This window comes from Musca autumnalis, unplaced genomic scaffold, assembly GCF_047663935.1.
Source record: "Musca autumnalis isolate F117 unplaced genomic scaffold, ASM4766393v1 scaffold_2, whole genome shotgun sequence".
NCBI lineage: Eukaryota > Metazoa > Arthropoda > Insecta > Diptera > Muscidae > Musca > Musca autumnalis.
In genome coordinates this window covers 51479137-52055852 of record NW_027411755.1, presented here as the reverse complement: position 1 = coordinate 52055852, position 576716 = coordinate 51479137, and the positions used below count along the sequence as shown (strand labels likewise).

The following is a 576716-nucleotide window of genomic DNA, read 5'->3' as shown; positions in this document are numbered from 1 at the left end:
ATGCTCTAACTATAGAGGCATAAGTCGTCTCCCTATTGCCTACCAGATAGTGTCAGCGATATTATGCGAACGACAAAAGACTATGGTCAATAAAATAATTGAACCATACCAATGCGGCTTTAGACGTGGCAAGTCCACCATTGACCAGATATTTACCTTGAGACAAATCCTGGAAGAAGACCCAAGAGATGCAGATCGACACCGCCCATCTGTTTATATAAGGCAGCTTTCGACAGCCCCGTACATCCAAAGGTATTCCAAACATGTCTGAATTTGGTAACCCCGTATAAGGCAGTATAAGGCAAACATACCAAGTTGATTGTGTTGACGCGCAATGCGTCCATAGAGCTAAGACCAACATTGGATGTTGGTTCTATAGTAAAAGACTTCGTCTACCTCGGCACCGCCATAAACACAACAAAACAATATAAGTTCTGAAATAAAGAGAAGAATTGTGTTGGCCAACAGATGCTAGTTTGGCTTAAGTAAGCACCTTAAGAAAAGGCCACATCTCGTCAAACAAACGCTTTACCAAACCATGTAGTGTATGGTTCCGAAGCCTGAGTACTTGCGGAAACAGATAAGGCAGTGCTTGGTGTACTTGGAACCCGATAAAAAGGCGTTTAAATACGGGACACATGGCGGTACACACAGAACTGGCAGGTGAAGGCTTCGATGGAGCGAACAATTGGAAAAAGAGATGGAAAGACGCGGTATTCCAAAAAGCGAAGCAACAAACAGAGAGAATTGGAGATCATTTCTAAGTTCGGCTTATGGAACAAATGTTCTGTAATGGGCCAGGTAAGAAAGTAAGTACATTCTCAATAAGATTAATTCGATAATCACCTTTGGTACCACCACGACACTCCCGGTTTTACCATTGTTTACCACTGCGCTGATACATTATCGGAACGAGAAGTGCCTTCATTAAGAATAGAACGAAAAAAAATAAAATATGTATCGGATTCTGAATTAAATAATGTTGGTCGATAAAACCCGGTTCTAAGTCATAGTGTGTCGCTGATTTGTACCATTTCCAATTTTTCCTGAAATACTCATTTAGGTCCCCGGACTTAAAACATGGAATCAATTCTTGTTGTAGACCCAAAATGACTTTTTGTTTTGTGTTTTAAGAATATTGTTTTATGATACATATGTCTTGATAATAACTTTCTCAGTGTATAAATCATCTCCACTAAAAAAGTTTCACAAGTTTCCATATTTTTCATTTAAATTATATTTAGCGAACGTTTCGGTCTCTTGATATAAATTATTATCCTTTGAAAATCAATTTATTAATACCCTGAAACATTATCACAAGCCCTACTATTTTTTGTTAATTTGGATTAATTTAATTCTCGGGTGAGTTAATTAACGTCATAGTCCCTTCAATAAAGACAGTTTTTATTTCCTCACATAAAAACATATAACATGTCTATACAATCTACGCTTTTCAGTCATTGTCAGTGAGTTACATTTTAATAACCTCAATGTTTATATGAATATGTGTGTATGCTTTTATTAAAGTAAAAAAAAAATCGTTTACATGTATCTTGTTTGTTTTTCTTAAATTAAATTTCATAAATTATACATTATTGTTGCCACAAACATATATTATTTTTTTGTTGACATTTTTGCATAAATTTATTAAAAATATTCTTCCCTATCAGAGGATTTTTTCTTGTTAGTTTTATTTAAAGCAATAGCGAATTTGCGAGTTTATTCTTCGTCCCGTTAGAGACCACAGGAAAAAATAACGTTATAAAAACTTTAACAACAACGACAGCGCAACAGTGACATTCATCGTCCATAATCCGAAAAAATCACATTTTTAATGGAATGAATCACATATAGGGTGTCAACATTTTATTGTGTGTACTCTAGAATTTTTTTTTTCTGTGAATGACAATATTTGGCTTTAAAATGTTTTTTATGCAAAATGTCTACACGGGGCATAAATGCAAAACGAAAAAATACAGAGTTACAAAAATATTATATGAAATATTAAGGGAATATACAATGTGAAGGATTTACATATTGAAGGATATTCGAGTGGGAGGAATGAAGCAGGAAACTTGGAAAGCAAAATTTTTTATACCCTCCACCATAGTATGGAGGGTATATTAAGTTTGTTTTTCCGTGTAACGCGTTGAAATAATCACTTGTGACCCTATAAAGTATATATATTCTTGATCAGGGTAAAATTCTGAGTCGAACCATGCATGCCGGTTGGTCGGTCCGTCTGTGGTAATCACTCTAGCATCCACAAAAATTGAGATAGGACGCTGAAATGTTGGGAAGATACGTCTTTTGTTTGCCGGCAGGTCAAGTTCGACGATGGGCTATATCGGTCCACGTTTTGTTATAGCCCCCATATAACGGTACCTCTCGATTTTCGGTATTTTGAGGATTTTAGGTACAAATTTTAACCGAACTAGCTGTAGTTTGACATTTGATGTTCCCAGTGGTCACGGAACTTCTTCAATAAAAATAGTCGACATAGGTCCATGTTTTGGTATATCTCTCAGTTAACGGTACCTCCCGATTTTCGGTATTTTGAGGGTTTAAGCTACAATTTTTAACCGAACTAGCTGCAATTTGACATTTGAGGTTCTCTGCGGTCACGAAACTTTTCCACTAAAAATCGTGAACACGGGTCCATATTTCGGTATAGCCCCCCTACAACGGTACCTTCCGATTTTGAAGATTTTAGATAAAGTTTTTGACCGAAGTAGCTGTAATTTGACATTTGACGTTTTCAGTGGTCACGAAACTTTTCCATCAAAAATCGTCAACATATGTTTCGGTATAGCCCCCATATTACTGTAACTCCGATTTTCTGCATTTTGACGATTTTAGCTTAAATTTTAACCGAACTAGCTGTAATTTGACATTTGAGCTTCCCAGTAGTCACGAAACTTCTTCACTCAAAATAGTCAACATAGGTCCATGTTTTGGTATAGCTCCGATTTAACGGTACCTGCCGATTTTCGTTATTTTGAGGGTTTAAGCTAAAATGTTTAACCGAACTAGCTGTAATTTGACATTTAAAGTTCCCAGTGGTCACGGAACTTCTTCACTAAAAATAGTCAACATAGATCCATGTTTTGGTATATCTCTCAGTTAACGGTACCTCCCGATTTTATGTATTTTGCAATTTGACATTTGAAGTTCTCTGCGGTCACTAAACTTTTCCACTAAAAATCGTGAACACGGGTCCATATTTTGGTATAGCCTCCATACAACGGTACCTCCCGATTTTCGGTATTTTGAGGATTTTATCTAAAATTTTTAATCGAACTAGCTGTAATTTGCCATTTGGGGTTCCCAGTGGTCACGAAACTTCCCCCGTATAGCCCCCGTATAGCGATAGCTCCCGATTTTCGGTGTTTTGAGGATTTTTTAACAGTACCTCAGATTTTTGGTATTTTGAGGGTCTTAGCTACTTTGTTTGAAGGCACTACCTGTAATTTGACTTTGAGGTTCCCTGCAGTTATAAACTTTTCCACCAAAATTTTTAATGATAGTTCCACACTTCGATGTAGCCCCGTAGATGGGGCTGAACATATTTTTTTGTCCGAAAAGTTCTTTTCACCTAAAACTGTGAAAGGAAATTAATTATTCCATTTTAATTAAGACCTTTTTATGGTGGAGGGTTTAAAAAGTACAAATATTGAAGCTCTTAACTGGAAGCCTCGGCTCTCTGAAATTATGTTGTTGAAACCAGTACTTCACATTTTTGTCCTTGGCAAATCAAATCAACTCAAAAAATTAATCTTATAATTTCCTTACTCCGTCAGGGAAACCTTGGGGGGAGAACAGAGTGACCGTAGATTTAGTGGCGGGTATTTGCATATTTTTCGCGTGGAAAAAGTGGTAAGATCAACTAGGAGCACAGCCTTTAAAAATTAACTTACGGAATGAACCTGATCGTACACTCATCCGCATAGGTTATGATCTCAATGCCATCTGGAGGGGGTGGAATAGAGGAGAGGTATAGATTAACCAGTTCCGGAGATATCGCCTTGGGGAACTCTCAGTTTCAATCTACGAGACTTGAACTTCTTGCTCCTGACTTTCACCTACAAATGGCGTCCACACATATAATTGATTATACAATATTTCAAACTTGCCCGGAGGGATACGTCCTCAAACATCGTGGATTGCTTTAAAGTGCCAAATGCTTTCGAGAGGCTGAGAACTTTAGGCTCATCCCGTTGTTTCAGCATTATCATGGAGATTCCAAGGCTTTGGATGATCCATTGTAAATTGTGGTGGTTCATCCTTGCGAGGAAGAGATCTAATGTCACGTAGAACTCTTCTTTTCGCCCTGTCACTCACGGGGTGCTCGACAAACTGTCGGTTAAAATAACTTGCGCGACTCTGCGGATCAATTAGTGTAACTTCAAGACTAAGTTAACCCTTGCCCACAATTTATTTATTCCGGCTCCAATGTTGCAACTCTTCAAATGATTTAATCACTTATTCCGCTAATGTTCACCAACCAACCTGTTAACTTCCAGTATCAGCTCCCTAATTTTGGGGTCACTGAGATTGGCACGACAAAGCACAGCACCCTCATTTACCAATCCCTTCGTCTCTGCTGGGAAAATTGTTCTCACTTCTGGTATTCGACCAGCAGGTATATGGCGAGCGGTGATGATGTCTTGGAACGACTTTTCTGCTACCCGAATATCAGAATGGTTGGGAAGATATCTAAAGCGGTGGTTAGTGAACTCTCAAAAACAAGGCCATAGTTGATTAAAGTGCCGCGTTCAGATGTGATGAAATCGGGCGGTCTGCTGATGTAGACAATTATGGGGAGATGGTCTGACCCAAAAGCGGGATGCCAGCAGACTTCGTATGTCAGACCAGATGACACGATGGTTATGTCTGGCGAACTGTAACACCCTCCGCTAATTCTGGTAAAGGCGTCCTCTTTGACCGTGCAAAACATGGAACTATCGATCAGCTCAGCCAGCACTATAACTCTGTGGTCATTTCCAAAGACAAAAAGCATTCAAGTCCTCCAAGACCGGATGGTTGTGACCTTCCAAATGCGGGTTAATGTTGGGCCTACAACCTGGAGTAGAGCTATTTATCGGTGGGATGTATACGTTCAGCAACTCAAACTCGGCAGTTCCATACCTGACTGGTATCACCATATATTCAATTTGCGTGTCATTGGAGCAACGCTCAAGCGAGGTATGCATGTATTGAACCGACTGCTGCAATAGGAAAGTAACCTTCCACCTCCACTTCTGGTTGGATACTCCCTCAGTACGTTGTAACTCTTACAAGGCTGTAAGCCGCAGTTGTTGTTGAGATTGGTTTCCTGCACCGCCGCGACCTTGATGTACTACCGACATATGAAATCCACTATTTCCTCGATCCTACTTCGGAGTCCATTGTAACTAAATTGTAACAAGTAAAAAGTGGTTAAGTTTGGCCTGGCCAAAATTTATAAAAGGGAATAATTAGTTGTATTTTACAATTTAAGGCGGAAACATTTTTCGACCTCGAATACCCCAAATGCCTAAATTATCTAATCTAAAAAATATGTTCAGCAAGGTAAAAGGGCTATATCAAAGTGTGGACCTATATTTAAAATTTTTGGTGGGAAGATTTTATAACTGCTGGGAATCTCAAAAGCCAAATTACGGATTGTTCCGTCTAACAATGTAGTTAAGATCCTCAAAAGAAAGCGATTTTAAGTGACCACTGAAAACTTCAAATCTCAAATTACAGCAAGTTCGATTTTGGTGAAGAAGTTTCGTGACCACAGAATGTCAAATTATAGCTAGTTCGGTTAAAAATTGTAGCTAAAACCCTTAAAATACCGAAAATCGGGAAGTTCCGTTATGTGGGAGCTTTACCAAATCATGGGCCTATGTTAATGATTTTTAGTGAAAAGTTTGGTGACCACTGAGAACCACAAATGTTCGATTAAAAATTGTAGCTAAAATCATTAAAATACTAAAAATTGCGAGGTACCATTAAATGAAGATTTGAAGATTTTTTGGTGGAGAACTTTCGTGACAACAGGGAACCTCAAATGTCAACTTACAGCTTGTTCGGCTAAAAACTGTACCTAAAATCTACAAAATAGCGAAAATCGGGAGGTACAGTTATGTAAGGGCTATAGCAAAACTTGGACCTACATTGACGAGTTTTGATGAAGAATTTTCGTGACCCCTGAGAACCTCAAATGTCAAATTAAATCTAGTTCGGTTAAAAATTGTAGCTAAAATCCTCAAAATACTGAAAATCGGAATGTACCGTTATATGGGGCTATACCAAAACATGGACCTAAATTGGCTATTGTTGGTGGAGAAGTTTCGTTGCCACTACGAACCTCAAATGTTAAATTACAGCTAGTTTGGAAAGATTAAGATTGTAGCTAAAGTCCTCAAAATAACGAAAATCGTGATATACCGAGATAACCATAAATGTCAAATTATACCTAATTCGGTTTGGAAATGTGATTAGAAACGTCAAAATACCTGATCGGGCGGTACCGTTATATGGGGGCTATACCAAAGTGTGGACCGATATATCCCATCATCGAACTTGACCTACCTACTAACAAAGGACGCATCTTCCCAAAATTTCCGCGCCCCATCTCCTGTGGATGCTAGAGTGATTACCACCGGCGGTCGGACGGACATGCATAAATCGGCTTGGAATTTTACCCTGATCAACATTATATATACTTTATAGGGTCGCAAATGATTATTTCAATGCGTTACAAACGCAAAAACAAACTTAACATACCCTCCATACTATGATGGAAGATAAAAAAATATGAATTTTTGGGGATTGGAACAGCAACCGCCGGTGTTAAGTGCTGCGTGTACGGCTACGGTTCTTATTATTTGACGTTCAAAGTGATCATAAAAATTTCAACATAGGTCCAAGTTTTGGTACCGGTCCCTATAAGTGATACCTCCCGATTTTAGATATTTTCAAAATATTTTTTAGCATTTTTAACATTTTTAGCCGTACTCCCTTTAATTTGACATTTGAGGTTCCCAGTGGTCATAAAACTTATCAAACTTACCATGAAACGGTATCACCGATTATAGTTTTTTTATCGGCATTTTTGAGGAAGATTACATGTCCATTGATATTTATGGTTCGCAGTGGTTAAAAACTTATCCATCAAAAATTTTCCACATAGGGCCACGTTGTGGTATAGCCCCGACCAAATGTTCTGATGGTTCAAACGTTGAGGGTATCAAATCATTATTTCGAACCAATGTGATTGGTAAAATCAACTTACAACTTCAGAACTTCTATTCGACCCTCTCTAATATTACCAGCAATTCAACAAAAAATATAAAAATATACTATATCATTCACTCATTCATGCATACCGACAAATAAATTGGCGTAGAGGTTTATCGCAAAAATTGTTTATTTAGCAAAAGCCGTAAGAGGACAAACATTCAAAAAAAAAAAAAATACAATGGATGGGCGCAGAATATGCCAAATTTAATAAAGTGATATAATATAACAAACGAATTTACACACATTTGCAATATTTACAGATATTTTATAAACGTGCAAAAAACGAATTCTGTTAAACACACAAACAACGACATTGGACCACCGAAGTGGTGGAAATATTTATATGACTCGGTGGTATGGAAGAGAAAAAATGGTAATCTTTGTCAACTAAAAATTGAATTGACAGTTGCGTTGAATAGTTGGGTTTTTTGTTTTCACAATGGCACAAAAGGCAATTATTTTTTTTTTGTAAACTCTTCTTCATGGAATGGAATGTCAATAAAGCTGTGAATTTCATGGTAACACCTTGGTGGCTCAATTTTTTTGCGAATAATTATATTAAAAATATTGAAGGGTATACTCAATGTAATATGAAATATTAAACGATTCTAAGGTAACCTTTGCTATTTTTAAGCCAAATTTTAAGCAATTTCTGTTATTATAATAATTATTCCTATTAGCTATTCGATTGGGTAATGTTCTAGGTTCTTGTAAATCTTCGGGATCAAAAGATACCTTGAAAATAATTGAAAGAGGTAATATTGTATAAGTATGCATTGGGCAATAGATGAACATGTTTGGTTTTAAGTTTAATTTGTACACACCCATACATTTATCCATTAATCTTGTGTAACTAGAAAAAATCAAACTTAACTATTGTCGAACTTCGCATCTAATATGCCTAATGAACTGTTAAAGCACCTGTCAAAATTTTCAACAAACATTTAGGTCATTAGGGCCAACAATTAATCTTGTGTAACTAGAAAAAAACTCAAACTTAACTATTGTCAAACTTCGCATCTAATATGCCTAATGAACTAAGCACCTGTCAAAATTTTCAACAAATATTTAGGTCATTAGGGCCAACCCAACAAGAGCGAGAGCAATTATTCAAATTTCCATACAATACAATTAAATTTTTAAACTTTTTAAATTTGATTTGAATTTAATTTAGAAAAATTTTAAATGATTTTTCTGTGCATCATTATGAAAAAATAACGAACTTGTTCAACTAAATAAAATTACATAGCTTTTGAAAATAATTTATAATGTGCCATAACAATTTTGATTATCACACATTATCGAATATTAATTACAAACAACACAAAAACTTTAAAACAAAAAACAGTAACAGAAAAGGCATGAGTAATTTATTAAGCAAGAAGATAATATCGACCGATTGAAAGTGATGCATGAGATTTTAATTTTTATTAAAACATGTGGATTTTTTTCATTTTAAATACACTTGTTCGCACAGAAAGTTTATATTTTTTGCGCCCGATTTGAAATAAAAACACTTTTAGTTTTTTTCGAAGTAAAAATTACAAATTTATTGATTCGCTAGTTAAGCCGGTTATTTGTCAACTAAAACTAAATGTTCTTATTTTCTAATCCCTTCTTGGGGCCACACACAAAGGGGAACAGAACGACATATGAAACATAAAACATTAGAAGTAAAACATGAACACGAAAATTGACGATCAAAACAAGTAAAAAAGGGCTACAGCAGTTTTGAATTGTATGCAAAAGCATACAAGAAGAACTGCATTTAGCAACAGTGTTGTTGTTGCCCTTCAAACACAGATCGAACGATGAAGACGAATAACACACAAATGCCTAAACCAAGTAGGCAATGTTGTTGTTGCTTCTCGCTGAGGCGGACAAAGCACAAAAGAAAACAAGGAAATGTATTCCGTACAAAAATGACACAAACTCGACAGTGCACATTAGGGTGGGACGAACGATACGAACATTAAGGTGGGCCGAATAAAATATTAAATTAAATAATAAAATGAAAGGCCCAAACGACACAAATGACGAACAACAACAATAACACAAAAAACACGAATGTATTCTGCTCCAACAACACTGTCAATGTTATTGTTGTTGCCGTAGCAACTACAAAACTTTTATTTGTACTTTATTGTTCTGCTAGTCTGTCTCTGCATAACACCAGGAAAAAATATTACATTTTATCGATATGATGATTTTTAATTATAGAGTCTTGGTGATCAACTGCTGGTCGTGGGGAGTAGTTCCCGAGGCGTCATTACGGTAGTTCTGCGCATTGTTGTTGTTTATCCAGTACACTATAGGTAAAACGGGGAATTAAGGGGTTATGGCCACTTGCAAATTTTACAAAATCAATCAATTTATTTATTTCTTAATTTTTAAGTCGGTCGAACAAAAAAATCATTATGATTTGTATGTAATATCGAAGTTTTAAATGCGGTTTCCCTAAATGAAATTTTTGAATACGGCGCAGTGGACAAAAATCGAAAAATCTGATGTTAACTTTTATATATAGCTCTGTTCGAGAACTAAAAAGTTTTTACAATTTTTACCACTTTTACACATTTTGCGTTCCCGTACACATTTGGATTTTGATTTCCGTTAATTGGATTTTGATTTCCGTTAATTGGACATCTCTTCCGAAGCAAAATGTGTAAAAACATTGAACCAAAAATTCTCTTTCAATATCCTGAGGTCACTATCAGTATCAGTTTCCAAATTACCTTGCTGGTCTCTACAGGAGAATGTGCCTGTACCAAAGCCATAAGTTTAATGTTTCACTCTTTAGTAGATCATTCGGACTTCATTCTGGCTCCTGTACATCTCAAATTTTTCGCAATCCCGCTTTTCAATGTCTCCCTTTTTCCTTCGGAAAAAACATTTTCCTCTCTCCTTTCTCCTGATACCACTCTCTTCCTACTGATTGTAGAGTAGCCCTATATGCCGCATTTTTCTCTTCGGAAGCATTTTTCTCTTCGGAGGTCTCTGGTATCCAAGTATGGATTTTGCGGCTGTTTGCATGGAGTGGGAAATATATTGTCATTGTGCTGGTATGTTAACGGGACGAGGAGTGATTTGATTAATCAATTGTGGGGCTATCTGTTGTGTTTGCAGCTTAACGATGTCTAACTTTCGTATTGTGTCTGTTCGTACTTTTTTTGCAACGTTTAATCGGTTTCGTACCTTTGCCGCAACAAGGTGGCGGTCCGAATATATGTTTGCTCATCGGAATGAACACGCTCAATGAATAACTTCCATTTATCACAACCTAATCAATTTGATTTCTTGTTTTTTGAACTGGAGAAAGCCAGGTGCCCTATGGATGTCGCGATGCTTAAATCTGGTGCTGCTAACTACCATGTTTTTGGCGCTGCAAAATCTATCAGCCTCATACCATTGTCGGATGTTTCAACTAGCTGGAATACCACCCGATTTTCGGATTTTAACTACAATTTTTAACCGAACTAGTTTTAATTTGATATTTAAGATTCCAAGGTTTCACAAAACATCTTCACTAAAAATTTTCAAAAATTTTTTCAATTTCCATATAACGGTACCTCCCGATTTTAAGTATTTTGGGGATTTTAGCTACATTTTTTGATCGAACGACCAGTTATTGCACATTTGAGGTTCTAAGTGGTCACAAAATATCTTCATTGAAAATAGTCAATATAGGTACATGTTTTGGTATAGCCTCCACATAACGGTATCTCCCGATTTTCGGTTCTAGAATTTTGGCTACATCTTTTGACCAAATTACCTGTTATTTGACATTTGAGGTTCCCAGTGGTTACAGAAATACTCCATCAAAAAATGTTCAACATTGATCCATGTTTTGATATAGCTTCCATATAACAGTACCTCCCTAGTTTAAGTATTTTCAGAATTTACCGAAATAGAGGTATTTGACATTCGTGTTTTGGTATAGCTCCTGATTTTCGGTATTTTGAGGGATGTAGCTAAATTTTTTTGACTGAACTACACATTATTTGACACTTGATTTTCGGTATTTTGCAGGCTTTAGCTACATCTTTTACTAAACTATCCGTTATTTGACTTCTGCACCAACAATTGTCAACATATCGCTCATTTACTCAAAGACTGGCACAACTCGAAAAATGCTTTCTCTGACTTTGCAATTTCTATTTCTTCTAAGACTTCTTTTTTATTTTTTGTAAAATTTTCGTGTTGATATCTCTAAAACTCAATGAGTCACACCACATTTACTACGAGTTTGGCATTTGTGATACATTTTTGACCTACTAATATATGTAATTTGTCCCCCTTCTAGAAACATCCAATATGACTTATAATATTAACCTAACCAGTTAACATGGATTGCAGTTGATGTGTGGTACTTTGTTAGATATTAGAATATCCTCGATTAGTTTAATAAATTAAAATCTCACAAATAATGACACTCGCCCTAAAAAGTCAAAATTAAAAATAAAATATTTCAACAGTTGCCACTATTTTCATATGAATTTTTTAGTTTCGGAATAAGAAATTTTCAACGTCTGTTTTCGTAATTTCATCTGACCTTTATCTTTGGACCAATAACTGTGGCCTTTAGAGCAATTTCTTGAAAATTCACCTTGCCCCATACAAATAACTATGGAAACTTTGATTCCCCAGTGGCACGTGTTAACGTCTATCATTTGTGCTCAAATTTTGGCAATCTGAAAATCCAACAAAACTAAGTTTTTTAGGGGGTGCCTCCTAAAAAATCCGACATCGGTTTTTTAAAACCACCCTAACGATAACATACCAGAGATATAGCACAATTACTGGAAACGTTAGATGGTAGTTTTCTTATTTTATAATGAAAGGGCGGATTGCTTCTTGAAAAAATTTTATTAAGAAAAGATATCAAAATACCTTTATAATAGATTTCGATGATTTTTACGGCACCGACCAATGCAAAAACGACCAATATTTCGTGATATTATATTACTTTTGCAGAAAAACTTCAAGATCCTGTACATCATTATAATTTACCTAAATTAAAATACTGGGAATTTCTCTATCATAAATTAAAAAATTGTCTATCATGATTGCGACATTTTGTAGCATGCAAGGTAATTTACTCCCTTACAAACATACCAAAACAATAAAGGAACACACGTATATCTTGGACAGTAGCGCCGTTATCAAACATCTACATTGATGTAATTTGCATCAAGGGAGGAGTTAAGGATTGGCTTTCAAGTTTCGTATTCGTAATTTGGGGATATATGTCCACCAGAAATTAAAATATGTTCCGAAAATTAAATTAGAATATTTTCCCACAAAAGTTATGGTCAATTTCATCCGCGAAATACTATTTGAACATTATCCAAAATTATTGGCATCTTCTTTGACTAAAACTCTTAACTTGTGCAAAATATTGTCAGTTTTGAACTATAACTGCGACCTCTAGCGTGATTATGGTTACACTATACACAATTAAATTCGTCTTCCGAATATGAAGATATAATATGTATATTAAAAGTTTTAACAATTTTCACACAAAAGTTTCGGTCCATTTAACTCGCTAAATATTATCTGATCATCATGTTAAATTGTGTTATAAACGAAACTTTACTTAAAATTTCGCCTCGATCATACTAAAATTGCGACCAGCAGAGCCGCTACAAAATTGGATAAAAATGTTGTTTTTGGTCCATTTAACTCCCTAAATATTTCACATTCATCGCCTATTCGGTCTATTCTGGTCTGAACCCGAACTCCATACAAAATTTCGTGAATATGGGTCTATAATTGCGACTGCAGCGGGCGTACAATTTTCACTGGACGGACAGACGGACGAACACACATCTCAAAATCGCTTTATCTCGTCGGGATATGAATTTTGGTATACCACATGTGGGGTCTACGACGAATATTTCGCGGTGTTACATGAATTTTTTCGGAAAACCAACTTACAATGACCTTTCCCTTTCTGTCGAAAATATATATGGAAGCTATGTACAAATCAAAACTGAGTTCATTATAATTTGGCAAACTTTTCGTCACACATTTCAAATTTCATCAAAATTGGACATACATAGCGAGGTTGGTGCACTAAATACATAAAATCGGCCGAACATACATATATATCTGGGGACTACATCCAAATCTGAACCAATTCTCGCCAATAGTAATAGCGTTCTTCCTGTGGCTAAGAAATGATTTAAATTAAAATTAATTTAAAATTATTCTATGTATCTAAATCCCTAAAAGGAACAATACCAGTCCTTACCAAAATGTGGTGTAGGGTATAATAAACATTGAAAATTAAAAAAAAAATGTGTACAGTTGTTTTTGTACAGTTTATCTAAACAAACTAAATGGTCAATACAAATTTACGCTACAATTTAAATTCCCATGTTAATGGAAATTCATGTAAAATAACATAAATTCGTCTGTTACTTTCGTAGGAGCATACCTTGATAAATAAGTTATACTACAGTCGGACCTCGATTATTATTACACTGTGCTACAGTGAAAATTTGCGGGGGTTCTGATGTATAAATTCGGTATTGTGGGAGTCCATAGGAGACGAAAATACATTTGGTTTCTTTAGATCACGTCGTTTTTTTTTATTTTATAACGGTAAAAGTAGTGAAAACGGGGATTCTTGGATTTTCAACTTAAAACGGACATAATTGGAACTGTTAAAACACAATTAAAACAATGCTTTTCATTTTTTGCCGCTTTAATGATTTATTTCTTTTCATTATTTTTATACAAACCATGATAATGTATTTAAGGACTTTCTTTTTATACTTCAACAATCCCATAGTATGGGATCCTTGTAGTATTTTTTTACAAATTTTATTCTTCCACAGATGAAAATAAAAGCAATGAACGATTGTTGATGCCGTTTCTGTCTCTCGTCTGATTTCAATGCTATTGGACAAAAGAAACACAGCTGCAATTAAATATAGTTTATGACATTTAAAATACAGTAATTTGAATCTGTGTTCTTCCAAAGAATAAAAAATTGGGATGAGTGGTGGTGCATCTGTATGGAAACATTTTTTTGTATCAAAATTGCTGGATAAATATGCTAAAAGCATTTGTATTATTTCGACTACAAAAGACAATTGTAAAACAGTTGTTGAATGAGGACAAGAATATTAAAATAATTATAATTTGGGGTATTTAAGAAAAATCAATATAGAAATTTGGTGGGTAGTGAAAATGTCCACACACAGATATTGCAAGTAAATGTGAACAATTTAAGGCAAATTCAAGTCAAGTAGTCAATTTAATCAACAATATAAGATGAGGTAACGGATGCTAAGTTATGGTTGCATTTTTAAAAACTCACGTAGAAAGTTTAAACATAACATTGCCTATGAAGCCGAACTTGTTTGGTACTCACCAGTGTCATTGCCCTCTGCGCTACACTAACTAACATTATAGTGATCTTACGCAGCTGATGATCTACACAAAGTCAGCTATTGTTGTTGTTACAGAGTGGGATATTCTCTGGAGGGGACAATATACATTCAAAAGTAATAACTTCCTATAGTATTTCCCACAGCACGCCCGTTTTGAACACCAAATGCTTGAGTTATATTCCCAACTGTCCTTTAGCGGAATGTTGACGATATTTTCCGAATAGTTCTGCCATGTATAACTTCTCTACAAGTGGTGTCTAAAGACACGCCGTTTGGGCTATGCGATTAAAGATAGCCCATTGAGCTAATATGAATCACTGTAATGGGAGCCTAGAACAACAATATTTTCAACCTATATCAGGGAGGCAAATAAGACTTATATATTAAACTTGGAGTCGTGGCAAATGCAACAGTCAATAAACCGAAAATGTTCGATGTGATCTTTGGCAATTTCTTTAAAATTTTGACATATTAAAGCAAATTCCAGCCAAAAGTTAAAAATTATTTCGTATTGCTTTCGTAGGTACATGGAGCCCCTCATTAGCCTATCTAATGCATTCCAACCACCATGAACCGTAGTGAATGAAATACTTCTTCAACATTACCTTTATCTGCGCTCATGCTCCAACTGAAGACAAGGACGAACAGAACACGATATATTCTACGAGCGCCTAGAAGAAACATATGACCGTTGTCCTGTCCATGATATTAAAATTATTCAAGGCGATTTTAATGCCAAAATTGGAAAGGAGGATATCTTTTGCCCAACAGTCGGGAAATTCAGTCTCCACAGTGAAACATCTGACAATAGAATTAGGCTTATCCACTTCGCAGCGGCAAAAAACATGGTAGTTAACAGTACCAGATTTAAGCATCCCGATATTCATAAGGGCACCTGGATACCTCCAAATCAAAGAACAATAAATCAAATTGATTACGTTGTGATTGATAGAAGACATTCATAGAGGGTGTTGGATGTACGATCTTCCGAGGAGCAAACATAGACTCGGACCACAACCTTGTTGCAGCAAAGGTACGTACCCGCCTAAACGTTGCAAATAAAGCACTAACAAACACAACACGGAGGTTGGGCATCGGTAATCTGCAAACACAACAGATAGCCACTGCATATACCACTCAACTGGCCCAACTGCTTAATAAAATCACTCCTCGCCCGATAACATATCAGCACAATGGCAAAATATTGCCCACTCCATGCAAACAACCGCAAAATCCATACTTGAATACCAGAGACCTCCACTAAGGAACCCATGGTATGACCAGGAGTGTCGTGCTACTACCAAAGAGAAAACTGCGGCATATAGGGCTACTCTACAATCAGTAGCAATGCGTAGCGCACGAGAGAGGTATAGGGTGGAAAGGGGAGAGGATAAACGTCTTTTTCGCAGGAAAAAGAGAGACATGGAAAAGCGCTAGTGTGAAAAAATCGAGATGTACAGGAGTCAGAATGAAGTCCGAAAATTCTACAAAAAAGTGAAGCATAAAACTGATGACTTTGGTAGAGGTACATCCTCCTGTATAGACCAGCAAGGTAATTTGGTAATTCGACACCTCCAAATAATAGTATGCTAAGTCTAAAAAGTGAGTTTTGCAGGAGAAGCTCTCAAAGTTTGGAAATTTTTTTGAACTTCAGTACTATGCTAAGTCAATATTTGTTTATAACTTCTGTTCGGATTGACCGATCATTACCAAAATTAGACAGAATTTAAGTTAAAGAACGTTCGAAACCTCTAAATAATAGTTTGCTAATTCTGAAAAGCGAGTTTTGCAGGACAAGCTCTAAAAGTTTGGAAATTTCTTTGACCTTCAGTACTATGCTAAGTATATATTTGTTTATAACTTCTGTTCGGATTGTCCGATCATTACCAACATTTGACAGAATTTAAGTTAAAGGACGTTAAATATAAAAATGTAAAGAACTTGAAAACATGCTAAGTCGACTTAGCATACTATTGTTTGGAGGCGTCGAATTGATACAGATAGTGTGCCCGCGATATGGAAAGAACATTTTTCCAAATTGCTGGTATCCAATACTAACGGAGACAACGAAGATAGCACAAATCCAATCCCAGAAGATGGTATTGAATGTATACCGCACGGCCAAGATGAGATAAAGACAACAATAAACCGGCTGAAGAATAGTAAGTCTCCAGGAGCCGATGGCCTACCAGCCGAGCTGATAAGGTGAATGGATCAGCTAGTTAGCACCATCTGGCAGGAGGGAAGCTTACCCGACGATTGGAACGTGAGCATCCTATCTCCAGTTCACAAGAAGGGAGATAAAAGTTTGTGCTCCAATTGCAGGGGCATATATCTGCTCCCTATTGCATATAATACAGTATCTGGCATATTGTGTGAGCGACTAAAGCCTACGGTCAATGAAATAAATGAAATCCCCCATTGACCAGATATTTACCTTGAGTAAAATCCTGGAAAAGACCCAAGAAATGCAGATCGACACCCTCCATATTTTTGTCGATTATAAAGCAGCCTTTGACGAGATTGACATCTTGGGTCGATCGGTAAAGGAAGTAACTGACACCTTTGCAAAAGTCGAAAGGGAATCTGCTAAAGTCAGTCTGGTAGTAAACGGCGATAAAACCAAGTTGATGGTATTGACGCACCAACTGTGAATATTGGTACCTACAATTTTGAGGTAGTAAAGGACTTCGTCTACCTCGGCACCGCCATAAACAAAACAAACAACATCAGTTGTGAAATACGAAGAAGAATAGTGTTGGCAAACAGTTGCTACTTTGGGCTGAGTAAGCAATTTAGGCATAATGCAACAAAAGTAACACTTTACAAACCACTGATACTATCTGTGCTAATTTATAGTTCCGAAGCATGGGTACTTGCGCAAGCAGATAAGGAAGTGCTTGGTGTGTTCGAGAGAAAAATTCTTGGAAAGATCTATGGGCCAATCTGAGTTGACGGCCAATATCGACGTCGTATGAACAACGAGCTGTATCAACTATACGACATCAATATAATTGAACGAATCGAGATACAACGATTGCGATGGCTAGACCGTGTCATAGGAATTAGTGATGACGAACCCGCTAAAAAGGCGTATAAGTGCGGACCGCATGGAGGTTCACGCAGATCTGAAAGGCCAAAGCTTCGTTGGAGCGAACAAGTGAAACGAGACATCAAAAAGCTACTTGCCCCAGATTGGGCAAATACAGCAGCAAACAAACAGGATTGGAGTTTTTTTCTTAGTTCCGCTTATGGAACAAATGTTCTGTAAAAAGCCAGCTAAGTAAGTAAGTAAGCATTGTGGGACACTATATAAATATATCGAGATAAAGATTAGTTGACAAAGGCCTGTCGAGGAGCAAGATGCATATCTGGGCCGTGGTCTTCTTTGTAAACATCATCTTATAGCCGTTGATTAAAAACTCAGTTAAGCTCTGAGTACTTTTGGCCCTTTTATTAAAATAGGACTTACGTAAACTACGTAAGCTAACAATTTTTCCAATCAATGTACAAAGTAGTGAACAACTTTTGATTGCAAATTGATGAGGGAAACAAATCAATTGCTACAACACACATCAAGCACGGTGCTCTTGAAGCAACTTTAAATGGAAGTTGCTTAAACCTAGGAAATTTTTGCGGATTCTGAAACTACAATGTTCATAGATGAGAAAAATCAAAAAATTACGAAAACCAATCTTACAGAGAATTTTCACAGCTATAAGATTTCGATAAGACTTACCGTTTTCAAGCAAATCGTGAAAACCTAAACAAAAACTGAAAATGTGACCTGAACTTCTATATCTCAAACAGGATGAAACCTACGAAAACATCATAAAGGACAATATTGTAGAGAATTTTCACAACTACAAAACTTGCCTTAGCCCCACGAAAACCTAAAATAAACCTAAAAATGTGAACTTTGACCGCGATTTATTTAAAAATCCCACCAGAATTTTTTCTTGTTTTTGGATTTTTCTCACCTATGAACATTGTTGTTTAAAATCCGAAAAAACTTCTCAGGTGTAAGCGGTTTTTACTTAAAGTTAGGTAAGGCGCACCATGTATGACATTGTTTTATAAGGTAGAGATAGAGTCAATGCTTTGTCCCAAATTGAATTTCTATGTCCCAATAACGGTAAAACCTACGAAATCATAATGGAGGTCAAGCTTGTACAGAATTTTCATAGCTACAACATTTTTTTCAGTCCTATTTCGATAGGACTTGCGATTTCCAAACAAAATCGTGAAAACCTAAAAATCACCTAAAAATGTAGTCTTGAATCGCGATTTATTGAAAAAGCGCCCCGCCGATGTTTTTCTGCAAAAACTTCCCAGGTGTAAGCACCTTCCATTTAAAGTTGATTCAAGAGCACCGTGCAAGTTGTAATGACCTTAATTTGGCATGTTACATTTGGTGTTAAATGTTAGCATATTTTATGTTCGATTTTCAACATCGTGCTGAATATTATTGCAAAATTCTTTGGCAAAAATCACACAATAACACACAAATCGGTAATCCAATACACCCTCAATATGGAACATATTCGAATATTTACACGCACGTTCTAAAATTACAATAAGCGCATGATGTATGCTTCACGGCTAAATTTGTACAAATTGCAGTTTGTATTTAAAATAGACATTATTTAATACAATGGGAGAAAGTTGTAATATTGTTCAACCGCAACTATGGTTGCAAAATAGTTTCAATTGCTACCGCAATTGCATGCATGGCATTGACACGATATGGTGGTGATGGTGTCGGTGGTAACAACCACCATAATTGTGAATGTGTTCGAAAAGCTGAAAATGTTGAACTAATTTATTTTTATTCGGTGAAGTCATTCATTCAGAACATAACTTTATGGAGTTCATTTGTTTAGTCCGCATATCGCTGTTTGTTACTATACTCTGCATCAGCCATAATATGTTGGGACTACTATTTAAGCTAGGTAAATGTCCTTTGTTTCCACAAGCCTGATCATCATATATTCTTGAAATAAATTTCCACCACTTTGATTGCTGGAACAGCGATAAAATCTAAAAACGTGTTGGAATATATGAAGAAATATTATTTTATATTATTAACAAGTAAAAAAGCGTTAAGTTCGGCCGGGCCGAACTTTTCATATCCTCCACCATAAAATATTCTGAACTAAAATGGAATAATTAGTTTTCATTCCTGTCCCCAACTTTAAGAGGGAACGTTAAAATGTCCGATAATGTACATAAAATGCTTCATTCTGGAGGCCCTTTTTATGGTGCCTATATCTAACTATGTATGTTGACAATTTTTGGTGGGCTAGAAATTGGGAGGTACCGTTATATGGGAGCTATATCCGAACCTATGTTGACGGTTTAATATTGTAGCTAAAATCATCAAATTACTGAAAATCGGGAGTTACCGTTATATGGGGGCTTTACCCATACATGGACCTTTCTTGACAATTTTTGGTGGAGTGGTGTGGTGACCACTAAGAACTTAAAATGTCAAATGTTCAAATTACAGTTAATTCTTTTAAAACTTGTAGGTAAAATTCTCAAAATACCGAAAATCGGGAGGTACCGTTATATGGGGCTATGCCAAAATATGGACCTAAGTTCATAATTTTTTCGAATATAAGTTTTTTGGTCACTAAGAACACTAAATATCAAATTATAGCTAATTCGGTCTAGAAATGTGACTTAAAACGCCAAAATACCTGAAATCGGGCGGTAACGTTACCGTAAATCGGGGGTACTGTTATATGGGGGCTATACCAAAACGTGGACCTATGTCCACAAGTTTTGTTATATAATTTTATTGACACTTAAGAACCCTAAATTTCAAATTATAGCTAAATCGGTCTGAAAATGTAGCTAAAAACGTCAAAATACCGTAAATCGGAGGTACCGTTATATGGGGGCTATACCAAAACGTGGATCTATGCCCACAAGTTTTGTTATATAAGTTTATTGATACTTAAGAACCCTAAATGTCAAATTATAGCTAAATCGGTCTGAAAATGTAGCTAAAAACGTCAAAATACCGTAAACCGGGGGGTACCGTTATATGGAGGCTATACCAAAACGTCGACCTATGTCCACAAGTTTTGTTATATAAGTTTATTGACACATAAGAACCCTAAATATCAAATTATAGCTAAGTCGGTCTGAATAGTAGGGGTACCGTTATATGGGGGCTATACCAAAACGTGGACCTATGTCCACAACTTATGTTATATAAGTTTATTGACACTTAAGAACCCTAAATGTCAAATTATAGCTAAATCGGTCGGAAAATGCAGCTAAAAACGGCAAAATACCGTAAATAGGGGGGTACCGTTATATGGGGGCTATACCAAAACGTGGACCTATGTCCACAACTTTTGTTATATAAGTTTATTGACACTTAAGAACCCTAAATTTCAAATTATAGCTAAACTAAACAACTTTAAGAGGGAACGTTAAAATGTCCGATAATGTACATAAAATGCTTCATTCTGGAGGCCCTTTTTATGGTGCCTATATCTAACTATGTATGTTGACAATTTTTGGTAGGGTAGAAATTGGGAGGTACCGTTATATATGGGTTATAATAAAACATGAACCTATGTTGACAGTTTTTGATGGGAGCCTTTAATGTCAAATAGCTCCTAATTCGGTTAAAAATTGTACCGAAAATCGGTACATAACGTGGGAACTTCAAATGTTATTAACAGCTAGTTCGGAGGTACCCCTATATGTGGGCTATACGAAAATATGAACTTAAATGAAAAATTTTTGTTGGCTCTTAAATTTCAAATTACAGAAAGTTCGTCCAAAAATAAAGCAAAGGTACGGAAAATCGTGAAGTTTGGTTTGGGGCTATACCTACGTTCGGTTAAACATTTTATGTAAAATCCTGAAAGTACCGAAAATCGGGAGGTATCGTTATATTGGGGCTATGTTGAAAATTGTTGATGCAGATGTGTGGTGACCACTACAACCTTCAAATGTCAAATTATAGTTAGTTCGGTTAAAACTTGTAGCTAAAATTGCAAATTACTGAAAATCGGGAGGTACCGTTATATGGGGGCTATATCCAAACATGGACCTATGTTGACAATTTTTGATGGAGAGGTGCTGTGACCACTCAGAACTTCAAATGTCAAAATACTGCTAGTTCGGTTTAATATTGTAGCTAAAATCATCAAATTACTGAAACTGATCGGGAGGTACCTTTATATGGGGGCTTTATCCATTCATGGACCTATCTTGACAATTTTTGATGGAGAGGTGTGGTGACCACTAAGAACTTCAAATGTCAAATGTTAAAATTACAGCTAATTCGGTTAAAACTTGTAGGTAAAATTCTCAAAATACCGAAAATCGGGAAGGTATCGTTATATGGGGCTATACCAAAACATGGACCTATGCTCATAATTTTTACGAATATAAGTTTTTTTGGTCATTAAGAACCCTAAATATCAAATTATAACTAATTCGGTCTAGAAATGTGACTTAAAACGTCAAAATACCTGAAATCGGGCGTTAACGTTATATGGGGGCTATTCCAAAACATGGACCTATGTCCACTAGTTTTGTTATATAAGTATATTGGCACTTAAGAACCCTATATGTCAATTTATAGCTAAATCGGTCTGAAAATGTAGCTAAAAACGTCAAAATACCGTAAATCGGGGGGTACCGTTATATGGGGCTATACCAAAACGTGGACCTATGTCCACAGGTTTTGTTAGATAAGTTTACTGACACCTAAGAACCCTACATGCCAAATTATAGCTAAATCGGTCTGAAAATGTAGCTAAAAAAGTCAAAATACCGTAAATCGGGGGGTACAGTTATATGGAGGCTATACCAAAACGTGGACCTATGTCCACAAGTTTTGTCATATAAGTTTATGGACACTTAAGAACCCTAATGCCAAATTATAGCTAAATCGGTCTGAAAATGTAGCTAAAAACGTCAAGATACCGTAAATCGGGGGGTACCGCTATATGGGGGCTATACCAAAACGTGGACCTATGTCCACAAGTTTTGTTATATAAGTTTACTGACACTTACGAGCCCTAAATGTCAATTTATAGCTTAATCGGTCTGAAAATGTAGCTAAAAACGTCAAAATACCGTAAATCGGGGGGTACCGTTATATGGGGGCTATACCAAAACGTGGACCGATATAGCCCATCATCAAACCTGACCTGCCTGCAAACAAAGGAAGCATTTTTCCAAAATTTCAGCGTTCTATCTCTATTTTTGTGGATGCTAGAGTGATTACCACAGACGGACGGACGGACGGACGGACGGATCGACTCAGAATTTTACCCTGATCAAGAATATATATACTTTATAGGGTCGCAAATGAGTATTTCAATGCGTTACAAACGGAAAAAACAAACTTAATATACCCTCCATACTATGGTGGAGGGTATAAAAAACGGATTCTAGAAGGGACAAGAGAGGCTTCTCTCATATCAAAGAGTTCACAACCATTCATATTAGCTCAATGATATAGGACCTACTGTTTATCGCCGAGTCCGAACGGCGTTTCTTAAGACACCACTTGTAGAGAAGTTTAACATGGCTCAAATACTCAGGAAATTTCGCCAAGATTACTGAGGGGGTTATTTTGCCACTGTTGAACATTTTTGATGTTGTCTGGTCGGGGAATCGAAACCAGGACCTACAGCGTGCAATGCGGGTGTGCATACCATTCTACCACTGTGGCACCCAAAACAAACCTACCATAATTTTCTTCCCAATACCCTGAAAACACACACCGCGTGCGTCCGCTATCATACCTATAACACAACTGCCAACTTTTGGGAATTGTAAGATCTTCCTTAAACTCACAATTTTGCCTTTAAAGGACTTTTTTCTTGCGTTTGTAGTTTTCGAGAAAATCGGCCCTGTTTCCAAATAAGGTTTTTGAGTCAAATGGATAAAAAATTAAGCATAGCGCACCGACCAAGAAAACTGACAGTCACCGAAGTCTCTTTCGTTAATGTCAAAGTCTAGCAGATTAATTACTTTTCTAATCTCTAAATAATACTATACATATTGTATTTCAAGCATTTTTAGCTAAACAATTTTTTATTTGCCAGAAAATTGTCGTAAACGTACGTTGACTGTCAGTTTTGATTGGGGGGAAGGAGTTCCAATCAAAAACATTTTTTTTTTGACCGGTTATAGAAATCAGCATAGAAATCTTTGTAGAAGCATAAGTTTGATGCTGGGTTTGTACTATAGTTTCGGGTCTCAGGCCTGGAGAAAGTATGAGATTACTATCCTACGTCAATGTACGTACGTCGGTCCTGTGTCGTACTGTAAATACCACTACAAATAGCCAACACATATTCCCATAGAGAAATACAGAGAGTAGCTATAGTCAGTAGTAACAGTAACAGAGGTTGGGATAATGTTACTAAATGTGTGTATATGTCCCTCCTACATTAGTCCATCATACAGGATGTACAGAAAGACATGTGTTACTTGGAACTGGGGTTTGAAAACAGGGTAAACAAAAAGATAAGCTTATCGGATGACAGAAAAAATACCACTCGCATAAAGAAATTTGAGAAAATCTTCGGATATATCATCCTGTAGGCCTACACGAAACAAATACAATCAGGTCGAATATGGAACTGGAACTCCACACAAAATTTCGTGGCGATTGGTCCATAATTGATTACAATTTTTAATGGACGGATAAAAAAGCAAAACAGCCCTTTTCTTTTCAAAGGATTTTTATACCCTACACCACTATGTGGGGAGGGTATTATAAGTTGGTTTTGGCCAAAAAGTTTGTAACGCATCGAAATAATGGTCTTAGACCCATACTTATATATGTACCAAAATGAATGTCTAGACGAGCTGAGTCGACCTGGTAATGCGCGCCCGTCCGTCCGTCTGTCCATCTAAACCTTGTAATCACGCTACAGGTCGCAATTTTGATCGAATTGTCACCAATTGTTGATGGCGGTCCCGGAGGGGAGGGAGCCTGTTGATTTTGGTGATGGTCGGATAATATTTAGTGGCCGTAATGGGCATATAACTTATTTGGAGAAAAAGTCAACGTTTTTTTAAAGCGAACATATCAGCTTCTATAAGAGGTATACCAAAAGCAAAACCTGAAAATAAAAGTTGAAGACATCACCATTCTAATGATGTGAAGTAGGTTGTCGTGGGTGGTCCAACAATGAATATATCGTAATAGCCGCCAATTAAACCCAACTTTTCATTTTTGCGATTTTAATTATAATGACGAATATCACAGCTTTGGTTAGGGATCTTCCAAAACCAAACCCTGAATATGAAACTAGAAAATCCCATCATTACTTTTATGCAAAGTAGGTTGGCGTACGTGGCCAAATAACGGAGATATCGCAAAAGTCGTTAATGCATCCCATTTTTTGTAATCACGCTACAGGTCGCAATTTTGATCGTCAAGAAATTTTGGTGGTTAATAGGGCTTCCAGAGAGGAAGAAGCCTATTGCGATTGGTGATGGTCGGATAAAATTCAAGAGTCGGAATAGGCAAAAAACTTATGTGGACAAAAATTAAAAGCTTTTGTCTTATGCGAATATCTCTGCTTTTAGTAGACGTAGTCTAAAAGGAAAGACCGTCAATGGATGAGGAAATGATACATTTATTATAATGCAACAGCTTTGTTTGGATGCGTTTCAACAATAAAGACATTCTGAGCTTAAAAATTGTCCCAATTGCGTTACCAAAATTGGTGAAATGCTTGTAATGTTGAAAAGACGCTGCGATATCCCAATTTATGGAATTTTATTTCTATGTCAGATATTTATGCTTCTTTTGGACATATTTCAAGGAGAGAGCTTGATAATGGAACTAAACCATCTCAAATTTAAATTAATACAAAATGTGGCATTAGTGGTAAAACATTGTTAACAATGAAGACCTGCAAACTTTCAATCAGTACCAAGTGGATGTACACAAACATAAACATAAATATTATTCAATTGAAGTACATAATTACATCGATTGACAATTTTGAAATTATTATCTATTACCGTTTGTTGTGATGACAATATTTTAACAAAAAATAAATTCTAACTCAATTACAGAAAGAATCCATTCACTTCGATGTGCAATTAAATTTTCTCAAAATATCTATTTCCGTACAACACACGTCAATTACCGTGCCACATTTTGGCAATGAAAAGTACGTTTTAATGCAGATTCATTTCATTTAACGGTTATATCCGTTACCTATTAATATTTACCTTTTACTTAAACCATAGATACGACTGTGGTAATTAGCCACCGTGACACGTGTTTGCCACGACAGAATGTCGTGATAGAAATATTGACAGGTCCCAGCCAACAATTTTTGCCGATGGCTCTGATATCAGATTTTTTTCCGAGATTTCGTAACCTTTCTTTCCGATTATTTTCCGAGTGCTCTGCACAATCTCGGAAGGGAAATTTTGATTTGTTTTCTTTCCGATTAGTTTCCGAGTACTCTGCACATAATCTGAAAGAATTTTTGATCTGTGTATTTTTCTCGCGAGCAAAAATCCCGAACTCTGATTGAGAGTTGATTGTATACAAACAACGCCAGCGGCAAGGGAAATTTCTTTGCTTTGTTTGCATGCTGTACCTTGTTTTTTAGTTATTTCGCAGCAGTTAAGTGAGTAAGACGTAGCGGAACAAATTATTGTGTGTTTTAAAACAAATTAAAATTGGAAGTTTGCATACACATTTTGTAAAAAGCTGTTTATAAAAACAAATATTGTTAATTCTATTTCAGATACGCCAAATAAAGAACAACATCGTGATGACACATGGAAACTTTATTAGGAAAAGTTGTGTTTTATAATTTTCCAAACACACAATATCAGCGGGCAGCAGCAATGAATACTATTAAATTCAACTTGTGAAGATGATGAAATAAAGAATAAAAAAAATTGGCATTAAACATCCGAACATTTTCCGAAATATAAATCAAATAAAAATAAATAGAAATATAAAACCTTACGAAAATATTCAGATTTTTTTTCCATATATCGGATAAAATATCCGATAATCTTCCGATTTTTCTCCGAATATCGGATCAAACATCCGATAAACTTCCGATTTTTTTCCGAATATCGGATCAAACATCCGATAATCTTCCGATTTTTTTCCGAATATCGGATCAAACATCCTATAATTTTCCGATTTTTTTCCGAATATCGGATCAAACATCCGATAATCTTCCGAATTTTTTCCGATTTTCGAATGTTCCTTCCGAGTTTTTTCCGAAATTGTGCAGATAATCGAAAATTCCCTTAAAATTTCCCTTTTTTTCATTCGAGTTTTTTTTTTTTGCGAATTCGTTCAGAATTCGGAAAGAAACTCTAATATTCCTTCCGATTTTTTTCCGATAAAACTTTCCGAATTCGTGGGCACCTTCACACAATTTTGTTCCGATTTCTGAACGAATTCGACATCAGAATCGCATACTTGTGCAGAGTTTCGTTCCGAATTCGGAAAAAAATCGGAAAAAATTGTTAGCTGGGGTTTGCGGATTCCAATCACAACCAAAACACACACACACACTCAATGTCAATATGCTGACACACACACGCAAAGGAAATTATATAAGTTACGTTGACAACTCTCAACAACCACCCAGCTAACAATTTTTTCCGATTTTTTTCCGAATTCGGAACGAAACTCTGCACAAGTATGCGATTCTGATGTCGAATTCGTTCAGAAATCGGAACAAAATTGTGTGAAGGTGCCCACGAATTCGGAAAGTTTTATCGGAAAAAAATCGGAAGGAATATTAGAGTTTCTTTCCGAATTCTGAACAAATTCGCAAAAAAAACTCGAATGAAAAAAAGGGAAATTTTAAGGGAATTTTCGATTATCTGCACAATTTCGGAAAAAACTCGGAAGGAACATTCGAAAATCGGAAAAAATTCGGAAGATTATCGGATGTTTGATCCGATATTCGGAAAAAAATCGGAAAATTATAGGATGTTTGATCCGATATTCGGAAAAAAATCGGAAGATTATCGGATGTTTGATCCGATATTCGGAAAAAAATCGGAAGTTTATCGGATGTTTGATCCGATATTCGCAGAAAAATCGGAAGATTATCGGATATTTTATCCGATATATGGAAAAAAAATCTGAATATTTTCGTAAGGTTTTATATTTCTATTTATTTTTATTTGATTTATATTTCGGAAAATGTTCGGATGTTTAATGCCAATTTTTTTTATTCTTTATTTCATCATCTTCACAAGTTGAATTTAATAGTATTCATTGCTGCTGCCCGCTGATATTGTGTGTTTGGAAAATTATAAAACACAACTTTTCCTAATAAAGTTTCCATGTGTCATCACGATGTTGTTCTTTATTTGGCGTATCTGAAATAGAATTAACAATATTTGTTTTTATAAACAGCTTTTTACAAAATGTGTATGCAAACTTCCAATTTTAATTTGTTTTAAAACACACAATAATTTGTTCCGCTACGTCTTACTCACTTAACTGCTGCGAAATAACTAAAAAACAAGGTACAGCATGCAAACAAAGCAAAGAAATTTCCCTTGCCGCTGGCGTTGTTTGTATACAATCAACTCTCAACCAGAGTTCGGGATTTTTGCTCGCGAGAAAAATACACAGATCAAAAATTCTTTCAGATTATGTGCAGAGTACTCGGGAACTAATCGGAAAGAAAACAAATCAAAATTTCCCTTCCGAGATTGTGCAGAGCACTCGGAAAATAATCGGAAAGAAAGGTTACGAAATCTCGGAAAAAAATCTGATATCAGAGCCATCGGCAAAAATTGTTGGCTGGGCAACTAAGCCACATGCACAAACACTCACGCATTATTCATTCAAACAGGAAATAAATAAGAAAATGCCTTCAAATCGCATGTTATACTAAATCCTTTTAACCAAGAACCCCTGTTGTTGCAACATCAATAACTTCATCACTCCTTATCCCCCTGAGAAGAGGGCTACGTACTTTTTTGATGCAGTGCAATGTTGTAATAAATCTTGTGAATTTAATATATTAAAGCTAATAAGAAATCAATACAATTGGTAAAGGTTATCCAATGCCATCAAATCAAAAGCAGGAAATTCTTATCCGTCCTTGTTATACCGGCATTGTGTATTTCTCAAGGAAACCCTATGTGCGTGTTTGTAGTTCAGTTGTTTGTTTTCCCTTAGCTAGTACGTTAGCTCTCCCTGCACATAAAGTGACTGAATGAACGAAGTTTTTAGTATATGTGCCATAAAATTCACTAGAAAATTGCTGTCAACGCGTGTGTTATTCTCTGCTGACTATATCGTCTTGTATGTGCGTTTTGGTTATATTTATTGCATTACTACAATTGGATAGTTTATACTTAAATCTATTTACTTAAGTATCTGCAACAGTTTTTCGTTATTATGTTGATATCGTTTTTTTGTTAAGTTTTATATTTTTTACATTTATACTCTATTCCCTGTTTTAATATATAAGGTTTGTAATATATCCACATATGTAACATGTAGATAAGAATTTGAATCTACCTGAGATCAAATGGTATCATTAGGTGGGGCTATACCAAAACGTGGACCTATGTGATTATTTTTGGTAGGGATGATTCTTGACCAAAGGTAACCTTACAGCCAATTCAGACAGAAAATGTAGATAAAAACTTAAAAATATCTGAAGTTATATGCCGGTTATTTGAAAACGTAAACCTATGTCCATAGTTTTTAATTGAGACGTTCCTTGATAACTGATAGCCATTAACATCAATATACTATTAATTTGGTCTGAAATGTAGCTTAAACATTAAAAATAACTCAAATTGGGAGGTACCGTTGTATGGGAACTAAAAGAAAACGTGGGTCGATATAGGCCACCTTCGAACTTGACTTGCCTGCAAATAAAAGTCGCATCTGTGTAAAATTTAAGCTTTCTCTCTCAACTCGTTTAAATGTTGGAGTGATTACAACAAACGGGCGGGCGTATTTCCCAAGGTTGATCTAAACTGCAGAACGGCTTCAGATTTGATATTAAAGGATATGATATGTATCTTTAATTGTCCGTAGGCATACACTGTGTGTAATTTTTTGATTCATGTTTTATTAACCATATTCTGACTCCACAATGCGATAGAACACCAAAAATGAGAAGACACGTGTCTCGCCGTTTTTTCGTATCTCATCAACTTTCGCAGTTATAGGCCTCCAAAGGTTTGAGGCTTGGATGTAAAAAGGGGTCATTTAGTCAGGACTTTATCTTCCAAATGCCCAACCACATAGCCGGGAGAAAAACCTACCGAGCGAAGACACAGAGGGAGACGAACCCATCAGCGCCTCCCAAAAAAACCGTCTACTGGACGACCAATGATTGAGGTCATCCAGATCAACCTCCATCGGAGCGAAACGGCAACTCATGCGCTGATGGAGAAAATGAACAAAGGTAATATACATATAGGTATAATCCAGGAACCTTGGACAGTGAAGAACAAGGTCTCTGGATTGAACCATATAAATTATCAACTTTTCTACGCTAGTACAGGTACCCGCCCGAGGACCTGTATTATAGTCCATAAAAATTTATGCTTTCTTTTCTCTCCAGATTTGTCATCGTCGGATGCCACGGTATTGAAGCAAGGGAATGGTAATATATACCTAGCGGCTATATACCTACCGTTCGACTCCCCGACATTACCACCTACGTCGGAATTGCAGCAGCTGGTGAGGAAAATCAAGCAAACAGGTAACGAAGTACTAGTAGGTAGCAATGCTAACTCACACCACATTTCGTGGGGTAGTACTAACACTAACAAAAGGGGTCAAGCCCTTCTAGATTATTTGAATACTAACGACCTAATAACTCTTAACGTAGGAAATAAACCTACTTTTGTTAACAGAATTAGGGAGGAAGTACTAGATATAACAATATGTTCAGAAAACCTAATAAACGAGGTACATGACTGGAGGGTCTCAGATGATCACACCTTCTCTGACCACAGGTATATTAGGTTCAAAATATCAAGGCCACCGCCAAACCCGATAACATTCCGTAACAAATCCAAAACAAACTGGACCAAGTTCGGAATTAAATTAAGGTACAGACTAGGGCAAGGAGAAGATGAGGAATGCCTAAGTAAAGAGGACATTGACAGTAAAGTCAACAAATTAGCCGAAGCCCTGGTAGAGTCTTTCGAGGATAGTGGTCGCCTACGAGAAAGGAAGTCTGCCTACGAAAAACCCCGGATGACAGGGGAAATTCGTAACAAAGGCAAAGAGGTCCGTAGACTTTACAATAGGGCAAAACGAAAAAAATTAGCTGTATTCTGGGACAACTACAAATCAAAACTAAAAGAATACAACAAACTGACAAGGAACGCCAAACGCAACTCCTGGAAACTTTTCTGCGAACAGGTAGATAGCGTAAACGAGGTATCAAAAATTAAAAAGTTTCTATCCAAAACCCATACACGAGCCGAGCTAATGGTTGATGAAATGGGAAGGAAGATGGAAACAAGCGAGGAAACCTTAGGCCTTCTGATGAGAACACACTTTCCTTCAAGCACTGCGGCCAAACAGTGCTTTTGACGGAAAATGTCCACACATCAGATAAAGTACCAAAAATAGACAGCTTTATGGTTAAGCAAGCCATAATGAGCTTCTCACCAAACAAAGCAGCAGGACCTGACCAGATCTTCCCGGCCTTATTTCAAAGGGAAGTGAACTACATTTCGTCCAAGCTGGTCAATATTTTCAACGCTTGCTTAAAATTTGCGTATACTCCCATAGCCATAGGCAGGAGGCACGGTTGGTTTTTATACCCAAACCAGGTAAGGCAAGTTACGCAGTACCAAAATCTTATCGCCCGATAAGTTTAACATCTTTTTTACTCAAGACAATGGAACGGACAGTCGATACCATGATCAAGAGCAAAATCCCCAACGACATGTTGAAATATAAACAACATGCATACGTGAAAGGTAGATCAGTGGAAACCGCATTACATGAGGTAGTACACCACATAGAGAGGACCTTCGAAATGAAGATGTACACACTCGCAGTTTGCATCGACATAGAAGGTGCTTTCAACAACGTCAGCACGGAAACGCTGATCCACTCCTTAGACGAATTTCGTGTAGACAGAACGCTGAGGAACTGGATACACGACATGCTAAGGAACAGATGGATAAGCTGCGCGCTACATGACGTAACAAGAAGAGACAAAGTAGGGCAGGGAACGCCACAGGGGGGGATTTTATCGCCGCTTCTGTGGGTCACTACCATAAATAGTCTACTAAGGTCCTTAACCAAGGAAGGATTTGAACCAGTCTGTTATGCAGACGACGTTATAATACTTCTAAGGGGAAAGAATCCAAATCTACTTTGCAGGAGAGCCGAAGAGGCTCTAAATATAGCCTACAACTGGGCTAGACCAAGAGGTCTTAATGTTAACCCGAAAAAAACAGAGTTATGTCTTTTCACTAGGAAAACCAAATTGGGCTCCGTAGAGGAACCATTTTTCCTGAATAAGACATTAACTATATCTCCAACAGTTAAATATCTGGGGGTAATCCTAGATAGGAAACTCAAATGGAAAGACCATATCCAGGAAAGGGCTGCCAAAGCACACAGGTGTTGGTCAACTTGTAGAAGGGCTATGGGGTTTTAATCCTAGAATGATACACTGGCTATACAGAAGCGTAATAAGACCGATTCTTACTTACGCATCTGTTGTATGGTGGACAGCTATGGACAAAAAGTACAATGTGGAAACATTGCAAAAAGTCCAAAGAATGTGTTGCCTAGGCATTAGCGGGGCGATGAGGACTACACCAACTAGGGCTTTAGAGACAATTCTATTTGTCCACCCGATAGAAATACAGGTAAGGTATGAAGCAGCCATCGCAGCTATAAGACTGAAAGCGATGAGCGAGTGGATCGAAAGAGACCACCAAACATACCACCAATGCATATTACGGTTTACAACGGGTGAATCTATAAATCAAATAGTATCGGACCGGGTACCAGAATCAAGTGAAGTAGCTCTGTGTGAAGTTCTAATACCGGACAGAGATATGTGGATCGATGGAACCCTTGCACAGATTCCCGCTTGAAGCTGCGGGTTTACGGACGGGGCTGTGGTAGGGGGGAGAACGGGACTGGGTCTTTATATCGTAGACACGGAAACGAGGATCTCCCTTCGTCTGCCGGATCATAACACGATCCTCCAGGCCGAAATCCGAGCGATCACAGAATGTCTGAACTGGTTTAAAACAAATACAAGCCACTCACAGTTAACATCCTTACGGATAGTAAAACAGCAATTAGAGCTATAACAAGTAAGGCAACAATATCGAAAACTGTCTTAGAGTGTAAAAATGCAATTAACGACTATTCCCATTATGGCTCGGTAAACATTATATGGTTACCAGGACACATAGGGATTACGGGAAACGAAGTATCAAACTCCTTAGCAAAACAAGCCAGGGAGCTACCTACAGTAAGTCTAGACAATGCCAAACCTTTAAAGGCGGCGCGTATAGAACTAAAAGCTTGGGCAAAGAATGCTCATGTATCCCTATGGAATAACCAGGAAAAGGGAAAAACTACAAAAATCCTGTGGGGAAACCCAGACCAGGAAAAAACAAGTGACCTCCTAGTGATGAGTAAAAAGGATATCATTAGACTGATCGGTGTCCTCATAGGGCATCTAGGACTACAAGCGCATCTGCACAGGATAGACTGTGCAGAGAATAGTGAATGCAGGGCATGTGGCGAGGACTACGAAACGTTGGAACACTATCTCTGCCACTGTCAGGCTTTCACAAACTTGAGAACTCAGCTAATGGGAAACGACATTATTACAGGACTCGACCATATCAAGGACATCGGGTTCAAAAACTTGAGGGACTACGTCAATGGGGCGGAACTCCTAAACTAACAACTTCCAGGACACATAAAATTAGAGCGCACAACAGGCCTCTTCTGGCTTCAGTGTATGCCCTTTCTTTTTAAGGACATGTGGTGATCTTGAATCACCCCTCTTTTCAACCTAACCTAACCATATCATCCAAACCGTTAGGAAATTTGAATTCATCTCACAGGCAAAGTTGTAGCTCTTGTCTTAAAGAACAAAAATTAAGAACACATATAATCCATCAAACTTCATCTGAAAGGTCAAAATCGCCATAGTAAAATTTCTTTTAAAACTTTTACTCAAGTTTTGTTATACAGCTATCAAACCGATCAAATTTGAAGCAAACAACCAACTACAAAAATGTACCTCAGATCTCAGTAAACATCTTTCTAGAATATACGAACTCTGTAGAAACGGATCTCAATGGTCAAAATAGCAAAACAATTTCGATTTTTATCCTCTTTTCTCGGCTTCTGCTCCATAGATACTAAACCGTTCAAAATTCAAGAAAACATTTTTGGACCAGAGTCGGAGAAAAAAGTATAAAAATGTGATATTTTCAAAAGATTTTTGCTATTTTTACCATTAAGAACCGTTCATAGACATTTCGTATGTTCCCGAAAGTTGCTTATTGATGCCTTTGCTACAATATTGTGGATGATTGTTTTCTTGAATTTTAAACGGTTTAGTATCTATGGAGCAGAAGCCGAGAAATGAGGATAAAAATCGAAATTGGTTTGCTATTTTGACCATTAAGATCCGTTTCTACAGAGTTCGTATATTCTAGAAAGATGTTAACTGAGACCTGAGGTACATTTTTGTAGTTGGTTTTTTTGTTCAAATTTGATCGGTTTGATAGCTGTATAACAAAACTTGAGAAAAAAATTCAAAAGAAATTTTACTATGGCGATTTTGACCTTTCAGATGAAGTTTGATGGATTATATGTGTTCACAACTTTTGCTCTTCAAGACAAGAGCTAAAACTTTGCCTCCGAGATGATTTAAAATTTCCTAACGGTTTGGAAGATATAGTCCTGACTAAATGACCCTTTTTACATCAAAGCCTCAAACCTTTGGATGCCTATAACCGCGAAAGTTGATGTGATAGGGAAAAACGGCGAGACACGTGTCTTCTCTTTTTTGGTCTTCTATCACGCTGCGGTGTCAGAATATGGTTAATAATTTTCGTGTTGCACAGTGATATTCGAATATAGTCCCTTGTTTAAAGATCTCAGGATTCAGTCTATTTAATTAAATAGTCAGCCTTCCTGATTGCGAAGATCCAGCTTAGACATCGTTTTCCAACTAAGTTTTTACATCGTAAGTAGGGGGTAGCGGGTAGAATTGCTTAACGAATACATGTCACCGATGAATACACTTTTTTCAGATGTAATTCGAATTATTTTAATTGTAATTCGAGAAATTTATTTGTAATTCGTAACATTTCATTTGTAATTCGAATTATTCCACGTGTAATTCGAATTATTCTATTTTTAATTCGAATTATTCCATTTGTGTTTTATTTGAAATTCGAATATTCGATTTGTAATTCGAATCATTTTATTTGTAATTTCAAATAAAGTAATTCCAATTACAAATGGAATAATTCGAATTACAAATATAATAATTCGAATTACAAATGAAATTCTCGAATTACAAATGAAATGTTACGAATTACATCTAAAATGTTTCGAACTACATCTGAAGAAGGTGTAGTTGTACTCCAGGTTATAGGCTCAACATTAGTCCGTTTTTGGAAGGTCACAACCGTCTGGTCTTGAGGGACTTTAATGCTCATCATGAGTTGTGACATTCGCTCTTCGAAAATTTCCAGAGGGGTATGGTGATGGTGGGGCAGATTGATAGCAATACGTTTTGCATGGTTACAAATTGCAAATGAAATGTTACGAATTCCAACTAAAATGTTTGGAATTACATCTGAAAAAGGTGTAGTTGTACTAGAGGTTATAGGCTCAACATTAGTCCGCTTTTGGAAGGTCACAACCTTCTGGTCTTGGGGGACTATGCTCATCATGAGTTGTGACATTCGCTCTTCGAAAATGACCAAAGGGGTATGGTGGTGGTGGGGCAGATTGATAGCAAACGTTTTGCATGATCAAGGAGGCCCCTACCAGAATCAGCGGAGACTGTCACAGTTCACCAGATGTGAACATCGTAGCACCTGGTCTGACAAATTACGTCACCTACCCACCCGTCGTTTCTCATAGGTCAGTTCATCTCCCTATAATTGTCGCATCCGCTTGTTACGCACATGCAGATCAAAGTGAGACCAAATTTCACAGCAAAGGCGACGGTATTAGCAAATGAGCGAGGTGAGATTCGTCGTACCAACCGAAGTGACCACAGAGTCAAGAATCTGACACTGGAATTTAACACGTTAATTAGTGGCTAACTCGACGGAAGAGTAAAAACATTGGAGCCGGAATAACTAAATTATAGGCAGCAGTCACGTTTGGCGACGTTAGGCTGACTGATCCGAAGAGGTGCGCACTTATTACAATCGACAGTTTAGAGAGTTTTCGTTGCGGTTGTTCCCGTTGGGCTTTCGATTGCATAAATTTTTTTTCGGGGGACAGACTCGCTTTCTTCGGTTATTTTAGCCGGTTCGTCTGAATATGTGTATATTTCCCATATATTTGCGTAAAAATTATGTGTCTTTTAGAAGAGCTATATCTCAAGAATAGTTCCTTCTAGGAAAAAAATTATAAAGACCAAACTTGTAGATAATTTTTTGCCTACAATAATTACCTTAGTCACCATAGTATGGAGGGTATATTAAGTTTGTTTTTCCGTTTATAACGCATTAAAATACTCATTTGCGACCCCATAAAGTATATATATTCTTGATCAGGGTAAAATTCTGAGTCGATTTGTGCACGTCCGTCCGTCCGTCCGTCCGTCTGTGGTAATCACTCTAGCATCCACAAAAATGGAGATAGAACGCTGAAATTTTGGGAAAGTGCGTCTTTTGTTTGCAGGCAGGTCAAGTTCGATGATGGGCTATATCGGTCCACGTTTTGGTATAGCCCCCATATAACGGTACCCCCCGATTTACGATATTTTGCCGTTTTTAGCTACATTTTCAGACCGATTTAGCTATAATTTGACATTTAAGGTTCTTAAGTGTCAATAAATTTATATAACAACAGTTGTGGACATAGGTCCACGTTTTGGTATAGCCCCCATATAACAGTACCCCCCGATTTACCGTATTTTGCCGTTTTTAGCTACATTTTCAGACCGATTAAGCTATAATTTGACATTTAGGGTTCTAAAGTGTCAATAAACTTATATAACAAAAGTTGTGGACATAGGTCCACGTTTTGGTATAGCCCCCATATAACGGTACCCCCCGATTTACGGTATTTTGACGTTTTTAGCTACATTTTCAGACCGATTTAGCTATAATTTGACATTTAGGGTTCTTATGTGTCAATAAACTTATATAACAAAAGTTGTGGACATAGGCCCACGTTTTGGTATAGCCCTCATATAACGGTACCCCCGATTTCAGGTATTTTGACGATTTCAGTCACATTTCTAGTCCGAATTAGCTATAACTTGATATTTAGGGTTCTTATGTGTCAATAAACTTATATAACAAAAGTTGTGGACATAGGCCCACGTTTTGGTATAGCCCTCATAAAACGGTACCCCCGATTTCAGGTATTTTGACGATTTAAGTCACATTTCTAGACCGAATTAGATATAACTTGATATTTAGGGTTCTTAGTGACGAAAAAACTTATATTCGAAAAAATTATAAACATAGGTACATGTTTTGGTATAGCCCTATTTAACGGTACCTCCCGATTTTCGTTATTTTGAGATTTTTACCTACAAGTTTTAACCGAATTAGCTGTAATTTGAACATTTGACATTTGAAGTTCTTAGTGGTCACCACACCTCTCCACCAAAATTGTCTGAAATTTTGGGAAAATGCGTCTTTTGTTTGCAGGCAGGTCAAGTTCGATGATGGGCTATGTCGGTCCAAATTTTGGTATAGCCCCCAATATAACGGTACCCCCGATTTACGGCATTTTGACGTTTTTAGGTACATTTTCGGTCCGATTTAGCTATAAATTGACATTTAGGGTTCTTAAAAACTTATATAACAAAACTAGTGGACATAGGTCCATGTCTTGGAATAGCCCCCATATAACGTTACCGCCCGATTTCAGATATTTTGACGTTTTATGTCACATTTCTAGACCGAATTAGCTATAATTTGATATTTAGGGTTCTTAGTGACCAAAAAACTTATATTCGAAAAAATTATGAACATAGATCCATGTTTTGGTATAGCCCCATATAACGGTACCTCCCGATTTTCGATATTTTGAGAATTTTACCTACAAGTTTTAACCGAATTTCTGTTATTTGAACATTTGACATTTGAAATTCTTAGTGGTCACCACACCTCTCAACCAAAAATTATCAAGAAAGGTCGATGTATTGATAAAGCCCACATATAAAAGTACCTCCCGATTTTCAGTAATTTGATGATTTTAGCTACAATATTAAACCGTCAACATAGGTTCGGATATAGCTCCCATATAACGGTACCTCCCAATTTCTAGCCCACCAAAAATTGTCAACATACATAGTTAGATATAGGCACCATAAAAAGGGCCTCCCGAAGGAAGCATTTTATGTACATTATCTGGCATTTTAACATACCCACTAAAAGTTGGGGACAGGAATGAAAACTAATTATTCCATTTTAGTTCAGAATATTTTATGGTGGAGGGTATGAAAAGTTCGGCCCGGCCGAACTTAACGCTTTTTTACTTGTTACTACTTCAATGTCTATTTTGTATGGGCTAAAATCCGAAGTAACATGTTGCAATCATTCCATTTGAACGATGTGTGTATGTATAAAATCGTGAGAAACCTTCATACCCCATGTATATACCAAAATATGAATCTATATTGATGCGTGGAGGTTTTCTACCCATGCGGAATGCGAAATACCAGCCACTCCAGTCGAAAAATCCTTTAAGAGACTTCACATCGGGCGATACCTTCCAAACTGAGAATCCCCTGAGGTGCCGTGACAACGAACGACGAAAACTAAATATAAAATTACCCAATTGGAGTTTATGAAGTCAGCCTTATGGATACAGAAGGTTATGACACCTTCAGAAATATGTCTCTTTAAAAAAATGTTTTAGACCTCCACATATTTTAAATCAAAACGCGCTTATAAATGTTTGGAGTGGATCTAGCTATCTATAACTCTTGAAGGGGGTAACCAATTTGAACCCAACTTAGTAAATCGAAATATTCATTCAAACTTTTATCATAATCGGAGATAAATAATTCCAAGCACTATTTTATCGAAGGTAGTTTTTGCGGATATATTTATTTCGTCGTCCATACTTTTTAAAATGCTCTAAAGCTCTAAATAACCCGGCCAGCACGAACTAAAATGAATGTTGATCACGATAACTTTAAAATTGAGTAACAAAATTGTTTTGGCAAATAGTAGTATTTCTTCCCAACATAGACAAAATTCAAAAAATGTCTATATCAGGCAAATCCCTTAAGCACCTCACAAAAGTTTAAAAACTTTTACTTAAGAGCTAATTTGAAAGGTTCGAGGATAGTTTTGAAATGTTCTCTGAAGTTAGTCTTTGTGGTCTGATAACAATGATAAAATTTTTTGTGCGCAAGCCCATTCCTCCTGACATAATATCCCAAAACACTATAAAAAATTATGTGGTGACCAAATAAAGTTAGCTGGGGCACGAAAAAGAAGTCACTTCCCAATTTATTTACAGTTCGAAGTTGGAGTATTTCCGTGCAATACTCGAGGTGCCCCCGCTACTAGAGTTCAACTATTTGAGTTTAAATTCAATTCAAAACCACTTCTCGGATCGTGTTGATATTTTCCTAGACGACTGTCTAAGAGAAACCAAAACCGTACCCTATAATACTTTCTGTGGATATAATTTGTATTGTTCTTACCGACATTTTGTCCGATAACATCGATAGGAAAATTATCCATCGTTGTCCGATTACACTGTGTCACAAATTGGAACTCAAGGTCTGTGCGGTGGAAAATTCCTTTTGGAGATGAAAGCCCTTAATGAGTATATTAAGAACCCAAAAGGAAATTTTCCCCATAGGTCAAGTTTCTGAGATATCGCGCGATGAATTTTTTGAATTTTCGCCTATGGTTCTTCAGAAAATAGCTTTATATCACTGTTTGCCGTTACTGTAGCTTCGTTTTGAGAATACATGTCTTCAGTCAAATCGAATGACGAATCTTTTTGTAGAACATTTCATTCTTCTAACTCAATTTCTTTTATGTCCTTTTCGTCCTTTCTTTCTTGAACCGTAGTAAAAGTACCACAAGATGAGATTTTAAAGCATCCAAATATTCCACAAAAATGTTGCTCAGAGAATTTTATGTACGGTTCTCATTGACAACTAATCGATATTGTCACGTTTTCATTGTCTTTTTTGACATTTACCCGGTTTTTGTTCAGAAAAACCTATGTTTTGTTTTTCTGTATATTCGTTACTTGTTATGTATTGGTAGGTAGACATACCCATTGGTTATCGCTTATATTGACATCTGGGATGTATCTGAAATATTTACCATATATAGCTCCCGATATGCTGAACACGTTAATGACAAATTTTCTTAGAAAATAGATCCGGTTATCTAATATTTTGAACCGGATATAGCGATATAAAACCCGGATTTTGTACCGATTTTAAGTAACCGATTAAGCTAATATGTACACCATTAGAAAGCTAATAAAATTGCCAATCAGGGAAAATAAATTTGTTGACAGCATCTTACCTGAGTTTGATGCTAAAACAAAAAACCCCTATTCTTGAACCGTTTTTAAGGAAAAATATCACTGCGCGTAAATATGAAGATAAAAGCTTCGTGGGTGAAATATTCTTTTTGCCGATGAAAGTCGATGAAGTTAATATTATGAACCCGGAAGGACAGTTATGCCATAGGTCAAACTTCTGAGTTATAGCGAAATGGAATTTATGTTACGGGTTTATTGTCGTGCTCTTAAAGTTCATCAAGAATGTATGCATCACGCCATAACTCAGAAGTTTGACCTATGGCATAACTGTCCTTCCGGGTTCATAATATTAACTTCATCGACTTTCATCGGCAAAAATAATATTTCACCCACCAAGCTTTTATCTTCATATTTACGCGCAGTGATATTTTTCCTTAAAAACGGTTCAAGAATGCGGGTTTTTTGTTTTAGCACCAAACTCAGGTTAGATGCTGTCAAAAAATTTATTTTCCCTGATTGGCAATTTTATTAGCTTTCTAATTGTGTACATATTAGCTCAATCGGTTACTTAAAATCGGTACAAAATCCGGGTTTTATATCGCTATATCCGTTTCAAAATAATAGATAACCGGATCTATTTTCCAAGAAAATTTGTCATTAACGTGTTCAGCATATCGGGAGCTATATATGGTAAATATTTCAGATACATCCCAGATGTCAATATGAGCGATAACCAATGGGTATGTCTACCTACCAATACATAACAAGTAACGAATATACAGAAAAACAAAAAATAGGTTTTTTCTGAACAAAAACCGGGTAAATGTCAAAAAAGACAATGAAAACGTGACAATATCGATTAGTTGTCAATGAGAACCGTACCTAAAATTGTCTGAGCAACATTTTTGTGGAATATTTGGATGCTGTAAAATCTCATCTTGTGGTACTTTTACTACGGTTCAAGAAAGAAAGGACGAAAATGACATGAAAGGAATTGAGTTAGAAAAATGAAATGTTCTACAAAAAGATTCGCCATTCGATTTGACTGAAGACATGTAATCTCAAAACGAAGCTACAATAACGGCAAACAGTGATATAAAGGTATTTTCTCAAGCACCATAGGTGAAAATTCAAAAAATTCATTGCGCGATATCGCAGAAACTTGACCTATGGGGAAAATTTCCTTTTGGGTTCTTAATATACTCACTAAGGGCTTTCATCTCCAAAAGGAATTTTCCACCGCACAGAAACCTTGTTGCACAGTGTTATTAACACTGACAAATACATATTCCTTCCTTCCGAACACATCAATTCTTAAATTATCAACAAGCGTGAGTTCTGGATAATTTAATACCCCCAACATCAACAAATATATTCTTCTGTCTTTCATTATAATTTACTGTATTCAACACGTCGACTTTTATTAAATTTTCCTACACACTGATTTTCTCTCTTCTAATGGAAAAAAATGTCAACCCCATTTGGAACACGTGCTGTTGCAATAATCCAACTACAATATGGTTGTGATGTTATGCGTTCATCCGGTACACATGCTGGCTAGTGCCATTGAGGGGGTGAACATAAAACTATGACAAGATGAGTAATAAACACATAAGTTTGTGTGGGGTGGTGTGATTGTGCTGACATTCTCCACATCTAAGAGAGAGAGAGGGGGGGGGGGGACTGTCAAAATGCATTAACTAATAAAGACAGATTGTCTGTGTCCTTAATATTTAAGGTGTGTCTGCGAAAAACTTGTTTAAACTAAGGGGAATTTACAACAAAAATCCCATGATGGTTTATTGCCTCGAGGTCAATAAACATTAATTGATCCCTTAAGTAGCAAAATAACATTCTATGTTATTTGGCCCAAAAAAAGACGAAGATAATAAAAACGTTAAAATATTTAAGAAAATAAACATTTTCTTGGAAATCAATTTTATTGAACAGGGAATATTTGTGTTATAGCGAAGCAAAAAAATGTTGACATATCGCTTAAGTGTTCCATACGTCATTTTCCCGTTTTGAGATAATCGCATTTTAATGTTTGCGTCACAACTGTGTGGAGATGAAATATTTATAGTTTTGACTTGAATTATTAATAATATTATATAGAATATCTTTGCAAATTTTTTTATACCTGGAGAAAAACGTATGCTTCCTCGTTGAAGCGGAAACTAGAGCAGATAGGCAAATGCCGACGAATTCTGAAAGAGCATACGCGAAAACAATAGAAACCACCTATATCTCAAAAAGTAAAAAAAATTGTGTATGCACTTAAGCATGTCCTACATTTCATCTATATGTTGTGGGTGTTCAAAATCAATGAAAGCAACATCTAAAACAGTATGAGGATATGTGAGTTTCGTGATTGTAAATTTACTCTCGCTCACCACCAGTTAGAGTCTACACAATTTGTGAGCGAGAGTAATTTAATTTTACGCTCACGACACTTACATTACCTTACTCTGATCTAAAACAATCTATGTGTGTATGTGGTAAAGCTGTACCATTGAACGCTATTAGGGACCATCCCAGCAAAATGTTCGATGCCAAAGATGCCATTCAATAATGGGTGAAAGTGATCTGACATGTCATCTTTTTAGCATCTTCATCGATGAATTGTATATGAGCGTGGACCCTAAAAGATGCTATTCATTTTTGGATCCAAAGCATGTCATTTACATAAATGCTTTGACATGTCATTTTCACCAATGTTTTGGCATGTCATTTTCACCAACCTTTTGCAATGACATTATCATTACGACGAGAGTTTTAGCAACATTGGTTGTAATTTCGAGTCTCCGACAACAACAAGCCTATTATAAATTATTTATCTTATATATATAGAAAAATGTGTATAAATAAAAACACAAAATTCATCTCTATTGCATCGATGGAATGGAAATGGAAAAGATCGGATTTTCACGACTTACTTTGCATGGGTTCAAATGCTGATGCAAAGATCGGATCTTTTACGACTTCCTTTGAATGGGTTCAAATGCTGATGAAAAGATCGGATCTTTCACGACTTCATTTGAACCAATGCAAAAGATCCAGTGAAATCATGGCATCTCATAGAACCACATACATAAAATTTTGCTGTGATGTTATAATACCTATGTACATATTGGCTGATTGGTTGCTAAACAATACATTTGTATTGTTTAATTTATAAATTTATACTCACGAGGGTTCCTTTCTTTTCGCACAATGACTATGTGTCGTAATAATGTCAATGATTTTATGGTGGCAATCAAATTATACAATTTTTTAATGAATTTCTCCAGAGTGTGAATGTTATATTGACTTTTTTAATGCTACATGTTGTAGATTTAGTATATATTAAATTATTGAGTTAATGGTTATCGTGAATTTATAAATAAAATGTTATTTATTAGGAAACGCTTGCCAGAAAAAAATGTATGACATTCTTCCTTAACTTTTATTAAAGATGTACCCAGTATTACTAGCATCTTTACAAAATGGTTTGGGATCTGTGAGATTGTGATACTTACTCTTTGCAAAAGTGGGTTGGTTATGTACTTGGAAAATACAGAGGGTTTATTGTTAGTCGATGTGACCGCGGAAGTGGCTGGCTCGTTAACGACCTCATAAAGTGGTACTATAGTATTGTACTTGTTGCTTGTTACTTGTCCCTTCTGGGATGTTTGTGGAACAATTATATTATTTTAATTTGTAGCAAGTAGCCACAAAACGCACGTTTAAAGGCATTTTGTGTGTCTGTTTAAAAGTAGTATAGTAATGAAGGTATACAAACACGTGGAACCCCAGTGCAGAAATCTAAAAGACTTGTGGTTTGTTACAAGTCACAAGGATAACTTTGTCGTGGACATCTCTCTGTTACGCAGTGGTGCTAATTCGGAAAGCCACCCGAGGGTACACTGATTTACGACCAGTGTCCAACGCTAGTGTTAGAAAAGGGCGGTACGATATATGTACACTTTCGAGAGTCTATTGCACACGAACTGACCATTAGAGTCGCAGTCATCCGTTATCGCGAGAACCATTCCAGTTCCCGAACATGCCCAAAAAATCTGTATTCTGGTCATAACATAAGGACAATACTTTTCCAAAAGTATAATCTAGCCTTTCAAACTCCTGTCACTGACAGAAAGTAAGTTCTTTGAGTTGTTACACCGGGTGATAAAATCACATCTACAGACTAAAAATTAAATGACGTAGGGGATAAAAGATATCAAAAAACGGTCCTGATTTCATCTTAAGTGCACACCGACCTCGCCATGGTATCGTCTGGAGATCTACCTCTAACACTAGTTAAAGGTAATGAATTTATATGTGCCGAGCGTTCACCAATAAGAACGATAAAAACTTGGGTAAAAACACTACTATGAATAAACAAAGCAAATGATCCTCGAACAGCCCTTTAACTGCACCTAAGCCAATAATTTGAACTTTTGTGAGGGAGGTACCCGACAATGTTTTCCAATACAGATATTCTTGGAACTTAATGTAAGGTTGGAAGACATTTTACGATGTGCAAAATTTCGGCCAAATCGGATACTCAATTTGCAATTTTTTCGTATTCATCAGTCAAATGAGCGTTCCTTAGAACTTGGACATTTACCTCGTGACGACAATTGTATCATCGTATAAGGTGCAGCTATTTATTTTAATAACTTAGAATTTTTGATGGGGGACCGAATATTTGGACCCATGTGGCCCATCTTCGAACTTCATCTAAATTAGGACGAAATATTATGGAGCGCAACAAATCGCTTAATTTGTTCGAGATTAATCACGAGTCGGACAGATGGACGGAGAGGGCTAAATCGTATCCAAATTGTCTGATAGGGGTTTCGTCCAAACAGAAATCATTCATCAGAAATCATTGTTTTTAAAAGGCAGCTTTTATTCGTATAAAAGTATGTATCACTAATATTTTTGAAAATTTAACATAGCTGAAGCCAAGGCTTACCCTTGTAGAACACGCGACTTGTGGTTGTATATTATGAAAATTAGTTAATTTTGAAAAATTTTACTTATATTCAATAATTTATCCATTTTATGTACATTTCGCGAATTCTGAGTAACATTTTGCATGTATTATGAAATCTACTTGCTGAAGTCACTTCGAGAGAAGTTTATAGTAACAATTATAATACTACTAGCCGACCCGGTCCGCGTTGCTGGCTCTTATTTTATGTTACCTTTTCTTAAATCATCAATTATATTTTCTTCCATCTGTTAGTCGGGATCTGCAAGTGACTATAAATAAAAAACTTCAGTACTGTTGGTATCGATATGCAATTATAACATACCGCCAAAAAGCTGATGACTTGGGCATACATTTATTTCATCTGCTGCAATAGTATAACTGGAAGTGTTTGTCGGAAACTTAACGTAAATTGATTCTTAAATTATTCAAGAATCGATTTAAAGCTTCTAGGTAATCTTTATGTGCCATCGTACATTCGTTCCAGATGATAACTTCTATTTAATATTCCATGTGTGCCCTTCATACAAATGAATGTCCAGTGGCAACATAAGGGCCGACTGTGTCGTCCTTTCACCTTTCTATAATGTATATCTTATATACCTGATGAAGCTATCGACATATTGCCTTTTAATTTAAACACTTGCTTTCCAATAAGACCAAAGCTTCGTTATGAATAATATCTGGTATTCCACCGAAACTTTAATTTAGTAGTGACTATTTTAAAAAACAAATCGGAAGTCGTCATCCCAAATAAAAAACCCTCCTAATTGTGAGACCGGGCACCATTGAAATGTTGTTTATTGCTGTAGTATGCATTACCAACAAATTAGTTATGTGTTTTTCGCTGAGAATCAACGAACGTATAGCAGTGGGAAAGATTTGGTTTTGTTTGCAAGTGAAGTTGCTCGGGGTTAGGTAGTGCCAAAGAAATTCTCGATCAGAGTGTTTCTTTGCACACGTATCTATTTGAGCGGGCAATTGACACTTGGGTAAAAAAGTTTCTTGTTGAAAAAAAGAAACAAGGTAACTGATGAAGATCTGTGGCGAGATCTGAAACTATAGTCTTTCCTACCTTACCCTTTGGTAAACATCGCCAATTTGTTCCCACTAATAAATTAAAGTTGATTTAATAAAATATTAAAACAACGACTATGGGATTAAGCCTGACTATTTTGATAAACAAAATATTTTTTTTTCTTAAAAGCCGAAATAAAGCTGTCATAACTTTTGTCCGCGAAAAAATTATATATTTTTTTTTTTTTTTTTTTTTGAAATTGAATATGAAATAGTTGACAAAACTTTAGATATTAGTCACTCAAAATATACAGCATTGTGTCGTTGGAAAGCACTTTTGGTCAGAAAAATCTATTCTGAATTACTTTGCATTGCACTATAGGTTAAATAGCCCATTTTATTGGCCAAAAGTCATACAGTTGAAAAAAGAATATTTGGTTCAAATCAGAACAGCTTTCTTAGCTTCGGAAAGTAAAACGACATAATTTTGGCAAATAAAATAACCCTTTATGGACCTAATACATAACAGGTACCTTAACCCATTGGTGACCAAAATTGAAAAACCTGTTGTTTGTCAACAAAATTGAAGGCATCGATGTCCCGTAATCGTAAACACATTTTCAGTTGTGTTTCGTTGTAGTTTTAATGCAAGGAGGTCTTCAAACTATTATGTACCTTTACCTTGGAACCCCGATTATATTTTCTGATATGTTTTGCACTTTTACTAAAAAGATTTACAAAAGAGTTGCAATTTTTTTGATTTTAAAGCATCATACTTCTGTAAGCTCTAATTTGGCTAGCATAATTAGGCACGAGGTTTACGTCTGACGTCAAATAAATCAATACTTGAGAAAATGGGGTTATCTGACAAAAGTTACATAACTCGGATCCAGCAAATTTAAGCAATATCACATATAATTTTCGATGTTTGGCACGAATCGGGGAACCTATTTCAATTTTTGCTTCCGTTGCCAAACATTGCCGAAACTTTAAAAGCCTATATAACCTCAAAATTTGTATGTTTCTGCGTTAGTTCTAAGTCAACGCTCATTGAATGACTATTTATAAACAAACATGAATATACCTACATACATATTTTTGATAAAGCGACATCGAATACTTATTTGTCAATTCGATACTCATATAAATATTTTGATTTTGGTACACTTTGAACGGTTAGAAATAAACATATTTCTTCAGCTCATTTTTAATGATACATGAAAAGTTCGCATTTCCCTTACTTACCATGTAACGGTAAAATGACATATACAAAAACAAAATTAATTTTCAGTTGCTTTGACATGTTTCTTACAAAAAAGTAATACCAAACAGATGAAATTAAAAGGTTAGAAATCTGACTTTTGGCCAGTAAAATGGGCTATTTAACCTATAGTGCATTGTATCAAACAAAGTTAATTTGACAATATTTGTAGAAAAGCTCTAAAATGGCAGATATACTTGGGACATGAGGTTACAAAGGCTTGAATGGCAAGCCGGTTGCTTCGTTCGGATATGGGGGGCGTTTCCGTGCTGTGGGTCCTTAAAAAATATTCTTAAAAATCCACGCTTATTGGTCAGTTGGTCATTGCAACAATATTTGTATACACAAATTGTCCTTAATACATCAATATAAATGGCATTAATGGAAAGTTAAAGGGTTTGGCTTTGAAAAAAGTTTCTTTGTTGGAATATAGCCCATATAGACAATTTAGTGGCAACAATTTAGTGGCAATTCGAAATCACACCAAATATATACTTGAATACCAACGATAAAATCAGATCAAAATATCATTTTTGTCCACTTCACCGGATATACATATATTTTACTATCCGTATTTATACTTTTCAATTTAAATACTTTGTTAAAGTCCTGACGTGCCGCAGGTTTTCTTCTCAGTTATTTATATCTAAGTGGGTACGGCGATTGTATTATTATGTTGGCGTCAACCAATGTTGTTATTTGCTATGAAATGTAACGAAGCAAATATTCCTTGAATTGTTGCAAATCTCAACTGGTAGGACGACATTAACGCAGACGTAGAAATGTTCAGGAAGAAACACAAAACACCAACGGTCTCCACAGTTACCAACGAAATTATATAATGCCATGTATCCCCCAAAGACCGCAAAGCAATCCAAATAAATGGTAAAGTAGGAAGAACAAGAAGATACTGCGAAAACTGAATTAAAACTTTTTCTTTACCATCATCGAAGTAGACCACAAATAACACTACCCACAGAAATAGCCTTCCTAGCTCCAGCTAGCTAGCTTTCGATAACAACAATTCCCCTTAGTGACTGTTAGGAAAATTGCACAAAATTAAAGTAGACTAATTTTCTTTAAATGCTGTGAAAGTGTTTGAGATTCATTTTTGCTCAATTCATTGGAGTATTGCAAACTATGCACCGTTTTCATATCATCATCTGTGATGTGATCAGCGTAGAATGTATTCGAACATCTTTCCCATTAAAGACTGCCAATATGTTGTCATCAGAGCCAGCTTCCAGCCTCTGGATATGTCTGATGTTGCATCACAGTCAACTCTCAGTCTCACACTTATCAATTATGATGTCTGATTTGTTGGCGCCACGTTGATAGTGACATCGCCTTTAGCGTGTGTTATGTGTTCGCCTGATGGAAAACGCCCGTGTGCAAATGTTTGTTTTGCCATGTGAGTATATTAAACTTCAGTTCAAATCTGAGTTTGTGTTATTTTTTCGCTGTGTACTAAATTCTAGAATGTTATTTGTGTCTGCAATAACAATAATTTTGGCGTGAGTATGTTGGCGTCATTTGCCAAACTTTGTGGTACAACAAAGTTTTGTTGTCGTTTGTCTGCAATTTTTTTTATGACGTAGCAACGAAGCAACAATTTGTGGAGATTTTTCACGCTTCGTTGTTCTAAAAACAAAATTAAAGTACTTTAATCAGCGGTGTTTATATTTGTAACTAAATTTTAAATTGAAATAACGATTAAGCACAGACAGCCCTCAGCACCATTGCTATATAATTGCATTGATTTTCGGGGAAATTTCAGAGTTATAAAACGGAGTTTGAATGAAATTATTTTCATTTGGTTAATAATGTGCCCCATATCACACCATGATCTAAGGCACTTCCCTTGTATCCTTGGACCTACATCTTTAGATCATAAAAATTCCCATTTGCTGATTAGAATGACTCTCAGTGCAGCACTTGAGCAAGTACTGCAACGAGAGCAAATACTTATGCAGATGGCCACTGACAACATGTAGGCTCCCTCTTGGAGTAATAAGGGTGGGGTTCTGAGAGTTTTGAATATGATTCCATTGGGTTGCACTTATGTTCGCGGACCACATCGATACCATAGACCAACTATCGCGTCACATATGGTTAACAAAGTTTTTACAATCATCCGCACATGTTGCTATCTCAATTCCGTCTGAATGGGGTGAAAAAAGAATGGTAGAGGTAAAACTGTTCCGGGGATATCACCCCACATTGGGAATTCTTTGTTTCACTCTACGGGGCTTGGACTTCTTGGTCCTGAATTCCACATATGACTGGCGTCCACTAATATTATTGATGACCCAAAGTTTCAAATTTACCTAGATGGTAGTCTGCTAGATGTGCCCAAACAGCGTGGAGTGCTTCAGAGTATCAAAGGCTTTTGATAAGTCGAGCGCCACCAACACTATCCCACGCCTTGTACTGACCGAGACCTCGACTAATACATGAGGTGATGGCGTACAGCACTATTGCTGCACAGTGCTGCTAACGGAAAGCTTGTTGATGATCGGCAACTGGATAGCCATTTTGATAGTGTTATTGCCCTTAGCGTGTGTGATGTGTTCGCCTGATGGAAAACGCTCGTGTGCAAATGTTTATTTTGTCATGTGAGTATATTAAACTTCAGTTCAAATCTGAGCTTGTGTTATTTTTTTCGCTGTGTACTAAATTCTAGGATGCTATTTGTGTCTGCAATAACAATAATTTTGTTGTGAGTATGTTGGCGTCATTTGCCAAACTTTGTGGAACACCACTTTTGTTGTCGTTTGTCTTCCATTTTTTTTTATGACGTAGCAGACAAGCAACAATTTGTGGAGATTTTTCACGCTCCGTTGTTCTAGCAACCAAATTAAAGTATTTTAATTAGCGTTGTTTATATTTGTAACTAAATTTTAAATTGAAATAACGATTAAGCACAGACAGACCTCACCAACATTGCTATATAATTGCATTGAATTTCGGGGAAATTTCAGAGTTATAAAACGGAGTTTGAATGAAACTACAGTATAGTCTCGATAATCCAGACACTCGTTAATCCGGACAACGCGGTAATCCGGACACTAAAATGTTTTACATTGCAGACTCAGTAATCCGGACATCACATATTTTTCTTATCTCGATAATCCGGACACCAATATTTTGTCCTATCTTTAGCATTAGATTCATTTATTTATTTCATTGACGTTTTCGTACTTAAGATTTGCATCTGGTGTATATATTACAAAAATTACGTTTTTCCAAAGTTTTCAGTCCAAATCTTAACTTACTAGATATCCACTGTCAACTCAGTTATACAGTCAATATGGAATCAACTATCTGAATCTGTCAAATAATTTTCCTATCGTCCATCCATTGATGACTGGCTATAGAATGAAACGGATTTAAAATCTAGGATTGGGAAGCATGGTTTCCTGAAAACTCGATGTTGAGTGGTCCTTTCCTCTAAACGAATTGGTTCATTAGCCCTCATATTAGTGAGAAAGTTCCTTCCAAGGATAATTTACCTAGAAACGTTTAAATCAATTAAAGCGTTGGGATATTTTTCATTGGGATTTATAGCTAAACGAGGAAACGAGTAGAGTTCTTATATAGGAATTTTAATTAATTTAAAACAAAGTAGTATAGCCCCTTTATTTTCTTTTTTTGGCATTCATCGGTAACTAAGAATTGTTGTATTGCATTTTCGTAATTATGTATCCAATATATTTAAATTACATTTTGTCTTATTCGTAAGCTATAACATTTATATAAAACAATGTTTCTTTTTGATTTCCTCGAAGTCATTCGGTGATGTTCAATGAAATCGCTAAAAATTCCCCAAAATGGGATGAGTGAATTCGAATTCTGATGTTTTATCGCGAGTCATAAGAGGCAGATGTCCCATGGACCAGGGAAATCAATGTATGTATGTACATTAGGGCTATAACCAAAAAAATACCACCACATAGCCGTGTAGAGCATGGAAAACTATTATGAAATACGGTGTCAATTTTTTTCTCTCGCGAAAAAAGTTTCCGCACCAAATGCATGGAAGTTCAGAAATGCATTTTTTAATTTTATCTGTCATAACAACATATTTGCTTTTCTTTAAAATTTGTATTTTTTTGTAATCTAATTTAAAATCATTATCAAAGCGTTCTGGACCAATTTGTTCTCAAATCGCGCCATTTCGGAGCATATTAGGAAATTTTGACACTATTGCAATTTTTGGTTTTTCTTTATAAACTCGTGAATTTTATGTTTATATTTTTTGTACCTATCGGACAAGAGAATTTGGGATCATTTGCAACGAATTCGCGAAAGTTACAGGCTGTTTTTGTTGACCTTGCCTGTGAGAATTGTATTTGTTTTCTACAAAAATACAACACCAGTACCATGTGGGGAATTTTGTCCTAATAATGAAAACGCGTTTCTAAGATCGATTCGATGAAAAAAGTTTCAGCACCGACCGCAATTACTAAACCCCTTTTGGTATTTTTTCTACTTATAATTTTAAATTTGCTTTGTTTGAATAAATATTTATAGAGAAAAATACATTTCTCACAGGCAAAGTCATTAAAAAAGGTCTGTAACTTTCGCGAATTAGTTGCAAATGACTCCATATTCTCTTGTCCGTTAGGTTAAAAAAATATAAACATAAAATTCATGAGTTTATAAAGAAAAACCAAAAATTGCAATAGTGTCAAAAAATCTTAATATGGTCCGAAATGGCGCGATTTTAGAACAAATTGGTCCAGAACGCTTTGATAATGATTTTAAATTAGATTACAAAAAAATAAAAATTTTAATGAAAAGCAAATATGTTGTTATCACAGATAAAATTAAAAAATGCATTACAGAACTTCAATGCATTTGGTGCGGAAACTTTTTTCGCGGTAGAGAAAAATTGACACCACATTTCATAATAGTTTTTCATGCTCTACACGGCTATGTGGTGGTATTTTTGATATTTGCAAAAAAGTGCAAAAAGTTATATCCCTAATGTACATGGGCTACAAAGTTTATATCCTTAAATGATAAATATACACCAGTTGTAAAGAAGATTTAGATAACAAAAGTAATCAGCAAAAGTCATCTAAATTACGCTGGAGGAAGATAAGACGTAAATTTGGTAGTCAGGGAACCTGTTTCCGGTTCTAAAATGGTCGCAAACCATAGTACTTGCTTGATATGAATTTATGTTCCTTATATGTCAGGTTATTATCCAGTAAAGTCCATTATTAATTATTTAAACGTTCAAAATTAAATGTTTTTGTTATTACTCGGTAATCCGGACAATTCGGTAATCCGGACACCACCGAAACATGTGGTGTCCGGATTATCGAGATTATACTGTATTTTTATTTGGTTCATGAATGCAACCCTTATCACAGGATGATCTAAGGCACTTCCCTTGTATCCTTGGACCTACGTCTCTAGATCATGAAGATCTCCCATTTGCTGATTAGGATGACTCTAAGTCTAATACTTAGGCAAGTACTGCAACGAGAGCATCCCATTGTGTTGACATACTAGAAGATTCATGATATGCTTATGCAGATGGTCATTGACAACATGTAGGCACCCTCTTGGAGTAATAAGGGTGGGGTTCTGAGAGCTTTGAATATGATTCCATTGCGTTGCACTTATGTTTGCGGACCACACTGATACCATAGATCCACCTATCTCGTTACATGTGGTTAACAAGGTTGTTTGTCTGCACCCGAAGTGCTGCCAGATCTTAAGATCTTAAGAAGCTTGTTCCCATATCTTAGCTCGTTGTGGATAGCTGTGGCAAGCGTGCAACACGAGAATATACTGTCGAATCTAGTCCTAGAATTATGGGCCGGAATTCATATTATAGTTCTATCGAGCACGACCTTCAACTTTACGCTCATATCGGCAGTCCAGGTGGTGTACAGGGTGGCCATCGTAGACTTAGAGGCGCGGAAAATGTGGTAAGATGTACAATCACGTGAATCAAGGAATGAACCCGACACCAAGGGTCCCGTCATGGGTGTCAAGGTTCCAGTCATTGGTTCAAGGGTCCTGTCATGGGTGACAAAGGTCCTGTCATGGGTGTCACGGGTCCTGTCATGGGTGTCAAGGGTCCTGTCATGGGTGTCAAGGGTCCTGTCATGGGTGTCAAGGGTCCTGTCATGGATGTCAAGGGTCCCGTCATGGGTGTCAAAGGTCCTGTCATGGGTGTCAAGGGTGCTGTCGTGGGTGTCAAAGGTCCTGTCATGGGTGTCAAGGGTGCTGTCGTGGGTGATGTCATGGGTGTCAAGGGTCATGTCATGGATGTCAAGGGTCCCGTCATGGGTGTCAAGGGTCCTGTCAAGTATGTCAAGGGTCATATTCTTTAAAGACGCGATTTTTTTAATTTTGAAGACTTTTTTGGCCAAAAAACCCAATTTTTTAACAAAGTTTGACTTCGACTGTCCAACAAAGTTTGACTTTGACAGTTAAAAATTAATATTTTTTTAATTTCGTCTAAAGACAAGATTATCAGGTACTTAATAAGCCAATCGGTATGTGATGAACAAGCCCAGTCATTTTCAAGATAGGGCGATCACCGCAAGACGCTTTTTTAAAAACAGTGTCTAAATGGCCATTTGCCACAAAAAATTACCGAAGGTAGATAAAAATGTGCCTTTGCACATGAAGCAAATATCTGTTAAAAAAAGGCTTTTACTTTTCTTGGAAACAAATCATAAAAAAATTGTGTTTTTTGAGCTGCACGACTAGATGTGATCCTTTAAATGAAACTAAAATATAATATATATGTAAATATAGTTTTAAGAGATTACTTAACTGTTTAAATTTACTGTTTATATTATAGTTTTTTTTTTGAGTTAACCTTCTTCAGGAGGATTTATTTGACGTATACACAATGGAATAGATATTCAAAACCCAGTGGCTTCATTAAATTCGGTTATATGTAAATGTACTATAATGACGTGATGGATTTATGTATAGTTGTCTTTCAGATTTTATTTGAAAAAGTTGCCATAATTAAAAATCCGCATTTTAGGGGTAAAAATCGTCAAATCGAAATTTTTATTTTCTTGGACCAAAAATTTTCAAAATGCCAATAAATGTAAAAATGTAGTTAAAATCGCCAAAAATTTAGTTAAAATCACCAAACCGTGGACCGATATAGCGCATCTTCGAACATGATCTGCATATGGAAAAAGCGTTCTAGATCAATTATTGCGGACGCCAGATTGATTACAACAGACGGACATTGCTACATCGACTCAGAAAAAGTCTAAAGAGAATATGCTAAAGTTGGTCTGGCTTTAAACAGCGATAACACAATCATAAATACAAAAAAAAAAAAAAAACAAGTAAAAAGTCGTTAAGTTCGGCCGGGCCGAACTTTTTATACCCTCCACCATAAAATAGTCTTAATTAAAATGGAATAATTAGGATCCTTTCACAATTTTAGGTGTAACGACTTTTCGACAATGGATAGACTCTTACTGCCTCCCACTATTGCTTAATTACACTGTGAACACAAATGTTTGGGGCAGAGAAAATTCCTTTTTGGAGATGAAAGCCCTTTGTGTGTGTATATTAAAAACCTCGAAGGGCAGATGCGCCGCGCCGTGAGTCGAACTTCCGCGCTATGGCGTGATGAAGTTTTTGCAAGAGACCCTGTAAGCCATCATGAATTAGCATTATATCTTTGTTTGTTGTTTTTGTAGAGCACTTAATCATCAGTGAACAAAGATATAACGCTAATTCCTGATGGCCCACAGGGTCTCTAACAATAATTTCATCACGCCATAACGCGGAAGTTCGACTCACGGCGGATCTGTCTTTGGGGGTTCATAATATACTCACCAAGGCCTTTCTTCCCCAAGAGGAATATTCCGTGCCCCAGACTTTCACCTCCATTTTGTTGCTCAGTGTTATCTAATCTAGCTGCAGGGAACCTCAAGAGTCAAATTGAGGGTAGTTTCATCAAAACAATGTAGACCCTCAAAAATGGACCCATGTTGACGAAAAAATTCCCGAAAATCGGGAGGTACAGTTATATGGGGGATATACCAAAACATTGACCTATATTGACGATTATTTTTGAATAAACCAAATTGTAGCTAAAATTCTCAAAATACCGATCATTACAGCTAGTTCGGTTAAAAATTGCAGCTAAAATTCTCAAAATACCGAAAATCGGGAGATATGTGCGCTATACCAAAACATGGACCTATGTTGACGATGTTTCGTTGGAGATGTTTTATGACCACTGAGAACTTCAAATGTCAAACTACAGTTATTTCCGTTAAAAACTGTAGCTAAAATTCTCAAAATACCAAAAATCGGGAGGTACCGTTATATAAGGGCTATACCAAAACATGGACCTATTTTGACGATGTTTGGTGGAGATGATTCATGACCACTGCACTACAGCTAGTTCGGTTAAAAATTGTAGCTAAAATTCTCAAAATCCCGAAAATCGGGAGGTACCGATATATGGGGGCTATACCAAAACATGGACCTATGTTGACGATGTTTGGTGGAGATGATTCATGACCACTGAGAACCTCAAATGGCAAATTACAGCTAGTTCGGTTAAAAATTGTAACTAAAATGCTCAAAATACCGAAAATCGGGAGGTACGGTTATAAGGGGGCCATACCAAAACATGGACCTATGTTGACGATGTTCGGTGGAGATGTTTCATGACCATTGAGAACCACAAATGTCAAATTGCAGATAGTTCGGTTACAAATTGTGGCTAAAATTCTTAAAATACCGAAAATCGGGAGGTGCCGTTATATGGGGGCTATACCAAACCATGGACCTATGTTGACGATGTTTGGTGGAGATGTTTCATGACCACTGATAACCTCAAATGTCAAATTGCAGATAGTTCGGTTAAAAATTGTGGCTAAAATTCTCAAAATACCGAAAATCGGTAGGTACCGTTATATGGGGACTATACCAAAACATGGACCTATGCCCATATCCTTTGGGATATAAGTTTGTTGATCACTAGGAACTCTAAGTGCCAAATTATAGCTAATTCGGTATGCAAATGTGGCGAAAAACGTCAAAATACCTCAAATCCGGAGGTACCGTTATGTGGGGGCTATACCAAATAGTGGACCGATATAGCCCATCTTCGTACTTGATCTGCCTATGGAAAAAAGACCCTCGGGTGCAAAATTTCAGCACTCTATCTCAATTATTGCGGACGCTAGAGTGATTACAACAGACGGGCGGACAGACGGACATGGCTAGATCGTCTTAGAATTTTATCCTGATCAAGAATATATATACTTTATAGGGTCGCAAATGATTACTTCAATGTGTTACAAACGGAATGACAAACTTAATATACCCTCCATACTATGGTGGAGGGTATAACAAGTAAGCAAAGGCTATAGTCGGGCGGGCCGACCATGTGATACCCTATACCACAACCTCTAGGAATTAGCTATGTGCAACCGCCTGGCCCGCTGAATGTCCGGGTTCGATTCCCAGGCCTGGCCACATCAAATTTTCAACGGTGGCAAAATACCCCTTAGTAATGTTGGCGATATTTCCTGGGTGGCAACTTAGGACACGCCGTTCGGACTCAGCGTTAAAAACTAGGTCACATATCAATAACTTAATATGAATCCATTGATACAAGAGAAGCCTCCCTTGTCCCTAATGGGATGTTTGTGGAACATTATATAAATTATACATTTCTAAACAATATTCGAAAATTGGAAAATTCACATTGATTAGCCCCTCCTGCTACATCTTCAAATTGTCTTTGAATATCAAGTTCCTTTTTGGTCTAACCTAAAATAAATAAAAAACAAGTAAAAAAGCGTTAAGTTCGGCCGGGCCAAACTTTTCATACCCTCCACCATAAAATATTCTGAACTAAAATGGAATAACTAGTTTTCATTCCTGTCCCCAACTTTAAGTGGGTACGTTAAAATGTCAGATAATGTACATAAAATGTTTCATTCGGTAGGCTCTTTTTTATGGTGCCTATATCTAACTATGTATGTTGACAATTTTTGGTGGGCTAGAAATTGGGAGGTACCGTTATATAAGGGTTATAATAAAACATGGACCTATGTTGACAGTTTTTGATGGGAGCCTTTAATGTCAAATAACTCCTAATTCGGTTAAAAATTGTAGCTAGAATCCTTAAAATACCGAAAATCGGTACATAACGTGGGAACTTCAAATGTCAATAACAGCTAGTTCGGAGGTATGTGGGCTATACGAAAATATGAACATAAATGAACAATTTTTGTTGGCTTTTAAATTTCAAATTACAGAAAGTTCGTCCAAAAAATAAAGCTAAGGTACGGAAAATCGGGAGGTTTGTTTTGGGGCTATACCAAAACATGGACCTACGTTCTGTTAAACATTTTAAGTAAAATCCTAAAAGTACCGAAAATCGGGAAGTATCGTTATATTGGGGCTATGTTGAAAATTGTTGATGCAGATGTGTGGTGACCACTACAACCTTCAAATGTCAAATTACAGTTAGTTCAGTTAAAAATTTTAGCTAAAATTGCCAATTACTGAAAATTGGGAGGTACCGTTATATGGGAGCTATATCCGAACATGGACCTATGTTGACAATTTTTGATGGAGAGGTGTTGTGACCACTAAAAACTTCAAATGTCAAATTACTGCTACTTCGGTTAAAAATTGTAGCTAAAATCATCAAATTACTGAAAATCGGGAGGTACTTTTATGTGGGAGCTTTATCAATACGTCGACCTTTCTTGACAATTTATGGTGGAGAGGTGTGGTGACCACTAAGAATTTCAAATGTCAAATGTTCAAATTACAGATAATTCGGTTAAAACTTATAGGTAAAATTCTCAAAATACCGAAAATCCGTTATATGGGGATACCGAAATCCGTTATACCGAGGTACCGTTATATGGGGCTATACGAAAACATGGACCTAAGTTCATAATTATTTCGAATATAAGTTTGTTGGTCACTAAGAACCCTAAATATCCAATTATAGCTAATTCGGTCTAGAAATGTGAATTTAAAAATACATGAAATCGGGCGGTAACGTTATATGGGGGCTATTCCAAAACATGAACCTATGTCCACTAGTTATATAAGAACCATTTAAGAACCATAAATGTCAAATTATAGCTACATCGGTCTGAAAATGTAGCTAAAAACGTCAAAATACCGTAAATCGGGGGTACCGTTATATGGGGGCTATACCAAAACGTGGACCTATGTCCACAACTTTTGTAATATAAGTTTATTGACGCTTAAGAGCCCTAAATGTCAAATTATAGCTAGATCGGTCTGAAAATGCAGCTAAAACGTCAAAATACCGTAAATCGGGGGGTGCCGTTATATGGGGGCTATACCAAAACGTGGACCTATGTCCACAACTTTTGTTATATAAGTTAATTGATACTTAAGAGCCCTAAATGTCAAATTAGAGCTAAATCGGTCTGAAAATGTAGCTAAAAACGTCAAAATACCGTAAATCGGGGGTTACCGTTATATGGGGGCTATACCAAAACGTGGACCTATGTCCACAACTTTTGTTATATAAGTTTATTGACACTTAAGAACCCTAAATGTCAAATTATAGCTAAATCGGTCTGAAAATTTAGCTAAAAACGCCAAAATACCGTAAATCGGGGGGTACCGTTATATGGGGGCTATACCAAAACGTGGACCAATGTCCACAACTTTTGTTATATAAGTTTATTGACACTTAAGAACCCTAAATGTCAAATTATAGCTACATCGGTCTGAAAATGTAGCTAAAAGCGTCAAAATACCGTAAATCGGGGGGTGCCGTTATATGGTGGCTATACCAAAACGTGGACCTATGTCCACAACTTTTGTTATATAAGTTTACTGACGCTTAAGAGCCTTAAATGTCAAATTAGAGCTAAATCGGTCTGAAAATGTAGCTAAAAGCGTCAAAATACCGTAAATCGGGGGTACCGTTATATGGGGGCTATACCAAAACGTGGACCTATGTCCAAAAGTTTTGTTATATAAGTTTATTGACTCTTAAGAGCCCAAAATGTCAAATTAGAGCTAAACCGGTCTGAAAATGTAGCTAAAAGCGTCAAAATACCGTAAATCGGGGGGTACCGTTATATGGGGGCTATACCAAAACGTGGACCTATGTCCAAAAGTTTTGTTATATAAGTTTATTGACACTTAAGAACCCTAAATGTCAAATTATAGCTAAATCGGTCTGAAAATTTAGCTAAAAACGTCAAAATACCGTAAATCGGGGGGTACCGGTATATGGGGGCTATACCAAAACGTGGACCGATACAGCCCATCATCGAACTTGACCTGCCTGCAAACAAAAGACGCATTTCCCAAAATTTCAGCGTCCTATCTCCATTTTTGTGGATGCTAGAGTGATTACCACAGACGGACGAACGGACGGACAGACGGACGTGCACAGATCGACTCAGAATTTTACCCTGATCAAGAATATATATACTTTATAGGGTCGCAAATGAGTATTTCAATGCGTTACAAACGGAAAAACAAACTTAATATACCCTCCATACTATGGTGGAGGGTATAACAAGTAAGAAAAGTCTATAGTCGGACAGAGCCGACCATGGGATACCCTATACCACTATCCCTGGACAATCACTCTCCACGGAACTTCTTTTCAATGATTGTGAAAGTTTAATTATCAAATATCAGAGATGTAATGTATAATACTTATGAACAAAACCTAAAAGTTATCTAGCATGACAAAGACATTTTTGTAGCAGGAAAGGAAAATTTAGTTCACGTAAAATGTAATGAAACCCACTTATGTAGTACTACTACTTCCGTTCTTTAACTGCTACGTTATTGAAATTTTTACCAATTTCACATAAAAGTTTCAGTCCATTTAACCCGTTAAGAATTATCTCATCTTCACGTTGGTTTGTACGCTTCTTCTTCATCATAAACTCAAACTTTGTTTAAAATTTTGCGGGTTATTATTTTGACCTATAGAGCCGCTACAAAATTGGTTAAAAATTTGTTTTTGGTCCATTTCATTCCCTGAACATTTCACGATCATCAGCAAAACTAATCATTTCTATTCTGGCCCGAACCCAACCTCCTTAAAAAAATCGTTACAATCGGCGGCCTTAAGCTTGTTTACAATTTTTAATGGACGGACACACATCGCTAAATCGCTTTATCTCGTCGAGATATGAATTTTGGCATACCAAATAAGAGTCTAGGACAAATATTTCGTGGTGTTACACAAACTTTTGGAGAGACAATATGTAGCATGGGATAAAAATGTGGTTCTCTACACAGAACCAATTATATATTAGGCAGTAGGCCCGTTATCTAGCAAACACTTTATTGCAATTTACATCAGAGGAAAGGTCAGTAGTTTTTCCCATATGTAGAAATATTGCGAAATATATATGTCCTCAAGGAATTAAAATATCGACCATAAATAAAATTTTATATTTTTCATACAAAAGTAATGGTCCATTTCACCCGCTAAAGAATATCAGATCATCATTCAAAATTGTGGGCATCTTTTTCGACCTATACTCTTACCCGGTGCAAAATTTCGTGACTACTGATGTATAATTGCGACTTCTAGCGAGTTTATTATTACACTACAAACAAATAACGGAATATATTAGGCTGTAACTCTGTTATCTGATCATGCACACCAACATAATTGGCATCAACTGAAAAGTCAAGCGTTCCACTTTGAAGTATATCTCACTTGTCCGGACTGTCACTTCCAGAAATTAAGATATATGCTGTATATTAAAAATTTTCACAATTTTCACACAAAAGTTTTGGTCCATTTAACCCTCTAAATATTATCCGATCGCCATCTCAAATTGCAAGCTTCTCCTTTGTGATATACTCTTAGCTTATTTAAAATTACGCGTTAAAACAAACTTATAATACCCTTTTCCACATTGTGGTATAGGGTATTAATATATATAAAATACAATTTGCTATATCTCTGATATTTGATATTTCGGAAAATTGTGACTTTGTTGAAGATCTATCGTCCAAAAATTGTACACTTGTACCTCACATATGCTTGATAATGCACGTAGTTTTGTGCTTTTCAGAGGATTTTGAAAATAGTTCATTGTGAGTACATATTGTGATATCAAAAATATATTTTATACCGGAAGAAATAACTAGTAATGAATAGAAATTCAAATAATTTGCATGCAAACCAATTTATAAATCCCAAAATTATTCATATTCAATTGCACACCAAAGAGGATAGTATAAGTCAGCTACGCTAATGGTTATATACATCACGAGTTTGCTTCAAAATACGTGGAATCTGTAAGTATCGTAATGTGGGCTATACCAAATCAATTTTAGTAAGCAAACTTCTGACTTTTGAAAAAGTTTGAGAATTATTTTTCCGATATGTAATTTTAGTTGGAGCCGGCAGGAACTTTTGGACCATTATCTCAGGAAGTGTGGACTTATACCGTTGCAATAGGAACCGTGGAAAGAACCTTCTTTAAAAAATTTAAATAGATCCGATACGAGTCCTCAAACTGCACTTTTCCCAAATTTTGTGTTGGAGGTACTCGAAGGAAGGAACCTATATAGTCCATATTCCAACCTGATGCATGACCGGATGAAACAATACGATGTGAAAAGTTTGGACCAATCAGAAAATTCCCTGTAAAGTTATCTTGCGGATTTGTCATTCTATTTAGGTTTCTTGTTTGTTTTTCAGGGTTTCTTGAAGCTTTTCGGCCATAATCTCAGGAAGTATGGACTTGCTATTGCCATCGTAAAGGACAATCTGATGAAAAAATTCAAAACGATTCGTAAAGGGGACCGCAAGGACATCTGCTGAAAAAAATTCAAAACGATTCAAGAGGGCTCTTAAATTTCACCTTTCCGAATTTTGTGTGTGTACCCGAAGGTACATTCATCGCTTCGCCAGTTCACAAAATATTTCGAAAAAAAATTTTGAACTTTTGTTGGGGAGGTGTGCACATATAGCCTATATTCGAACTTAAACTAAGTTTGGGCAAAATATTACGAAGTATAAAATTAGGTTCGAATCGGTAGATCCTTTCGAGATCCGTCCCTATGAATACTGGCGGTAGAATTGTTGGTAACCTTTTTGGCACAGCAGAAGCCAAAGAACGTTGACACGGAATTACCGTTATGTATATGTCGGAAGCCAAGGGCACGGCAATCCCCCACTTGACTTGAAACACACACACACAAATAGGTCTAAAGCCAGGGGCACGGCAATCCCCCTCCTGACTCTAAACGCAGACACACGTTCCACAAATATGTCTGGGGCCAAGGGCACGGCAATCCCCCACTTGACTCCAAACACACAAACACTCCACAAATAATATGTCTAAAGCCAAGGGAACGGCAATCCCCCACTTGACTTGAAACACACACACAGATGTCCAAAGCCAGGGTCACGGCAATCCCCCTCCTGACTATAAACACAAACAAAAACGAATTTCTGTTTCGCTGAGGGCACGGCAATCCCCCACTCAACTCAACAGACTAATGCTACACTACTTCCACTATGCCAAGGGAACGTTATAAACCCCACTTAGCACATCAGCCATCAACAGATGACTACCCCGATTGTCTGTTTGCAACCTCCTTTTATACCCGTTGGTTGGCCGGTCATCACACCGACACAGCTAAGCTAATTGTATGGCGATGTTGTTTGCCCAGCTGATAGTATGGTGTCGTCGTTTAGTTATACTATTGGCCGACAGGGGCCATTTCGTTGTCTTTCCGTTGATTACTTTCGCCCTATTCCTCTTGGGCGTCCGTTAATTTAAATTTATAATTTGAAATTTATTTATTTCAATGCAATTAAGAAATAAATAAAATCTTGTAACCCAAAACGAGGCAACGACTTTTGATCGTTACAGGCTGTAACTCTGTTATCTGATCACGTACATCGACATAATTGACATCAATGGAAAGGTCAAGAGATCGTCTTCCAAATATAACTCACGAGGGGGCAATGTGTCTTTTCACAATTTACACACAATAGTTGTGGTCCATTTAACCCTCTTAATATTATCTGATCGCTATCTCAAATCACAAGCTTCTTCTTCGTCATATACTCATACCTTATTTAAAATTTCGTGTTGATCGGACTATTATTGCGACCAACAGAGCCGCTACGAAATTGGAAAAATAATATGTTTTTGGTCCATTTCACCCGCTAAATATTTCACGATCATCACCAATAAAAATAGGGATCTATTATGGTCTGAAACCGACATCCATACAAAATTTCATGACGATCGGTCCATAATTGCAGCTTAGATTTTGATTACAATTTATAATGGACAGACGGACGGACGGACACACATCTCAAAATCGTTTTATCTCGTCGAGATATGAAGATTGGTATACCACATTGGGGGTCTCCGTCGAATATTTCGCGGTGTTACATTAATTTTTCCCAAAACAAACTTATAATACCCTTTCCACATAGTGGTTTAGGGTATAATAACTTTCTTAACATATATATATGTATATAATTTAATATTTTCATCTTTAAAATTGATTATGGATATTTTCAAAAAATTTTAGTTCACATTTTATTCTGTTATTGTATATCAATTGTAAATGATAAAAGTGTTTATGTGTTCTGTACTTGCATTCCATAGTTACAAGTTAAAATTTTACATTGAAATACATATTGTTGTTTTTCGTAGTATTATTATTACCATTGCATAAATTCACATAAATTGGTTATGCCCCATTTTTGGTCTCTCCAACAGACAATGAATGTGAACTTAAATCATTCGATTGTATTTGCTGTTCTATATTTTGTATGTGTTTTTTTCTCATTTGAAGTGTTTTCGAACGAAATGAAAATTTTTGCATATTTTGCAATAATGTCCATCTATTGCAAATGTTGGGAGGCTAAGTGAGAATGTTAGAGAATGCTGTTCCAATAAATAGAAATTGATGTTCTTTTTTATCGAAGAATACACACAGGCCCACTCCAATTGGTTCGAATATGTATGTATGTATGCATATTCAATCATAAAGCCATATCGTTTTGCATTTAGTATTTATTCAAACCATAGTACGAGGGTGACTATTTATATTTTGAACTTTAAATGCGGTTGTGTTTATATACATAAGTTACCACAAAAATCAATAGTTAGACTTCTTTCATGTCAATGAATCCATCTCGATTCACATTAGCTTAACAATATGGGACATTTGTTTAATTGTCGAGTTCTAACTGGGTGTCTTAAGACACAACATGTAGATACGAGTAAGTTGTACATGGCTGAAATACTCGACAAATGTGGGTTATATTACCTTATGGGTCTTTTTGCCACAGTACAAAATGTGATCTTTCCTGAGAGTGGTATATAAGAAAACATTTCTTGACAAATTTCAAAAAAAAAAAAAAAAAAAAAAAATAGAAAAAATAGTAATTATTCGAATCCCACTACCAAATAAGACTTACAATTTTTGTAATTGATCGTAGTTTAATTCACCAAAATTTGAAGAAAATCGGAGGGGTCAATCATTGTTAAAAATTGATTTTAAATATTAAATCGCGAAAATTGCATCCAAGCCCACTGCGCATTTTTTTCTATTTTTATACCCTACACCACACTGTGGTAGGGGGTATTATGTCTTTGTGCATTTGTATGTAACATGCAGAAGGAAACGAAATAGTCCCATAGTTCCTTTTGGCGATATACATATAATCACTTTCTGAGTCGATTTATGCATGTCCGTCCGTCTGTCCGTCTGTCCATGTATGTTTGTTCGCAACGTACAGGTCGTCTTTATTGTCCGATTCAGCTGAAAATTGGGGAATATCAGTTTTGGGAATATCAGTTCGGTTCAGATTTGGATATAGCTTTCATATATATTTTCGGCCGATTTTACGTATTTGCTGCACCAAACAAGCTATATACCTCCGATTTTGATGAAATTTGGAATGGGTTACTGATTTCGGTCTAGAAATAAATGTGCAAAACTGCATCGAAATCGGTTCAGATTTGGGTATAGCTCCCATTTCAGGTATTTGCTGCACTAAACACGCTATATACGTCCGATTTCGATGAAATTTGGAATGTGTTACTGAATTTGGTCTAAAAATAAATGTGCCAAACTTGATCGAAATCGGTTCAGATATAGATATAGTTCCCAAATATATTTTCGGCCGATTTCACGTATTTGCTGCCCATAACACGATGTATAAGTCCGATTTTGATGAAGTTTGGAATGTGTGACTGAATTCGGTCTAAAAAATAAATGTGCCAAATTATATCGAAATCAATTCAGATTTGGATATAACTCCCACATATATTTTCTCCTGATTTCACGTATTTGCTGCAGAAAACACCTTATATCTGTCCAATTTTGATGAAATTTGGAATGTGTAACGGAATTTGGGCTAGTACTAACTGTACCATGTTATAACGGAATCAGTTGAGATTTATATATCTGCCATATATATTTTACGTATGTACAATGGTGTAGGGTATCATATAGTCGGCCCCGCCCGACAGTGATCCTTTCTTTACTGGCTTACTAAATAGCTGATAAAACAACAAAACATAAAAAAAATATTTTTTATACCCTATACCACAATGTGGAAAAGGGTATAATAAGTTTGTTTTCCCAAAAATTCATGTAACGCCGCGAAATATTCGTCGTAGACCCCTCATGTGGTATACCAAACTTCATATCTCGACGAGATAAAGCGATTTAGCGATGTGTGTCCGTCCGTCCGTCCGTCCGTCCGTCTGTCCGTCCATTAAAAATTGTAATCAAGCTAGAGGCCGCAATTATGGACCGATTGTCACGAAATTTAGTATGGAGGTCGGGTTTGGACCAGAATAGAACTGATTAGTTTTTGGCGATGATCGTGAAATGTTAAAGGGATGAAATGGACCAAAAACAAAATTTTTGCTCGATTTTGTAGCCGCTCTGTAGGTCGCAATAATAGTCCGATCGGCGCGAAATTTTAAACGTAGTTTTGGTTTGAGATGAAGAAGTAGCGTGCAAGTCAACGGTATGATCGGATAATATTTAGCGGGTTAAATTGATCAAAACTTTTGTGTGAAAATTGGTAAAATTTCTAATGCACATCTTATAACTTTATCCCAAGAAGACGCGTTTAGTGGTATAGGGTATCACATGGTCGGCCCCGTCCGACTATAGTCTGTTCTTACTTGTTTTTTTTCAAATTGGATTGCAGAATTCGGTTTTTTCAAGGCGCGATATCTCTGGAGCCGTTGGTAAAAAATCTAAAAAAATAAACTGACATTTTTTGCTGATAAGCAGCATCGCCACAGCATAAAATAAAGGAAATCAAAAATCTCATTTTGAAAATGTGTCCTATTTCACTCAGAAATACCCATGTGTTTTCTTTCTCGGTTGAAGTGTTTTCGAAGGAAACGAAATGATGAAATGATAATGTTCATCCATTGCAATTCTTAGGGTATGGATGAATATTAGGGAATGCTGTTCCATTAAATATAAATTGATGTTCTTTACAAAAAAGCCCACAGGCCCACTCCAATAGATATGAATATATGGTAAAAGCCAAATTTCCTTTGCAATTCCATTTAAAAGAATTAGACAAGTTTTTGCGAGCACATCTAAGATTTTTTGTGTAAAGATTAAAGTAAAATTCTGGTTTCAAATCTGTTCGCGTTCACAAAGTTGCCCGATGCGCGCAAAAGTTATAGCGGTTTTTATTCTCTTATGAAGAAAAAATATTTTAAAATTTTTATTTGTTGTATTGAGAAAATGTATGCATATAACAGCATTGTAACAGCATTTGATATCCATCCGTAGATGTACCATAATTTCTCAAATTTTTTTTTATTTTCGCGGAAAATCAAAAAAATTAGAAAAAAATCTGGGCGCAAATCTAAATTATAGTACCTCAGAGTCCGTATAAAGCTCTAAAAAATAAATTAAAAATACGTACAGAATCTAAACAACGGGTAAAAAATATGAAACTGAAATTATAAACATTGGCTTTATAAATTGCATATTATTCCAACAACAAAAGAGAAAAAACTTATTGTTAAAATATTATTCCTAATATATCTATGGTGCCCGGACATAACTCCCACGGAAATAACTCCCAAAATGATTTTGGGCGTTATGTGCGTTGCGCTTTGCGGACATAACTCCCAAAATTCGTTGGGAGTTATGTCCGTGAAGCAAAGCGGACATAACACCCAAAAAAATCGAGGACATAACTCCCAACGATTTTTTGTTAATTTATATTTTTTATTATTATTTCTTTGCTTAATTTTGAAATTTATAGTTATACATTTTGTTTAAATTTTATCGTAGAGTAGAAGATAGAATGTAAGCGGAATTATACATTTGAGGAGGCCTAAGTGCCAACCAATACCGAAGTATCCACAAAATCCTCCTGATTTCACAAATTACTTAAAAACGAAATTATGCCCGAAATTATGTAAGTAGCAGTTAGAAGACGTTTTAAATTGTACAAACACTTTTTATATACTTAAATTGTGAACATATTTTTGTAAAAAATCGCGCGATTTTTCTTTTTCAAAAATATTTTCGACATTTTATCTAATTAAATTGTGAAAATATTTTTGAATACTTTTACAAAACCGTTTTATTTTCTTAAATTGTGAAAATATTTTTGTAAAAAATCGCGAATATTTTTACAAAAACTTTTTATCATCTTAAATTGTGAAAATATTTTTGTAAAAAATCGCGCAATTTTTTTTAATATTTTTGCTTGCGGCGCTTTTCGTTTTTCAGAAAGTATTTAAACATTTTTACAAAAATTTTTTATCTTCTTAAATTGTGAAAATATTTTTTGTAAAAAATCGCGCGATTTTTTCCAAAATTTTTTTGCCTGCGGCGCTTTTCTTTTTTCAGAAGGAATTTGAATATTTTTTACAATACTTTTTATATTCTTAAATTGTGAAAATATTTTTGTAAAAAATCGCGCGATTTTTTTGCGATTTTTTTTCGTTTTTCAGAAAGTATTTGAATACTTTTACAAAAACTTTTTATTTTCTTAAATTGTAAAAAAATTGTGGTACAAAATTGAGCGATTTTTTTCAAAAATATTTTCGCCTGTGGCGCTTTTCGTTATTCAGAAAGTATTTGAGTTTTTTTACAAAAAAAACTTTTTTCTTCTTAAATTGTGAAAATATTGTTGTAAAAAACCGCGCGATTTTTTTTAAATATTTTCGCCTGCGGCTCTTTTTTTCAGAAAGTATTTGCGAATTTTAACAGATACTTTTTATTTTCCTGTAGGCAGCATTTGTCTTTTAAAATAGGTTTGAAGGCAAATTTTGAATATAGTTCGACTTGAGATGGCTACTACTTATTTTGTACTTAATTTTCTTAAAAATCTTAAATCAATTATAAATTATTTTATGAAATGAAAAATGCATATGAACTTAAAGTTAATTTTTAATTTTTTTCTTATGCATTTGAAATAAAAATTGTATTTAAATAAAAATCACTTAAATTTTAAAAACGGACATAACTCCCATTGGGACTTATGTTCGCTAAGGGGGGTCGGACATACCTCCCAAAACATTTGGGAGTTATGTCCGATGGTAGATATGTCACGGCACCTATGTTTATACCCTACACTACTATGTGGGTAAAAATTTATGTAACACCGCGAAATATTCGTCAGAGACCCCAAATGTGGTATACCAATCTTCATATCTCGGCGAGATAAAGCGATTTTGAGATCTGTGTCCGTCCGTCCGTCTGTCCATTATAAATTGTAAACACGCTCCAGGCCGCAATTATGGACCGATCGTCACGAAATTTTGTATGGAGGTCGGGTTCAGATCAGAATAGATCCCTATTCTTATTGGTGATGATCGTGAAATATTTAGCGGGAGAAATGTACCAAAAACATAATATTTATCCAATTTTCTAGCGGCTCTGTAGGTCTCAACCATAGTCCGATCAACGCGTAATTTTAAATAAGGTAAGAGTATATCACAAAGGAGAAGCTTGCAAATTGAGATGGCGATCGGATAATATTTAGAGGGTTAAATGGACCAAAACTTTTGAGTGAAAATTGTGAAAATTTTTAATATACAGCTTACATCTTAATTCCTGGAAGTGACATTCCGGACAAGTGAGATATACTTGAAAGTGGAACGCTTGACCTTTCAATTGATGCCAATTATAATGGTGTGCATGATCAGATAACAGAGTTACAGCCTAATATATTCCGTTATTTGTTTGTAGTGCAATAATAAACTCGCTAGAAGTCGCAATTATACATCAATAGTCACGAAATTTTGCACCGAGTAAGAGCATAGGTCGAAAAAGATGCCTACAATTTTGAATGATGATCTGATATTCTTCAGCGGGTGAAATGGACCATTACTTTTGTATGAAAAATATAAAAATTTTATTTTTGGTCGATATTTTAATTCCTTGAGGACATATATATTTCGCAAAGTAGCCCACATATGGGAAAAAACTACTGACCTTTCCTCTGATGTAAATTGCAATAAAGTGTTTGCTAGATAACGGGCCTACTGCCTAATATATAATGGGTTCTGTGTAGATAACCACATTTTTATCCTATGCTACATATTGTCTATCCAAAAGTTTATGTAACACCACGAAATATTCGCCCTAGACCCCTTATTTGGTATGCCAAAATTCATATCTCGACGAGATAAAGCGATTTAGCGATGTGTGTCCGTCCATTAAAAATAAACACGCTTAAGGCCGCAATTATGGACCGATTGTAATGAATTTTTTAAGGAGGTTGGGTTCGGCCCAGAATCGAAATGATTAGTTTTTGCTGATGATCGTGAAATGTTCAGGGAATGAAATGGACCAAAAAAATAACCCGCAAAATTTTAAACAAAGTTTGAGTTTATGATGAAAAAGAAGCGTACGAACCAACGTGAAGATCAGATAACACTTAGCGGGTTAAATGGACTGAAACTTTTGTGTGAAATCGGTAAAAATTTCAATAACGTAGCGGTTAAACAACGGAAGTAGTATTACTACCGTTACAATTTTTTTTTTTAAATATTAATTTTGGTGAAGGCACCCACCCCACAAAACATTTTGCGGTTGCATGATGAATGACAAAAATGAACGGCCACACTAGCAAGCAACAACAAAACTGTCATTCAAAACTGACAATGTGTACCCAGCTTAACATGCAAATTATTTGAATTTCTACTCATTATTAGTTGTTTTTACCGATTAAAATATATTTTTGATATCACAATATATATCCACAATTAAATATTTTCGAAATACCCTAAAAATCACAAAATCGCGTGCATTTCCAAGAATATGTATGGTACAAGTGCACTTTTTTTGGACGATAGATCTTCAATAAACTCACAATGTTCCATTTGAAAATTTGTATATAGCATTTTTAGTGTTCAATAAAATTGGAGCAGTGTTCGTCTGTCGAAAATTTCACAGTCAGGTATGGCAAATTGCATTGTAATTTAGTATATTTGAAGCGGCTTATATATTTATTTATATTAGATGTATTCTAAAAAGGAACCTGATATTCAAAGAAACCTGATATTCAGAAAATGTCACCATCATTACTGAGGGGTACTTTGCCACCATTGAAAATGTCATGTGGCCTGGCCTAGGAATAGAATCGGGGAATTCAGCGTGAAAGGCGGGTGTGCATACCATTGCACCACGGTGGCACCCTAATAGATATGTCAAAACATGGAAATTTAATTTTGTTTTATTTTTGAAGAATATACTTCGGAGACATTTAATATGGTCAAAGCAAAAAAATCATTACTTATCTTCGTTTCTAAATTTATTCCATAGAGTGGAGCTATATTTCAACTTCACATCCGCTTTGTAAGCAGAATGTCGTGGGTTCGATTCCCCGGCGAGGTAACACCAAACTTTCAACGGCGGCAAAATACACCTCAGTAATGTTGGGGACCTTTTCTGGTGGTGTCTTACGACACGCCGCTCGGATTCGGCGATAAACTGTAGGTTCCAAGCTTTATGTGATAAGGTGGCAGAATCGACAAAGTTATTTCTTACAATAAGCTTATTTGTTCCATAAAGGTTTTTTTTGCTGAAAGGTATTTCCCAGTGGCAGTGGTGTAGGGTATCACATGGTCGGCCCCGTCCGACTATAACCTTTGTTTGTTAGAAAACAATATGTGTGAGTTCTCCAACTATTTCGCCAAAATCCCATACAATAATTAATGTATACTGCTAAAACTTCATCAAGAAATATGATTTACTATAGCAAAAGCTTAGTTGCTTACTGTGATAACTTAAAGTATAGGAAATTACGAGTGATATTGAAATTGCAATCATTCAAAAAATATGAAAATTAAAAAGCCTGTTATGAGCGAATTAAAGTTTGTTGATGCTCACCCGATTTTGGATACAGCGATTCATTCCCATTCAGTATCTGTGCATATTGCGAGGTTTCACTCAGCGGGCAAAGTGTGCCGTCAGTTGCATCAGACAATGCACAAAACCTTACAGTGGGTAAAAGTCGCGCAATGTGCATACGATTTTGATTCGCATCCGATTTCATTAGCGCGCATCAAAAATACGTAAATATACTCCTACTTCAAATAGATTTTTCAAGAACCGCGGATGTGCCTCCACATTCTATTTAGCGTAATAGACCCATATTACTCGCGTATTTCTGTAATTTATGACACGCGTTTTGGCAAATATTGTAATCGCGTATAAAGGATTCCATTTATGTAATAAATTTTAAATTGTAAATTTTGTAATTTGTAAATTTTAAGAAAATCGCGGTTTAATACTTGGATTAGTCAACATATATTTTGCGGTTTTAGTGGATGGATTCCATCGCGGAAGGGCTCATTAGAACCGTCACTTAAAAAAGAATAAATTCACGCGGGGTTCAAAGGAAATTGAATGACACATACATTTTAAACGCAAACAAGTAAAAAAGTATCAGCCGGCTTCGCCGACAGAGATATACCCTGAGCATGTGTGAATTGAAATACTTTACAAAATTTGATTATTTTGCGAATACTAATACTGTACAACAAATGCTATATTGGTCAGAGCTATATTTCTCAAAATATAACTAGCAACCGTCCAGCTTCATAAGGTCAATATTGTTTAATAAACGTTCATATTGTATTTGACTCATAGTCCTTGTGTTCATTTGGAATTTATGTGTCTGTACAGCTGATGTGTGTCTGTGCATGTGTATTTTATTTACAATTCTAATGGGGGTAAAACAATACGTACCAATTTTAAAAATGAAATTTGAAAAATATTTGAATAACAAAATTTGTGGCTGGTACATCCTCATCATCTATTTATACCAGCAAACATGTCTCTACATTTTATGTGTCATGGTCAGCATTTTGGCTTATGGCTTTATTTTTGATTAGAGGAAATTAAGGATCTATTGATAAAATAGGTCTGTAGAAAAATTTCATTACGAAATGAACAAAAGAACAATCTGGGTTATTTGCTGTGTGACTGGCAATATTAAGTAAGCCTTTGTTTAATGTAGAATTTCAAGGGAGCATAACCCATCACCAAGTATATGTTATAGAAACCTTCACAAATAGCATTTTCAGAATTAAATTTTATAACACCCTAGCAGATTTTGTGCATAAACCAATATTTTATCATGTTTTATTTTGTACTTATCCATTCAAATGCTACATTTAAACACAAAAAGCGACAACATTAAATATCAAATTAATACATATTAAATGTATAAAAGAGTTAATGAAAACGTTCAATCTTTTCATTTCCATTCATTCTCTCTCTGGGATAGATTTAAAGACTTTGTCATTTAAATTTTATTTTCATTTTCATTATTTATTTGCACTTCATTAACATTGTATTGTGACGAATGAACGAATGAGCGAATGGACGGCGAATCGAATGTACTGCATTATTTAAATTTTATTGCCAATATTTCATTTCATTATTACGGTAAATGAGAAAAGCAAAAAAAAAAAAACAAAAAATACATACCATCAATAGAGAAGAGTAATTGAAAATTTATTTATATTTGATTTTGATTGCGTGAAGAAAAACACTAGGAACCGAAATTTTGGGGGGTGGAAAATTCCTTTTGGATGTGAAAGCCATCGATGAGTATATACAGAACCCAAAGTACAGATCTGCGGTGATTCGAACTTTTGAGTTTTGGCGTGATGAACTTTTGGTTGGATATCCAATAAGGCATCATTATTACCAAATCTTTGTTCGCTGTTGTTTCATGTCATTTTTAAGATGACATGTCTTCAGTCAAATCATATAAGGACTATTTTGGTAAAATTATTTCTACATTCTAAATCGTGTCCTTCCATGATTTTCTTTCTTTATTTCAAGAACCGCAATAAAAGTACCACAGAATGAACTTTTTCAGCTTCGAAATCTTCTGGAAAAAGGTCACCCAAAAGATCTTAAGTACGGTTCCTATAGACACGAAATCGATATAATGTTGTTTTAGTGGTCTTTTATCAAACCAAAGCAGACACTCTGTTATCGCCCGGAGTTCCGCCTGCAGGATCGTGTTATGATCCGGCAGACGGAGGGAGATTTCCGGTTCCATTATATAAAGACCCAGTCCGGTTCTCCCCCCTAGCACAGCCCCATCCGTAAACGCACAGCTTCCAGCGGGAATCTGTGCTAGAGCTCCCCCTATCCACATGTCGCGTACGTTAGAATTGGTCTAATTACGCTTCTGTATAGCCAGTGTATCATCCTAGGATTGAACCCCCATTTTGAGCCTATCGCCCTTCTGCAGGTTGACCAACATATTTGGGCCTTGTTGGCCCTGTCTTGTATATGGTCTTTCCGTTTAAGCTTCCTATCTAGAATTACTCCTACATATTTAACTGTACAAGTGATATTTATTGTCTTTTTTAGAAAAACTGGTTCCTCGTAGTGTCCTATTTTCGTTTTCCTAGTGAATAGGCATAATTCTGTTTTTTTGCGGGTTGACATTCAGACCTCTCGGCCTGGCCCAGTTAAAAGCAATTTTTAGAGCCGTTTCTGCTCTTCGACAGAGTTGATTCGGATTCTTTCCCCTCAGAAGTATTATAATGTCGTCTGCGTAGAAGACTGGGTCAATTCCTTCTTCGGTTAGGGTCCTCAAGAGACTGTTTATGGTGGTAACCCACAACAGAGGTGAAAGTATCCCTCCCTGTGGCGTTCCTTGTCCAACTTTGTCTCTTATTTTCACGTCGTATAGCCCGAAGCTTATCCATCTGTTCCTTAGCATATGGTTTATCCAGTTCCTTAAGGCCCTGTCTACCTGAAACTCGTCTAAGGAGTGGATAAGTGTCTCGGTGCTTACGTTATTGAAAGCGCCTTCGATGTCGATGCATACAGCAAGTGTGTACATTTTCATTTCGAAGGCTATTTCTATGTGATGTACTACCTCATGCAATGCGGTTTCCACTGATCTGCCTTTAACGTATGCATGTTGTTTGAATTTAAGCATATCGTTGGGGATCTTACTCTTTATCATGGTGTCGACTGTCCGTTCCATTGTTTTGAGTAAGAATGAAGTTAAACTTATCGGTCGATAAGATTTTGGTGTTGCATAACTTGCCTTGCCAGGTTTGGGTATAAAGACTACCCTTGCATCCTGCCAGGCTATAGGAGTGTATGCAAGTTTTAAGCATGCCCGCATCCCGCAAGCATCCCGACCAGTTTGGACGCAATAATGTCCACTTCCCTCTGTAGTATAGCCGGGAAGATCTGGTCTGGTCCAGCTGCTTTATATGGTGGAAAGCTTATGATGGCTTGTTGGACCATTAAGCTGTTGATCTTTGGTGCCTCTTCCAATGAGTTAATACATTCCGTCGATGCCTCAGTGTTAACCATGGTATTCTGCGGGAAGTGCGTTTTCATCAGAAGGCCTAGAGTTTCTTCTGTTGTTTCAATCCTTTTTCCATTTCCATCGACCAATTGCTCGGTCTGTGTATGGGTTTTAGATAGAAACTTTTTAATCTTTGAAACGTCATTTACACTATCCACCTGTTCGCAGAAAAGCTTCCAGGAGTTTCGTTTGGTGTTTCTTGTTATTTTGTTGTATTCCTTTAATTTTGCCTGATAGTTGTCCCAGAAAACAGCTGCTTTTTTACGTTTGGCCCCTGTCATCCAGGGTTTTTCGTAGGCAGATTTCCTTTCTCGAAGTGGACAACTTTCTTCGAATAACCTTACTAGCTTATGGACATCTCTCTCTATGTGCTCCTTACTTAGGCATTCCTCATCTGGTTGCCTAAGTCTTTCTTTTACTCGTTTTCCGAACATAGTGCAATTTGTTTTGGACTTGTTTCGGAAGGTTATCGGGTTAGGCGATGGCCTAGCTATTTTAAATCTAATATACTTATGGAGTGTTTCTCCAGGACCCTCCACTCGTGTACCTCGTTTATTAAATTTTCTGAACATATCGTTATATCTAGTACTTCCTCCCTAATTCTATTAACAAAGGTTGGCGTATTCCCGCTGTTAAGTGTAATCAGGTCGTTAGTACTAGTACTTCGTTACCTGTTTGCTTTATCCTTCTCACCAGTTGCTGCAATTCCGACGAAGGTGGTAATGTCGGGGAGTCGAACGGCAGGTATAATGATGCTAGGTATATGTTACCATTCCCCTGCTTCAATACTGTGACGTCCGACGATGACAACTCTGGAGAAAAAAGAAAGCATAAGTTTTTGTGGCATATAATGCAGGTCCTTTGTCAGAACTCGCCTCTTCAGCCTCAATTGAAGGATCCTTTTGGCAGTCTCCTTGGCTTTTGTCCTGACGAGATTTGTCCTGGGCAATTGAAGGTGGGAAGGTCTTTTTCTTCTTACTGGGTTTTGCCACGTTCTGCTCCTCAGGAGACCTTATAATCTTCGCCGCTTCCGAAGAAGTGGAGGGGCTGTCTGTGGTAACCTTTGAAGCAGCCAACTGTTGTTCCTTCTTTAGTTTATCCTCCTCCGTTTTTACACTTGTAGAATTACCTTCGACCACAGATGCCAAGGCACCCACATCTATGGGAGATTGCTCACGATCTCATGATATCGACAGGGTGTGACTCGTAGGCAGATCACTGGTCCCCGCCGGCACTGGGTTTATTAGGCCCATCACTTTTCTTTTTTTTCCTTCCATATTTGTTTTTTGTTTTAAGGGAACACCCCCATAGTCAGTTTTTTGTCCACGGGAAATTCAAGGTTTCCAGAGGTGGATAATCCCACCCCTCTGCCCCAGACACACCATGCAATAGGTATTGGACAGAGTGGTACGACCATCCTCCTCCCCCTATCCGCCGGCGGGAAAACTTTACAGGAGAAGCAAAAAACGTTATAAAATTAAAAACTTTTTTACGGAACATTAATCTTATGAAGGCGAGTATATGGGATATTATCGATCATATACGAAGGGGAATAACTAGTGAAACCAAAACCGCTGAATTGCTTAGTTTTGAGATCCTCCATTACAACAAAATCTGCAATAGTATCCCATTTTCCGAAATGCCATTTCTTGAATAGGATCGTTGTTTTTTGAACGAAGAAGCTTGAAATTTTGCCAGAGCATGTATTTTAGCTTTATGTATCAGATTACGTCAAAAAACGAATTTCGATTTTCATGTCGGTTACGTCTCCGGCATTTATGGTGATGATATGCAAAATTTATGCATAATAGGTACAGGTACAGAAAAGTTTGTGTGTACAATTTTTTGTATAAAATTCTCTTCAGAAAAGTCAATATAGTAGAGAAATGTCATAACCTTCAAAATACCGAAAATCGGGAGGTACCGTTTTATGGGGCAAATTTCAATTGGAAAGTTTTATATCCTCAAGGAAGACTTAATAAAAATGTCAGCCATTTCAGAGGTATGTTGAGGCCACAACCTTCAAGATACCGGAACCTACATATATCGTGGACCTAAACGAAAAATTTCGAGAAATACTTTTCTATGGAGGCTATATGAAGGCGCAGACCTATACCGAAAAATTTCAGGTTGAAAGTAGTATATCACCAACAGAGACAAAATACCAAATTTCAGCCATTTCGGTGTGATAATGAACATTCAAAATACCGGAAATCGAGAGGTACCGTTCTATCGGGGCTATAAGAGGACATGGGCATATACCGACAAATTTCAGGTTGAAAGTTGTATACCCCCAACGGAGTCTAAGTACCAAATATCAGTCATTTCGGTGGGATATTGAGGACACAACCTTCAACACATCGGAAACCTGGAGGTAGTTTTCTACCGGAGCTATATGAAGACGTCGACCTAAGCGGACCAAATTTCGGCCCTTTCGGTGGGATATTTAGGCCGCAAACCCTTGCATATGGTTTTGCACTTGCTCATTTTATACAAATGTGAAAAATATGTCAAAATATGCAAAATTTTCTGGGCCTAATTCGTCTTTTTTTCTGATAAAACGAGTTTCTGTCTAATCAGATTTTCTCTACGACCATCTTAACCATATACGCACTTGCATAGGATTCCGCCGTCTAGTCATTAGAAACCCTAAATGTCAAATAATAGCTAATTCGGTCTGAAAATGAAACGGACTGACATGCCTATAGATCGATTCAGAATTTAACCTGATCAAGAATATATATACTTTATAGTGTCGCGAAAGATTATTTCAATGTGTTACAAACGGAAAAACAAATTTAAATTTAAAATAACATGCAGACATATAAATAATGTTACAACAATAACTTGCACTTGTATGTACACCCAAACGGAAGCGAGATAGATCCATGGTTAATTTTGACGATCTACATACTATCATATTCGGAGTTGATTTATGCATGTCCGTCCGTCTGTCCTTGTATTTTTGTAATCAATGTGCACCTCGCATTCGTTGTCCGATTCACATAAAAATTGCGGAAGATAATTATTTTGGTCATAACTTGTTTATGATATCGCACCCTGTGTAGCATAACATTCAGCATAACGTTACTGTCGGGTGGTACCGCATCCGCTCATAATTAAAATTTTTTATTATTTCCTCCCCTTATTTTATTTCCTATTATTTTTATACCCTCCACTATAGTAAGAAAAGTATTTATGCTTGTTTTTTCCGATTGTAACGCTTTGAAATAATAATTTGTGACTATAGAACATTGGTGGCGTTTATTTAATTCGGATAGCTGTTACAATTTTGATTTTTCAAAATAGTCTGGCTTAATCCCTTTTGTTGTTTTAATATTTAAAACAACACGTTTATTAGTGGAGAAGATTTGGCGTTGTTCGCCAAGGGGTAAGGCAAGGAAGACTAGTTTCGATCCACGCCACTGGATCTCATCAGTTCCCTTTGTTTCTTGTTTGTGGATATTCTCCACCGAAGTTATTTTTCAATAACTTCTTCAACAAGGAACTTTTTATACCCAAACATCAATCGTCAGCTCGAAGTATAAACGTAAACAAAGAAAACCCTTCAATGAGAAGTTTTTCTTTGGTAACCTAACACAACTCCGACGAAAGTGTTTACGAAACAAAGCAAACCTTCTTCCACTCGTATGTGTCGTTGATTTTTCAACAAATGCACATACCCAAATGCTGTTTGGTAGCTTATATACCAACAACACACAAAACCGTGCCAGTGTTTCTCAAATAGAACATTGGTGGCGTTTATTTAATTGGGATAGCTGTTACAATTTTGATTTTTCAAAATAGTCTGGCTTAATCCCTTTTGTTGTTTTAATATTTAAAACAACACGTTTATTAGTGGAGAAGATTTGGCATTGTTCGCCAAGGGGTAAGGCAAGGAAGACTAGTTTCGATCCACGCCACTGGATCTCATCAGTTCCCTTTGTTTCTTGTTTGTGGATATTCTCCACCGAAGTTATTTTTCAATAACTTCTTCAACAAGGAACTTTTTATACCCAAACATCAATCGTCAGCTCGAAGTATAAACGTAAACAAAGAAAACCCTTCAATGAGAAGTTTTTCTTTGGTAACCTAACACAACTCCGACGAAAGTGTTTACGAAACAAAGCAAACCTTCTTCCACTCGTATGTGTCGTTGATTTTTCAACAAATGCACATACCCAAATGCTGTTTGGTAGCTTATATACCAACAACACACAAAACCGTGCCAGTGTTTCTCAAATAGAACATTGGTGGCGTTTATTTAATTGGGATAGCTGTTACAATTTTGATTTTTCAAAATAGTCTGGCTTAATCCCTTTTGTTGTTTTAATATTTAAAACAACACGTTTATTAGTGGAGAAGATTTGGCATTGTTCGCCAAGGGGTAAGGCAAGGAAGACTAGTTTCGATCCACGCCACTGGATCTCATCAGTTCCCTTTGTTTCTTGTTTGTGGATATTCTCCACCGAAGTTATTTTTCAATAACTTCTTCAACAAGGAACTTTTTATACCCAAACATCAATCGTCAGCTCGAAGTATAAACGTAAACAAAGAAAACCCTTCAATGAGAAGTTTTTCTTTGGTAACCTAACACAACTCCGACGAAAGTGTTTACGAAACAAAGCAAACCTTCTTCCACTCGTATGTGTCGTTGATTTTTCAACAAATGCACATACCCAAATGCTGTTTGGTAGCTTATATACCAACAACACACAAAACCGTGCCAGTGTTTCTCAAATAGAACATTGGTGGCGTTTATTTAATTGGGATAGCTGTTACAATTTTGATTTTTCAAAATAGTCTGGCTTAATCCCTTTTGTTGTTTTAATATTTAAAACAACACGTTTATTAGTGGAGAAGATTTGAAAAAATGAAAAATCAAAATTGTAACAGCTATCCCAATTAAATAAACGCCACCAATGTTCTATTTGAGAAACACTGGCACGGTTTTGTGTGTTGTTGGTATATAAGCTACCAAACAGCATTTGGGTATGTGCATTTGTTGAAAAATCAACGACACATACGAGTGGAAGAAGGTTTGCTTTGTTTCGTAAACACATTCGTCGGAGTTGTGTTAGGTTACCAAAGAAAAACTTCTCATTGAAGGGTTTTCTTTGTTTACGTTTATACTTCGAGCTGACGATTGATGTTTGGGTATAAAAAGTTCCTTGTTGAAGAAGTTATTGAAAAATAACTTCGGTGGAGAATATCCACAAACAAGAAACAAAGGGAACTGATGAGATCCAGTGGCGTGGATCGAAACTAGTCTTCCTTGCCTTACCCCTTGGCGAACAATGCCAAATCTTCTCCACTAATAAACGTGTTGTTTTAAATATTAAAACAACAAAAGGGATTAAGCCAGACTATTTTGAAAAATCAAAATTGTAACAGCTATCCCAATTAAATAAACGCCACCAATGTTCTATTTGAGAAACACTGGCACGGTTTTGTGTGTTGTTGGTATATAAGCTACCAAACAGCATTTGGGTATGTGCATTTGTTGAAAAATCAACGACACATACGAGTGGAAGAAGGTTTGCTTTGTTTCGTAAACACTTTCGTCGGAGTTGTGTTAGGTTACCAAAGAAAAACTTCTCATTGAAGGGTTTTCTTTGTTTACGTTTATACTTCGAGCTGACGATTGATGTTTGGGTATAAAAAGTTCCTTGTTGAAGAAGTTATTGAAAAATAACTTCGGTGGAGAATATCCACAAACAAGAAACAAAGGGAACTGATGAGATCCAGTGGCGTGGATCGAAACTAGTCTTCCTTGCCTTACCCCTTGGCGAACAATACCAAATCTTCTCCACTAATAAACGTGTTGTTTTAAATATTAAAACAACAAAAGGGATTAAGCCAGACTATTTTGAAAAATCAAAATTGTAACAGCTATCCCAATTAAATAAACGCCACCAATGTTCTATTTGAGAAACACTGGCACGGTTTTGTGTGTTGTTGGTATATAAGCTACCAAACAGCATTTGGGTATGTGCATTTGTTGAAAAATCAACGACACATACGAGTGGAAGAAGGTTTGCTTTGTTTCGTAAACACTTTCGTCGGAGTTGTGTTAGGTTACCAACGAAAAACTTCTCATTGAAGGGTTTTCTTTGTTTACGTTTATACTTCGAGCTGACGATTGATGTTTGGGTATAAAAAGTTCCTTGTTGAAGAAGTTATTGAAAAATAACTTCGGTGGAGAATATCCACAAACAAGAAACAAAGGGAACTGATGAGATCCAGTGGCGTGGATCGAAACTAGTCTTCCTTGCCTTACCCCTTGGCGAACAATGCCAAATCTTCTCCACTAATAAACGTGTTGTTTTAAATATTAAAACAACAAAAGGGATTAAGCCAGACTATTTTGAAAAATCCAAATTTGTGACTATATATATTCTTGGTCAGGCTAAAATTCTGAGTCGATCAATGCATGCCCGTCTGTTTTTTTATAACTCTACCATCCACAAAAATGGAGATAGGACGTTGAAATTTGGGGAAGATACGTCGTTTCCTTGCAAGTTCTATGATGGGCTATATTGGTCCACTTTTTGGTATAGCCTTCATATAACGGTACCGCACCATTTCAGTTACTTTGAAATTTTTAGTCACATTTTTAGACCGAATAAGCTATAATTTGACATTTGACCAACCAATGTATATTCAACAATTTTGGACATAGGTCAATGTTTTGGCATAGTCCCTATATAAAGGTACCTCCCGATTTTCAATATTTTGAGGATTTTAACTACAATTTTTAACCGAGCTAGATCCACTTCGAAATCCGAACCGATTTTGATAAAATTTGACACACTTATTTCTAGACCAAATTCCGTCACACATTCCAAATTTCAATGAGATCGGACATATATAACGTCTATGGTGCACCAAATACCAAAAATCGTCCGAATATTTATATGGGAGCTATATCCAAATCTGAACCGATTTTGATATAATTTGGCACACTTATTTCTAGACCAAATTTCGTCACACATTCCAAATTTCATTGAGATCGGACATATATAACGTCTTTGGTGCACCAAATACCAAAAATCGTCCGAAAATTTATATGGGAGCTATATCCAAGTCTGAACCGATTTTGATATAATTTGGCACACTTATTTCTAGACCAAATGTCGTCACACATTCCAAATTTCATCAAAATTGGACAGATACAGCGTGTTTGGTGCATCAAATACCTAAAATCGGCCGCAAATATATATGGGAGCTATATCCAAATCTGAACCGATTTTCACCTAAAGCAATAGCGTTCTTCACTAGGCTAAAAAAATGATCTTTCCTAATTTTCAGCCAAACAATAAATGCGATCTGTACGTTGCGAACGAACGGACGGACGGACATGCATAAACCGACTCAGAAAGTGATTCTATGCATATCCCTAGGAACTATGGGTCTATCTCTTTTCCTTAGGCATGTTACATACAAATGCACTAACACATAATACCCTTACCACAGGGTGGTGTAGGGTATAACAATAATAGGAATAGACCATACTCTGATGGTAGGAGACCAAAAATAAGAAGACACGTTTCCCGGCGTTTTTCTCCATCACTTCCACGTTCGCGATTATGGGCTCTCAAATGTTGGAGGCCTTTTTGTCAAAAAGGATATTTTTTTCAGACTCATATTTGATAAACCGCTAAGAATTTTAATTTGCTCTCGGAGCCAAAGTTGTAGCATTTGTCTTAAAGAATTAATTCAGAATACATAAAATCAACAAAACCACATCATCAAGGTCAAAAGCGTCAAGGTCAAATTTCCTGTAAGGTTCCTTGCAGTCACAAAACTTTTCCACCAAAAATTTTCAACATTAGTCCACAGGCCCCCGTATAGAGATAGCACCTGATTGAACACACCATATTATGGTGGAGGGTCTGTCTGTCCGTCTGTTGAAATCAAGATATAGCTCGCAATTTGTAAGATAGACCTTTGTAATTTGGTATAAAAGTTTCTATTCCTTCTAGGTATTGCAAATGGGTCATAACGGTCCACGTTTTGAAATAGCCCCCATAGAACGGCACCTTCCGATTTTCGGTATTTTGAATGTTTTAGCCTCATTATCACACCGAAATGGCTGAAATTTGGTACTTAGTCTTCGTTGTGGGTACAAAACTTTCCCCCAGAAATTTGTCGGTATAGGTCCACGCCTTCATATAGCACCCATAGAAAGGTTCCTTTCGATTTTTGGTATTTTGAAGGTTGTGACCACAATAATCCATCGAAATGGCTGAAAGTTTGCAATTTGGTCTTCATACCCCTAAACTTTCCATTTGAAATTTGTCGGTATATGTCCACGCCTTCATATAGCCCCCCATAGAACAGTACCACACGATTTTCGGTATTTTGAAGGTTTTAGCCTCATTATAACACCGAAATGGCTGAAATTTGGTACTTAGCCTTCGTTGGGTGTATAAAACATTCTCCCATAAATTTGTCGGCATAGGTGCACGCCTATCGGTACCTCCCGATTTTCGGTATTTTGAAGTTTGAAGTTTGAAGAAAATTTGGCATTTGGTCTTCATTTGGGGTATTAATGAAATCTGTCAGTACTGTCATATAGTCCCCATAGAAAGGTACCTCCCGATTTTCGGTATTTTGAAGGTTGTGGCCACACCGAAATGAATGACATTTGGAATTTGGACTTCATTTGGGGTTCTAAGCTTTCCGAATAAAATTTGTCGGTATAGGTCCACGTTTTGATATAACTCCCATAGAACGGTACCACCCGAGTTTCGGTATTTTGAAGGTTTTAGCTTCATTATTACACGGAAATAGCTGAAATTTGGTACCTAGTCTTCGTTGTGGGTACAAAACTTTCCCCAGAAATTTTTCGGTATAGGTCCACGCCTTCATATAGTCCCCATAGAACAGTACCATACGATTTTCGGTATTTTTAAGGTTTTAGCCTCATTATTACAAGGAAATAGCTGAAATTTGGTACTTAGTCTTCGTTGTGGGTACAAAACTTTCCCCCAGAAATTTGTCGGTATAGGTCCACGCCTTCATATAGCACCCATAGAAAGGTACCTTTCGATTTTTGGTATTTTGAAGGTTGTGACCACAATAATCCATCGAAATGGCTGAAAGTTTGCAATATAGCCCCCACAGAACAGTACCACACGATTTTCGGTATTTTGAAGGTTTTAGCCTCATTATAACACCGAAATATAAAACATTCTCCCATAAATTTGTCGGCATAGGTGCACGCCTATCGGTACCTCCCGATTTTGCGGTATTTTGAAGTTTGTGGCCACAATAATCCACCGAAATGGCTGAAATTTGGCATTTAGTCTTCATTTAGGGTATTAAAATTTCCATATGAAATCTGTCAGTACAGGTCCACGCCATCATAAAAATAGGTAAAAAAAAAATTTAAGTTAAACGGTTTTATGTTAAACATACATTGCAATGTTTAAGATAAATGTACTAAAAACCAAAAAATAATAAAATAGATACAGTCGTGGGAATTATAAACATATGCATAGGCTAGACTAAAATAAAACCATGGGGCACGTCAATTGTCTACAATCGTTGATCAAAATGTTCGTTTTGTAATGTTACACTATAATAAGGCAGTTGTTCAACCGACAGCGATGGACGTGTGATAAGTAGGGATAGAAAGTGCAAACAAGCTAGCAAGCTCGATTATAAGCGAGTTTTAGGGTTTCATAGTGGTGAGCGAGTAGTACTTTGTCGATTAAAGACAAACTACGAGCAGTAAAACGATTTGTCGACAGCCAGCAGTGTGAATGTCCAACGATAAACTAGTTGAAACATCTCTTTTGTTTACATGGAGTGTATAACTATTGGAATTTCCATGAGCAAGAAATAGTAAGTAATTTCCTCACCGTCTGCGGGCCAACTGCCTAACGACGAATTAAACGATTCTTCTATCGCACATTAAGTCGATAATTTGTAGACAATCGACGTGCCCCACGGTTTTATTTTAGTCTAGTCTATGCATATGTTTATAATTCCCACGACTGTATCTATTTTATTATTTTTTGGTTTTTAGTACATTTATCTTAAACATTGCAATGTATGTTTAACATAAAACCGTTTAACTTAAAAGGTTTTTTTTAACTATTTTTATTTTCTAGTTTTTAGTTTTTATTTCGCATTCTGTTTAATTCGTTTAGTGCTTCATTATTGCAAGGTTTCATGCCCGTTAGTTTATTGCAGTCCAACTCCTCTATACGTAGTCCCTGAAAAGATCTTACTCTACTAAGAGCCACGTAGGCTTGACCTTCTTCAAACAGTTTCGCACCTAAGTATACGACTGCGTGATCCACAGTGCTGCCCTGCATTTTATGTATAGTAGAAGCCCGTGATAGTATTAAAGGCAACATTCTTCTTTCAGCCGTCCCGTAATTGTACTTAGCTGGAAACTGTATGGCTTTCGGGTGTATAAGATGTACTGTATAGTGTACTGTATTCTTGTCAAGCCCTTTTATTTGATACCCATATTGGTGGGATTGATAAAAAATTGTTATCAGCCATTTGGTATCGGCGGCCATCTTAGATTTCAATTTTTTATAGTATTTTGTATTCTGCTTTTTGAGCCTTTCATTTGATACCCATATTGATGGGATTGATAAAACCTACGTTATCCGCCATTTTGTAGCGGCCGCCATCTTAGATTTTAACTTTATATAGTACATTGTATTCTACTGGTTGAGCACTTTCATTTGACACCCATATTGATGGGATTGATAAAACCTACGTTATCCGCCATTTTGTAGCGGCCGCCATCCTGGATTTCAATTTTTTTTTTTTTTTTTTTTTTTTTTTTTTTTATCGATCGTTCCCAACGCCACACTTTCCCGCCCCTGCCGACCGAGAGGGCCACCTCCCCTTAACGTAGGGAGCGCGTACACCTCATATTCCGGAATATGGGGGGTTAGTAGACTAGGGAAAACCAGCTACAGCAAAACAACAGCCGGTTATAAAATTACATTTTAAAGACAAACACATCAAAAAATAAACAGGTCTAATCTAACATATTGTCTGGCAACTGTTACAACAATACTAGGAACGTAAGATAAAGTTTTTTATGACATGCAGAGGTTCGGATAAAGAAATCCTATTATATAACTTGTTATATTCATCACATAAAGATCGGAGTGGATTACTTATTTCATAATTAGATTTCGCTAACGTTAATTTAAGTGGTATGTAGTTTCGAGTACTACGTAAAGGTACATTAAAATTTATTTCGCCAATTAAAAACTGTGATTCAATTTGTCCACGCAAGAGTTTAATAATGAATACAGATCTGAGCATTAAACGTCTTTTCTCCAATGTTGGAAGGTCAATTAACTTTAGACGGTTTTCATATGGTGGAAGAGATTCAGTTGAGCTCCACCCTAAACCTCTAAGAGCAAACAAAAGAAATTGAACTTGTACTGATTCTATCTTATCAGAATCACATTTGTAAAAAGGACTCCAAAGTACACAACCGTATTCTAATGTTGGTCGAACAAGGCTAATGAACAAGCGTTTGGTCACGTATGGATCGTCAAATTCCTTAGACCAGCGTTTTATAAAGCCCAGTAATGATTTGGCTTTATTAACACAAGACTCTATATGTAAGTTGAAACGCAATTTACTGTCTAAAATAACTCCAAGATCCACAAACGAATCTACATTATCCAATTTGTGCGAACCTATGAAGTAATCGCAAGAATCAGGACGAGATCTATAAAATGATAATTTTTTACATTTTTTTAAGTTTAATGACATACCGTTGACACTACACCAGTTGGAAAGAGAATATAAGTCTTGTTGCAGATTAATTGATTGATTATAAGAATCATGATTGCTAAACAGTTTAACATCATCAGCAAACATTAATACTTTAGAGCAACGAATAACAGATGGAAGGTCATTTAAGTAAAGTACAAAAAGTAATGGACCTAAATGGCTACCTTGAGGAACACCAGAATGTACAGTTATATTTTTTGATAAAATATCATTAAAAGAAACCCTTTGGGTACGGTCCTGTAAATAAGAACGTATCCATGACAAGAGTATTGATGGGAAACCCATAGAATCAAGCTTATATATTAACAATTCGTGTACAACGGTGTCAAAGGCCTTACTGAAATCTGTGTATATAACGTCAGTTTGACATTTATCTACGAATCCACTGTGAACGTGACATGTAAGTTCCAATAAATTTGTCAAGGTAGACCTACCCTTAACGAAACCATGTTGATAAGGTGATATTATAGATCTAGCGAAATGAGTTATTCGGCGTGAAACCAGAAGCTCAAAAAGTTTAGGAATTGCACTTAGTTTTGCAATACCTCTATAGTTTTCAATCACACATCTACTATCAGATTTATGCAAAGGAATAATAAAGCTAGATCTCCAGACAAGGGGGAAATATCCCAATGTCAACGAGTCGTTGAAAATATTTGTTAGGGGACGATAAAGTTCATAAGCACATGATTTTAAAATAGAAGTCGGTACACCATCTGGACCTGGTGAGTTTGAATATTTCAATGACAATAAACCATTTAATACTTCATCCTCAGTGAGAATAATGCGAGGAAACTGGTTAAGTTTATGAATAGTATAAGGGTAATTAAGGGAGTTAGTTGAAAATTTGGAGTAGGTACTTTGAAAAAAGTCAGCAAACATATTCGCAATGTCGTTAGGGTCACATGATTCTCTACAACCAAGTCTCATGCTACTAGGAAATTCACGTACTTTTCTTTTAGAGTTTACGAATTTATAAAAGTTTTTGGGATTCCTATGAAAATTATTTCGCATCTTTATTAAGTAATTTGAATAACACCTTGAATTTTCTCTATTGAACGCATTTCTAGCTTTTGCATAGTTGGTAAAATTTAAAGTGGAATTGCATCTTTTAAATTTTTTATACATTCTACTTTTCATATTGCGTAAACTCCTGAGATGTGGAGTAAACCAAGCAGGACCCATTTCTGAGCACATCTTTAAGAGAGGGACTGATACTGTCAATGCATCATTAAGTACTTTATAAAAATTTGAAATACTGGAATCAATGTTTCCCTGAGGTAACCAACTATTATTTGATAAGATAGAACGCAGTAGGACCACATTAGTTTTACCAAAATTTAGTTTACTTGACTTAGTTTGCGGTAAAGTTTTAGTAGTTGAAATATTATTGAGTTCAAGAGTTACCATAAGGGTGGGATGATAAATATCTTCAGGTTCTGAGAATGGAGGACTTGCACATACAGAAGAGTTTATGGTTGAAGAAAACACTAAGTCTAAAATTTTGCCTTTAGAATTATAGATATTATTTATTTGATAGAGACATTGATCAAAAATATTTTCCCAGAAGGATAACATGTCTGTAGACAGTTCTGTTGCTGAAACAGGTACATAATCCACAGTGTTGTCGCCTGAGACCCATGTTAAGTTTGGTAAATTAAAATCACCAAGACAAATCAATTCAGAATTTGCTGAATGCCGTAAAGAAACTTCTTTTATTAATTCGGAATGTTTAAGATAAATGTCTATGTTTGAGTTTGGAGCAATGTAGGAGCACGTTATAATAAAGGATTGATTTAAATATTTTATTTTAACACACACAAATTCAATATAAGGGTATTCAGTAAGTATAATTCGCTCTGAGGCAATGGAATCATGAACTGCAATGAATACTCCTCCACCAATTTTGTTTAGTCTATCTTTTCTGTATACTTGGTACTGATCTGACAAAATCTCAGTGTCACGAATACCTGGTTTCAGCCAAGGACTAGGATTTTGAGATCACAACCAAAAGATTTTAAGTAAATATTTTTAAGTTTAGTATTTAGACCTCTAACATTTTGGTAAAGTATGGATAGCGAACTTATTGGTTTTTTGAAACAGACACGACTGAAGGAATAACTACAGGATTAATAGTATTAGATTTCTCTCTGTATATATATTCTTTAACTAGTGTACTTTCTGGCCAAAATGATTCATTTAATATAACATTAAAGAACTCATGAGGCACAGTTAATTTGAAAGATGATATGACACGTGGCCTTGACGAATTATATTTCATAATTTTACAGTCAGTGTCACGTATGTTATTCAATCTAGCTTTTATGTAATTATAAATGTTATCTACAGTCGTATTTGGATGTAATCTAGAAATAAAAATATTTTTTCTGGGAGGAATTACGATTAGTTCATTACTACCCCCGGACCATGAAGGATTGGAATTTAAAGATGACTCCGTTTCCTGAACTTGAGGTGTAATTGGAACAGAAGCATTAACATTCGAACAGGGTGTATTAACAGTAACTAGAGGAACAGCTTTAGTAAGAGAGCATATGGGTAACATTTCTGAAGAAGGCGTTTCAGTTGTCGAGTTTCCTTTTGAACTTGAAACGATTGGAAGTGATGAACGCTGCCCCGGAAGGGCCAGGCTATTTTCCGAAGGTAAGGTCTCAACAGACTTGCGTCGCGGAACCACAGCTGGTGAATTAAGGCTAATTAAATTATCACCAGGAACAATAGTTGAGATTTTTTTACGTTTCGGAGAGCCATCAGCGAAATCAAAATTTTTAAACATTTTTTCAAAAATTTCAAGCCTAGAAAAAACGACTTCAAAATCCTTCCTCATGGCAGCAAGCTCCATTTTAGATTCCCTGAAAAGACGGTAAAAATCTACTTCCAGAGACCTACAATTGGCACATGCCCAACGAAATCCATTATTGCGGTCAGTAATGACATCAAAATGCTTGCCGGTAAAACCCAAGCATTTCAAATGTTCATGCTTCTCACATAACCAACAAGTCAACAAACGTTCTTTCAAACTTGTAACTTTACAGTCTTTATTTAAACATTCCATTATTACTGGTTATGCCTAAAAGTATGCTATACCAGATGCCAATAAAAAGTTGTAAAAAATTCAATGTTAGTTAATTTTAAAACCGCCTAAAAGTATGCTCTAAATCTTAGACTAATAAAATATTACGAATAAATAAAAACACAAGACAGAAAAATAGCAAATGTCAAAAATAGAACAAAAACAAAATAATCACCAAGAAACACTGAGATAGACACAAATTCAAACTCACTTATCTGTTTAAACTAATATGTTATAAAACAGAACTTCACTGATCACTAAAGCGAATAATTCTATATTTTTATTATTTCAGTAAATCACACACGAAAACAACACTGAAACTAATAAAATTTTATAATAAATTATCCACTTTGCAGAACACAAAAATAACACAACTAAACACAACAAGAGTTGCCAGAAGTATAGTATATTGTATTCTGCTTGTTGAGCCCTTTCATTTGATACCCAAATTGATGGGATTGATAAAACCTACGTTATCCGCCATTTTGTAGCGGCCGCCATCTTGGATTTAAATTTTTATAGTATATTGTATTCTGCTTGTTGAGCCCTTTCATTTGATACCCAAATTGATGGGATTGATAAAACCTACGTTATCCGCCATCTTGGATTTAAATTTTTATAGTATATTGTGTTCTGCTTGTTGAGCCCTTTCATTTGATACCCATATTGATGGGATTGATAAAACCTACTTTATCCGCCATTTTGTAGCGGCCGCCATCTTGGATTTAAAATTTTTATAGTATATTGTTGTTGAGCTTGTTGAGCCCTTTCATTTGATACCCATATTGATGGGATTGATAAAACGTACGTTATCCGCCATTTTGTAGCGGCCGCCATCTTTAATTTATAATGATAATGAATAAATATAATTGTATTGTCACCAAAATCCAAAGTGTATACAAAATTTCAGATTAATCGGTTGACAGGAAGAGGGTGAAATTTGAATTACTAAATTTGACCCAAGAATAAATAATAAATAAAACAAACGGGGTGAGCTAAATAAAACCATTTAAAAATAGCGTGGCGCGGACAAATGGTAAGTCAGTATGCCATAATTTATTTTTCTTAATATTTTGCAAAAGAATTATGATATTTTACTCTTTAAAAATGCAAAAAAAACTCTTATTGTTTTCACGCAATTTTAATTGGAAAGAAGTGTTTTTTTGAAGTTTTCAACATTATTTTTTTATTTTCCGTGGATATTTCACAAGTGAGTTCCGTACATTTCCGTGTTAAGATATATATGATCTGAATGTTTGGGGTCTCCTCGGTTCGCAAAGCCATAAGACAGCTGCGGAAACGTGCGGTCTTCGGAGAAATTCAAGTTTTTTTAAATGACTTCTGAAATTGCATTTAATTGCATTTTCCAAAGTGGAAGGTAAACGCGACATTGAACGCCATTGTTGACGGTGTTTTGAAGAAATGGACTCACTAATTCTAACAAATAAAGATTTCTGTTAAATTAAGAATCCTCTCGCAATTTTTCATAGTTTTGACCTGTAAATGTTGGTGATTTATAAAGAGTGCGACATTTTTGGATGCTGTGGTACAAGTACCAATATACGTTAAAAATTGTAATGCAGTTCCAACCTCAACTTAATCTGAGAGGCATTATTAATAAAATTAATGTTACAGACCTGCTAAATAGACCAATAAACATTATGGCTACAAATGAAAACAAAAAAATTATTGACATTTTACTCTTTAATGGATGTGTAGAGTTGTGGGGCTTCACCCAGAAGTGGACCTATGTTGACAGATTTTATGTGAGGAGGATGTTTATTCGCTAATATCTTAAAATTTTCATTTGCATCAAAATCGGTTGCAATTTTTGTCTTTAACATTTAACAAAAAATATGTGGACTATACCAAAAACGCGTATCTACGATGCTAATATTTCGCACAGTGGTTTTCTATCTGCGAAGAACATAAAATGCCAAAATACAACCAAATACATTGGAAAATGTGTCTGTAACATTTAAAATAGGTCCCATCTACCGGTACCGTTCAATGGGGGCTACACCTAAACTCGAACCTATATTGAAAATATTGTGTACATATATTTTCTATCCGCTGAAAACGGAATATACCAATTTGCAGCAAAATCGATTGAAAAAGGAATGTAAAACGTAAAAGCGGCAGTCGGCGTTACATGAACACTATGGGAAACCGCGGGCGTAGATTCCTAAAATTTTGCACAAATGTCTCTTATATTAGTGGATAGTGTGGGGCTCAAATTGGGCCACATAATTTGAGCCCCACACTATCCACTAATATAAGAGACATTTGTGCAAAATTTTAGGAATCTACGCCCTTTCATTTAAAAATTATTAGTAAAGTTCCGCTAAAGTGCTCATATTTCGCACTGTGCGACATAAAGAAATAGGCCCTTAGTATCTGTATGCCTTTCTGACTGAAATTCATCGGTTTGAAGGTTTTACCGAAATATCGGCAAATTCTTTGAGTTTAAAAACTTTCCGCCAGAAATTTTTAGGTATAGATCGACGATTTGATATAGCCCCATAGAACGATACCTCCCAAATGTCGGTATTTTGAAAGTTAGCCACATTCAATACAACTCGTGGTGGAGGTTATAACAAGTTCGGCCTGGAACTTAACGCCGTTTTTACTTGTTTATATTAGATAATATACGCATTTGAGGTGTTCGTGGTCGAAAAATTTATGCACCTAAAATTGTGGACAGAAAAGAAACTAATTATTTCATTTTAGTTAAGAATATTTGATGGTAGAGGGTATAAAAAGCTCTTTAACATGTTTTTGATATCGTACCTTGTCATATTGGGCCCAATGACAGGTTTTTGAGGCAACAAGTCACTGGAAGCAGCTAGAGCTACCAAATTTCGTTCCAATGTTTTTAATGGGCATAAAAGTACTTCTGCAAAATTTGGTAAGAATCGGTTCAGATATAGATATAGTTTTCATGTATATGTTTCATCCGATTTAATCCGATTTTATTTTTAAGCCCCACAAAGGTCACAATTTGCATCCGATCGCCTTAAAATTTGATATGGTAAATCCTGTTCAGGTTAGAATCAGGTCCTGAAAATTTGGCTCTGATCGGTTCAGATATATATCTACATACATATAGAAACCTTTTCAGGTATACCATGATGTTCGAAATATAAATCTTCTGAAATGGCTGGACCGAATTTGATAAAATTTTGTTTGTAGATTCATAAGGTCTGAGAATAGATCGTAAGGTACTTTTTATACCGAAAAATGGAGGGGGTGGGGGACCTCCCCCACAACAAGTTTTAGCCAAACGCGAAATCTCAGAGATTATTAGACGCATTGGTATACAAAACAATAGTAATTGTGACCTCTATCATTAATTTATGTTTTGGAAGTAGAAAACCGCGATCGCGTCCGTTATTTGAAAACTTTATAATTACAGGTTAAGATCTTGAAATTTAGTAGGTGTTTGTAGTACCAGTTATTAAATTTAAAGATCTAGAATATTGAAGATTTCAATGCTTGGTGTAACTCGGATAAGATTACTATAAAATTTGGCGACTTGTGTCATATTGAGCATCGTCCAGTCCCAACCCAGTCTAATAAATTAAAATATCCACATTTTTAAGTGTCACGCTATCTGTAAGTAATTTTCTATAAGTATTCGGATCCATACGGACATGAAATTTTTTTACACATATAGTACTCACTATTACCTTCTATCAGATATATATAGTTTCGACAATACGTCGCAATACCGCGAGTTTTATTCCAAAAACTATTTAAACTACAATACGAACTACACAAAAAATACACCACAAGTCTACTTCAAATATTCCTTACCAAATCTAACTTCTTTTATTTCTTAATCAGAATATTAATTTATATACCTTTACACGTTTTATCCATTAAAAAAACTGTTTATTAAATCAGCGGTTTTTAATTGCCGAGCGAAACAAATTTGTTCTTCGTTGGATAAATTTTTATAAAATTTTACAAAGTAACATGCAATATCTTTGACAGCTCGATATGTGACCACGAAGCGTTGCCAGGTTGAAATGATTTTGTTTCTAAGTAGCTCAAAGTGTTAAGAATCTAATCCCGTTACTAATTTATACAAATATATGACTTCAAAACTAGACTTTTTGCCTCAGAAACCTGCCATTGGGCCCAATGTGCTTGTGTAACATAACATTCAGCATGACGTTACTGTCGAGTACCTCACCCGACCATAACATTAATTTTATTCTCCTATTTCCTCTTACATTTGTTGATAAAATTAAATAAAAAGTATTATTTCCCAACGATAGCCTCATCAACCGGATACAGGAAATAACCGTATCATGAAAAAAACGAATCATGGGACTGAGTTAGGTAAATTCATCTATTGTCCATGTGAACATTTTGTTGGTGTCAAATGTTCAGAATATATGCTATACCCATCATGTTGTGGTGGTTCATATGGCGACAGACTTTGAATATTTTGAATAAATGAATTTTTATGGTAAAACATGAAAAATTAAAAATGCATGAACTTGTTCACGATTCGGCAAAAACATCAGCATAATAATGATTGTACTCATCATCGATGCTGTCTGCAATCAAAACAATGAAAGGACGAACGAACAACAACAACATTTGCACCGAACTGTATCAACAACGTGGGGCACATGATTATCGTCAACACGAATATTTGCCATAAACCGGATGTGGGTTGAACTTCAGTCACCACTTGTAGTATGCATTTGAATATCTGCTTTCCGGCACGAACAAACATACTCGAATGTTTAATTTGAGTAATCAATGAACCACAAAACGTTAATGAAATATTAACAAGAAGAAAAAAAAAACTACGACAAAGCTCCCCTGTCACCTGCACCTAAATGCGTACAAACAAAGACGAAAAAAACTACAAATAATAGAAGATGAAAAAAACTAAACCTCCAGTCATAAACTAGTCCCCCCAAACGAACAGATTAACCTTTGGGGCTTAACATATCGATTTTCGTATAAAAACCACAAGCACGCACACACACAAACTGAAATTGATATGCCAGAAGCACTATCAGTACACAAAGGGAAAAAGAACACTGCTCAACAGCTTCCAACAATTGCTGCATATGTTTGGGGTCAAGTGTTGACAAAGGTCAAAACCAACCATTAAAGGCCACAGGAAAACTTATTGAGGATTTGATTTGATTTTCTGCGAACGTGGTATATGGTAACCAATGCCAAACACACCAACACACTGTGATGTGAAAAAACATAAAGAAAAACTGCTTGGAGCAATATATGAACCCAAGATATGAGTTTATCGTGTTATCCTTGAAAAGAATTTGTTATTTGGCTTCCAGGTGTGATGTTATCAAAAAGTAAATAAATTACGTCTGACTTGGTGGCACTCCACACCGATTGGTGGCGGTTGTGCTGCATGGCATGTTTGTTTAACTTTAAGCAAAGAGACATTGATCGTTCTTTTTCTGACTTAATACTCGTTTGTTGGTACTAAGAGGTTTCCTATAGATAAGAGGCAATGACTATTTGTGCCTGCAAAACCACGAGAAAAATTTTAAAGATTTTTATAGTAAAAACGAATCAGATACGGATGTAATCCAAAGGCCAAGTTGGTATTGTACAAATATGTGGCGTATTCTGGTCAGAGGTTGTGGATAGTAGACAAGAGATATAAGATATACACTTTGGTCTAGCCGAACTGACATACACGTCAACAGGGCCGGACCGGACCCGTTAATAGGAAATCCCAATAAATATACCTATTGGGAGAAAATTAAATAAACATCCGTGAACAATTTAATGAATCTGAGAAGAGAGTTAAATTTGTATGTTCGTACATACCCCAAACGAAGGCCCAGAGAGAACATACGACCAATGTCCTGCTGTAACCAGATCGACTAAAAATATAAAAAACGATAAACGATAACGATAACGAAGGCCCCCAAGACCGGGAAATGTTAAAGATCGGGGAATAAAGTACGAACTTGCACAACACGGAACCAAGCCATGCCATAGATTATTTCATGCAACTTACACAAAAAAGTGTCAGGATCCCCTGTATACCCCAACTGGAAGTGAGTGGACCCATTAAAGACGTTTTTGTTGTAACAGTATATTATGTTCTTGTAAATTCGAAAGTGAGACATCGGTAAGCTGCAATCACAACATACTCGCATAGCTACAGCTTTTTCCACTCAACTGGCCCAATTGCTTAATCGTGGCACTCCTCGTCCCGATAACAGATCAGCACAGTGGCAAAGTATTGCCCATTCCATACAAACAGCCCCAAAATCCATACTTGGATACCAGAGACCTTCACAGAGGAATCCATTGACCCAGTGGGCCCAAGAGATGCAGATCGACACCTACCGACTTGTTGTCGATTATAAGGCCGCCTTCAACAGCCCCCTACGCCCAAAGGTATTCCAAGCCAAGCAAAGCTCATTCGGCTTTGTAAGATGACTTTAACTGATACTAGGTCCTCAGAGAGACGAGAGAATAGTAGATCTTTTCTTAGTTCGGCTTAGGGAACATATGTTCTGTAATGCGTCAGCTAAGTAAATAAGTTCGTTTCTCTGCTTAATCTGGCTCTGGGTCTATCTCAAGTTCTAGGAATGTGGCTATTTCGATGGGTTGTAACTACAAAGCTAAGTCAAATAGTTGAGTAAGTTTGGCAGATCAGTTAAAAAGCTGCGATATATCATGCTGACTTGAGCCGCATGCTGGTCTGATATCTTGCTCGGGGTCTTCGATCCTTGCCCTATAAGAATTTAAACACCTGCACCATCCCGAGCGTAGTTGAGCCAAAACAGCTCTGGTTTGTCGTAGCAGCTGAGGCTCCTCTGCTGCTATAGGTGGGGATGTTTTCCAAAGACCGCATTCACACGAGAGTTGTGTGTGGCATCAGCGACGGCACCAGTGAGAATTATATTCAAACCTGCTCTATTGGCCTCGTGATCTAGGGGTTCTCCGTTGTAACTTTGGGCCTCTCTTGGGCCTGTAGTCTCGTCCACCTTATGATGACTAGAATGGCTCTCGGTATCACCTGAGCATGCCCTTGTGTTGCTGTACTGGAAGAATCTTTGTCTCCTTACGTAGATGGTTCACTGAAGACATAGGGAGGCACCTTTTTGCAGTTCTAATGGCGGCATTCTGACGGAGTTGAACATTGGCAACTGGATAGCTATTTCTGACGCTGGGGTGGAGTGAAACCTCAAGCGTCTTTGCTACGGGCGACAAAAGCGAAATTGGTCTTTACGATTCACCCTTGCTAGAATTCTTATCTGCATTCAGTAGCGTGACACCCTTCCCATTTCCAGACTTCCAGAACGATGTGGGTGGCTAGCGACAGGCTGAGAATTTAGGTGAGATACCTGAGTTCCGGTTCATCAAACTCTTTCAGCATTATCATGGAGATTTAATCAGGGCAAAATAACTCGCGCACCTCTCCGGATCAATCAGCGTAACGTCGCCAAACGTGACGTATATCTTATCTTCCTTCTTTCTAGGGTTCGAGAGTGACTTAACCCTTGCCCACAATTCACTTATTTCGGTTGCAATGGTACAAGGGAACCACTTGGTCCTTTTATGCCCGCAGACTAACCTGTTATCTGCCAGTGTCAGCTCCCTGACTCTAGAGTTACTGGGGTTGTCTAAGGGAGGTCACCATGCTCATTTGTTAATCCCGTCGACACTTCTGGGAAATTTGGTTTCACTTCGGGTATTTGACTATCATGAAAATAGCGAGCTGCTGCAGCAGTTTGATATCTCGGGGAGTCCTCTTTGCAACGCGAACATCAGAAGGGTTGGACAGATATCAGAAGCGGTTATTGGTGAACTCTCTGAAACTAGGACAATTAGCTTTCCCATGATTGATGAAAGTGCGCCAAAAATCAAAATGGTGTTTTGTCAAATATATTTAATTTCTATATGGAAATCGATAGTTAATATATTGAAACTGAGGAAACCAAAAAAAATAGGTCATTATATTGGAAGGTGTGGGCGTGGGGTGTCCCTGAGACGAAAATTGTTCCCATGTTTTTGCAAATTTCTCAGAAACTGTAACAGATATTGTGCTCATTGTTTTTTTTTTTTTTTTTTTTTTTGTTAAGTCGTTTTAATAAATTACCTAGTGTTTACCCGATGTGAACAATTTAATTTTTCTTCAGGTACTAAATTTTAGTGAAATTCCAAGTTTATTGGACTATAACATTTAGGGAAATATTGGATCAAAGTTCCGTTTTCACAGAATGATGCGCGAGAGTATCCTCTTTCAGCCCATATATACCTTTGTATATGTCCCGTTCCGTCCGTTTAACAATTTTTTAAATTTATTGAAATTACATGGGTAACAATATGTGTTTTTTCCATACCGCTTCCCATATGAATTACAGCTTTTTTTCACAAATGGAATTTTTTGAAATTTTAAATTTAGGCCGAAAGTGTAGATAAAAACTTTAAAGTGTCTGAAATCGTGTGGTACCGTTATATAAGGACTATAAAAAAAACTTGACCTATGTATGTCCAACATTTTTGTTAACAAAGTTTATGTACCATTGGGAACCCCGAATGCCAAATTACAGCTAATTCGGCCTAAAAATGAAGATAGAATCGTTAAAATCCTTTAAATCGGGTGGTACCGCTATATGGGGGCTATAAGAAAATGTGGACCCATATTGATTTTGGTTACATATTCACGTATTGTCATCCAAATCTGAAAAGTTTTCAAATTTTTAGTTCGATTGGTCAACTTCAACTGTGTGGAAAATGAGTTACTAGATTTGAACTAAACGGATACCAAAGCAAGTTAAATAAAACACTGTAAACACAATCATATTTTGATGAAGAATAGTAAAAAACTCAAAAGTTTAACTTTGCACGTGAATTTCTCTGAAACAACCAGACCGAATTTGTCTTTATAACAATCTGGTGTGGATTGTACAGGAAAAACATATATACTGCCGGACGGACAAATTGTCTCATTGTGATCTTATCTGATAGTTACATAACGTGTTAGAATGGAGATCACCACATGTGATCTTATCTGATGGTTATGTAACGCGTTAGATTGTAGTTCACAAACTGAGCGATTTTATTGAATTTTGTTCTAGCTTAAGTACTAATCGTGAGAAGAACTAGTAGGTCGAAAATATATTAGTAATAGTTTACAGTTGCATAAAATGTTATATCGAAAGTAGTAATGGACATTAATGAGTTGTTTTACAAGAGTAGTAGAATAAATTATTTACATAGTTGCATTCTGTCAGTTAACTTTAAAATACAATGAATCAATCACAATGGGAAATTGGAATATTTACAAACTCACAATGACAAAGGTACAAAACTATGAAAATTGATACTATTGAAATGTAGACGGCATGAAAGTGTAATTATTGAAATATGGATTGCTTCAACTTATAATTCATCTGAAAGCTGATTGTGTTATCTGTATAACAAAAAAAAAAAAAGAATTATAAAAATATCTTTATCCGTTCAAAAGTTACAGATTTTTGACCAGGAAAAAACGATTCTGAACAACTGTGTGCCGTTCCGAGGTGATGATATCGGGCGATCTGCCTTAGGGAGATGGTCTGACCTAAGAGAAACGACGGGTTGCTTAGTAACGAACATCTCACGTCTTTATTTAAAGGTATCACATGTTGAATCAAATCTATCTCTCGGGAAAAAACTTTGACGGTTTGTTCTGATTCTCATAATTTGCAAATTAGTGAAAAAAAGGATAACCCATTTTTATGATTGCGGTAGGGAGCTAATAAACTCTCATAAATTTATGACTAATTGCTCTACTGGTTCATTTATGGGAGTTACTCCTACATTCAATGTATGGCTCTGCGAATAGTGGCCCCAAAACAAAATCACCCCAAACGTGAAGTTCAAAATTGCCCCAAATTTGGGGTATACGTGTATTATGAAGTTTGACCCCATTATGTTGTGTGCATTTTGGTCCCAAAATAATGCAAAATTAGCCCAATATCAAAAAGAAAAATTGCCCCAAAATTGGGACAATTTTTCATTATGCATTTTTATCCCAAATCAAAAAAAAATCAATTTCACCCCAAAAACAATATTTTTTTAGATTAAAACTATTATTGTGTCTTACTGGTTCCCTGCAGTAAGGACGAAGGGAAGAATGTTGAATTTAAAAGTTAAATTTTAAGCAATACAACAATTATATATTACGTCTTATTATTCACAATGTGGAATTTCGTCTAGTATTCTGATCATAAATGATCAGAATACTGAATAGTGTTTAATATACATAAGAAACCTTTTTTGATAAGGGTGAACACTTAAGTTAATAAAGATTTGTATAAAAAATGGAAGTAGGACTATTTGATATGGATATAAGCGTCAAGATGGTTAAAGGAATCGGCAGGGGTAATGAAAAAATTGCGCGATTTTTATGAAAAAAAAATTATATGGAATTAAGCGTCAGGATGGTTGATGGGATCGGTAGGGGTCATGAAAAAATCGCGCGATTTTTCCATTACCCCTGCTCCATACAATTTTATTCATATAAATATTATAACTAATTAAATAATATGGATAGCTGTTATTTTTCGTGATGGTGGCGAAAAAGTTCGGCATGGGAAATAAAAAAATTGCGCAATTTTTTATTTCCCATGCCGACCTTTTTCACCACCATAGCGTAAACATCTGTATCTGACGTGACTAAGGTTAAACCTAATGTATAAAAATTTTTATAAAAATGGAAGCAGGTCCCTTTGAAAATGTGAGTGTCATTAAAGGCAAATTTATATAAGGTAAATGCATGAATTACTATAACTAACAAATTTAAAAAACAACATTATTGTTATTGAAAATTTAATGTCAAAGAAAATATTGAATAATGGAGTCGTTCTAAAATTTTTCTCGTTAAAAACATAAATACATTTTGAAAATCCTCTAAAATAGAACAAATTTGCATCAAAATGTAAATATAAAACATTCAGAACTGTCGATGAAAAGAATAATTTTATGGTAGCAAATTTCGAAGTTTCAAATTTCATGAGTAGACCCTACTACATTTTTAAAACCAAATTTACAAATTAGTAAAAATACAGCTGATTGTCACTTCTACCTTATATAAATGTGACTTGGTATCGTTCTTCGAAAATTGATCTGTAGGGGTTATGTTAACCCTACCGATCCCATAAACCATCCTGACGCTAATATCAAATAATTTTCTCATACAAATATAATAACTAATTAAAAACTTCCTTGATTATGATTATGCCATGTTAAAGAAGTCGGTAAGGGAAATAATAAAATTGCGCAATTTTACATGGTCATAGTATTCGAAACATCTACTAGGAGTAATTTTCATTGAAAACGCAGATGACCCCAAACTAAAAGCAAGCTCGAATTTGGGGTGATATTGCATTTTCAAGTTTTGGGGCAATTCTTCATTTTCATTGGAATGCAATTATGCCCCAAAAAAATTATGCAGAAATATCCCAAAAAAGATAAAAAATTGCCCCAATTTTTGTGTTGTTGTAACCCATACATTTTTTTGGGGTCATTTTGCATTTTTTTGTTTGGGGCAATTATGTCAATGTATGAATGCACATTGGGCCCAATGGCAGGTTTCTGAGGCAAAAAGTCTAGTTTTGAAGTCATATATTTGTATAAATTAGTAACGGGATTAGATTCTTAACACTTTGAGCCACTTAGAAACAAAATCATTTCAACCTGGCAACGCTTCGTGGTCACATACCGAGCTGTCAAAGATATTGCATGTTACTTTGTAAAATTTTATAAAAATTTATCCAACGAAGAACAAATTTGTTTCGCTCGGCAATTAAAAACCGCTGATTTAATAAACAGTTTTTTTATTGGATAAAACGTGTAAAGGTATATAAATTAATATTCTGATTAAGAAATAAAAGAAGTTAGATTTGGTAAGGAATATTTGAAGTAGACTTGTGGTGTATTTCTTGTGTAGTTCGTATTGTAGTTTAAATAGTTTTTGGAATAAAACTCGCGGTATTGCGACGTATTGTCGAAACTATATATATCTGATAGAAGGTAATAGTGAGTACTATATGTGTAAAAAAATTTCATGTCCGTATGGATCCGAATACTTATAGAAAATTACTTACAGATAGTGTGACACTTAAAAATGTGGATATTTTAATTTATTAGACTGGGTTGGGACTGGACGATGCTCAATATGACACAAGTTGCCAAATTTTATAGTAATCTTATCCGAGTTACACCAAGCATTGAAATCTTCAATATTCTAGATCTTTAAATTTAATAACTGGTACTACAAACACCTACTAAATTTTAAGATCTTAACCTGTAATTATAAAGTTTTCAAATAACGGACGCGATCGCGGTTTTCTACTTCCAAAACATAAATTAATGATAGAGGTCACAATTACTATTGTTTTGTATACCAATGCGTCTAATAATCTCTGAGATTTCGCGTTTGGCTAAAACTTGTTGTGGGGGAGGTCCCCCACCCCCTCCATTTTTCGGTATAAAAAGTACCTTACGATCTATTCTCAGACCTTATGAATCTACAAACAAAATTTTATCAAATTCGGTCCAGCCATTTCAGAAGATTTATATTTCGAACATCATGGTATACCTGAAAAGGTTTCTATATATATGTAGATATATATCTGAACCGATCTGAGCCAAATTTTCAGGACCTGATTCTAACCTGAACAGGATTTACCATATCAAATTTTAAGGCGATCGGATGCAAATTGTGACCTTTGTGGGGCTTAAAAATAAAATCGGATTAAATCGGATGAAACATATACATGAAAACTATATCTATATCTGAACCGATTCTTACCAAATTTTGCAGAAGTACTTTTATGCCCATTAAAAACATTGGAACGAAATTTGTTAGCTCTAGCTGCTTCCAGTGACTTGTTGCCTCAAAAACCTGTCATTGGGCCCAATGTGGAATGAAAGGATTTGCATTTTTTATTGATTTGTGTTTTTCCGTAGACTACAGAAACCACATTTATTAGCCTATTTTTTTTTTTTTAAATTTTTTAAAATTTTACAACGCAAAAGTGCTGTATCAGGTATAATGTCACTATAAATAGGCCCATTTATAACTACCTGTCAAAAAAATATTGAAAAATTCTTGTATAAATAGGTGTTCATTCAACAAGTGTCGAAAACTCGGAAAAGAACAAATATAAAAAGTGTTTAGTGAAAGGGAAGTGAAAAGTGAATTATAACATGTCACTCAAGAAGAGTGCTTCCAACGCGGAGAAGAACAAAGGAACCTGGATAAAGAACTTAGTCCAGTTTCAAGCGCCATTAAGAAGAGGCATAGTGGCAATTGTGAAACAGCACTGAGTGAACGGAGTCGCATGCCCCTGAAGATACACGTCATTGGTCGCATTAAATTTCTTCAGTCTACAGCAAAAGGACGGATTAAGAACTCTTCTGAAAGACTACGACCGCTGCAGAAGAAACAAAACTTTGATCCAATGAGGGAACTGTTTGACATCACTAATGTAAAGGGCGAGTGGATATGCAAAGAAGACGAGAAACTCTGCAAATTGAGAGTTAATGCCGCGTTGGTTATTCAAGTGGCAAACCTGCTGGTGTCAATACCATTCTCCCGTCCAAGCGAAAGAAGACAATAGAAGCGAGTGCGCCCACATTTACCAGTTCAACGATACCTAATTGTTCCGATGTTTACGACAGTAGTACAGATAGTCCCTGGAGGATGAAAATGCAGCATCAACGAGCAAAAGGAAAGGAACAGGCATTGCAAGACGCCTTGTTACAAGTTCAACGATTCTGTCCAATAAAGCAGCTACGATGTAACAGCAGCTTTTCGCTGAAGGCATTGAAATCCCAACCCCATGTCAGTCAGGAATCCACAGGGCTATCTACAAGGAAGCTACTCGGTTGAAGAACCACTTGGTAAACACGCTTTATCTAGAGAAGTGGAGCTTGTATTTTGACAGCAAACACCTAGAGAGCTATGAATATCAGGCAGTGGTCCTCAAGAACGAATTTAAAGCAATTAGATTCACTGCGCTCAAATTGAAAGATGGGAAAGCTAAAACAATTGCAGAAGGTCTCCAGAATGTGTTAGAGGATCAAATGTGATGATTGTTGCCGATACAACAAGCGTGAATACCGGCAAAAAGACAGGTGTTGTAGTTCGACTGCAGCAAATGTTTGAAGCGAAAGATTACACCGCACCCAAGTTCATCAGTTTCCAGCACCATGTGCTGGATCGAGTTCTTCGGGTTGTCATGGACGATGCGTCTACAACATCACCAAACACTGACTACTTTTTTGTGAAGGATTTGATGAAAAACTGTGTTAATTGAAAGCCTTCCACCTTACTCGTGTTTTTCGTCATTTCACTGAGAAGAGTGAGATTCCTTTTGTAGATTTTAAGCAGATTCCAAACATTTGCAATGCACGCTGGAACGCTCGTGCAATTCTAGCTCTACTTGCTTTTATACTGATGCCTGAAACCCGGAGCAGGTTGCGTAAAATCTGTTTATTCATTTCTTATTCATGGGCTGATCAGTGGTTCAGTAGTCAATTGTTCCGATCTGAAGATTTCGAAGAACTATCTGCAGCTCTGAATGACTACCCAAAAGTTCTCAAATGCTTGAATACCCATTGGAAAAAATATGAATCTCCTATCAACACAACCAGTGTTGTGAGCGCACGATCAAAGATATGCAAGACTTGTACAACTCCTGCCGAAACAAGGACAACCTCCCACTGAGATTCATTCTCTCCAATGACAATATATTTTGTAATATCTAGTTATAGTGCCTCCAAAAAATTTCAAAAATGTATAAATAAAATTTTTCAAATGATTTTGTGCGTGAGGTTGTTTATCCAATCACGTTAAAATTAAGATTATGTAAAAGTTCATCCTAATATGATACAGGGATATGAGGTTGTAAAAAAGTCATAACCCTAATACCCATATTGTCATTGCTGAAGATCGAATGCCATAAGTCATAATGAACACTAGAGTTTCCCAAGACCAGACGGTTCTGACCCTACTAAAATAAAGCTATTTATCGGCGAGATGTATAAGTTAACCAACTCTATCTCGGCAGATCCCCATCTGACTGATACCCCCATATATTCCATGTACGGATCGTAGGCCATGTAGATGCATTTTTTTAAATGTATGGCCAACTAGTTATTTCGTTGGCAAAAGGATAACTACAAACAAGCAGAAACAAATTAAAAGCTTTCACCTTAAATAAAAAATCTAACTAAAATATGTAAAAAGGAGAAAGCAAAATTATAAGTGTCAGATTTAAAACAAGGCAAAGTATTTACATATAAAAATATTTTGCACATTTGCTTACAGACAAGATGATACCATATAGCAATTTACATACATGTGGGTTACATATGTTGTGTGTGCATGTAACAAAACTAGTACGAGGGGAACTAAAAATATTTCAGGCCTAGGCAACACGCTGTTTGAAATTTTTTAGAAATTTTGACAGTTTTTAGGTTGTGTTGTTTTTAGTGTTGTGTTGTTTATAGTGGCTTGATTGAGACAATTCCAAAACATGGGTTTCCAATTCTTTAACATTATCTTCAAACAACTGCTGCTAATTTTAGGGCATACTGGGAAACTGGAAGTTACGCATAGTTCCATGATTCGTCACCTGAATTCATCTTATAAACGAATTTTAAAGCACCGCGATTGTATTTTTTCAAAATTTCTTGGACCGATAAAGATGGGATCTAACGAGAAAAAAACATGTGCAATATAAAATGTTAGTTGGTGGAATAAATGTCCATTATCCGTTCATTCGCTGCTTATTTTTTTCTGGCACAACGACCTTTTTAGACGACCCTTACGACCTTCGATGTTTAGCTAGTGTCGGCCACGATTGAATTCATTAAACCAGTTTTTCATAGTGCTATAGGATGGTCCTTTATCGACAAACAAAGAATTAATTTCGTCAATGCCCTCTTGCCGTGATTATCCACGTCGAAAATTGTGAAAAAAGATTGGACGAAAATGTTCACAACTAAATTCAATTTTTTGCAAAATGATTTTTCAAAGTCACTGTAAACAACTCAACACGTGGTCGGTCGTACGTCAAACAGTACTGAGAACGGTTATGCTAAAAAATTTCAAACTTTTCAATCTAAATGTAAAATGGCGTCTGGCAACTCTGCGTATTGCCTAGGACAGAAACTTTTTTAGTTTTCGTGGAATTTCCATACAATTTTGCAAATTTGGCAATCCACAGAAACAAACAACTATGTATCAGCATTCTATGCCGAATTTGAGACACACAAAAACATACAAATTTGTGTTTCCATTTATACTCTACAAAAAAAAAAAAAAAAAAAAAACATATGTATGCACAAAAACATATGTACTAACAAACCCACACATACACGTATAATTTTCTTTCATATACATAGAAAAAAATAGCTAAACATAAAAATGACATTCAAATCACCCAGAAGAGTTAGAATCGAGGGTCATATGAGGATGAAGTACATAAGACCTCGAGGAGGGTAGATGTTTGCTCGGACAGGGACTATGTTGCTGCATGCTGCGTGGACAGGGGCCACACACTGGTCCCATCCTGCGACAAAAATCGAAAAATCGATATCAGCAAATCTTTGCGAAAATTCAGCAAATTGTCTCTAAACATATCATATTTTAGTATTCCAGCAGTGTTTTTGTAATATATAACGGTATTTAACAAAACAATACAGAAGAAGTTGACATTTATATATGATCTTTTACAAACTGTAAAAACATCAGCAAGGTTGTGACTTCTTACAAGGCAAGTAACTCAAAATTGAAAGGATAAAATTATTTTTTTTCGAAATGGAAATTTTAGTACAAGGTTTTCTAATTACACTGTGCAACACGAAAATTATTAACCCTATTCTGATACCGCAGCGTGATAGAAGACCAAAAAATAGAAGACACGTGTCTCGCCGTTTTTCCCTATCTCATCAACTTTCGCGGTTGTAGGCCTCCAAAGGTTTGAGGCTTTGATGTAAAAAGGGGTCATTTTTCAAGACTATTTCTTCCAAACCTTTAGGAGTTTTGAATTTATCTCAGATGCAAAGTTGTAGATCTTGTCTTAAGGAACAAAAATCCATCAAACTTCATATGCAAGGTCAAAATCGCCAAGGTCAAATTTCTTTTAAAAATTTTCTCGGGTTTTGGTCTGCAGCTATCAAACCAATCAAATTTGAAGCAAACAACCAACTACAAAATTGTACATCAGATCCCAATAAACATCTGTCTAGAACATACGATCTTTGTATAGACGGTTCTTAAAGGTCAAAATAACAAAGCAAATGGGATTTTTATCCTGTTTTTTTTTCTGGTTCTGGTCCACAGATACTAAACAGTTCAATATTCAAGAAAACAACCAACTGCAATAATATAGCAAAGACATCAATGAACAACTTTGTGGAACATGCGAAATGTCTATATTTTCACCTTTCAGAACTATTCAAAGACATTTCGCATGTTCCACAAAGTTGTTCATTGATGTCTTTGCTATATTATAGCAGTTGGTTGCTTTCTTGAATATTGAACGGTTTAGTATCTGTGGACCAGAACCAGAAAAAACAGGATAAAAATCCCATTTGCTTTGTTATTTTGACCATTAAGAACCGTCTATACAGAGATCGTATGTTTTAGAAATATGTTTATTGGGATCTGAGGTACATTTTTGCAGTTGGTTGTTTGCTTCAAATTTGATCGGTTTGATAGCTGCAGACCAAAACCCGAGAAAATTTTTAAAAGAAATTTGACCTTGGCGATTTTGACCTTGCATATGAAGTTTGATGGATGATATGTGTTCTCAATTTTTGTTCCTTAAGATAAGATCTACAACTTTGCCTTTGAGATAAATTCAAAACTCCTAACGGTTTGGAAGATATAGTCTTGAAAAATGACCCCTTTTTACATCAAAGCCTCAAACCTTTGGAGGCCTATAACCGCGAAGGTTGATGAGATAGGGAAAAACGGCGAGACACGTGTCTTCCTATTTTTGATCTTCTATCACGCAGCGGTGTCAGAATATGGTTAATAAACCATGACACAAAAAATTACACACAGTGTTACTTTTACATACAAATTTGTACACATTATTCGCATAAAATGTGCTGGAAATCACATTTTTATACCCTCCACTATAGTATGGAGGGTATATTAAGTTTGTCATTACGTTTGTAACACATCGAACTAATCATTTGTGACCCTATAAAGTATATATTCTTGATCAGGATAAAATTCTAAGACGATCTAGCCATGTCCGTCTGTTGTAATCACTCTAGCGTCCGCCATAATGGAGATAGAGTGCTGAAATTTTGCAACCGAGGGTCTTTTTTCCATAGGCAGGTCAAGTTCGAAGATGGCTATATCGGTCCACTCTTTGGTATAGCCCCCATATAACGGTACCTCCGGATGTAAGGTATTTTGACGTTCTTCGCCACATTTCAGACTGAATTAGCTATAATTTGGCACTTAGGGTCCCTAGTGATCAACAAACTTATATCCCAAAGGATATGGGCATAGGTCCATGTTTTGGTATAGTCCCCATATAACGGTACCTCCCGATTTCCGGTCTATTGAGAATTTTAGACATAATTTCTAACCAAACTATCTGTAATTTGACATTTGAGGTTCTCAGTGGTCATAAAACATCTCCACGAAACATCGTGAACATAGGTCCATGTTTTGGTATAGCCCCCATATAACGGTACCTCCCGATTTTCGGTATTTTGAGAATTTTAGCTAAAATTTTTAACTGAACTAGCTGTAATTTGCCATTTGAGGTTCTCAGTGGTCATGAAACATCTCCACCAAACATCGTCAACATAGGTCCATATTTTGGTATAGCCCACATATAACGGTACCTCCCGATTTTCGGTATTTTGTGAATTTTAGCTACAGTTTTTAGCCGAAATAGCTGTAATTTGACATTTGAAGTTCTCAGTGGTCATAAAACATCTCCAACAAAACATCGTCAACATAGGTCCATGTTTTGGTGTAGCCCCCATATAACGGTATCTCCCGATTTTCGGTATTTTGAGAATTTTAGCAGAACACATTTTTTTAGATTAGATTAGATAACACTGTTCAACAAAATGGAGGTGAAAGTCTGGGGCACGGAAAATTCCTCTTGGGAAAGAAAGGCCTTGGTGAGTATATTATGAACCCCGAAGGACAGATCCGCCCTGAGTCGAACTTCCGCGTTATGGCGTGATGAAATTTTTGTTAGAGACCCTGTGGGCCATCAACCAATTCGAACGGAACATGTAGATAAAACCCTCAAAATAACTGAAATAGGGAGGTACCGTTGTATGATGGCTATACCGAAACCTGGAGCACCACAAATTTTGGCGCAGAAGGTTTTTGGTCATTAAGAACTCCAAATGTCAAATTACAACTAATTCGGGCTGAAAATGTTCTTCAAAAAACCTGAAATCGGGGGGTACGCAAAATGCTATACCGAAACCTGGACCTAAGACCACAATTTTCGGCGCAGATGGTTTTTGATCATTGAGGACCACAAATGGCAAATTACAACCAATTCGGGCCGAAAATATTGACAAAATCTTCAAAATACCTGAAATCGGTTGGTACCGCCACATGGGGGCTATAGGAAAAACTGGACCCATATTGATGGTTTTTTGTCTAAAGTATTTTTTACTTATTTTTAGCATATACTGAAAAAAAAATCAGATTGATCCGACGATTATAAATATTTTTGTCGCATCTTTCCATACAAGTGGGACCACTGTGCGCCAGTGAATCATCGTCATGAGAATACGAGACGCAACCACCGCAGTACCCCAACAGCATCCGCACACGAACCACATAATACCAGTCGGTGCTGTTCCAATCCCTTAAAATACATCCTTTTTGCAATTTAATTGCGATGGACTCCGAAGTAATATTGAGGAAGTACAGATGGTGTTAAACCTTGTTTAACAAATTAGTATAAGCATATGAATTTATAAATGAACTTTAGCATCTAAATTTGTTCTATTTAATTACAACCTAAAAACCTAATTAGATTCGATCTGGTAACCTTTTTTTATTCTGAAATAAAATGAGCTTTCACTCAATTCATTTATATGCAACCATTGTATTGAATTCCATTTGTTTCATATATTACAAAATGTAAAAATGTCTTCATCTTCCACATATATTACATGAATACCTTACTTGTACTTTAACCGCTAATACGACAAGAAGTCGAACAATAAAGCCTGATCACGAATATTTATAGAAAAACACAAGCTTTTCTTTTCTTCCTCAACTTTACAATCAAGGGAATTGCCACCGCAAATTAACCATTTACAGTCCATTAAAGGCCAGTCCCCAAGATTGTACAGATGGGGGTCTGGCTTTCCTAGTGCACAAAACTATTCAATGCAGACCTATTTCGATTGAGTCTTTCTCTATTGAGTCGTATATGGAATGTATGGGGATATCAGTCAGGTGTGGAACTGCCGGGGTAGAGTTGCTTCAGAAAACTCGCTAACATTAGCCCTCTTTTGGAAGATCATAACCGGCTGGTCTTAGGGGACTTTAATGGTCATTACTAGTTAAGGCATTTGGTCCTCGACAATGGCTAGAAGGGTGTAGCTCTGAGTTTTGCACACTCAATGAGGCCGCCCCTACTATAATTACCGGAAAATGTAACAATTCGCCAGTTATAACCAGTGTGTTAACTGGTCTGACAAATCTCCATCAAAAAACCTCCCGATTTCTTTTCATCTCTGACCGCCTCACTTTCATCAATCATGGAAAGGCTAATTGCCCAAGTTCCAGAGAGTCGAATACTTGAAGTGAAACTAAATTTCTCTTCAGAGGCGATAGGATTAGCAAATGCCAAACCCAGTGACCCCAGAGTCAGGGAACTGACACTGGTAGTTAACAGGTTGGTCTTTGGGCATAAGCGGAACAAGTGGTTAAATCATGTAAAGAGTTACAACGTTGGAATAAGTGAATTGTGGGCAACGGTGGTCACTCTTGAACCCCGGGAAGAAGGAAGATAGGACCTCAGCCGTTTTTGGCTACGATTCGAGCAAGTTTTTTAATCGATAGTTTATGGGCCTTCCCGGGAAGACAGGACGAACAGGAGAGTACTTCGTCGCACTAGGCTTCTTCCTGCGGAGGAGGAATCACCCGAAGGAAGATAGGACCTCAGCCTTTTTTGGCGACGTTTCGAGCACGTTTTTTAATCGTTAGTTTGTCGATCTCTCCGGGGGAGACAGGGCGAACAGAGGAGTACTTCGTCGAATTAGACCTCTTCCTACCGAGGAGGAAACAGACCAATTCACAGTGGATGATGTTGCGAATGTCATCAGGAAAGTGCAAGTGAAAGGCAATCATGGAATCTCCATGGTAGGGCTGAAACATCTGTAGAGCAGGGAGTTGAGCATCTCACCAAATTTCTCAATCTGTCGCTAGCCATTCACATCCTGCCCAAAGTCTGGGAAATGAGCAGGGTAGTCCCGCTACTAAAACAAGGCATAGGAAAGACTCTTGAAGCTTTATTTCTCCCCAGCATCAGCAATAGCTATCTAATTGCCGATCATCAGCATGGGTTCAGGAGGAAACACAGCACAACAACAGCGCTGCTTGTCACATCCACACATGTTAGTTGAGGACCCAACCAAAGCAAGCCGTGCGGTAAGACAGTTTTGGTGGCACTCGACTTATCAAAATCATTTGATACTGTCAATCACTTCCGCTGCTTAGGGACATTGAACATACTACCCTCCGGCTTAGTTTGAAATGTTTGATATACAGTTGTATTTGTGGAAACCACTCGGGAACAAGAAGTCCACGCTCCTTATAGTGAAACAAGGAGTTCCCCAAAGTAAAGTAATACTTTCGGAACTATTTAACCTCTACATCTACTGTATTCCACCCTTTGCGGATGGAATTGATATAGTTACATATGAGGACGATTTTACAATTTTGTGTCGGGTACCTTCTTTGTGTGATTGTGAAAGCCTGATCTTCTATTTAAATGATCTAACTAGCTTTTTCATCGCGAAAAATATGCAAATATAGGCCACTACATCCACAGCCTCTCTGTTCACAACATGGACTGCCGAGACGAAGGTAGTAGAATTCCGATCATGATTTTTTCCAAAATACGATGGGTCCCATTTGACAGTATATTTACGTAGTCAGTGCATGCCATAGCTCTCTGCGACAAGCTGAGATGTAGAAACAAGGTACTCATCAGTGTAGTCTGTGAATAAAAGTGCAACGGAATGGGAAAATATTCAAACTTGTCAGAATGCCGCCAGCGTCCACATCAGGAGACAAAGATTCTTCCAGTACAGCAACATGTCGTTGCTCTCATTACAGTACTTGCTCGCGTGTTACTGGGAGCGCCATCCTAATCATCATGCTGTGAACAGGATCCCACCTAGGCATGTCAGAAGGGATCTTCTTGAAAGAGAGAACCCCAATTATATAACAACTCTCGTTTTTGGCTCAACCACGCTCAAGTTGGTGAAGCTGTCTAAATACCTATAGGTGAAGGATTGATGACACCGTGGAAAAAAATCTGCCCAACATGTGGCAGAAGGACGCACTACACTGCCCTGTCAAAGCTACTCAATTAACTCCAGAAGCCCTTAGGTTACAAACCGTCGAAGCAATCACATTCCGAGAACTGGAGATAGGCCCTAAGCCAGATTAAGCAGGACACGTAAAAAATCGGTCGGGCTGAGTATTTTATACCCGACACAATAGAAAACTCTGAACTAAAATGGAATAGTTAGTTTCCTTTCTGGCCCACAATTTTAGGTGGAGAGGGTTTTCGACAACGGATACCCCAAACGTACCCCAAGTAAGAACTGCGATAAGTTCGTCCAGGCCGGACTTTTTATACCCTCCACCATGAGTTGTATTGAAGTAAAATGGAACAATTAGTTTCCTTTCGTTTATGAAGAAGACTAAATACCAAATTTCAGCAAGTTCGGTAAAACAATGTGACTAACCTTCAAAACACCGAAATTCGGGAAATACCGTTCAATGGGGGCTATATCAAAACGTCGATTAATATCAACACATTTCTGGCGGAAAGTTTTTGACTCAAAGAAGAATAAATACCGATATTCCGGTTAAACCTTCAAAATACTCAAAATCAAGAGTTACCCTTCTATGGGAGATATAGGAACGCGCGGACCTATACTGATAATGTTCTTTTGGAATATTTTATAACCCCATGGAAGACTAAGTAAAAAATTTCAGTTTTTCGATGGGATATTGCCGTCACAGCCTTCAGAATTACGAAAACCTGGAGGTACCGTTCTATAGGGGCTATATCTATAGGGGCTACATACCAACGAATTTCAGTCAGAAAGGTTTTAACCTCAAACTAAAACTTAATACAAACTTTCAGCCATTTCGGTGGGTTCCTGTGGCCACAACCTTCAAAATACTAAAAATCGGGACGTTCTGTGGGAGCTATATGAAGGCGTGGACCTTTGCCGACAAATTGCTTGAAGAAAGTTGTATACCCCCAACGAAGACTAAGTACCAAATTGCAGCCGCTTCGGTGCGATATTAAGGCTAAAAAAATACCGAAAATACGGTGGTACCGTTCTATTATTATTATTTAGCGTATGGATTTTTTTTATAAAAAAATTACAGAGTTAGTTTTGATTTTATGTATCTACAGATTCAATCTGTTTAGCCAGGATATTACGTCTGTTGAAAGGGGCTGTACTCTAATATTTCCTGGAAAAGATAGCATCGGACAATTGTAAAAATTATGTGGTCGATCGACTAAGTTTTGGGCTCCGCACACTCAGCTAGGGTCGTCGGCGAGACCCCATCTATGTGTTTTCCATTGTTCGGCCTGTGGAAGAGCGGAGTCGATTTAAATTACACCAAGGTTTGCGTGGTAGGTCGAATTCAGTTGTTCTGCTTTGTGGGTTGAAAAGAGGACCGGTGCGACCCATAGAGTTCCACTGCGGTAGCCAAGCAGTATGTGTATTAAGATCTTCGCTGTGTAGCTGTTTGGCTAGTATTAATGGCGGTTTTCTGGATTTCATATGCTATTGATAGATCTCGATTGAGGTGGATGATGGTATTTTCGGTGATTTTATTATACTCCTGGAGAAGAGCGTGTTTTCTTCTTAAGTTTGGAGGTTGAATGTTCGATAGCATTGGTAGCCATTATATCGGTCTTGATTTTAGTGTTCCTGTTATCAATCTCATGGTGGAGTTTAGTTGGGCGTCAATTCGTTTTACGTGGTGATTGTTGAGCCCCACAGGTGCTCCGTATTCGTCTGTTGAGTATACCAGAGACAAGGCAGATGTTCGAATACAGTTGGCCGAGGCACCCCAATTCGTTCCTGCGAGTTTCTGGATGATGTTGTTTCTAGAGGTGGAAGCAACATACTTCGGTTTTCGATAGACTAGGCCTTAGTCTCCATCTTCGGCAATAGGATGAGATTATTGATAGATCATCCTCTAAAGCCTTTTCCAAAATATGAAACTTAGAGTTTTGTACTGCGAACGCCATATCGTCCGCGTAGATGAACTTGCGGGAAACAGTCTCAGAAAGGTCGTGGGTGTACAGATTGAAGAGTGTGGGAGCTAGAACTGAGCCCTGTGGCAAGCCGCTGTTGAGTTTTCTCGTTCTGCTATGATTGTTGTTTAGATAAACAGTGAAGTGGCGGTCGCTGAGGAGAGCTGATATAATGTTACAAATTCTACTGCACGGTATGATCTTATTTAGTTTCAGCAGGAGTCCTTTTTTTCATACTGTGTCATAGGCAGCCGACAGATTAACGAATGAGACCGCTGTTTTTTGCATTTCGTCGAAACCATTTTCTATGAAATTCGTGAGTGCTAGTACTTGGTCGGTGCAGTTCCTACCTTTTCTAAATCCAGCCTGTTCAGGTGGGATAAACTTCTCTATTTCTTCATCAATACGGCTCAATGAAAGCCTTTCAAATAAAATAACAAGGAGGGCAATCGAACGGTAGCTCGAAGCATCAGCTGGGTTTTTGCCTGGTTTGAGAAGGGCAAAGACTTTTGACTTCTTAAAGAGACCCGGGATACGGCCTGAGTGAAGGATATCGGTGTAGAATCTGACAAGCCATTCCCTAATACGGGGACCACTATGTTTTATGAACTCTGGGTAGATGAAATCCACCCCTGCGGTTGTTCCATTTTTCATCTTTGACAGTGCTTCGTCAATTTCTGATACGGAGAAAGGGTGGGAGAAGGAGTCATTTGGGGTGGTGTGACTACGTAGGGCCTTTAATTCCGAGTTAATATTTCGCGTGAACAGTTTGTCAGCCTCGGCCTTGGATAAATTGACTATATGAGCAGCAATGATGTTTGGATCCATCTTAGGACTTGTGGATGAAGGGGGGCTTGCAGCTCCAAGCTTGCGAAGAAGTTGCCACGCTTTACGACGGGAGTGTTTGGAGCTCATGTTGGACATGGATTTTTCCCACTCAGATTTTCTCCCATCGTCCAGACTTTTTATGAGTTCATCTGCTACCTCTGGACTTTGGTTTGTACGGAATTCTTCGAGAAATCTTTCACTGTTTTCATTCCCGCATGGGATAGAGTCTTTATGGAAGCCTCTTGGGATGCACTTTTTGGCTGTGGCAATAACAGGTCCAGAGAAACTTCGAAGTTGTTGGACTTAGGGGGTATAAATCTAACGTCCCCGTCGAGTTTAGCGGTGAATTTGGGCCAGTCAGCTTTGCGAAAGTTCGGAACGGTTATGCCATTGTTTGCAATTGCCGGACGGTGTTGGCTTTGAGGAAAGTGAGGCAGTATGCGTCTTGAGACTGTGTCGTTCGAACCAGAAACAAAGCATAGATCGGGATTGTAATCACGGTGACATCTAGCAGAGCGAAAGCTGCCGTGGTCCTTGGCATCAAACAGTAGGTGGAAACCATGATTTTACGACCATTGGTGGAGCCGCTCGCCGTTTTAATCCTCGTTGGCATATCTCGAGAGGCTGTGGTGGCTGTTGAAGTCGCCGCAGTAGACAGCCGGGTGAGGGTTTATAGATGTTTACGATGTGCAGGCCTTGTATCAGAGTTATGATTATTGATACGTCTCCTGTATCTGAACGTAAGATCACCTCAGCAGAAGATAGAAGTTTATAGCCAGATATATTGCCTCTGTTGTGAAATGTTTGGTGTGAACCTGTATGAGTTTCCTGGATGAGGACGACGTCAACATTTTCATCCTTTAATAATCTGGACAGATAGTCAGACTTCGATTTGGTTATTCCCTCGATATTAAGTTGGCATACACGAATCTGTGGTCCTATTTCTTTTGTTGATTTTGCCATTTTAACTTATTTGTGGCTTTGTCAGGATTATGCTTAGGTTTTCTTTACTTTATTTTCCTTGTATCTCGTATTCTGTTTATCAATATTTTCTCCTGGGAATCGGAGAGGAGTGTATATATAGATTTTTTTTTTGTGTTGATATGATAATTTGCGATTTCTTTTATGTTAGTTTGTAGATTAGGAGGGGCTTTATTTCAGTTTCACTTTCTTTCTCTGTATTTTTTTGTATTGGCCAGGAGGTTAATTTCAGTTTTTGTTGAAGTCAACATAAATTCTTTGGCCTCCAATTCTTTGGCCTTCATTTAGCGGTAAAACTGTTCGGTAAAACTGTTGCTAAAAATCTCAAAATATCAAGAAATTTGGGAGGTTCATTCCCTATGTATATTGACAATTGTTGGTGAAAATGTTGGAAATGTTTCCTGACCACTGGGAACGTCAAATCTCAAAATACCTAAGATCGGGAAGAGGATGAGCAAATATGTTGACAATTTTTGACGAAGAAGTTTCGTGACTGCAGGGAACCTTATATGTCAAACGACCTGTAGGTAAATAAAACATGCAACGAAACCACCAAAATACATAAAATGAGGTACATTTGTATAGGGGATATACCAAAACATTAACCTATGTTGAAAATTTTCAGTGAAGAAATTTTGTCACTGCAGGGCACCTCAAATGTCAAATAACGGGTAGTTCTGTCAAACATTTAAGCTAAAATCTTCCAAATACCGAAAATCGAGAGGTACCATTATATATACATATATAGGTTATACCAAAACGTTTGCCGATATAGCCCATCTTCGGATATCGGTGATATTGGATGTTCGAGCAGTGCTCGAAAATTTTCTGTGGTACTCTAACCTTTAATCAGGTCGATGAAAAGCTAACATCGACATAGCTAAGCATATTAGGCTACAACGAGAATGCTTCTTATGTCATGTCAGAAGGCAAAGTCAAGACTTTGAAAACAAGGTGTTTAAAATTTCAGAAGAGCATAAGAACTCATATGTTTGAATTATCCAACCCACATCCGGAATCAACACCTCGCCTTATAAATACCAACCTGCTTATATTTCATATCCATGTTCCATGAATTATCAAATAAACTCGTTCACACAACTTGATGTGTAATCCTGCCCCATTCTATATTAATGCAAACCATATGTGTGTCGAGCATATTTAGGCAGTTTCATGTTCCATGTCTCTAATGTCACAATATATATGAGAAGACTTTGTTCATCTATCTCAGTATGTGTGTGTGTTATTCCACATATCAGACCAGGCACACAAAGGTCATATTCAAGTTTGCCATGTTCTGCTTAGTTGAGATTTCTGCTCTGTATGTTTTGCTGGCTTTCACAAATTATAGACTATAAGAGCTGCTACAGTCATACAGGGATCCTTTTCGATGTCCTTTTGTCGGCCAGATTGTATGTCATTTCGAATTTTTCACATACCTTTGGATTCTAAAAAAGTGCTAACTACCCAAAAAAAGACAAAATATAAAACCTGGTTAAGAGACTGGCAGGCAGGTGTTGACAATTTGTGGTGGTGAGCGGAGTTTCTTGTTTCTTCCTTCTTTCAAATAATCTCATATTCAGATTCAACTTTTTATTTTCATGAATCTGATGCTCTTATTATTCCTGCTGGACACCCTCATGAGCAAAACAAAACGAATAACAATTTCTTTTGAAAACTGTTCTTTGTTATTAGAACTGTCAGTGAAAATAGTGCTTTGCAGGATGACTATGATTACAATGTTGACCAGCAGGGAGAGAAAACTTTTTTAGTAGGTCAAAAAATATGTGGGTTTAAAATTTATTAGAGTTTGTTGTTTAGCCATGAATTGAATTTGAAAGAAGTAATTTTATGTGTGTTAGTATTAGATGACGTAGAGGATGGAAGATAACAAACAACGGTCTTGTCCGGCTTTAAGGGCCATCTGCACCTGGAATGTTTATACAGAAGTTGCAGTTTACGCATTAGCAGATGCACTTGATACACCACGGTGGCACCCAAAATTGGAAAGCAGTATTTATTTGGCCCAACAGTCTCCACAGTGAAACATCTGACAATAGAATTAGGCTGATAAACTTCGCAGCTACAAAAACCATGGTAGTTAGCAGTACCAAATTTAAGCATATCGATATTTATAAGGGCACCTGACTGTGTCCAGACCAATAACAAGAAATCAAATTATTCACGTTGTGATAAATGGAAGACATTCATCGAACATGTTAAATGTACGAGCAAACAGAGACTCGGACGAAGGCCTTGTTGCAGCAAAGGTACGTGTCCAATTAAACATAGCAAATAAAGTGCGAATATACACAACACAAAAAAAGTTGGCCATCGGACAGCTGCAATCGTAACAGATAGCCACAGTATATACCACTCAACTGCTTAATCAAAGCACTCCTAGTCCCGATAAAATATCAGATCAGTGGCAACTTATAGCCCACTGCAAATTGCCGCAAAATCCATAATTGGATACCAAAGACCTCCGCCAAGCAACCCATGGTACGATGGCCAGGAGTGTCATGCTGGAACCAAAAAAAAGTAGTAACGTGTTGTGCAATAGTTGGGTATCGAGAGACAATGAGAGAGGAGAAACATCTTTTCCGCAGTAAAAATATAGTAATGGAAAAGCTGATGTGTGATTAAATCGAGATGTACAGAAACCAGAATGAAGTGCGAATGAAACAGAAACTGAATGAAACATCAAACTGATGGCTTTGGCACATTCTCTCGTAGAAACGAGCAAGGTAATAGGGTTACAGATACAGATAGTGTGCTCAGGATATGGAAATAACATTTTTGCTATCAGTTAGTAACCAAAGTATCCAATACTAGCGAAGACGACTCAGATACCACAGATCCAATCCCAGAAGGTGGTATTGAGTGTACACTAGGGTTATGACTTTTTGAATTTTTTTTAAATGATTCCCTGTAGTGAAAATGAATAAACTGTTGCCTAATAACTTCTAAGATAACATTCATTCCATTTTGTTTTTAAAAAACTTTTTCACAAGCCACTTTGAAAAAAGTTTTCGAAAAATTCTATGTAATGAAAAAAAATTCTCAAAAAATTAATTCCTGTTGCACGAATGAATGACATTTTGCCTATTAATGACTTAAATAAATATTATTCCATTCAAATTTAGGAAAGGGCGCGGCCAAACCTCTTTTTATTTTTATGATGTATGAAATAAAGTTATATAAAAAAACATTGTTCCACAACATCCCATACGGGACAAGGGAGACTTCTCTCATATCAATGAGTGCACCCCGATTCATATTTAGCTCAATGATATGGGACCTACTATTTATCGCCGAGTCTGAACGGCGTGTCTTAAGACACCACTTATGGAGAAGTTTTTCAAGGCTGAAATACTCAGCAAATGTCGCCAACATTACTGAGGGGTATTTTTCCACCGTTGAAAAATGTTTGATGTTGCTTGGCCGGGGAATCGAACCCCCGACCTTCTGCGTGCAAGGCGGGCGTGCGTACCATTGCACCACGGTGGCACCCATAGAAATAAAGTTATATATAATATAAAATTATATCTACGTAATAAAATGATGATTAAATTAGTGAGAAACAAACTGTTGTCATTTCGGTTATGTCGTGTGCCCCTATACCTTGTTTTTAGTTAAATATCGGCTTACAGGGTATTCAAAAAATTTTCAAAAGTTCTGAAAAATAAAATCTTTAAAAGCTTTTTGTGCTTTAGCTTTTTAATAATTAAGATTTTATATAATTTTAGGTAAAAACTCATCAAAATACCATACAGGGATTCGAGGTTGTTAAAAATCAAAACCCTAGTGTACACTGGCCGGCCAAGATGAAGTAAAGACACCAAGCAACCGGCTGAAGCATAACAAGGCAGCAGGAATATTCGAAGGCGACTCGCTGATAATGTGTATGTATATTTTAGTCAGTACCAACTGGCATGAAGAATCCGTATTTGACGACTGAAACCTGTGCATTCTGTGCCCCAACCACAAGAAATGATATAAGACTGTTAGCTCTAACTATAGGGGCCCAGCAAAATGTTCGATGCCAAAGATGCTATTCAAGAATGGGTGCAAATGAAATGGAATACCATTTTTTTTAGCATCTTCACTCATTCTTTTTACAAGAACGTGACCCCCAAAGGATGCAATCCATTTTCAGATCCTATACATATCATCTTTGCTAACTCGGTGGAATGACATCTTCAACAATTCTTTGGCATGGCATCTATAGCAATCCATTGGCATGTCATCTTAACCGATTGCCTAGAATAGCATTTTCACTAATCTTTGGCATGTCATTTTCGCCAATCTTTTGGCATGAAATTTTCACGTCTTGTTCGGAAAATGGAAAATGCTGTATTGAAATATGATTTTCATGATTTTTTTATTAATTCATAGGAATTTGTGAAATAACTATTTTTTAATTATCATCAAAAAGTTTACATCCATAATTGCAGTTTGTTGTAGTTTATATGTTTGTATGTCAGTTGTAAGAATGTGGCTATTTCGATGGTTTGTAACCACAAAGCTACGTACTTAAGTTTGTTAGTAGGTTTGTTTTGCACGGTGTCATCAATCCTTGCCCTATAGGAATTTACGATCTCAATGCCGTCTGCAGCGGTTGGAATTCAGGAGAGGTATAGGTTAGACAGTTCCGGCAATATCACCCCACCTTGGGGTCGTCCCCACATATAATTTATTATCCAACGTTTCAAACTTGGCCGGAGCGTAGTCTGCTCGATGACCTGAAACTGCGTGGAGTGCTTGACAGTATCAAAGGGTTTTGATAAATCAAGCGTCACTATCACTGTTCTATCGTACGGCTTGCTCTGATTGAGTCTTCGACTAATATGTGTGGTAATGGGGTGCAGCGCTGTTGTTATGCTGCTCACGGATCCCATGCTATTGATCCGCAACCGGTCAGTTATATCTGATGCTGGTGAGAACTAAAGCCCCAAGGGTCTTTGCTATGGGCGACAAAATCGAAATCGGTCTGTACAATTCACATTTGCTGGCATCCTTGCCAGGCTTCAGTAGCTGGGTAATTTGCCAGACTTCGTGAACGATGTGGGTGGCTAGCGACATGTTGAGAACTTTAGTGAGATACTCGACTTCCAGTCGTCCAGCTGGTGCAGTTTTAGCACCGCCTCTGCTCGCAACAGAGTTTACTTCCTCCGCAATTGATTTTTATTCATCTTACAAAAGGTTTCTTACTTCCCATCACCAGTGCAGATTTCGACATGGACTCCAACTGCAAATTACTATTTCGTGAATTTTATTTTACAACACTTGGAAATGTATACTCTTTTGTTTTGTAGGGATCTACAAATTGATTTGCTTATAAGGTTCTGTAGAGCAAGGTTCTCTAGACCAGGTAAGGAAATACAAATGCGTCTTTAGACCTGGCAAATTCACAATTGAACAGATATTTACCTTGCGGCAAATCCTGAAAAACCCCTAGAGATGTAGATCGACACTTACCTTATTCCAAGCCATGTCTAAAAGGTTCATTCGGCTTTGTAAGATGCCATTAACTGGTAGCCGGTCCTCACTTAAGATAGGAAAGAACATATCCGGACAGTTTAGTATCTGAAAAGGAGACAGCCTTTCGTGTGAGCTCTTTAACACCTTGCGACAGAAGGTTATACGAGATGCAATCGCCAAAATAAATGAAAAAATATACAGCAATAGCTACATGTGACTTGCTTATGATGAAGTTATTGACATCATGGGCCCATCAGTAAAAGAATAAAGTGATAGCTTTATAAAGGTGGAAGGAGAATTTGCTAAAGTACGTGCGGCAGTAAACGGCGACAATACCAAGCTAATGGTATCGACGCTGGAAGGTATCGAACTGTGGAAGTTGGTTCATATAATCTTGGGGAAGTTAAACAACTTCTTTACCTCGGCACCGCCATAAACACAACAAACAGCATCATTTGTAAAATAAGAAAACGAGTTATATTGACCAACATACTCGTATGCTACTGTGGCTTAAGTAAACAGTTTAGAAACAAAACCACATCTCATCAAACAAAAATAACACTTTACAAAACGCTGATACTATCCATGCTAGAGTATGGTTCCGAAGCCTGGTTATTTAAGCAAGCAGATAAAGCTGTGGTTGGTGTGTTTGAGCGAATAGTTCTTCGACCTTCTTCTATTTTGCGACCACTGACACCTAATTAAGGTAAAAAAATCATAAAAAATGTATTCAATCGGTCGGGAACCTTATGTGGGGCTAAACTGAAGTGTGGACCTATGTTTTTGTGGAGAAGTTTTGTGACCACTGGGAAACTCAAATGACGAATTGCAGATACTAGGGTGAAAAATTGTAGTTAAGATCCAAACAACCGAAAATGGGTAAATACCGTTATATGGGGCTCTACCAACACACATGTGGACAGTGTTTCGAATTACAGATAGTTCGGTCAAAAATACCGAAAATGGGGAGGCACCGTTATATGGGGGCTATACCAAAACGTGGACCTATGTTGACAACTTATATAGGGAGCTATACAAAAACATTGACCTATGCCCACAGTTTTTGGTGAAGATGTTGTGTGACCACTAGGAACCTTAGCTGGTTACAGGTAGTTCGGTCAAAAATTGTAGCTAAAATCCCCAAAATACCGAAAATCGGGGGTACCGTTATATAGAGGCTATACCAAAACATAGACCTATGTTGACAGTTTTCAGAGGAGATATTTTGTGATTACTAGGAACCTCAACTGTCAAATTATAGGTAGTTCGGTCAAAAATTTTAGCTTAAATCCTCAAAATACCAAAAGTCGTGAGGTACCGTTATATGGGGGCTATACCAAAACATGGACCTATGTTGACAGTTTTCGGTGGAGATATTTTGTGATTACTAGGAACTTCAACTGTAAAATTACATGTAGTTCGGTCATAAATTTTTGCTAAAATCCTCAAAATACCGAAAGTCGGGAGGTGCTGTTATATGGGGGCTACACCAAAAAGTGGTCCGATATGGCCCATCTTCGAACTTGACCTGCCTATAAAAAAAAAACCCTCGGGTGCAAAATTTCAGCACTCTATCTCAATTATTGCGGACGCAGACAAACGGACGGACAGACAGACATGGTCGCAAATGATTAGTCCGTTGTGTTACAAGCGGAATGACAAATTTAATATACCCTCCATACTAAGGTGGAGGTATAAAAATAGAGAGGAATGGAATTTTTTTTAGTTCGTCTTATAGGACAAATGTTCTGTAGAAGACCACTTAAGTACGTAACTACCTGTTATTGTATTTTGTCCCTTCATTTGGTTAAATTTATTACAGACTTATCAATTTCATATTTAATAGTTTGGAAGAACACCGTGGTCCTATTATCTTTATATTACCAGCGCATTTCACAACAATAATGCCACACCAAGTAAGTTTCGTAATAAGTTCTTTATACTCACACGAAATTTACCATTTACTGAGAATTCACTTTCTAAAAGAAAATTAACAATTCTCTGTGATTTTTAAGTTTAATATAATTTTCAGGAAAATTACATATTCTCTTTGCCATAAGAGCTTTATAAAATCTGCATTTAGTAAACGAAGACTACTTCATCTCCAGAGTAAAATAAAACTTGTATTGACAACGAATAATACAATCTTATTTGCCATATTAGGTTAACGTGAAGAAGAAGAAAACCACAAAAATCTAAAAAATCAAACGTAAAAAGAAATAAAGGAAAAACTTGTCCCTAACGACTTGCTAAAATAATCTTAACTAATACTACTTATGTAACACTTAAATCCTTAAAGTAAATCAGGAACAAATTTCGAACAACTAAAACGAACCGTAGCATATAGTAACAACAATAAAACCAATGGACAGACCCAAAAGTCCTTACTAGTAAAAATAATATGTAAAAAACTTAATCTTCCAAAGAAAGCACACTCGGAATAACACAATAACAGAGAGAAATTTGTCTCTGACATACATAAAAACAACATGCCAGCCAGCCAACCAGTCAACCTTCTTCCTGGTAGTAGGTTTGTGCACAGAAGCTCTATTTGCTAAGACGACCAGGACTCTTATCTAATGTTGGTCTCTTGTACAAAAAAAAGAATGTATGAAAAAGCATAAACTTAATCGTTAGAAAACGTAAAACCGATAACCGAAACTAGGGAGAGATAGAAATTCCAAGGACAATGGTATACATGAAAAAATACCATGTTAAACTATGATGTAATAGAGATGTTCAATAGCTCCTTAATACATCGTTTTTATATTTTTCTAGTAGATTTTGTCTTTTTTTCGTTAGGAGTATCTATGCTGGAGAAAAAAAGTTCATGGTGTTCTTTGTTTGTTTTAGATATGGTTTTTTGATGCGATTTTATTTTATTTTTTGTTAGTTCTCCATACAATTATAGTGTTTTTGTAGAACCACAAATTAAATAGGTTTTATTGAGTTCAATTGATATGAAGTACCTATTTGGAATACAGGTTTTGGGGGACATTTATTGCTATAATTGAAAGTTTGCTATTTGTAGAAGAAAATTTTTAAGAGTATTCTTTAATAGCAATTTAGAACTTTAAACAAATATTTAAATTTAAATTACAACACTTTAAATTTAAACTACAACACTTATATGTACGGAAAATACTTAATTGTACTAAATTTGGTACAATATGATTTGGAACTAATATTATTGTTGGAGTGTAAGATTGAGGTATGGAGGTATTTTTGGAAAATCGTTCTTATGTATAATAAAGTGTACTAAATTTGGTACAATTTGAGTTGGGTGAACGAATAGAGGAGGAATCCCAAAATTTAGAACTCAGATTACTGTTGGAGTGTATAATAGAGATATGGAGATACTTTTGGAAGTGCGTACTTATATGTACGAAAAGTACTAAATGGTACTAAATTTGGTACAACTTGCATTTGGGTGAATGGATAGAGCCTAAAACATGAAATTTGGAATTATGATTACTGTTGCAGTATAGGATTGTGGTAGTTTTGGAAATTCGTACTTTTATGTACGAAAAGTACTAAATGGTACTAAATTTGTTACGTTTTGAATTTGTGTGAACGGATAGAGATGAAATCCTGAAATCTGGAATTAAGATTACTTTTGGAGTATAGGAAACTTGTCTTGGAAATTCTTACTTTTGTGTATGAAAAGTACTAAATGGTATTAAATTTGGTACGGGAACGGATAGAGGAGGAGTCCTGAAATTTGGAATTCAGATTATTGTTGTAGTGTATCATTGAAGTAGTTTTAGAAACTCCTACTTGCGAAGTACTACATTTGGAACAATTTGGGACTAAGTGTAGGATTGAGATATGGAGGTAGTTTCGGAAACGTACCTTTGTGTACTAAATGGTATTACATTTTTTAGATTTTGGAGTGAATTAAGATGTGTGCGGGCGAACGGATAGCGCTGGAATCATGGCATTTGGAACTAAAATTCCGCTGGAAGTGTAGGGTAGCAACGTGGATGTAGTTTTGGAAATTTGTACTTATGTGTACACATAAGTAATACTTTGTTCCAAATTCGGTACACTAGAGAGCTGAAATCTTGAAAAAGTACTGAAGGGGTTAAGCTGAAATTTTTAAATTCGATATTGGGATAGCAGTTGGTGTATTGAGCGGGCATAAGGGGGAGGTATATGTTCTAAATGGTACTGAATTTGGTACAATTTGGATTTGGAGAAACGAATAAAGCTGAAATCCTGCAATTTATACTTAATGGTACAGAATTTGGTATAATTTGTTATTGTGTATAGGGGGTGAGCTAGAATTTTGAAATATTGAAACGAGGCTTTGGAAATTCGTACTTACGTGTATGAAATATACGAAAAAGTACCATAAATGTTTCTGGGGAATAATGAGTGTTGCGGTTGGCACCGACGTAGCAAGGGGTGGGCCCGGGAATGTGATCTTGTGCAAACAATTCGAACTGATTTCTTGAAAGTACAGACCCAAACGACAAGAAACCTTAGTTGGGTTTTGTTGTGCGAGATCCAGCTCGGATTTTATGGCCCCATCTAAACATGGTTAAATATTGAGTTTTTAAAGAAATTCGGCGCTATATCTCTGAAACCAATGCGAATCTTCTTCTGACCTCTGAAGCAAATTTGTAGATAAGGACAAGAATAAAATATTTGGAGAAATAATGAACTCGAAAAACTGCATTTATTGCCTCAAATTTCCAAATATATGCAAAAATTCCACAATTTTTATACATTTCGAACCGTATCTCCACAACCGTTAATTTTTCTGAATATTTTCCTTTGGAAAAAATATTCCCTGGAATGTAATACACAACTCTTCAGAACATGTCATTGTTGTAAAATGCCTCTATGCTGTTGTTTTCAGTACATTTTTCAACGACGATTTAATAAAAATGTCAATAAAGTAGTGAAATCCGAAATGCGAGAATAGACTGTTGGCGTGAACTGTGTTTGAAATACGTGTTGTAAAAGATATGATGCAAAATACCGCTGAAACAACATGAAGTAAGCATTTTAGAGTTTCAGAATGGTCTATAGAATTGTTGAAAACTTTATTTGGAAGATTTTTGCAAAAGGTTACTTGGTTCAACTCCCAATAGTTTAGCCCATACTGACCAGAATTTCAGCAGTTATGTAAAATTTTCTATATTTTATAGATTTTGATGCCGTAGATGGAGTTTTTGTTATGTGGGTTTTTCAGAAGTAAGTTCTACTAGTACAGGGCTACAATATTGCTAAAGACAGCAAGGCCAAATTCCTATTCGTTTCTGAGATAAAGGCCTGATAAATGCAAAAACGTGTAGATTTAGCCCGGTTTAGATGAGACCTTAAAATCCGAACTGGATCTGACAGGACAAAACCCTACTAGAGTTTTTGTAGTCTAAATATGTATTTTCAAAAAATTCATACTAGAAGTTGTTTGCATTTTCAGTGTTGCATAGTGTTACTCTTTGAATTGTATTTTGGGAATTATGGATGCACATTTGTAGAAATGTTCCTTTTTCCTGCTTTGACAAAGGACTTTGTGACGACAAACGAAATAAAAAAAAAACTGACCGGAAACAGATTCTCTTCTTCGTCGAAATCTCAACAAGAATCGGTCGGCTTTGCGGACAGGAATACACCCTGAGTCTGTGTGAACTGAAATTTTCATCTATGGACAGATCGAATAGGGGCCACACAACCAAAATCCTTTAACCCAAAGCTATGTATTACGAGATTTTCAGAATTGTGTAGCCATTTTCGGACGTATGAACTTGGCGACAAAATGTGGATTATATCATTGGAAGTCATTCCTTTTAAAAGATTTTGCTCCCACCAGTCATTTCAGTTCGCCACAGAATATTTTTCAGTTTTTTTGTTAGGAAATATGGACTTGCCGACAAAAAACACAATACCGTTCTAAACACAAGGAATACCTTCAGTAAACATTTCTAAGCATCCTCAAACAGACCTTAAACTGCATTTAACAACTATTTTGATAGTTTTTGAAGGATGTACCGCAGTATAAGGTTCGAAAGTTGTCGTGCGCACCAGTCACTACACATGACGGTCGTAGGTGTTCTTTACAGCTTTCGGTCCATTTTCTCTGAAAGTATGGACTTGTCCCTGAAAAACTTGTACTGTAGTAATAGTGGCCCCGAGAACACTTGTTGCAAAAAAGGAAAGCGTTTCCAGAGAGGTCTTTTATAATTTGTTAATTTATTTATATCATATTTTTACTTATAACTAAATTATTAGCAAAAAGGAAGTGAAGCCATAACTACTTAGGTCTTCAGATTACACTTATCCACTTATTTATTGTCAAGAGAGGCCTTAAACTGCACATCTCTGAACATTTTTGAAATACTCTGTGGAAGGTTACCGAAAGAATGGATTGATATTGTCCATCTTCGAATTTGATCAAAATTTGGACAAAATAAAACGAAGGCCAAATTTTGGACCGATCTGTTCGAGAATCATCGTGTCCTCCACCAAGACGGACGAACATAGCTAAGTTTTTCAAGATTTCTGAAACAGATTTCTTCCAAACATACTTTGGCCCTAAAACCATTTTTTCGATGAGGTTTATTTTGACTAAAGGCTTAGAGTATAAAAAATGTAGATTTGGAAACATTTTGTTCATGGATTTTTGCTAAAAGAATGTATACATTTATTGATCTTGGATGGGACGCCAGAATTTCATTTTAAAAGAATTCAAGACTGGTTGCCAGAGTTTTCCTAGTTCCTGGTCAATGTATGAGAAGATCCACGATCGGAAACCAGAATTTCTATAAGAGAAGAGATTGGACGCCAAAATAGTCTATTTACATGCACGATTGGGCAATAGAATTCGTCATTTACATACCCGCGATTAGGTGCTAGAATTTCATGATTGATAGACTAACTATTGCTCAGAATATTTTTTTTATCAAGAAAACCACTATCGGCCTTCAGAAATTCTTTGTGATAAGATCTACCATTGAACACCAAAATATCTTTAGGGAAATAACGATAGTTGGTTTCTTTATGACAATAAAAACGATTGGACACCTGAACTTCCGACCATACCATGACCATACTCTGGAGTGGAAAATTGAAGCCTGAAACAAGGGGAAATTGGCCAAGAAATCTTACGCCATTTTAATTAAAAAATAGTAATGAAAATTATTTCATCAGTAAAATAAGCCTAAAATAAAGTTTAAATCATTGGTAAAAAAGAAATTTTGGCTAACATTAACTTTAAAAATTTTGGTCAGGTGGGCCCCCCCCGAAATGAAATCCTGGCTACGTCCCTGGCGGTTGGTATATAGGTTTCATATAAGGAGGTGTTTGTTGAAGCTTATACCTACATATTTGTACGAAAAGTACTAAATTTGGTATTGCGTGCGGAATAAAGCTGCAAGTATACTATAAGTGTACAAGAAGTACTAAATAGTACTAATGAATGAATTGCTAATTCCACCGTTTTAATTTGTTATGAGGATCGCCATTGGGATCAGATCAGAATGGTTATGAAAATTCCCACTTAAAACTTATGAAATGTATGACATGTTTCTACATGGATTTGAAAAAAAAGTGTATTAAATATTGTACCCCTTATTTATGTGAACGCTAAGGCGTTTTCGTAGTAACATACCGAAATCGTAAAGATTATTTTCAACAAAATTGTTTTTAGTTAATTGAATTAATAGAGCTAACATGACCTTAGGAGTTTTGTATTGAAAAAGTGCAAATTCGAAGTATTTTTGAAGCCTTTTATATTAAGTCCACCTAGAGTCTTATCTAGAATCATATCTCAATACGTACACATGTAAAGTCGTAGGTTTTTTTCCGTCATAATTTGTATTGTAATGCCAATTTTTGTGACAATTTTTTTAAAAGAAGTCTTTTCTGCCTTAATTGAAATACCTTAAATTTATTGACCGCTGTTGATGTTTTTGGGTGAGATAAGGCCTATTTTCTGGAAATTCGAACAAATGGGGTACAAGGAGTACTTAAATATAAATTAACAGCAAAATTTTCAAACTTCACAGTTTCCATATCAAATATTATGTATTCTCTTTCCTCATACGCAGTAGCGGGCATTTTGCTAGTTTTGCACAAGAAAAAAAAAACGAAGTAAAATCAAGAAACTAGTAATAAGGAATTATATAAATACCATCGGCATTCACGTCGTGTGGCACGTAGATTTAGATTGTTAATCTTCGCTCATTCTCATGACATGGCCTAACCAACGCAATCGTTGTAACTCAACACTGTAGTACAGGGATGGAAAAGTACCGAAGTACCCCCGCGGCCAATTCAGTACCATTTTACATACTGGCAAACTATCGATACCGTTTTGATTACTGACGTAAAACAAAGTTTTCATCGGCCACCAAAACATGTTTTTGGGCTATCTGTCACGAATTATTTAAAACATATTTGTTTAGAGTTCACTACAGCGATTAAACTATAGTCGGACTATCGATAGTTTACATAGGAAAGTTTTATACCCATATCGAATACAAAATACCTAAATTCAGTTATTTCGATTGGATAATGAGGCTAAAACCTTTAAAACACCGAAAATCGGGTGGTATCTTTCTATTGGGGATACATTACGTAGACCAACACTGTCAAATTTCTAGAGGAGAGTTTTGTAGCCCCAACGAAAATTAAATATCAAATTTCAACATTTCTGGTATGATAATGTGGCTCAAACCTTCAAAATACTGAACATCGAGAGGTACCGTGGTGTGAGGCTATATCAAAACGTGGACCGGTATGATTCATTCTCAATACCAAACATCCTAGTGATAATAGAAACCTCTGCACCACATTAAAAAGCTCTTCCTTTAATATTGCGAGCTGTATCTTGATTTCAACAGACAGACGAAAATGGATAAATACTTTATAGGGTCTCCGACGAATATTTCGATGTGTTTAAAACGGAATGACAAAGTTAATTATAGCATTTATCCGATTTCGCAACATTCTTCAGATTTCATAGATATACACCTTTGTTGTTTTTTTACTTAACATTCTTTTTTATTTTTTCTTAAAAAGATATTAAAAAAGTACCATTTCAAAGAAAAGAGTATAATTTTAGTAATTTTGAATATTCCATCCCTGCTGTAGTATAGTGTATTAATCTCAAAGTCATCTCTCACTCAATTATTTATTCCTTAGTTTATTACTCTCTAGATTATTTTTCACTCAATTATGTTGTTTGCTCTCGTACTCATTGCATAGGCATTGTGGCCTGCCAACAGCTACAGACAACATCGAACATAGATCCAGAAAACAAATTAATAAAATACAGAATAAAATGGAAATCAACTGCTGCTGTGTTTTAATTATTACAACAAATAGAGACGCTAGTCGTTTCTACTACAATATATATTACATTACTGACATCGTTGCATTGTGGTTGCTCGTGGTTCATACGACGTCCATGTTCACCGTCAACCCAGATTAGGTCATAGATCTTTTGAAAAAATTCTCTCAAATACATATGCTTGAGCAAGTGCTCAGGCTGTGGAACCATAACTGAGTTATTACTTAATGTCATCTTACAAAGTCGAATGAGCTTTGCGGGTATTCCAAACTTAGGCATAACTTAGAAGACCTTTGATTTCCTTTAGGACTGTCAAATGGTGTTTCACTGCATCTCCTATGTGTTTTCCAGGATTTGGGGAAAGGTAAATATGTGGTCAATTGTGGATTTGCCAGCTCTAAAGCAATATTGGTATGGCCCAATTATTTCGTTGACCATAGCTTTAGTCGTGCCATCGTGGTGCAATGGTATGCACACCCGCCTTGCACGCTGAAGGTCGTGGGTTCGATTCCCCGGCCAAGCAACATCAAACAATTTTCAACTGTGGCAAAATACCCCTCAGTAATGTTGGCTACATTTGCTGAGTATTTCAGTCATGTAAAACTTCTTTACAAGTGGTGACTTAAGACACGCCGTTCGGACTCGGCGCCCCTATAATTAGAACACAAAGTCTTATCTCATATCTTCTTGCCAGATGTGCCAACTAGGTTATGCATATACCTTATAAGGGTGTCGGGTAAGCCATCGGCTCCTACTGCCTCTTCATTGTTGTCTTCACGGCATCTTGGATGGGCGGTATTACCTCAATACCATCTTCTGAGATCGGATCTGCGGTACCTTCGCCTCATTCGTTATTAGATACCAACAGTTTAGAAAAATTGAGTTTTTATATCGTGGCACTGTATCTGTATCTGAAACCAGATTATTTTGCTCGTCTCGTACAGGAGGATGTACCCTGTACCTGTACCAAAGCCATCATTTTGATGTTGTACTCTTTGTTAGAATTTTCGGACCTCATTCTGGCTCCTGTACATCTCGATTTTTTCACACTCACACTTTTCCATTTCTTTCTCTTTTATACGGAAGAGACGTTTCTCCTCTCTCATTTTCTCCCGATATCACTCTTGTGAGATACGCGTTGCTACTAACTGCAGAGTACCCCTACATGCCACATTATTCTCTTCGGTAACAGCACGACACTCCTGGCCACAGCATAGGTTCCTTGGTGGATGTTTTTGGTATCCGAATATGGATTTTGCGACTGTTGCCATGGAGTGGGAAATTTGCTACGTTTAATCGGGTACGTACCTTTGCTGCAACAAGTTAGTGATCAGAGTAAATGCTTGCTCTTCAGATCGATCGTATATGCAGCATGATCGATGAATGTCTTTTATCTGCTTTTTTGTTATACCCTCCACCATAATATGGAGGGTATATTATATTTGCTTTTCCGCTTATAACGCATTATAAAAATTATTTGCGATCTTATAATTGAAGATATATGCAATTAGGGTAAATTTTTTTTTTACATTTTGTCCAGACTTAGTTTAAGTTCGAAGATAAACCATGTCGGTACACTCCTTCAGGTACTTCCCCCACAAAAGTTCAAAAATGTTCGGAAAATTGTTCGCACGATAACTTTTGAAGGGAGTGGTCCATACTTTAAACACCCAAATATATCTACCAGATGTATATCAGGTTTGAATATGGATTATATTTGTCCAGTCCTAAGGGTACCTCCCACACAAAATTTCGGATAAGTTCACTTTAAGACCTGCTCTCGAATCATTTTGATTTCTGTTGAAGCAACATGCATTCGCTGTCTCAGTTACGACGGCAAAAGTTTTTTCAGTGGCAAGTCCATACTTCTTAAGAAAACAGCCCGAAGGGTGTAAAAACTCCCTATGGCACCTCTGTGGTCTATGTCGGTCCATTCTTTTAAGTACCTCCTCCGCAAAACTTTTAAACTTTAATCCTAATCAACATTTTTGTCGGTTCATACGCCCAACATTTTGAAACCCCCTACTTTTTTTGGAAAAAAAGTGTTTCAATTTACACAGGCTGTGGGTATATCTCTGTCGGCAAAGCCGACTGATACTTTTTACTTGTATATGGAAAATTTTTGAGTCCCGTAATCAAATCGAGAATCTTGCGGAACTGTCTGATTTTTGAGGCTATCAATTCTTTCCAGCACCTGATGCCTATTAAAAAGAAACTCTTCCCTTTGATAGCACTATGAGCCTGAAGAATTGCGAGACAATCGTTAATAGTTAATTGGATCTGTTTTATATCTTTACTGTTCTCAAATTTTGCAGGTCGAATTTCAAACAAAAGTCTGAGCTGATTGTCTACAAACACACGTTTATTTTCACAATGTTTTAGAGGTAAATTGCAATATTTTGTTGAATTTTTGTATAAGAGGATGTAGATCCGGCCAAATACTACCCACTTATGAAAGATATAGTTATTGCCATTCTAAAAATTGAGTCAACTGACTCAATTCACACTCAGTGAGATAATTTCCTAGTCTACACATTCTTTAGTCTATGATTAAAAATTTAACAAATTTCCCAATTGATTATATTTCAAGTATATTAATTTGCAACTACTGGAGCATACTATGAATATCCCCTTTGTGCTCAAATGTGTGTAAATGCTGACTATACATTTCTTGCATTCGCTTCAATATTTGTTAGTTTGTATGAAAAAAATAGCAACAAACAAACAAAAACTAAATACGAATATATTTGATAATCTTTTATTTGTGACCACTAACACAAAACGATTAAAATAGCTTTCATTTATTTTCGAACTAAATATTTCCGATTAAACTAGACTAGAATTCTCATATCTACAACAATGCGATTAAGTGGGCGGAATATTTTGTATACTAGAATTTTAACTAAATTCCATCCATTCCAATGGATGTACATTAGATTGTCCCAAAAAAAATATTTTTTTGTTTAAGAAATGCTCACCCTTAAATTTTATTCCATTTGGTACCCAAACCTTAAATTCGAAATTTTATGGCGATCATTTTCCCATAATAATTTGTATGCATTTATTGTTTAATCGATAACATATAGTACCGGTTCAGTGTTGTGACTAAAACACGGATACTACAGAAACTTGATAAATGTGGCCTGTAGTGCTATTTCGTGATAATTCAAATTACTATGGAAATGAAGATCGGCCATGTTAAGTGATTTCCATAAAATTTAATATATACGGTTGTTATATAAAAATAATTTTTAATTTTTTGGGACAGACTAATGTACATACAAGCAGCCGGTACTACATTACTGCACTTTCTCTACAATTGAACAAAATTTTATTTGGAATTTTAGAATTTCATAGTGAATTTAATGGAGTCGTCTGTAGCCATTAAAATGTATGTTTTGAAAAAAAAATGTTGAATTCCAAAAGTACAATTTTGTTTAATATTTTTAACTGTACGATTACAACAAATATACGTTTGCTATAGATTTGAATAAAAATATAAAACTGCACTCTTTTAATGTTTTTTTTTTTTTTTTTTTTTTTTTTTTTGTGTAATACCACTTGTGTTTGCTTCAAATTCCCAAAAAATACCTGTGGATATTTGTAGTTTTTAATGTCAAAGCTTTGTTATTTAGATTTTTAGTATTTTTAAAGGTCTGCAGCTTCAAATAAAAAATCGCAACAAAAATCAATCTGTGAAAAAAATGTTTTAGAACATAAAATCGTAATTTCTAATGGCAGGGCAATACACAGATGATACTGCTGTGGCTTTTACAGCAACCAGCATTCATTGAAATTTGCAATTGTATCTGCTATAGTTTGTTGCATTTTGTAGGTCTTTTTGTTATACACAAATACAGGATGAATGTATTTTACAATAAAATGAAAAAAAATTTACAGTGTTTTATTTAACTTGCTTTGGTGTCCGTTTAGTTCAAATCCAGTAACTCATTTTTAACACAGTTCCACCCGACCAATCGAACTGAAACTTTGCACACTTTTCAGATATGGATGACAATGCATGAATATGAAACCAAAATTAATGTGGGTCCATTTTATCCTATAGCCCCCATATAGCGGTACCATCCGATTTCAGGTGTTGTGTGGATTTTGCCTTAATTGGCTGTAACTTGCCATTTGGAGATCCCAATTGTACAGAAACTTTCCCACCAACATTTTGGGACATGGGTCAGATTTTGGTTTAGCCCCCATATGACGGTACCACTGATTTCAGGCAATTTATAGCTTTTCATTTTCATTTTCGGCCTAAATTGAATGTAATTTGGTTACAGTGGTCAAAAAATTTATTTACTAAAAAGTTAAAAATAAAAAAATAATTAAAGGAAATTAAGTTTCAGTGTTTTATTTATAAATTCACTTAAAACTAGCAAATAATTTGTCGCATTTGCATTTATAAATAAAATGCTGTAACTTATGTTTTTTTAATTTAAATGCAAGCGTTTTATTTGAGAGATTCCATCATGAAGACGAATATATTTATTGAGGCTAAGCGAAATTTTTTTCTAATTTTAAGTGCATTTATAAATAAAACACTGTAACTTATTTTTTTAATAATTTTTTAATTTTTTTTATGCTATTGCAAAAATAGTAAAAATTAGTAGATTCTTGCAGTTCTAGAACAGACCAAAATATTTACATTTTGCATTAATAAGTTTGTTTTTACGGTGTTTTATTTATCTTGCTTTGGTTCCAGTCTGTTTATTTCAAATTTAGTAACTCATTTTTAACACAATTCCACCTGACCAATCGAACTGAAGCTTTGCACACTTTTCAGATTTGGATGACAAAGCATGAATATGAAACCAAAACCAATATGGGTCCATTTTCTGACACTTTGATTTTGGTTTTCAGAATAAGCTGTTTTAAATTTGCAATCGTTCTTTTTATACCCTCAGCATTTATGCTAACGAGGGTATATGAGGAAAAGTCAAAATTTTTTAGTTTCCATGAAGCCAAGGTTTGCACTATTATAATACGCGAACTATTGTAGTTTACCAGTAACTATGACTATTGCTGGATTAAGTTAGATGTTTTTGTACAAAGCTCAAAAATTTAGCAAAAAAATTTAATTTACGTGGTAGTTACGACCGCGTAAAGGAAAAAACATAGGTAAAAACACGTTGAAGCCAAACTGGTTTTTACATTGCTATTCGATTTCTGATTAAACCATTCAAATGACGGACATCTGTCCAAAGTAAAAGTAGGAGAATACAAAATGAAGATTACACTTCTAATGTATCACTTTTCAAAATTTCCACTGCATCCACCTTTTATGGATGCTGACATTTTGAAGCCGGATTTCAGGTTTTTTTGTATTTTTTATGTAACTGGGACGCGCATTCGGATATTTCGAAAAACCAATTATAGGATTAAAGAACTCGCGATTCCGCATAATCTGATATGTATATTGAGTATGTAGCCCACACAGCAGCAGAGTAATCTACTGCCAAAGGCCAAAATATAGTGCGATATTTTTTCTAAAAAACCTATTTTTTGGGTACAGTATTTACAATATCGTTTTGAGTGTGCTGGTACCCCGCGATATTTTAGTTTTTCGACGATCCGGATCATATGAATCACAGATCGTAAAAATCCATCTACTAGAACGGCGGAAATGGCTACTGCAAAAATGGAAAAATTTGCGAAAAATGTTTTTCAAAATATCGCTGACTAATTCGCGTTTTATGTGGATCGTTTCCATTTCAGTGAAGAAACTGAATCATCACTCGCGTTTGTGCGAAAACAGCGGCTTAAAAAATTTAGTGGCATGGGAGCTGTATCCGATTTATCCAAAAAATACTGTGTGATGCTACATCCACGGTTCTTGATGGATTTTATTGAAATATGTTTAGATCGATGTATTTTTCACGGTTGATAGTGAAATCGGATGCGCATAAAAAGTGTATGCACTTTGTGCAAATTATGAGCATTATACAGTTTTTGGCACACTAAACTGTAGACGATGCTACATCGCAGCCGCCAAAGTAAATCTTGTTAAAAGTATACAAACGAAAAGAAAACAATTCCTTGTATCGGGAAACCGCATGCGCATCAACTGATTTTGAGGATTTCGCTATTTTCACGCATTTCAAAATGTATATTACCTGATACAGTTTTCCTTCAAAATTATTCCCTATTTAAGGGAACCCATCATTTATTTGAAGGTCTTCCATATCTTCCTCAAGGTGTAAGCGTGTGTACTGAAGTGATTACAATAATAAATGTGCCTTTTCACGTGAATTTTACCTAAAATAGATAAAGAACTCCAACCTATTTTTCCTATATTTTCTTCAACTATTTCATAAAATAAATTTGAAAAATATTTTTTTCTTTTTTGAATTTGCTCAATATAATTTTTGTTTTTGTTATAATATGCGAACCGCTAAATAGATTTGTAAAGTTTTGGTTTCATTTGAATACTCGTGATGTTTACATTACGCACATATTTTTAAAATATTTTAAGGATGCATAAACAGCTTGAATTCTATTAAAACATATTGCAGACTACAATTTTTTTTTAATTCTTTCTTATTTTCCGCGAAAATTTACAAAATTTTTACTAATGTTATAGCACCTCAGTAATCATATAGTACGTAGGAAGCCATTAGTTAACAGTTTTTCTCAATATAATGAGTAGTGATTTTTAAAGATTTTTTTCTTATTATCAAAATTGAAACCGCCATAACTTTTGCGCGCAATAACCGAAATTAGTATCTCGAACAGATTTGAGAATGGGAATTTTTTCTCAAGCCGTGTACCAAAAATCATTCATGTAGCTTTAAAATTTTTTTTTAATTTTTTTTCGATGGAAAACTAAAAAATTTTGTCTTTTCTTCATATACACTTTCATACGGGCAAAATGTGCCTTATCGAAATAATGGTTTTAGACCCCAAGTATGTTTGGACGAAATGTGTTTCAGAAAATTTGGAGTCGATAGAGCAATGTCCGTCCGTCTGTCTGTCTGGCTGGCTGTGCGCACGATTACTCTCGAACGGATGAGCCGATTTAGTCCAAAATTTGGCTTTCGTAATATTTTGTCCAAACTTAGTTTAAGTTCGAAGATGGGCAATATCGGTCCACTCCTTCACTCCTACCTCCCCGCAAAAGTTCGATAATGTTCGGAAAATTTGTGCGCACGATAACTCTTGAAGAGAGTAACCGATTTGGTACATACTTTGCACATCGTGAAATTTCTACCAGACTTAGATGAGGTTAAAATATGGACTCAATCGCTCCACTCCTTCGGGTACCTCCCTCACAAAATTTCGGAGAAGTTCAGTTTCGGAGCAGCAGCTCTCGAATCGCTTTGGTTTTTGTTGTAACAACGTGTACTTGCTGCCATCTATACGACGGTTCAGGTTTCATCAGGGGAAAGTCCATACTTCCTGTAGGGGTTGAAGCGCAAGATAACTCTCGAATGGTTCTTCCGATTTTTTCCAAATTTTGCTTTCGTAATATTTTGTCCAAACTTAGTTTAAGTTCGAAGATAAGCCATATCGGTCCACTCCTTCAGTTCACGAAAATTCAAATATGTTCGGAAAAATTGTGTGCACGATAACTTTTGAAGTGAGTGACCCATTTGATCCATACTTTACACATCCTAATATATCTACCAGGTATAGATCAAGTTCAAATATGGACTATATTAGTCCACTCCCTCACCCAGCAAAAAAAGTCCTCCCAAAATCATGAGTTTTGTAAGGGATTTTTAGCAGCCGTAACTACTCGCAAACCCCCTTTCTTCCCTATTATTTTTACAAGGGCATGTCGCACTCAGTTTGTAGTTATTTTATGAACACTAGAATAACTAGTTATTCTGTGGCCACTAGAAGTTGAAAAGTAAGTTGAAAAAAATTCTATTTTTAGAACAGTTGATGTAGAAATTTTTTTAATTTCATCACACTTCTTACTTTTATTTTACTTTATCTTATTTCGATCGCTGTGCGAGTTGAACACACGAACCCTCTGATTTCTAGCCAAAGACACTACATACTATGCCACGCACACGAACATTAAGGGTTTCTTAAGAACTTAAATGTGCAGTGCACATGTGCACCACGAACTGTTATTTTTTAATTAAAAAAAAACTCGCGTGCCGGCAGTGAGCGTTGAACACACAACCCTAGGAGTTATAGTCGGACACACACTCACTGTGCCACCGTCCTCATTACTTAGTGAGGAGCAAAGTAAGTAGGTTTGCCTTGTAATTTTTTTAAGAAATATCCCATTACTTTGCAGATTACTTGTAATGGGAAAAGAAGCTTGTTTACTTTGTAATGGGTTACGTAATGACTAATGGATCCGAATTTTTGCTGGGCAGGTACCTCCCACACAAACTTTCGGATAAATTCACTTTAAGACCGGCTCTCGAATCACTTTGATTTTTTTGAAGTACTCGTAACTTGCATTCGCTGCCTCAATAACGACGGTAAAAGCTTTTTCAGGGGCAAGTCCATACTTCTTGATAAAACGGTCCGAAAAGTGTACACGGTGTGCCTTAACCAAATTTAAATGGAAGGTGCTTACACCTGCGAAAATTTTGCAGATTCTGAAACTACAATGCTTATAGATGAGAAATATCAAGAAACAAAAAAAAATCGCCGGAGGGATTTTAAAATAAATCGCGATTTAAGTTCAAATGTTTAGGGGTTCTTTAGGTTTTCACGATTTTGCTTGGAAACCGCGAGTCCTATGTAAATGGGCCTAAAAAAATGTTGTAGCTGTGAAAATTTTCCACAAGATTGACCTTTATGATATTTTCGTATGTTTTACCGTTTTTAAGATATAGAAGTTCAAATTGAGACAATGCACTGACTGTATCGCCTCCTTATAAAACAACATCATGCTCAGTGCGCATTAACTAACTTTTGATGAAAACCGCTTACACATGGGAAGATTTCGCGGATTCTGAAACAGCTATGTTCATAGAAAAGAAAAATTAAAAAAACAGAAAAAAGTCACCGGAGGGATTTTTAAATAAATCGCGATCAAAATTCACAATTTTAGGGTTTTTTTTAGGTTTCCACGATTTTGCTTGGAAACCGCAAGTCGTATCGAAATGAGTCTAAAAAAAATATTGTAGCTGTGAAAATTCTCTACAAGAATGTCCTTTAGGTTTTTTCGTAGGTTTTACCGTTTTTGAGATATAGAGGTTCAGTTCAAATTTTTAGGTTTTAATCTTAAGTCTTCAAGATTTTGCTTGGAAACGGCAAGTCACATCAAAATGGGTCTAAAGAAAATGTTGAAGCTGTAAAAATTCTCTACAAGACTGGATGATTTATTTTTTCCTAGGTTGTACCGTTTTCAAAATATATTAGTTTAATTTGGGAAATTGCAGTAATGACATTGTTTTATAAGGAGGCTGCACAGTCAGTGCATTGTCTCAATTTGAACTTCTATATCTCAAAAAAGGGTAAAACTTACGAAAATATCATAAAAACTAATGTTTTGGAAAATTTTCACAGCTACAACATTTTCTTTAGGCCCATTTACATAGGACTCGCGGTTTCCAAGCAAAATCGTGAAAACCTAAGGAATCCCTAAAAATGTGAAATTAATTCGCGATTTATTTGAAAATCCCTCCGGCGATTTTTTTGTTTCTTGATATTTCTCATCTATGAGCATTGTAGTTCCAGAACATGCAAAAACTTCCCAGGTGTAAGCACCTTCCATTTAAAATTAGTTAAGGCGCACCGTGTGTAAGAAATTCCTATGGGTGGAGAGCACGATAACTCTCCAACTGATCAACCGATTTGGTCCAAAATTTGGCCTTCGTCATATTTTGTCCAAACTTACTTTCAGTTCGAATTGTCCCAACTTTAGATCTTTTAATATTTTTTTTTCCAAATTTCCAAATGGACCATCGGTCCTCTCCTTAGGATACCTCCCGCAAAAGAGTTCAACATTTGTGCCTAAGTGCAGTTTAGGATCTGTTCGAAGATCCTTCGGAAATGTATACCAATGCTGTTCGTTGTGGTTCTGTTTAAAGCGATATTATGTTTTTCATGGACAAGTCCCTGCTTCCTGATATACTGGTCCAAAAGATATACCAAGACCCACAGAAATGACAAGTGGGCGCGATATTTATCGAAATGATATGACTCCCAAAATAAGATTCACTTCCATAATGGACTATGTTCGGCAAGTTCAAATGTCACTCAGGCTGAGGGTATATCTCTGTCGGCAAAGCCGACTGATACTTTCTTACTTATTTATTTGAACATATGTATGTGTTTGTTTTAACTTATTCCATTTGTCTGCGTTTCCTTCCTTTCTATAATATGTTTGGTATGTTCCATACATGTGGAGAAAAAGAACCCAAATATTTGTATAACAAATTGTTGTCAAAGCTAAATGCGATAAATATTTATTTGGCAAAGGTAAACAGTTTACAACAACTGCAGCATTAGCGACTCGTTAAGTGAAAATAAAAAATCGTTTTTTCGTTCACTCACACTAGGAATGAAAATGCAAAAAATAAATATGTGGCATTTTACACCAAACCTTAAAAAGTTCACATGCGAATCACAGACTCTGTGCTAAAATATCACTGTGCTTATAAACTTTCACTCCCATCGACAAAAATTGATTGACACATTTTCTATTTGTCTACGAGTAATATTTACATTGAAATCAATGTGTAGCGTCATTGGCTAAATGCGATATTTAACCGAAATTGAAAAGTAAAGTTTCTAACTCACAAATTCTCATATAGATTATAAGAGCTAATGAAAAAGAAAGCTTTATTAAGTCTTCAAGTATTTAAAATAATTAACATATAAATAAGATATATCGTTTTGTATTTCATCTAAGCCTTCTTATATTGATTCATTAGAGGCTTAAGATATTATTAGGTGACAATGTTGTCAAAAATCTGTTTTAATTTATTTTGTATCTTTACAATATGTTATATTGTTTGCCGACATGGTTTTTCAAAGAGAGTCATAATTGACATGGATAATTTTATCAATAAAAGAGATTTGCTGATTTTCGACCAAATTTTTGGGGATTTAAAGATATAAGGCTGAGTGTCAAATGTAAGGTTTATATTCAAATATTCTTTAGATATGAAATGTTCTTGTATAGCTATTGAATAATTATTCCATGTGCATACTAGGAAATTCCTAGTAGCCTACTTGTCAAATGCATTACAATTCGCTTTTCGAGGAAGCATAACTAAGTGCTAACAGACGTGTCCACAATTTGCGAATTGTTAAATTTCCAGAAGATATGTAGATTGAGTAGGTGGGAATTACAAACATTCGACGAAGAACAAACAGGGAAATTGTGTGGGGGCATCTCGTAGTAAATGTCAGAGTTCCTACGAAATCGGAATTGACAGTGCCAGTCTGCTGCGTATTAAGATCAGAGATGGTCAGTATGTACAGTAAAGTTGGGCAATCTAGTTAACAGTTTACTGTTTTAGTTCCAAAAAAGTAAAAAGGCGTTAAGTTCGGCCGGGCCGAACTTTTCATACCCTCCACCATAAAATATTCTGAACTAAAATAGAATAATTAGTTTTCATTCCTGTCTTCAACTTTACATGGGTACGTTAAAATGTCAGATAATATACATAAAATGATTCATTCAGGAGGCCCTTTTTTATGGTGCCTATATCTAACTATGTATGTTGACAATTTTGAGTGGGCTAGAAATTATTTAGGGGTTATAATAAAACATGGACCTATGTTGACAGTTTTTGATGGGAGTCTTTAATGTCAAATAACTCCTAATTCGGTTAAAAATTGTAGCTAAAATCCTCAAAATACAGAAAATCGGTACATAAAGTGGGAACTTCAAATGTCACAGCTAGTTCGGAGGTACCTTTATATGTATGAACTTAAATGAACAATTTTTGTTGGCTCTTAAATTTCAAATTACAGAAAGTTCGTCCACAAAAATAAAGCTAAGGTACGGAAAATCGGGAGGTTTGTTTTGGGGCTATACCAAAACTTGGACCTACGTTCGGTTAAACATTTTAAGTAAAATGCTCAAAGTACCGAAAACCGGTACTGCTGATGCAGATGTGTGGTGACCACTACAACCTTCAAATGTCAAATTACTGTTAGTTCGGTTAAAACTTGTAGCTAAAATAGCCAAATTACTGAAAATCGGTTGGTTCTGTTATATGGGAGCTATATCCAAACATGGACCTATGTTGACAATTTTTGATGGAGAGGTGTTGTGACCACTAAGAACTTCAAATGTCAAAATACTGCTAGTTCGATTTAATATTACAGCTAAAATCGTCAAATTACTGAAAATCGGGAGGTACCGTTATATGGGAACTTTATCCATACATGGACCTTTCTTGACAATTTTTGGTGTAGAGGTGTGGTGACCACTAAGAACTTCAAATGTCAAATCTTCAAATTACAGCTAATTCGGGTAAAACTTGTAGGTAAAATTCTCAAAATACCGAAAATTGGGGAGGTACCGTTATATGGGGCTATACCAAAACATGGACCTATGTTCATAATTTTTTCGAATATAAGTTTTTTGGTCACTAAGAACCCTAAATATCAAATTATAGCTAATTCGGTCTAGGAATGTGACTTAAAACGTCAAAATACCTGAAATCGGGCGTTAACGTTATATGGGGGTTATTCCAAAACATGGACCTATGTCCACTAGTTTTGTTATATAAGTTTATTGACACTTAAGAACCCTAAATGTCAAATTATAGCTAAATCGGTCTGAAAATGTAGCTAAAAACGTCAAAATACGGTAAATCGGGGGTACCGTTATATGGGGGCTATACCAAAACGTGGACCTATGTTCACAAGTTTCGTTATATAAGTTTATTGACACTTAAGAACCCTAAATGTTAAATTATGTCTAAATCGGTCTAAAAATGTAGCTAAAAACGTCAAAATACCGTAAATGGGGGGGGCGGGGTACCGTTATATGGGGGCTATACCAAAACGTTGACCTATGTGCACGAGTTTTGTTATATATGTTTATTAACACTTAAGAACCCTAAATGTCAAATTATAGCTTAATCGGTCTAAAAATATAGCTAAAAACGTCAAAATACCGTAAATCGGGGGTACCGTTATATGGGGGCTATACCAAAACGTGGGCATATGTTCACAAGTTTCGTTATATAAGTTTATTGACACCTAAGAACCCTAAATATCAAATTATATCTAAATCAGTCTGAAAATGTAGCTAAAAACGTCAAAATACCGTAAATCGGGGGGTACCACGTGGACCTATGTCCACTAGTTTTGTTATATAAGTTTACTGACACTTAGGAACCCTAAATGTCAATTTATAGCTAAATCGGTCTGAAAATGTAGCTAAAACCGTCAAAATACCGTAAATCTGGGGTCCCGTTATATAGGGGCTATACCAAAACGTGGACCTATGTCCACAAGTTTTGTTATATCAGTTTATTGACACTAAAGAACCCTAAATGTCAAATTGTAGCTACATCGGTCTGAAAATGTAGCTAAAAACGTCAAAATACCGTAAATCGGGGGGTACCGTTATATGGGGGCTATACCAAAACGTGGACCTATGTTCACAAGTTTTGTTATATAAGTTTATTGACACTTAAGAACACTAAATGTCAAATTATAGCTAAATCGGTCTGAAAATGTAGCTAAAAACGTCAAAATACCGTAAATCGGGGGGTACCGTTATATGGGGGTTATTCCAAAACGTGGACCGATATAGCCCATCATCGAACTTGACCTGCCTGCAAACAAAAGAAGCCTTTTCCCAAAATTTCAGCGTCCTATCTCTATTTTTGTGGATGCTAGAGTGATTACCACAGACGGACGGACGGACGGACGTGCACAGATCGACTCAGAATTTTACCCTGATCAAGAATATATATACTTTATTGGGTCGCAAATGAGTATTTCAATGCGTTACAAACGGAAAAACAAAATTAATATACCCTCCATACTATGGTGGAGGGTATAAAAATATGTGTAACGTCATATAAACCAACGTATGAAATTGCGTATACACAGCTTTTGATATAAAGTAGCCCAAATGTGCTTTTTCGTCGGGGAAATAGGGAAAAAAGTTACACTAACTACCCATGAACGTTGACATTGTATATTTACGTATTTTACGTCGAATGTGTATGTCATATACGTAAAAATTTCTGTCGGGCCATTCCGTTAAATGTCGTGGGTTTAACGACAACACTATGGAAATACAAATAAACCCACCTTAAATGCTTACAAACCACAGTGGTTCCAGCCATTGGCCAAAACAAAGCTGAATGTAATATTTTTGATACAGCATCTGGTAACCTTGACAGCTATGATATGGAACTTTTTAAAAATATATGGTTTTTATTTACTGTTGTCTTATTAGGACGAAGTCATTATTTACGAAAGTTTTTAATTAATTGAATCTTAATCGAGCTAACATGACCTAAGGTGTTTTATTGAAAAAGTGAATTCTAGCGAAGTCCAACACAACACGAAGTCCTTCGGGGAACCTATAACACATATAGGGCGCGACCCCAGAGGGCGGATAGTTGAATGCTTCCTAGATGGGTGATAGGACGGAAATCAAATACGTCCCAAGAAGCGGCAGCAAACAGCGTCTGTACTCCACTGGAGCGGCTGAATACGTTAAAGGAAAACAGTTAACCCTTTAGAAGGCAACGGGAAACCACTGAAGTATCTCTCTCTCTATAACCATACAATCATGAGTTATGAAACAAATACACGGCCCTTAGTCTCAGGCAATACAAGGGTGCTAAGAATCCCCGGAGGTAAAAAACGACATTTAAACATTGCAGTATGGAATGTAAGGAGCCTCTATGAAGCAGGAAAACTAGCCAACACCATAGTGGAAATGAATAGATTGAACATCGATATACTCGGAATAAGTGAGACCTGGTGGCCACAAAACGGTGAATTTAGCTCCCAAAACGCGAATTATACCGAACAGAAGCGGTGTGGGATTTTATAGTAAAAAGTAACAACGTGTAACGGGTTTTATTTTTAAATCGGATCGGACTATGCTGCTTAAAATTCAATGTACACCAATTGATACAAACATAATCCAAATATATGCACCTACTGCGGACAAAAACAATCATAAAATTGAAGCTTTTTACGGGGAAATCGACGACTTATTAAGAATGACAAAAAGCTACGAAATTACAATAATTCAAGGCGACTTCGACGCTAAAATAGGAGCAGAAAAGTGCCAAGGTATAACAGGAAAATATGGTATTGGCGAAAGAAATGAAAGGGGTGATTGACTAATTCAGTTTTTTCAGGAACATAAAATGATGGTAACAAATACAATACAAGAAGACTATACACGTAGAAATCACCGCAAGATAGAAGGTACACTATTGTGAGAAATCAAATAGATTTTATATTACATAATACCAGATACGGATCTTCGGTTATGAAATGCTAAACGTATCCAGGTGCTGATGTTCATTCAGGCCAAAATATTCTGATGATGAAGTTGCGCATAAAAATTGACACGAGCAAAAAACGGAAGATTCGTCGTAAACTCGATGTGGCAAAACTTGAAAATACCACTTTTAAAGCAAATTTTCGAGAAAACGACGACTTGTGGACTACGATCAAGCCTCTAGCGGATAATACCCTTGGATACCACAAAACATCTAAACAGAAAGAGTGGATGACACAGGATATTCTCGACATGATGGAAGAGAGACGAAAACATAAAAACATACATTTTGAACTATATTGGGAACTAAATAGTGAAATCCAAACCGCTGTAAGAATAGCAAAAAAAAAAAACAGTATAAATAAATAATGTCAGGAGATTGAAAGATTGAAAAGCCTTCACGACGATTTTAATCTCCATAGAAAGTTAAAAGAACTTGCTGGTGTATACCGCAAAACTCCCTCAAAAGTACTTTACAACAATAATAATGTTCCTGTTTTTGACATAGAAGAAAAGAAAACTATCTGGAGAGATTATATAAAACAATTTTTTACAGATGAACATAGAACAACGTTTGAAGAACAGACGCAACATCCTCTTACAGGAACACCAATAAGTAGAAGAGAAGTTGAAACTATAATAAAGCTATAATAAAGCTTGTGGGCCGGACGAGACTCCATCGGAAATCCTAAAAATAATAGATAAAGAAAATATAGAACTTATAACAAAATTATTTAACCATGTATATGATACAGGCCGATTCCCGCAAGATTGGCTAAAATCAACATTTATTACCATTCCGAAGAAATGCCATGCAAAATATTGTAGCGAATACGGACTTATTAGCCTTATGAGCCATTCTCTAAAAATGTTTCTACGTATTATTCACTCCAGAATATACTCAAAATATGAAAAAGCCATGGAAACATCTCAGTTTGGATTTAAGGAAGGTATGGGAACCCGAGAACCACTTTTTTCAATACAAACATTGGTCCAGAAATGTAAAAACTCACAAAAAGACGTATTTCTATGCTTCATTGATTACGAAAAAGCTTTCGACACAGTGTTACACATAAGTTGATTGACATCCTTATCTCCATTGGCCTAGATCAGAAAGAAGTACAAGGTATTAAAAGTCTATATTGGAATCAAAATGCACAAATAGAAGTGAACGGGGAAATGACAGATAGTATTGATATATCCAAGGGAGTCAGACAAGGGTGCATATTATCACCTTTGCTATTCAATATCTATTCAGAAAAAAAATCAAAAATCGATTAACAAAATTCCAATCGGCATTCCTTTAAATGGAACATTTCCGAATAACATACGATATGCTGATGATACAATCTTACTGTCGCATAGCATATCTGGATCTCTCCAGGATCTTGTGAATAAGCTCACAAGACACAGCGAGAAATATGGTTTGAAAATTAACATCCGTAAAACAAAATTCATGGTTGTAAGCAAAAAGAATGACCACAATAATGCAACATTAAAAATTCACAACACCAATGTGGAGAGGGTTAAAAGTTTCAAATATCTAGGAATTACAATAACTGAACAGTGGGACTGTTCAAAAGAAATGCGATGCAGAATTGGACTGGCCAGAGAAGCATTTTCAAAATACAGGCGAGTATTTACTAGTCATGACATTAATCTTGAAACAAAGATTCGTTTTATCAAAACACATGTCTGGTCAGTGCTATTGTATGCAATGGAAGTATGGACCATAAAAACTGCTGATATAAGAAGACTTGAAGCTTTTGAAATGTGGATTTATAGGAGAGTTCTGAAAATTCCTTGGACAGCCCATGTGACAAATGCCGATGTTCTAAGAAGAGAACTTATCTCAGTTATAAAAAGACGAAAGACATCGTACTTGGGGCATATAATGCGAAATCAAAAATATAAATTACTGCAAATTGTAATCCGCACAAAGATAGAAAGAAGGCCTGTTCGAGGTAGAAATAAGACAACATGGATCGATAACATCACAGAATGGACTGGCATCCGAGACATTACAACCCTATAGCTTAAGGCATGAGATAGAGAGGCGTTTGTAGATATACTAAGCAATCTATAAACAAAACAAGTAAAAAAGTATCAGTCGGCTTTGCCGACAGAGATATACCCTCAGCCTGTGCAAATTGAAACACTCTTTTCACAAAAAACTTACGTATTTAGGGGGTTTCAAAATTTTGGTCGTATGAACCGACAAAATTGTTGATTAGGATTAGAGTTCAAAAATTTTGCGGGAAAGGTACTTAAAGAAATGGACCGACATAGACCACGGGGGTTTTTACACCCTTCGGGCTGTTTTCTCAAGAAGTATGGACTTGCCCCTGAAACAACATTTACCATCGTAATAGAGGCAGCGAATGTAAGTTGCTTCAACAAAAATCAAAGTGATTCAATAGCAGGTCTTAAAGTGAACTTATCCAAAATTTTGTGTGGGAGGTACGGGATGAAGTGGACAAATATAGTCCATATTCGAACCTGATCTATATCTGGTAGATATTATGAGAATGTGTAAAGTATGGACCGAATCGGTCACTCCCATCAAGAGTTATCGTATGCACAATTTTTTCGAATATTTTTGAACTTTTGTGGGGTAGGTACCTGAAGGAGTGGACCGATATGGTTTATCTACGAACTTAAACTAAGTTTGGAAACAATATTACGAAGGCCATATTTTGGCCGGAATCGGCATTTCCGATCGAGAATTATCTTGCGCTTCCACCCATAAACATGGTGTCATAGGGTTTGTTTTTCAACTTTCAGGCTATTTTTCAGGAAGTATGGACTTGCCCCTGAGGAAACTTGTACCTTCGTATAGGGGACAGTGAATACAAGATGTTACAACAAAAACCAAGGCGATTCGACAGCAGATCCTAAACTGAACTGTTCCGAAATTTTGTGTGGGAGGTACTCGAAGGAGTTTACCGATTGAGTCCATATTGGAACCTCATCTTAGTCTGGTAGAAAGTTCATAATGTGCAAAGTAATGACCAAATCGGTTACTTCCTTCAACAGTTATCGTACGCATAAATTTTCCGAACATTTTCGACCTTTTGTGGGGGAGGTACCGGAAGGAGTGGACCGATATAATCCATCTTTGAACTTGAACTAAGTTGGGACAAAATATTACGAAAGCCAAATTTTGGACCGAATCGGCAGATCCGTTCGAGAGTTGTCTTGCGCTCCAAAAACTACTATGACACCGTGCATAGGGTTTTTTGTAACTTTCAGGCTATTTTCTCAGGAAGTATGGACTTGCCCCTAATGAAACTTACAGCGTCGTATAGAGGACAGCGAATACAGCTTGCGTAAACAAAAATCAAAGCGATTCGAGTCCAGGTCCTAAACTGAACTTTTCCGAAATTTTGTGTGGGAGGTACCCGAAGGAATGGACCGATTGAGTCCATATTGGAACCTCATCTAAGTTTGGTAGAAATTACACGATGTGCAAAGTATGGACCAAATCGGTTATTCCCTACAAGAGTTATCGTGCGCACAAGTTTTACGACAATTTTTGAACATTTGTGGGGGAGGTACCTGAAGGAGTGGACCTATATGGCCCATCTTCGAACTTAAATCGAATCTGGACAAAATATTTCGATACCCAAAATTTGAACCGAATCGATTGATCCGTTCGAGAGTTATCGTGCGCACCAGCCAGCCAGACAGACAGACGGACGGACATTGCTAGATCTACTCAAAATTGTCTGAAACGGATATCGTACAAACATACTTGGGGTCTAAAAGATTATTTCGATGAGGCACATTTTTGGTCGTATCAATGTGTAAATACCCTCATTAGCCTAAAGGCTGAGGGTATAAATATTACAAATATTGTATGCATATGTATTTATAAAAAAATGTTTGTATTGTATTGGTCGCTGACATTCGGAAAACGAATTAGCAAATAAAGAAGAAGAAGGCATATTGAATGTGAATGGCTAGAAGACAAACGGTGGTTTTGATAACTTCTATTTATACAACAATTATTACAAATTTACAGATATGAAGCATTTTCGAAGCCTTTTACTTATCAAGTCAGCCTAGTGTCTTGACTAGGAATCATTCCTCAATACATACACATTTACATTCGAAGATGGGGTTTCTTCATGAATTGTAATGCCTTCCATTTCGGAAGTTTGATATGATAGTTTGTCAGTGGCTTAGAACGCCAAGACCTCGACAACATTGTCTGTTTGTTGGAGACGACCCATGTTCTTCCGTTTTAACGCACTGAAATAATCCTTTGGACCGTATAAAGTATATATTCTTCATCAGGATAAAATTATGAGTCGATATAGCCATGTCCGTCTGTTGTAGTCACTCTAGCGTTCACAATGATTGAGCTAGAACGCTATAGTTTTACACACGAGTGTATGTTTACCATAGACAGATCTAGTTCGAAAAAGGGTTATATCAGCACACGTTTTGGTATAACCCATATAACGGTACCTTCCGATTTTCGGTATTTTGAGGATTTTATCAACAAATTGTAACCGAATTAGCGGTCAGTTGATATTTGAGATACCCAATGGTCACAAAATGTCTATACTAACAAGTAAAAAAGCGCTAAGTTTGAACGGGCCGGACTTTCTATGCCCTCCACCATAAAATATTGTGAGCTTATATGATATAAATAGTATTCTTTCTGTTACCGAAGTACTATTGTTCATAATTTTAGGGGGAGACGTTTTTTGAACACTGAAAACCTCAAACCCTTTCCGTGAGCTTATTCGGTCATCTAAAAAGATACCTGAAATCGGGTGGTATATATTTATGGGAGCTATAACACAAGGAAGACCTATGTCTACAATTGTTGATAGAGCAGTTTTTAACCACTGGGAACCACAGATAAGAAATGACATCCAATCTGACCGAAAATGTGGATAAAATCTAACAAGTAAAAAAGCGTTAAGTTCGGCCGGGCCGAACTTTTCATACCCTCCACCATAAAATATTCTGAACTAAAATGGAATAATTAGTTTTCATTCCAGTCCCCAACTTTAAGTGGGTACAGTTTTTGATGGGAGCCTTTAATGTCAAATAACTCTTAATTCGGTTAAAAATTGTAGCTAGAATCCTCAAAATACCGAAAATCGGTACATAACGTGGGAACTTCAAATGTCATTAACAGCTAGTTCGGAGGTATGTGGGATATACGAAAATATGAACTTAAATGAACAATTTTTGTTGGCTTTTAAATTTCAAATTGCAGAAAGTTCGTCCAAAAAATAAAGCTAAGGTACGGAAAATCGGGAGGTTTGTTTTGGGGCTATACCAAAACATGGACCTACGTTCGGTAAAACATTTTAAGTAAAATCCTCAAAGTACCGAAAATCGGGAAGTATCGTTATATTGGGGCTATGTTGAAAATTGTTTATGCAGATGTGTGGTGACCACTACAACCTTTAAATGTCAAGTTACAGTTAGTTCGGTTAAAAATTTTAGCTAAAATTGCCAATTACTGAAAATTGGGAGGTATATCCGAACATGGACCTATGTTGAAAATTTTTTATGGAGAGGTGTAGTGACCACTAAGAACTTCAAATGTCAAATTACTGCTAGTTCGGTTTAATATTGTAGTTAAAATCATCAAATTACTGAAAATCGGGAGGTACTTTTATATGGGAGCTTTATCAATACATCGATCTTTCTTGACAATTTTTGGTGGAGAGGTGTGGTGACCACTAAGAATTTCAAATGTCAAATGTTCAAATTACTGATAATTCGGTTAAAACTTGTAGGTAAAATTCTCAAAATACCGAAAATCCGTCATATGGGGATACCGAAATCCGTTATACCGAGGTACCGTTATATGGGGCTATACCAAAACATAAACCTACGTTCATTATTATTTCGAATATAAGTTTTTTGGTCACTAAGAACCCTAAATATCAAATTATAGCTAACTCGGTCTAGAAATGTGAATTTAAACGTCAAAATACCTGAAATCGTGCGGTAACTTTATATGGGGTCTCTTCCAAAACATGGACCTATGTCCACTAGTTATATAAGTTTATTGACACTTAGGAACCCTAAATGTCAAATTATAGCTTAATCGATCTGAAAATGTAGCTAAAAACGTCAAAATACCGTAAATCGGGGGGCACCGTTATATGGGGGCTATACCAAAACGTGGACCGATATAGCACATCATCGAACTTGACCTGCCTGCAAACAAAAGACGCATTTTTCCAAAATTTCAGACAATTTTGGTGGGGAGGTGTGGTGACCACTAAGAATTTCAACTTTCAAATGTTCAAATTACAGATATTTCTGTTAAAACTTTCCTTCTCAAAATACCGAAAATCAGGAGGTACCGTTATATGGGGCTATACCAAAACATGTACCTATGTTCATAATTTTTTCGAATATAAGTTTTTTGGTCACTATGAACCCTAAAAGTCAAATTATAGCTAATTCGGTCTAGAAATGCGACTTAAATCGTCAAAATACATTAAATCGGGCGGTAACGTTATATGGGGGCTATTCCAAAACATTGATCTATGTCCACAACTTTTGTTATATAAGTTTATTGACACTTAAAAACCCTAAATGTCAAATTATAGCTACATCGGTCTGAAAATGTAGCTAAAAACGTCAAAATACCATACATCGGGGGGTACCGTTATATGGGGGCTATACCAAAACGTGGACGTATGTCCACAACTTTTGTTATATAAGTTTATTGACACTTAAGAACCCTAAATGTCAATTTATAGCTAAATCGGTCTAAAAATGTAGCTAAAAACGTCAACATACCGTAAATCGGGGGGTACCGTTATATGGGGGCTATACCAAAACGTGAACCTATGTCCACAACTTTTGTTATATAAGTTTATTGACACTTAAGAACCCTAAATGTCAAATAATAGCTACATCGCACTATAGGTAATTTGCCCTGTTTTTGAGACAAAAATTAATAACAGCGGAATTAAAGGATTTTTTAACTTTTTAAATTAGTTATGTGTAAAAGTGAGATAAAACAAAGATTTTTACAGATAAATTCGGATATAACGAACAACGGTTATAAGCAACTACGTACCACGGATATACCGAACAATTTGTCGCCATTTACTTATTTTTATTTATTACTTGCAATGAAATTGTAAACAACAATATTTTTTACATTTATTGTTTATTTCCTCAAACCAAACTTCCACAATTTTAGGACTTTTTATTGGGAAGTAACCTAATAAAATCTCATAAATACCAAAAAACGGGCAAAATCGGGTTTTGAAACCTAGTAATACCAATGCAGAAGACGTTCTGTAATGTGTTCTAGGTGGGAAAATCACGGCCAAACACGGCCAATTTAGTATAAGTCTATATGAAGTGAGTTTAAGAAAAATAAAATATTTATTTCTGACTTTTTGCGTTTTTTGGTCGCTACCCAAAATGTTTAAGCTATATTATATATTAAATAAATTCCTCTCGCAATTGTCAATCTATTCCATATTACACATATTTATATTTGGTTTATTTTTCCGCGGTTTTAAATACATTGAAATATACCTTACAATATATATATTTTTAGTTCTTCTTCGAAATTCTCACTTTGACTGCAATTTAAACCGCGATAATGACGCTATTTTGAAAAATATCATTCATATTAATAAATTTTGGCATGTTCTTTTTTCAATGCCAACTAAAAAATTATTATTATTAAAAGTTGCAAAATCGACTTTTTGCCTCAAAAACTGGGCAAATTACCTATAGTGCATCGGTCTGAAAATGTAGCTAAACACGTAAAAATACCGTAAATCGGGGGGTACCGTTATATGGGGGCTATACCAAAACGTGGATCTATGTCCACAACTTTGTTATATAAGTTTATTGATACTTAAGAACCCTAAATGTCAAATTATAGCTACATCGGTCTGAAAATGTAGCTAAAAACGTCAAAATACCGTAAATCGGGGGTACCGTTATATGGGGGCTATACCAAAACGTGGACCTATGTCCACAACTTTTGTTATATAAATTTATTGACACTTAAGAACCCTAAATGTCAAATTATAGCTACATCGGTCTGAAAATGTAGCTAAAAACTTCAAAATACCGTAAATCGGGGGTACCGTTATATGGGGGCTATACGATAACGTGGACCTATGTCCACAACTTTTGTTATATAAGTTTATTGATACTTAAGAACCCTAAATGTCAAATTATAGCTACATAGGTCTGAAAATGTAGCTAAAAGCGTCAAAATACCGTAAATCGGGGGGTACCGTTATATGGGGGCATTACCAAAACGTGGACCTATGTCCACAACTTTTGTTATATAAGTTTATTGACACTTAAGAACCCTAGATGTCAAATTATAGCTGCATCGGTTTGAAAATGTAGCTTAAACGTCAAAATACCGTAAATCGGGGGTACCGTTATATGGGGGGTATACCAAAACGTGGACCTATGTCCACAACTTTTGTTATATAAGTTTATTGACACTTAAGAACCCTAAATGTCAAATTATAGCTACATCGGTCTGAAATTGTAGCTAAAAACGTAAAAATACCGTAAATCGGGGGTACCGTTATATGGGGGCTATACCAAAACGTGGATCTATGTCCACAACTTTTGTTATATAAGTTTATTGATACTTAAGAACCCTAAATGTCAAATTATAGCTACATCGGTCTGAAAATGTAGCTAAAAACGTCAAAATACCGTAAATCGGGGGGGTACCGTTATATGGGGGCTATACCAAAACGTGGACCGATATAGCACATCATCGAACTTGACCTGCCTGCAAACAAAAGACGCATTTTTCCAAAATTTCAGACAATTTTGGTGGGGAGGTGTGGTGACCACTAAGAATTTCAACTGTCAAATGTTCAAATTACAGATATTTCTGTTAAAACTTTCCTTCTCAAAATACCGAAAATCAGGAGGTACCGTTATATGGGGCTATACCAAAACATGTACCTATGTTCATAATTTTTTCGAATATAAGTTTTTTGGTCACTAAGAACCCTAAATATCAAATTATAGCTAACTCGGTCTAGAAATGTGAATTTAAACGTCAAAATACCTGAAATCGTGCGGTAACTTTATATGGGGTCTCTTCCAAAACATGGACCTATGTCCACTAGTTATATAAGTTTATTGACACTTAGGAACCCTAAATGTCAAATTATAGCTTAATCGATCTGAAAATGTAGCTAAAAACGTCAAAATACCGTAAATCGGGGGGGCACCGTTATATGGGGGCTATACCAAAACGTGGACCGATATAGCACATCATAGAACTTGACCTGCCTGCAAACAAAAGACGCATTTTTCCAAAATTTCAGACAATATTGGTGGGGAGGTGTGGTGACCACTAAGAATTTCAACTGTCAAATGTTCAAATTACAGATATTTCTGTTAAAACTTTCCTTCTCAAAATACCGAAAATCAGGAGGTACCGTTATATGGGGCTATACCAAAACATGTACCTATGTTCATAATTTTTTCGAATATAAGTTTTTTGGTCACTATGAACCCTAAAAGTCAAATTATAGCTAATTCGGTCTAGAAATGCGACTTAAATCGTCAAAATACATTAAATCGGGCGGTAACGTTATATGGGGGCTATTCCAAAACATTGATCTATGTCCACAACTTTTGTTATATAAGTTTATTGACACTTAAAAACCCTAAATGTCAAATTATAGATACATCGGTCTGAAAATGTAGCTAAAAACTTCAAAATACCGTAAATCGGGGGTACCGTTATATGGGGGCTATACCATAACGTGGACCTATGTCCACAACTTTTGTAATATAAGTTTATTGATACTTAAGAACCCTAAATGTCAAATTATAGCTACATAGGTCGGAAAATGTAGCTAAAAGCGTCAAAATACCGTAAATCGGGGGGTACCGTTATATGGGGGCATTACCAAAACGTGGACCTATGCCCACAACTTTTGTTATATAAGTTTATTGACACTTAAGAACCCTAGATGTCAAATTATAGCTACATCGGTTTGAAAATGTAGCTTAAAACTTCAAAATACCGTAAATCGGGGGGTACCGTTATATGGGGGCTATACCAAAACGTGGACCTATGTCCACAACTTTTGTTATATAAGTTTATTGACACTTAAGAACCCTAAATGTCAAATTATAGCTACATCGGTCTGAAAATGTGGCTAAAAACGTCAAAATACCGTAAATCGGGGGGTACCGTTATATGGGGGCTATACCAAAACGTGGACCGATATAGCCCATCATCGAACTTGACCTGCCTGCAAACAAAAGACGCATTTTCCCAAAATTTCAGCGTCCTATCTCCATTTTTGTGGATGCTAGAGTGATTACCACAGACGGACGGACGGACGGACGGACGTGCACAGATCGCCTCAGAATTTTACCCTGATCAAGAATATATATACTTTATAGGGTCGCAAATGAGTATTTCAATGCGTTACAAACGGAAAAACAAACTTAATATACCCTCCATACTATGGTGGAGGGTATAAAAAAAAACTGAAAACCGGTGGTGATATATATGGTCCTATTACAAAGCGTGGACCAACCTCCTAATTTTTATACCCTACACCATAATGTGGAGGGTATAATTAAATTTGTCATTCCGTTTTAACACATCATCGGAGACCCTATAAAGTATATATATTCTTGATCAGGGTAAAATTCTAAGTAGATGTAGCCATGTCCGCCATTCCGTCCGTCCGTCAAGATACAGCTCGCTATTTTTAAGATACAGCTTAGTAATTTGGCTATATCGGTTCCCCTTAGTCCCCATAGAATGGTACATCAGTATTTCACCGAAATTGCTGAAATGTTGTCTTCATTTTGGGTTATTAAACGTTCTACATATAACCCCATAGAACGGTACCAACCGATTTTCGGTATTATGAAGGTTGAACCACGCTATCACATAAAAATGGCTGAAATTTAGTCTTCTTTCCATCTGAAATTTTGGGTATTGGTTCACGCCTTCATACAGCGGTATTTGGAGGGTTTTGGCTCCAATATACACCGAAATGGCTGAAATATGGAACTTAGTATTCGTGGGGGTATAAAACTTTCTCCCAGAAATTTGTCGGCATAGGTCCGCGCCTTCATATAGCCCCCATAGAACAGGGGCAAGCCACCGAAATGGCTAAAATTTGGTATTTAGTCTTTGTTGGAGTTAAAAGCCTTTCTTACTGAAATTCATCGTATAGGTATTGGAAAAATTTAGTTCCATTGAACGGTACCTCCCGATTTTCGAAATTCTAAAGGTTGTGAAGTCAATATCCCACCAAAAGACTGAAACTTGTTATTTAGTCTTCCATGGGGTAATAAAATATTCCAGAATAGAATTATCAGTATGGATCCCCAAGTTCCTATATCCCTCATACAAGCGTACCTCTTGATTTTCGGTATTTTTAAGGTTTTACCGAAATATCCAAAATGTGGTATTTAGTCTTCTTTGAGTCAAAAACGTTCCGCCAGAACTTTGTAGGTATATATCGACGTTTTGATATAGGGGCTATAGCAAGGCATAGTTAATTTTGACAATTTTTGTTGTAGAAATTTTTGTGACTACTGCGAAATTCATAGGTCAAATTAATTAATAATTAAGGTAATTCAGTTAAAATGTAGCAAAAATTTTCAAAATGCGTAAAATCGGCAGGTACCGCTATATGAGAGCTATACCAAATCATGTACTTATGTTGAAATTTTTTGATGGATAATTTTTTGTGACCACTGGGAAATTCAAATGTCAAAAAGCAGGTAGTTCGGAGGTGCCATTATATGGGGGCTATACTAAAACTTGGACCTATGTCGAAAATTTTTAGTGGAGAAGTTCCGTGACTGCAGAGAAACTCAAGTGTCAAATTCAGTTAGAAAATTTAGCTAAAACCATTAAAAATATCGAAAATCAGGAGGCACTGTTATATGGGGGCTATACCAAAACATGAACCTAGCTTGACAAGTTTTACTGAATATCAAATGTCAAATAACAATATACCCAAAATCGGGAGGTATGGATCGTATAGCCCATCTTCGAAGTTGACCTACTTACGGAAAAAGATAATCGGGTGAAAAATATAGAGCTCTAGCTTTTTTGAATAATTTACATTTGAATTTGCTGACCGATCTATCAGTAATTTGCCATTTGAGCTTTCCACTGATCACAAAATTTCTCCACCACAAATTTTCAACCTAGGTCCACAATGTAGCCACATATAAAGGTAGCGCCTAACTGAAGACATTTCCTGATAATTTAGGCATTTGGGGTATTCGTGGTCGAAAAACGTTTCCACCTAAAATTGTGGAAATGAAAAGAAAGTAATTATATTCGTAACTACTGCTACGATATTTGTTTTGTGTGGCCTATAAAGGGCCACCGTGGTTATATGCACACCTGCCTTGCACACTAAAAGTCGTGGATTCGATTCCCCTGTGGCAAAATACCCGTCAGTAATTTTGGTGACATTTCCTGGTGTCTTAGGGCACGCCGCACAGAGGGGTGAAATCTCAAAAAATGGAGATTAATTCAAAAAATGAAATTCAGTTTTTGGTATGACTGTCGTTACATGGTTATGTGGTATAAAATTGCACCTCTCGAACCGAAATGCCATATGTTTTTTACTTTTACAGTTACACGTTGTTAAAATTGAAGAGTTTTTTACAATTTCAAAAGTAACATAAAAAAAATAAATTGTCTTGTGTTTAATGTGTAATATCTTTTTTCTGTGTATCAAAAGTGGCCATTATAGAGTGGAATCGTCAACTTCAAGTAGTTATTAGAATTTTAGAAAAATATAATTATACCAAAAGTAGTTTAGAAACATATTCAAAACTAATTTAAAATGTAACCATATTTTACCTCTTTTTGAAAAGTATATCGAGTATTAAAAAAAAGTAGCGCGAGGTAGCGCGATAATAATAATTTTGTATTTTAGTCCTGAGTGTTGTCTTTCGAAATCAACTCAAAACTCGTGCCGTTTTTTGCCGTTATTTTTTTATTGAAAAAAATGGCGAAAGTAGTGATTCATTAAAATCTGGGAATTTTGAACATAATATACTTTGTACTCGTTATTGGAGCTATGGTTGTTATTTCTATAATGTATTTGTTGTTTAGAGTTGTGTTATTTATTTTTACTCTACGTATGACAAACTATCATGGATCGTCAGGTTGATATTGTTCTTGGAAATTTGGAATAATTTCTTTTCACAAAGTAGTCCTTTTTATGTACGTATAACCACTGAATATACTTTTCACACACTAAGAAATATCTTTTGCTGTTTACTTATTAGAGTACTACTATAATAAACTGTTAAACCATAATTTTTACGATATCTGTTCAAAAATTTGTAAAAATTCACCTAAAGGAATGGGTAAGATCTTCAAAATATGTAAAATTTGACTGCTCCTGTGTATGGAGTTTATTCCAAAGCAAGAATATATGAGGACGATGTTTCGTAAAAATAATGTTAATTCCTTTAAAATGCACGATTTACAATTTAAGGAACTTTTTTTTCTAATATATAGCTAAATTGTTCAAAAAACCAAACATTTGACTGTACTTTTATATGGGGGCTATACGAAAACATTGATCTATATAACAAAAATTCCCACTATGAATTCTTAGGCACACAGAACTATAAAACTCTCGAAATACATAAAATCGGGATATTCCCTTATATGACAGCTACATTAAAAGATTGATCAAACTTTATAATTCACTGTCAAATATTAGCTAATATGAATCTGAGTGCACTCATTGATATGAGAGATGTCTCCCTTGTCCCATATGGGATGTTTGTGGAACAATTATATTAAAGGGCCGCATTAATTTGAAACTTTTAGGTTCCGTCTTTATAACCGATTTGTTGTTACAATATATGTATGACTGTATTCCATTTAAGTTCTGAATATTTTATGGTGGAGGGTATAAAAACTTCAGTCCATCGAACTTTACGATATTTTACTCGTTATTACTACCAAAGATTATACTTAAATACTTATTGTCGGCTTAAAATTTAAATAAAGTAGTTCCCAAATTATTTCGTTACTAACAACCTGTTTATGTATGTCTAAAAGAAAATGTATGTGAATGAAACAAACTCAAACTTTAGTCTTAAAAATATTATTTCAAATTTGAAAAACATACACGAGTTTGTTAGTATTTCTTACGAATTCATTTTCTTATCGAAACACATAAACAGGCTGTAAATCATTACTATGAAATTAAATTTCCATTAAATATTCTGCCTTTTATGTATGTAGACTTTTAATGGCATAGTCTGACCTTGCAGCACAATAACCATAAATTTAATTTCTACATTTCCAAGAACTGACATTAATTTAAACTTTAAATCTTCGACCTGGTAAAAATCTCTGTTCACTGTCTTTGCCACACCAGAGCTATTAGAATGGAAAGGACGCAAGTAATATAATAAATTCCCTTTATTACACTGTAAATTATATTTAGATCCTTTAAGCAATTATGGCCAATTAAATTGTTTCAAAAGAGAAAAATTCAACAACTATTACAACCGTATTCCAAGTGCCAGCACCCAATGCCATCTTTGTGAATGTGAGAGGTTCTTTAACGAATCGACTACCAGTGCTCTAATGGAATGTTCGAAAATGGCAAAGATTATTGAAGGATATCTTCGAATGATGGTTAAAGAAAGATGTGGGGAAAGGGCAAAATAGTTAGTAGTAAAAGGATAAATTAGTCATTTGAGTTGGGTTTAGGGAAACAGCATGCAACAGTTGTAAGAGAAGACAATTTTAAACAAATACCAGTAAATTTCATTAAACTAGACATAATGAAGAATGAGTGGTATTGCAATGTAATTGATTATAAATAATTCCTATATTACAATTTAATTGAAAATAAATGAAAGTGAAGAAGAAAGGATATTTTCTTTTGAAAGCATTACAATTGATAATTCAATTATATACATACATACATTTCTATTAATATCAGTTGGAAATAGAAAGTAATTGGAAATAGAAAGTAATGCATTGCAAGATGAAGTGGACCAATTGTGTTCTGAGGAAAATTGTACATAAAATTGATATGAGGAACAAACATCGATTCCGATCCATGCCTGGCTTGGTTTGGACCCGATTGAACGTATCGGAAGGTGGATTTCGGAGATACGCCATCACACCAAGTGGGTTTTGAGAAAAAAAATATTTTGAGAAAGAAGCGTACGCCCACTTACATATATAATTTTTGAGCTATTGACTCCAATTAGATCTACTTCATGATGGCATAATCCAAAGTCGATATTTGTCAATTTTAAATTTTATGGGTACAAGGATTTTGGGATAACTCGTAGTTTCCAGAAATGATTTCATGTAAAAGTACTTATCTGCCGATTGTAAAACAATATTTCTTTATGATTATGGATAGAACAAGATATTTTAAAACAAGTGAGCAAATGTTATAGTCCGACGGGGCCGACCATGTGATACCCTACAAGGATTAAAGCTGAATATAAAAATTTTCACAATTTTCAAACAAAAGTTGTGGTCCATTTAACCCTCTACATATTAGCTGGTCATCATCTCGATTTGCAAGCTTCTTCTTTGTCAATTAGTATTACATTATTTAAAATTTCGAAGCGATCTGACTATTATTGCGATCTACAGAGCCGCTACAAACTTGGGTAAAAATTATGTTTTTGATCCATTTCGCCCGCTAAATATTTCACGATCATCACCAATAACAATGGGTGTCTATTCTGGTCTGAACGCGACCTCCATGTAAAATTTCGTGACGATCGGTCCATAATTGCGGCCAGGAGTTTGATTACAATTTATTATGGACAGATGGACGGTCGAACGGACGGACACATATCTCAAAACAAACTTATAATACCCTTTCCACATAGTGGTATAGGGTATAATTAATTTTCAGACTAGTACGCAAAAAAAACAATTAAAAAATCGTTAAGTTCCGTAGTGTCAAATTTTTATACCCTCCATCATAAATTATTCCAAAGTAAAATAAAATTGGAAATTGTGGCTTATATACTCAAAATACCGAAAATCGGGAGGTACCGTTTTATCGACCTATGTTGACAATTTTTGGTAGAGAAGTTTTGTGACCACTGGGAACCTCAAATGTCAAATTACAGTTAGTTCGGTTAAAAATGTTGCCTACAAAGTTGACAATTTTTGCTGATAGCCTCAACTGTCAAATTACAGCTAGTGCGGTTAACAATTTTAGCTAACATCTTCAAAATATCGGAAACCTGGAGCTAACTTTATATGGGGCTATACCAAAACATTGGCATATGTTGAAGATCTTTGATGGAGAAATGTTGTGATCCCTAAGAACCTCAAATGTCAAATTACAGCTTTTTCGGTTAAAAATTGTAAATAAAATCTTTAATGTAGGTAGGTACTCGCAATAGCAAAACATGAATCTATGTTAACTGTTTTTGATGGAGAAGTTTCGTGACTGCAGGGAACCTCAAATGTAAAATTATAGCTACTTCGGTTAAAAACTTTAGCTAAAATCCTCAAAGTACAGAAAATCGGGAGCTACCGTTTTATGGGGGCTGTAAAAAATTTACCTATGTTGACAATTTTTGGTAGAGAAGTTTTGTGGCCACTGGGAACCTCAAATGTCAAATTACGGCTAGTTCGGTTAAAAATTGTGGCTACATAGTCGACACTGATATCATCACTGATAGCTTAAAATATCAAATTACAGCTAGTGCGGTTAACAATTTTAGCTAAAATCTTTAAAATATCGAAAACCTGGATGTACCGTTATCTGAGGAGCTATACCAAAACATTGGTAAATACTCGGCCAAGAATCGCTTACACCTAAGAAGTTTTTGCGTATTATGAAACAGTTATGTTCATAAATGAGAAAAACCCAAAGACAAAAAATCGCTGGAAGAATGTTAAAATAAATCGCTGTTCATATTTTTGGTTTTTTCCGGATTTCACCATTTTGCTTAGAAACCGAAAGTCCTGTGGAAATTGACTTGCCGCTTCCAAGCAAAATCCTGACGTAGGCAACTCTGTTTTTATTAGCCTATTTTTATTTTTAGCCTATACGTACTCAGGACAGTTTGATATACGACCTTGTGTGTGTCGTGAAAACCTAAAAAACCCTAAAAATTTGAACTGCTATTTTTATACCCTCCACCATAGGATGGGGGTATATTAAGTTTGTCACTACGTTTGTAACTACTCGAAATAATCATTGTAGACCCCACAAAGTATATATATTCTTGATCAGCGTGCAATTCTACATCGATATAGCCATGTCCGTCCGTCTGTCCGTCTGTCTGTCTGTCCGTCTGTGGAAATCACTCTAGCGTCCGAACGGATTGACGTAGGTTGATGAAATTTTGGGAAAATATGTTATATTTACGTAGGACTTTTGGTATTGAAAGCGGGCTATGTAGGTCCACGCTTTCGTATAGCCCCCATACAAAATGACGCGTGACGCGTCGTCGTTTTAAGGAATTTTTAAGATATTTGGCCCATTTTACCACCGAATTGGTTGTAATTTGGTACTTTGTGTCTTCAGAGGCCAGAAAACATTCCTACCAAAGTTGGGTTATATAGGTCCACGTTTTGGTATAGTCCCCACATAAGATCCCTTATAAAGTACGCGTAATTTTAATATATTTTGAATGTATTAGACCCATTTGACCAAAGAATCGGTTGTAACTTTGTATTTTGTGTTTCCAGAGGCTAAGAAACATTTCTACCATAAAATGTTTATATAGGTCCACGTGTTGATATAGCCCCCATAATACAATATCTCCCGATTTTCGATATTTTGAACGTTTTAGCCTCATTATCACACCGATATGGCTGAAATTTGGTATTTAGTCTTCTTTAGGCGTATAAAACTTTCCCCCAGAAATTTGTAGGTATAGGTCCACGCTATCATATAGCCCCATAAAACGGTACCTTCCGAATTTCGGTATTTTGAAGGTAGTGGCCACATTAATCCACCGAAATGGCTGATATTTGTGGTGGAGGGTATAAAAAGTTCGGCCCGACCGAACTTAACGCTTTTTTTTACTTGTTTTTGATTTTTCTCATCTATGAACCTTGTAGTTTCAGAATCCGCAAGTTATAATGCACTTGGTAATTTTTTATTTACCTGATACAAATTTTAATTTTTTGAAGAAAACGGTCGGTCTATCTGATTAAAAAAAGAACTTAGTGATAAGTGAGTGAGTGGCAGATCATCGCCCAGATGAAACGGCTAAAGCTAGAAGCTTCAAATTTTAAGTGTGGGTAGCTGTTGTTGTAGCAACGCAAATATGTTCGTTCGTGTATTATATCAATTATCAGGTTCCTCTGTATCCAGATTAAAGAATTCTGCAACCTGGACTGGTTGCGTCCATAAGGAATCAGGAGACAGGTGAGTGGGGTTAGCTGGGCAGCTAAACAAATGCAGTGTATCGTGTGGTCCCACGCGTTCTTCTGCGGCGATGGATGGTGGGTGGTCTCCAAGTACGGCATTCACACTGTATCTCTGTACTGCCTGCGCTATCATGTCAGTGTGAATGCTATCCAAGCCTGCCTGATAAGCTCGTTGGTCTAGAGGTTCTCTTTTATACCTTTGGACCTCTCTCTCTAGATCATGAAAATCTCTCCTGACATGCTTGGGTGGAGGAAACCTGTCCATTAAATCGTGGCAGGGATGCTCACTGCGATAACACCAAAGCAGGTACTGCACCGACAACATCTTATTGTGTTGACGCACCGGTAAAATCTTCGTCTCCTCATGAAGATGGTCCACTGGTGTCATGAGGAGGCACCCTGTTGCAGTCCTCAGGGCAGCATTCTGGCAGATTTAAATCTTCTTCCTCTGCGTAGTGCTAACCTTTGCAGACCACGCTGGCGCCGCATAGCTTACCACAGAACGGCCTATTGCATTGTAGGTGGTCAACAAGGTTTCTTTGTTAGGTCCCCAAGTGCTGCCGGCCAGCGAATTGAGTACCTTGTTCCTACTTCTGATCTTATCGCAAATAGCTGTGGCATGCGCGGACGACGGATATCGAACGTTACACCCAGTATTTTTGGGGTAGTTAGTAATCGGAATCAGTACACAATCGACCAATATGTTCAGTGGGAGCCTCATTTCAGCCGTCAGTGTGACAGTGGATTTAGCAGCGGATATTTCCATATTCCTCAGATGGAAGAACTGCACTAGGTCAGCTATGTAGACATTTAACCTATAACATATGTCATCGATGATAGGACCCGACGCCAAGATCGTACAATCATCCGCATACATCACGATCTCTATACCGTCTGGAGGGTGTGGAATTTCAGAAAGGTAGAGGAGATATCACCCCTCATTGCGGAACTCCCTGTTTCACTCTACGGGTTTTGGACTTCTTGTTTCTGATTTCCACAAACGACTGGCGTCCACACATATAGTTGATTACCCAACGTTTCAAACATGGCTGGAGATTAGTCTTCTCTATATCCTCGAACAGCTTGGCATAGTTGACGGTATCGAAAGCCTTCGATAGGTTAAGAGCCACCATGACACGGCCTTTTCTGGTTCAGTCCTCTACTGATATGTATGGATATGGCGTCTAATGCTGTTGTAGTACTATGCATTTTCCGAAATCCATGTTGATGTTGGGCAACTGGAAAACACCTTCTCATCGTGGGGAGGAGTAGTGCCTCTAGGATCTTTGCTACTGGCGACAGGAGCGAAATCGGCCTGTACGGTTCACCTCTGCTGGCACCCTTGCCAGGCTTCAGTAACGGGACTACCCTGCCAACTTTCCAGGCTTCTGGTATGATATGGGTGGCAAACGCTAGGTTGAGGACACTTGTTAAATACTCAACTCCAGGTTCAGCTAGTTGCTTAAGCATTACCATCGATATTCGGTGTGGGCCCAACGCTTTGGATGATTTCGCGTTTCGGATGGCACCTGCAACATCGCTCATCGTAAATTGTGGTGGTACCTCCGCGGCTGGAAGGGCTCTTCTTATACGGCGTATACGGGGTGCTCTATGAACTGCCGGTTAAAATAACACGGACACCTTTTTGGGTCAGTTATTGTCACGCCGTTGAAAGTAACTGCTGTTCTGTCATCCTTCTTTTCCGGATTCGAGAGCGATTTAACCGTTGTCCACAACTTACTTAATCCTGCACCAATGTTGCATTGCTTCAGGTGGTCTAATCACTGTTCGCCTAAGGCTGGGTTTTTGGAAATTCGAACTGGAAGGCTACGAAAAGTACTTAAAGGTACTAAATATGGTACCCTTCGTATTAAGCAAACGGGAAGGGCTAAAATTTTTAAATTTGGAATGAGTGTCACTAATGGAGAGTTAGAAAGACTTACCAAAGGCTTTTTGGAAATTCGAACTACAAGTGTACGAAAAGTACTAAAAGCTACTAAATTTTGTACCAATTGTGTATTTTTAACGGATATAGCTTAAATCTTGATATTTGGTATGCGAATCACGGTTGGGAAGTGGTACTGATATAAGGAAATGGTTTTAGGAAATTTGTATTTATGTGTACGAAAAGTACTAAATGGTACTAAATTTAGTATAACTTGGATTTGGGTGAACTGATAGAACTAAAATCCTGAAATATAACACTAAGATTAATGTTGGAGAATAGGATTCAAGTTGTTTTGAAAATTCGTACTTATGGGTATCATGTTTGCTACAGTTTGGATATGGGTGAATGGATAGAGCTTAAATCATGAAAATTGGAATTATGATTACTGTGGGAGTGTAGGATTCTTACTTATGGGTACGAAAAGTACTAAATAATACTAAACTTGGTACAATTTGGATGAACGTGAACTGATAGAACTAGGATCCTGAAATATGAAACTAAGATTAATGTCAGAGTAAAGGATTGAGGTAGTTTAGGGAATTCGTACTTATGTGTACGAAAAGTACTAAATGGTACTAAATTTAGTACAAATTGGATTTGGGTGAACTCATAGAACTAGAATCCTGAAATATTACACTAAGATTAATGTTGGAGTATAGGATTGAGGTATTTTTGGAAATTCGTACTTATGGCTACGGAAAGTACTAAATGGTACTCAATTTGGTACAATTTGGATTTGGGTGAACGCATAGAGCTGGAATCTTGAAATTTAGAATTAACATTACTTTTGGAGTATAGGATTGAGGAAGTTTGGAATAATCGTTCTAATGTGTACGAAAGGTACTATATATGGTACAATTTGGATTTGGGTGAAATTTGGTATTAATGTTGCTGTTGAAGTTTAGGATTAAAGGAGTTGTGGAAATTCGTATGTTTAGTACGAAAAATACTAAATTTGGATAAAGCTGGAATCTTGGAATTAAGATTACTATTGGGGTGTAGAATTGAGATAGTTTTGGAAATTCGTACTACTACGGAAAGTACTAAATGGTACTAAATTAGGTACAATTTGGAATTAAGATTACTGTGGGAGTATAGGATTGAGATTGTTTTGAAAATTCGTACTTATGGGTACGAAAAGTACTAAATGATAATAAATTTGGGTAAACGGATAGAGCTCGAATCTTAAAATTTGCAATAGAAATTACTGTTGGAGTTTGGGATTGAGGTAGTTTTGGAAAATCGTACTTATAGTACTAATTGGTTCTAAGATTACTGTTATTATTTTGTAGTGTTGAGATATATTGTCGAATTACGTACCATAAGTATACGAACATTACTAAATGGTACTAAATTTGCTATCACATAAAATAAATTTCATGGAAAAGTAGTGCCGAGAGTAAGTGTTGTAGGGTATTACATTGTCGGCTCCGTCCGACTATAGCCTGCTCCTACTTTTCAAATACATATTTCCATTTATTCAGTGTGTCTGAACTATTCCTGGAAGACCATAGTACTCGATTATTTTCATTCAGGAATATGTTTACAGGATAAAAATCTAAATCTAACTATCTAATCTACTGATTAACAATAGTTGCACACTTTTGCTAATCGAATTTCAAACAAATCGATTTTATTACAAAGTCTCTCCTGGCCACATATCCGCTTTGAATTTCCATCTATTCCTAATCACCTTTTACACATACGCACTTCAATTATAACTTAAGCGTGAATGGAAATAACGAACATTCTCTCCAAAATTCTGTCTGCCTTTGGCAGTGTTAACCCGACAAACTATTTTCGAATTAGAAAAATAATATACATTCCTTAACCTTTCCATGTGTGGTGCCATCGTGTTGAATACGTTGTAAGCACATTAAACATATTTCGTTTTGTTAAATCTTTTTGGCATTTTCTGTCTCCATTAATGATTCTCAAGTCTGACATAATCACTGCTCTGCATATTCATCATGTAAAAGGTAAACAAAAAAACCGTTAACAACAAAAACAACAACATTAATAAGAAGTGGAGTTAAAGGTAAAAAGTAGTCTAGTATATTGCCCATATTTGTGGGCCTACATCACGTTTTTAATGTTTTTGTTAATCTACTGTCATGTTTACAGACCCTTTTGGGTTACACCACAACTCCCGTCGCCCCAACAAACGAAATAACATAAAGTGAACAGCAGCAGTTGATGTCGCTGCTGCCCACAAGCCAAATCCCTATGAAATCCAACCAAGTAAACAAACAAGAAGCAGAGTCGTATGTAATAGCCTACAAACGAACGAATTAAGAGAATAACTAAAGCTAAAGAAACTCGTTGTTGTCAGCTTTTGTCTGTAAGGCGTAACTAATTTATATTTAAATTGTGTGTTAAGTCGTGCATAATCTCTCTGTGTGTGGCTGTGGATGCGTTCTCTTTGGATTGGAAGTAGTATCTTGTTTTAACATTACGAGTATCAACATTTTATCCAGAGATTTATGAAGAGTTAACGCACAAATACAAATAAACAATGAACTGATTCTTTGGTACTTTTAGAAAAAGAAGGGACATTTCAAGCAAGACGTGTTGATTTATATTTAAGTGTCAAAATAGCATGTTGTAGACAATTGTATTTTAATAGATTTTGAGAAAAACGTTCTTTGCTTGCGTAAACCTGTTTAATTGCGTAAACATTTAGGCTTTGATTAATTGTAGAACTTTGGGATATTATCAAATGATATGACAATGGCATTTGATTATAAACTTGACCTTGTTATGGAAGATGTTTTAAATTCGCTATTCCCCTTATAACATCATGCAATATAGCATTCAAGCTGTACTTTCTAGGGTGGTTACAAAAAATCTTTCGTGCTCAATGTGTTTTGCGTTACTCAAGCTGACACCAAGTTTTGAGTTGATTTGCTCAACAGTATCTTGCCCTAAGAGAAGTTTGTGAAATTCTTTAACACCTTTCCCAGTTAACCACCGTCGCAGAGTGTTGCCGCAGTGGACAAAAATCGAAGAATATGATGTTAACTTAGATATATTTTTACGTTTCTTTCTTATGGCAAACGCATCAGATACGTCGAATCTGAAAGAATTTTGTCGATATGTGCATCTATAATGAAGTTGTAGCTCTTTAAATATCAAACAATAAAAAAAGTATAAGTCGGCTTGGCCGACAGAGATATACCACAACACACAATATTTCTGACGTCTATATAATACGATGTGCAACGTTTGGACCAAATCAGTTTTTCCATTCCAGTGTTATCTTACGTACTACCCACTTTAGTTGGTGGCGGCAGGCTTTTTGGAGCTTTTCGGCCATTATCTCAAGAAGTAAGTACTTGCCCCTGAAAAATATGTACCGTCGTAATGAGGAAAACGAATACAAGTTGTTACAACAAAAACCAAAGGAATTCGAAGTCCAAATTTTTGATCCGTTCGAGAGTTATCGTGCGCTCCAGCCACTACATAAACCTTTCGGACTATTTTCTCAGGAACTATGGACTTTCCTCTAAAAAAAACGTGTACTGTCGTAATGGAGATAGCGAGACGATTTTAAAGGAGGCCTTAAGCTGCGCTCTTCACAAATATTGTGTGGGAAGTACTCGTAGGAGTGGACCTATATAGTTCATATTCCAACCTGATCTATGTCCCGTAGAGATATTACGATACGAAGAATTATCATGCGGACAATTTTTCCGAGCATTTTCAAACTTTGTGTGGGAGGTACCTGAAGGAGTAGACCGATATTGTCTACTCGTATCTTCAAACTTAAACTAACATTTTGGACGAGAGTTATCGTGCGCACCATCAAGACAGACGGATATGGCTATATCGACTCCAAATAGTCTGAAATACATTTCGTCCAAACATACTTGGGATCTAAAACCATTATTTCGATGAGGCACATTTTGTCCGTATGAAAGTGTATATACCCTCGTTAGCATAAATGCTCAGGGTATAAAAATAGCTATTTCTCGGAAACTATAACAGATATTGTGTTCATTGCATTTACAAAAATTGGGCTATTTTATTTTTCCTCAGGTACTAAATTTTAGTGAAATTCCAAATTTAGTAGACTAGAGCTGTTCCCTAACAGCATTGAACAGAGTTTCTTTCTCACAGAACGATGCCTGAGATTGTCCTGTCGAACAATAGAAATTATGAAAATAACTCTATCGGTTCAAAAGTTACAGAGTTTTGTCCAGGAAAAAACGATTCTAAACCACTGTGCATCGTCAGCATATGAGTCTTCCGCGCCATTTCGTCTACCGCAAGCGCTGGCACGTCACCTAATACCCAACGTATTTCAGCGGTAATGAACTCCGATTCATGGCAGTAATCATGCATTATCGGGCAATGACAACTCATTGTTCTCTTCATTATTAAAGATTTAAGATATAATAGTCTCTTCATAATGACTTATACACTGTGCAACACGAAAATTATTAACCATATTCTGACACCGCAGCGTGATAGAAGACAAAAAAAGGGGACACGTGTCTCGCCGTTTTTTCGTATCTCATCCACTTTCGCCTCCAAAGGTTTAAGGCTTTGATGTAAAAAGGGTCATATAGTCAGGACTATATCTTCAAACCGATAGGAAATTTAAATTCATCTCAGAGGCAAAGTTGTAGCTCTTGTCTTAAAGAACAAACATTGTGAACACATATAATCCATCCAACTTCATCTGCAAGGTCAAAATCGCCATGGTCAAATTTCTTTTAAAATTTTGTCTCAAGTTTTGTTATACAGCTATCAAACCACTCAAATTTGAAGCAAACAACCAACAACAAAATGTACCTCAGATCTCAATAAACATCTTTCTAGAATATACGAACTCTGTAGAAACGGATCTTAATGGTCAAAATAGCAAAACAATTTTGATTTTTATCTTCTTTTTCTCGTCTTCTGCTCCATAGATACTAAAGCGTTCAAAATTCGAGAAAACAATCAACCACAATATTGTAGCAAAGGCATCAATAAAAAACTTTCTGGAACATACGAAATGTCTATGAACGGTTCTTAATGGTGAAAATAGCAAAAATCTTTTGAAAATATCCAGTTTTTATACTTTTTTCTCCGACTCTGGTCCAAAGATACGCATCCGCCCAAAAATTAAGGATACAGTCAACCACAAAAATGTTCCTAAGATTTCAATAAACAACTTTTTAGAACATATGAAGATTCTAGGAATGATTCTTAGGGCTGAAATTCACGAACAATTAAATTATTTTAAACATTCCTCCTGCCCAGGTTTGGAAATTACAAACTGTTAAAAACTCAAGGAAATTTGAAAGGTTTGTTATTTACGGACCTGAACAGGAAAGAATGATCTAAAATAATCGAATTTTGAGCTTGAAGAATCGTTCCTAGTGAATAAATATAAATTTGATGCCGCAGCATCCAACAGACAGCCGCAGCTCGTCTGTAAAAAATTAAGGAAAGACGCAGACGTCTTAACACAATGAGTGCTTGTAAGTCACTGATATATTTCAATAATATTTTGCTTAACTGTATCAATACAAAATATTTCTTAGGCTACTCTTACATTACAATTCTTATCACTAAACTCTATGTTCTAAAAATACAAACATTTCATAGTTGAAGAGTTTTCCCACAATGCATGTGCCATAAAATCGTAAGTGCATAGCGCACACACATACCACTATCGATACCAGCTACCACTGCATGGGGGATCTTCAACTCTTATCTTAAAACACTTCCATTATCAAATGAATGGAAAATTTGAAAATCTGTTCAAAGTATTTTGAACACCTAGAATCTTCATTTGTTCTAGAAACTTGATTGTTAAAATCTAAGGTACATTTTTGTAGTTGACTGTATCCTTAATTTTTGGGTGGTTGCGTATCTTTGGACCAGAGTCGGAGAAAAAAGTATAAAAATTGAATATTTTCAAAAGTGTTTTGCTATTTTTACCATTAAGAACCGTTCATAGACGTTTCGCATGTTCCAGAAAGTTTTTTATCGATGCCTTTGCTACAATATTGTGGGTGATTATTTTCTTGAATTTTGAACGGTTTAGTATCTATGGAGCAGAAGCCGAGAAAAGAGGATAAAAATCGAAATTATTTTGCTATGTTGACCATTAAGATCTGTTTCTACAGAGTTCGTATATTCTAGAAAGATGTTTATTGAGATCTGAGGTACATTTTTGTTGTTGGTTGTTTGCTTGAAATTTGAGCGGTTTGATAGCTGTATACAAAAATTGAGACAAAATTTTAAAAGAAATTTGACCATGGCGATTTTGACCTTGCAGATGAAGTTGGATGGATTATATGTGTTCACAATTTTGTTCTTTAAGACAAGAGCTACAACTTTGCATCTGAGATGAATTTAAATTTCCTAACTGTTTGGAAGCTATAGCCCTGACTAAATGACCCTTTTTACATCAAAGCCTCAAACCTTTGGAGGCCTATAACCGCGAAAGTTGATGAGATAAGGAAAAAACGGCGAGACACGTGTCTTCTCGTTTTTTATGTTCTATCACACTGTGGAGTCAGAATATGGTTAATTAAAACATGACTCAAAAAATTACACACAGTGATGTAAAACATATATGTATGAGCACATATTATATTCTTATATCTTAGTTGCTTGTTAACATTTACTTGTTTATAACCAATTTTTATTATATTCTTATATCTTGTTAACATTTACTTGTTTATAACCATGTATGTGGTTATTTACATTTTGTATCACGAGTTTACGAGAAATTTGTAGGTACCGTAATGTGGGGCTATACCAAATCATTGACATATACCAAAATTTTTTAGTGAGCAAAGTTCTGATAGATAAATCGAAATATTAAATTACGTTAAACTAAAGCTAGAGTCACACTAGGCAAATATTTGCTCCAGCGACAGGGACTGTTTGTTTACTGAGAGCAATTGAGCATAAATTTCAATGCATTATTTACGCTCAATTGCTCTCAGTAAGCGCACACTGCCGGTCGCTAGAGCAAATATTTGTCTAATGTGACCCTAGCTTAAGTGTGTAGAAAATTTTTGAAAAAGTTTGAGAGTAATCTTTCGTACTAGCCATGCGCCGGCAGTATTTTTGAAGCTTTTTGGCAATTATCACATTAAGTTTGGACTTCCTCCGGAAGAAATTTAACCGTTGTAAAGAAGTTGTCCTACCTATTGAAAAAATTTCTAAACGATTCGAGAGGATCTCTTAAACTTCACTTCTTCCGAATTTTGTGTGGGAGGAACCCGAAGGAGTGGACCGATATAGTCCATATTCCAACTTGCAGGGACGTACACAGGATTTCATTTCGGGGGGGGCCCAACTTGACCAAAAATCATGAAAATTTTAAATGTTATGTAGCGTTACGTAAAGCTATTTTAAAGGGTTTGTAAGTTGATTTTATACGATATATTGACACAAAGTACATAAATTCAGTAGTATTTAGGGTACAATTTTATTTTTTACAGAGTACAAAATATAAGTTCTCGGATATATAGAATTGAAAAAAACCACATCAAAGTTTTTATACCCTCCACCATTCCATCATTCCGTTTGTATCTACTCGAAATAATCATTGTAGACCCCACAAAGTATATATATTCTTCATCAGCGTGCAATTCTACATCGATATAGCCATGTCCGTCCTGTCTGTGGAAATCACTCTAGCGTTCGAACGGATTGAAGTAGGTGGATGAAATTTTGGTAAAATCTATTATACATATGTACGTAGGACTTTTCGTAGTGAAAGCGGGATATGTAGGTCCACGTTTTCGTATAGCCCCCATACAAAATGACGCGTCACGAGTCGTCGTTTCAAGGAAATTTTAGGATATTTGTCACATTTTACCACCGAATTGGTTGTAATTTGGTATTTTGTGTCTCTAGAGGCCAAAAAACATTTCTACCAAACTTTGTTTATATAGGTCCACGTTTTGGTATAGCCCCCATATAACGCCCCATATAAAGTACGCGTCACTTTAATATATTTTGAATTTATTAATCCTATTTGACCACAGAATCGGTTGTAACTTTGTATTTTGTGTTTCCAGAGGCTAAGAAACATTTCTACCATAAAATGTTTATATAGGTCCACGTCTTGATATAGCCCCCATAGGACGGTATCTCCCGATTTTCCGTATTTTGAAGGTTTTAGCGTTATTATCACACCGAAATGGCTGAAATTTGGTATTTAGTGTTCGTTGGGGGTATAAAACTTTCCCCCAGAAATTTGTAGGTATAGGTCCACGCCATTATATAGCCCCCATAGAACGGTACCATCCGATTTTTGGTATTTTGAATTTTGTGGCCACATTAATCCACCGAAATGGCTGAAATTTGTGGTGGAGGGTATAAAAAGTTCGGCCCGACCGAACTTAACGCTTTTCTTACTTGTTAATTTTACAACCGCAGAGAATTGCAATTGTTTTTGATATCGCAAGGTGTTCAGTATTTCGAAGATCTTAGATTAGATTTTGGGTATTCTTTTAATCCGATCCCTATATAACTCTATTCGCGAGTAGGACAAACTAATTTATACACGCGTTAAATGTGTTGGAAGGTATATTGTGTCGATAACCTAAGAACAAAATATTATTTTTTGTCATAAAAACGGAAATTTGCTTCTTGACTAGAAGTGATAGAGTCTGTACATGACAATTAAAAACTTCAGAAATTTAAAATCGGACGATACCGACTACGACTCATAGACTCCGAATCCTTCTCGCAGTACTGTTTGAGACTACAAAACTCATGTTTGGGCTATGTCAAATCATTCAGCAAACTCTTAGCTAAATCGTGACAAAACACTTTAAATGGAAAAATTCCATGATTGTTGTTCCGGCTGTTACAAAAGAAGCATTCTTTTTTTAATTTTACGAGTGGACTTTTTTGGACCCAATGACATTAAAAACTTTGCTGGACTCAGTTCTTGCAACTTATTGGAGCTAGAATTTAAATAGTTCTTAAATTAAATGTATTGTTTCAAATGTTATATAGTTTGACAAACAACAATCGATCCTTTAAGAACCCCACATAATTATTCGCTAATATTAAGCGAATTAATCAAGAAGGATCACTCTTGTCCAAAAGAGTTTTATATTTATCATAACTTGTAATCGGTTGGAAACGAACAAAAAAATCGTTAATTTTGATTTCTGAAAAAATTGGCCAAAAGATATGTGCTCTCAGCATGTGTGAATACACAATCCCAAATATTTTTCCCCAAGAAATATGTATTCAGGAGCTTTTAGAATGTTATGGCCTATCTGGACGAAAAAAAAATGCTAATAAAATTATCGAAACTTTTGGGATATTTATCTTAACGATTGTGGACGTTCGGAATACATACGTTTTGCTAAAAAAAAAATAATTTAGATCAAAGCGCAGAAATGTTTAAATTTTGCGGAGAAAGTACCTGAAGAAATGGAGCGACATAGTCAATTTTGGAAATTGATCTTATCCTTTCAATAGTTACCCTATCACAAGCCATTTTAGCTGATCACCGCAGTACTTTGGGCTTTGTCAGGAAGCTTGGACTTGCCCACGAAAAGTAGGATATCGCAGTAAACAAGACTACAAGAGTCAACAAGAAAAATGTTTAAAGTATCCTCGAATAGTTTCTAAACTGCACTTATGTTGAACGTTTAAAACGACCCTTTCGCATTATTTGTTTTCCAGTCTTTAGCAATATTGTAGCCCGCCCTCAAGCAGCAGAACTTATATGTCATACATAAAATCGATTAAATATAGAAAATTTTACATAATTTCTGAAATTCTAGTCAATATTTGCTAAACAATTGGGAGTTGAACCATGTTACCTTTACAGAAAATCTTCCAAAAAGTGTGCTTATTCCTTGGAACATTCTGAATATGTAAAATGCTTCCTTCATGTTATTTTTTGTCACTCTTTTTACATCATGTATATCAAACACCGTTGACACGAATAGATTATTCTCATATTTGGCAATTCGTGGTGAATTATTGATATGTTTATTACATGATCGTGGAAAAATATTCAAGATACACCGTGATAGAGACATTAGACAACAAATGCATGTTTAGATGAATTGTGTATCACATTCAAGCGAATATTTTTCAAAGATATTATTACGACAACTTTGAAAGTTTGAGAGATATGGTGCAAACTATATCAAAACTGTGGTACTTTTAGATATTGCATACATATTATAGCGCTAATGCAGTTTTTCGAGTCGATTTTTTGTTGAAATATTTTCTTTGTTCCCTTATCTATAAGTTTGCTAAAAAGGTCAAAACAAATTTCAAATTGGTTTCCCCGATTTGTTTGAAAATTTCAATATTTAGCCATTTTAAGTTGAGAACATAAAATCTTAGCTAGATCTGACAAAACAATACCCAAATAGTGTTTTTGTCGTTTGGGTCTGTACTTTCATAAAATCCTCGGTAGAAGTTGTTTGCACACGACTACCTTAAAATTTCTAATTGGCTTTTAAGACATTGTACACGGAAAACCCTATATAAATTTTGTCCAAAAGACATTTTTTCATGCACTTCCATTGAGTGTAAGGCCTCGAGACCTCTATATAGCTCGAATATGACATAACAAACATGGAGTATATTCATTACGGAAGTCGTATATAATAGTGGATTGATATGACATGAAGAAGTAATTCAGAAACCATTAGAAGTTTCTCTCAAAAAGAGTATAGGTCCAACCAAAAAATTTGAAAAAAAATTCTTGTAAAAACTTATTAATGATGCTCATTTTCTGAACAGAAACTTCAGAAAAATATAAGTTTTCATTTTATTTGAAATCTCCAATCATTAAAAAATGTTTATAAGAAAATAAATATGTAATAATTGTTTACCATAGCTTAACAAATTTTGTTCGACCAAACCATTTCGGGGGGGGGCCCGGGCCCCCTGTGCCCCCCCCTGCGTACGTCCCTGCCAACTTGACACATGACTGGGTGAAATAATGCAATATCCAAAGTTTGGACCAATCAGAAGCTCCCTGCGAGAGTTATTTTACAAAATTTACATTTTATTTCGTGTGGTCAGGGTTTCTTGGAGAGTTTAGGCCATTATCTCCGGGCAACCGTCGTAAAGGGAGCTGCAAGGACAACATGTTGAAAAAATTTTCAAAACGTTCCTTGAGGATTGTTCCGAATTTTCTGTGGGGGTACCCGAAGGAGTGGGCCAATATAGTCCATATTCGAACTCGATCTATATTTGGACCAAATCGTTTGCTCCCTTCGAGAGTTATCGTTCACACCATTTTACAGCAAAATGTTGAACTCTTGTGTGGGATGTACTTGAAGGAGTGGACCGATATGGCCCATTTTTGAACTTAAACTAAGTTTGGGCAAAATATTATGAAGTGCAAAATTTGATTCGAATCGGTTAGAGGATGTTCCCAGATCAAAAACCATATCTACACTTCTTTGGAAGCGCGAGAAGATTAGTTCTAATAAAGAGCAGAAAAAGAAAAATGGCTTTCTGCTGGCAAGTAGACTGCTCCAAGAATTTATCCCACTCCTCCACTTCTTCGGAGAGAAGATTAGTTCTCCCAAGGAGCAGAAGAAGAAACAGAACTTTTTGCTTGCAAGTAGACTGCTGCAAAAATCCTTTGACGGAGGATGATACAAAAAGCTTGAACATGAAAATGACAGTGGAGACAGTAAAGAAGCCGCAGTCAACTTACACCTAAATGGCCAAGAAGCAATATGTTGACACCGACAACATAACGACCATCTGGAAAATGGTTAAAATACAACCCTTGGACCATATTCTACTGGGGTGTAGCCCATTTGAAATCATCAACAAAACCCCTAGGGAACTTTGAAAGCTATAGTTTGTGAGGAAAGATAAGATCGATCGCGTGACTAAAGCGGTTATGTTTGTCCAAGGATAGGGCAGCTAAATCATTTTGGGGTAAAGAGATGGGAGGTCTTCCCCAGGGAGGGACGATCTCTCCTTGACTAGTCTGACGAAGATTAAGGACATCACATATTACGTCTCAAATGTCATTTAATTTAAAACAGGTAGATCCAGGATAAACATATTGTACCCACAAGAAGCCCGTCTACTGGAGTAGCAATGTAACTAAAGTCCTTGATGGAGAAAATTAACGCAATATAAAGATTGGTTTAATTCAGGTACCTTGGAATGTACAAGGTCTCTGGACTAAACCATCTAAACTACGAACTTATGTTTTCCTTTTATCATTAGAGTTGTCAACTTCGGAACCTACTGTGCTGAAGCAAAGGAAATATATATCTGACATCAATATATCTACCATTCGACTCGCCGACATTAACATCTTATTCGGATCTTCAGCGGCTGGTGATGAGCGAGAAACAAGTAGGTAACGATTTAGTAGTAGGCGGACTGACAGACGGAATGTTATGCTGATCAAGAATATATATTTATTATAGGGTTCCGACATATATTACCATCTTCTTACCTTTTCTTTATGTAACCTCTATATGTAAACATTCAAAACGCCAATATACGTGCATATTATTTTTGGCTCTACTTTTATAATCAACCCCCGTTTTTCTGTCATTTGGATAAAACTTAATAATTTTGCACAGTAGAAAACGCTAATAAAATATGGAAATATCAACTTCTTGTCTTTGAGGATTTTTTGTAGATCCTCTAAGCACTATTTTTCTACAATATTCATAGATCTCATCTTCAGGTACTTTTGTTATTCTTATTAAAACTGTATCAATAATGAATATAGAAAGTAGTATGTTTTTTTTATACATTAACGTTGTACTTTCCATACAATTATTAGTTATATAATTTATGGTATTCTCTGCACGTGTTCTACTATGTTTCATATTATGTTCTATCTTTTATGTTCATTTTTAATTATATTTTCCGGTTCATGTATACAGTTTTCAATTGCACAGCGAACATCCGTGAATTCAGTTAACCACTGCAACATTTATATTTTCTTTCATTTTTATACCCTACACCACTATGTGGGGAGGGTATTATAAGTTGGTTTTGGACCCATACTTATATATACCAAAATGAATGTCTCGACGAGCTGATTCGATCTGGCTATGTGTGTCCGTCGGTCCGTCTGTCCCTCTAAACCTTGTAATCACGCTACAGGTCGCAATTTTGATGGGATCGTCGAAATGTTGGATGTTGATGGGGGTCCCGGAGGGGAAGAAGCCTATTGATTTTGGTGATGGTCGTATAATATTATCGCTTTTTTCCAAATCGAATATCTTAGCTTCACCTTTCTAATGATGTAAAGTAGGTTCTCGTAGGTGATCAAACAACGAAGATATCACAATAGTCGCAAATAAAACCCAACTTTTCATTTTTGCGATTTTAATTATAATGACGAATATCACAGCTTTGGTTGGGAACTTTCCAAAAGCAAAGGCGGACTATGAAAGTAGAAGATTCCATCTTTATAATGATGCAAACGAGGTCGGCGTAGGTGACCAAATAACGGAGATATCGCAATAGTCGGTAATACATCCCATTTATCCATTTTGTTGGAAAGTACGCTACAGGTCGCAATTTTGATCGGATCGTCACCTAAATTTCGTGGGTTAATGGAGGTCTCCCAGAGGAAGAAGCTTATTATTTTGGTGATGTTCGGATAATATTTCGTGGGTTAATGGAGGTCTCCAAGAGGAAGAAGCCTATCATTTTGGTGATGTTCGGATAATATTCAGGGGTCGCAATGAGCAAAAAATTTATTTGGAGAAAAAGTCAACATTTTATTCCAAAGCAAATATCTCATCGTCTATAAGGGGTATATAAAAAGCAAGACCTGGCAAGGAAAGTAGAAAATATCACCTTTACAACGATGTAGCTTATGTTGTCGTACGTGGTCAAACAACGAATATATCGCAATTGTCGCTAATAGAACCCAACTTTTCATTTTTGAGATTTGGTTGGGGACCATCTATAAGCAAAGCCTGACTAAGAAAGTAGAAAATCCCATATTTAAAATTATGCAAACTAGGTTGGCGTAGGTGGTAGAATAATAGAGATATCACAATAGTCGTTAATACATCCCTTTTTTCCACTTTTTCTTTTCAATCACACTACAGGTCGGAATTTTGATCGGATCATCACGAAATTTTCTCATAGAGGTAGAAGCATATAGATGTTGGTGATGTCGACAGTAGTCAAATATAAAATTAAATATTAAATATTTTGGTTCAGTTCGCCTTAAGTCATTCGGTTTAAAAGCCAGATAGGTGAAAACTTTCATATCTTCCTAAAAGAAATGTTTTCGAGTGAAAAGATTATGCACAGAGGTAGTGGTGTAGGGTATCACATAGTCGGCCCCGTACCGACTATAGCCTTTTCTCACTTGTTTCACATATACTACTGTCAAATTCACTGTTAGAAAATATATGGATAAAAAGAAACACATTTTCATGTATAGCATGTCATAAAATGCATAGTTCTTGACGCCATTGAATTTTCTATAGACCATTGCCATAGAGAAAAAAAACACTATTAAAAATTGCAGTTGCATTCAAATGCAACAGCAGTCTCACCACCAACGCCATCATCATCATCTATAGACTCCTTTCCACAGACTGTCTCCAATTTAAAAGGTTTTCGTATAATTTAATTAAAAAAACATTCTATAACACCACCAACACAAGCAGTCATAGAGCTATCACATAGCCACCTACATTAATTTATAACTACATATTTCAAAATAATAATAAGTGTGGTTGTCACATCTCATTGCATTGAATGGACTTTTTTTAGAAAAAAATTACATATTTTCAAAAGCTCAAAATTGTCATTGATAGCAAAGAGACAACTACGGTTTCACAAGAAGAACTCACGCAAATAGCAATTAAATTATTACTCTATTTTTTTTTCATCGTCAATTTGAAATCAAAGAACTGAGGTGGAAAGACATTGTTGTACTTATTTAATCTCTTTTGCTTTTTTTAATAGGAAAACTGTTGGCTTTTCAATTAAATGGTTAAATTTGAAAGTATTAATTATTTTTATATTATTATTTATTAAATTATTTTTTTATATTATTATTTTCATTACAAGCCACTTACCTTTGACCTTGACCTTTCCCAGCAAAAAAAGTCCTCCCAAAATCATGGGTTTTGTAAGAGATTTTTGGCAGCCGTAAATACTCACAAATCCCCTTTCTTCCCCATTATTCTAGTTATTTTATGACCACTAGAATAACTAGTTATTCTGTGGCCACTAGAAGTTGAAAAGTAAGGCGAAAAAAATTATATTTTTAGAACAGTTGATGTTGAGAATTTTTTTTTTTTTAAATAAAAAAAAATTCTGCAAAAACTTCCCAAGTGTAAGCACCTTCCATTTAAATTTGCTTCAAGAGCACCGTGCCCCGCATAGCAGTGTAAAGCATAAAAAACTACTACGAAATACAGTGTCATTATTTCTCTATCGCGAAAAAAGTTTCCGCACCAAATGCATTTTATTTGTTATTTAATTTTATTTGTTATAATGACATATACGCTTTTCGTAATAACTTATTAATAGTTTTAATCTAATTTAAAATCAATATCAAACCATTTTGGACCAATTTGTTATCAAATCGCAAAATTTCTGAGCATTTAATTCACCTTTGACAATATTGCAATTTTTTTTTTATAAACTCGCGAATTTTATGTTTATATTTATTATAGGGGTTTTAATGCTTATTTGCAGCCTATGCTACATTTTGGGCTCCAAATTAAATGTCGAAAAATATATACAACTTAAAAGATATGGTCTTGCAGTATATGAAAATCACAAATTTTTCCAATATTGTCTACTACATAATGCATCTGAAAAAATATTTTTTCAAACAAAAAATTATTTTTTATTATATACCAATCTGTATGACTTTAGTCTCATTTAACTAGCCGTGAAGTTTTAATTTTTTATGTAATTTATGTAACTGAATGTCTAAAAAACCAATGTCTGGAGATTGAAAGACTACAAAAACTACACGACGATTTCAACCTCCATCGAAAACTAAAAGAAATTGCCGGTGCATACCGAAAGACGTCATCAAATGTATTGTATAATAAAAGCAACAAACCCTTATTTGACATTGATGAAAAGAAAACTTTATGGAGAGACTACATAAAAGATGTATTTACGGACGACACCAGATCAATCTTTGAGCAGCACTCCCAGCAACATCTATCAGGAACAGCAATAAGTAGAGTAGAAGTAGAATCTGCAATAAAGTCGCTAAAAGATAAAAAAAAGCGTGCGGCCCAGATGAGATTCCCTCTGAAATTTTAAAATTAATAAATCATGAAAACATGGATCTCTTAACAAAATTATTCAACAACATATATGATACAGGCTTATACCCACAGAAGTGGTTAAAATCGACATTTATTACCATCCCTAAAAAAGTCACGCTAAATACTGTCACGAGTTCAGACAAATTAGTCTTATGAGCCATGCCCTAAAAATATTCCGTAGAATTATTCATTCAAGAATATATCCGGGTACCAGAGAGGCCCGTTTTTCCATAAACAATCTGATACAAAAATGTAGAAACGCCCAAAAATATGTATTCCTATGATTCGTTGATTATGAAAAGTCCATCGACAACGTAATATATGATAAACTGATAGACATTCTTAACTCAATAAATATAGATAAGAAATACAATGTATAAATAGTCTATACTGGCACCAGACTGCTCAAATTGAGGTAAACAGAGAAATGACGGAAAGTATACCTATATCCAAAGGAGTCATGCAAGGGTATATACTGTCTCCATTGCTTTTCAATATTTATTCAGAACAAATATTTCACGAATCGATCAATAGATTGCGAAATGGCATCCACATAGGCAGTACGGTTTTAAACAACATTAGATATGCTGATGACACAACTCTAATGGCACATAACATATCCCAACTTCAGAACCTTGTGGATACACTCTCAACTTGCAGTGACAAATATGACTTAAAAATTAATATCCAGAAAACAAAATTTATGATTATAAGCAAAAAACAAGAACACAATAACGCCATATAAAAAAACACAATTCAAACATACAGAGAGTTAAGACTTTTAAATATCTTGGAGCTACAATTACCGAACAATGGGACTCCTCGAAGGAAATAAGATGCCGAATAGAGTTGGCGAGAGATGCATTTTTGAAATACAAGCGAGTTTTTACCAGCCATGACGTCAATCTTGAAACGAAGACTCGATTTGTCAAAGCATATGTGTGGTCAGTCCTACTGTACGCAATGGAGGTGTGGACAGTGAAATCTGCCGATATTAAAAAGTTAGAAGCCTTTGAAATATGGATATATCGGCGAATATTAAAAATTCCTTGGACTGCTCATGTTTCAAATGCTGAAGTATTGAGGAAAATGCATTGCGAAAGAGAACTCATCACAGCCATAAAGAGAAGAAAAACTGCTTACTTGGGACATATAATGAGGATTAAAAAATATAAATTATTACAAAATATAACCCGCATAAAAATTGAAGGAAACCCCATTAGAGGAAGAAAAGAGTTAACATGGCTTGATAATATCACGGAATGGACTGGTATTCGAGATGTCACAAATCTATTAAGCATGTCGAGAGACAGAGAGGAATTTGCAGATTTGATAAATAATGTATGAAAACAAATAATGTATATATGATAATTGTAATTAAATTGTATTGGTAGCTAATATTCGGAAAACGAATGTGCAAATAAAGAAGAAGAAGACCGGTAAATGGACCTTTATTTTAAAAAAAAGTTGACTTATATTCCATAATTTATCAATTTTATGTACACTCCGGGAATTCTGAGCATTATGAATTACTTGCTGAAGTCACTTCGAGAGAACTTTTTAGTTACAATTGTGCTCATTAAAATAAATAGCGTTTTTATAATTTTTTCATTATTAAAAGCCGAAATAAAACCGCCATAACTTTTTGTCCGCAACAACCAAAAAATTGGCTCGCGACCTGATTCGTACTGGGAAATTTTTTCTTAAGCTATATACCAAAAATCTTTTATGTTGTGCAAAAAAATGTATCCGTTTTTTCTGAAATGGAATATGAAATAATTGACCATGTTCGTGATCAATATACATGATAAAAGAGATATCTTAAATTTTATTTTAAACATAAAAAGTAGGCCAGGGCGATTGAAAAAACCTGGGATTGTATTGAGAAAAAAAGTCCACTAGACTACGGTGAACATCGAGTCTCGAGATTTTGACTTTTAGTTTTTTTATCCACGTTTTTTTTTTGGATATTTTTGCATATAACCGACGAAAATTGTATCCAAGATAATAATTAAGAACTCCCTAGTATATCGCAAAATATCAATAAATGACACTGTGTTACAAGAGTTGACCAGAAAAATATTCAAGCGCTCTGATGCAAAAATTCTATCGTGTTGGGGTTCATGGACAACGAAAACAACGTTGGTTCCTTCGGTTCATTACGTTTTTTGTTTTATAAGGGTTCAAATTTGAACGGGCATAACTTTTTTCACAACGTTTTTCTTGATCCTTTTTCCTTTTATCTTTCAAGCAAAACATGGAATTTTTGCATCATAACGTATGAATATTTTTCTTCTCAACTTTTGTAGAACAGTGTCGTTTATCGACATTTTCCAAAAAAATGCACTGTCTCATTACCAAAACTGACTGAAGGAGCGGCAAAACCGATATGTATATTCCTCTAAGGACTTTTAATGAAAAATAAAGGTTTTTGGATTGTTAGAAAGGGTATTTTCTAGTACGAAATATTTGCCTTCTTAACAAGGATTTTTTCAAATCAGTTTATAAAGACTTTGTCCGTCATAAAGCATCTCAATTAAAACAAGTAAGAACGGCGTTAAGTTCGGCCGGGCCGAGCTTGATATACCTTCAGCAATTTCGGTAAAACATTGTGACTAACCTTCAAAATACAGAAATTTGGGAGGTACCTTCAAAATACCGAAAATCAAGAGGTAGGCTTCTATGGTGGATATACGAAGACGTACACCTATACTGATAATTAACTTCTGCAGTATTTTATAACCCCATGGAAGACTAAATAACACATTACAGTCATTTCGGTTGGAAATTTACGTCACAAGCTTCAGAATTACTGGATAAACCGTCCTACGGGGGCTATAGGAAAACGTGGACTTATACCGGTATTTTTTTGGGGGAAAGTTTTTTACCACCAACGAAGACTTAATACCAAATTTTAGGAATATGGGTGGTATGTTGAGGACACAACATTCAAAATACCGAAAATCAGGAGGCATCGTTCTATGGGGGGGGGGGGGGGGGGGGCTATATAAAGGCGTGGACCTTTACCGATAAATTTAGGGGGAAAGTTGAATACACCCAACGAAGACTAAATACCAAATTTCTATGGGAGCTATATCAAGGCGTGGACCTATGCCGATAAATTTCATATAGAAAGTTTAATACCCCAAACGAAGACTAAATACCAAATTTCAGTCATTTCGGTGGATTATTGTGGCCACAAACTTCAAAATACCGAAAATCGAGAGGTACCGTTCTATGGGGGCTATATCCAAACGTAGACCGTTATAGGTATTTGCAATACCAAACATCCTAGGAGTAAAAGAAACTTCTATCCCAAATTACGGACATGGTTATATCGACTTAGAATTTTACCCTGATCAAGAATAAATATACTTTACACGGTCTCCGATGAATATTTCGTTGTGTTACAAACGGAATGACAAATTTAATTATACCCTCCATATTATGGTGGAGGGTATAAAACACATTTTAAGATATCTCGGAGTTTCCGATCACTAAATTCTCATGTTTATATTTTCCTCGCTTTGCTGCTTACTAGTTGCTCCTTTACAATAGAACAATTATTTTTTTTTTAATCATCCTTCGATCAAACAACGCCTTTTCGTCTAGGGTATATACTATGTATGTGTATTGTGGGGTGTCCGGATTATAGAGTCTATAGTGTAAAACATTTTAGTGTCCGGATTACCGAGGATTATATAGTCTATAGTGTAAAACATTTTAGTGTCCGGATTACCGCGTTGTCCGGATTAACGAGTGTCCGGATTATCGAGACTATACATATACCGAGACTATACATAGCCTATATTACAGCAACCTTAGGCCGAATATGTAAATAAAAACATCATATTTCTTTAAATTGGTGAAAACCCTTTGTAATAAAACGTGGGTTTATGTTCACACTTTTTGGTGGAGAGCTTTCTTTACCATTGAGAAACCTAATTGCCAATTTACAGTTCATTTGGTACAAAATTATGTTTGCAAATTTAAAAATTCCTATACCAACTAAATTTACCTATCTGCAAACAAAAGACATATCTGTGTTTTGTTGAAGTGTGTTTCGATGCAATAGTTTTTGTTAAATAGTGTGCCTAAAACTCTTAATATTCTGAAAATCGGGCGATACCGTTCAATGGGGGCTAAATAACAATGTGGAACCATATCGCCAATACTCTGTAGTAATATTTCGTAACCCAATCGAAGACTAAATACATATTTTAGCCATTTCCTTGTGATAAAGCGGCTAAAACCATGAAAATATCAAAAACAGAGACGTACCGTTCTATAGATGCTCTATCAAAACATTATCCTATACCGACCATTCTCTGCGCGAATATTTTATACCCTCCACGAAAACCAAATACATATCAAATTCGAGCCATGTCGGTGGGACAATGAGGCTGAAACCTTCACAATACCAAGAACCGGAAGGTACTGTTCTATGGGAGCTATATTAAGCCGAAACATGTAATAGAATCTTCTGTACCAACTTAAAAAGCTATATCTTCATGCATTTTGATGGCAGCACACACACGGACGGATGGACGAACATGATTATTTGGAACATCGAAAATTTCGATAAGTTACAAACTGTTGAGGGTTTAAACACACTATTAGAGCACAGTACGGATATACAAATTATGAGAAATCAAAATTCTGGCCTTATGATATCATTCCGAAGCACTTTCCAGTTCAATGTGTATGAACTTAGCTGTTAAAACCGGCTAACATTTTATCTATGTAGTTATATTATCGTAACAACAGTGGTCAACTCCATCTATTGACAAATTTCTGTAAATAAATTTCGGTTTGGTTTGATAGCCAACCGAACATAATCGTTAAAAATAGAAGTTATGGACATTTAAAAATTTTGCACAATTCGATAATTACCGGTAATTATGTCTGTTATTAGTTTGAAAATCGCACATAATTTGAACTTTATTTTTCATCAGAACATGCTTGTAAAATAAATAGATAAAATTATAGATAATAAAATTATCTGCAAATTTATCTATACTTGTGCATTTAAATTCACCACGGCATAGATACATTGGAAAACTGTTATACTTTATCTTAGTTATCTAAAAAAGATATAGAAACAACCTGTTGCTTCTTGTGCCTACGTCACAAACTGTTTACCCAAGGGTTGTTTCTCAACTAACTCTCAATTTCATTCTCTCTCAAATTGGTATCATTTAATAAGGATTCAGTAGTTGTGTGAGCATAACCTACATTACATGAGAATAACAGCAATATTCACCACTCTCATGTGTTGAATTAACCCCTGTTCTCAGTGTTCCTTCTTTTATTATTGTTACTCTCTTTCTCTTCTTCTCTCTCGGTTTTTGAACATATTTCATTCTCTGAGTAGTGTAAGAGAATAACAACATAACTTTTAGCCGATGTATAGCTATGCATGGTAATTTATAATTCATCCAAGCCAAATCCATGGTATGCCGCCATGCACAATCACAGCACAATGTCCTGGCACGAAGACAACAACGACAGCAAAACTTACCACAAAACTCTGTGTTCAGTTTTTGCCTCGTCGTCGCATGTTTGCCATGTAGGGATATCTAAGGATAATGGGGACACTAAGGTAAGTCTTGGAAAAAGGCGCGGGATGAAGAGGGAAATATATTTGTGTGTGTGGGGGGAATGAAAGCGAAGTTGGAAAACGACTTGCATTACGAACAATCACAGACTGACGTAGTAAAAATATTTAGTTGATAATTTGCTCTAACGGCAAACGAACGTGTGTTGTGAGTTTATCGTGAAAAAGGTGGAATAAGCTTGAAGATTTTTTTTCGAAAAATAATGCAAATGAAAAGGGGGAAAGAAAGGAGGAAATAAAAAATAAAGTTGAAAATATTACAAAAATATTTAGTAGTCATTTTACAAATTGTTGAAAAATTCCATCACTCAAACCTCAATATGTGTTAAATATCCTGTGAGGCGAAAACGATGTATCAACCTAAAAAACGAGAGAAAAAATACTCGGTCAACTAAAAGAAAAAAGTTTGTTAACCTCTATGCCAACCAGAAGTTGGGGGGCAAATATTTCCCTTGAATTTCAATTGAAAATTCTATTTTCCGATTATGTGAGTTTACGTGAGTGAGTGTATACATGTGTGTGTTGCGGATGATATATAGAAAAGCGTTGGTTCGTGTTTGTGTAGCGTTGTGTGCCTAATACCTTGCATTTTGTGCACACACAAAAAAATCCACTAAGCCCTACTGCTACTATCGTGGAAAAGCAAATCTCGTTCATATTTTCGTTGTTGTTGTGGCTGTTCATAACGTTAGCAAATGCATTTTCATTTCCTTTTTTGGCATAACCTTTTGTATTCGTCCTTTGAACATCACTAAGCTTTGCTACATATGAATGTTGAAGTATAAAGAAATACCTCACGTGTGTGTATTCGTGTGTGTTTGTGTTAACTAGTATTTGTCAGCTTTAGCATGTCATGATTTTAATGATGATTAATTGTTTCAAAGTTCAAACATTTGACTAAAGTCACCAGCAGCACATGTCGCCCGTCTTATGACCATTGTGTTTTTGAAAGCTGTCATTAATTCGAAGGAATATTGGAAATTGAATTTTTGCCTCCGCCAAAGGTAAGTAATTATGTGATAGTAGGTAGATAGGTAGGTGTTAATATTCGACAGTTTAATTTTTTCAATGGAAATAGAAACTCGGAGAAAAAGAGAGAAGAAGAACTGGCGTAAATTTTTCGAAAACTTCATGGCATCACTTTCAACAGGTCAAAAAGTTTTTTGTTATTTTGTTTTATATTATGCGTCATTAAATTTGTCTACTCTATTAGAGAATGGAAATCAGTGAGTTACGATAAAACTCAATGCAAAACATGACAGACTAATGGAGAGTAGGAAAAACAAGTTCTTGGCTATTATTATTAAGGGACGTATGATTGACGTTTGACTGTCTGTTATGTCATCTGAAAGAGGAGAATGATAATAAATAAACAGCCATCATTGTGAATTATGAAATTAGTTAGAAATACAATAATTATATGAATCAATGGGTGAGGTAAATGTGGAAAAAATAAAGTTAATGGGAAAAAGGAAACAACATTTAATTCCCATATCATTGAACTAAATATAGGATTGAGCAGTATTCTTTGATATAAAAGTAGTTAGTAAGAATTTTCTTACAGAAATCTTTGTCAATAGACGGTTTTTGAATTTGTGTTTCTTAAAGAATCCACTACAAGCGTGGATTTTAAAAGGTATACTTCTACAAGGAGCTATAAGCGTGGATTTTTAAGAAATATTTTTTAAGGAGTTGTTAGCGCGTTTTCAGGTATATTTTTTCAAAGCGTAGATTTTATAAGGAATATTTTTTCAAAGGGCTTTAAGTGTGGATTTTTAAGGAATAATTTTTCAAAGGGCTATAAGCGTGGATTTTTTAAGGAATATTTTTTTCAAAGGGCTTTAAGTGTGGATTTTAAAGGAATATTTTTTCAAAGGGCTATAAGCGTGGATTTTTAAGGAATATTTTTTTCGAAGGGCTTTAAGTTTGGATTTTAAGGAATATTTTTTCAAAGGGCTATAAGCGTCGATTTTTAAGGAATATTTTTTAAAGAGCTATAAACGTAGACTTTTTAAGATATACTTTTTCATAGAGCTATAAACATAGATTTTTTTAAGGAATACTTTTTCAAGGAGCTATAAGCGTGGGCTTTTAAGGAATATTTTTTAAAGTGCTATAAACGTAGACTTTTTAAGATATACTTTTTCATAGAGCTATAAACATAGATTTTTTTAAGGAATACTTTTTCAAAGAGCTATAAGCGTGGGCTTTTAAGGAATATCTTTTCAAAGATTTAAACTCGTGGATTTTTTTTAAAGAGCTATAAGCATGGATTTTTTTAAAGAATATTTCTGCAAGGAGATACAAACGTGGATATTCCAAGGAATATTTTTCCAAAGAGCTATAAGCGTGGATTTTTTAAGGAATAATTTTTGCAAAGAGCTATATGCGTGGATTTTTTTCAAAGAGCTAGAAGCGTGTATTTTTTAAGGATTTTTTTTAAACGAGCTATAAGCGTGGATTTTTAAGGATTTTTTTTCAAAGAGCTAGAAGCGTGTATTTTTTAAGGATTTTTTTTTAAACGAGCTATAAGCGTGGATTTTTAAGGATTTTTTTTCAAAGAGCTAGAAGCGTGTATTTTTTAAGGATTTTTTTTAAACGAGCTATAAGCGTGGATTTTTAAGGATTTTTTTTTCAAAGAGCTAGAAGCGTGTATTTTTTAAGGATTTTTTTTTTAAACGAGCTATAAGCGTGGATTTTTAAGGATTTTTTTTCAAAGAGCTATAAGCGTGGATTTTTTAAGGATTTTTTTCAAAGAGCTATAAGCGTGGATTTTTTAAAGAATATTTTTTTTTAAGAGCTATAAGCGTGGATTTTTTAAAGAATATTTTTTTAAAGAGCTACAAGCGTGGATTTGTTTAGGTTTATTTTATCAAAGAGCTACAAGCGTGGATTTGTTTAGGTTTATTTTATCAAAGAGCTACAAGCGTGGATTTTTTAAAGAATATTTTTTCAAAGAGCTACAAGCATGGATTTGTTTAGGTTTATTTTATCAAAGAGCTACAAGCATGGATTTTTTTAGGTTTATTTTATCAAAGAGCTATAAGCGTGGATTTTTTTAGGTTTATTTTATCAAAGAACTATAAGCGTGGATTTTTCAAGAAATATTTTATGCAAGAAGCTATAAGCGTGGATTTTTTAGGTTTATTTTATCAAAGAACTATAAGCGTGGATTTTTAAAGAAAGATTTTTGGCAAGGAGCTATTAGCGTGGATGTTTTAAGAAAGATTTTTGGCAAGGAGCTATTAGCGTGGATGTTTTAAGAAAGATTTTTGGCAAGGAGTTATTAGCGGGGATGTTTAAGAAATATTTTTGCAAGGAGCTATAAGCGTGGATTTTTTAAGATTTTTTTTTCACAGAGCTATGAGCGTGGATTTTTTAAGGATTTTTTTTTCAAAGAGCTATAAGCGTGGATTTTTTAAGATTTTTTTTCAAAGAGCTATAAGCGTGGATTTTTAAGGATGTTTTTTCAAAGAGCTATAAGCGTGGATTTTTAAGGATTTTTTTTCAAAGAGCTATAAGCGTGGATTTTTAAGGATTTTTTTTCAAAGAGCTATAAGCGTGGATTTTTAAGGATTTTTTTCAATGAGCTGTAAGCGTGGATTTTTAAGGATTTTTTTTCAAAGAGCTGTAAGCGTGGATTTTTAAGGATTTTTTTTCAAAGAGCTATAAGCGTGGATTTTTAAGGATTGTTTTTCAAAGAGCTATAAGCGTTGATTTTTTAAGAATTATGTTTTCAACGAGCTATCATCGTGGAATTTTCAAAGAATATTTTTTCAAAGAGCTATAAGCGCGGATATTTTAATGAATATTTTTCCAAAGAGCTATAAGGGAGGATTTTTAAGGAATATATTTTCCAAGGAGCCATAAGCGTGGATTTTTAAGGAATATTTTTTCCAAGGAGCCATAAGCGTGGATTTTTAAGGAATATTTTTTCCAAGTAGCCATAAACGTGGATTTTTAAGGAATATTTTTTCCAAGTAGCCATAAGCGTGTAATTTTTAAGTAATATTTGTTTCAAGGAGCCATTAGCGTGGAATTTTTAAGTAATATTTGTTTCAAGGAGTCATAAGCGTGATTTTTTTAAGAATAATTTTTTGCAAGGAACTATAAGCGTGGATTTTTTAAGAAACATTTTAAAAGGAGCTGTAAGCGTGGATTTGTTTTAAGAAATATTTTAAAAGGAGCTATAAGCGTGGATTTGTTTTAAGAATTAATTTTTGTGGGGAGCTATAAGCGTGGATTTGTTTTAAGAATTAATTTTTGTGGGGAGCTATAAGCGTGGATTTGTTTTAAGAATTAATTTTTGTGGGGAGCTATAAGCGTGGATTTGTTTTAAGAATTAATTTTTGTGGGGAGCTATAAGCGTGGATTTGTTTTAAGAATTAATTTTTGTAGGGAGCTATAAGCGTGGATTTGTTTTAAGAATTAATTTTTGTGGGGAGCTATAAGCGTGGATTTGTTTTAAGAATTAATTTTTGTGAGGAGCTATAAGCGTGGATTTGTTTTAAGAATTAATTTTTGTGGGGAGCTATAAGCGTGGATTTGTTTTAAGAATTAATTTTTGTGGGGAGCTATAAGCGTGGATTTGTTTTAAGAATTAATTTTTGTGGGGAGCTATAAGCGTGGATTTGTTTTAAGAATTAATTTTTGTGGGGAGCTATAAGCGTGGATTTGTTTTAAGAATTAATTTTTGTGGGGAGCTATAAGCGTGGATTTGTTTTAAGAATTAATTTTTGTGGGGAGCTATAAGCGTGGATATGTTTTAAGAATTAATTTTTGTGGGGAGCTATAAGCGTGGATATGTTTTAAGAATTAATTTTTGTGGGGAGCTATAAGCGTTCGTTTTTTAAGAATTATTTTTTCAAAGAGCTATCATCGTGGATTTTTCAAGGAATTCTCTTCTTCACTCTTCTTAAGGATCTACCTGAGTGGATTTGTTAAAGATATTTTTAAGGAATAACCGGAGTACATTGTTAAAGATCATTTCAAGGATTTTTTCATATATTTTTTCGAGGTTCCGGAGATATCACCCTTCCTTTGGAAACTCCCTTTTCACTCTGGGGACTTTCTAGTTCGTGAATACCACGTATTACTGACAAAAACACATACAGCTGGTAACCCTACAAGGCCGCATGACAGTTCTTTAGACATCCTTCAGCAACATTGCATGACTGATTGTATCAAAGGCTTTAGTCGAGTCCAATGCTGTACTGTAAAACGACCTGTTATGTTTGAAATGTCAACTAATATGTGCGGAAATGGTATGCAGTACTGTTGTGGTACTATGTTGCCGAAATAACCTGTATTGCGGAGGAGCAACGCCTCAAAAATTCTCGCTACTGCTGGCATACTTTCCTGACTTCAGTAGCAGGACCACGCTGTCCATTTTTCAGGATTCAGAAACGACTAGGGTGTTTAACTTTGCTCAGATACCCAACTCCTGGTTCATCTAACTGCTGTAGCATCACCATTGAAATTCCGCTACTGGTGACAGAAGTGAGGTGGGCTGGCATCCTAACCTATGTTCAGTAGCGGCCCTACTCTTCCTATTTGTCTGGCTTTCGAAACAAGTAGGTGTTTAGCGATAAATTTAGGACTATACTCGGATAATCGACTACTGATTCAACCAGCTGCTTTAACATCACCAGTGAAATTCTGTTAGGAAGGGATCCCACTTATTTTCGCTCGGTCGCAATGGGAGTGATAAATAAAACATGACAGAAGTCCAATCGCCCTTCTTCACAGTGTTCGATACCGTCTTAAGAATTGTCCACAATTTACTACTGCCGGTTACAATGTTACAGTACCTGAGATTTTCTTATCACTTCTTCCGTTTGTGTTCACCGACTTACCCATTGGCTACCAATGTCAGCTATCTGACATTTGGGTCGCTAGGCTTCGTACGGGGAAGCTCATTACGTTCATTTCCTATGCCTCAGCTTAGAAATTAAGATTTATTTCACCTATTCGACCATCAGAGATATGATGAGCTGCTGCTGCGGTGATGAAGTCTTGGAAATTCCTACCTGCTATACGAGGAATTGGGTAGTTGGTTGGTAAATTCTCTGTAGCATTGCCAATTGGCTTTCCCATGGATACAGAAAGTGCGCCCTTCAGAGATTTTGAAGTGGGATGAAGATGAGGGTATGGAGAGGGTCCTATCCAAAGGAAAATAACGCATTGCCAAGTCACACAGTCTACTCTTATCTGGGTGGGAGGGAGGTTCGTCGCTGGATGAGCATACCTCAATAGTCATATGAATCCTAAAATTACCTAGAACCTGCTGCTTATCGCCTTCTAACAGTGGCCTGATGTCGGACGAATAACGCGGAAGATAATTGTTAATCGGCGGTATATACACATCTATCAGTTCTGGGCGTTTCCACACTTGACCTCTAGCCCACCCTACATACCCAATAAGTATGGGTCACTAGAGTCAAGCACAGCAGAGAAACCCTGATGTCTTCAATCTGAAGAATTATTAAGTTTATATATAAAGTTTCTACAACTTGAGGTAGATTAAGCAGTATCAGTCTATGCGGAAGGTACCTCTCGTTGTTTTTACTTTTTTATGCAAATAGAGCATTTCCGATCCACTCGTTGGTAAATCCAGGAATATGAACGAGTGGACCCAAAATGGTCCTTATTGCATCCTTGAGTTGAGGTTCATAATTTTCGAAATAAAGACCAGAATGTTACAACTTTTGAGGAGGGGATAATAATGTCCGAGATAAAGCCCAGAACCTAAAAAAACTACTACAACAACAATCCAAGAGAGTCCTATTTTTATTAATTTAAAACAGCAAAGAACCTTAAAGTTTCTAATCTTAACTACCATAAAATTCATACTGTACATAGAGTAAATGAAAAATAAAGTATTCCCTTATCTTATTCATGATTTCTCTTTCAGTCGCCCACTACAGCTTCCATTAGCTTTTGTGTATTTAAGCCATTACTAACTACGAAATATAGTTTTCTACAATGTTATGGCACTAAGTATTTGTCTGTCAATATCTGAATTAAACTTCCATTATCTATTCGTTTTTGTTGTTGTAGCTTTGCTATGGACTTCTTTTATGTTGTTTTTATTTCACAACTAAAGCTGCAGAACAGAAACTTCACCGGAAAAAAGACAGAGAAAAATGGGGGAGAATAAAAAAAAAGAAGTAACAACCAACATTTGTATGCAGTCCATGTTCTTAGAATCACAACAGAAGCAACAGGGGCTTCAACGGGCAACACTGGACTGCCTTTCTGCCTTTATTATGTTGTTTTTGTTGTTGCTGAAAGTAACCATAGCCAACGACGGTTTGTCCTGTATATGTATGTAAACCTTAACCGGCAACCAATGAACATTTTAACTTTAGTCGAAGAAGGCTTAAAACTTTAATCATACAATAAAATTATTTTTCTTACTTACTTACTTACTTACTTACTTAGCTGGCCCATTACAGAACATTTGTTCTATAGGCCGAACTAAGAAGAGATCTCCATTCCTCTCTATTTGTTGCTTTGCTCTCTGGAATACCGCGCCTTTTCATTATTATTTTTCTACTATCTAGAAATGAAGGTTGGGCTTGCCGTAGTTGGGGGAGGGTGGGAACGTTGATGCAAAGTTAAGAGTGAAACTGCAGGGAAAGCCTTTGAAATTATTCTTTTGAACCTACCATTGATTCTATAGTGCTGGAGTACGCAATAAAAAGAAATAATTCCATTGAATTATATCTATTTACGTTAGGGTGAATCACGGAGACCCAGTGTAAAATCGACCAGTAAGAACGGAGTTAAGTTCGACCGGGCTGAACTTTTTATACCCTTCAGCACAATTTGTATTGAAGTAAAATGGAACAATTCGTTTCCTTTCGTTTATGAAGAAGTCTAAATACAAAATTTCGGCAATTTCAAAATACCGAGGTACCGTTCATATCAAAACTTCGATCTGTACCGACAAATTTCTGGCGGAATGTTGGAATGTTTTTAGACTCAAAGAAGACTAATTAACAAAGTTCGAAATATCGGAAATACCAAAAATCAAGATGTACGCTTCTATAGGGATATAGGAAGACGTCGACCTATACTAATAATTATCTTCTGGAATATTTTATAACCCCATGGAAGACTAAATGAAAAGTTTCAGTAATTTCAATGGGATATTAACGTCACAACCCTCAGAATTACGAAAATCGGAAGGTACCATTCTATGGGGGCTATATCGAAACGTGGACTAAATACCAAATTTGTGGCCACAAGGGAAATATATTGTACCCCCAACAAAGACTAAATAACAACTGTCACTCCTTTCGGTGGAATGTTGAGGCCACAACAATATCGAAATTCGGCTTGTACCGTTCTATGGGGGCTATACGAAGTTGTGGACCTATACCGACAAAATTCTGGGGGAACGCTTTACACCTCGAGCGAAGACTAAGTACGAATATTCAGCCATTTCAGATGAATATTGAGGCCATAACTTTTAAAATACCAAAAATCGCAAGGTATAGTTCTATGGGGGCTATATGAAGGCGTGGATCTATACCGACCGATATGTAAAGTTTTATAACCCAAGTGAAGACTACATACCAAATTTCAACAGTTTCGGTGGAATATTGGTGCCACAAACTTCAAAATACCGGAAATTGCTAGATGTATCTGGATTTCAACAGATGGACGGACGGTCATTGTTATATCGACTTAGAATTTTTACCCTGATCAAGAATATACATACTTTATAGGGTCTCCGATGGGTCAGAAACGGAATTACAAAAAAATAAAAAATAAGGATTGCAGGACTAAAAAATTGGTGGGCACGGGCTTTGTTCACCTTGTATATACGTGATAGTTCACTTTGTAAAGTCACTTATAAGGCCGACTTATAACGATTGCTGCCCTTTATAAATCACAGATACGTATACATTAGGGTTATAACATCTTTGCAATTTTTGCAAATATCAAAAATAACACCGCATAGCCGTCACAGTGGATCCACTTGTATGGAGAAAGTGGCCAAAAATATTTAGGGTGTAAAAATCAAGTCAATGGCCGGTTACAGCTTTGTGCTGCTGCGAGGAGTGTTTTAACAAAACCATGAGTGTAACATTCTCCCCCCTTTCCAATCTGGAGGGGTACACGGTAAGATTTGTTTTATGCTGTTAATATAAAATTACACGAACAAAGGTCCCGATTATCTTATGGTGCAAAAATTTGTGGTGGAAAATTTAGCGGATAAAAAAAATTGGTAAAATTTTTAATATAGATCTTATAGCGTTCTTCCTGGAAGGCACGTACCGCAAGAAAAATTTGGAAGAAGATTTCTTCATCTTGCCACTGATGTCTATTATGTTAATGTACGTGGTCAGATAACAGAGTTATACGCTAATATATCCCTAGAAACCCTTTTCTAGGGCAGCTTTAGTCAGCGTCCCACCACTTATAATCTTAAACCCATAAACTACTTTGGAAAATTATTCCCGAGGTGGGCGCTGGTGGGTATCATGCCTAAAACCATAGGTCAAATTTAAGTATATGATCGAATTGGCATTACACTTTGATACGAAAAATGTCTGTCTGGCTTGTGCGCACGATAACTCTCGAACAGTTCAACCGATTCGAAACTATATAGTAATATAATAGTAATAATATAGAAATATTTTGTCCAAACTAAGTTTAGGTTCGAAGATGGGCCATATCGGTCCACTCTTTCTGGTACCTCCCTCACAAAAGTTCAAAATTTTTCTGTAAAATGGTCTGAACGATAACTCTCGATTTGGTCAAAACATTGCACATCGCATTATTTCTTTCAGATATAGATCTGGTTCGAATATGAACTATATCTGTCCACTCCTTCGGGTACTGTAACGTGACAATATGTTCACGTACATAATACAACAACTATTACCAAGAAACGCCCTTACATACATCGCTTCGACAACACTTGTCTACCTGACACTAGTGGCATCACAGGTCACACACTGCTAAATTTAACTCCAGTGTATTGTAGCAACCATCGTAATTTATACTTAGGGCGAATAATTCTCATTCGCTTCATACTCATAGTTATTTAAGTATTTCAGTTTTGGAGGCAAATGGCGAGCTGGCTACTGCAGGGAGTTAGCTACACGGGTTGGAACTAAATATTGTTCTAAATCCGCCAACATACACCTTGGTGTTACCGAGTTGGGAATACTTTTTGGAAGCTACCCATTAAATTGTGGTAGCTAATAAATTGCACTGGACCTTCAGGTTTTTCAGTTCTACAGGGCCTTCGGGTCATCTGTTCAATTCGGCACTGGACCTTCGGGTTTTCAGTTCTACAGGGCCTTCGAGTCATCTGTTCCATTCGGCACTGGACATTCGGGTTTTTCAGTTCTACAGGGCCTTCGGGTCATCTGTTCCATTCGGCACTGGACCTTCGGGGTTTTCAGTTCTACAGGGCTTCCGAGTCATCTGTTCTATTCGGCACTGGACCTTCGGGTTTTTCAGTTCTACAGGGCCTTCGGGTCATCTTTTCCACTGCTTGAGTAATAGTAGTAGACTGTAGAAACTAGACCGTAATCCTAGACTAACACCCGAGCGACGAACTTATCGCGTCAATATCCGAACGCCGTACCGTCTTCCCGAACACCGATACCCGAGCATCAACACCCGAAGCCGTGTTCCCGAACATCAACCGCCGAACTCATCGTGTTCCCGAACATCAACAGCCGAACATATCTTCTTCCCGATCATCAGCAGCCGAACACCGAATACATCGTATTCCCGATCATCTGCAGCCGAAAACCGAATACATCGTCTTCACGATCATCTGTAGCCGAACACCGAATTCATCATCTTCCCGATCATCTGCAGCCGAACACCGAATTCATGTCTCCCGATCATCTGCAGCCGAAAACCGAATACATCTTCTTCATCTTCTTCCCGATCATCTGCAGCCGAACACCGAATTCATCGTCTCCCGATCATCTGCAGCCGAAAACCGAATACATCGTCTTCCCGATCATCTGTAGCCGAACACCGAATTCATCATCTTCCCGATCATCTGCAGCCGAACACCGAATTCATCGTCTCCCGATCATCTGCAGCCGAAAACCGAATACATCGACTTCCCGATCATCTGCAGCCGAACACCGAATTCAACGTCTTTCCGATCATCTGCAGCCGAACACCGAATACATCGTCTTCCCGATCATCTACAGCCGAACACCGAATACATCTTTCACACCCGAACACAAACAACACCATTTTCCCCGAAGAATAACCCGATAATTCAACACGAGCTCCTCAACTGCCAAACCCCAGCGAGTCTGCATAATACTTACGCAAACTATTAATCCAAATATATACCCATTGAATTCATTCTTATCGCATTTAAACACAAGAAGATTGTAAATTAGTATTTAATCAATAAATCCCCGATTTGGCCCCCAGGAATGGGAGAATACTAGTCTTTTCATTTCGTAAGGTTTAGTGGGTCCTTATGGAGACCCTGGACGCGACTGAAGTTACCTCAGCCGACGAGAAAACCACGTTACAGTACCTCTCACACAAAATTCGGATAAAGTGAAGTTTAAGGGCTCCTCTCGGATGGTTTAGCAATTTTCTTCAGTAAGTTTTCCTTGCGGCTCCCTTTATGACGGTACAATGTTTTTCTTGTGGAAGTCCATACTTCCTGAGATATTGGCCTAAAAGCTCCAAGAAACCCTGATGCACCAACCAAAATGCCAAATCTGCAAGATAATCCTCGCATGGAGTTTTTGATTGATGCAGGCTTTGCACATCGTATTATTTCATCCAGTCCAGTATGGGATTGAAATATAGACTATATCGGTCCACTCCTTCGGGTACCTCCCACACAAAATTCGGATAAAGTGAAGTTTAGGAGCTCCTCTCGCATCGTTTTGACTCTTTTTCAGTAGATTGTTGGAGCGGCCTCATTTACAATGGTACATTTTGTTCCGGAGTAAGTCAACACTTCCTAAGATAATTGCCCAAAAGCTTCGAAACCCAGTCGGATATTGTGCAAGATAACTCTAAAACTTTTTCAAAATTTTCTTTCAAACTTATTTTAACATTATTTAATATTTTTAGTCCTTTATGAGGAAGTTTGGTTGCCAAAAATGTTTGATTTTATAAACTTTTGTACACTTCGAGTCATCAAAACTTAAATTTTTGAAAATAAATGCGGATATCCTGGAGGAGCCGTCATATTCTACAGTGGTAAATATTCTCTAAAATGTATGGGAATGACTTATGCGTAAAATATACGACTAAGGGAGACAATACGCTTCCAAAAATAAAGTTGTTGAATGAAAAAAGCAAGCTTTGTAAGGCATTACACCTGATTATTTATAGAATCCTTGCCAAAGCATGAATATCACTGAAAGTACTTCGTTTTCAATATTGAGTGAATATGCATCGTTATGCTGGTACAATCTTTCTGTATTCCCAAATTTTAAAGGGGGTTCTATTCAAATGAGCCAAATTTTTATTTTGTTTTCCTTGCATAATTCTTATACAAATTGGATTTGAATGCAAATGAATTACTAAGTTTACTCCAAATACATGAAGCAAAATATAATAAAACTTAAAAACTTCATATCTTGTATAGTTCGGAAAAAAATGGAGTTTGAAAAAAATTTTGCTGGGGGTTCTATTCAAGTGAGCGGCAGTGTATGTGGTCATTTGCAACGAATTTGCGAAAGTTACAGACTATTTTAAATGACTTTGTCTGTGAGAATCGTATTTGTTGTCTATAAATATTTATTCAAACAAAGCAAATTTAAATTTTTAAATAGAAACAATATTAAAGGGGCTTTAGTAATCGCAGTGCAGAAACTTTTTTCACCGAATCGATTTAAAAACGCGTTTTTGTTATCAGCAAAATTGTGGGGACAATTGTACTGGATTGGTATTATTTTTGTTTATAACCCTAGTGTACATATCGTCTACAACAATAATCACTTATAGCAACCTAATTCAGTCATTTGACAGTCGCTATAGCGACGTAATAGAATCTGTGATACCCAAAAAGTGGGCCACCCCAATGTCTTTGTGAACCAGTAGCCTATCATTTAGTTGGTTCATGATGTTCTGCTGTTATCGCCACCTACTTCATTCATATAGTGGGAATTCTAATAGTGTCCAACTAAACCATTCGCTTACAAGGAAATTTTGCTTTAACCTTTCTTCCTGGCAGTTCTAATGCATTGCTTTTTCTATCCCTCTATGTTATTTCAGTGCTTCGTTAGTTATTTTTCCTCTTTGTACTGTTTTTGAGATTTAAGTTAATGCAATGCTTTTAGTATTGTGTGTCTATGGGTGTCTTCTACTAAGTCCTTAGGTAAATTTTCTAATTACTTTGCGCTGGCGGGGTAAAATAAAAATGAAGAAATCTAAAAATCAGAGAAGGTATATTGGAGTTTTAAGAAAATGCTATAAAATATTGGCGGCAGATTAAAGAGGGTTGTAAAAAAATTTTAAAATACAGAAATCTTTTCAGTCATTGTTCGAAACACCTTTGAACGTAGAGGGCTGTCGAAAACAGCCTTTTAGCCAACAAAAATATGGTAGCAGTTGTCCTGAATTTTGTGTGTCTTCTGCAGAATTTTCCATAAGTTGGAGATCTGGTCGGTAGTGGAGTTTTAAGAAAATGCAATAAAATATTGGAGGCAGATTAAAGAGGGTTTTAAAAAAATTAAAAATACAGAAATCTTTATGTAAGGAGCTAATTCAGTCATGGCTCGAAATAACATTGAACGCAGTGGAAGCAGTTATCCTGCATTTCTTGCGTCTTCTGCTGAATTTCCCGTAAGTTGGAGATATGGTCGGTAGTTGATTTTTCAGGTCTTAAACCACATTGATATAAGTCCACCATATTATAATAATAATTTCATCAAAAAATTGGGAAATATTTTCATGTTTTTCAGCAAAATTGATACTGATATTTTCATGATATATAATGTAAAACGACATTTAAATTCTTTGGTAACCCATAGTAAAATTTGACGAAGAATATTTTTGTCTTTGACGCCATCTCCCTAAAATTATGTTTTGTGGTATAATTTTGAATAGACTCGGACGAAGTCCGACTTAACCCTAAAACGTGTTTTTCATTTTTAAGAGATTTCTGGCGATTAGATGAGATTTACAGATTTGTTATATTCTGAGACATATAGTAAAATTGTATGGCTAACAATTTTGTAGAATATTTGGATTTGATATGACCATATTTTAAAGGAGTTTTTGAAAGATTTTCGAAAAAAAAAAGAACGAAAAAGATCCCATTGATGAACCGCATGAAGGTTAAAATTTTTAACAAAAATATTCCCCACATCCTCCTCTGTAAAGTTGCCAAAGACACTACATACAATATACACTATACACAAATGCAAGGATTTCAAGATATCATAACTCAAATATTTCAAAAAAAAAAAAAAAAAAAAACAAGTAAGAACGTCGTTAAGTTCGACCGGGCCAAACTTGTTATACCCTCCACCACAAGTTGTATTGGAGTAAAGTGGAATAATTAGTTTCCTTATGTGTATGAAGAAGACTTAATACTAAATTTCAGCAATTTCGGTAAAACAATGTGAGGCACCATTCTATGGGGGCTATTTCAAAACGTCGATCTATACCGACAAATTTCTGACCGAAAGTTTTTAGACCCAAAGAAGACTAAATACCAAACTGCCTATATTTCGGTAAGAGAATATGGCTAAACTTAAAAAATACCGAAAATCAAGAAGTACGCTTCTATGGGGATATAGGAATACGTGGACCTATACTGATAATACTCTTCTGAAATATTTTATAATTCTTGGAAGACGAAATAACGAATTTCAGCCATTTCGGTGTGATATTGACGTCAAAATCTTCAGTATTACGAAAATCCGGAGGTACCGTTCTATGGGGGCTATATCGAAAAGTGGACGTATACCGACGAATTTTAGTCAGAAATGGGGCAATATGAAAGCGTGGACCTGTACAGACATACGAGCATTTCTGGCGAACAGTTCTATATCACATTGAAGACTAAATACTCAATTTCAGCCATTTTGGTGGAATATTGAAGACACAACCTTCAAAATACGATTCATCGGGAGGTACCTTTCCATTGGGGCTATATGAAGGTGCGGACCTATTCCGACAAATGTAAAGGGGAAGTTTGAGTACCCCCAACGAAGTCTAAATACCAAATTTCAGCCATTTCGGTGGAATATTCAGGCCACAACGTTCAAAATACCGAAAATCGGGAGATACCGTTCTATGGGGGCTATATGAGGGCATGAACCGATACCGACAAAGTTCTGGGGGAAAGTTTTATACCACCAACGTAGACTAAGTACCAAATTCCAGCCATTTCGGTGTGATAATGAAGCTAAAACCTTTAAAATACCGAAAATCGGGAGGTACCGTTCTATGGCGGCTATATGAAGGTGTGGACCGATACCGACAAAATTCTGGGGGAAAGTTTTATACCCCTAATGAAGACTACGTAACAAATTCCAGCCATTTTGGTAGGATAATGAAGCTAAAACCTTAAAAGTACCGAAAATCGGTAGGTACCGTTCTATGGGGGCTATATCAAAACCTGGACCTATATATCCCATTTTCAATACCAACCATCCTGCAAGTAATACAAACTTCTCTATCTTTAAAATTACGAGCTGTATCTTGATTTCAACAGACAGACCAACGGACGGACGGACAGACGGACATGGTCAAATCGACATAGAATTTTATGCTGATCAATAATATATATACTTTATAGGGTCTCCGACGAATATTTCGATGTGCTACAAACGGAATGACAAAGGTCCATTGGGACCTTCTGTTTATTGCCTAGTCCTAACGGCGCGTCGTAAGACACCACTTCTAGAGAAGTTTTACATGCAATAGATACTCAGGAAATGTCGCCAATATTACAATGAGGGGTATGTATGACACCGTTGAACATTTGATGTATTGGAATCGAACCAGGCCATTCAGGGCGCTAGTCCATACCATTGCAGCACGGTGGCACTCGGTAGCTAATTTAAACCTTTTCTAATATTATCCCTATATACATACATAGCTCTTACTTCTATTAGAACACAATTCTTAATATCAAACGAACTTTTAAAACACTTTTCATTAACATTATTAAAGTAGTAGAAAATACATTAGTCACAGCAACATATTTGTTTATGAAGATGAAAGTTAAAAATTTCTAATGGTGTGTTTCTAAATGATTTGGCACAAAATGTTTTTTTTTTCATTTTTTTCAAATACAATTTTAAGAGCTACTCCTAAATGTGAAAAATGTAATGAAGTACAAATAAACTAACACAAATTAAAAGAAACAAGTAAAAAGTCGTTAAGTTCGGCCGGGCCGAACTTTTTATACCCTCCACCATAAAATAGTCTTAATTAAAATGGAATAATTAGGGTCCTTTTACAATTTTAGGTGGAACAACTTTTCGACAATGGTTAGACTTCTACTGCCTCCCACTATTGTGAACACAAATGTTGGGGCAGATATAATTCCTTTTGGAGATGAAAGCCCTTGGTATGTGTATATTAAAAACCCCGAAGGACAGATGCGCCGTGATTGGAACTTCCGCGTTATGGCGTGGTGAAGTTTTTGCAAGAGACCCTGTAAGCCATCATGAATTAGCATTATACACTCCACGTCAGTAGAATAGAACACCTAAATTTCTGTTAATGTTAGCTTATTTATCCCGAAGCGAATGAATCTACGGTTTTAATCTTGTAGGTATTTAAAGCCTATGATGTTCCGTATCAAACACAGAAAAAAATATGTTTCTAGCTTTTCGCGAAATGATTTTCTGATCATTTTTCCGATAGTACTATGAAAAATAGGCATTTATTTTCGGTCATCAGGATAGAACAGTCATTTTATTTTCGCGAATTGTGGAGATATTAACGCCGAATTTTCTTTTAGTTGATAAAGCGGGGCTTTCTAATCATTTTTCACCAATAAAACCATATTAATAATTCCGCGGACGCCGAAATAACAGCGTAAACGGGTTTAAATTGACAGATAATTGAAACATCTCGAAATCTCAATAAGAGTCGCACAGTTATGTCATATTTCTTCACAATAAGATAGAATATGACACAGACAACCTAGATGGATACATTTGAGTGCTGCGGATGCTGATAACATGGAGCATTTTCAAAATAAGTATGAAAAACGTCAAAATTTCTTATAGAAACCTTGATGTTTTGTTAAATAAAATGATTTTTCCGCTAACAAGTCTGCCGTTTAAAGGTTTGGAAATATGCTCCACATTTAGAGGAAGATAATCGGATATGAAAACGTCCGCTATTTTAATACACTGAGCGAAATTTTAGTACTTTTAAAAGCAACTTACGCAACCTAAAACCTCAATTTCCATGACTGTGTTTTCCCGCGAAAACGGGGCTTATACATATGCGAGTTCAGTTAAAAAAACGACTAATTCGTAAAATCCGGTATGGAGTCCATTATGGTCCATTATTATTGGAACATAACACTATTGAGAACAGTCGCGGACGCCGAAATAAGAACACATATAAAATGCAAAGTCCAAAGGGTGTGTTCAATTTGAAAAATGTGCTAAAATTTCCCTCGGTGTATTAAAATAGCGGATGTTTTCATATCAGATTATCTTCCTCTAAATGTGGAGCATATTTCCAACCCTTTAAGCGGCAGACTTGTTCGCGGAAAAATCATTTTATTGAACAAAACATCAAAGTTTTTATAAGAAATTTTGACGTTTTTCATACTTATTTTGAAAATGCTCCATGTTATCAGCATCCGCAGCACTCAAATGTATCCATCTAGGTTGTCTGTGTCATATTCTATCTTATTGTGAAGAAATATGACATAACTGCGCGACTCTTATTGAGATTCCGAGATGTTTCAATTATCTGTCAATTTAAACCCGTTTACACTGTTATTTCGGCGTCCGCGGAATTATTAATATGGTTTTATTGGTGAAAAATGATTAGAAAGCCCCGCTTTATCGACTAAAAGAAAATTCGGCGTTAATATCTCCACAATTCGCGAAAATAAAATGACTGTTCTATCCTGATGACCGAAAATAAATGCCTATTTTTCATAGTACTATCGGAAAAATGATCAGAAAATCATTTTGCGAAAAGCTAGAAACATAATTTTTTCTGTGTTTGATACGGATCATCATAGGCTTTAAATCCCTACAAGATTAAAATCGTAGATTCATTCGTTTTGGGATAAATACACTAACATTAACAAATATTTAGGTGTTCTATTCTACTGACGTGGAGTGTATCTTCTTTGTTGTTTTTGTAGAGCACTTAAGCAACAGTGTCTCTAATAAAAATTTCATCACGCCATAACGCGGAAGTTCGACTGACGGGGGATCTGTCCTTCGGGGTCATAATATACTCACCAAGGCCTTTCTTCCCCAAGAGGAATTTTCCGTGCCCCAGACTTTCAACTCCATTTTGTTGCACAGTGTTATCTGATCTAATCTAAAAAAATGTGTTCAGCTAGGTAAAAGGTACCACCTACGGGGCTATATCAAAGAGTCAACCTATCTTTAATTTTTTTTGGCGGAAAAGTTTTATAGCTGCAGGGAACTTCAAGAGTCAAATTGAGGGTAGTTTCATCAAAACAATGTAGACCCTCAAAAATGGACCCATGTTGACGAATTTTAGTGAAGAAATTTCGTGACCACTGAAAATTCCCGAAAATCGGGAGGTACAGTTATATGGGGGGATATACCAAAACATGGACCTATATTGACGATTATTTTTGAATAGACAAAATTGTAGCTAAAATTCTCAAAATGCCGATCATTACAGCTAGTTCGGTTAAAAATTGCAGCTAAAATTCTCAAAATACCGAAAATCGGGAGATACCTTTATATGGGGGCTATACCAAAACATGGACCTATGTTGACGATGTTTGGTTGGAGATGTTTTATGACCACTGAGAACTTTAAATGTCAAATTACAGCTATTTCGGTTAAAAACTGTAGCTAAAATTCTCAAAATACCGAAAATAGGGAGGTACCGTTATATGGGGGCTATACCAAAACATGGACCTATGTTGACGATGTTTGGTGGAGATGTTTCATGACCACTGGGAACCTCAAATGTCAAATTGCAGATATTTCGGTTACAAATTGTGGCTAAAATTCTCAAAATACCGAAAATCGGGAGGTACCGTTATATGGGGGCTATACCAAAACATGGACCTATGTTGATGATGTTTCGTGGAGATGTTTCATGACCACTGAGAACCTCAAATGGCAAATTACAGCTAGTTCGGTTAAAAATTGTAGCTAAAATTCTCAAAATACCGAAAATCGGGAGGTACCGTTATATGGGGGCTATACCAAAACATGGACCTATGTTGATGATGTTTCGTGGAGATGTTTCATGACCACTGAGAACCTCAAATGTCAAATTGCAGATAGTTCGGTTAAAAACTGTGGCTAAAATTCTCAAAATACCGAAAATCGGGAGGTACCGTTATATGGGGACTATACGAAAACATGGACCTATGTCCATATCCTTTGGGATATAAGTTTGTTGATCACTAGGAACCCTAAGTGCCAAATTATAGCTAATTCGGTCTGCAAATGTGGCGAAGAACGTCAAAATACCTCAAATCCGGAGGTACCGTTATATGGGGGCTATACCAAAAAGTGGACCGATATAGCCCATCTTCGAACTTGACCTGCCTATGGAAAAAAGACCCTCGGGTGCAAAATTTCAGCACTCTATCTCAATTATTGCGGACGCTAGAGTGATTACAACAGACGGACAGACAGACGGACAGACGGACATGGCTAGATCGTCTTAGAATTTTATCCTGATCAAGAATATATATACTTTATAGGGTCGCAAATGATTAGTTCGATGTGTTACAAACAGAATGACAAACTTAATATACCCTCCATACTATGCACGATGGGGCCAATAGCAGGTTTTCGAGGCAAAAAGTCAATTTTTGAAGTGAACAATTTGAAAAAATTAATAACGGATTTCGATTGCCAACACTCTGAATCACTAAAAATAAAAACATAAATCAATCTGGTAACATCACATAGCGACATACTGATCTGGCAATGGTGACATAATTTCTTATGCATCATTTTCTGACATTCATCATAAATAAGTAGTGAAAGCATTTTAGGCGCCAAAAAGAACATTTCAACATTTTTATATTTTTTAAAAATGGAAAGCTTTTCAATTTGTACGTAAAATAAGATAGTGTAAACATATAATTAAAATGTTATGTGTGGTAAATGTATTTTTGAGTTAAGATGTGATGTCTTTTTTGGAGTATTTTGCTTTGTTATTCATGTGTTCTCTGGAGTATAACTTTTGAGATCTAGGTAGATCTAGGATATTATATATATGTGGTGAAAGGTATTAATGTGTACTATCATTTTGTGAAAAAACTAGCTGCGCCCATCTGCGCCTTTTCATAAAAATCTGATTTCAAATGTCTTAATACTTAAAAATATGGACAATTTTATGTTTTGGTTGGAGAATAATCGGAAACCCATTAATGTCAGCAATTGGATTTCGGAAAAATTTAATAGACGTATTGGCGACAACCAAGAGATGAAACTAAAAAAGCAATTAATATAGTCTACGCGCACCTTAAACAGAAGTGGTTTAAATATGGCCGGAAAAAGACCGTTTTCTAAAAATATTATCGAGTCGGTTATCTACTGAGACCATTTTTAAACTAGCAGATAATGATGTTGTGAGGAAAAAAGGTCGCCCATATGTTGGTTATAGTGAGGGAAGCCAGCGACAAAAGAGAAAAATTGCCTCAGAAGTGCCATCTGAATATGGGGACAATACTCAGCTGTTGCTTCATGCCGCTTCTGTTGCTTCCAATAAAGTAAAAGAAACTTATTTAAATATCATTCTTAAGAAACCTGCATCGTCTCCATCTCACCCATATAAAATGAGAAAAAAATAGTTCTAACGAAAAATTGCTATTCCCCTGTTACCTGAAGAAGAACTAAGCTAAGGGATATACCTAAACTCAATGAAATTTAAATTACTTTATTTTTCTTTGAAAACAGAATTGCACTAAATTTTAAAGGAATTGGATGCATATGCTGGCTTGGGTGGATTGAAAGAATGACGTCGGGGTTCAACGGTTAGACGGGAGCTATAATTATATATGAAACAGAATATATAATTTCAAAGATATCGCAGACAAACTTTGGCTTTTGTGGCGGAATCTTAGCCGATTTGTACTAAATTTGGAACCTCTTTTTATTAACTTATAAAAAACCACAGACAAAACCATGGAATTTGAACATATGTATATAGGGGAGCTATATCTATATCTGAACCGATTTCAATATAACTTGACAAACTTATTTGTTGTCCGAATTCCGTAATATTTTCCAAATTTTATTGTAATAACTAGGCAAACTTATTTGTAGTCCTAATTCCGTGGTATTTTCCAAATCGCATAAAAATTGGGTAGAATTTGCGTGTTCGGTCCATCAATTGCTTGAAATCGGGCGAACATATATACTGGAGCTATATGTATATATGAACCGATATGAACCAAATTGGGCATATTAGTTTCTAAGCCCATTATAAACATCTGTACAAAATGTTGAAGGTCTAGCTTGCCCCAGTGATTTGTTGCCCCAAAAACCTGTCATTGGCCCCATCGTGCTTTGGTGGAAGGTATAAAAAAACTTTGGTTTTCTTTCTCTCTCTCTCTCTCCCTGCAAAAGAAAAAAATGGGAAGAAAAAAAACTTTCATAATTAGTGTTGTCATTCGTTGTATTTCACCTGGAATTAATTTGAATTAATTTACTTTTATTTTTCTCTCTGATTCTCTTTCAAACCTCCCATCCACATAGCGCAAATGGAAATCATTGATTTTCATTGAACTTTGTAACCAGCATTCAAGTGTTGGTTTTGTCTGTCCCTTCATGACAGAATTTGTGGGGGAGGTTACAACAGCTATAACCAGAAAATTTTCCCATTTTGTGGATGCGTGTGTATGTACAAAATATTTCAATGCTAATGAAAGAAACTAACTTGTGGGTGTGTGTTCTTTTGGTGGCTCTACATTGTTAACCACATATTTGAGTTTGCGGCCATGAAGAGAGAACTTTCAAACTTTTCAGCTTTTGTTATAAAATATTGATTTGGTTTAATGCTTTAAGTAATTAAATAATTGCCTTTAAACGTTAATAGAAGAGAATACACCGCACAAAACTAAGTTCAAGGTTGTTATAATTAGGATAATTGCTGTATCTATGTAGGTATATATTTAATGATATCTAATGAAATGTAATATTTTGTGGAGATATTTGTAAAAGATGCCACCCAAAATTGATTCAATTATCATTATTATTATTTTGTGTTTATAGCTAACAATAGGAATTTGCAAATATGAATGTGGGATTTAATGAAAATTGGGGCAAAAATGAAATAAAAATATATATAAAAATATATTTGTATTTCGAAATAAAAGATTGAATGAAGGGTTATTATAAGAATAATATTGAAAATGAAAAGTACCAAGCAACAGTTGTCATTGTTTATAACATGCAAAAGACCGGTAACTGCCCTATCTCCTCCTTCGTAACAAGTTCTTATTAACATTCCAATAATGTTAATGAAAAACTGATTAAAATATGTATTGAGTCGAAGGATTAGGTACTCCTGCCCTTGGTCATATTGCGAATTTGCAACACAGAGAATATCCAGTCAGTTTTTAGAGAAGATGCCGTTAAGGCATTAGAAAGAAGAGTACCAGACGAAAATAGACGACTTTCAAGAAGAAATGTTTGAGACAGATGTCACAATAACACCTATCTTACTTACTTGTTTAGGTGACCCCTACAAAACATTTTCCTGAAGCCCGAACGAGGAATGGGTTTACAAGCCTCCTCGTTGTGATCATGACGACAACCCTATAATTTCAATTTATTAGGGAAAGCCAATACTTCTGAGAATGGGGTCAATATTTAGGGACAGTCTTTCAAGATGCGAAGCAGAGTGTATAATAATACGGCCTTTTAGAAATCACGACTTCTTTTACAGTACACACTTGCTCCCATGATCCAAATGCCATTTTTTTGGCATCAACTATTGTGAACTAATTAAAAATGAATATAGGCCCCAAACAGGTATATGCAAAACAACAACAAAGCTATTGGGGTCTATTTTCGTCTTTCTGGGACCTTTTTTCATTCAGCTGTTAGGGCCAATTTGTCTTCACAAGAAGTAAATCGAAAATTTGAAAATCAAATTGGGGTCTAAATAATATTGGGGTCTATTTGAGTTTTTCATTGGGGCCTTTTTGCACATGTTTAGGGCCCAAATGCAATCCAGTGTTTAACAGAAACAACAAATTGGAGTGAATTTTCCAAAGTTATTATTAAAAAAATGAAGAAAAATTAGGATGTAATTTCATAAATTTTATTAAGAACAAACAATAAAAAACGGTGCCCGGAAGTAACACTCGTCGAGAGTTTTGTCCGTGAAGCAAAGCGGACATAACTGCAAAAAACGCGGACATAACTCCCAACGATTTTGTTCTTGATTTCAATTTTTTTTTGCTTTTCGAAATTTTTCACTATTTTTAATTGATCAAAGAACTTTTATAAATTTTAGAGAAGAGGTTAGAATATAAACGGAATTGTACATGTGGGGAGGCTTAAGTCCCAAACAATAGCGAAGTCTCCACAAAATCTTCAAGATTTCATAATATTATAATAAAAGACAAGTTTTTTTGAGCTTGAGGTCTGTTTTGTTGTTGTTTTTATTTTCTTACCAATATTTCGCAATTCACTGAATTGCTTCCTCAGGGAAATTCTACAAACATAAATTGATATTTAAAATTAGTTTCACAGCATAGTTTTCGATTAAAATTATTTGAATTATTTAACAAAAAACAAAACAATACCAACAAAAAATATAACACAGAAATAGGCTTACAAGTAAATTGAGTGTCAAATTAACTTAAAACTATGATAGACTTCACCATCATCGTCGAATGTAAATATTGCACTGAGTTACCCTTTACGTCCGATTTGTTCCTCAATTAATTCTCCATCAACACAATTATGTAAATACGTAGTAAATATATTAAAGCATCTCACAAAAGACTCCAAATATAATGTAAAAGACTCCACTACCTTCAGAAACATGTTGAGAAACATTCAAATTAAAGACAACGAAAAGATGGTATCGTTTGACGTCGTGAGCCTGTTCCCGAGCATACCTGTCGACTTAGGTATTAAGATAATAGAGGAGAGATGGGAAGATATTAAAGAATACACAAATATGACGAAGAGCCTATTTATAAGTATTCTAACATTTTGTATTAAGGAAAACCGTTATTTTAAGTATGATGACAAAATTTATAAGCAGAAAAAAGGACTACCAATGGGTTCACCAGCTTCTCCGATAATAGCAGATCTGGTTATGGAGAAACTTCTTGACACCTGTATGGGAAAATTGACGACAAAACCAGTAATAATAACGAAATATGTTGACGATCTGTTTGCGATACTTGAGAATGATACAATAACGAATACATTAATGATATTGAACAACTTCCACAACAACATAAAATTCACGAAAGAAGAAGAATGCGATGGATGTATACCATATCTAGATACTATTATCTATAGAAATAATGGACGATTGGAAATTGACTGGTATCAGAAACCTACATCCTCTGGACGAATCATAAACTATTACTCAAAACATCCCAAACAAATTATCTTGAATACTGCAAGGAATTTAGTGAACAGAGTCTTGAATATAAGTGACACGAAATTTCACAAGAAAAATAAAGACAAAATCAGAGATATTTTGTTAAAAAACAGCTTTCCCAAAGGAATTATTAATAGTTTAATAAACCAACATAACAAACCAAGAACTAAGAATATAGAACCAGAAAGAACATATAAATCTATGATTTACGTACCACAAATATCTGAAAGATTTCAGAATTCAGATCTTTATGACAGGAAAAAATATAACATAGCCCAGAAAACCGACAATACCCTCAAAAAGTTATTTACAAATACGAAGAACAAAATAGATCATATGGACAAACATAATCTAATATATAAAATTGAATGTGATGGCAATAGCAACGAAAAATGTGGAAAAATGTATGTTGGCACCACCAAAAATAAATTAAGAACACGAATATCTTCACACAAATCCGACATCAAACTGAGGAATCAAAATACAATACAAAAAACTGCATTGGCAGAACATTGTAAGAGAAACAACCACTTGCCTAACTTTGACAAAGTTAAAATTCTCCAAACAGAAAACAACTATAATAGGAGAATGATGTTAGAAATGCTTCATATAAACAACCTACCAACAACGAAGAGAATAAACTTCAAGAGTGACACCGACAATGCAGCGTTCTGTTACCGTCACCTAACACAGAAGAAGAAGTGCAATAAGTAAACTCAGTGCAATATTTACATTAGACGATGATGGTGAAGTCTATCATAGTTTTTAAGTTAATTTGACACTCAATTTACTTGTAAGCCTATTTCTGTGTTATATTTTTTGTTGGTATTGTTTTGTTTTTTGTTAAATAATTCAAATAATTTTAATCGAAAACTATGCTGTGAAACTAATTTTAAATATCAATTTATGTTTGTAGAATTTCCCTGAGGAAGCAATTCAGTGAATTGCGAAATATTGGAAAGAAAATAAAAACAACAACAAAACAGACCTCAAGCTCAAAAAAACTTGTCTTTTATTATCAAATAGAAAGGTCGAAGAAATCAACAAAAATCTTTCATAATATTATTTAAAAATGAAATTATATCTGAATTTGTCAGTAGCAGTTGGGAGAAATTTTACCAGACTACGGTATTCGACGAAGACACAATCGTATATACGACTATATTAATTATTTAATTTGAAAAAAATTTAAATCGGGAAATTTTTTAAATATTTGCATTTCTTTTGAAAAAATCGCTAGATTTTTTATAAATTTTTAATTTAAATTTTATATATTTTCGCCTGCGGCGCTTTTCGGTTTTATAAGAGCAATTGAAATTTTTTAGAAAATCTTTGTAAATTCAGCAATGTAAAAATATTTTTGTAAAAATTCGCGCGATTTTTTATACCCTCAGCATTTATGCTAACGAGGGTATTACACTTTCATACGGGCAAAATGTGCCTCATCGAAATTATGGTTTTAAACCCCAAGTATGTTTAAACGAAATGTGTTTCAGACAATTTGGAGTCGATTGAGCAATGCCCGTCCGTCTGTCTGTCTGGCTGGCTGGAGCGCACGATAACTCTCGAACGGATCAACCGATTCGATCCAAAATTTGGCTTTCGTAATATTTTGTCCAAACTTAGTTTAAGTTCGAAGATGGGCTATATCGGTCCACTCCTTCCAGAACCTCCCGCACAAAAGTTCGAAAATGTTCGGAAAATTTGTGCGCACGATAACTCTTGAAGGAAGTAACCGATTTGACCCATACTTTGCACATCGTGAAATTTTCTGCTAAACTTTGATGAGGTTCCAAAACGGACTCAATCGGTCCACTCCTTCGGGTACCTCCCACACAAAATTTCGGATAAGTTCAGATTAGGACCTGCTCTCGAATCGCTTTGATTTTTGTTGCAACAACTTGTATTCATTGCCCCCCATACGACGGTACAAGTTTTATCAGGGGCAAGTCCATACTTACTGAGAAAAGAGGCTGAAAGTTGCAAAAAGCCCCTATAACACCGAGTGTAGTGGATGAAGCGCAAGATAACTCTCGAACGGATCTGCCGATTCAGTCCAAAATTGGGCCTTCGTAATATTTTGTCCAAACATAGTTTAATTCAAAGATAAGCCATATCGGTCCACTCCTTCAGGTACCTCGCCCACAAAAGTTCAAAAATGTTAGGAAAAATTGTGCGCACGATAACTCTTGAAGGGAGGGACCGACGAAATCCATACTTTGCACATCCTAATATATCTACCAGATATAGATCAGGTTCGAATATGGACTATATTTGTCTACTTCTTTTGGTACCTCTCACACAAAATTTCGGATAAGTTCACTTTAAGACCTGATTTTTGTTGAAGCGATTTGCATTCGCTACCTCCATTACGACGGTTAAAGTTTTTTCAGGGACAAGGGACAATATGGACATATTTCTTGGGAAAACAGCCCGAAAGGTGTAAAAACCTCCTATGTCACCATATGTGGCTGTCGGAGAGCACGATAACTCTCGAACTGTTCAACCGATTTGGTCCAACATTTGGTCTTCGTCATATTATATCCAAACTTAGTTTCATGGGCCATACCGGTCCAAAACTTTCGGTACTTCTCCCTAATATTTAAAAAATGTCACTAAAATGCTAGGACAATATCACTTGAATGGAGCAACCAATTGCGTCCGAACTTTGGATCTCCTAATATTTTAGTTTAACTTCTAAAATGGCCCATATCGGTCCGCCCTAAAGGTACCTGCCCTACAAAAGTTCAACATTTGTGTCTTAGTGCAGTTCCTGATTCCTGATTCACATTTTTGTCGGCAAGTTCAAATGTCCAAAAAGGGCCACAAAATTCTAAAGAGACCTTAAATACATTCGATCTGTCCGGAGGTGAAAGTTTCGCTTCACATTGGCTGAGGGTATCTATCTGTCGGCAAAGCCGACTGACACTTTTTTACTTGTTTATTTCTAGGAGACATATTTTGGCAATCTTCGAAAATACACTTGAAACCCAACATGAATATAGCGGTTAGATCACTGAACTACGTCCTAACATATAAGTGGTTTTTTATTGTCGTGATTTTCTTGCAAAAAACTACATTTACATTCCATATTACAAAATGGCGCAATCATAATAGAAAAGCTTTCATTGATCGATTCGATAAAAATCAACGAAAACTATTTCTAACATTCTATTAATAATTGTTTAAGCCCTCAACATTTAGGCTAACGAGATTACCAAAATAATGATTTTAAACCCCAAGTATATTTGGACGAAATCCATTTCAGAAAATTTGGAGTCGATTTACCCATGTCGGTCCGTCTATCTGGCTGGATGGTGCGCACGATAACTCTCCAAGAAGCAACCTATTTGGTTCAAATTTTAGGTCTCGTAAATTTTGCCCAAACTTAGTTTAAGTTTGAAGATGGACCATATCAGTCTACCCCTTCCCACAAAAGTTCAAAGTTTTCCCTAAGATTATTCGCACGATAGTTGCAGAGGGGACTAATCGAATTGTTCCAAACTAGGGATGTGGAAGTATTACTTTCATGCATACATCAGGTTTGAATATGGACTATATCGGTCCAGTCCTTTTGAAAAGTGTAGTTTAACAGCTCTTCTCGAACCTTTTTTAATTTGTTTGAAACATGTTCGCCTTGCGGCCCCATTTTACGACGGTGCAATTTTTTTTTTTTTTTTTTTTGGGGCAAGTCCATTCTTCCTGAGACGACGCCAACTAAACTGACTAGTGCATAAGATAACTCTCGAAGGGAGAAACCGGTTTGGTCTTAATTTTATACCTCTTATTATTTCGTAGAGACTTGGAATTACGTCCGAATATGGACTACATGGTGCCCGGACATAACTCCCCACGGTCATAACTCCCAAAATGATTTTGGGCGGTATGTCCGCTGCGCTTTGCGGACATAACTCCCAAAATTCGTTGGGAGTTATGTCCGTGAAGCAAAGCGGACGTAGCACCCAAAAAATCGCGGGCATAACTCCAACGATTTTTTTCTTTCTTGATGATCAATTTTCCTAAATTATAAATTATTTTTTTGCTTAATTTTGAAATTTATAGTTATACATTTCTTTAAATTTTAGAGTAGAAGTTAGAATGTAAGCGGAATTATAAGTATCCACAAAATCCTCCTGATTTAAAAAAATTATTTAAAAACGAAATTATGCCCGAATTAGCAGTTAGGAGAAGTTTTAAAATATTTGTTAAGAAAATCGCGCTGTTTTCAATTTTTTCGTTTTTCAGAAAGTCTTTGAATATTTGTACAAACACTTTTTATCTTTTTTTTTTTTTTCAAAAATATTTTCGACTTTTTATCTCCTTAAATTGTGAAAATATTTTTGAATACAATTACAACAACTTTTTCTTTTCTTAAATTGTGAAAACGTTTTTGTAAAAATCGCGAATATTTTTACAAAAATTTTATCTTTTTAAATTGTCAAAATATTTTTGTAAAAAATCACACGATTTCTTTTTTAAATATTTTTGACTGCGGCGCTTTTCGTTTTTCAGAAAGTATTGGAATGTTTTTACAAAAACTTTTTATCTTCTTAAATTGTGAAAAAATTTTTGTAAAAAATCGAGCGATTTTTTCAAAAATATTTTCGAGTGCCGGCGTTTTCGTTTTTCAGAAAGTATTTGAAAATTTTTACAAAAACGTTTTATTATCTTAAATTGTGAAAATATAATTAAACAAAATCCCGCGATTTTTTAAAAAATATTTTCGCCTGCTGCGCTTTTCTTTTTTCAGAAAGTATTTGAATATTTTTACAAAAACTTTTTATCTTCTTAAATTGTGAAAATATTTTTGGTAAAAAATCGCGCGATTTTTTTTAAATATTTTCGCCTGCGGCTATTATCTTTTTTTAAAAATTTAAATCAATTATAAAATATTTTATGAAATGAAAAATGCATATGGTATATTCAAAAAAGTTTTACAATCGTTGAAGTTGAGGTTCACCATTTAATAAGTCGCGAACTGTTAATATATTTTATAAAATATGGATACATTGATATTAATTGAAGTGTTTTAGCCAAGATCTCATAATATGGACCATAACAAATAATTTTCGTGGAAGCTGCGTTGGTGGTAATATAAAAAAATGGGAAAAATGTGTTGAAGTAAACAAGTTTTTTTTGTGTTCTTTCTTGATTTCTGGCCAAACCACGCAAAATTCAAACCTGTGCTCAAAGAAAGAACTAAAGAATACCCTTTAGGAAACATGGTTCTAGTGCATGACTTTTCGATATATATACTACATCCCACTAAAATTGATGCTGACATTTTGAAGTTTTGATTTCAGTGTTTTTCGAATTTTTCTTATAATTAGATGGTGCAACTGGATAATATTTTCAACTAGTTACAGGATTGTAGAACTCGCGATTCTACGTCGTTCGATGTATATCTTATGAGTGTGCTCCGTACAGCTTCCTAGTAATAGGAGTCCAAAGGCCAAAATTTGGTGCGTAAATTTTCTGAAAAAACCTATTTTTTGGCTGAACCCCCGCGTGATTTTAGTTTTTTACGTGCCGGATCTGATAAGACCTTTCGCGTTAGAATCCATCCACTAAAACGCCGGATATAGATACCTTGAAAGTAAGAAAATCTGCAAAAATATATTTTGACAATTCCGCGAATTGAACCGCGATTTTCGTTGATTATTTTTGCATAAATGTAATCCTTTATACTTGATTATAATATTTGCTAGAAAGGTGTGTCAAAAAATACAAAGATTCGGGAGTAATATCCCTATTTATCCCAAAATAGGATGTGGTGGCACATCCGCAGTTTTTGACGAATCTGTCTAAAATCATTGATATTGGCGTATTTTTAATAGGCGGCCATTGAAATCGGATGCACCTTATAATCATATGCACATCGCGCAATTTTTGCCCACTTGAATGCTTTTTGAATAGTAAGATGCAACTGATGGCACACTTTGGCCGCTGAATGATTTGGATCGAAATTTAGCGAAATAATGGAATAACTCCCAACATTTATTTTTCAAATTTTTCGTATTTAACCAAAAATATATTTTTGAAATAATTTCCAACAATAAGTTTCCGTTCTTTGTTGTTGCTGTTATATGCAAGTTATAAGCGCGATCTTCATAATTTTGGTCTCACATTTTTGTACGCGTTGTCTAGATTCTGTACGTATTTTTAAATTATTTGTTTAGAGATTTTTTGGCCTCTGATTTAGAATAAATAAAATTTATTCCAAGATTTCTTCAATATTTTTTGATTTTCCGCGAAAATAAAAATAATTTTAGCAAATATTTTAGCATCTACGGATAGATATCAAATGCTGCTAACGATTCTTATATACATGTTCTTATTACAACACAATAGGAATTTTTAAATATTTTTTCTTTACAAGAGAGTAAAACCGCATATAACTTTTGAGTGCAGCATCCAATTTTGTGAACGTGAACAGATTTGAAACCACGATTTTTTTCGTAACCCATGTACCAAAAATGGCGGATGTGCTCGCCAAAAAAGTTTTTAATTTTTTTTCTATGTAATTGTAAAGGAAATTTGAAATTTACCATATGAACTTATTTTTTTTTAATTTTTTTCTTATACATTACAGGGGGGTCGGACATAGCTCCCAAAATAGTTTTGGGAGTTATGTCCGTGGAGTTATCTCACGGCACCGGACTACATAGGACCACTCCTTCGGGTGCCTCCCACACAAATTTTGGAGAGAGTGCCGTTTAAGGACTCGTCCCGGATTGTTTCAATCTTTTTTTTAATTTTTTTGTCTTTATGGCCCTTGTTACGACAATACAATTTTTTGGAGGTCAAAGTCCATTCCATATTGGATATTGGCCCAAAATTAAAAAAAAAAAAAACATAGAGACTTTATAAGTATTGAGTTTACTTATTTTCTTTGAGTCCGAGGCTGAGGGTATACTTTCTAATTTGTTTTAATAATATTTAGCGAAAAAGCCCCGATTAGGCGTATATGTATGCATGTTCTATATTGTGGTGTGTTACCATGTAAATCACCTTATGCATGTATGACCGGACGGCTAAAATATGTCGCAATCATATAAAAAAATTCCTTGGAAAATAGTGCCCAGGTGTAGTGGAGTAGGGTATCACACGGTCGATCCTGTCCGACTATAACCCTCTCTTACTTGTTTAATGATAGCTTTATTTAAATTTGCAACACAGACAATATCCAGTCAGTTCTTAGAGAGAATGCCGTTAAGGCATTAGCATGAAGAGTACCAGACGAAAATAGACGACTTTTACGAAGAAATGTTTGAGACAGTTGTCACAATAACACCTATCTTACTTACTTGTTTAGGTGACCCCCTACAGAACATTTTCCGAGGAATGGGTTTACAAGCCTCCTCGTTGTGATCATGACGACAACACTATAATTTCAATTTATTAGGGAAAGCCAATCCTTCTGAGAAAGGGGTCAATATTTAGGGTCACTCCTTCAAGATGTGAAGCAGAGTGTATAATACTACGGCCTTTTAGGAATCACTTCTTTTACAGTACAGACTTGCTACCATGATCCAAATACCATTTTTTGGCAACAAATATTTTAGATACTTGGGGCGTATGTGTGACACTATGAATAATGAATGAAAAATCATACGTCACCTGCGTTCCTAATTGTAATAAATTCTTTCAAATTTCCGTTTCAATGTCGCAACAACAAAAATTTTTGTTGTTTTGTTGTTGTCACAATATAATTACAAAGGTCACATAAAGTTCAAAATCATTATTATTATTTCTTTATTTATTTTATTTATTTTTTGCTTCTTTGAAAGAAAAAAAGAAAACATCAGCAACCATATCATAAATCATAGGAAAAATCGAATTGATTATTTAATTAAAGAATTTCGTTTTCAAACAAGAAATTAATAAGCTATGGGAATTTTAAGCACGTATTGAAATGCCAGGTTTATTAGTTGTTCTGATTATACTGTAGAATATTTTTTTTATCCCAATCCAAATAAAAACGCAATCAATATACGTGCCACAAATTGAAAAATATGAAACTGTTGTTTTGGTTATGTCTACTAATTTGAAACACGTGTATCACGAAACAGATTATATGGCAAGCAAACAGTTGGAAGAACATTCACAGAACATTTATAGCAATGCGAATAGATTTCGGAATTTATGGTATATTAATGAGGGATGCTTTGAAATTATTGTGAATGCTGTGTTTATTATAATTATTTTATACAGAAATAATGTTTTAGGCGATCCTTTCTTACAAAAGTGTGAATCAGGAGAGCTTTTCTCATACAAAGCTTGTCTTCGAGGCTCCTTTCTTAATGTATGGACTCCTTTAGCAGTGACAGTTAAAATAAATCATCACGCAACACGTCAAGATTAACATGCTGTTCGAACTCTGTGAAAGAAAGATATCCAAAATCACAGATACACAACTCATATTGTTATCGTTTAAAAGACCATGAAAGATAATTTTCCCCGGGAACCCACTTCAATATTTGTGGCATAAATTATGGCTATAAAGGTCAATGTTTTTTGGTTTTGTTCTTTCGATGTTCATTCATTTTTGGCCAGACTTGTGCTACATAAGTAAGTAATATGTCTGGCATACATTTTGTCATGTGAAAAAAGACAGAAAAACGAAATACATTCGTAAATACCAACATAGTACATTCATACATATGAATATATGTAAGTACGAAAACCAGTTCACTTGCCACCAATCAATCCTCTTAAGATCTTCACTCAATTCGATTGCATTTGAATGACATAAAACGTGTTAAGAAGACTCAAGTGTATGCCGAATATATTCAGAATGGATGTTAATTGACTCTTAAGATGAAAAATGCCAATATCTATGTTCAGATAATTGTGGTAGACATTGAGTGTTTATTGCAATCACATAAATGATGCCAATAAAGTGTTGTCGAACAAAAAATAGACTTTTGGGAATTTAAAGCAAATCTTAAGGGACAAAAAACTGTTTGTGGAAAAGAGAACAAAAAATATGTAGATGCAGTTGATATGAAATATCGGTAGACAGGAAAATTTAAAACTGTGTAAACACATACTTTAAAACAACGACAACTGACTTGAAAATCAACAAAATTGTTTCTAAATAAAGTTTATCAATTCAATGAGAATCTGTAATACAAATATACAACAATCCCTCAACTTGATGTAGGACTGCATTGAGATATGAAGTTCATGTCTAAAGTAGACCCGTGATAAGTATTATTACAACGAGAGCTTCAATTCACTTTTTGAGAAACGGAATGGAAAAATTATGTCCACAACTATTTGAAGTAGGTGCTTATTCTTCTGTGTATACTAAATTGCAAAGAGCTCAAAAAAGTGCAATTGGCGAATTCATTTAAACGAAAATACTACAACCTGAAAAAATTAGTGGCCTTTTCTGCTAAATATATAACTGTTGCCCATTGCTATGCGTCTCCGCATTGCAAACAATCAACATACCAACATTGATGGTTTGTTGTAAAGGTTAACAATAATCTGTATATCGATGTATATAAGATTTACATTATCAAGTTTTTTTAAATGTGTATTATTTAAAGCCAATAACTTTAGAATTCCAAACAATATACATGATTGACCTAAAGTGAAAACTAGCAATCGGCTTCTACGGCAGTTGGCTTTGCTGATCGCCCCCTTTATATGGGGTTACTGCAAAACGTGGAGTGATATAGACCATTTTTAATAGGTCATATCGGTACCCTCCTTCCGGTAATTCGTCCACAAATGTTCGAAGTAACATTTCTTCCAGACTTCGATAAGTTTCGAATATAGAATATATTGGTCCTACTGCAAAAGATATTTCCTGTAAACAAATGAATGAACTTTTGGCTATTAACGACTAAAAAACGGCCAGACCTTTATTTTATTGCTGTATGTGTGTTTACCGTGTTTTTTTTTTCAAACCCACATTTCTGAGCGGTCACCATTTCGAAAGATTTAAAAAAAATTACAACGCAAACGTTCTTATTTTTGTTGTGCTTATTATTATAGAAATTTACAAAAGAGAGCGTCATTCTGCGCCACTTTTGTTTAAGAGAAGTGTAAGTTTTGCTACCTTCTGCAATACGGGAACGGTTTCCTAGAACAAAATTTGAAAAAATAGTATTAAATAGTACTACCATTTAATGGTTGTTTAGTGAGAAAGGAACACAACCTATTGGTTAAGTCGAATATTTGATTCTGATTCTTCATTTTAAAATAATTGCCTATGAGCTATTTAAACTAATCTAGCTCAACCTAATGCGGTAGTACAATATTTCTTATCAATGCACATGGAGGGTTGTTTTGTTCCTGTAATTAAATGTGCATGCTGCCTACTGAGCGCATCGATATCTTTGTGTATTCTTGAGCTCGAGTCGTCATAAAATTAGGGAAGGGTTCTTTGTTTCAATACAAAGAACTAAGAGAACTGATGAATCCAAGTGGACGAAACTAGTCTTCTCTGCCATCCCCTAAAGTAATTAATTTTAACTACATTCCACTTTAAACTTGTTGTTTTTATACCCTCCACCATATGGAGGGTATAATTAAATTTGTCATTCCGTTTGTAACACATCGAAATATTCGCCGAAGACCCTATAAAGTATATATATTATTGATCAGCATAAAATTCTATGTCGATTTAACCATGTCCGTCTGTCCGTCTGTCTGTCTGTTGAAATCAAGATACAGCTCGCAATTTTAAAGATAGAGAGTCAAAATTTGGTACAGAAGTTTTTATTACTTGCAGGATGGTCGGTATTGAAAATGGGATATATCGGTCGACGTTTTGATATAGCCCCCATAGAACGGTACCTCCCGATTTTCGGTATTTTGAAGGTTTTAGCTTAATTATCACACCGAAATGGCTTAAATTTGGTACTTAGTCTACGTTGGTGGTATAAAACTTTCCCCCAGAATTTTGTCGGTATCGGTCCACACCTTCATATAGCCCCCATAGAACGGTACCTCCCGATTTTCGGTATTTTTAAGGTTTTAGCTTTATTATCCTACCAAAATGGCTGAAATTTGGTACGTAGTCTTCTTTAGGGGTATAAAACTTTCCCCCAGAATTTTGTCGGTATCGGCCCACACCTTCATATAGCCCCCATAGAACAGTACCTCCCGATTTTCGGTATTTTGAAGGTTTTAGCTTAATTATCACACCGAAATGGCTTAAATTTGGTACTTAGTCTACGTTGGTGGTATAAAACTTTCCCCAGAATTTTGTCGGTATCGGTCCACACCTTCATATAGCCCCCATAGAACGGTACCTCCCGATTTTCGGTATTTTTAAGGTTTTAGCTTCATTATCCTACCAAAATGGCTGAAATTTGGTACGTAGTCTTCATTTGGGGTATAAAACTTTCCCCAAGAATTTTGTCGGTATCGGTCCACACCTTCATATAGCCCCCATAGAACAGTACCTCCCGATTTTCGGTATTTTGAAGGTTTTAGCTTCATTATCCTATCAAAATGGCTAAAATTTGGTACGTAGTCTTCTTTAGGGGTATAAAACTTTCCCCCAGAATTTTGTCGGTATCGGTCCACACCTTCATATAGCCCCATAGAACGGTACCTCCCGATTTTCGGTATTTTCAACGTTGTGGCCTCAATATTCCACCGAAATGGCTGAAATTTGGTATTTAGACTTCGTTGGGGGTACTCAAACTTCCCCTATAAATTTGTCGGTATAGGTCCACGCCTTCATATAGCCTCCATGGAAAGGTACCTCCCGATTTTTCGTATTTTGAAGGTTGTGTCTTCAATATTCCACCAAAATGGCTGAAATTTGGTATTTAGTCTTCAATGTGATATAAAACTGTTCGCCAGAAATATGTCTGTACAGGACCAAACTTTCATATTGCCCCATTTCCGACTAAAATCCGTCGGTATAGGTCCACGTTTCGATATAGCCTCCATAGAACGGTACCTCCCGATTTTCGTAATACTGAAGATTGTGACGTCAATATCCAACCGAAATGGCTGAAATTCATTATTTCGTCTTCCAAGAGTTATAAAATACTCCAGAAGAGTATTATCAGTATAGGTCCACGTCTTCCTATATCCCCATAGAAGCGTACTTCTTGATTTTCGGTATTTTTTAAGTTTTAGCCACATTCTCTTACCGAAATATAGGAAATTTGGTATTTAGTCTTCTTTGAGCCTAAAAACTGTCCGTCAGAAATTTGTCCGTATAGATCGACGTTTTGAAATAGCCCCCATAGAATGGTGCCTCACATTGTTTTACCGAAATTGCTGAAATTTAGTATCAAATTTTCTTCATACACGAAAGGAAACTGATTATTCCATTTTACTTCAATACAACTTATGGTGGAGGGTATAACAAGTTCGGCCCGGCCGAACTTAACGCCGTTCTTACTTGTTAAATTTGAAAACAACAAAATATGAGATTAAGCTTGACTTACATACAAATAGTAAGCTTTATCACATCCTTTACTACCCGTGTGCCCACATATATAATTCAAGCTTGGTGTTCGCATACTTTAGAATGAGAAAACCATTTATCATAAAACACTTAAGCCATTTTTAAAAAACTCCTAAATCTTTACAAATAAAAATCAAATGTCGTTAGCTGGTAATGGCATCAGTTGAGAACGGCGGGGTCGATTTGGATAATTCTTTTTGTGACTTACCAAAAATCATGAAATTTAAAAACGTTGTGTAGAGTGACGTAAAGCTATTTAAAAGTTTTTTAGGTCATTTTATGTGCAATATTTATTTTAGATACAAGTTTGAAATTTGGAACAGAGTATACTATATTATTCCTTGGATGTTTAGAATTGAAAATTAACCATAACAAACAACGTTCGGTATAGTCCCCATAACAAGCTTCCGCCCAGTATTTTCAAGATTTAAGCCAAATTCTCCACCAGCATTGACGCAATAACTAAAAAATCTTTTAATGAATATTACCCATACAGGTTTACGGTGTGGTATATCCCAGAATTTTCAACCAAATCAGCTCTTATTTGGCAATTTGGGTTCTAATTCCCCCAGAGAAATGCCAATATATGTCTACATTTTCGCTATACAAATTTTTCGATATTTCGAAGCTATTTTTCTAACTTTTAAACATATCTATCTGTGTGTAATATGGATTTTGAAAATCCTTTTGGTGGGAGAACCTAAATGCAGAAATTTGTTAAAATAGATCCACGTTTGAATACAGGGATTGCATTCGCGAATATGTCGAATAGAGATAGAGACAATGTGGTAGAGGTTATAAACAGTTCGGGCCGAACATAACGACTTTTTTTCTTCTTTAATGTACATATCCAGATGATTAACTTCTGTCCCATTAAAAGAGTTTTGCATTACTTTTGCTTTATTAAGTTTTCATTTGAACACATTTTCGACCACAAGGGCTCATTCAGACTATAAATATCTACATCAAAAAGCTTTTAATGTTATTTGTATACCATTAATTAATTAATTGAAATAATTAAATCCTAAAAGAAGAATAACTCGAATCCGCGAGTGCAGATTAGACTTGGATCGAATATTTCCAATTAAAAATTCTCTACGGTGCTTTTTTCCAAATTGATTGTATATCCAGCTATTTTAAGAAGAATATGAAAACGCCAAAACTTTACTATTTTACCATAAGTGAAGGAAGCCAAATAAAAAATCAGAAAATTACATAAAAAAGAACACATTTTTATCAGAAGTCGGGAGAAACAAATGACGACTCATAGAAGTTAACGATAGCTAAGCATTCTATCGTTACTTCAGAAATACGTGAATACGCCTAATCTAACCTGACTGCCTGATTCACGAAATATTTTTGCAGTGACAATGGGGTGTCAAATTCTCCCTGCACATAGTGCTCTAATTCATTGTCTTGAACACTTAATTAAGCATGAAGACCCATAATAAAGCATGTAGAAATGATGTTTTGATAGTTTTAAATTTAGAATAGAAACAAAATTATGCTTATGCTTATTCAAAAGGAGTATCAAACAAAAAATGTTTAAATATTTCTTAGACAACTTGTTAATAAAATACATTTTATGTACATAATGTTTTGAAGCATTTTGAACTTTAAATTTCCAAAAATAAAAATTATTTTAGAGAAAACACGTAATAATTTGTTAATGTAGCTAAAAAAATTTCATCGCACCAAAACATTTGGGGGGATGAACCCCCCCCCCCCTTTTTTTACGTCCCTGCAATGGACCGAAGAAGTGACGTAGAAAATACCTATTTTTGAATTGTTAAGCATAAAGTCCATAAAAAGTTGTCATTACGACGGGCCTGCAACGCGGACCGGGGCCTGCTATTATTTGTCATAAAAAACATAAGTATCTTGTCTATCCTAAATCAATAGAGCAGGATTATGTCAACATATAATTATGTTCATATTTTTTTCAGGTATTTTAAAGTTTTTATCAACATTTTCAGACCGAAGTAACGGTAATTTGGCATTTAGGGTTACCGGTAATTAGGAAACTTCACCACAAAAATTTTGGACATATGTACGCATTTTGGTATAGTCCCCATATAACGGTTCCATCCCATTTCAGTTATTTTGACGTTTTAATGTACATTTTCAGACCGAAGTAGCTGTAATTTGGCACGTAGGGTTTGGATAGAAGTCAAAAAACTTCTCCATTTTTGATATGACCCCATATAACGGTACCAACGATTTTAAGTGTTTTTATCTACATTATCTATATTTAGGGTTCAACAAACTACATCGCAAATTGTGGACATAGACCCATGTTTTGGTATAGCTCCCATATAACTGTGCAATCCGATTTTAGGTATTTTCAGATTTTTAGCTGACCGTATTAGCTACGATTAGATATTTGGGGTAAACAATGGTCAAAGAGCTTTTTCATCTAAAATTGTGGACATTGTTAATTTCATAACAGAAAGAAAATTGATTATTCCATTATTAATTCATAGTGGAGGGTAGTACAACCTACTGAACATATTTTCAAAACTATCCGAGTGGAGCACTTAAATTTCCCTTTTTCTGAATTTTGCGTTAGAAATACCTGAAGGAATAGACCAAGATAGTCCATCTTCGAACTCGTTCTATATTTGATAGGAATAATACGATGTACAAAGTTTGAATCAAATTGATGGCGCTGTTTGAGGTTTATCGTTCACACCGTTTTACAGAAAATTTGTGTGGGGAGGTACCCGAAGGAGTGGACCGATATAGCCTATCTTCGAACTTAAACTAAGATTGGACAAAATATCGACTCCAAATTGTCTGTAACGAATTTCGTCAAAACAAGCTTGGGGTCTAAAACCATTATTTCGACGAGTCACATTTTTGGTCGTGTATATACCTTTTTTAGTCTAAAGACTGAGGGTATAATTAATTGATTTTATTATTTCAGAGAAACTACTCAAAATAAGTGTACGCTCTTCACGTTACTCTTAGTCGGAGGAGCAAAGCCAGTTGAACATAAATCTTGGTGTTTTGGTATTTTAAATTAAACTTAACATAAAAAAACTTTCTTCTTATCAATAACGCAACCTTCTGATCCGAGGAATCTTATTCGTCTAAAGATAATGGTCTTCCAAGGGAAGACTTTGTAGCGTGCCATTGCTAGGGGTTTGACTTGCTAGTTTGGGCTAGAGCAGATAAACCTGATATTGGTTTGGTTTTGTTTGCAAGTGAAGTTGCTCGAGTTTACGTAGTGCCAAAAAATTCTCGATCAGACTGTTTCTTTGGGCACGTATCTATTTGAACGAGCAATTTACATTTGGGTATAAAAAGTTTCTTGATCCGAAACTATAGCCTTCCGTGATCTACCCCTTAATGTTTTTTCAATAAAATATTAATCTTTATCTTAATTTAATTTGTATCTTTATCTTTACTTTTTAGTCGATTTGGGAACGCTCCTGATCGAGTTATTTGTAGGTAATATTTCTTGTAATTAATGGCAGTTAATCCTTGCGAACTAAAAAACTCATAAAACGTCTTATATTTTCTGAAAATGCCGCTTTGAGACATATAGGACACTGTTTACATCCAATATGATCTGGTAGTCCCATGGTCTATATGGCAACCCTTTTAGTAGGGATATTCTCTACCTAATACGGTTGATACTTCGTCGGTGTCATGCTTAAGTGTTCCATACGCCATTTTTGACTTTTTGAGATACAGGTGGTTTCTAGGGTTTTCCGGTATGCTCTTTCTGAATTTCTAGTCGGATTTCTCCTATCTGATCTAGTTTCCGAGATATCCACGCCTTGACGGGAAAGCATCAACTTTTTTCAGTTATGAAATTAATATTTTCAAAACTTACAAGTTTAAAAACACATTTAAAAAATCAGAATTTCAATTTTCGATATAGAAGTATTTAATTTATTGAGGTAAAAATGGATCATTTTTTTGTCACTTTGTTCCATGTGATTTACAATATTTCACATTTGTGTCATAAGTGCGGACATGGAACAAATCGACAAAAATTCTTTTTTTAAAAGAATGTCTATAACTTTTATATTCCAATACATATTCCTCTAAATTTTTGCAAATATGTCCTATAACTATTATTAATATTTCAAGTCAAAAATATAAATATTTGCTTTAGCCAGCTTCACACAGTTGTGACGCAAAATATTAAAATGCGATTATCTCAAAACAGGAAAATGGCGTATGGAACACTTAAACATGACACCGACGACTTGTTAGTAGTGAATTCTTATTAAGAATAAAATTTATAAAATGTAGTAATTTTCAAGGTATTTTGGAACCTCCATTATTCTTCGAAAACATTTATTTGAAAGCTTGCATTAGATGTAATTATTGATATTTGTTATTATTGCCATTCTACGTGGGTTAATTCTTATACTCTACACCACTATGTGGGGAGGGTATTACAAGTTGGTTTTGGCCAAAAAGTTTGTAACGCATCGAAATAATGGTCGTAGACCCATACTTATACATACCAAAATGAATGTCTCGACGAGCCGTGTCGATCTGGCTATGTGTGTCCGTCCGTCCGTCCGTCTGTCCATCTAAACCTTGTAATTACGCTACAGGTCGCAATTTTGATCGGATTGTCACGAAATGTTGGATGTTGATGGGGGTCCCGGAGGGTAAGAAGCCTATTGATTTTGGTGATGGTCGGATAATATTTAGGGGTCGGAATGGGCAAAAAACTTATTTAGAGAAAAAGTCAACGTTTTATTTCAAAGCGAATATCTCCGCTTCTAAAAGGGGTATATCAACCTGACTATAAAAGTAGAAAATATCACCTTTCTAATGATGTAAAGTAGGTTCTCGTAGGTGATCAAACAACGAAGATATCACAATAGTCGCAAATAAAACCCAAATTTTCATTTTTGCGATTTTAATTATAATGACGAATATCACAGCTTTGGTTGGGGACTTTCCAAAAGCAAAGCACGACTATGAAAGTAGAAGATCCCATCTTTACAATGATGTAAACTAGGTCGGCGTAGGTGACCAAATAACGGAGATATCGCAATAGTCGGTAATACATCCCATTTTTCCACTTTTTTGGAAATCACGCTACAGGTCTCAATTTTGATCGGATCGTCACGAAATTTTGGAGGCTAATGGGGATCCTACAGAGAAAGAAGCCTATTGATTTTGGTAATGGTCGTATAATATTCAGGGGTCGGAATGGGCAAAAAACTTATTGGAGAAAAAGTCAACGTTTTATTTCAAAGCGAATATCTCCGCTTCTAAAAGGGGTATATCAAAAGCAAAACCTGCTAATGAAAGTAGGAAATATCACCTTTGTCGTAGGTGGTCAAACAACGAAGATTTAGCAAAAGCCGCTAATAGAACACAACTTTTCATTTTTGCGATTTTAATAATAATGACGAATATCACAGCTTTGGTTCGGGACCTTCCAAAAGCAAAGTCTTACAATGAAAGTAAAAAATCCCATCATTACAATGATGTAAAGCAGGTTGGCGTAGGTATCCAAATAACTGAGATATCGCAATAGTCGGTAATACATCCCATTTTTCCACTTTTTTGGAAATCACGCTACAGGTCGCAATTTTAATTGATCGTCACGAAATTTTGGGTGTTATTGGGGGTCACACCTTTTTGAGAATGGTCGGATATTATTTAGGGGTCGGAATGTGACAAAAAAAATATTTGAAAAAAAGGCCAACGTTTTATTTCAAAGTTAATATCTCCCTTCTGTAGGAGGTATATCGAAAGCAAAACCTGGCAAGGAAAGTAGAAAATATCACCTTTACAACGATGTGAAGTAGGTTGTCATAGGTGGTCAAACAACAGAGATATCGCAATAGTCGGTAATGCATCCCTTTTTCCATTTTTGTGCAATCACACTACGAAATTTTGATCGGATCCTCACGAAATTTTGGGGGTTGATGGGGGTCTAACAGAGAAAGAAGCCTATTGATGGTTGGCATACATCCCACTTTTCCATTTTTTATTTGGGTTGTACTGTCGATGTACTTAAATGCGTTTCAAAAAAATTGACCTGTGTTAATGAAGAAATTCAGAGCAAAGGCGCTAAGCTATCCCAATTTTAATATTTTGAATTTTATTAGTCAAAAGCTTATGAACAGGGGTAGTGGTGTAGGGTATCACATAGTCGGCCCCGACCCGACAATAGCCTTGGCTCACTTGTTCTATTTTAAGATGGGAGAATTTTTTGTAAATACCTGTTGTGACTGTACGTAGTATCCAATTGAAATAGAACGGTAATACCCACATCTATCAACCGATTTTCCTTAAAATTTATATTTAGGGGTTTCAGAGTGTAGAAAACAAGTATGTATATTTTTTTCAAAATAGGTCCATTTTTTGTCATAGCCCCCACATAAAAGTACCTTCCGATTTTAGATATTTTGTGGATTTTAGCGACACTTTATGACCGATTCGGCTGAAATTTGGTATTTTGACCTCTTGGAAGATATGAATCCTTCGTACCAAAAATTATTAACAGAGGTCAATGTTTTGGTTTAGACCCCACACAACGGGACCACCCTGTTCAACAAATTTTGGCAGTTTTTGGTCATTTTGGTCGATAAAACGTAAGAATTGCTGTTTGTACACATTTATTATAAATAGTAATTAATTTCAATACAAAATGGACGTTGAAATAGTTTTGGCCAAAAAATTTGGATTTGGGACCATTGTGGATTGGCACGAAATTTATCGAATATTGAAAAAACGGGACCCAAAGTTGAATGAAATATGTTGCAGCCATGGAAAGAGTTAACTATGATAAAGATAAATAAAGAAAAATGACATTTGGTGAAAGAAATCACCTGTGTATTGATTCAACAAATTACATAATTGGTCCGCAAATTTTATTTCTGATTGTTGGAAGCCCAGATCCAATGCATTGGTGCAAAATGTCATGACAAAGAACTGGTGCAATATGCCATGACAATGAACTGGTGCAAGATGCCATGCCAATGAACTGGTGCAAGATGCCATGACAATGAACTGGTGCACAATGCCATGACAATGAATTCGTGAAAGTGCGTGTCACTTGTAAATTCCATCGGTGATTCACCCGAATTTTCATCGATTCCATGTCACTTGCGCCAATGATTCAACTCATGATTTGTCATCTAACATTTTGCTGGGTATAAGCCCGTAGCCAAACTCGTGTCTTTTCTAGTGACGGCTACAATACGTGTATATTGAGATGTGATAGAAGTCTTATATTGTTTTTCTATTAGCCAAATTTTCTGAACGAACTAGCTGTAACTATTATTACCACAGATCTGAAGAACTTTATAAGAAAAATATCTGCAAAGGTCCAGGTCTTGTTATACGCCCATACCGTAAACCTTTGGGTGTTGGGTGTTTGAGAATTGTAGTTATATTTCTATATTTGCTGTCATGTTAGCTGTAATTTGATATTTAAGTTCCTTAGCGGTCAGAACATTTGCCATGAGAAATTGTGAACATTCACTTGACGTTATTGCCCAGATTTATGTAACATTATAAGGCAATTCCACTCTAATAGTTTAAATATATGATAAAACTTTTTTAGTTCGTTACTTTTTACATTCTTTAATAATTATACAAAATTTTAAAATGTAAACTTTCTTCCTTTAATAAAAACACAATTGTTCATCTCTCTTAATTTTCTTCCTTTTTATTTGCAGCTTCATAATCCCCACCTTAGCTGGAAATATGCAAAACAGTTGTAAAAGGCAACACGAAGAAATAAAAGCAGAAAATAACGCATCATTATGAATACCGTAATTATTTTCGGATCGTGTTAATTTACATTTGAACGAAAGCAAAAAGAGCCAAAGAAAACCTCACATAAACTTAATTTAAGTGAAGAAGAAAAAAATACTTTGTGGCCACAAAAAGAATCGCGGAAAAACGCCCAACAACAACAAGAAAATTGCCTTTTTAAAGGTGTAAAACGAATTAACATTTTCATTAGTGTGTGTGTGCATTTGTTTGTGTGTGGTTTTTTAAAAAAAGGAAAGCGGGAGAAAACAAAAAAAGGAGAAAATATGAATTTAACAACAAATATTAATTGCAAATTTTATGCAATTTTAAACATCATCACTACCGTCGTTGTCTTTAATTTGGGTAAGTGATTTTCTGTTGAACTTCAATATTTACCAAAATAAATAAATTTGAAAAAATTTTAATAAATGAAAAGGATGAAAATTGCATATAAATAACTTATGTATGAAAGTGGCCAGAACATTGTCGGTGTATGTCTCATTAGCATAGAACAGCATTAGAAGCGTATATCCAGATGAAATCGTTTTACCCATAGTTTTTTTCAGGAAAATTTTCGCACAAGTATCTGCTCCAAAAAGTTCCATGGCTTAGATTCTTTTAAAATAACAAATATTATTTTTTTAGGAAGAGTGTTTTACATGGTGTGGATACAACAGGGTCTCGCTGTCTTTGCAAAGAAGTATAGTGAGGGTGCCCACTGAGTTGTTTTTGCATTTGCTTCTCTCTCTCACGTACAGTGTACGTGTAAATAAACAAACGATGAATATCATGTGGTTGTTGTTTTTTTCACCCATGCATACACATATGCTGTAGTATTGATGGAAATATTATGGGCGACGCTGGGATACAAAAACGCCACCTCAATTTGACTTTCTTAAATGTTTATGTTAATCTTTGCCCTCAACTCGCACTTAAGATTAAAGAGGGCAATTAGGGTCATTCTATTTATCGTATCTATCAGCCACTCTTTGTTGCATAAAAAATTACTAACAAAACACTCTTCAACAAAATCTGGGGCAATGTTTTTTTTCAATACTAATTTGTTTTCATGTTCAAAGAAAAACAATGCATACAACACATGTCCAAAAAAGTGCTCAACAAAAAAAGGCAAGCTGTAATTTTGTTGTGCAACTAATAACATGGTACATACATAAATATGTGTAATTATTTATTTACATATTTATTAATATTTTATATACATATATTTTTAATTAAATTTCATTGGATTCAATACATAATTAATGTAAATAAATTGAAACTGACGAATGGTTTCAGTCGATGTGAGATACAGGCGATAAAAGCTGAATGAAACTGAGCAGTAGTAATAAAATTAAAATTAATTTCATTATAATTTTTATTTAATAATACTTTGCTCTATACATTTTGTTCTCAAATAATTAAAAAATATAAAACTGTGTGTATATAAACAAGAATTGTTATTGATTGAATTAATCGAGCTAACATGACCTAGGGAGTTTGTATTGAAAAAGTGAATTCTAGCGAAGTCCAACACAACCAACCAATTAGCTACGATCGTTTCGCTGGTGGTTTAATTGAGCTCATCAGGATCGGCTGTGAATGGCCAGAAGACAAAGGCTGAGTTTGATAACTTTTAGTTATACAACTATTATTGTAAATTTACATATATAAAGTATTTTTGAAGATTTTTCTTAATCAAGTCAACCTAGAGTCTTGTCTAGAATCAATTTTCTATATACACACAGAAGTACAAATCGAAGAGAAGTTTTCTTCATGAATTGTAATGCCTTCCAGACCTCGACAACATTGTCTGTTTGTTGGAGAGGACCCAGGTTCAAACTTCAGCCGGGACAGCCGGGCTCTGCTGTGCATTTTTATTTATTGTCGTCTTATTAGGACGAATGTTATTATTTATGAGCGTTTTTAATTAATTGAATTAATCGAGCTAACATGATCAGCGAAACGATTGTGTCATATTGGTTGGGTGTGTGGAACTTCGCTAGAATTCACTTTTTTAATACAAACTCCCTAGGTCAAGTTAGCTCAATGTTTTTTTTTTTTTTGCAAAACAGTAAAATTAATTAAGCTTAAGTTTGTTGCAATAAAAGGTAACAACTGTTAGTAAACCTACTTAATTACAACTCCATCGATATGTGGACATGTAAATTAATGTTGCAAACCGGATTTTTGTCAAAAAAATATTTTGAGGCATCAAGTCGCTGGAAGCAGCTGGATTTTGATGGATTTTGACCTAACCTTGCGTTCTCATATTTTTTTGGGTCGCTGGTTTCATTTTACATGTTTTTAACCCTCAGACGGTGATCGTACCATAACAAAATATTCTACAAAATTGTTCGCCATCATGCAAAAAATCATTTAGAAGAATGGCGTCAAAGACAAAAATGTTCTCCGCTAAATTTCACTATAAGTCACCAATAGGGTTTTGGGTTTTCCCAATTTTTATCATTCCCGGGAAAAGGGAATCATAAAATCGCCATTCCCGGGAATCCGGTATTTCACAGGAAATTTAAAAATAAGAGATAGGATCAATACAAAAATACTTCTGATGTTTCTAGGGGTTTTTTGAGTTTTTGAGCTAATTTCTTAGGAAGTATGGAACTGCCCCGAAAAATTTGTACCGTTTTAACTAGGGTCGCACACAAAACATGTTGCCAAACATTTAAAAGAGAGAGTGTGGGATATTTCTCCCTTCGAAGGTTATCTTACGTACTACCTACCCTATGTAATTGGTACCGGCTTTTCTGAGATTTTGGGTCTTTACCTCAGGAAGAGTGGACTTGCCCTCCCAAAAAAAGTTGCTCCGTCGTAATTAGAAACATCCTGGGGGAGTTATCTTTCCAATTTCCCATTTTAGGTGTTGCCGTCAAGGTTTCAAGGTTTGTACCGTCGCACAGTGTTGCCGCTTGGACAAAAATCAAAAAATGTGATGTTAACTTTTACATATGTTTATATTTTTTCTTACAGTAAACACATCCGATACAACGAATCTGAAAGAATTTTGTCGATATGTGCATCCATAATGAAGTTATAGCTCTTTAAATATGAAAAATATTTCCCAGGTAATCTAAAGCGATAATCATATGAAAATTAGACGACATTTCAAATAACATTTTCTGAAAAATTTATTGATAATACTAAAAGTTTTGGATGGGGATTTGATGAGTGGGCTATAAATATAACGTTTTAGTACACAAAGTTCATATTAACTGCAAATGGGCAATGTACCGTTATCAAGAAATCAAAATTTAAATTTCATAAAAAAATTCAAAATTCTTTATATTTAGTAGAGCAGATCTTTTGATTGCCACCTATTGCCACCTTGGCTCCTGTTTTCCGTTAATTGGACATCTCTTCCAAATCAAAATGTGTAAAAACATTCTGCCCATCCCTGCAACCTTCTGAGATATATCGGTTCAGATTTTATATAGCCCCCATATATATCTTTCCCCGATTTTGCTATAACTCGGTCAATTTTGATCGAATAGGCTTCACGTTTACTATGTGTTATTTTCTTAGTCCCCTGAATAGCTACACCGATTTTCACAAAAATCGGTTCATATTTGGATATAGCCCCCATATATATCTTTCCCCGATTTTGCTATAACTCTGTCAATTTTAGTCGAAAATCCTTTAAATTTTATATGCGATATTTTCTTAGGCCCATGATTAGATTCACCGATTATTGTAAAAGTCGGTCCAGATTGGGATATTGCCCCCATATATATCTTCCACCGATTTTGCTCAATTTCGCTCCATTTTTGATGAATAGGCTTCAAATTTAACATGGGAGGTTCCTCAGGCCCCTGTTTTACCGTTGACATAGGTTGATGAATCTTTTCGCAGGTACTTATCAGGGCCCAGGAATGAAAAATATCAAATTTGGTCCATATCGTTCAGGTTTGAATATGGTTTCATATATAATTTCGCCCGATGTCACTCAATTACAGATAGCTACGTCATATTTTCCTAATTTAATTAATATCTCACATACATTGCGTGTTTAGTGCAGCGAATATATAGAATCGGGCGAAAATATATATGAGAGCTTTAATAAAATCTAAACCGATTTTTTTAAAAATCGGTCAAACTGAAAAAGGGCTTAAGAAAACATCCCATTTTACATTTGAAGGCTATTTTCCAAAAATTGACCGATTTATAGCAAAATCGGTGAAGGATATGTGGAGCCTATTTCCAAATCTGTACCGGTTTTCCGAAATCAAATCAAAATCGGTAAAACTGAACAGTGGTCTGAGGAAACATCCCATGTTAAATTTGAAGGCTATTCATCAAAAATTGAGCGATTTATAGCAAAATCGGTTGAAGATATATATGGGAGCTATATCCAAAACTGAACTGATTTTTACGAAAATCGGTGAAACTACTCAGGGGCCTAAAAAAATATCAAATATAAAATTTGAAGGCTATTCGATTTAAATTGACCGAGTTATAGCAAAATCGGGGAAAGATATATATGGGGGCTATATCCAAATATGAACCGATATGGACCAAAGTTAAAATTTTCAATTCCTATGCCATTATAAGTACTTGTGCAAAAATTCATCAACCTAGGTCAACTCCTTCTATTTTTGTCCACTTTTGTATGGGAGCGGCAACACTGTACGTCGTTAAAAGGGCCGTAAAGACAAACTGCTAAAAAATTCAAATCGATCCGAGAGGAGCTCTTAAACTTCACCTTTTCCGAAATTGGTATGGAACGCGTTCTATGCCTGGAACTAATATTACCATATGCAAAATTATGACCGATTCGATTACTCCCTTCGAGAGTTGCGTACCAAACGCACCATTTTAGTGATAATTGTTGAACTTTTGTGGGGAAGGTACCGGAGGTAGTGGACCACTGATATGGTCCATCTTCGAACTTAAACTAAGTTTGAAAAAAACCTCGAATGCCAAATTTTTGACCTGATCGGTGCCTTTGTTCGAGACTTATCGTGCGCACCAGCCAGCCGGACCCTCTTTAGCTCAATGACTGAGGGTATACAAATGGTACTTTAAAATAGAAAATATTTTTTCGCACTTAAATGGTTATAGTCCATGTTGGCTCTTATAACTTTTTCCCTGAAAACACTTTTGTAGATTAAAGTTATTTTCAAATCTTTTGTAATTTATTGATTCTATAAAATCTAATCGAATTCTGATTCTATGCTATAAAAGTGAAGGGCATAGTTAAGGTTACTTGGAGTTCTTGCACTATAGGTATATGGTGTCTTTGGCAACTTTAATGACAAGAATGCGAAGAATATTTTTCTTAAAAAATTAAACCCCCTGCTAGTCATAAAAGGGGTCTTTTTGGTCCCTTCTTCCACGAATCTTTAAAATCTCCTAACAAATGTGATCGTATCAGATCAAAATATTTTAGAAATTTGTTCGTCATAAAATTTTACTATAGGTCCAAGAATACATCAAAACTCTAAATTTTACCTAAACGCCAGGAAATTACCATAGCACAATGGATCCACCCATTGGCCAAAAATAAAAAAATTAATGTCAAAATTTTGGTACAACATGTGGCAACTCTGACAGCTATGACATGGACCTTTTTAAAAATATATTAGATTTTGTTTCATTCTTATTCTTAAGAATAGCTTCACAAGTCGGAACATTTGACAAATATTTTTTGTTGTGAGTACAACCTATATTTATACCCTCAGCATTTATGCTAACGAGGGTATATGGGCAATATTATTGAAAATTTAACATCGTTGAAGCCAAGGTTTACACCTTTATAACTCGCGAATAGTGGTTGTATATTGTACAATTTAAATGCTTTTGGATAAAATGAAATGTTTTTAGACTTGGCAAAAAATATTGGCTTCAAAATTGATTTGCGTGGAAGCTGTGGCTATATTTATGTTAAAAAATGGGTAAAAATGGGTTGAAGCCAACGTGTCTTTTTTTGTTTTCTCTCGATTTGTGATTAAACCACACTTTTTACGATTTTCCCGTTAAAGTAAAAGTAGAAGGCAACTAAATAAGGATCATCTCACTAGTGTATAACTTCTCAAAATTTGATCTGCGTCTACCATTAAATGATGCTGACATTTTGAAGCCAGATTTTAAGTGTTTTTTGAAATTTTCTTATAATTTCGTTCCGCAAACAGGTTTTTCAAAAAATCATATATACGATTGTAGATCTCGTGATTCTGAGTTATTTGATATATGTGTCGTGAATGTAGCCTACACAGCTTCAGAGAAATCTGTAACCAAATACGAAAATTTTGTGTGAACAAATTTCTAAAAATCATATTTTTCGGGCCTAATTTTTACAATTGGCATTTGATTTACTCGTACTTGATTGCAAATTTTGGATTTTTACGTTGCGGATCTAATAAATCAATACTCGTGAAATTCCATCTACTAAAACGCGAGATACGAGAAATTCCAAGGTAGGAAAATCACCTAATATTGTTTTTGAAAATATCGCGCATTTTATAGCGTATTCTGTTGGCAGGTTGCACTGCTATGAAAAAACTAGTGCAGGATCTTCCTTTTTGCGGAAACAAAGATTTAAAAACTTCACTGATAAGGGAACTACATTCATTTTATCCCAAAAATAGTGTGTGATGCTACATCCACGGTTCTTGACTGATTGCCTTGAAATAGGTATATATCGATGCAGATTTTCATGGTGACACTAAAACCGGATGCGGAACGAAATTGTATGAACTTTGGGAAAATTAGCGATGTTTTATAGGTTTTTTAATGCTAAGATGCAGCCGAGTCCATACTTCTTTAGAAAACAGCCCGAAGGGTGTAAAAACCCCCTATGGCACCCCCACGGTCTATGTCGGTCTATTCCTTTAAGTACCTTTTCCGCAAAATGTTTGAACTTTAATCCTAATCAATATTTTTGTCGGTTCATACGACCAAAATTTTGAAACCCCCTAAATACATACGTTTTTTGTGAAAAAGTGCTTCAATTTGCACAGGCTATGGTACCATATGTAGTGGCTGGAGATCCATTCTTTTTAGTATCTCCTCCGCAAAACTATTGATCTTTAATCCTAATAAATATGTTTGTCGGTTCAAACGCCCAAAATTTTTAAAACCCCCTAAATACATCATTTTGGGAATAAATTGTTTCAATATACACAGGCTGAGGGTATATCTCCGTCGGCAAAGCCGACTGATACTTTTTTACTTGTTTATGTGCAAGTAAATATATTCAAAATATCGCGCAACTAATACGTATAGCAAAATATTATAGTGGATTTTGAAGGAGAAGGTAATAGCTTAATTTTCATTAAAAAAATAGTGTTTTAGCGTGTGGTAGAATTCTAGTTAGCTGCATATTTTCTTAGTGTATTTTGTAATTCCAATTCGATCATATACTTAAATTTGACCTAAGGTATTAGTCATGATGCCCACCAGTGCCCACCTCGGGAGTAATTTTCCAAAGTAAGTTATGGGTGTAAGATTATTCAGTATTAAAATCAGCTGCCATCTAGTGCCAGACTATAAATGGTGGGTCGCTGACTAAAGCTGCCCTAGAATAGGGTTTCTATGGGTATATTAGTGTATAACTCGGTTGTTTGACCACATACATTAAAATAATTGGCATCAGTGGCAAAATGAAGAAATCTTCTTCCAAAGTTGCCTTACGTTGTCGTTTCGTGCCTTCCAGGAAGAACGCTATAAGATCTATATTAAAAATTTTACCAATTTTCAGACAAAAATGTTGATATTTTTAATCCGCTAAATTGGTTGGATTTAATGTTTTTTGGAGATTCTTTTGTTTCCCCAAGACTATTTTTGCATCATAAGATAATCGGGGCCTTTGTTCATGTCATTTTGTATTAACAGCATAAAACAATTCTTACCGTATTCCCCCTCCAGAGGGGAAAGGGGGGAGAATGTTACGCTCGTGGTTTCTTAAACCACTCTTCGCAGCAGCACAAAGCTGCAACCGGCACATTGGCTTGATTTTTACACTCTAAATATTTTTGGCCACTTTCTCCATACAAGTGGATCCACTGTGCATAGGCTATATTCTGTCATTCTGATTCAAGGAAAATATGTATATATCTGCAAGACAAAATATTACATAAAAACGAAATGTGCAAATATGTGCAGGATGTTTCGATGGAAATTGGTAAAAAATTCATCCCTTTTTATGAAATGGTATGGTACAAAGCCCAACTATATTTTACTCACAACTATTTTCGTAATTTATTGTGAAAAGTGACCTTGAACAAATCAACAAGTACGGAAATCAATTATTGAGAAACATTGACGACACTGAACATTTTAAATTCGTTACACATACATTTCATTACAATTGCAAAAAATATTTAAAAACCTTTGTTTATTTTGGATATTATCATTGATTTATAAAAAACTTAAATATTGTGACAAAACATCCAAATAGGGTCACATTGACCTGCTTTTATACCCACTTATTAAACAAGAAACGTATATATTTTTTCATAACTACACGCGGTGGGATCCTATAAACAATATTTAACACTATTTAGTGTAAATCGATACATTTATTTTTTATTTTTGGCCTAGTTTTTCGGAAAATTGAACACTGTGCAAAGGTCACAATTTGGATTCGTCGTTTTAATATTTGATATGGTAAATCCTGTTCGATTTAGAATCATGTCCGAAACATTTGATTCTGATCGCTTCAGATATATCTATATATATATATAGAAAATTATTATACATATAGAAAATTCTACAAGTCTACTGTGATGTTCGAAATATAATTCCTCTGAAATGGCTGGACAAATTTGTTAAAATTTTGTTCTTAGATTCGTTAGGTCTGAAAATAGATCGTAAGGGATTCTCTTTATAAGTTCAATTCACACTTTCTCTTCGTTGTCTAAAAATAGTTTTAAGCTACTAAGTAATATTTTGTTTGCTTCCTTTTTCCACAATAACTGTTAATTTTTACACAATGAAACATTTTCAAATGCAATATAACTGTTTTTATCCTAAACAAACAAATAATTACATATAAATACCATTTTTTTTTTTTGCAATGTGAAAAACTTCATACCAAAAAACAAACAATGTTGCAAATGACCAACAAACAAAGCCATTTCAAATTGCATGTCAGCCACATAGCTGTTAAACAAATTAAAATGAATGATATACAAAAAACAAAAAAGTTAAATAAATACAAATTAAAATACAAAGTATAAAACTTTGCCATTTGGTTGAAATGTATAAAAGCAAATGGAATTTTTTTGCTTAGAAAATAAAAACTAAATGTCTTTTTTATATAATGTGTAAATTATGTCGCAAGGTTCTTGACAGCTAAATTTAATTGGCATTTTGATATGCAAGCATGTCATTTATTTTGCAGTGTGTCTATGTTACAAAAGTTTTAGCCATTGCCAGTGATACGAGTGCATGCTTTAAAGCGATAGTCAAATTATTCAACTTTTACCGACAATTAGTTGCTGATGATGAAAGAAGCTCTCGCTAACGAAAGAATGCATATTTTTTGATATTTGTCACATCATTCAGCAGCGATGTTTTTTATCACTAAAATAGATACAGTAGCCCAGTCAAAATAGGCATTGAAACAGCAAATATTCCTACAAAACTGAATTTTAGTGGAGAGCTAGGGTTTGCCATTAGATATGAATCCCAAAAAACTTATTCGGGATCAAAGCTCAATTTTGAAGGGTTTTTAGGTTTTCGAATTTAATTTTGAAAACAGTTGGTCTAATTAAAAAGTGACTAGAGTAAGATTGTAGGCAGAAAAAACCTACAAATTTGGTCTTTATATCCATATCTCCATATCTTTAAAAAACCCCAAAAAAATTGAAGAGTCTTTAGGAGAGTTATTCTATGTTAGATTACTTTTATGCAAAATTAGCCCATTTAAGCCACATGTGTAATTGTAAGCCCAACGGAAACGACTCCAATGAAAACTCTTTGATTTTTTTAATGTTTGTGCGAAGATAAGTTCTGAACTGAACCGATTACTGCAAAGTGGATATCGTTTGAAAGTTTATGAAAGGAAGTACCTAGCACATAGGCGGCTTATTTTTAATTTGACACAAAGATCGCGATATATCAAAAACAACTTTAACCATTTATGCTAAGTCTTACCGTTTTTGAGCACAATCCAAAAAAACTGAATAAGGCTTTCAAAAATAGCCTTTGGCCCCCAATAACTTTTTTTGCACATATGGGACCGATAGGGACTTTTAGGACATTGCTTTTAATGTGAAAAACTAGCTCTCCACCAAAATTCAGCTATTTCCCCTTTAACGCATATCTATTTTGACTGGGTTTTATATCCATACATCTGGAAATAATAGTCATGAAATTAAAACAAGTCATTTCTAATGACTTTTATGCTAAGATTGAAAAGAAAAATATCTTTGGAGGCTTATCGACTTGGAAATTATTCCCACAATGGTCTATGGTCAATTTCATCCGCTAAATATAGATAATTTTTCAAAACTATTGGCATTTTCCTTGACCAAATATCTTACTTCGTGCAAGAATTTGTCTGCAACCTGTAGCTTGATTATGGTTACACTACACACAATTAAAACTCTTTGTACACTCGTGGACGTTGGCCTAGAGTGGAGTGGACTGTATAGTTTCTTCTGATAGCGGTGGCAACTCCCACGGATGTAATTATAACCAATAAAAGCAGATTTAGCAGGTTAAGGTTAAATTTGTGCGGTTGAGCAAAATAAGGCTTTATTCTTGTGTTCTTAATGCAACGACTGTTTTAATCCAAGTGAACAAGATATCATACATTATGTTTTGTGGTTGAAGACATTTTGATTAAATGGTATTACATGAAACAAATGGAATTAGATGCAAATGCATTTAAAATAATGAGTGAAAGCTCTTTTAGTTCATAAGTGAAGTGTTACCAGATTGATAAAGTTTTGATCGTAATTCTAAGGGAAATTCAAGTGCTTATAATTCAGATAAAAATTCATGTTGTTAAACTAATTTGTAAAACAGGGTTTAAACAGGGTTTAACACTCTTAGATCCATGTAACTCAATTATCAACATAATTGGCATTGATGGAAAGGTCAAGAGTTCCTCTGCTAATTATGACTCACGCGAGTGGAACATATTTTCCAGGAATAAAGATATATTCATTACTAGACAGCGGAATCCTATGCTGGTGCATATATGGTTAGGATGGTCGTAGAGAAAATCTGATTAGACACAAACTAGTTTTATCAAAAAATAAAACGAATTAGGCCCAGACATTCTTGCATATCTTGCATATTTTGAGATACATATTTGCATAAAAAAAACAAAAGTAAGCAAAACAAGTAAGCAAAGGCTATAGTCGAACAGGGCCGACCATAAGATACCCTACACCACAACCTCTAGGAATTAGCTATGTGCAACCGACTTGCACGCTGAATGTCCAGGTTCGATTCCCACGCCTGGCCACATCAAATATTGTGATGTTTGTGGAACAATTATATAAATTATATATTTCTAAAAATATTCGAACATTGGTAAATTCACATTGATTAGCCCCTCCTGCTATATCTTCAAATTGTCTTTGAATATCAGGTTCCTTTTTTGGAATAACCTAAAATAAATGAATACAATGCAATTTGCTATATCTCTGATGTTTGATATTTCGGAAAATTGTGAGTTTTTTGAAGATCTATCGTCCAAAAATTGTGCACTTGTAGATCACATATGCTTGATAATGCACATAGTTTTGTGCTTTTCATGGTATTTCGAAAGTAGTTCATTGTGGGTATATATTGTGATATCAAAAATATATTTTATACCGGTTGAAATAACTAATAATGAATAGAAATTCAAATAATTTTCATGCAAACAAATTTATAAATCCCAAAATTATTCATATTCAATTACATACCAAAGAAGATAGTATAAGTCAGCTATGCCCGCAGCCTCTGACCAAAAAAAAAGAAACAAACACAATAATTATGCCGTATAAAAATATATTGATTTTGTATAACGGGTTTTCTCCAAAATACGTAGAATCTGTAGGTATCGTAATGTGGGGCTAACCAAATCAAGTTTAGTAAGCTAACTTCTGATATTACAAAGTATAAAATTTGGTTCGAATCGGTAGATCCGTTCGATAGTTGTCGTGCGCACTAGCCAGCTAGACAGTAAGAGAGACAGATGAACGGACAGGGCTAAATCGACTCCAAATTGTCTAAACGAATTTCGTCCAAACATACTTGGGTCTAAAACCATTATTTCAATGAGACACATCAATGGTCGTATTTTGTATGTATCACCTTTACTGTAAATCTTGAGGTATAAAATAGGTGGCGAGGCGACCCCATGCTTCAATATTTATATAAAAAAATCCAATTGGACAACTGAACTGAAAATTTCTCTGTCATCATAGAGACAATCCCATGTAGCATGGGAGGAAATTGTGGTTCTTTACACAAAACCCATTATGTGTATATTAGGTTATCTAGAAGACACTTTATTACAATTTGCATCAGGGGGAAGGTCAATAGTTATTTTTCCACATGTAGGCTACTTTGCCGGTATATGCCCTCCAGGATTTAAAATATGGACCAAAAAGTCCAAGTAATGGGTTATGTCACACGCTAAATAATATCAGATCATCATCAAAAATAGTAGGCATCTTCTTCGACCTAAACTCTTACCTCGTGCAAAATTTCGTGACTAGTGAGCTATAATTGCGACCTCTATCGTGTTTATGATTACACTGCAAACAAAAAGCTGGATATATAAGGCTGTAATACCGTTATCTGATCACATATATCAAGCTTTTTGTAGAAAATTAACTTATGTTGAAACTGAGGTATGGGGTATTGTAACTCGCGATCAGTTTTACTATACCATAACTTTTGACCGCATTTCGGCAAAATAAACTGTTTTAGCCCGATTCACCGAGGGGTATCTTAAAATAATAATTTGAGCGGAAGCTGTGGTCGTACTAATGTAAAAAAATCGGAAAAAATCGTTGAAATAAACGAGTTTCATTATGTTATTTTCCAATTAGTGGTTTTACAACACAATGTAGAGCTTAATGCTCAAAGGAGAAGTTAAAGAGCACACTTCAGAGTTGAAGTTTCTAATGTATGATTTTTTAATATATCCACTGTATCTACCTCAAACGGATGCTGACATTTTGAAACCTGAAAAATTGGGTTTTTTGAATTTTTGCTCTAATCGGGACGCGCAGCAGAATTTCCCTAAAAGCTTATTATTGGATTGTAGTACTCTCGATTTCGTATTTTTAAATGTATAACATGAGGGTGTAGCCCTCACAGGATCACAGTAATCTGCGCCTAAACACTAAATTTTTGTGTGTAAATTTTCTCCAAAAACCTATTTTTTTGGTTTCAAATTTACAAACGTCATTCGATTTCCGTGGAAACCCGCGTAAATTTAGTTTTTTTACGTTCTGAATCTAACAAGCCACGATGCGTAAAAATCCACCCACTAGATCGGCGGATATGATACCCCTCAAATTTCGAAAATTTGCAAAAAATTATTTTGAAAATATCGCATATTCAAACGCGTTTTGGATGTGTCAGTTCTACTTAAATAAATAGATCGATACGCGTGTTTAAACTGCGCGAAAACAGATATTTCAAAACTATCGCTAATCCAGAGATATAATAGATTTTTTCTAAAAATTAAGTGCGATGCTACATCCACGGTTCTTGATGGATCGTATTGAAACGGCATAGAAGGATGTATTTTTTAATGGTGATTATTGAAATCGGATGCGCATAAAATGTAAATGAACTTCGCGGAAATTATGACCATTTTACTGTATTTTGCACCCTTAAATGCAGCAGATGCTACATCGTGGCCGCCAAATAGAATTTGACAAACTGTACATCAAATAAAAGGGATTGATTCGCTGTGTTGGAAAATCGGATGCGCATCATGTCATTTTCATAATTACGCGGTTTATATGCGTTTCAAATGTTGTAATATTCAATATAACATTATTTTAACGTTATGCCACAATTGGTATTCCTTGTGATTTAATATAATGTTCTAAAAATATTCGCCAATAGGAAAACTATACGCGAAAAATTAGTTGCAACGGAATATCTTCATTATTGCGTGAAATTTGGACGAAAATGACGAAGAACACAAACATTTTTTCTTTAATTTTTCCTATAAAATCATAAGAAAATAAAATTAGAATAATATGATTTTTATTTTGTTCGTCATATTTTCTCCGTTTTTTTGCAAATAACATGAATACTATAGCTCCAACCTTCACAACTTAGGTTTCATTTTATTCCTCAAAATGTCTGGATGCTGTTATATATTTTTTATATTTTTTTCGTAACTATGAGCGCTATTGTTTCAAAAATATGTTTGTAAATACGTGAAATTATTAAAAAAATTTGATTTTTCGCGAATCCATTGAGACTTTGCGATTATTTTTTGCATCATCGCAAAGGGTACGAATTCAGTTAACGATAATAGGATATAACAGCTAACTATATTAAGCCGCGATTTTTTTAGAATTTTTTCTAATTATCATAATTAAAACGGTCATATCTTTTGCGCGCAACGATCAAAGTTAGTAACGAAAACATATTTGGAATGCTGATTTTTTTCTTAATCTATGTACCAAAAATCATAGATGTAGTATCAAAAAATTTTTTTGATTTTTTTGAAATGGAAAAGACAATTTTCGAATTTTTTCCTGATATAAACATTATTGACATCAATGGAATGGTCAAGAGATCGTCTTTCAAACATAACTCATGAGGGAGAAATATGTCTTTCAGGAACAAATATATAAGCTGAATATTAAAAATCTTCACAATTTTCACACAAAAGTTGTGGTCCATTTAACCCTCTAATTATTATCTGATCGCCATCTGAAATTGCAAGCTTCTTCTTTGTCATATACTCTTACCTTATTTACAATTTCGAGGCGATCGGACTATTATTGCGACCTACAGAGCAGCTACAAAATCGGATAAAAATTAGATTTTTGGTCCATTTCACCCGCTAAATATTTCACGATTATCACCAATTAAAATAGCGATCTATTCTGATGTGAAACCGACCTCCATACCAAAATTTCGTTACGATCGGTCCTTAATTGCAGCCTGGAGTTTGATTACAATTTATAATGGACAGACGGACACACGGACGGACACACATCTCAAAATCGCTTTAACTCGCCGAGATATGAAGATTGGTATACCACATTGGGGGTCTCCGACGAATATTTCGCGGTGTTACATGAATTTTTACCAAAAAAAAACTTATAATACCCTTTCCACATAGTGCACGGTGCTCTTGAAACAATTTTAAATGGAAGGTGCTTACACCTCGGAAGTTTTTGCGGATTCTGAAACTACAATGTTTATAGATGAGAAAAATCAAAAAACAAAAAAAATCGCCGGAGCGCTTTTTAAATAAATCGCGATTTAAGTTGACACTTTTAGGAGTTGTTTAGGTTTTCACGATTTTGCTTAGAAACCGCAAGTTCTATCAAAATGGGACTGAAAAATCTCTACAAGATTGACTTCTATGGTATTCTCGTCGCTTTTACCGTTTTTGAAATATAGAAGTTTAAAGTGGGACAATTCAAATTCAATTCAATTCTGTATCGCCCCCTTATAAAACAATGTCATGACTCGAAATTCCCAACTTAAACTTATATATCTAAATAAATGTTACAACTTAGGATAAGTTACTTAAGCCAGTCTTGTAGAGAATTTTCACAGCTTTAAGATTTTCTCAGGTCCCATATCGATAAGACTTACCGTATTCTAGCAAAATCGCGAAACCCTAACAAAAAGACCTAATAATGTAAACTGAGCTTCTTTATCTCAAAAATGGTAGGCTGGGAACAAATGATAAACGTCACTCCTCTAGAGAATTTTCATAGCTACAACATTTTCTTTAGCTCCATTTCGATTGGACTTGCGGTTTCTAAGCAAAATCGTGAAAACCTAAAAAACACCTAAAAATGTGAATTTTGACCGCGATTTATTTAAAAATCCCTACAGCGATTTTTTCTTGTTTTTGGATTTTTCTCATCTATGAACACTGCTGTTTCAGAATTCACAAAAACTTTCTCTGTGTAAGCGGTTTTCATCAAAAGTTAGTTAAGGCGCACCCTTCATGACATTGTTTTATAAGGGGGCGATACAGTCAGTGCATTGTCCCAATTTGAACTTCGATATCTCAAAAATGGTAAAAAGTACAAAAATACCGTAAAGGTCGATATTGTAGAGAATTTTCATAGCTACAACACTTTCTTAAGTCCCATTTTGATAGGACTTACGGTTTCTAAGCAAAATCGTGAAAACCTGAACAACCTCTAAAAATGTCAACTTGTGTATGTTCTGGTCTGAAGCTGACCTCCATACAAAATTTCATAATGATTGGTCCTTAATTGCGGCCTGGAGTTTGATTACAATTTTTAATATGCGGACGGACGGACACATTTAATGTCGACAAGATATGGGGGGTCTACGACGAAGATTTCGCGGTGTTACATGAATTTTCGGAAAAACAAACTTATAATACCCCTTTCACGTTGTGGCGTAGGGTATAATGATCGAATGAAAATGTGCAAAAGTATATTCCATTTTTTGCAAAGTTATTTTTTGAAGTCACTGTAAACCACACAACACATGATCGTATGTCAAACTGTCCTGAATATGCTTAGACTAAAAACTGTCAAACTTTCCAAAAATGTCAAATTAATTGTTGCCTAGGCCAACAACTTTTCTAGTTCCTAGGCCAACAACTTTTCTAATGGAAATAACACATCACGTGTCTCAATCATATAAAATAAATTTCATGAAAAAATAGTGCACAAAGGGTATCACATTGTCGGCCCCGTCTGACTTAAGCCTTCTCTTATTTGTTTTACTTGTTTTTATTCCCCATTCACACCCTTCGTGGTATCACCACCCCAAGACGCGAGCCTTATTTATCTTTGATGTATTCGAAATTCGAAATGTCCACGTTCGGAAAATGTATGCAAGTCTCCTGTGAGGACTAGATCGGCGAAGAGACGAGCGTTTGGGTGAACAAACCCTGGCCACGACGTATAATTTGACAAGAGTACTATTTTCTTTGAATTTCGCCAGGTCACAGTAATAGAGTATCGAGATCCGGACCATTTATCGTACATTTTAATATCACATAATGTTGTCAATCTTCAAGGAAGTCCAAAATTATAGAAACACTTATTGATTCAAAACCAAAAAAATATTGTTATTACTCTCTCTCTCTCTACTCTACTCCTTTACAAATTTCTCTGATTGACATTGGCCCCGCGATGGTTTTAAATGTAGCATATGATCTTCCCAAGGTGTAGAAACCAAGCTGACATTTGACGATCAAGTTCCATGTGCTAATATAACCCTCATAGGTTTGTATAGCCCGATTTTTGTATTTTGAAGGATATGGTAACATTACCCAACTAATTGGATGCAATTTGACATATTGTATTTTCCACAAAATTCCTTAAAAATCTGATAATTATTGACATTTGTGTACGTTTATTAGCTAAGAATGGTAGAATTGCTTAATTTTCTCTTAATTATTTTTCAAAAATATTGCCTCTAAATGCTCATTACTTGATAGTGAAACTACTACACTGGCTACACAAACCAACCGGATAGTCGTTTTGGTATATTACCAAATAATTACATAATAATTATCCTTTGCCATAAACAACCTTACCATAAAAATATTTACAACTGCTACCAGGAAGTTCATTACCATAATGGGAGTTTTTTAATTGCCAAAGGAAAATAGTTGTATCATAGAGGCGGTTAGCTTATGATTAATCAATTGGTTGGCAATTAAACAGTGCATGTTTATTACAGGAACTTATTTCTCTGAAGTGGTAAGGTGTTGACTTATTGGATGACTTATGTCATCCGTAAATGTGTATTGGTTGGAAAAATTCAAAGTTTGTAGCTTATACTCAAAAGCGTATTCTAGAAGATGTGTAAATATTATTAACTGTTTGCCATAATAACATTAAAACCCACTTTAGTATATCTTCCCTTCTCACCTCTATATCCTTATATTATCTACATATACCTACACATTTATATTCCGCCAAGCAGCTGTATGAAATCATAAAATATGAATAAACTTTTATAGCACGATTTAAAATTAATGGATATTTATTACGGTGTTGGTCAAACGATTTACTCGTAAAATATATTGGAAATTAAAGATGTGGTGAAAGTATAAATATAAAAGTATATAGCGAAAAAGGGAATACCGAAATGGCTAACTAGAAACGCCACTTAAACAGTTGTTTTAATATAATTTCTTTAAAATGTATAAAAGTGTAAAGAGAAAAGTGGGAGGGGTATAATATACCAAGACCTTCCGTAGATTCTTTTCACAATGACGAAGAAAGTACGAAAGTCCTTTAATATGAAGTTTGGTTGATTTTATGTGTTCATCATTTTTGTTGTTTGCGATAGGAGTTAAACCTTTATCTCCGAGAGTAAATCAAAATTCTTAACGATTTAGAAAATATATACCTGACAAAATGGCCCATATCCGCGAAAGTGCAAGTAATGGAAAAAACACTAGGGCACGCATCATATTATTTTTGGGCTACTATCTTGCTGCGGTATCAGAATACTGTTCACTTTTGTCATGCCGCACTGTGTAAGTATGTGGCCCATGGAGTATTTACCCGTTCCACATTAACATTGGTATGACCCAATTATTTCTCTGGTTGTAGGTTGCAGTACGTTGGATAAAATTGTATAAGGGATTGTAAGCAGATTTATGCATCTTTTGGAATATAAATCTCCTTAACTGTAGACGGGACCAAAGTGCCAATCATAGGATATGTATACCTCTTGCCAGATCACGGTATATAGCTAATACATCATACTCCTTATCATCGTCTGGACATAGAACGTGGTAATTACGGCTGACAGATTATAAGCTTCTACTATTTATTGCTCTTAAAATGATTAATTGCAGTCCTGACTAGGTGGTAAACTTGGAATATTGTAATTTTGAATTGCTTCTGGGGTAACTTCATTGACTCTAACACTTGATACCATGGTGCAAGAAAGAAGGTGATACAATAATACCAACTGACCTTGCTGTCAAAACATATTTGTAATCAAAAATAAATAACAAAATTTCACTTCTATCAAGAATAAATGTGTACAACATATTTATTGTATCTTCGCGAAGAATATTTTACCATTCTCTTCCATATATTGTGGATATTTCGCGCAAAAAATTTTGACAGCAAATGAAGACTAGGACCTAAATTCGCCTTTTGGATCACCTTGCTAAATTCGCCTTGGCTGACACCAAGTCTTTGTTAAAAATCACCTTATAAATCCTCAGTACACTACCTGTACCAGATTCTCTTCAGCATCTTTGTTGAAAAATGTGCATGGACTTTAAGCATCAGTCTGGGGTTTTACGCTCTGCTAAAATTTTCGAAACACACACACGCTCTATGCTGCCGTACTTATAACATAGTGAGAAGTAATATAAGTAGTTACTATACCCTACACCACTATGTAGGTAGGGTATTATAAGTTGGTTTTCGCCAAAAAGTTTGTAACGCATCGAAATAATGGTCGTATACCCATACTTATATATACCAAAATGAATGTCCGTCCCTCTGTCCGTCCACCTGTCCGTTTGTAATCACGCTACAGGTGGCAATTTTGATCGCCTATTGATTTTGGCCAAAAGCAAAGCCTGACTATGAAAGAAGAAATTTCCATCTTTACAATGATGCAAAGACCAAATAACGGAGATATCGCAATAGTCGTTAACACATCCAATTTTTCAATTTTTTTCATCACGCTACAAGGTCGTCACGAAAATTTGTTTTATTCGAAAGCAAATATCGCAGCATCTGCAGGCAAAACCTGACAATGAAAGTAGAACGATGTAAAGTAGGTTGTCAAAAAACGAATATATCACAATAGCCGCTAATGAAACCCAATATCACAGTTTTGGTTGGGGACCTTCCAAAAGCAAAGCCTAACTATAAAATTTGAATATCCCATCATTACAATGATGCAAAGTAGGTTGGCGTAGGTGACCAAATAAGGGAGATATCGGAATAGTCGTTAATACATCCCATTTTTCCATTTTTTTGTGCATGTAATTTTAGAGTGTTACTCGTTGGCCTACCCCAAGGTGTTGTTAATCTTAAACATCTTTTAAAAAATAGTGGCTTTCGGCTGAAAATTAGAAACTGAACATGTACCTTATGTGAGGTACATGTACACTACGAAAAACTACACCATGAACGAAAATATGTAAAAATTCATGAAATATTTTTTTCTGTGTAAACAGTTCTAAGCGATAATTTCATGATTTAAGTATACTCAATACGTTTGTTGCTGTTGCAAAACTGATACGAATAAACTTAGTACTTAATACAAATTTACTTCACAATTTATATTCACAAACAAGTAAGAGAGGACTATAGTCGGTCGGGGCCGACCATGTGATACTCGACACCACTACGCCTGGGAACATTATTGCCACGGAATTCCTTTTAGGTATTTTGGGCCCTATATATGTAGCTATACCGAAATCTGTCACAAATAGCCAAAACAATGAACTGGAAAAAATGTTAATCGATTGGATCATAAATGCGGATTTTGGGGATTTTCGAGAAAATGCAACATTGACCCCATAAAAATTACTATGGAAACAAAGATCCATTTAATGGGTTAAAATTTCATATATAAGGTTTTTGGATCTAATGGTAAAAAATTAGGCGTTTAAAAAAATTTTCGTTTTTTTAGAACGTACATACATACCGTGGGTGCCACCGTGGTGCAATGGTACACTCTAAACTTTTTGCAACAAAATGCGACAGAAATGTGCGCAATTTTAAATATTTTTGTTGAAATACGATTTTTACGCATAAAATGTTTCAAATTTATGCATTTATTGTTGCATATTCATTCACTTTAAACACATAGGTTCACAATTTCAGCACACTTTGTGCGTAAAAATCCTAATTCAACAAAAATGTTTAAAATTACGCACATTTGTGTCGCATCTTGTTGCAAAAAAAGTTAGAGTGTATGCACACCCGCCTTGCACACTAAAGGTCGTGGGTTCGATTCCCCGGCCAGGCAACATCCAAAATTTCAACCGTGGCAAAATACTCGTATTTACTGGAAACTCTAGGTGTTTTTCCTTATTTTTAATGGACAGACGGCACATATGCATGCATATTTCTTCAAAAAAAAAGAAGTTTGTACTCGTATTGAGAAAAGATAAAAATATCAAAGACATTTAGAAATTGTCTTCTGTGCTTTATAATATATTATATATATTAAAGAAAAAAAGACCAATGCTTCGGGGTATTGTATTACTTTTCACCAAAGGTTGTAACGGGGTTTTGTCGTAGGCTGGGGTAGACTCAGTCGTGTCCAGGGTCGCCATAAGGACCCACTAAACCTTATGGAATGAAAGACGAACAATCTCCCTTTCCTGGGGGTAAGAATAGGAAATTTTATTTATGTAAAACTAATTTATAATCTACTGATGGTGTATTCGGTAAGAAGGGTTTAATTAGCAGAAGTAGGACAGATCGTTGGCGCTGGGGGAATCGGCAACTTGGGTTAAGTGTTGGGGGTTGAAGGCTTCGTACTTGAGAAGTGGCTGGCGGTGAGATGATCGGTGCTCAACGTCCGTTGTTCGGTTCGGATGTAGGCGCTTTGTCGACGACCGGCAACTCGATGACTCGATGCTCTGGAAGTGGATGATTCGTTGTTCAATGGTAGCCGATTTAAGAATGATCGGCGCTACGGGTCGTTGCTGGGTAGTAGATGATTTCACGATGATCGGGAACTGGGTTATTCGTTGTTTCGTAGAAGACGATTTGAAGATGATCGGGAACTCAAGGATTCGTTGTTTGATATGATCGGTAGTGCTAGGCTCGTTTTTCGGATTAATGTATACAAGATGTCCCCGCCGTGGGTTGTTCGGGCCGTCGGCAATTCGGGATGTGTTGAAATGGTCCGGTGCTTCGGCGCTAGTGTCGCGATGATCCGATCTCTCTGAGATCTGGTTTTCGTATTGGCGGTGATTCGGTCTTCGGCCACTCGGGGATTCGTGTTATAGGTGTTCGGCCACTCGGTGATTCGGTGTTCGGCTACTCGGGGATTCGTGTTGTAGGTGTTCGGCCACTCGGGGATTCGGTGTTCGGCTACTCGGGGATTCGTGTTGTAGGTGTTCGGACACTCGGGGATTCGGTGTTCGGCTACTCGGGGATTCGTGTTGTAGGTGTTCGGACACTCGGGGATTCGGTGTTCGGCTACTCGGGGATTCGTGTTGTAGGTGTTCCGCCACTCGGGGATTCGGTGTTCGGCTACTCGGGGATTCGTGTTGTAGTTGTTCGGCCACTCGGGGATTCGGTGTTCGGCTACTCGGGGATTCGTGTTGTAGGTGTTCAGTCACTCGGTGCTGTAAGTGTTCGGCTACTCGGGGATTCGGTGTTCGGCTACTCGGGGATTCGTATTGTAAGTGCTCGGCCACTCGGTGATTCTGCACTTAGCTCGGCTGTTCGGGTTGTCGTTCGTTAATGTTAGTTCTAAGTTAGTCTCTACGGTATTCTACGAGTACTGACTAGTGGAACAACACCCGAAGGTGGAGTGGAACAACACCCGAAGGTGGAGTGGAACAACACCCGAAGATGGAGTGGAACAACACCCGAGGGTGGAGTGGAACAATACCCGAAGGTGGAGTGGAACTACACCCGAAGGTGGAGTGGAACAACACCCGAAGGTGGAGTGGAACAACACCCGAAGGTGGAGTGGAACAACACCCGAAGGTAGAGTGGAACAACACCCGAAGGTGGAGTGGAACAACACCCGAAGGTGGAGTGGAACAACACCCGAAGGTGGAGTGGAACAACACCCGAAGGTGGAGTGGAACAACATCCGAAGGTGGAGTGAATGTATTAGCCACCGCGCAAAGGGGTAGCTCTCAAAAATACTTCCCAACCTCTTAACACTCTCGTGTCGGTTGGCGGACTACGAACACAACAACTGTACTCAAGCCCGTATGGCTGGCTCTAGCAAGCCTAAGAGTCCCTCCACAAACTGAATTACTTAAATGAACGGTCGCACAAAGCAATTGAGAATTACTGCGCTGTTCTCATGTTAGTGATTAATCAAAATGCATTGTAACGCACCGTCCCCATAATAGTGAATGTTTACTGATTGTATAGGTATGGGTTTTAACAGTATGGATGGCATTGCGTTGTTAGGTGGTGGGCCGTAATGTTGTTCCTAATATGTACGTGATCATTTTGTCACGTTACAAGGTAGTACAAAAACTTCAAGACCCCGTGCATCATTGCATTTTGCATCAATTTAAAAAGTGGGATTTTCTCTATCATGATATGAAGAATTATTATTGCTAAATTTTATAGCATGGAAGGTAAATGTAGTTTTTTACAAACAAACCCAACCAATAAAGAAACCCACTTATGTGTATATTAGACAGTAGTTTCGTTACCTTATCGCTACATTTATGTTATTTGCATCAAAAGAAAGGTCAAGAGTTGGTTGTCAAGTTTCGCTTTCGTAATTTGTCGGAATATGTCCACTAGAAATTAAAATATGGACCAAAAATTAAATTTGGATATTTTTCCCACAACCATAATCGTCAATTTCACGCGCTAATTACTATCCGATCATTATCCAAAATTGTTGGCACTTTCCTTGACCATTTTTCAGTATTTTGCTATAATTGCGACCAGTGTGATTATGATTACACTACACACAAGTAAGACTGTGGATGACAACGTACATTAACATAATTAATGGAAAGGTAAACAGTTCGTCTTCTTGGAAGACACATTTCGCCAAATTGAGTTAAAGAAATGTGTCTTTCAGGAAAAATGATATACATTCATTACGTTAAATTACAAGCTTCTTCTTTGTTTTAAACACACTACGGACACACATCGCAAAATAGCTTTATCGTTATCGTGAAAAAAGTCGACTCCAGAGCCGGAGTCGAACAAAAAATGGCTCTACTCCGAAACCCTGGATCTAACCCTTTTCACACGAGCCAACAGCCTGCTTTCTGGTAGAAGATTGTACATTGGACTATGACGCCGACTTGACATTTATTCTATGCATCAGTGGTGTCTTAATCGAAGGTCCCGACCCAGTCGAACCTACAAAAAGGACTTTCACATTCTTGGGCTTTGAAGACCAAATCGTTGCCAGGGGTGCTCATTAAAATTCCGTACGGAATGAGGCACATTAATTTTATGTTTGCTTACACCTGGGAAGTTTTTGCGGATTCTGAAACTGAAATCTTCATAGATGAGAAAAATAAAAAAAATGTAGTAGCGCTTTTTCAATAAAACGAGATTCAAGTCCGAATTTTTAAGGGTTTTTTAGGTTTTCACGATTTTGCTTGGACACCACAACTCCTATCGAAATAGAACAAAAGAAAATGTTGTAGCTATGAAAATTCCCCATTAAAATTCTCCCCCTTTATGGTATTTTCGTAGGTTTTACCGTTTTTGAGATATAGAAGTTCAAATTGGGACAGTGCACAGCCTGTAACGCCTCCTTATAAAAGAATGACATGTACGGTGCACAATTGGGGCAATGCACTGACTGTATCGTCTCCTTATAAAACAGTGTCATGACTGCAATTTCCTAACTTACACTTATATATCTCAAAAATGGTACAACTTAGGAAAAAGATACTAAAGCCAATCTTGTAAAAAAATTTACAGCTACAACATCTTTTTTATTCCCATTTCGATAAAACTTGCGGGTTTCAAGCAAAATCTTGAAGACCTGAGAAAAAATCTGAATGATTGATCTGAACTTCTATATCTCAAAAACGGTAAAACCTACGAAAATATTATGTAGGTCGATATTGTAAAGAATTTTTACTGCTACAATATTTTCATTAGCTCCATTTCGATAGGACTTGCGGTTTTCAAGCATAATCGTGAAAACACGAAAAACCAAAAATGTGAACTTTCGCCGCGATTTATTTAAAAATCCCTCCCGCGATTTTTTCTTGCTTTTGGATTTTTCTCACCTATAAACGTTGCTGTTTCAAAATCCGCACAAATTTTCCAGATATAAGCGGTTTTCACTTAAAGTTAGTTAAGCCACACCATGTATGACATTGTTTTATAACGAAATTATCTTAAAGGTCAATCTTGTAGAGAATTTTCATAGCTACAACATTTTCTTTAGTCCCATTTCGATAGGACTTGCGGTTTCCAAGCCAAATAGTGAAAACCCAAAAAACTCCTAAAAATGTCGCGATTTACTAAAAAGCGCTCCGTCGATTTTGTTTTGTTTTTTGATTTTTCTCATCTATGAACATTGTAGTTTCAGAATCCGCTTCAAGAGCACCGTGTGAGATGTATTCGGTTAATTGGCAGAACTATTTGGGTATATGAGGATACACTCTCTAAAATTTCCCCATACATCCAAGCTTTAAACTAATTTCCCTACTCGTTCATAACATTTTAATCCCTATTTACGAACCTATAAAGACAGTTATAGAATAGACGGTAGGTCCTCTAATAATACTTCTCATCCATGCTAGTCACTTTTCTGGAGCTGTTTGAATAGTAAAACTCTTGAATATATATTCAGGCTAAGATTTGTAAGGGTGATAGCTAGCCATGGTCTATGTATTCTGCAGAATTAATCCAACCCTAGCAGAATTGAATTTAATTGTATACTGAATTGAAAGTGGTTTTATTTGAATGTTCTCTATGTAGAAAAATACGCACATGTTTTTGTTGTTTATATCACTTTTAACATAATGGGGCACTGTACTATTCTTTTCTGTGCAAAACCACAACAATTTTTCACTCATGTTTGTAGAGAAAATGAAATATTTTCTCACTTCTTGGTCGACAAAATTTGCCATTTTAACAGGATTTCATTGCCCTCTTTTAATTACGAACGCATTTTTCGCTAACCACTTAGTGAGTGAGTTCAACATGTTCGGCATTGATGAAATGTTGACACGGTGCTCTTGAACCAACTTTAAATGAAAGGAGCTTACACGTGGAAGTTTTTGAGGATTCTGAAACTACAATGTTCATAGATGAGAAAATCAAAAAAAAAAAAATGCCGGAGCGCTTTTTAAATAAATCGCGGTCAAGGTTCACATTTTTCGGTTTTTGTTAGTTTTCCCGATTTTACTTGGAAAACGCAAGTTCAATCCAAATGGGGTCAGAGAAAATATTGTAGCTGTGAAAATTCTCTAGAGGATTGATCGTTATGACTTCTTCATAGGTTTTACCATTTTTGATATATAGAAGTTCACGCTGGGACAATGCATTGATTGTATCGCCTCCTTATAAAACAATGTCATATACGGTACACCTTAACTAAGTTTATATGAAAACCGCCGTGACATAGGGGATGGAAGATACCAAGGAACGGTCCTGACTGGCTTTAACATGGAAAAGCCCAGGATTTATCTTGGTCCCTCTTTCATCTCAAGTGGACACTGACCTCCCCATGGTGTCACCTGGGGAACTGTCTTTAACACCCGTTAAAGGTAGTGAGCTTGGGTTTGGGCGTCGGGTTACTAACCCTCCCCTAGAACAAACAGCCTACTATGAAAAAACGAAAGAAAAGAAAAACAAACCCCTCTAAAGTTGACGAACGCCACAAACGTTTTAAGGACCATCATCTGCGAATCTGCGAATCTGGAATGTTCGCACCCTTTATAGAGAAGGTGCAGTTTAAGCATTGTCAGATGAACTTGAAAAGTACAAGGCCGACATTACTGCCATATAGGAAATACGATGGAACGGGAAAGGCGACACAACAACACCTAAAGGTGACGAACTTTATTATAGCTGCCATGACACAAAGCATGAGTTTGGTTTCGGATTTGTAGTTGGTCGGAGGTTAAAACATCTGGTATCCAGCTTCACCCCAGTGAATAAAAGACTCGTTGCAATTCGATTAAAAGCTAAATTCTTCAACATCAGCTTTATTTGCGCTCATGCTCCCACTGAAGACAAGGACAGACCAAAGATATATTTTACGAGCGCTTAGAGGAAACTTATGACCGTTGCCCTGCCCATGACATTAAAATTATACTAGGCGATTTTAATGCCATAATTGGAAAGGCCCAACAGTCGATAAATTCAGTCACCACAGTGAAAGAACAAAGAAACAAGAACTCAAACTGATTACGTTGTGATAGATTGAAGACGTGCGTCAAACGTGTCGGATGTCCGATCGTTCTGAGGTGCAAACATAGACTCGGACCACTACCTTGTTGCAGCAAAGGTACGTACCAGATTAAACGTAGCAAACAAAGTGCGAACAGTCACAACACGAAAGTTGGACATCGGTAAGCTGCAATCACAACAGATAGCCACAGCATATTCCACTCAACTGGTCCAACTGCTTAATCAAAGCACTCCTCGTCCCGATAACATATCAGGACAATGGCAAAACATTGCCCACTCCATGCAAACAGCCGCAAAATCAGTACTTGGATACCAGAGACCTCCACCAAGGAATCCATGGTATGACCAGGAGTGTCGTGCTGCTACCGAAGAGAAAAATGCGGCATATAGGGCTACTTTACAATCAGTAGCAATGCGTAGCGCACGAGAGAGGTATCGAAAGAAAAGGAGAGGAGAAACGTCTTTTCCGCATGAAAAAGAGAGAGATGGAAAAGCGGGAGTGTGAACAAATCGAGACGTACTGGAGACAGAATGAAATCCGAAAATTCTACCAAAGAATGAAATATCAAACTGATGGCTTTGGAACTGGCACATCCTCCTTTAGAGGCCAGCAAGGTAATCTGGTAACTGATACAGATAGTGTGCTAAAGATATTGAAAGAGCATTTTTCCAAAGTGTTGGTATCCAATAGTAGCGAAGTCGACGAAGATACCACAGATCCAATCCCAGAAGATGGTAATGAATGTATACCACCCGGCCAAAATGAGGTAAAGACAGCAATAAATCGGCTGAAGGATAATAAATCAGCAAGAGCCAGCCGAAATGTTTATAACCGGAGACGACACGCTGATAAGGTGTATGCATCAGCTAGTTAGCTCCATCTGGAAGGAAGAACGCGTACCCGACGATTGGAACCTGATATATAATTTTGAGGTAGTAAAAGATTTCGTATACCTCGGCACCGCCGTAAACACAACATACGACATCACTTGTGGTATAAAAAGAAGAATTGTATTGGCCAAGAGATGCTACTTTGGCTTTAGTAAGCACTTTATAAACAAAGCCACAACTCGTCAGACAAAAATAACGCTTTACAAAACACTGATTATACCCGTGCTGATGTATGGTTCCGAAGCCTGGGTACTTGCGCAAGCAGATAATGCAGTGTTTGGCGTGTTTGTCCGAAATATCTACGGACCAATCTGCGTTGACGGTGAATATCGACGTCGTATGAACCACGAGCTGTATCTGCTATACAACGGCATCAGTACAGATACACGTATCGAGATGCAGCGATTGCGTTGACTAGGCCATATAATAAGAATGAGCGATGATGAACCCGCTAAAAAGGCGTATAAATTCGAGCCACATGGCGGTGGACGCAGAATTGGCAGGCCAAAGAATAGATGGCGCAAACAAGTGGATGAAGAGATGACAAGGCGCGGTATTCCAGAAAGCGAAGCACTAAACAGAGGGAATTGGAGATCTTTTCTTAGTTCGGTCTATGGAACAAATGTTCTGTAATGGGCCGGCTATGTAAGTTATTATATGAAAACCGCATACACCTGGGAAGTTTTTGCGGATTCTGAAACAGCAGTGTTCAAAGATGAGAAAAATCCAAAAACAAGAAAATATCGCTGGAGGGTTTTTTTAAATAAATCGTGGTCAAACCGCAAGTCCTATCGAAATAGAGCTAGAGAAAATGTTGTATCTTCGAAAATTCTCTAGAGGATTGTCCGTTATTATTTGTTCATAGGTTTTACCATTTGTGAGATATAGAAATTCGGGTCACATGTTTAGGTTTTTTTGTTAGGCGCTCCGACGATTCCTTTTTTGTTTTTTGATGTTTCTCATCTAGGTACATTGTAGTTTCAAAATCCGCAAAAACTTCCCAGGTGTAAGCTCCTTCCATTTAAAGATGGTTCAAGAGCACCGTGTTGGTTGATGTTGGTGGCTTCGTTTGCAGGATGGTTGGCTGCGTGGGTGATTGGCTTGAATACGCATTGTGAACGATACGTGCGTTATACCAAACGCACCATCATTACCGCCATGATAAGAGTGATGATGGCGATGATGATAAAACACTTGATTAAGACCCTTCTGAGATTCTTTCGGAAGGGTTGGAGTTGTGGCAACAACATTGTGACCGGAATTTATGTAGATGCATGTAATTTGAGTGTGATCCGTAAGCCCGCACACTATGCAGTTTTTAGCGCTGGGAAACGTTCTTTGGTACAATTCTATTCATGAGACACAGATAGTGCTTTGGGGGGCAAACAAAGACCTTCAGATTGTGTGGGTTACACTGTTTTGAGGGACTCTTAAAGAAAGTTCATTGTTGTGGCATGGTGCAAAAATGCAGGAAAGGCAAGCTAGAGAAATACACTGCATAACAAAGACCATCAGATGAAAATAATGACGATGCCGGGTTAGGGTGTTGCTACTACTAGGTTTAAACCAGCGATAGGCACCATATTTTTCTATTGCATACTTTGCGGGGTGTCATTGTGTGTGGAGAGAGAAACGTTCACGTATACGCTCTCTTGCCTAACGATGGTTTAAACAAATTTAGACATACTCACGCATACACACGCTGAGACCATAATGTATTTATGGATGTTTTGGTTTGTGAACTACTACTGTTCACATGCCACTCACATACCCACTAAACACGCAGCAAACATACAGACTGAACTCTGGCAGACTCATTTTCACACACACATACAAGCATTTAGCAGCTGTAGTTGACACGTTCTGTTGTTAAAGTAGATTATGTTACTAGAACTTTCATTACTGCTGCCGCTAGTGGCACACACACACGTATATACATGGTCAACTACTATAGTAGCTATAGCTACCTCAGAGGAACTTGCTATTGTGCTACAAGTGGCATTCTATTATGGGGGGTACATCATGTCGCTTGGTGAAGTACTTGGTTACCATCAACAGAACCACATGCATACCCCCAACTCGCTCACACACACTGACACCGAGATACAATAACTACAAACTATTTTTCAAGTGTGAGTTCTAATGCATTGTTGCTCATGTTCTAGTAGTGTTTGCAGATTCTTTTGTTAAACAAGTGGCATGTTTGTTTTTCTTTTTTTCTTTGCGAACTTTTATTCTTCTTGTGTTTGCATTTAACTGCTCACTTGTGTGTGCCTGCTGCAGATGGTGATGGAAAAGCGACCCCTGTGCGTTTTGTATGCGTGAATGAATAAGCAGCTTTGTTTGAATTGTTAGTAGTGTTAGCATGGATCGTGACAAAACTGTGTTACTGACCTGACCTGTGTTGTCTTTTGTTAGTTGGGTAAGGCTTACAACTCCAAGAAGATTCTTAAAGCAGCCGACGGCAATTCGTAGAAAAAATATTTTAAGAAATTACAGTAATAATTTGCAGTGTTAGTGAATGTTAATAATGCAAGTGGTAAATCATATTTAACCCTTTTAGATAAATAAGAGAATTTGCGAGAGTGAATTGTGTCTTTGGACATGTCTGGGTCCATGTTGAAAGGATGAAAACATTAAAATGCTAGCATTTGGAATAAGGTAATGCTTTAAATTGGGTAAAAAAGGATTGCAGACTTCAGTTTAATCTGTTAATTCCATTGGATTTTTGTTCGTCAGCAGTTTTGACTATTTTACTGTCATTCTTTAAGACATCTCTTAAAATAAATGAAAAAGCTGAAAATATGTCTAAAACAAATTTTATTATGAAAAACAAATAAGAAACGACTAAGTCGCACAGGGTCAACATCCGCTGCCGAACATTTGCCCTTTAAGTCTAACTAAGAAAAGATTTCCATTCTTTTTTATTGCATTGTTTTTCCAATTTGGAACAGCATGTTTTCGATCTCGTCTTCCACTCTATAAATTATATATTCATGATAAGCATACAATTCTAAGTCGATATAACCATGTACGTCCGTCTGTCTGTTGAAATCACAATGTTTAAGATAGAGTTTAACTTGTTTCTCCGTCTTTTGACAGCAATCAATGTAGATAGAGGGTTTAAAGGCCTGACTCGGCCCCTTTTTTGATTAGAAGATTTGGTCGCTGAGTTAGTGTTCCTAGCCATCAGAATCTTTGCTTTATCATTCTACTTAACTTTAAGAGGTGCCCAGTCGAATAAGGTGTTGAGTTCAATCAAGGATGAATGAATCGTTCCGATTAATGGCAGCAGATATTTTGCAAGTGAAAAAGAAAAGCCGTAGATTCGAACCCACACAACCACCATTACGTGACCTGGTTTCGCTGTTGGTAGAAGCTCATCAGACATATTTGCGTGCTTCTCTGTCATCGAAATTTTCATTTCTCACATGCAATGTGTTTTTACAGAGATTCATTCAAACTGTAGGGCTTCCACGACAAGCGCTTTTTTAGCACAGACTTCGAAAGTTATGAGGTTGGCTCTGAACGCTAACACGCCGTTTGGGTTCAAACCCCAGTTTGACTCAAGCACATTTTTATTTATTTTTCAAGTCAATAAAAATCAACTTGAAACCACGTCCGTTAAGAAACATATGAAAGGTGTTATCACGGCGTGTTAGCGTTCTAAGCCAAACTCATAACTTCCAAGAGCTGCGCTAAAAAAGCGTTTGTCGTGGGACACTTGTAGGGCTCATAAACCATAAACCTGTAGGGCTTAAAAACCATATTGTATGCGAGAAATGAAAAGTTCGATGACAAAGGAACCACTCCACAGCCGATATGTCTCATGATCTGCTACCAACAGCGAAACCAGGTCACGTAATGGTGGTTGTGTTGGTCCGAATCTTCAGCTTTCCTTTTTTATTTGCAAAAATCTAAGGTAATTAAGCTCGATTCCAACGAGAAATAAATGAAAATAATTTTATTTAATGAGGGAATTAACCGATGGTGATGTCCGATATAGATCTTTCATGGAACGATGCACGGTGGTTCATAAATTGATTTTCCTGGCCAAAAATCAAAAGTTTGTTTTGTCAAAGATATTTAATTTCTATATGGGATTCGATAGTAAACATATTAAAACTAAAGGCCTAGGCACATAAGTTGCTTTGCCAGCTTGCCTTGCTTACTTCTGATAAAAGAATAAAAAAGAAATGGGAAACCCAGTTCGAAATTTGATCGGCCTTCTTTATTCTTTTATTTTTATTATTTCGAAAATGAAGCAGCACATCAAGGCAAGCAGGCGAGGTAGCATATGTACCTAGACCTTAAGGAAACCAAAAAGTTAGGTCAAAATATTGGCAGGTAAAGGCGTGGGGTGCCCCTGAAGACGAACATTTTTCCCATTTTTGGAAAATATGTAATTATTGCGAATTTCTGGAGAAAGAAGTAGCTATTCCTCGGAAACAGCAACAGATATTGTGTTCATTGATTTTTGTAAGGTAGGTAGGATTGTAGCTTTCAAAAATAGTTTTTATAAATTACTGTAGCATTTACATTACATGATCTCTTTTATTTTTCCTCAGGAACGACATGGAACTATGTTCTATTTTCAAAGAAAGATGGCCAAGGGTCTACTCTTTCAGTGCGTATTTTGTACCCGTCCCGTTCCGTTCGTTTAACACTTTTTTCAATTAATTGAAATTATATGGGTAAAAATGTGTGTTTTTTTTCATACCGTTTCCTATAGGAATTACAGTTTTTTACACAAATGGAAATTTTTTTTAGTATGTGAGTTTTTATACGAGTTATATAAGTTTTGGGGAAAAACTAAGGAGTATTTCTATCCTACACCACTATGTGGAAAGGTATTATATATTTGTTTTGGGAAAAATTCATGTAACACCGCAAAATATCGGTCGTAGACCCCCAATGTGGTATACCAATCTTCATATCTCGACGAGATAAAGCGATTTTGAGATGCGTGTCCGGCCATTCGAAGGCAATTTCTTGACCTTTCCATTGATGCCAATTATGTTGATTTACGTGCTCAGATAACAGAGTTACAGCCTAATATATCCAGTTATTTGTTTGTAGTGTAATCAGAAGCACGCTAGAGGTCACGATATTATGCACGATGTAAGAGTTTAGGTCGAAGAACATGCCTACCATTTTGGATGATGATCTCATATTATCTAGAGGGTTAAATGGACCATTACTTTTGCATGAAAAGTATAAAAATTTAAAAATTGTTCCAATTTTACTTCCTGGAGGGCATGTACCAGCAAAGTTGCCTACATATGGAAAATGAACTACTGACCTTTCCCCTGATGCAAATTGCAATAATGTGTCTCCTGGGTAACTAACGGGCCTACTGCCTAATATATAATAGGTTTTGTATTGAATGCAACATTTTCTTCCCATGCTACAATTTGTCTCTATCGTGATAGATAAATTCCCAGCGTTATTGCAAATTACGTGGAACCCTAGCCATAAATTTGTTTGCATGGAAATTTTTTGAATTTCTACTCATTATTAGTTGTTTTTTACCGGTTAAAATATATTCTTGATATCACAATATATATCCACAATGAACTATTTTCGAAATACCCTAAAAAGCACAAAATCGCGCGCATTTCCAAACAATATGCATGGTACAAGTGCACTTTTTTGGACGATAGATCTCCAATAAACTCACAATGTTCCCTTTGAAAATTTGTATATAGCATTTGCAGTGTTCAATAAAATTGGAGCAATGTCCGTCTGTCGAAAATTTCACGGCCAAATATGGCAAATTGCATTGTAATTGGCTATATTTGCAGCGGATTATATATTTATTTATATTAGGTGTATTCCAAAAAGTAACCAACATCAATTTTCCAATTTGGAACTTTTATTAGAAATGTATAATGATATACATAATTGTTCCACAAACATCCCAGTAGGGACAAGGGAGGCTTCTCTAATATATGAGTTCACCCCGATTCATACTAGCTCAATGATTAGGGACCTACTGTTTATCGCCGAGTCCAAACGACGTGTCCTAAGACACCGCATGTAGAGAAGTTTTTCATGGCTGAAATACTCAGAAAAGTTCACCATCATTACTGAGAGGTATTTTGCCACCGTTAAAAATTTCATGTGGCCTGGCCTAGGAACTGAAACCGGGCATTCACCGTGAAAGCGGGTGTGCATACCATTGCGCCACGGTGGCACCCTATTAGATATGTCAAAACATTTTTTGATTTTTCAATAATAGACTTCGGAGACATTTAATATGCTCAAAGCAAAAATATCATTATGTATCTTCGTTTCTAATATTATTCCATAGAGTGGAGCTATATCTCAATTTCACATCAGCCTTGTACACAGATTGTCGTCTGTTCGATTTCTCGGCGAGGTAACGTCAAACTTTCAACGGTGGCAAAATACACCTCAGTAATGTTAGCGACATTTTCTGAGTATTTCAGCCATATAAAACTTCTCTAAAAGCGGTGTCTTAGGACACGCCCTTCGGACTCGGCTGAAGGTCCCAAGCTTACTGTGATAAGGTGGCAGAATCCAAAAAAAGTATTTCTTACAATAAGCTTATTTGTTCCATAAAGGAATTTTGATTTGCTGAAAGCTAATCCCCAGGGACAGTGTATCACATGGTCGGCTTCGTCCGACTATAACCTTTGCTTACTTGTTTCTTTTTTTAATTTTTTGTAAATTTTTTTTTTTAAATTTGTGAAAAAAAAATTGTTGAAGAAAAATTTTTCGATTTTTTTTAGTTTTTAGTTTTTTTGTTATTTTTATAGTTTATTTGTTGGCACACGACCATCTTTAGTATATAGGAAGATATAAAAACACAAAAAACACTGATATTTTGATGAAAAATAGTAAAAACAAGTAAGAAAAGTCTATAGTCGGACGGAGCCGACCATTGGATACCCTATACCACTATCCCTGGACAATCGCTCTCCACGGAACTTCTTTCCAATGATTGTGAAAATTTAATTATCAAATATCAGAGATGTAATGTATAATACTTATGACCAAAACCAAAAAGTTATCTAGCATGACAAAGACATTTTTGTAGCAAGAAAGGAAAATTTAATTCACACAAACTAAAATGTAATGAAACCCACTTATGTAGTACTACTACTTCCGTTGTTTAACTGCTACGTTATTGAAATTTTTACCAATTTCACACAAAAGTTTCAGTCCATTTAACCCGCTAAGTATTATCTGATCTTCACGTTGGTTTGTACGCTTCTTCTTCATCATAAACTCAAACTTTGTTTAAAATTTTGCGGGGTATTATTACTACAGAGCCGCTACAAAATTGGTTAACATTTTATTTTTGGTCCATTTCATCCCCTGAACATTTCACGATCATCACCAAAAACTAATCATTTCCATTCTGGCCCGAACCCAACCTCCTTAAAAAATTCGTTACAATCAGTCCATAAGTGTTTAATTGTTTACAATTTTTAATGGACGGACACACATCGCTAAATCGCTTTATCTCGTCGATATATGAATTTTGGCATACCAAATAAGGGGTCTAGGACGAATATTTCGAGGTGTTACATAAACTTTTGGAGAGACAATATGTAGCATGGGATAAAAATGTGGTTCTCTACACAGAACCCATTATATATTAGGCAGTAGGCCCGTTATCTAGCAAACACTTTATTGCAATTTACATCAGAGGAAAGGTCTGTAGTTTTTTTCCCATATGTAGGCTACTTTGCGAAATATATATGTATGTCCTCAAGGAATTAAAAATATCGACCAAAAATAAAATTTTTATATTTTTCATACAAAAGTAATGGTCCATTTCACCCGCTAAAGAATATCAGATCATCATTCAAAATTGTAGGCATCTTTTTCGACCTATACTCTTACCCGGTGCAAAATTTCGTGACTATTGATGTATAATTTCGACTTCTATCGAGTTTATTATTACCCTACAAACAAATAACGGGATATATTAGGCTGTAACTCTGTTATCTGATCATGCAGACCAACATAATTGGCATATATTAAAATTTTTCACAATTTTCACACAAAAGTTTTGGTCCATTTAACCCTCTAAATATTATCCGATCGCCATCTCAAATTGCAAGCTTTTCCTTTGTGATATACTATTACCTTATTTAAAATTACGCGTTGATCGGACTATTATTGAAACCTACAGAGTCGCTAGAAAATTGGATAAATATTATGTTTTTGGTCCATTTCACCCGCTAAATATTTCGCGATCATCACCAATAAGAATAGGGATCTATTCTGATCTGAACCCGACCTCCATACAAAATTTCGTGACGATCGGTCCATAATAACGGCCTGGAGCGTGTTTACAATTTATAATGGACAGACGGACGGACACACATCTCAAAATCGCTTTATCTCGTCGAGATATGAAGATTGGTATACCACATTGGGGGTCTCCGACGAATATTTCGCGGTGTTACATGAATTTTTACCAAAACAAACTTATAATACCCTTTTCCACATTGTGGCATAGGGTATAAAAACTCAAAAGTTTACATTTTACCCTGAGTTTCTCCGTCACTACCAGACTGAATTTGGCCGATTATAATTTATCTGAAAGCTGAATGTGTTATCTGTTTAACAAAAAAAAAAAAAAAAAAAAATGAAAATAAATCTATCCGTTTAAAAGTTCCAGAATTTTGACTAGGAAAAAACGATTCTGAACCACTGTGCGACGTTGAAAGTTTCGGCCAAATCAGACACTTTATACGAAAGATACTGATGAGCACAGTTATTTTTGTTAATGCGCCAGCTGTTTTTTTAGGAATTATTGACCTGCCACCGAACAAAATAGTACTGTCATAATATAGGCCACGAGTAGAAGTTGTTCAGGGAATTAGTGGGCCGATATGATCCACTTATTATATTTTGTCGAGCATGATCTTAGTTTGATAAAATATTATAAGGGCTATACGGTAGGCAGACGAACAGGTATTTTGAAGGATATGGCCGTAATAGCCAACCAAAATGACTGACATTTTTAGTCTTCGTAGGGTGTACACAACTTTCTAAGTGTAAGGAACTAATTTTTCTACCTAAAATTTACCGGTATATGTTCACGTCTGCATTTAGTCCCCATAGAACAGTACCTCCCGATTTTCGGTATTTTGAAGGTTGTTGCCTCAATATTTCACCAAAATGGCTGAAGTTTGGTATTTAGTCATCGTTAAGGGTGACGCTCACTTCCAAATACAATTTTTAATGCTTTTTTTCCAAGAAAAGCACATCCTAATGTTGACAAATATAATGTGATTTAGTGGCAAATGGACGTCCACGAAACCCCTTTTTGTAAAAGCGTTTTGCAGGGCCAACTATAGCTCGTCATGTGAGCTTATTTATAAAAAAGGGTCTAGATTTCAAATCGATCGAATTTTCAAAAAATATTAGATTTTACAGAAATGGTGTACCAATAAACTTAACATTTTAATTTTTGTTTAAAAAAACATGTTTTCCGGTCATAAAAATGGCAATAAAAAATTTTAGATTTTCTAAAATTTAGGTATACAACTTTCCGCCATAAATTTGTAGGTATAGACTCACGTTTTCATATAACTCCACAGAATGATTTCTCTGCTTTTTCGGCATTATAAAGGCCTCAATTATCAACCAAAATAGCTAAAACTAGGCAATTATACTTCGTTGGAATTACAAAACATCTCTTGCAAAAATCATACAGTATATCTCTTCGTTTTGGTATAGCCCCCATATGTTGTTAATTAGAATATTGTGTTCCCTGAATAGAATGCGGGCTCCACATATATGATCCCCACAAAAGATGGACGTATGAATTTGCCAACAAAAAGTTTTGAACCATTATGTCAGGAAGCATAGCCATGTCCACGAAAAACATAATATCGCTATAAAAAGAAGAACAAGAAGTACCTTCGGTAACAATTTCCTAAGATTCCAAAATACCTAAAATTGTACTTAAAAAAAATTTTAATTTTTCGAACTTAAACTAAGTTTGATCAAAATATTACGAGATCCAAAGTTTGAACCACATCAGTTGCACAGTATATTTATACCCTACACCACAGTGCTGTAAGGGGTATTATGTCTTTGTGCATTTTAATTGTAAAATTCTCATGAAATTTTGAAACGTGTGACGGAATTGGGGGTAGAAAAAAGTTTGCCAAATTATATTGAAATCGGTTCAGATTTGGATATAGCTCCCATATATATTTACGCGCGATTTTAAGTATTTGGTGCACTGGCACTGACATGTCAAATGTTGGTGAAATTTGATATATGTATCTGAATTTGGTCTAGAAATAAGTGTGCTAAATTATATTGAAATTTGTTGATAATCACGGTGCTCTTGAATCAATTTTAAATGGAAGGTGCTTACACCTGGGAAGTTTTTGCGGATTCGGAAACTACAATGCTCATAGATGAGAAAAATCAAAAAACAAAAAAAATCGCCGGAGCGCTTTTTAAATTAATCGCGATTCAAGTTGACATTTTTAGGGGTTTTTAGGTTTTTGCGATTTTGCTTGGAAACCGCAAGTCTAATCAAAACGGGAATAAAGAAAATGTTGTAGCTATCAAAATTCTCTTCAAGATTGACCTTAATGATATTTTCGTAGGTTTTGCAACTTTTGAGATATAGAAGTTGAAATTGGGACAATTCAAATTCAATTCAATTCTGTATCGTCTCCTTAAAGACAATGTCATGACTGCAATTTCCCAACTTAAACTTTTATATGTAAAAAAATGGTACAACCTAGGAAAAATTACATAAGCCAGTCTTGTAGAGAATTTTCACAGCTATAAGATTTTCTCAGGTCCCATGCCGGTAAGACTTGCCGTATTCAAGCAAAATCGCGAAACCCTAACAAAAAACCTAAAAATGTAAACTGAGCTTCTTTATTTTGACTGCGATTTATTTAAAAATCCCTACAGCGATTTTTTTCTTGTTTTTGGACTTTTCTCATCTATAAACAATGCTGTTTCAGAATTCACAAAAACTTCCCCTGTGTAAGCGGTTTTTATTAAAATTTAGTTAGAACGCACCCTTCATGACATTGCACGGTGTGCCTTAACTAATTTTAAATGGAGGTGCTTACACCTGGGAAGTTTTTGCAGATTCTGAAACTACAATGCTCATAGATGAGAAATATGAAGAAACAAAACAATCGCGGGAGGGATTTTCAAATAAATCGCGATTTAAGTTCACAATTTTAGGGGTTCTTCAGGTTTTCACGATTTTGCTTGGAAACCGCGAGTCCTATGTAAATGGGCCTAGAGAAAGTGTTGTAGCTGTGAAAATTCTCCACAAGATTGACCTTTATGATACTTTCGTAGGTTTCACCGTTTTTGCGATATAGAAGTTCAAATTGAGACAATGCACTGACTGTATCGTCTCCTTATAAAACAATGTCATTACCGCAATTTCCCAAATTAAACTTATATATCTTGAAAATGGTACAACCTAGGAACAAATAAATCATCCAATGTTGTAGAGAATTTTCACAGCATCAACATTTTCTTTAGACCCATTTTGATATGACTTGCGGTTTCCAAGCAAAATCTTAAAGACTTAAGATAAAAACCTAAAAAATTGAACTTAACCTCTATATCTCAAAAATGGTAAAACCAACGAAAAAACCTAAAGATTAGTCATGTAGAGAATTTTCACATCTTCAACATTTTATTTAGACTCATTTCGATATGACTTGCGGTTCCCAAGCAAAATCGTGAAAACCTAAAAAAACCCTAAAATTGTGAATTTTTATCGCGATTTATTTAAAAATCCCTCCGGCGATTTTTTCTGTCTTTTTTATTTTTCTTATCAATGAACATTGCTCTTTCAGAATCCGCGAAATCTCCCCATGTGTAAGCGGTTTTCATCAAAAGTTAGTTAAGGCGAACTGAGCATAATATTGTTTTATAAGGAGGCGATACAGTCAGTGCATTGTCTCAATTTGAACTTCTATATCTCAAAAACGGTAAAACCTATGAAAATATCATAAAGGTCAATCTTGTGGACAATTTTCACAGCTACAACATTCTCCTTAGGCCCATTTAGATGGGACTCGCGGTTTCCAAGCAAAATCGTGAAAACCTAAAGAAACCCTAAAATTCTGAACTTCAATCGCAATTTATTTGAAAATCCCTCCGGCGATTTTTTTGTTTCTTCATATTTCTCATCTATGAGGATTGTAGTTTTAGAATCAGCAAAAACTTCCCAGGTGTAAGCACCTTCCATTTAAAATTAGTTAAGGCTCACCGTGATTGTTTTATAAGGGGGTGATACAGCCGAAGATTTTTGGCTGTAATTTAAAAAAAAAAAAATGAAAAACTTTGATTTTTCTTGTGGATTATTTTTATTTGGTCTTTTAATTTTTTTTACATCAAGTCGAGAATATGATATCAGATAAATGACCGCCCCCACAGTTTATTGTCATTTGAGCCTTTTTTATGGCATTTTACATCACTTTGGCCAAAACTTCCGGCGATAGGTCTTAACATTCTTCGCGGATATTGTCTTTAAGAGCTGAAAGAGTCTGAGGCTTGTTGACATAAACCCGCGACTTCAAAAAGCCCCACAAAAAGAAGTCTGGAGCGCCTCATCACTCATGATTACACTGTGCAAACAATTCGAACCGGGGATTTTTGAAAGTATAGACCCAAACGACAAGAAACCCTAGTTGGGTTTTGCTGTGTCAGATCAAGCTCGGATTTTATGGCCCCATCTAAACATGGTTAAATATAGAGTTTTTAAAGAAATTCGGGGCTATATCTATGAAACCAATGCGAATCTTCTTCTGACCTCTGAAGCAAATTTGTAGACAAGGACAAGAATAACATTTTTGGAGAAATAACGAACTCGAAAAACTACACTTATTGACTCAAATATCAAAATATATGCAAAAATGCCGCAAAACCGTTAATTTTTTCTGAATATTTTCTTATGGAAAAATATTCCCTGGAATATAATACCCAACTCTTCAGAACATGTCATTGTTGTAAAATGCCTCTATCCCGTTGTTTTCAGAACATTTTTCAACGACAATTTAATAAAAATGTCAATAATGTAGAGAAATCCGAAATGCGAGAATAAACTGTTGGTGTGTGCTGTGTTTGAAATACGTGTTGTAAAAGACATGATGCGAAATACCGCTGAAACAACATGAAGTAATCATTTCAGAATGTTCTAATGAATTGGTGAGAACTTTATTTGGAAGATTTGTTCAAAAGAGTACTTGGTCCAACTCCCAATAGTTTAACCCATACTGACCAGAATTTCAGCAATTATGCAAAATTTTCTATATTTTATAGATTTTGATGCCCTAGATGGAGTTTTTCTTATGTGGTTTTTTAAAAGATAACTTCTACTAGTTTAGGGCTACAATATCGCTAATAACAGCAAGGCCAAATTCCTATACGTTTCTGAGATAAAAGCCTGATAAATGCAAAAAAGTGTAGATTTAGCCCGGTTTAGATGAGGCCATAAAATCCGCACTGGATCTAACAGGACAAAACCATACTAGGGTTTTTGTAGTCTAAATATGTACTTTCAAAAAATGCATACTAGAAGTTGTTTGCATTTTCAGTGTTGCATAGTGTTATTTTTGATGAAAAATCATTTTCCTCTTGGTGGTGATTAAGGATGGGTTGATCGTATGTTAGACGAGATCAGCGTTTAACAGCTGATGCACCGTCTGGACTTTGTACGGAAACATCTTCAAATATCGTACCAAAATTCGCTGTAAAGACCGTCAACTGATACCCATTTGCGTGGCACGTCGTCTGGTCTATGTCGAAGGCGCTTCCGTGACATCCTCAGCTACAGCAGCAATATTCTCTGCAGAACGGATACTCCGGGGTCTGCCATGCCTGGCAGCATCTCGTGTTGTGCCAGTCTCTTCGAAGCGAGCGGCTAAACGTCTGCGACGAAATTCACGTTGTGCCAAAGTCACCGACCGATTATTGGTCAAATAAATAGTCACCAATATTCCGCGTTCTGGAACACTGTAGCGTAACATTGTTTATTAACGTGTATTTCGCATGTGTTTACTACACAAATGTCAAAACAGAACTGACATTAGGGGCCAATCGCACAAATTATAGCATTTTCTGATAGGAGGATTACTTTTGCGCCACCTTGTATATTTGAATATAACTTTTTTAGGGGAAGTAACGGAAGGAGTGGAGCGATAATCACTATAGACCACCGCAGTATTTGGCTAGCATCAGTAAGCTTTTGGATCTTTTCTCAGGAAGTATGAAATGACCCTTTGAACTTGTATAAACTTGTACCGTCAAAATATTGTCCTGCACCCATGTCCATAATGTTTATAAAATAACTACCAAAACAAAAATTGTGACTTAATATGGTCGAAATCTACGTAATACCTAGGGTATAAAACTTCAAAAATTTAATGAAGAATGCCGTTTATTAAAAATATATACCAACAACAAATCATGAAATTCAAATTACAAAATCATTAAAACTAAAAATAATTTTTTTTAGCTAGCCGGCAAATGTTGTTATTTATGTGTACCTCTTCTAGCGTGTTCTCATCTGCTTGTATGTGTCCAAGATGTTGTTGGAAAAATTCCCTCCACACCCACCTAGTTTATGCATAAAGAACACATGTTTATTGCTCATACTGAACTCCTGTGAGAAATTATGGCAAATTGTCCATACTAGGGAAAACTTGAACATCAGCAGGAATAAAAAGATATTCCAAGACCAGCTGGCACTGGCTGTGTTCGTTTAACTCCTCTGTGAATGTGTGTATCCGTACATGTATGTGAATGCGTTAGTATGCATGTTGATGATGTTTCTTCATTCACTGCTGTGGCAAATTGTTGGGTTGTTTAAAACAGACACCAGTTAAGCAAGCGACCAAACACCCAAGTCCATAATGAACTTCTTTGCTATAAAATGCAAGATGTACATAACTACACACACACATACATATGTATGTACACTAGGGTTATGACTTTTTGACTTTTTCTCAAAAATTATTTCCTTTAGCGGGAATGAATGAACTTTTGCCTATTAATGTCAAAAATAACGTCTATTCCATTTAATTATAAAAAAGATCACGCACAAACCACTTTTTTAAATACAATGAAATGAAAAAAAAATGTTTCTCAAAAAATTATAACATGTTGCATGAATGAATGACCTTTTGCCCAATAATAACTAAAATAACTTCCATTTAAATATGAAAAAAGGTCACACACAAACCACTTTCACTTGATATGAGATTTTTTATCGAATCACCGTAAAATTAAAATTTTATCTAATCTTAGGTAAAAGTTCATTAAAACATTATACAGGGATACTAGGTTGTAAAAAGGTCATAACCCTAATGTACACATTCTGAGATATTCACCTGTACATGTATTCTGATGCTCTTTGCATTCTTATTGGTATAAGGTTAATGGTTTTGTTGTTGACTGGCTGTGTGTGTGTTGTCTCTAGTTACCATAATGTTATATAAACTTAAGGTTAAATCTTTAAACTAGGGGAATATAATTCACAAACAAACTGAATTAAGTTAATGATGTTATTGGGATTTCTTAAACGCGGATTGTTTTGATATAAAGTTTATTGACTGCTAAAATATTATATGTGATTTAATAAGTAGGTCATGTTATAGAGCTTAAAGAACTTTAATAAGATGCCCTTTAAGGACCTTCTACATATGTCCTTTAAACACTTTACAAGAAGCCCTTTTGGACCTTCTATAAGATACCCTTTGAAAACCTACTACCTTTAAAGAAGCTGTTTAAAGGCCTTCCATAAAGTACCCTTCTATAAGAAGCCGTTTAATCGTATTCTATAAGAATCCCTTAACCTTCTATAAGAAGGGCCTTTTTATTAGAAGTTTAACACGAGTTTCTATAAGAAGCGTTTTAAAGGCCTCTTTAAATTGAATTTGAACTATCTTCTATAAGAATCCTTTTACCCGTCTTCCATAAGAAGCCTTCCTAGAGCCTTCTATAGAAAGCAATGAATCTCTGTAAGTATCTATTATCAGAAGACATTTAAGTGTTTCTTATACGTCGCCATTGAAAGGTATCTGAGAAGCCCTTAACCGGCCTTTTATAAGAAATCGTTTAAGGACTTTTTTTGAGAGCTTTCTATTAGAAGCATTTTAAGGATTTTCTATAAGAAGCTGATTAAGGGACTTTTATAAGACGTCCTTCGGTGACGTAGGGGATGAAATATATGAAGGAACGTTCCTAACCGACTTTAACATGGCAAAGTCCAGGTTTTATGTGGGTCCCTCTTTCATCTCAAGTGGACACTGACCTCCCTGTGTTGCACCTGGGGAGCTGCCTTTAACACCCGTTAAAGGTATTGAGCTAACATGTGCCGCGCGTTCCCCCATAGAAACCTGCTATGAAAAACAAAAGAAAAGAAAAACAAGCCCCTATAAAGTTGACGAACCCCGCAAACGTTAAAGAGATCATGACTTGAGAATCTGCACCTGGAATATTCACACTCTTTATAGAGAAGGTGATGTACTGGAAATGTACAAGTTCGACATTACTGCGATACAGAAAATACGATGGATTGGGAAAGGCGTCACAACAACACCTAAAGTTGACGCACTCTACTATAGCTGCCATGACACAAAGCATGAGTTTGGTTGCGGATTTGTAGTTGGTCGGAGGTTAAAACATATTGTCTCCAGCTTCACCCCAGTGAATGAAAGACTCTCTGCAGTTCGATTAAAAGCTAAATTCTTCAACATCAGCTTTATGATCCCACTGAAGCCAAGGACGACCAAAAGATATAGTTTACGAGCGCTTAGAAGAAACTTATGACCGTTGTCCTGCCCATGATATTCAAATTATACTAGGCGATTTTAATGCCAAAATTGGAAAGGGGAATATCTTTGGCCCAACAGTCGGGAAATTCAGTCTCCACAGTGAAACATCTGACAATGGTATGAGGCTTATAGACTTTGCAGCTGCAAAAACATGGTGGTTAGCAGTACCAGATTAAAGCATCTCGATATTCATAAGGGCATCTGGCTGTCTCCAGATCAGAAAACAAGAAATCAAATTGATCACGTTGTGATATATGGAAGGCATGCATCGAGCGTGTTGGACGTACGATCGTTCAGAGGTGCAAACATAGACTCGGACCACCTTGTTGCAGCAAAGTTACGTACCAGATTAAACGTAGCAAAAAAAGTACAAACAGACACAATGCGGAAGTTAGACATCGGTAAGCTGCAATCAAAACATATAGCCGCAGCATATTCCACTCAACTGGCCCAATTGCTTAATAAAAGCTCGTCCCGATAACATATCAGCACACGGCAAAATATTGCCCACTCCATGCAAACATAAGCAGAATCAGTATTTGGATACCAGAGACATCCACCAAAGAATCCATGGTATGACCAGAAGTGTCGTGCTGCTACCGAAGAGAACAAATGCGGCATATAGAGCTAATTTACAATCAGTAGCAACGCGGAGCGCACGAGAAAGGTATCGCGAGAAAAGGAGAGAAGAGAAACGTCTTTAACGCAGGAAAAGGAGAGAGAGAAAAAGAGAAATGGAAAGGCGGGAGTGTGAAAAAATGGAGATGTACAGGAGCCAGAATGAAGTCCGATAATTTTACAAAAGAGTGAAACATCAAAGTGATGGCTTTGTTACAGGCACATCCTCATGAAGATACCAGCAAGGTAATGTGGTAACTGGTACAGATAGTGTGCTAAGGATACGGAAAGAGCATTTTTCCAAACTGTTGGTATCCAATAGTAGCGAAGACGACGAAGGAACCACAGATCCAATCCCGGAAGATCGTACCGAATATACACCATCCGGCCAAGATGAGGTAAAGACAGCAATAAACCGGCTAAAGGATAATAAAGCAGCAGGAGCCGGTGGCCTACCAGACGAACTGTTCAAACCCGGAGGAGACACGCTGATAAAGTGCATGAATAAACTAGTTAGCACCATCTGGCAGGAAGAACGAGTACCCGTCGTTTGGAACCTGAGCATCCTGTGTCCCATCCACAAAGATGTAGATAAGAGTGTATGCTCCAACTATAGGAACATAAGTCTTCTCCCTATTGCCTACAAGATAGTGTCAAGGATATTGTGCAAACGACTAAAGCCTATGGTCAACGAAATAATAGGACCATTGGTATGGCTTCAGACCTGGCAGGTCCACCATTGACCAGATATTATTTATGTTGATGATATAGACATCATGGGACTATCAGTAAAAGAAGTTACCGAAACCTTTATAAGGTCGAAGGAGAATCTGTTAAAGTGGGTCTGGCGGTAAACGGCGTGAAGACCATGTTGATGGTGGCGACGCGATTTGCGTCCATAGAGTTCGGACCAAGGGTTGAGATTGGTTCCTATAATTTTGATGTAATAAAAGACTTCGCCTACCTCGGCACCGCCGTAAACACAACAAACAACACCAGTTGTGAAATAAAAAGAAGAATTATATTGAGTAAGCGAGAAGACCGTGTTGATGGTGGCGACGCGATTTTCGTCCATAGAGTTCGGACCAAGGGCTGAGGTTGGTTCCTATAATTTTGATGTATTAAAAGACTTCGTCTACCTCGGCACCGCCGTAAACACAACAAACAACACCAGTTTGAAATAAAAAGAAGAATTATATAGGCTAACAGATGCTACTTTGGCTTAAGTAAGCGAGAAGCCCATGTTGATGGTGGTTGAGGTTGAGGTTGGTTCCTATAATTTTGATGTAAACACAACATACAACACCAGTTGTGAAATAAAAAGAAGAATTATATTGGCTAACAGATGCTACTTTGGCTTAAGTAAACAATTTAAAAACAAAGCCACATCTCGTCAAACAAAAATAACACTTCACAAAACACTGATACTACCCTTTTTGATGTATGGTTCCGTAGCCTGGGTACTTGCGCAAGCAGACAACGCAGTGTTTGATGTGTTTGAGAGAAAAAATCTTCGAAATATCTAGGGGTCAATCTGCGTTGACGGTGAATATGGTCGTATGAACACCGACGTGTATCTGCTATACAACGACATCAGTATATTTAAACGTATCGAGATACAACGATTGCGTTGGCTAGACCATATCATAAGAATGAGCGATGATGAACCCGCTAAAAAGCGTATAAACACGAGCCACATGGCGGTACACGCAGAACTGGCAGGTCAAGGAATTGATGGAGCAAACAAGTAGAAGATGAGATGAAACAATGCAATGAGATTGATAGACTTCGCAGCGGCAAAACACATGATAGTTAGCAGTCCCAGTCCCTTCAAAAGGAAGCCCTTTAAGAGCCTTCTATAAAAAGCTTTAAAAAACTTTAAGTATCTTAAATGGGTTTTTATATGACGAAATTGAATAACCTTCTATAAGAAGCGCTTTAAAGCCTTCTATAAAGAGCCCTGTATGAATCCCTTTATAAGAGGTATATCCTATTAGAAGCTATCTATATAAAGCCCTTAAAGGGCCTTTTAACCGTCTTCTTTAAGATGCTCCTTGTTGGCTCTTCTATGCATATTTGTAATACTACGTATTTTACATAAGTACCTAAACATTTACCTTTTCAAAATATATATGTATATAAATACACAGATACTGATGCATGCATCCTGTACTGTATAGTACACATGTGCAATTTTTGAGTGTTCTTTATCCTTTTATTGGTTGGTGTTCGTTAAGAAATACATTGTGTATTTGTGTAAAGTTTTTTTCTTCAGAAAACGTAAATTCAATACCATCGTTTGTGTGTGGTAGCATGCAAAAAGTGATATAAATAGTTTCAATACTATGTTATCATAATATGTTGAATGTTATTTGTTATTAACTCATGTGAAAATTTTTGAAATTTTATGTACACAAAATTTATCTAAGCAAATATCGAGATGTTTGCATTAAAATTACTTGTGTGAAGGAATATAGAAGAGCCGTTAGAGAGGATTACTTTAAAAATATGAATGTTACATGCCGACAAATGTGAAACATATAATAGTAATTTATAGTAAGATCAGTTGAAAAATATGACAAAATTTGGTGGGGTCCGTGTATAAGGGCACAACACTGCACACTTTTTAAGGATAATTCTCAACCATTGATAACAAAAAGTATCAGCACAAAATTTTTAGTAAGGGAATTTCGTGGCCACTGAGAACCTCAAATTTCAAATTACAGCTAGTTTAGTTAAAAATTGTAGCTAAAATACCTAAAATAACGAAAATCGGGAGGTACCGTTAAATGATGGCTATATAAAAACATGGACCTATGTCGACGATTTTTGGTGGTGAAGTTTTGTGTCCACTGAGAACGTCAAATCTCAAATCTAGTTCGGTTAAAAATTGTAGCTAAAATACTCAAAATAACGAAAATCGGGAGGTACCGTTAAATGAGGGCTATATAAAAACATGGACCTATGTCGACGATTTTTGGTGGAGAAGTTTTGTGTCCACTGAGAACTTCAAATGTCAAATTACAGCTAGTTCGGTTAAAAATTGTAGCTAAAATATTCAAAATAACAAAAATCGGGAGGTACCGTTATATGGGGGCTATCAAAAACATGGACCTATGTCGACGATTTTTGGTGGAGAAGTTTTGTGTCCACTGAGAACGTCAAATCTCAAATCTAGTTCGGTTAAAAATTGTAGCTAAAATACTCAAAATAACGAAAATCGGGAGGTACCGTTGAATGAGGGCTATATAAAAACATGGACCTATGTCGACGATTTTTGGTGGAGAAGTTTTGTGTCCACTGAGAACTTCAAATGTCAAATTACAGCTAGTTCGGTTAAAAATTGTAGCTAAAATATTCAAAATAACAAAAATCGGGAGGTACCGTTATATGGGGGCTATCAAAAACATGGACCTATGTCGACGATTTTTGGTGGAGAAGTTTCGTGTCCACTGAAAACCTCAAATGCCAAATTACAGTTAGTTCGGTTAAAAATTGTAGCTGAAATTCTCAAAGTACGGAAAATCGGGAGGTACCTTTGTAAGGGGGCTATACGAAAACTTGGACCTATATTGGCGATTTTTAATGGAGAAGTTTTTTTGCCACTAATAACCTCAAATGTCAAATTACAGCGAGTTCGGTTAAAAATTTTAGCAAATATACTCAAAATACCGAAAATCGGAAGGTACCGTTATATGGGGGCTATACCAAAACATGAACCTATGTTGACGATTTTTAGTGGAGGACTTTTGTGACCTATAGAAACATCAAATGTCATATTGCAGCTAGTTCGGTTCAAAATTGTAGCTAAAATCCTCAAATACCAAAAATCGGTAGGTACCGTTATATGGGGGCTATACCAAAACACGAACCTATGCCCATAATTTTTGAAATATAATTTTGTTGATCAATAGGAAATCTAAATGACAAATTACAGCTAATTCGGTTTGAAAATGTGACCAAAAACCTATACCAAAACGTGGACCGATATAGACCACCATCGAACCTGACCTGCCTGCAGACAAAAGACGCATCTTCCCAAGATGTTAACGTCCTTTCTTTCTCTATTTTTGTGGATGCTAGAGTGATTATGAACGGACGGACAAGCGTAGCTCGACTCAGAATTTTACCCTCATCAAGATCAATAATACTTTAAAGGTTCGCAAATGATTAATTCAATGTGTTACAAACGGAAAAGCAAACTTAATATACTCTCCATACTATGGTGGAGGGCATAACAAGAACCTTTCATTTAAAGATATAGATCAAAAGATACCTATCGGGTTGAATTGTCGAAAATTGCTATATTTTTATTCCTGGAAAACACTTTCCACAATTTTAGAAGAGAGAATGATACCAATTATATTGATTTGCGTGGTATAATTTATATAGGGATTCCCCAGTTTTAAGTGTTGGTAAATCAAATTAAATTTTTGGTTCATAATTTAATTTCTGGAGGACATATTGCGGGAGTGAAGTTTAGATAATGAGACATAACTCTTGATTTTTCCCTCTTTAATGTTCTTCACCAGAGTTATGAATGAGGGTTACATATGTTAGGTTGGTTTTTGTTGAAGACGTACATTCGGGTTACTGTTATTCGTGTTTCAACTAGATATAACCATGTAGCTAAAACAATCCGTCTGTCCATTATAAAAAATCAAAAAAAAATTGTGACCTCCCAAGTAATGTCAATGTGAGTATATTGTTTATCTCTATGACCGCACGGCTGCAAAATGTTTCAATTTTATGTATGGAACCTATAAAATCCTTACCAACCGTAACAGGTACTGTATTACACTTTATTCGAACTGTTTTGTCATGCCTCCCTCATAGTACAGTCCATCCTAATCTATTAAATGTGGCACAATAACATTTCAAAAAAATATAACGATCTAATCTTATGTAATCTCCCAAAATTTACACAATTTTAATTCCATATTACATGCATATTAACCGCATTAAACAAATCTATGCTATATAAACGGATTATTAAAAATGAATTCGAAAACAACCAACACAACGCCATTAAATTGATAAAATTAAATGTTCCACAAACAATAATACATACTTCGTACATTGTTATTGTAATGTTACAAGAATACACTCACAAATCATTACAAAACCATAATCATGATGGTGATAATGATGTTGCCAGGCTACTACTCATGTTGCCTTGCCGTTCATGCCAACGGATACATCAACGGAGAATTGCATGCAACACGCCATAAGCAAAACCAAAATTTAAAACACGACATTACATTATGTTGCTCAATATTTCCCAATGGCCATATTTCCCATTTCTGTTCTTTTTTTTTCAAGTTTCCACATTTCGAATAAACGCCAGTTATTTGTTCGTTTTTCGTCATCGTTAGTGTAAAATGCCAAGAAATACGGTTTTCATTTTTTTGTTACGATTTCTCATTACATTATTATCGTACAGGAGAAAAAGAACAGCATGCATGTTGTTAACGTAAGGCTCCAGTATTCAATTGATTGGAGTTGTTGTGTATATATACACATGTATGTATCTGTGTATAAAAGTACTATATGTTTGCACATGTTAAGGGCATGCTAAAGGGAAATATGTGTTTGTATCATTTTTTGCTGTTTTCACATGAAAATGAAAATTCCTCTATGTTAAAAATGAAAGTAGGTTGTTATTCGTACCGATTTAATTTTTTACAATCTCTTTTCACTCATTCTTCTTTCGGCTTGAAATTCTTAACATAGTCTTGTGCTAAAGCTTTTAAAGAAATAAATGAGTTTTTTTTCTCAATTATTATTGTATAATCGTTGTTGGGTGTCAGCGTGATGCAATGCCTATATTGAATGCCGTGCACACTGAATACTGTGATTTCCCATTAACGGCAACATAAAATAAAGCTTTTCAACGGTGGTTAAATTTCCGAAATTATTGAGCAAATAATAAAATCCGACTGCACTAAAACATGTAAAAGAGTTCTCTTATTGGATCTTGAGTGATGTTCTTGAAAAACATGCTTTATGTTGAAAGCTATCGGTTATTTAAACATAAATTACTCCTTTGGTGTCCATAAATGTATACAATTTTCTTTATGTTATGCATCGCGTATATAATTTCGTGGTAAAACATTCCCAAGAATTTTTATACCCTCAGCATTTATACTAACGAGGATATATGAGGAAAAGCCAAAATATTTTAGTTTTCCATCGAAAAAATCAAAAAAATTTTTCAGCTACATGAATGATTTTTATACATGGATTGAGAAAAAATTCCCCTTCTCAAATCTGTTCGAGATATTAATTTCGGTTATTGCGCGTAAAAGTTATGACGATTTCAATTATGATAAAAAGTAAACAAGTAAAAAGTCGTTAAGTTCGGCCGGGCCGGGCCTTTCACAATTTTAGGTGGAACAACTTTTCGACAACGGATAGAGTCCTACTGCCTCCCACTATTGCTTAAATTACACTGTGTAACACAAATGTTGGATATAATTGCCTTTGGAGATGAAAGCACTTGGTTTGTGTATATTAAAACCCCGAAGGACAGATTCGCCGTGAGTCGAACTTCCGCGTTATGGCGTGATGAAGTTTTTGCAAGAGACCCTGTAAGCCATCATGAATTAGCGTCATATCTTTGTTTGTTGTTTTTGTAGAGCACTTAAGCAACAGTGAACAAAGATATAACGCTAATTCCTGATTGCCCACAGGGTCTCTAACAAAAATTTCATCACGCCATAGCGCGGAAGTTTGGCTCACGGCGGATCTGTCCTTCGGGGTTCATAATATACTCACCAAGGCCTTTCTTCCCCAAGAGGAATTTTCCGTGCCCCAGACTTTCACCTCCATTTTGTTGCACAGTGTTATCTAATCTAATCTAAACAAGTAAAAAAGCATTAAGTTCGGCCGGGCCGAACTTTTCATACCCTCCACCATAAAATATTCATTCCTGTCCCCAACTTTAAGTGAGTACGTTAAAATGTCAGATAATATACATAAAATGCTTCATTTTGGAGGCCCTTTTTTATGGTGACTATATCTAACTGTTGACAATTTTTGGTGGGCTAGAAATTGGGAGGTACTGTTATATAGGGGTTATAATAAAACATGGGCCTATGTTGACAGTTTTTGATGGGAGCCTTTAATGTCAAATAACTCCTAATTCGGTTAAAAAATTTAGCTAGAATCCTCAAAATATCGAAAACCGGTACATAACGTGGGAACTTCAAATGTCATTAACGGCTAGTTCGGAGGTATCTGGGCTATACGAAAATATGAACTTAAATGAACAATTTTTGTTACAGAATTTTTGTTGACTTTTAAATTTCAAATTACAGAAAGTTCGTCCAAAAAAAAGCTAAGGTACGGAAAATCTAGAGGTTTGTTTTGGGGCTATACCAAAACATGGACCTACGTTCGGTTAAACATTTTAAGTAAAATCCTCAAAGTACCGAAAATCGGAAAGTATCGTTATATTGGGGCTATGTTGAAAATTGTTGATGCAGATGTGTGGTGACCACTACAATCTTCAAATGTCAAATTACAGTTAGTTCGGTTAAAAATTTTAGCTAAAATTGCCAATTACTGAAAATTGGGAGGTTCCGTTATATGGGAGCTATATCCGAACATGGACCTATGTTGACAATTTTTTATGGAGAGATGTTGTGACCACTAATAACTTCAAATGTCAAATTACTGCTAGTTCGGTTTAATATTGTAGCTAAAATCATCAAATTACTGAAAATCGGGAGATACTTTTATATGGGGGCTTTATCAATACATCGACCTTTCTGGACAATTTTTGGTGGAGAGGTGTGGTCCCCACTAAGAATTTCAAATGTCAAATGTTCAAATTACAGATAATTCCGTTAAAACTTGTAGGTAAAATTCTCAAAATACCGAAAATCCGTTATATGGGGATACCGAAATCCGTTATACCGAAGTACCGTTATATGGGGCTATACCAAAACATGGACCTACGTTCATAATTATTTCGAATATACGTTTTTTGGTCACTAAGAACCCTAAATATCAAATTATAGCTAATTCGGTCTAGAAATGTGAATTTAAACGTCAAAATACCTGAAATGGGTCGGTAACGTTATATGGGGGCTATTCCAAAACATGGACCTATGTCCAGTAGTTGTATAAGTTTATTGACATTTAAGAACCCTAAATGTCAATTTATAGCTAAATGCCATAAATCGGGGGTACCGTTATATGGGGGCTATACCAAAACGTGGACATATGTCCACAACTTTTGTTATGTAAGTTTATTGACACTTAATAACCCTAAATGTCAAATTATAGCTTAATCGACCTGAAAATGTAACTAAAAACGTCAAAACACCGTAAATCGGGGGCACCGCTATATAAAAACGTGGACCTATGTCCACAAGTTTTGTTATATAAGTTTATTGACTTTTAAGAACCCCAAATGTCAAATTATAGCTACATCGGTCTGAAAATGTAGCTAAAAATGTCAAAATACCGTAAATCGGAGGTACCGTTATATGGGGGCTATACCAAAACGTGGACCGATATAGCCCATCATCGAGCTTGACCTGCCTGCAAACAAAAGACGCATTTTCCCAAAATTTCAGACAATTTTGGTGGAGAGGTGTGGTGACCACTAAGAACTTCAAATGTCAAATGTTCAAATTACAGCTAATTCGGTTAAAAATTGTAGGTAAAAATCTCAAAATACCGAAAATTAGGAGGAACCGTTATATGGGGCTATACCAAAACATGTACCTATGTTCATAATTTTTTCGAATATAAGTTTTTTGGTCACTAAGAACCCTAAATATCAAATTATAGCTAATTCGGTCTAGAAATGCGACTTAAATCGTCAAAATACCTGAAATCGGGCGGTAACGTTATATGGGGGCTATTCCAAAACATTGGTCCGTGTCCACTAGTTTTCTTGTATAAGTTTATTGATACTTAAGAACCCTAAATGTCAAATTGTAGCTATATCGGTCTGTAGCTAAAATCGTCAAAATACCGTAAATCGGGGGGTACCGTTATATGGGGGCTATACCAAAACGTGGACCTATGTCCACAGGATTTGTTATATAAGTTTATTGACACTTAAGAACCCTAAGTGTCAAAGTATAGCTAAATCGGTCTGAAAATGTTGCCAAAAACGTCAAAATACCGTAAATCGGGGGGTACCGTTACATGGGGGCTATACCAAAACGTCGACCGATATAGCCCATCATCGAACTTGACCTGCCTGCAAACAAAAGACGCATTTTCCATTTTTGTGGATGCTAGAGTGATTACCACAGACGGACGGACGTGCACAGATCGACTCAGAATTTTACCCTGATCAAGAATATATATACTTTATAGGGTCGCAAATGAGTATTTCAATGCGTTACAAACGGAAAAACAAACTTAATATACCCTCGATACTATGGTGGAGGGTATAAAAAATATGTTGAGCTAATTTAGGAAATGGTTGTAAGAAAAAAATATTTTTTCAAATTTAATTTGTGAGTTAGTTGAAGAAAATGTAGGAAAAATAGGTCGGATTTATTCATCTATTATAGCCCAGCAAAAATTTGGTAAGCACATGTCATTACTTTCTGCATTACCAGGTAATGAGTACTCATTACCCTCCGCATTATTAGACAGTACATAAATAACAGTTAACACATAACTAGTTACATCCTTAATTACTACTTACTTATTAAGGAAGAAGTACGGTGGCACAGGGCTAGTGTGTCTGACTACAAATCCTAGGTTTCTGTGTTCAAAGCTCACCGTCGACAAGGGAGTTTTTTGTTTACAAAATTACGCAGAAATGTTGATGTACATGGATGTTTTTAAACAACCTTTACTATTTGTATGGGTGGCCTAGTATGTAGTGTGTTTGACTACAAATCAGAAGTTCGTGTGTACGACACCAGCAGGGAGCGGAATAAAAGAAAAACCCAAAAAAACAAAATTGTGGAGTGTTGAATTTGAATATACTTTCACCTCAATTGTTCTAAAATTAGAACATATGCTTTTTAGCTTTTTTTCGACTGCCGGTATGTGGTTAAGTATGTACTTAAAAGACATATTTAAGGAACTACTTCCTTTCTAAGACATCCCCATGTAAAAATAATGACTTTTACGGTCAATTAGTAAGTAGTTACAACAGCCAAATTTTACTGAATAAAGTCATTACTTGGTAATGACTTTTTGTGCTGGGAGGTAAAATCCACGCGAAAACTCACATTTATTATGGTAGTCACTTCCCGAATATACACTAACATCTTGCGGTAGATATGGAAGGCTTTCAAATAAATTTGGATACCTTCAAATGGAGAATAATTTTGAAGGAAAACTGTATCGTGTAATTTACTTTTTGAAATGCGTGTAAATCGCGCAATCCTCAAAATCACTTGATGCGCATGAGGTTTCCCGATAAAACGAAATGTTTCCGTTTCGTTTGTATACATTTACCAAGTTTTACTTTGGCGGCTGCGATGTAGCATCGTCTACAGTTTAGTGTGGAAAAAACTGTATAACGCTTATAATTTGCACAAGGTGCATACACTTTTTATGCTTTTTATACATGGATCTAAATCTATTTCAATAAAATTCATCAAGAACCGGGCATGTAGCATCACACAGTATTTTGGGATAAATCGGATACTGCTCCCATGTCACTAAATTTTTTAAACCGCTGTTTTCGCAAAACGCAAGTGATGTGTCAGTTTCTTCATTGAAATGAAAACGATCCACAGAAAACTCAAATTAGTCCGCCATATTTTCAAAAAAAAAATCGCAAATTTTTCAATTTTTGCAGTAGCCGTTTCCGCCGTTTAGTAGATGGATTTTAAATAAAAAAATAAATAAAAAATACAAAAAGTACCTAAAATCCGGCTTCAAAATGTCAGCATCCATAAAAGGTGGATGCAGTAGAAATTTTGAAAAGTGATACATTAGTGATACATTATTCATCAAGCGTGTTGGATGTACGATCGTTCCGAGGCGCAAACATTGATTCGGACCACCACCTTGTTGCAGCAACGATACGCACCCGATTAAACGTAGCAAACAAAGTACGAACAGACACAACACGAAAGTTAGACATCGGTAAGCTGCAATCACAACAGATAGCCACAGCATATTCCACTCAACTAGCCTAATTGCTTAATCAAAGCACTCCTCATCCCGATAACATATCAGCGCAATGGCAAAGCATTGCCCACTCTATGCAAACAGCCGCAAAATCCATACTTGGATACCAGAGGCCTCCACCAAGGAATCCATGGTATGATCAGGAGTGTCGTGCTGCCACCGAAGAGAAAAATGCGGCATATAGGGCTACTTTACAATCTGTAGCAACGCGTAGCGCACGAGAGAGATACAGGGAGAAAAGGAGAGAGGAGAAACGTCTTTTCCGCAGGAAAAAGAGAGAGATGGAAAAGCGGGAGGCTGAAAAAATCGAGATGTACAGGAGCCAGAATGAGGTCCGAAAATTCTACCAAAGAGTCAAGCATCAAACTGATGGCTTTGGCACAGGCACATCCTCCTGTAGAGACCGGCAAAATAATTTGGTAACTGATACAGATAGTGTACTCAGGATATGGAAAGAACATTTTTCAAAACTGTTGGTATCCAATAGCAGCGAAGACGACGAAGATACCACAGTCCCAATCCCAGAAGATGGTATTGAATGTATACCGCCCAGCCAAGATGAGGTAAAGACAGCAATAAATCGGCTGAAGAATAATAAGGCAGCAGGAGCCGATGGCTTACCAGCCGAGCTGTTCAAAACCGGAGGCGACACGCTGATAAGGTGTATTCATCAGCTAGTTAGCACCATCTGGCAGGAAGAACGAGTGCCCGACGATTGGAATCTGAGTATCCTGTGCCCCGTCCACAAGAAGGGAGATAAGACTGTATGCTCTAACTATAGGGGCATAAGTCTACTCCCTATTGCCTACAAGATCGTGTCAGGGATATTGTGCGAACGACTAAAGCCTATGGTCAACGAGGTAATTGGACCATACCAATGCGGCTTTAGACCTGGCAAGTCCACCATTGACCAGATATTTACCCTGCGGCAAATCCTGGAGAAGACCCAAGAGATGCAGATCGACACCTACCACCTTTTTGTCGATTATAAAGCAGCCTTCGACAGCCCGCTGCGTTCAAAGGTATTCCAAGCCATGTCTGAATTTGGTATCCCCGCAAAGCTCATCCGTCTTTGCAAAATGACTTTAACTGACACGAGGTCCTCAGTTAAAATAGGAAAGGACCTCTCCGAAGAGTTTGGTACCAAAAGAGGTTTCAGACAAGGAGACAGCCTTTCGTGTGATCTCTTTAACATCCTGCTGGAAAAGGTTATACGAGAGGCAAACGTCAAAAGAAGTGGCACAATCTACACCAATAGTCACATGTTACTTGCTTATGCTGATGATATAGACATCATAGGCCGATCAGTAAAAGAAGTAACTGATACCTTTATGAAGGTCGAAGGAGAATCTGCTAAAGTGGGTCTGGCGGTAAACGGTGAGAAGTCCAAGTTGATGGTGTCGACGCGCAATGCGTCCATTGAGCTCGGACCGACTGTGGAAGTTGGTTCCTATAATATTGAGGTAGTAAAAGACTTCGTCTACCTCGGCACCTCCGTAAACACAACAAACGATATCAGTTGTGAAATAAAAAGAAGAATTATATATCTCGTCAAACAAAAATAACGCTCTACAAAACACTGATACTACCCGTGCTGATGTATGGCTCCGAAGCCTGGGTACTTGCGCAAGCAGACATGGCAGTGCTTGGTGTGTTTGAGAGAAAAATTCTTCGAAAGATCTACGGACCAATCTGCGTTGAGGGTGAATATCGACGTCGCATGAACCACGAGCTGTATCTGCTGTACAACGACATCAATATTGTTAAACGTATCGAGATGCAGCGATTGCGTTGGCTAGGCCATATCATAAGAATGAGCGATGATGACCCCGCTAAAAAGGTGTATAAACACGGACCGCTTGGCGGAGCACGCAGAATTGGCAGGCCAAGGAATAGATGGCGCAAACAAGTGGATGATGAGATGAAAAGGCGCGGTATTCCAGAAAGCGAAGCAACAAATAGAGAGAATTGGAGATCTTTTCTTAGTTCGGCCTATAGAACAAATGTTCTTTAATGGGCCAGCTAAGTAAGTAAGTAAGATACATTAGTGTAATTTTTATTTTGTATTCTTCTACTTTTACTTTCAATGTGTTTTTGCCTATGTTTATTCATTCTCCGCAAAAAAAGTTAATTTGATCCAGTAGTAGTCATAGTTACTGGTAAACTACTTTATTAAATAAGATTCAATACTGTTTGTTTTTAAATTAATATAAGCTCTAGCTTACTTGTTCCCCCCAAACACATTTAAGTGTTAATAACTCACTTGAAATATCCAGTTTAGTTGTTCAACATAATTAACACTTAATTTTCAAACTTTCATATAAAGAGTTTAACATGATTTAGTCTTTTCTAATAAATAAAGAAATTTAGTAAAATTTCTGCTCGTATAACAGCAATTAAAGCGGAAAATTTTAAATTACTTTGAATACAATAAATATGATTCATCACTTTTATAATGTGCATTTGTACGAGTTGTATAGCTAATACGTTTTCATTAGACATAACTCATAACTCACTATATACATACAAACATGTATGTATAAATCAGTTTAGTACATGACACATACACATTTTTTTATGTATTGCACAATTTATTATTGAAAAATTTATATTCGCTACATTAAAGTATGTTAAAATTGAAAAGCCGCAAATTTAAAACATGTTGGTATCAATATAAAATATTGTAAAAAATTAAATTACTGTCACAGCGGGATGTGGTACCGTTATAATGAATGTTTGTATATCTCAACTCTTAAAGAACTACTTTTTAAGTAAAAAGTATTGGGATTTAAGTGCAGGGGAAATTTAATCAAATCAATCTATTTGTTTTCGAAACAAATTTAATGAAAAACTTTAAGAAATTACATATTCTTTCTTAACATTTTTTACTTATGGAAATCGAATAGGTAGGTGCACCATGACGTCGTTCATAGCATCTATAATCTCTTAAATTGTTTAGAAATAAAAGCTTTGAACCAATGTTTTTAGTTTTAAAGTCGATTTTGCAGTTTTCAATTTATCTTAAAAATCAATTTACACTTTTTATTTGATTTTTGTCTTTTTTCTATTCTTAGTCTTCCCATTATTCACCCACCCGTCCATGTTCTAATGCCACTCTCGAAAAACGAACACAAAAAAGAACAGTAATTATTAATTACATCTCATTATGTCAATTAGTAAAACGTTAATTTTTGCCACAAAGTTGATACACTAAACATTGACAATGATACAGAGATAGAATGTGTCCGACACACTGTCACTAACAGGCGACTGCAGTAGTCCTGTGCGATTTTATCTGTGCGTGTCTGTGTTTGTGTTAGTAATTAATTAAGTTAAAAGTTCAAAATGTTCAGTAGTAATTGCAACAATGTAATCCTGATTGTATGCCATTGTCAGTGAATTAAACTAAGTTAGCATGACAATGTCGATGAACGTACGCACAACAAATTCCCCGACAAGCAATTTGTAAGAACAAATTCAATTAATTTTTGGGAAAACATGGGGCTGCAGACTGTTATTTGATATCAATCGGTATATGGTAAAAACAAAAATTGGTTTAGCAATTCCATTTGAAAAAATTTAAAACTTTTTTGCGAGCACATCTACGATTTTTGGTGAGTCAGTTGTTTTTCTCTAAAAAAGGCATCATTTCAAAAAGCTGAAAAGTCAATTGATAATTCATGATATTTGTAGCGATCAGTAAAGTTTTGCAACACTGTCAGTTCGTTTTCAAAAATATTACTCTCTGCAACAGAGAGTAATGATGAAGTTGAGCCATAGGGGTAATACTTCAGTCTTAAAAAAATTAAATGAGATTAAAACTTCAACCAAAACAAAACAAGCATATTTAAAAATCTCTTATTTAGCTTATGAGAAAATTTATACATAAATCGCTTAGAACATTCCATATCTATTCGCCGATGTTTAAATGTTTACTAAAAGTATTTTTATTTTCGTGAAAAATCAACAAATAATAAAAAAATCTTGAAGTAAATCCAAATTATCCTGACTCAGAGTCCGTACAAAATTTTTAAAAATAAAAATATCTACAGAATCTAGATAATGCATAGAAATGCACATTATGTGTGCTCGATCCAAACTGTTTTTGAAATATCTGTGGTGAATATATATAGGGAAAATATTGATAACTCAGGTTGGACTTTGAAAAATTACATATTTTAGTACTATAAACTAAAATAACGTCATCAGGATAAGTCATAGGTTCCTGATATAGTATGTGAAAATGCGGGGATAGTCTACGGCTACTGTCCATTGAATATATATCTGACATACGAGTCCTAACATCCATGGTTTTGGCATGGTCCTCAATACTATAATGATGACAGCTACTCCTGCTCTTATAAAACTTACTGAATTAACCCTTGAAATCGAAGTAACTAGCCATATCCTAACTAAATTTGTTATGATCATGCATGCATGCACACATGTATGTCAGTTCCTAGGGTTAATACAGTCAATTTTGTCAGAGCAGAAGTAGCTGCCATCATTAGAGTATTTAGGACCATGCCAACAACATGGATGTTAGGACTCGTATGTCAGATATATATTCACTGGACAATAGCCGTAGACTATCCCCGCATTTTCACATACAATATCAGGAACCAATGACTTATCCTGATGACGTTATTTTAGTTTATAGTACTAAAATATGTAATTTTTCAAAGTCCAATCTGAGTTATCAATATTTTCCCTATATACATATATTCACCGCAGATATTTCAAAAACAGTTTGGATCGAGCACACATAATCTTCTGAAAAAAATTATTATCAAAAAACATCAATAAAATATATTTTGTGACCGCAGATAACGAAAATGTGAATAAAAACGGTAGAATATGGTCGTTAATCATATATAAAAAGCAAAAACTTCTGGAGATGTTAAATATTATAGCTACAAATTTCTTTTGTTTAGAGACTCATAATGAAATTTGATTTGGAACATTTCTTCTTTTGACACAACCCCCAAAAAGTGAAGTATTTTAGGAGATTTTGACTCAGTATGGAATAAATTTTAATTAAGAGTCTAAGAGTTTAACAAATAATTTCTACCTATAATATCTATTTTTGTAACGTCATTTCCTTAACAAAGTATTTTACTTAGATACATAGTTTGTTCTAGGACTTACAATGAAATTTTGTGTAGAATATTTCTTCTTTTAACATCTTTCGCCTAGAACTAAATTTCATGTTACTTTCATGCATCAACTCGAAAAAAGAACAAAACAAATTTATTAAAAAAAAATATTTGGGTGTTTTGTTGGCAAAATTGATGTATATATTTTCTTGATATATATTGCAAATACATATTTCATTTATTCGGCGACTTATATTGAAATTTGATGGAGATTATTTTTGTCTTTGACGCCTTCTATCTGGAATGAAGTTTTGTGGGACAAAACTTAATAAACTCAGATAAAGTACAACATTAACCCTAAAACGTGATTTTACTTTTGGCAGATTCCAGGCGTTTAGGTACGATTTAGAGTTTTGGTGTATTCGGGGACCTATAGTAAAATTGTATGACAAAGAATTTGTAGAATATTTTGATCTGATACAATCACATTTAAAATGAATTTTTATACGTTTTTAAAAAAGGAGCCAAAAAGACCCCTTTAGCTACTCGCATGAGGGTTAATTTATTTCAAAGAAATATACCCCGCGTTGTTGTCAGTAATATTGCCAAAGACACTTTATACCTAAAATGCAAGGATTCCAAGGAATCGGATGTCGAATATTTGAAAACCTGTAGAAATGGGCGGAACTTGCCACGCCTATTTAGGTTACTTCCCGACGTAAACTTTCAAAACGCCGGTACACGTGTCTTCTTTTTTTCGGTCCTCTTTCATAATCTGGCCGATTTATCTTGTAATTATTTTTTGTGTTGTATAGTGTTACCATCGCGGAAGCTTAACAGTTTACTGTGGTAACTTATAATGATAAGAAATTAAGAGTATTGTTCATCTTATAATCAGTCAACAAATATGAACATTAAAAAGCCTGTTATTCCCGAATTAGTTAAAATCAGTTGTTGCGCATTCACTTTTGGATACAGCGAATTAATCTCTTTAAAAATTTGTGCATATTTCGATATTTCTCTCAGCGGCCAAAGTGTACCGTCAGTTCAATCACACAAGGCAAAAATACCGTAAAGTGGGTGAAAGTCGCGCAATGTACATACGAATTTGATTGGCATCCGCTTTCAGTAGCACCTATCAAAAATACGTCAATATACACCTATTTCAAATAGATTCTTCAAGAACCGCGGATGTACCTCCACATTCCATTTTTGGTAAAAGACCCATATTACTCGCGTATTTCTGTAATTTATGACATGCTTTTTCGCAAATATTATAAACGCACTTTATGTGCGTAAAAATATTCAAAGGAAATCGCGGCTTAGTACACGGATTTGTCAAAATATATTTTTGCAGAGTTTTCTATTTTCAAAAAACCTACATATATTCACCGTTTCATTAGATGAACTCGAAAGCAGAAGGGTCATTAGATCCGTCGCGTAAAAAAACTAAATTTAAGCGGGGTTCAAAGGAAATTGAATGACATCTGTGAATTTTACACGCAAAAATAGGATTTTTAACAAACTTCATGCATCAAATTTTGTCCTTTAGACTCCAATTGCTAGGATGCTGTACGGAGCGCACTCATGAGATTTACATTAAACGACGTAAAATCATACAATTCTGAGTTTTGAATATTATCCCGTTGCGCGTCAGGCTTATTAAATTAAAAAAAAAAACAAGTGAGCAAATGATATAGTCGGGACGGAGCCGACCATGTGATACCCTACACCACTACCCCTGTGCATAAGCTTTTCACTGGTGAACATTTCTTTTAGGAAATATAATCCGACTACCACCAAACATAATAGGCCTCTTTCTCTCTGGGACCCCCATAAGCAAAATTTCGTGACCATCCGATCAAAATTGCGACCTGTAGCGTGATTGCGAAAAAATGAAGAATTGGATGCATTACCGACTATTGTGGTATCTCCCTTGTTTGACCACCTTTGCCAACCTACTTTACACCAATGTAAAGGTAATATTTTCTTCATCCACACAGGCTTTGCCGTTGGAATACCCCTACTAGAAGCCGACATATTGGCAAAGAATAAAACTTTGAATTTGTCGCCACATGAGTTTTTCCCATTCCGACCCCTAAATATTATCCGACTATCACCAAAATCAATAGGCTTCTTCCTCTGTGGGGCCACCATAAAACCCCACATTTCGTGACTATCCGATCAAAATTCCAACCTGTAGCGTGATTACAAAAAATGGAAAAATTGGATATACAGTATAGTCTCGATAATCCGGACACCACATGTTTCGGAGATGTCCGGATTATCGAATTGTCCGGATTACCGAGTAGTCACAAAAACATATAATTTTTAAGTTAAAATCATTAATATCGGACGATTACTAGATAATAACCTGATATCTTAAGTAAACGAATTCATATTAAGCAAATATTACGGGTTGCGAACATTCTGCGCAACTTTCCCGGCTACCAAGTTTACTTCTTAATTTTTCTCCTCCAGGGTATCTGACGTTTCCAATACACAGGTAGTCTAAAACTTCTCTATAATTGGTGTATATTTTTTCATGTTTTTTTAAGGATATAAACTTTGTAGCCTAAGTAAACATAATGATTTTCAGTGTCCATGGGCAAGACCCTCTTACGACTTGAGATATATCTTCAAAATTCAAATGCACTCATCTCATTATGGTGAATATATTTTAGCCATTTCTATGATCATCAGCAACTGACTTCATCTCTTCGTCGAAACCAAAAAGAGGTATTGTTTAATATATATGTTACACCCTTCGAATAACACAATGGAATTTAAATCTATTGGTGGTATAATTGGTATAATTACAAGAATACAATACAACGATCCGTAGTTGCCGGTGATTTTTATATCACAGATAAAAGGGGTCCATACGTTTTTTAAATAATCTATTGAAATTTCTATAAAAGAAGTGCGATTCTACATCACATTTTTTTGCATTGCTAAAAAAACCGGTAAAATTAGATTGCTTATAATTTCGGTAATTAATGATATTTTCAAGTAAGTTAGCGACCAAAAAAGTGGTCGTTAAGTTCTGCCTATAACAAGAGTGCTGCAAAATTTTATTTAAACTTTTCATTCATTATTTTAATTTTTATTTTTACCGATTTTTGTCGGTAACTCAAAAAATTACTTAGAGACGTTGACTTTTCTCTATATAAGCTTTTTGCTTATTCCGACCCCTGAATATTATCCGACCATCACCATTACCAATAGGCTTCTTCTCCTCCGGGACCCTCATCAACACCAAAAATTTGGTGACGATCCGATGAAAATTGCGACCTGTAGCGTGATTACAAGGTTTAGATGGACAGACGGACGGACACACATAGCCAGATCGACTCAGCTCGTCAAGACATTCATTTTGGTATATATGCGTTACAAACTTTTTGGCTAAAACAAACTTGTAATACCCTCCCCACATAGTGGTGTAGGGTATAAAAAAATTGAAAACCAAACCCCAAACTCCGGCTTCAAATGTCAGCATTAATTTTAGGCGGATGCAGCGGATATATCGAAAGACTATACACTAGCATCATGTTGTCCATGGAGAATTCTTTAAGTCTTGCTTTGGGCATAGGTCAATAAAATGTAAGGTTAAGCAAGAAATCGGAAGGGAGCATAAAAAACTTGTTGATCTCAACCCATTTTTCTAATCATTTTAAAGAATTTCAGTCATACTATATAGAATATGTTAACAGTTTGCGAATTCTGAAAGGGTGAAACCCGGATTCATCGATTGTAAAACATTTTTGATTTTTACCATATTTGTACATTGCTATTTTGCATTTGTTGTACTAAAAGTTACGACAGGAAAACGTATATTCTTCAAATGAAACAAAGTTATTCATTTATTGGATTGCTTTTGAAAGACGATTTGTGGTAAGTATACAATCAAAAGGACATCTATGAAAAAGGTTGGATTAAATATAGTCTACGTATAGCAACGATGAGGCGAGAAATATCTCTTTCAAATGTACTTGCAAAGTTCCACATATATTCGGAAATTTCACAATTTTCAAGACAAATACCTTAAAAGTTGAAAAATGCCCTGTATTTTTTCGACACGTTGGTACTAACGTAATGGATCTAGCCAAGTGGGCACTTACGAGGCTACTCTGGTCTTAGCCGCCTAAAGTTCGTTAAGTTATATTTGCTGCGCCTTCTTACGGATCGGCTCGTATGTGCTTAAGAAAGAATTTATTATCCAACAAAACGTTTTGTTTTCCTTATGGCATATTTCCCTAAGACGATTCCAATACTAATTCGTTGGAACTACTACCAATCTTCTGTTTATTAAAAAATATTTGATTAGTTTTTGTTTTCAATTAAACAACTATTTTCTACAACAACAGGAGTTTGGTAGTAATTCAAATTCCATCGAATTACTACAAACCTTATGTTCATGATACAATAAGAAGGTAGCAGCAACTGCCGTTTTTGGTAACATAAGATGTCAAAATTTGACATAAATTCAATGCAATTGACATATTATGTTACCATCAGCTGGGCTGATAATGCTACATTCTTATTGTATCATGCTCAGGTTATTGTAGAACATTTTTGTTTGATCGAATGAATTCGAATAGTCTTAAGGCAAGTTCACATTAGGCAAATATTTGCTCCAGCGACCGACAGTGTACGCCTACTGAGAGCAAGTGAGTGTAAATAATTTATTGAATTTTGAAGTTTGAAGTTTGTCATTCCGTTTGTAACTACTCGAAATAATCATTGTAGACCCCACAAACTATATACATATATTCTTAATCAGCGTCCAATTCTACATCGATATAGCCATGTACGTCCGTCAGTGGAAATTACTCTAGCTTCCCAAGGGATTGAAGTAGGTGGATGAACTTTTGGTAGAATCTATTATATCGACACCTCCAAATAATAGTATGCTAAGTCTAAAAAGTGAGTTTTGCAGGAGAAGCTCTCAAAGTTTGGAAATTTTTATGAACTTCAGTACTATGCTAAGTCAATATTTGTTTATAACTTCTGTTCGGATTGACCGATCATTACCAAAATTAGACAGAATTTAAGTTAAAGGACGTTCGACACCTCCAAATAATAGTTTGCTAATTCTGAAAAGCGAGTTTTGCAGGACAAGCTCTAAAAGCTTGGAAATTTCTTTGACCTTCAGTACTATGCTAAGTAAATATTTGTTTATAACATCTGTTCGGATTGTCCGATCATTACCAAAATTTGACAGAATTTAAGTTAAAGGACGTTAAATATAAAAATGTAAATAACTTGAAAACATGCTAAGTCGACTTAGCATACTATTGTTTGGAGGCGTCGATATGTACGTAGGACCTTTGGTATTGAAAGCGGGCTATGTAGGTCCACGTTTATCACACCGAAATGGCTAAAATTTGGTATTTATTCTTCGTTGGGGGTATAAAACTTTCCCCCAGAAATTTTTAAGGTATAGTTCCACGCCTTCATATAGCCCCCATAGAACGGTTCCTCCCGATTTTCGGCATTTTGAAAGTTGTTGTCACATTTGGAGTACTAAACGTTCCATATGAAAATTGTTGGTTTATATAGCCCACAAAGAACTTACCTACCGATTTTCGGTGTTTTTAAGGTGGTGGCCTCATATTCCTCAGAAATGGCTGATATTTGGTATTTAGTCTCCGTTGGGGGTATAAAACTTTCCCCCAGAAACTTGTCGGTACAGGTCCACGCCTTAGTATAGCCCGCATAGAACGGTAATTCCCTATTTTCGGTATATTAAAGATTGTGGCCTCAATATTCCACCGAAATGGCTGAAATTTGGTATTTAGTCTGCGTCCTCCTTTGGGATGCAAAACTTTCTCCCAGAAAATTATCGGTATCGGTCAATGTTTTGATGTACACCCATGGAAAGGTACATCCCACATTTTGGTATTTTGAAGGGTTGAGCCGAAATTGAGACGAAATGGTTAAAATTTAGTAAATAGTCTTCGTTGAGGGTATAAAACTTTCCACCTGAAATTGGTCGGTATAGGTCAACGGCTTCATATAGCTCCCATAGAACGGAGCCGCCCGATTTTCGGTATTTTGAAGGCTTTAGCCCCTTTATTCCACCGAAGTGGCTGAAATTTGATATTTAGTCTTTTTTTGGCCTACAAAAATTTCCCTCAGAAATTTGTCGGTATACGTTCATGTTTTGATGTACCCCCCCCCCCCCCCCCTAGAACGGTATATCCGAATTTTCGGTATGTTGAAGTTTTTGGCCTCATTATAATACCGAAATGGCTGCAAGTTGGTACTTAGTCTTCATTGAGGGTGCACAACTTTCCACCTGAAATGTTTCGGTATAGGTCCATGTCTTCATATAGCCCCCATAGAACGGTACCTCCAGATTTTCGGTATTTTGAAGGTTGCTCAATATCCCATCGAAATGACTGACATTTGGTAGTTAGTCTTCCTTCCCCACAGAAATAGCTGATATTTGGTATTGAGTTTTTGATGGGGGTATTAAACATTCCACCCGACATGTGCCGGTATAGGTCGACGTCCTCAAACAGCCCCCATAGGACCGTATTTTGAAAGTTGTGGCCTCAATATACCACCGATATGACTGAAATTTAGTATTTAAACTGCCATGAGTAAATAAAATATTGCAGGAGAGAATTATCAGTATAAGTAAATTTTCATCAAATAACATCCATTGAAGCGTATTTTCGGTATTTTGAAGGTTGTGTCATCAATATCTCATCGAAACGAATGATATTTAATAGTCCGTTGGTTGTATAAAACTTTCCACCTGAAATTTGCCGGTATTGTTCCATGTTTTAATATAGCCCCCATAGAGAGGTACCCCACAATTTTCGGTATTTTGAAAGTTTTAGCCACATTATTCAACGGGAATAACTGAAATTTGGTATTTAGTCTTCGCTGGTGTTACGAAAATTTCCTTCAGAAATTTATCGGTACAGGTCAACGTTTTATATAGTCTCCTGTAACCATGATTTTAAAGAGGGGCTTATACTTTGATATATTTAAATACTGCTGGAATTCTTAGTAAATCTATTTTAAATTGAGACGGCTTTGTAAGACTTCTGTCAGTAAAAGTTTTCATTTTGAATTCGATTTGAAAGTTTAAAACTGAACAGAACAAAATTAAAGAAAATATTTGAAATTTAAGAAAAAAGTATAAATTTGTGCAATAAATCCTTTCCACGGACATTGTTTCTATTTTGGATTGCTGAATTTATCCTTTTATTAAAATCCTTGCTATTTTGCGATTAACCTTCAATTTGAATATAACTGAAATTCATAAAATTGTGGTCAAATATTATATTTCTGTGCTGATTTCCTGAAAATTTTAAAATTTAATCTGAAGAAGCATTAATCGAAAGGTCCATCCAATTTAAATTCCTATGTTGAAAATTTTTGGTGTAGAAATTTTGTGACCACTGAGAACCTCAAATGTCAAACCACAGGTAATTCGGTCTAAAATGTAGTTAGAACACTAAAATCACCTAAAATCGGGATGTACCCTTATATACGGGGGCTGTAGCTAAAACCCTTAAAATATAAAAATTCGGGGTACGGTTATATGGGGGATATATCAAAACGTATCTATAATGAAATTTTTGGGTAGAGAAGTTTTTTTAACCACTGCGAACTTCAAATAGCAAACTACAGGTAGTTCGGTTAAAAATTGTATCAAAGATCCTCAAAATACCGAAAACCTTAAAGTGCCTTATAAGGTAGTTCTATGAAATGTGGACCTATGTTGATAATATTTGGCGGAGAAGTTTTGTGACCATTGGGAACCTCGAATGTAAAATTGCAGGTAGTTCGGTCAAAAAATGTAGCTAAAATACTCAAAATACCAAAAATCTGAAGTTACCGTTATATAAAGCCCCCATATAACTGTAACTCCCGATTTTCTCTATTTTGAGGATTTTAGATAAAGTTTTTGACCAATTCTCTGTAAAAATAGTTTATATCACTAGCAAAATCAAAACACAACATTTCTGCTACTTTGGTTGAATAATGTTGCTAAAACCTCTAATGTACCGAACATAAGACCGCACCGTTCTATAGGGGCCATACAAAACCTGGATCTGTACTATAAAAATTCTGGGGAAAATTGCGTGATTCCAAAAAAGTCTAAATACTAATTTTCAGCCATTATGGTGTGATAATGAGTCTAAAACCTTTAAAATACTGAAAACCGGGGGATCTATCAAAAGGTGGACATTTATTGACAAATTTCTTGGGGAAGGTTTTATAGCCCAAAATAAGTCCAACTGATTTTAAAGAATTTAGATTTTATCCGAATTTGCGCTAGAGATGAGCAATTTTTGCATCCAGGTAACTATACACCCATAGCAAAATTCGCGTGTGGTTTTGTTGGCGGCTATGCTATAATACGCCACCTTTAGATATTGGTACTGCTTTGTTTGCGTCCAAATTAGGTTTTGTGAGATATGGTTTTCTTTTCATGGTAGCAGATATTTTACAAATGCGAGTTATCAACTCATCGCATAAACCCTACTCCTTACTCATTGGACTTGGACCGGCAATGGAGGATTTCTGCATACATAGTTTTTATACCCTCCACCATAGTATGGAGGGTATACTAAGTTTGTTTTTCTGTTTGTAACGCATTGAAATATTAATTTCCGATCCCATAAAGTATATTTATTCTTGATCAGGATAATATTCTGAGTCGATATACACATTTCCGTCTGTCTCCTGCAATCACTCAAGCGTTCACGGTAATTGAGATAGAGCGCTGTCTCTTTGCAACCGAGTGCATTTTCTCCATAGGCAGGTCATGTTCGAAGATGGGCTATATCGGCCCCCATATAACGGTACCTACGAATTTCGGTATTTTGGGGATTATAGCTACCTGTTTTGACCAAACTACCTGTAATTTAATATTTAAAGTTCACAGTGGTCACAAAACATCTCCACTAAAATTCGTCAACATAGGTCGATGTTTCGGTATAGCGCCCATAGGCAGGTCAAGTTCGAAGATGGGCTATATCGGGCTATATTGGAATAGCACCCATATAACAGTACCTCCCGATTTTCGGTATTTTGAGGATTTTAGCAACAATTTTTAACCGAACTACCTGTAATTTGAAATGTGAGGTTTCCAGTTTTCACAAAACATCTCCTCCAAAAATTGTCAACATAGGTTCAAAACTTGGTATTGCCCCTATATAACGGTACCTCCCTAGTTTCGGTATTTTGAGAATTTTAGCTGTAATTTTTAACCGAACTTGCTGTAATTTTACATTTGAGGTTCTCAGTGGTCACAAAACTTCTCTACCAAAAATCGTCAACATAGGTCCATGTTCTGCTTTAGCCCGCATATAACGGTACCTATTGATTTTTTGTATTTTGAGGATTTTATCTAAAATTTTTAACCGAACTATCGTTAATTTGGCATTTAAGGTTATTGGTGGCCATGAAACTTCTCAACCAAAAATCGGTATAGGTTACAAAACATCTCCACCAAAAACCGTCATCTCTCCCATATAATGGCTCCTCCACCTAGAACTGAGAAAGAAAACTAATTATTCCATTTTAATTAAGACTATTTTATAAAAAATTCGGCCCAACCAAATTTAGCTTTTTTCACTTGTTTTATTATTATTTATTTTATTTGAACTCATCCTATGTGTGATGTGTGATGATTTTGAAAGAAAATATTGCAACAGCGGTATGGTATTTTTTTGGTCAATGTATGTCCACTAAACTGGTTTTAGCTCAAAGGGAAAAAATCGTTGTACGGTTTTTTTATTCGGCACCTCACCTTATGTAACACCCCCCTAATGTGTGTAGTTTTGTAAGATTTTAAGATTGCCAAAGTTTGAGCACAATCAGAATATGTTAACCCGTGCCACTGGGATCTCAAAGTTTACATAGTAATTTGAATGGGTCCAAAGGTGTATTTTCACGAAATTGCCCTAAGGACACATTTACTGTCCAATCGAAGAGAACATTTTATCAGTTCATTTCTGTGGCTAAACAAGTAATCCTACAACAAATTGTGTATTCCGATTGTGCTCAAACTTTGGTAATCTTAAAATCTAACAAAACTAAACATTTTAGGGGGGTGTCGCATAAAAAATGCGACATAGATTTTTTTGAAACCAGTCTAATGTCCACATAATCGTATAAAACAGATGAAATACTTCTACAAAAATAATTCCGACCTTTTCAGATCAGCGGGTGTGTATTCATTTGTGAATCTATCTAAAACATAATTAATTTATATGGTCCAACGTCTAACATCGTTTAATACACTCACATTGGTGTTAATGACTATTATCGCCAATTGTTTGTCTAACCCATAAGACCTCAACAACCATTATCCCGCAGAGCCCTAATTTAATCAAACCAGCATAATTAGTAATTTGATAGTTATGCCTCTAATAAAACACTTTAAGTTATTGCCTTTATTAAACCATTTTAACTCTTTCAATATTTTATATAAACAATTTTCATGAACTCAACGGGCATTTTTATCTAATCCACACACATACACTTACATAAAAATAAAATTTATTTATATTCGTTTATTTAACAATAACAACAGAGTGAAAGAGACGCCCTGGCGAGTTATGTCAACAAACAACTGACACTCTGTAATCATTATTTAATGCATAATCTCGGATCGCTTGGTGGGTCTGGTGTTTATTTGTTCGTTTATTCGGTCGGTTGGTTGGTTGCCTGGTTGCTTAGAGACCATTCTATGTACCATGGGGCCGTGTCCTGGCATTTAATGCCACAAGCATTAAATATCATAATGTTTTATCTTTGTTTCAACGTTACCATTGCCATGGCATAATCCATCAACTGCTGCTGTTGCTGTCACTGACATTCGTTAGCGTTTAAACAAGCATTTGACTAAAGTGTCAAGCGGTATTTGAAGTGATGATTTCAACTCATTTTTCTGCTGTTGCTTTTTGACTTGGTTTGTGTGGCTTTAGATATTCTTATGGGAATTGAAATAGTTGAGCCAGAATGACAGACTATTTTTTCACTTTCTCTCACTCCATCCTGTACTCCGTGCAATATGTTTTTTCAAATGCCGTCTAGTGGAAAAATTATATGAAATATATTTTGCATAATGAGCATTCCTAATAGTTTTTATTTGCTTAATGATTATTAGATTTCTATTTGTTCATATTTTTTTGCTTCTGATTTTTATCTAAAGCGATTACGTTATCAATTGAATAAATTATAACGTGTTAAATATCAAATATCATGGAATTAACTGGAAAAGTAGATAATTAATTTGCTAAATGTTTTTTATTTGTAATAAGTTCAACTAACATATTTATACCCTACACCACAATGTGGAAAAAGGTTTGTTTTGGTAAAAAATCATATAACACCGCGAAATAATTGTCGGAGACTCCCAATGTGGTATACCAATCTTCATATCTCGACGAGATAAAGCGATTTTGAGATGTGTGTGTCCGTCTGTCCATTATAAATTGTAAACACGCTCCAGGCCGCAATTATAGACCGATCGTCACGAAATTTTGTATGGAGGTCGGGTGCAGATCAGAATAGATCCCTATTCTTATTGGTGATGATCGTGAAATATTTAGCGGGTGAAATGGACCAAAAACATAATATTTATCCAATTTTCTAGCGGCTCTGTAGGTCTCAATAATAGTCCGATCAACGCGTAATTTTAAATAAGGTAAGAGTATATCACAAAGGAGAAGCGTGCAATTTGAGATGGCCATCGGATAATATTTAGAGGGTTAAATGGACCTCAACTTTTGTGTGAAAATTGTGAAAATTTTTAATATACAGCTTATATCTTAATTCCTGGAAGTAACATTCCGGACAAGTGAGATATACTTGAAAGTGGAACGCTTGACCTTTCAATTGATGCCAATTATGTTGGTGTGCATGATCAGATAACAGAGTTACAGCCTAATATATTCCGTTATTTGTTTGTAGTGTAATAATAAACTCGCTAGAAGTCGCAATTATACATCAATAGTCACGAAATTTTGCACCGGGTAAGAGTATAGGTCGAAAAAGATGCCTACAATTTTGAATGAAGATCTGATATTCTTTAGCGGGTGGAACTTTTTATAGCCTCCACTAGGAAATATTCTGAACGTATATGGAATAATTAATTCGGATTATTTTATGTGTAGATTAATTTTACCGTTCCATGAGGCTATATCAAATCGTCGATCTATACCTACAAATTTCTGGCAGATAGTTTCTAGACTCAAAAAATTTTCCGATATTTCGGTAAAACCTTCACAATACCGAAAATCAAGAAGTACGCTTCTATGGGAGATATAGGAACCCTCGGAGCTATACTGATAATTCTCTTCTGAAATATTTTATAACCCCATGGAACCCCAAATAACAAAATTTCAGTCTTTTCGTGGGATATTGATTTCACAACCTTCACAATTACGAAAATTAGGAAGTACGTGGACCTATAACGACGAATTTCAGTCGGAAAGGCATATATCTACAACAACGACTAAGGGCCTGCTTCATAACAACATAGTGAAACAGGCTGTAAATACCAAATTTCAGCCATTTTCCTATGTAAAGTTTAATAACCCAACAAATGCAAAATTTCAGCCATTTCCGTGGATTTTTATGGCCACAAACTTCAAAATACCGAACATCGTGAGGTACCTTTCTATGGGGGCTATTTGAATGCTTGGACCTATACCGAAAAATTTCAGGGGGAAAGTTTTGTACCCCAATTTTCAGCTATTTCGGTGTGATAATGAGGCTTAAACCTTCAAAATACCGAAAATTGGGTGGTAGTGCTCTATGGGGGCTATTTCAAAACGTGGACCTATACCGACAAATTTCATATGGAAAGTTTAATACCCCAAATGAAGACAAAATTCAAAATTTCAACCATTTCGGTGGATTATTGTGGCCCCAACCTTAAAAAAAAAAACTAAAAATCGGGAGTTAAAGTTCTTTGGGGGCTATATGAAGGCCTATACCGACAACTTTCTAGGGGAAAGTTTCGTACCCGCAACGAAGACTAAGTACCAAATTTCAGCTATTTGGGTGTGATATATAATTGTTCCACAAACATCCCATAAGGAACAAGGGTGACATCTCTCATATCAATGAGTGCACCCCGTTTCATATTAGCTCAATGATATGGGACCTACAGTTTATCGCCGAGTCCGAACGGCGTGTCTAAGACACCACTTTTGTAGAGAAGTTTTACATGGCTGAAATACTCAGGAAATGTTGCCAACATTACTGAGGTGTATTTTGCCACAGTTGAAAAGTGTTTTGATGTTGTCTGGCCGGGGAATCGAACGCACGACCTTATGTGTGCAGGGTGGGTGTGCATACCATTGCACCACGGTTGTGTGATAATGAGGCTAAAAACTTCAAAATACCGAAAATCGCATGGCACCGTTGTATGGGGGTTATATTAAAACGTGGACCAATACCGACAAATTTCATATGGAACGTGTAATACCCCAAATGATGACCAATTGCCAAATTTCAGCCATTTTGGTGGATTATTGTGGCCTCAAGCTTCCAAATACTATGGGGGCTATATGAAGGCGTGGACCTATACCAACAAATTTCTAGCGGAAAATTTTGTACCCAAAACGAAAACTAAGTACCAAATTTCAGCCATGTCGGTGTGATAATGAGGCTAAAACCTTCAAAATACCGAAAATCGTAAGGTACATGGGGCCTACATCAAAACGTGGACCGATATAACACATTTGCAATACTAAACATCCTAGGAGTAATAGCAACTTCTTTACCAAATTACAAAGCTCTTTCTTAAAAATTGCGAGCTGTATCTTGATTTCAACAGACGGACGGATGGACGGACAGACGGACATGGCTATATCGACTTAGAACGATCAAGAATATATGTACTTTATAGGGTCACTGATGAATATTTCGATGTGTTACAAACGTAATGACAATTTTAATTATGCCCTCCATATTAAGGTAGAGGGTATAATTACGACTGTTTTAGTCAGTAAATGACGCTACAAAATAAAAAAATTCAGAAAATTGGTTATATGGGGGCTATACCTAAACCTGAAAATACATATGTTGAAAATTTTCGTGATTAAGTCTCGTGAATGCTGGCAACATTAAATGCCAAAATAGGGTACTTCAGTCGAAAAATGTAGATAAAACCCTCAAAATACTGACAATCCGGAGATACTGTTATATGGGAGCTATACCTATACATTGACCTATGTTGACAACTTTAGGTGGGAACGCGTTGTGACCCATAAGAACTTCAATTGTCAAATTACAGCTAGTTCGGTTAAAAATTGTAGCAAAATACCGAAAATCGGGAGGTGCCGTTATATGGGGGTTTCGTAACTACAGCGAACCTCAAATATTAAATTACGGGTAGTTCAGTCAGCAAATGTAACATTTCAACGATTAAACTTTTATATGATTTATACTTGAAAAGATTCGCGGACGCTAGAGTGATTACTAAAGACAGACCTGACTAGGTCGACTTAGAATTTTATCCTGATCCAGATTATATATACTTTATAGGGTCGCAAATTATTATTTCAATAAGTTACAAACTGAAAAACAAATTTAATGCACCCTCCATACTATGATGGAGGGTATAAAAATGCGAATCAGAACTGAACATTTTCCTTAATACCAAAACATCAAATTGATTGATGGCTTTGGTATAGGCCCATCATACATTTCGAATGTATTCTACAGACGTTTAAATGATCTTCTCTTGACAGAAGACCATACATGAGTCTTCTACACAAAGTACAACTTCTCGGACGAAAGCAAGATTAAATGTGTTCCATCACAAAAACTGTGCACAAATTTTCTTAGATCTTCTGCCTATTTCAGTAGACAGTTGTTCTAGTAGTAGCACGGTGCTCTTGAATCAAATTTAAATGGAAGGTGCTTACACCTGGGAAGTTTTTGCGGATTCTGAGAAAAATCAAAAAACTAAAAAAATCGCCGGAGCGCTTTTTAAATAAATTGCCATTCAAGTTGACATTTTTAAGGGTTTTTTAGGTTTTCACGATTTCGCTTGAAAACCGCAAGTCCTATTGAAATGGGACTAAAGAAAATGTTGTAGCTATGAAAATTCTTTATAAGATTGAATTTTATGATATTTTTGTAGTTTTTAACGTTGTTGAGATTTAGAAGCTCAAATTAGGACAATGGATTGACGGTATCTCCTCCTTATAAAACAATGCCATGACTGCAATTTCCCAACTTAAACTTATATATCTCAAAAACAGTACAACCTAGGAAAAAATTACGAAAGTCACTCTTGTAGAGAATTTTTACAGCAACAACATATTCTTTAGTCCCATTTAGAAAGGATTTGCAGTTTTCAAGCTAAATCCTGAAGACCTATGAAAAAAATCTGAAAGTTTGATCTGAACCTCTATATCTCAAAAATGGTAAAACCTAGGAAAATATCAATCAGCCAATTTTGTACAGAATTTTCGTTGCTAAAACATTTTTTGATTCCCATTTCAATAGGTCTTCAACCAAAATCCTGAAAACCTAAAAAAAATAAAAATGTGAAATTTGACCGCTATTTATTAAAAAATCCATCCAGCGATTTTTTTTCTTGTTTTTGGATTTTTCTCATCTATAAACATAGCTGTTTCAAAATTTGCAAAAACTTCCCTGGTGAAAGCGGTTTTCATTTAAATTTAGTATGGTGCATTGTTTTATAAGGAGGCGATACAGTCAATCCATTGTTCTAATTTGAACTTCTATATCTCAATAACGGTAAAAACTACGAAGATAACATAATAATCCATCTTATAGAGAATTTTCCTAGCTACAACATCTTCTTTAGTTATATTTCAATAGGACTTGCGGTTTATAACCAAAATCGTGAAAAGCTAAAAAACCCTTAAAAATGTCAACATGAATCGCGATGTTTTAGTTTTTTGATTTTTCTCATCTATGAACATTGTTGTTTCAAAATCCGCAAAAACTTTCCAGGTGTAAGTACCTTCCATTTAAGTAAAAATGTTTCTGAGATTCAAGTAAAAATGTTTCTGAGATCTTCTATAGGCATACGAGCTTTCACGGCGATTAATAGACCAAAGGTCTTTCAAAGATCCTCAATTGACAGAATAGTCTTCAGGAGTGGCAAAACTTTAGAAAGTACAATGTTCACTAGAAAGAAGACATTTCAAAGCTTTGCTTCAGGTTAAAAAACTCCATTAGAAAATCGTTCAATGTGACATGACATGCGATTTGTTAAAAGTCTTCAAAAGACTTTTCAAATTTCTTTTACAGAAGGCATTTCAAAGATATGATTGCTCTAATTAACAGAAACCCTTTCAAAGGTATGCTATAGACAAATTTTTTTCCACATTTTGTAAAACTCTCTGCTCGATCCAAATCCATATTTTACCATAGTATGGAAGTTATATTAAGATTGTTTTTTCTTTTGTAACGCATTGAAATTAACCATTCGTGATCATGAAAATATACATATTTTTGTACCCGATAAATTTTGCGTCAATCTAACATGTCCGTTTGTAGTAATTACTGTAGTAATTACATAGATTTTCGGCATTTTGAGAATTTTAGCTACACACTTTACCGAAACAGCGGTAATTTGACATTTGAGGTTCCCTGCAGTCACGAAATTTATACACCAATAATTGTCGGTATTTTAAGGATTTAAGCTACATTTTTTAACCGCACTACCCGTCATTTATGATTTGAGGTTCTCTGCAGTCATGAAAAGTTTACACCAGAAATTTTCAACATAAGTCAATGTTTTGTTATAGCCCCCGTATAACGGCACTTCCCGATTTTACGTATTTTAAGTATTTTAGCTAAACTGTTTGACTGAATTACTTGTAATTGACATTTGAGGATCTCTGCAGTCATGAAAATTCTCTCCCAAAAATTGTCTGGGTTAGTCCATGTTGTGTTGGTATTACCCCATATAACGGAACCGCCAGTTTTTAGATGACCTAATTAGCTAAAATTAGGCATTTGGAGTTCCAGTGCTCAAAAATACTCACATAAAATTTATGAAATTTAATTATTCCATATATGGTAACATGGGGCGCCTTCGCCACTGGGGCGGGTACGCCATCGCCGATTTTCTCGCAAAATACAAGTGCTAGAAAAAATCCGTTTCAGTCAAAATTGTGAGTTTAATGAAGATCTATCATCTCCCAAAAGTTGGCAGTTGTGTCATAAGTATGATAGCGGACGCACGCTGTTTTCTGTTTTGAGGGTATTGGGAAAAATAATTATGGTAGATGTTTTTTGTGATATCTTCTTTACCTTTTGTGATATCAAAAACATATTTTATACCATTAGAAGATAACTATTGAAGAATAGAAATCCCAATAATTTGCATGAAAAAAACAATAACAAATGTCAATATATTCATATTATGAGATATGTCGGGGGTGGGGCGCCTACGCCATGATAGGGGTGTGGTGGGTTAATGTCAGAAATTTGTCATGTTTAACTTCAATTCTTTATGCCATAGATATACCACACTATAATCTGAAGTTAGAATCAAATAGTATCATAAACGTATATTGTTTTGGTTATATTATGATTTTTGTACCTAAATTCAAGAACCTATTTCAATTAACCGCTAGAATCGGTTACTATGTGTGAATTTTAGAATCATTTTTGATTACTCAATAGAAAACATGTTCCTTTTTCGCATAATGTTGATATTTAAGGAAAAAATATGGTAAATTACAGTTTTAGAGTCCGTTGGAAAATGTTCAATATCGATGGCGAAGCCGCCCCATGGTTGGGGAGCCTTCGCCACTTTTTAGACATTTTCTAAATTCTCAAAAATAATATTTTAAAAACAAAATTATAACCATTTATATATCAAAACTTATAGTCAAGATACGCTAATATTTGTACCAAAAATAATATTCGAAAAAACTTTAACGGTGTCGGTATGAGAACATTTTGACCAAAAACGTGGCGAAGGCGCCCCATGTTACCATAAGTCCAGAATATTTATTGGTGAAGGGCATAACATTTTCGACCAAACTTAAAGCCGTTTAATAAATTTCTCGTTGGAGTAGACCTTAATGATGGAACATTTGCTGCAATTGAGAAACGAAAGCCGGATATTCGAATCCATACACCACCATTATGTGACCTGATATCGCTGTTGGTAGCAGCTCAGCAGAGCTTTTTATTTGTACAAGGTGGCGCAAAAGTAATCCTCCTATCAGAAAATTCTATAAATTTTGCGATTGGCCCCCTAATGTCAGTTCTGTTTTGACATTTGTGTAGTAAACACATGCGAAATACACGTTAATAAACAATGTTACGCTACACTGCCCCAGAACGCGGAATATTGGTGACTATTTATGATTTTTCATCATGATGATTCAATTATTTCATTATGATGATTTTTCATCAGACTTCTTTTTGTGGGGCTTTTTTAAATCGCGGATTTATGTCAACTAGCCTCAGACTCTTTCAGCTCTTAAAGACAATATCCGTCAAGAATGTGAGGACCTATCGCCGGAAGTTTTGACCAAAGTGATGGAAAATGCCATAAGAAGGGCTCAAATGGCAATAAACTGTGGCGGCGGCCATTTATCTGACATGATATTCTCGGCTTGATGTAAAAAAAAATTAAAATACCAAATAAAAATAATCCACAAGAAGAATCAAAGTTTTTATTTTTTTTTAAATTACAGCCAAAAAAACATCTGGAGTTTACTTTTGCACCACCTTGTATTTATTCAGTTAATTATGCTTTGGTTCAAAGAACTTGACTGGAATTCACGCTTTAGTAAATATATTACCCAATTAAATTGTCACTTTACAAAGAACTGTGTTACTGGTTCAAAACACACCTGTGTACCCATATACATACATCCTTCCATATGTACTTACACGCAAAGGAATTTGAAAAGAAACAACATCTTGATTACCTGCTTTCCGGTTGTGAACATAATTTCTTTGTTGCCGACAAATTGTACAGCTTTAATCAAGTGTAATATGTGAGTCCCCAACCACATACAATTAAATTTATTAAACACGGCAGTGTTTTGCCTTTATATTTCTATTCCTATAAAGGTATTTCTGTTTCATTATTTTTCCACATTCTTTGTGGCCGCTTCTCTTTTAAGGGTGGGATTGTGGTTAACTTATTTCATTGACTGACTGATTACTTGAAATATGGACTATAGAAATGGAAGCACTAATTTATGGGTCAATTAAGCTTTTTGTGTGTGCGTATCACATAAGGAAGTAATAATTTCTTGGGTAAATATGGAAGAAGTGGAGAAAAAATAAAAGAAATTTTATGAAATGTTAAATATGTTTTTAATAGAGCTGGAAAATAGATTAAAATTTTAAAACAAATTATATAAAATTAATATTACAATTAAATAGTAATTATGTGTTATTCGTAGGTAGCTAAAAGTTTACAAGTTGTGGTAGTATATACGGAACTCCTGTTAGTAGGGAAAAGGGAACACATTCGACTATCACAGCCACTGACATCTATAATATGATATTTTCTTAATTCATTTTTATTCAAAAATATTGATTACAAATATAATATCTTGCCCCTGCGCCTTGAAGTCTTACTGGGGCTAAATGATTAAAATAAACCCAAAATAAAACCCAAAATTTCCTTGAAAGTGTTTTTATACTAACACCTCCAATTTTAAATAATTACCAAAGCAATACAAATTCTGTAAAATCAAAATGTTTAGCTAAAAAAACAAATTTAAGAGAGGCCCTAATTTACTTGAATACATCTTTAAGAATATATTCACGTGTACAAAACAAATTCCGCAAAATAGCCTTAAGATTAAGACATGTTAAAATGCCGTAACATTTCCTCAATAGGCAAGTTTCTAAAAGCCTTGAAGTAATAAATTAACTTATTTTTTGTTCTTGTTGCTTTCTTTGAAAGGTGGAGAAAGAGGCAATTTGCCTTCCCTAAATTGTTTCTTTCTTTACCTTTAATATGTTTCCGTTTCCCTATTATTATTTTCGACCTCTTCCCAAACCCCACAACAGTAAAGTAGCAATCGTATAGCCTCATCTGAAAGTTAATTCAGAGAAAAACTTTAAATGAAATTACTAAATGGAGCATAAAGTCTCTGAAACAATTTCCGAACAAAAAACTTACCATTGACTGACTGACATTCACGAACACTCAGTTGTGTGTGTCTCTGTGTGTGGGTGGTAAAATAATTGCCTAAGTGAGGGGATAAGACCATGTTATGCTTCGTAGTTTACGTAAAACACAATTATTATCATACCATGGCCATGTATTTAAGACCTAACATGTAACATTTAAGCCAAACTAAAGAGAAGAGGAGACAAAGTTCCTTATCAACATTTCGACAATGTAATTACTTATCTGAGATTGTGTTGTGATAAATAATTGATAGGTGATACTTGGTTAAAGAATAACGAACAGGTATATACGTGTTTTGTCTGCGATATGTTATTTATAGTCTTATCGTTCATTGGCACTAAAATTGGAGGCTTTGCTCTTGGTCATAGTTGATATTCAGGTGTATTAAAACTTATGTTTGGGAACACGTGACATGCTCTAAATGAATATTAATATTCAATACAATACCAACAGATATCCTAAAGGGGACATGCAGAGATTATATCATATAAGTTGCTGAAACCCGATTCAATTTTTAGCTCATTGATATGCGACCACTGAAGTAAGAAAAATAGTACGATACCTCCTATAGGAAACGTTAAGGTCTGAAAAATACCCAATTCGAAAAATGCTCATATGCCAACATAACGGGCTGTACATACAATCAGGAAAATTTGATGATGGCATGATTGGAACTGAAACTCGGGTATATACTAGTGAAGTGCAAGAGGACAAGAGGGCATGTGTCACTCTTGAACTCTGGAAATAGGAAGATAGGACCTCAGTTACGTTTGGCCACGTTTTGCCCGAAGCAAAGACCCTTAAGGGTCTCCCCATAATGGATTCAGTAAGTAGCACAGCACGACAACAGCGCTGGACGTCATCTTCACACATATTAGTCGAGGATTCAACCAGAGCAAGACGTGTGATAGGATAGTGATGGCGGCGCTTGACTTATCAACAGCCTTTGATACCGTTAAGTACTCCACGCGAGCAGACAACCCTCCACTGAAACGTTAGATATTCAATTGTATGCAGACTGAAAGAGGGAGCTCCCCAATGTAGGGTGATACTTTTGGAACTGTATTCCGCCCAACTGCTGTATTCCACACCCTCCAGAAGGCATTGAGATCATAACGTATGCGGTTGATTGTATGATTTTGGCGTCAGGTAATTGTACTGATATAATTTGTGAAACTGAACTCCTGTTTGACTGATCTGACCACCTTTTTCCACGCGAGGAATATGCAAATATCCGTCACTAAATATACGGCTATTCTGTTCACCACATGAATTGCAGAGGTGAGGACAAAGTCGACAGACTACCCCGAAATTCTAGGGGTCACATTCATGTTTTCTGTGCATGCCACAGTTATCGGAAGACCTTGGGTTGGAGATAGTCAAACTTGTTGACCACATATCGACACCTCCAAATAATAGTATGCTAAGTCTAAAAAGTGAGTTTTGCAGGAGAAGCTCTCAAAGTTTGGAATTTTTTTTGAACTTCAGTACTATGCTAAGTCAATATTTGTTTATAACTTCTGTTCGGATTGACCGATCATTACCAAAATTAGACAGAATTTAAGTTAAAGGACGTTCGACACCTCCAAATAATAGTTTGCTAATTCTGAAAAGCGAGTTTTGCAGGACAAGCTCTAAAAGTTTGAAAATTTCTTTGACCTTCAGTACTATGCTAAGTAAATATTTGTTTATAACTTCTGTTCGGATTGTCCGATCATTACCAAAATTTGACAGAATTTAAGTTAAAGGACGTTAAATATAAAAATGTAAAGAACTTGAAAACATGCTAAGTCGACTTAGCATACTATTGTTTGGAGGCGTCGATATAACGAAATAATCGGTCTCTTGTAAGCTAGGCTGCGCTAGTGTGGTCCGCGAATATAAGTACAATGTGATAAAAAGGATGTTCAAACCTGTCAGACCTCCGCACTGAGAACTGCAACATTGTGTCTCCTTATAACTTCAGTGACAAATATTCTTCCAGTACAGCAACACAATGGCATCTCCGCGTTGAAGTATTTGCTTACGTGTTACTCTTTGGCCACGTTCGGCAGACTGACCCAAATACATGCGCAAGTTATTTCAATCGACAGTTTGTCAGGAACTCCGGAAGCGACAGGGAGAATAGAAGGGTACTGCGTAGCATTAGATCTCTTAAAGCCGAGGATGAATAAACACAATTTACAGTGAATGATTTAACAAATGCCAGTAAGAACGCTAACTCATCGAAATCCGAATTTCATTAGGGTCACTGAATCATACAAATCGTTGGACCCTGATGGAATCACCAGGGTAATGCTGAAACAGCAGGGCACGCTAGCGACCCACTGAAGCCAGGGAAGTATGCCAGAAAAGGTGAATCGTACATACCAATTTCGCTGCTTTCGCCCGAAGAAAAGACCCTTGAGGCTTAAGTCCTCCGCACAATGGGTTCAGTAAGCAACACAGCACGACAACAACGCTGCACGTCAGCTCCACACATATTAGTCGAGGACTCAACCAGAGCAAGACGTGTGATAGAATAGTGGTGCCGGCGGTTGAGTAATCAACAGTCTTTGATACTGTTAGGCACTCCACGCTGTTTGAGGACATCGAGCAGTAAACCCATCCACACTGAGAACTGCAACATTGTTTCTCTTTATAACTTGAGTAACCAAGATTCTTCTTGTACAGCAACACAATGGCATGCTCGCGTTGCTGTATTTGCTTGGGTGGTACCATAAAAGGCTTCCTAGTCACCATGTGGTGGATATGACCCCCACCCAGGCAAGTCAGGAAAGATCTTCATGATCTGGAAAGAGAGGGCCAACGTTACAAGAGAGAATCCTTAAATCATATAACCTGTCAAGCAGGTTAGAATAGCATTCACACAGATACAGTCGCAGATTCCACAAGGGACTATCGTGTGAATGCTGTCCTCGGAGAAAATATCCATCTATCGCAGCTGAGGAGCGCCAGCTAGCACGACAAGCCAGTAGTAATAGTTTTGTCTAAATAACGCTCGGGGCGGTGCAGCTGTCTAAAATTCTGTAGAACAGTTATGCCGTCACCACACACTGCACCTTTTCAACTGCTCTGCCGATCCTACTCAACTAACTCCAGTAGATTAAAACCCATCAGAGGCCCCGCATTCATAGAGCTGGAGATAGAACAAAAACCTAGATTAACCAGAAAAACAAACCCAGCAAAATGTTCGATGCCAAAGATCCTATTCAAGAATGGATGCAAGTGAAATGGAATGTAATTTTTTCAGCATCTTTACTCATTCTTTTTACAAGAGCGTGACCCCCAAAAGATGAATTCATTTTCAGATCCTAAGCATGTCATCTTTACTGACTCGGTGGAATGGCATTTTCAACAATTCTTTTTAAACCTGCTTGATAGGCTTGTTGATCTAGGAGTTATCTCTTGCAACGTTGGACGTCTCTTTCTAGATCATGTAGACCCCCTGTCCTGCCTAAATTCCACGTATGACTGGCGTCCACACATATAACACTGTGACACAAAATGGAACTCAAAGTTTGGGGGATGGAAAATTTCTTTTGGAGATGAAAGCCCTTAATGAGTATACTAAGAACCCAAAAGGAAATTTTCGCCATAGGTCAAGTTTCTGAGATATCGCGCGATGAAGTTTTTGATTTTTTCCCTATAATACTTGGGAAAATAGCTCCATATCTCTGTTTGGCGTTGTTGTAGAATCGTTTTGAGGTGACATGTCTTCAGTCAAATCGATTGGCAAATCTTTTTGTAGAACATTTCATTCTTCTAAATCGATGCCTTTCATGTCCTTTTCGTCCTTTATTTCTAAAACCGTAGTGAAAGTACCACAAGATGAGATTTTTTAGCATCCAAATATTCTACGAAAATGTTGCTCAGAAGATTTTAGGTACGGTTCTCTTTGACAACTAATCGATTTTGTCCCGTTTTCATTGTCGGTTTTGACATTTATTCGGACTTGGTTCAGAATTAAACTATGTTTTGTTTTTCTGTATATTGGGATCCGGTTATCTCAGTTTTTGAACCGGATATTCCGACATTAAAACCGATTTTTGAACCGGTTTTAAGTAACCGATTAAACTTATATGTATACCATTATAAGTTTGACCTATGGCAAAACTAACCTTCCGGGTTCATCATATTACCTTCATCGACATTCATCGCCAAACAGAATTGCTCACCCCCCAGACTTTGATCTCCATATTTGCGCGTACTGATATTTTTCCTTAAAAACGTTTTAAGAAAACGGGTTTTTTGTTCTCGAACTGCAAAGGTTTCATTAGCGAATTAATTTAATTTGATTGACAACTCTATAAGCTTTTTAATGGTATACATATAAGTTTAATCGGTTACTTAAAACCGGTTCAAAAATCGGTTTTAATGTCGGAATATCCGGTTCAAAAACTGAGATAACCGGATCTATCCTCCAAGAAAATTTGTTATTAACGTGTTAATCATTACAAGAGCTATTTGTGGCAAATATTTCAGAAGCACCACAGATGTCTACATAAGCAATACCCATTGGTAATGTCTACATACCTATGAATAACCAGTAACGAATATACAGAAAAACAAAACATAGTTTAATTCTGAACCAAGTCCGAATAAATGTCAAAAACGACAATGAAAACGGGACAAAATCGATTAGTTGTCAAAGAGAACCGTACCTAAAATCTTCTGAGCAACATTTTTGTAGAATATTTGGATGCTAAAAAAATCTCATCTTATGGTACTTTCACTACGGTTCAAGAAATAAAGGACGAAAAGGACATGAAAGGCATCGATTTAGAAGAATGAAATGTTCTACAAAAAGATTTGCCAATCGATTTGACTGAAGACATGCCACCTCAAAACGACTCTACAACAACGCCAAACAGAGATATGGAGCTATTTTCCCAAGTATTATAGGGAAAAAATCAAAAACTTCATCCCGCGATATCTCAGAAACTTGACCTATGGCGAAAATTTCCTTTTGGGTTCTTAGTATACTCATCAAGGGCTTTCATCTCCAAATGAAATTTTCCACCCCCCAAAAATGCTGCTGCACAGTGTAATTGATTATCCAACATATCAGAATTGGCCGCAGGGTTATCTGCTCAATGTCCTCAAACAGCGTAGAAGGCTTTTGATAAGTCAAGCGCCACCCTCACTGTTCTAACACACGGCTTGCTCTGATTGAGTCCTATGTGTGGAGATGGCGTGCGGTGAAGTTGTTGTGCTGGGCTGCTTACGGAAACCATGCTGATGATCGGTAACTAAATAGATATTTCTGACGCTGGGTAGAACTAAGGTCTCAACGGCCTTTTCTACTGGCGACAAAAGCGAAATCGGCCTGTACTATTCACTTTTGCTGGCATCCTTGCCAGGCTTCAGTAGTTGGGCTATTTTCGATGTGGCTAGCGGCTGGTTGAGAACTTTAGTGAGATACTCCACTTCCAGCCATCCAGCTGTTGCAGTTTAAGCACCGCTGCTGGTCGCTACAGAATTTACTTCCTCCGCAACTGATTTTGATACATCTTACAAAAGGTGTTTTACTTCCCACCACCAGTGCAGATTTCGACATGGACTCCAACTTCAAATTATTATTTCGTGAATTTTAGTACGTAATTTTATTTTACAACATTTTGAAAATGTATACTTTTAGTTTTGTAGGGATCTACAAATCCACTTGATTTTAAGGTTCTGTAGACCAGGGTTCTCTAAAACATACAAGAACACTTTTATTATACCAAAGTGTGCAGTCCGACTCAATTTTAGCTCAATGATTGGGACTTCCTAGCATAATAAATCTTATATAGCTTTCAATATATGCATATAGATAAATAAAAGAATATATACATGTTATAAATAAAAACACAAAATTCATCTCTATTGGATCGATGGAAAGGGTTCAAATGCTAATGAAAAAATCGGATCTTTCACGACTTCCTTTGAATGATTTCAGATGCTGATGAAAAGATCGGATTTTTCACGACTTCATTTGAACCAATGCAAAAGATCCAGTGAAATCATGGCATCCCATGGAATCCACTTCCATTTTGCTGGAAACTTACAAACATATCATATGCTGCTACACCAACAACAACCTCCGACACATCAAGCCTACAACTTTGCTTATCTTTTAGCTTCAATAGTTTCCAACATTTTAAATCATTCAAAAGTAAATTCTTCATTCGTTAAATGTTTTGCTTTTTTATGTCATATTTCGAAACATAACAACAATGCTATCCCTCCTCTGGCATCAATTACATTGAACTACCTCCGGGATGATGGAGTGTTATCTCTTTTCTCTGTTTGGCTAAAATATTTCTTTCGATGTTTTGTAAACAATTTTTTCTTCACCTTTAAGAGTAGTCCCCTTTCCATTTTCCTTAAAGCGAAACGATTTGGAATAGTGTAGCACTGAATTGATGTCAAAGTGTATGGTTATACGAGCAAGAAGAAGAGGTAGACGAAAAAGGTAGACTAATAAACGTTCATGGGTATTTACACACAGATACATACCTGTAACACATGAACTCACATAAATCAACATAAGGCAGTACATGTATGTCTTTAATCACACATATACTCCTACATCATCTGCAAGCAACCCATATGTTCCGAAAGTTAAATCCTTAAACGATACACATACACACAATGTGAAAAAGATATTGAACAACATAAGAACTGATGCCATTGCATTCGATCCCCGCTGGTCTGCGCTTTTTTGCTCCTCTTTACACATACATTTATCCCATACTTCCTGTCCAGGTATATGTCCAATGGAATAGGTCAATTAGTATGGTTGATGTGGAAGGTGTGAGTTGCTTGCCAACATTGGTATGATGGGAACTCCTTAAGGTTTCATGTATATGATGCAATACCATAAGATGAATGACGGCTATTGTCATTCTGATGATGGTCCGTTTTTTTCTGTTTTTTTCAGACCTGCATATGACACATTGAATGTATGCGGGTGAGTAACAAACACAACCTCTTCGTTGTTGCTTTTCATACATATGAATGAGTTTATGCTACATCCATCGGACAAACCAGCCATCACTGTTGCTTTCCGGTTTGTTTCTTGTCATGGTTGTTGTTGTTTTATTTTTTATTTGTAGAAAGATTTTATCCCGGTATCCATTGTTATTCTCCAGTAAATGTAATCGATATGTAAGAAAAACGCTTTAATCATTTTGTTCATGACAAAGCCAGCGATGTTGGCAGGATGTATTAATATTTCTAAAATATACGAAAATTAGTATAACATAAGGTACCTTGTTTGGTATCGAGAATGTCCTGGTTTCAAACTTTGGCAAGTAATGGTGGTGGTGTTATAAAATATTCCAGATGAGAATTATCAGTATAGATCCTCGGGTTCCTATATACCCCATAGAAGTTTACCTCTTGATTTTCGGTATTTTTAAGGTTTTACCGAAATATCGGAAATTTTGGTACTTACTCTTCTTTGAGTCTAAAAACTTTCCGCCAGAAATTTGTAGGTATAGATCGACGTTCTGATATATCCCCCATTTAATGATACCTTTCGAATACGCACTTTTTTATAGTATAAAAGAAACCCACTTATATATTAGGCAGTAGTTCCGTTATGTAACCGCTTTTATATATAAATTGCATCAATTACGTTTTCGTAAATTGTCGGAATATGCCTCCATCATAAAGCCCCGTGTGGGGCTTGCTAGATCCTCCATCGGGACCCTCCCATTGGCGAATTGGGGACGTTCGGTGTGTTTCAACAACATACAGGACACCGGGGAAATAAAATACCCGGGGGTGACCAAAATCTAGCCTAAGGGACGGCAGCTGGTCCCTTAGTATCACTGGCGGGCAGATGTCGAGTCGACTAATATGGTCGCCTTTGGAGAGTGGGTGGCGTAGCAGAAACTGCGAAAGCGGCACACACACAGCGAAATGTGAGTATCGGTTTGGAGCAAGCCAAGCACATTCCATTTTCATCGGTAGCGTCTGACCCATATTGGGCGGCTACAAACAGCGTCTGTATTCCAGAGGAACGGCTGAACAAAAAAGACGGAAAACTATAAACCCTTCAGAAGGCAACGGGAAACCACTGAAGTATAATCCCTTGAAAACCATACAATTACAATGAATACAGGAAATAACAAACGGCCCTCAGTCTCCGGCAACTCGAGGGTGCTAAGAATCCCCGGAGGTAAAACCAAACTAAACATAGGAACGTGGAATGTCAGAAGTCTTTACGAACTTGGGAAATTGGACAATACCATAAACGAGATGAAAAGGTTACAGATAGATGTGTTGGGCATTAGTGAAACTTGGTGGACGGAATATGGAGAATTTGTATCTCATGATATAAAAGTTTATCACTCCGGAAACCCGGAAGGAATTCATAGAAGAGGTGTCGCAATTCTGATCAAGAACAAAATAGCTGCCAGCGTCGCTGGATGGGTTCCAATATCAGATAGGGTCATGATGGTGAAAATATCTGGAAAACCAATTAATATAAACATAATACAAGTTTATGCACCAACCTCTGATAGCAATAACGACGAAATAGAACAGTTCTACAACGACTTGGAAAAATTGTTGAAAATGACAAAACCGCACGACATCACAATAATCCAAGGGGATTTTAATGCCAAAGTCGGGCAAGAAGTAACAGCTGAAGTTACAGGCAAATTCGGACTGGGAAAACGGAATGAAAGAGGAGAGAAATTGATTCAGTTTTGCCAAGAATATAAATACAAAATCACCAATACATTATTTTGTCTTCACCCTAGGCGACTTTATACGTGGAAATCACCTCAGGATAATAATGGCAACATAGTAAGAAACCAAATAGACTACATTTTGATAAATAAGAGGTACTGTACGTGTGTGTCAAAATGTTCTACCTATCCTGGTGCTGATGTCCCCTCAGACCATAACCTTTTAATGTGCAATTTAAGAATTAAACTTGCTACCACTCGCAAGAAAAAGCCGGAACCAAGAATCAATATTGAAAAACTGAATGACCCATTAACGAAACAAACGATAAAGGAACAATTAAATGCCGACCTCACTGAAATAAATGCAACAATATGTAATGTCGAAAACCTATGGAACCAAGTGAAAAAATCCATAAAAGATGTCACAAAAAATATAATCGGAACCAACATGCGCAAAAAAGAAGATCCATGGATAACGGATGAAATTCGAGCACTTCGGAAAGAAAGAAGTAAACACAGAAATGTAAACTATGAAAGATATTGGGAGATAAACCAAGAAATTAAAATCGCAACACGTGCTGCAAAAAATGAGCAAATAAATAAGCAATGTCAGGAAATTGAACGACTTAAAATACTTCATGACGACTTCAATCTCCACAAAAAATTAAAAGAGACATCTGGTATTTATCCAAAGAGATCGTCAACATTTATCTACAATGATAATAAAGTAGCAATTTATGAAACTGCAGAAAAGAAAAAACTATGGGAAGAATATATTAAGCAATTATTTATCGATCACCAACGAACATCCTTATCCAACTCTGGGGATGAAATTAATTTTACAGGGACACCCATTACTGAGAATGAATTACAACTAGCTATTACGTCAATGAAGGATAAAAAGGCAATGGGTCCAGACGAAATACCTGCCGAGGTACTTAAGTTAATAGACGGAAATAACACCAAGCTTCTTTTAAAATTATTCAACAATATATATAAAACAGGACAATATCCCCAAGATTGGCTCAAATCAACATTTATTACAATACCCAAGAAAAATAATGCGAAGACCTGCAGCGACTATAGACTAATAAGTCTAATGAGCCACGCTCTTAAAATATTTTTAAAAATAATACATAGACGAATCTATTCGATCTGCGAAGCACACATGGGACAAGCACAATTTGGATTCAAGGAAGGCATGGGGACACGAGAAGCGTTACTAGCTGTACAAGTATTAATACAAAATTGTCGAGAGGTACAAAAAGATGTATTCTTATGTTTCGTAGACTACGAAAAAGCGTTCGATACGGTAAATCATGATAAATTGATAGAGATCCTACTTTCAATCGGATTGGAAGACAGTGACATAAACTGCATTAAAAACCTATACTGGAAACAGATAGCAAACATTCAAGTAGATAATGAATTAACTGACGATGTTCCAATTTCAAGAGGTGTAAGACAAGGCTGCATATTGTCCCCTCTTTTATTTAACATATATTCCGAGAAAATATTCGAAGAATCTGTACGTGGAAAGAATATTGGTATCCAACTAAACAACACCTTAATAAATAACATACGCTATGCTGATGACACCGTATTAGTAGCAAGCAGCATAGCTGGACTACAAAAATTAATAGACGCAGTAACACAAAATAGCGAAATATACGGATTAAAAATCAACGTTAAGAAAACAAAATATATGGTAGTAAGCAGGAATCATGCCGACAATAATACGCCACTAAAGATAAATAACGATGAAATAGAGCGAGTGACAACCTACAAATACCTCGGTATTCAAATCAACGATAAATGGGACATATCAAGAGAAATTAAATGCCGAATAGAAATGGCAAGAAACAATTTTTTCAAACACAACAAAGTTTTACTTAGCCACGACATAAGTCTTACTACAAAAATACGATTTGTAAAATGTTACATATGGTCCGTTTTATTGTACTCTGCGGAAACATGGACTTTGAAAGCTGTAGATGAAAAAAGACTGAACTCGTTTGAAATATGGATATATCGTCGAATTTTAAAGATCCCATGGACCGAGCGCATTACAAACGACGAAGTGTTAGAACGCATGCAAGTCGAACGCCAATTAATAAAAAATATAAAAACACAAAAAACCGCATATCTTGGTCACATTATGAGGCATGAAAAATATAAGCTTCTGCAAACTATTATCCAAACAAAAATCGATGGGAGAAGACCAAGAGGGCGACGGGAAACATCATGGCTCAAAAACATTCAAGACTGGACTGGACACCATAATGAAAGAACTCTTCTGAATGCCGCTAAAAACAGAAACCTATATATAAATTAATAAACTGATTTGTTAAATATACCAAATTATCATTATGTAATTGTATGATCGCTAAAACCCGAATACGGAATGGCAAATAAAGAAGAAGAAGTACGTAATTTTATTTTACAACATTTTGAAAATGTATACTTTTAGTTTTGTAGGGATCTACAAATCCACTTGATTTTAAGGTTCTGTAGACCAGGGTTCTCTAAAACATACAAGAACACTTTTATTATACCAAAGTGTGCAGTCCGACTCAATTTTAGCTCAATGATTGGGACTTCCTAGCATAATAAATCTTATATAGCTTTCAATATATGCATATAGATAAATAAAAGAATATATACATGTTATAAATAAAAACACAAAATTCATCTCTATTGGATCGATGGAAAGGGTTCAAATGCTAATGAAAAAATCGGATCTTTCACGACTTCCTTTGAATGATTTCAGATGCTGATGAAAAGATCGGATTTTTCACGACTTCATTTGAACCAATGCAAAAGATCCAGTGAAATCATGGCATCCCATGGAATCCACTTCCATTTTGCTGGAAACTTACAAACATATCATATGCTGCTACACCAACAACAACCTCCGACACATCAAGCCTACAACTTTGCTTATCTTTTAGCTTCAATAGTTTCCAACATTTTAAATCATTCAAAAGTAAATTCTTCATTCGTTAAATGTTTTGCTTTTTTATGTCATATTTCGAAACATAACAACAATGCTATCCCTCCTCTGGCATCAATTACATTGAACTACCTCCGGGATGATGGAGTGTTATCTCTTTTCTCTGTTTGGCTAAAATATTTCTTTCGATGTTTTGTAAACAATTTTTTCTTCACCTTTAAGAGTAGTCCCCTTTCCATTTTCCTTAAAGCGAAACGATTTGGAATAGTGTAGCACTGAATTGATGTCAAAGTGTATGGTTATACGAGCAAGAAGAAGAGGTAGACGAAAAAGGTAGACTAATAAACGTTCATGGGTATTTACACACAGATACATACCTGTAACACATGAACTCACATAAATCAACATAAGGCAGTACATGTATGTCTTTAATCACACATATACTCCTACATCATCTGCAAGCAACCCATATGTTCCGAAAGTTAAATCCTTAAACGATACACATACACACAATGTGAAAAAGATATTGAACAACATAAGAACTGATGCCATTGCATTCGATCCCCGCTGGTCTGCGCTTTTTTGCTCCTCTTTACACATACATTTATCCCATACTTCCTGTCCAGGTATATGTCCAATGGAATAGGTCAATTAGTATGGTTGATGTGGAAGGTGTGAGTTGCTTGCCAACATTGGTATGATGGGAACTCCTTAAGGTTTCATGTATATGATGCAATACCATAAGATGAATGACGGCTATTGTCATTCTGATGATGGTCCGTTTTTTTCTGTTTTTTTCAGACCTGCATATGACACATTGAATGTATGCGGGTGAGTAACAAACACAACCTCTTCGTTGTTGCTTTTCATACATATGAATGAGTTTATGCTACATCCATCGGACAAACCAGCCATCACTGTTGCTTTCCGGTTTGTTTCTTGTCATGGTTGTTGTTGTTTTATTTTTTATTTGTAGAAAGATTTTATCCCGGTATCCATTGTTATTCTCCAGTAAATGTAATCGATATGTAAGAAAAACGCTTTAATCATTTTGTTCATGACAAAGCCAGCGATGTTGGCAGGATGTATTAATATTTCTAAAATATACGAAAATTAGTATAACATAAGGTACCTTGTTTGGTATCGAGAATGTCCTGGTTTCAAACTTTGGCAAGTAATGGTGGTGGTGTTATAAAATATTCCAGATGAGAATTATCAGTATAGATCCTCGGGTTCCTATATACCCCATAGAAGTTTACCTCTTGATTTTCGGTATTTTTAAGGTTTTACCGAAATATCGGAAATTTTGGTACTTACTCTTCTTTGAGTCTAAAAACTTTCCGCCAGAAATTTGTAGGTATAGATCGACGTTCTGATATATCCCCCATTTAATGATACCTTTCGAATACGCACTTTTTTATAGTATAAAAGAAACCCACTTATATATTAGGCAGTAGTTCCGTTATGTAACCGCTTTTATATATAAATTGCATCAATTACGTTTTCGTAAATTGTCGGAATATGCCTCCATCATAAAATATTCGGAACCAATTTAGAATCGGTCAGATCAAATTTCACGCTTTTTTATTGGATAATTCTTAATCACAATCTTAAAAAACACCGTTATCGGCCCACACCTTCATATAGCCCCCATAGAACGGTACCTCCCGATTTTCGGTATTTTGAAGGTTTCAGCTTCATTATCGTACCAAAATGACTGAAATTTGTTACGTAGTCTTCTTTAGGGGTATAAAACATTCCCCCAAAATTTTGTCGGTATCGGTCCACACCTTCATATAGCCCCCATAGAACGGTACCTCCCGATTTTCGGTATTTTGAAGGTTTTAACTACATTATCACACCGAAATGGCAGAAATTTGGTATTTAGACTTCGTTGGGGGTACTCAAACTTCCCCTTTAAATTTGTTCGTATAGGTCCACGCCTTCATATAGCCCTCATGGAAAAGTACCTCCCGATTTTCCGTATTTTGAAGGTTGTGTCTTCAATATTCCACCAAAATGGCTGAAATTTGGTATTTAGTCTTCAATGTGATATAAAACTGTTCGCCAGAAATATGTCTGTACAGGTCCACGCTTTCATATTGCCCCATTTCTGACTAAAATTCGTCGGTATAGGTCCACGTTTCGATATAGCCCCCATATAACGGTACCTCCCGATTTTCGTATTACTGAAGATTGTGACGTCAATATCCAACCGAAATGGCTGAAATTCGTCATTTCGTCTTCCCAGAGTTATAAGATATTCCAGAAGAGTATTATCATAGTATCCCCATAGAAGCGAACTTCTTGATTTTCGGTATTTTTTAAATTTTAGCTACATTTTCTTACCGAAATATAGTAAATTTGGTATTTAGTCTTCTTTGAGCCTAAAAACGTAGAAATTTTTCGGTATAGATCGACGTTTTTAAAAAAGCCCCCATAGAATGGTGCCTCACATTGTTTTACCGAAATTGCTGAAATTTAGTATTAAGTCTTCCTCATACACGAAATACAACTTGTGGTGGAAGGTATAACAAGTTCGGCACGGCCGAAATTAACGCCGTTTTTACTTGTTTTCTATTTGTAAGTTTTTGCTATTTTAGGGGCGAAGGTCATGATTTGTGAGATTTTTAATTAATTTAATTATTACTCAAGCTGTATGCCCTAAGGAGATTATATTGAAAAATTGTATGTTTAAGTGTTCCAATGCACATTGGATGCGCCCAACCACAAAAATCAAAAAAATCATGATATCGTTTTAAAAATGTAAAAATGCGAATTGCTTCAAAACATTCGGAATTTTTCTAAACTCAACTTATTTTTTCCATTTTTCGCGGTTCTTAAGGAGAAAAAGCCTCACAAACTTGACTAATTTTGAAGAAAAAATTTTATTTAAAAATAAGAAAAAATGGTTATATTCTAAGCTAACTTATGAAACAAAGGACTGTTATTAACGCCTTAACTTAAGTTGAATCATTTAGTAAATTACCTTAGCTTAATGTTTCTAGTAATGAAAATTCTTCTAAATTGCAAGGTTTGTCATATATTTTGGTTATAATATTGGTCAAAATGAAAATATTTAATATAGATGTATGGATTTCCTTAAAGTTTAAGTTATTTTTCAAAAATTCGCAAGAATGGCCACTAGTACCAAATTGAAGCTTAGCGCCTGTTGATTTCAAAACTGTGTAGACTTTTTGCAGAAATTTGCGGTTTCGGCAGTTATGGCCAACAGTTTAACTTTCTTTTTTAGTTGCTGATTTTATATTTTTTTTTGGAATATTTTTAAGTAATATTACTATCCATGCTCACATTTAGTTTCAATATAATGTTTTTTTGTGCCATTAGCGATACCTAAGAGCTGTAATGAAAACTCGCGAAAGACAAAAATTGGGGGTATTCAATTTAACAATTAACTTATTTCATTTTTGGGACACCCTAACATTGAACCACGCTAAAAAGTGGAGATTTTTTCTGTACTGAGAACCAAAAATACTTTATTACAAGTAATTCTGCGACAAATGTGGTTAAATCTTTTAAAGTACCGAGAAAGGATGGTAACCCTATATGGAGGCTGTGGTCAAAAGTGGACCGATATGACATTTCTTTATAAGATTGTGTTCTTAAGTCTGAGTTCATTATAAGTACATATTCGCTTAGAATATTTGGTTGACATCTGCCTAAATAAATCGATATAAAAATCATATAGGGCGTATACCAAAAAATGGACCAATACTGACAACATTTCGGAGGGAGGTTTGCTATGCATTAAAAATTCTTGGTACCGAATTACAGCAAATTCGGTTGAAAAATATATTGGTAACAGTAAAATATTTCTATTCAGAATAAATCATTGCATGGCAACCACGCGAAATTTTGGACCTAGGACACCAATATTTTACTTAGAGTGTTTTTAGGTCACTATGACACATTGAGAACAATTTCAGTTCGATATAATATTTAGAAGTTTTTTTGTCACACCTTCCCATGTAAGTGCCACCACAATGCAATGTGTTAAATTGTACGACTTGACAAATTCATTTTTTGTCTTAGTACTATTAATACCACTTCATCCGATATTCTTGGAAGACATTATTAATGGTCGCACAGGTGAACAATTGAACGACTTACCAATACAACTCAAAGGAACAATTCAAAAAACACGCTATCAAAAAACTCTAGTGATTTGAATCATATCATAATAAAGCCATAAGTTAGAATAAAAGTTAAGTTTGGCAATAACTGAACTAAGTTTCCACAGCTGTTTACCAAATAGTCTAATCCACTGTCACCGCACATAATTTAAGGAATTCCTTTTAGATATTCCCTAAAAAGCTTTACAACTCTATTTACAGCTCTAAGCCAATTGTTATAAAAAATAACCCACACTTTTTTCCTGTTCTTCATCTTTCGGTTATTTTGTTCTGCAAATGTTTTTGCCTCAAAAAAATGTCTAAGGTTTTCTTTTTGTGTGCTATTGACCATTGTCTTTGTCTTTTCTACACTCCACCGAAAATCCTTGAAGAGGAAAAACCATTTACAAAATATCATCAATCTTGACGATTGTTTTTCCTCTTTCATTTCTTTTCTGCCATATCATATCCCACTTCTAATTCACTATTTTCATCACATAAGTAGAGATAAGGGTTTCGTTTTTTCTGCTGCCTTGATTAGATGTCCAGATACAAAATACACAACACCGTTTATCACTATCCTCGGCAAACACTTTAAAATAAATGAGTTTATTTAGTTTATTTGATCGCACATAAGTGGACATAAGAAGCAAAAAATCAATATCACATTCCAAATCAATGGTAAAATAAGGCAATAAGGAACAAGTGGAAATTGTGCATTGGAAGTTGGCAATGACGAATTAAATACACACTTTGTCCACTTTGTATTGCTGTTATAAACGGTCGCTTTATGAAAATGATGGAATGGTTTGTGTTTCATTTGGAATTTACAACCACTAAATCTATCCAGTGCCTCTAGGGACCTTCCAATAAGTAAGTGTGACCGAGTAAAACTCCAAAGTCATTAATACTATCTAACAATGGGGAAAGTTAAATACGAAATTTCTGTCATTTTGGTGTAATAAGGAGGCTAAAACCTTGAAAACACCGAAAATCGTGCAATACCGTTCTGTGGGAACTATATCAAAACGGGGACGAGTATTGCAAATTTTCTGGGGAAAAGTTTTGTAGCCTAAAAGAAGATTAAATCTCAAATTTCATAAATTACCGTGCGATAATGAGGGGTATACAGAAAATCGAGCGGTACAGCTATATGCGTACTATATCAAAACGTTAACCATTTTCAATACCACATATTCTAGGAGTAATATACACCTTTGTACCAAATTATAAGGCTCTGTCTTAAATATTGCGAGCTGCATCTTGATTTAAACATGCGGACGGACGGACGTAGGTATTTTGACATATTTATTCTGATTTAGAATATATGGAGATTTCTGAGAGAAATCGGACACCATTTTAAAAAGTGGTTTTTGATTTCTTTTATACATTTCAGTGTATCTTCAGATTTTTTTTTTTGACTAACGGCTCCAGAGTGAATTTCGTTGGCGCAAGTCGTCATTGCTGTCCAGTACATACATATGTCTATTTTACTTCCTTTAATTATTCTACCTGATATTCCACCTTGTACATTTTACATAATCTCATCGAGTGGCCTCTAAGGAAATAAAAGAAATTTAAAATAGACTTTTCAAAAAAAAAAAAAAACAAAATCCCTGATTATCCGATTTTTGGTTTTCGCCCTGAAAAGAACACATAAAATAAATATTAAAGAAAAAAAATATTTATTTAAAGGAAATTTTAAAAATCCCCTGAGAAAAATACCTTATATTCAAATCGTTTTCTAAGGATTGGCAATTTTAATATCCTTTGAATGGGACTCCTGTTTAATAATTTGTGAATGTTTAATAATTTGAACTAATTGATTTTGCGATTTTGGCTTCCATACAACTATTTAAATATTAACATTCCTAATATCCTGAAGCTAGTAACAGATACAGATAGTGTGCTAAGGATATGGAAAGAGCATTTTTCCAAACTGTTGGTATCCAATAGTAGCGAAGTTGACGAAGATACCACAGATCCAATCCCAGAAGATGGTATTGCATGTATACCACCCGGCCAAGATGAGCTAAAGACAGCAATAAACCGGCTAGAGAATAATAAGGCAGCAAGAGCTGATGGCCTACCAGCCGAGCTGTTTAAAACCGGATGCGACACGCTGCATTAGCTAGTTAGCTGGAAGAATGCGTACCCGACGATTGGAACCTGAGCATCCTGTGTCCAGTCCATTAGAAATGAGATAAGACTTTATGCTCCAACTATAAGGGCATAAGTCTTCTCCTATCACCTACAAGATAGTGTCAGGGATATTGTGCGAACGACTAAAGCCCATGGTCAACGAAATAATTGGACCATACGTTATTCCAGAAAGCGAAGCACTAAACAGAGAGAATTGGAGATCTTTTCTTTGTTCTGTCTATGGAACAAATGTTCTGTAATGGGTCAGCTAAGTAAATAATATTCTGAAGCTAGGACATATCAAAAAAATCCTGCCCCAGGACTATACCGAACTAAAAGCTGTATAAGAAAAGCAATCTGATTTAAATTGGATATCCGTAACATCCTTTTTGTCATATCATCCTCTGCCCTTCGAGGCAAATATTGGAAACTGCGAACATAAATCTTTAAATGGAGAACTTTCATTACACGATAAAAATCATCATACAGTTTTACTTTTGTTTTACCGCAAATACTTGAATTTAATCTAAACGGGTGATGCAATTTGAATATTAACATTTCCCTACAGCAATTTCGACCAAACAACTATTTTCCTCAGGCCTGATGACAACGGTGACATTTATTAGTAAGTCGACGTTATAAATCCATCTATATATTCACATTGCATTTGCTCGTACACCCTGTAAGACACGTTATTACCTTATTATTTTTGTCGAATTATGACCACTGGCCAGAAAATCAAGTAATACCCATAGAATAATCCTTTTCATTAAACTTTTTATAAATTTTACAATTAATACTCGTATAGTTTTTTGTTGTTGCTAGCTCTATAGAATCAAAATAAAAATCTTCTCTTGATTCCAATCAATGTTCCATCTGTTAATCATTCTATCTACTCGATCAAGATACTTGTTAAAACTTCTGCTACTTACCTTTTGTTATTTTTATTGTTGAAAATATAATTGATAATGAATACTTACTAAACAGATTCATTTTATCTCACGAAAGATGCAAGGGTATCCATAAAGGATTGATATAATTGGGTCTAAAAAGTTATGAACTTCTTTAGAATGGTTGGGTGGGCGGTAGAACCGCTATTGGCTGACTGCTACCTCAGACCACGACTTTCTTACATCACTCCTCTTACTCATTTTCTTACTTCTCTCCAATTTAATTTTTTCTTAGAGCTAACTTATTTTATTTTTACTTTATGTATACGAACCCGAATGCTATTATCCCCCATGACTGAGCATGCTTGGGGCGAGGAGGTAGCCATTTCCTCCGGAAATAGGACCAGTTAGGGTGGGTCGTTACAGTGGATATCGCGATTTGAGAAAGTCGAATTTTGTAAAAATAGAATTAATCTCTTTTTTAGAATTTTAAATTTTTGGACAAATTCTTAAATAAAACAACAAAACCAAGTAAGGACGGCATTAAGTTCGGCCGGGCCGAACTTGTTGTACCCTCCATCACGAGTTGTATTAAAGTAAAATGGAACAATTTCCCTTCGTTTATGAAGATGACTAAATTCCAAATTTCAGCAATTTCGGTAAAACAGTGTGGATAACTTTCAAAATAACGAAATTCGGGAGGTACCGCTCTATGGGGGCTATATTAAGACATGGACCTGTACGGACAAATTTCTTGGGGAGAGTTTTATACCACTAACGAAGACTAAGTACCAAATTTCAAAATACCGAAAATCGGGTGGTACCGTTCTATGGGGGCTATATCAAAACGTGGACCGATATAGCCCATTTGCAATACCAAACATTCTAGGAGTAATAGAACTTCCATACCAAACTACAAAGCTCTATCTTAAAAACTGCGATATCTTGATTTCAACAGACGGACGGACGGACATGGTTATATCGACTTAGAATTTTACCTTGATCAAGAATATATATACTTTATAGGGTCTCCGATGAATATTTCGATGTGTTACAAACGGAATGACAAATTTAATTATACCCTCCATATTATGGTGGAGGAAATACAAAAAAATTGTAATTATTCGAAACAAATTATCAAATAGGATTTAAAAATTTTGCAAAGACATAAATACAACTAAGACCTGACAAAATGCATGCAACAAAAAAAATGTTTACGAAACTTTGTATAGAAACATTACCCTTAACCGGTTGCTGTTAATTCAAAATCGCAACCAAGGAGGAGCATTTCATGTAATGGTATCAGAAACGAAATGCATGAATTCAAGGATCTATTCAAGGATAATTATATGTCAATTGGATCGGTAAATTCGGTTAAATACGTAAAAATGTGTAAATGAAAATATATCGTAATATAACATTATGTTAAATTCAAAAGCCATTCACTGAAGAATGATAGCAAAAAAAATGTCTTATCTTGTTGTATTTATGTCTTTGAATTTTGTAATTAATCGTAGTTCAATGACAACAAATTTTCAAGAAAATCGAAAAGTACAATCATTGGTAGAAATTAATTTTAACTTTTAAATCGCGAAAATTGCATCCAAGCCCACTGGGCAATTTTTTCTATTTTTTATTAGACAGTTGATAAAAAATAAAAGAATACAAAAGAAAATTTTTCCTATTTGGACCAATATTAAAAAAATTTGAATATTTCTTTGAAATCGCGATACCTCTGGAACCGTTAGTCAAAAAAAAAAAAAAATGAAACTATGCTGAAATGTTTAGCTGATGAGCAGCATCAGCACAACAAAACATAAAGGTAATCAAAAAGTAATATCGGCGTTCTGATTTGAATGTATATACCCCAGTATCTAAACTGCATTCTCTCTATAAAGATTCAGGATATTCCAGAGATAGACGAAATTTAAGGAGTCCGCGCGTAAACCCTTGTCGTTTAACTTTTCGGTTGGTTAACATAGCATTGAATGCTTAAGGAGCGTTAAAAACTCTCTCAGCGGATCCAGGGATAATTCACACTCTTCTGCTTTGTATGTAAGCCCAATACCTTAACTGCACCCTCTCTATAAAGATTCAGGATATTCCAGAAACATATTCGCTGATCATCGCCCATAAAACATCAACTGAGACCGACGAAATTTGAGGTGTTCGTGCGTAACTTTACCATTGCTTTACATAGTATTATATGTTTTAGGAACGTTAAAGACACTCTTCAGGGATTCAGGGATAATGGACACTCATTCAGTTATTCAGAAACCGATCAGCATTCCGCTGAATTATCTGCGTCTCGTTATTTGATTCGTAACAAGTCAATATTTATACGAAACACAGACCTATACATCTGTTGACACTCAGCCAAAGATCTCTAAAGGAAAGAATTATTATAATAAACTGAAGTATAAAATGTAAGTAAAGATTACGGATGTAGGACCTAGCAGGTTTAGGAGTTTTATAATTAATTTACCTACCAAAAAATTAACAAAAACTCAAATACCAAAGAAAGAATATAAATTAATTAATTTGCTATTCTTAGCAATGCATTGAATAGTGACATATGTAGCAGGAGCAACACCTTATGCATATTACTTATAATATCTCGAAAATTCACTTCTGTCCATTAGCAGTTCCGAAATGTAAATCTCCATGGCAACGTTGCAAACTAAGTGACCAACTAAATACGACATCTTCCCCTAAAAAATAACAAATCAAATTGAATTGTTATACACCATCAAAATCATCCGGGGACTCATTTGGTAAATCATTTGTCTCCCTAATATGGCAAATGTTGTTGTTGTACGATTATTTGTCGATTGCTGGCTTTATCTTTACAAAAGAGAATCTGTCTTTTTATAAAAAGAAAAAGTAAAAAACGATGCTACAACAAATTGATAACTGCTGGTTTTCCTTCTGTGTGTGTGCTGCCCTCAAATTATTGTAGAGGTGTATTCAATTCCCCAATGTTTGGGAAATGGATGGAATGTTGATGTTATTTTTCTTTTACAAAATAACAAATATAGCTATTTGTTATTGTGATATAAATGTGAAGGTATGTGTGTGTACTATGGTATTGACATGATGCTAGTGAGTGGCTATTTGTTTCAGATTCTACTTTTTCAGCTTTTTCTCTTCATGCCATTGGAAGCTATTGTCATTGTTGTATTGTCCCATTTGGTATTTGTCGAATGCCTTTTGTTTTACGGATTGTGCCACTGTTGTTTTTATTCCTTTATAAAAATAAAACAAATGACTTGTTATTTGCTTCAAATGACATTTTCAATGGATATTAAATGACACATTATTATATCCGTTTTTTGCTTTTGTTTTTTTGCCTTGACTTGTGATGTGTTAAGATTTGTCGTTTGCTTCATAGCATTGATTTTGTCATCACTTCGGAGTAGTTTCAAATAATGGAAATAGTAAACAGAAGCAACAGTGTTTGTCACATCACCTGAATAACCCATTCAGCATTCTGTCACTAAACACACATACACTTTCACACATATTCAAGCCACTCGTTTAGTCATCTGACAATGTATTGTATTGCATTCCATTGTATATTTGTGATTGGATCTTAATGGAATCCATGTCCATGATGACAGGAATTATTCTTTAGCCATATACAGGTTGCTGTTGCTTCTGTATGACATGGGTTATCTTATACAAAAGGTGTAAATGGTACATTGTACAGTGGATGGTTGAGTTTTTAGGTGTTTTATTGTTCTTCACAAAAGTGCTATGTGATTTCATGCTTAGTGATTTTGAAATATTATATCTTTGAGTGTGTTTAATAAGTTTGTATAAGTGATTTTATGGAAGAGTTAACAGAGAGGTGGAATTACGAATATGTAGAAGAAAACACATTTATTTATTTTGTAGATCTTAAAAACTCTATAAAGATGACATTAGTGGAATTTCCGAGAAATTATATAAAAAAAGTAAGCAAAGGCTATTTTCGGGACGAGGCCGACTATATGATACCCCACATCACTACCCCTGAACATAGGCCTTTCACGGGTAAACATTTAGTTTAGGCAGGACTAAAGTTTTCATCCATTCTGGCTTTTATAACAGATGACGTTGGGCTAATTGAACCAAAGTAAATAATAATTTATTATTTTACTACTGTCGACAATGTACTTGGTATTGATTAAACGCTTTGCAGAAGGGAAGCAGAAGAGAAGCAGAGGTATTTGTCATTAAAATAAATACTTCAAAATATAAAAATTGAGATAGCTTAGCGCATTTTGCAATAATTCTGATATTTTACCATCAATGCCAACACATTTGGTATTAATTTAAATCTCAGATGTTCTAGTTTCACTATCAATCACTTCCCTTGAAATCTGTCCAACAGAAGCAGATATATCCGCATAAGAAATAAAATCCCAAAAATTAGAAATTGGAATATCTGAGCGTTTTTTTTCTATATTTCAAGTATTTTATCACTTTTGGTAACGTAATTTTAATACAGTTAAAGCTCAGAATGTCCTCATTAATATCGCTCACTTTTGTTGAAATGCACCCAACCAATGGTGTGATATACGCCAGTTAAGATCTGAACAAAATTGAGACCTGTAGCGTGACAAAAAATGGAAAAATGGGATTGGGATTGCCATATCTCCGTGGTTTGTCAACCAACTTTGCATCAATGTAAAGGAATACCATGTTAGAAGCGGAGACATTCACATAAGAAAGTACTAAGCTCTTCCTCCATGTTAAGGCTTATGGCTTGGAAAAACAGAATAATCCCTTTGTATTGACGACGAGGTTTTTTACCCATTGAAGGAAAACGTAGCAAAATCCGTTAAAAGAGCATATATGGGATGTCAGGTGCCGGACATAACTCCCAAAGATTTTTTTCATAATTTCAAAATTATTTCTTTGCTTAATTTTGAAATTTATAATTACACAAATTGTTATATATTTTAGAGTAGAAGTTAGAATGTAAGTGGAATTACACATTTGGGAAGGCCTAAGTGTCAACCAATGCCTAAGTGTCCACAAAATCCTCCTGATTTCATAAAATTATTTAAAAACGAAATTATGTAAGTAGTAGTTCGGAGAAGTTCTACCATACTACGGTATTCGACGAAGACATTTTTATACATGATAATTATTTACATTTTTCAATACAGACACATACATATGTAAATATAATGTTTTTATTAATTTGCAGTAGTAAGAAAATATTAATTGTGAAAATATTGGTTAAGAAAATCGCGCAATTTTTTTTTCAAAAATACTTTCGCCTGAAGCACAATTCCCTTTTCAGACAGTATTTGCTCAAAAACTTTTTATTTTCTTAAATAGTAATCGCGCGATCTCTCTATATTTTCCCATAACACTGTGCAACTAAATGAAGGTGAAAGTCTGGGGGGCCGGGAAAATTTATCTTGGGGAAGAAAGACCTTGGTGAGTATATTAAGAACCCCGAAGGACAGATCCGCCGTGAGTCGAACTTCCGCGTTATGGCGTGATGAAGTTTTTGATAGGCACCCTGTAAGCCATCAGGAATTAGCGTTAAATCTTTGTTCACTGTTGCTTTAGCTTATTTTTGAGATGACACGTCTTCAGTTAAATCGAATGAGGATTATTTTCGTAGAGCACTTCGACCTTCTAACTCTCTTCCTTCAATGTCCTCTTCGTCCTTTATTTTAAGAGCCGCTGTAAAAGTACCACAAGATGACGTTTCTCAGCTTCGAAATGTTCTGCCAAAAAGTCGCTCAGAAAATTTTAGGTACGGCTCTCATTGACAACTAATCGATTTTGTCGCGTTTTCGTGGTGTACGTGGATATGTTTGTTCAATACATGGAACAAATTACACTGTGCGACAACAAAAAAAAATTACAAGGAAAATCGAGTAGATTATGAAAGTAAAGCTAAAAATATGAGACACGTGTATCGGCGTTTTTAAAGTTTACGTCGGAAAGTAACCAAAATAGGCGGGCAAGTTCCGCCCATTTTTAATTTCTTCGAAATATTCGAATTAAGATATCTTGGAATCCTTGCATTTTAGGTATATAGTGTCTTTGGCAACTTTACTCAGAAGGGTGTGGGGAATATTTATGATAAAAATTTTAACCCTCATGCGGTTCATCAAAGGGGTCTTTTTTGTCTATTTTTTGGAAATCTTTCAAAAACTCCTTAAAAATGTGATCGCATCAAATCCAAATATTCTACAAAATTGTTCGCAATAAAATTTTACTATAGGTCTCAGAATACACCAAATCTGCAACTCTTGTCTAATCGCCAGGAATCTCTAAAAATGAAAAACACGTTTTAGGGTTAAAGTCGGACTTCATCTGAGTTTATTCAAAATTGTCCCACAAATCATAATTTTAGAGAGATGATGTCAGAGACAAAAATATTCTTCATCAAATTTCACTATGGGTCACCAAAGAAATGAAATGTCTATTTAAATTTTATAGCATGAAAATATCAGTATCAATTTTGCTGAAAAAACATGAAAATATTTCCCAATTTTTTTGATGAAAAATTTTTCCTTCTTTTTTCGAGTTGATACATGGAAGTAATATAAAACTTGGTTATAGGTGAAAAGTGTCAAAGGATGAAAAATTCTACACAATATTTCACTATGAGTTTCAAAATAAACCATATATCTATGTATGCTATTTCCTTAAAAAATTAGATTACAAATTTATATATATTAGGATGAAATTATATGTTTTAATTTTGGACTGTTAATTTTACATAATTCCATACTGGATCAAAATCTAGCAAAATCCTTTACTTTTTGGGAATATTGTTAAAGAAAGAAATGTTCCAAATGAAATTTCATTATGAGTCTCTGAATAAACCAAATCTGTAACCACAACATATAACATTCTTAGCAGCCCTTGTTTTTGGTGTAGGGTTTAGGGCCGTATTTTACAATTTTTAACCAGATTGTCGTTGTGATTAAAAAATATAAATATCTTATTGATGGTTTTTCTTTATAAATTCATACAGAAGATGTTGTGAGTTCAATTTAAATAGCTTTAAAAACATTTGTGGTGAATATATATTTGAAAAATATAGAAAAACCAGATCGGACCTGCCAAAATTGCGTATTTTTAATACTTTTAACTTAAATTACGTACAGTGCCCGGCATAATTATTTTGACAACATTTACATTTGTGTTAAAAGGCATATAATTATAATCAGCATTAATATAGCAGGATATTAACAGTTTAGGATTTTTCTTTGTCCTCTCAGCTAAATAAAAATTAGTGGATCAAAAAAATTCCAGCTTTATTTGTGATTATGTAGGCGAATGTTTAAAAAGGGAGGCAAACGCAAAACGGCATAAGTATTTTGACACGTCATAATTATGTTACTTTTGGTACTTAATGGAACCTTTTGGCAACAAAATTAATTTATTTAGCTATTAGTAACATTTAAGAAAAAATGTACTTGACAGTCATAGATTTTTAATTCACATAGGGAATGTTGGTGTCAAAAATTGTAGTGAAATTTAAAAGTGAATTTTCGGTGATAAATGTAGCTAATGCTTAGACATTGCTGCAGTTATCTATTTATTTCGTAACGAATTAATCTCAAAATACTGAAAACACAGTTAATATGCGCGATCTAGTCAGAAAATGTGAAATTACAAAAGATGCTCTCCGGTAAATAGAGTAGAACTGCAAATCTAATCTTACTTAAGCACACAAATCCTCATCTTCTGAGCAATTTCGATGTCAAAGCAAACTCTCTATTAAGACTAGAAACTCTAAACATTAGAAAAAAATCAATTTGAATTCATTTTTTGCCATTCCACTCGGTTGATAAATCATACCCACAAAAATTGTCAATTAGATTTTCAATCGAAATCATTTGCACCCCATCGATCATTGTTGTGGAGCATATTGTGGACAGATAAAAATATATTTGAACATAATTCATTTTAAAATACACTTTTCAGTACGCTTGAGTCAAAAAACCGCCAAAATGTTTGATATCTTTGTGAAATAAATATCCTTCTGATGCTATTGCCATGCCCAAATGTACCCAGGCATCGGAATAGGTTGATCCACCATTTAAAATACTGTGATATTTAATTTTTATCGACAATGCTGTGGGCTATAATGAATATTTTGGCACTTTTAACAATTTTTCATAACTACATGGTAGTAAACTGATCGAAGTGTTATGTATTCATTTGCAGAACACTGCTACTATGGTAAGGCTGAATTTTGTGGTGCAAGTTTGGAGCGTATTTCGGGTTCAAACTAAAAGTAGTTTCCTCCAAATGACACATTTGTAAGAGAAAAATGTTCCTTCTCTCATTAAAAAGTGGAAATCCGCAAAATATTCCGAGATAATGGGAGAATACCATCGAAAATGTTGTTTAATGATAAATTTCTTCAATATCCCTAAATCCTTGAAATATCGATCCGTAAATGGGTCCATAATGGCACAAATGTTTGTGAAACACGTTATTTTTAACGTAACCAATAATAATCATAAGTATAAACAAAACATTTTTAATTTTTGAGGTCTAAAAATCAATAAAACAGTTTTGTCAAAATACTTATGCCACGCAGTGAAATTTTATTTCCATTACAAAAGTGCAATCGTAAATTTGAATTGATAAAATTTATTGCTAATTTTAAGTACTCTAGTAAAGGATTAGCCAGAATATTTTTTCATATTTTTGTAGAAGACTAATCCGGTAAAAAACCAAAAACATCATTTTTTCAAACTTGTCAAAATAATTATGCCGGGCACTGTATTTATGATAAGCCATTGGTTGCTTATATTGTATGTGAAAATACATTAGAGGTCTACGGCTATGGTCCAGTGAAAATATAGGTGTCATATAGGCTCTCACATGTACAATTTGGTGTGGTCTAAAAAACTACAATGATGGGACTCACTCCTACTTTGGTGGCATTTACGGAATTAACCCTAGCAATTGACATAAATAGCTGTATCATGAATGACCCAGCAATGAAAGCGAACCCAGTTAGAATATATTCATTTATGTCAATTGCTAGGGTTAATTCCGTAAATGTCACCAAAGTAGGAGTGAGTCCCATCATTGTAGTTTTTTAGACCACACCAAATTGTACATGTGAGAGCCTATATGACACCTATATTTTCACTGGACCATAGCCGTAGACCTCTAATGTATTTTCACATACAATATAAGCAACCAATGGCTTATCATAAATACGTAATTTAAGTTAAAAGTATTAAAAATACGCAATTTTGGCAGGTCCGATCTGGTTTTTCTATATTTTTCAAATATATATTCACCACAAATGTTTTTAAAGCTATTTAAATTGAACTCACAACATCTTCTGTATGAATTTATAAAGAAAAACCATCAATAAGATATTTATATTTTTTAATCACAACGACAATCTGGTTAAAAATTGTAAAATACGGCCCTAAACCCTACACCAAAAACAAGGGCTGCTAAGAATGTTATATGTTGTGGTTACAGATTTGGTTTATTCAGAGACTCATAATGAAATTTCATTTGGAACATTTCTTTCTTTAACAATATTCCCAAAAAGTAAAGGATTTTGCTAGATTTTGATCCAGTATGGAATTATGTAAAATTAACAGTCCAAAATTAAAACATATAATTTCATCCTAATATATATAAATTTGTAATCTAATTTTTTAAGGAAATAGCATACATAGATATATGGTTTATTTTGAAACTCATAGTGAAATATTGTGTAGAATTTTTCATCCTTTGACACTTTTCACCTATATCCAAGTTTTATGTTACTTCCATGTATCAACTCGAAAAAAGAAGGAAAAATTTTTCATCAAAAAAATTGGGAAATATTTTCATGTTTTTTCAGCAAAATTGATACTGATATTTTCATGCTATAAAATTTAAATAGACATTTCATTTCTTTGGTGACCCATAGTGAAATTTGATGAAGAATATTTTTGTCTCTGACATCATCTCTCTAAAATTATGATTTGTGGGATAATTTTGAATAAACTCAGATGAAGTCCGACTTTAACCCTAAAACGTGTTTTTCATTTTTAGAGATTTCTGGCGATTAGACAAGAGTTGCAGATTTGGTGTATTCTGAGACCTATAGTAAAATTTTATGGCGAACAATTTTGTAGAATATTTGGATTTGATGCGATCACATTTTTAAGGAGTTTTTGAAAGATTTTCAAAAAATGGACAAAAAAGACCCCTTTGATGAACCGCATGAGGGTTAAAATTTTTATCATAAATATTCCCCACACCCTTCTGAGTAAAGTTGCCAAAGACACTATATACCTAAAATGCAAGGATTCCAAGATATCTTAATTCGAATATTTCGAAGAAATTAAAAATGGGCGGAACTTGTCCCGCCTATTTTGGTTACTTTCCGACGTAAACTTTAAAAACGCCGATACACGTGTCTCATATTTTTAGCTCTACTTTCATAATGTACTAGGTTTTTCCCATCATTTTGAAAAAAATTTATTTTTGTTGCACAGTGTTATCGGTCAAAAATTTAGATAAAATTCTCTGAGAACAGAAGCTCGGCAGCTAAATATATATGGAGGCTTTACCAAAACATGCACATATGTATGGACTTGTTTTTTGTAGAGAAGTTTTTTGACCACCCTCATACCAAGATATAGCTAATTTGGTTGAAAACGTAGCTAAGACTTCAAAATACATGAAATCGGACGGTACCCTTAAATACCAAAGGATTTAGCTATAATTTGGATTAAAAGTTCGAAGTGGTCAAAAATGTATCTAGTGAAATTTGTGGACATATGTCCTTGTTTTAGAATAACCTCTTTGTAATGGTCTAAAAATGTTGCTGAAAACGTCAAAGTGTCTGAAATTGTTATATTATATTGGGGCTATTACATAAAATGGACCTATGTTCACAATGTTTGGAAGATAAAATTGATTAATAAATAAAGACCACAAATAAAAACTTTTACGCGAGAGGTGTGTACAGAATCGACCCTAAATGTTTCAGGAAATATTGCCTTCCTCGTATTGCATTGGTTTCATCTTGGAAGGAAATCTAATTGAGTCAGTCATCCCTTTCATAATTATAATACCAATCAGAGATTTTAATTGGTCACGGTAGGATTTTTAAAACTTTTGGGTGATGCTACCAGGAATCAAGAAGCCGAGCAAGAAAAAAGTTATAACGTTGTAATTAGCCACTCATGGATAACCTTCAGTTTTAAAGGAATATCTTTAAACTGAACAAGTAAAAAAGCATTAAGTTCGGCCGGGCCGAACTTTTCATACCCTCCACCATAAAATATTTATTCCTGTCCCCAACTTTAAGTGAGTACGTTAAAATGTCAGATAATGTACATAAAATGCTTCATTCGGGAGGCCCTTTTTTATGGTGCCTATATCTAACTGTTGACAATTTTTGGTGGGCTAGAAATTGGGAGGTACTGTTATATAGGGGTTATAATAAAACATGGGCCTATGTTGACAGTTTTTGATGGGAGCCTTTAATATCAAATAACTCCTAATTCGGTTAAAAATTGTAGCTAGAATCTTCAAAATACCGAAAATCGGTACAAATGTCATTAACAGCTAGTTCGGAGATATGTGGGCTATACGAAAATATGAACTTAAATGAACAATTTTTGTTGACTTTTAAATTTCAAATTACAGAAAGTTCGTCCAAAAAATAAAGCTAAGGTACGGAAAATCGGGAGGTTTGTTTTGGGGCTATACAACAACATGGACCTACGTTCCGTTAAACATTTTAAGTAAAATCCTCAAAGTACCGAAAATAGGGAAGTATCGTTATATTGGGGCTATGTTGAAAATTGTTGATGCAGATGTGTGGTGACCAGTACAACCTTCAAATGTCAAATTACAGTTAGTTCTGTTAAAAATTGTAGCTAAAATTGCCAAATTACTGAAAATTGGGAGGTACCGTTACATGGGAGCTATATCCGAACATGGACCTATGTTGACAATTTTTGATAGAGAGGTGTTGTGACCACTAAGAACTTCAAATGTCAAATTACTGCTTGTTCGGTTTAATATTGTAGCTAAAATCATCAAATTACTGAAAATCGGTAGGTACCGTTATATTGGGGCTTTCTTGACAACTTTTGGTGGAGAGGTGTGGTGACCACTAAGAATTTCAAATGTCAAATGTTCAAATTACTGATAATTCGGTTAAAACTTGTTGGTAAAATTCTCAAAATACCTGAAATCGGGCGGTAACGTTATATGGGGGCTATTCCAAAACATGGACCTATGTCCACTAGTTATATAAGTTTATTGACATTTAAGAACCCTAAATGTCAATTGATAGCTAAATCGGTCTGAAAATGTAGATAAAAACGTCAAAATGCCGTAAATCGGGGGTACCGTTATATGGGGGCTATACCAAAACTTGGACCTAGGTCCACAACTTTTGTTATATAAGTTAAGTTACACTTAAGAACCCTAAATGTCAAATTATAGCTATATCGGTCTGAAAATGTAGCTAAAAACGTCAAAATACCGTAAATCGGGGGGTACCGTTATATGGGGGCTATACCAATACGTGGACCTATGTCCACAAGTTTTGTCACATAAGTTTATTGACATTTAAGAACTTCAAATGTCAAATTATAGCTAAATCGGTCTGAAAATGTAGCTAAACCCGTCAAAATACCGTAAATCGGGGGGTACCGTTATATGGGGGCTATACAAATACGTGGACCTATGTCCACCACTTTTGTTATATAAGTTTATTGACTTTTAAGAACCCCAAATGTCAAATTATAGCTACATCGGTCTGAAAATGTAGCTAAAAACGTCAAAATACCGCAAATCGGGGGGTACCGTTATATGGGGGCTATACCGAAACGTGGACCTATGTCCACAACTTCTAATTTATAAGTTTATTAACACTTAAGAACCCTAAATGTCAAATTATAGCTACATCGGTCTGATAATGTAGCTAAAAACGTCAAAATACCGTATATCGGGGGGTACCGTTATATGGGGGCTATACCAAAACGTGGACCTATGTCCACAACTTTTGTTATATAAGTTTATTGATACTTAAGAACCCTAAATTTCAAATTATAGCTAAATCGGTCTAAAAATGTAGCTAAAAACGTCAAAATACCGCAAATCGGGGGGTACCGTTATATGGGGGCTATACCAAAACGTGGACCTATGTCCACAAGTTTTGTTATATATGTTTGTTGACACTTAAGAACCCTAAATGTCAAATTATAGCTAAATCGGTTTGAAAATGTAGCTAAAAACGTCAAAATACCGTAAATCGGGGGGTACCGTTATATGGGGGCTATACCAAAACGTGGACCGATATAGCCCATCATCGAACTTGACCTGCCTGCAAACAAAAGACGCATTTTCCCAAAATTTCAGCGTCCTATCTCTATTTTTGTGGATGCTAGAGTGATTACCACAGACGGACGGACGGACGGACGGACGGACGGACGGACGGACGGACGGACGGACGTGCTCAGATCGACTTAGAATTTTACCCTGATCAAGAATATATATACTTTATAGGGTCGCAAATGAGTATTTCAATGCGTTACAAACGGAAAAACAAACTTAATATACCCTCCATACTATGGTGGAGGGTATAATAAAAACGAAAATTTTGAAGATTCAACATTCGAACTTGATTTAAGTTTGAGAGAAACGTAACAATGTGCAAAGGTAGGACCAATGTCAGTCACTCCTCGTGTACACTAGCCATTTTAGTTGGTACGAACTATACCTTCTTGAAACTTGAAATATATTTGGTAGAAATTTGTTCATATGTAAAGTTTTTGCCAAATAGTATACTCAATTCCTACATTATCGTGTCAGAAATTTCTCTTGTTGGCGGGTGGGTTTTTCAGAGCATTTGGATCAACGTCTCTGGAAATATGGACTTATAGGGTTCACTAGACACTTTGTTTCGTAGAATCGAAAACAATCAGAGACATGTCCCTTAACTTCAATTTTACCATCTTAGCGAACATTTTCACTTTACCATTTGATTTATTTATTTATTTGAGAGTTCAAATTTTCACTCCCGACTTTTCTACTTGTTACTTTTTATACCCTCCACCATAGTATGGAGGGTATATTAAGTTTGTTTTTCCGTTTGTAACGCATTGAAATACTCATTTGCGACCCTATAAAGTATATATATTCTTGATCAAGGTAAAATTCTGAGTCGATCTGTGCACGTCCGTCCGTCTGTGGTAATCACTCTAGCATCCACAAAAATGGAGATAGGACGCTGAAATTTTGGGAAAATGCGTCTTTTGTTTGCAGGCAGGTCAAGTTCGATGATGGGCTATATCGGTCCACGTTTTGGTATAGCCCCCATATAACGGTACCCCCCGATTTACGGTATTTTGACGTTTTTAGCCACATTTTCCGACCGATTTAGCTATAATTTGACATTTAGGGTTCCTAAATGTCACTAAAATTATATAACAAAAGTTTTGGACATAGATCCACGTTTTGGTATAGCCCCCATATAACGGTACCCCCGATTTACGGTATTTTGACGTTTTTAGCTACATTTTCAGACCGATGTAGCTATAATTTGACATTTAGGTTTTTTAAGTGTCAATAAACTTAAATAACAAAAGTTGTGGCCATAGGTCCACGTTTTGATATAGCCCCCATATAACGGTACCCCCCGATTTACGGTATTTTGACGTTTTTAGCTACATTTTCAGACTGATTTAGCTATAATTTGACATTTAGAGTTCCTAAGTGTCACTAAACTTATATAACAAAAGTTTTGGACATAGATCCACGTTTTGGTATAGCCCCCATATACCTGTACCCCCGATTTACGGTATTTTGACGTTTTTAGCTACATTTTCAGACCGATTTAGCTATAAATTGACATTTAGGGTTCTTAAGTGTCAATAAACTTCTATAACAAAACTAGTGGACATAGATCAATGTTTTGGAATAGCCCCCATATAACGTTACCGCCCGATTTCAGGTATTTTGACGATCTTAGTCGCATTTCTAGACCGAATTAGCTATAATTTGATATTTAGGGTTCTTAGTGACCAAAAAAATTATATTCGAAAAAATTATGAATATAGGTACATGTTTTGGTATAGCCCCATATAACGGTACCTCCTGATTTTCGGTATTTTGAGATTTTTTACCTACAAGTTTTAACCGAATTAGCTGTAATTTGAACATTTGAAGTTCTTTGTGATCACCACACCTCTCCACCAAAATTGTCTGAAATTTTGGAAAATGCGTCTTTTGTTTGCAGGCAGGTCAAGTTCGATGATGGGCTATATCGGTCCACGTTTTGGTATAACCCCCATATAACGGTACCCCCGATTTACTGTATTTTGACGTTTTTAGCTACATTTTCAGACCGATGTAGCTATAATTTGACATTTAGGGTTCTTAAGTGTAAATAAATTTATATAACAAAAGTTGTGGACATAGGTCCACGTTTTGGTATAGCCCCATATAACGGTACCCCTGATTTATGGCATTTTGACGTTTTTAGTTACATTTACAGACCGATTTAGCTATAAATTGACATGTAGTGCTCTTAAATGTCAATAAACTTATATTACTAGTGGACATAGGTCCATGTTTTGGAATAGCCCCCATATAACGTTACCACCCGATTTCAAGTATTTTGGCGTTTAAATTTACATTTCTAGATCGAATTAGCTATAATTTGATATTTAGGGTCCTTAGTGACCAAAAAAATTATATTCGAAATAATTATGAACGTAGGTCCATGTTTTGGTTTAACGGATTTCGGTATCCCCTATATAACGGATTTTCGATATTTTGAGAATTTTACCTACAAGTTTTAACCGAATTATCTGTAATTTGAACATTTGACATTTGAAATTCTTAGTGGTCACCACACCTCTTCACCAAAAATTGTCAAGAAAGGTCGATGTATTGATAAAGCTCCCATATAAAACTACCCCCCGGTTTTCAGTAATTTGATGATTTTAACTACAATATTAAACCGAACTGGCAGTAATTTGACATTTGAAGTTCTTAGTGGTCACAACACCTCTCCATAAAAAGTTGTCAACATAGGTGCATGTTCGGATATAGCTCCCATATAACGATACCTCCCAATTTTCAGTAATTGGCAATTTTTAACCGAACTAACTGTAATTTGATATTTGAAGGTTGTAGTGGTCACCACACATCTGCATCAACAATTTTCAACATAGCCCCAATATAACGATACTTCCCGATTCCTCGTACTTTGAGGATTTTACTTAAAATGTTTAACCGAACGTAGGTCCATGTTTTGGTATAGCCCAAAAACAAACCTCCCGATTTTCCGTAATTTAGCTTTATTTTTTGGACGAACTTTCTGTAATTTGAAATTTAAAAGCCAACAAAAATTGTTCATTTAAGTTCATATTTTCGTATAGCCAACATACCCACGTTTTGTACCGATTTTCGGTATTTTGAGGATTCTAGCTACAATTTTTAACCGAATTAGGAGTTATATGACATTAAAAGCTCCCATCAAAAACAGTCAACATAGGTCCATGTTTTATTATAACCCCTATATAGCGGTACCTCCCAATTTCTAGCCCACCAAAAATTGTCAACATACATAGTTAGATATAGGCACCATAAAAAGGGCCTACTGTATGAAACATTTTATGTACATTATTTGACATTTTAACGTACCCACTTAAAGTTGGGAACAGGAATGAAAACTAATTATTCCATTTTGGTTCAGAATATTTTATGGTGGAGGGTATGAAAAGTTCGGCCCGGCCGAACTTAACGCTTTTTTACTTGTTTCTTTATAAATAAAAAAATTGCATTTCAAAAAAAAAGGAAGCTCCTTGATGATGTTATACGAATCCCAACAAAACCCTTAACAACTTTTCTAGCCCATTCATTGATTAATGATATTCGCACACTTAGTTAACATGTTAACCCATTTTCTTGGCCAACAAAAACAACAGTCATTGCAATTTGTACAAATTAACATTTCACACTACAACAAATGGTTCTTCCCATTTGCGTTTTATATCATTTCAACATCAACGTCAACAACCAGGCCTAGTTGGTTCTGGCTATCATTTACTTTACTTCTCTCATCCTTCTATATATCGGCAAATGATAAACATCATCATCAGCGTCATCATATGGTGGCTGAGGTAATTTTTCACAAAACTCTAACAGTCTTTATGGTATTTGACTATGGCTTCTTCGCCTTTTATATGGGCCATCATTTATCAGACTCAATTTCTAAAAGGTAACCATTTATTATTAGGTCGACGATGGTAGGTGTGAGTGCGTGTTTAGCCAACCATAAACAGCCCATGTGGAAGTTAGGGGTCCACAAAACACATTCGCACACAACCAGAAAGTCACCAGGTATTTTCAAATAGCATGGGTAGTAGTTGGAAAATGTCAAGCAAATAGAAAACGTTTAGTTTCAATTAATAAAAAACCGTAAATTGTTAACGGCAAGACAGCACAAGTGTCACCCCACTACGGGGGACAAGGCAGAGTATAAAAAGGAAACTCATCCTCTAAGAAAACCACGGTATAACGAAATAATGAACGGCATACTAATCTCATCAGACTATAAAATAATTTATTTTGCAATGCACACTCAACCAAACAGACACAGACACTCTTACAGGTACCCGCTTACAGGCTACGAAGACAAATTAAGTTTCGTTTAGAAGGCAAAGCAAATCTCAACGGCATAAAAACTCAGTTAACATTATAAACGACAAACTAAACTACAGCAACAACAGCACCAACAACTTGCTAATGCCATGCTCCTTAGGTGTTAAAATCCCCAGAAGTTAAGCAAATGTTTTTAAAAATATAACCACCTAACAAACTGTCAGTCTATCAAGCGGATATGCTTTAAAAGAACTTCCGCCAAAGCTTGAGTTAATACAATTTGTATAGTTTATACAACACTTGAAAAATGGTTAGCATGGCTTTGTAAATGTGTGGCAAGCGTGTCGTGTGACAGCCAATGGGGGTCTACATACAAACATTTGAGGTAATAATATATTATTGTGAGCCGTAGGTATTCCAATCAATTGTGTGGATACATGTGCGGGTTTTGGGAATAGTCATACACAGAAAAAAATTGTAGCCATTTGATAAAGAAAGTCAAAAATTCAATCAAAAATTTATCGATTTTCCGGCGATAAAACAAATTTTCATATTAACAAAGTTCGATAAAATTATTTGATCACAAAGTAAAAATACAGTTTGATAAAATAAAATTGTAATATTGACTAAAATATTTATCGAATTTGTTTATCTTGTACAGATAAAATATTTCACATATTGACAAAAATATTTATTAAAATATTCCACATTTTGTTTGATAATAACAAAAAAATCACATCTCAAGAAAAAACACAGCACATTGTTGCAGCGCTCTCCCTTTATGCCGTAAAAAGTTTTGCTCTTGAGAGCGAGAACATGCAACAAACGTTGAAAACCATTTAGCAACAGAAATTCATTAATAACCATAAACAAATTTCAATAAATTATTTGTTTGAAATCGTTTATCGATCGCTTACTAGTAACATTTTTATGTTTGATAAACATTTTCCCAATATATTCGTAATATTTTATCGCCATTCGACAAAAATGTGGTGATAAAGCTTTTAATCAAAATTTTCGGGTGGCTTTTTTTCGGTGTATGGGTCGTAACAGAATAATTTTAGAATTGATAGGTTATAGCACAAAATGGCCATAAAAACATGTGAGAAAATGATCGCCGTTTTGGCATCTGCAGAAACCCGCAGCATGCTCACATTCTTCTTCTTTATTCGCCATTCCGTATTAGGGTTTTAGCGATCATACGAGGGAGGTTCGGAAACTTCTTAGCCTATCAATGAAAGAGAATAGTTAGTTTTTCAAAAATATTTTTATTTTTCAATACAATCTCCTGAAACTTCAATACACTTAGTCCAACGCTTTTCTAGCAATTCTATCCCTCGATTAAAATAGTTTTCCTCAAGGTCTTCAAAATAGTGGTTTACAACTGTAATTGCATCTTCATTTGAGGTAAAACGCTTGCCAGCAAAGATTTTTTAGATTTGGGAACAAGTAAAAGTCACTGGGAGCTAAATCAGGAGAATAAGGTGGGATGGTCAAGCAACTCGTACTTTAATTCGTTGATTTTAGCCATTGTTAAAACACTCTTGTGCGCTTGTGCGTTGTCTTAATAAAAAATTATTTTTTGTGTTGTAAGCCAGGACGTTTTTCTCGAATTTGTACATTTAATTGATACAAAAGGTTGCAATAGTACTCTGAATTTATTGTTTTACCCTTTTGCAGATAGTCAATCAATAAAATACCTTTGAAGTCCCAAAAAAACGTTGCCATAACCTTACCAGCCGATTGAATTGTTTTTGCCTTCTTTGGGGCACTTCCTCCAGCTTCAGTCCATTGTTTGGAATGTTCTTTTTTCTCTGGAGTATGGTGGTGGATCCACGTCTCATCAACAGTTATGAAACGACGCTTAAAATCCATTTTATTTCGCTTAAAACGATCCAAACAAGCTTGAGAAATGTTCATTCTTATGCGTTTTTGATCGACTGTTAACAAATGCGGCACCCATCTTGCAGAAAGCTTTTTCATCTGTAGTTCTTCATGCAAAATTAAATGGACACGATCATTTGAGATGCCCATGATATTAGCAATTTCACTGATTTACCGTATCGAACGCTTTTTCGTAGTCTACGAAACTTAAAAATACATCTTTTTGTACCTCTCGACAATTTTGTATTAATACTTGTACAACTAGTAATGCTTCTGGTGTCCCCATGCTTTCCCTGAATCCAAATTGTGTTTGTCCCATGTGTGCCTCGCAGATCGGATAGATTCGTCTATGTATTATTTTTAAAAATATTTTAAGAGCGTGGCTCATAAGACTTATTAGTCTATAGTCGGTGCAGGTCTCCGCATTGTTTTTCTTGGGTATAAATGTTGATTTGAGCAAATCTTGGGGATATTGTACTGTTTTATATATATTGTTGAATAGTTTTAAAAGAATCTTGGTGTTATTTCCGTCTATTAACTTATGAACCTCGGCAGGTATTTCGTCTGAACCCATTACCTTTTTATCTTTCATTGACATAATAGCTAGTTGTAATTCATTCTCAGTAATAGGTGTCCCGCTAAAATTAATTTCATCCCCAGAGTTGGATAAGGATGTTCGTTGGTGATTGATAAATAATTGTTTAATATACACGGGGCGCCTTAACTATTTTTAAATGGAAGGTGCTTACACCTGGAAAGTTTTTGCAGATTCTGAGACTACAATGCTCATACATGAGAAATATCAAGAAACAAAAAAAAAAAAAAATCGCCGAAGGGATTTTCAAATAAATCGGGATTTAAGTTCACATTTTTAGGGTTTCTTTAGGTTTTCACGATTTTGCTTGGAAACCGCGAGTCCTATGTAAATGGGCTTAAAGAAAATGGTGTAGCTGTGAAAATCCTTCACAAGATTGACCTCCATGATATTTTCATAGATTCTACCGCTTTTGAGATATAGAAGTTCAAAATGAGACAATGCACTGACTGTATCGCCTCCTTATAAAACAATGTCATTACTTCAATTTCCCAAATTAAACTTATATATCTTGAAAATGGTACAACCTTGTGGAGAATTTTCACAGCTGCAACATTTTCTTTAATCCCATTTTGATATGACTTGCGGTTTCCCAGCAAAATCTTGAAGACTTAAGATAAAAACCTAAAAATTTGAACTGAACCTCTATGTCTCAAAAATGGTAAAACCTACGAAAAACCCTAAAGGTTAGTCTTGTAGAGAATTTTCGCAGCTACAACATTTTCCTTACACTCATTTCGATACAACTTGCGGTTTCCAAGCAAAATCGTGAAAACCTAAAAAACCCTAAAATTGTGAATATTGATCGCGATTTATTTAAAAATCCCTGCGGCGATTTTTCTGTTTCTTTTATTTCTCTTATCTATGAACATTGTTGTTTCAGAATCCGCGAAATCTTCCCATGTGTAAGCGGTTTTCATCAAAAGTTAGTTAAGGCGCACAGTGCATGATATTGTTTTATAAGGACGCGATACAGTCAGTGCATTATCTCAATTTGAACTTCTATATCTCAAAAACGGTAAAACCTACGAAAATATCGTGATGGTTAATCTTGTGGAGAATTTTCACAGCTACAACATTTTCTTTAAGCTCATTTACACATGACTCGCGGTTTCCAAGCAAAATCTTGATAACCTAAAGAACACCTAAAAATGTGAACATAAATCGCGATTTATTTGAAAATCCCTCCGGCGATTTCTTTTTGTTTCTTGATATTTCTCATCTATGAGCATTGTAGTTTCAGAATCTTCAAAAACTTCCCAGGTGTAAGCACCTTCCATTTAAATTTAGTTAAGGCACACCGTGTATATTCTTCCCATAGTTGTTTTTCTGCAGTTTCATATATTGTTACTTCATTATCATTGTAGATAAATGTTGACGATCGCTCTGGATAAATACCAGCTGTCTCTTTTAATTTTTTGTGGAGATTGAAGTCGTCACGAAGTATTTTAAGTCGTTAAATTTTTTTGCAGCACGTGTTGCGATTTTCATTTCTTGGTTTATCTCCCAATATCTTTCATAGCTTACATTTTTCTGTTTACTTCTTTCTCTCCTAAGTGCTCGATTTTCATCCGTTATCCATGGATTTTCTTTTTTACACATGTTGGTTCCGATTATATTTTTTGTGACATCTTTTATGGATTTTTTCACGTGGTTCTATAGTTTTTTGACATTACATATTGTTGCATTTATTTCAGTGAGATCGGCATTTAATTGTTCCTTTATTGTTTGTTTCGTTCATGGGTCATTCAATTTTTCAATATTGATTCTTGGCTTTTTCTTGCGAGGTTTAATTCTTAAATTGCACATTAAAAAGTTATGGTCTGAGGGGACATTAGCACCAGGATAGGTAGAACAATTTGACACACACGTACAGTACCTCCTATTTATCAAAATTAAGTCTATTTGGTTTCTTACTATGTTGCCAATATTATCCTGAGGTCATTTCAAAGAATAAAGTCGCCTAGGGTGAAGACAAAATAATGTGTTGGTGATTTTGTATTTATATTCTTGGCAAAACTGAATCAATTTCTCTCCTCTTTCATTCCTTTTTCTCAGTCCGAATTTGCCTGTAACTTCAGATGTTACTTCTTGCCCGACTTTGGCAATAAAATCCCTTGGGTTATTGTGATGCCGTGCGGTTTTTGTCATTTTCAACAATTTTTCCAAGTCGTTGTAGAACTGTTCTATTTCGTCGTTATTGCAGAGGTGGGTGCATAAACTTGTGTTATGTTTATATTAATTGGTTTTCCAGATATTTTTACCATCATGACCCTATCTGATACTGGAACCCATCCAGTGACGCTGGCAGCTATTTTGTTCTTGATCAGAATTGCGACCGACACATCTTCTATGAATTCCTTCAGGATTTCAGGAGTGATAAACTTTAATATCTTGAGATACAAATTCTCCATATTCGGTCCACCAAGTTTCACTAATGCCCAGCACATCTATCTGTAACCTTTTCATCTCGTTTATGGTATTGTCCAATTTCCCAAGTTCATAAAGACTTCTGACTTTCCACTTTCCTACGTTTAGTTTGGTTTTACCTCTGTGGATTCTTAGTACCCTCGAATTGCCGGAGACTGAGGGCCGTTTGTTATTTCCTGTATTCTTTGTAATTGTATGGTTTTCAAGGGATTATACTTCAGTGGTTTCCCGTTGTCTGCTGGGTTTATAGTTTTCCGTCACTCACATTCAACTGATTATAATCTCAGTCTTAAGACTAACGAATGGTCATATGGGTCGTAGCAGAATAATCATAGAATTGATAGGTTATGCCACAAAATGGTCATAAAAACATGTGTAAAAAAGGTCGCCGTTTTGGCATATGCTTCTGCGGAAACCCGCAGCATGCACACATTCAACTAATTATATTCTCAGTCTTAAGACTAACGAGTGCCCAATCAAAATAATGGGTTTAGACCCCAAGCATTCTTCGACGAAATTTAGCAGTGTCCTTGCATCTATCTAACTGGCTGCCTGGCGAACGCTTGTGTCCAAAATTTGGCCCTTGTAATAGTTTGTCCAAACTTAGTTTAAGTGCAAGGACGGGTCATATCGCTTCACATCTTCGGGGATCTTCACGCCCAAACGTTCAAAACTTTTCGCTATAATTGTGCTCACGAGAACACTAGAAGCAGTACCCGAGTTGGGTCACTCCTTTGGCATCCTTCAGCTCAGTTCAAGACCTGACCTCTAACCGCATTTTTGTTTTTTTTTTTGCAATGGCTTTTTGTCCAAACTTAGTTTAAGTTTGAAGATGGACAATATCGGTCCACAACTTACCGTAACTAACACCTCCCTCCCAAATTTAGAAAAATGTCACTAAAATGGTACGGAGCAACCAATTTGGTCCAAACGTTTTGATATAGCCCCCATAGAATGTTACTTCCACATTTCTGGTATTTTTACGATTATCCAACCGAAATGACTGAAATTTGGTTGTGGTTGTTGTAGCCATGTAAATATGTCCGCTCGGTTATCCAGTTCTGCTTTCTCTGTGCAGAGATTCAAAAATTCGGCAATCTGAACTTGTTGTCTGGACAATTAAATAGATGCAGAGTGCATGCAGGGGCCCAATGGGGGAATGGGTTAAAACCATTCTTATAAGGGATAAAACTATTCATTCTTCTGCTGCGATGGATGGAGGTGGTCTCCGAATGCGTCATTCACACTGCACCTTTGCAATGTCAGCGCAACTTTAGCCGTGTGAATTCTATTCAAGCCTGCCGGATAGATCCGTTGATCTAGATGTTCTGGTGTGTACCTTTGTCTCAATATAATGCAGATCTATCCTGACGTGCGTAACACCCAACTAGGTACTGCTTCGACAACATCTTGTTGTGCTAATGTAGCGGTAAGATCTATGTCTCCTCATGAAGATGGTCCACTGGTGTCATGGGGAGGCACTCTGTTTCAGTCCTCAGATCGGTATTATGGCTCGTTTGAATATTTTTCCATTGCCTAGCGATAACATTTGCATACCACACCTAAACCACTGTGCAACGCCGCATAGCTTACAATAGACCGGAACATTGCTTTAAAAAAAGTCAACAAGGTTTGTTTGTCTGTCCCAAGTGCAACCCGCCAGCTACATCTGATCTTAGTGTTAATCCCACGACAAAGGATTTTTCGTACCAGATTAACCCGAAACTATAGTGTTTTGTAGCAGTTCTTTGTCATAACATTTTGCACCAATTCTTTGTCATGCCATTTTGCACCAATGCACAGTGGATCCACTTGTATGGAGAAAGTGGCCAAAAATATTTAGAGTGTAAAAATCAAGCCAATACGCCGCTTACAGCTTTGTGCTGCTGTGAAGAGTGTTTTAAGAAACCACGAGCGTAACATTCTCCCCCCTTTCCCCTCTGGAGGGGGTATGCGGTAAGAATTGTTTTATGCTGTTAATACAAATTGTCACGAACAAATGTCCCGATTATCTTATGATGCAAAAATAGGCTTGGGGAAACAAAAAAATCTCCAAAACAACATAAAATCTAACCAATTTAGCGGATTAAAAAAAAAACAAAATTTTTGTCTGAAAATTGGTAAAATTTTTAACAGAGATGTTATAGCGTTCTTCCTGGAAGGCACGTACCGCCAACGTAAGACAAATTTAAAAGAAGATTTTTTCATCTTGCCACGGATGCCAATTATGTTAATGTACGTGGTCAAATAACAGAGTTATACGCTAATATATCCATAGAAACCCTATTCTAGGGCAGCTTTAGTCAGCGTCCCACCACTTATAGTCTGGCACTAGATGACAGCTGATTTTTGTACTGTATAATCTTAAACCCATGACCTACTTTTGAAAATTATTCCCGAGGTGGGCACTGGTGGGTATCATGACTGAAACCTTAGGTAAAATTTAAGTTGATCGAATTGACATTACAAAATACACTAAGAAAATATTCGGCTAACTAGAATTCCACAACACGCTAAAACACTATTTTTAGTGAAAATTAAGCTATTGCCTCCTCCTTCAAAATCCCCTATAATATTTTGCTATACGTATTAGTTTCGCGATATTTTGAATATATTTTCTTGCACTTAAAATACAGGTTGTACTCACAAAAAAAATGTTAGTCAAATGTTCCGACTTTTGGAGCTATTCTTAAGAAGATCGCATTCGAATGAAACACAAACTAATATATTTTTAAAAGGGTTCATGTCATAGCTGTCAGAGTTTTTTTAATTTTTTAGTTTTGGCCAATGGGTGGATCCACTGTGCACTGTCTTAAATGAACTATATAACAAAAGGTGCAAATAACATAACGCCTACAAACGTGTATAGTTTTTATACATTACTAGCAAAGTACCCGCTACTTCGTATGCGGAAAGGATATAAAACACAAATAAACAATAAATAATAGAGAAATGGCGAACACTGAAAATTTTGTTGCACTAATAGGGTAAGTGCACCAATAGTCGGCACTTTAAGAGTTTGCCTAACTTCAATCTTTCACCATTCCGAGACAATTTGGTCAATTGCAATGAAATAAAGCTTATTTGCTTCGAAATTTAATTTACTTTCCGATGATATAAAGAAATGTTGAATTATTTCTTTTAAAACTTGTGAAATTTGCGAATTTGTTAGAGTAGTGCTTTTTTGCTAGTAGTCGGCACTATTTTCCAATAGTCCATTAGTTTTTTCTTAAGAGGCATGCATTTTCGGTTGTGGTGAAAAACACTCACTACCAAAAAGTTAAATTCCGATATAATAAATAGTCTAAGATCAATGAAATTTTACACAGAGTTAGCTGACAATATTGTTTTTAAGATCATTTTCATATTTAGTTATAGTAATTATGAGTTTTTTGAATTCAAATACGAAAAGTGCCGACTACTGCTACATGCCGGAGTTAGGAGCACTTACCCTACCAATTTTAATAAATATTTAATTTTATTTTAGTACTGTCGTATCCCCTTAGTTCGATTTTCAAAAATATCAGCCGTATAACACCCTTACACATTAACAGCGGGACCAACGTTGCACATCAAAACTCACCCTAATTCCAAAAATACAGAATACAACACTGTCCCTACACCCAACAACAAATTGAGTACCATTATGTACTTTTCGTATACTTATGGTATGTATTTCGACGACATATCTCAACCTTACACTGACATTAATACAAAATAATAACAGTAATCGTAATTCTAAATCTCAAAATTCCAGCTGTATCCATTCGTGCAATTCCAACTTGTTCCAAACTTAGTACCATTTCGTACTCTTCGTACCCAGAAGTAAGATTTTCGAAAACTGCCTCAGTCCTTCACTTTAACAGTAATCTTAATTCCGAATTTCAGGACTCCAGCTCTATCCGTTAAACCAAATCCAAATTGTACTAAATTTAGAACATATTAGAACTTTAATACCCATAAGTACGAATTTTCCTTTCTCAATCCAACCGGCCTACAATAATCATAATTTCAGGATTCCAGCTTTATCCGTTCACCCAAATCCAAATTGTACCAAATTTAGTACCATTTAGTACTTCTCCTATCCATAAGTAAAAATTCTAAAACTTCCTCAATCTTCCAGTCGAACAGTAATCTTAATACCGAATTTCAAGTTTCCAGCTCTATTCATTCACTCAAATCCAATTGTACCAAATTTAGTACGAACTTTCATATTTAGTACCCTTTAGTATTTTTCGTACCTTTCTAGGACGGCTTTCCAAAAACCTCTATACACAAAAACAAATTGTACCAAATTCTGAAACATTTAGTAATTTTCATAGCATGTATTTACAAAGTCATATATCTGCGTATGCTTACCCCACACTAGAGATGGCGCGTGCCTAAAAAATTAGGCACGAACATGCACGAACACGGAACAAAATTTTTATGCACATTCACGCACAAACACGGCGTTTTTCAAGAAGGCACGAACACGCACCCTCACGCACGAAATTACAAAAAAACGAAATATTTATATAGTTGTACAATTATTTGTTCTAAAAATATTCATATATACTTCTAAAGTATACATTCGTCTTTTTGCCAAATTCGGATCCAAAAACTCTGAAAATTCGTGTAAATGTGGCATTGTAATTCCCTGCTCATATTTAGAACACTCTATGTTCTCACTTTGTATACCAAGTAACATTGCTTTTACAATACCTATTACGTCATTTTTGACTTCTTCTAATAAAAAATCATCTCCTTATGGCGGAAATAAAAACATCCCTATAAAACGTGCCATTGCTGGTACAAAGCGTTTAAGCAATGTAAACAATCATTGCTATCAAATCGTTCATTTTAGCTTTCAAATCTTTCATGAATTGAGCGTCAATAGTATCAATTGAACAAACTTTTAAAAATGTGCATAGTAGGGTATTTTTCCAAGCTTAATTTTTCGGAACACTCTTTGCATAATTTGAGGAAACCCAATAGAGGTTTTAGCTTTAAGTCAGATATACGATCCAACTCATTCTTTTCTAGCAAAATACTCTTAATCGCATTCTGGACTTGTTATATGCATAATATATGTTGAATTCCAACGTGTTCTTATATCTTGTTTTAACGTTTCCGACAATTTGTTGTTTAGCTCCGAGTGTTTAAAATATCTTACAAGCTTTTTTGAGCAGTCAGCCAGTTTTCCCAATTCGGGAAGAGGATGTTTTTCAACAACATCATCCATAAACAACTGATTTTCAAAGAGAGTATATTGCGTTAACCCGCTGAGTTGTTCTTGTATTTGCGTCTCTGTCATGCACAAAACGTATGGCAAACAAACATCATCTCTTTGTTCTTGCCTCTCCATAACAAAACGGCAAAAAGTATCAGAAGACAAAAACGAAGCAAATAATTTAGGAATACTACAGTTGGTGAATTTTTTGGTTGGTTTTATATTTTTGTTCGGTTTTTGTGTGTTTATTATGGTCTCTTGCACGACTTCTAAAGGGAGCCCAAAAATTAAGCACGATCGTGACACATAGTGCAGATCGTGTTTGATAGTGTCGTGCAAAATCGTGCCTTGAAAAAAACACGATCACGCACGGCCAAAAATTTATTCCGGCACGACACGCACAAACACGGCGATTTTCGAGAAGGCACGAACACGCACTACTCACGGAACGACACGCGCCCACCTCTACCCCACACACAAACAGTGACTCTACACCCGATACCAAATTTAGAAAGATTTAGTACTTTTCGTATATATATGGTATGCACGTACTTCTTAAACCATCTCTTTTTACGCTACACATCAACACTCACCCTGACAACCACGTATATCAATCCTACACTACACCAAATAATAACAGTAATATTAAGTCCAAATTTTTAGAATTTCACCTCTATCCATTCGTCCAATAACAAATTGTACCAAACTTAGTACCGTTAAGTTCTCTTCGTACTATTTTCCAAATCTACCTCAATCCTTCACTTCAACAGTAACCTTAACTCCAAATAACAGGATTCCAGCGCTATTCGTGGACACAAATCAAAATTGTACTATTTAGTACCAGTTGGTACAGTTCGTGCCAATATGTACGAATTTCAAAAACTACCTCCATGTCTCAACCCTACGCTCCAACAGAAGTTTTACCAATTCCAAGGATTCCAGCTCTATCCGTCCACCAAAATCCAAATTGTTCCAAATGTAGAACCACTTAATACTTTTCGAACCCATATTTATGAATTTCCAAAATTACTTCAGTCCTAAAATCTAACAGTAATCCTGATTTCATATTTCAGGCCTCAAGCGCTATCCGTTCACCATAAGTACGCATTTCCAAAACTACCTTTATCCTACACTCCAACTGTAATCTCAATTCCAAATTTAAGGATTCCCGGTCTATTCGTTCATTCAAATCCAAATTGTACCAAATTTATTACCATTATTACTGTTCGTACAGTGATCCTAATTCCAACTTTCAGGGTTCCAACTCAATTCATTAGCCCAAATTCAAATTGTACCAAATAGAGTACCATTTGGTACCATAAGTACAAATTTCCAAAACTACCTCAATCGTACACTTTAACAATAATCTCAATTCCAAACTTCAGGCTTCCAGATTCCAAATCCCCATCGTACCAAATTTAGTACTTTTCGTACACATAAGTACGAATTTCCTACTTCACTTCTTACACTCCAACAGTAATCTCAATTCCAAATTTCGGGATTCCAGCTCTATCCGTTCAGTGAAATCCCCATTGTACCAAATTTAGCACCATTTAAAACCTTTCGTTCCCAGAAGTACGAATTTCCAAAACTACCTCAATCCTACACTCCAACAGAAATCTCGGGATTCCAGCTCAATTCAAAATTTCAAGTGTCCAGCTCGATCCGTTCACCCAAATCAATATTATACCAAATTTAGTACTATAAAGTAAAATTCGTATACATAAGTACGAATTTCCTAAACTACCTCCATATTTCAATCCTAGGTTCCTACAGTGATTCTAATTACAAATGTCAAGATTCCAACTCTATCCGTTAGCCCAAATCCAAATTTTACCAAATTTAGTACCCTTCAGTACATTTCGTACAAATGAGTACGCATTTCGAAAACCATCTCCTTGTATCAACTCAACTTCTCAACCTTGATTCTCATTCCAAATTTCAAGCTTCTAGCTTTATTCGTTCAGATAATACCAAATGGTACCAAATTTTTTGCATTTTAGTACTTTTCGTACACTTATAGTTCGAATTTCCAAAAACCCTATGGTACATCTTTCTAACTCTCCATCAGTGAACATCATTCCAAATTTCAGAATTCTAGCTCTTCGCGTTTGCCAAATACTAAGAGTACCATATTTAGTACCTTTTAGTACTTTTCGTACCGTTCTAGTTCGAATTTCCAAAAATGCAGCCTTATCTAACACCTTCGGACCAAGAGTGACCCTCACCCAAAATTTGAAGATTCTAGCTCCAGCCGTTTAGCCTGGGCGTTGATTATGAATAAGTCAGTCAGTGAATCAGTAAGTCAGTGAGTCATCATTACTCAACTCTTTTATAAGTATAGATTGAAATATTACACTGTGCAACATTTTTAAGGTGATCTTGTGCAAACACTTCGAACTGAGAGTTTTTTGAAAGTATAGACTCAAACGACAAGAAACCCTAGTTGGGTTTTGTTGTGTCAGATCAAGCTCGGATTTTATGGCCCCATCTAAAAATGGTTAAGTATTGAGTTTTTAAAGAAATTCGGGGCTATATCTCTAAAACCAATGCGAATCTTCTTCTGACCTCTGAAGCAAATTTGTAAGTAAGGACAAGATTAAAATATTTGGAGAAATAATGAACTCGAAAAACTACATTTATTGCCTAAAATTTCAAAATATATGCACAAAATCCACAACTTTTATACATTACGCACCGTATCTCCAAAACCGTTAATTTTTTCTGAATATTTTCTTTTGGAAAAATATTCCCTGGAATGTAATACACAACTCTTCAGAACATGTCATTGTTGTAAAATGTCTCTATGCCGTTGTTTTCAGTACATTTTTCCACGACGATTTAATAGAAATGTCAATAAAGTAGTGAAATCCGAAATGCGAGAAAAAACTGTTGGTGTGAACTGTGTTTGAAATACGTGTTGTAAAAGATATGATGCAAAATACCGCTGAAACAACATGAAGTAAGCATTTTAGAGTTTCAGAATGTTCTAAAGAATTGTTGAGAACTTTATTTGGAAGATTTTTGCAATAGGTTACTTGGTTCAACTCCCAATAGTTTAGCCGATACTGACCAGAATTTCAGCAATTATTTAAAATTTTCTATATTTTAGAGGTTTTGATGCCCTAGATGGAGATGGAGATAAGTTCTACTAGTTCAGGTCTACAATATTGCTAAGGACAGCAAGGCCAAATTCCTATTCGTTTCTGAGATAAAGACCTGATAAATGTAAAAAGTGTAGATTTAGCCCGGTTTAGATGAGGCCATAAAATCCGAACTGGATCTGACAGGACAAAACCCTACTAGGGTTTTTGTAGTCTAAATATGTACTTTCAAAAAATGCATACTAGAAGTTGTTTGCATTTTCAGTGTTGCATAGTGTTATTAGCACTAAATATCCAGTATGGTATGCATATTGTTCCTTTTTTTAATCGACAAATTGTTTTGATTTTCAATAAAACAAAAGTGCAAAATATGCCAATAAAAGAAGAATAACAAAACAAAAAACAGAACAATATCATAGAGGCTATGGGTTTGTACATATACACATATACATAAATATATATATATATATATATATCACGAATATTGTCAAATATTTCATATTCCATTTCAGAAAAAAAGGATAAAATTTTTTCGCGCTACATCAAAGATTTTTGATATGTAGGTTAAGAAAAAAATTCTCAGTACGAATCTGGTCGCGAGCCAATTTTTGGTTGTTGCGGACAAAAGTTATGGCGCTTTTATTTCGCTTTTTAAGAAAGAAAATATTATAAAAACGCTAATTATTTTAATGGGCACAATTGTTACAAAAAAGTTCTCTCGAAGTTACTTCAGCGAGTAGATTGCATAATACATGCAAAATGTTACACAGAATTCGCGGAATGTACATAAAATTGATAAATTATTGAATATAAGTCTACTTTTTTCAAAATTAAGGCCCATTCAGTGGTCATAAAATTACAAAAAAAATTGTTGTGGATCCAAACTTCACGGCAAATCAAATGAGACTACAATCATACAGATTGGTGTTATAGTTTGGATGTTACAGCCAAAATAAACACATATTTCGGTCAAAAAAATAATTTTTTGTTTAAAAAAAATATTTTGCACATGCATTATGTAGTAGAAAATATTGTAAAAATTTATAGGAATACTTCCTTCATTTTGCTTAAATCTCCCAACAAAATAGACGGATTTTGCTTTATTGACATTCATATTAAAGCTTTCCCATTAGGGAAGCTAATTGGGTTGATGGGGATATACGTCAAAGCTTCTGAAATGGAAATAGAGGTCAAATAACCCATTTTTATTTATATGCATTTTTAAATACGTGTAAATCGCGTAATTATCAAAATCAGTTTGTCCGCATGTGATTTTCATGTACAGTAATACCGTATCTTTGAATTTGAATATAGTTTTCGAAATTTAATTTGGTGGCTAAGATGTAGCATCGGCTGCATCTTAGTGCCTAAAAACCTATATAACGTCGCTAACTTGCGCGGAGTGCGTATGCTTTTTGTCCGCATCCGATTTCAGTGTCCACCATAAAAATCTACATCGATATATATCTATTTCAAGGCGGTCAACGAAGAACCGTGGATGTAGCATCACACACTATTTTTTGGGATAAAATGAATGTAGCTCCCTTATCAGTGAAGTTTTCAAATCTCTGTTTCCGCTAAAACAAAGATGCTGTATTAGTTGTTTCATTGCAGTGGAAACGAACCGCAGAAAACGCGATAAAATACGCGATATTTCCAAAAACAATTTTAGGTGATTTTTCTACTTTGGATTTTCTTGTAACTCGCGTTTTAGTGGATGGATTTTCACGGAGAATGATTTATTAGATCCGGAACGTAAAAAACTAAAATGTGCAATCAAGTACGAGTAAATCGAATGACAATTGTAAAAATTAGGCATGAATAATATGATTTTTAGAAAAATATTCACACAAAATTTCGTCATTTCGATACATATTTCTGTGAAGCTGTGGAGGCTACATTCACGATATACGTATCAAAAAGCTCAGAATCGCAAGTACTATAATCCTATTAAAGCCTTTTTGAAAAATCTGTTTGCGGAACGCAACTAGAAGAAAATGTCAAAAAACACTGTAAATTTGGCTTCAAAATGTCAGCGTCATTTATTGGTAGACGCTGATGAAATTTTGAAAAGTTATACATTAGTGAGATTATCCTTATTTAGTTGGCTTCTACTTTTACTTTGACAGGAAAATTGTGAGAAGTGTGGTTTACTTACAAATCGAGAGAAAACAAAAAAAGACACGTTGGCTTCAACCCATTTTTACCCATTTTCTAACATAAATATAGCCACAGCTTCCACGCAAATTAACTTTTGAGGCCAATATTTTTTGCCACGTCCAAAAACATTTCATTTTATCCATAAACATTTAATTTGTATAATATACAATCACAAGTCGCGTGTTCTAAAAGGGTAAACCTTGGCTTCAGCTATGTTAAATTTTCAAAAATATTGGTGATATATATATCCATATATGTATGGATATAACTATGCATCGGTATGAGTAAAAATGACATATTTCTGTCGTTTATTGTTGTCCTGCTGATCAAACAACGCCAATCACCAAACCTACCACAATGATGATGAATGTAAAGCAAATTTGACCATATTTGCATATGAATGAGTGTATGTGTTCATGTGTTGGTTATTATAAGTGTTCGTCCGTGTTTGCGTGGATGTGCATTTGCCTTTCACACTATGCCTGGCTGTCTGTTTGTCATACACTGCAGGTGACTTTAGTCACAAATGTTGTTGACTGTCATTAAAATGTGAGCATCAAAGATAAAAAATTGATTTATTTGCTTAACGTTGACGGGCCAATGGTGGTATTACAGGGCTGTGAACAATGAGTGGGTTTTTTTTTGTCCTTTAGAGTTTTGGTAATAAATTGTGGAGAAGAATTTAAGGATTTAATTTGATTTAATTTGGCTTAAATTTAATATAAATTGTTACTGAAAGAGAGTGGTGAAAAATGTTTTGATTTTAAAATGTGTATTAACTAAAATTGGTTTAATCATATCGAACATGTTTTAAGAAACGATTGTATATTTATTATTTCGATAATATGGTTGCTTTGAAGCTTGCTTTAATTCAAAACATTAAAATATTTAATAATATTTAAAAGCAAATTACATATTTAATGTAAATCTCATGTTTTTTTGCAGGTAAGAATTTCCAACAATTTTGATAGTTATAAAAACTGTAAGTATAAATGTCTATTAAATCTGTATACACTCATCTATGCACCGCAAAACAATTTCCAAAATTTCCAATTTCATCTCTACATCATAAACTAATCTATGTTGTGTGATTCTCATTTAAATAATTGTAATTTTTGATGAATCTCTCACGCTAATCAATCAATACATTCCCGAAAATCCAAATAAAATTTAAAACTAAATCCCCATTGCATTTGATATATCACCCAAGCAATAAATCCCAATACCATAAACTTTTATATATTTATATATACAAATTAATAAAAAACCGCTTTACCTTTATAACCAATATTCTCACGGAAAAAATATTACATTTATTATAGCAATTTTATGACAAAAAAAACTAGCAAACTGACAGTCCAACAGATTTACAGTTAGACAGACCGACAGACAGTTTCATTGGACGTAAAAGTAGCTGATGGAAGGAAGTACAGTATAAAAAGAGTGAAAAAAAGACGACAACATAGACAAACCATCACAGTGACATTTGTAAATACGATTTAAAGCTGCCATGAAAAATTCCCATTTCATGTGTAAGTTTTAACACCTGTAATCAATCACTGACTGTACTCGTAAAAGTTTTATATCATTTTAGTTGCGGAATATGCTTCTGCCGTTTCATTTCCCGTTAGGGAATTGTGCAATGTTGCCCTTTTTAAAACACATTTGATGTTGATGTTTTTGTTAGTTGTTAGAGTTTTTTGTGCATGTTCTGAGTTACACCTCCAAACTGTCAGTTTCGGAGAGAAGTGGAACTAGAAGTGTAGAATAAATTAAGGATATTATTGTTATGTGGTTTGTTTGGTATAAAAAACCGCTTTCGTAAAATTGCTATTGTAACTACTGTTGGGAAAACATAACATTTTGGTTGTTATAATGACTGACATTTGGTTAACTTGCATTCACGTCGAAGAAGATTTATTACATAAACTGAAAAATAATAGTTAGAAGAAGAAATCTAATTGCCACTAAGAGGACTGAGGTGGCAGTTAGTTTAAAAATTACACTGCATATAAAATTCAAATATCAAGTAGAAGAAGCATCATTTATTTGGGTGCCGTGACATAACTCCCAAAGCGGACATAACTCCCAAATTTTTTGGGAGCTATGTCCGACCCCCCTTAGCGGACATAAGTCCCAATGGGAGTTATGTCCGTTTTTAAAATTTAAGTGATTTTTATTTAAATACAATTTTTATTTTTTTATTTATATGAAAAAAATTAAAAATTAACTTTAAGTTCATATGCATTTTTCATTTCATTAAAAAATTATAATTGATTTACAATTTTCAAGAAAATTAAGTACAAAATAAGAAGTAGCCATCTTAAATCGAACTATATTCAAAATTTGCCTTCAAACCCATTTTAAACGAAAAATGCTACATACAGGAAAATAAAAAGTTTTTGTTAAAATTCGCAAATACTTTCTGAAAAAAAATCGCCCGATTTTTTACAAAAATAGTTTCACAATTTAAGAATATAAAAAGTTTTTGTAAAAAATATTCAAATACTTTCTTAAAAACGAAAAGCGCCGCAGGCGAAAATATTTTTGAAAAAAATCGCGCGATTTTTTACAAAAATATTTGCACAATTTAAGATGATAAAAAGTTTTTGTAAAAAGTGTTCAAATACTTTCTTAAAAACGAAAAGCGCCGAAGGCGAAAATATTTTTGAAAAAAATCGCGCGATTTTTTACAAAAATTTTTTCACAATTTAAGAAAATAAAAAGTTTTTGTAAAAATATTTAAATACTTTCTGAAAAACGAAAGCGCCGCAGGCGAAAATATTTTTGAAAAAATCGCGCGATTTTTTACAAAAATATTTTCACAATTTTAGAAAATAAAAATGTTTGTAAAAATATTTAAATACTTTCTGAAAAACGAAAAGCGCCGCAGGCGAAAATATTTTTGAAAAAAAAAATCGCGCGATTTTTTACAAAAATATTTTCACAATTTAAGTAAATAAAAAGTGTTTGTAAAAATATTTAAATACTTTCTTAAAAACGAAAAGCGCCGCAGGCGAAAATATTTTTGAAAAAAATCGCGCGATTTTTTACAAAAATATTTTCACAATTTAAGTAAATAAAAAGTGTTTGTAAAAATATTTAAATACTTTCTGAAAAACGAAAAGCGCCACAGGCGAAAATATTTTTGAAAAAAAAATCGCGCGATTTTTTACAAAAATATTTTCACAATTTAATAAATAAAAAGTTTTTGTAAAAATATTTAAATACTTTCTGAAAAACGAAAAGCGCCGCAGGCGAAAATATTTTTGAAAAAATCGCGCGATTTTTTTCAAAAATATTTTCACAATTTAAGAAGATAAACAGTTTTTGTAAAAATATTCGCGAATTTTAACAAAAATATTTTCACAATTTATGAAAATAAAAACAAAAATTGCTCGATTTTTTACAAACATATGTTCACAATTTAAGAAAATAAAAAGTGTTTGTACAAATATTCAAATACTTTCTGAAAAACGAAAATGTTTTTGAAAAAATATCGCGATTTTCTTAACAAATATTTTTACAATTTAAAACTTCTTCTAACTACTACTTACATAATTTCGGGCATTATTTCGATTTAAATAATTTTATGAAATCAGGAGGAGTTTGTGGATACTTCGGTATTGGTTGGCACTTAGGCCTTCTCAAATGTGTAATTCCGCTTACATTCTAACTTCCACTCTAAAATTTAAATGAACGTATAACTATAAATTTCAAAATTAAGCAAAGAAATAATTTATAAATTAAGAAAAAAAATTGTTGGGAGTTATGACCGCGATTTTGTTGGGTGTTATGTCCGCTTTTCTTCACGCACATAACTCCCAACGAATTTTGGGAGTTATGTCCGCAAAGCGCAGTGGACATAACGCCCAAAATCATTTTGGGAGTTATATCCGTGGGAGTTATGTCCGGGCACCATTTATTTGTATAAAATTTCAATAAATCTGTTTTAATAAAATAAGCCCTTATCAATACTTCAACAGGACGCTATCAATGGCCGCACTGCTAATGAAACAATGTCTCTTTTAGCGATAAATTCAATGAACGTACCAATTGGTTGACAATTCATTTGACATCGCTGAGCTTCTTCTTTTCTGTGATTTAAAAAAGGGGTTCAAGTCGATAAGACAGCTAATTTCAGGACCTAAATGATGAGATAATTTGATATATTAGCTGCCTAGAATCTCGTCTATGCATCAACCTCAATGTCGGAAATCGAAAGAAATGTCCCGCTCAGGTCGCGCATTTTGGTTGGTCGATATTTTGTTCCACACATTATTGAAGCTAATATTGGTATGGTTCAATATCTAATCAAATGTGATTTTGGACTCTGAGTATGTTTGGACGAAATTTGTTTTAAATCATTTGGAGTCGATTTAGCTCTGTTCGTAAGTTTGTCTGGCTGGTGCACACGATAACTATCGAAAAAATCAACCTATTTTAGTCCAAACTTTGCACCCAGTAATATTTTGCCCTAATTTAGATCATGTTCGTGGATGAAGCATATCGGTCTATTCCACCGGATATCGCCCCCACAAAGGTTAAATATTTTCCCATAAAATTGTGCGTAATATAGCTCTCGAAGGGAGTAAGCGATTTGTACAAAACATTGACATTATTGGCGACATAGATTACAATCGAATATAGACAATATCGACACATTCCCCTAAGTACTTCCCAATCATAGGTTAAAACAAGTAAGAACGGCGTTAAGTTCGGTCAGCCCGAACTTGTTATACCTTTCACCACGAGTTGTATTGAAGTACAATGGAACAATTAGTTTCCTATCGTTTATGGAGAAGACTAAATACCAAATTTCAGCAAGTTCGGAAAAACAAATTTGCTAACCTTCAAAATACCGAAATTCGAGAGGTACTGTTCCATGGGGGCTATACCCGAACGTCGATCTATACCTACAAATTTCTGGCGGAATGTTTTTAGACTCAAAGAAGACAAAGTACCATAATTTGGATATTTCGGTAAAACCTTCAAAATATCGAAAATTCAAGAGGTACGCTACTATGGGGGATATAGGAACCCGCGGATCTATACTGATAATTCTCTGCTGGAACATTTTATAACCCAATGGAAGACTTAATAAAAAATTTCAGTGTTTCGGTGGGATATTGACGTCACAACCTTCAGAATTGCGAAAATTGGGAGGTACCATTCTATGAGGGCTATATCGAAACGCAGACCTATACCGACGAATTTCAGTCAGAAAGGCTTTTACCTCTAACAAAGATTAAATACCAAATTTCAGCAATTTCCTTGGGTTGCTGTGGCCACAACCTTTAAAGTACCGAAAATCGGGAGGTACCGTTCTATGGGGGGTATATGAAAGTGTGGACATATACCGGCAAATTTCTGGGAGAAAGTTTTATAACCTCAACAAAGACTAAGTACCACATTTCAACCATTTCGGTGTGTTAAACAGGCAAAAACCTTCAAAATACCGAATATCGGGTGGTAGCGATCTTTGGCGGCTATATGAAGGCGGGGACATATAACGAAAAATTTCGTATGGAACTTTTAGTACCCCAAATAAAGACAAAATACCAAATTTACGTTATTTCTGTGGATTATTGTGGCCACAACCTTCAAAATACCGAAAATCGAGAGGTACGGGTCCGGGGCTATATGAAGACGTGGACCTATACTGACAAATTTCTGGGAGAAAGTTTAAACCTTCAAAATACGGAAAATCGTGTGGTACATTTCTATGTGGGCTATATCAAAACGTAGACCGATATAGCCCATTTGCAATACCAAATATTCTAGGAGTATTAGAAGCTTCTATACCAAACTACAAAACTCTATCTCGAAAATTGCGAGCTGTATCTAGATTTCAACAGACGGACATGGTTATTTCGATGTCCTACGAACGGAATGACAAATTTAATTATACTCTCCATATTATGGTGGATTACGGGCATTTCTCGAATCGTTTTGAAAAATTTTGCAGCCGGTTTCGGTTGCTATGGCGCTAGTAAAACATTGAAAAAAAAACTGTCGGCTCCAACTAAGATGACTGATAACCACAGACATCAAGATCCAGGAAGGTCTATATTAGACAACTTCTTCGGCTACCTACCTCAGAAAAGTTCATGATTTTCGCTTAAGTGCAGTTTAGGAGTGTTTCAGGGATTCCTAGTCCATCTTATCTTTATGTTATCTACTCCTGTTGTTGTGTTTTTGTAGTAATATAGGCTGAGTTTATTCAGTTGTCGTCAGTAGCAACTGACTACAAAGTGTAACAGCAAATCTGGGGTAGTGGGAAATTCCAAGTGAGGTGATATTATTCGGTTGGTAGATCAAAAACCCTAAAAAGGGCTTTGAGTTTTCAGGTCATACTTTTTTAGAGTCCCATATATATAACATTAACCAAAGGCAATGGGTCTCCAATATTTAGCGCCAGATTGAAGATCTTTTGATTACACTGTACAACACAAAAAATAATTACAAGATAAATCGGCCAGATTATGAAAGAGGACCGAAAAAGAGAAGACACGTGTATCGCCTTTTTGAAAGTTTACGTCGGGAAGTAACCTAAATAGGCGTGGCAAGTTCCGCCCATTTCTACAGGTTTTGAAATATTCGACATCCGATTCCTTGGAATCCTTGCATTTTAGGTATAAAGTGTCTTTGGCAATATTACTGACAACAATGCGGGGTATCTTTTTATGAAATAAATTAACCCTCATGCGAGTCACTAAAGGGATCTTTTTGACCCCTTTTTTCACAAACGTTTAAAAACTCATTTGAAATGTGATCGTAACAGATCAAAATATATTACAAAATTATTTGTCATAAAATTTTACTATAGGTCCCCGAATACACTAAAACTCTTAATCGTACCTAAACGCTAGGAATCTGCCAAAAGTAAAATCACGTTTTAGGGTTAATGTTGTACTTTATCTGAGTTTATTAAGTTTTGTCCAACAAAACTTCATTCTAGATAGAAGACGTCAAAGACAAAAATAATCTCCATCAAATTTTAATATAAGTCTCCGAATAAATGAAATATTTATCTGCAATATATATCAAGAAAATATATACATCAAGTTTGCCAACAAAACACCCAAATATTTTTTGAATAAATCCGTTTTGTTCTTTTTTCGAGTTGATGTATGAAAGTAACATGAAATTTAATTTTAGACGAAAGGTGTTAAAAGAAGAAATATTTTAGACAAAATTTCATTGTAAGTCCCAGAACAAACTTGATGTCTATGTAAAATGCTTTGTTAAGAAAATGACGTTACAAAATTAAATATTATAAGTAGAAATTATATGCTAAACTGTTACACTCTTAATTAAAATTTATTCCATACTGAGTCAAAATCTCCTAAAACGCTTCACTTTTTGGGGGTTGTGTCAAAAGAAGAAATGTTCCAAATCAAATTTCATTATGAGTCTCTACACAAAAGAAATTTGTAGCTATAATATTTAACATCTCCAGAAGTTTTCGCTTTTTATATATGATTTAGGACCATATTCTACCGTTTTTATTCACATTTTCGTTATCTGCGGTCACAAAATATATTTTATTTATGTTTTTTGATAACAAATTCTTTCGGAAGTTTATGTGTTCTCGATCCAAACTGTTTTTGGAATATCTATGGTGAATATATATAGGGAAAATATTGATAACTCAGACCGGACTTTGAAAAATTACGTATTTTAGTAATATAAACTAAAATAGCGTCATCAGGATAAGTCATAGGTTCCTGATATTGTATGTGAAAATGCGGGGATAGTCTACGGCTATTGTCCAGTGAATATATATCTGATATACGAGTCCTAACATCCAAGGTTTTGGCATGGTCCTAAATACTATAATAATGATAGCTACTCCTGCTCTGATAAAATTCACTGAATTAACCCTTAAAATGGAAGTAACTAGACATAACCTAACTAAATTTGTCATGATCATTCATGATACACACATGTATGTCAGTTCCTAGGGTTAATTCAGTAAATTTTATCAGAGCAGTAGTAGCTGCCAACATTAGAGTATTTAGGACCATGCCAAAACCATGGAAGTTAGGACTCGTATGACAGGTATATATTCACTGGACAATAGCCGTAGACTATCCCCGCATTTTCACATACAATATCAGGAACCTATGACTTATCCTGATGACCTTATTTTAGTTTATAGTACTAAAATACGTAATTTTTCAAAGTCCGATCTGAGTTATCAATATTTTCCCTATATATATTCAACATAGATATTCCAAAAACAGTTTGGATCGAGCACACATAATCTTCTGAAAGAATTTATTATCAAACAAGTGAGCAAAGGCTATAGTCGGGACGGGGCCGACCATGTGATACCCTACACCACTACCCCTGTACATAAGCTTTTCACTGGTAAACATTTATTCTAGGGTACATAATCCGACTACCACCAAATATATTTTGGTTTTTAATCAAAAAATATGCCTCTTTCTCTCTGGGACCCCAATCAGCAAACAAAATTTTGTGACCATCCGATCAAAATTTCGACCTGTAGAATGGAAGAATTGGATGCATTACCGACTACTGTGGTATATCCCTTGTTTAACCACCTTCGCCAACCTACTTTACACCAATGTACAGGTAATATTTGGTTTGTCTTTTTACGTACTGAACTTTACTGAACATTTTTTCTTCAGTAAAGTTTTGACAATTGTATAATTGAAATGTTGCTAAACATTACTGAAGAAACAATGTTCAGTAAAGTTCAGTACGTAAAAGGACAAACCTATTTTCTTCTGTCATTGACAGGCTTTGCCGTTGAAATAACCCTACTAGAAATCGATATATTCACAAAGAATAAAATTTTGAATTTGTCTCCACATGAGTTTTTCCCCATTCCGATCCCTAAATATTATCCGACTATCGCCAAAATCAAAGGCATCTCCCTATGTGGGGCCCCATCAACCCCCAAAAATTCGTGACTATCCGATCAAAATTCCAACCTGTAGCGTGATTACAAAAAATGGAAAAATTGGATGTATTATATTTTATAATATATTTTGCGATATCTCGGTTGTTTGCCCACTGACGCCACCATGCTTTGCGTCAATGTATAGGACATCTTTTCTTCTTTCATTGGCGGGCTTTCCTTTTGAAATACTCCTACTAGAAGCGGAAATATTCGCATAAGAAAAAAACGTTGACTTTTCTCCACATAAGCTTTTCGCTTATTCCGACTCCTGAGTATTATCCGACCATCACCAAAATAAATAGGCTTCTTCCTCTGTGGTACCCGCATAAAATTCCAAAAACTTCGTGGCGATCCGACTAAAGACCTGTAGCGTGATTACAAAAAAAATCGGAAAATGGGATGCATTACCGACTATTGCGATATCTCTGTTGTTTGAGCAGCTACGACAACCTACTTTACATCGTTGTAAAGGTAATATTTTCTACTTTCCTTGCCAGGTTTTGCTTTGGATATACCTCTTAAAGAAACGGATATATTGTCTTTGAAATAAAACGTAGACCTTTTCTCCAAATAAGCTTTTGTCCATTCCGACCCCTGAATATTATCCGACCATCATTAAAATCAGTAGACTTCTTCCTCCGTAAGACCCCCATTAACCCCTAAAATTTCGTGACGATCCGGTCAAAATTGCGACCTGTGGCGTGATTACAAAAAAATCGGAAAATGGGATGCATTATCGACTATTGCCATATATCTGCAATTTGACCACCTACGACAACCTATTTTACATCGTTGCAAAGGTGATATTTTCTACTTTCCTTGCCAGGTTTTGCTTTAGATATACCTCTTAAAGAAACAGAGATATTCACTTCGAAATAAAATGTTGACTTTTCTCCACATAAGTATTTGCCCATTCCGACCCCTAAATATTATCCGACCATCACCAAAATCAAGAGGCTTCGTCATCTGTGAGACCCCCATTAACCCTCAAACTTTCGTGACGATCCGATCAAAATTGCGACCTGTAGCGTGATTTCCAAAAAAATAGAAAAATGGGATGTATTGCCGACTATTGCGATATCTCCGTTATTTGGTTACCTACGCCGACCTAGTTTGCATCGTTGTAAAGACGGGATCTTCTACTTTCATAGTCAGGCTTTGCTTTTGGAAAATTTTCAACCAAAGCAGTGATATTCGTTATTTTAAATAAAATCGCAAAAATGAAAATTTGGGTATTATTTGCCACTATTGTGATATCTTCGTTGTTTGATCACCTACGAGAACCAGCTTTACATCATTAGAAAGGTGATATTTTCTCCTTTCATTGTCAGGTTTTGCTTTTGGTATACCCCATACAGAAGCTGAAATATTCGCTTTGGAAAAAAACGTTGTCTTTTTATCCACCTAAGTTTTTTGCCCTTTCCGAAACCTAAATATTATCCGACCATCACCAAAATCAATAGGCTTCTTCCCCTCCGGGACCCTCATCAACACCCAAAATTTGGCGACGATCCGATCAAAATTGCGACCTGTAGCGTGATTACAAGGTTTAGATGGACAGACGAACGGACGGACTGACGGACGGACACACATAGCCAGATCGACTCAGCTCGTCGAGACATTCATTTTGGTATATATAAGTATGGGTCTACGACCATTATTTCGATGCGTTACAAACTTTTTGGCCAAAACCAACTTATAATACCCTCCCCACATAGTGGTGTAGGGTATAAAAATCGAGGTTTAGTACGAGGATTTATCAAAATATATTTTTGCTCATTTTCCTATTTCCAAGGTATCTATAGCCGCGGATTAAGTAGAGCCGTCGCGTAAAAAAAACTAAATTCATGCGGAATTCAGAGGAAATTGAATGACACTTGTAGATTTTAGACGCAAAAAATAGGTTTTTTCAGAAAATTCACACATCAAATTTTTTCATTTAGACTCCAATTTCTAGGAAACTGTAAGGAGCACACTCATGGGATATACATTATGCAACGTAAAACCACGAGTTCTATTATCCTATTATGAGTTTGAAAAATAATCTTGTTGCCCGTCCGGATTATTAAAAAAATTCAAAAAACCCCGAAATTCAGGCTTCAAACTGTCAGCATCAATTTTAGGTGGATGCAGTGGCTATATCAAAAAAGCAAACACTAGTATGATGTTGGCCATGGAGTATTCTGCGATTCTTTCTTTGTGCATAAGTCTAAAAAATATGAGGTTAAGCCAGAAATCGGAAACCCATTTTTCTACACTGATGCCAACACAGCTTCCACGTTAATTATTTTTAACGGTCGACGTTATGGGATCCCTCCTAAAACACTTGATTTTAAAGAATTTCAGTCATACTATTTAGAATATGTTAACAGTTCGCGAATTCTGAATGGTTGAAATTAGGATTCGTCGATTCGAAAACATTTTTGGTTTTTACCAAAAAATCATAACTTCTTTGATATTGGTAAAATTTGAAAAAAAAAAAATCATTTTTGTATTGTTGGTTTTTTATCAGCTATTTAGTAAAAATAGAAAAAAAAAAATTGCACAGTGGGCTTGGACACAATTTTCGAGATTTAATGTTTAAGATCAGTTTTTAACAATGATTGTACTTTTCGATTTTCCTTAAATTTTTTATATCTGTAATTCGAAAAACTGTTCACATAGATACATGTGTTGATAGAGCCCCCATATAACGGTATTCCCGATTTTCGTTTTTTGGACTTTAGATACAATTTTTGATACAAGTATCTGCAATTCGACATTTGAGTTTCCCAGTAGTCAAAAAACTTCTCCAATAGAAACACTTCGATTTAGCCCCACATAAAGTTCCTGACCGATTGAATACATTTTTTATGATTTTTACCTTATTTAGCTATAAGTGGTCACAGAATATCTCCTCCTAAAATTGTGGACAGGAAAGAAAATTATTATTCCGTTTTACTTCAGAATATTTTATGGTTGAGGGTATAAAAACTCAACACTTTTTTACTTGTTTTTATTACTTTATTTAGGAATTTATCTTAAACATCTTTAAAACTGCTGAAAAATTGCGAAGTCTTTAAGATGTTTGAGATAAATTCCTAAATAAATCCACAAAGCAAATTTTAAAAAAATGATTTTTTTTTTTTGATAGAAGGGAATATTTTATAGAGAAATTAAAAAAAAATTGGTATTGTAAATGGACTATTTCCACGTTTTAATATAGCCACCATGAACGGTACCTTCTGATTTTCAGTATTTTTTAGGTTGTGGCCTCAATATCCCACTAATGTGGCTCAAATTTGGTATTTAGTCTTTGTTGAAGGCATACAACCACAAATTTGTCGCTATAGGTACACGCCTTTATTTAGCCCCCATAGAACGGTACCTTCCCATCTTTAGCATTTTGAAGGCTGTGGCCTCAATGTCTTTGATGAAGATATGGTACTTTCCACCTGAAAATTTCGGTAGCCCACATAATACGGAATGACCGGACTTCGGTATTTTGGATTTCGACCTGAAATTTGTCGGACTTCATTTACCCCCATTCAGTGGTAGATTAAGGCATTAATAACCTCAATACTACAGTTTTCAACATCAACAGTTAATCTGAGACAAAACGTTGATACCATTAACTTGATATTTTCACCTTTAACTACAAGATCTAATTTAACACACTAGTTGTTGGCATTCCCAAAAGTTATTGTCACAAAGGTTAGAATCAGTATTGTCGTAGGCATAATCAATGTCGTAGACATAATCAAGTAACATGTGCTTTTTTATCCTCAGCATTTGTGTGGGTAATCCGGGATTTCCCGGGAAATTTTAAAATACGAGGGTGGATCAATTTTTCCGTGATTTTTCCATCTTCCCACAGTTACAGTCATACAGATATGAAATACAATACAGGTTACATTTGTTAGAAGACAAGAGCAAATGTTTCAGAGTGTTCCGTTCGGAAAAATGGCTGACACGTTTTCGATCTATAGAGTAAAAATTAAAAAATTATGGAAATATGCATGTATTAAATTGGATTACGAATTTGCGCCTTAGCCACCATGGTATCCGGATTTAGACCACAATGACCATTTCCATTATTCAGACCTAAGGAAATCGCTCGATGGAAAGAAATTTGGCTCAAACAATGAAGTTATTGATGAGAAATTCCTATTTAATGGACCTCGAAAATCTTAATTTTTGAAAAATATGTTCTCATGCTTAGGATTGGGACTTTAAAATTGAAATATTTTTTCGCACTTATATGAAACAGGACAAAAACGCGTCGGCTCTTATAACTTTCTCCAAGGTTTGTAGGGGCACCTATTACTTTCTTCCTGAAAAAAAATTGTGGATTGAAGTTATTTCCAAATCTTTTATAATTTCCTGATTCTGTAAAATGTAATCGAATTCTGATTCGATGGTATAAAAGCGACGGGCATATAATCCCTCATCATTGGTTCTTAATTTATTACATAGTTTATTCATTCACTCAATATCAGCTGTGATTTTCCGATTTTCCAGGAAATATGATTTTGTTTTCCGGGAAAATCCCGAAAAAAACCGTGAATTTTCGGGAATTCCCGGTGCGGGATTTCTTTACCCAAAACCCTGCTCACCCACAAAAATTAAAAAAACGGTCGTACAAATTATACGCACTATAACTTTTGAAGGGAGTAACCGAATTGGTTTATATTTTGCACATCGTGAAACATAGATAAGGTTTCAATATGGACTCTATCGGTCCACTCCTTTAGGTACCTCCCACACAAAGTTTCAGAAAACTCCGGTTTAGGGCCTGCTCTCGAACTGCTTTAATTTTTCTTGTAGCCACTTGTATTTACTGTCCCCATTACGACAGTACAAGTCTTTTTGGAAGCAAGTCCATACTTTCTGCGAAAATTGTCCGAAATGTGTACAGAACCCCTGTGGCACCATCGCGGATAAGCTAATTCGATGATTCCAAAATTTCGCATTCGTTATATTTTGACCAAACTTAATATAAGTTCAAATAAGCCATATCGGTCCACTCCTTCGGGTACCTTACCGACCAAAGTTCCTAACTTTTCGCTAAAATAGTACGCGCTTTATCTGTTGAACGGTTCAACCGATTTTATCCAAACTTTGAATCTTCGAATATTTGGTCCAAGTGTAGTTTAACTTCGTAAATGGTCCTTAGGGTACGTTTATGGTCAGTTCGAATATCTTTTGGCAATTTACTCCGATGCTACTCCTTGTGGTCCTGTTTACAGCGATATTGAAAAAAATTTAAAACCTCCTAAATATATAATTGTTGGAGAAAATGATATTGATTGCGCCAGCGGTAGTTAATAAGCCCATAGATATACGCTTCAATTCGTGCAGCCTGAGAGTATATCTCCGTTGGCAAAGCCAACAGATAGTATGTATTTATATTTACCCTTCAACTCTCGTAACCTTATCGAGCAGTTTGCTGAACAGATCACACGGGATTCTGTTTCTCTTCCCTTGCTGTAACTACTTAAATATTTTACCGATTTTTAGTATTACTTCCAATAGTTACGCCCAATAGACTTTGCAATATTAAATCATAATAAAAGATTTGATTTTTAAACATTTCTGTTCAGCGTTGATGGTTAAACCATTAATTTATATATTTAAAATTTTCATATAAAATGCCCCTTTGTATTTCCTGCAATTTTTACAACCATTGAATTTAATCTGCACGATAATACTTAACGTATCATTTCTCCAATCCAACACAATTCACAGTTCAGTCCGATGAAGCGCTTGTGGAAAAATCTCTGAAATCTCCTCATTTTACAAGCAATTTCAGTAATAAATAAATTCCCCATACCCTGAATTATTTTTAATGCTAGAAACCCAATTAATTTCCTCGTATCGAATTTCCTTAGCCATTCGTTTTTATCATAGTTGGTAGATGGTAATGTCGGCATTGTTGTTGTTTTGCAATTACAAATTTTTGTTTTTGCTGCTCGGATTGCTGTTGCTTCTGCTTCATTTTGTTTCTGTGTCATTAATTTTGCATTTACACAATGGCAATACAATCGATTGGCCCTATAATTCTGTCCTTAAATTTCATCTGTAGCACAAAAGAGTTGGGTTGGCATCAGGAACAGGAAAAAAAAACAACAAGTACCAAAAACGAGGTCATCATTATACCGACAAAGAGAGCAACAGTGAAAACATTGTAATAAAACAACATGTCCTGTTGTCTGTGCTATGCTTTGTGTGTTGTGTGAATGTTTGTAGCAGGTATAGTCTCGTATAGGTCAATGTTTATCCATGTGTAAGCATGTGGAAATTACTGTAACTGAAATAAAAATATATAATTTTTTTGTTTTGTATATAATAAAAGCTTTTGTTAAATGTTTGGCAATGTTTTTGTTATTGTATTCTTTTTTATCTGTACATAATTTAAAATTTATTATTATTGTTAAATTTTGTTCACCAAATTTCAAGAGTGGCAAACAATTTAATCGAAGGGTTCTTGAAATCAAGAGCTTACATCCCGGAATAGACTGTATAAATCGCCGTGGAATGATGATAATCTCTTAAAACAAACCAAGGGTCAAAAAATATTGTTTAAATAATGCACGATTATTGGTCCATCAAAAAATATTATTTAAAAAATCCACGATTATTGGTCCATCAAAAAATATTATTTAAAAAATCCACGATTATTGGTCCATCAAAAAATATTATTTAAAAAATCCACGATTATTGGTCCATCAAAAAATATTATTTAAAAAATCCACGATTATTGGTCCATCAAAAAATATTATTTAAAAAATCCACGATTATTGGTCCATCAAAAAATATTATTTAAAAAATCCACGATTATTGGTCCATCAAAAAATATTATTTAAAAAATCCACGATTATTGGTCCATCAAAAAATATTATTTAAAAAATCCACGATTATTGGTCCATCAAAAAATATTATTTAAAAAATCCACGATTATTGGTCCATCAAAAAATATTATTTAAAAAATCCACGATTATTGGTCCATCAAAAAATATTAATTAAAAAATCCACGATTATTGGTCCATCAAAAAATATTAATTAAAAAATCCACGATTATTGGTCCATCAAAAAATATTATTTAAAAAATCCACGATTATTGGTCCATCAAAAAATATTATTTAAAAAATCCACGATTATTGGTCCATCAAAAAATATTATTTAAAAAATCCACGATTATTGGTCCATCAAAAAATATTATTTAAAAAATCCACGATTATTGGTCCATCAAAAAATATTATTTAAAAAATCCACGATTATTGGTCCATCAAAAAATATTATTTAAAAAATCCACGATTATTGGTCCATCAAAAAATATTATTTAAAAAATCCACGATTATTGGTCCATCAAAAAATATTATTTAAAAAATCCACGATTATTGGTCCATCAAAAAATATTATTTAAAAAATCCACGATTATTGGTCCATCAAAAAATATTATTTAAAAAATCCACGATTATTGGTCCATCAAAAAATATTATTTAAAAAATCCACGATTATTGGTCCATCAAAAAATATTATTTAAAAAATCCACGATTATTGGTCCATCAAAAAATATTATTTAAAAAATCCACGATTATTGGTCCATCAAAAAATATTATTTAAAAAATCCACGATTATTGGTCCATCAAAAAATATTATTTAAAAAATCCACGATTATTGGTCCATCAAAAAATATTATTTAAAAAATCCACGATTATTGGTCCATCAAAAAATATTATTTAAAAAATCCACGATTATTGGTCCATCAAAAAATATTATTTAAAAAATCCACGATTATTGGTCCATCAAAAAATATTATTTAAAAAATCCACGATTATTGGTCCATCAAAAAATATTATTTAAAAAATCCACGATTATTGGTCCATCAAAAAATATTATTTAAAAAATCCACGATTATTGGTCCATCAAAAAATATTATTTAAAAAATCCACGATTATTGGTCCATCAAAAAATATTATTTAAAAAATCCACGATTATTGGTCCATCAAAAAATATTATTTAAAAAATCCACGATTATTGGTCCATCAAAAAATATTATTTAAAAAATCCACGATTATTGGTCCATCAAAAAATATTATTTAAAAAATCCACGATTATTGGTCCATCAAAAAATATTATTTAAAAAATCCACGATTATTGGTCCATCAAAAAATATTATTTAAAAAATCCACGATTATTGGTCCATCAAAAAATATTATTTAAAAAATCCACGATTATTGGTCCATCAAAAAATATTATTTAAAAAATCCACGATTATTGGTCCATCAAAAAATATTATTTAAAAAATCCACGATTATTGGTCCATCAAAAAATATTATTTAAAAAATCCACGATTATTGGTCCATCAAAAAATATTATTTAAAAAATCCACGATTATTGGTCCATCAAAAAATATTATTTAAAAAATCCACGATTATTGGTCCATCAAAAAATATTATTTAAAAAATCCACGATTATTGGTCCATCAAAAAATATTATTTAAAAAATCCACGATTATTGGTCCATCAAAAAATATTATTTAAAAAATCCACGATTATTGGTCCATCAAAAAATATTATTTAAAAAATCCACGATTATTGGTCCATCAAAAAATATTATTTAAAAAATCCACGATTATTGGTCCATCAAAAAATATTATTTAAAAAATCCACGATTATTGGTCCATCAAAAAATATTATTTAAAAAATCCACGATTATTGGTCCATCAAAAAATATTATTTAAAAAATCCACGATTATTGGTCCATCAAAAAATATTATTTAAAAAATCCACGATTATTGGTCCATCAAAAAATATTATTTAAAAAATCCACGATTATTGGTCCATCAAAAAATATTATTTAAAAAATCCACGATTATTGGTCCATCAAAAAATATTATTTAAAAAATCCACGATTATTGGTCCATCAAAAAATATTATTTAAAAAATCCACGATTATTGGTCCATCAAAAAATATTATTTAAAAAATCCACGATTATTGGTCCATCAAAAAATATTATTTAAAAAATCCACGATTATTGGTCCATCAAAAAATATTATTTAAAAAATCCACGATTATTGGTCCATCAAAAAATATTATTTAAAAAATCCACGATTATTGGTCCATCAAAAAATATTATTTAAAAAATCCACGATTATTGGTCCATCAAAAAATATTATTTAAAAAATCCACGATTATTGGTCCATCAAAAAATATTATTTAAAAAATCCACGATTATTGGTCCATCAAAAAATATTATTTAAAAAATCCACGATTATTGGTCCATCAAAAAATATTATTTAAAAAATCCACGATTATTGGTCCATCAAAAAATATTATTTAAAAAATCCACGATTATTGGTCCATCAAAAAATATTATTTAAAAAATCCACGATTATTGGTCCATCAAAAAATATTATTTAAAAAATCCACGATTATTGGTCCATCAAAAAATATTATTTAAAAAATCCACGATTATTGGTCCATCAAAAAATATTATTTAAAAAATCCACGATTATTGGTCCATCAAAAAATATTATTTAAAAAATCCACGATTATTGGTCCATCAAAAAATATTATTTAAAAAATCCACGATTATTGGTCCATCAAAAAATATTATTTAAAAAATCCACGATTATTGGTCCATCAAAAAATATTATTTAAAAAATCCACGATTATTGGTCCATCAAAAAATATTATTTAAAAAATCCACGATTATTGGTCCATCAAAAAATATTATTTAAAAAATCCACGATTATTGGTCCATCAAAAAATATTATTTAAAAAATCCACGATTATTGGTCCATCAAAAAATATTATTTAAAAAATCCACGATTATTGGTCCATCAAAAAATATTATTTAAAAAATCCACGATTATTGGTCCATCAAAAAATATTATTTAAAAAATCCACGATTATTGGTCCATCAAAAAATATTATTTAAAAAATCCACGATTATTGGTCCATCAAAAAATATTATTTAAAAAATCCACGATTATTGGTCCATCAAAAAATATTATTTAAAAAATCCACGATTATTGGTCCATCAAAAAATATTATTTAAAAAATCCACGATTATTGGTCCATCAAAAAATATTATTTAAAAAATCCACGATTATTGGTCCATCAAAAAATATTATTTAAAAAATCCACGATTATTGGTCCATCAAAAAATATTATTTAAAAAATCCACGATTATTGGTCCATCAAAAAATATTATTTAAAAAATCCACGATTATTGGTCCATCAAAAAATATTATTTAAAAAATCCACGATTATTGGTCCATCAAAAAATATTATTTAAAAAATCCACGATTATTGGTCCATCAAAAAATATTATTTAAAAAATCCACGATTATTGGTCCATCAAAAAATATTATTTAAAAAATCCACGATTATTGGTCCATCAAAAAATATTATTTAAAAAATCCACGATTATTGGTCCATCAAAAAATATTATTTAAAAAATCCACGATTATTGGTCCATCAAAAAATATTATTTAAAAAATCCACGATTATTGGTCCATCAAAAAATATTATTTAAAAAATCCACGATTATTGGTCCATCAAAAAATATTATTTAAAAAATCCACGATTATTGGTCCATCAAAAAATATTATTTAAAAAATCCACGATTATTGGTCCATCAAAAAATATTATTTAAAAAATCCACGATTATTGGTCCATCAAAAAATATTATTTAAAAAATCCACGATTATTGGTCCATCAAAAAATATTATTTAAAAAATCCACGATTATTGGTCCATCAAAAAATATTATTTAAAAAATCCACGATTATTGGTCCATCAAAAAATATTATTTAAAAAATCCACGATTATTGGTCCATCAAAAAATATTATTTAAAAAATCCACGATTATTGGTCCATCAAAAAATATTATTTAAAAAATCCACGATTATTGGTCCATCAAAAAATATTATTTAAAAAATCCACGATTATTGGTCCATCAAAAAATATTATTTAAAAAATCCACGATTATTGGTCCATCAAAAAATATTATTTAAAAAATCCACGATTATTGGTCCATCAAAAAATATTATTTAAAAAATCCACGATTATTGGTCCATCAAAAAATATTATTTAAAAAATCCACGATTATTGGTCCATCAAAAAATATTATTTAAAAAATCCACGATTATTGGTCCATCAAAAAATATTATTTAAAAAATCCACGATTATTGGTCCATCAAAAAATATTATTTAAAAAATCCACGATTATTGGTCCATCAAAAAATATTATTTAAAAAATCCACGATTATTGGTCCATCAAAAAATATTATTTAAAAAATCCACGATTATTGGTCCATCAAAAAATATTATTTAAAAAATCCACGATTATTGGTCCATCAAAAAATATTATTTAAAAAATCCACGATTATTGGTCCATCAAAAAATATTATTTAAAAAATCCACGATTATTGGTCCATCAAAAAATATTATTTAAAAAATCCACGATTATTGGTCCATCAAAAAATATTATTTAAAAAATCCACGATTATTGGTCCATCAAAAAATATTATTTAAAAAATCCACGATTATTGGTCCATCAAAAAATATTATTTAAAAAATCCACGATTATTGGTCCATCAAAAAATATTATTTAAAAAATCCACGATTATTGGTCCATCAAAAAATATTATTTAAAAAATCCACGATTATTGGTCCATCAAAAAATATTATTTAAAAAATCCACGATTATTGGTCCATCAAAAAATATTATTTAAAAAATCCACGATTATTGGTCCATCAAAAAATATTATTTAAAAAATCCACGATTATTGGTCCATCAAAAAATATTATTTAAAAAAATCCACGATTATTGGTCCATCAAAAAATATTATTTAAAAAATCCACGATTATTGGTCCATCAAAAAATATTATTTAAAAAATCCACGATTATTGGTCCATCAAAAAATATTATTTAAAAATCCACGATTATTGGTCCATCAAAAAATATTATTTAAAAAATCCACGATTATTGGTCCATCAAAAAATATTATTTAAAAAATCCACGATTATTGGTCCATCAAAAATATTATTTAAAAAATCCACGATTATTGGTCCATCAAAAAATATTATTTAAAAAATCCACGATTATTGGTCCATCAAAAAATATTATTTAAAAAATCCACGATTATTGGTCCATCAAAAAATATTATTTAAAAAATCCACGATTATTGGTCCATCAAAAAATATTATTTAAAAAATCCACGATTATTGGTCCATCAAAAAATATTATTTAAAAAATCCACGATTATTGGTCCATCAAAAAATATTATTTAAAAAATCCACGATTATTGGTCCATCAAAAAATATTATTTAAAAAATCCACGATTATTGGTCCATCAAAAAATATTATTTAAAAAATCCACGATTATTGGTCCATCAAAAAATATTATTTAAAAAATCCACGATTATTGGTCCATCAAAAAATATTATTTAAAAAATCCACGATTATTGGTCCATCAAAAAATATTATTTAAAAAATCCACGATTATTGGTCCATCAAAAAATATTATTTAAAAAATCCACGATTATTGGTCCATCAAAAAATATTATTTAAAAAATCCACTATTATTGGTCCATCAAAAAATATTATTTAAAAAATCCACGATTATTGGTCCATCAAAAAATATTATTTAAAAAATCCACGATTATTGGTCCATCAAAAAATATTATTTAAAAAATCCACGATTATTGGTCCATCAAAAAATATTATTTAAAAAATCCACGATTATTGGTCCATCAAAAAATATTATTTAAAAAATCCACGATTATTGGTCCATCAAAAAATATTATTTAAAAAATCCACGATTATTGGTCCATCAAAAAAATATTATTTAAAAAATCCACGATTATTGGTCCATCAAAAAATATTATTTAAAAAATCCACGATTATTGGTCCATCAAAAAATATTATTTAAAAATCCACGATTATTGGTCCATCAAAAAATATTATTTAAAAAATCCACGATTATTGGTCCATCAAAAAATATTATTTAAAAAATCCACTATTATTGGTCCATCAAAAAATATTATTTAAAAAATCCACGATTATTGGTCCATCAAAAAATATTATTTAAAAAATCCACGATTATTGGTCCATCAAAAATATTATTTAAAAAATCCACGATTATTGGTCCATCAAAAAATATTATTTAAAAAATCCACGATTATTGGTCCATCAAAAAATATTATTTAAAAAATCCACGATTATTGGTCCATCAAAAAATATTATTTAAAAAATCCACGATTATTGGTCCATCAAAAAATATTATTTAAAAAATCCACGATTATTGGTCCATCAAAAAATATTATTTAAAAAATCCACGATTATTGGTCCCATCAAAAAATATTATTTAAAAATCCACGATTATTGGTCCATCAAAAAATATTATTTAAAAAATCCACGATTATTGGTCCATCAAAAAATATTATTTAAAAAATCCACTATTATTGGTCCATCAAAAAATATTATTTAAAAAATCCACGATTATTGGTCCATCAAAAAATATTATTTAAAAAATCCACGATTATTGGTCCATCAAAAAATATTATTTAAAAAATCCACGATTATTGGTCCATCAAAAAATATTATTTAAAAAATCCACGATTATTGGTCCATCAAAAAATATTATTTAAAAAATCCACGATTATTGGTCCATCAAAAAATATTATTTAAAAAATCCACGATTATTGGTCCATCAAAAAATATTATTTAAAAAATCCACGATTATTGGTCCATCAAAAAATATTATTTAAAAAATCCACGATTATTGGTCCATCAAAAAATATTATTTAAAATCCACGATTATTGGTCCATCAAAAAATATTATTTAAAAAATCCACGATTATTGGTCCATCAAAAAATATTATTAAAAAATCCACGATTATTGGTCCATCAAAAAATATTATTTAAAAAATCCACGATTATTGGTCCATCAAAAAATATTATTTAAAAAATCCACGATTATTGGTCCATCAAAAAATATTATTTAAAAATCCACGATTATTGGTCCATCAAAAAATATTATTTAAAAAATCCACGATTATTGGTCCATCAAAAAATATTATTTAAAAAATCCACTATTATTGGTCCATCAAAAAATATTATTTAAAAAATCCACGATTATTGGTCCATCAAAAAATATTATTTAAAAAATCCACGATTATTGGTCCATCAAAAAATATTATTTAAAAAATCCACGATTATTGGTCCATCAAAAAATATTATTTAAAAATCCACGATTATTGGTCCATCAAAAAATATTATTTAAAAAATCCACGATTATTGGTCCATCAAAAAATATTATTTAAAAAATCCACGATTATTGGTCCATCAAAAAATATTATTTAAAAAATCCACGATTATTGGTCCATCAAAAAATATTATTTAAAAATCCACGATTATTGGTCCATCAAAAAATATTATTTAAAAAATCCACGATTATTGTCCATCAAAAAATATTATTTAAAAAATCCACTATTATTGGTCCATCAAAAAATATTATTTAAAAATCCACGATTATTGGTCCATCAAAAAATATTATTTAAAAAATCCACGATTATTGGTCCATCAAAAAATATTATTTAAAAATCCACGATTATTGGTCCATCAAAAAATATTATTTAAAAAATCCACGATTATTGGTCCATCAAAAAATATTATTTAAAAAATCCACGATTATTGGTCCATCAAAAAATATTATTTAAAAAATCCACGATTATTGGTCCATCAAAAAATATTATTTAAAAAATCCACGATTATTGGTCCATCAAAAAATATTATTTAAAAAATCCACGATTATTGGTCCATCAAAAAATATTATTTAAAAAATCCACGATTATTGGTCCATCAAAAAATATTATTTAAAATCCACGATTATTGGTCCATCAAAAAATATTATTTAAAAAATCCACGATTATTGGTCCATCAAAAAATATTATTTAAAAAATCCACGATTATTGGTCCATCAAAAAATATTATTTAAAAAATCCACGATTATTGGTCCATCAAAAATTATTATTTAAAAAATCCACGATTATTGGTCCATCAAAAAATATTATTTAAAAATCCACGATTATTGGTCCATCAAAAAATATTATTTAAAAAATCCACGATTATTGGTCCATCAAAAAATATTATTTAAAAAATCCACGATTATTGGTCCATCAAAAAATATTATTTAAAAAATCCACGATTATTGGTCCATCAAAAAATATTATTTAAAAAAATCTACGATTAATGGTCTTACAAAAGATATTATTTAAAAAATCTACGATAATTGGTCCAACAAAAATTTTTTCAAAATTCTACGATTATTGGTCCATAAAAAATTTTAAAAATTCTACGATTATTGGTCCATAAAAATATTTAAAAATTTTACGATTATTGGTCCATAAAAAATTTTAAAAAATCCACGATTATTGGTCCATCAAAAATATTATTTAAAAAATCCACGATTATTGGTCCATCAAAAAATATTATTTAAAAAATCCACGATTATTGGTCCATCAAAAAATATTATTTAAAAAATCCACGATTATTGGTCATCAAAAAATATTATTTAAAAAATCCACGATTATTGTCCATCAAAAAATATTATTTAAAAAATCCACGATTATTGGTCCATCAAAAAATATTATTTAAAAATCCACGATTATTGGTCCATCAAAAAATATTATTTAAAAAATCCACGATTATTGGTCCATCAAAAAATATTATTTAAAAAATCCACGATTATTGGTCCATCAAAAAATATTATTTAAAAAATCCACGATTATTGGTCCATCAAAAAATATTATTTAAAAAATCCACGATTATTGGTCCATCAAAAAATATTATTTAAAAAATCCATGATTATTGGTCCATCAAAAAATATTATTTAAAAAATCCACGATTATTGGTCCATCAAAAAATATTATTTAAAAAATCCACGATTATTGGTCCATCAAAAAATATTGTTTTAAAAATCCGAGAATATTTTTCCCCAAAAAATATTTTTTTTAAAAATTTATATATTATATGTCAACCAAAAGATTTTGAAAAAATCCACGATTATTGGTACATTCAAATTTAAAAAAAGAAATCATCACAACTCAATGGATCATCTACATCAGGGTGCGATGTACACATCCTTTTTGAGTATTTCTTGTAAAGACGAACTTAAAGCAAGATGCTACTACTACTCGTATATGTGTGTGTAAGTCTGAAAGATATATTAATAATATTATCCATAACATTTATGCAAAACACCAAAGTCCATGTTAGGAAATCCTTCGTCACTTATGACACTTTTATACGGAAAGTAAAACCACTTTTTACCTTCAATTTTTCTTTTCCATTAACTTTTGCTGATAGATGGGAAATGGTCATATTTAAATTTGGCATTTCCTTTTGTACACTTTCTACCACACTTCCTTTCTCTCTCTATCTCTCTAGGTACTGTGTATCAATTATAAACGATAATCGAAATTGAATTTACACATCAATGTCATGTATACAGGAGAGTATATCCTTTGCATGTAACGTCAAACGGAAATTAACAGAATGTGGTTTATCTCGATGCTAGGATGAGAGGCTGTAAAAAAACTTGAATAATCAACAACAACAAAATTAACATAAATACAAATGGGAGAAAGGTAAATTCAATGAAATGGAAATTCATTGTGAAAGTGTATAGATATTCCAATTTCATCAACAGGATATTTGAACGGAATTTTAAGTTATTAAATTAAGCTTTTGTCCCTTAAAATAATCAGTTAAAGTTGTAGTATATTTCGTAACAAAATATTCATGGCCATGTGAAAAACGTGTAGGAACCAAAAATTATAACAATCAAATAAATGGAAGGTCAAATAAATTTTGTGAAGAATGCAGAAAAATTTGTTTTGTTTTATGGTTGTAAAACAAAATCACCTGTCGCGGGGAATAACAATATTTGTCCTTGGACTCCAATACTATATGATGTATAACTTGGTATATTCGTCTCTAAATTATCGACATAAGGGCACCAAATGAGTATTTCAATACGTTACAAAAGGGAAAACAAACTTAATATACACTTGTCATTTAATGTTTCTATCAATTTTATTGCTAGAATTTGTTCTAACTTACTAACTTTGTTCTTATTTCAATTATATTTCATTTTTAAACAAATAGCTATAAATTCTAATTAGAAATTTCCCAACGGCAAAAAAAGCACAAAAACTTCATCAATGATTTCCTGGAAAATTCTCTCATTAAAAACTTCCCAGCTAAAATATGCACCTAAAACTTCAACTTCAATATTTCATTTACAACTTTTTAAGAGCAGCACACAAACACACATACTTAAATATTTTTATGTGTTTCAGAAAAAAGTGTACTACTATTAACACTAAGCAAATAACTAGTTTTTCTACAAAAAAATGTGATATAAAATATAAAAACAGCAACAACTACACTCGACATCACTAAAATCATTAACTTTTTTCCATCTCTCTATCTTAGCATCCTTTGCTTAAGTACACTTAAATATTTTAAGTATCTGATAGTCGCCATTTCAACTTCATTACGTTAGTTTTTTTGTACCCCATTGCTTACTTAACTTATCTTCATCACTGCTACTATTTGCCACCTACATGCTCCTCTACCTCCTCCTTAGTATTATCGCCAGCATCATCCTCATTATCGTCATCATTTCAGGCTGAGTAGTATCAGGAGCCGAAAGGAAGCATCAGCATTTGGCATCAACTGCAATGATTATCTAGCGATTCATTTAATTGTATACAGAAATAAATTCATTAAACAGGAGAGGAAGATATAGAAAGCGAGTTAAGAGCCCGAACAAAATTCGAAAAAAGACACAAGTGTCTGAGGAAGCAAAAAAAAAAAACGATATAACAACAAACCATAATGAAATAGAAAAAAGTTACAACTATGTTGGTACATAGTTCTATTTATCTATAAGAACTAGTAAATAAAATTAATGCTCACTTGAAGTTAAGTTTCCTCTTCATTTTGCTTCGGACAACAAACTAAATAGAAAATGTTGTATTTATATTTTAGGATAATAAGAAGATTTTAATTTTTGTAGTAATCAATTTAATATAATGGATGTTGTGTAAATACAATTTAAGGTGCTCTAAAATTGGGCAAATGCATACAAAAATGATTTAAAATTAAAATATTGTTAGCTTCCACAAAAAGACATTCGACACGTGTTTAAAAAAAAAACAAGACGCTACAAAAGTGTATTTTTTAAACAATATTTTCTCAGGGAGCTACTAACGTAGATTTTTTAAACAATATTTTTTTCAAAGAGCAATAAACTTGGATTTTTTAAACAATATTTTTTTCAAAGAGATACAAACGTGGATTTTGTAAACAATATTTTTTTCCAAAGTGCTATAAACGTGGATTTTTTAAACAATATTTGTTTTTCAAAGTGCTATAAACGTGGATTTTTTAAACAATATTTTTTAAAGGACTATCATAGCTACAAACGTGGAGTTTCTAAAGAATATTATACAAAGACTATCACAACTACAAACCTGGATTTTTTGAAGAATATTTTTTCAGGAACTGTCACAGCTAAAAGCGTGGATTTTTATACCCTACACCACTATGTGGGGAGGGTATTATAAGTTGGTTTTGGCCAAAAAGTTTGTAACGCATCGAAATAATGGTCGTAGACCCATACTTATATATACCAAAATGAATGTCTCGACGAGCTGAGTCGATCTGGCTATGTGTGTCCGTCCGTCAGTCCGTCCGTCCGTCCGTCTGTCCGTCTGTCCGTCTGTCCATCTAAACCTTGTAATCACGCTACAGGTCGCAATTTTGATCGGATCGTCACGAAATTTTGGATGTTGATGGGGGTCCCGGAGGGGAAGAAGCCTATTGATTTTGGTGATGGTCGGATAATATTTAGGGGTCGGAATGGGCAAAAAACGTATGTGGATTAAAGGACAATGTTTTTTTCCAAAGCGAATATCTCAGCTTCTGTATGGGGTATACCAAAAGCAAGACCTGACAATGAAAGAAGAAAATATCACCTTTCTAATGATGTAAATAAGATTCTCCTAGGTGATCAAACAACGAAGATATCACAATAGTCGCGAATAAAACCCAAATTTTCATTTTTGCGACTTTAATTATAATGACGAATATCACAGCGTTGGTTGGGGACTTTCCAAAAGCAAAGCCTAGCTATGAAAGTTGAAGATTCCATCTTTACAATGATGCAAACTAGGTCGGCGTAGGTGACCAAATAACGTAGATATCGCAATAGTCGGTAATGCATCCCATTTATCCATTTTTATGGAAATCACGCTACAGGTCGCAATTTTGATCGGATCGTCACGAAATTTTGAGGGTTAATGGGGGTCTCACAGATGAAGAACCCAATTTATTTTGGTGATGGTAGGATAATATTTAGGGGTCGGAATGGGCAAAAAACTTATTTGGATATAAAGACAACGTTTTTTTCCAAAGCGAATATCTCAGCTTCTATAAAAGGTATACCAAAAGCAAAACCTGAATATGAAAGCAGAAAATATCACATTTCTAATGATGTTATGTAGGTTCTCGTAGGTGATCAAACAATGAAGATATCACAATAGGCGCAAATAAAACCCAACTTTTCATTTTTGCGATTTTAATAATAATGACGGATATCACACCTTTGGTTGGGGACCATCTAAACGCAAAGCCTGACTAAGAAAGTAGAAAATCCCATCTTTAAAATTATGCAAAGTAGGTTGGCGTAGGTGGTCAAATAATAGAGATATCGCAATAGTCGGTAATACATCCCTTTTTTCCACTTCTTCTGCAATCACACTACAGGTCGGAATTTTGATCGGATCATCACGAAATTTTCTCACAGAGATAGAAGCATATTGATGTTGGTGATGTCGATAGTAGTCAAATATAAAATTAAATATTATTTATTTTGGTTCAGTTCGCCTTAAGTCATTTGGTATAAAAGCCAGATAGGTGAAAACTTTCGTATCTCCCTAAAAGAAATGTTTTCGAGTGAAAAGATAATGCACAAAGGTAGTGGTGTAGGGTATCACATAGTCGGCCCCGTACCGACTATAGCCTTTTCTCACTTGTTTGAATTGTATTTTTTAAGGACCATCACCAATATAAACGAGGATTTCTTAAAGAATATTTCTTCAAGGACCATCACGTGGATTTTTAAAGAATATTTTTTTCAGGGACCATAGTCACTATAGACGTGTGTTTTTTTAAAGAATATTTTCAAGGACCATAACTACTATAAACATGGATTTTTAATGAATATTTTTTCAAGGACAATTCCCAATATAAACGTGGATTTTTTAAAGAATATTTTTTCAATGAGCTACAGAGTTGGAATTTTTTAAACATATTTTTTCAGGAGCTATAAACGTGAATTTTATAAAGAATATTTTTTCACGAAGCTATAAACAAGAGTGGATTTTTAAATCATATTTTTAATAAAGCTGGCTTTTTTTAAGGAATATCTTGAAGGAGCTACAAAGAAACGTGAATTTTTAAAGAATATTTTTAAGGAGCTACAAATCTAGATTTTTTAAGTATATTTTTTCAGAGAACTAAAAACGTGGATTTTTTAATTTTTTTTTCAAGGACTAGCAATGCCACACAATAGGAATATTTGTTCAAAGACTAGCAAAGCACAAACGTGATATATTTTTTCAAGGACTACTAAAGCTACAAACGTGAAATATTTTTTCAAGGACAGCTACAAACGTGGATTTGCTAAACAATAATATTTAAAGGAGCTGCAAACCTCCATTATTTTAAAAACAAGTAAGAAAAGTCTATAGTCGGACGGAGCCGACCATGGGATACCCTATACCACTATCCCTGGACAATCGCTCTCCACGGAACTTCATTTCAATGATTGTGAAAATTTAATTATCAAATATCAGAGATGTAATGTATAATACTTATGACCAAAACCAAAAAGTTATCCAGCATGACAAAGACATTTTTGTAGCAGGAAAGGAAAATTTAGTTAACACAAACAAAAATGTAATGAAACCCCCTTTTGTAGTACTACTACTTCCGTTGTCTAACCGCCACGTTATTGAAATTTTTACCAATTTCACACAAAAGTTTCAGTCCATTTAACCCGCTAAGTATTATCTGATCTTCACGTTGGTTTGTATGCTTCTTCTACATCATAAACTCAAACTTTGTTTAAAATGCGGGTTATTATTTTGACCTACAGAGCCGCTACAAAATTGGTTATTTTGTTTTTGGTCCATTTCATCCCCTGAACATTTCACGATCATCACCAAAAACTAATCATTTCTATTCTGGCCCGAACCCAACCTCCTTAAATTCGTTACAATGGGTGCATAATTGCGGCCTTAAGTTTGTTTACAATTTTTAATGGACGGACACACATCGCTTTATCTCGTCGAGATATGAATTTTTGGCATACCAAAAAATATTTCGTGGTGTTACATAAACTTTTGGAGAGACAATATGTAGCATGGGATAAAAATGTGGTCTCTACACAGAACCCATTATATATTAGGCAGTAGGCCCGTTATCTAGCAAACACTTTATTGCAATTTAGATCAGAGGAAAGGTCAGTAGTTTTTTTCCATATGTAGGCTACTTTGCGAAATATATGTATATGTCCTCAAGGAATTAAAATATCGACCAAAATTAAAATTTTTATATTTTTCATACAAAAGTAATGGTCCATTTCACCCGCTAAATAATATCAGATCATCATTCAAAATTGCAGGCATCTTTTTCGACCTATACTCTTACCCGGTGCAAAATTTCGTGACTATTGATGTATAATTGCAACTTCTAGCGAGTTTATTATTACACTACAAACAAATAACGGAATATATTAGGCTGTAACTCTGTTATCTGATCATGCACACCAACATAATTGGTATCAATTGAAAGGTCAAGCGTTCCACTTTCAAGTATATCTCTCTTGTCCGGAATGTCACTTCCAGGAATTAAGATATAAGCTGTATATTAAAAATTTTCACAATTTTCACACAAAAGTTTTGGTCCATTTAACCCTCTAAATATTATCCGATCGCCATCTCAAATTGCAAGCTTCTCCTTTGTGATATACTCTTACCTTATTTAAAATTACGCGTTGATCGGACTATTATTGAGACTTACAGAGCCGCTAGAAAATCGGATAAATATTATGTTTTTGGTCCATTTCACCCGCTAAATATTTCACGATCATCACCAATAAGAATAGGGATCTATTCTGATCTGAACCCGACCTCCATACAAAATTTCGTAACGATCGGTCCATAATTGCGGCCTGGAGCGTGTTTACAATTTATAATGGACAGACGGACGGACGGACGGATGGACGGACAGACACACATCTCAAAATCGCTTTATCTCGTCGAGATATGAAGATTGGTATACCACATTGGGGGTCTCCGACAAATATTTCGCGGTGTTACATGAATTTTTACCAAAACAAACTTATAATACCCTTTTCCACATTGTGGTATAGGGTATAAATATGCAAAGACTATCACAACTACAAACCTGGATTTTTTGAAGAATTTTTTCAGGGACCATCACCACTGCAAACGTGGTTTTTTTAAATAATATTTTGTTCAAGGACCATCACCATTATAAACGTGGATTTTTTTAAAGAATATTTTTTCAAGCACTAAGACAGGTATAAACGTGGATATTTTAAAGAATATTTTTTTCAAGGACCATCACCATTATAAACTTGGATTTTTTAAAGAATATTTTTTTAAGGACCAACACCATTATAAACCTGGATTTTTTAAAGAATATTGTTTCAAGGACAATCACCATTATAAACGTGGATTTTTTAAAGAATATTTTTTTCAAGGACCATCAACATTATAAACGTGGATTTTTTAAAGAATATTTTTTTCAAGGACCATCAACATTATAAACTTGGATTTTTTAAAGAATATTTTTTTCAAGGACCATCACCATTTTTTAAAGACTATTTTTTTCAGAGACCATCACCATTTTTTAAAGAATATTTTTTCGAGGACCATCACCATTATAAACGTGGATTTTTTAAAGAATATTTTTTTCAAGGACCATCACAATTATAAACGTGGATTTTTTAAAGAATATTTTTTTCAAGGGCCATCACCATTATAAACGTGGATTTTTTAAAGAATATTTTTTTCAAGGACCATCACCATTATAAACCTGGATTTTTTAAAGAATATTTTTTTCAAGGACCATCACCATTATAAACCTGGATTTTTTAAAGAATATTTTTTTCAAGGACCATCACCATTATAAACGTGGGTTTTTTAAAGAATATTTTTTTCAAGGACCATCACCATTATAAACCTGGATTTTTTAAAGAATATTTTTTTCAAGGACCATCACCATTATAAACGTGGATTTTTTAAAGAATATTTTTTTCAAGGACCATCACCATTATAAACGTGGATTTTTTAAAGAATATTTTTTTCAAGGACCAACACTATTATAAACGTTGAATTTTTTTCAGAAAAAATTTTCAAGGATCATCACTACTATAAACATGGATTGTTTAAAGCATATTTTTTAGGACCATTACCACTCTAAACTTGAATTTTTTGAAGAAAATTTTTTCAAAGCGCTACAAAGATGGATTTTTTAAAACATATTTTTCAGGAGCTACAAACGTGGGTTTTATAAAAAATATTTTTTCACGAAGCTGCAAACAAAATAGGATTTTTAAAGAAAATTTTTTCAAGGAGCTACAAAGGTGGATTTTTTAAAACATATTTTTCAGGAGCTACAAACGTGGATTTCATAAAGAATATTTTTTCACGAAGCTGCAAACAAAAGTAGATTTTTAAAAAATATTTTTTCACGAAGCTGCAAACAAAAGTGGATTTTTAAAGAATATTTTTAAGGAGCTACAACTCTGTATTTTTTAAAGAATATCCTCAAAGAGCTACAAACAAACGTGGTTTTTAAAGAATATTTTTAAGGAACTACAATCTTGAATTTTTTAAAGAAAATGTTTAAGGAACTACTAATCTGGATTTCTTAATGGTATTTTTTCAAAGAACTACAAGCATAAATTGTTTAAAAAATATTTTTTCAAGGACCAACACAGCAACAAACGTGGATTTTTAAAGATTTTTTTGAAGGACTATCACAAACGTGGATTTTTAAAGGTTTTTTTGAAGGACTTTCACAAACGTGGATTTTTAAAGGTTTTTTTGAAGGACTTTCACAAACGTGGATTTTTAAAGAAGTGTTTTTGAAAGACTATCAAAACAACAAACCTGGATTTAAAAAAAAACAAGTAAAAAAGCATTAAGTTCGGCCGGGCCGAACTTTTCATACCCTCCACCATAAAATATTCATTCCTGCCCCAACTTTAAGTGAGTACGTTAAAATGTCAGATAATGTACATAAAATGCTTCATTCGGGAGGCCCTTTTTTATGGTGCCTATATCTAACTGTTGACAATTTTTGGTGGGCTAGAAATTGGGAGGTACTGTTATATAGTGGTTATAATAAAACATGGGCCTATGTTGACTGTTTTAGATGGGAGCCTTTAATGTCAAATAACTCCTAATTCGGTTAAAAATTGCAGCTAGAATCCTCAAAATACCGAAAATTGGTACATAACATGGGAACTTCAAATGTCATTAACAGCTAGTTCGGAGGTATGTGGGCTATACGAAAATATGAACTTAAATGAACAATTTTTGTTGCAGAATTTTTGTTGACTTTTAAATTTCAAATTACAAAAAGTTCGTCCAAAAAATAAAGCTAAGGTACGGAAATCGGGAGGTTTGTTTTGGGGCTATAGAAAACCATGGACCTACGTTCGGTTAAACATTTTAAGTAAAATCCTCAAAGTACCGGGAGGTACCGTTACATGGGAGCTATATCTGATCATGGACCTCTGTTGACAAATTTTGATGGAAAGGTGTTGCGACCACTAAAAACTTCAAATGTCAAATTACTGCTAGTTCGGTTTAATATTGTAGCTAAAATCATCAAATTACTGAAAATCGGGAGGTACCGTTATATGGGGGCTTTCTTGACAATTTTTGGTGGAGAGGTGTGGTGACCACTAAGAATTTCAAATGTCAAATCTTCAAATTACAGATAATTCGGTTAAAACTTGTTGGTAAAATTCTCAAAATACCTGAAATCGGGCGGTAACGTTATATGGGGGCTATTCCAAAACGTGAACTTATGTCCACTAGTTGTATAAGTTTATGACATTTAAGAACCCTAAATGTCAACTGATAGCTAAATCGGTCTGAAAATGTAGATAAAAACGTCAAAATGCCGTAAATCGGGTGTACCGTTATATGGGGGCTATACCAAAACGTGGACCTAGGTCTACAACTTTTGTTATATAAGTTTAGTTACACTTAAGAACCCTAAATGTCAAATTATAGCTATATCGGCCTGAAAATGTAGCTAAAAACGTCAAAATGCCGTAAATCGGGGGGTACCGTTATATGGGGGCTATACCAAAACGTGGACCTATGTCCACAAGTTTTGTCACATAAGTTTATTGACATTTAAAAATTTCAAATGTCAAATTATAGCTAAATCGGTCTGAAAATGTAGCTAAAACCGTCAAAATACCGTAAATCGGGGGGTACCGTTATATGGGGGCTATACCAAAACGTGGACCTATGTCCACAACTTTTGTTATATAAGTTTATTGACATTTAAGAACCCTAAATGTCAAATTATAGCTACATCGCACAGTGCGAAATATGAGCACTTTAGTGGAACTTTACTAATAACTTTTAATGTAAAGGACGTAGGTTACCAACATTTTGCAGACATGTTTCTTATGTATGTGGGCAGCATGAAGCTCAATATGGGCCAGATAGACCCGCGGTTTCCAGTAGCCCCCATATAACGGTGTCGCTACTTTTTATGTATGAAATGCATTTTTCAATCGATTTTGCTGCAAATTTATATATCGTGGTTTTAGTGGATAGAAAACTTCTTTACAAAATATTATCAGGATAGCATCGCGATTTCGTATATCCCCCCATCGAAATATTTTTAATGTTTAACATTTTCCATTTATAAGCTCAATTTGACATTTAATGTTCTCAGTAGCGAAAAACATCCAAACAAATATTATCCACATATATCCCCGACATGCTATTGCCCCCAAATAATAGGTCCCCCAATTTAAGGTATATTTTTTTTAGGTGTTAGATTATTATTGCCAACTAGGTTAGTTTATTTTATATTTTGTATACAGTGAATAGAAAATGTTATAATAAAGCAATTTGCAACATGCGTTCCGCGTGCTTGCCATATCTTAATATCCTGTTTATATGATATAAGTAACACGCATTCAAAGAATCTTATCCAAGCATGGAGCGGTGATAATCCAAGGGATAAATAGGATTCATTTAATTTTTTTAGATATTTTGCAGATGCTGTTCATATCCTTTGGTGTAGCACCACATAAGTAGCATGTCTGTGAGGATGTAAAAGATGATACAGCATTTCCAACTTTACCGTCAATCATGCAAAGTATCATATTAACTGTAACTTCAAATTGTTTACCATCTAAAAATATGGGAGTCGGAATAAGTTGATTTATTTGATCTTTCACAGTGTTTACTTCCGCGGTAATTACACCGACTGATTCTTTTGCAAACATTAACTTGATAGGACGACAGTAGCGTGTAGATGAGGGTGCAGGGTTTTTCCAAATTTCTAAGATGCTTTCTCCATTATCATTTACGACGCACAATCGAATTGATACCATTGATATACTAAACACACTGTCATCAGAACTTTGTATGTCTGTAAACTTTTGCCGATAACTCACCTGCTCAGATCCATCACAACCCCATTTCAAGATAATATTTAATTTTTCAAAACTTGATAGGGAACTTAGAATCCCTTCTAGCCCTGAACATAGTCTTGTTACAGAATGGTTTACAAGCGACTGAACCGATACTTCAGCTGAAACTTCTGTTACAGTAATGCCCATAGGATAGCATAACCGCTTTGCCTCCCTTACTAAATAATACGGTGGATATAAAGTGCAACCGTGATTTTCAGCTTGATCTCTAACAGTGTTATATTGGTTTGATGATAAGTTGGCATGGATGAGTAGCGCCAGAGTCTCGTCTGGTGTTAATTTTTGTGAACATTTTGATGAAGATTTCCGAGTCTTTGTTATTGAACTGACCCTTTCTGGAGAAGCAAATGCTAGCTCCCTCCCGTTTTTTTCGTTTTCCTGATTGGTATAGGCTTGTAGAAGTTGCTACAATGTGTTGTACTTTTCTGGTTTGAACTTTTGGATGACATTTTTAAATTCTTTTATAGGTTTGCATGCATTTGTACTACTAAGAAATCCATCATTTACCGCCTTCGAGAATTTAACGTTACATCCAAGCCATTTAGCATTTATATTGCTAAAAAATGTCAAATTTTGACCAAAATTCTTCCGTTTTTTCTTTATAGTATCAATTACAACAGCAAGAGTAGTTTTCAAACTACTAAGAGCATCATTTGTTAGAACTGGTGGACCCATTTTTTCTACAACAAAACCAACAATAGCTTCCAATGTCGGTTCTTCTCTCAATTTTGAAAAATACTGTTATATGATATTTTCGGGGTCATACTGAAAATCATGGCATATTACTAAGAATCGCAAATAATCGCAGCTAATTTTTTAATTTTCCAATAGAGAAAATTCCTACCTTTCAAATGATATAAATTTTAGTACGCTGGTACACGCTGGGTATAAAGAAATCTTCCAAAGAATATATATATTTTTTCTCAAGAACTTATTAAAAAGCAATTTTTTCGCGGACGAATAACACAAAAACTAAATCATATTTTGCAATTCTGTAAACACCAAAAAATCACAATTTCCTCCAAAATACAACAAGAACGAAAAGTCATAGCCTACTGGATTACCATTTGTTACTATCGCTTTATTAACTTAAGTAAATCGGTGTGCTATTTATAAATAAAAAAATAATGAATAAAAAGATCAACTTTTACGTTCATTTCTGGTTGTTTCGCGGGGAAAATTGCAAAATTAAGTATGAGGTATTCATGGTGGGATACTTACCTATAGATTTTCATATGAATATCATGATTTGTACGTACTTCAAAATTTGAGTAAAGTTCCACTAAAGTGCTCATATTACGCACTGTGCATCGGTCTGAAAATGTAGCTAAAAACGTCAAAATACCGTAAATCGGGGGGTACCGTTATATGGGGCCATACCAAAACGTGGACCTATGTCCACAAGTTTTGTTATAACTGTTTATTGACACTTAAGAACCCTAAATGTCAAATTATAGCCAAATCGGTCTGAAAATGTAGCTTAAACAGTCAAAATACCGTAAATCGGGGGGTACCGTTATATAGGGGCTATACCAAAACGTAGACCTATGTCCACAACTTTCGTTATATAAGTTTACTGACATTTAAGAACCCTAAATGTCAAATTACAGCTACATCGGTTTGAAAATGTAGCTAAAAACGTTAAAATACCGCAAATCGGGGGGTACCGTTATATGGGGGCTATACCCAAAGGTGGACCTATGTCCACAACTTCTAATATATAAGTTTATCAACACTTAAGAACACTAAATGTCAAATTATAGCTACATCGGTCTGATAATGTAGCTAAAACGTTAAAATACCGTATATCGGGGGGTACCGTTATATGGGGGCTATACCAAAACGTGGACCTATGTCCACAACTTTTGTTATATAAGTTTTTTGATACTTAAGAACCCTAAATGTCAAATTATAGCTAAATCGGTCTAAAAATGTAGCTAAAAACGTCAAAATACCGCAAATCGGGGGGTACCGTTATATGGGGGCTATACCAAAACGTGGACCTATGTCCACAAGTTTTGTTATATATGTTTACTGACACTTATGAACCCTAAATGTAAAATTATAGCCAAATCGGTCTGAAAATGTAGCTAAAAACGTCAAAATACCGTAAATCGGGGGGTACCGTTATATGGGGGCTATACCAAAACGTGGACCGAATAGCCCATCATCGAACTTGACCTGCCTGCAAACAAAAGACGCATTTTCCCAAAATTTCAGCGTCCTATCTCCGTTTTTGTGGACGGACGTGCTCAGATCGACTTAGAATTTTAACCTGGGGCCTAATTCTCGCATACGTGATCGAGTTATTTCGATCGATATTTTCAGTATTTGGATTACGGCATCCGTTGTCGAATACACTTTCGAGTGGAATCTTGCGAGTTTTTGCCCGCCACACATCTGCTGTCGAAATGATTATTTTTGTGGCACAAAACGAACTTTAATGAAACATTTTGCACTAAAATTAATCAAAATCACATACTAAATACTTTTTTCAATAAAATGAGTAAAAAAATAGACAAAACGGGATGTTTCTCAAAAATTAAAAATATATTTTCCAATGCCAGAATGCGATTTTTATATTTTCACATAGTGGAATTTATTTCAGATCACAATTAGTTTTAATTTTTCACAATTTTCTATTATTTTATAAAATTTTCATGTTTTCATTTCATTTTACGAGAAACTTGCCGCACAACAACTTGTTTGTGTGTAATATTTTGTGTTTACCATATGATTCACCGTTCGATAACCGTATGTATCGATAAATTTTTTAAATAATTTCGATCGAACAAGGGAATCCAAAAATTTCGATCGTTCGTAATTTGTCTTCGAACAAAAACTCGCTCGATAACGGATTCGAGAATTAGGCCCCTGATCAAGAATATATATACTTTATAGGGTCGCAAATGAGTATTTCAATGCGTTACAAACGGAAAAACAAACTTAATATACCCTCCATACTATGGTGGAGGGTATAAAAATATTTTTTCAAGTACTAACACAGCAACAAACATAGATGTTTAAAGAATATGTTTTCAAGGACTAAGACAGCTACAACGTGGATTTTTAAAGAATATTATTTTAAGGACTAAAACAGCTACAAACGAGAATTTTTCAAAGAAAAAATTTTCAAGTACTAACATAGTTACAAACGTTGATTTATTAATGAATATTTTATAAGGACTAACACAGCTACAAACTTGGATTTTTTAAAGAATATTCTTTCAAAAGATTTAAAGAATATTTTTACAAGGACTAACAGAGCCATAAACTTGGATTTTTAAAAAATATTTTTTCAAGTACTAGCACAGCAAAAAAAATAGATATTTAAAGAATATGTTTTCAAGGACTAACACAGTTACACGGGGGCCACCGTGGTGCAATGGTTAGCACGTCCGCCTTGCACTCAGAAGGTCTGCGGTTCGAATCCCAGGCCAAGCAACATCAAATTTTCAACGGTGGCAAAATTCCCCCTCAGTAATGCTTGGCGACATTTCCTGAGTATTTAAGCCATGAAAAACTTCTCTACAAGTGGTGTCGTAAGACACGCCGTTCGGACTCGGCAATAAAAAGTAGGTCCCATATCATTGAGCCAATATGAATCGGCGTGCACTCATTGATATGAGAGAAGTCTCCCTTGTCCCATCTGGGATGTTTGTGGAACAATTATTATATATTATATATATATAACACAGTTACAGACGTGAATTTTTAAAGAATATTTTTTCAAGGACTAGCACAGCTATAAACTTGGATTTTTTAAAGAATATTTTTCACGGACTAACAAAGAACAAGATTTAGTACCATTTAGAAAATCAGTACTGATCCTATTCCTGCAACCAATTTCAAATTTAGTACCATCGTACACATAAGTACGGATTTACAAAACTACATACCTCCATATCTCAATCCTTCACTTCAACAGTAATCCGAATTTCGGTACGACGACAATTTTCAGCACATCTTAGTTTTTTCGTACCGTTCTCTTTCGTCACTACTAGTACACTCAAAATGTTAATTACAATCGTTTCGCCTGTGCGTTTATTACATCCAGTCACTTGTCACAACTTAGAAAGACAACTATTTATTCCATTTCAGTTCGGATTATTCCCCTTCGGACGAACGTTACTATTTTTCACCGGTTTAAGTTGAAATATTGAAACTTTCTAAATCTATATAATGTTAATAATGATTTAAGTGCCACCGTGGATCAATGGTATTCACCCGCCTTGCACAGTAAACACACATGGCGACATTTCCTGAGTATTTCAGCCATGTAAAACTTCTCTACAAGTGGTGTCTTAGGACACGACGTTCGGACTCAGCAATAAACAGTAGGTTCCTTATCATTGAGCTAATATGAATAGGGGTGCACTCATTGATATGAGAGATGTCTCCCTTTCCCGTATGGGATGTTTGTGGAACAATTATAATGATTTGAAAATTGCAACAAATACATCTTTGTGTTTATTTCAGCTTGAGTCCATATGTTGTTGTAATTCAATTGTTTGAATAACAACAAAATATTTTAAAGTGGATATGAAATTGATTAGTTGCGGGCGAAGGGTAGGGAATACTATAGTTTCAGTTATCACAAAACAACTTCATCAGTTCCCTTTTTCGCCGACTCTGTATCGATAAACAGGTCAATAAAGCCATCTAGCAAATTAAACAAAATGAGAAATTTGCTGTATGGCCCTAAAGCTGTTTACCCTACAATTTGAGTCGAACTAAAGAATTTTATATCCACCACTGTTTTTATGTCGTCTTTGCTTCGCAAAGAATACGAACATAGGAATGTTGCTTCAATAAGCGGGGGTAAAAACAACAAGAAAGTTGTTTTTGCATTACGCATTGGTCAACAAGGCCGTGCTGATGCCTATTATTATAATATTAATGTTTTTGTTAATCAAAATCTAATATTATTATATATTTTAATAGCAAATCTGTCTTAATCTTACAGTGTAGTCCCAACATTTTCAATACGCGCATTTCATGACATACATATATTCGTACATACATATTCATGTATTCACAATGCATTTATTTGAAACTTTACATAAAATACTCATCATCAATTCATCTTCCTTCTCTTTGATACACTTTGTAAATTCACTCTGATAAATATCTCTGTTGTTTCAACTAATTTATGTTAGCTTAACAACTTCGTAATAACCCAATCACTTTAGGATTTTTTTGTTTTTCATAATTCTTATAGATATATGAAAGAATGATTTTAAAGCAAACAATGAAATAAGAAACATCGTTTATATGTTTGTGTGCACATGTGAAATTCAAAGGAAGAATAAGAACGTCAGTTAAATTGTTTCTCTTCAATTGACTTATTGAATCGGCAATCTATTACAGTGGCTACAAATCTCCTTCAACTATTTGTACTAGGCTACTGGCATAGAATTTATTTTATTTTATTTCAAAAATCCAGAGTCAACTGTAAGCATGTTGGATATAAAAACACCTACTCGTACACCTATGTATGTTCTGAGAACTCACACGCGTGAGTTATATTTTTGGTTGAAGGAGAATACGAAAATCACACACACACATTTACAAAAGGTGTTTCATCAATCTCTTGCCAGCCCTCTCACGTATTTAATATTTGCATATTTTCCAAATCAGTGTGTATTTGTATATGTTGCTCTTAAGGCAATCAGTCAAATATTTATCAAAAAATCAGGAAGATTTGATATTTAAATTTAACAGTGGTTTACGGGGACCTTAAAATATTGACACAAAAAGGACTTATTAGCACCATAAATTACAAATTGTTTATCCGATTTGACCGAAACTTTGGACGTTTTTTTACAGTGTTTTATTTAACTTGCTTTGGTGTGTGTTTAGTTCAAATCTGGTAACTCATTTTTAACACAGTTGCAGTTTACCAATCGAACTAAAACTTTGCACACTTTTCAGATGTGAATGACAATACATGAATATGAAATCAAAACCAATATTGGTCCATTTTTACACTGTTTTACAGTGTTTTATCTAATTTGCTTTTCAAATCTGGTATCTCATTTTTCACATAGGTGCAATTGACCAATTGAACTTAACATTTGCACACTTTTTAGATTTGGATGACAATATATGAATATGGAATCAAAACTAATATTGGTCCATTCTTACAGTGTTTTTAGGTGTCTAACTTGACCCCCTTTTCAAATCTGGTAACTGATTTTTAACACGGTTGCAGTTGACCAATATGGGTCCATTGTTTTCTATAGCCCCCATATAACGGTACCACCCGATTTCCGGTATTTTGCTTTTCAAATCTGGTAACTCATTTTTCACGCAGTTGCAGTTGACCAATCGTACTTAAACTTTGCACACTTCTTAGATTTGGATGACAATACATGAATATAAAATCAAAACAAATATTGGTCCATTCTTACAGTGTTTTCACGGTGTCTAACTTGACCCCCTTTTAAAATCTGGTAACTGATTTTTAGCACGGATGCAGTTGACCAATCGAACTAAAACTTTGCACATTTTTCAGATTTAGATGACAATACATGAATATGAAACCAAAACCAATATGGGTCCATTTTTGCCTATAGCCCCAATATAACGGTACAACCCGACTTCTGGTATATTGGGGATTTTGTCTTCATTTTTAGCCCGAATGTGCTGTAACTTGGCATTTGGAGTTCTCAATAGTCCAGGAACTTCCCCACTAAAAATTGCGGACGTAGGTCACGGTTTAATATAGCCTCCATATAACGGTACCACCCAATTTTAAGCATTTTAATCTACATTTTCTGCAAAAAAGGACTGTAATTCGGCATTGGGGTTCTCAGTGGTAAAAAAAAATTTATTTACTAAAAAGTTAAAAATAAAAAATTATTTAAAAAATTAAGTTTCAGTGTTTTATTTGGAAATGCACTTAAAACTAAAAAATAATTTGTCGCTTAGCCTCAATAAATATATTCTTTCTCATGATAGAATCTCTCAAATAAAACGCTTGCCGTTTAATTTTGCCACCATTCATAATTTAAATGCAAGCGTTTTATTTGAGAGATTCTATCATGAGAAAGAATATATTTATTGAGGCTAAGCGACAAATTATTTTTTAGTTTTAAGTGCATTTCCAAATAAAACACTGAAACTTAATTTTTTAAATAATTTTTTATTTAATTGAATTTCTTGGAACATTTTTAAATTTTGATCGAAGGTTGACTTTGTAAATCTGATAACAACGATATATTTTTCTTATGAACAAGACCATGCTCACGATGAGTAGCTTAAATAAATCGAGACCAAAGTTCATGTTTTTATTTGTATGTTTTACACTTTGTCTTCTTGTGCTAAAAGGTATGTTTTTAATAAATGAAAAATAAGATTATTTATTCCATTTTCCAACCCGACGTTTCTTTGGGATCTTCAGGGGTAAATTTTATTCAAACTGGTAACGATATAAATACACAAAGATTCTTATTAGCTTTCAATGATTGCACATTCTGATATTAAGAGCATTAATAATGGTGGTACTTACAATCTTTAGTTTTTACATTTATGCTTGTCAAGGTCTAGTTGAATAAAAATAAAATATCACGACAATTAAAAAAATGTATTAATACAAAAATAGTTTTTTAGGTTTTCACTGTGAATATGTAAAATATACATGGGAGCTTTATTCAAATCTTAACCGATTTCGATATAATTTTCACATTTTTTCTAGACCGAATTTAGTCACACGTTCCAAATTTCATCGATATCGTACATATAGAGCGTATTTGGTGCAGCAAATACTTAAAATCGGCCGAAAATATATATGGGAGATACAAAGAAATCTGAACCGATTTCGATATAACTCGTCACATTTATTCTAGACTCGTCATATTATTTTTAGACCGAATTGAGTCACACGTTGAGTCCAAATTTCATCGTAATGGAACATACATACATAGCGTGTTTGGTTCAGCAAGGACGTGAAATCAGCCGAAAATAAATATAGGAGCTATATCCAAATCTGAATCGACCTGTACGTTGTGAACGGACGGACGGACATGCATAAATCGACTCAGAATGTTATTCTATGTATATCCCCAAAAGAAACTATGGGTCTATCTGGTTTCCCTATGCATGTTGCATTAGGGTGGTTTTAAAAATCGATGGCGGATCTTTTCGGCAGCAACACCCTAAAGGGTTTAGTTTTGTTAGATTTTAAGATTGCCAAAGTTTGCGTAAAAACAGAATATGTTAACTAGTGTCACTCGGGCCTTGAAGTTTCCATGGGCTTTACATATAGCTAATATTAAAACCCGAGCCGATTTTCACAATTTGTTGTAGGATTTGTTTTTAAGCCACACCAAAGAGCTGGTAAAATTTTGGACAATAAATGTGGTCTGTAGACTGATTTTGTGAAAATTCGCCTTTGGTCCCATACAAATTACTATCGAAATTTCGAGGCCCCAGTGGCACGTGTTAACATATTCCGCTCAAACTTTGGCAATCTTAAAATCTAACAAAATTAGATCCTAAAAAAAGATCCTCGCCAAAAAAGATCCTAAAAATATAAGACGTCGATTTTTCCCTTTGAGTTAAAACAACTTTAAGGCATTGATTTTTTTCTTTTGGAAAAATACTACGAAGTTAAAATTTTTTTTTCTAAAAAATTAATTTCCTTTTGATGGAATGAATGATATTTTGCCTATTATTATACCCTACACCAATATGTGGGGAAGGTATTATAAGTTGGTTTGGCCAAAAACTTTGTAACACATCGAAACAATGGTCGTAAACCTATACTCATATAAACCAAAATTCATGTCTCGACGAGCTTTATCGATCAGGCTATGTGTGCCTTCCATCCATCCGTCTGTCTATATAAATCTTGTAATAACGCCACAGGAAGCAATTTTGATCAGATCATCACGAAATTTTGTGTTTTGATGGGGGTCCAGATAGGTAGAAGCCTTTTGATTTTTTTATGATGGTCGGATAATATTCAGGGGTCAAAATGAGCAAAAAATTCTGCGTTTTATTCCAAAGCGAATATATTCACTTCTGCAAGGTGTATACGGAAAGCAAACCCTGGTAGTGAAAGTAGAAAATATCAAATTTTCAACGATTTGTTATACCGTCCAACATAATATGGAGGGTATAATTAAATGTGTCATTCCGTTTGTAACACATCGAAATATTCATCGGAGACCCTTTAAGGTATACATATTTTTCATCAGGATAAAATTCTAAGTCGATATAACCATGTCCGTCTGTCTGTTGAAATAAAGATACAGCTCCCAATTTTAAAGATAGAGGTTTGTTATTTGTTATCGAAGCTTATATTACTTTTAGGATATTTGGTATTGTAACTGGGCTATATCGGTCCACGTTTTGGTATAGACGGCATAGAACGGTACCACCCGAAAATTTTGGTTTTGAAGGTTTTAGCCTCATTATCACGCCGAAATGGCTGACATTTGTCGGTATAGGTCCACGCTTTCATATAGCCCCCATAGCACGGTAGCTCCAGATTTTCGGTATTTTGAAGGTCGTGGCCACAATAATCCACTGAAATGGCTGAAATTTGGTATTTATTTGGGGTATTAAACGTTCCATATCATAGAACGGTACCTCCCTATTTTCCGTATTTTGAAGGTTGTGGCCTCAATATTCCACCGAAGTGGCTGAAATTTGGTATTTGGTCTATATTTGGGGTATTAAACGTTGCATATGCTATTGGTCGGCATTGGTCCACGCCTTCATATAGCTCTCATAGAACGGCACCACCCGATTTTCTGAATTGTGAAGGTTTTAGCCTCATTATCACACCGAAATGGCTGAATTTTTTTTACTTTGTCTTCGTTGGGGTTATAAAACTTCCTCCCAGAAATTTGTCGGTATAGGTCCACGCCTTCATATAGCTTTCCGCCAGAAATTTGTAAGTCAAGATCGTTTTGATATAGCCCCCATGGAACGGTACCTCCCGAATTTCGGTATTTTGAAGGTTAGCCACGTTGTTTTTCCGAACTTGCTGAACTTTGGTAACTAGTCTTCTTCATAAACCAAGGGAAACTAATTGTTCCATTTTACTTCAATTTAACTCGTGGTGAAGGGTATAACAAGTTCGGCCAGGACGAACTTACTTACGCCGTTCTTACTTTTTTGGTATTTTAATTGTAATGACAAATATCACAGTTTTGGTTGGGGACCTTCAAAAAGAAAAGCCAGACTATGAAAGCAGAAAATCCCATCTTTACAATGATGCAAAGTAGGTTGGCGTAGGCGGTCAAACAACGGAGATATCGCAATAGTCGATAATACATCCCAATTTTAAATTTTTTGTAATCATGCTACAGTTCGCAAATTTGATCTGATCAACACGTTTCTGAAAGCAAACCCTGTCAATGGAAGAAGAAATGTTCAACTTTACAATGATGTAAAGTAGGTTGTTGTTCCAATTTTTAATTGAATTGTAATGGGAATATCCCAGATTTGGTTGGGCGCTTTTCAACAAAAGTGACCTATAATAATCAAGACATTCTGAACTTTAAATTGATCCTAATTGCGTTACTGAAAGTGGTGAAGTACTTGAGATATAGTGAAAGACCCTCAGATATCCCAATCTGCTTCTGTTGGACATATTCCAAGGGAAGAGCTTGATGGTGAAACTAGATCATCTGAGCTTTAGTAGTCGATATTGACTACTGTCGACACTGTACTTGGTAATTAAGTATTTTGGTTCAGTTAGCCCAAGTCATTTGGTATAAAAGCCAGGATGGGTAAACATTTCAGTATCTCCTTAAAATAAATAAATACCAGTGAAAACTTTAGCACAGGGGTAGTGGTGTAGGGAATCGCATAGTCGGTATTAATAATATTAATAATATTAGTATTAAATGAGATTCCGTGGGTGTGTGCTGGTTGATGGTTTATTATGAAGTGGAATTTTATAAAATTGTATTAGCCTAAGAACTTAAATCTATATTAAACCGAGATGATGACAAAGCATTATCTTCATATTTATAATAAGGGGTTTCACTATTGTATTTAGCAATTAACATTTTAATGCAAATTGTGAGCACACAGTGCAAAGAAATATGGAACACCATCATCTCTTCAAAAATAAATGTTGAATCAACCATTCAGGTTAGATTAGGGACATTTACGTTTGAAGTAACGATAGTCTTTTTAGCTATCGTTAACTCAGAAGTTTGACCTAAGGCATAACTGTCCTTCCGGCTTCGAAAAGTTATCTTTATCGACATTCATCGCCAAATGGAATGTTTCACTCCCAGCCTTCAATCTTCATACTTGCGCGTAGCGATATTTTTCCTTAAAATCGGTTCCATAAAACGTTTTTTTTTTTTTTTTGTTCTAGCACTGCAACTAGCAAAGTTTCAATCAGCGAATTAATGAATTATTTCATTTCATTGACAACTCGGTAAGCTTTGTAATGGTATGCATATAAACTTAATCGGTTACTTAAAACCGGTTCAAAAATCGCTTCTAATGTCGGAATACCCGGTTCAAAAATTGAGATAACCAGATCTATCCTCCATGAAAATTTGCCAATAACGTGTTCTTCATTACAGAAGCTTTTTTTTTGGTAAATATTTCAAAAGCACCCCAGATGTCTACATAAACAATAACCAATTGGTAGGTCTACATACCAATAAAAAACCAATATCGAATATACAGAAAACCAAACATAGTTTTTTTCTGAACCAAGACCTGGTAAACATCAAAAAGGACAATGAAAACGGGAAAATAATGATAAGTTGCCAAAGAGAACCGTACCTAAAATCTTCTCAGAAACGAACATTTCCTTTTGGGTTCTTAATATACTAATCAACGGCTTTCATCCCCAAATTGAATTATCCACCCCACAGACTTTGAGTTCCATTTTGTATCACTCACCGTGTAATCAACGCCCAGGCTAAAGGGCTGGAGCTATAATCTTGAAATTTTGGCTGAGGGTCACTCTTGGTCCGAGTGCGTCAGATAAGGCTGAGTTTGTGGAAATTCGAACTAGAAAAGTACGGTACGAAAAGTACTAACAAGGTACTAAACATGGTACCATTTGTAGTTGGCGAACTGGTAGAGCTAGAATTCTGAAATTCGGAATGGGGGTCACTGATGGAGAGTAAGAAAGATGTAAGGTAGAAATTCGACCTATAATTGTACGAAAAGTACTAAAAATTAGTAAATTTGATACCAATTGTATAGTCTGAAAGGATATAGCTAGAATTTTAAATTTGGTATGGGAATAAAGGGAGGAATGTATTTGAATTTATGTTTACTGTTGGAGTGTAAGATTACGATATGGATGCAGTTTTAAAAACTAAGTAGTACTAAATTTGGTACAATGTGGATTTGGGTGAACGAATAATGCTGGAAACCTGAAATTTGGAATTAAGATTCCTGTTGGAGTGTAGACTTAAGATATGGATGTAGTTTTGGAAATTCGTACTTATGTGTACGAAATTTACTAAATGGTACTAAATTTTGCACAACTCGGATTTGGGCAAACGGATAGAATTGAAATCCTGAAATTTGGATTTAATATTACTGTTGAAGTATAAGATTGAGATATGGAGGTAGTTTTGGAACTGTGCACTTATGTGTACGAAAAGTACTGAATTGTGCTAAATTTGGTACAATACGGATTTGCGTGAACGAATAGAGCTGGAAACCTGAAATTTGGAATTAAGATTACCGTTGGAGTGTAGGATTGAGATATGAATGTAGTTTTGAAAATTCGTAATTATGTGTACGAAAATACTCAATTGTGCTAGATTTGGTACAATTTAGAGATTGGAGAATGGATGGGGTTGGAATCCTCACATTTGGGATCAAGATTACTGTTGTAGTGGAGGATTGAGACATGGAGGTAGTTTTGGAAATTCGTTACAAAAGGAAATAAATGGTACAAAGTTTGGTACATTTTGGAAATGGGTGAATGGATAGAGAATAGAAGAGCTGGAATCCAGGAATTTGGAATTAAATTACTGTTGGAGTTTAGGATTGAGGTAGTTTTAGAAATTCGTATTTATGGGTACGATTAGTGCTAAGTGGTACCAAATTCGGCACAATTTGGCCTTAGGTGATCGGATACATTTAGAATCCGCTTATAACGACAAAATCCGAAAGTCCCGAATTTTTTCCCTTTATATTCCACACAAATAAATATCGCTTATAACGTCATATCGGTTGTAACGTCGGTTTTTGTGAAATATTTGAATTTTGCTTTTTTTCTTTAAATACATATTTTATTGTATGTTATTTTTTTCAAACTCAAACAACAAGAAAATTCTTCACATATGCCAACATGTTCGAAGGTGGGATTGGACAACTGAATTACGACTCACATGTAGGCGGTCTCTCTTTGCAACCCAATGACACATCTGTTTTACAACCCATGGACTCTCTTAAACTCTTTAAAAACGTATTTACTCAGAAGATGTTACAAGCAAAGAATGTGTTTCGGAAACCCTTTCAAAACTCAGATCTGAGTTAAATTTCAAAAACTTATGTTGGAATTCAATAGCCCAAATTAAAATAACAGACCTTTTTATATTTTATAATATATCTGCTACAGAATTAATTTAATATCGAATTTTATATTTACTTAATAAGACAACGTATTTATACCCAAAAGTTACTATACATAAAACAATTTCACCTCTTATATAAATATTGTGTATAACGACTATCGCCGATTTTGGTCGGTCCCTCGACCGACGTCATAAGCGATATCGACTGTATATGTAATGATATGATGATAAGTTTAATGAAACAAAAGGTTATGCCATTTTGGGTACTTTTTTGTGTCTTCAAAGCATATTTCCAGTTATATGTCGGCTGATACTGACTTCCAAAGTTTGTCAAAAAGCTCCTATAGAAAATTTTTCAAATGACTTTTTGCGTGAGCTTTTTTATCGAATGACCTTATAATTAAAGTTTTATCTAATCGTAGGTAAAAACACATCAAAATATGATACACGTATATGATGTTGTAAAAAAGTCATAACCCTAATATTTACATATACTTAGGTTCGTTGTTAAGGAACTACCATTTTTAACCGATTTCATTTCCTGTTTCTTTTAAATCATCTTCATTTTAAACCACTGTACTTGTTCTTTGCCCAATTTATAAGTCTGTGTTAATGTAAACGTGAGTTGATGTCAAAGATTATGTGATTTTTAGATGAATGCGTTTCACAAGCCCTTGCATATGGATGTCATCACATCCCATTACTCTCTCACACACACACAAGGAGAGAAACGTAGATGTTAAATTTGTTTTCATTTCAAGCAGAAATATTAATATTTAATAGACACACGTAGTTGTAGCATTTGCATTGCAATATAAGCACGTTAACATACATATGTATCTACGTACATACACTTACATATATGTGGAGTTAGACAAACCCACACGTACACCCACATACATATTTCCACATATGAATGCTACTTTATGAATGTGTTTATTTCTAGGTTTGTTTTGTGATTTATTTATTTCCCACTGGTCCTCAAATGCTATGTTTGAGCCAGGACTCCTTAAGTGTTAAGATGTGTGCGCGTATGTGTTCTAACAAATATTTGTGTAGATTTACGTTTTTTCGTCACCCTCCCACATGGCTGTGTTTACTTCTCTGTTAGCTGTTACTTTATGTTGTAATGTGCAAAAATATTAACGTGTGTCGATCTCTTCTTTTGGTTGTGTGTGTTTGTTGCTTTTTTCTGTCTGTCTGTCTGTCCTTCTGCCTGCCACTCTGTTTATTTATTGTTGTTAAAGTATTTTGTTAATTTATATGAGTGTTGACAGATGTTTTATGTGCAAAGGTCGTTTTTTTGTTTTTGTTTTCATTCTTCCGGGTCGTTGTTGTTTTCACTTACTGCCATGTAAGCCTGTCAATGGGAATTTTAATATATTGGCATCTGATGGTGTGTGTCTGTGTTGTGTTGTTTTTTTTTTTGTATTATCCTCTCCATATCCTGCTGGTAGTAAATTTATTTTAATAATGCGTACTGTGCAAACATATGTTTCGGTTGTGATTGAGTCGAGTTACGTTATTGAAATGTGTTGAATTGTTATTAATGTTTGTATATTCGATATTTCAATATATTCCAAAGCATGGTCTAATTTGTATTCATGTATTTAGTGAATAATGCGGAGTTGGTATTGATTTTTTTTCTTCATAATATTGAAAATTCATTGTTAGGCGGACCAGCTGTGTTATAGGCTACATTAGACTTGCTACAGGCGCGACATTGGGTCAGTTATTCTGTTTCATGGTAATTTGCATGGTGATAACAAACCTTCAGAAAAAGTTAATTGTGTTTGGCCATGTATGGAATATAAATGTTTACTTTACTGACACTGTAACGAAGAATGTGTGTTAAGGGCGTAGTATACAGGCTAAACAATTCCGGGATATCACGCCATGTTAGGGAAGTGCCTGCTTCACTCCATGGGGCTTTGATCCTTAATTCCAGGTAAAACTGGCCTCCATTACTTCAAACTTTGCCAGACTGTGTCTGCTCGGTATCCTCAAGTAGCCTGGAGGGGTATCAACGGCTTCTGATAAGTCGTAGTGCTGTGCCGCCTATGAAACCAATGTTGTAGGTAGGCAAGTGGATACATCTTTCTGACGCTTGGAAGGAATAAAGTCTGAAGAGTCTATACTACGGTCTTTGCTGCACATCATTGGGTGGCTTCTCCCCAGTCTTCGAGAGTGGTCTACAATGTACTTATTCTGGCTCCAATGTTGGAACTCTTCAGATGATTTAGCCTTTTCTTACATGTATGCTCACCGACAAATCTATGAACCTCCAGTGTCAGCTCCCTGATTTTGGTGCCACTGGGTTGGTTCGCAAAAGCTAATAACGCTCATTTGTGTTATTCGATAAGCATTCGATATCTAAACCAAGAGGAATGAGGGGTTTTCAAGATGACGTCATTTCTTAGACCAGGTAATACGAAGGCTTTGTCTCGATTTGTGTCGTTCTCCACTAATTTTGACACTGTCTCCTCATTGATCGTGTAAAGCGTCAGCCAGCGATTTACCTTTCTGGTCATTGCCTTAGACCAAATGCCACATTTCGTGATGACCATTCTTCGAGAACACAGCACTAGTTCTAGAAGACTTCACCAACATAGTGCCGCTTATTGAAGAGTCCGGAGGAAATACCGAAATGCATCTACTTACGATATCATTGTATCTCACCAAAGCTTGAGTGTGGTGGATGCGGATGGAAAAAAATGAGCACATCCAGATAGGTTATCCTCCATTCCGACACAAATCTAAGAAATCCAAACAGCCATTTCCTGCATGCTGTCAGATTGTAGATTTGGACCTTCTTGGAGATTAGTGTACTTACGTTAAGAAGAGAGTTCACAGTGTGAAAATTTCCGACCAAATCAGATACAAGTATACCCAATTCGTAAGTTATCGTGTTCGCAAGTCATTTAAGCTGGGGCTGACACGGATAGTTAGAGGTTTTCAGCCTTTTCCAGTTGTAAAAGAGACCGTGGGTACTACCTGTTGCAAAAATTTTCAGGCAAGTCAATTCGTCGGTGTCATTCTTAAGTGTACCATACGCCATTGTACGGTTTTGAGATAATCGCATTTTAAAGTTTGCGTCACAACTGCGTGGAGCTGACTGAAGAATATATTTACATTTTTGACAAGAATTATTGATAAGGTTAGGTTAGGTTGAAAAGAGTGGCGAATATAAGAATCGCCACATGCCCGTATTGCACACCCGCCTTGCACGCTAAAGGTCGTGGGTTCGATTCCCTGGCCAGTCAACATCAAACACTTTTCAACGGTAGCAAAATACCCCTTAGTAATGTTGGCGACATTTTCTGAGTATTTCAACTTTGTACAACTTCTCTACAAGTGGTGTCTTAGACACGCCGTTCGGACTCGGCGATAAACAGTAGGTCCCATATCATTGAGCTAATATGAATCGGGGTGCACTCATTGATATGAGAGAAGTCTCTCTTGTCCCGCCTGGGATGTTTTGGGAATAAATTTTTTATTGCTTAATTTATTAAAAGAAAATAAATGTATCAGTTAAGAAATTCTGTGTCATTGACATAATCTCTTAAGTTTTTGAACTCGCTTGCCCTAATTTGGTGGAGTTCTGGTATAGTGTTATTTCCTAGAAATTGATCTCTTAGCGTCGCGAAGGCTGGGCAATGACAGAGATAGTGTTCCAACGTTTCGTCGTCCTCTCCGCATGCTCTGCATTCGTTGCTTTCTGCACAGCCGATTTTGTGCAGGTGTGCTTGTAGCCCTAGGTGTCCTGTAAGGATGCCTGTCAGTCTACTAATGTCTTTTTTACTCATTTGAAGGAGTTCCTTTGTTTTATCCTCGTCTGAGTTTCCCCAGAGGATTTTTGTATTTTTCCCTTTCACTTCAGTATTCCAAAGGGATGTATGGGCGTTTTCTGCCCATGCTTTTAACTCTAGACGCGCCGCTTTTAAAGGCTTAGAATTATCTAGGCTTATCGTAGCTTGCTCTCTGGTTTGCCTTGCCAAGGAGTTGGCTATCTCGTTACCCCTAATCCCTTTATGTCCTGGTACCCATATAATGTTAACAGAACCATGGTGGGAGTAGTCGTTGATTGATTTTTTACACTGCAGGACAGTTTTTGATTTCACCGTCTTGCTTGTTATTGCTTTAATTGCCGCTTTACTGTCCGTTAGGATGTTTACTGTGATCGCTCGGATTTCGGCCTGTAGGATCGTATTATGATCCAGCTGTCGAAGGGAGATTCTAGTTTCCTGGTCTTCAATATCTGTGAAACCACAGCTTCCAGTTGGCATCCGTTCCAGGGTTCCATCGATCCACATGTCCCTGTCTGGTATTAAAATTTCACACAAGGCGATGGTTGCCTCATACCTTACCTGAATTTCTATTGGGTGGACAAATAAAATTGTCTCTAAAGCCCTAGTTAGTGTAGTCCTCATTGCCCCGCTAATACTTAAGCAGCACGTTCTTTGGACTTTTTGCAGTACTTTTACGTTGCATTTCTTGTCCGTAGCTGTCCACCATAGCACAGAAGCGCAAGTTAGAATCGGTCTAATTACGCTTCTGTATAACCAGTGTGTCATCCTAGGATTGAAACCCCATTTTGAGCCTATAGTTCTTCTGCAGGTTGACCAACATCTGTGGGCTTTATTAGCCCTTTCCTGAATATGGTCTCTCCATTTAAGTTTCCTGTCTAGAATTACTCCCAGGTACTTAATTGTTGGAGAAATGTTTTTTCATCTTATCTAGGAAAATGGGTTCTTCGTAAGCTCCTATTTTCGTTTTCCTAGTGAATAGACATAATTCTGTTTTTTTTTTTCGGGTTGACATTTAGACCTCTCGGTCTAGCCCAGTTGTATGCTATTTTTAGAGCCGTTTCGGCCCTTCTACATAGTATATTTGGATTCTTTCCCCTAAGAGTATTATAACGTCGTCTGCATAGCATATGGGTTCAAATCCTTCGTCGGTTAAGATCCTTAGTAGACTATTTATGGTGGTAACCCATAGGAGAGGTGATAGTATTCTTCCCTGTGGCGTCCCCTGGGTTAAACCGATGTGTATATTACCTTTATTTATTTTATCCATCAGGGCTTGAGTTGCCGTTTCGCTCCGATGGAGGTTTATCTGGATGACCTCAATCATGAGTCATCCAGTAAGCGTGCTTCTTGGGAGTCGCTGATGGCTTCGACCCCCTCTTCGGTATTGCTCGGTGGTTTGTCCTCCTTGCTGGTTTGGTGGGCATCCTCTTCTTCTTCCCCGACTCGTGCCCTTCCAACTTTAAAGGTGACTGCATTACAGATGTAGTACGCCTTGCCCTTTGTCTTTGTAAGACTGGATAGTGAGAGGTCGTCAATTCCAACCACAAGGAGAGTGCCATCCTCTTTCTCCTCCCTGAGGAAAACTTCCCACCTCTTCACTTCCAAGGTCTCATTTTGCTTGCCAAAGACCTCGATCATGCGTTCTGTTTCGAACTTGCAGCCATACCCTTTGACGTAAACCGTCGCTTTAGTCAGATGAGGTATCTCGTCCTTCCTCAACAAGCGTCAATTTGCCGCCTTCCCAAGGAGTTGTCACACTGTTGATGACTTCCTCGAGAGCAGCCGGGTTCGCGTGCGGTCCCATGTGGTGTACTAGGAGGTCCCCTTTGAGATCGCTGATGACTATTTTTATTGGCCCACTCTTTAGAATATGTTCCAGTATTTTATCTCTGACCATATTTCCGATGGCCTGCTGATGTCCTTTAGGTATTCTGCCGGACCCTCTACTGGTATCACCTCTCGTCTCTGTAGTTCTTCCTGGCCACCTTAGAGTAAGTAGATCTCGGCTCCGAGCCAGTCTCTGTGCCCATCTTCCTCTTCTGGAAGGCCCTGGGCGTCTTATCAGAGCCCTTGGTACTTCCAGAGGATTCCGCGGTCGCGATCACCTTCTTCGTGCCCGAGCACTCCTTTTCGCCCTCCGTCGAAGGGTTCTTTGGGCAGCCTCCTTCGCGTGGGTTTTGAGAGAAATTGCTTAGGGCATTTGATGGTGGGAAGCTCATTTTCTTCTTACTTGGTTTGGCGGTATTTTCTTCCTCTGGAGATCTGATCCTCTTCGCCGCTTCCGAAGAAGTGAAGGGATTGTTGATCTCTTTTGGGGCTGCCCGCTGTTTTTTGTTTAGCTGTGCCTGGATCCTCTTGTACCTACGTCTCTGGGCTCCAGTTCACAGATCTTTTTTCTCCTTTATAAGTTTAGATATGCTTTCGCTTACCTCTTCTACCATCTTGTGGACCTCCTCGTTAACGGGCTTATCCACAACGGTGGTGTTGATTTTGCAACTGCTGTCTGATTCGGAGTCAGGGTAGCTTCCATCCTCGGATGGCTGGGTCCAGATTAAAGTCTCCCTTCGTTTCCCCTTCTCCTCATCTTTTTACCTTTCGGTCGCGTGCTTGTAGCAGTACCGTCGACCACAGATGACAAGGCACCCACATCTGTGGGAGATGTTTGCTCACGATCGCTTGATGACGACGAGGTGTGACTCGCAGGCAGATCATTATTCCCCGCCGGTACTGGGTTATTTAGGCCCTGCAACGTAACTTTTATTCCTTCTTTGTCCTCCATGTTTGTTTTTTGTAGTCAGTTTTTTGTCCGCGGGAACCTCAGAGGTTCCAGAGGTAGGTGGTCGTGCCACTCCACCCTAGACGGGTCATGTCACAAGTGATTTCCCTCGTAAATTATAGAGTAGCACGACCATCCACCTCCCCCTCTGCCGGTAGGAGAACTGACAAACACCCTCGGGATTATATAGGTATATAGAATGTATTTGCAAAAAATTAGAGTAATATCTGTTGTAATATAAAAGTTATAGAGAAATTTTTAAAAATAGAATTTTTGTCGAATTGTTCCATATCCACACTTATGGCACAAATGCAAAATATTGTATATCACATGGAACAAAGTGACAAGACAAATTTCCCAGGCAGGTACCAAATACTCAAACAAAAAAAAAATCATGGCCATTTACTAATGACCAGCGACGTTCGGTGATTTTATTCACGTTTCAGTTTTAATTTTTAAGGAAAAAATTGCGAAAATTTTGAAAATTTCCAAGTTTTGCAACAAAAAATATATGTAAGAAACCACTTCGGGCATTTAATGTTAACATATTAATATTGTAAATGTTTCAAGCCATTGCAATGAATAAATTCATTTCCAATTCACCATCCATTATTTTTGAAATTCTCTTTTTTAGAAAAACAAGCCGAACATTTGAACGTTTTCAATGTTTTCAGCTTGGTGTTTGTTTTTATTATTTTTTTTCTTATTTATTGGTTTGACATTTGTGCGCTCAATTGATTTTCAATCAGAACGTTAGATTTTTTTCTGCAACATTGGTTTGTCTCTATTGATTGTAATTTTGTTTTCATGGCAGTGGCAGTGGAGGCCATTAGTACAAGTTGACGATGTCGCACGCCTGTTTGTCTATGGCATTAGCAAACTGCCAATTGGAAATAGTCAGCCACTATTTGCACATCACTGTCACTATCATCCGCACTCCTATAATCACCACGATGACTACGACGACTTCATTGTAGCGTAACGCATGCCAAAGCCATGGCTGTTGTTCTTGTTGTTGGTTGCTGATAGTAATATTGGAAGCAAAGGCAATGGGACATTGTGACGATGGCCCTCATCATTGCCACAGTCACTGCCATGTTGACGATTTTTTCTACCATCCTAACCACAACATTTTGCCACAATAGGTTAGTGTTAATGATGAGAGTTGGTAGTCGATTTACAGTAAAATTATTTAGCATTTTCCTTTTAGTTACTTTTTTCTTGTTGACTTTTTGCTATTTTGTTCTTTGGCCATCACTGCCATCTTTGGTATAATAGCTTGCATGGCTTGTTGACTATCCTAACCGCTTTTGTGTGACGTTCTGTTTAATGTTTTGCTAATTGTGGTGTGACATGCAACCATCATTATCGTTGTCATCAACGTCATCATCACCACCAGCAGCAGAGGCTGTCGATTCTTTGCAAAGTGGTTTTAATTTATTATTTTTGTTGCTGTTTAGCATTTCATTTTGTTCGTTTCTAGATTCTCTTCTTTTATATTAATTAATGTCAATGTTATTGAAAATGTTGATTTTTTCAATATTCCAACGTACTCCCTCTATCGCCCTGCATCTAATCATGGCCAGAATGACTGCCATCACCATCATTGCGGTTTGGCCTTAGTACCATAGAAAAAATATACGAGTAATTAAGTGGGACAAGAACAAAGAAAACAAAAACAAAATCCGCAGGATATAAACAATCCTATAGTTAGTTTGTTTTCCCTCCTATTTATCATTTTCTTATCAACTGCATATTTATGTCGTTTCACAATATTGGATTTAGTGGTACAGCTAAAGTTATTTTAATTGGAAATATGGTTGGAGAGTTTGTTTTCCTTTTTTGTTGTTTTTTCTTCGTCGATACATGATTTAGTTATTTGTTTTGCAAGCCTTAAGCCATAATAATTTATTCCATACAAAGGAAGAAAAAACACAGTAACGTGAAACGCAAGGAAGGTAATGAATATTTCTTGCTGATGGCATGAGGAGCGTATGATTACTGGAATAGTACAGAATTTAAACGAATGTTTGAGTGGTGTATGAATGCGTATGACAAATGAGTGGTAGAAGAATGAGGACCACGTGGCGTATGGGTATTATAAATACAAATAAAACAATTAATCTACGATTATGTGTAAATAATGTGAAAATCCGTAATTTATGATTAAATAATAAATAAAGGATATATTGAATATGGAAAGAGAAACTTGATTGATCAATAATATCAGCAATACATACTCAGTTTGTGGATATTGGATTTTACTCATTTGGTTTGCAGACAAAAGTGTAGCTACAAAATCTGAAACGCATCGTTAAATGTCAATATGATGGTTTAATGTTTATGTCTTGCATACCTACAGGAAAATACTACACACAATAATTGCATATTAATTAGTTAGGGCTACTGCAAACATTCGTCCTAGCAAAAAACCAGTAACCTAAACATATCTTCTATTTAAAATTCTATATCACATATACGGTTACTCTGGTATTTTGTACGTAGATTCTGTTGGTCTGAGACTAGGGCGTAACATATTTACATCCATTTGTCTGTGCATTTAGAAGAAGGTATAAATATCTTATGTCAACTTTTTTAAACATTTGTTTTGATCAAAAATATTCCATATGCTTTCACACACTAATATATGTGTTCGTCTGTCTGGCTATCTGATTAACAGGATAACTCTCGAAGGGAGCAAACGATTTGGTCTGAACTTAATACATCTTAGGAATTACAATTGGGTATTAGAGATAACAGGGCACAGTCCTGAACGGCATTAACATTAAAGCACAACACTTATCTTCTTCCCTCTTTCATCTCAAGCGTACACTAGCTTTGTTTTGGCGTTACCAGGAAAGTGTCTTTAACACCCTTTAAATGTAGTGAGCAAACATACGTCACGCGTAAGTATCCCTATAAAAACACATCTTACTACTGTAGTAAGACACTTTCCCTGGTAACGCCAAAGAAAGCCTAGTGTACGTCTAAGATGAAAGACGGAAGAAGATAAGTCTTCGTTAAAGACCATGATCGGCGACAATGCACCTGACATGTTCGGACTTGCAAAGTACAACGTCGATTAGGGTTATAACTTTTCTGATTTTTTATACCCTCAGCATTTATGCTAAAGAGGGTATATACACTTTCATACGGGCAAAATGTGCCTCATCGAAATAATGGTTTTAGAGCCCATGTATGTTTGGACGAAATCCGTTTCAGACAATTTGGAGTCGATTTAGCAATGTCCGTCCGTCTGTCTGTCTGGCTGGAACCAGACACGATAACTCTCGAACGGATCAACCAATTCGGTTCAAAGTTTGGCTTTAGTAATATTTTTTTCACACTTAGTTTAAGAACGAAGATGGGTTATAACGGTCCACTCCTTCCGGTACCTCCAACACAAAAGTTCCGAAATGTGCGGAAACTTTGTGCGCACGATAACTCTTGAAGGAAGAAACCGATTTGGTCCATACTTAGCACATCGTGAAATTTCTACCAGACTAAGACGAGGTTCCAATATGGACCCAATCGGTCCATTCCTTCGGGTACCTCCCACATAAAATTTCGGAAAAGCTCACGAATCGCTTTGATTTTTATTGTAGCAACCTGTATACACCGCCCCTCATACGACGGTATACTTCCTGAGAAAATAGCCTGAAAAGTACAAAAAACTCCTATGACACCGTGTGAAGTGGTTGGAGCGCAAGATAATCCTCGAAGGGATCTGCCGATTCGGTCCAACATTTGGCCTTCGTAATATTTTGTCCAAACAAAGTTTAAGTTCGAAGATAAGCCATATCGGTCCACTCCTTCAGGTACCTCCCCCACAAAAGTTCAAAAATGTTCAGAAAAATTGTGCGCACGATAACTCTTGAAGGTGACCGATGTAATTCATACTTTGCACATGCTAATAAATCTACCAGATATAGATCAGGTTCTAATATGGACTATATTTTTATACCCTCCACCATAGTATGGAGGGTATATGAAGTTTGTTTTTCCGTTTGTAACGCATTGAAATACTCATTTGCGACCCTATAAAGTATATATATTCTTGATCAGGGTAAAATTCTGAGTCGATCTGTGCACGTCCGTCCGTCCGTCTGTGGTAATCACTCTAGCATCCACAAAAATAGAGATAGAACGCTGAAATTTTGGGAAAAATGCGTCTTTTGTTTGCAGGCAGGTCAAGTTCGATGATGGGCTATATCGGTCCACGTTTTGGTATAGCCCCCATATAACGGTACCCCCCGATTTACGGTATTTTGACGTTTTTAGCTACATTTTGAGACCGATTTAGCTATAATTTGACATTTAGGGTTCTTAAGTGCCAATAAACTTATATAACAAAACTAGTGGACATAGGTTCATGTTTTGGAATAGCCCCCATATAACGTTACCCCCCGATTTCAGATATTTTGACGTTTTAAGTCACATTTCTAGACCCAATTAACTATAATTTGATAATTAGGTTTCTAAGTGACCAATAAATGTATATTCGAAAAAATTATGAACATAGGTCCATGTTTACAAGTTTTAACCTAATTATCTGTAATTTGAACATTTGACATTTGAAATTCTTAGTGGTCACCACATCTCTCCACCAAAAATTGTCAAAATTGTATTGATAAAGCCCCCATATAAAAGTACCTCCCGATGTTCAGTAATTTGATAATTTTAGCTACAGTATTAAACCGAACTAGCAGTAATTTGACATTTGAAGTTCTTAGTGGCCACAACACCTCTCCATCAAAAATTGTCAACATAGGTCTATGTTCGGATATAGCTCCCATATAACGGTACCTCCCAATTTTCAGTAATTTGGCAATTTTAGCTAACTGTATTTTGACATTTGAAGGTTGTAGTGGTCACCACACATCTGCATCAAAAATTTTCAACATAGCCCCAATATTTTACTTCAAATGTTTAACCGAACGTAGGTCCATGTTTTGGTATAGCCCCAAAACAAACCTCCCGATTTTCCGTACCTTAGCTTTATTTTTGGACGAACTTTCTGTAATTTGAAATTTAAAAGCCAACAAAAAATTGTTCATTTAAGATCATATTTTCGTATAGCCCACATACCTCCGAACTAGCTGTTAATGACATTTGAAGTTCCCACGTTATGTTCCGATTTTCGGTATTTTGAGGATTCTAGCTACAATTTTTAACCGAATTAGGAGTTATTTGACATTAAAGGCTCCCATTAAAAACTGTCAAAATAGGTCCATGTTTTATTATAACCCCTATATAACGGTACCTTCCAATTTCTAGACCACCAAAAATTGTCAACATATGTACATAGTTAGATATAGGCACCATAAAAAAGGGCCTCCCGAATGAAGCATTTTATGTACATTATCTTACATTTTAACGTACCCACATAAAGTTGGGGACAGGAATGAAAACTAATTATTCCATTTTAGTTCAGAATATTTTATGGTGGAGGGTATGAAAAGTTCGGCCCGGCCGAACTTAACGCTTTTTTGCTTGTTCTACCTCTTCTGTTACCTCTCACACAAAATTTCGGATAAGTTCGCTTTAAGACCGAATCACTTTGATTTTGCATTCGCTACCTCCATTACGACGGTAAATGTTTTTTCAGGGGCAAGTCCATATTTCTTTGGAAAACAGCCCGAAAGGTGTAAAAATCCTCTATGCCTCCATATGTGGCAATCGGAGAGAACGATAACTTTCGAACTGTTCAACCGATTTGGTCAAACATTTGGTCTTCGTCGTATTATATCCAAACTTAGTTTCGTGGGGCAATAACGGTTCACAACTTTCGGTACTTCTTGCAATTTACCCAAAAACAAAATGCACACCTTGACCAAAAATCATGAAATTTTAAAATGTTCGGTAGGGTTACGTAACGCTATTTTAAAGGTTGTCAGTTGAGTTTTTATTAATTATTGAGACAAATTATACAATACTTAAGAAACAATTTTGAAATTTGGTACAGAGTAATATATATTATGCATTACTTCTTGGATATTTTGAATTGAAAATGAATCATATAAAACCACATTTGGTATGGTTATCCGCATTATTAAATTATTAACCACATATGCTAACATTTTGGTACATCCACATTCGCTCTAAATTGGCATTTTGGTTTCTAACTTCCGCAGAGAATTGTCAATGTTTTCGCTATGGCAAGATTTTTAGTAACCGAAGATCTTACCTTAATTTTTAAGAATATTCGCTGTAATGCGGATTTTGGGAGTCCTTTGGTTGGAGAATCTCCAAGCTGAAAGTGATTAAAATAGATCCACGTTTTTATGCTTATCGAGATATCGCGCTTTAATTTCAGTCCCCTGTTTCAAACTGTTTTAGTTGGATAAATCTTTGACCTCCATAAATTACATCTTATAAACCTTTTAGTTGGAATTTGATATACCGTTTATATCAAGGTATTTTATTATCTCTTTTAAATTATTTATCTGAATAGACACTAAACGACTTCTATGAATTAAATATCTCAAAAAAGAAGATGTATCGACTAATTCCAATCGAATTCCAATCTACCGCTATTGTGTCGATAACCTAAGAAAATAATTTTTATGTCAGAAAATGCAAAAACTTTCCTTCTTTAGCCGAAGTGATTAAGTCCGTGAAATCAAAAAAAAAAAAAAAAAAAACTGATGAGGTTGATGGATTTAATGTGTTCACAATTATTATTCTCTACGACGAGAGCTAAAACTTTGCTTCCACGAGTGAATCCAAATTCTTAGCGGTTTAATGGATATAGTCCTTTGGAAGCATATAACCGCGAAAGTTGATATTATAGGGAAAAAACGGCGAGACACGTGTCTTCTTATTTTTGGTCTTCTATCACGCTGCTGTTTCAGAAAATGGTTAATAATTTTCCTGTCGCAACAAGTTATATTTTGGAAAGCCAGTAAACCGTATCAGTCGGATTAGCCACCTCTGTGGATTAAGACGTTTATCTATCGTTTATCGATATTTGCGCACAATTTTAGCGAACAATTTTTAGCTTTTGTGGTGGATGTACCCGAAGAGGTGGACCAATATTACTTATTCTAAGTATGGAAAAATATTATGTCGCCCAAAAGTTTGGACCAAATCGCTTAATCCGTCTGGGAGATGTCATGCGCTCCAGCCAGAGAGGCAGACTGGGCTAAATGACTGCAGATGGTCTGACCCAGATTTCGTCCAAACATATGTGGAGTCTAAAACCATTATTTCGATTAGGGACATCTGAGGATAAAATTATACAATTATACAAATACAGGAAAAAAAACATGTTGGTATGCTACATATAGCAGATTTTAGAATTTTTTTTCATTATTTTCAAATTGAGTTACAAAAGGGGTTTATAAAAACGCATACAAGTAATTAAATCCCTAACGAACAGGTTTTTACGAAAAGTGAAGCAATTATAACAAGTAAGAAAAGTCTATAGTCGGACGGAGCCGACCATGGGATACCCTATATCACTATCCCTGGACAATCGCTCTCCACGGAACTTCTTCTCAATGATTGTGAAAATTTAATTATCAAATATCAGAGATGTAATGTATAATACTTATGACCAAAACTAAAAAGTTATCTAGCATGACAAAGATATTTTTGTAGCAGGAAAGGAAAATTTAGTTCACACAAACTAAAATGTAATGAAACCCACTTATGTAGTACTACTACTTCCGTTGTTTAACCGCTACGTTATTGAAAAGATTCAGTCCATTTAACCCGCTAAGTATTATCTGATCTTCACGTTGGTTTGCATGCTTTTTCTTCATCATAAGCTCAAACTTTGTTTAAAATTGCGGGTTATTATTTTGATCTACAGAGCCGCTACAAAATTGGTTAAAATTTTGTTTTTGGTCCATTTCATCCCATGAACATTTCACGATCATCACCCAAAACTACTCATTTCTATTCTGGCCCGAACCCAACCTCCCTAAAAAATTCGTTACAATTGGTCCATAATTGCGGCCTTAAGCTTGTTTACAATTTTTAATGGACGGACACACATCGCTAAATCGCTTTATCTCGTCGAGATATGAATTTCGGCATTCCAAATAAGGGGTCTAGGATGTGTTACATAAACTTTTGAAGAGACTATATGTAGCATGGGATAAAAATGTGGTTCTCTACACAGAACCCATTATATATTAGGCAGTAAGCCCGTTATCTAGCAAACACTTTTTTCCATATGTAGGCTACTTTGTGAAATACATATGTCCTCAAGGAATTAAAATATCGACCAAAAATAAAATTTTTATATTTTTCATACAAAAGTAATGGTCCATTTCACCCGCTAAAGAAATTCAAAATTATAGGCATCTTTTTGCACCTATAATCTTGCCCGGTGCAAAATTTCGTGACTATTGATGTATAATAGCGTAAATGCCACCAAAGTAGGAGTGAGTCCCATCATTGTAGTTTTTTTGGACCACACCAAATTGTGCAAGTGAGAGCCCATATTACACCTATATTTTCACTTGACCATAGCCGTAGACCTCTTATGTATTTTCGCATGCAATATAAGTAACCAGTTTCTTATCCTAGCTACGGAATTTAAGTTGAAAGTATTAAAAATACGCAATTTTGGCAGGCCCCATCTGGGTTTTTTTTATATTTTTCAAATATATATTCACCACAAATGTTGTTAAAGCTGTTTAAATTGAACGCACAACATCTTCTGTATGAATTTATAACGAAAAACCATCAATAAGATATTTATATTTTTCAATCACAACGACAATCTCTATGAAAATTGGAAAATATGGCCCTAAAACCTATATATCAAAATATATAACAGTTCAAAATTAAAACATATAATTTCATCCTAATATATATAAATTTGTAATCTATTTTTTTAAGGAAATAGTGTACGTAGATTTATGGTTTATTTTGAAACTCATAGTGAAATTTTGTGTAGAATCATTCGTCCTTTGACATCCTTTTCACATTTAACCAAGTTTTATATTACTTCCATGTATCAACTAGAAAAAAGAAGGAACAAATTTTCATCAAAAAATTGGGAAATATTTTCATGTCATTTTTCAGCAAAATTGATACTGATATTTACACGCTATAGAATGTAAATAGACATTTCATTTCTTTGGTGACCTATGGTGAAATTTGACGAAGAATATTTGTGTCTCTGACATTATCTCTCTAAAATTATGCTTTGTGGGACAATTTTGAATAAATTCAAATGAAGTCCAACTTTAACCCTAAAACGTGTTTTTCATTTTTAGAGATTCCTGGCGATTAGACAAGAGTTACAGATTTGGTGTATTCTGGGACCTATAGTAAAATGTAATGGCGAATAATTTTGTAGAATATTCGGATTTGATACGATCACATTTTTAATGAGATTTTGAAAGATTTTCGAAAAAAGGACAAAAAAGACCCCTTTTATGAACCGCATGAGGGTTAAAATTTTTAACAGAAATATTTCACACACCCTCCTAAGTAAAGTTGCCAAAGACACTATATACCTGAAATGCAAGGATTCCAAGATATCTAAACTCGAATATTTCGAAAAATTTAAAAATGGGCGGAACTTGCCCCCCCCCCCCCTGTTTTGGTTACGTTCCAACGTAAACATTAAAAGCGCCGATACACGTGTCTCATATTTTTAGCTCTACTTTCATAATCTACTCGATTTTCCTTGTCATTTTTTTTTTGTTGTCGCACAGTGTTATGAGGTGATTATCAGATAATATTTAGATAGTTAAATAGACCACAATTTTTTGTAAAAACTGTGAAAATTTTTAATATACAGCTTATATCCTTATTCCCTTAAGACACATTCCGACTCTGTAAATAATATTTGGAAGGCCAAATCTTGACCTTTCTATTAATGTCAATTATGTTGATTTACTGGTCAGACAACAGAGTTAGTGTTTAATATATGCAGTTACTTGTTTCTAGTGTTGTCGTTAACACGCTATAGGTCGCAATTATAGCTCAATAGTCACGAGATTTAGCCCGAGGTAAGAGTTTAGGTCGAAGAAGATGCCTACAATTTTTGACGATGATCTGATATTATTTAGCTCTTTTGTATGAAAAATAAAAAAAATTAATTTTGGTCCATATTTTAAATCCTGGAGGGCATATGCCGACAAAGTAGCCTACATATGGAAAAATAACTACTGAAAAAATTAATTTTGGTCCATATTTTAAATCCTGGAGGGCATATGCCGACAAAGTAGCCTACATATGGAAAAATAACTACTGACCTTTCCCCTGTTGCAAATTGCAATAATGTTTGCTCTATAACGGACCTACTGCCTAATATATAATGGGTTTTGTGTAAAGAACCAAGTTTTCCTCCCATGATACAAATTGACTCTATCATGACAGAGATATTCTCAGTTTTTACATTATTGCAAATAAGGTTGAGCCCTAGCGTATTAATTGTCCAATTGCATTTTTTATGCATTCATTGCACCATGTGTCGCATCGCCACCTTTTTTAAATCTACTCGGTGTCGGTACCGTAAAATTAGTTTTTTATACCCTCCACCATAGTATGGAGGGTATATTAAGTTTGTTTTTCCGTTTGTAACGCATTGAAATACTCATTTGCGACCCTACAAAGTATATATATTCTTGATCAGGGTAAAATTCTAAGTCGATCTGAGCACGTCCGTCCGTCCGTCCGTCCGTCTGTGGTAATCACTCTAGCATCCACAAAAATGGAGATAGGACGCTGAAATTTTGGGAAAATGCGTCTTTTGTTTGCAGGCAGGTCAAGTTCGATGATGGGCTATATCGGTCCACGTTTTGGTATAGCCCCCATATAACGGTACCCCCCGATTTACGGTATTTTGACGTTTTTAGCTAAATTTTCAGACCGATTTGCCTATAATTTGACATTTAGGGTTCTTAAGTGTCAATAAATATATATAACAAAACTGGTGGACATAGGTCCACGTTTTGGTATAGCCCCCTTATAACGGTACCCCCCGATTTGCGGTATTTTGACGTTTTTAGCTACATTTTTAGACCGATTTAGCTATAATTTGACATTTAGGGTTCTTAAGTATCAATAAACTTATATAACAAAAGTTGCGGACATAGGTCCACGTTTTGGTATAGCCCCCATATAACGGTACCCCCCGATATACGGTATTTTGACGTTTTTAGCTACATTATCAGACCGATGTAGCTATAATTTTAAATTTTTGGTTCTTAGGTATCAATAAACATATATAACAAAAGTTGTGGACATAGGTCCACGTTTTGGTATAGCCCCCATATAACGGTACCCCCCGATTTGCTGTATTTTGACGTTTTTAAATACATTTTCAGACCGATGTAGCTATAATTTGACATTTAGGGTTCTTAAATGTCAATAAACTTATATAACAAAAGTTGTGGACATAGGTCCACGTTTTTGTATAGCCCCCATATAACGGTACCCCCGATTTACGGTATTTTGACGGTTTTAGCTACATTTTCACACCGATTTGGCTATTATTTGACATTTAGGGTTCTTAAGTGTCAATAAACATATACAACAAAACTTGTGGACATAGGTCCACGTTTTGGTATAGCCCCCATATAACGGTACCCCCCGATTTGCGGTATTTTGACGTTTTTAGCTACATTTTTAGACCGATGTAGCTATAATTTGACATTTAGGGTTCTTAAGTGTAAATAAACTTATATATTAGAAGTTGTGGACATAGGTCCACGTTTTGGTATAGCCCCCATATAACGGTACCCCCGATTTGCGGTATTTTGACGTGTTAAGTTACATTTTCAGACCGATATTGCTATTATTTGACATTTAGGGTTCTTAAGTGTAACTAAACCTATATAACAAAAGTTGTGGACTTAGGTCCACGTTTTGGTATAGCCCCCATATAACGGTACCCCCGATTTGCGGTATTTTGACGTTTGTAGCTACATTTTCAAAACGATTTAGCTATAATTTGACATTTAGGGTTCTTAAGTGTCAATAAACTTATATAACAAAATTTGTGGACATAGGTCCACGTTTTGGTATAGCCCCCATATAACGGTAGCCCCCGATTTACGGTACTTTGACGTTTTTAGCTACATTTTCAGACCGATGTAGCTATAATTTGACATTTAGGGTTCTTAAATGTCAGTAAACTTATATAACAAAAGTTGTGGACATAGGTCCACGTTTTGGTATAGCCCCCCATATAACGGTGCCCCCCCGATTTACGGTGTTTTGATGTTTTTAGCTACATTTTCAGACCGATATAGCTATAATTTCACATTTAGGGTTCTTAAGTGTCAATAAACTTATATAACAAAAGTTGTGGACATAGGTCCACGTTTTGGTATAGCCCCCATATAACGGTACCCCCGATTTGCGGTATTTTGACGTTTGTAGCTACATTTTCAAAACGATTTAGCTATAATTTGACATTTAGGGTTCTTAAGTGTCAATAAACTTATATAACAAAATTTGTGGACATAGGTCCACGTTTTGGTATAGCCTCCATATAACGGTACCCCCCGATTTACGGTATTTTGACAGTTTTAGCTACATTTTCAGAGCGATTTAGCTATAATTTGACATTAAGGGTTCTTAAGTATCAATAAACTTATATAACAAAAGTTGTGGACATAGGTCCACGTTTTGGTATAGCCCCCATATAACGGTACCCCCCGATTTACGGTATTTTGACGTTTTTAGCTACATTTTCAGACCGATATAGCTATAATTTGACATTTAGGGTTCTTAAGTGTAACTAAACTTATATAACAAAAGTTGTGGACCTAGGTCCACGTTTTGGTATAGCCCCCATATAACGGTACCCCCCGATTTGCGGTATTTTGACGTTTGTAGCTACATGTTCAGACCGATTTAGCTATAATTTGACATTTAGGGTTCTTAAATGTCAATAAACTTATATATCTAGTGGACATAGGTCCATGGTTTGGAATAGCCCCCATATAACGTTACCGCCCGATTTCAGGTATTTTGAGATTTTTACCAACAAGTTTTAACCGAATTATCTGTTATTTGAACATTTGACATTTGAAATTCTTAGTGGTCACCACACCTCTCCACCAAAAATTGTCAAGAAAGCCCCCATATAACGGTACCTCCCGATTTTCAGTAATTTGATGATTTAAGCTACAATATTAAACCGAACTAGCAGTAATTTGACATTTGAAGTTTTTAGTGGTCACAACACCTCTCCATCAAAAATTGTCAAAGTTCATATTTTCGTATAGCCCAGATAGGTGAAAACTTTAGTATCTCCAAAAAAATGTTTACGAGTGAAAAGCATATGCACAGGGGTAGTGGTGTAGGGTATCACATATTCGGCCCCGTCCCGACTATAGCCTTTGCTCACTTGTTTTCCAATACATTAAATTGAAATCTTCAATAGCCCATAACAGCTATCTCTTCTTCATACTCTGTTCAACATGCTTCTATTGGGATCCAGCTATTAACAATGTTTATTAGTTTATCTCTGCTAATGACAATGCCATTTGAAGTTTATTAATTTTATGTTCTGTGCAAACATTTTCTATTAAATACTGTTGTACCGCTTCAAAACGCCCCCAGGGTCGACCAACGTTATTAATTCAACTGACATAAAATAAGAAAGTTTTAAACAAAAGTTTTATCACTTTCTCTCTCTCTCGCTCCGTCTCTATCTGATTGCTGATGAAAAGCTAATAAACTTATTATGTACACATATTGCAGGGTCACTGAGCAACCAGCCACCCGCAAATTCACACACACACACATAACCACAGGACAAAAACATGCCAAACCAACAACAACCACTCACACACTTGAGACCAAGAAATTTATTGCGTTCTCTAACAAAATCTAAATAATATTAAAAGTTAAAATAACTTAATTGCACAATGAAAACAAAGTTTTAATTTTTTCAATAACAACTCCTGCTGACACTTTTCTGGCTCTTTCAGTTCAGTTCTCCGTTGGGGCTTTAAGTTATGGCAAAGTTGTGAAAAAAGAAAATATTGCAGAAAAAAGCGAAACCATAGTGTCTCTTGAGTGCCACTTGCATGTTAATGTCTGCCAAGTGTTGATTCCTTTATTAACACCACCCAACACTCGGCCCAATAAAGCAGCCAACAAAGCAACGCCTACACCAACATTTCTCCCTAATGGTCTGAGATTTTACACCAGGATATTCTGTTAAGTAAATACTCTGTTAACAAAGACGGCAACAAAAAATAATCCTTGCAAAAGAACTGCCCCAGTTACTATTTAGTGAGCAACGATGGCAGAAAAACATGAAGTGGCTGCTGGCTGCCTACAAAAGATGAATCAGCGGCACAGCCAGAGCAACACAAATGCTGAGTTGATTTAGCCAAAGTGTTTGCTTTAATCAAGTATTTGACATTAAATGCTTGAGGGGCTTTTTAGTCGGTGATAAATGATAAACATTTAACAAAATATGATAAGCATGCTGCAGCTTTTGTAGCAAATCTTTACAAGCCCAAAAAACATAAGAAAACTTTTTTGCTTTAGTGGTCTTTGGAGATTTTAAAACTTTTTCTGTTATTCAAATCGGATTAGATATGAACGTAGTTTTGAAAGGAACACTATTTCACGGTATTGAGCTAAGTTGTTATGTGTAAGATAAACAAAGTATAAAAATGTTATGGGCGCCGCACAGAGGTTCAGGAACCGATTTCCCTGGCCAAACCCCCAATTTTCTGTCATCAACGATTGCTAATTTCTATGTGGTATTTGGTATTCGATGGTAAACATATTGAAACATAGGAAAACAAAAATTAGTTCAATATATTGCAAGGTGTGGGCGCGGCGTGCTTAACTTTAATCTAACTTTGACCTTGAATTCCCCCGAAGTCGAATGTTTTTAATGCATGAAAATATCTTTATCCGTTCAAAAGAGTTTTGACCAGGAAAAAAAAACGATTCTGAATCACTGTGCGTCGCCAGTAGCAAATAAAATATCTAATATAAAAATTATTTATAAGTTGTTAAAACAAGATAACATGTTTAGGCGAGCTGAGTTTTAACACTCTGAGATTATCTCCAGTGTCAATAGTTCTCTGTTTGCGAGTTACAGCCGAGGGAATTATGGGAAACTGTCATTGTTTACAAAAAGCTTTGAGTCAGAAGCGTGAAGTAGTTAGGCGCCTCTGGAATAGCTCCAAGAGAGCCAAACAACGGAACGGTAGTGATGTAACCGTTCATTCTGAGGCCTATAAACAATGTCTGAATGATTACCAAGTAGCATAGTAACTGCGAAAGATAGTCAAGTAATATTGTAACTTTTGTTCAGAGTAAGCAATATACTTATTCTTTTCGAGGTTAGAGCAGGACTTACCTCCTCCACAGGAGGATGTGACTGTTTCACCAGATCTGGAGAGACATGAGATTGACCATACTGTAGTTGTAGGACGTTGTCTGGATTGGACGGTCTGACCGGAGAGATGTGTAGAAAAACATGTGGAAAGTCATTCCAGATTACACAACAAAGCATGTGTAAATGTGTGCGTTCGTATGGGTGTTTTCCCACGAGATCAGAAATCTGCAAAAGTCATTGTCCTGTCGGCTTCACCAGATAAGATCAGGAGCAATACTTTATCTTATCGCGCCATCAGTATATTTCCAGTACTCGGGACTGGAGAGGATAATTATAATAGAGGTAGCAGAATGGTCTACAAAAATTTTACTTTTATTGTACTTTTACTGTAATTCAATATTTTGTGACAAAAATGCTATTTTTAAATATCCAAAAATTGTGCACCGTTGGGAGGTACCGTTCTATGGGGGCTATATGAGGGCGTGAACCTATACCTCAAATGAGGACTAAATACAAAATTTTAGCAATTTCTCCGGAATATTTAGGCCACAACCTTCAAAATAGCGGAAATCGGGATGTACCGTTCTTAGGGGGCTATATGATCCATACCAACAAAGTTTTGGGGGAAAATTGTGTACCCCAACGAAGGCTATGTACCAAATTTCCGCCATTTCGGTGTAATAATGAAGCTAAAACCTTCAAAATACGGAAAATCGGGTGGTACCGTTCTACGGGGACTGTACTAATACGGAAATTAAGGGAGGAGGGGGGGGGGGGGGGAAGTTGTATACCCCAACGAAGACTGAGTACCAAATTTCAGCCATTCAGGAATATTGAGGCCGCCACCTTCAAAATACCGGAAATCGAAATTTCAGCCATTTCGTTGTGATAACGAAGCTAAAACCTTCAAAATACCGAAAATCGGGTGGTACCGTTCTGTGGGGACTATATCAAAATGGACCGATATAGCCCATTTGCAATACCAAACATCCAAGGAGTAATAGAAACTTCTATACCAAATTGCTAAGCTCTATCTTAAACATTGCGAGTTGCATCTTGATTTCAACAGACGGACGGACAGACAGACTTAGAATTTTACCTTGATCAAAAATATATATTCTTTATAGAGCCTCCGATGAATATTTCGTTGTGTTACAAACGGAATGGAAAATTTAATTATGTATACCCTCCATATTGTGGTGGAGTGTATAAAAAAACTTATGATACAGCCCCCAATATAACGGCACATCGCACTGTAAAGTTTTTAATATTTGTGGCCATAATTTTGAAGCAATTTGGCTGATAACACTGCCCGACAGCCAAAATTACACTTGAACCGGACTATATACGTTTAAAAATATAGGCAAAATGGAGTAAAATCGCATTTTTAATTTTTCGTTTTCTCATCGTTTTGATCTTTTAGAGGTCAAACAAATTTTGAAGGTCAACATTTTTCAAAAAAATATTTTAAATACTTGTACTCGTCGTACGGTGGTGGTATTGGTGTCATATTAAAGAGGAGAGTATAGCCTTTATATAATAATTATAAACTATTGCATTCCAGGATAAAAAGGACATCAAAAATATCCTTGAAAAATTAAGTCAAAATAATAATTATAAATTATTGCATTCCAGGATAAAAAGGACATCAAAAATATCCTTGAAAAATTAAGTCAAAAGTGAGCATTTTGGCAGGCGCATATCTTCTAAACCGCGAAGAATTTTAATTTGTTCATGGAGGCAAAGTTGTAGCTCTTGTCATAAAGAATATAAATTCTGGACACATGAAATCAACCAAACGTCATCTTCATCATCTTCTATAAATTTTTCTAGGGGTTTGACCTTGGCGATTTTGACCTTGAAAAAGAGGTTTGGTGGATTTCATTTGTCCAGAATTGATGTTCTTTATGACAAGAGCTACAACTTTGCCTCCATGAGCAAATTAAAATTCTTCGCGGTTTAGGATATATGTGCCTGCAAAATGCTCACTTTTGACTTAATTTTTCAAGGATATTTTGTATGTCCTTTTTATCCTGGAATGCAATAATTTATAATTATTATATAAAGCCTATACTCTCCTCTTTAATATGATACCAATACCAGCATCGTACGACTATTACAAGTATTTAAAAAATTTTTTTTAAAAATGTTGACCTTTGAAATTTGTTAGACCTCTAAAAGGTCAAAACGATGAGAAAACGAAAAATTAAAAATGCCATTTTACTCCATTTTGCCTATATTTTCAAACGTATATAGTCAGGTTCAAGTGTAACAAAATTTTTTGAAAATTGTCGGACGGTGTAACATGTAAAAAAGTATCAGTCGACTTTGCCGACAGAGATATACCCTCAGCTTGTGCGAATTGAAACGTCCATCTATTGACAATATCTTATGTACGGATTACGGATTTTGTGGCCTTTTTGGAATTTGCCGACAAAAAATATTTTTGTGTTGATGCTCAAAAGTGTTGCTGAGGATGTACATGAAAGAATGGACCGACATTGTCCATTTTGGAAGTGGATCTTACATTGGGAGTCATTCCTTTTGATAGATATTGGCCCACCAGTCATTTCAGTTGGTCTGAAAGCATGAACTTACCCACGAACGTTTTTACAGCTTTCGGGCTATTTTCTAAGGAACTTAAACTAATTTCGACAAAATATTACGATGACCAAATTTTGGACCCAATCTGCAGATCCGTTCGAAAGTTTTCGTGCGCTTCAACCACTGCACTTGGTGCCATAGAGTTTTTACAACATCGGGCTATTTTCTCAGGAAGTAAGGACTTGCCCTCGATAAAACTTGTACCGTCGTAATAGGGGCAACATATACAAGTTGCTACTACAAATTTCAAACCGATTCGAGAGCAGGTCCTAAACTGAACTTTTCCGAAATTTTGTGTGGGAAGTACCCGAAGAAGTGACCGATAGAGTCCATATTGGAACCTCATCTATTTAGTTGTACAAATTTCACGATTTGTAAATTATGGACCAAATCGGTTACTACCTTTAAAAGTTATCGTTCGCACAATTTTTCCGAAAATTTTTGAACTTTTGTGGAGGAGGTACCTGAAGGAGTGGACCAATATAGCTCATCTTCGAACTTAAACTAAGTTTGGGCAAAATATTACGAAAGCCAAAATTTGAACCGAATCGGTTCATCCGTTCGAGAGTTATCGTGCGCTCCAGCCAGCCAGACAGACAGACAGACGGACGGACATTGCTCAATCGACTCCAAATTGCCTGAAACACATTTCGTCCAAACATACTTGGGGTCTAAAACCATTATTTCGATGAGACACATTTTGCCCGTATGAAAGTGTATACATATACCCTTGTTAGCATAAATGTTGAGGGTATAATTAACATTATGGAATCTTTGTTAGTAAGTAGCATCCCTGCAATTTTTTATGAAGAGTTCAGATATTCACATGGTCCTACAAAAGGGAATCGTCAACAATGGTCGGTGGTAAGCTTAGCTTAGCTCAACTCAACTTTTGTTTTTTTTTTAGTTTGGTTTTACTAGTGTCAACAATTACTATATAAATAGTATCTGATCGACATCTAAAATTGCAAGCTTCTTCTTTACCATATTCTCTTACCTTATTTAACCCTCCGTCATGCACATGTATCTGGCCAGATATTTTACGAATTCAACTGCGATTTAAATATATTTCTGATTTAGCTAGGGGCTTGAGTCTCTAGGTACCCTCTACAAATATTGTAAGGTATCGTTTTATGAAAAAAACACTTTAAAAAACAACAACAATCTAAATTTATATAGATTTTTTCATCTATACATCGTATACGTAGCGCATGTATCTGACCAGATACACACACATTTTGTTCCAATCCGGTATGCCTACAACATTCGAAATCAGATTATACATGTTTTAGTTGCTTACCTGAAGCTTTGTGAGACTTTTTTAATTAAGAATTAATTAAAACTTACTTTATAACTACTAAATTTAATTGAAATGAACTTTATACCAATTCTTGTTATTTTTTTGACATTACGAGTAAACACAAAAATACAATTTTTCTTGTTTTATTTCTCATATTTTTTACACGGGTTAAGCATGTACTAAGAACAAAAAAAGTGAAAATATATATATGCCTGGCGTGATAACAATACAAGAATATAATATTATCACTAAAATAGCATATTTTTCGTATAAATGTACTGAAATACATACTGTATCTGGCCAGATACATGCGCTACGTACGTGACTATCGGAACATGTGCATGACGGAGGGTTAAAACTTCGAGGCGATCGGATTATTATTGTGACCTACAGAGCAGCTACAAAATCGGATAAAAATGATGTGTTTGGTCCATTTCACCCGCTAAGTATTTCACGATCATCACCAATTAAAATTGCGACCTATTCTGATGTGAAACCGACCTCCATACCAAATTACGTTACGATGGGCCTATAATTGCGGCCTGGAGATTGATTACAATTTATAATGGACAGGCGGACACACGGACGGACGGACGGACAAACATCTCAAAATCGCTTTACCTCGCCGAGATATGAAGATTGGTATACCACATTGGGGGTCTCCGACTAGTATTTTGCGGTGTTACGTGAATTTTTACCAAAACAAACTTTCCACATAGTGGTGTAGGGTATAAAAATGGGCCAAAATATTCCATACCGAAACTTGTTCTAAGTTTGGGAGTCATTCTTTCGACAGTTAACATAATTTTTATACCCTCAGCCTTTAGGCTAAAGAGGGTATTTACACTTTGATACGACCAAAAATGTGCCTCATCGAAATAATGGTTTTAGACCCCAAGTATGTTTGTACGATATCCGTTTCAGACAATTTTGAGTAGATCTAGCAATGTCCGTCCGTCTGTCTGTCTGTCCGTCTGTATGTCTGTCTGGCTGGCTTCGGTTCAAATTTTGGGTATCAACATATTTTGTCCAGATTTGATTTAAGTTCGAAGATGGGCCATACAGGTCCACTCCTTCAGGTAACTCCTCCACAAAAGTTCCAAAATGTTCGGAAAATTTGTGGGCACGATAACGTTTGAAGGGATTAACCGATTTGGTCCATAAATATAAATTCGAAGATGGGCTATAGCTCTCTTTCAAGTACCTCCCCCACAAAAGTTCAAAAATGTTCGGAAAAATTGTGCGCACGATAACTCTTGAAGGGAGTGACCGATGTAATCCTATCCTTTGCACATCCCAATATATCTACCAGATATAGATCAGGTTCGAATATGGACTATATTTGTGTACTCCTTCTGTACCACTTACACAAAATTTCGGATAAGTTCACTTTAAAACCAGCTCTCGAATCATTTTGATTTTTGTTGAAACGATTTCATTTGCTACCTCCATTACGACGGTAAAAGTTTTTTCAGGGGCAAGTCCATATTTCTTAGGAAAACAGCCCGAAAGATGTAAAAAACCCCATATTTCACCATATGTGGCGGTCGGAGAGCACGATAGCTCTCGAACTGTTGAACCGATTTGGTCCAAGATTTGGTCTTCGTCATACTATATCCAAACATAGTTTCATGGGCAATACCCGTCCACAACTTTTGGTACTTCTCCTCAATATTCAAAAAATGTCACTAAAATTCTAGGACGATATCACTTGGATGGGGAAACCAATTTGGTCCAAACTTTGGATCTCCTAATATTTTATCAAAATTTAGTTTAACTTCTAATATGGCCCATATCGGTCCTCCCTAAGGGTACCTGCCCTACAAAAGTTCAACAATTGTATCTTAGTGCAGTTTCCTAATCCACATTTTTGTCGGCAAGTTCAAATGTCCAAAAAGGGCCACAAAATTCTGAAGAGTCCTTAAATACATTCGATCTGTCCGGAGGTGAAAGTTTCACTTCACATTGGCTGAGGGTATGTATCTGACTGACACTTTTTTACTTGTTTTATTATATTTTAAGACTCAATATCAAACTGGTATTGCAATGTATAGAATCGATATAAAGTATGCCGTAAATTATTCACTACGCATTCCAAAATACATTGCAAAACATTGTCTTTTAGAATATTTTAATTAAAATTATTTCAAAAATTTCAAATTCAAAATTTTCCACTAAAAATATTTTACTATTTCTTCCTCTTTTCTGGTTTCATTGCAGATGTGACAACATCACTTAGAGATGTACGCGTACAAATACCACACGCTGTGCGTCGGGGTGAGAAAGCCATTCTCAAATGCCTTTATGATTTGGAAGGCGATAGCCTATATTCGGTGAAATGGTATAAAGGACGACGGGAATTTTATAGTTTTACACCCAAGGAGACACCCGCAATGAAAGTTTTTCAATTTGCTGGTGCTGGAATTAAAGTTGATGTAAGTACCGCAACACAGAGTAAAAAGTCAAACCGAGAAGATGATGATGGCGTTGAAACCGCTAAAAGAAAATTTCGAATTAGAAATAAAATCGATAGAAGACCAAACTAGGAAAGAAAGCAACAAACGCACCATGACTAAAGCGGGCGTTAGTGCCTTAAACTTTGCCCATAAAAGTCATGAAGGAAGCAAAAAACTTTTCTCATGCGTTTAAAGGTTTATTTTGTTTTCCTTTCCATGGTATGTCTGTCTATTGATGTAAGGCAGCAAAGAAAAAATTCTAACAACGACAACGAAATTTTTGTCACATTTTGTTTTTGCCATTGTGCTACTGCTGTGGATTTTTTCGCTAAAACTTGCTATGAACATTTAGCACCCTTTAAAATTTCATTGTTTTTAGTATCATCGAAGCAAAAAGCCGGAACACAAATGAATTGAAGTGTCTAAAAAGCTGCGAAGACAAACCAAAAAAACAATGATAAAAACAAAAGAAATTTCCATATTCCATAGTCAAAAATTTTACCACAAGTTTTTGTCATGGTTTTGTCTGTTAGGCGTTCAAATGAAATGAAATGCGCTCTACACTTCTAGTGGTTGGTGATGACATGCCACCGCCAGGCTAAAATGGCCGAAGGGTATCAACAGAATTGCTTGGTAAAGTTGTCGCCTAAATTTCACAGCAAATGGAGCTTAGAATTATTTAACTTTATGCGGTCTTTTGTGTGGTCTTTCTGTTCGGTTGTTTGCCCTTTTATGTAACAAGTGCCACTTGAAATATCCTTTTCCTCTCCCCCACCATGCTTTTGCCAATGCTAACATGACTGGCAAAAACAAGCAATTTTGACTTTTTATTACTTCAATTTGATTGTTGAGAGTTCTTTCGAAACTTTTTGTTTGTAATTGATAACTTTTTTATTTGTTTGTCCATTTGAAATCTATGAATTTTAATGGTATTCATATTTTTCATTTTTTATTTGGCACTTGGGTGAAATGTATGTATATGGACAACCACTAGCCTTGTTGAGGCCATTTAATGTAAATTAAATGATTTTACATTTATTGTATTGAGGATATTCTAAATATTCATTTGTGACGTTCTTTTGTTCGGTGTGTCAGCAATTAATATCCCAGAAGAGGAGAGAAGGGGGAGGGGGAAAGGGTTTAGCTCGATTATAATTTTAACTTAACGTTTACGAAAATATACTCAAACAAGTGAGCCAAGGCTATAGTCGGGTCGGGGCCGACTATATGATACCCCACACCACTACCCCTGTTCATAAGCTTTTGACTAATAAAATTCAAAATATTAAAATTAATAAATATTAAAATGTCTTCATTAACACAGGCCAATTTTTTGCAACGAATTTAAGTGCATCGACAATACAACCAAAAAAAAAAAAAAAAAATAATGGAAAATTGGGATGTATGCCAACCATCAATAGGCTTCTTTCTCTGTTAGACCCCCATCAACCCCCAAAATTTCGTGAGGATCCGATCAAAATTTCGTAGTGTGATTGCACAAAAATGGAAAAAGGGATGCATTACCGACTATTGCGATATCTCTGTTGTTTGACCACCTATGACAACCTACTACACATCGTTGTAAAGGTGATATTTTCTACTGTGCTTGCCAGGTTTTGCTTTCGATATACCTCCTACAGAAGGGAGATATTTGAAATAAAACGTTGGTCTTTTTTCCAAATATTTTTTTTGTCACATTCCGTCCCCTGAATAATATCCGACCATTATCAAAAATCAAAAGGTTTTTTCCTCTGTGGGACCCCCAATAACACCCAAAATTTCGTGACGATCCAATTAAAATTGCGACCTGTAGCGCGATTTCCAAAAAAGTGGAAAAATGGGATGTATTACCGACTATTGCGATATCTCCGTTATTTGGTCACTGCGCCGACCTAGTTTACATCATTGTAAAGATGGGATCTTCTACTTTCATAGCCAGGCTTTGCTTTTGGAAAGTCCCCAACCAAAGCTGTGATATTCGTCATTATAATTAAAATCGCAAAAATGAAAATTTGGGTTTTATTTGAGACTATTGTGATATCTTCGTTGTTTGATCACCTACGATAACCTACTTTACATCATTAGAAAGTTGATATTTTCTACTTTTATTGTCAGGTTTTGCTTTTGGTATACCCCGTATAGAAGCTGAAATATTCGCTTTGGAAAAAAACGTTGTATTTTTATCCACATAAGTTTTTTGCCCATTCCGACCCCTAAATATTATCCGACCATCACCAAAATCAATAGGCTTCTTCCCCTCCGGGACCTACATCAACACCCAAAATTTCGTTACAATCCGATCAAAATTGCGACCTGTAGCGTGATTACAAGGTTTAGATGGACAGACGGACGGACTGACGGACGGACACACATAGCCAGATCGACTCAGCTCGTCGAGACATTCATTTTGGTATATAAGTATGGGTCTACGACCATTATTTCGATGCGTTACAAACTTTTTGGCCAAAACCAACTTATAATACCCTCCCCACATAGTGGTGTAGGGTATAAAAATGTAGGCCATAACCACTGTTGAAAACGGTATATCATCTTAGTGAAGAAACAATCTCCAAACTTCAGTGTATAAAGGGGGTATGCCTACACGCACCTGATGGAAACATTGAGCGTGTTCTTTTCACAAGAATGTAACAAATTTTGCAAATTTATTAAAAGAAACCATGGAAACAATTCCAAAATATGTATGTAGATTTTTGTAGGCCCTCGAACAGAGCTAATAACAACAAGTAAAACTTCGTTAATTCGACTACGCTAAGCGTTTGTCATGAAAACCATACAATGACTGAAATAACCATTCAGAACTGTAAAAAAAACAAACTGCATTTGAAAGAGTAAAAGTTAGACGATAGCGAAGCCGTCCCCCATCCGATATGTCTGACGAGCCTTCTTTAGCAAAGGCGAAACATGTCATGCCACATAGTGGTGGGTGTGAGGGTTCGAGTCGTCGGCTTTCCTTTTTTCAGATGCATTACTGATCATTAAGCTCGATTTCCAACGAGAAATTAATTAAAAATTCGCTAAGTTCGACCGAGTCGATCTTTTTATACCCTCCACCAAAAAATAGTCTTAATTAATTTCCTTTCACAATTTAAGGTGGACAATTTTTCTACTACGGATACCCCAAATGCCTTGATTGTCTAATTAAATCTAAACAAGTAAAAAAGAGTCAGTCGACTTTGCCGACAGATATATACCCTCAGCCAATGTGAAGTGAAAATTTCACCTACGGACAGATCGAATGTATTTAAGGTCTATTCTGAATTTTGTGGCCCTTTTTGGACATTTGAACTTGCTGCCAAAAATGTGTATTAGGAATTAACTGCACAACTTTATGGGGGAGGTAACTTTAGGCAGGACCGATATACGCAATTTTAGAAGTTAAACTAAATTTTGACAAAATATTAGGAGATCCAAAGTTTGGACGAAATTGGTTGCCCCATTCAAGCATTTTAGTGAAATTTTTTTAAATATTGGGGAGAAGTACCGCAAGTTGTGGACCGGTATTGCCCCATGAAACTAAGTTTGGATATAATATGGCGAAGACCAAATGTTGGACCAAATGGGTTGAAAAGTTCGAGAGTTATCGTGCACTCCCACCGCCACATATGGTGACATAGGGATTTTTTACGCTATTCGGGCTGTTTTCTTAAGAAATATGGACTTGCCCCTGCAAAAACTTTTATCGTCGTAATTAAGGTAGCGAATGTAAATCGCTTCAACAAAAACCAAAGTGATTCGACAGCAGGTCTTAAAGTGAATTTATCCGAAATTGTGTGTGAGAGGTACTCAAAGGAGTGGACAAATATAGTCCATATTAGAACCTGATCTATATTTGATAGATATATTAGGATGTGCAGAGTATGGATTACATCGTTCACTCCCTTCAAGAGTTATCGTGCGTACAAATTTTCCGAACATTTTTCAACTTTTGTGGGGGAGGTACCGTAAGAAGTGAACCGATATGGCTTATCTTCGATTTTAAACTATGTTTGGGCAAAATATTACGAAGGCCAAATTTTGGACCGAATCCACACGGTCTTATAGGGGCTTTTTGCATCTTTCAGGCTATTTTCTCAGAAAATATGGACTTGCCCCTGATGAAACTTATACCATCGTATGAAGGGCAATGAATACAAGTTGTTGCAACAAAAATCAAAGCGATTCGAGAACAGGTCCTAACCTGAACTTATCCGAAATTTTGTGTGGGAGGTATTCGAAGGAGTGGAGAGATTGATTCCATTTTGGAACCTCATCTAAGTATAGTAGAAATTTCACGATATGCAAAGTATGGATCAAATCGGTTACTTCCTTCAAGAGATATCGTGCGCTCAAATTTTCTGGACATTTTCGAACTTTTGTGGGGGAGGTACCGGAAGGAGTGGACCGATATAGCCCATCTTCGAACTTAAACTAAGTTTGGATAAAATATTACGAATGCCAAAATTTGAACTGAATTGGTTTATCCGTTCGAGAGTTATCGTGCTCTCCATCCAGCCAGACAGACGGACGGACATTGCTCAATCGACTCCAAATTGTCTGAAACACATTTCGTCCAAACATACTTGGGGCCTAAAACCATTATTTCGATGAGGCATATTTTGCCCGTATGAAAGTGTATATACCCTCGTTAACATAAATGCTGAGGGTATAAAAATATGTTCAGCCTAGTGCAAGGTACCACCTATGGGACTATATCAAAGTGTGGACCTATCTTTACGATTTTTGGTGGAAAATTTTATACTTGCAGGGAAACTCAAAAGTCAAATTAAGGGTAGTTCCGTCAAACAATGACCCTCAAAATACCGAAAATGGGGAGGTAAAATAAACCTCAGTAATGTTGGCGAAATTTCCTGAGTATTTCAGCCATGTAAAACTTCTCTACAAAGTGGTGTCTTAAGACACGCCGTTCGGACTCGGCGAAATAGCTAAAATACTCAAAATACCGAAAATCGGGACGTACCGTTATATGGGGACTATACAAAACCATAGACCTATGTTCAAGATTTTTGATGGAGAAGTTTCGTGACCACTAAGAAATTCAAATGTCAAATTACAGCTAGTTCGGTTAAAAAGTTTAGGTAAGATCCTCAAAATATCGAAAATTGGGATGTGCCGTTATATGGAGGCTATACCAAAATATGGACCTATGTTGACGATTTAAGTGGAGAAGTTTCGTTATCACTGAATATCTATAATGTCAAATTACAGCTAATTCGGTTAAACATTTTAGATAAAATCATCAAAATACCGAAAATCGGAAGGTACCGTTATATTGGGGCTATACCAAAATATATACCGATTTTTGGTGAAGAAGTTTCGTGACCACTAAGAACTTCAAATGTCAAATTACAGCTAGTTCGGTTAAAAATTTTATACTTGCAGGGAAACTCAAAAGTCAAATTAAGGGTAGTTCCGTCAAACAATGTAGCTAAGACCCTCAAAATACCGAAAATGGGGAGGTAAAATAAACCTCAGTAATGTTGGCGAAATTTCCTGAGTATTTCAGCCATGTAAAACTTCTCTACAAAGTGGTGTCTTAAGACACGCCGTTCGGACTCGGCGAAATAGCTAAAATACTCAAAATACCGAAAATCGGGACGTACCGTTATATGGGGACTATACAAAACCATAGACCTATGTTCAAGATTTTTGATGGAGAAGTTTCGTGACCACTAAGAACTTCAAATGTCAAATTACAGCTAGTTCGGTTAAAAAGTTTAGGTAAGATCCTCAAAATATCGAAAATTGGGATGTGCCGTTATATGGAGGCTATACCAAAATATGGACCTATGTTGACGATTTAAGTGGAGAAGTTTCGTTATCACTGAATATCTATAATGTCAAATTACAGCTAATTCGGTTAAACATTTTAGATAAAATCATCAAAATACCGAAAATCGGAAGGTACCGTTATATTGGGGCTATACCAAAATATATACCGATTTTTGGTGAAGAAGTTTCGTGACCATTAAGAACTTCAAATGTCAAATTACAGCTAGTTCGGTTAAAAATTATGGCTAAAATCCTCAAAATACCGAAAATCGGGATGTATCGTTATATGGAAGCTATACCAAAATATGGACCTATGTTGACGATTTTTGGCGGAGAAGCTTCGCGACCACTGAGAACCTCAAATGTCAAATTACAGCTAATTCGGTTAAACATTTTGGCTAAAATCTTAAAAATTACGAAAATCGGGAGGTATCGTTATATGGAGGCTATACCAAAACATGGACCTATGTTAACGATTTTTGTTCGAGAAGTTTCGTAACAATTGAGAGCCTCAAATATGAAATTACAGTTAGCTACAGCGGTTACAAATTTTAACTAAAATCCTCAAAATACCGAAAATCGGGAGGTACTGTTATATGGGGGCTATACCAAACCTAGATCTATGTTGAAGATTCTTGGTGGAAAAGTTTCGTGTTCACTGAGAATCACATTCACTGAGAGTCAAATTACAGCTAGTTCGGTTAAAAATTGTAGGTAAGATCATCAAAATATCGAAAATTGGGAGGTGCCGTTATATGGAGACTATACCAAAATATGGACCTACGAGTATGTTGACGAATTTAGATGGAGATGTTTCGCGATTACTGAGTGTGTATAATGTCAAATTACAGCTTGTTCGGTTAAAAATCGCAGCTAAAATCTTCAAACTACCGAAAATCGGGGGCGCCGTATATTGGGGGCTATACCAAAACATATACCGATTCCTGGTGGAGAAGTTTCGTGACCACTGAGAACTTCAAATGTCAAATTACAGCTAGTTCCGTTAAAAATTGTGGACTAAAATCCTCTAAATACAGAAAATCGGAACGTACCGTTATACGGAGGCTATACCAAAACTTGAACCTATGTTGACGATTTTTGGTGGAGAAGTTTCGTGACCACTGAGACCGAAAGTCGGTAGGTACCGTTGTATGGGGGCTATACCAAAACATGGACCTATGTTGACGATTTTTGGTGGAGAAGTTTCGTGACCACTGAGACCTTTACATGTCAAATTACAGCTAGTTCGGTTAAAATTGTAGCTAAAATCCTCAAAATACCGAAAATCGGAAGGTACTTTTATATATATGGGTGTATACCAAAACACGGGCCTATGCCCATCATTTTTGGAAGGCAAGTTTGTCGGTTTAAAAATGTGACTAAAAATGTAAAAATACCTTAAATCGGGCGGTACTGTTATATGGGGGCTATATCAAAACTTGTACCGATATAGACCATCATCGAACTTGATATGCCTGCAAACAAAAGACGCATGTTCCCAAAATTTTCATTTTTGGTAGATGCTAGAGTGATTACCACAGACAAACGGACGGACAGAAACGCATAGATCGACTCAGAATTTTACCCTGATCAAGAATATATACTTCATAGGGTCGCAGTTGATTATTTCAATGCGTTACAAACGGAAAAACAAACTTGATAATGCAAAGTTGCTGTTGCTGTAACTTAATCTGCCTCTGGGTCTATCTTCAATTCTAGAAATGGGATAGGTTGTAACCACCTAGCTTCTCTAGTTAGTTCACTAGGTTTGGCAGTGTAGTAGAAAATGTGCAGTGAGTCGTGCGGACCTGTGCCACATTCCAGACGGTGTCATCAATCTTTTCTCTATAGGCGACGGCTGCACCATCCCGAACGTAGTTAAGCCAAAATTACCCTGATTACCCTGATACCCTAAGATACGACAGATGGGGGTATTCTCCGTGGACCCCATTCATCTGCGACTGCATATGTGTGAATGCTATTCAAATCTAGCGGCTATTTCTTGTAACGTTCTCTCTCGTTCTAGATCATTAAGATCTCTCCTGAGATGCTTTGTCGGGGGTCCTACCCTCCATATGGCGATAAGGATTGCTATCAAGGTAACACCCTAGAAAGTACAGCAAAGAGAGCATACCATTATGTTGCAGTACTATCACCACAAGTTGGGACATGAGGCAGTTCTCAGGGCGGTTTGAATGTTTTCCATCGCGTTCACTTCCACTTATATTTGTGGACCATACCGACGCCGCACATCTTACCACAAACATATTTATAGCGGTATATCCACGTACGACTGGCGTTCACCCAAGGGTTCAAAATTGGCCGGAGGGTTTTCTGGAGAGCTTGATAGTATCAAAGGCTTTTGATAAATCGAGTGTCAATAACAATGATCTACCGCACGGTCTGCTCAGGTTAAGTGCGCGACTAATATGTGGGGAGATGGCGTGCATCGTCTTTTTTCGTACTGTGCTGCTGACGGAACCCATACTAATGATCAGCAACTGGGTAGCTATTTCTGACGCTGGGGAGGAATAAAGCCTCAAGAGTCTTTAGTACGAAAGACAATGCGGTACATACATCAGTAGGGGGATAACCCTGCCCATATCCCAGACTTCGGGAACTATGTGGGTGGCGACTACTGGCCCATCCAGTTGTTTTACCATCAAGGTTTTGGTTGATTTAGTGTTCCTGATGGCATTCGCAACATCATCCATTGTAAATTGTGGTGGTTCCTCCTAGGCTGGAAGAGATCTAATAAATCGTAGTACTCTTTTCTTCGCCCTGTCTCTCTGGGGTGCCAACTGTCGATTAAAATAAAAACCTGGCTATGGAGAGTGACTTTAACGTTGCCTACAATTCACTTCTTCCGGTTTCAATGTTGCAAATCTTTAGATGTTTTAGCCACTTGTTCGGCTTATGCTAACCGAACAACCAGTTAACTTCCAGTGTCAGCACCCAGACCCTGGGGCTTCTGGGTTTGGTTCGTCATCATGATTACTTGATAATCCTGTCGCCTCTGCTGGGAAATTTAGTCTCACTTCGGGCCTTCGACCAGCAGGTATGTGGCGACCGCCAGTGGCTCTGAACGTCATCTCTGCTGCCAGAACATCAGAAGGGTCGGGCAGATATCATCATTGATGAAAGCGAGGCGTTCAGAGCTGATGAAATAGGGCAATCTGCGAATGCACATAATAATGGCGAGATGGTCTGATCCAAGAGACTGATTTCATTTGACAGACCAGCTGACAAGATGGTTTTATATACGGAATCCCACAATCATTAAAGTCCATCTAGACCAGTCAGTTATGAGCTTCCGAAAGCAGGATAATGTTGGGCCTATATCCTATAGTACAGCTACCTATCTGCGGGATGTATACGATAAGCAACTTTAGTACGGCATTTCCGCACATGACTGCCACCCCCAGACATACCTTGTATGGGCCATTAAAGCTAGATTCATGAGAGGTCCGGTGCGATAAGAAAGTTAATCCTCACCTCCACTTCTAGTCCGATCCTTCCTTACTGCGTTGTAGCCATCACAACGCTGTAAGCTGCAATTGATGTTGAGGTTGGTTTCGTGCACCGTCGCGACCATTTTGTTCTTCCGATTCATAAAATCGACTATTTCCTTGATCTTGATTCCTTGATCATACCTCGGAGTCCACTGCAACAACAACGACTGATGTCAAGTGCTGCGTATGGGGCTGCCGTTGGGGGACAGCGGGGGTCTCGTATTCTGATGACGACTCACTAGGGCCTGTGTTTACGCAGCATGCAGTAACTAAGTCCCAGTCGTAGTCCTAGACATTGACGAGTCCAGAACAACCCTGAAATGCACCCACTACCGTCATATTTTACATCTCACCGGTATGGTGGATGTGGATGTGACAAACCGAGTACATTGATATTGCTCCTGGGTTTTCCTCCGTCCCGGCTCCGACCACAAATATACGGAGCAGATAATCCGTTGATCCAATTAATTTTGGACCAACACAGAAAGTATTTACAAATACAAGCATATGTACATTGAGGCGAGTTTATATATAGCCCCAACTGTACCTTCAGATTTTAGGTCTTTTGACATTTTTGGGTTTACAAAGCTATCCCCCTGAAATTTGTCAGTAAAGGTTCACGTGTTGAACCTCCCGATGTTCGGTTAGCATAAAATTTGGTATTTAGTTTTCTTTGGTGCTACAAAACTTTCTCGCAGAAATTTGTCAGTATTGGTCCACGTGTTGATATAGTTGAATGATACCTTCCGATTTGCGGTATTTTTCTTACTCACTGAAATTCGGATTTTGGTCTTCCTTGGGGATAAAAAACTTAAGTTCAGAAATTCATCAATATAGGTCCATGTTGATATAGCGCCAATAGAACTCTACATCCTGATTTTCGGTATTTTAAAGGATTAGCTTCATTATCAGGCCGAAATGGAAAACAATTTAAAGGTATTACCACATTATCCTACCGTTATGACTAAAATTTGGTATTTAGTGTTCGATATGGGTATAAAACATGCTTAAAGATAATAGCGAGAATATATGCACGTTTTAATAAAGATTTGAAGGTATAACGATACCACTCGATTTTAGTCTACTGTATTGACTGTAACTTGGTATTTCGAATTCGCAATAGATAGAAAAGCTCCAATATTAAGGCATATACCAAGGATACAATAGGTATACATATGTAATACAAAGTGTTCACGGAAAAATATAACTGCCTATACAATGCTCAAAAATCTATACCATTTTATGTTGTATAAAAATATAATTAAAAACAGTATCATGAAATATTTTTGACATAAACCTAAGATAATAAAACAAAAGGCCATTTCTAATAACTTCATCTCATATTTGTTAAACCATTTAACTTATCTTTCCAAAGTAGATTTGTTTTACATTTCAATACACAAATCTCCAACACATACTTTTATATATTTATTTATAATGCCTCTTTCAATACTAAAATTCAATTTTGTGTATAAAAAGTATGCATACATATTTTCTTTTAGATTTTCATAACATTTTGTGCTCATCCTATTCTCTGCATTACTATACCTATGCATGAATAGTTTTTTCCTGTTATTGTCGGTTTGAATTTCTTTGTTATTATTTATGTAAACATTTTTTAACATTGTAGTTTTTTATGCATTCTACAGTTAGTTTTTTGTCTGTTTGCAAATTTATGTTACGTAGGTAGCTGCTAGCTAGCTGCCATCTACCTACAATTTTGTGTTACAAATTCTATAGAGTTTGCCCATTCGAATGCATTCAATTGAAAAGTTTTATTTTATTTAACCTCACACCAACTGTAAATTGTTAGGTGCATTTTATTGTTTGCTACTTCAAGCCACCATCAGATTTTTGTTGTGAGGTGTTTTGTTTAGAATAGTTTATTGTGAGAAGTTTTTTTTGGTTAGAGTTGCTATTCTGCTTGAATACATTTAAAGCACCATAAACTTTGGGTCACCTAAAAAAATAAATTGTATATTGCCCACAAGAAAACCTTTGTTGCAGCTGGTGCAACAATAAATATGTGACAGAGTGTTGCAACAGGTGAAGGGTATACAAAATAAGTAAAGATTTTTCACAACATGTGTGATTGAGGTGGCCTCAAATTTCCAAAAAATAATAGATATGTATATAGTTTCGTGACGTTTTGTAATGTGTTAATTGCATATCCATTCATTTTTTCCAAGTTTTTCTACAAATATTTTAAATATATGTATGTGTATACATTATCTTTGTCCTGAATTAACAATATCTTTTACACCACAATTACCAATAAAAATTGTTGCTAATCCTAATAAGTCTATTTATGAGATAGTAAACAACATATAAATATTTATGATTGTTTAAAAAAATATAAAAAACCTTTATTGCGTATTTGTAAACATATACATACATATATAAACATGTATGTTTACGTTGACATTTTTTAAATAAATAGAGATTTAACTATAATCCATGACAGCAGGTGGTAATGAACATTTTATGGGCGATTTCTAATAAAAACATTTCCTTGGTATAACTAAAGTGTGCATTTATTTATGTATTTAATATTGTATGTACATAAATACTGAGGATATATTTAAACAGAAGCTAATAACAATTTGCAATATGTACAAAAGTTTAAATTGTTTGCTTACAAAATGACCAATTACTGATTAAAAATATTTACATATACATATATTAATTTTCAATGCACATTGCCAGCTTTGTTGAGATATGCATTATTTGTTACATGTAAACTATTTCAACCTAATCTTAGGACAAAGTTCGATGCTTATTTAGGTGGTCGTCTACAAAACAGTTGTCTTACAAGTGGAGTTGGCTAAGTTGACTGCTGCTTGTCAGCTGGGGGTTTCGCGATAGTGTGCCTGTTCTGACAGTGTTTACTCTTGCTCGGATGGCTCGTTGGAATCGGTGGTTGCCGAACGTTTGCTGGATAATCGGGAACCTTGTGCATTGGCTACTATTTGTAGATAATCGGAATGATGGTTTGTAGATGATCGGGAACCAAGTGAATTCGGCAATCGGTTAATAAGGTTCAGGAATGCGATGCGATGTGCTAATATCACTGTGCTACACGAAAAATATCCAAGGGTTCAAATGCAAAAATTCTATCGTGTTGGGAACTATGGATAACGAAAATTCCTTTGGTTCCTCTGGGTCACTTCGTTTTTTTTTTTGTTTTATAACGGTAAATGTAATGAACAAGATTTTCAATATTAAAATTGCATAACTTCTATTTTTCACAATTTCACGAATTTCTGTTGGTTTTCTTTTCTTATAAAGGGGCAAATAATATCTTTCGAACAAGCAATCAATTTTTGAAATCGGTTAACAAATGACTATGTTACGGTGGTTGAAGTGCGAAAAATCGCATCAAAAAACGAGAAAATGCTTTTCCTTGTGCTCCAGGCTGCTTAGAAGGTACCAAACAGTATAATTATTTATTTTTACAAAAATGAAATTATGTTAGCTTTCGAAAACCGGAAAACTAATGAAATCGGTTGAAAATTAGATAAGTTATATACATTTTTGTGTTTTTATTTTTGGGGTTTTATGATAGTCCGTCCCTCAGTTCGTCTGTGCTAATTTCGGATATATTCAGAATAGGACCTGCTCTTGAATCGCTTCTACTTTTGTTGCAACAACTTGTATTCACTGCCCTTCATACGACGGTACAAATTTCATCAGGGGCAAGTCCATACCTCCTGAGAAAATAGCCTGCAAGTTGCAAAGAGCCCCTATGACACCGTGTGTAGTGGTTGGAGCGCAAGATAATTCTCGAAGGGATCTGCCGATTCGGTCCAACATTTGGCCTTCGTAATATTGTGCCAAACATAGTTTAAATTCAAAGATATGCCATATCGGTCCACTCCTTCAGGTACCTCCCCCACAAAAGTTCAAAAATGTTGTAATCCATACTTTGCACACCCTAATATATCTACCAGATATAGATCAGGTTCGAATATGGACTATATTCGTCTTGGGGAAAACAGTCCGAAAGGTGTAAAAAACCCCTATGTCACTATATGTGGCGGTCGGAAAGCACCCAATATTTAAAAAAATACCACTATGCTATGACGATATTTCTTGAATGGGGCAACCCATTTGGTCCAAACTTTGGATATCCTTATACTTTCTTCAAAATTTAGTTTAACTTCTAAAATGGCCCATATCGGTCCTCCCTAAGGGTACCTCACCCACAAAAGTTCAACATTTGTGTCTTAGGGCAGTTAATTCCAAATCTAGATTTTTTCGGCAAGTTCAAATGTCCAAAAAGGGCCACAAAATTCTGAAGAGACTTTAGATACATTCGATCGGTCCGTTGGTGAAAGTATCACTTCACATCGGCAAAACCCACTGACACTTTTTTACTTGTTGTTTTAAGAATTTCATATACTACTTCCAAATCTGACCCTATTATTAAAATTATGTTTTCCTTTACTCGTTGAAGATTATTTATTTTCTATGTGTCAAATTCTTACTAAAAATACAGTAAGGAATTGCTTCCTTTAAAACGAACTAAAAAAATCACAGTCCTTGAAATTTTATTTCTACTTCACATAAAAAATACCCACGAAATTTATTACCAAAATCTTTTTTTCGCTACACAATTGCTACAACAACATTGACATCTTGGTTGTGTGTTGTTTTTTTTTTTTTTGCACACCAACGCGACTGAAAAATATAGGTTTCAGGTGCTAACACGAACTTTGTTCGCAAAACTATTTATTTTTGTTTCGCAATTGTTTATTTATGTTCATTTTTTACAAGGTGCCAAACAAAATGAAAATATTCACTAAAAAATACATTCAACTCGTAAATAAAATGTATAAAAAGAAAGAGAAGAAACAAACAAACTGTAAAAAAATTGCATGAATTATGTTGTTGCAAAGCAATGTAGAACTGTTGCTATAAAAAGGGTAAAAACAAATATACGAAAATTGCAATAAAGAAATGTGGATGCAGAAATGAATTCTGTATTATACAAGTTGGTATGTGATGCGTAAGGCAATTGTCCTGCACGGAGAGGAACTAACCGTTTATTATATTAAGAATTAGAAATGAAAATTGTTTTGGACTAGGTTCTGGTTGCTTCAATAAAGTTCTAAGTATCAATGAATATCAAATACGGTCTCACTATCGCTTATATTAAAGCATGGCATGGTTCTACATATTATGAAAGCTGCGCAAGACGATCTGAACCTGCACCAATATTTTGATGTTTAAAACAAACAAGCATCCCTCAGTGGTTCAGGAATCGATTTTCCTGGTTAATTTCTATATGGGATTCGATAGTAAACATATTGAAACTAGGGAAACCACAAAATTATGACAAAATATTGGAAGATGTGGGCATGGCGTACTACTAAAGACGATTTTTTGGACAATAAGTCATTTTTGTACATTTCTGGAGAAAGAAATAGCTATTTCTCGGAAACTGTAACAGATATTGTGTTTATTGTTTTTTTTTTGTTAGATAGTTAGGATTGTTGCCTTCAAGAACTGTTTCAATAAATTACAATAGCGTAGCGTTTACAAGTGCTATTTTATTTTTCCTTAGGTACTAAAGTTTAGTGAAATTCCAAATGTAGTGAACTAGAACTTTTAGGGAACAGCTTGGAACAGAATGATGCCCGAGAATGTCCTCTTTCAGCCCATATATACTTGTGTACCCGTCCCGTTCCGTCCGTTTAACACTTTTTATTTTTTTTAAATTACATTGGTAAAAATGTGTGTTTATACCCTACACCACACTTGGTAAGGGGTATAATGTCTTTGTACATTTGTATTTCACATACAAAGGGAAGCGAGATAGACCCATAGTTCCTTCTAGGCATTATATAGAATCACTTTCTGAGTCGATTTATGCATGTCCGTCCGTCCGTTCGAATAGCCCGTACAGGTCGCATTTATTGTAAGATTCAGCTTAAAAATGAGGAATATCATTTTATAGCTATAGGAAAAACGATATTGTTTTTGCTGAAAATCTTTCGGTTTTCGGCCGATTTCAAGTATATGAAATTTGGTATGTTTGACTGAATTCGGTTTTATTTCTGGACCGAGTTTAGTCAAATTCATGTCAAATTATATCGAAATTGATTCAGAAGATTTGGATATAGCTCCCATATATATTTTCGGCCGATTTCACGTATTTGCTGCACCAAACACGCTATATATGTCCGCTTTCACTGCAGTTTAGAATGTGTGAATGTGAATTCGGTCTAAAAATAAATGTGCCAAATTATATCGAAATCGGTTCAGATTTGGATAAAGCTTCCATATACATTTTCGAATGATGTCAAGTATTTGCTGCACCAAACACAAACATAACATTTTTGTATAAGAAAATATTTTTTCAAATTTCTTTTATGAGTTAGTTGAACAATTTAGGAAGACTAAGTCGGAGTTATTCTTCCATTTTAGTTAAATATCACGCAAAAAGGCATATTTATTATTTTAATCACTTCTCGAATACATGCTAACATCTAGCGTTCAAGTAAATTTTGGGTTCCTTTATATTCCTTTAAATCTTGAAATAAAACTGTATTTGGTAATAATATAGATTTTGAAATGCATATAAATCGCGAAATATTCAAAATCACTTAATGCACATACGGTTTAGCAATACAACGAATTCTTCTCTTTTAATTTGTACACATTTCCCAGTATTTACTTTGGCCGTTAAGATGTAGCATCGTCTGCAGTTAAGTGTGCGCACACTTTTTATATGCATCTGACTTCACTATCAACCATGAAAAAATATATCGATCTAAACCTATTTCGATAAAATCCATCAAAAACCGTGGATGTAGCTTCACACATTATTTTTGGCATACATCGGATACAAGTTTTTAAACCGCTGTTTTCCAAAAAACGCGAGTAATAGAACACGTAAAAAACTAAAAAACGCTAATATTTTGATGCAAAATATGAAAAAAAAAATTAAAATGCTTAACTTTGACCTTGAATTCCTCTGCAACTGCTAGACTGAATTGGAATGTTTTTATTGCTTCGGGAAGATTATTTTATCTCTCAAACAAAAAACAAAAAATATGAAAATATCTCTATCCGTTCAAAAGTTACAGAGTTTTGACCAGGAAAAAATGATTTTGAACCTTCTTCCTTAGTGGAAGAATGTTCCTTGTTCTGCGCAGATTCAACAATCAAATATTTTACCATTTAATAAAATGTCTCCAAAATTATTCATTCCTATACGTTTAATCTTTAAATATTTTCATTTTTTGTTCTTAAATTCAAAAATTACTTTTTCATTTAAATACAATTTACAACTTCTACGTTTTGTAGCATTTAACTGAGATTTATGTTTTACTATTTAGTTTCCGTGTCGAAGTGTGTGGGTGTCTGTACAACATTTTTGGAAAATCTGTACAAAATATATATGCTATCGAAGAAAATTGAAGTCCTTGAGCGTGAACATCCTTTGCACGTGTACAGCTGCAAGCGTAACAGATGTATTTTAACGTTGAAAAATTCAAGAAAAACACATTACAAATAGATTTTGTAAAAAATAGCTACGAAAGAGAAAAGAATAAAAGCGAATGCATTAATAAATATATAAGCACTTGGAATGGATGTGCATTTGTATATAAATGGAAAAAATAATGAAAATTCTGCATGGTCAATATTGTGGATGTCCAGTTTGGAGAAATGTTGCAAATTAGAATAATATTTTACTTATTCTGTAATATTTTCTTCAAGAACACTTTAAACCATTGGAAATGTTGTCATACACCACACAACACTGTGGTGAAGGGTGCCTTTTAGGAATATGCATAAAATCACTTTATGAGTCTATTTGTGTAGGTCCGTCTGTCCATGAATTTTTGTATTAAAGGTACACGCCGCATTTATTATCGATTTCATGCATTTGATGCACCAAAAACGCTATTTCTGTGCAATTTTGATGAAATTTAAACATTTCCCCCGACTTCATGTATTTTTTTCATTACATTTTTCGAAATCAATCTAGCATCACAGTTTTCGTATGAGGCAGACTTTCATTCTGAAATTGGGGGTTTCATCTGTTGGCAAAGTGAATACTAACTACACAACCAAAATACTTTTTTCACAAAGGTATGAAAAGTCTATAGTCGGGAGGGGCATACCCTTCGGCACTAGCTTTCCACTACAGCTGGCAAAAAAATCGGCGGCAATATCGATGCCTTTTTTTGTGCTTTATGTTATTTTTATGTGCTTAGCAGAGATAGTGGGAGCCATTAATACTATCAACGATCGATTCGAGTGGGTTCTTGGCGCCATATACACCAACTACTACAATCATTGCCACCAATATAGACAGCCCTCCCTAAATTGTTCTTTTATACCCTCACCATATTATGGAGGGTATATTAAGTGTGTTTTTCCGATTGTAATGTATAGAAATAAAATTTTGCGCACTTCTGAAGCATATATGTATATAGATCAGGGTAAAATTTTTAGTCAGTCTGTGCATGTCAGTCCGTCCGTCTATGGTAATCACTATAGCATCCACAAAACTGAGATAGGACGCTGACATTTTGGAAAGATGCGTTTTATGTTTGCAGGCATGTCAAGTCAAGAAATTAGATATAATTTAGCATTTGGATCAAAAAACGTATCTTGTAAAAATTGTTGTCATAACTCAATTTTTGGTATAGCCCCTATTTCCGGTATTTTGACATTTTTGGCTAATTTTTTTTGTAATAACATTATTGACATAGTTCCACGTAAATAGCCACTAAGTACCGCCCGATTTAAGGTATTTGGATGTCATTCTGCATTTAGGGTTCAAAGTGGTTAAAAAAAATTCTTCATCAAATTTTGCGTTGATAGGTCTACGTTTTGGTATATGGGTACAGCCCCCATATAAAGGTACCGGCCGATTTCAGGTATTTTCAAGTTTTTTATACCCTACACCACTATTTTACATGGAGGTCGGGTTCAGACTAGAGGTGGGCGCGTGTCGTGCCGTGAGTAGTGCGTGTTCGTGCCTTCTCGAAAATCGCCGTGTTTGTGTGTGTCGTGCCGGAATAAATTTTTTTGCCGTGTGTGATTGAGCTTCTTTGCTTCTTTTTGTAGTCTGGTACTTATTGCCGTTTTGTTATGGAGAGTCCAGAACAAAATGTTGATGTTTGTTTGCTATTTGTTTTGCTCATGAGAGAGAAGCAAATACAAAAACAACTCAGCGGTTAACGCAATTTTTGTAACCGACAATGGTTCCAACGTTGTTTCGGCTTTTAAAAGATTTAAACGTATATATTGCGCTTGCCACAATTTGAACTTGGTTATGGATGACGTTGTTGAAAAACATCCTCTTCCCGAATTGGGAAACTGATTGACTGCTCAAAAAACTTGTAAGATATTTTAAGCACTCGGAGCTAAACAACAAATTTTCGAAAACGTTAAAACAAGATATAAGAACACGTTGGAATTCAACATGCTTGAGGGCATATACAGTCCAGAATGAGATTAATAGTATTTTTCTAGAAAATAATGAGTTGGATCGTATATCTGACTTAAAGTTTTCATTGCTAGAACATCTGTCGGGTTTTCTCAAATATGCAAAAGTGTTGCGAAAAATTAAGCTCGGAAAAATGTCCTACTATGCACAATTTTTATTTTTGGTCTGAAAAACTTGTGAAAGTTTGCTCAATTGATACCATTGACCCTCTATTCATGAAAGATTTGAAAGCAAAAACAAGTGAGCAAAGGCTATAGTCGGGATGGGGCCGACCATGTGATACCCTACACCACTACCCCTTTGCATAAGCTTTTCACTGCTAAACATTTCTTTTAGGGAATATAATCCGACTACCACCAAAAATAATATGCCTCTTTCTCTCTGGGACCCCTATAAGCAACCAAAATTTCGTGACCATCCGATCAAAATTACGACCTGTAGCTTGATTGCAAAAAATTGAAGAATTCGATGCATTATCGACTATTGTTGTATCTCCCTTGATTGACCACCTTCGCCAACCTACTTTACACCAATGTAAACGTAATATCTTCCATTTACAGGCTTTGCCGTTGGAATACCACTACTAGAAGCCGATATATTCACAAAAAATAAAACTTTGAATTTGTCTCCAAATGAGTTTTTCCCCATTCCGGCCCCTAAATATTATCCGACTATCGCCAAAATCAATAGGCTTCTTCCTCTGTGGGGCCCCCATCTACCCCCAAAATTTCGTCACCATCCGATCAAAATTCCAACTTGTAGCGTGATTACAAAAAATGGAAAAATTGGGTTTATTACTGAATTTTGCAATATCTCGGTTTGCTCATTTACGCCAACATACTTTGCATCAATATAAACGAGATCTTTTCTTCTTCCATTGACGGGTATTCCTGTTGGAATACTCCAACCAGAAGCTGAGAAACGTTGAAGAAAAAAACGTTGACTTTCCTCCACATAAACTTTTCGCTTATTCCGACTCCTGAATATTATCCGACCATCACCAAACTAAATTGGCTTCTTCCTCTGTGGGATCAACATCCACTCCCAAAAAACTCGTGACGATCCGATCAAAATTGCGACCTGTAGCGTGACTACAAGCAAATCAGAAAATGGGATGCATTACCGACTATTGCGATATCTCTGTTGTTTGAGCAGCTATGGCAACCTACTTCACATCGTTGTAAAGGTGATATTGATATACCTCTTAAAAAACAGAGATATTGGATTTGAAATAAAACGTAGACCTTTTCTCTAAATAAGTTTTTGCCCATTCCGACCCCTGAACATTATCCGACCATCATTAAATTCAGTAGGCTTCTTCCTCTGTGGGACTCCCATTAACCCCCAAAATTTCGTGACGATCCGATCAAAATTGCGACCTGTAGCGTGATTACAAAAAAAAAATCGGAAAATGGGATGCATTATCGACTATTGCGATATCTCCGTCATTTGGTTACCTACGCCGACCTAGTTTGCATCATTGTAAAGACGGGATCTTCTACTTTCATAGTAAGGCTATGCTTTTGGAAATTTTACAACTAAAGCTGTGATATTCGTCAATATAATTAAAATCGCAAAAATGAAAAGTGGGGTTTTATTTGCTACTATTGTGATATCTTCGTTGTTTGATCACCTACGAGCACCTACTTTACATCATTAGAAAGGTGATATTTTCTGCTTTAATTGTCAGGTTTTGCTTTTGTATACCCCATATAGAAGCTGAGATATTCGCTTTGGAAAAAAACGTTGTCTTTTTATCCACCTAAGTTTTTTGCCCTTTCCGACCCCTAAATATTATCCGACCATCACCAAAATCAATAGGCTTCTTCCCCTCCGAGACCCCCATCAACATGCAAAATTTCGTGAAGATCCGAACAAAATTGCGACCTGTAGCGTGATTACAAGGTTTAGATTGACAGACGGACAGACGGACGGACTGAAGGACGGACACACATAGCCAGATCGACTCAGCTCGTCTAGACATTCATTTTGGTATATAAGTATGGGTCTACGACCATTATTTCGATGCGTCTTTTTTTGCCCTTTCCGACCCCTAAATATTATCCGACCATCACCAAAATCAATAGGCTTCTTCCCCTCCGGGACCCCCATCAACATGCAAAATTTCGTGAAGATCCGAACAAAATTGCGACCTGTAGCGTGATTACAAGGTTTAGATGGACAGACGGACAGACGGACGGACTGACGGACGGACACACATAGCCAGATCGACTCAGCTCGTCGAGACATTCATTTTGGTATATATAAGTATGGGTCTACGACCATTATTTCGATGCGTTACAAACTTTTTGGCCAAAACCAACTTATAATACCCTCCCCACATAGTGGTGTAGGGTATAATGAAAGATTTGAAAGCAATGATTGTTTACATTGCTTAAATGCTTTGTACCAGCAATGGCAAATCTTATAGGGATGTTTTTATTTCCGCCATTTAAGGAGATGATATTTTATTAGAAGAAGAAAAAAAAAGTAATGTAAAAGCAATGTTACTTGATATACATAGTGAGAACATAGAGTGTTCCAAGGCATATTTATATAAGGTAGAAGTGGCAATCCTTACTTTTTATACCCTCCACCATAGTATGGAGGGTATATTAAGTTTGTTTTTCCGTTTGTAACGCATTGAAATACTCATTTGTGACCCTATAAAGTATATATATATTCTTGATCAGGGTAAAATTCTGAGTCGATCTGTGCACGTCCGTCCGTCCGTCCGTCTGTGGTAATCACTCTAGCATCCACAAAAATGAAGATAGGACGCTGAAATTTTGGGAAAATGCTTCTTTTGTTTGCAGGCAGGTCATGTTCGATGATGGGCTATATCGGTCCACGTTTTGGTATAGCCCCCATATAACGGTACCCCCCGATTTACGGTATTTTTACGTTTTTAGCTACATTTTCAGACCGATTTCGCTATAATTTGACACTTAGGGTTCTTAAGTGCCAATAAACTTATATAAGAAAACACGTGGACATAGGTCCACGTTTTGGCATAGCCCCCATATAACGGTACCCCCCGATTTACGGTATTTTTACGTTTTTAGCTACATTTTCAGACCGATTTGGCTATAATTTGACATTTAGGGTTCTTAAGTGTCAATAAACTTATATAACAAAAGTTGTGGATATAGGTCCACGTTTTGGTATAGCCCCCATATAACGGTACCCACCGATTTACTGTATTTTGACGTTTTTAGCTACATTTTCAGACCGATTTCGCTATAATTTGACATTTAGGGTTCTTAAGTGCCAATAAACTTATATAAGAAAACACGTGGACATAGGTCCACGTTTTGGCATAGCCCCCATATAACGGTACCCCCCGATTTACGGTATGTTTACGTTTTTAGCTACATTTTCAGACCGATTTCACTATAATTTGACATTTAGGGTTCTTAAGGGTCAATAAACTTATATAACAAAAGTTGTGGATATAGGTCCACGTTTTGGTATAGCCCCCATATAACGGTACCCACCGATTTACTGTATTTTGACGTTTTTAGCTACATTTTCAGACCGATTTAGCTATAATTTGACATTTAGGGTTCTTAAGTGCCAATAAACATATATAAGAAAACTTGTGGACATAGGTCCACGTTTTGGTATAGCCCCCATATAACGGTACCCCCGATTTACGGTATTTTTATGTTTTTAGCTACATTTTCAGACCGATTTGGCTATAATTTGACATTTAGGGTTCTTAAGTGTCAGTAAACTTATATAATAAAGGTTGTGGACATAGGTCAACGTTTTGGTATAGCGCCCATATAACGGTACCCCCCTATTTACGGTATTTTGACGTTTTTAGCTACATTTTCAGACCGATTTAGCTATAATTCGACATTTAGGGTTCTTAGGTGCCAATAAATTTATATAACAAAAGTTGTGGACATAGTTCCACGTTTTGGTATAGCCCCCATATAAGGGTACCCCCCGATTTTTAGCTACATTTTCAGACCGATTTAGCTATAAATTGACATTTAGGGTTTCTAGGTGTCAATAAACTAATATAACAAAACAAGTAAGAAAAGTCTATAGTCGGACGGAGCCGACCATGGGATACCCTATACCACTATCCCTGGACAATCGCTCTCCACGGAACTTCTTTTCAATGATTGTGAAAATTTAATGATCAAATATCAGAGATGTAATGTATAATACTTAAGACCAAAACCAAAAAGTTATCTATCATGACAAAGACATTTTTGTAGCAGGAAAGGAAAATTTAGTTCACACAAACTAAAATGTAATGAAACCCACTTATTTAGTACTACTACTTCCGTGGTTTAACCGCTACGATATTGAAATTTTTACCAATTTTACACAAAAGTTTCAGTCCATTTAACCCGCTAAGTATTATCTGATCTTCACGTTGGTTTGTACGCTTCTTCTTCATCATAAACTCAAACTTTGTTTACAATTTTGCGGGTTATTATTTTGACCTACAGAGCCGCTACCAAATTGGTTAAAATTTTGTTTTTGGTCCATTTCATCCCCTGAACATTTCTCGATCATCACCAAAAACTAATCATTTCTATTTTGGCCCGAACCCAATCTCCTTAAAAAATTTGTTGCAATCGGTCCATTATTGCGGCCTTAAGCTTGTTTACTATTTTTAATGGACGGACACACATCGCTAAATCGCTTTATCTCGTCGAGATATGAATTTTGGCATACCAAATAAGGGGTCTAGGACGAATATTTCGTGGTGTTACATAAACTTTTGGAGAGACAATATGTAGCATGGTATAAAAATGTGGTTCTCTACACAGAGCCCATTATATATTAGGCAGTAAGCCCGTTATCTAGCAAACACTGTATTGCAATTTACATCAGAGGAAAGGTCAGTAGTTTTTTCAACATGTAGGCTACTTTGCGAAATAAATATGTCCTCAAGGAATTAAAATATCGACCAAAAATAAAATTTGTATATTTTTCATACAAAAGTAATGGACCATTTCACCCGCTAAAGAAAATCAGATCATGATTCAAAATTGTAGGCATCTTTTTCGACCTATACTCTTACCCGGTACAAAAATTCGTGACTATTGATGTATAATTGCGACTTCTAGCGAGTTTATTATTACACTACAAACAAATAACAGAATATATTAGGCTGTTACTCTGTTATCTGATCATGCACACCAACATAATTGGCATCAATTGAAAGGTCAAGCGTTTCACTTTCAAGTATATCTCACTTGTCCGGAATGTCACTTCCAGGAATTAAGATATAAGCTGTATACTAAAAATTTTCACAATTTTCACACAAAAGTTTTGGTCCATTTAACCCTCTAAATATTATCCGATCGCCATCTCAAATTGCAAGCTTCTCCTTTGTGATACACTCTTACCTTATTTAAAATTACGCGTTGATCGGACTATTATTGAGACCTACAGAGCCGCTACAAAATTGGATAAATATTATGTTTTTGGTCCATTTCACCCGCTAAATATTTCACGATCATCACCAATAAGAATAGGGATCTATTCTGATCTGAACCCGACCTCCATACAAAATTTCGTGACGATCGGTCCATAATTGCGGCCTGGAGCGTGTTTACAATTTACCGTGGACAGACGGACGGACGGACGGACGGACGGACGGACACACATCTCAAAATCGCTTTATCTCGTCGAGATATGAAGAATGGTATACCACATTGGGGGTCTCCGACGAATATTTCGCGGTGTTACATGAATTTTTACCAAAACAAACTTATAATACCCTTTTCCACATTGTGGTATAGGGTATAACTAGTGAACATAGGTCCATGTTTTGGAATAGCCCCCATATAACGTTACCGCCTGATTTCAGGCATTTTGAGGTTTTAAGTCACATTTCTAGACCGAATTAGCTATAATTTGATATTTAGGGTTCTTACTGACCAAAAAACTTACATTCGAAAATATTATGAACATAGGTCCATGTTTTGGTATAGCCCCATATAACGGTACCTCCCGATTTTCGGTATTTTGAGATTTTTACTTAAAATGTTTAACCAACCATGTTTTGGTATAGCCCCAAAACAAACCTCCCGATTTTCCGTACCTTAGGTTTAGTTTTTGGGCGAACTTTCTGTAATTTGAAATTTAAAAGCCAACAAAAATTCTGCAACAAAAATTGTTCATTTAAGTTCATATTTTCGTATAGCCCACATACCTCCGAACTAGCAGTTAATGACATTTGAAGTTCCTAAGTTATGTACCGATTTTCGGTACTTTGAGGATTCTAGCTGCAATTTTTAACCAAATTAGGAGTTATTTGACATTAAAGGCTCCCATCAAAAACTGTCAACATAGGTCCATGTTTTATTATAACCCCTATATAACGGTACCTCCCAATTTCAAGCCCACCAAAAATTGTCAACATACATAGTTATATACAGGCACCATAAAAAAGGTCCTCCCGAATGAAGCATTTTATGTACATTATCTGACATTTGAACGTACCCACTTAAAGTTGGGGACAGGAATGAAAACTAATTATTCTATTTTAGTTCAGAATATTTTATGGTGGAGGGTATGAAAAGTTCGGCCCGAACTTAACGCTTTTTTACTTGTTTATCCTTACTTTTTTTTGTAAATTTAGTTTTCAAGATGTAATAAGGTTTACTAATGAAATTTGAAACTTCGAAATTTGCTACTACAAAATACTGCTTTTCATCCTAAACGTGTAATAAAAATTACCTACGACAGTTCTGAATCTTTAATATTTACGTTTCGCTTCAAATCTGAATTATTTTAATGTATTTTCAAATGTATTTTTGTTTTTCCTGAGACAATTTTTGGAACGACCCTATTAGTCAATATTTTCTTTGACAATTAATTTTCAATAACAACAATGTTGTTTTTGTAAATTTGTTAGTTGTTGTAATTTATGCATTTACCTTGTATAAATTTGACTTGGAGTGTTCTAAGTATGAGCAGGAAATTATAATGCCAAATTTACACCAATTTTCAGAGTTTTTGGATCACAATTTGACAAAAAGACGAAAAACTGACAAGTCTCTAATTGATAAAGAAATTGATACCTATTTAGCGATTGTCGTGTCTAGCCTGACTGATGTTTTTATCTTTTGGAAATCTAAAAATTTTAAAACAATTAGCCAGAAAAAATTTGGTTATACCCGTCAGCTCAGCCAACGAGCGAGAGATTTTTTTCCACATCTGGAAATAAGAGTTTTAAATAAGAATATGTAAATATTAGTTTATAAGTAATTTAGAAGTATATATGAATATTTTTTTAAACAAATAATTGTACAACTATATGAATATCTCTTTTTTTGTAATTTCATGCGTGAGTGTGCGTGTTCGTGCCTTCTTGAACAACGCCGAGTTTGTGCGTGAATGTGCATAAAGAATTTGTTCCGGGTTCGTGCCTAATTTTTTAGGCACGCGCCCATCCCTAGTTCAGACCAGAATAGACACCTAGCTATTGGTGATGATCGTGAAATATTTAGCGGGTGAAGTGGACCAAAAACATAATTTTTATCCAATTTTGTAACGGCTCTGTAGGTCAGAATAATACTCCCATCGCCTCGATCGCCTTAAATAAGGTAAGAGTATATGACAAAGAAGAAGCTTGTAAATTGAGATGATGATCAGATAATATTTAGAGGGTTAAATGGGCCACAAGTTTTTTGTACAAATTTTCAATATAGAGCTTAAATCTTTATTTCTGGATGACACATATCGCCTACGTGAGTTATATTTCGAAGACGATCTCTCGACCTTCCTATTGATGGCAATTATGTTGATGTACGAGATCAGATAACGGAGCTACAACCTAATATATATAGTTATTTGTTTGTAGTGTAACACTGTGCAACATTTTTAAGGTGATCTTGTGCAAACAATCCGAACTGAGGATTTTTTGAAAGTACAGACCCAAAAGACAAAAAAACCTAGTTGGGTTTTGTTGTGCAGATCCAGCTCGGATTTAATGGCCCCATCTAAACATGGTTAAATATTGAGTTTTTAAAGAAATTCGGGGCTATATCTCTGAAACCAATGCGAATCTTCTTCTGACCTCTGAAGCAAATTTGTAGATAAGGATAAGAATAAAATATTTTGGGGAAATAGTGAACTCGAAAAACTACATTTATTGCCTCAAATTTCAAAATATATGCAAGAATTCCACAATTTTTATACATTTCGCACCGTATCTCCAAAACCGTTAATATTTTCTGAATATTTTCTTTTGGAAAAATATTCCATGGAATGTATAACACAACTCTTCAGAACATGTCATTGTTGTAAAATGCCTCTATGCCGTTGTTTTCAGTACATTTTTCAACGACGTTTTAATAAAAATGTCAATAATGTAGTGAAATCCGAAATGCGAGAATAAACTGTTGGTGTGAACTGTGTTTGAAATACGTGTTGTAAAGGATATGATGCAAAACACCGCTGAAACAACATGAAGTAAGAGTTTCAGAATGTTTTAAAGAATTGTTAAGAATTTTATTTGGAAGATTTTTGCAAAAGGTTACTTGGTTCAACTCCCAATAGTTTAGCCGATACTGACCAGAATTTCAGCAATTATGTATTTTATAGATTTTTTTTCTATATTTTATAGATTTTGATGCCCTAGATGGAGTTTTTCTTATGTGGTTTTTTCAAAAGATAAGTTCTACTAGTTTAGGGCTACAATATTTCTAAAGACAGAAAAGGCCAAATTCCTATTCATTTCTGAGATGAAGGCCTGATAAATGTAAAAAAGTGTAGATTTAGCCCGGTTTAGATGAGGCCATAAAATCCGAACTGGATCTGATAGGACAAAACCCTACTAGGGTTTTTGTAGTCTAAATATGTACTTTCAAAAAATGCATACTAGAAGTTGTTTGCATTTCCAGTGTTATATGTAATCATAAAGACCTAGAGGTCGCAATTATAGCTCAATAATCAAAAAATTTTCCACGAAGTAAGAGTTTAGGTCAAAGAAGATGCCTACAATTTTGGACGATGATCTGATATTATTTTGCGCGTGAAATAAACCAGTACTTTTGTATGAAAAATATAAAAATTTTACTTTTTGGTCCATAATTTAATTCCTAGAGGGCTTATACCGGCAAAGTAGCCTACATATGAAGAAAGAGCCATTGAAGCTTCCCCTGATGCAAATTGCGATAATTTGTCTGCTAGATAACGGGTCTACTCCCTAATATATAGTGAGTTGTTTGTCTATCATGACAGAGAAATTCCCAGTTCTTGCATTATTGCAAATTACGTGGAGCCTCAGCGTATTAACGGTCCAATTGGATTTTTATACATATATTGCAGCATGGTCGCTTAGCCAGTTTTTGCGAAATGTACTCGGTGTAGCTGTCGTTAAAGTTTTTTTTTTTTTTTTTTGTTTTATACCCTCAGCATTTATGCTATCGAGGGAATATACAATTTCATACGGGCAAAAAATGCCTCAACGAAATAATGGTTTTACACCCCACTTATGTTTGGACGAAATCCGTTTCAGACAATTTGATTTAGCCATGTCCGTCCGTCTGTCTGGCTGGCTGGAGCGCACGATTGCTCTAGAACGGGTCAACCGATTTGGTCCAAAATTTGGCTTTCGTAATATTTCGTTCAAACTTAGTTTAAGTTCAAAGAAGGGTTATATCGATCCACTCCTTCCGGTACCTCCCCCACAAAGGTTCGGAAAATGTGTGCACACAATAACTCTTGAAGGGAGTGGTCCATACTATGCATATCGTGAAATTTGTGCCAGACTTAGATGAAGTTCCAATATGGACTCAATCGGTCCACTCCTTCTCACACAACATTTCGGCAAAGTTCAGTTTAGTACCTGCTCTCGAATCGCTTTGATTTTTGTTGTAACAACTTGTTTCCAGTCCCCACCCCCCCTTGCAACTGTACAACTTTCATCATGGGTAAGTCCATACTTACTGAGAAAATAGCATGAAAGTTGCAAAAATCGCCTAAGATTCCTTGTGTAGTGGTTGGAGCGGAAAACAACTCTCGAACGGATCTGCCGATTTGGTCCAAAAGTTGGCCTTCCTAACATTTTTTTCAAACTTAGTTTAAGTTCGAAGATAAGACATATCTCTCCACTTCTTCAGGTACTTCCCCCACAAAAATTCAAAAATGTTCGGAAAAATTATGCGCACGATAACTCTAGAAGAGAATGACCGATTGTACACCATATGGAGAGCACGATAACTCTCGAACTGATCAACCGATTTGTTCCCAAATTTGGGTTTCGTCATATTTTGTCCAAAGTTAGTTTCAGTTCGAAGATAAGCAATAACGGTCCGCAAATTCCGGTACTTCCCCCAATATTTAAAAAATGCCAATGAAATCGTATGCACGATATCTCTTGAACGTGTCAACAAGGGTTGTCTACACTTTCGATCTCCTAATGTTTTGTCCAAATTATACAATGTCCCACTAAAATGACTAGTGGGCGCGTACCCAACACTTTTGAACTTTAATCCTAATCCACATTTTTGTCGGCAAGTTCAAATGTCCAAAAAGTTCCAATTCACATAGGCTGAGGGTATATCTCTGGCGGCAAAGCCGACTGATACTTTTTTACTTGTTTAATATTAATTTTGGTGAAGGCGAAAGCACCCACAACCTCCTGACGTATAATTGAATATGATTTTTTCTGGCCAGGCAGCATCAAATTTTTAATGGTGGCAAAATATTATTTAGTATTTCGGCCATAAACAACTTCTTTACCAGTAGAGTCTTAGGACACGGTACAATCCACAAAGTTATTTCTTACAATAAGCACGGTGCTCTTGAATCAAATTTAAATGGAAGGTGCTTACACCTGGGATGTTTTTGCTGATTCTGAAACTGCAATGTTCATAGATGAGAAAAATCAAAAAAAATAAAAAAAATCGCGTGAGCGCTTTTTAAAAATCGCGATTCCAGCTGACATTTTTGAGGGGTTTGTAGGTTTTCACTTGGAAACTGCAAGCCCTATTAAAATGGAACTGAGAAAGAAATTGTAGCTATGAAAATTCTCTTGATTCCCTTGAAATCTACGTAATTTTTACCGTTATTGAGATATAGAAGTTCAAATTAGGAAAATGGATTGACTGTATCGCCTCCTTATAAAACAATGTCGTGACTGCAATTTCCCAACTTAATATATCTTATATAATATACCTATATATCTTAAAAACGGTAATCTTAATCTTATAGAGAATTTTTACAGCGATAACATATTCTTTAGTCCCATTTCGAAAGGATTTGCAGTTTTCAAGCTAAATCCTGAAGACCTATAAAAAAATCTGAAAGTTTAATCTGAACCTCTATATCACAAAAATGGTAAAACCTAGGAAAATATCAATCAGCCAATCTTGTACCGAATTTTCGCTGCTACTACATTTTTTTAGTCCCATTTCAATAGGGCTTCAAGCAAAATCGTGAAATCCTAAAAAAAGAAGAAAATCCCTGATGATGATCATCGACGATGATCGAAATATTGGAAAATAAATAAAATAAAAAAACAAAAATCTACTGTTTTTTAATTTCTGACCTGAAAGCCAAACAAAAACTCCAAGAAATACAAGTCCAAAGGTCAACTATTATTACACCAAAAATTAAAAAAAAAAAAAACCTAAAAATGTGAACTTTGATCGTGATTTATTAAAAAAAAAATCCATCCAGCGATTTTTTCTTGTTGTTGGATTTTTCACCTATAAACATAGCCGTTTCAAAATCCGCAAAAACTTCCCTGGTGTAAGCGGTTTTCATTTAAAGTTAGTTAAGGTGCACTGTGTATAACATTGTTTTATAAGTAGGCGATACAGTCAATCCATTGTTCTAATTTAACCTTCTATATCTCAATAACGGTAAAAACTAGGAATATATCACAAAAGCCAATCGTGTAGAGGGTTTTCATAGCTACAAAATTTTTTATACCATTTCAATAGGACTTGTGGTTTCCAAGCGAAATCGTGAACACCTAAAAAAAACCTTTAGTTTTTTAATTTTTTTTTTTGTCTATTTCAGAATCCGCGAAAACTTCCCAGGTGTAAGAACCTTCTATTTAAATTAGATTCAAGAGCACCGTGTAAGTTTATTTGTTCAATAAAGGAATTTTGATGTGCAAGTAGCTAATTGCAGGGGTAGCGGTGTAGAGTATCACATGGTAGGCCCCGACCGACTATAGCATTTGCTTACTTGTTATCTGATCGAATTAGTTAGATAAGGTATTTCGTGTTCCCAGCGGTTAAAAACATTGTGGACATTGCTACTTTCTTAAGAAAATTTGTTATTCCATATACGTTCTGAATGAATAGTTTATAGTGAAGGACATAATAATAATAAGTTTTATTTGTTTAGACAATTCAATTTTTTGCGTTCAACGTTTTGCGTAGAAAATAAAAAAATAGGTAAAAAACTTTTTAAGTTAAACGGTTTTATGTTAAACATACATTGTAATGTTTAAGATAAATGTACTAAAAACCAAAAAATAATAAAATATATAGTCGTGGGAATTATAAACATATGCATAGACTAGACTAAAATAAAACCGTGGGGCACGTCAATTGTCTACAAATTATCGACTTAATGTGCGATAGAAGAATCGTTTAATTCGTCGTTAGGCAGTTCGCCAGCAGACGGTGAGGAAATTTCTTACTATTTTCTTGCTCATGGAAATTCCAATAGTTATACACTACATGTAAATAAAAGAGATGTTTCAACTAGTTTATCGTTGGACATTCACACTGCTGGCTGGCGAGGAATCGTTTCACTGCTCGTAGTTTTTCTTTAATCGACAAAGTACTACTCGCTCACCACTATGAAACCCTAAAACTCGCTTACAATCGAGCTTGCTAGCTTGTTTCCACATTCTAGCCTTACTTATCACACGTCCATCGTTGTCGGTTGAACAACTGCCTAACATTTAATCAACGAATGTAGACAATGACGTGCCCCACGGTTTTATTTTAGTCTAGTCTATGCATATGTTTATAATTCCCACGACTATCTATTTTATTATTTTTTGGTTTTAGTACATTTATCTTAAACATTACAATGTATGTTTAACATAAAACCGTTTAACTTAAAAAGTTTTTTACCTATTTTTTTTGATATCCGATAGTATGAAACCTGACATATTAAAATGTGCTTAGAAGTAGATGTATTTGCTTGTCAGTTCTACAGAACAACCGGATTTTTTGGAAGCTTTTTTAAGTGTATATTTTTTTAATTAGTCTTTCTCCAATGGTATGTAACTAAATAGTCTCGCCGTGTCCAGCTGTTCTAATGGTACACATACTTAGGAAGCTCTCGAGGTATCAATTTCCCAATGCGACGCTGGGATACCAAATTCGCTGAAAATTTATATTTTGGGATCTTAGTGAGGGTGGAGCATGCCTGCAAAACGGTACCGCCTCCATTTAACGGTACCGCATGCTTAGCGGTTATTAATTTATAAATATACGAAATTTGTGTAACTCTGTAAAATAAAAAATTCCCATTTAATTAACATTTCCTCCAAATTCCATAGCTCTCGTTTAGAATATATAGGTTTTTGACACAAAAATCTATTTTGGATACACTGTGCAACGCTGTCATTGTATCTCGGTACTGTTAACTATACTGATGTCATTACGTATTTTCCAGGATTTGCCGCAGGGAATAGTGGAATTGTCCGGTCTAAAGACCAATTGGTATGACCCAACTATTCCACTGACCATAGGCTTTAGTCGTTCGCACAATACCCTGACACTATCTTGCAATAGGGAGAACACAGTCTTTGTCGTCTTCGCTAGTATTGAATATCAACAGTTTGGAAAAAGGACATTTTCATACTATTATCGGACCAAGATTAATGCCGATATATTTTTGCACCAAAGTATAATTTTTCCATAACAGGTCAAGTTGGAAGATGGGCTATATCGACACAGGTTTGGTATAGCTTCCATGTAACGGTACCTACCGATTTTCGGTAGTTTCAGGGTTTTAGCTATATACATATTTTTACTGAACTCCCCGTAATTTGATATTTGAAGGGTCACAACACTTCTTCACCAAAAGGTCCATGTTATGGTATAGCCGTCATATAAAAGACCCTCACATTTTCGGTGTTTTGAGGATTATAGCTAACATTTTTAACTGACCTAGCTGTAATTTCACATTTTTGGTTCCTAGGTTTCACAACACATCTCCACCAAAAATTGTCATATTACAGTACATGCCGATTTCCGGTATTTTCAGGGATTTACCTACATTTTTTTAATGAACTTCCAGTAATTTCACGTTTGAGGTTCTTAACGGTACCTCCTGATTTTCGGTTTTTTAAGGATCCTAGCTAAATTTTTTGACTGAACTAGCCGTAATTTGTCATTTAAGATTACATGCAGTAACGAGACTTCTCAATCAAAAAATTTCAACATAGGTCCATATTTTTTGTATAGCCCCCATATTCCGTATTGCGGTATTTTTAGGGTTTTAGCTACATTTTTTGACTGAACTACCCGTTATTTGACATTTTAGTTTCCCTGCTGTCACGAAACTTCTCCACCACAAATTGTAGGTTCACGTTTCGGTGTACCTCCCGATTTTCGGTATTTTGAGGATTTGAGGTAAAATTTTAAACCGACCTAGCTGTTATTTGTCATTTGAAGTTCCCTGCCGTCACAAAACTTGTCCACTAAAAATTTTAATATATGTCCATGTTTTGGTGTAGCCCCCATATAACGGTTTTTCCATATTTTACGTATTTTGAGGATTTTTGTTACATTTTTTGACCGAATTAACTGTAAGTTGACATAGGCTAAAGTTAGGTAGTTCCCAGTGCTCAAGCAATCTTCACATAAAATTGTGAAAATATATTATTCCATATATGTCGCATCATATACTATTCTTACAGTATAATTATGGAAATTTAAGTATCTGCGAAATTCCAGATTGTTCCCGCCCTAGGTATTTTAGCTGCGCGACAAAATCGATTGGTTGTCAATGAGAGCCGTATTAAAAATTTTCTGGGCAACATTTTTGCAGAACATTTCGAAGCTAAAAAACGTCAGCTTGGGTACTTTTATAGCGGTTCTTGAAATAAGGGACGAAAAATACATTGAAGGATGCGAGTTAGAAGGTTGAAATGCTCTACGAAAATAATCCTCATTCGATTTGACTGCAGACATGTCATCTCATAAATAGGCTAAACAACAGTTAACAAAGATATAACGCTAATTTCAGATACCTTATAGGGTCTTCAGAAGAAACTTCATCACGCCATAACTCGGAAATTCGACTCACGGCGGATCTGTCCTTTGGGATTCTTAATATACTCACCAAGGGCTTTCATACCCAAAAGGAATTATTTCTGCCCCAAAATTTCGGTTCACAGTGTTATTAAATTATAAGAATTGTCAAAACAAATAATTTCTAAACGTTGACAGAGAAAAAAAATGTCTTCATAAGGAATTTCCTCGTGTACTCAAATTACACAGCTTCGTAACTAAACGACAAGACGACCACTTGGCCTATTGTGGTAGTGTCCTTTAATGTTTTCAAGTTTTATGTCAACAAGTTGTACCTTATTCACCCAAGAAAACTTTTTCTTTCTCCCCCAAAAAAGAATTCAATTTAAAGTTTTAATTTCTTAGTTTAAAAAATTACCCTTTTTAAAATAACAAATTAACTTTACTAAAACAAATTTTCTGGAGAGTGAGGGAGAGAGCATTATAAAAAATAGTTTTATATTAAAAATAATAACCTCACTTTATGACACTATCAGCCATAATGAAGTAAATGCCAAAAGAAAAGTTTTACATGTTTTTCATGCAAGTATTTGCAGGATTTCCTTAGATAGTTTTCTGTTGAATGCTTTTCGAGAAAAGTTTTTAGTTGCTTTATAATCTCTCCTGGCGACTCTAAGTCATATTTCCTGCATTGACTCAGCAAAAGACAGATAGCAAGAAGAGCACACACACCCACACGATGCGAATTTTAACTATTGAAATGAACTTTCAACATTTTTCCAACAAAAGAGTTTTAGACCATTTTTGTTTGTGGTATTTGTTTTGCCATGTTTGTTGCTGTTTTTGTTGTTGCCGTTTATAATATGAGCAACATTGTATAGTTCCATCTGAGGGAAATGCAAACAAAATGTAACACTTCTTTGCTCATTGGGAATTGGTAAGGCATGATGTTCATGTTTGCAGATTTCTTGTTGCTGTTTTTTTTTTGATTTCATGCTAAAATTTGCTAATTTTCTGGACATTTGAACAGTTGCAAAACTAACAAAACACACAAATTCTTTGGAGCATAAAGTTTTGTCAGATGTTATAGCCATCGTTTTTATTTGCAGAGGCGAAAGGGTAGTGAAATAATGCTAACATTAGCAATATTTCCATTAGCCATAGAAGATGGCTAGTTTGAGGGTGTAGGGGAATTGGCCGTAAAATTACCATGACCTCATCATCATCATACCCTTTTGCTGTAGGGAGTCACACTGCCATGCACTTTGGAAATTTAACAGCTGAAATTTTTAAGTATATTAAGGACTTGCGTGCTTACTTTTGAGAGTTTGTTGTGAACATATTTCCGTAATTTAAAATTATATTTAATATTGGTATTATTTACAACAATAAACAAAAACAATTTAACTGAAGAAATTCAAGAATAGCTAGATATAAATACGTGATACACACTTGATAAATATGTAAATACTCGTATACGGTGACCAACTAAAATAACAATTACGCATGTTAATAATTGAAAAGGATAACTCCGAAACTAACATTAAGTACAGGAATGAACTACTTTGGTCCATTCTTCAGTTACCTTCTTAACAGGAATTCAATACTTTTGAGCGTGTTTTAGTAGGAAGTAGTTCATGTGACCATAAGAGAATAATATATTGCAGAAAATTGTGGGTATAGGTCCACATTTTCATATAACACACATTAAACGGTATCTCCCAACCAAAAAATCTGGAATTTGATATTTACAGCCTGTGTCTGTATGTCGTAAGAAGAATGTTTGCTAATGAAACACGTCCAAACTCTTGTGTGTTTTTCAATTTTTTTTTTTGTTTTGAAGCAAAAGCAAACGTAAAATTATTTCGAAAACTAAAGTGTGGGCGTGTTTCATTCGCACACATTTTTCTTTCGACATACAGAAACAGGCTGTTAGTCTTCGTTGAGTGTATAAAACATTGGTGCATAGAATGGTTGGTACAGGAAAACGTTTTGGTTCGCATGGACCTTTCGATTTTCGGCATTTTGGTAATTTCAGCCAAATTCTCCAAACGAAATGACAAACATTTCGTAGTCAATTTCCGCTGGATGTATAAGAGTTCCTGCAAAGATAGGATAAGATAATAAATTATTACACAAATACATGGACAGACGGATGGACAAGCATAAATCTACACAGAAAGTGATTCTGGGTATATCACAAAACGGAACCATGCAATAGAGTGCAATAGATAAGAAATTGTAGGTGTGTACATTAGGGCTATAACCAAAAAAATACCACCACATAGCCGTGTATAGCATGTAAAACTATTATGAAACACGGTGTCAATTTTTCTCTATCGCGAAAAAAGTTTCCGCACCAAATGCATTGAAGTTCTGTAATGCATTTTTTAATTTTATCTGTCATAACAACATATTTGCTTTTCATTAAAATTTTTATTTTTTTGAAATCTAATTTAAAATCATTATCAAAGCGTTCTGGACCAATTTGTTCTCAAATCGCGCCATTTCGGACCATATTGGATTTTTTGACACTATTGCAATTTTTGGTTTTTCTTTATAAACTCGTGAATTTTATGTTTATATTTTTTTAACCTATCGGACAAGAGAATATGGGGTCATTTGCAACGAATTCGCGAAAGTTACAGGCTGTTTTTGTCGACTTTGCTTGTGAGAATCGTATTTGTTTTCTACAAAAATACAACACCAGTACCATGTGGGGAATTTTGTCCTAATAATGAAAACGCGTTTCTAAGATCGATTCGGTGAAAAAAGGCTCCGCACCAACTATGATTACTAAAACCCTTTTGATGCTTTTTCTACTTATAATTTTAAATTTGCTTTCTTTGAATAAATATTTATAGAAAAAAAATACAATTCTCACAGGCAAAGTCAACAAAAACAGCCTGTAACTATCGCGAATTCGTTGCAAATGACCCCATATTATCTTGTCCGATAGGTTAAAAAAATATAAACATAAAATTCACGAGTTTATAAAGAAAAACCAAAAATTGCAATAGTGTCAAAAAATCCTAATATGGTCCGAAATGGCGCGATTTGAGAACAAATTGGTCCACAACGCTTTGATAATGATTTTAAATTAGATTACAAAAAAATAAAAAAATTTAATTAAAAGCAAATATGTTGTCATAACAGCTAAAATTAAAAAATGCATTACTGAACTTCAATGCATTTGGTGCGGAAACTTTTTTCGCGGTAGAGAAAAATTGACAACATATTTTATAATATTTTTGCCTTATTAAGGCGAAGGCCATTTATAGTGATATTTAATTAATTCTCTTTCGAGTTGAGCTGTTAGGCCTTTAGAGATACATTGAAAAATTAGGAGTCTACCGAAGTCCCACGCATCCAACCATTACACTACGTTTCACGGGTGGTAAATCCGATCTTCAGGTGTATTAGGATGTTGTTTTTGTGGCAGACGAAGGCAAAGCTTGGTAACTGGTATATATATCGAACTTCATTAGATAAATGTATATGCGAAATTATGTCAGTTAATTGAAACTCCAAACTTTTCCTATAGTCCTGCTTGGTAATCCCATTTTTCAATGTTCACAAATACTATGGTAAGTTTTATTCCTACATCATTAGTAATTGCTCTTCTATATCAGAAGATTTTATTTTTTGATCATAGCGTTCTAAGCCACCATCAACTTGTCAAAACTTTAGTAGACAATAATTGATGATCAAAAAATAAAATCTTCTGATATAGAAGAGCAATTACTAATGATGTAGGAATAAAACTTACCATAGTATTTGTGAACATTGAAAAATGGGATTACCAAGCAGGACTATAGGAAAAGTTTGGAGTTTCAATTAACTGACATAATTTCGCATATACATTTATCTAATGAAGTTCGATATATATACCAGTTACCAAGCTTTGCCTTCGTCTGCCACAAAAACAACATCCTAATACACCTGAAGATCGGATTTACCACCCGTGAAACGTAGTGTAATGGTTGGATGCGTGGGACTTCGGTAGACTCCTAATTTTTCAATGTATCTCTAAAGGCCTAACAGCTCAACTCGAAAGAGAATTAATTAAATATTTTATAATAGTTTTTCATGATCTACACGGCTATGTGGTGGTATTTTTGATATTTGCAAAAAAGTGCAAAAAGTTATATCCCTAGTGTACATATGATGTATTTTTGTGTAATCTGTAGTTTATGTATTGTAGTTTATATGTTTTTTTGGAATAGAACTCTGGGTTTCGCGACGTATACGCGAAACTATATATATGTGGTAGAAGGTAATAGTGAATACTACATGTGTAAAAAAATTTATCCGCCTATGCCCACGAAAATTTATAGAAACCTATTAACACTTAAAATTTGGACACTTCAAAATTTGGATATTTTTATACCCTCCACCATAGTATGGAGGGTATATTAAGTTTGTCATTCTGTTTGTAACACATCGAACTAATCATTTGCGACCCTATAAAGTATATATATTCTTGATCAGGATAAAATTCTAAGACGATCTAGCCATGTCCGTCTGTCCGTCCGTCTGTCCGTCTGTTGTAATCACTCTAGCGTCCGCAATAATTGAGATAGAGTGCTGAAATTTTGCACCCGTGGGTCTTTTTTCCCTAGGCAGGTCAAGTTCGAAGATGGGCTATATCGGTCCACTTTTTGGTATAGCCCCCATATAACGGTACCTCCGGATTTGAGGTATTTTGACGTTCTTCGCCACATTTGCAGACCGAATTAGCTATAATTTGGCACTTAGGGTTCCTAGTGATCAACAAACTTATATCCCAAAGGATATGGGCATAGGTCCATATTTTGGTATGGTCCCCATATAACGGTACCTCCCCATTTTCGGTTTTTTGAGAATTTTAGCCACAATTTTTAACCGAACTATCTGCAATTTGACATTTGAGGTTCTCAGTGGTCATGAAACGTCTCCATGAAACATCGTCAACATAGGTCCATGTTTTGGTATAGCCTCCATATAACGGTACCTCCCGATTTTCGGTATTTTGAGAATTTTAGCTACAGTTTTTAACCGAACTAGCTGTCATTTGCCATTTGAGGTTCTCAGTGGTCATGAAATATCTCCACCAAGCATCGTCAACATAGGTCCATGTTTTGGTATAGCCCCTATATAACGGTACCTCCCGATTTTCGGTATTTTGAGAATTTTAGCCACAATTTGTAACCGAACTATCTGCAATTTGAAATTTGAGGTTCTCAGTGGTCATGAAACATCTCCACCAAACATCGTCAACATAGGACCATGTTTTGGTATAGCCCCCATATAACGGTACCTCCCGATTTTCGGTATTTTGAGAATTTTAGCTACAATTTTTAACCGAACTAGCTATAGTTTGCATTTGAGGTTCTCAGTGGTCATGAAATATCTTCACCAAGCATCGTCAACATAGGTCCATGTTTTGGTATAGCCCCCATATAACGGTACCTCCCGATTTTCGGTATTTTGAGAATTTTAGCCACAATATGTAATCGAACTATCTGCAATTTAACATTTGAGGTTCTCAGTGGTCATGAAACATCCCCACCAAACATCGTCAACATAGGTCCATGCTTTGGTATAGCCCCCATATAACGGTACCTCCCAATTTTCGGTATTTTGAGAATTTTAGCTACAGTTTTTAACCGAAATAGATGTAATTTGACATTTGAAGTTCTCAGTCAATCGTCAATATAGGTCCATGTTTTGGTATATCCCCCCATATAACTGTACCTCCCGATTTTCGGGAATTTTCAGTGGTCACGAAATTTCTTCCCAAAAATTCGTCAACATGGGTCCATTTTTATAGAGTTGGGCAATCTCGTTCAATTGAACGATCCGGATCACTATCCTCGTTCAAAGACGAATGAGTAACATCATAAAAACCAACGTGTGAAATTAAGTATACGCAGTTTTGTCAATGAAATTACCGGTGTCCATTGAACAAGATAGTGACCCGGATCGTTCTTTTGAACGAGATTGCCCAAATCTACATTTTTGAGGGTCTACATTATTTTGATGAAACTACCCTCAATTTGACTCTTGAAATTCCCTGCAGGTATAAAACTTTTCCGTCAAAAAATTTAAAGATAGGTTGACTCTTTGATATAGCCCTGTAGGTGGTACCTTTCACCTAGCTGAACACATTTTTTAGATTAGATTAGATAACACTGTGCAACAAAATGGAGGTGAAAGCCTGGGGCACGGAAAATTCCTCTTGGGGAAGAAAGGCCTTGGTGAGTATATTATGAACCCCGAAGGACAGATCCGCCGTGAGTCGAACTTCCGAGTTATGGCGTGACGACATTTTTGTTAGCGACCCTGTGGACCATCAGGATTTAGCGTTATATCTTTGTTCACTGTTGCTTAAGTTCTCTACAAAAACAACAAACAAAGATATAATGCTAATTTATGATGGCCCTGTACTCTTGCAAAAACTTCATCACGCCATAACGCGGAAGTTCGACTCACGGCGCATCTGTCCTTCGGGGTTTTTAATATACACACACAATGGGCTTTCATCTCCAAAAGGAATTATCTCTGCCCCAACATTTGTGTTCACAGTGTAATTTAAGCAATAGTGGGAGGCAGTAGGAGTCTATCCATTGTCGAAAAGTTGTTCCACCTAAAATTGTAAAAGGACCCTAATTATTCCATTTTAATTAAGGTGGAGGGTATAAAAAGTTCGCCCCGGCCGAACTTAACGACTTTTTACTTGTTAAGTATTGAGCTGTGCTGGGAGCTGTCAATATGGCACAAGCTGCCAAATTTGATACTAATCTTGTCCGAGTTATACCACGCATTGAAATAGTGTATGTTCAAGTTCTCTACATTTAGTAACATGGACTACAAACACCTACTAAATTTATAGATCTTACCCGTATTGGTAAAGTTTTCAAAAATTGGACGCCATCGCGGCAGTCACAATTACTATTGTATTGTATACCAATACATCTAATAATCTCTGATATTTCGCGTTGGGCTAAACCCCGTAGTGGGGGAGGTCCCCCGCCCTCACCATTTTTTGGTATAAAAACTACATTATGATCTACTCTCAGATCTAACGAATCTACGAACAAAATTTTATCAAATTAGATCCAGCCATTTCAGTTCAGAGGAGTTCTATTTCAAAAACCATGGCAGGCCTAACGAATTTTCTTTATATAAATATATTTATCTTAACCGATCAGAACCAAATTTTCAGGACGTGAATCTTAATTGATCAGAACTTACCGTACCGAATTTTAAATCAATCGGATGCAAATTGTGGGCTTTTGCGCCTTAAATATAAAATCGTATAGAATCGGATGAAACATATATGTATAAGAAAACTATATATATATCTGAACCGATTCAAACCAAATTTTGCAGATGTGTTGTTTTTCATTATAAACATCGAAACGAAAGTTGAAAGGTATAGCTGCTTCCAGTGAATTGTTGCCTCAAAAACCAGTCAGTGGGCTCATAGTGCAGTGTGGTGCATGGTATAAAAGTATCAAGTACTCACACACAAATTAAAAAAAATTGATTATGCAGTTTAAAAACTGTTCAAGAATAGTTTTGAAAGGTTACCTAAAGTAATATTTGTGCTCCAGATTACAATGATATGAGTTCACACTTCCGTTTAACATTTTCTTTAACGCACATTTTCAGTTTTTATTCCCCCACCATAGTATGGAGGTTATATTAAGCTTTTTTAGTTTGCAACACATTGAAATAATCATTTGCGACCGTTAAGTCTGTATATTCCCGATCAATGTTCAATTTTGAAAAAATGTGGTTTTTGCATGAAGTTCATGTTCGAAGATGGGTTATATCGGCCCGCATTTTGAAATAGTCCCATATAAAGGTACAGCCTGATTTTGTGGTTTGTAGCCACATTTTCTGACGGAATTAGTTATAATTTGACATTGAGAATTCCTAGTATTCAAGTGACATCTCCACAAAAAAAAAAAAATAGCCTTGATCACCGTTTTGAAATAGCCACTATATAACGCTACCTTCCTATTTCAGGTATTTTGAGATTTTTAGCAACATTTTCTGACCGAATTAGCTGTACTGTGACACTGACTTAGTGGACACTAAATTTCTCCATCACAAATTGGCGCAAGTCCAGACTTCCTGCGAACATAACCTGAAAGCTGTAAACCCTACGGTACCATGTGTAGTGGTTAACAAATCTCGAACCAGATACAGCTTTGCACCAAACTTTTTATATCGTAATATTTCTGCGAATCTTAGATAAAGTTCGATTATGGTGCTAATCTATCAGTCCACTCATTCCGGCCATGCTTACAAAACTTCAAAATATTCGCCAAAATAAGACGATCTATACAAAACATAGACCGCACTAAATTATATTACACTTTATGATACCGCTATATGGGTTTTACACATGAGCAGATATTGTCCACACCCGACCCATTATTACCCACAAGTACTGACTATTTTTGTACAATATTTCAATTAGTTTGAAAGTTATGAAATTTAGCGCCTCTGGATCAGACAAAACGTTTCATTAAATCAGAAAGAATTTCTCCCATGAGACCGTACTAATCATCCAGGTCATCAAAGTTGACATACCAGCACTACGTGCCGATAGCCCAGGTGATGATAGAATTCTGTACTTGAGTGTCGATGTTGGATATCAGTACTTGAGCTCAGGCGCTATAAATTCCTGGCCATAGCAATATCAAGTCCAAGCAGCTTTGGCCCACACTTAAATTTGTATCTGGCACCAGCAGTCGTAAAAATCTATGTGATATCGCCTTCAATATCATTATGTAAGTAGATGACAGTTTCGATTCATATAGGCTGAGGGTATATCTCTGTCGGCAAAGCCTATGGGCGATATAGAAACCCGCGGACCTATACTTATAATTCTTTTCTGGAATATTTTATAACAACATGGAAGACTAAATAACAAATTTCAGTTGGGATATTGACGTCATAACCTTCAGAATTACGAGAATCGGGAGGTACCGTTCTATGGGGACAATACGTGGACCTATACCGACGAATTTCAGTCAGAAGGGCTTTAAGGCTTTCCAACAAAGTCTAAGTACGAAATTTAAGCCATTTCGGTGGGTTGCTGAGGCCGCAACCTTCAAAATACTGAAAATCAAGAGGTACCGTTCTATGTTGGCTACATATACGCGTGAATTTATACTGAAAAATTTCTGGGGGGAAGTTGTGTGTCCTCAACGAAGACTAAGTACTAAATTTCAGCCATTACCGTGTGATAATGAGGCTTAAATCTTCAAAATACCGAAAATCGGGTAGTATGGGGGCTACATAAAAACGTAGACCGATATAGCCCATTTGCAATACCAAACTTCCTAGGAGTAATATAAGCTTCTATACCAAATTACAAAGCTCTATCTTGAAAATTGCGATCTTTATCTTGATTTCAACAGACGGACGGACCGACGGAGGAACGGACGGACATATTTATGTCGACTTAGAATTTTACCCTGATCAAAAATATATATACGTTATAGGGTCTCCAATGAATATTACGATGTTTTACAAACGCAATGACAAATTTATTATACCCTCCATATTATGGTGGTGGGTATAATAAAAATGTAATTGGTTATGGGCAGCGGGGGAAATTGAGCAACCTCATCGGTTTTTACATTAAATTTACAAAACGTAGGTTTGTGTTATATAAAGACTTTGGAGGCACTGATAACACCTATTTCGGCCACCAGGTACAATATTTTCTATGTAAGATTATAATTTTATACGTGGACTTTATTTGTATCAGGATGTAAATTGCCGCTCAATGTCCGAAATTGTAGGAAAATAGTACCTGCTGATACACGGTTTTCATGGTGCTTGCACTCCGATGCCTACGGTTGTGTTGGGAATAGAATCTTTCTTCGCTGATTTATGTTTGTGATGCCATGGCATATAATATACCATTATGCTGCTTGACCAACAGCATCCTGGTCTCCGCATGAACGACTTTTAAGGTAATTGCGAATCCAACGAGTGACATTGTTTGAAAGAATTTACTTTACGATGTCGGAAATCAGCATGAAATTATTAACCGAATGCCTTTGACAAAACTAAGGTTGTCACAATGCTCCCTTTGGTGGGCGACGCTGATTCAGTTCAGTTGTCATCATGATAGTAATTTCGCCAAAAACTGTCGTACTCCGCTTCCCTTAAACCATATTGGTGGAAACACTGTTAAAAAATGGAAGCAACAGTGATTCAAAGGCGAGTGTTTGAATTTGATGGTAATGAAATTGGTAGCGCATTTATTGGACTTTAGAATAGGATTAATACTTAAATTATAAGGGCATAAATCCCTCTTTATCGATTATTAAATCGTATCAGGCATACTATTTGAACTTATGTTAATCAAAATAGTTGGTCCGCATTAATTCGGTTAAAAAAATTTTAACTTCATTGCTTCTTGGAGAAGAACCCAGAGATGAAGATAGACACTTAGCATATTTTTGCCCATTACAAACCTGCTTTATTCCCAGCCATATATGTTATTCCCGCAAAGCTCATACATATTCTTGTGATAACCAAATTAATCATATACGTGGTTTCTATTGAAATAACCTCTTTATTTTGTCAAGGCCATTCAATTCAATAACAAACTTTAACACGTTTTTTATTATTATTTAAAATCAAAACTTTTTTTACTTTTCACCACTAATGTTTGCAACTACTTATCACATTTCAACTATAACTTAAAGTGTAAAGCATTTATACAGATCATTTTTGTTGGTCACCGAAAAAAATTGCTGAGTCCGGTAACAAATTGTTGCATGCCACCCTGGAGAGAAAAAAACGTAGAACCAATAAAAAAGAAAAAAATGAAAATGCCCAACTTAAACCTGTGAACATTGTGAAATTTGTTTTACCCCCACCTTCATAACACCATAGTTTGGCGCAACTATTTACTGGCGATAATGTACTAAAGTCTCAGTCATTCATTTCGTTTTATTGCTGTGGAAGCAAAAAAAACTCAAGCGTTAATCCTTTAGCAAAATATTTCACATCTCTGGCGGGGTTGCAATTTTTCCTTGGCTAAAACATCTTTTTTGGGCTGCACACAGAGGGAAACAGTCATATTTATGGTGGCAGGCATCATCCATTTTTTCTGCTTTCCCACAAATATCCTAAGGGGTCATAAAGCATTTATTTCGTCCAGGCTCAGTATAAAAGTGCTTCGTAGGAGAGCATTTTTATGACTCTTAGTAGGTGTGAGGTTGGAATTTTATAACTTTCACTAAATTGTTAAACATTTCCAAAAAAAAAAAGAAAAGTTGGAAAAAAATATTTTTTGCAAATTCTGCAAGTTGTTTTGTTCGTCTTCTTTTCCTCTCTCTATTTGCAGTTTTTAATATTCAATTTTCCCCCAGGACTTAGTGGAAACGGAAGTGGCTGATATGCTGCAATAGAGGCCATAAGTAAATTCATATTTTGCAAATAGTATGCACAAGGACGTGGCAATTCGTATGTATATCAACACATGTGTGCCACATCGTTAATGTCCTTATTTGAAGTAAGGTATTTGTGTGCATATGCTACTGTCTCCGCTTCTTTACTCGCTGCATATTCGTTTCCCTCTATTTTTACACATTAAAGTGAATTTGTGTACAGGTGTTACCTGTCTAACGGCTTATATGTGTAATATTTTTGGACAGACGCTACGAAAAAGATATATTATTGTGAGTAGTGATTTTTTTCAAGTGTTGCACAAAAGTGTTGAGATTTATGTTTTTCACTTAACTCTATGAACATTTAATTTGCATAAATGCAACGCAGTCTAGGCTTTTGGCTGGCTGATATAGTTCTACGGGTGAACTATAGGACGTATGAGTATTAGATAAATTGTTTGCTAGCAAGCAATTTATTAACACTTATACGATAGGGTGGAAAATAATATTTGGTAATAAGCTGGATGTAGTATCAAATACACTGTATGATTTAATATATATTGGAAAAGATGAGAACTTTATAGGTCGCACTTAAAATTAAAAACGGAAAAAGCCATTGTGGAAAATAAGGTAAACTGTCACTGACTTACCCAGTTCGATTATTTCCGTTTTTTGCATTTAGCTGAAGGTATATCATTATGAATCGGATTAGTTTCTTTAAAAAAAAAGTAAGAACGGCGTTAAGTTCGGCCTATCCGAACTTGTTATACCCTCCACCACAAGTTGGGGACTATTTCAAAACGTCGATCTATACCGACAAATTTCTAAAGGAAAGTTTTTAGGCTCAAAGAAGACTAAATACCAAATTTCCTATATTTCGGAAAGAGAATGTGGCTAAAACTAAAAAAATACCGAAAATCAAGAAGTACGCTTCTATGGGGATATAGGAAGACGTGGACCTATACTGATAATACTCTTCTGGAATATTTTATAACTCTTGGAAGACGAAATAACGAATTTCAGCCATTTGGGTTGGATATTGACGTCACAATCATCAGTATTACGAAAATCGGGAGGTACCGTTCTATGGGGGCTATATCGAAACGTGGAACTATACCGAGGAATTTTAGTCAGAAATGGGGCAATATGAAAGCGTGGAGCTATACAGACATATTTCTGGCGAACAGTTTTATATCACATTGAAGACTAAATACCAAATTTCAGCCATTTTGGTGGAATATTGAAGACACAACCTTGAAAATACGAAAATTCGAGAGGTACCTTTCCATGGGGGCTATATGAGGGCGTGGACCTATACCGCCAAATTTAAGGGGGAAGTTTGAGTACCCCCAACAAAGTCTAAATACTAATTTTCTGCCATTTCGGTGGAATATTGAGGCCACAACGTTCAAAATACCGAAAATCGGGAGGTACCGTTCTATGGGGGCTATATGAAGGCATGGACAGATACCGACAAAGTTCTGGGGGAAGGTTTATACCACCAAAATAGACTAAGTACCAAATTTCAGCCATTTCGGTGTGATAATGAAGCTAAAACCTTCAAAATACCGAAAATCGGGAGGCACCGTTCTATGGGGGCCATCTGAAGGTGTGGACCGATACCGACAAAATTCTGGGGGAAATTTTTTTACCCCTAAAGAAGACTACGTACCAAATTTCAGCCATTTTGGTATGATGATGAAGCTAAAACCTTTAAAATACCGAAAATCGGGAGGTACCGTTCAATGGGGGCTATATGAAGGTGTGAACCGATACCGACAAAATTCTGGGGGAAAGTTTTATACCCATAAAGAAGACTACATACCAAATTTCAGCCATTTTGGTAGGATAATGAAGCTAAAACCTTAAAAATACCGAAAATCGGGAGGTACCGTTCTATGGGGGCTATATCAAAACGTGGACCGATATATCCCATTTTCAATATCAACCATCCTGCAAGTAATAAAAACTTCTGTACCAAATTTTGACTCTCTATCTTTAAAATTGCGAGCTGTATATTGATTTCAACAGACAGACAGACAGACGGACGGACGGATGAACGGACATGGTCAAATCGACATAGAATTTTATGCTGATCAATAATATGTATACTTTATAGGGTCTCGGATGAATATTTCGATGTGTTACAAACGGAATGACAAATTTAATTATACCCTCCATATGGTGGAGGGTATAAAAACCCCTTAAGACCCTTTTATGATTATGAATATTATTGAAAATTTGTGAGAAATACATGGATATACCATTTTTGTGATAGCGGTAGGAAGCAAATTAACTCTTCTAAATTTCTGATTAATTGCTCTTGGGTTCTTTTTGGTTGCTTCTCCTTTTACATTCAATTTAAGGCGGTGTTAACCGTTCTTGGTTGGTTACTCCAACAGCAAATATGATGATGCCAATACCATACACCCATCCAAACGAAAGCGGATAATTGAAGCGACTGTGTTCACCCTTACCAGCTCTGCAATATCAGTTTGTTCCGAAAACTGCACGGAGTCATCGGACAGCAGTACATACATACATACATATATCCATTGGAAAGATAACAATGCAATATCAAAAAGCAAAGGAGAACATAACCCAACAGGCTCTAAGCTGTTGTTCACAAGGCAGACACGGTGCGCCACTAACTTTCCACAGAGGACATTGAAATCCCAATCCTATGTCAGTCAGAAATCCTTAGCGTTATCTTCAAGGAAGTTGCTCGAGCGAAGAACTACTTGGTAATCATCTTTCATCGGGAGAAGTGGAGCATGCGCTTTGACGACAAACACAGTCCTTGAGCGCTTTGAATATCAGAACATTGTCCTCAGGAACTCAATTTGAGTTGCTGAAAAGATGAGGAATCGCACGTAATCCAGAATGTGACAACGGCGATGATATTTACCGATCGTAAATACAGGCATTGTAGTTGGACTGCAGCAAATGTTTGAAGAAAAAAATTATTAAGCAATTATGCTCAATTGAAGGCAGCCTTCCCCATTGGTAAACTGAGATTATGGAAACATACAGCTGCAGAGAGAACACGAAGTTCTCTTTCGTCACTTCAATGGAAGGAGTGATATCTCCTTTGAAAACTTTAGCGGTTACAAATACTTATAACGATCAAAAAATTGAGACAAATATTGCCTTGAAGTACAGATAGTATAGAGTAAGGCGCAAAAAAATCAAGTCGATCGGAGCAAAATTGGATGAGATATGAGCATTGGAAGCGCAAAAATTTATTGTTGTATGTAGCATAGAAACCTTAACTCCCTGCAATAATTTGGCATTTAATCAAGAAACGTATCCACCAAAAATTAAGGACAGGCCTCATACAACAGTATCGCCCTTTGTAGAACCAAAGGTCGACCTATGTCAATAATTTTTGGTGGTGAAGTTTATTGACCACTTCGAACCGTGAGTATGAAATTAAAATGTAGCAAAAGTCGTAAATACCGGGTAAATACTCGTACCCATTTGTGTTTATTTATTTGGGTACTTACTATATTGAATCGCCAATACAACATCTTACACCCAATTCGTGGTTTTAGATTGTGAAATCGTTTCAAAATGGAAAGTTTTACACTACTTTAAACAAGTGGGTAAATACCCGAGTATTTACCCAAATGTTGGGTAAAAACTCTTTAACTGCCGAACCACTTGACGTATGCTGACAAAATTTGGCTCAAATCTTTCTTATATCAACTGAATTTACCCCATATAAGGGTACCCCGATTTCAAGTACTTACCCAAGTATTGGGTACAAAATGTGGCTCAAATCCTTTCTCTATCAGCAATACTTGGGTAAATACTCGAACTCGGGGTACCTTATATGTGGGCTACACATGGAGAACTCACTGTGCCAAATTACAGCCAATAAGATTGTAAAATGAAACTAATAGATAAAAAACACCTTAAATCGGGAGGTACGGCTATATGGGGGAAATATCAAAACATGGACCCAGCGACCCAATTTTCAATGCCAGGAGTTCAGTTGATATAAAAAAGATTTTAGCCAAATTTTGGCACCCTACGTTAATTGGTTCGGCAGTCAAAGAGTTTTTACCTAACATTTAGGTAAATACTCGGGTATTTACCCAAGTATTTCCCACATGTTTAAAGAATTGTTAAACTCTCTATTTTGAAACGATTTCACAATCCAAACCCTGAAATTAGGTGTCAGAAGTTGTATTGACGATTCAATATAGTAAATACCCAATTTACCCAATTTACCGGGTATTTACCCAATGTCTATCTCTATCAAAATACCGTTATATGAACGCTAGACCAAAACGTTGACCGATATAGTCCATCTTCGAACTTGACCTGCCGCCAATCAAAAGGCCCATCTTTCCAAAATTTCAGCCACCTATCTTAATGTTTGTGGATGCTAGAGTGATTACCACAAACAAACGGAGGGACGGACTTCCATAAAAAAAACCAAAAATTTAAATCACAAAAAATTTCATAACTTGTCCATTTTTCAACCGATTTCATCAAATTTTCCAATTTGCGGAAGCTAACTTAATTTCTTTAAAATAAATAATTATACTGTCTTACATCTTTTAAGCAGTCAAGAGGACGAAAAAAATTATTTTCCCGTTTTTTTATGTGTTTTTTTTTTCACACTACAACTACTTTAACATAGTCATTTGTTAACCGATTTAAAGAATTCATTGTTTGTTCGAAATACGCTATTCGCATCTATAAAAGAAAAACAAGTAAGAACGGCGTTAAGTTCGGCCGGGCCGAACTTGTTATACCCTCCACAACGAGTTATATTGAAGTAAATTGACCTTTTGTTTATGATAAAAACAAAACAATGTGGCTAACCTTCAAAATGTCGAAAATCAAGAGGTACGCTTCTATGGAAGACGTAGACCTATACTGATAATTCACTTCTGGAATATTTTATAACCCCATGGAGGGATATTGACGTCACAACTTTCAGAATTACGGAAATCGTGAGGTACCGTTCTATGGGAGCTATTTGAAGGCGTGGACATTTAGTGACACATTTAGGGGGACATTTGAATACCCCAAACGTAAAAGAAATACCAAATTTAAGCCATTTCGATGGGTTATTGTGGCCACAACCCTCAAAATACCGAAAATCGGAAGGTACCGTTATATGGGGGGCTGTATGAAAAGGTGGACCTATACCGACAAATTTAGAGGGGAAAGTTGAATACCCGCAACGAATATGAAATACCAAATTTCAACCATTTTGAGGAGTATTGAGGGCACAACTTTTAAAATACTGAAAATCGGGAGGTACCATTTAATGGGGGCTATATGAAAGCGTGGACCTATACCGACAAATTTCATATGGAAAATTTTGTACCCCAAATGAAGACTAAATACCAAATTTCAACAATTTCAATATAATACTGATGCCACAAACTTGATGGGGGCTATATGATGGCGTGGAAATATACCGACAAAATTATGGGAACAAGTTTTATAGCCCCAACGAAAAAAAGTTTGATACCCCCAACGGAGACTAAGTACCAAATTCCAGTCATTTCGGAGTAATATTGAGGCCACAACTTGCAAAATTCCGAAAATCAGGAGGTATTGTTCTAGGGTGGACTATATGAAGCGTGGACCTATACCGACAAATTTCATAAGGAAAGGTTTGTACCACAAATGAAGACTAAATACCAAATATCAAAAATGTCGATGGAATATTGATTTCACAAACTTCAAAATACCGGAACTCCGGAGGTACAGTTCTGTGGGGGCTATACGTAGGCGTGCACCCATACACACAAATTTAATATGGAAAATTATATACCCCATATTAAGACTAAATACCAACTTTCAGCCATTTCAGTGGATTATTGTGGCCACAACCTTCAAGAAACAGAAAATCGGGTGATACCGCTCTATAGGGTCTATATCAAATATTGGACCTCTATAGCCCATTTGCAATACGAAACATCCTAGGAGTAATAGAAACTTCCATACCAAATTACAAAGCTCTATCTTAAAAAAAGCGAGCAGTATCTTGATTTCCCTTACCCTCCATATTATGGTGTAGAGTTTAAAAAGAAATTGTGCTCGTTTAAAATTGAACATTTTTAGAAACCCCGTTATCACTATATTTACCGTTATAAAAATAAAAAAACAAGTTTTATCGAAAGGAACCAAAGGATTTTGTATTGAAAAAGTGAATTCTAACGAAGTCTCACACACCCAACCAATATGCTACAATCGTTTCGCTGCACAGTGGTCCCACTTGTATGGCAAGGTGCGACAAAAATATTTATAATCGTCGGATTAACCTGATTTTTTTCGGTATATGCTAAAAATAAGTAAAAATACATTAGCCAAAAAATCATCAATATGGGTCCAGTTTTTCCTATAGCCCCCATGTAGCAGGTATTTTTAAGCTTTTATCTACGTTTTCGGCCCAAATTTCAATAATTTCTGTATAATACTGATGCCACAAACTTGATGGGGGCTATATGATGTCGTGGAAATATACCGACAAAATTATGGGAACAAGTTTTATAGCCCCAACGAAAAAAAGTTTGATACCCCCAACGAAGACTAAGTACCAAATTGCAGTCATTTCGGAGTAATATTGAGGCCGCAACTTGCAAAATTCTGGAAATCGGGAGGTATTGTCCTAGGGAGGGGGGGGAGGTTGGCTATATGAAGGCGTGGACCTATACCGACAAATTCCATAAGGAAAGGTATAGAAAAATAAACTTCTATACCAAATTACAAAGCTCTATCTTAGAGATTGCGAGCAGTATCTTGATTTCCCTTACCCTCCATATTATGGTGTAGAGTATAAAATGAAATTGTGCTCGTTTAAAATTGAACATTTTTAGAAACCCCGTTATCCTAGTTTTATCAAAAGGAACCAAAGGATTTTGTATTGAAAAACGACCTGAGGCATCGTCAGTATTTTTAATGTCACACACGGAAATGCAAATATATGCAGCTGGAACCAATTTTTTGTAAACTTGGCACTATTTCGAACATACATCAAAAAAACTTGGAGAGTGGCGAAGGATGGCGTAGTTAGTAAAACTCAACTTAAATTTTTAGGACTTGGAAAAAAATCCCCAAAAGTATTATAAAAAATGTGATTTCCAGCACATTTTATGTGAATAATATGTACACATTTTTATTTAAAATAATTAGAAAACCTTGTACTAAAACTTCCATTTCGAAAAAAAATAATTTCATTCTTTCAATTTTGAGTTACTTGCCTTGTAAGGAGTCACAACCTTACTGATTTTTTTATAGTTTTTAAGATACCATATGTAAATGTCAACTTCTTCTGTTTTGTTTTGTTAAATACCGTTATAAATTACAACAAGTAAAAAGTCGTTAAGTTCGGCTGGGCCGAACTTTTTATACCCTCCACCATAAAATAGTCTTAATTAAAATGGAATAATTAGGGTCCTTTCACAATTTTAGGTGGAACAACTTTTCGACAATGTATAAATTCCTAGTGCCTCCCACTATTGCTTAAATTACACTGTGAACACAAATGTTGGGGCAGGGATAATTCCTTTTGGAAATGAAAGCCCTTGGTATGTGCACATTAAAAACCCCGAAGGACAGATGCGCCGTGAGTCGAACTTCCGCGTTATGGCGTGATGAAGTTTTTGCAAGAGACCCTGTAAGTCATCATGAATTAGCATTATATCTTTGTTTGTTGTTTTTGTAGAGCACTTAAGCAACAGTGAACAAAGATATAACGCTAATTCCTGATGGCCCACAGGACCTCTATCAAAAATTTTATCACGCCATAACGCGGAAGTTCGACTCACGGCGGATCTGTCCTTCGGGGTTCATAATATACTCACCAAGGCTTTTCTTCCCTAAGAGGAATTTTCCGTGCCCCAGACTTTCACCTCCATTTTGTTGCACAGTGTTATCTAATCTAATCTAACAAAATGTGTTCAGCTAGGTGAAAGGTACCACCAACGGGGCTATATCAAAGAGTCAACCTATCTTTAAATTTTTTTGGCGGAAAAGTTTTATAGCTGCTGGGAACTTCAAGAGTCAAATTGAGGGTAGTTTCATCAAAACAATGCATACCCTCAAAAATGGACCAATGTTGACGAATTTTAGTGAAGAAATTTCGTGACCACTGAAAATTCCCGAAAATCGGGAGGTACAGTCATATGGGGGGATATACCAAAACATGGACCTATATTGACGATTATTTTTGAATAGACAAAATTGTAACTAAAATTCTCAAAATACCGATCATTACAGCTAGTTCGGTTAAAAATTGCAGCTAAAATTCTCAAAATACCGAAAATCGGGAGATACCGTTATATGGGGGCTATACCAAAACATGGACCTATGTTGACGATGTTCCGTTGGAGATATTTTATGACCACTGAGAACTTCAAATGTCAAATTACAGGTATTTCGGTTAAAAATTGTAGCTAAAATTCTCAAAATACCGAAAATCGGGAGGTACCGATATATGGGGGCTATACCAAAACATGGACCTATGTTGACGATGTTTGGTGGAGATATTTCATGACCACTGAGAACCTCAAATGACAAATTACAGCTAGTTCGGTTAAAAATTTTAGCTAAAATTCTCAAAGTACCAAAAATCGGGAGGTACCGCTATATGGGGGCTATACCAAACCATGGACCTATATTGACGATGTTTCGTGGAGATCTTTCCTGACCACTGAGAACCTCCAATGTCAAATTGCAGATAGTTCGGTTAAAAATTGTGGCTAAAATTCTCAAAATACCGAAAATCGGGAGGTACCGTTATATGGGGACTATACCAAAACATGGGCCTATGTCCATATCCTTTGGTATATAAGTTTCTTGAACACTAGGAACCCCAAGTGCTAAATTATAGCTAATTCGGTCTGCAAATGTGGCGAAGAACGTCAAAATACCTCAAATCCGGAGGTACCGTTATATGGGGGCTATACCAAATAGTGGACCGATATAGCCCATCTTCGAACTTGACCTGCCTATGGAAAAAAGACCCTCGGGTGCAAAATGTCAGCACTCTATCTCAATTATTGCGGACGCTAGAGTGATTACAACAGACGGACAGACAGACGGACATGGCTAGATCGTCTTAGAATTTTATCCTGATCAAGAATATATATACTTTATATGGTCGCAAATGATTAGTTCGATGTGTTACAAACGGAATGACAAACTTAATATACCCTCCATACTATGGTGGAGGGTATAAAAACAGTGCTGGAATATTAAAATATGATATGTTTACAGGCAATTTGCGGAATTGTCGCAGAGACTTACTAATATCGATTTTTCGATTATTGTCGCAGGTTAGGACCAGTGTGCGCTGTTGGTTTTATTCTCCTCATCATGCATATCAGATGCAAATGGCTAGAAGCCTTAGGCGGAGTTTGATAAGTTCTACTGACCGAACTACCTGTGAGTTTGCATTTGAGGTTCTCAGAGGTCACAAATTATCTTCACCAAAAATTGTCAACATAGTTCCATGTTTTTGTTATAGCCCCCAAAAACGGTTCCAGCCGATTTTCTGTATTTTTTTAGGATTTTATCTATAATTTTTAACCGAACTAGCTGTACTTTAACATTTGAGGTTCTCAGTGGTCACGAAACTTCTCCATCAAAAATTTTCAACATTGGTCCATGTTTTGGTATAGCCCACATAAAACGGTTCCTGCCGATTTTCGGTATTTTGAGGTTTTCGATTACCTTTTTTGACTGAGGTACCTGCAGTTTGACGTTTGAGGCTCCTAGTTGTCACAAAACTACTCTATCAAAAATTGCCAACATGGGTCCATGTCTCAATGTAGCCCCCATTTAAGGGTACCTCCCGATTATATTTAAAGTATTTTAGCTATATTAAAATTCTCTCCCAAAAATGTAAACAATTTGTAATACGCCCCATTTAACATAACAGCCTGATTTCAGATAATTTGGTATTTTTATCGACGTTTTCTGTTCACTTTGGGTGTAACTTGGCATTAAGAGTACGCAGTGGCCATAAAGTTTTCCTCCAAAAATTATTAACATATATCCACGTTTTGGAATAGTTGCCATATAAGCTCGTGAGAACAGGACTTTCCGGATTCTTTCTCCAGAAAGTTGTCGGTGCAGGTCAACGTTTTGAAATAGCCTACAGAGAATGGGACTTTCCGGATTTTGGGAATTTGTAAGGCTTTAGTCACATTATCCAAAATGAATAGCTGAAATTTGGTATTTAGCCTTCGTTGTGCATTCCAATGTTTGCACGGAGAATGGTCGGTGCAGCTCCACGTTTCGATACCGCCCCTTTAGAAGGGTAACACCCGATTTTCAGTGTTTAACCGAATTAGTTAAAAATTGGTGTTAAGTCATCCTTGTAGATAAAAAAGCATTTCATCAGAAAGTAGGTCCACGTTTTGATATTGTTCCCGTAGAACGGTACCTCCCGATTTTTAGAAAATTTAAGGTTATAACCCCATTATCGAAATGAAATCAAAAAATAAAAAACAGGATGAGCCCGGCTGGGATTTGAATCCACGTACTTGAAAACATATCAAAAAATTTTGTCACGGCGATACGTCTAAAGAGCTGCTCAACTAACAGCGAAACCAGGTCACGTAATTTGGTGACTGTGTGGGTTCGAGTCTTTGGCTTTCCTTTTTCACTTGCAACAAATTTCCGATCATCAAGCTTTACTCTAAACGAGAAAATTAATAAAAATCATTGAAAATTATCTTCGCCTTAACAGGCAAAATTTCAAAAAATAAAAAACAGGCTGAGCCCGGCTGGAATTTGAAACCACGTCCTTGAAAACGTCAAAAAATTTTGTCACGGCGTGTTAGCGTTCAAAGCCAAAACTCATTACTTCAAAGGCAGCGCAAAATAGCGTTTGTCATGAAGAAATACATTTCAACGGCCAAATATCCGTTAATGTATAAAAACACATTTGCATTTGAAAAATGAAAAGTTCTAGGACAGAGAAGCCATTCCACAGTCGATACATCTGAGGAGCTGCTCAAATAACAGCGAAACCAGGTCACATAATTTGGTGACTGTGTGGGTTCGAGTCCCTGGTTTTCCTTTTTCACTTGCAAAAAATTTCCGATCATCAAGCTTAACTCTAAACAAGAAAATTAATAGAAATAGCCAAATATTGGTATTAAAACTTCGTTGGGCGATTCAAATATTCCCACGTGGAATAACAGCAGCAATAGCGAATATATATCCTCAAACTAAAACTATCATATTAGCACCTTTTTAATAATATAGCAACTCCCGCCAGACCGTTGAAATCGATTTAACAGATCCCTGGTGCATCTGCTGATTTTACGTATGATATGATTTTAACAATCATTTCAATATATTATAGTGGAGACATTAGTATGAATAAGTCTCTCTGATGCCCAGGAGTTTTGCTGAAAATCATCTTTTAATCTACTTGACTCAAGAAAAAATTCCCCATTCATAAAATCTCATTATTCTCTTATTTCGTTTCAGCGTTCACAATCTAATGAAAGCCAATTGGTATTGGAGACTGTAAATGCCGTCACAACAGGGAAATATAGTTGTGAAGTATCAGCAGATGCTCCATCTTTTCATACACTGATTGCAGCTGCAGAAATGGAGGTAGTTGGTAAGTTGTGCGCACGCACTCACACACACACACAAACACAATTATCCAGGAATGAAAATTGGAAAATATTTCTATACCCACATGGAATTTTAATAAAGTGTCTGAAACTAATATCTTTTGAACCACAAATACCAAAACTGAATCTTTGCGTTCACATTCGCTCCTTCTTCCTCTTCTTTTTTTGTGAAGAACACACAAAAAGATTTCTTGTGTCACAGATAAAACTCCGACTAAACATTAACCCAAACTAAAATCAGATGCACTCAAACAAGACAAAATGAAATTTCGGCAAGTAGAAAAGAAAAACTATACAAAAATAAAAAAAAAACAAACGAAAAAAGTTAAGTCGGAACGACAAAGCTAAATAACGAACAACAGAAAGCCATTAAAACTACCATGTCATATGCTTTTGAAAAATCCATTTATGTTTGTTTTTGCCAAAAAAAAGTACGAGAGAATATATGGGCCACCTCCGAAATCTAACAGATGGAAATATATGAAATGACAAAAGGAACATAGGAGAACAAATTTGAATTTATCTTTTGCACAATATGTTTAGGTTAGGTATTCTCTATATCCAAAAATGCAGAGCATTTACTTTTCTTATCAATTTTCTGTCTCTGTTGTGTGTTTTTTTCACTTTTCTTCCACAGAAACTTGAGTGTCTCTTCATTTGAGACTTGTCAATGGTGACGATGATGATGGTGACAATAGAACTGAGTTTGTTCTGACAGTTGTTGATCAGTGTATAGATTGGGGCTAAACTAGGTTAATGTCAAGTCGCTTTATTTAAATAAATATCAAATGTTGTTCGTTGGTAATGGTATCACACGGTGCTCTTGAAACAATTTTAAATGGAAGGTGCTTACACCTCGGAAGTTTTTGCGGATTCTGAAACTATAAATATATCTATAAACAGATGAGAGCAATCAAAAAACAAAAAAAATCGCAGGAGCGCTTTTTAAAAAAATCGCGATTTAAGTTGACATTTTTAGGGGTTGTTTAGGTTTTCTCGATTTTGCTTAGAAACCGCAATTCCTATCAAAATGGGACTAAAAAAAATGTTGTAGCTATGAAAATTCTCTACAAGAATGACTGTTATGATATTCTCGTCGGTTTTACCGTTTTTGAGATATAGAAGTTCAGATTGGGACAATTCAAATTCAATTCAATTCTGTATCGCCCCTTATAAAACAATGTCATGATTGCAAATTCCCAACTTAAACTTATATATCTAAAAAAATGTTACAACTTAGGATAAGTTACTTAAGCCAGTCTTGTAGAGAATTTTCACAGCTTTAAGATTTTCTCAGGTCCCATGTCGATAATACTTACCGTATTCAAGAAAAATCGCGAAACCCTAACAAAAAAACCTAAAAATGTAAACTGAGCTTCTTTATCTCAAAAATGGTACATGCTGGGAACAAATGATAAACGTCAATCCTCTAGAGAATTTTCACAGCTACAACATTTTCTTTAGCTCCATTTCGATTGGACTTGCGGTTTCCAAGAAAAATCGTGAAAACCTAAAAAACACCTAAAAATGTGAATTTTGACCGCGATTTATTTAAAAATCCGTACAGCGATTTTTTCTTGTTTTTGGATTTTTCTCATCTATGAACACTGCTGTTTCAGAATTCACAAAAACTTTTCCTGTGTAAGCGGTTTTCATCAAAAGTTAGTTAAGGCGCACCCTACATGACATTGTTTTATAAGGGGGCGATAGAGTCAGTGCATTGTCCCAATTTGAACTTCTATATCTCAAAAATGGTAAAAACTACGAAAATACCGTAAAGGTCGATCTTGTAGAGAATTTTCATAGCTACAACATTTTCTTTAGTCCCATTTTGATGGGACTTGCGGTTTCTAAGCAAAATCGTGAAAACATAAACAACCCCTAAAAATGTCAACTTAAATCGCGATATATTTAAAAAGCGCTCCGGCGATTTTTTTTTGTTTTTTGATTTTTCTCATCTACGAACATTGTAGTTTCGGAATCCGCAAAAACTTTCGAGGTGTAAGCACCTTCCATTTAAAATTGTTTCAAGAGCACCGTGATCAGTTGGGAACGGCTGAACCGATTTGAATAATTCTTATTTTGGAAATGTTCGTCATAACACAACTTAGTTTTTTATGCCAAGAAAATTTGACCACGCCCACTTTTTTTCAATTTTAATCTTTTCGACAAAAAATACTGAACTGATTTTCCCGAAATTGTCAAGGAATGTACAGCGATGACGCCCGGTGATAATAGGCTACACATTTTGTTGAATTTTTTGAAGGGCGGTGTACTTCCCCTCTATCCTATTTCTTTAAAAATGCTATAACTATATAAATAACAAGTAAAAAAGCATTAAGTTCGGCCGGGCCGAACTTTTCATACCCTCCACCATAAAATATTCTGAACTAAAATGGAATAATTACTTTTCATTCCTGTCCCCAACTTTAAGTGGGTACGTTAAAATGTCAGATAATGTTTATGTACATTTATGCTTCATTCGGGAGGCCCTTTTTATGGTGCCTATATCTAACTATGTATGTTGACAATTTTTGGTGGGCTAGAAATTGGGAGGTACTGTTATATAGGGGTTATAATAAAACATGGGCCTATGTTGACAGTTTTTGATGGGAGCCTTTAATGTCAAATAACTCCTAATTCGGTTAAAAAATTTAGCTAGAATCTTCAAAATATCGAAAATCGGTACATAACGTGGGAACTTCAAATGCCATTAACAGCTAGTTCGGAGGTATCTGGGCTATACGAAAATATGAACTTTAATGAACCGTTATATGGGGGCTATACCAAAACGTGGACCTATGTCCACAAGTTTTGTTATATAAGTTTATTGACACTTAAGAACCCTAAATGTCAAATTATAGCTATATCGGTCTGAAAATGTAGCTAAAAACATCAAAACACCGTAAATCGGGGGGCACCGTTATATGGGGGCTATACCAAAACGGGGACCTATGCCCACAACTTTTGTTATATAAGTTTATTGACACTTAAGAACCCTAAATGTTAAATTATAGCTACATCGGTCTGAAAATGTAGCTAAAAACTTCAAAATACCGTAAATTGGGGGGTACCGTTATATGGGGGCTATACCAAACCGTGGACCTATGTCCACAACTTTTGTTATATAAGTTTATTGATACTTAAGAACCCTAAATGTCAAGTTATAGCTAAATCGGTCTGAAAATCTAGCTAAAAACGTCAAAATACGGCAATTCGGGGGGTACCGTTATATGGGGGCTATACCAAAACGTGGACCTATGTCCACAAGTTTTGTTATATATGTTTATTGACATTTAAAAACCCTAAATGTCAAATTATGGCTACATCGGTCTGAAAATGTAGCTAAAAACGTCAAAATACCGCAAATCGGGGGTACCGTTATATGGGGGCTATACCAAAACGTGGACCGATATATCCCATCTTCGAACTTGATCTTCCGACGGCTAAAAAAATGGTATTCCCCAATTTTCAGCGAAATCGGTCAACAAATGCGACCTGTATGTTGCGAACGGACGGACGGACGGACGGACATGCATAAATCGACTCAGAAAGTGATTCTATGTATATCCCTAGAAGGAAGTATGGGTCTATCTCGCTTCCTTTTGTATGTTACATACAAATGCACTAACACATAATACCCCTTACCACATAGTGGTGTAGGGTATAAAAATCAAATGTCGTTCGTTGGTAATAGCATCAGTTTGGAAAGGCTGGCACCTTTTTAAATATGTTACATCTTGACACACCCACTCCAAATTAAATCTTTGTATGTCGATAAAGGGACATCCTATATCACTATGAAAAACTGTTTTAATGAATTCAATCGTGGCCGACATTCGCAAAAGACGAAGGTCGTGAGGGTAGCCAAAATCGGCCGTTGTGCCAGAAAAAAATTAAGCCGTGCGTGAACGGATAATGCAGGATCGCCATGTAATATACCATATACCGTGATATAGAGGCATCCTTGGGTATTTCTTCAACCAACTAAAATTTAATATTGCATGAACACCTGGCGGCAAAACTGGATTTTTCTCGCTAGATCCAGCAAAATTGGCCAATCACTCAAAAAAAGGCTCTTGTGGATTGTTGAAAAGAAATTGTGAATAAAAACAATCGCGGTGCTACAAATGACGTTTATTTGATCGTCACAGACGACGAATCTTGGATCTATCCTTAGGAGCTCGAAACAAGACAGGAATCTACCGTTTGGGTCTTCGAAAGCGAACCAAAACCAACCAAAGGTGTTCGTGGAAGAAGACCTTCGAAGCAAATGGTCGCCTGTTTCTTCGGCAAAACTGACCGTGTGACGACTATACGGCTTGGGAAATGTAGGACGTTTAATTCTGAGTGTTACACTAAAATTTTTGCCTGACAGAGAATGAATCGTTCTGCATTATGACAATGCGAGCTCTCGCACATCGATTCAAAGCAGCACCTGTTTGACCGGACAAAACGAGGAATTGGTGGGTCATGCGCCGTACAGCCCTGATTGGGTATCCAACGACTTCATCTTATTCAAGCACATCAAGAAGAAAAGGCGTGGTCAACGATTTTCGTCGCCAGTAGATGCTGTAAAAGTGTTCGAAAATCAAGTTTTGAAGGTGTCTCAATCAAGCCACTGCACAGTGGATCCACTTGCATGGAGAAAGTGGCCAAAAATATTTAGGGTGTAAAAATCAAGCCAATTCGCCGGTTATAGCTTTGTGCTGGTGCTAAGAGTGTTTCAAGAAACCACGAGCGTGACATTTTCCCCCCTTTCCCCTCTTTAGGGGGTTTACGGTAAAATTTGTTTTGGGCGGTTAATACAAAATGACATGAAAAAAGGTCCCGATTATCTTATGATGCAAAAATGGGCTTAGGGAAACAAAACAATCTCCAAAACAACATAAAATCCTACCAATTTAGCGGATTAAAAAATCAATATTTTTGTCTGAAAATTGGCAAAATTTTTAATATAGATCTTATAGCGTTCTTCCTGGAAGGCACGTACCGCCAACGTAAGACTAATTTTGATGAAGACTTCTTCATCTAGCCTCTGATGCCAATAATGTTAATGTACGCGGTCAGATAACAGAGTTATACGCTAATATATCCAAAGAAACCCTATTATAGGGTAGCTTTAGTCGGCGACTCACCATTTATAGTCTGGCACTAGATGGCAGCTGATTTTAATACTGAATAATCTTAAACCCATGACCTACTTTGGAAAATTATTCCCGAGGTGGGCACTGGTGGGCATCATGACTAAAACCTTAGGTCAAATTTAAGTATATGATCGAATTGACATTACAAAATACACTAAGAAAATATGCAGATAACTAGAATTCTACAACACGCTAAAACACTATTTTTTAATGAAAATCAAAATCGACTATAATATTTTGCAATACGTATTAGTTTCGCAATGTTTTGAATATATTTACTTGCACTTAAAATATGGGTTGTATTCACAACAAAAAATATTAGTCAAATGTTCCGTCTTTTGAAGCTATTCTTAAGAAGATCGCGTTCGAATGAAACAAAAACTAATATATTTTTAAAAAGGTCCACGTCATAGCTGTCAGAGTTGCCAGATGTTGTACCAAAATTTTGACATTCACTTTTTTATTTTTGGCCAATGGGTGGATCCACTGTGCACTGTTAACAACCCAACGCATGGTGTAATGTCAAGTTATACAGTACGCTTAGGCTAAAAAATGTCAAACTTTGCAAAAAAAATGTCAAACGACTCCTGGCGAGAAGGTATTTAGGGCTGCTCGTACATGGGTCGGCTTTAACACGCCAAAGATCAGAACTTATCATGGTTCTTATATAATTGCATGTAGACTCTGACCTTCTAGTGATGTAACCTCGGAAAGTTAAAAGTCACCATTACCAAGTCGGTGTCGGACACTTTTTTTAGTCGGAGACTGAGTCGAGAAAAATAAATTAAATCCGATTCCATGTAACGTGGTTATCTCGTTGACTGTCCCAGTCTCATCCATTGTTCCATAAGAATGTAATAAACCTTCAAAAATACCATGATCGGTGGTATCATAACTACAGTTAATAATACCGAGGCATAACTGGATTTACCGCTGCTACGGTAGCATGGGAAGGCAGTAGCGTTGTGGTTCAAATTTGCATAGCCATCCTGTCCCGATGGGCTAAAGCTTTGGAGTAAATAAAATATGTATAGTCGCGCTTGCGCATGTAAATCGTGTTTTTTACGAGGGGCACTAAAAACCTTCAGGCCTCGATGGGCGTCAAAAATGTCATTTGGAAAGGCTGACAGTTTTTAGCCTAAGCGTACTCAGGACAGTTTGACATAAGACCATGTGTAGGGTTGTTTTCAGCGGCATGATTAAGACCGCTCCAAAACATGGTTTTTGAACACCCTTTGACCACAGAATCGGTTGTAACTTTGTATTTTGTGTTTCCAGAGGCTAAGAAACATTTCTGCCATAAAATGTTTATATAGGTCCACGTTTTGATATAGCCTCCATAGGTCGATATCTCCCGAGTTTCGGTATTTTGAAGGTTTTAGCCTCATTATCACACCGAAATGGCTAAAATTTGGTACTTGGTCTTCGTTGGGGGTATAAAACTTTCCCTCTGAAATTTGTAGGTGTAGGTCCACGCCTTAATATAGCCCCCACAAAACGGTTACTCCCGATTTTCGGTATTTAGAAGGTAGTGGCCTCATTAATCCACCGAAATGGCTGAAATTTGGTATTTGGTCTTCAGTTAGGGTACTAAACGTTTCATAGAACTTACCTCCCGATTTTCGGTGTTTTGAAGGTTGTTGCCTCAATATTCCTCAGAAATGGCTGATATTTGGAATTTAGTTTCTGTTGGGAGTAAAAAACTTTCCCCCAGAAAGTTGTCGGTACAGGTCCACGCCTTAGTATAGCCCCCATAGAACGGTAATTCCCTATTTTCGGTATTTTGAAGGTTGTGGCCTTAATATTTCACCGAAATGGCTGAAATTTGGTATTTAGTCTTTGTTGGGGGTATAAAACTTTCCAGCGGAAATTTGTCGGTATAGGTCCACGTCTTCATATAGCCCCTTTAGAACGGTACCTCTTGATTTTCAGTATTTCGAAGGCTGTGACTTCAAAATCCCAACACGCCCTCATATAGCCCCCATAGGACGATATCTCCAAATTTTCGATAGTTTTGAAAGCTTTAGCTATATTATCCTACCAAAATAGCTGAAATTTGATATTTCGTCCTCCTTTGGGATGTAAAACTTTCTCCGAGAAATTTATCGGTATCGGTCCATGTTTTGATGTACACCCATGGAAAGGTACATCCCAATTTTCGGTATTATGAAGGGTTTGTCTTCATTATAACACCGAAATGGCTAAAATTTGGTACATAGTCTTCGTTGAGGGTATAAAACTTTACACCTGAAATTGGTCGGTATAGGTCAACGTCTTCATATAGCTCCCATAGAACGATACCGCACGATTTTCGATATTTGAAGGTGTTAGCCTCATTATTCTACCGAAGTGGTATTTAGTCTTTTTCTGGGCTACAAAAATTTCCCTCAGAAATTTGTCGGTATACGTCCACGTGAACCCCCCATAGAACGGTAAATCCGAATTTTTGATATGTTAAAAGTTTAAGCCTCTTTATAACACCGAAATGGCTGCAAGTTTGTACTTTGTCTTCGTTGAGGGTATAAATACATGTCTTCATATAGCCCCCATAGAACGGTACCTCCCGATTTTCGGTATTTTGAGGGTTGCTGCTCAATATCAATGACTGACATTTGGTAGTAAGTCTTCGTACCTCACCGAAATAGATGATATTTGATATTAAGTTTTTGATAGGGGTATGAAACATTCCACCCGAAATGTGCCGGTATAGGTTGAAGTCCTCAAATAACCCCAATAGGACCGTACCTCCCGAATTAAGGTAGTTTTAAAGTTGTGGCCTCAATATACCACCGATATGACTGAAACTGTTGTATTTACACTGCCATGAGTATATCAAATATTGCAGAAGAGAATTATCAGTATAAGCCCTTTTCTTCAAATAACCCCCATAGAAGCATACTTCCCGATTTTCGGTATTTTGATGGTTGTGTCATCAATATCCCATCGAAACGGATGATATTTAATAGTCCGTTGGTGATAAAAAACTTTCCACCTTTAATTTTACGGTATTGTTCCATGTTTTTATAAAGAAAGTTCCCTCCCAATTTTCAGTATTTTGAAAATTTTAGCCACACTATTCAACGGGAATAACTGAAATTTGGTATTTAGTCTTCGGTAGTGTTACGAAACTTTCCTCCAGAAACTTATCGGTACAGGTCAACGTTTTATACTGCCTCCATAGAACACTGCTCCCGATGTTGTTAATTATCCATATCCAGAATATGCAGGTTTAGGTCTCGTCGGTATTGTCCGATTTTATGTATTTCGCTCAATTGTTAATATTGGTCCATGTTTTGGAAAGAACAAAAATTTCGCCTCATATGAGCTGTTTTGAAGGGAGTATTATCAGTTGAGATATTTGTGCTACTCCAATAATAAAACGAAATTAAACTAATTGTTCCCATTCACTTCAATACAGTTCGTGGTGGAGGGTATAAACATTTCGGCCCGGCCGAATTTAACGTTTTTCTTATTTGTCTGATCTAATTTAGGCATTTTGGGGTATGCGTGGTCATTAAATATCTCCACCTAAAAGTATGGATAAACGAGTAAAAAAGTATCAGTCGGCTTTGCCGACAGAGATATACCCTCAGCCTATGTGAATTGGAACTTTCATCTACGGACAGATCGAATCTATTTAGGATCTTTTTCAGAATTTTGTGGCACTTTTTGGACATTTGAACTTGCCGACAAAAATGTGGATTAGGATTAAAGTTCAAAAGTTTTGAGGAGGAGGGAATGGACCGACATAGTGCGTTACGGAAGTGGATCTTATTTTGAGAGTCATTATCGGTATAAATTTCCAAAGGATCTCCGAACAGAACCTAAACTGTACTTAGGCACAAATGTTGAACTTTGTGGGGGAGGTATCCTAAGGAGAGGACCGATATGAGCTGTTTTAGAAGTTAAAATAGGTTTGAACAAACTACGACGAAGGCCAAATGTTGTAATTGACAGAGCGATTGCAAGTTGCTACAACAGAAATAAAAGTAGTCAAGTGCAGGTCTTAAACTGAACTTATCCGAAATTTTGTGTGGAAGGTACCCGAAGGAATGGGCAAATATAGCCCGTATTCACACCTGATCTATATATGGTACATATATTAGGATGCGTAAAGTATGGACCAAATCGGTCCTTCCCTTCAGGAGTTATCGTGCGCACAATTTTTCGGAACATTTTTGAACTTTTGTGGGGAAGGTACCTAAAGAAGTGAACCGATATCGCTTATATTCTAACTTAAACTAAGTTTGGACAAAATAGTAGGAAGGCCAAATTTTCGATCGAATCGGCAGATCCGTTTGAGAGTTATCTTGCGCTCCGACCACTACACATGATGCTGTAGGGCTTTTTCAGTTGCCGGCCTTTTTCTCAGGAAGTGTAAACGTGCCCCTGATAAAACTTGTACCGGCGTATGGGGGGCCGTGAATACAAGTTGCTACAACAAAAATCAAAACGATTCGAGAGCAGGTCCTAAACTGAACTTTTCCGAAATTTTGTGTGGGAGTTACCCGAAGGCGTGGACGGATTGAGTCAATATTGGAACCTCATCTAAGGTTGGTAGAAATTTCACGATGTGCAAAGTATGAACCAAATCGGTTACTCCCTTCAAGAGTTATCTTGAGCACAACTTTTCCAAAAATTTTCGAAGTTTTGAGGGGGAGGTACCGGACGGAGTGGACCGATATAACCCATATTCGAACTTAAACTAAGTTTGGACAAAAATATTGCGAAAGCCAAATTTTGGACATAATCGGTTGATCCGTTCGAGAGTTACCGTGCGCACCAATCAGCCAGACAGACAGACGGACGAACATGGCTAAATCGATTCCAAATTGTCTGAAACACATTTCGTCCAAACATACTTGGGGTCTAAAACCATTATTTCGACGAGGCACAGTTTGCCCGTATGAAAGTGTATATACACTCGTTAGCATAACCATTCTGGTTCAGAATATTTTATGGTGGAGGGTATACATTTCGGCCTGGCCAAACTTAACGATTTTTTTACTTGTTTCCTCTGACGTGGATACCAATGTTTAGAAAACCTCGATGCAGATAATTATCAATATAAATAATTATCAATATATCAGTAAAGATATAAGAACATGACCCCTTTGAATTTCCAAAAACTTTTCCTTATCATAGCCCTACACACCATAGAGGACATTCATTGTTTTCATTAGTACTAACTGTATTAAATACAGTACAATTTACTGATTCACACATATGCATATTCCTACTGCAAATTTCAGGATTTTAATTTTCATGTATGCATGTATTAATAAGTTGGATTTTTTCTATGTTATAAGTTGGATTTTTTCTGGTTAATTATGGCTTCGGTCAATATCGTCTCCCAACTTCCACAATAAATACCAAATTAATTTAAATGTTAATTTTATTAATTTTCTCGTTAGAGTTAAGCTTAATGACCTAAATATTTTATTGTAAGTGGAAAAGAAAAGCCGAAGATTCAAACCCACACAACCACCAATTTATGTGAATAGTTTTGGTGTTAGTAGGCAGCTTAACAGTCATATCGGCTATGGGATTGGCTTCCCTGTCATCGAACATTAATTTCTCAAATGCAATGCATTTTTACAGTGACTGATATTTGCTAGTTCAGTGTTAATTTAAATGTTATTTACGAGGCAAGGGGTGACGTAGGGGATGAATGATACCAAGCAACGGTCTTGACCGGCTTTAACATGGCAAAGCCCAGGATTTATCTTGGTCCCTCTTTCATCTCAAGTGGACACTGACCTCCCCATGGTGTCACCTGGGGAACTGCCTTTAACACCCGTTAAAGGTAGTGAGCTAACATGTGCCACGCGTTCACCCATAAGAACGTTAAAAACTTGGGTTTGGGCGTCGGGTTAGTAACCCTCCCCTAGAAAAAACAGCCTACTATGAAAAAACGAAAGAAAAGAAAAACAAACCCCTCTAAAGTTGACGAACCCCGCAAACGTTTTAAGGACCATGATCTGCGAATCTGCACCTGGAATGTTCACACTCTTTATAGAGAAGGTGCAGTCTTCGCATTGGCAGACGTACTTGAAAAGTACAAGGCCGATATTACTGCCATACAGGAAATACGATGGATTGGGAAAGGCGTCACAACAACACCTAAAGGTGACGCACTGTATTATAGCTGCCATGACGTAAAGCATGAGTTTGGTTGCGGATTCGTAGTTAGTCGGAGACTAAAACATCTGGTATCCAGCTTCACCCCAGTGAATGAAAGACTTTCTGCAATTCGAATAAAAGCTAAATTCTTCAACATCAGCTTTATTTGTGCTCATGCTCCCACTGAAGAAAAGGATGAACAGACCAAAGATATATTTTACGAGCGCTTAGAAGAAACATATGACCGTTGCCCTGCCCATGACATTAAAATCATTCTAGGCGATTTTAATGCCAAAATTGGAAAGGAGAATATCTTTGGCCCAACAGTCGGGAAATTCAGTCTCGACAGCGAAACATCTGACAATGGTATGAGGCTGATAGACTTTGCAGCTGCAAAAAACATGGTAGTTAGCAGTACCAGATTTAATCATCTCGATATTCATAAGGGCACCTGGCTGTCTCCAGATCAGAAAACAAGAAACCAAATTGATCATGTTGTGATAGATGGAAGACATTCATCCAGCGTGTTGGATGTACGATCGTTCCAAGGCGCAAACATTGATTCGGACCACTACCTTGTTGCAGCAAAGGTACGTACCCGTCTATACGTTGCAAATAAAGCACGAACAGACTCAACGCGGAAGTTGGACATCGATAGGCTGCAGACACAACAGATAGCCACAGCATATTCCACTCAACTAGCCCAATTGCTTAACGCGAGCACTCCTTGTCCCGATAACATAACAACACAATGGCAACATATTGCCCACTCCATGCAAACAGCCGCAAAATGCATACTTGCATTCCAGAGACCTCCACAAAGGAATTCATGGTATGACCAGGAGTGTCGTGCTGCTACCGAAGAGAAAAATGCGGCATATAGAGCTACTTTACAATTAGTAGCAACGCGTAGCGCGCGAGAGAGATATCGGGAGAAAAGGAGAGAAGAGAAACGGCTTTTCCGCAAGAAAAAGAGAGAAATGGAAAAGCGGGAGTGTGAAAAAATCGAGATGTACAGGAGACAGAATGAAGTCCGAAAATTCTACCAAAGAGTGAAACATCAAACAGATGGCTTTGGTACAGGCACATCCTCCTGTAGAGACCAGCAAGGTAATCTGGTAACAGATAGAGATAGCGTGCTCAGGATATGGAAGGAACATTTCTCCAATCTGCTGGTATCCAATAGTAGCGAAGAATATGGTATAGAATGTATACCGCCCGGCCAAGATGAGGTGAAAACAGCAATCAACCGGCTGAAGAATAATAAAGCAGCAGGAGCCGATGGCTTACAAGCCGAGCTGTTTAAAACCGGAGGCGACGCGCTGATAAGGTGTATGCATCAGCTAGTTAGCACCATCTGGCAGGAAGAACGCGTACCCGACGATTGGAACCTGAGCATCCTATGTCCCATTCACAAGAAAGGAGATAAGACAGTATGCTCAAACTATAGGGGCATAAGTCTTCTCCCTATTGCCTATAAGATAGTGTCAGGGATATTGTGCGAACGACTAAAGCCAATGGTCAACGAAATAATTGGACCATACCAATGTGGCTTTAGACCTGGCAAGTCCACCATTGACCAGATATTTACCCTGCGGCAAATCCTAGAGAAGACCCAAGAGATGCAGATCGACATATTTCACCTTTTTGTCGATTATAAAGCAGCATTCGGGACTGTCGATCAAAGGTATTCCACGCAATGTCTGAATTTGGTATCCCCGCAAAGCTCATCCGGCTTTGTAAAATTACTTTAACTGATACTAGGTCCTCAGTTAAAATTGGAAAGAACCTCTCCGAAGAATTTTGTACCAAAAGAGGTTTCAGACAAGGAGACAGCCTTTCGTGTGACCTATTCAACATGTTGCTGGAAAAGGTAATACGAGATGCAAATGTCAAAAGAAATGGCACAATTTACACCAATAGCCACATGTTACTTGCCTATGCTGATGACATAGACATCATGGGACGATCAGTAAAGGAAGTAACTGATACCTTTAGGAAGGTCGAAGCAGAATCTGCGAAAGTGGGTCTGGCGGTAAACGGCGAAAAGACCAAATTGATGATGTCGACGCGCAAAGCGTACATAGAGCTCGGACCAACTGTGGAAGTTGGTACCTACAATTTTGAGGTAGTTAAAGACTTCGTCTACCTCGGCACTGCCATAAACACAACAAACAACATCAGTTGTGAAATAAGAAGAAGAATTGTATTGGCCAACAGATGCTACTATGGTCTAAGTAAGCAATTTAAAAACAAAGCCACATCTCGTCAAACAAAAATAACACTATACAAAACGCTGATACTACCCGTGCTAATGTATGGCTCCGAAGGATGGGTACTCGCGCAAGCAGATAAGGCAGTGCTTGGTGTGTTTGAGAGGAAAATTCTTCGAAAGATCTACGGGCCCTGCTCAGGTTTGGGAATAACAAACTGTTAAAAACTCAAGTAAATTTGAAAGGTTTGGTATTTACGGACCTGAACAGGAAAGACTTCGTCTACCTCGGCACTGCCATAAACACAACAAACAACATCAGTTGTGAAATAAGAAGAAGAATTGTATTGGCCAACAGATGCTACTATGGTCTAAGTAAGCAATTTAAAAACAAAGCCACATCTCGTCAAACAAAAATAACACTATACAAAACGCTGATACTACCCGTGCTAATGTATGGCTCCGAAGGATGGGTACTCGCGCAAGCAGATAAGGCAGTGCTTGGTGTGTTTGAGAGGAAAATTCTTCGAAAGATCTACGGGCCCTGCTCAGGTTTGGGAATAACAAACTGTTAAAAACTCAAGTAAATTTGAAAGGTTTGGTATTTACGGACCTGAACAGGAAAGAATGATTCAAAATAATCGAATTTTGAGCTTAAAGAATCGTTCTTAGAATCTTCATATGTTCTAGAAAGTTGTTTATTGAAATCTTAGGTACATTTTTGTAGTTGACGGTATCCTTAATTTTTGGGCGGTTGGGTATCTATTGACCAGAATTGGAGAAAAAAGTGTAAAAATTTAATGTTTTCAAAAGTTTTTTGCTTTTTTTCCCCTTTAAGTACCGTTCATAGGCATGTTCCAGCAAGTTGTTTATTGATGTCTTTGCTACATTATTGCAGTTGGTTGTTTTCTTGAATATTGAACGGTTTAGTATCTATGGACCAGAACCAGAGGAAACAGGATAAAAATCCCATTTGCTTTGTTATTTTGAGCTTTAAGAACAGTCTATACAGAGTTCATATGTTCTAGAAAGATGTTTATTGGGATCTGAGGTACATTTTTGTAGTTGGTTGTTTGCTTCAAATTTGATCGGTTTGATAGCTGCAGACCAAAACCCGAGAAAAAATTTTAAAAGAAATTTGACCTTGGCGATTTTTACCTTGCAGATGAAGTTTGGTGGATTATTTATGTTCACAATTGTTGTTCCTTAAGACAAGAGCTGCAACTTTGTCTCTGAGATAAATTCAAAATTTCTAACGGTTTGGAAGATATAGTCTTGACAAAATGACCCCTTTTTACATCAAAGCCTCAAACTTTTGAAGGCTTATAACCGCGAAATTTGATGAGATAGGGAAAAACGGCGAGACACGTGTCTTCTATTTTTTGGTCTTCTATCACGCCGTGGAGTCAGAATATGGTTAATAAAACATGACTAAAAAAATTACACACAGTGTAATTTATGCAGCTGAAAAGAAAAATAAAATTTCTTTAAAAACATTTTTGTCCCATTTAACACAAACATCAAAAAATCTTATTTAAATTTACCTCAAAAACAACCTGTTGTTATTGTCTTTAATTTCCCTTTAAAGATATTCCTCTGGTAAATGTTATTTTCACTTGAAATAGCAATTACAACATATTTCTATGCAACTCAAATACCACTGATATTGACCATAAAAAACACCCCCAAGTAATGTAATTTCCTAACTGCATTGACAAAGGATTTTCCAGAGGAACAACAACTCTAGTGCTGGCCACAAAACGGAATGCAACCCAGAACGATGACAATTATCCAAATGACTAACATTAAATTTCATTGTTCTGTGGAGAGGCCAAACTTATGCACCAACATCACCACCGCCATGAAAATCAAGTTGAACCACAAACAGACATTCACTACTGATTTCATTCATTTTGTACTTGCAAAATATTTCTAGGAATAGAAACCACATTTTGAATTTCAAAATACCCCGACATGGAGTCAAACTCAAGATGTTAACGGAAAAAATCTCAAAGTAATGGACACTTACAATGCATGCCACAAAAATGCACCAACCATAAGTGCCAATGAAATATGCTGGCAAATATCAGCTAACTGGTTAGGACATTTCTGCACCTGAACCGCAAAACCTGTAAACGAAAGGATAATGGTCGGTCAAAATAAGAGAAAACCAACAAACAAGAAACTAAACAACCTTTTTCTCTACGCAATAAAAGCATACGCCTGAGTAGCTCTGGTCTTCTTCATCTGGTCGGAACAATTGCCAACCAATTGACAATTTCTTTCAACATCACTAGCAGACAACGAACGCATTACACAGATGACTTCATCTCGGTGGGACTTAAATATGTTGGTGGTGTATATTCTGGCTACCAGCAGTAAAGTGTAAAAGATCTGGTTGGTTGCTGTGTGTGTGAGTCTATTCGAGGGGGTGTAAAACTTGAAACCATTAAAATTTAATGGCAAAATATGGCAATAATGCCATGCCTTGAGTATTTTTTTATTTCACAGAAAACAGAAACTCATATAACTGAAATGTCTTTTAGATTATGTGTACCAGGTATATGAAGTGAAAATTTATGAGGCCCTTGAATAGCATTACTTGGAATTCCTTCCTTTAATGGACAATAGTAGGAAATGTAATAATCATTTCAGTTCCAAAGAGCAGAGCAGAGCTTAAAAGTAAAAAAAAGGAGGACAGTAATTTTTATTGTTTAAAGGGAAATGTTTCTTTTTAAACAGAACGTCTAAAAAATGTACTAATGATAAATAATAAATTCATTAAATTATATCGACACCTCCAAATAGTAGTATGCTAAGTCTAAAAAGTGAGTTTTGCAGGAGAAGCTCTCAAAGTGTGGAAATTTTTTGAACTTCAGTACTATGCTAAGTCAATATTTGTTTATAACTTCTGTTCGGATTGACCGATCATTACCAAAATTTTACAGAATTTAAGTTAAAGGACGTTCGACACCTCCAAATAATAGTTTGCTAATTCTGAACAGTGAGTTTTGCAGGACAAGCTCTAAAAGTTTGACCTTCAGTACTATGCTAAGTAAATATTTGTTTATAACTTCTGTTCGGATTGTCCGATTATTACCAAAATTTGACAGAATTTAAGTTAAAGGACGTTAAATATAAAAATGTAAAGAACTTGAAAACATGCTAAGTCGACTTAGCATACTATTGTAAGAATCTATATTCTTTTTAATAAAACGACGACCGTATTGTTGAACAATTGAATCAAGAATAAATTTATTTTTCCATAATTTTTTCAGTATCCATAAATTATATTTCATGGATTCCTTTTCCCAAAATAATTTTATGAAATGTATTTACGTAAGTGCCTTTAGCTCGGCCACGCTCCTCTGCACACGTCCTCGTGATGCATCTGTAAATAAATGTATATTATTATGGGAATTTCATATTAAATAAATAATGTTAATCCTAGGCTTCTGCGTTAAATAATTCATATATCTTAATTTTGTCTGCCGATACAATACCTTCGTATGGCTTTCGAGATATTTTCGATCCTGGCATATCTTTTACAACATATCTGTCATTTCCCAAATATTTAACTATCTGAAATGGCCCACAAAATTTAGGAAGAAGCTTTCGACATCCTTCTGTTACTCTTGACCTTTTAACAGGTACTAACTGACCCTTCTTATAAGTAAAACCCTCTTTCCTCTTCTGATCAAACTTTCGTTTCTGGTATTCTTGCATTTTTTTCTATCGAACTTTTCGCTTGATCTCGATTGAGAATAACATTTGTTAGGGTATTTTCTAAAACTTCATTGCTCAAGTAAGCGCCATCTTTTCCTGTTGGTAAGAAACCAAATAAAAGCTCATATGGAATTTTCCCAGTTGATTTGTTGATAGTGGAATTAATTCCCCACTGCAAATTACTTATACATTCATCCCATTGAGTTTCAATTTACAGATAGGATTGTTCTGTTATACCTTTCCGCCTGACCATTTGCACGAGGTGTTGCAGTTGCATTATGGATAACTTTTATTCCACAATCATTAATAAAGTTCGCAAACTTACGACATGTGAACGTGCTCGCTTTAAGTTGCTCATCTCCCCATATAAATTTGGAGTCCTTTTTACCAAGCTTTGAATAGGTCTTGCAATTAAAGCATACTGATTCATAAATTTCCTAAAATAGCTTGTTAATCCCAAGAACTGTCGTACCTCATGTATATTTTTTTGGCACGGGAAATTCTAGCACCGCCTTTATTTTTTCTTTTCCTGGTTTCACACCCTCTGAGCTTATTTCGAAACCAAATATTGAATAGAATTATGGAAAAAAAACACTTTTTCTATTTAAGCGTTACTTCATTATCAATTAATCTTTTTAATACAATTTCAAGTTTGTCGAATCCACTTTCAACAGTATCAGATGGGATTAATATATCGTCCATATAAACCATTGCCGTAGTAAACCTTAAATTTCCAAGAACTTTATTCGTAGTTCTTTGAAATACAGCTGGCGCATTTACTAAACCAAATGGCATCCTCAAGAATTCATAATGACCATCGGGTGTTATAAATGCAGTCTTATGAGACGAGTCGTTATTCATTGAGATTTGGTAGTATCCACTTGCACAATCTAGACTAGTGAAATATTTGCTGTCTTTTAATCTATCAATTTCATCTGAACCAAAGTTTCCTTTTGTTCTTTATTCAAACACTGGATTTGAGCTATAACGTCTGAAATACTAAAGTTTTCTAATTTCCGTGAATCAACTAACGTGTTCTCGCAACAACTAGTTGTTTCCGGTTTTTTTTTTGGGATTGTAACCATTCCTTTTACGAATAAAGATATTCTTTCTTTTTTATCACAAGCATATTCATGAAGCAAATCTTGTGTCCTGGATATGATCCGAATAATGTTATTTGTAACAATAATCAAAATCTTCGGATGATTTATAAATGGTCTCCCAATCAATACGTCATCGTCCTGAACATGATCAGGAACAATATAAATATCAACTACTGCTGAAGCTAATGAAGAGAATTTTTGAATGACAGGTATATCCTTTCACCTGAAGACAACATGCGTCATGATGTTCTTTAACCTTATTGGCGCTTGACTGTTTCATTAGTATAACTGAAATTCCTGTATCTATAAATGCATCAAAAGTAAAACCACCAACTCTACATTTCATAAAGTAGCACGAGTTATTGCTGCTAGATTTGACATTCATCACTTTATTTATTTCAGATGACTCACCTGCACCTTTGAACATTCGTGGGTCTGATGACCCCATCGCTTGCATTTGCTGTACCTCTTTGCTGCTTTCTTGCATTGGTTAGCATAATGACCCTTCTTATTGCAGTTAAAACAAGCAATATCCTTTTCTTGATTTCTGGTTTCTCTCAAGAATGTTATAGAGCGCCCTTCAATCTTTCTGATTTTTGTTTGTTGTTCGCTTACATCAGCGAACGTTGATAAATAATGACCAAATAGATCTTCGCATGTAAGAAAATGTCCAGCCCTTGCTCCAATCTGCATGCTACCATTCGGTAGTCCGTCAATGATGCAAGAAACAGCGTCACGCCACGTAATTTTGCATACATCAATCAGCACCTTTTTTTAGTCGCTTAAGAGTTTCTGCATAATCATGATGTTCCGGAAATGATTGCACCAAAAAGATCTTCCATTCATCCCATGTCTTCGAATAATTATTTAAATTCTCAAACCAATGCTTCGCTAATCCTTTTAATCGACTTTGCATAACATAAATTTTGTAGTTGTTGTTCCAACCGTATAGTTCACCAATTTGTTCGATTTTGCGAATCCATGTGGAGACTGACAAATTTGCCATTCCTGGCCCAAATTCTGGGATACATTGTGGACTGGAATTTATGCTGCTAGTTTGTTGCCTTTCACTCAATGATTTTACCAAATTTTCCAGTTCTTGAATTATTGCATGCAGTTCATCCCTTGTCGCATTGGTATCACCCACGGAATTTTCTGCAATTATTACGGGATTTTCAGAAACACGAGATCCAATTTGGTTTCTGCCTCGGTTTTGAGTTCTCGACTGCATCCTGCTTTCTCTTCTCAATTAGGATTGAATAAAATAGCTTAAACAATTTTCAGGCTATTGACTTCTGCGATCCCACCGCTGCTTTTGTAAGAATCTATATTCTTTTTAATAAAACGACGACCGTATTGTTGAACAATTGAATCAAGAATAAATTTATTTTTCCATAATTTTTTCAGTATCCATAAATTATATTTCATGGATTCCTTTTCCCAAAATAATTTTATGAAATGTATTTACGTAAGTGCCTTTACTATTGTTTGGAGGCGTCGATATGTAAAAAGGACCTTCAATCATTTAGAAGCTTGTTTACACACGGTGCTCTTGAATCAACTTTAAATGGAAGCTGCTTACACCTGGGAAGTTTTTGCGGATTCTGAAGCTACAATGTTCATATATGAGAAAAGTCAAAAAACCAAAAAAATCGCCGTAGCGCTTTTTAAATAAATCGCGATTCAAGTTGTAATTTTTAGGGTTTTTTTTAGGTTTTCACGATTTTGCTTGGAAACCGCAAGTCAAATCGAAATGGGATTAAAAAGAATATTGTAGCTGTGAAAATTCTCTACACGATTGTCCTTTATGATATTTTCGCGGGTTGTACCATTTTTGAGATACAGAAGTTAACATTTTGACAATTTACCGACTGTATTGTCTCCTTATCAAACAATGTCATACCTGAAATTTCCCAACTTAAACTTATATATCTCAAAATGGTACAACCTATGAAAAATTTACGAAAATCAATCTTATAGAGAATTTGCATAACTATAAGACTTTCTCTAGTCCCATTTCGATAAGAGAAGCACATCGTAAAAACCAAACAAAATTTTCAGAGAGAATATTCACAGCTACGAAATTTTCTTTAGCCCCATTTCTATAGGACTTGCGGTTTCCAAGCAAAATCGCGGAAACCTAAAATAAACCTAAAACCGTAAACTATGACCGCGATTTATTTAGAAATCCCTTCAGCGATTTTTTCCTGTTTTTGAAATTTTCTCATCTATGAACATTGCTAATTCAGAATCCACAAAAACCCAGGTGTAAGCGGTTTTTATTTAAAGTTAGTAACGCGCACCTACATAACATTGTTTTATAAGGAGGCGATACAGTGGATTGTCGAAATTTGAACTTCTATATCTCAAAAATGGTAAAACTGACTATAATCCCATTTCGATAAGACTTGCGGTTTTCCACCAAAATCGTTAAAACCTAAGATCATGAAAGAGTACCGAAAAATAGAAGACACGTGTATCGGGATTTTAAAAGTTTACGTCGGGAGCTAACATAAATAGGGGGTTCAATATTTCGCTTTGTAAACTCTTTTGGTAATATTCGGAGTAAAATTCCTCGTAATCCTTGCATTTTAGGTTTATAGTGTCTTTGGCAATATTACTTAGAATGATCTAAGAATAATTTTTGTGGAGTATGTTAACCCTCTAACGTGTCGCTAAAGGGGTTCTTTTGGTCCCTTTTTTTAATAAAGTGTTTAAATCTTCTGTAAGGATGGGTCGCAGTGGGTTCATATATTCCACAAAAATGTCCGCCATAATAACGGGTGATATAACAAGAGGTACTTTTTTCAACAGCCTTTTTTTCACAGATCACGCGTGAGTCGTCTCACGTGTTCATGTTATTTTTGTCTAGTACTGTTTGCCATTTTATCATGGAAAAGCTCACGCCTCTACAACGTTTACAAATTATTCAACTTTATAATTATGTGGGGTGTGTGTTTTAAGCCTAATTTTGTTCAGTGATGAGACACATTTCTGGATTCATAGGTATGTAAAGAAGCAAAATTACCACATTTGCGAAGAAGAGCAACTTAAAGGGATTCAAGAGCCGCAACTTCATTCAGAAAAAAGAACGGTTTGTGGGTCGGAGGAATCGTCGGACCCTATTTCTTCAAAATGATGCGGTTAGGACTTCATCGTCAATGGCGACCGTTATTGCGCCGTTATAACCGACTATTTGATGTCTGAAATTGAAGCTCGTAATCTCGGTGACATTTGCTTTCAACAAAACGGCGCCACTGTCCACACATCGCATCAATCAATGGATTTATTGAAAGAACACTTCGGTGAGCACATTTTGGACCAGTCTATTGGCCACCGTGATCGACTCATATCACTCCGTTAGACTTTTTCCTGTGAGAATATGTAAAGCCATAATTGTATGCGGATAAAGCCGCTTTCCTGTCTTGGGGGAAATCATCAGACGTGCTATTCGCCAGTTACCAGTCGAAAAGCTTGAACGAGTCATTGAAAATTGGACTCAACGGATGGACTTTCTGAGACGTAGCCTCCACCAATATTTGTTAGACATAATCTGCAAAAAATAAATGTCATCGAAAGTTCTTTCAAATGATAATAAACATTCCACATTCAATTTGATTTTTCGGTGTTTTTTCTTTAAAGAAAATAGGAACCCTTAAATGGATCACCCTTTTTAACTGCGACCTTTAGCGTGAATGTAATTACACTGCACTCAATTAAAACTGTGGGGTCCTCGTATGTAATAGGGCGTAACTCTGTTATCTGACCAGGTACTTTAACATAATTGACATGAATGGAAAGGTTAAAACATCATCTTCCAAGTATAACTCACGTCGTCGGTCAGGATATAATACAAATTTTACACAAAAGGTTTGGTCCACTTTACCAGCTCAATATTATCTGATCATCATGTTAAATTGGAAGCTTCTTCTCCCTCGTAAATCAAACCTTTCATAAAATTTCACGCCTATCAGACTATTATTGCAAATTTCTTGATAATATCAGATCATTATCCAAAATTGCAGTCATCTTCTTTGGCCTAAAATCTTACCTCGTGTAAAATTTCGTGACTATTGAGCTTTAATTGCGAACTCAAGGGTGTTTATGATTATACTAAAAACAGAGAACTGGATATATAAGGCTGTAACTCTGTTATCTAATCATGTACACCAACACAATTGGCATCAATAGCAAGGTCAAGATTTCCTTTTCCAAACAGAGCTTACTTCCCCGGAATGTGTCTTCCAGGATTAAAGATATAAAATGTATACACAAAATGTTCACAATTTTTACACAAAAGTGTTGGTCCATTTTACCATCTTAATCTTATTCGATCACCATCTGAAATTTCAAACTTCTTCTTTGTAATATACTCTTACATTTTTTGACATTTCGAGGCGATTGGACTATTATTGCGACCTACAGAGCCGCTACAAAATCGGTTAAAAATTTTGTTGTTATCCCAGCTAAATATTTCACGATCATCACCAATAACAATAGGTGTCTATTCTGGTCTGAACCCGACCTACATACAAAATTTCGTGACGATCTGTACATAATTGCGGCCTGGGGTTTGACTACAATTTATAATGGACAGACGGACGGACAGACACGCATCTCAAAATCGCTTTATCTCGACGAGATATGATGATTGGTATACCACATTGGGGGTCTACGATGAATATTTCGCGGTGTTACATGAATTTTTCCCAAAACAAACTTATAATACCCTTTCCACATAGTGATGTAAGTTATAAATAATACAAATTAAAAAATGAATTTCTTCAGTTCCCGACATATATTTTCACTTGACCATAGCCGTAGACATCTAATGTATTTTCACTTACAATATAAGCAACCAATGGCTTATCCAAACTACGGAATTTAAGTTGAAAGTACTAAAAATACGCAATTTGGGCAGGTCCAATGTGGGTTTTTTATATTCCAATTATATACGCACCACAAATATTTCAAAAACATTATGAATGGAACGCACAACATCTTCTGTATGAATTCACAACGAAAAACCATCAATATGATATTTACAGTATCCAATCAGAACGACAAACTGTGTGAAAATTGGGAAATATGGCCCTAAAACATATATATCAACAACAAGTGCTGCTAAGAATGTTATATACTATGGTTACAGATTTCTTTTATTCAGAGACCAATAATGAAATTTCATTTGGAACATTTCTTTCTTTAACAATATTCCCAAAAAGTAAAGGATTTTGCTAGATTTTGATCCAGTATGGAATTATGTAAAATTAACAGTCAACAAGTAAAAAGTCGTTAAGTTCGGCCGGGCCGAACTTTCTATACCCTCCACCATAAAATAGTCTTAATTAAAATAGAATAATTAGCGTCCTTTTACAATTTTAGGTGGAACAACTTTTCGACAATGCACGATGGGGCCAATGACAGGATTTCGAGGCAACAAATCACTGGGGCAAGCTAGACCTTCCAAATTTTGTACAGATGTTTATAATGGGCTTAGAAACTAATATGCCAAATTTGGTTCATATCGGTTCATATATACATATAGCTCCCGTATATATGTTCGTCCGATTTCAAGCAATTGATGGACCAAACACGCAAATTCTGCCCAATTTTTATGCGATTTGGGAAATATCACGGAATTAGGACTACAAATAAGTTTGCCAAGTTATATTGAAATCGGTTCAGATTTTGATATTGCTCCCATATATATTTTCGCCCGATTTTAGGTATTTGGTCACCAATCCCGCTATGTATGTCCAATCTTGATGAAATTTGAAATGTGTGACGGATTTTGGTATAGAAAAATTTTTGGCAAATCATATTGTACAGATGTTTATAATGGGCTTAGAAACTAATATGCCAAATTTGGTTCATATCGGTTCATATATACATATAGCTCCCGTATATATGTTCGTCCGATTTCAAGCAATTGATGGACCAAACACGCAAATTCTGCCCAATTTTTATGCGATTTGGGAAATATCACGGAATTAGGACTACAAATAAGTTTGCCAAGTTATATTGAAATCGGTTCAGATTTTGATATTGCTCCCATATATATTTTCGCCCGATTTTAGGTATTTGGTCACCAATCCCGCTATGTATGTCCAATCTTGATGAAATTTGAAATGTGTGACGGATTTTGGTATAGAAAAATTTTTGGCAAATCATATTGAAATCGGTTCAGAATTGGATATAGCTCTCATATATATGTTCGCCCGATTTCAGGCAAATGATTGACCAAGCATGCAAATTCCATCAAATTACAATAAAATTTGGAAAATGTTACGGAATTCGGACTACAAATAAGTTTTTCAAGTTATATTGAAGTCGGTTCAGATATAGAAATAGCTCCCCTATAAACATATGTTCAAATTTCATGGTTTTGTCTGTGGTTTGTTATAAGTTAATAAAACAAGGTTCCAAATTTAGTAAAAATCGGCTAAGATTCCGCCACAAAAGCCAAAGTTTGTCTGCTATATCTTTGAAATTATATATTATTATATACGTCTATTAATTTTTTCCGAAATCCAATTGATAACATTAATGGGTTTCCGATTATTCTCCAACCAAAACATAAAAATGTCCATATTTTTTAATTTTATTACGACATCTGAAATCAGATTTTCATGAAAAGGCGCAGCTAGGCGCAGCTAATTTTTTCACAAAATGATAGTACACATTAATACCTTTCACCACATATATATAATATCCTAGATCTACCTAGATCTCAAAAGTTATACTCCAGAGAACACATGGATAACAAAGCAAAATACTCCAAAAAAGACATAACATCTTAACTCAAAAATACATTTACCACACATAACATTTTTATTATTTGTTAACACTATCTTTTTTTTTACATACCCATTGAAGAGCTTTCCATGTTTAAAAAATATAAAAATGTTGAAATGTTCTTTTTGGCGCCTAAAATGCTTTCACTACTTATTTATAATGAATGTCGGAAAATTATGCATAAGAAAATATGTCACCATTGCCAGATCAGTATGTCGCTATGTGATGTTACCAGATTGATTTATTTTTTATTTTTAGTGATTCAGAGTGTTGGCAATCGAAATCCGTTACTATTTTTTTCAAATTGTTCACTTCAAAAATTGACTTTTTGCCTCGAAAACCTGCTATTGGCCCCATCGTGCAATGGATAGACTCATACTACCTCCCACTATTGCTTAAATTACACTGTGAACACAAATGTTGGGGCAGAGATAATTCCGTTTGGAGATGAAAGCCCTTGGTGTGTGTATATTAAAAACCCCGACGGACAGATGCGCCGTGAGTCTAACTTCAGCGTTATGACGTGATGAAGTTTTTGCAAGAGACCCTGTAAGCCATCATCAATTAGCATTATATCTTTGTTTGTTACAACGCTAATTCCTGATGGCCCACAGTGTCTCTAACAAAAATTTCATCACGCCATAACGCGGAAGTTCGACTCACGGCGGATCTGTCCTTCGGGGTTCATAATATACCCACCAAGGACTTTCTTCCCCAAGAGGAATTTTCCGTGCCCTACACTTTCACCACCATTTGGTTGCACAGTGTTATCTAATCTAATCTAAAACAAGTAAGAACAGACTATAGTCGGACGGGGCCGACCATGTGATACCCTATACCACTATCCCTGTGCACTAGCTTTCCGGGCTAGCTGTTATAAGATGTGCATTAGAAATTTTACCAATTTTCACACAAAAGTTTTGATCAATTTAACCCGCTAAATATTATCCGATCATACCGTTGACTTGCACGCTACTTCTTCATCTCAAACCAAAACTACGTTTAAAATTTCGCGCCGATCGGACTATTATTGCGACCTACAGAGCGGCTACAAAATCGAGCAAAAATTTTTTTTTGGTCCATTTCATCCCTTTAACATTTCACGATCATCGCCAAAAACTAATCAGTTCTATTCTGGTCCAAACCCGACCTCCATACTAAATTTCGTGACAATCGGTCCATAATTGCGGCCTCTAGCTTGATTACAATTTTTAATGGACGGACAGACGGACGGACGGACGGACGGACACACATCGCTAAATCGCTTTATCTCGTCGAGATATGAAGTTTGGTATACCACATGAGGGGTCTACGACGAATATTTCGCGGCGTTACATGAATTTTTGGGAAAACAAACTTATTATACCCTTTTCCACATTGTGGTATAGGGTATAAAAATGTGTTCAGCGAGGTGAAAGGTACCACATACCGGGCTATATCAAAGAGTCAACCTATCTTTAAATTTTTTGGCGGAAAAGTTTTATAGCTGCAGAGAACTTCAAGAGTCAAATAGAGGGTAGTTTCATCAAAACAATGTAGACCCTCAAAAATAGACCCATGTTGACGAATTTTAGTGAAGAAATTTCGTGACCACTGAAAATTCCCGAAAATCGGGAGCTACAGTTATATGGGGGGATATACCAAAACATGGACCTATATTGTCGATTATTTTTAAATAGACAAAATTGAGCTAATTGTATTGTATTCTCAAAATAACGATCATTACAGCTAGTTCGGTTAAAATTTGCAGCTAAAATTCTCAAAATACCGAAAATCGGGAGATACCGTTATATGGGGGCTATACCAAAACATGGACCTATGTTGACGATGCTTATTGGAGATATTTCATGACCACTGAGAACCTCAAATGGCAAATTACAGCTAGTTCGGTTAAAATTTGTAGCTAAAATTCTCAAAATACCGAAAATCGGGAGGTACCGATATATGGGGGCTATACCAAAACATGGACCTATGTTGACGATGTTTCGTGGAGATGTTTTATGACCACTGAGAACCTCAAATGTTAAATTGCAGATAGTTCGGTTAAAAATTGTGGCTAAAATTCTCAAAATACCGAAAATCGGGAGGTACCGTTATATACCAAAACATGAACCTATGCCCATATCCTTTAGGATATAAGTTTTTTGATCACTAGGAACCCTAAGTGCCAAATTATAGCTAATTCGGTCAGCAAATGTGGCGAAGAACGTCAAAATACCTCTAATCCGGAGGTACCGTTATATGGGGGCTATACCAAAGAGTGGACCGATATAGCCCATCTTCGAACTTGATCTGCCTATGGAAAAAAACCCTCGGGTGCAAAATTTCAGCACCCTATCTCATTTATTGCGGACGCTAGAGTGATTACAACAGACGGACAGACGGACATGGCTAGATCGTCTTAGAATTTTATCCTGATCAAGAATATATATACTTTATAGGGTCGCAAATGATTAGTTCGATGTGTTACAAACGGAATGACAAACTTAATATACCCTCCATACTATGGTGGAGGGTATAAAAAAATTAAAACATATAATTTCATCCAAATATATATACATTTGGAATCTAATTTTTTTAAGGAAATAGTATAGCTAGATGTATGGTTTACGCTGAAACTCATAGTGAAATTTTGTGTAAAATTTTTCATCTTTTGACACTTTTCACCTATATCCAAGTTTCATATTACTTTCATGTATAAACTCGAAAAAAGAAGGAACAATTTTTCATCAAAAAGATTGGGAAATATTTTCATGTTTTTTCAGCAAAATTGATACTGATATTTTTATTATGTATAATGTAAATAGGCATTTAATTTCTTTGGTGACATATAGTAAAATTTGACGGAGAATATTTTTGTCTTTGACGTCATCGCTCTAAAATTATGTTTTGTTGGACAATTTTGAATAAACTCAGATGAAGTCCGACTTTAACCCTAAAACGTGTTTTTCCTTTTTAGTGATTCCTGGCGATTAGACAAGAGCTACAGATTTGGTGTATTCTGAGACCTATAGTAAAATTTAATGGCGAACAATTTTGTAGAATATTTGGATTTGATACAATCACATTTTTAATGAGATTTTGAAAAATTTTTGAAAACAGGACAAAAACGACCCGTTTGATGAACCGCATGAGGGTTAAAATTTTTAACAAAAATATTGCCCACATACTCTTCTGTAAAGTTGCCAAAGACACTATATACCTGAAATGCAAGGATTCAAAGATATCTTAACTCGAATATTTCGAAAAAATTAAAAATGGGCGGAACTTGCCGCGCCTATTTTGGTTACTTTCCGACGTAAACTTTTAAAACGCCGATACACGTGTCTCATATTTTTAGCTTTACTTTCATAATCTACTCTATTTTTCCCATAATTGTGAAAAAAATTGAATTTTGTTGCACAGTGTAATAATCGCTTCATCAGAATTCTGTTATGGCATCGTTGATTGTTCTACTGATTTTATGTTATCAATGTGCGTATGACTTACGACAGAGATCATACGCCACCTAGTTTAAATAAATAGAATAAAGTATCAAATATCATATATTGAAACAAGTTTTTCTCTTTTAAATTTTAGTTGTTCCCTCCAGAGATCCAATCATAACTGGTATACGTCCACGATATAAAGTTGGTGATATATTACGTGGCAATTGTACATCGGGACACTCAAGGCCAGGTGCCAACATAACATGGTATACCAATGGTTATGAGGTAAGTATTTGGCAATAAAATCAAATATTTCATTTGAGTTAAAAACATTTGTTTCAACCATCTAAATTAAGCTTTAAATTGTAAACTTTTTTTCAAATTTTCAACTTATTATTTGTCCAATAAATATGGCTTAGTGTTAAGTAATGCCCTGCCCATTGTCCACACAATTATTACGGAACAGTTGTAATCACAGAGGGCAAAAAAAGCCAAAAACAAATAAATAAAATCATCTGAATATTGTTTAACTAACTTTTCGCAGTACGAGAAATATTTACAACAACAGGAAAAACCCAGTCAGAAACAGGCAAGCCAATGAAACATAAAACAGAATGCATTTTATTTCAAGCAAGAGGACCAACTTTACTCGCACATCCGCTATAGTGTTTAGTTTTTAATGGTTGGGTGCGGAGCTGGAGTTTGAAGAGCATGGGAATTTGTGGGGTTGCTAAAAATGTAAACAAGTCTTAGTGTTAAATAAAACAACACTTTACCAAAAACCATACAAAACATGGACACAACTTTGCCTGGTTTTAAAGAGATAAAACAACAACAACTACAAAACTCACCAAGAGGAACTAAACACTGTAATAACAGCAACTACAAGGCATGTTAAAACCATCGGTCAGGCAAACATATTAGGAACTTTTTTGTGTTTTTGTACAAGTAACCGCCCAACCAACCCAAACAACACTAACCAAAAACTATCCACAACAGCAGCAGCCATTGCAAACAGAATTTTTTTCGTAACTTGTCCAAAAAATGAAAAGAAAACATAAAAAAGCATCCTTGCCTTTCAACACAAACAGAAAAACTCTCAACAAAAACAACAACAGTAACTTAGCATGCAAATATAATTTAATGTCCACTTAAAGAATTTTTAGGTGCAAACAACCTAAAAACTGTTTTTATAGCTCTCACACGAAAATTACATGCAAATCCTTAGAGAAAAAAAACACTTAACTTTGTTAAGGTGAGGATATTTTTACGGTAATTATGTTTTTCTTTTTTATTTTGAGGTGTAATGTCAAACATGAAACTACATTAATGGTGGCAAATTAAATGTAATATTGCCGCATAAACAATTGCATTATCGTTTAAACTACCACAATATAGAACATGATTTTTGGAAACGGAAAAAAAAACTTTGCAATGAATTTTACTTTGATCAGTGTTCTCCATTTGAATCGTACATGAACCCTACATTTGTTTCTTCGGAAATGGTGACTAATTTTGAGGACCTTCTTTATTTAGCCGTATCAAAATAGTATTAAGAGATATTTTGTTAAAAAATTTCTGGCATTTCTACTTTAAGTTCGGCTTTTAAAATTCCATCATATTGTTTCAAGGTAGCAAATTCCCTACCCATAATTGTGTCGGTGCACACGCCCATTATTTTGAAAACCCCCTAAATACATAGTTTTTGGGAAAAAACTTATTTCAATCCACACAGGCTGAGGGTATACCTAGGTCGGCAAAGCTGACTGATATTTTTTACTGTTTATATACACTTTGTGAATTTCTGTAAAATGGCCTTAATTTCCACAAAGTACATTTGCATTTTATGCGTATCCAATTTCAATGATCACCATTAAAATATACATTAATCTATGCCGTTTCAGTGCACTCCATCAAGAACCATAAACAGACGTATCGATATATTTATTTAATTTAAAATGCCACATCCGTTTTAATACGCAATATTTGCGAAACCATTTTAGCAGTTTTTCGAAATTTGAGGGGTGTCAATCCGCTAACATAACAGAAGGATTTGGACGCGCCATAGCTTATTAGGTTCATAATGCATCCCTTAGATGCTGATCATACATTAGGGACTTCATCTTTGAAGTGTATTCTTTAACTTCTTCTTGGAGCTTTAAGCTCTACATAGTGTTGGAAAGCCAATAATTTGAAATCATCATAAAAAATCATTTTCTTCAACGCCTTTTTTATTTTTATACCCTCCACCATAATATGGAGGGTATAACTAAATTTGTGATTCCGTTTGTAACACATCGAAATATTCACCGGATTCTCCCGATTTTCGGTATTTTGAAACATGTGGGCACAACAACCCACCGAAATGGCTAAGATTTGGCATTAAGTCTACGTTGGAAGTAAATCCCTTTCCACGTTTCGATATAGCCCCCATAGAACGCTACCTCCGATTTTTGTACTTGTGAAGGATGAGACGTCAGTATCCCACCAGAAAATAATTATCAGTACAGGTCCACGTCTTCGTATATACCCCATAGAAGCGTACCTCTTGATTTACGGTATTTTTAAGTTTTAACCACATTATCTTACTGTAATATCGGAAATTTGGTATTTAGTCTTCCTTGAGTCTAGAAACTTTACTCCAAAAATTTATCGGTATAGATCGACGTTTTAATATAGCCCTTATAGAACGGTACCTCTCAAATGTCGGTGCTTTGAAGGTTGTCTTACCGAAATTGTTCAAATTTGGTATTAAGTCTTCTTCATAAACGAAAGGAAACGAATTGTTCCATTTTACTTCAATACCACTCGTAGTGGAGGCCCGGCCGAACTTAAAGCCGTTCTTACTTGTTTCTGTTATCTGGTACTGGGTGGGCCTGCCTGATAGACTCTATGGTCAAGAGCATTGGGCCCCTCTTTCCTAACGTGCCTATTTGGAGTAAGCCTTTCCCCTAGATTGTGGCAATCAATACCCACTTATGACTATGTTGATGAATGGAGATTCTCCATTGGTGTCATACTACACTGTCGCCGCAAAGCTTAATAAAGGCCTTGTATAAAGTCAACAAGGTTTCTTCGTCTGAACTCCAAAATTTAAAATACGGATGGAGGAAATTCTTCTCTACTACATCAAACAGCTTGGCGTGGTTCATGCTATTGACAAGTCTGAATCCGTCCTTGACTAATATGTTTGTATATGGTGTGTAATGCTGTTGTCGTACTGTGCATTTTCCGGAATCCACGCTGATGTTGAGCAATAAGAAACTGTGTCTAATCATGGAGAATCTTCTCCATTGGCGACAGAAAGGAGATCGACCAGTACGATTTAACTTTGCTGGTATCTATGACTTCAGTAACGGAAACCCCCTGCCAATGTTCCAGTACAAATGACTAATGATAGATTGAGAACACTTGCTAAGTTCTCAACTCCGGGTTGATCTAGTTGTTATTCATTGACATTGAGATTCTGTCTTGGCACAACGCTTTGGTTGATTTCGAGCTTCGGATGAAATCTCAAACATCACTGATCATAAATTATGGAAGTACCTAAAAATATTCTGATATCACGTAGCACGCATTGGCGACAGAAAGGAGATCGACCAGTACGATTTAACTTTGCTGGTATCTATGACTTCAGTAACGGAAACCCCCTGCCAATGTTCCAGTACAAATGACTAATGATAGATTGAGAACACTTGCCAAGTTCTCAACTCCGGGTTGATCTAGTTGTTATTCATTGACATTGAGATTCTGTCTTGGCACAACGCTTTGGTTGATTTCGAGCTTCGGATGAAATCTCAAACATCACTGATCATAAATTATGGAAGTACCTAAAAATATTCTGATATCACGTAGCACGCTCCTCTTCCCCCTATCACTCTCTGGGTGGTCCAGTACGATTTAACTTTGCTGGCATCTATGACTTCAGTAACGGAAACCCCCTGCCAATGTTCCAGTACAAATGACTAATGATAGATTGAGAACACTTGCCAAGTTCTCAACTCCGGGTTGATCTAGTTGTTATTCATTGACATTGAGATTCTGTCTTGGCACAACGCTTTGGTTGATTTCGAGCTTCGGATGAAATCTCAAACATCACTGATCATAAATTATGGAAGTACCTAAAAATATTCTGATATCACGTAGCACGCTCCTCTTCCCCCTATCACTCTCTGGGTGGTCTGTAAGTTGAAGGTAAAATAACACGTGCAGGTCTTGGAGCTGTCACCCCGTTGGAAGTAACAGTTATTCTATTATTCTTCTTGCTGAATTCAAGAGTGATTTTGCAGTTGTCCACAATTTACAAAATCCTGTACCAATTATGCATTGCATCAGGTGGTACAAAACACTTCAAGAGTAAATTCTCCAAATCTTGGGTCTTCAGGGTTCGTACGATAAAAACTCACCATACTCTCTTGCTAGTACGGTCGCCTCTGTAAGCTAATTTGGTATAATTTCGGGTATTTGAGCAGCTTTTACAGAACAGAAAACAGGCTTTTATAGAATAAAAAGTTTCCGCAGGAGGCTCTTATTGAAAGCAAGACCTCCGCCGGGGTATTCTACAGAATAGAAGTCCTCCGTAGAAGAATTTGGCCTCAATCTTTCATTAAAATGGCTGACATTTAGTAGTTACTCTTAGTTGGGGGATACAATTTGCCACCTGGAATTTGTCGGTACAGGTCCACGTCCTCATATAGCCCCCAGTATTTCGAAGGTTGTGGGATTACATTCTACCGAAATGGCTGAAATTTGATATTTGGTCTTCATTGGAGGTATACAACTTTCCACCTGAAATTTGTCGGTATTGCCCCACCTCTTTATATAGCCCCATAGAATGGTACCCCCTATTTTCGTTATTTTGAATTTTCACCTGAAATTTGTCTGTATTATCAACGCCTTCATTTAGCCCCCATGAATTTTGGATTAAGTATTCGTTGGAGTTTCAAACATTCTTCCAGAAACAAATCGATACAAATAAACGTTATATACAGCCTCCATAGAACTGTACTTCCATTTTTCTTATTTTGAAAGTTTCAGCCACATGATTCAACCGGAATAACTGATGTTTCGTATTTAGTATTCGCTAAATGATATAACAGGTACAAAGCATCCTTGCTAAATATCAGAGTGTATAGGTCCACGTTTCAGTATGGCACCTATATAAGGCTAACCACCATTTTTCTACTTAAGTTGTTGTTAAATGGAATTTTGTGTTACCAGGAGATAGAAAACTAACACTCAAAAAACTATCCATATATGTCCAGATTTAAGTCTAACCGGTATTGCCCAATTTTATGTATTTCGAGGGTTTTTTTGTCAAATTTTCGAGCCAAGATTTCTGTAATTTAATATTGTGCGTTGCCAGGGATACAAAACTTCAATTCGGAAAATTGTAAACATTGGTCCATATTTTGGAAAAAAACAACGACCACGCCCCATATGAGCTATGCTAAACTAATTATCGTCAGTAAAGGTATTCTGCTCCTGCAATGAATAACAAGAAGAGCTTACAGCGTTCATAACCGAAGGGTAACTAATTGTACCTATATACAGACATACAGTTTGTAATTCTTATTTTAGTGCGTATTTGTTATAAATTGCAAACAAATTTTGTATAAACGTAACCTTGTAAAAACGTATAGTTTTTACATAATTTGTTGCCATAATCGAACAATTATTATGAAAATTTTTACAATTTACAAATTACAGCAAACGCTTTATTCAAAAATATAATTTTTTAACAAAAAACAAAAAATTCTAAGTTTTATCAATATTTTAAGGGAATAAGAGTTATTTTGTTTTTTAGTAGGCTTATGTCCATAATTTAGTGCAACAGGAAATAATTTTTAAGAAAAAAATTTCGTTTCATACACTTTTTTTATACATATTTCAATAGAATGAACGTTATTTTAGTGATTAATAGGCAAAAGTTCACTCATCCGTGAAATCATTTTTTGTAAAAAAATCAAAAAGTCATAACCCTAATACATATAATATACGTTTTCCAAAAACCGCAAATGTCCTGCAAACCGTGTTGTCATACCCATGTCGACGCTCACACATATGATCCCTGTAAGGGGAAAACTTTTCTACATGTGTTATATTTTTGTATGCTTCGAGTCAGAACGGTTGCATTAATTTTCTGGACGTTTTCGTTGTTTTAATAATGAGACGCATCTGTGGTTTTGTTACTGTTGTACTTCATTGTATTTATTCTACTCATTCGCTCATATGACTTTTAGCTTTAACTATCCCATTCGTGGTTTCCCACTTGGGTAACAACAGGATATTTGTTGTATGCATTATAGGTGTGTGTGTTTCTGTGTCTACGTTTTTTGTGCAACACAACAGCGAATGGGTAATTTGTGTCACAATATTTACTAGAATGGCGTATTTTTGGTAATTGTGAGGTACAATTAGGGAAGAGAGGATGTGATTTTTTCTTGTTCTGTTCCTGTGTGGTAATAAGCCTGAGCGCCAACTTGTGTGTTGCATGCAACAATGTATGGGTAGCTGCATAGGTAAGTTACCTAATTTTAATAAATTAAATAATTTTTCAATTTAAAATGAGAGAATATCAACTTAGAAGGACGTCTTGGGAGCCATGTTCCAAAGTTGTACTATTTCAACAAACCACTAATATTGCAAAACCTTTTAAAACCCGAAATTCTGAAAATTAAAGAAGATTCCTGTTAATGTTGACACCCATATGGTTTTAATAGTAATTTACCATAAATTAGTGCTTATATTTCCAGACAGTCCCATGGCATAGCTTATAATTATATGCGGAAAAATATATGTGTAATGCGAAGTAAAGCTAAAAAATTTGAAAACAAAAAAACATGAAAAATATACAAAAATCTCGACTTTTAATTTACAAAGAACATTAGCAGCTTTTTGCGGGTTGAAAAATATTTGCACGAGAATAACAAAAAAACCCAAACAAACAACGCGATTGTCAAAACTATAAAAAGTTTTGGGGGAGGGGAGATTAAAAATTTGAACATTAAAAATAGTTTGTTTTTCTTTCTCCAGAAATTGAAATTATGTCAGCAAAATTTTAAAATGCCACAGTAAAAGTTTAAATGCCATAAATTAAATTTATTAAACAAAGAAAAACTATAATTGTTCACTAAATGAGGGTAATGGTGCTGAATCATGATAATTATATTGTTTATTGTGGAATTGTTTTTTTTTCTGGAATGGGGAAAATTCAACACTGCATAAAGGTATATTAAGCGAGCAAAATTATACAAAATAAGTAATATTATTATATTATAACAAGGAAAAACGGCTTTAATTTTGGTCTGGCCGGACTTTTCATAACGTTTACCATGAACTATTCTGGACTTATATGAAATAATTAAATTTTTTACTGATACGAAATTACGAAAGCCCACAACTTAAAATGGAGACATTTTTGACAGCTGGGAACCCCAAATAATTCTTCTTCTTTATTTACTCACCCGTTATCCGGATTTAAGTGATCGTACAATTTATTTTGTTTTTTAATATTTGTCGCATTATATTTGTTATTGTATAGTGGTTGTCAGCTCTCTGTGTCATGCAGCATTCAGCAGATCAGTTTCGTCGGTATAACCTTCCAGTCCATGATGTTTTTGAGCCAGGATGTTTCTTTTCTTCCTCTAGCACGCCTTCCATCAATTGCTTGTAAAATGTTGTATTTGTTGTTCGTTAATACGTGTCCAAGATACGCTATTTTGCGGTTTTTTACTGTTGTTATTAACTGCCGGCATACATTCATCCTTCTTAGTACTTCGTCATTAGAAATTTTTGCAGTCCATGGTATTTTCAGTACTCGCCGGTAAATCCATACTTCGAAAGATTCCAATTTTCTTTCATCAGAGGATTTGAGCGTCCAAACTTCTGTTCCATATAGCAGCACCGACCAAACATAGCATTTTATAAAATATACTTTCGTTGTTACGTTTATGTCATGGCTTTTCATAAGTTTATTGTATTTACAAAAAGCATCTCGCGCCATCTCTATACGACTTATAATCTCTTTCGAGGGATCCCATTGGTCGTTTATTAGTATCCCTAGATATTTAAAAGATCACACTCTTTCTGTTTCTGTACCTTGTACTTTTAAGGTCACATCTGCATGGGGATTTTTCTGCTTATGACCATATATTTCGTCTTCTTCATGTTTATTTTAAGGCCATATTTCTCACTTACACGTGCAAGTTTCTCTACAAGTTTCTGGATACCGGATATGCTTCCAGCCAGTAACGTGGCATCGTCCGCATACCTTATGTTATTGACTATTTTCCCATGAATTTTTATTCCGACGTTTTCTCCTTCTAGCGTTTCTTCTCTGAATATACATTAAATAATAAGGGAGATAGAATACAGCCCTGTCTAACACCCCTTGAGATGCCAATTTCTTTTGTTGGTTCTCCACTTACTTCAATTCTTGCCGACTGATTCCAATTGAGGCTTTTTATGCACATAAGTTCATTGCCTTGCATTCCTATATCCTGTAATATTTCCATTAATTGATCGTGTTTGACGGTATCGAATGCTTTTTCGTAGTCAATAAAACACATGAATGCATCTTTCTGGACATCCCTACATTTTTATACCCTACACCACTATGTGGAAAGGGTATTATAAGTTTGTTTTGGGAAAAATTCATGTACCACCGCGAAATATTCGTCGGAGACCCCCAATGTGGCATATCAATCTTCATATTTCGGCGAGATAAAGTGATTTTGAGATGTGTGTCCGTCCGTCCGTCTGTCCGTCCGTGTGTCCGTCTGTCCATTATAAATTGTAATCAAACTCCAGGCCGCAATTATGGACCGATCGTGACGAGGTATGGAGGTCGGCTTCACATCAGAATAGATCGCTATCTTGATTGGTGATGATCGTGAAATATTTAGCGGGTGAAATGGACCAACAACATATTTTTTATCAGATTTTGTAGCTGCTCTGTAGGTCGCAATAATAGTCCGATCGCCTCGAAATTTTAAATAGGGTAAGAGTATATGACAAAAAAGAAGCTTGGAATTTGAGATGGCGATCAGATAATATTTAGAGGGTTAAATGGACCACAACTTTTGTGTGAAAATTGTGAAAATTTTTAATAAACAGCTTATATCTTTGTTCCTGAAAGACACCTTCCCCACTCGTGAGTTATATTTGGAAGACGATCTCTTGACCTTTCAATTGATGTCAATTATGTTGATGTACGTGATCAGATAACAGAGTTACAGCCTAATATATCCAGTTTTATGTTTGTAGTATAATCATAAATCCGCTAGAGGTCGCAACTATAGCTCAATAGTCACGAAATTTTGCACGAGGTAAGAGTTTAGGTTGAAACAAATGCCTATAATTTTGCATGATTATCTGATATTATTTAGCGGTTGACATAGACCATTACTTTTGTATGAAAAATATACAAATTTTATTTTTGGTCCATATTTTCATTCCAGGAGGGTATACACCGGCAAAGGAGCCTACATATGGAAAAATGATGCAAATTGCAATAATGTGTCTGCTCGATAACGCACCTTCTGCCTGATATATAATGTGTTTTGTGTAGAGAACCACAATTTCCTCCCATGATACAAATTGTCTCTATCATGACAGAGAAATTTTCAGTTCAGTTGTCAAATTGGATTTTTATACAAATATTGCAAGATGGGGTCGCCTCGCCACCTATTTTATACCTTAGGATGTAGGGTAAAGGGGATACAAACAAAATACGACTAAAGATGTGTCTCATGGAAATATAGGTTTTAGACCCCAGGTATACTTGGACGAAATTCGTTTCAGACAATTTGGAGTCTATTTAGCCCTGTCCGTTCATCTGTCTCTCTTAATGTCTAGCAGGCTGGTGCGCACGATAACTCTCGAACGGATCTACCGATTAGAACCAAATTTTATACTTCGTAATATTTTGGTCAAGCTTTGTTTAAGTTCGAATGTAGGCTATGTCGATTCAAAATTGTGTGAACGAAAACTGGCGAAGTGAGCAATAGATTTGCTCCAAACTTTCCATGTATTATTATTCCTTCCAGATATAGATCGGATGAGACTATATCGGTCCTTAGGGTACCTCCCACACAAAATTCGGAAAAGGGAAATTTGTACTTGCGCCGCAAATCCGCAAGTTAACTCTCAAGGGGATTTTCTGATTGGTCGAAACTTTACACATCGTATTATTTCATCCAGTCATGTGTCAGGTCGGAATATGGACTATATCTGTCCGTCCTTCGAGTACCTCCCACACAAAATTTGGGAAAGTGCAGTTTGAAGACCCGTATCGGATATATTTGATTATTATTTTCTTTTTGAAGAAGGTTCTTTTTACGTTCCGTATTCTGGTCCCTTTCCCGGGGTAAGTCATACTTCCTGGGATAATCGTTCAGAAGTTCCAAAAACCCCTGCCGGCTCCAACTAAAATTACAAATTTGAAAAAATAATTCTCAAATATTTCCAAAACTTAAAATTTAGCTTACTAAAATTGATTTGTTATATCCCCATATTACGATACCTTCAGATTCCACGTATTTTGAAGCAAACTCGTGTTACAAAATGAATATATTTTTAGAGGCTAAAGGTATATCACCGTTAGCGCCGCTGACTTATACTTCCTTCTTTGCTGTTTAATTGAATATGAATAATTTTGGGATTTATAAATTTGTTTGCATGCAAAATTTTTGAATTTCTCTTCGTTGTTAGTTATTTCTACCGGTATAAAATATATTTCAGATATCACAATATATGCCCACAATGAACTATTTTCGAAGCATATGTGAGGTACAAGTGCACAATTTTGGACGATAGATCTTCAATAAACTTCCAATTTTCCCAATTATGAAGTACACCAAATTGCGTGGTATATATGTGTTTATTTTAAGTGTATTCCAAAGAGGAATCTGATACTCAAAGACAATTTGAAGATGTAGCAGGAGGGGCTAATCAATGTGTATTTTCCAATTTTCGAATATTATTTAGAAATGTATAATTTATATATTTTTCCACAAACATCCCAGTAAAGACCAGAGAGGCTTCTCTTATATCAATGGATTCATATTAAGTTATTGATAGTGTCCTAAGTTGCCACTTGTAGAGACGTTTTCATGGCTGAAATACTCAGCAAATATCGCCAACATTGACAATTTGATGGGAATCGAACCCTGACATTCGGCGTGCAAGGCGGTTGCAGATACCTAATGCCGACAGGTTGTGGTGTAGGGTATCACATGGTCGGCCTCGTCCGACTATAGCCGTTGCTTACTTGTTGTGTTATACTTTGGATGCAGTATAATGCCTCTCTTGTACCCATTACTTCTTTAAACCCAAATTGGGTATTTCCAATGTGTGCTTCACATATTTTGTATATTCTACTATGAATAATATTTAGAAATATCTTCAAGGCATGACTCATTGTTTTGCATTATTTTTCTTGGGTATTGCGATGAAGGTTGCTTTTAGCCATTCTTCTGGATAGTTTCCAGTGTTGTATATGTAGTTAAAAAGGTTGACTAGTAGGTGTATATTATTGAAATCAATAAGTTTCACAAATTCTGATGGGATTTCGTCCGGTCCTGTAGACTTTCTTTCTTTCAATGATTTTAGAGCGCGTTCTACTTCGCTCTGCGTTTTAGGCGTCCCTTTTCTTGGAATTTTCGAAACATCCTCATAAGGTGATCGTTCACTATCGGTAAAAAGATTGGTAATATATTCCTCCAAATAATTAATTTTAGCTAATTCGGACAGCGGTACCGTTATATGAGGGTAAAACCAAAGCCTGAGCCTATTACAATGGAGAAGTTTGTTGATCACTGGGAACCCTAAGTACCAAAATGTAGATCTACGTCCACAATTTTGGTAAATAAGTTTCTCGGACTGAAAATAAATCTATAAACGTCAAAATACTTCAAATCGGGTGGAATCATTAAATGGTTTTGACCACTAATAAATCTAAATACCCGTCGTAGTGAGTTTTAATGACAACTTTTTATGGACTTTATGCTTGACAATTCAAAAATTGGTATTTTATACCTCACTTCGGACCATTGTCAAACCGAGCAGGATTTTAAATTTATCAACAGATTTTGTCTGTAACCTTTTTCCTCTTACGGACTTTGTCGGATTTTTTCGCCCATTGATGCTGTTTTGGACTTATTATCGTCCATGTGAACTGACTTTATCCTAAAGAGATTTTCTAATTATAAAATTTAAAAAAAGAAGAGTGTTTAAAAAAGTGGGCGTATGTAAAGGGTACACACAATCCCAGAGCCTCCCAAAATGTATGCTGAAACCGATATAGTCATAAGTTTGGTCTATACATATAACATTTAAAAGAAACGCGTGAGGAAGGTACCCCACTTCCTCCGAAATTCATAAAATATACATAACAACGGCAAACATTGAGCTTTTGCTGCAAATATTTTAAAAAAGGCGTGGTCGGGTCTTTAGGCCCCAAAGAAATACCTAGATTGCCGATTAATCCGTACATTTTTTTGCAAATATAGCGCTTTTTTAAATATCGCAAAGGTGAGGTACACCGCTCCCTCTGGAATTCAATACAATATGTAGCCTGTTTTGGGGGCCATCCCTGTACATTCTCCGACACTTTCAGGAAAATCTGTTGCAGAAAAATTAAAATTTAAAAAGTGGACATGGTAAAATTTTCATTTCATAAAAACCTAAGTTGGGTTATGACGGCATTTCATTTTTATTCATAAAAATATGGCGCTTTTTTTAATATGGCAAAGGGAAGTACACATCCCCTTCGAAATTCAAGAAAATATGCAATTTTTTTTCATCGGGCCATCCCTTTACATTCCCTGAAAATGTCAGGAAAATCGGTTCAGTAGATTTGTAGATGTAACATATTTTAAAAAGTGCACGTGATCATGTTTTTGGGTATCAAATAAGGAGGTAAGGTCGGAGACACAACTACAATTGTCTCGCAAATTAATTTCCAAACCGATACTTTCGTAATTATTGTAAATATAGAATTTTTAAAAAATAGAGTATAGGGGGGGGGGGATCCTCAACCGATTTACCACCCGCCCCCCCCCCTTTTTACTCTAGTTTTTGTAGAAAAGATTAAAAAAGTAAATTGAAAAAAAGTGGGCGTGGTCAATTTTTTTTTTGCATAAAAACCTAAGGTGGGTTATGTCGAATTCAAAAAAAGAATTATCCAAATCGGCCCATCCGTTCTCAACTAATGTCATTACCAACGAACGACATTTGATTGCGTTTTAAGCGTATACTGCCCTTGGCAATATTACTACCAACAATGCGAGGAAACTTACAAACTTACAAAAAGCCGAAACACGTGTCTTCTATTATTCGGTCTTCTTCCATAACTTGTAGTGGGTTTTTGTTTTTAATTTTAAAAAAAGTAGAATTTTGTTGTACATTGTTATCCAATATTTCAAACTAGGTTGTTTACTCCATGTCCTCAAACAGTTCTGCTTTCAAAGCCAAACCGAGCCTTTTTACATGTCAAGCAGCATTGTTCTCTGGTACCGCCTGTTCAGTTTATGACCTCGATCGATATGTGTGGGGATGGCATGTAGTGTTGTTGTTGTGGGCACTACAGGATTTGTATGTATCTTCATCGATTAGAAAGAAAAGAAAAAGAGAAAAAAACAGCTGGGATACTAGTCATTCCAATTCAAGTATAACAAGTGAGCAAAGGCTATAGGCGACTATGTAATACCATACACCATTACCCCTGTGCATAAGCTTTTCGTTCGTAAACATTTCTTTTATGGAGATACTAAAGTTTTCACCTATCTGGCTTTTATACCAAATAACTTGGCGAACTGAACCAAAATAATTAATATTTCATTTTATATTTGACTGATTGAAAGCTTTGCTGGTCTTCTTAATTAACATTTTACATGTCTTTAATACACCAAATAGAAGCAGAGGTATTTGTCATTAATGTAAAAACTTCAAAATATTAAAATTGTGATAGCTTAGCGCCTTCGGCAATAACTCTGATATTTTATCATAATTGCCACATTCTCTATTAATTTAAAACTCAGATGGTTAAGTCTCCTCTTTGAAATATCTGACATGGAAATAAAAGTCCATAAATTGAAAATAGGAAATTTTGGAAACGCATTTGGGAAATTTTTAAAGCTCAGAATGTCTTCATTGTTGTAGCGCATCCAACCAAAGCTGAGATACCAGTCAGTGCAATTAAAAAAATGGGAAAGTGGGATTTGCGCCAACCTATTTTGCATCATAATAAAGGTGACATTTCGCACATCCATTGACGGACTTTGTTAGGAATACGACTACGAAAAGCAGAGACATTCGGATAAGAATAAAACTTTGAATTTTTGTCCACATAAGTTTTTGCCGACTTTTGAATATTACCCGACCATAACCAAACTCAATGTGCTTCTTCCTCTGTGTGAGCCCTTAACCACCAAAATTTCGTGACGGTCCTATCAAAATTGCGACCTGTAGTGTGATTACAAAGAAGTGGAGATATTCGCATATGAATGAAACGTTTCCACATAAGTTTTTTGCCCATTCTGACCCCTGAATAATATTCTACCATCACAAAAATCAATAGTCTTCTTCCCCTCCGGTACCCTCTCAAAACCCAAAATTTGGTAATGATTTGATCAAATTTGCTACCTGTAGCGTGATTACAAGGTTTAGATGGACAGACGGACAGAGACATTCATTTTGGTATATATGGTCTACGACAAATATTTCGATGCGTTACAAACTTGTTGGCCAAAAGCAACTTTTAATATTCTCCCCCACATTGTGGTGCAGGGTATAAAACGCTAAAAACACATACAAGGTAATCTTCCTATCAGAAAATGCTATAATTTTTGCGATTGGCCCCTAATGTCAGTTCTGTTTTGACATGTGTGTAGTAAACACATGTAAAATACACGTTAATAAACAATGTTACACTGCCCCAGAACGCGGAATATTGGTGACTATTTATTTGGCCAATAATCGGTCGGTGACTTTGGCCAAAGTGAATTTCGTCGCAGACGTTTAGCCGCTCGCCTCGAAGAGACTGGCACAACACGTGATACTGCCATGCATGGCAGACCCCGGAGTATCCGTTCTGCAGAGAATATTGCTGCTGTAGCCGAGGATGTCATGGAAGCGCCGTCGACATAGGCCAGACGACGTGCCACGCAAATAGGTATCAGTTGACAGTCTTTACAGCGAATTTTGGTACAAGATTTGAAGATGTTTCCGTACAAAGTTCAGACGGTGCATCAACACGTGATACTGCCATGCATGGCAGACCCCGGAGTATCCGTTCTGCAGAGAATATTGCTGCTGTAGCCGAGGATGTCATGGAAGCGCCGTCGACATAGGCCAGACGACGTGCCACGCAAATAGGTATCAGTTGACAGTCTTTACAGCGAATTTTGGTACAAGATTTGAAGATGTTTCCGTACAAAGTTCAGACGGTGCATCAGCTGTTAGATGCTGACCGCCAATCGCGTCTAACATACGATCAAGCCATCCTTAATCACCACCAACAGGAAGATGATTTTTCATCAAAAATAATCCTGAGTGATGAGGCGCTCCAGGCTTCTTTTTGTGGGGCTTTTTGAAGTCGCCGGTTTATGTCAACAAGCCTCAGACTCTTTCAGCTCTTAAAGACAATATCCGACAAGCATGTGAGGACCTATCGCCGGAAGTTTTGGCCAAAGTGATGGAAAATGGCATAAAAAGGGCTCAAAAGACAATTAACTGTGGCGGCGGCCATTTATCTGATATCATATTCTCGACTTGATGTAAAAACAAGTAAAAAAGCGTTAAGTTCGGCCGGGCAGAACTTTTCATACCCTCCACCATAAAATATTCTGAACTAAAATGGAATAATTCGTTTTCATTCCTGTCCCCAACTTTAAGTGGGTACGTTAAAATGTCAGATAATGTACATAAAATGTTTCATTCGGTAGGCCCTTTTTTATGGTGCCTATATCTAACTATGTATGTTGACAATTTTTGGTGCGCTAGAAATTGGGAGGTACCGTTATATAGGGGTTATAATAAAACCTTTAATGTCAAATAACTCCTAATTCGGTTAAAAATTGTAGCTAGAATCCTCAAAATACCGAAAATCGGTACATAACGTAGGAACTTCAAGCGTCATTAACAGCTAGTTCGGAGGTATGTGAGCTATACGAAAATATGAACTTAAATGAACAATTTTTGTTGGCTTTTAAATTTCAAATTACAGAAAGTTCGCCCAAAAAATAAAGCTAAGGTACGGAAAATCGGGAGGTTTGTTTTGGGGCTATACCAAAAGATGGACCTACGTTCGGTTAAACATTTTAAGTAAAATCCTCAAAGTACCGAAAATCGGGAAGTATCGTTATATTGGGGCTATGTTGAAAATTGTTGATGCAGATGTGTGGTGACCACTACAACCTTCAAATGTCAAATTACAGTTAGTTCGGTTAAAAATTGTAGCTAAAATTGCCAATTACTGAAAATTGGGAGGTACCGTTATATGAGAGCTATATCCGAACATGGACCTATGTTGTTCAAATGTCGGTTTAATATTGTAGTTAAAATCATCAAATTACTGAAAATCGGGCGGTACTTTTATATGGGAGATTTATCAATACATCGACGTTTCTTGACAATTTTTGGTGCAGAGGTGTGGTGACCACTAAGAATTTCAAATGTTCAAATTACATTCTCAAAATACCGAAAATCCGTTATATGGGGATACCGAAATCCGTTATACCGAGGTACCGTTATATGGGGCTATACCAAAACATGGACCTACGTTCATAATTATTTCGAATATAAGTTTTTTGATCACTAAGAACCCTAAATATCAAGTTATAGCTAATTCGGTCTAGAAATGTGAATTTAAATGTCAAAATACCTGAAATCGGGCGCTAACGTTGTATGGGGGCTATATATAAGTTTATTGACATTTAAGAACCCTAAATGTCAAATTATAGCTACATCGGTCTGAAAACGTAGGTAAAAAAGGTCAAAATACCGTAAATCGGGGGTACCGTTATATGGGGGCTATACCAAAACGTGGACCGATATAGCCCATCATCGAACTTGACCTGCCTGTAAACAAAAGACGCATTTTCCCAAAATGTCAGACAATTTTGGTGGAGAGGTGTGGTGACCACTAAGAACTTCAAATGTCAAATGTTCAAATTACAGCTAATTCGGTTAAATTTGTAGGTAAAAATCTCAAAATACCGAAAATCAGGTGGTACCGTTATATGGGGCTATACCAAAACATGTACCTATGTTCATAATTTTATCGAATATAAGTTTTTTGGTCACTAAGAACCCTAAATATCCAATTATAGCTAATTCGGTCTAGAAATGCGACTTAAATCGTCAAAATACCTGAATTCGAGAGGTAACGTTATATGGGGGCTATTCCAAAACATTGATCTATGTCCACTAGTTTTGTTATATAAGTTTATTGACACTTAAGGACCCTAAATGTAGCTAAAAACGTCAAAATACCGTAAATCGGGGGTAGCGTTATATGGGGGCTATTCCAAATCGTGGACCTATGTCGACTAGTTTTGTTATATAAGTTTACTGACACTTAAGAACCCTAAATGTCAAATTATAGCTACATCGGTCTGAAAATGTAGCTAAAAACGTCAAAATACCGTAAATCGGGGGGTACCGTTATATGGGGGCTATACCAAAACGTGGACCTATGTCCAGAACTTTAGTTATATAAGTTTATTGACACTTAAGAACCCTAAATGTCAAATTATAGCTAAATCATTTTGAAAATTTAGCTAAAAGCGTCAAAATACCGTAAATCGGGGGGTACCGTTATATGGCGGTTATACCAAAACGTGGACCTATGTCCACAACTTCTGTTATATAAGTTTATTGACACTTATGAACCCTAAATGTCAAATTATAGCTAAACGGTCTGAAAATGTAGCTAAAAACGGCAAAATACCGTAAATCGGGGTGTACCGTTATATGGGGGCTATACCAAAACGTGGACCTAGGTCCACAAGTTTTGTTATATACGTTTTTTGACACTTAAGAACCCAAAATGTCAAATTATAGCTAAATCGGTCTGAAAATGTATCTAAAAACGGCAAAATACCGTAAATCGGGGGGTACCGTTATATGGGGGCTATACCAAAACGTGGACCGATATAGCCCATCATCGAACTTGACCTGCCTGCAAACAAAAGACGCATTTTCCCAAAATTTCAGCGTCCTATCTCCATTTTTGTGGATGCTAGAGTGATTACCACAGACGGACGGACGGACGGACGTGCACAGATCGACCCAGAATTTTACCCTGATCAAGAATATATATACTTTATAGGGTCGCAAATGAGTATTTCAATGCGTTACAAACGGAAAAACAAACTTAATATACCCTCCATACTATGGTGGAGGGTATAAAAATGGGAAAGTGGAATGCACGCCAACCTATTTTGCATCATAATAAAGGTGATATTTCCCACATCCATTGACGGACTTTTTTGGAATACGACAACTAAAAGCGGAGATATTCGTATAAGAATAAAAATTTGAATTTTTGTCCACATAAGTTTTTGTGGACTCTTGAATATTACCCGACCATAACCAAACTAAATGTGCTTCTTCCTCTGTGTGAGCCCTTAACCACCAAAATTTCGTGACGGTCCTATCAAAATTGCGACCTGTAGTGTGATTACAAAGAAGTGGAGATATTCGCTTATTAATGAAACGTTGGATATTTTCTACATAAGTTTTTTGCCCATTCCGACCCCTGAATAATATTCTACCATCACAAAAATCTAAAGTCTTCTTCCCCCCGGGACCCTATCAACACCCAAAACTACGTAACGATCCGATCAAAATTGCGATCTGTAGCGTGATTACAAGGTTAAGATAGACAGACGGACAGAGACATTCATTTTGGTATATATGGTCTACGACCATTATTTCGATGCGTTACAAACTTGTTGGCCAAAACCAACTTATAATATCCTCCCCCACATTGTGGTGCAGGGTATAAAACGCTAAAAACACATATTTTTACACACGTAATTTCAATAAATTTAAAAAAGTGTTAAACGGGCGGAAAGTGACTTGTAAACAAGTTCATATGGGATGAAAGAGGACACTCTCGGGCATATTTCTGTGAATACCAAACCTTGTTCCATATTGTTCCCTAAAAATTCTACTCCACTAAATTTGGAATTTCACTAAAATTTAGTACCTGAGGAAAAATTAAACAACTCACTACACGTAACCGCTACCCAACAAAAAAAACAATGAATATATATAATATATTTTATAGTTTCCTAGAAATAGCTATGTTTTCTCCAGAAATTTGCAAAAATAACGTATTTTCAAAAAATTCGGAAAATATTTTAGTTTTTAGGAGCACGCCTCGTCCACACCTTCCAATATTTTCAGCTAATTTTTTGTTTCTTAGTTTGAATACTTTTACTATCGAAACCCAAATATAAATTAACTATTAGTGACGACAAAAAATTGATGTTTTGGCCAGGAAAAGCGAGTCCTGAACCACTGTGAGCCGTTATAACTTGTTTTGCTTTACTGTCATATCTTAAATGAATAACATAAAATGTATATTCTATTTACATATTTTCTATATTTTATTACACACTTCCTCACTTCATACTCCTTTGGCCCCAAGGATCCTTTATATTCGTTATTTTAGTAATACTTAGCATTAACTTAATTACAGTTATTATTCAACTAACTTTTAATTAACACGTTTATCTTGTGATGCTGTAATACTTACTTTTCCTTCTTCTTCTCTTTCTCTTTTTAGACAAATCCCATACACATTAAACACTATAAACCTGTAAAGGATGCACGTGAAATGGAGACAATAACATCGGGCATACATTTTGTGGTAACACCACAACATTTTATTTATGGCAAATTAAAAGTAAGTATCGAGAGTTGGAATCTCCATAAAAGTTGAATTATCTCTTGATTGTCAAGGAATTACCACCCATGAAAGTGACAACCAGAAGAGGTAGTAGTTAGCTAACTAACCAAACAACACACCTGTCTGCCGGTTTCAGTTTCAAACAATAGTTAGTATTGGGTGAAGGTATGACTATCATAAACCTAAATATCCGTGTATAGCCTATAAAAAGTAGCAGCAAGTTTTTCCATTTAAAAGTGATAAATGTCGAACTATTAAGGCTTCTCGCAGCACACAATGCAAAACACAAGGAAAAAAGAAAGTAACATTCTGCACCCAACAGATTTATGGGTCATTATTTACCTGCTGGTTATGGTACAATGACAATGGCAGACTTCGAGAAAAGTATCAATTTGGTAAAGTTTGCAAATATTAGCGTAATAAAAACAAATCCTATTGTTGAGCAAGATCTAGCCCTTGTTGAATCTGTGTCTCTGTCCGGAGTAAAGCTTATCTCCTTTGTGTTTTAAATATTAAGTAATTAATTGTACATGCTATACATTCAAATTCATTAAAGGACATTTTTTCCAACTTCTCTTGGGCAAGAAGCAACATTTTCCATGGATATCATGATGACAACTGGGCCATTTCTTTAGTCATTCCATGTAGGCAATAAAACACATTACATTTGCCACTTAATTGTTTGTTATTGTTGGCCGTTGTAGCCACATTTTAGGCACCAACGACAAAATACCCAGATGTCCTCTATGGCCAATGAATTGTTTTATGTTGTCTCTTTATTTCAACTCAGCCTCTTTTTTGATGTCCACTTGGAACTCATGGCACGTCCGTGGGGACATTTTATGGTTAATTGTAATTTTTGCGCCTTGTATTCTGTGTTTGTTCTGGTTATAATTATATCCTTTTAAGGACACTTTTCCCATTTGCCTCTTAACGCGATGAAATGAGAAAATTGTAAGTAACTTAAGACATTTAAATGTGGTGAAGGGTTAAAGATTTAATTATACATAATTTGAAATAAAGTATTTTTTGCAACCCTATAAAATATTTTAATGATAAAAGCCATCTGATAACTGGTGTTGAAGACATTGGTGACTACTTAGACGAAAAAGGCCAACTATATTATTTACGATCGGCTTTTAGTACTAAAACTAGAACAGAGAATGGTGGTGCTAAAAAAATATCTCCAGAAATTTATCGGTGCAGGTCCACGTTTTGGTCTATTAAACGGCACTATTTTGGACATTTGAACTTGCCGACAAAAATATGGATTAGGATTAAAGTTCAAAAGTGTTGGGGAGGAGGTACTTGAAGGAATGGACCGACTTAGTCCATTATGGAAGTTTATCTTATTTTGGGAGTCATATATTTCTGATAGATATCACAACCACTAGTCATTTCAGTGGATCATCGTACAAATTTGGACCAGTATGCCAGTAAGACACTAATGTTGAAATTTTGTGGAGGTACCGATATGGGCCGTTTTAGAAGTTAAACTAAATTTGGACAATATACTAGAAGATCCAAAGTTGTGGACCGGTATTGCCATCTTCGAACTGAAACTAAGTTTGGACAAAATATAACGAACACCAAAATTTGGACCAAATCGGTTGATCAGTTCGAGAGATATCGTGCTCTCCAGCCACTACATATGGTGTCATTGGGTGTTTTACACCGTTTGGGCTGTTTTATCAAAAAAAGTTTGGACTTGTCATGAAAAAATTTTTACCGTGGTAATTGAGGCAGCGAATGCAAGTAGCTTCAACAAAAATCAAAGTGATTCGAGAGAAGGTCTTAAAGTTAACCTTTCCGTAATTTTGTGTGATAGGTACCCAAAGGAGTGGACAAATATAGTCCATATTTGAACCTGATCTATATCTGGTAGATATATTAGGATGTTTAAAGTATGGACCAAATCGGTCACTCCCTTCAAGATTTATCGTGCGAACAATTTTTCCGAACAGTTTTGAACTTTTTTACCGAAAGGAGTGGGCCGATATGGCTTATCTTCAAACTTAAACTAAGTTTGGACAAAATATTATGAAGGCCAAATTTTGGACCAAATCGGTTGATCCGTTCGACAGTTATCTTGCGCTCCAACCACTACACATGGTGTCATAGGGGGTTTTTGCATCTTTCAGGCTATTTTCTCAGGAAGCATGGACTTGCCCCTTATAAAGCTTGTACCATCGTATGGGAGGCAGTGAATACAAGTTGTTACAACAAAAATCAAAGAGATTCGTAAGCAGGTCCTAAACTGCACTTTTCCGATATTTTGTGTGGGAGGTACCCGAAGGAGTGGACCGATTGAATTCATATTGGAACCTAGTCAAAGTCTTGTACAAATTTCACGATGTGCAATGTATGGACCAATTCGGTCACTCCCTTCAAGAGTTATCGTGCGCACAAATTTTCCGAACATTTCCAAACTTTTGTGGGGGAGGTACCGGAAGGAGTAGACCGATATAACCCATCTTCGAACTAAAACTAAGTTTGGACAAAATATTATGGAAGTCAAATTTTGGACCGAATCGGTTGATCCGTTCGAGAGTTGTCGTGCGCTCCAGCCAGCCAGACATACAGACGGACTGACATAGCTAAATCAACTCCAAATAGTTTGAAACACATTTCGTCCAAACATACTTGTGGTCTAAAACCATTATTTCGATGAGGCACATTTTTCCCGTATGAAAGTGTATATACCCTCGTTGGCATAAATGCTGAGGGTATGAAAAAGGTCAGACACCAATAAACAAAGCATAAAAATTCCAAAAAATAATTTAATTTTTTTCCAAATTTGGAAAAAATACTCCTTGGGTTTCAGAAAACTCTTATACCTCTTATAAAAACTCATATATTAAAAAAAAAGTTTAAAAAGTTATAATTTATATGGGTAACTGTGTGGAAAACACACATTTTTAGCCACGTAATTTCAAAAAATTTAAAAAAGTGTTATACTGAAGGAACGGGACTGGCTGAAAGAGGGCACCATTCTGTGAAAATGGAACTTTGTTCGAAGGTGTTCCCAAAAAGTTCTAGTCCACTAAATTTGGAATTTCACTAAAATTTACTACCAGAGGAAAAATAAAATAGCTCACATCGTGTAAACTCTACGGTAATTTGTTCAAATGATTCTTAAAGGAAAGAAATGCTACCTACCTAACAAAAAACAATGAACACAATATCTGTTATAGTTTCTGAGAAATAGCTGTTTCTTTCCCCAGAAATTAGCAAAAAATTACGTATTTTCCAAAATTGGGAAACATTTTTCTTTAGGAGCACGCCACGAGATTTTAAGTGTTTTGTGGAGTTTACCTACATTTCTTGGCCGAACTTTCTGAAATTTGACATTTTAGGTATTTGAGGTGGTCGTAAAATTTTATACCAAAAATTATCAGTATAGGTTCATACTTTCAGGATTTTAGCTAGGCTGACTTCCGTATCGCCCCTCCACCAAGTAATCCATGGTATGATCAGGAGTGTCGTGCTGCTACCGAAGAGAAAAATGCGTCATATAGGGCTACTTTACAATCCGTAGCAAGGCGTAGCGCAAGAGAGAGATATCGTGAGAAAAGGAGAGAGGAGAAACGCCTATTCCGCAGGAAAAAGAGTGAGATGGAAAAGCGGGAGTGTGAAAAAATCGAGATGTACAGGAACCAGAATGAAGTCCGAAAATTTTACCAAAGAGTCAAGCATCAAACTGATGGCTTTGGTACAGGCACATCCTCCTGTAGAGACCAGCAAGGTAATTTGGTAACTGATACAGATAGTGTGCTCAGGATATGGAAAGAACGTTTTTTTAAAACTGTTGGTATCCAATAGCAGCGAAGACGACGAAGATACCACAGACCCAATCCCAGAAGATGGTATTGAATGTATACCGCCCAGCCAAGATGAGGTAAATACAGCAATAAGTCGGCTGAAGTATAATAAGGCAGCAGGGGCCGATGGCTTACCAGCCGAGCTGTTCAAAACCGGAGGCGACACACTGATAAGGTGTATTCATCAGCTAGTTAGCGCCATATGGCAGGTAGAACGAGTACCCGATGATTGGAATCTGAGTATACTGTGCCCCGTCCAGAAGGAAAGAGATAAGACTGTATGCTTTAACTATAGGGGCATAAGTCTACTCCCTATTGCCTACAAGATAGTGTCAGGGATATTGTGCGAACGACTAAAGGCCATGGTCAACGAAATAATTGGACCATACCAATGCGGCTTTAGACCTGGCAAGTCCACCATTGACCAGATATTTCCCCTGCGGCAAATCCTGGAGAAGACCCAAGAGATGCAAATCGACACCTACCACCTTTTTGTCGATTATAAAGCATCCTTCTACAGCCCTCTGCGTTCAAAGGTATTCCAAGCCTCGTCTAAATTTGGTATCCCCGCAAAGCTCATTCGGCTTTGTAAAATGACTTTAACTGACACGATATCCTCAGTTAAAATAGGAAAGAACCTCTCCGAAGAGTTTTGTACCAAAAGAGAATTCAGGCAAAGATACAGCCTTTCGTGTGATCTTTTCAACATCCTGCAAGAAAAGGTTATACGAGAGGCAAACGTCAAAAGAAGTGGCACAATCTACACCAATAGCCACATGTTACTTGCTTATGCTGGTGATATATACTTCATGGGACGATCAGAAAAAGAAGGTCGAAGGAGAATCTGCTAAAGTGTGTCTGGCGGTAAGCGGTGAGAAGACCAAGTTAATGGTGTCGACGCGCAATGTGTCCATTGAGCTCGGACCAACTGTGACAGTTGGTTCCTATAATTTCGAGGTAGTAAAAGACTTCGTCTACCTCGGCACCTCCGTAAACACAACAAACGACATCAGACATTATCAAAAAGAAGAATTGTATTGGCCAACAGATGTTACTTTTGTTTAAGGAAGCAGTTTAAAAACAAAGCCAGTTTAAAACAAAGCCAGCGATGATGAACCCGCTAAAAAGGCGTATAAATACGGTCCGCTTGGCGGAGCGCGTAGAATTGGCAGACCAAGGAAAAGTTGGCGCAAATAAGTGGATGAAGAGGATCACAGTGGTGTCCATCTCATCGTCCGGCAATGTGATGGCTTTCCAGTTGGACAAGGGAGAACATTCTAAGACTCAGACCTAGAGTTGCACTCTCATTAAGGTATGGGTATTATATATATTTCCTCCATAGAACGGTACCTCCCTATTTCCGGTATTTTGATGGCTGTGGCCTCAATATTCCACCGAAACGGTGGGGTATTAAACGTTCCATATGAAATTTGTCGGTATAGGTCCACTCCTTTATATAGCCCTATAGAACGTACCTCCCCATTTTCGGTGTTTTGAAGGTTGTGACCTCTATGTTTCTCAAAAATGGCTGAAATTTGGTACTTAGTCTTCGTTGGGGTATAAAACTTTCCCCCAGGTCCTTCATATAGCCCTCATAGAACGTAGCTCCCGATTTTCGGTATTCTGAAGTGTATTGTCACAGCAACCCACCGAAATGGCCGAAACTTGGTATTTAGTCTTTGTATGAGGTAAAAGCCTTTCTGACTGATATTCGTCGGTTGAAGGTTGTGACTTCAATATCCCACCGAAAGACTGAAATTTGTTATTTAGTCTTCCATGGGGTTATAAAATATTCCAGAATCATCGGCATAAGTCCGCGGGTCCCAAATATCCCCAAAGAAGCGTACCTCTTGATTTTCGGTATTTTAAAGGTTTTACCGATTTATAGGAAATTTGGTACTTTGTCTAAAAACTTTCCGACAGAAAATTGTAGGTAGAGATCTACGTTTTAATATAGCTTGTTGAAAAGTGGTATTTAGTCTTCTTTATAAACGAAAAGAAACTAATTGTTCAATTTTCCTTCAATACAACTCGTGGTGGAGGGTATAACAAGTTCGGTCTCGCCGAATTTAACGCCGTTCTTACTTGTTTTAAATTTAAGTCCTCGCGTCGCACAGTGTTGCCTCAGTGGACAAAAATCGAAAAATGTGTTCTTGACTTTTTTATAATTTTATGGTTTTATTTTATTGAGAACAAACCTCAAGATGTTGTCGATATTTGGTGTTACTATGAAGTTATAGCTCGTTAAACATAGAACATTTTTCGTATGTGACATTTACTAAAATGTATTTAAAAAAGAAACCCATGTTCATGGAAATTTTTTAAAGAACTTATTGACATATTCCACAACTTTTGAATAGGGAATTAAAGAGTGGTCTATAGCCTTGCAATTTATGAAAAAAAAAGTTTACATATATTGTGTATACATAAAGTACCGTTATGTTGATTGAAACAGTAACGTGTTATACAAAACTCACGAATTTCGCTTCTTTCATGGAGTGTATCTAAAAATTGCAGCAAATTGCAGTTTCGACCATTTGGTACATGAAACAGACATCCCTTTCGAATTAAAAAATGCAAAGTTTACATCCTATAAAATCCGATTCTCGGAGCCACAACCATATCATCATAAACAATTTGTACGAAAGGAGCAAGAATCCTTGTTTTGCCTCAGTGGATAAATTCACTTTATATGACTGCTTCGTTTTATATATCCAAATATGAACCGATTTTTAACAAAATCGGTAAAACTGATCAGAGGCCCAAGCAAATATCGCATATTATATTTGTAGGCGGTTCAATTAAAATTGGCTGAGTTATAGCAAAATCGGGGAAATATATATATGTGGAGACTATATCGAAATCTGATCCGATTTTTAACAAAATCGGTAAAACTGATCAGAGGCCCAAGCAAATATCGCATATTAAATTTGAAGGCGGTTCAATTAAAATTGGCTGAGTTATAGCAAAATCGGGGAAATATATATATGTGGGGGCTATATCGAAATCTGATCCTATTTTTAACAAAATCGGTAAAACTGATCAGAGGCCCAAGCAAATATCGCATATTAAATTTGAAGGCGGTTCAATTAAAATTGTCTGAGTTATAGCAGAATCGGAGAAATATATATATGGGGGATATATCCTAATCTGAACCGATATGGACCAAAATGGGAATTTTTCATTCCTATGCCTGCATAAGTACTTGTATAAAAATTCATCGACCTAGGTCAACTCCTTCTATTTTTGTCCACGTTTACAAGGAAGCGGCAACACTGTGCGTCGCCTCGTGAATATAGCTTCCACAGAAGAGGCCTCCATAACGACCAATTTTTGCCGGAAAATATTTTATCTATTGAGAACTCTAAATACCTTAAATGTAATCCGTTCATCATTATATGAAGGGATGCGTAGAAAATTTCAACGGTATATGTCTAGTGGGGCCAAGATGTTTTCTTGGAATGCCCAAATTTAATTTGAGCAGACGAAACTTCCCTACTGTATTTGATTCTTGTTATTATAAAAATGAATGTAATTCACATAAACAATAAATAAATAAATAACAATTACAATTGGACCATTTATATGTGTCTTAAGGAGGAAATGTGGTACCACAATAGAATTAAGATTACTCTACGAATATTCTATTGGTCAAATACCAAAACCATATTATTTAATTCCAAACTATACTTACTAACGTATAGAATTTTCAATCCTATAATACTTTGAAACCACTTCTGTGTTTACTAATTTAAAGCGTAAAATTTCCCACAATTATTGATTTAGAGGTTTCATGGGCTATCATGAACATCTTGTTGCTCTCAATTACTTACCAAGTCATATATTCTTAGCAGAAACCACACTTATCTTCTTCATATGTGTATGTAAATAATTGCACAAACAAATACACGAAAGTGTTTGTACACACACACAAACTCATTTAAATACATATGTATATGAAGCGATATAAGACAACAACTTGAACGTCGATAAGTTAATGAGAATGTGGTTATATGTATATGTGTAAGGGTGAATTGGGAGTTTATTCATTGCACATGGTATGAAAATAATTTTTAACCCAATTACGAAACTATACAAAATCGTGGATTTTGAACATTATTTTCAAATACTACCAAAACTTTAATCGTAGACTTAAAAAACATGTTAAAAAATTTTTGACTACAGTCTTATATTTTCCTTTGAAATTATTACCATGCCACCCTATTAAATGTTTTCATTTGCCTCGGGAACATCTTCATCTTATTTGCCTCCACCATATTTGCATATCCAATATGCATAAGTATGTCATTCACACACATAAGTCAATATGACGTTATATCATTTTCATTCTCTCTCTGCGTTTAACCACATCAAGTGGTAAATATGACTGGCATTCATTGAAAGTCAAAACAAACAACAAGAACAATAATGAAATAACAGCATCATATCACGACATGTGAGATCTTTACCATATTTAATGGCCAAAAGGAATGAAATATCTATAGCCGTTAGCCTGGTTCCTTGGTTCCTGGTTTCTTTTTCAGCTTGCTCATTACATTTGAGGTGAATACTGTGTGTGTATGTCATTATTGAAATTATCCTTCTTAATGCAGCCACAGTAACTATGGGCCGGGCGCAAGAATTAAAAACGTCAATGAATAAAATTTTCTTCAATGGTCATTTCAAAATCATTTGCCAGCCCGTTGAGATGGTTTTCAATGATAATTGGTTTTTTCATGTTTACTTGGCAGGCTTGGGTTATTTCTTTTTCATCTTCTACTTTGTATTGAAACCAATACTCCGTATCAGATATCCTTAATCAATTAAACGGCTATACATTTTTGTTCATTTTAAGTATGTGCAGATGTACATTTTATTGGTTGGCTTTTCTTTAAAAGGTGTGTGTGTGTGTTTTTCATTTAATTTACAGATACGTTGTACAGCCCACATACATGATGTTTATTGGAAATCTACAGAAAAATCAGTTGAAGAAAATCGTCATGCCACCAAACAGGCTGGCAATGTCAATGTGGTCCATACATTCTCAGATGATTATTTCGATATGGATGATGAGGAGAATGTCATTGATCGTTCGGATACATATATGACACATATAAAAGGTAAGAATAAAAGAATGAAATTTCTTAAGTATTATACAATTTTAAAGATTTTGTGGAATTTAAATTAATATTGAATTGATACAAGAGCAGAGATCCCTTTATTGAACAATGAAGCGAGAAGAAATAAACATTCATAGGGAAAGTTAAGAGCATTTTTGTGAAATCTTAGTCTTTTGTAATTATCATTTATCTCTTCAGACCGTCTATGAAAACAGCCTTCAGGGGGTCTTAAAAACTCTCATTAGGGCGTCTAAAAAGACCCCTATCAGGTCGTATATAAAGGCTACCTTTGGGTGTTTATAAAGACTCTCTTTAGTATGTCTATAAAGACTTCCACGTCTTTAAAATCTCCTTCCTGGGTGTATATAAAAATACCCTTCAGAGCGTCTATAAAGACTCTCTTCAGGGCGTCTGTACAGACTCCCTTCAGGGTGTCTATAAAGACTCCTTTCAGTGCATCAATAAAGATCCCTATCAGTTCGTATATAAACTCCATTCAGAGCTTCTCCAAAACTTTCTTCAGGGCGTCTATAAAGACTCCATTCAGACCGTCTACAAAGAATACCTATAGGGCGTCTATTCAAGACCTCAATAAAGACTCTCTTCAGGGCGTCTTTTAATACTCCATTTTGGGATTTTATAAACACTACCTTGGGACTTCTATAAAGACTCCTTTCAGGGCGTCTATAAAGATGTGCATAAAAACTCCCTTCAGGATGTCTATATTGACTCCCTTCCGGGCGTCTATAAAGACTCCTTTCAGATCGTCCATAATACCCAACATCAATTTAACCACATTTTAGCCGATAGCCTTAGATGCTAGTGCTATTTATACCCTATACCACAATGTGGAAAAGGGTATTATAAGTTTGTTTTGCTAAAAATTCATGTAACACCGCGAAATATTCGTCGGAGACCCCCAATGTGGTATACCAATCTTCATATCTCGACGAGATAAAGCGATTTTGAGATGTGTGTCCGTCCGTCAGTCCGTCCGTCCGTCCGTCTGTCCATTATAAATTGTAAACACGCTCCAGGCCGCAATTATGGACCGATCGTCACGAAATTTTGTATGGAGGTCGGGTTCAGATCAGAATAGATCCCTATTCTTATTGGTGATGATCGTGAAATATTTAGCGGGTGAAATGGACCAAAAACATAATATTTATCAAATTTTCTAGCGGCTCTGTAGGTCTCAATAATAGTCCGATCAACGCGATATTTTAAGTAAGGTAAGAGTATATCACAAAGGAGAAGCTTGCAATTTGAGATGGCGATCGGATAATATTTAGAGGGTTAAATGGACCAAAACTTTTGTGTGAAAATTGTGAAAATTTTTAATATACAGCTTATATCTTAATTCCTGGAAGTGACATGCCGGACAAGTGAGTTATACTTGAAAGTGGAACGCTTGACCTTTCAATTGATGCCAATTATGTTGGTGTGCATGATAATAAACTCGCTAGAAGTCGCAATTATACATTAATAGTCACGAAATTTTGCACCGGGTAAGAGTATAGGTCGAAAAAGATGCCTACAATTTTGAATGATGATCTGATATTCTTTAGCGGGTGAAAGGGACCATTACTTTTGTATGATAAATATAAAAATTTTATTTTTCGTCGATATTTTAATTCCTTGAGGACATATATATTTCGCAAAGTAGCCACATATGGGAAAAAACTACTGACCTTTCCTCTGATGTAAATTGCAATAAAGTATTTGCTAGATAACGGGCCTACTGCCTAATATATAATGGGTTCTGTGTAGAGAACCACATTTTTATCCCATGCTACATATTGTCTCTCCAAAAGTTTATGTAACACCAATATTCGTCCTAGACAAATTATTTGGTATGCCAAAACTCAGCGATGTGTGTCCGTCCATTATAAATTGTAAACAAGCTTAAGGCCGCAATTATGGACCGATTTTTACGAATTTTTTAAGGAGGTTGGGTTCGGGCCAGAATAGTAATGATTAGTTTTTGCTTATGATCGTGAAATGTTCAGGGAATGAAATGGACCAAAAACAAAATTTTAACCAATTTTGTAGCGGCTCTGTAGGTCAAAATTTTAAACAAAGTTTGAGTTTATGATGAAGAAGAAGCGTACAAACCAACGTGAAGATCAGATAATACTTAGCGGGTTAAACTTTTGTGTGAAATTGGTAAAAATTTCAATAACGTAGCGGTTAAACAACGGAAGTAGTAGTACTACATAAGTGGGTTTCATAACATTTTAGTTTGTGTGAATTAAATTTTCCTTTCCTGCTACAAAAATGTCTTTGTCATGCAAGATAACTTTTTGGTTTTGGTCATAAGTATTATACATTACATCTCTGATATTTGTTTGATAATTAAATTTTCACAATCATTGAAAAGAAGTTCCGTGGATAGCGATTGCCCAGGGATAGTGGTATAGGGTATCCCACGGTCGGCTCCGTCCGACTATAGACTTTTCTTACTTGTTTTTATATATTTTTTTTGTAATTATTTATTATAATAAATATTTGAAATAAATAAAATAAATAGGGCGCCCATAAAGACCACTTCCAGGGCATCAATAAAGAATTCCTTTTAGAATTCTATAAAGACTGCTTTTAGGGCGTCTTTAAAGACTCCGTTTTTGGATTCTATAAAGACTCCTTCAGGGAGCCTATAAAGACTTCCATTAGGCCGTACCTTAAAATCGTTTAAAGGGCCTCTCATCAACTTATTGTATTTGCCTCTAAATTCCTCCTACATTTCTTTGTTCTTATTTGTTTCCCTCGAATTTTTTGTTAAATGTATATGTAAGGAATTGAATTTCTCTACAAATTTGCTTGTCACTCACGTTTATCTTCATTTTTGTAGTAAATTTACAAAATTTTTACATTTTTCACAAAATAACAAAGAAAAACCTCATCTTCCCTTCAGTTATTTGTAACAGATGCTTGCAAAAATAGTAGGGAATTTCTATCAAATTTTTCGTTCTGTGGTAATTGACGTAGGGGACGAAATATACCAAGGAACGGTCCTGGCCGGCTTTAACATGGTGAAGTCCAGGATTTAGCTTGGTCCCTCTTTCATCTCAAGTGGACACTGACCTCCCCGTCGTGTCACCTGGGGAGCTGCTTTTAACACCCGTTAAAGGTAGTGAGCTAACATGTGCCGCGCGTTCACCCATCAGAACGATAAAAACTTGGGTTTGGGCGTCGGGCTAGTAACCCTCCCCTAGAAAAAAGCAGACTACTATGAAAAAACGAAAGAAAAGAAAAACAAACCCCTTCTAAAGTTGACGACCTCCGCAAACGTTTTAAAGACCATGATCTGCGAATCTGCACCTGGAATGTTCGCACTCTTTAAGGAGAAGGTGCACTTTACGCATTGGCAGATGTACTTGAAAAGTCCAAGGCCGGCATTACTGCCATACAGGAAAAACGATGGACTGGGAAATATGTCACAACAACACCTAAAGGTGACGCACTGTATTATAGCTGCCATGACACAAAGCTTGAGTTTGGTCGCTGTTTTGTAGTTAGTCAGAGGTTAAAACATCTGGTCTCCAGCTTCACCCCAGTGAATGAAAGACTTGCTACAATTCAATTAAAAGCAAAATTCTTCAACATCAGCTTTATCTGCGCTCATGCTCCAACCGAAGACAAGGACGAACAAGGACCGTTGTGCTGCCCATGACATTAAAATTGTTCTAGGCGATTTTAATGCCAAAATTGGAGAGGAGAATATCTTTGGCCCAACAGTCGGGAAATTCAGTCTCCACAGTGCAACATCTGACAATGGTATGAGGCTGATAGACTTTGCGGCGGAAAAAACATGGTAGTCAGCAGTACCAGATTTAAGCATCTCGATATTCATAAGGGCACCTTGCTGTTGCCAGATTAAAGAATAAGAAATCAAATTGATCACGTTGTGATAGATGGAAGACATGCATCAAGCGTGTTGGATGTACGATCGTTCCGAGGTGCCACTCGGACAACTACCTTGTTGCAGCAAAGGTACGTACCAGATTAAACGTAGCAAACAAAGTGCGAACAGAAACAACACGGAAGTTGGACATCGGTAAGCTGCAGTCACAACAGATAACCACAGTATATTCCACTCAACTGGCCCAACTGCTTAATCAAAGCACTCTTCGTCCCGATAACATATCAGGACAATGGCAAAACATTGCCCACTCCATGCAAACAGCCGCAAAATCAGTACTTGGATACCAGAGACCTCCACCAAGGAATCCATGGTATGACGAGGAGTGTCGTGCTGCTACTGAAGAGAAAAATGTGGCATATAGGGCTAATTTACAATCAGTAGCAACGCGTAGCTCACGAGAGTGGTATAGGGAGAAAAGGAGAGAGGACAAGCGTCTTTTCCGCAGGAAAAAGAGAGAGATGGAAAATCGGGAGTGTGGACAAATCGAGATGTACAGGAGACAGAATGAAGTCCGAAAATTCTACCAAAGAGTAAAACATCAAACTGATGGCTTTGGAACTGGCACATCCTCCTGTAGAGACCAGCAAGGTAATTTGGTAACCGATACAGATAGTGTGCTAAGGATATGGAAAGAACATTTTTCAAATCTGTTGGTATCCAATAGCAGCGAAGACGACAAAGATACCACAGTCCCAATCCCAGAAGATGGTATTGAATGTATACCGACCAGCCAAGATGAGGTAAAGACAGCAATAAATCGGCTGAAGAATAATAAGGCAGCAGGAGCCGATGGCTTACCAGCCGAGCTGTTCAAAACCGGAGGCGACACGCTGATAAGGTGTATTCATCAGCTAGTTAGCACCATCTGGCAAGAAGAACGAGTACCCGACGATGGAGTATCGTGTGCCCCGTCCACAAGAAGGGAGATAAGTCTTTATGCTCCAACTATAGGGGCATAAGTCTTCTCTCTATCGCCTACAAGATAGTGGCAGGGATATTGTGCGAACGAATAAAGCCGATGGTTAACGAAATAATCTTACCATACCAATGCGGCTTTAGACCTGGCAAGTCCACCATTGACCAGATATTTACCCTACGGCAGATCGACATCTACCACCTTTTTGTCGATTATAAAGCAGCGCAAAACTCATTCGGCTTTGTAAAATGACTCTAACTGACAAAAGATCTTCAGTTAAAATAGGAAAGAACCTCTCCGAAGAGTTTTGTACCAAAAGAGGTTTCAGGCAAGGAGACATCCTTTCGTGTGATCTTTTCAACATTCTGCTAGAAAAGGTTATACGAGAGGCAAACGTCAAAAGAAGTGGCATAATCTACGCCAATAGCCACATGTTACTTGCCTATGCTGATGATATAGACATCATGGGCGATCAGAAAAAGAAGTAACCGATACCTTTATTAAGGTCGAAGGAGAATCTGCTAAAGTGGGTCTGGCGGTAAACGGCGAGAAGACCAAGCTGATGCTGTCGACGCGCAATGCGTGCATTGAGATTGGACCAACTGTTGAAGTTGATTCCAATAATTTTGAGGAAGTAAAATTCTTTGTATACCTCGGCACCGCCGTAAACACAACAAACGACATCAGTTGTGAAATAAAAAGAAGAATTGTATTGGCCAACAGATGCTACTTTGGCTTAAGTAAGCGCTTTAAAAACAAATCCACATCTCGTCAAACAAAAATAACGCTTTACAAAACACTGATACTACCCGCGCTGATGTATGGTTCCAAAGCTTGGGTACTTGCGCAAGCAGACATGGAAGTGCTTGGTGTGTTTGAGAGAAAATGTCTTCGAAAGATCTACGGACCGATCTGCATTGACGGTGAATATCGACGTCGTATGAACCACGAGCTGTATCTGCTATACAACGACATCAATATAGTTAAATGTATCGAGATGCAGCGATTGCCTTGGCTAGGCCATATAATAAGAATGAGCGACGATGAACCCGCTAAAAATGCGTATAAATTCGAGCCACATGGCGGTGCACGCAGAATTGGCAGGCCAAAGAATAGGTGGCGCAAACAAGTGGATGAAGAGATGACAAGGCGCTGTATTCCAAAAGGCGAAGCACTAAACAGAGAGAATTGGAGATCTTTTCTTAGTTCGGTCTATCAAACAAATGTTCTGTAATGGGCCAGATAAGTAAGTAACTAGTAAGTTATAAAGCCTCGTTTCCGGGCGATGTTAATGCTCCCATTTGGGATCTTAGAAAGACTGCCTTAGGACTTCTACAAAGACTCCCTTCAAGGTGTCAAGAAAAACTCCCTTCCGGATGTTTATAAAAACTCCCGTCTGGGCGTCTGAATAGACTTCATTCGTGCCGTATACAAAGACCACCTTCAGGGTTTCTATAAAGATTCCTTTTCAGGACGTCTATAAAAACATCCCTTCAGGATGTCTATAATGACTCCCTTCAGGGCGTCTATAAAGACTCCTTTCATGGCATCCACAAAAACCACTTCCAAGGTAACCTTAAAGACTCCCTTTTTGGATTCTTTAAAGACTGCTTTTAGGGCGCCTTTAAAGACTCCATTTTTGGATTCTATAAAGACTTTTTTCATGGCTTCTATATAGACTCCCTTCAGGGAGCCTATAAAGACTTCCATTAGGCCGTACCTTAAGATGGTTTATAGAGCCGCTCATCAACTCAAGGTATTAGCCTATAAATTCCTCCTACATTTCTTTGTTCTTATTTGTGTCCCTCGAATTTTTGTTATATGTTTATTTAAGGAATTGAATTTCTCTACAAATTTGCTTGTCACCCACGTTTGTCTTAATTTTTCTAGTAAATTTACAAAGTTTGTACATTTTTCATTAAACAACAAAGAAAACCTCATCTTCCCTTCAGTTATTTGTAACAGATGCTTGCAAAATAATAGTAGGGAACTTCTATCAAATTCTTTATACTGTGGTAAATGCAATGCAACTTGTGTGCCAAGAAGCATGATATGGAATGACGTAAGTGCATAAAAAGTAATTTGTTAAAACTAATAAAAGACATATGCTAAAAATTTAACATTTCAACGTTATCATCGTCATCAACGCATTCTTACCACAAAGGAATCATTGCGAGCAACAAGTTCTCCAAATATATGTGTCTGTATAATGAAATATAAGGATTTCAGGAAAACGTATATTTTGTCCGAACTAAGTTTAAGCTCGAAGATGAGCTTTATCGGCCCATTCTTTATGGTACCATCGCCACAAAATTTCAAAACTGTCGAAGGCAGTAACCGATTTGGTCCGTGCTTTGCACATCGTAATATTTTTATTTATATGGCAACCTCTTCGGGTACCTCCCACACAAAACTTCGGAAAAATTGATCTTTGTTCTTACAACTTATATTCGCTGGCCCCATTACGACGGTACAAGTTTTTTTAGGGGCAAGCCCATACCTTCCTGAGAAAATATCACGAAAGCTGTAAACACCCCCCTATGCCACCATTTGTAGTGGTTGAAGCGCACGATAATTCTCGAACGGATCAGCCGTTTCGTTTCAAAATTTGGCCTTTGTAATATTTTGTCAAAACTTGATTTAAGTTCGAAGATGAGCACTATCGGTGCGCACCTTCCGGTACCTAAAATGGTCGCGCTATATCTGTTGAACAGAGCAACCTACAAACTTCGGATGTTCTAATATTTTGTCCAAATGTAGGTTTACTTCAGAAATGGTCCATGAAATGGTCCTCCCTCACAAAATTTCAACAATTTTCTTTAAGGGGTTATGGCCACTTATCGACCAAAAAAAAATTTTCATTTTTCATTAATTTTTTACAAGAAATCTGCCAATTATTTGTAGAAGATTTTCATCTGATAGTTCACACCTTGAGCTACTTTTGGAATTTTTTTGTTGACAAATGTTGCACAGTGTTCTGACAAATCTCCGCCTACGAACCACTGTTTTTACTAAAGCAATTTGCGGTGCCCACTGTAGCTCGAAAACGAATAAACCGATCAGCATATGTTTTTGTGGGTGAGAACTTAATAATCTTGAGCCTAAGCAAAAAAGAATTAAAAAATATCACTTATTAAAAAAATTGTAAAATGTCAAAATCAAAATTTCGATTTTAACTGAAAAAGTGGTTAGTTTTTTTGCCATAAATCAGTCAAAACATTTAAAAAAAGATTCTCGCTTAAGTACAAGCTTTTTATATGTATAATAATCCTACAAAAACATATGAAGTTCGGATCATTTTGAGAAAACCGCGTTTCAAACAAGCTCGATATGCCTGATGATCTAGGCGTTCTCTCCTATATTGTTTGACCTCCCTCTCTAGAGCATGAATATCCTCCTGATATGCCTGAATGTGTCGCACAGTGTTGCCGCTTCCATACAAAAGTGGACAAAAATAGAAGGAGTTGACTTAGGTTGATGAATTTTTGCACAAGTACTTATAAGGGCATAGGAATGAAAAATTTCAACTTTGGTTCATATCGGTTCAGATTTGGATATAGCCCCCATATATATCTATCCCCGATTTTGCTATAACTCGGTCAATTTTGATCGAATAGCCTTTAAATTTTATATGTGATATTTTCGTAAAAATCGGTTCAGATTTGGATATAGCTCCCATATATATCTTTCCCCGATTTTGCTATAAATCCCTCAATTTTTGATGAATAGCCTTCAAATTTAACATGATATGATTACTCAGGCCACTGTTCAGTTTTACCGATTCTGATTTGATTTCGCAAAAATCGGTACAGATCAGGATATAGGCTCTATATATATCTTTCACCGATTTTGCTATAAATCGATAAATTTTTGAAACATAGCCCTGAAATTTAACATGGGATGTTTTCTTAAGGCACTTTTCAGTTCCACCGATTTTGAAAAAAACCGGTTTAGATTTGAATATAGCTCTGATATATATTTTCACTAAACACGCAACGATATTGATTTAATAAGAAAATATGACGTAATTATCCGTACTTGAGTGACATCGGGCGAAATTATATATCGAAGATATGTTCAAACCTGAACCGATATGGACCATAGTTGATTTTTTTCATTCCTGTGCTCTCATAAATACTTGTGCAAACATTCATCAACCTACGTCAAAGGTAAAACTGAACAGGGCCCTGAGGAACATCCCATCTTAAATTTGAAGGCTATTCATCAAAAATTGAGCTAATTATAGCAAAATCGTGGGAAGATATATATGGGGGCTATATCCAAATCTGAACCGATTTTTTCGAAAATCGGTGAATCTATTCTGAGGCCTAAGAAAATATCGCACATAAAATTTGAAGGCTATTCGATTAAAATTGACCGAGTTATAGCAAAATCGGTGATAGATATATATGGGGGCTATATCCAAATCTGAACCGATTTTTTTGAGAATCGGTGAATCTATTCAGAGGCCTAAGAAAATAACACACACTAAATTTGAAGGCTATCCGATCAAAATTGAACAAGTTGTAGCTAAATCGGGAAAAGATATATATGGGGGTTATGTAAAATCTGAACCGATATATCTCAGAAGGTTGTAGGGATGGGCAGAAAGTTTTTGCACATTTTTATTTGGAAGAGATGTCCAATTAACGGAAAATAAGAGCCGAGGTGGCAATAGGTGGCAATCAAAAGATATGCTCTACTAAATAATAAGAATTTGAATTTTTTTATCAAATTTAAATTTTGATTTCTTGATAACGGTACTTTGCCCACGTACAGTTGATGTCAACTTTTTGTACTAAAATTTTATATTTATAGCCCACCCATCAAATCCCCATCCAAAACTTTTAATTTTATCAACAAACTTTTCAGAAAATGTTATTTTAAAAATTGTCTAATTTTCATATGATTACCGCTTTAGATTACCTGGGAAATATTTTTCATATTTCAAGGGCTATAACTAACATTATGGATGCACATATCGACAAAATTCTTTCAGATTCGTTGTATGGGATGTGTTTACTGTAAGAAAAAATCATGAACATATGTAAAAGTTAACATCACAATTTTTGATTTTTGTCCACGAGGCAACACTGTGTGTCGGGCCTAGCCAGCAGATGGTGATTGAGATGGCTCTCACGGTAACACCCAAGCAAGTACTGCAACGAAAGCATCTCATTGTGTTGCTTTACTGGAAGAATCTTTGCCCCTTCATGTAGATGGTCCACTGAAGTCCCTGTTGCTGTTCTCAGGGCGGCATTCTGACAGGTTTGAATCTTTTTCATTGGGGTTGGCTCGACGAAGCTCATCACGCTCATTTGCTAATCCCGTCTCCTCTGCTGGGAAGTTTAGTCGGGTATTCGACCAGCAGGGCTGCAGCAGTGATGATTTCTCGGAATGTCCTTTCCGCTACCCGAGCCTCAGAAGGATTGGGCACTTCTCTGAAGCGGTGATTGGTGAACTGTCTGAAACTCGGCCAATCTTCTTTCCTGTGATTGACGAACGTGCGGCGTTCAGAGGTGATGAAATCGGGTGGTCTACAAATGGAGACAATTATGGATAGATGGTCTGAGGGAAATGACGGGTTGCCAGGTGACGTAATTTGCCAGACCAGGTGACACGATGGTTATGTCTGACGATCTGTGACGCTCCCCTCTAATTCTGGTAGGGGTGTCCTCTTTGAACATCACAATCTGCTCAGCCAGCGCTGTAACCCTCTGGTCGTTTCCGAGGGCCGAATGCCACATCTCATGATGCGCATTAAAGTCCCAAGGACCAGGCCATTATGACTTTCCAAAAGCGGGCTGTATACCTTCAGCAACTCTATCTCGGCAGTTCCACACTTGACTGCTACCCCCATACATTCCATTTACGGGTCGTTAGAGACAGGCTCAAGCGAGATAGGTCTGTATTGGACAGAATGGTGCAATACGAAAGCTAATCCCTCACCCCCACTTCTGGTGCGATCCTTCCTTAACATTTTGTAACCATCACCACATTGTAAGCTACAGTTGTTGTTGAGCTTGGTTTCTTGCACCGCCGCGACCTTGATGTTCTTCCGACTTATGAAATCTACTATTTCCTCGATCTTACCTCGGAGTCCATTGCAATTAAATTGCACAAAGGATGCATTTTCTTCGATTGGGACAACAACGGCTGGTGTTAAAGGGGGACTGCGGGGGAGTTTCATAATCCGACGACGAGGGAGTTTCGTAATCGGATGACGACTCACTGGGGCCTGTATTCACGCAGCATGCAGCAACATAGTCCCTGTCGTAGTCCCTCTAGTGGACAAGTCCAGAGCAACCAACTTAGATGCACCCACTCCTGACATCTATTGCATCTCACCGAAGGTTGTATATGGGTGAAGATGCGAATGTTCCAAATTGGTCCTGGGTTTTCCTCCGTCCCGGCACGGACCAAAAGAAACAAATACAAACACATGTACACTGAGGTGGCAGCAGCTGGCCGGAACGCTTATGTGGTTGCGGGTCAATCCGGTACGAAAGAACCCGCTGCCGTGGGATTGTCTAAAATTTGTAGGTGGCCATAACGCCTTAAATGCCTTTTACGATCTGTTCGAAGATCCTTTGGAAAATTAATCCGATGCTACTTTTATGGTACTGTTTAAGCGATATTGTGTTTTTAGTGGGCAAGTCTATGCGTCCTGGCATAGTGGTCCAAATGCTGTATGTTAAACGGAACACACTAAACTGTATAGTGGGCACGATATCTGTCGAACGGAATGACCCCCATAATAAGTTCCACTTCTAAAATGGACAATGTCGGTCCATTCCTTCAAGCACCGCTTATGCAAGGTGTTGCAAATCCATATTTATGTAGGGAAGATGAAATATCCAAAAATTCTGAAAAAAATCTCTTAAATATATAATTTTTGGAGAAAAGGATTGTGCTTGTGTAGGCGGTTTTCGATCTGTCCATAGATTAATGTTTCAATTCACATAGTCTGAGGGCATATCTATGTCGGCTGATACTTTCTTATTTGTTTTATTTGTTCTTACATATTTTTGTATCCAATAGTCAGTTAATTGTACAAAAAAAACTTAAATTAAATATTAAATTTACAAATATCACAATACAATGCCTATAGCCATGGTAATATCAGAAACAAAGGCTTAAATCAACGTAGAAAAATATAGGTTGCCATACAGTGCCACAGGCATTGACCCGTTCAAATTAGTTGATATGAAAATTATTACACTGAATTTTTGTTGCCGTTCTTTTAAGAGGGTGAGTGTTGTTTTTGTGGAACACTCCATTGCCAAAAGTTAAAATATGTTCCAATTTGTTTATTGTTGTTGATAATTTTTTGTTGTCCCTTTATGTGGAGCGGAGTTTTCTGGGTCACTGATATTGTATGTGTATGTGTGTATTGCATGTAAGGCCATAAACAAACGAGAGTGTAGCATCAAATTAAAACGGATCTTGTGCTTTATAAATATTAAATTAAATTCCATTTTTTTGTTATTGTTTCCTCCAACACTATTATATAACGCCACTACTTACAATGTGTTCTCATTTTGCCATTGTGTGTGTCATTTGTATTCATATTTTCTGCTCTTCTCTTTTTTTACTTTCATTTATTTTTTCAACTGCCTGCTGCTTGGCTGTCATACGTGAACATCCATGGTTTTTTCGACATGGTTCTGCTATAGGTGATGTATCATCGTTGAATGCCAGCGGCGGTTCATCCACTTTGCATGCATGCCTTTCATGCTTTTGGCCACGTTTAACAACACTTTCACTGTTGCTCTATTATGGTGTACGGCAACAACTGTTGCAATTATTCTTTGGCCAAAAGACAATAAATGAAAAAATAAGCAATTGTTTGGCATTCAACGGGAAAATGAAAAGGAAAACAGAAACAGTAGCAGCGACAATGGCACACAATGAAAATTGCAACAAGCAGAACAAAGACAATACTGGCCAACAACGACATAAAATGGAGACAAAAGAATTACAAATGCAACAACTACAACGTGAAGTGGTGCCAACAGATCAGCAACAATTGCAGTATGTGCAACACTCCGAATCCAAACAACAAAGACCTGCTATAAGTGGTCCAATGTTCAGTGAAGTGGCAACAATTTGTTATAAAGACATAAAAGACGATGAAGAAGGAGGACATGAGCAACAGCAGCAACAACAAAGAAATAAAATGTTATTGTTAAGAGAGACATTTTTTCAAATAAAGTTAATCAACAATAAAAACGAACAATTGCCCCAGCAACAACTTCAAGTGTCTGTGCAAATGACACAACGGCAACAACAGCATGAACATGAACAACAACAGCAGCAGCATTATTACAATGTGCAACATCAAGTGGCACGCTGCAATGGCCCAACAAGCATAAACGAGAATTATAATTTAACAATGACAATTCAAGTAGCAACCATTTTTAATGCTAACAAGAGAAGAAGCACAACAATAACAACTACTCCAGCAGTTTCAACGAATTCTAGCTACGCAAATATTCCAGTAGCCCAACAAGCATCTATTCTCTTGGTTGTTATATGGCAACTTTGCGATAAACAAAGTCTTGCCATTAAACATAATTTATTTCGTTTGCAACAACAAAAACAACAAAGTTGTTATCTTTCGTATCCCACCAAATTCCAGCAAATCCAAAGCACTACCCCTACCACCACTGCCACCACCTCCACCACAACGAATTCTATCATCAACATCTTTTACCCATCAAACGAAATCAACTTGCACAACTTTCTGCGTATAACTGCCACAGCTTCAAATTTGTTAGCAGAAACAACAACAACAGCAACATGATTTTATTTCATGCATACGTAAAATATCTACAAAAATTGCATACAATTTTTATATATTTTTGTGAAGTGAAAATATTGCAATCTTCTTCAAATCGTGTAAGAAAATAAAAAAATATGAAATAAATGTGTATGTTAAATATGTTGTAGAATAAGTTTTGTAAAATATTAGCAAACATAAACATATATTTATTGCTTGAATAATAGAATAGATAAAGCGAATAAAAAACATGGTAGTGAGACTTTAAAACCTCATTTTAGTTTAATATATTTTAAACCAAAATACTGGTGCTGGCCAGCAACCACGCTATTCGATCTCACAATTTTCGGAATTCCCAAATCAATTTTTACACTATTCAACTTCCACACTTCCACATCCGTTTGAATTGAATGAAAGATTTAAAGGCCAACATAGGAGCTTTACCCTACCTTTCTTGTCTTTTCAATTTTAAAAACCAACCCTTGTGGTCCCAACGCATGGTGGTCAATTTCCCGAAAAACATAAAGTAATTACACACTGGTTGACAATATTATTCGGTCAAACAACTTTTGGAATCCCCAAATGAAATCAAGCACTGTTATGTTCCAAATTCCATCGAAATATTTCCTCATCATATTCTCAAACGCCTACGCCTAACGAACATAAGGCTCAATTTAGTTTTAGCGTTACGGTCGTCATAATGTCGGCCATCAGTTCCATTGGGTGTTGAGTCTCTTTTTAATAAAAATGGTAGTAAAAAGAAATTTGAACTCGTATACGGTTTTAAACCTGTTCAAAGATACAGGTCTTAAGTCCCGGCCGAAAGCCGACTACTTAAAAAAATTTGAATTTACAGGTCAAATTTGTTTATAAGGTCACGAAAGTTTCATACGCGAAGCCTACTTTGCATCTATTCAAGTATGTTTGGAAGAAATCGATTTCAGACAATTATGAGTCGATTTGTCCTTCTCCGTCCTTTAGTTTGGCTGACTCGGACGCTCGATATCTCTCACAGATTTTGTCTAAACTTTGCACATCTTAATATGTTTTCCAAACTCAGATCAAGTTTCGAAGACGCGTATTTAGGATAACATTCCCACAAATGTTAAATATTTGTTTCTACATAACCCTCGAAGAGAAAGCCTGATTGATTCCAAACTTTGGTCATAGTAATATATTCCCCAGACAAAATTTGTTTGTTCACCAATTTCGCAAAAGTGCATTTTTGGGACATATATCGGATCGTACAATTTGGGCGCAAGTTCACACTTCATGAGATAACGGCCTAACAGTTTTAAAATACCCTGATAGCACCAACTAACATATCAGATGAGCACGAGTTGAGTATTCGATTCGGTCAAGACTTTACACATCGTAAAATTTCTTCCAAACGTAATTTAAGCTAAAAAAGGACTTTATCGGACCTCACAAAAGTACAAAATAATACCGAAGACACTCCTTGCTGTTCTGTTTAGTGCTAGATATATTATTATATTATTTATTATATTATTATACTAGTAAAGTGTCCGCTACTTCGTATGCGGAAAGGATATAAAAGGACAAATACACAATATTTAATATGGAAGTGACGAACACTTAAAATTTTATTGCACTTTTACCAATTTTAATAAATATTAAATTTTATTTTAACTAAGGGCTTTCTGTCCTCAGAAGGTAAAACATTCTTGTAAACAAAGAAACCCACGACCAATGTTAGTACCATTTAGTACTTTTTGTGGCCTTATTGTAGACATTTCCATACAATTTCAGCCATCAGCGACCCGCATACCAAATTTTAGAATTTATAAGCATCTCAAAAAAACTTATATTATCGTTCATGCAGTAACAAAATTGTACCAAATTTAGTACTTTCCGTACACCTGGATATAACCTTAAAAAATTACCTTCTTATATTAACCATTTATTCCAACTTCTAATCTCATTTTCAGCTTCATCAGTTCAAGCTGCAAAGTTCTTCGCAGCCCAATAATAGTAATTTATATATAAATATATAAGAAAGAATTTCCGAAACCTCCTCCTAAAATTTCACAAAATTTTTGTGCTAACCCTTTTACCTAATAACAAATATATAAAATTCTGTACCATTTAGGACCTGTCGTACACATATGTATGTACGTATTTTCAAAACTTCCTCAAACCTTCACTCCCACAGTAATTTTACCTCCAAATTTCAGGATTCGAACCCTATCCGTACCATTTAGTTCCATTTAGTACTTTTCGTACCCCTAAGTACGAATTTCAAAACGTCAATCCTACATTCCAACAGTAACCTTAATTCCAAATTTCAGGGTTCCAGCTCTATCCGTTCAACCAAATCCAATTTGTACCAAATTTAGCACCATTTAGTACGTTTCGTGCCCATAAGTAAAAATTTCCAAAATATCTTCAATCCTACACTCCAACATAAATCTCAATACCAAATTTCTGGATTACTGCTTTATCCGTTTGCCAAATACAAATTGTACCAAATTTAGTACCATTTTGTACTTTTCGTACCAATTATTACGAATTTACAAAGCTACGTCAATCCTGCACTTCAACAGTTATCTTAATTTAAAATTTCAGGATTCCAGCTCTATCCGGTTGCCCAAATCCAAATTGTACCAAATTTGGTACCGTTTAGTACTTTTCGTAAACATAAGTACGAATTTCCAAAACTACCTCAGTCCTACACTCAAACAGTGATCATAATTCCAAATTTCAGGATTACAGCTCTACCCGTTCACCCAAATCCAAATTGTACTAAATTTAGTACCATTTAGTATTTTTTGTACTTTTCGTAAACTTCTAGTTCGAATTTCCAAAACCCCAGACTTATCGACCACCTACGCCCCAAGACTAACCCCCACCCAAAAATTCAAGATTCTTCAACGTCTGGGCGTTGATTATTAATCGGTCAGCCACACAAATTACACAATTTTTAGTACTTATCGCACACTTCTAGGACGAATTTCCAAAAACCCAGCCTTATCGACCACCCTCTCCCCAAGACTAACCACCACCCCAACATTTCAGGATTCTAGCTTCAGCCGTTTCGTCTGGGCGGTGTAGATCTGTCAGTCATCATCACTCAACTCTTTTATATATAGATAGATTACTATATATAATATTTCTCTTAAACATTACTCGAGTTTGAAGAGTGGCTAAAACTTAAAAACTGAAGAAGCGGGAGGTATCGTTCTATAGGGGTTTAATGTACTTTAAGGATTTTCCTTTCCTGGAAAATATTTTATACCCCAACGAAGACTATACACCGTATTTAAGCAATTTCAATGGGATACTGTGGATAAAATCTTAAACCTAATGGGGCTATATAAAAACCTGGACCTATATCGAGAATTCTTTGCAGGAATGTTTTGTAACTCAAACTGCGACTAAACAATAAATTTCAGCGATTTCACTTGGCTTAAACATT

At 35.6% G+C, this 576716-nt stretch overlaps 1 protein-coding gene across 1 annotated transcript; it reads left to right on the top strand.

The window, feature by feature from the left end:
* Positions 1 to 189204: 189204 nt before the first annotated feature.
* Positions 189205 to 573393, top strand: LOC141392783 (uncharacterized). The gene is made up of 8 exons (XM_073965749.1): positions 189205 to 190098; positions 233957 to 234398; positions 445014 to 445228; positions 502107 to 502242; positions 530947 to 531080; positions 550594 to 550713; positions 559468 to 559657; positions 572175 to 573393. Exons 2-8 carry the CDS (start codon positions 234320 to 234322, stop codon positions 573302 to 573304), a joined length of 2004 nt encoding a protein of 667 aa, XP_073821850.1. The 5' UTR covers positions 189205 to 190098; positions 233957 to 234319; the 3' UTR covers positions 573305 to 573393.
* The last annotated feature ends 3323 nt before the right edge of the window (positions 573394 to 576716 follow it).

Bases quoted from the DNA above. Each gene is read 5' to 3' on its own strand.
- LOC141392783 (XM_073965749.1), top strand. From the start codon at position 234,320: ATGAATTTAACAACAAATATTAATTGCAAATTTTATGCAATTTTAAAC. The intron at 531,081-550,593 runs GTAAGTATTTGG...TTCTCTTTTTAG, and splicing joins GGTATACCAATGGTTATGAG to ACAAATCCCATACACATTAA. The intron at 550,714-559,467 runs GTAAGTATCGAG...TTTAATTTACAG, and splicing joins TTATTTATGGCAAATTAAAA to ATACGTTGTACAGCCCACAT.